At 36.4% G+C, this 544192-nt stretch overlaps 429 non-coding genes and 9 pseudogenes across 429 annotated transcripts; all 438 read right to left on the bottom strand.

The window, feature by feature from the left end:
- Positions 1-9850: 9850 nt before the first annotated feature.
- On the bottom strand, positions 9851-10040 carry LOC146061436 (small nucleolar RNA U3; annotated as a pseudogene).
- Positions 10041-10679: 639 nt separating this feature from the next.
- On the bottom strand, positions 10680-10895 carry LOC146060934 (small nucleolar RNA U3). Its single transcript, XR_014470503.1, has one exon. It is a non-coding gene; the product is annotated as a small nucleolar RNA U3 (small nucleolar RNA).
- A 1450-nt stretch (positions 10896-12345) lies between these two features.
- LOC146061376 (small nucleolar RNA U3) lies at positions 12346-12561 on the bottom strand. Its single transcript, XR_014470889.1, has one exon. It is a non-coding gene; the product is annotated as a small nucleolar RNA U3 (small nucleolar RNA).
- A 630-nt stretch (positions 12562-13191) lies between these two features.
- LOC146061427 (small nucleolar RNA U3) lies at positions 13192-13410 on the bottom strand. The gene has a single exon (XR_014470932.1). It is a non-coding gene; the product is annotated as a small nucleolar RNA U3 (small nucleolar RNA).
- A 623-nt stretch (positions 13411-14033) lies between these two features.
- Positions 14034-14249, bottom strand: LOC146060956 (small nucleolar RNA U3). Its single transcript, XR_014470523.1, has one exon. It is a non-coding gene; the product is annotated as a small nucleolar RNA U3 (small nucleolar RNA).
- A 623-nt stretch (positions 14250-14872) lies between these two features.
- Positions 14873-15088, bottom strand: LOC146061308 (small nucleolar RNA U3). The gene has a single exon (XR_014470830.1). It is a non-coding gene; the product is annotated as a small nucleolar RNA U3 (small nucleolar RNA).
- Positions 15089-15718: 630 nt separating this feature from the next.
- LOC146061084 (small nucleolar RNA U3) lies at positions 15719-15934 on the bottom strand. The gene has a single exon (XR_014470635.1). It is a non-coding gene; the product is annotated as a small nucleolar RNA U3 (small nucleolar RNA).
- A 630-nt stretch (positions 15935-16564) lies between these two features.
- LOC146061044 (small nucleolar RNA U3) lies at positions 16565-16780 on the bottom strand. Its single transcript, XR_014470601.1, has one exon. It is a non-coding gene; the product is annotated as a small nucleolar RNA U3 (small nucleolar RNA).
- A 630-nt stretch (positions 16781-17410) lies between these two features.
- On the bottom strand, positions 17411-17626 carry LOC146061043 (small nucleolar RNA U3). The gene has a single exon (XR_014470600.1). It is a non-coding gene; the product is annotated as a small nucleolar RNA U3 (small nucleolar RNA).
- A 630-nt stretch (positions 17627-18256) lies between these two features.
- LOC146061130 (small nucleolar RNA U3) lies at positions 18257-18472 on the bottom strand. The gene has a single exon (XR_014470675.1). It is a non-coding gene; the product is annotated as a small nucleolar RNA U3 (small nucleolar RNA).
- A 630-nt stretch (positions 18473-19102) lies between these two features.
- LOC146060942 (small nucleolar RNA U3) lies at positions 19103-19318 on the bottom strand. Its single transcript, XR_014470511.1, has one exon. It is a non-coding gene; the product is annotated as a small nucleolar RNA U3 (small nucleolar RNA).
- A 630-nt stretch (positions 19319-19948) lies between these two features.
- LOC146061168 (small nucleolar RNA U3) lies at positions 19949-20164 on the bottom strand. Its single transcript, XR_014470709.1, has one exon. It is a non-coding gene; the product is annotated as a small nucleolar RNA U3 (small nucleolar RNA).
- A 630-nt stretch (positions 20165-20794) lies between these two features.
- On the bottom strand, positions 20795-21010 carry LOC146061340 (small nucleolar RNA U3). The gene has a single exon (XR_014470857.1). It is a non-coding gene; the product is annotated as a small nucleolar RNA U3 (small nucleolar RNA).
- Positions 21011-21640: 630 nt separating this feature from the next.
- LOC146061042 (small nucleolar RNA U3) lies at positions 21641-21856 on the bottom strand. Its single transcript, XR_014470599.1, has one exon. It is a non-coding gene; the product is annotated as a small nucleolar RNA U3 (small nucleolar RNA).
- Positions 21857-22476: 620 nt separating this feature from the next.
- On the bottom strand, positions 22477-22692 carry LOC146061167 (small nucleolar RNA U3). Its single transcript, XR_014470708.1, has one exon. It is a non-coding gene; the product is annotated as a small nucleolar RNA U3 (small nucleolar RNA).
- Positions 22693-23322: 630 nt separating this feature from the next.
- On the bottom strand, positions 23323-23538 carry LOC146061339 (small nucleolar RNA U3). The gene has a single exon (XR_014470856.1). It is a non-coding gene; the product is annotated as a small nucleolar RNA U3 (small nucleolar RNA).
- A 630-nt stretch (positions 23539-24168) lies between these two features.
- Positions 24169-24384, bottom strand: LOC146061041 (small nucleolar RNA U3). Its single transcript, XR_014470598.1, has one exon. It is a non-coding gene; the product is annotated as a small nucleolar RNA U3 (small nucleolar RNA).
- A 620-nt stretch (positions 24385-25004) lies between these two features.
- LOC146061166 (small nucleolar RNA U3) lies at positions 25005-25220 on the bottom strand. Its single transcript, XR_014470707.1, has one exon. It is a non-coding gene; the product is annotated as a small nucleolar RNA U3 (small nucleolar RNA).
- A 630-nt stretch (positions 25221-25850) lies between these two features.
- On the bottom strand, positions 25851-26066 carry LOC146061338 (small nucleolar RNA U3). Its single transcript, XR_014470855.1, has one exon. It is a non-coding gene; the product is annotated as a small nucleolar RNA U3 (small nucleolar RNA).
- A 630-nt stretch (positions 26067-26696) lies between these two features.
- Positions 26697-26912, bottom strand: LOC146060945 (small nucleolar RNA U3). Its single transcript, XR_014470513.1, has one exon. It is a non-coding gene; the product is annotated as a small nucleolar RNA U3 (small nucleolar RNA).
- Positions 26913-27542: 630 nt separating this feature from the next.
- LOC146061210 (small nucleolar RNA U3) lies at positions 27543-27758 on the bottom strand. Its single transcript, XR_014470744.1, has one exon. It is a non-coding gene; the product is annotated as a small nucleolar RNA U3 (small nucleolar RNA).
- A 630-nt stretch (positions 27759-28388) lies between these two features.
- LOC146061280 (small nucleolar RNA U3) lies at positions 28389-28604 on the bottom strand. Its single transcript, XR_014470805.1, has one exon. It is a non-coding gene; the product is annotated as a small nucleolar RNA U3 (small nucleolar RNA).
- A 1450-nt stretch (positions 28605-30054) lies between these two features.
- LOC146061391 (small nucleolar RNA U3) lies at positions 30055-30270 on the bottom strand. Its single transcript, XR_014470902.1, has one exon. It is a non-coding gene; the product is annotated as a small nucleolar RNA U3 (small nucleolar RNA).
- A 630-nt stretch (positions 30271-30900) lies between these two features.
- On the bottom strand, positions 30901-31116 carry LOC146061421 (small nucleolar RNA U3). The gene has a single exon (XR_014470926.1). It is a non-coding gene; the product is annotated as a small nucleolar RNA U3 (small nucleolar RNA).
- Positions 31117-31746: 630 nt separating this feature from the next.
- Positions 31747-31965, bottom strand: LOC146061332 (small nucleolar RNA U3). The gene has a single exon (XR_014470850.1). It is a non-coding gene; the product is annotated as a small nucleolar RNA U3 (small nucleolar RNA).
- A 628-nt stretch (positions 31966-32593) lies between these two features.
- Positions 32594-32809, bottom strand: LOC146061127 (small nucleolar RNA U3). Its single transcript, XR_014470673.1, has one exon. It is a non-coding gene; the product is annotated as a small nucleolar RNA U3 (small nucleolar RNA).
- A 630-nt stretch (positions 32810-33439) lies between these two features.
- Positions 33440-33655, bottom strand: LOC146061040 (small nucleolar RNA U3). Its single transcript, XR_014470597.1, has one exon. It is a non-coding gene; the product is annotated as a small nucleolar RNA U3 (small nucleolar RNA).
- Positions 33656-34285: 630 nt separating this feature from the next.
- Positions 34286-34501, bottom strand: LOC146061039 (small nucleolar RNA U3). The gene has a single exon (XR_014470596.1). It is a non-coding gene; the product is annotated as a small nucleolar RNA U3 (small nucleolar RNA).
- Positions 34502-35121: 620 nt separating this feature from the next.
- Positions 35122-35337, bottom strand: LOC146061165 (small nucleolar RNA U3). The gene has a single exon (XR_014470706.1). It is a non-coding gene; the product is annotated as a small nucleolar RNA U3 (small nucleolar RNA).
- A 630-nt stretch (positions 35338-35967) lies between these two features.
- LOC146061336 (small nucleolar RNA U3) lies at positions 35968-36183 on the bottom strand. Its single transcript, XR_014470854.1, has one exon. It is a non-coding gene; the product is annotated as a small nucleolar RNA U3 (small nucleolar RNA).
- A 630-nt stretch (positions 36184-36813) lies between these two features.
- LOC146060944 (small nucleolar RNA U3) lies at positions 36814-37029 on the bottom strand. Its single transcript, XR_014470512.1, has one exon. It is a non-coding gene; the product is annotated as a small nucleolar RNA U3 (small nucleolar RNA).
- Positions 37030-37659: 630 nt separating this feature from the next.
- On the bottom strand, positions 37660-37875 carry LOC146061209 (small nucleolar RNA U3). The gene has a single exon (XR_014470743.1). It is a non-coding gene; the product is annotated as a small nucleolar RNA U3 (small nucleolar RNA).
- Positions 37876-38505: 630 nt separating this feature from the next.
- On the bottom strand, positions 38506-38721 carry LOC146061278 (small nucleolar RNA U3). Its single transcript, XR_014470804.1, has one exon. It is a non-coding gene; the product is annotated as a small nucleolar RNA U3 (small nucleolar RNA).
- A 1450-nt stretch (positions 38722-40171) lies between these two features.
- Positions 40172-40387, bottom strand: LOC146061390 (small nucleolar RNA U3). Its single transcript, XR_014470901.1, has one exon. It is a non-coding gene; the product is annotated as a small nucleolar RNA U3 (small nucleolar RNA).
- Positions 40388-41017: 630 nt separating this feature from the next.
- On the bottom strand, positions 41018-41233 carry LOC146061420 (small nucleolar RNA U3). Its single transcript, XR_014470925.1, has one exon. It is a non-coding gene; the product is annotated as a small nucleolar RNA U3 (small nucleolar RNA).
- A 630-nt stretch (positions 41234-41863) lies between these two features.
- LOC146061330 (small nucleolar RNA U3) lies at positions 41864-42082 on the bottom strand. Its single transcript, XR_014470849.1, has one exon. It is a non-coding gene; the product is annotated as a small nucleolar RNA U3 (small nucleolar RNA).
- Positions 42083-42710: 628 nt separating this feature from the next.
- LOC146061126 (small nucleolar RNA U3) lies at positions 42711-42926 on the bottom strand. The gene has a single exon (XR_014470672.1). It is a non-coding gene; the product is annotated as a small nucleolar RNA U3 (small nucleolar RNA).
- Positions 42927-43556: 630 nt separating this feature from the next.
- Positions 43557-43772, bottom strand: LOC146061038 (small nucleolar RNA U3). The gene has a single exon (XR_014470595.1). It is a non-coding gene; the product is annotated as a small nucleolar RNA U3 (small nucleolar RNA).
- A 630-nt stretch (positions 43773-44402) lies between these two features.
- Positions 44403-44618, bottom strand: LOC146061226 (small nucleolar RNA U3). The gene has a single exon (XR_014470756.1). It is a non-coding gene; the product is annotated as a small nucleolar RNA U3 (small nucleolar RNA).
- A 630-nt stretch (positions 44619-45248) lies between these two features.
- LOC146061078 (small nucleolar RNA U3) lies at positions 45249-45464 on the bottom strand. Its single transcript, XR_014470630.1, has one exon. It is a non-coding gene; the product is annotated as a small nucleolar RNA U3 (small nucleolar RNA).
- A 614-nt stretch (positions 45465-46078) lies between these two features.
- Positions 46079-46294, bottom strand: LOC146061125 (small nucleolar RNA U3). Its single transcript, XR_014470671.1, has one exon. It is a non-coding gene; the product is annotated as a small nucleolar RNA U3 (small nucleolar RNA).
- Positions 46295-46924: 630 nt separating this feature from the next.
- LOC146061222 (small nucleolar RNA U3) lies at positions 46925-47140 on the bottom strand. Its single transcript, XR_014470753.1, has one exon. It is a non-coding gene; the product is annotated as a small nucleolar RNA U3 (small nucleolar RNA).
- Positions 47141-47769: 629 nt separating this feature from the next.
- On the bottom strand, positions 47770-47985 carry LOC146061265 (small nucleolar RNA U3). Its single transcript, XR_014470792.1, has one exon. It is a non-coding gene; the product is annotated as a small nucleolar RNA U3 (small nucleolar RNA).
- Positions 47986-81702: 33717 nt separating this feature from the next.
- On the bottom strand, positions 81703-81918 carry LOC146061221 (small nucleolar RNA U3). The gene has a single exon (XR_014470752.1). It is a non-coding gene; the product is annotated as a small nucleolar RNA U3 (small nucleolar RNA).
- A 628-nt stretch (positions 81919-82546) lies between these two features.
- Positions 82547-82762, bottom strand: LOC146061299 (small nucleolar RNA U3). Its single transcript, XR_014470822.1, has one exon. It is a non-coding gene; the product is annotated as a small nucleolar RNA U3 (small nucleolar RNA).
- Positions 82763-83392: 630 nt separating this feature from the next.
- Positions 83393-83608, bottom strand: LOC146061335 (small nucleolar RNA U3). The gene has a single exon (XR_014470853.1). It is a non-coding gene; the product is annotated as a small nucleolar RNA U3 (small nucleolar RNA).
- A 629-nt stretch (positions 83609-84237) lies between these two features.
- On the bottom strand, positions 84238-84453 carry LOC146061109 (small nucleolar RNA U3). The gene has a single exon (XR_014470657.1). It is a non-coding gene; the product is annotated as a small nucleolar RNA U3 (small nucleolar RNA).
- A 630-nt stretch (positions 84454-85083) lies between these two features.
- On the bottom strand, positions 85084-85299 carry LOC146061047 (small nucleolar RNA U3). Its single transcript, XR_014470603.1, has one exon. It is a non-coding gene; the product is annotated as a small nucleolar RNA U3 (small nucleolar RNA).
- A 630-nt stretch (positions 85300-85929) lies between these two features.
- Positions 85930-86145, bottom strand: LOC146061328 (small nucleolar RNA U3). Its single transcript, XR_014470847.1, has one exon. It is a non-coding gene; the product is annotated as a small nucleolar RNA U3 (small nucleolar RNA).
- A 630-nt stretch (positions 86146-86775) lies between these two features.
- LOC146061083 (small nucleolar RNA U3) lies at positions 86776-86991 on the bottom strand. Its single transcript, XR_014470634.1, has one exon. It is a non-coding gene; the product is annotated as a small nucleolar RNA U3 (small nucleolar RNA).
- Positions 86992-87854: 863 nt separating this feature from the next.
- LOC146061207 (small nucleolar RNA U3) lies at positions 87855-88070 on the bottom strand. Its single transcript, XR_014470741.1, has one exon. It is a non-coding gene; the product is annotated as a small nucleolar RNA U3 (small nucleolar RNA).
- A 630-nt stretch (positions 88071-88700) lies between these two features.
- Positions 88701-88916, bottom strand: LOC146061184 (small nucleolar RNA U3). Its single transcript, XR_014470723.1, has one exon. It is a non-coding gene; the product is annotated as a small nucleolar RNA U3 (small nucleolar RNA).
- A 630-nt stretch (positions 88917-89546) lies between these two features.
- Positions 89547-89762, bottom strand: LOC146061371 (small nucleolar RNA U3). Its single transcript, XR_014470885.1, has one exon. It is a non-coding gene; the product is annotated as a small nucleolar RNA U3 (small nucleolar RNA).
- Positions 89763-90392: 630 nt separating this feature from the next.
- On the bottom strand, positions 90393-90608 carry LOC146061141 (small nucleolar RNA U3). Its single transcript, XR_014470685.1, has one exon. It is a non-coding gene; the product is annotated as a small nucleolar RNA U3 (small nucleolar RNA).
- An 863-nt stretch (positions 90609-91471) lies between these two features.
- LOC146061206 (small nucleolar RNA U3) lies at positions 91472-91687 on the bottom strand. The gene has a single exon (XR_014470740.1). It is a non-coding gene; the product is annotated as a small nucleolar RNA U3 (small nucleolar RNA).
- Positions 91688-92317: 630 nt separating this feature from the next.
- On the bottom strand, positions 92318-92533 carry LOC146060940 (small nucleolar RNA U3). The gene has a single exon (XR_014470509.1). It is a non-coding gene; the product is annotated as a small nucleolar RNA U3 (small nucleolar RNA).
- A 630-nt stretch (positions 92534-93163) lies between these two features.
- On the bottom strand, positions 93164-93379 carry LOC146060939 (small nucleolar RNA U3). The gene has a single exon (XR_014470508.1). It is a non-coding gene; the product is annotated as a small nucleolar RNA U3 (small nucleolar RNA).
- Positions 93380-94009: 630 nt separating this feature from the next.
- On the bottom strand, positions 94010-94225 carry LOC146060938 (small nucleolar RNA U3). The gene has a single exon (XR_014470507.1). It is a non-coding gene; the product is annotated as a small nucleolar RNA U3 (small nucleolar RNA).
- A 630-nt stretch (positions 94226-94855) lies between these two features.
- On the bottom strand, positions 94856-95071 carry LOC146061156 (small nucleolar RNA U3). Its single transcript, XR_014470698.1, has one exon. It is a non-coding gene; the product is annotated as a small nucleolar RNA U3 (small nucleolar RNA).
- Positions 95072-95701: 630 nt separating this feature from the next.
- On the bottom strand, positions 95702-95917 carry LOC146061155 (small nucleolar RNA U3). Its single transcript, XR_014470697.1, has one exon. It is a non-coding gene; the product is annotated as a small nucleolar RNA U3 (small nucleolar RNA).
- A 630-nt stretch (positions 95918-96547) lies between these two features.
- LOC146061152 (small nucleolar RNA U3) lies at positions 96548-96763 on the bottom strand. The gene has a single exon (XR_014470695.1). It is a non-coding gene; the product is annotated as a small nucleolar RNA U3 (small nucleolar RNA).
- Positions 96764-97393: 630 nt separating this feature from the next.
- LOC146061077 (small nucleolar RNA U3) lies at positions 97394-97609 on the bottom strand. Its single transcript, XR_014470629.1, has one exon. It is a non-coding gene; the product is annotated as a small nucleolar RNA U3 (small nucleolar RNA).
- Positions 97610-98244: 635 nt separating this feature from the next.
- Positions 98245-98460, bottom strand: LOC146061045 (small nucleolar RNA U3). Its single transcript, XR_014470602.1, has one exon. It is a non-coding gene; the product is annotated as a small nucleolar RNA U3 (small nucleolar RNA).
- Positions 98461-99090: 630 nt separating this feature from the next.
- On the bottom strand, positions 99091-99306 carry LOC146061353 (small nucleolar RNA U3). Its single transcript, XR_014470868.1, has one exon. It is a non-coding gene; the product is annotated as a small nucleolar RNA U3 (small nucleolar RNA).
- Positions 99307-99936: 630 nt separating this feature from the next.
- LOC146061239 (small nucleolar RNA U3) lies at positions 99937-100152 on the bottom strand. The gene has a single exon (XR_014470768.1). It is a non-coding gene; the product is annotated as a small nucleolar RNA U3 (small nucleolar RNA).
- A 628-nt stretch (positions 100153-100780) lies between these two features.
- On the bottom strand, positions 100781-100996 carry LOC146061384 (small nucleolar RNA U3). The gene has a single exon (XR_014470896.1). It is a non-coding gene; the product is annotated as a small nucleolar RNA U3 (small nucleolar RNA).
- A 631-nt stretch (positions 100997-101627) lies between these two features.
- On the bottom strand, positions 101628-101843 carry LOC146061082 (small nucleolar RNA U3). The gene has a single exon (XR_014470633.1). It is a non-coding gene; the product is annotated as a small nucleolar RNA U3 (small nucleolar RNA).
- A 630-nt stretch (positions 101844-102473) lies between these two features.
- On the bottom strand, positions 102474-102689 carry LOC146061108 (small nucleolar RNA U3). Its single transcript, XR_014470656.1, has one exon. It is a non-coding gene; the product is annotated as a small nucleolar RNA U3 (small nucleolar RNA).
- Positions 102690-103308: 619 nt separating this feature from the next.
- LOC146061425 (small nucleolar RNA U3) lies at positions 103309-103517 on the bottom strand. The gene has a single exon (XR_014470930.1). It is a non-coding gene; the product is annotated as a small nucleolar RNA U3 (small nucleolar RNA).
- A 7710-nt stretch (positions 103518-111227) lies between these two features.
- LOC146061365 (small nucleolar RNA U3) lies at positions 111228-111443 on the bottom strand. The gene has a single exon (XR_014470880.1). It is a non-coding gene; the product is annotated as a small nucleolar RNA U3 (small nucleolar RNA).
- A 630-nt stretch (positions 111444-112073) lies between these two features.
- Positions 112074-112265, bottom strand: LOC146061430 (small nucleolar RNA U3; annotated as a pseudogene).
- A 630-nt stretch (positions 112266-112895) lies between these two features.
- On the bottom strand, positions 112896-113111 carry LOC146061036 (small nucleolar RNA U3). The gene has a single exon (XR_014470594.1). It is a non-coding gene; the product is annotated as a small nucleolar RNA U3 (small nucleolar RNA).
- A 630-nt stretch (positions 113112-113741) lies between these two features.
- On the bottom strand, positions 113742-113950 carry LOC146061426 (small nucleolar RNA U3). The gene has a single exon (XR_014470931.1). It is a non-coding gene; the product is annotated as a small nucleolar RNA U3 (small nucleolar RNA).
- A 7706-nt stretch (positions 113951-121656) lies between these two features.
- LOC146061214 (small nucleolar RNA U3) lies at positions 121657-121872 on the bottom strand. The gene has a single exon (XR_014470746.1). It is a non-coding gene; the product is annotated as a small nucleolar RNA U3 (small nucleolar RNA).
- A 630-nt stretch (positions 121873-122502) lies between these two features.
- On the bottom strand, positions 122503-122718 carry LOC146061035 (small nucleolar RNA U3). Its single transcript, XR_014470593.1, has one exon. It is a non-coding gene; the product is annotated as a small nucleolar RNA U3 (small nucleolar RNA).
- A 1599-nt stretch (positions 122719-124317) lies between these two features.
- On the bottom strand, positions 124318-124533 carry LOC146061256 (small nucleolar RNA U3). Its single transcript, XR_014470784.1, has one exon. It is a non-coding gene; the product is annotated as a small nucleolar RNA U3 (small nucleolar RNA).
- Positions 124534-125163: 630 nt separating this feature from the next.
- On the bottom strand, positions 125164-125379 carry LOC146061380 (small nucleolar RNA U3). The gene has a single exon (XR_014470893.1). It is a non-coding gene; the product is annotated as a small nucleolar RNA U3 (small nucleolar RNA).
- Positions 125380-126009: 630 nt separating this feature from the next.
- Positions 126010-126225, bottom strand: LOC146060935 (small nucleolar RNA U3). The gene has a single exon (XR_014470504.1). It is a non-coding gene; the product is annotated as a small nucleolar RNA U3 (small nucleolar RNA).
- A 619-nt stretch (positions 126226-126844) lies between these two features.
- On the bottom strand, positions 126845-127060 carry LOC146061129 (small nucleolar RNA U3). Its single transcript, XR_014470674.1, has one exon. It is a non-coding gene; the product is annotated as a small nucleolar RNA U3 (small nucleolar RNA).
- Positions 127061-131695: 4635 nt separating this feature from the next.
- Positions 131696-131911, bottom strand: LOC146061271 (small nucleolar RNA U3). Its single transcript, XR_014470797.1, has one exon. It is a non-coding gene; the product is annotated as a small nucleolar RNA U3 (small nucleolar RNA).
- Positions 131912-132541: 630 nt separating this feature from the next.
- Positions 132542-132757, bottom strand: LOC146061087 (small nucleolar RNA U3). The gene has a single exon (XR_014470637.1). It is a non-coding gene; the product is annotated as a small nucleolar RNA U3 (small nucleolar RNA).
- Positions 132758-133387: 630 nt separating this feature from the next.
- LOC146061054 (small nucleolar RNA U3) lies at positions 133388-133603 on the bottom strand. The gene has a single exon (XR_014470609.1). It is a non-coding gene; the product is annotated as a small nucleolar RNA U3 (small nucleolar RNA).
- A 630-nt stretch (positions 133604-134233) lies between these two features.
- Positions 134234-134449, bottom strand: LOC146061212 (small nucleolar RNA U3). The gene has a single exon (XR_014470745.1). It is a non-coding gene; the product is annotated as a small nucleolar RNA U3 (small nucleolar RNA).
- Positions 134450-135079: 630 nt separating this feature from the next.
- Positions 135080-135295, bottom strand: LOC146061281 (small nucleolar RNA U3). Its single transcript, XR_014470806.1, has one exon. It is a non-coding gene; the product is annotated as a small nucleolar RNA U3 (small nucleolar RNA).
- A 630-nt stretch (positions 135296-135925) lies between these two features.
- Positions 135926-136141, bottom strand: LOC146061189 (small nucleolar RNA U3). The gene has a single exon (XR_014470727.1). It is a non-coding gene; the product is annotated as a small nucleolar RNA U3 (small nucleolar RNA).
- Positions 136142-136771: 630 nt separating this feature from the next.
- On the bottom strand, positions 136772-136987 carry LOC146061267 (small nucleolar RNA U3). The gene has a single exon (XR_014470794.1). It is a non-coding gene; the product is annotated as a small nucleolar RNA U3 (small nucleolar RNA).
- Positions 136988-137607: 620 nt separating this feature from the next.
- Positions 137608-137823, bottom strand: LOC146060971 (small nucleolar RNA U3). Its single transcript, XR_014470537.1, has one exon. It is a non-coding gene; the product is annotated as a small nucleolar RNA U3 (small nucleolar RNA).
- A 630-nt stretch (positions 137824-138453) lies between these two features.
- On the bottom strand, positions 138454-138669 carry LOC146061052 (small nucleolar RNA U3). Its single transcript, XR_014470608.1, has one exon. It is a non-coding gene; the product is annotated as a small nucleolar RNA U3 (small nucleolar RNA).
- A 630-nt stretch (positions 138670-139299) lies between these two features.
- On the bottom strand, positions 139300-139515 carry LOC146061333 (small nucleolar RNA U3). The gene has a single exon (XR_014470851.1). It is a non-coding gene; the product is annotated as a small nucleolar RNA U3 (small nucleolar RNA).
- Positions 139516-143202: 3687 nt separating this feature from the next.
- On the bottom strand, positions 143203-143418 carry LOC146061088 (small nucleolar RNA U3). Its single transcript, XR_014470638.1, has one exon. It is a non-coding gene; the product is annotated as a small nucleolar RNA U3 (small nucleolar RNA).
- Positions 143419-144048: 630 nt separating this feature from the next.
- LOC146061033 (small nucleolar RNA U3) lies at positions 144049-144264 on the bottom strand. The gene has a single exon (XR_014470592.1). It is a non-coding gene; the product is annotated as a small nucleolar RNA U3 (small nucleolar RNA).
- Positions 144265-144894: 630 nt separating this feature from the next.
- Positions 144895-145110, bottom strand: LOC146061086 (small nucleolar RNA U3). The gene has a single exon (XR_014470636.1). It is a non-coding gene; the product is annotated as a small nucleolar RNA U3 (small nucleolar RNA).
- Positions 145111-161172: 16062 nt separating this feature from the next.
- On the bottom strand, positions 161173-161388 carry LOC146061032 (small nucleolar RNA U3). The gene has a single exon (XR_014470591.1). It is a non-coding gene; the product is annotated as a small nucleolar RNA U3 (small nucleolar RNA).
- Positions 161389-162002: 614 nt separating this feature from the next.
- Positions 162003-162218, bottom strand: LOC146060960 (small nucleolar RNA U3). Its single transcript, XR_014470527.1, has one exon. It is a non-coding gene; the product is annotated as a small nucleolar RNA U3 (small nucleolar RNA).
- Positions 162219-162848: 630 nt separating this feature from the next.
- Positions 162849-163064, bottom strand: LOC146061098 (small nucleolar RNA U3). Its single transcript, XR_014470647.1, has one exon. It is a non-coding gene; the product is annotated as a small nucleolar RNA U3 (small nucleolar RNA).
- Positions 163065-163694: 630 nt separating this feature from the next.
- On the bottom strand, positions 163695-163910 carry LOC146061242 (small nucleolar RNA U3). Its single transcript, XR_014470771.1, has one exon. It is a non-coding gene; the product is annotated as a small nucleolar RNA U3 (small nucleolar RNA).
- Positions 163911-164540: 630 nt separating this feature from the next.
- On the bottom strand, positions 164541-164756 carry LOC146061187 (small nucleolar RNA U3). Its single transcript, XR_014470725.1, has one exon. It is a non-coding gene; the product is annotated as a small nucleolar RNA U3 (small nucleolar RNA).
- A 630-nt stretch (positions 164757-165386) lies between these two features.
- On the bottom strand, positions 165387-165602 carry LOC146061407 (small nucleolar RNA U3). Its single transcript, XR_014470914.1, has one exon. It is a non-coding gene; the product is annotated as a small nucleolar RNA U3 (small nucleolar RNA).
- A 630-nt stretch (positions 165603-166232) lies between these two features.
- LOC146061031 (small nucleolar RNA U3) lies at positions 166233-166448 on the bottom strand. The gene has a single exon (XR_014470590.1). It is a non-coding gene; the product is annotated as a small nucleolar RNA U3 (small nucleolar RNA).
- A 1396-nt stretch (positions 166449-167844) lies between these two features.
- Positions 167845-168060, bottom strand: LOC146061030 (small nucleolar RNA U3). The gene has a single exon (XR_014470589.1). It is a non-coding gene; the product is annotated as a small nucleolar RNA U3 (small nucleolar RNA).
- A 614-nt stretch (positions 168061-168674) lies between these two features.
- Positions 168675-168890, bottom strand: LOC146060959 (small nucleolar RNA U3). The gene has a single exon (XR_014470526.1). It is a non-coding gene; the product is annotated as a small nucleolar RNA U3 (small nucleolar RNA).
- Positions 168891-169520: 630 nt separating this feature from the next.
- On the bottom strand, positions 169521-169736 carry LOC146061097 (small nucleolar RNA U3). Its single transcript, XR_014470646.1, has one exon. It is a non-coding gene; the product is annotated as a small nucleolar RNA U3 (small nucleolar RNA).
- Positions 169737-170366: 630 nt separating this feature from the next.
- Positions 170367-170582, bottom strand: LOC146061296 (small nucleolar RNA U3). Its single transcript, XR_014470819.1, has one exon. It is a non-coding gene; the product is annotated as a small nucleolar RNA U3 (small nucleolar RNA).
- Positions 170583-171212: 630 nt separating this feature from the next.
- LOC146061185 (small nucleolar RNA U3) lies at positions 171213-171428 on the bottom strand. Its single transcript, XR_014470724.1, has one exon. It is a non-coding gene; the product is annotated as a small nucleolar RNA U3 (small nucleolar RNA).
- Positions 171429-172058: 630 nt separating this feature from the next.
- LOC146061405 (small nucleolar RNA U3) lies at positions 172059-172274 on the bottom strand. Its single transcript, XR_014470913.1, has one exon. It is a non-coding gene; the product is annotated as a small nucleolar RNA U3 (small nucleolar RNA).
- Positions 172275-172905: 631 nt separating this feature from the next.
- Positions 172906-173121, bottom strand: LOC146061140 (small nucleolar RNA U3). Its single transcript, XR_014470684.1, has one exon. It is a non-coding gene; the product is annotated as a small nucleolar RNA U3 (small nucleolar RNA).
- Positions 173122-173751: 630 nt separating this feature from the next.
- On the bottom strand, positions 173752-173967 carry LOC146060941 (small nucleolar RNA U3). The gene has a single exon (XR_014470510.1). It is a non-coding gene; the product is annotated as a small nucleolar RNA U3 (small nucleolar RNA).
- Positions 173968-174597: 630 nt separating this feature from the next.
- Positions 174598-174813, bottom strand: LOC146061223 (small nucleolar RNA U3). Its single transcript, XR_014470754.1, has one exon. It is a non-coding gene; the product is annotated as a small nucleolar RNA U3 (small nucleolar RNA).
- Positions 174814-175443: 630 nt separating this feature from the next.
- On the bottom strand, positions 175444-175659 carry LOC146061240 (small nucleolar RNA U3). Its single transcript, XR_014470769.1, has one exon. It is a non-coding gene; the product is annotated as a small nucleolar RNA U3 (small nucleolar RNA).
- Positions 175660-176289: 630 nt separating this feature from the next.
- LOC146061193 (small nucleolar RNA U3) lies at positions 176290-176505 on the bottom strand. Its single transcript, XR_014470731.1, has one exon. It is a non-coding gene; the product is annotated as a small nucleolar RNA U3 (small nucleolar RNA).
- A 14931-nt stretch (positions 176506-191436) lies between these two features.
- On the bottom strand, positions 191437-191652 carry LOC146061264 (small nucleolar RNA U3). The gene has a single exon (XR_014470791.1). It is a non-coding gene; the product is annotated as a small nucleolar RNA U3 (small nucleolar RNA).
- A 614-nt stretch (positions 191653-192266) lies between these two features.
- LOC146060958 (small nucleolar RNA U3) lies at positions 192267-192482 on the bottom strand. Its single transcript, XR_014470525.1, has one exon. It is a non-coding gene; the product is annotated as a small nucleolar RNA U3 (small nucleolar RNA).
- A 630-nt stretch (positions 192483-193112) lies between these two features.
- LOC146061096 (small nucleolar RNA U3) lies at positions 193113-193328 on the bottom strand. The gene has a single exon (XR_014470645.1). It is a non-coding gene; the product is annotated as a small nucleolar RNA U3 (small nucleolar RNA).
- A 630-nt stretch (positions 193329-193958) lies between these two features.
- On the bottom strand, positions 193959-194174 carry LOC146061182 (small nucleolar RNA U3). The gene has a single exon (XR_014470721.1). It is a non-coding gene; the product is annotated as a small nucleolar RNA U3 (small nucleolar RNA).
- Positions 194175-194804: 630 nt separating this feature from the next.
- On the bottom strand, positions 194805-195024 carry LOC146061326 (small nucleolar RNA U3). The gene has a single exon (XR_014470845.1). It is a non-coding gene; the product is annotated as a small nucleolar RNA U3 (small nucleolar RNA).
- A 631-nt stretch (positions 195025-195655) lies between these two features.
- Positions 195656-195871, bottom strand: LOC146061056 (small nucleolar RNA U3). Its single transcript, XR_014470611.1, has one exon. It is a non-coding gene; the product is annotated as a small nucleolar RNA U3 (small nucleolar RNA).
- A 630-nt stretch (positions 195872-196501) lies between these two features.
- LOC146061029 (small nucleolar RNA U3) lies at positions 196502-196717 on the bottom strand. The gene has a single exon (XR_014470588.1). It is a non-coding gene; the product is annotated as a small nucleolar RNA U3 (small nucleolar RNA).
- A 629-nt stretch (positions 196718-197346) lies between these two features.
- On the bottom strand, positions 197347-197562 carry LOC146061028 (small nucleolar RNA U3). Its single transcript, XR_014470587.1, has one exon. It is a non-coding gene; the product is annotated as a small nucleolar RNA U3 (small nucleolar RNA).
- A 630-nt stretch (positions 197563-198192) lies between these two features.
- On the bottom strand, positions 198193-198408 carry LOC146061192 (small nucleolar RNA U3). The gene has a single exon (XR_014470730.1). It is a non-coding gene; the product is annotated as a small nucleolar RNA U3 (small nucleolar RNA).
- Positions 198409-199038: 630 nt separating this feature from the next.
- On the bottom strand, positions 199039-199254 carry LOC146061334 (small nucleolar RNA U3). Its single transcript, XR_014470852.1, has one exon. It is a non-coding gene; the product is annotated as a small nucleolar RNA U3 (small nucleolar RNA).
- Positions 199255-200286: 1032 nt separating this feature from the next.
- Positions 200287-200498, bottom strand: LOC146061435 (small nucleolar RNA U3). Its single transcript, XR_014470933.1, has one exon. It is a non-coding gene; the product is annotated as a small nucleolar RNA U3 (small nucleolar RNA).
- A 614-nt stretch (positions 200499-201112) lies between these two features.
- On the bottom strand, positions 201113-201328 carry LOC146061124 (small nucleolar RNA U3). The gene has a single exon (XR_014470670.1). It is a non-coding gene; the product is annotated as a small nucleolar RNA U3 (small nucleolar RNA).
- Positions 201329-201958: 630 nt separating this feature from the next.
- On the bottom strand, positions 201959-202174 carry LOC146061288 (small nucleolar RNA U3). Its single transcript, XR_014470812.1, has one exon. It is a non-coding gene; the product is annotated as a small nucleolar RNA U3 (small nucleolar RNA).
- Positions 202175-202803: 629 nt separating this feature from the next.
- On the bottom strand, positions 202804-203019 carry LOC146061306 (small nucleolar RNA U3). Its single transcript, XR_014470828.1, has one exon. It is a non-coding gene; the product is annotated as a small nucleolar RNA U3 (small nucleolar RNA).
- A 630-nt stretch (positions 203020-203649) lies between these two features.
- LOC146061027 (small nucleolar RNA U3) lies at positions 203650-203865 on the bottom strand. Its single transcript, XR_014470586.1, has one exon. It is a non-coding gene; the product is annotated as a small nucleolar RNA U3 (small nucleolar RNA).
- A 614-nt stretch (positions 203866-204479) lies between these two features.
- On the bottom strand, positions 204480-204695 carry LOC146061123 (small nucleolar RNA U3). The gene has a single exon (XR_014470669.1). It is a non-coding gene; the product is annotated as a small nucleolar RNA U3 (small nucleolar RNA).
- A 630-nt stretch (positions 204696-205325) lies between these two features.
- On the bottom strand, positions 205326-205541 carry LOC146061294 (small nucleolar RNA U3). Its single transcript, XR_014470817.1, has one exon. It is a non-coding gene; the product is annotated as a small nucleolar RNA U3 (small nucleolar RNA).
- A 630-nt stretch (positions 205542-206171) lies between these two features.
- On the bottom strand, positions 206172-206387 carry LOC146061107 (small nucleolar RNA U3). The gene has a single exon (XR_014470655.1). It is a non-coding gene; the product is annotated as a small nucleolar RNA U3 (small nucleolar RNA).
- A 630-nt stretch (positions 206388-207017) lies between these two features.
- On the bottom strand, positions 207018-207233 carry LOC146060973 (small nucleolar RNA U3). Its single transcript, XR_014470539.1, has one exon. It is a non-coding gene; the product is annotated as a small nucleolar RNA U3 (small nucleolar RNA).
- Positions 207234-207863: 630 nt separating this feature from the next.
- On the bottom strand, positions 207864-208079 carry LOC146061026 (small nucleolar RNA U3). Its single transcript, XR_014470585.1, has one exon. It is a non-coding gene; the product is annotated as a small nucleolar RNA U3 (small nucleolar RNA).
- A 614-nt stretch (positions 208080-208693) lies between these two features.
- On the bottom strand, positions 208694-208909 carry LOC146061122 (small nucleolar RNA U3). The gene has a single exon (XR_014470668.1). It is a non-coding gene; the product is annotated as a small nucleolar RNA U3 (small nucleolar RNA).
- A 630-nt stretch (positions 208910-209539) lies between these two features.
- LOC146061293 (small nucleolar RNA U3) lies at positions 209540-209755 on the bottom strand. Its single transcript, XR_014470816.1, has one exon. It is a non-coding gene; the product is annotated as a small nucleolar RNA U3 (small nucleolar RNA).
- A 629-nt stretch (positions 209756-210384) lies between these two features.
- LOC146061305 (small nucleolar RNA U3) lies at positions 210385-210600 on the bottom strand. The gene has a single exon (XR_014470827.1). It is a non-coding gene; the product is annotated as a small nucleolar RNA U3 (small nucleolar RNA).
- A 630-nt stretch (positions 210601-211230) lies between these two features.
- On the bottom strand, positions 211231-211446 carry LOC146061106 (small nucleolar RNA U3). The gene has a single exon (XR_014470654.1). It is a non-coding gene; the product is annotated as a small nucleolar RNA U3 (small nucleolar RNA).
- A 630-nt stretch (positions 211447-212076) lies between these two features.
- Positions 212077-212292, bottom strand: LOC146060972 (small nucleolar RNA U3). Its single transcript, XR_014470538.1, has one exon. It is a non-coding gene; the product is annotated as a small nucleolar RNA U3 (small nucleolar RNA).
- A 630-nt stretch (positions 212293-212922) lies between these two features.
- On the bottom strand, positions 212923-213138 carry LOC146061292 (small nucleolar RNA U3). The gene has a single exon (XR_014470815.1). It is a non-coding gene; the product is annotated as a small nucleolar RNA U3 (small nucleolar RNA).
- Positions 213139-213767: 629 nt separating this feature from the next.
- On the bottom strand, positions 213768-213983 carry LOC146061241 (small nucleolar RNA U3). Its single transcript, XR_014470770.1, has one exon. It is a non-coding gene; the product is annotated as a small nucleolar RNA U3 (small nucleolar RNA).
- A 622-nt stretch (positions 213984-214605) lies between these two features.
- On the bottom strand, positions 214606-214821 carry LOC146061266 (small nucleolar RNA U3). The gene has a single exon (XR_014470793.1). It is a non-coding gene; the product is annotated as a small nucleolar RNA U3 (small nucleolar RNA).
- A 630-nt stretch (positions 214822-215451) lies between these two features.
- On the bottom strand, positions 215452-215667 carry LOC146061261 (small nucleolar RNA U3). The gene has a single exon (XR_014470788.1). It is a non-coding gene; the product is annotated as a small nucleolar RNA U3 (small nucleolar RNA).
- A 630-nt stretch (positions 215668-216297) lies between these two features.
- LOC146061310 (small nucleolar RNA U3) lies at positions 216298-216522 on the bottom strand. Its single transcript, XR_014470832.1, has one exon. It is a non-coding gene; the product is annotated as a small nucleolar RNA U3 (small nucleolar RNA).
- A 630-nt stretch (positions 216523-217152) lies between these two features.
- Positions 217153-217368, bottom strand: LOC146061160 (small nucleolar RNA U3). Its single transcript, XR_014470702.1, has one exon. It is a non-coding gene; the product is annotated as a small nucleolar RNA U3 (small nucleolar RNA).
- A 630-nt stretch (positions 217369-217998) lies between these two features.
- Positions 217999-218214, bottom strand: LOC146061287 (small nucleolar RNA U3). The gene has a single exon (XR_014470811.1). It is a non-coding gene; the product is annotated as a small nucleolar RNA U3 (small nucleolar RNA).
- Positions 218215-218844: 630 nt separating this feature from the next.
- On the bottom strand, positions 218845-219060 carry LOC146061164 (small nucleolar RNA U3). Its single transcript, XR_014470705.1, has one exon. It is a non-coding gene; the product is annotated as a small nucleolar RNA U3 (small nucleolar RNA).
- Positions 219061-219690: 630 nt separating this feature from the next.
- On the bottom strand, positions 219691-219906 carry LOC146061025 (small nucleolar RNA U3). The gene has a single exon (XR_014470584.1). It is a non-coding gene; the product is annotated as a small nucleolar RNA U3 (small nucleolar RNA).
- Positions 219907-220536: 630 nt separating this feature from the next.
- LOC146061275 (small nucleolar RNA U3) lies at positions 220537-220752 on the bottom strand. The gene has a single exon (XR_014470801.1). It is a non-coding gene; the product is annotated as a small nucleolar RNA U3 (small nucleolar RNA).
- A 629-nt stretch (positions 220753-221381) lies between these two features.
- On the bottom strand, positions 221382-221597 carry LOC146061304 (small nucleolar RNA U3). The gene has a single exon (XR_014470826.1). It is a non-coding gene; the product is annotated as a small nucleolar RNA U3 (small nucleolar RNA).
- A 622-nt stretch (positions 221598-222219) lies between these two features.
- LOC146060955 (small nucleolar RNA U3) lies at positions 222220-222435 on the bottom strand. The gene has a single exon (XR_014470522.1). It is a non-coding gene; the product is annotated as a small nucleolar RNA U3 (small nucleolar RNA).
- A 630-nt stretch (positions 222436-223065) lies between these two features.
- Positions 223066-223281, bottom strand: LOC146061159 (small nucleolar RNA U3). The gene has a single exon (XR_014470701.1). It is a non-coding gene; the product is annotated as a small nucleolar RNA U3 (small nucleolar RNA).
- Positions 223282-223911: 630 nt separating this feature from the next.
- On the bottom strand, positions 223912-224127 carry LOC146061286 (small nucleolar RNA U3). Its single transcript, XR_014470810.1, has one exon. It is a non-coding gene; the product is annotated as a small nucleolar RNA U3 (small nucleolar RNA).
- A 630-nt stretch (positions 224128-224757) lies between these two features.
- On the bottom strand, positions 224758-224973 carry LOC146061162 (small nucleolar RNA U3). Its single transcript, XR_014470704.1, has one exon. It is a non-coding gene; the product is annotated as a small nucleolar RNA U3 (small nucleolar RNA).
- An 8923-nt stretch (positions 224974-233896) lies between these two features.
- LOC146061024 (small nucleolar RNA U3) lies at positions 233897-234112 on the bottom strand. The gene has a single exon (XR_014470583.1). It is a non-coding gene; the product is annotated as a small nucleolar RNA U3 (small nucleolar RNA).
- A 630-nt stretch (positions 234113-234742) lies between these two features.
- On the bottom strand, positions 234743-234958 carry LOC146061274 (small nucleolar RNA U3). Its single transcript, XR_014470800.1, has one exon. It is a non-coding gene; the product is annotated as a small nucleolar RNA U3 (small nucleolar RNA).
- Positions 234959-235587: 629 nt separating this feature from the next.
- Positions 235588-235803, bottom strand: LOC146061303 (small nucleolar RNA U3). The gene has a single exon (XR_014470825.1). It is a non-coding gene; the product is annotated as a small nucleolar RNA U3 (small nucleolar RNA).
- A 622-nt stretch (positions 235804-236425) lies between these two features.
- Positions 236426-236645, bottom strand: LOC146061157 (small nucleolar RNA U3). The gene has a single exon (XR_014470699.1). It is a non-coding gene; the product is annotated as a small nucleolar RNA U3 (small nucleolar RNA).
- A 630-nt stretch (positions 236646-237275) lies between these two features.
- LOC146061260 (small nucleolar RNA U3) lies at positions 237276-237491 on the bottom strand. The gene has a single exon (XR_014470787.1). It is a non-coding gene; the product is annotated as a small nucleolar RNA U3 (small nucleolar RNA).
- Positions 237492-238121: 630 nt separating this feature from the next.
- Positions 238122-238346, bottom strand: LOC146061309 (small nucleolar RNA U3). The gene has a single exon (XR_014470831.1). It is a non-coding gene; the product is annotated as a small nucleolar RNA U3 (small nucleolar RNA).
- A 630-nt stretch (positions 238347-238976) lies between these two features.
- LOC146061161 (small nucleolar RNA U3) lies at positions 238977-239192 on the bottom strand. The gene has a single exon (XR_014470703.1). It is a non-coding gene; the product is annotated as a small nucleolar RNA U3 (small nucleolar RNA).
- Positions 239193-239822: 630 nt separating this feature from the next.
- On the bottom strand, positions 239823-240038 carry LOC146061022 (small nucleolar RNA U3). The gene has a single exon (XR_014470582.1). It is a non-coding gene; the product is annotated as a small nucleolar RNA U3 (small nucleolar RNA).
- A 630-nt stretch (positions 240039-240668) lies between these two features.
- On the bottom strand, positions 240669-240884 carry LOC146061273 (small nucleolar RNA U3). The gene has a single exon (XR_014470799.1). It is a non-coding gene; the product is annotated as a small nucleolar RNA U3 (small nucleolar RNA).
- A 630-nt stretch (positions 240885-241514) lies between these two features.
- On the bottom strand, positions 241515-241730 carry LOC146061232 (small nucleolar RNA U3). The gene has a single exon (XR_014470762.1). It is a non-coding gene; the product is annotated as a small nucleolar RNA U3 (small nucleolar RNA).
- Positions 241731-242360: 630 nt separating this feature from the next.
- Positions 242361-242576, bottom strand: LOC146061021 (small nucleolar RNA U3). The gene has a single exon (XR_014470581.1). It is a non-coding gene; the product is annotated as a small nucleolar RNA U3 (small nucleolar RNA).
- A 630-nt stretch (positions 242577-243206) lies between these two features.
- On the bottom strand, positions 243207-243422 carry LOC146061382 (small nucleolar RNA U3). Its single transcript, XR_014470895.1, has one exon. It is a non-coding gene; the product is annotated as a small nucleolar RNA U3 (small nucleolar RNA).
- A 631-nt stretch (positions 243423-244053) lies between these two features.
- On the bottom strand, positions 244054-244269 carry LOC146061020 (small nucleolar RNA U3). Its single transcript, XR_014470580.1, has one exon. It is a non-coding gene; the product is annotated as a small nucleolar RNA U3 (small nucleolar RNA).
- Positions 244270-244899: 630 nt separating this feature from the next.
- LOC146061220 (small nucleolar RNA U3) lies at positions 244900-245115 on the bottom strand. The gene has a single exon (XR_014470751.1). It is a non-coding gene; the product is annotated as a small nucleolar RNA U3 (small nucleolar RNA).
- Positions 245116-245745: 630 nt separating this feature from the next.
- Positions 245746-245961, bottom strand: LOC146061244 (small nucleolar RNA U3). Its single transcript, XR_014470773.1, has one exon. It is a non-coding gene; the product is annotated as a small nucleolar RNA U3 (small nucleolar RNA).
- Positions 245962-246591: 630 nt separating this feature from the next.
- LOC146061019 (small nucleolar RNA U3) lies at positions 246592-246807 on the bottom strand. Its single transcript, XR_014470579.1, has one exon. It is a non-coding gene; the product is annotated as a small nucleolar RNA U3 (small nucleolar RNA).
- Positions 246808-247437: 630 nt separating this feature from the next.
- Positions 247438-247653, bottom strand: LOC146061219 (small nucleolar RNA U3). The gene has a single exon (XR_014470750.1). It is a non-coding gene; the product is annotated as a small nucleolar RNA U3 (small nucleolar RNA).
- Positions 247654-248283: 630 nt separating this feature from the next.
- LOC146061243 (small nucleolar RNA U3) lies at positions 248284-248499 on the bottom strand. The gene has a single exon (XR_014470772.1). It is a non-coding gene; the product is annotated as a small nucleolar RNA U3 (small nucleolar RNA).
- Positions 248500-249129: 630 nt separating this feature from the next.
- On the bottom strand, positions 249130-249318 carry LOC146061428 (small nucleolar RNA U3; annotated as a pseudogene).
- Positions 249319-251773: 2455 nt separating this feature from the next.
- On the bottom strand, positions 251774-251989 carry LOC146061272 (small nucleolar RNA U3). The gene has a single exon (XR_014470798.1). It is a non-coding gene; the product is annotated as a small nucleolar RNA U3 (small nucleolar RNA).
- Positions 251990-252619: 630 nt separating this feature from the next.
- LOC146061231 (small nucleolar RNA U3) lies at positions 252620-252835 on the bottom strand. The gene has a single exon (XR_014470761.1). It is a non-coding gene; the product is annotated as a small nucleolar RNA U3 (small nucleolar RNA).
- A 630-nt stretch (positions 252836-253465) lies between these two features.
- LOC146061154 (small nucleolar RNA U3) lies at positions 253466-253681 on the bottom strand. The gene has a single exon (XR_014470696.1). It is a non-coding gene; the product is annotated as a small nucleolar RNA U3 (small nucleolar RNA).
- A 630-nt stretch (positions 253682-254311) lies between these two features.
- LOC146061290 (small nucleolar RNA U3) lies at positions 254312-254527 on the bottom strand. Its single transcript, XR_014470814.1, has one exon. It is a non-coding gene; the product is annotated as a small nucleolar RNA U3 (small nucleolar RNA).
- A 630-nt stretch (positions 254528-255157) lies between these two features.
- Positions 255158-255377, bottom strand: LOC146061307 (small nucleolar RNA U3). Its single transcript, XR_014470829.1, has one exon. It is a non-coding gene; the product is annotated as a small nucleolar RNA U3 (small nucleolar RNA).
- A 630-nt stretch (positions 255378-256007) lies between these two features.
- Positions 256008-256223, bottom strand: LOC146061190 (small nucleolar RNA U3). The gene has a single exon (XR_014470728.1). It is a non-coding gene; the product is annotated as a small nucleolar RNA U3 (small nucleolar RNA).
- Positions 256224-256853: 630 nt separating this feature from the next.
- LOC146061354 (small nucleolar RNA U3) lies at positions 256854-257069 on the bottom strand. Its single transcript, XR_014470869.1, has one exon. It is a non-coding gene; the product is annotated as a small nucleolar RNA U3 (small nucleolar RNA).
- Positions 257070-257699: 630 nt separating this feature from the next.
- On the bottom strand, positions 257700-257915 carry LOC146061327 (small nucleolar RNA U3). The gene has a single exon (XR_014470846.1). It is a non-coding gene; the product is annotated as a small nucleolar RNA U3 (small nucleolar RNA).
- Positions 257916-258520: 605 nt separating this feature from the next.
- LOC146061018 (small nucleolar RNA U3) lies at positions 258521-258736 on the bottom strand. Its single transcript, XR_014470578.1, has one exon. It is a non-coding gene; the product is annotated as a small nucleolar RNA U3 (small nucleolar RNA).
- Positions 258737-259366: 630 nt separating this feature from the next.
- LOC146061062 (small nucleolar RNA U3) lies at positions 259367-259582 on the bottom strand. Its single transcript, XR_014470616.1, has one exon. It is a non-coding gene; the product is annotated as a small nucleolar RNA U3 (small nucleolar RNA).
- A 628-nt stretch (positions 259583-260210) lies between these two features.
- Positions 260211-260426, bottom strand: LOC146061135 (small nucleolar RNA U3). The gene has a single exon (XR_014470680.1). It is a non-coding gene; the product is annotated as a small nucleolar RNA U3 (small nucleolar RNA).
- Positions 260427-261056: 630 nt separating this feature from the next.
- LOC146061225 (small nucleolar RNA U3) lies at positions 261057-261272 on the bottom strand. The gene has a single exon (XR_014470755.1). It is a non-coding gene; the product is annotated as a small nucleolar RNA U3 (small nucleolar RNA).
- A 630-nt stretch (positions 261273-261902) lies between these two features.
- LOC146061301 (small nucleolar RNA U3) lies at positions 261903-262118 on the bottom strand. Its single transcript, XR_014470824.1, has one exon. It is a non-coding gene; the product is annotated as a small nucleolar RNA U3 (small nucleolar RNA).
- Positions 262119-262748: 630 nt separating this feature from the next.
- LOC146061289 (small nucleolar RNA U3) lies at positions 262749-262964 on the bottom strand. Its single transcript, XR_014470813.1, has one exon. It is a non-coding gene; the product is annotated as a small nucleolar RNA U3 (small nucleolar RNA).
- Positions 262965-263594: 630 nt separating this feature from the next.
- LOC146060963 (small nucleolar RNA U3) lies at positions 263595-263810 on the bottom strand. Its single transcript, XR_014470530.1, has one exon. It is a non-coding gene; the product is annotated as a small nucleolar RNA U3 (small nucleolar RNA).
- Positions 263811-264440: 630 nt separating this feature from the next.
- On the bottom strand, positions 264441-264656 carry LOC146061205 (small nucleolar RNA U3). Its single transcript, XR_014470739.1, has one exon. It is a non-coding gene; the product is annotated as a small nucleolar RNA U3 (small nucleolar RNA).
- A 630-nt stretch (positions 264657-265286) lies between these two features.
- On the bottom strand, positions 265287-265502 carry LOC146061104 (small nucleolar RNA U3). The gene has a single exon (XR_014470653.1). It is a non-coding gene; the product is annotated as a small nucleolar RNA U3 (small nucleolar RNA).
- A 630-nt stretch (positions 265503-266132) lies between these two features.
- Positions 266133-266348, bottom strand: LOC146061017 (small nucleolar RNA U3). Its single transcript, XR_014470577.1, has one exon. It is a non-coding gene; the product is annotated as a small nucleolar RNA U3 (small nucleolar RNA).
- Positions 266349-266978: 630 nt separating this feature from the next.
- Positions 266979-267194, bottom strand: LOC146061134 (small nucleolar RNA U3). The gene has a single exon (XR_014470679.1). It is a non-coding gene; the product is annotated as a small nucleolar RNA U3 (small nucleolar RNA).
- An 8150-nt stretch (positions 267195-275344) lies between these two features.
- LOC146061417 (small nucleolar RNA U3) lies at positions 275345-275564 on the bottom strand. Its single transcript, XR_014470923.1, has one exon. It is a non-coding gene; the product is annotated as a small nucleolar RNA U3 (small nucleolar RNA).
- A 630-nt stretch (positions 275565-276194) lies between these two features.
- LOC146061015 (small nucleolar RNA U3) lies at positions 276195-276410 on the bottom strand. The gene has a single exon (XR_014470576.1). It is a non-coding gene; the product is annotated as a small nucleolar RNA U3 (small nucleolar RNA).
- Positions 276411-277038: 628 nt separating this feature from the next.
- Positions 277039-277254, bottom strand: LOC146061329 (small nucleolar RNA U3). The gene has a single exon (XR_014470848.1). It is a non-coding gene; the product is annotated as a small nucleolar RNA U3 (small nucleolar RNA).
- Positions 277255-277884: 630 nt separating this feature from the next.
- On the bottom strand, positions 277885-278100 carry LOC146061341 (small nucleolar RNA U3). Its single transcript, XR_014470858.1, has one exon. It is a non-coding gene; the product is annotated as a small nucleolar RNA U3 (small nucleolar RNA).
- A 630-nt stretch (positions 278101-278730) lies between these two features.
- Positions 278731-278946, bottom strand: LOC146061318 (small nucleolar RNA U3). The gene has a single exon (XR_014470839.1). It is a non-coding gene; the product is annotated as a small nucleolar RNA U3 (small nucleolar RNA).
- A 630-nt stretch (positions 278947-279576) lies between these two features.
- Positions 279577-279792, bottom strand: LOC146061352 (small nucleolar RNA U3). Its single transcript, XR_014470867.1, has one exon. It is a non-coding gene; the product is annotated as a small nucleolar RNA U3 (small nucleolar RNA).
- Positions 279793-280422: 630 nt separating this feature from the next.
- LOC146061103 (small nucleolar RNA U3) lies at positions 280423-280638 on the bottom strand. The gene has a single exon (XR_014470652.1). It is a non-coding gene; the product is annotated as a small nucleolar RNA U3 (small nucleolar RNA).
- Positions 280639-281266: 628 nt separating this feature from the next.
- LOC146061298 (small nucleolar RNA U3) lies at positions 281267-281482 on the bottom strand. The gene has a single exon (XR_014470821.1). It is a non-coding gene; the product is annotated as a small nucleolar RNA U3 (small nucleolar RNA).
- A 630-nt stretch (positions 281483-282112) lies between these two features.
- On the bottom strand, positions 282113-282328 carry LOC146061228 (small nucleolar RNA U3). Its single transcript, XR_014470758.1, has one exon. It is a non-coding gene; the product is annotated as a small nucleolar RNA U3 (small nucleolar RNA).
- Positions 282329-282958: 630 nt separating this feature from the next.
- On the bottom strand, positions 282959-283174 carry LOC146061080 (small nucleolar RNA U3). The gene has a single exon (XR_014470632.1). It is a non-coding gene; the product is annotated as a small nucleolar RNA U3 (small nucleolar RNA).
- A 630-nt stretch (positions 283175-283804) lies between these two features.
- On the bottom strand, positions 283805-284020 carry LOC146061102 (small nucleolar RNA U3). The gene has a single exon (XR_014470651.1). It is a non-coding gene; the product is annotated as a small nucleolar RNA U3 (small nucleolar RNA).
- Positions 284021-284648: 628 nt separating this feature from the next.
- LOC146061297 (small nucleolar RNA U3) lies at positions 284649-284864 on the bottom strand. Its single transcript, XR_014470820.1, has one exon. It is a non-coding gene; the product is annotated as a small nucleolar RNA U3 (small nucleolar RNA).
- A 631-nt stretch (positions 284865-285495) lies between these two features.
- LOC146061227 (small nucleolar RNA U3) lies at positions 285496-285711 on the bottom strand. Its single transcript, XR_014470757.1, has one exon. It is a non-coding gene; the product is annotated as a small nucleolar RNA U3 (small nucleolar RNA).
- A 630-nt stretch (positions 285712-286341) lies between these two features.
- Positions 286342-286557, bottom strand: LOC146061079 (small nucleolar RNA U3). Its single transcript, XR_014470631.1, has one exon. It is a non-coding gene; the product is annotated as a small nucleolar RNA U3 (small nucleolar RNA).
- Positions 286558-287187: 630 nt separating this feature from the next.
- LOC146061101 (small nucleolar RNA U3) lies at positions 287188-287403 on the bottom strand. Its single transcript, XR_014470650.1, has one exon. It is a non-coding gene; the product is annotated as a small nucleolar RNA U3 (small nucleolar RNA).
- A 630-nt stretch (positions 287404-288033) lies between these two features.
- Positions 288034-288249, bottom strand: LOC146061014 (small nucleolar RNA U3). The gene has a single exon (XR_014470575.1). It is a non-coding gene; the product is annotated as a small nucleolar RNA U3 (small nucleolar RNA).
- Positions 288250-288879: 630 nt separating this feature from the next.
- Positions 288880-289088, bottom strand: LOC146061424 (small nucleolar RNA U3). The gene has a single exon (XR_014470929.1). It is a non-coding gene; the product is annotated as a small nucleolar RNA U3 (small nucleolar RNA).
- A 7707-nt stretch (positions 289089-296795) lies between these two features.
- Positions 296796-297011, bottom strand: LOC146061282 (small nucleolar RNA U3). Its single transcript, XR_014470807.1, has one exon. It is a non-coding gene; the product is annotated as a small nucleolar RNA U3 (small nucleolar RNA).
- A 636-nt stretch (positions 297012-297647) lies between these two features.
- LOC146060957 (small nucleolar RNA U3) lies at positions 297648-297863 on the bottom strand. The gene has a single exon (XR_014470524.1). It is a non-coding gene; the product is annotated as a small nucleolar RNA U3 (small nucleolar RNA).
- A 630-nt stretch (positions 297864-298493) lies between these two features.
- Positions 298494-298709, bottom strand: LOC146061055 (small nucleolar RNA U3). Its single transcript, XR_014470610.1, has one exon. It is a non-coding gene; the product is annotated as a small nucleolar RNA U3 (small nucleolar RNA).
- A 628-nt stretch (positions 298710-299337) lies between these two features.
- LOC146061249 (small nucleolar RNA U3) lies at positions 299338-299553 on the bottom strand. Its single transcript, XR_014470777.1, has one exon. It is a non-coding gene; the product is annotated as a small nucleolar RNA U3 (small nucleolar RNA).
- Positions 299554-300175: 622 nt separating this feature from the next.
- On the bottom strand, positions 300176-300391 carry LOC146061345 (small nucleolar RNA U3). The gene has a single exon (XR_014470862.1). It is a non-coding gene; the product is annotated as a small nucleolar RNA U3 (small nucleolar RNA).
- Positions 300392-301021: 630 nt separating this feature from the next.
- On the bottom strand, positions 301022-301237 carry LOC146061013 (small nucleolar RNA U3). Its single transcript, XR_014470574.1, has one exon. It is a non-coding gene; the product is annotated as a small nucleolar RNA U3 (small nucleolar RNA).
- Positions 301238-301867: 630 nt separating this feature from the next.
- On the bottom strand, positions 301868-302083 carry LOC146061012 (small nucleolar RNA U3). Its single transcript, XR_014470573.1, has one exon. It is a non-coding gene; the product is annotated as a small nucleolar RNA U3 (small nucleolar RNA).
- A 630-nt stretch (positions 302084-302713) lies between these two features.
- LOC146061215 (small nucleolar RNA U3) lies at positions 302714-302929 on the bottom strand. The gene has a single exon (XR_014470747.1). It is a non-coding gene; the product is annotated as a small nucleolar RNA U3 (small nucleolar RNA).
- A 630-nt stretch (positions 302930-303559) lies between these two features.
- Positions 303560-303775, bottom strand: LOC146061183 (small nucleolar RNA U3). The gene has a single exon (XR_014470722.1). It is a non-coding gene; the product is annotated as a small nucleolar RNA U3 (small nucleolar RNA).
- A 2102-nt stretch (positions 303776-305877) lies between these two features.
- Positions 305878-306093, bottom strand: LOC146061248 (small nucleolar RNA U3). Its single transcript, XR_014470776.1, has one exon. It is a non-coding gene; the product is annotated as a small nucleolar RNA U3 (small nucleolar RNA).
- A 630-nt stretch (positions 306094-306723) lies between these two features.
- On the bottom strand, positions 306724-306939 carry LOC146060967 (small nucleolar RNA U3). Its single transcript, XR_014470533.1, has one exon. It is a non-coding gene; the product is annotated as a small nucleolar RNA U3 (small nucleolar RNA).
- A 612-nt stretch (positions 306940-307551) lies between these two features.
- On the bottom strand, positions 307552-307767 carry LOC146061133 (small nucleolar RNA U3). Its single transcript, XR_014470678.1, has one exon. It is a non-coding gene; the product is annotated as a small nucleolar RNA U3 (small nucleolar RNA).
- Positions 307768-308397: 630 nt separating this feature from the next.
- LOC146060933 (small nucleolar RNA U3) lies at positions 308398-308613 on the bottom strand. The gene has a single exon (XR_014470502.1). It is a non-coding gene; the product is annotated as a small nucleolar RNA U3 (small nucleolar RNA).
- A 630-nt stretch (positions 308614-309243) lies between these two features.
- LOC146061010 (small nucleolar RNA U3) lies at positions 309244-309459 on the bottom strand. The gene has a single exon (XR_014470572.1). It is a non-coding gene; the product is annotated as a small nucleolar RNA U3 (small nucleolar RNA).
- A 630-nt stretch (positions 309460-310089) lies between these two features.
- Positions 310090-310305, bottom strand: LOC146061100 (small nucleolar RNA U3). Its single transcript, XR_014470649.1, has one exon. It is a non-coding gene; the product is annotated as a small nucleolar RNA U3 (small nucleolar RNA).
- Positions 310306-310935: 630 nt separating this feature from the next.
- On the bottom strand, positions 310936-311151 carry LOC146061181 (small nucleolar RNA U3). Its single transcript, XR_014470720.1, has one exon. It is a non-coding gene; the product is annotated as a small nucleolar RNA U3 (small nucleolar RNA).
- Positions 311152-311781: 630 nt separating this feature from the next.
- On the bottom strand, positions 311782-311997 carry LOC146061254 (small nucleolar RNA U3). The gene has a single exon (XR_014470782.1). It is a non-coding gene; the product is annotated as a small nucleolar RNA U3 (small nucleolar RNA).
- Positions 311998-312625: 628 nt separating this feature from the next.
- Positions 312626-312841, bottom strand: LOC146061347 (small nucleolar RNA U3). Its single transcript, XR_014470863.1, has one exon. It is a non-coding gene; the product is annotated as a small nucleolar RNA U3 (small nucleolar RNA).
- Positions 312842-313471: 630 nt separating this feature from the next.
- LOC146060970 (small nucleolar RNA U3) lies at positions 313472-313687 on the bottom strand. The gene has a single exon (XR_014470536.1). It is a non-coding gene; the product is annotated as a small nucleolar RNA U3 (small nucleolar RNA).
- A 608-nt stretch (positions 313688-314295) lies between these two features.
- Positions 314296-314511, bottom strand: LOC146061009 (small nucleolar RNA U3). The gene has a single exon (XR_014470571.1). It is a non-coding gene; the product is annotated as a small nucleolar RNA U3 (small nucleolar RNA).
- A 630-nt stretch (positions 314512-315141) lies between these two features.
- On the bottom strand, positions 315142-315357 carry LOC146061111 (small nucleolar RNA U3). The gene has a single exon (XR_014470659.1). It is a non-coding gene; the product is annotated as a small nucleolar RNA U3 (small nucleolar RNA).
- Positions 315358-315987: 630 nt separating this feature from the next.
- On the bottom strand, positions 315988-316204 carry LOC146061230 (small nucleolar RNA U3). Its single transcript, XR_014470760.1, has one exon. It is a non-coding gene; the product is annotated as a small nucleolar RNA U3 (small nucleolar RNA).
- A 628-nt stretch (positions 316205-316832) lies between these two features.
- LOC146061259 (small nucleolar RNA U3) lies at positions 316833-317048 on the bottom strand. Its single transcript, XR_014470786.1, has one exon. It is a non-coding gene; the product is annotated as a small nucleolar RNA U3 (small nucleolar RNA).
- Positions 317049-317661: 613 nt separating this feature from the next.
- Positions 317662-317877, bottom strand: LOC146061368 (small nucleolar RNA U3). The gene has a single exon (XR_014470882.1). It is a non-coding gene; the product is annotated as a small nucleolar RNA U3 (small nucleolar RNA).
- A 623-nt stretch (positions 317878-318500) lies between these two features.
- Positions 318501-318716, bottom strand: LOC146061008 (small nucleolar RNA U3). Its single transcript, XR_014470570.1, has one exon. It is a non-coding gene; the product is annotated as a small nucleolar RNA U3 (small nucleolar RNA).
- A 630-nt stretch (positions 318717-319346) lies between these two features.
- LOC146061180 (small nucleolar RNA U3) lies at positions 319347-319562 on the bottom strand. The gene has a single exon (XR_014470719.1). It is a non-coding gene; the product is annotated as a small nucleolar RNA U3 (small nucleolar RNA).
- Positions 319563-320193: 631 nt separating this feature from the next.
- On the bottom strand, positions 320194-320409 carry LOC146061363 (small nucleolar RNA U3). The gene has a single exon (XR_014470878.1). It is a non-coding gene; the product is annotated as a small nucleolar RNA U3 (small nucleolar RNA).
- Positions 320410-321037: 628 nt separating this feature from the next.
- On the bottom strand, positions 321038-321253 carry LOC146061317 (small nucleolar RNA U3). Its single transcript, XR_014470838.1, has one exon. It is a non-coding gene; the product is annotated as a small nucleolar RNA U3 (small nucleolar RNA).
- Positions 321254-321883: 630 nt separating this feature from the next.
- Positions 321884-322099, bottom strand: LOC146060969 (small nucleolar RNA U3). The gene has a single exon (XR_014470535.1). It is a non-coding gene; the product is annotated as a small nucleolar RNA U3 (small nucleolar RNA).
- Positions 322100-322717: 618 nt separating this feature from the next.
- LOC146060966 (small nucleolar RNA U3) lies at positions 322718-322933 on the bottom strand. Its single transcript, XR_014470532.1, has one exon. It is a non-coding gene; the product is annotated as a small nucleolar RNA U3 (small nucleolar RNA).
- Positions 322934-323546: 613 nt separating this feature from the next.
- LOC146061132 (small nucleolar RNA U3) lies at positions 323547-323762 on the bottom strand. Its single transcript, XR_014470677.1, has one exon. It is a non-coding gene; the product is annotated as a small nucleolar RNA U3 (small nucleolar RNA).
- A 618-nt stretch (positions 323763-324380) lies between these two features.
- On the bottom strand, positions 324381-324596 carry LOC146061059 (small nucleolar RNA U3). Its single transcript, XR_014470613.1, has one exon. It is a non-coding gene; the product is annotated as a small nucleolar RNA U3 (small nucleolar RNA).
- A 631-nt stretch (positions 324597-325227) lies between these two features.
- On the bottom strand, positions 325228-325444 carry LOC146061118 (small nucleolar RNA U3). The gene has a single exon (XR_014470664.1). It is a non-coding gene; the product is annotated as a small nucleolar RNA U3 (small nucleolar RNA).
- Positions 325445-326073: 629 nt separating this feature from the next.
- Positions 326074-326289, bottom strand: LOC146061351 (small nucleolar RNA U3). The gene has a single exon (XR_014470866.1). It is a non-coding gene; the product is annotated as a small nucleolar RNA U3 (small nucleolar RNA).
- Positions 326290-326919: 630 nt separating this feature from the next.
- On the bottom strand, positions 326920-327135 carry LOC146061076 (small nucleolar RNA U3). Its single transcript, XR_014470628.1, has one exon. It is a non-coding gene; the product is annotated as a small nucleolar RNA U3 (small nucleolar RNA).
- Positions 327136-327764: 629 nt separating this feature from the next.
- Positions 327765-327980, bottom strand: LOC146060953 (small nucleolar RNA U3). Its single transcript, XR_014470521.1, has one exon. It is a non-coding gene; the product is annotated as a small nucleolar RNA U3 (small nucleolar RNA).
- Positions 327981-328610: 630 nt separating this feature from the next.
- Positions 328611-328826, bottom strand: LOC146061178 (small nucleolar RNA U3). The gene has a single exon (XR_014470718.1). It is a non-coding gene; the product is annotated as a small nucleolar RNA U3 (small nucleolar RNA).
- A 633-nt stretch (positions 328827-329459) lies between these two features.
- Positions 329460-329672, bottom strand: LOC146061415 (small nucleolar RNA U3). The gene has a single exon (XR_014470921.1). It is a non-coding gene; the product is annotated as a small nucleolar RNA U3 (small nucleolar RNA).
- A 617-nt stretch (positions 329673-330289) lies between these two features.
- On the bottom strand, positions 330290-330505 carry LOC146061110 (small nucleolar RNA U3). The gene has a single exon (XR_014470658.1). It is a non-coding gene; the product is annotated as a small nucleolar RNA U3 (small nucleolar RNA).
- Positions 330506-331135: 630 nt separating this feature from the next.
- Positions 331136-331352, bottom strand: LOC146061229 (small nucleolar RNA U3). The gene has a single exon (XR_014470759.1). It is a non-coding gene; the product is annotated as a small nucleolar RNA U3 (small nucleolar RNA).
- Positions 331353-331980: 628 nt separating this feature from the next.
- On the bottom strand, positions 331981-332196 carry LOC146061258 (small nucleolar RNA U3). Its single transcript, XR_014470785.1, has one exon. It is a non-coding gene; the product is annotated as a small nucleolar RNA U3 (small nucleolar RNA).
- A 613-nt stretch (positions 332197-332809) lies between these two features.
- Positions 332810-333025, bottom strand: LOC146061366 (small nucleolar RNA U3). Its single transcript, XR_014470881.1, has one exon. It is a non-coding gene; the product is annotated as a small nucleolar RNA U3 (small nucleolar RNA).
- A 623-nt stretch (positions 333026-333648) lies between these two features.
- LOC146061007 (small nucleolar RNA U3) lies at positions 333649-333864 on the bottom strand. The gene has a single exon (XR_014470569.1). It is a non-coding gene; the product is annotated as a small nucleolar RNA U3 (small nucleolar RNA).
- Positions 333865-334494: 630 nt separating this feature from the next.
- LOC146061177 (small nucleolar RNA U3) lies at positions 334495-334710 on the bottom strand. Its single transcript, XR_014470717.1, has one exon. It is a non-coding gene; the product is annotated as a small nucleolar RNA U3 (small nucleolar RNA).
- Positions 334711-335341: 631 nt separating this feature from the next.
- LOC146061362 (small nucleolar RNA U3) lies at positions 335342-335557 on the bottom strand. The gene has a single exon (XR_014470877.1). It is a non-coding gene; the product is annotated as a small nucleolar RNA U3 (small nucleolar RNA).
- A 628-nt stretch (positions 335558-336185) lies between these two features.
- LOC146061316 (small nucleolar RNA U3) lies at positions 336186-336401 on the bottom strand. The gene has a single exon (XR_014470837.1). It is a non-coding gene; the product is annotated as a small nucleolar RNA U3 (small nucleolar RNA).
- A 630-nt stretch (positions 336402-337031) lies between these two features.
- On the bottom strand, positions 337032-337247 carry LOC146060968 (small nucleolar RNA U3). Its single transcript, XR_014470534.1, has one exon. It is a non-coding gene; the product is annotated as a small nucleolar RNA U3 (small nucleolar RNA).
- Positions 337248-337865: 618 nt separating this feature from the next.
- Positions 337866-338081, bottom strand: LOC146060964 (small nucleolar RNA U3). The gene has a single exon (XR_014470531.1). It is a non-coding gene; the product is annotated as a small nucleolar RNA U3 (small nucleolar RNA).
- A 613-nt stretch (positions 338082-338694) lies between these two features.
- On the bottom strand, positions 338695-338910 carry LOC146061131 (small nucleolar RNA U3). Its single transcript, XR_014470676.1, has one exon. It is a non-coding gene; the product is annotated as a small nucleolar RNA U3 (small nucleolar RNA).
- A 618-nt stretch (positions 338911-339528) lies between these two features.
- On the bottom strand, positions 339529-339744 carry LOC146061057 (small nucleolar RNA U3). The gene has a single exon (XR_014470612.1). It is a non-coding gene; the product is annotated as a small nucleolar RNA U3 (small nucleolar RNA).
- A 630-nt stretch (positions 339745-340374) lies between these two features.
- LOC146061115 (small nucleolar RNA U3) lies at positions 340375-340591 on the bottom strand. Its single transcript, XR_014470663.1, has one exon. It is a non-coding gene; the product is annotated as a small nucleolar RNA U3 (small nucleolar RNA).
- Positions 340592-341220: 629 nt separating this feature from the next.
- Positions 341221-341436, bottom strand: LOC146061350 (small nucleolar RNA U3). The gene has a single exon (XR_014470865.1). It is a non-coding gene; the product is annotated as a small nucleolar RNA U3 (small nucleolar RNA).
- Positions 341437-342066: 630 nt separating this feature from the next.
- On the bottom strand, positions 342067-342282 carry LOC146061075 (small nucleolar RNA U3). The gene has a single exon (XR_014470627.1). It is a non-coding gene; the product is annotated as a small nucleolar RNA U3 (small nucleolar RNA).
- A 630-nt stretch (positions 342283-342912) lies between these two features.
- Positions 342913-343128, bottom strand: LOC146060952 (small nucleolar RNA U3). Its single transcript, XR_014470520.1, has one exon. It is a non-coding gene; the product is annotated as a small nucleolar RNA U3 (small nucleolar RNA).
- A 630-nt stretch (positions 343129-343758) lies between these two features.
- Positions 343759-343974, bottom strand: LOC146061176 (small nucleolar RNA U3). The gene has a single exon (XR_014470716.1). It is a non-coding gene; the product is annotated as a small nucleolar RNA U3 (small nucleolar RNA).
- Positions 343975-344607: 633 nt separating this feature from the next.
- LOC146061414 (small nucleolar RNA U3) lies at positions 344608-344820 on the bottom strand. The gene has a single exon (XR_014470920.1). It is a non-coding gene; the product is annotated as a small nucleolar RNA U3 (small nucleolar RNA).
- Positions 344821-345437: 617 nt separating this feature from the next.
- Positions 345438-345653, bottom strand: LOC146061348 (small nucleolar RNA U3). Its single transcript, XR_014470864.1, has one exon. It is a non-coding gene; the product is annotated as a small nucleolar RNA U3 (small nucleolar RNA).
- A 630-nt stretch (positions 345654-346283) lies between these two features.
- On the bottom strand, positions 346284-346499 carry LOC146061074 (small nucleolar RNA U3). Its single transcript, XR_014470626.1, has one exon. It is a non-coding gene; the product is annotated as a small nucleolar RNA U3 (small nucleolar RNA).
- Positions 346500-347129: 630 nt separating this feature from the next.
- LOC146060951 (small nucleolar RNA U3) lies at positions 347130-347345 on the bottom strand. The gene has a single exon (XR_014470519.1). It is a non-coding gene; the product is annotated as a small nucleolar RNA U3 (small nucleolar RNA).
- A 630-nt stretch (positions 347346-347975) lies between these two features.
- On the bottom strand, positions 347976-348191 carry LOC146061175 (small nucleolar RNA U3). The gene has a single exon (XR_014470715.1). It is a non-coding gene; the product is annotated as a small nucleolar RNA U3 (small nucleolar RNA).
- A 633-nt stretch (positions 348192-348824) lies between these two features.
- LOC146061413 (small nucleolar RNA U3) lies at positions 348825-349037 on the bottom strand. The gene has a single exon (XR_014470919.1). It is a non-coding gene; the product is annotated as a small nucleolar RNA U3 (small nucleolar RNA).
- Positions 349038-349654: 617 nt separating this feature from the next.
- Positions 349655-349870, bottom strand: LOC146061073 (small nucleolar RNA U3). The gene has a single exon (XR_014470625.1). It is a non-coding gene; the product is annotated as a small nucleolar RNA U3 (small nucleolar RNA).
- A 630-nt stretch (positions 349871-350500) lies between these two features.
- Positions 350501-350716, bottom strand: LOC146061150 (small nucleolar RNA U3). The gene has a single exon (XR_014470694.1). It is a non-coding gene; the product is annotated as a small nucleolar RNA U3 (small nucleolar RNA).
- A 630-nt stretch (positions 350717-351346) lies between these two features.
- LOC146061204 (small nucleolar RNA U3) lies at positions 351347-351562 on the bottom strand. Its single transcript, XR_014470738.1, has one exon. It is a non-coding gene; the product is annotated as a small nucleolar RNA U3 (small nucleolar RNA).
- A 630-nt stretch (positions 351563-352192) lies between these two features.
- Positions 352193-352408, bottom strand: LOC146061006 (small nucleolar RNA U3). The gene has a single exon (XR_014470568.1). It is a non-coding gene; the product is annotated as a small nucleolar RNA U3 (small nucleolar RNA).
- A 630-nt stretch (positions 352409-353038) lies between these two features.
- LOC146061005 (small nucleolar RNA U3) lies at positions 353039-353254 on the bottom strand. Its single transcript, XR_014470567.1, has one exon. It is a non-coding gene; the product is annotated as a small nucleolar RNA U3 (small nucleolar RNA).
- Positions 353255-353884: 630 nt separating this feature from the next.
- LOC146061252 (small nucleolar RNA U3) lies at positions 353885-354100 on the bottom strand. The gene has a single exon (XR_014470780.1). It is a non-coding gene; the product is annotated as a small nucleolar RNA U3 (small nucleolar RNA).
- Positions 354101-358731: 4631 nt separating this feature from the next.
- Positions 358732-358947, bottom strand: LOC146061356 (small nucleolar RNA U3). The gene has a single exon (XR_014470871.1). It is a non-coding gene; the product is annotated as a small nucleolar RNA U3 (small nucleolar RNA).
- A 630-nt stretch (positions 358948-359577) lies between these two features.
- Positions 359578-359793, bottom strand: LOC146061396 (small nucleolar RNA U3). Its single transcript, XR_014470905.1, has one exon. It is a non-coding gene; the product is annotated as a small nucleolar RNA U3 (small nucleolar RNA).
- Positions 359794-360423: 630 nt separating this feature from the next.
- Positions 360424-360639, bottom strand: LOC146060948 (small nucleolar RNA U3). The gene has a single exon (XR_014470516.1). It is a non-coding gene; the product is annotated as a small nucleolar RNA U3 (small nucleolar RNA).
- A 606-nt stretch (positions 360640-361245) lies between these two features.
- Positions 361246-361461, bottom strand: LOC146061403 (small nucleolar RNA U3). Its single transcript, XR_014470912.1, has one exon. It is a non-coding gene; the product is annotated as a small nucleolar RNA U3 (small nucleolar RNA).
- A 629-nt stretch (positions 361462-362090) lies between these two features.
- On the bottom strand, positions 362091-362307 carry LOC146061114 (small nucleolar RNA U3). Its single transcript, XR_014470662.1, has one exon. It is a non-coding gene; the product is annotated as a small nucleolar RNA U3 (small nucleolar RNA).
- A 629-nt stretch (positions 362308-362936) lies between these two features.
- On the bottom strand, positions 362937-363152 carry LOC146061398 (small nucleolar RNA U3). Its single transcript, XR_014470907.1, has one exon. It is a non-coding gene; the product is annotated as a small nucleolar RNA U3 (small nucleolar RNA).
- Positions 363153-363785: 633 nt separating this feature from the next.
- On the bottom strand, positions 363786-363998 carry LOC146061412 (small nucleolar RNA U3). The gene has a single exon (XR_014470918.1). It is a non-coding gene; the product is annotated as a small nucleolar RNA U3 (small nucleolar RNA).
- A 617-nt stretch (positions 363999-364615) lies between these two features.
- Positions 364616-364831, bottom strand: LOC146060937 (small nucleolar RNA U3). The gene has a single exon (XR_014470506.1). It is a non-coding gene; the product is annotated as a small nucleolar RNA U3 (small nucleolar RNA).
- A 630-nt stretch (positions 364832-365461) lies between these two features.
- On the bottom strand, positions 365462-365677 carry LOC146061149 (small nucleolar RNA U3). The gene has a single exon (XR_014470693.1). It is a non-coding gene; the product is annotated as a small nucleolar RNA U3 (small nucleolar RNA).
- Positions 365678-366305: 628 nt separating this feature from the next.
- On the bottom strand, positions 366306-366521 carry LOC146061203 (small nucleolar RNA U3). Its single transcript, XR_014470737.1, has one exon. It is a non-coding gene; the product is annotated as a small nucleolar RNA U3 (small nucleolar RNA).
- A 630-nt stretch (positions 366522-367151) lies between these two features.
- Positions 367152-367367, bottom strand: LOC146061173 (small nucleolar RNA U3). Its single transcript, XR_014470714.1, has one exon. It is a non-coding gene; the product is annotated as a small nucleolar RNA U3 (small nucleolar RNA).
- A 630-nt stretch (positions 367368-367997) lies between these two features.
- LOC146061072 (small nucleolar RNA U3) lies at positions 367998-368213 on the bottom strand. The gene has a single exon (XR_014470624.1). It is a non-coding gene; the product is annotated as a small nucleolar RNA U3 (small nucleolar RNA).
- Positions 368214-368843: 630 nt separating this feature from the next.
- Positions 368844-369059, bottom strand: LOC146061148 (small nucleolar RNA U3). The gene has a single exon (XR_014470692.1). It is a non-coding gene; the product is annotated as a small nucleolar RNA U3 (small nucleolar RNA).
- Positions 369060-369689: 630 nt separating this feature from the next.
- LOC146061202 (small nucleolar RNA U3) lies at positions 369690-369905 on the bottom strand. Its single transcript, XR_014470736.1, has one exon. It is a non-coding gene; the product is annotated as a small nucleolar RNA U3 (small nucleolar RNA).
- Positions 369906-370535: 630 nt separating this feature from the next.
- LOC146061004 (small nucleolar RNA U3) lies at positions 370536-370751 on the bottom strand. Its single transcript, XR_014470566.1, has one exon. It is a non-coding gene; the product is annotated as a small nucleolar RNA U3 (small nucleolar RNA).
- Positions 370752-371381: 630 nt separating this feature from the next.
- Positions 371382-371597, bottom strand: LOC146061003 (small nucleolar RNA U3). The gene has a single exon (XR_014470565.1). It is a non-coding gene; the product is annotated as a small nucleolar RNA U3 (small nucleolar RNA).
- Positions 371598-372227: 630 nt separating this feature from the next.
- LOC146061251 (small nucleolar RNA U3) lies at positions 372228-372443 on the bottom strand. Its single transcript, XR_014470779.1, has one exon. It is a non-coding gene; the product is annotated as a small nucleolar RNA U3 (small nucleolar RNA).
- Positions 372444-377074: 4631 nt separating this feature from the next.
- Positions 377075-377290, bottom strand: LOC146061355 (small nucleolar RNA U3). Its single transcript, XR_014470870.1, has one exon. It is a non-coding gene; the product is annotated as a small nucleolar RNA U3 (small nucleolar RNA).
- A 630-nt stretch (positions 377291-377920) lies between these two features.
- On the bottom strand, positions 377921-378136 carry LOC146061394 (small nucleolar RNA U3). The gene has a single exon (XR_014470904.1). It is a non-coding gene; the product is annotated as a small nucleolar RNA U3 (small nucleolar RNA).
- Positions 378137-378766: 630 nt separating this feature from the next.
- Positions 378767-378982, bottom strand: LOC146060947 (small nucleolar RNA U3). The gene has a single exon (XR_014470515.1). It is a non-coding gene; the product is annotated as a small nucleolar RNA U3 (small nucleolar RNA).
- A 606-nt stretch (positions 378983-379588) lies between these two features.
- On the bottom strand, positions 379589-379804 carry LOC146061402 (small nucleolar RNA U3). The gene has a single exon (XR_014470911.1). It is a non-coding gene; the product is annotated as a small nucleolar RNA U3 (small nucleolar RNA).
- Positions 379805-380433: 629 nt separating this feature from the next.
- Positions 380434-380650, bottom strand: LOC146061113 (small nucleolar RNA U3). The gene has a single exon (XR_014470661.1). It is a non-coding gene; the product is annotated as a small nucleolar RNA U3 (small nucleolar RNA).
- A 630-nt stretch (positions 380651-381280) lies between these two features.
- LOC146061071 (small nucleolar RNA U3) lies at positions 381281-381496 on the bottom strand. The gene has a single exon (XR_014470623.1). It is a non-coding gene; the product is annotated as a small nucleolar RNA U3 (small nucleolar RNA).
- Positions 381497-382126: 630 nt separating this feature from the next.
- On the bottom strand, positions 382127-382342 carry LOC146060950 (small nucleolar RNA U3). Its single transcript, XR_014470518.1, has one exon. It is a non-coding gene; the product is annotated as a small nucleolar RNA U3 (small nucleolar RNA).
- A 630-nt stretch (positions 382343-382972) lies between these two features.
- LOC146061263 (small nucleolar RNA U3) lies at positions 382973-383188 on the bottom strand. The gene has a single exon (XR_014470790.1). It is a non-coding gene; the product is annotated as a small nucleolar RNA U3 (small nucleolar RNA).
- Positions 383189-383821: 633 nt separating this feature from the next.
- LOC146061411 (small nucleolar RNA U3) lies at positions 383822-384034 on the bottom strand. Its single transcript, XR_014470917.1, has one exon. It is a non-coding gene; the product is annotated as a small nucleolar RNA U3 (small nucleolar RNA).
- A 617-nt stretch (positions 384035-384651) lies between these two features.
- LOC146060936 (small nucleolar RNA U3) lies at positions 384652-384867 on the bottom strand. The gene has a single exon (XR_014470505.1). It is a non-coding gene; the product is annotated as a small nucleolar RNA U3 (small nucleolar RNA).
- Positions 384868-385497: 630 nt separating this feature from the next.
- Positions 385498-385713, bottom strand: LOC146061147 (small nucleolar RNA U3). Its single transcript, XR_014470691.1, has one exon. It is a non-coding gene; the product is annotated as a small nucleolar RNA U3 (small nucleolar RNA).
- Positions 385714-386341: 628 nt separating this feature from the next.
- LOC146061201 (small nucleolar RNA U3) lies at positions 386342-386557 on the bottom strand. Its single transcript, XR_014470735.1, has one exon. It is a non-coding gene; the product is annotated as a small nucleolar RNA U3 (small nucleolar RNA).
- Positions 386558-387187: 630 nt separating this feature from the next.
- Positions 387188-387403, bottom strand: LOC146061172 (small nucleolar RNA U3). The gene has a single exon (XR_014470713.1). It is a non-coding gene; the product is annotated as a small nucleolar RNA U3 (small nucleolar RNA).
- Positions 387404-388033: 630 nt separating this feature from the next.
- Positions 388034-388249, bottom strand: LOC146061068 (small nucleolar RNA U3). Its single transcript, XR_014470622.1, has one exon. It is a non-coding gene; the product is annotated as a small nucleolar RNA U3 (small nucleolar RNA).
- Positions 388250-388879: 630 nt separating this feature from the next.
- On the bottom strand, positions 388880-389095 carry LOC146061146 (small nucleolar RNA U3). Its single transcript, XR_014470689.1, has one exon. It is a non-coding gene; the product is annotated as a small nucleolar RNA U3 (small nucleolar RNA).
- Positions 389096-389725: 630 nt separating this feature from the next.
- On the bottom strand, positions 389726-389941 carry LOC146061067 (small nucleolar RNA U3). Its single transcript, XR_014470621.1, has one exon. It is a non-coding gene; the product is annotated as a small nucleolar RNA U3 (small nucleolar RNA).
- A 630-nt stretch (positions 389942-390571) lies between these two features.
- LOC146061002 (small nucleolar RNA U3) lies at positions 390572-390787 on the bottom strand. The gene has a single exon (XR_014470564.1). It is a non-coding gene; the product is annotated as a small nucleolar RNA U3 (small nucleolar RNA).
- A 630-nt stretch (positions 390788-391417) lies between these two features.
- LOC146061387 (small nucleolar RNA U3) lies at positions 391418-391633 on the bottom strand. The gene has a single exon (XR_014470899.1). It is a non-coding gene; the product is annotated as a small nucleolar RNA U3 (small nucleolar RNA).
- A 629-nt stretch (positions 391634-392262) lies between these two features.
- LOC146061238 (small nucleolar RNA U3) lies at positions 392263-392478 on the bottom strand. Its single transcript, XR_014470767.1, has one exon. It is a non-coding gene; the product is annotated as a small nucleolar RNA U3 (small nucleolar RNA).
- Positions 392479-393108: 630 nt separating this feature from the next.
- On the bottom strand, positions 393109-393324 carry LOC146061386 (small nucleolar RNA U3). Its single transcript, XR_014470898.1, has one exon. It is a non-coding gene; the product is annotated as a small nucleolar RNA U3 (small nucleolar RNA).
- A 630-nt stretch (positions 393325-393954) lies between these two features.
- On the bottom strand, positions 393955-394170 carry LOC146061416 (small nucleolar RNA U3). The gene has a single exon (XR_014470922.1). It is a non-coding gene; the product is annotated as a small nucleolar RNA U3 (small nucleolar RNA).
- A 633-nt stretch (positions 394171-394803) lies between these two features.
- On the bottom strand, positions 394804-395016 carry LOC146061410 (small nucleolar RNA U3). The gene has a single exon (XR_014470916.1). It is a non-coding gene; the product is annotated as a small nucleolar RNA U3 (small nucleolar RNA).
- A 617-nt stretch (positions 395017-395633) lies between these two features.
- LOC146061066 (small nucleolar RNA U3) lies at positions 395634-395849 on the bottom strand. The gene has a single exon (XR_014470620.1). It is a non-coding gene; the product is annotated as a small nucleolar RNA U3 (small nucleolar RNA).
- A 630-nt stretch (positions 395850-396479) lies between these two features.
- LOC146061145 (small nucleolar RNA U3) lies at positions 396480-396695 on the bottom strand. Its single transcript, XR_014470688.1, has one exon. It is a non-coding gene; the product is annotated as a small nucleolar RNA U3 (small nucleolar RNA).
- A 630-nt stretch (positions 396696-397325) lies between these two features.
- Positions 397326-397541, bottom strand: LOC146061199 (small nucleolar RNA U3). Its single transcript, XR_014470734.1, has one exon. It is a non-coding gene; the product is annotated as a small nucleolar RNA U3 (small nucleolar RNA).
- A 630-nt stretch (positions 397542-398171) lies between these two features.
- Positions 398172-398387, bottom strand: LOC146061001 (small nucleolar RNA U3). Its single transcript, XR_014470563.1, has one exon. It is a non-coding gene; the product is annotated as a small nucleolar RNA U3 (small nucleolar RNA).
- Positions 398388-399017: 630 nt separating this feature from the next.
- LOC146060999 (small nucleolar RNA U3) lies at positions 399018-399233 on the bottom strand. Its single transcript, XR_014470562.1, has one exon. It is a non-coding gene; the product is annotated as a small nucleolar RNA U3 (small nucleolar RNA).
- Positions 399234-399863: 630 nt separating this feature from the next.
- On the bottom strand, positions 399864-400079 carry LOC146061250 (small nucleolar RNA U3). The gene has a single exon (XR_014470778.1). It is a non-coding gene; the product is annotated as a small nucleolar RNA U3 (small nucleolar RNA).
- A 4631-nt stretch (positions 400080-404710) lies between these two features.
- LOC146061270 (small nucleolar RNA U3) lies at positions 404711-404926 on the bottom strand. Its single transcript, XR_014470796.1, has one exon. It is a non-coding gene; the product is annotated as a small nucleolar RNA U3 (small nucleolar RNA).
- A 630-nt stretch (positions 404927-405556) lies between these two features.
- LOC146061392 (small nucleolar RNA U3) lies at positions 405557-405772 on the bottom strand. Its single transcript, XR_014470903.1, has one exon. It is a non-coding gene; the product is annotated as a small nucleolar RNA U3 (small nucleolar RNA).
- Positions 405773-406402: 630 nt separating this feature from the next.
- LOC146060946 (small nucleolar RNA U3) lies at positions 406403-406618 on the bottom strand. The gene has a single exon (XR_014470514.1). It is a non-coding gene; the product is annotated as a small nucleolar RNA U3 (small nucleolar RNA).
- Positions 406619-407224: 606 nt separating this feature from the next.
- Positions 407225-407440, bottom strand: LOC146061401 (small nucleolar RNA U3). The gene has a single exon (XR_014470910.1). It is a non-coding gene; the product is annotated as a small nucleolar RNA U3 (small nucleolar RNA).
- A 629-nt stretch (positions 407441-408069) lies between these two features.
- LOC146061112 (small nucleolar RNA U3) lies at positions 408070-408286 on the bottom strand. The gene has a single exon (XR_014470660.1). It is a non-coding gene; the product is annotated as a small nucleolar RNA U3 (small nucleolar RNA).
- Positions 408287-408915: 629 nt separating this feature from the next.
- Positions 408916-409131, bottom strand: LOC146061397 (small nucleolar RNA U3). Its single transcript, XR_014470906.1, has one exon. It is a non-coding gene; the product is annotated as a small nucleolar RNA U3 (small nucleolar RNA).
- A 630-nt stretch (positions 409132-409761) lies between these two features.
- On the bottom strand, positions 409762-409977 carry LOC146061065 (small nucleolar RNA U3). Its single transcript, XR_014470619.1, has one exon. It is a non-coding gene; the product is annotated as a small nucleolar RNA U3 (small nucleolar RNA).
- A 630-nt stretch (positions 409978-410607) lies between these two features.
- LOC146060949 (small nucleolar RNA U3) lies at positions 410608-410823 on the bottom strand. Its single transcript, XR_014470517.1, has one exon. It is a non-coding gene; the product is annotated as a small nucleolar RNA U3 (small nucleolar RNA).
- Positions 410824-411453: 630 nt separating this feature from the next.
- On the bottom strand, positions 411454-411669 carry LOC146061262 (small nucleolar RNA U3). The gene has a single exon (XR_014470789.1). It is a non-coding gene; the product is annotated as a small nucleolar RNA U3 (small nucleolar RNA).
- Positions 411670-412302: 633 nt separating this feature from the next.
- LOC146061408 (small nucleolar RNA U3) lies at positions 412303-412515 on the bottom strand. Its single transcript, XR_014470915.1, has one exon. It is a non-coding gene; the product is annotated as a small nucleolar RNA U3 (small nucleolar RNA).
- A 617-nt stretch (positions 412516-413132) lies between these two features.
- On the bottom strand, positions 413133-413348 carry LOC146061064 (small nucleolar RNA U3). The gene has a single exon (XR_014470618.1). It is a non-coding gene; the product is annotated as a small nucleolar RNA U3 (small nucleolar RNA).
- Positions 413349-413978: 630 nt separating this feature from the next.
- Positions 413979-414194, bottom strand: LOC146061144 (small nucleolar RNA U3). The gene has a single exon (XR_014470687.1). It is a non-coding gene; the product is annotated as a small nucleolar RNA U3 (small nucleolar RNA).
- A 628-nt stretch (positions 414195-414822) lies between these two features.
- LOC146061198 (small nucleolar RNA U3) lies at positions 414823-415038 on the bottom strand. The gene has a single exon (XR_014470733.1). It is a non-coding gene; the product is annotated as a small nucleolar RNA U3 (small nucleolar RNA).
- A 630-nt stretch (positions 415039-415668) lies between these two features.
- LOC146061171 (small nucleolar RNA U3) lies at positions 415669-415884 on the bottom strand. The gene has a single exon (XR_014470712.1). It is a non-coding gene; the product is annotated as a small nucleolar RNA U3 (small nucleolar RNA).
- Positions 415885-416514: 630 nt separating this feature from the next.
- LOC146061063 (small nucleolar RNA U3) lies at positions 416515-416730 on the bottom strand. The gene has a single exon (XR_014470617.1). It is a non-coding gene; the product is annotated as a small nucleolar RNA U3 (small nucleolar RNA).
- Positions 416731-417360: 630 nt separating this feature from the next.
- On the bottom strand, positions 417361-417576 carry LOC146061143 (small nucleolar RNA U3). Its single transcript, XR_014470686.1, has one exon. It is a non-coding gene; the product is annotated as a small nucleolar RNA U3 (small nucleolar RNA).
- Positions 417577-418206: 630 nt separating this feature from the next.
- On the bottom strand, positions 418207-418422 carry LOC146061194 (small nucleolar RNA U3). The gene has a single exon (XR_014470732.1). It is a non-coding gene; the product is annotated as a small nucleolar RNA U3 (small nucleolar RNA).
- Positions 418423-419052: 630 nt separating this feature from the next.
- LOC146060998 (small nucleolar RNA U3) lies at positions 419053-419268 on the bottom strand. Its single transcript, XR_014470561.1, has one exon. It is a non-coding gene; the product is annotated as a small nucleolar RNA U3 (small nucleolar RNA).
- Positions 419269-419898: 630 nt separating this feature from the next.
- On the bottom strand, positions 419899-420114 carry LOC146061095 (small nucleolar RNA U3). Its single transcript, XR_014470644.1, has one exon. It is a non-coding gene; the product is annotated as a small nucleolar RNA U3 (small nucleolar RNA).
- A 617-nt stretch (positions 420115-420731) lies between these two features.
- On the bottom strand, positions 420732-420947 carry LOC146060997 (small nucleolar RNA U3). Its single transcript, XR_014470560.1, has one exon. It is a non-coding gene; the product is annotated as a small nucleolar RNA U3 (small nucleolar RNA).
- A 630-nt stretch (positions 420948-421577) lies between these two features.
- Positions 421578-421793, bottom strand: LOC146061094 (small nucleolar RNA U3). The gene has a single exon (XR_014470643.1). It is a non-coding gene; the product is annotated as a small nucleolar RNA U3 (small nucleolar RNA).
- A 4631-nt stretch (positions 421794-426424) lies between these two features.
- Positions 426425-426640, bottom strand: LOC146061269 (small nucleolar RNA U3). The gene has a single exon (XR_014470795.1). It is a non-coding gene; the product is annotated as a small nucleolar RNA U3 (small nucleolar RNA).
- A 630-nt stretch (positions 426641-427270) lies between these two features.
- LOC146061400 (small nucleolar RNA U3) lies at positions 427271-427486 on the bottom strand. The gene has a single exon (XR_014470909.1). It is a non-coding gene; the product is annotated as a small nucleolar RNA U3 (small nucleolar RNA).
- Positions 427487-428115: 629 nt separating this feature from the next.
- Positions 428116-428331, bottom strand: LOC146061237 (small nucleolar RNA U3). The gene has a single exon (XR_014470766.1). It is a non-coding gene; the product is annotated as a small nucleolar RNA U3 (small nucleolar RNA).
- A 630-nt stretch (positions 428332-428961) lies between these two features.
- Positions 428962-429177, bottom strand: LOC146061385 (small nucleolar RNA U3). The gene has a single exon (XR_014470897.1). It is a non-coding gene; the product is annotated as a small nucleolar RNA U3 (small nucleolar RNA).
- A 630-nt stretch (positions 429178-429807) lies between these two features.
- LOC146061370 (small nucleolar RNA U3) lies at positions 429808-430023 on the bottom strand. The gene has a single exon (XR_014470884.1). It is a non-coding gene; the product is annotated as a small nucleolar RNA U3 (small nucleolar RNA).
- A 630-nt stretch (positions 430024-430653) lies between these two features.
- LOC146061399 (small nucleolar RNA U3) lies at positions 430654-430869 on the bottom strand. Its single transcript, XR_014470908.1, has one exon. It is a non-coding gene; the product is annotated as a small nucleolar RNA U3 (small nucleolar RNA).
- A 629-nt stretch (positions 430870-431498) lies between these two features.
- LOC146061236 (small nucleolar RNA U3) lies at positions 431499-431714 on the bottom strand. Its single transcript, XR_014470765.1, has one exon. It is a non-coding gene; the product is annotated as a small nucleolar RNA U3 (small nucleolar RNA).
- A 630-nt stretch (positions 431715-432344) lies between these two features.
- On the bottom strand, positions 432345-432560 carry LOC146061315 (small nucleolar RNA U3). The gene has a single exon (XR_014470836.1). It is a non-coding gene; the product is annotated as a small nucleolar RNA U3 (small nucleolar RNA).
- Positions 432561-433190: 630 nt separating this feature from the next.
- On the bottom strand, positions 433191-433406 carry LOC146061369 (small nucleolar RNA U3). Its single transcript, XR_014470883.1, has one exon. It is a non-coding gene; the product is annotated as a small nucleolar RNA U3 (small nucleolar RNA).
- A 630-nt stretch (positions 433407-434036) lies between these two features.
- Positions 434037-434252, bottom strand: LOC146061216 (small nucleolar RNA U3). The gene has a single exon (XR_014470748.1). It is a non-coding gene; the product is annotated as a small nucleolar RNA U3 (small nucleolar RNA).
- Positions 434253-434882: 630 nt separating this feature from the next.
- On the bottom strand, positions 434883-435098 carry LOC146061092 (small nucleolar RNA U3). Its single transcript, XR_014470642.1, has one exon. It is a non-coding gene; the product is annotated as a small nucleolar RNA U3 (small nucleolar RNA).
- A 617-nt stretch (positions 435099-435715) lies between these two features.
- On the bottom strand, positions 435716-435931 carry LOC146061234 (small nucleolar RNA U3). Its single transcript, XR_014470764.1, has one exon. It is a non-coding gene; the product is annotated as a small nucleolar RNA U3 (small nucleolar RNA).
- A 630-nt stretch (positions 435932-436561) lies between these two features.
- On the bottom strand, positions 436562-436777 carry LOC146061343 (small nucleolar RNA U3). Its single transcript, XR_014470860.1, has one exon. It is a non-coding gene; the product is annotated as a small nucleolar RNA U3 (small nucleolar RNA).
- A 630-nt stretch (positions 436778-437407) lies between these two features.
- On the bottom strand, positions 437408-437623 carry LOC146061314 (small nucleolar RNA U3). Its single transcript, XR_014470835.1, has one exon. It is a non-coding gene; the product is annotated as a small nucleolar RNA U3 (small nucleolar RNA).
- Positions 437624-438252: 629 nt separating this feature from the next.
- On the bottom strand, positions 438253-438469 carry LOC146060962 (small nucleolar RNA U3). The gene has a single exon (XR_014470529.1). It is a non-coding gene; the product is annotated as a small nucleolar RNA U3 (small nucleolar RNA).
- Positions 438470-439098: 629 nt separating this feature from the next.
- Positions 439099-439314, bottom strand: LOC146061247 (small nucleolar RNA U3). The gene has a single exon (XR_014470775.1). It is a non-coding gene; the product is annotated as a small nucleolar RNA U3 (small nucleolar RNA).
- A 630-nt stretch (positions 439315-439944) lies between these two features.
- LOC146061361 (small nucleolar RNA U3) lies at positions 439945-440160 on the bottom strand. The gene has a single exon (XR_014470876.1). It is a non-coding gene; the product is annotated as a small nucleolar RNA U3 (small nucleolar RNA).
- A 631-nt stretch (positions 440161-440791) lies between these two features.
- On the bottom strand, positions 440792-441007 carry LOC146061091 (small nucleolar RNA U3). Its single transcript, XR_014470641.1, has one exon. It is a non-coding gene; the product is annotated as a small nucleolar RNA U3 (small nucleolar RNA).
- Positions 441008-441624: 617 nt separating this feature from the next.
- Positions 441625-441840, bottom strand: LOC146061233 (small nucleolar RNA U3). Its single transcript, XR_014470763.1, has one exon. It is a non-coding gene; the product is annotated as a small nucleolar RNA U3 (small nucleolar RNA).
- A 630-nt stretch (positions 441841-442470) lies between these two features.
- On the bottom strand, positions 442471-442686 carry LOC146061342 (small nucleolar RNA U3). The gene has a single exon (XR_014470859.1). It is a non-coding gene; the product is annotated as a small nucleolar RNA U3 (small nucleolar RNA).
- Positions 442687-443316: 630 nt separating this feature from the next.
- On the bottom strand, positions 443317-443532 carry LOC146061312 (small nucleolar RNA U3). Its single transcript, XR_014470834.1, has one exon. It is a non-coding gene; the product is annotated as a small nucleolar RNA U3 (small nucleolar RNA).
- A 629-nt stretch (positions 443533-444161) lies between these two features.
- LOC146060961 (small nucleolar RNA U3) lies at positions 444162-444378 on the bottom strand. Its single transcript, XR_014470528.1, has one exon. It is a non-coding gene; the product is annotated as a small nucleolar RNA U3 (small nucleolar RNA).
- Positions 444379-445007: 629 nt separating this feature from the next.
- On the bottom strand, positions 445008-445223 carry LOC146061245 (small nucleolar RNA U3). The gene has a single exon (XR_014470774.1). It is a non-coding gene; the product is annotated as a small nucleolar RNA U3 (small nucleolar RNA).
- Positions 445224-445853: 630 nt separating this feature from the next.
- On the bottom strand, positions 445854-446069 carry LOC146061359 (small nucleolar RNA U3). Its single transcript, XR_014470874.1, has one exon. It is a non-coding gene; the product is annotated as a small nucleolar RNA U3 (small nucleolar RNA).
- A 630-nt stretch (positions 446070-446699) lies between these two features.
- On the bottom strand, positions 446700-446915 carry LOC146061090 (small nucleolar RNA U3). Its single transcript, XR_014470640.1, has one exon. It is a non-coding gene; the product is annotated as a small nucleolar RNA U3 (small nucleolar RNA).
- Positions 446916-447532: 617 nt separating this feature from the next.
- On the bottom strand, positions 447533-447748 carry LOC146061311 (small nucleolar RNA U3). The gene has a single exon (XR_014470833.1). It is a non-coding gene; the product is annotated as a small nucleolar RNA U3 (small nucleolar RNA).
- A 629-nt stretch (positions 447749-448377) lies between these two features.
- LOC146061358 (small nucleolar RNA U3) lies at positions 448378-448593 on the bottom strand. The gene has a single exon (XR_014470873.1). It is a non-coding gene; the product is annotated as a small nucleolar RNA U3 (small nucleolar RNA).
- A 630-nt stretch (positions 448594-449223) lies between these two features.
- Positions 449224-449439, bottom strand: LOC146061089 (small nucleolar RNA U3). The gene has a single exon (XR_014470639.1). It is a non-coding gene; the product is annotated as a small nucleolar RNA U3 (small nucleolar RNA).
- Positions 449440-450056: 617 nt separating this feature from the next.
- Positions 450057-450272, bottom strand: LOC146061191 (small nucleolar RNA U3). The gene has a single exon (XR_014470729.1). It is a non-coding gene; the product is annotated as a small nucleolar RNA U3 (small nucleolar RNA).
- Positions 450273-450902: 630 nt separating this feature from the next.
- Positions 450903-451118, bottom strand: LOC146061300 (small nucleolar RNA U3). The gene has a single exon (XR_014470823.1). It is a non-coding gene; the product is annotated as a small nucleolar RNA U3 (small nucleolar RNA).
- A 630-nt stretch (positions 451119-451748) lies between these two features.
- Positions 451749-451964, bottom strand: LOC146061357 (small nucleolar RNA U3). The gene has a single exon (XR_014470872.1). It is a non-coding gene; the product is annotated as a small nucleolar RNA U3 (small nucleolar RNA).
- Positions 451965-452594: 630 nt separating this feature from the next.
- Positions 452595-452810, bottom strand: LOC146060996 (small nucleolar RNA U3). Its single transcript, XR_014470559.1, has one exon. It is a non-coding gene; the product is annotated as a small nucleolar RNA U3 (small nucleolar RNA).
- Positions 452811-453440: 630 nt separating this feature from the next.
- On the bottom strand, positions 453441-453643 carry LOC146061404 (small nucleolar RNA U3; annotated as a pseudogene).
- A 630-nt stretch (positions 453644-454273) lies between these two features.
- On the bottom strand, positions 454274-454489 carry LOC146061423 (small nucleolar RNA U3). The gene has a single exon (XR_014470928.1). It is a non-coding gene; the product is annotated as a small nucleolar RNA U3 (small nucleolar RNA).
- Positions 454490-455119: 630 nt separating this feature from the next.
- LOC146060995 (small nucleolar RNA U3) lies at positions 455120-455335 on the bottom strand. Its single transcript, XR_014470558.1, has one exon. It is a non-coding gene; the product is annotated as a small nucleolar RNA U3 (small nucleolar RNA).
- A 630-nt stretch (positions 455336-455965) lies between these two features.
- LOC146061389 (small nucleolar RNA U3) lies at positions 455966-456168 on the bottom strand (annotated as a pseudogene).
- A 630-nt stretch (positions 456169-456798) lies between these two features.
- Positions 456799-457014, bottom strand: LOC146061422 (small nucleolar RNA U3). Its single transcript, XR_014470927.1, has one exon. It is a non-coding gene; the product is annotated as a small nucleolar RNA U3 (small nucleolar RNA).
- Positions 457015-457637: 623 nt separating this feature from the next.
- LOC146061431 (small nucleolar RNA U3) lies at positions 457638-457829 on the bottom strand (annotated as a pseudogene).
- Positions 457830-458459: 630 nt separating this feature from the next.
- LOC146061419 (small nucleolar RNA U3) lies at positions 458460-458675 on the bottom strand. Its single transcript, XR_014470924.1, has one exon. It is a non-coding gene; the product is annotated as a small nucleolar RNA U3 (small nucleolar RNA).
- A 625-nt stretch (positions 458676-459300) lies between these two features.
- Positions 459301-459516, bottom strand: LOC146061208 (small nucleolar RNA U3). Its single transcript, XR_014470742.1, has one exon. It is a non-coding gene; the product is annotated as a small nucleolar RNA U3 (small nucleolar RNA).
- Positions 459517-460146: 630 nt separating this feature from the next.
- Positions 460147-460362, bottom strand: LOC146061217 (small nucleolar RNA U3). The gene has a single exon (XR_014470749.1). It is a non-coding gene; the product is annotated as a small nucleolar RNA U3 (small nucleolar RNA).
- Positions 460363-460991: 629 nt separating this feature from the next.
- On the bottom strand, positions 460992-461207 carry LOC146061364 (small nucleolar RNA U3). The gene has a single exon (XR_014470879.1). It is a non-coding gene; the product is annotated as a small nucleolar RNA U3 (small nucleolar RNA).
- A 623-nt stretch (positions 461208-461830) lies between these two features.
- Positions 461831-462047, bottom strand: LOC146061138 (small nucleolar RNA U3). The gene has a single exon (XR_014470683.1). It is a non-coding gene; the product is annotated as a small nucleolar RNA U3 (small nucleolar RNA).
- A 1249-nt stretch (positions 462048-463296) lies between these two features.
- LOC146061377 (small nucleolar RNA U3) lies at positions 463297-463512 on the bottom strand. Its single transcript, XR_014470890.1, has one exon. It is a non-coding gene; the product is annotated as a small nucleolar RNA U3 (small nucleolar RNA).
- Positions 463513-464142: 630 nt separating this feature from the next.
- On the bottom strand, positions 464143-464358 carry LOC146060994 (small nucleolar RNA U3). Its single transcript, XR_014470557.1, has one exon. It is a non-coding gene; the product is annotated as a small nucleolar RNA U3 (small nucleolar RNA).
- A 630-nt stretch (positions 464359-464988) lies between these two features.
- Positions 464989-465204, bottom strand: LOC146061324 (small nucleolar RNA U3). Its single transcript, XR_014470844.1, has one exon. It is a non-coding gene; the product is annotated as a small nucleolar RNA U3 (small nucleolar RNA).
- Positions 465205-465827: 623 nt separating this feature from the next.
- Positions 465828-466044, bottom strand: LOC146061137 (small nucleolar RNA U3). Its single transcript, XR_014470682.1, has one exon. It is a non-coding gene; the product is annotated as a small nucleolar RNA U3 (small nucleolar RNA).
- Positions 466045-467288: 1244 nt separating this feature from the next.
- On the bottom strand, positions 467289-467504 carry LOC146061381 (small nucleolar RNA U3). The gene has a single exon (XR_014470894.1). It is a non-coding gene; the product is annotated as a small nucleolar RNA U3 (small nucleolar RNA).
- A 630-nt stretch (positions 467505-468134) lies between these two features.
- Positions 468135-468350, bottom strand: LOC146060993 (small nucleolar RNA U3). The gene has a single exon (XR_014470556.1). It is a non-coding gene; the product is annotated as a small nucleolar RNA U3 (small nucleolar RNA).
- A 630-nt stretch (positions 468351-468980) lies between these two features.
- Positions 468981-469196, bottom strand: LOC146061323 (small nucleolar RNA U3). Its single transcript, XR_014470843.1, has one exon. It is a non-coding gene; the product is annotated as a small nucleolar RNA U3 (small nucleolar RNA).
- A 620-nt stretch (positions 469197-469816) lies between these two features.
- On the bottom strand, positions 469817-470032 carry LOC146061322 (small nucleolar RNA U3). The gene has a single exon (XR_014470842.1). It is a non-coding gene; the product is annotated as a small nucleolar RNA U3 (small nucleolar RNA).
- A 623-nt stretch (positions 470033-470655) lies between these two features.
- On the bottom strand, positions 470656-470872 carry LOC146061136 (small nucleolar RNA U3). The gene has a single exon (XR_014470681.1). It is a non-coding gene; the product is annotated as a small nucleolar RNA U3 (small nucleolar RNA).
- Positions 470873-472116: 1244 nt separating this feature from the next.
- On the bottom strand, positions 472117-472332 carry LOC146061379 (small nucleolar RNA U3). Its single transcript, XR_014470892.1, has one exon. It is a non-coding gene; the product is annotated as a small nucleolar RNA U3 (small nucleolar RNA).
- A 630-nt stretch (positions 472333-472962) lies between these two features.
- Positions 472963-473178, bottom strand: LOC146060992 (small nucleolar RNA U3). The gene has a single exon (XR_014470555.1). It is a non-coding gene; the product is annotated as a small nucleolar RNA U3 (small nucleolar RNA).
- Positions 473179-473808: 630 nt separating this feature from the next.
- On the bottom strand, positions 473809-474024 carry LOC146061321 (small nucleolar RNA U3). The gene has a single exon (XR_014470841.1). It is a non-coding gene; the product is annotated as a small nucleolar RNA U3 (small nucleolar RNA).
- A 630-nt stretch (positions 474025-474654) lies between these two features.
- LOC146061253 (small nucleolar RNA U3) lies at positions 474655-474870 on the bottom strand. Its single transcript, XR_014470781.1, has one exon. It is a non-coding gene; the product is annotated as a small nucleolar RNA U3 (small nucleolar RNA).
- A 630-nt stretch (positions 474871-475500) lies between these two features.
- LOC146061170 (small nucleolar RNA U3) lies at positions 475501-475716 on the bottom strand. Its single transcript, XR_014470711.1, has one exon. It is a non-coding gene; the product is annotated as a small nucleolar RNA U3 (small nucleolar RNA).
- A 630-nt stretch (positions 475717-476346) lies between these two features.
- LOC146061277 (small nucleolar RNA U3) lies at positions 476347-476562 on the bottom strand. The gene has a single exon (XR_014470803.1). It is a non-coding gene; the product is annotated as a small nucleolar RNA U3 (small nucleolar RNA).
- Positions 476563-477192: 630 nt separating this feature from the next.
- LOC146061378 (small nucleolar RNA U3) lies at positions 477193-477408 on the bottom strand. The gene has a single exon (XR_014470891.1). It is a non-coding gene; the product is annotated as a small nucleolar RNA U3 (small nucleolar RNA).
- Positions 477409-478038: 630 nt separating this feature from the next.
- On the bottom strand, positions 478039-478254 carry LOC146060991 (small nucleolar RNA U3). The gene has a single exon (XR_014470554.1). It is a non-coding gene; the product is annotated as a small nucleolar RNA U3 (small nucleolar RNA).
- A 630-nt stretch (positions 478255-478884) lies between these two features.
- Positions 478885-479100, bottom strand: LOC146061319 (small nucleolar RNA U3). The gene has a single exon (XR_014470840.1). It is a non-coding gene; the product is annotated as a small nucleolar RNA U3 (small nucleolar RNA).
- Positions 479101-479730: 630 nt separating this feature from the next.
- On the bottom strand, positions 479731-479946 carry LOC146060990 (small nucleolar RNA U3). The gene has a single exon (XR_014470553.1). It is a non-coding gene; the product is annotated as a small nucleolar RNA U3 (small nucleolar RNA).
- Positions 479947-480576: 630 nt separating this feature from the next.
- On the bottom strand, positions 480577-480792 carry LOC146061169 (small nucleolar RNA U3). Its single transcript, XR_014470710.1, has one exon. It is a non-coding gene; the product is annotated as a small nucleolar RNA U3 (small nucleolar RNA).
- A 630-nt stretch (positions 480793-481422) lies between these two features.
- LOC146061276 (small nucleolar RNA U3) lies at positions 481423-481638 on the bottom strand. The gene has a single exon (XR_014470802.1). It is a non-coding gene; the product is annotated as a small nucleolar RNA U3 (small nucleolar RNA).
- A 630-nt stretch (positions 481639-482268) lies between these two features.
- Positions 482269-482484, bottom strand: LOC146061375 (small nucleolar RNA U3). Its single transcript, XR_014470888.1, has one exon. It is a non-coding gene; the product is annotated as a small nucleolar RNA U3 (small nucleolar RNA).
- Positions 482485-483114: 630 nt separating this feature from the next.
- On the bottom strand, positions 483115-483330 carry LOC146061158 (small nucleolar RNA U3). The gene has a single exon (XR_014470700.1). It is a non-coding gene; the product is annotated as a small nucleolar RNA U3 (small nucleolar RNA).
- A 619-nt stretch (positions 483331-483949) lies between these two features.
- Positions 483950-484165, bottom strand: LOC146060988 (small nucleolar RNA U3). The gene has a single exon (XR_014470552.1). It is a non-coding gene; the product is annotated as a small nucleolar RNA U3 (small nucleolar RNA).
- Positions 484166-494179: 10014 nt separating this feature from the next.
- Positions 494180-494395, bottom strand: LOC146061344 (small nucleolar RNA U3). Its single transcript, XR_014470861.1, has one exon. It is a non-coding gene; the product is annotated as a small nucleolar RNA U3 (small nucleolar RNA).
- Positions 494396-495331: 936 nt separating this feature from the next.
- On the bottom strand, positions 495332-495547 carry LOC146060987 (small nucleolar RNA U3). Its single transcript, XR_014470551.1, has one exon. It is a non-coding gene; the product is annotated as a small nucleolar RNA U3 (small nucleolar RNA).
- A 630-nt stretch (positions 495548-496177) lies between these two features.
- Positions 496178-496393, bottom strand: LOC146060986 (small nucleolar RNA U3). The gene has a single exon (XR_014470550.1). It is a non-coding gene; the product is annotated as a small nucleolar RNA U3 (small nucleolar RNA).
- A 629-nt stretch (positions 496394-497022) lies between these two features.
- Positions 497023-497238, bottom strand: LOC146060985 (small nucleolar RNA U3). Its single transcript, XR_014470549.1, has one exon. It is a non-coding gene; the product is annotated as a small nucleolar RNA U3 (small nucleolar RNA).
- Positions 497239-497868: 630 nt separating this feature from the next.
- LOC146061188 (small nucleolar RNA U3) lies at positions 497869-498084 on the bottom strand. The gene has a single exon (XR_014470726.1). It is a non-coding gene; the product is annotated as a small nucleolar RNA U3 (small nucleolar RNA).
- A 630-nt stretch (positions 498085-498714) lies between these two features.
- On the bottom strand, positions 498715-498930 carry LOC146061388 (small nucleolar RNA U3). Its single transcript, XR_014470900.1, has one exon. It is a non-coding gene; the product is annotated as a small nucleolar RNA U3 (small nucleolar RNA).
- A 630-nt stretch (positions 498931-499560) lies between these two features.
- LOC146060931 (small nucleolar RNA U3) lies at positions 499561-499776 on the bottom strand. The gene has a single exon (XR_014470501.1). It is a non-coding gene; the product is annotated as a small nucleolar RNA U3 (small nucleolar RNA).
- A 630-nt stretch (positions 499777-500406) lies between these two features.
- On the bottom strand, positions 500407-500622 carry LOC146061295 (small nucleolar RNA U3). Its single transcript, XR_014470818.1, has one exon. It is a non-coding gene; the product is annotated as a small nucleolar RNA U3 (small nucleolar RNA).
- A 629-nt stretch (positions 500623-501251) lies between these two features.
- Positions 501252-501467, bottom strand: LOC146060984 (small nucleolar RNA U3). Its single transcript, XR_014470548.1, has one exon. It is a non-coding gene; the product is annotated as a small nucleolar RNA U3 (small nucleolar RNA).
- A 630-nt stretch (positions 501468-502097) lies between these two features.
- LOC146061434 (small nucleolar RNA U3) lies at positions 502098-502289 on the bottom strand (annotated as a pseudogene).
- Positions 502290-502919: 630 nt separating this feature from the next.
- LOC146060982 (small nucleolar RNA U3) lies at positions 502920-503135 on the bottom strand. The gene has a single exon (XR_014470546.1). It is a non-coding gene; the product is annotated as a small nucleolar RNA U3 (small nucleolar RNA).
- Positions 503136-503764: 629 nt separating this feature from the next.
- On the bottom strand, positions 503765-503980 carry LOC146060981 (small nucleolar RNA U3). The gene has a single exon (XR_014470545.1). It is a non-coding gene; the product is annotated as a small nucleolar RNA U3 (small nucleolar RNA).
- A 630-nt stretch (positions 503981-504610) lies between these two features.
- LOC146061433 (small nucleolar RNA U3) lies at positions 504611-504802 on the bottom strand (annotated as a pseudogene).
- A 630-nt stretch (positions 504803-505432) lies between these two features.
- LOC146060979 (small nucleolar RNA U3) lies at positions 505433-505648 on the bottom strand. Its single transcript, XR_014470544.1, has one exon. It is a non-coding gene; the product is annotated as a small nucleolar RNA U3 (small nucleolar RNA).
- Positions 505649-506277: 629 nt separating this feature from the next.
- LOC146060978 (small nucleolar RNA U3) lies at positions 506278-506493 on the bottom strand. Its single transcript, XR_014470543.1, has one exon. It is a non-coding gene; the product is annotated as a small nucleolar RNA U3 (small nucleolar RNA).
- Positions 506494-507123: 630 nt separating this feature from the next.
- LOC146061432 (small nucleolar RNA U3) lies at positions 507124-507315 on the bottom strand (annotated as a pseudogene).
- A 630-nt stretch (positions 507316-507945) lies between these two features.
- On the bottom strand, positions 507946-508161 carry LOC146061121 (small nucleolar RNA U3). Its single transcript, XR_014470667.1, has one exon. It is a non-coding gene; the product is annotated as a small nucleolar RNA U3 (small nucleolar RNA).
- Positions 508162-508791: 630 nt separating this feature from the next.
- LOC146061374 (small nucleolar RNA U3) lies at positions 508792-509007 on the bottom strand. Its single transcript, XR_014470887.1, has one exon. It is a non-coding gene; the product is annotated as a small nucleolar RNA U3 (small nucleolar RNA).
- A 630-nt stretch (positions 509008-509637) lies between these two features.
- Positions 509638-509853, bottom strand: LOC146061061 (small nucleolar RNA U3). Its single transcript, XR_014470615.1, has one exon. It is a non-coding gene; the product is annotated as a small nucleolar RNA U3 (small nucleolar RNA).
- A 630-nt stretch (positions 509854-510483) lies between these two features.
- Positions 510484-510699, bottom strand: LOC146061285 (small nucleolar RNA U3). Its single transcript, XR_014470809.1, has one exon. It is a non-coding gene; the product is annotated as a small nucleolar RNA U3 (small nucleolar RNA).
- Positions 510700-511329: 630 nt separating this feature from the next.
- On the bottom strand, positions 511330-511545 carry LOC146061051 (small nucleolar RNA U3). The gene has a single exon (XR_014470607.1). It is a non-coding gene; the product is annotated as a small nucleolar RNA U3 (small nucleolar RNA).
- Positions 511546-512175: 630 nt separating this feature from the next.
- LOC146060977 (small nucleolar RNA U3) lies at positions 512176-512391 on the bottom strand. The gene has a single exon (XR_014470542.1). It is a non-coding gene; the product is annotated as a small nucleolar RNA U3 (small nucleolar RNA).
- A 630-nt stretch (positions 512392-513021) lies between these two features.
- LOC146061373 (small nucleolar RNA U3) lies at positions 513022-513237 on the bottom strand. Its single transcript, XR_014470886.1, has one exon. It is a non-coding gene; the product is annotated as a small nucleolar RNA U3 (small nucleolar RNA).
- Positions 513238-513867: 630 nt separating this feature from the next.
- LOC146061060 (small nucleolar RNA U3) lies at positions 513868-514083 on the bottom strand. The gene has a single exon (XR_014470614.1). It is a non-coding gene; the product is annotated as a small nucleolar RNA U3 (small nucleolar RNA).
- Positions 514084-514713: 630 nt separating this feature from the next.
- On the bottom strand, positions 514714-514929 carry LOC146061283 (small nucleolar RNA U3). The gene has a single exon (XR_014470808.1). It is a non-coding gene; the product is annotated as a small nucleolar RNA U3 (small nucleolar RNA).
- A 630-nt stretch (positions 514930-515559) lies between these two features.
- On the bottom strand, positions 515560-515775 carry LOC146061050 (small nucleolar RNA U3). The gene has a single exon (XR_014470606.1). It is a non-coding gene; the product is annotated as a small nucleolar RNA U3 (small nucleolar RNA).
- Positions 515776-516405: 630 nt separating this feature from the next.
- Positions 516406-516621, bottom strand: LOC146060975 (small nucleolar RNA U3). The gene has a single exon (XR_014470541.1). It is a non-coding gene; the product is annotated as a small nucleolar RNA U3 (small nucleolar RNA).
- A 630-nt stretch (positions 516622-517251) lies between these two features.
- On the bottom strand, positions 517252-517467 carry LOC146061120 (small nucleolar RNA U3). Its single transcript, XR_014470666.1, has one exon. It is a non-coding gene; the product is annotated as a small nucleolar RNA U3 (small nucleolar RNA).
- Positions 517468-518097: 630 nt separating this feature from the next.
- On the bottom strand, positions 518098-518313 carry LOC146061049 (small nucleolar RNA U3). Its single transcript, XR_014470605.1, has one exon. It is a non-coding gene; the product is annotated as a small nucleolar RNA U3 (small nucleolar RNA).
- A 630-nt stretch (positions 518314-518943) lies between these two features.
- On the bottom strand, positions 518944-519159 carry LOC146060974 (small nucleolar RNA U3). Its single transcript, XR_014470540.1, has one exon. It is a non-coding gene; the product is annotated as a small nucleolar RNA U3 (small nucleolar RNA).
- Positions 519160-519789: 630 nt separating this feature from the next.
- Positions 519790-520005, bottom strand: LOC146061119 (small nucleolar RNA U3). Its single transcript, XR_014470665.1, has one exon. It is a non-coding gene; the product is annotated as a small nucleolar RNA U3 (small nucleolar RNA).
- A 630-nt stretch (positions 520006-520635) lies between these two features.
- On the bottom strand, positions 520636-520851 carry LOC146061048 (small nucleolar RNA U3). The gene has a single exon (XR_014470604.1). It is a non-coding gene; the product is annotated as a small nucleolar RNA U3 (small nucleolar RNA).
- Positions 520852-521481: 630 nt separating this feature from the next.
- Positions 521482-521697, bottom strand: LOC146061255 (small nucleolar RNA U3). The gene has a single exon (XR_014470783.1). It is a non-coding gene; the product is annotated as a small nucleolar RNA U3 (small nucleolar RNA).
- Between the last annotated feature and the right edge of the window lie 22495 nt (positions 521698-544192).

The following is a 544192-nucleotide window of genomic DNA, read 5'->3' as shown; positions in this document are numbered from 1 at the left end:
GCTGATTACCCATTGCCTATAGGTGAGCACTGCAGGCTAGGAGCCTAATTAAGACACCTGAGTCCTGATAACAGAGCACAGCAAGTAAGCTGCAATGGCCCAGGCTGACCACTGGAGGCCACTAGCGAGTAAACACACACACACAGGCTGGGATAAAACCCAGGGAGCAGAATCCAGGGAAAACATAAACTACACACAGAATATGTGAATCTGCGCATAACACAGATCCGCTGGAGGCGGATCCTAACAGTACCCCCCCCCTTGAAGAGGGGTCAAGGGACCCCAATACCAGGTTCTCCACTACATGGAGAATACCAAACCCTGGCATGGGGGTATCAACAAACAAACAGGAACAAGCTGCGACTGCAGCTAGTAACAGTGCCCCCCTCTCAAAGGTGGCCTTTGGACACAACAAGACCAGACAACCAGATATGACAAACAGGACAAAGCAAAAGGTCAGTGCTTATTCTTCTTTTTCCTTCTCTTTGAATGGCTATGAAAGGAAGATAGAAAAGCACACCCTGCAGTCAAGGCAATAGGCTTAAACTCTTGTGCCAGCTCTCCAAAATCTTGAGGACTTTCGGTGGACAAGACAGATTTAGCAGAATTTGAGCAAGATTCTCTGGGACTAAATCTCTCAAAAACTGCATCACTAAATGCCCGGAAATCCTTAAGAAGGGGATCTTCAGAATTAATCAATTTGATCGCCCATTTGGAAGGCTTCCCTCTGAAGGAGTAGATCATATAGGACACAATATTATCAGAAGTGATACCTAAAAATGGTCTGGACTCCATAATAGAGACATAGTGGTTAGCGAGCGCAACAAATTGGGCTAAGTCCCCATCAAAGACTAGAGATGTAGAGATATCATCCAAAGAGTCACAATTGGCTTTATTATCACCTGACTGATCAGACTGCATAGCTGGGGTTATGGCACTTGAGGCTTTGATTTTAGGGACCTCGTTAGAGTCAGTGACTAACTGTGGCTGTGGGCCCCCACTTGGGGCTACCAACTGTGGCTGTGGGCCCCCACTTGTGGCTACCAACTGTGGCTGTGGGCCCCCACTTGGGGCTACCAACTGTGGCTGTGGGCCCCCACTTGGGGCTACCAACTGTGGCTGTGGGCCCCCACTTGGGGCTACCAACTGTGGCTGTGGGCCCCCACTTGGGGCTACCAACTGTGGCTGTGGGCCCCCACTTGGGGCTACCAACTGTGGCTGTGGGCCCCCACTTGGGGCTACAAACTGTGGCTGTGGGCCCCCACTTGGGGCTACAAACTGTGGCTGTGGGCCCCCACTTGGGGCTACAAACTGAGGCTGTGGGCCCCCACTTGGGGCTACAAACTGAGGCTGTGAGCCCCCACTTGGGGCTACAAACTGAGGCTGTGGACCCCCACTTGGGGCTACAACCTGAGGCTGTGGACCCCCACTTGGGGCTACAAACTGAGGCTGTGGACCCCTACTTGGGGCTACAAACTGAGGCTGTGAGCCCCCACTTGGGGCTACAAACTGAGGCTGTGGACCCCCACTTGGGGCTACAACCTGAGGCTGTGGACCCCCACTTGGGGCTACAAACTGAGGCTGTGGACCCCTACTTGGGGCTACAAACTGAGGCTGTGGGCCCCCATTCGGGGCTACGGCCTCGACACAGGCCTGAACCCCCTCTGGGGCGACACAAACTTGAACCCCTTCTGGGGCGGCACCGGCTTGAACCCCCTCTGGGGCGACACCGGCTTGAGCCCCCTCTGGGGCGACACCGGCTTGAGCCCCCTCCGGGGCGACAGCGGCTTGAGCCCCCTCCGGGGCGACAGCGGCTTGAGCCCCCTCCGGGGCGACAGCGGCTTGAGCCCCCTCCGGGGCGACAGCGGCTTGAGCCCCCTCCGGGGCGACAGCGGCTTGAGCCCCCTCCGGGGCGACAGCGGCTTGAGCCCCCTCTGGGGCGACAGACTGGCTCAGCGGGCCCCCGGCATCAGACTGGGTCGAGCGGGCGCCCGGCATCTGAGTCAATCACCTGGGCTTTCCCCTTAAAGGATTGCAACTCTGACTTAATGTTAGCAGAAATACCATCATGCGGGGAGCACCTCCTCTGCTGATTCTTAAACCCAAAATGAGGTCTCCCGGCACTTGGACCAACGGCATTATTCAGAGTGTTTTTACTGGGAGACTCAGAGCGCCCCTCTGCCACAGTGAAGACAGGCATAGATCTGACAACCTGCCCTGACTTGGCCAGAGGGGACACCCTATCGCCACCACCAGGCCTGCACAATCCGCAAGCCTGGAGATAGTGGCCAGAATCTCCACAGTACAAGCATAAATTCAGGTCTCTACGCCGCTGACGCTCCTCCAGCGAAAGCTTTGACCGTAGAACACTTTTATGCTTCTCCTGAACCTCCGGGTTTAAGGACTCGCTGCCTAATAACTCCTTAGACAGGGTCTCATTAGGGGCTGAATTAACCCCAGTGACCTCGGGAAGGATCAGAAATATTTCAGTTAGGAGTTTTTGCAGCTGCAGTAGGGACTGCTGCAAAATCTCCAACTGCCCAGATTTAAAGGTATTGAACGCCAAATTTAGGGCCGCTAATGACTCTTGCATGGCCTGCATGATATGGCCGTGCAAGGTACTGTGCAAAAGACTATGACACAACAACTGAGACAAGGCAAAAAATACTGTGACAAGACAAGACTGTGACAAGGCAAAAAAAAACTGTGACAAGGCAAGAAAAACCTGCTGGACTGAGAGGACAGAACTCAGCTCCAGAGTTATCTGTTATGGCCAGTTATAATGTAAGGGTTCTGGGAGTGTCCCCGCCAACCTAACTCCGTTGCCTCTGGCTGGAATCGACGGACGTGTGCAGGGCTAGGCTTCACCTGGGCCCGTCTCGGCTGAAGGGCGAATTAGGTCCGCCCCACTCCGCTACAGGCAGGTCTTATGTATAGACAACACGTCCGCCGAGGCCAGGAGAGAGCAAGGGGACAACTAACTAAAACACCAGAAACGGGGAACTCCCAGAAACCCCAGGGGAGCAACAATGCTCAGCAGATGACACAAAATACAAATGAGTGCACCGGTACCAATAGTGCCAATACAGGGTGTAGGTGTAACAATACACTGAGATGTAATAAGCAACTGTAACATATAAAGCAATAGACAGGTGGGTAATCCCCAACTTAGCTGAGAGATGTTATGCAGCCGAGAAGTTGGGACACCGCAGCACAGACTTGCAGGACAACCCAGAACGGTACACTGGATGACAAGGATGACACTCTGGGTACACGGTACATCAAACAGACTGGACAGACGAGGGTTAACCAGCAGGGACCAGGAACACCACTGAACAGTACTTCAGGATCCAGGGAGCACAACAGACCGGCAGGGACACAGCAAGACTGGGATACAGGCTGGACATAAACTGACTGGACAGCGTGGACTACACAGTGAACTGAATAATATAACTGGCACCGGAGTGTGTGAGCAGAGGGTTTTTATAGTGAGCACAATGTGGTGCTGATTACCCACTGCCTATAGGTGAGCACTGCAGGCTAGGAGCCTAATTAAGACACCTGAGTCCTGATAACAGAGCACAGCAAGTAAGCTGCAATGGTCCAGGCTGACCACTGGAGGCCACCAGCGAGTAAACACACACACACAGGCTGGGATAAAACCCAGGGAGCAGAATCCAGGGAAAACATAAACTACACACAGAATATGTGAATCTGCGCATAACACAGATCCGCTGGAGGCGGATCCTAACACCATTGGATATATTGAAATTTGCAGACAGGCAGCCATTAGCGAATACTCTGGCCAATGGGCAGGAGTACAAGGCTAAAATAGCTTCAAGAAACGGGCCAGTGATTCCAAATTTCTGCAGTGTCTGTTGCATATAGCCCCAGTGCAGCCTGTCAAATGCTTTTTCGGCGTCAAGCGATAATAAAAGTAGAGGCTGACTGGAGCCACCACAATGTTCAACAATATTCAACACTCACCTTGTGTTTTCGTACGCTTGTCTGCCTACCACAAATCCCACCTGATCTGGGTTAATAATGTTGGGCAATAGGGGGGAAAGTCTGTTAGCAATAATTTCGCAAATGATTTGATATTTACATTTAAAAGAGCAATAGGGTGATAATTCTGTACTGTGGTCGTGGGCTTTCCTGGTTTTGGGATTGTTATTATTCGGGATTCCAGCATCTCTTTGGGAAATGAGGAGAGGGAAGTAGATTCTTGGAAGAGGTTCAAAAGAACTGGGGCTAGAGACTTTTTGTAGTGTTTGTAGAAGTTGGAGGTGAAGCCGTCTGGGCCAGGGGCTTTATTTAAGGGTAACGAAGAGATGGCTAATTCCATTTCTTGGAGGGTCCATGGGAAGTTAAAAAATTAAATATATTGGGTCGAAATAGACCGCAGGGGGAGGTTTTGAAGGAAGCTAGATATCTCTTCAGAGTTTGGTTGGGGTGTATTTGGGTCGCTATTTAGGCTGTATAGGTCTGAATAATATTTTGCAAATGTATCTGCGATGTCAAAGGGGTCTATTACTTTATTTCCAGATGTGTTGTAAATAGCCTGAATTCATTCTTTGGCCCTGTGACCTCTCAGTTTGCATGCAAGCAGGCATCCGGTTTTGTTATCTAAGGTGTAATACTGTTGGTTAAGTCTCTGTATGTTCCGTTGCATATCTGACAATGCATAAGAATTAAGGCTATCTCTTGCAGCTTTAAGGTGTTTATAAATGCTATTGTTGGAGGGGTTTATTTTATGTTCATTTTTTAGACTGGCTACCTCTGACTCGGCTGCTTCCCTTAGTTTTGTATAATCCCTTTTTAGTTTTGAGGCTATTTGTATAGCCGAGCCTCTGATTACCGCTTTTAGGCAGCACCAATGTGTCTGAGGTGATGTTTGAGATGGGAGGTAGGCTGTAAGGTATAGATCGAGAGAATTCTGCAATGCTTGGGTGCTTACAGGGTTTTGAAGTAGATGGGGGCTCAGTCTCCAGGGGCCGGAGGTTTTTTGTAGGAAGAGGTGTGCCAAGTAATGAAAAGGGGGGAGTGGTCAGACCAGGACATTGGTTGAATGATGATTTTGCTTATTGAGGCTAGGGTCCGTTTATTGACTAGATCTATTCGGGAATATGACTTATGTACTTGGGAGTAAAATGTATAATCCCTGGTAGTAGGGTGTTTTGTACACCATGCATCATATACATATCATATGTAGATTATACTCTGCTAGAAGACTTTTAAATGATTCAGAGGGGGTTATATGTCTGGACTTACATGGGGAGAGGGGTGCTTTGATTTGTCGATGGTTGGGTCAGGAGTGAGGTTGAAATCCCCTAGGATCATAATCGCACCCTTTGCTTTATCTTGTAGTATATGAAGAACTTTTGTTATGAAGGGCATTTGTTTGGTATTGGGCGCGTAACAACAAATCAGGGTAACCTCGAGTTCCTCCAGAGCTCCCACTAAAATCAAGTATCTCCCTTCAGGGTCGGTAAATTGGGATGCTACTACAAACGGGCAATTTTGGGCAAATAAAATAGCGACATCTGCTTTCTTTGCAGGTCCGTTCGCTGTAAAACATTGGGGGTATCTTGAGTTAAAGAAACGAGGGGGGCTCTGCTTTTAGAAATGGGTTTCCTGTACCGCTACAACCTGGGCTTTTTGTTTGTGAAAATGATTTAAGGCTAATCATCTCTTATTAGGGGAATTTAACCCTTTTGTATTGATTGAAAAAATGTTAACCATGGGTTAAAGAAGGGAAAAGATGCTTAAACCAGTATACATACACTTCAGGCACATCTACTTCCAGATTAAAAAAGAGCATCAGAAAGGATGGGGAAAAGAGTTGAGACTTGAGACTACAACTAGGTGTCCTAAAAAAAAAGAACGTATGTGTGAGTGTAAGGGGGGTAGTGGCGGATTCCCCACTCTCCGACCCAACATTGGAGCAAAGCAAAAATAAAAAAGTAAAATAACCAGAAGACCTTTTGCTCCGCTCCGCCCACCCGACACAGGGCCCCCCATGGGATATATCACCCAATAAAGACATAGAACGAGGAAGCAGATAAGTGACTCCCAGGGAGACCTGGCCAGGGGACAGGGCCAAGCACGGTCGAGCAATATAACCTACGAAATTTATCGCTAACAGTAAGCAATGTCCGGAGGATGAAAGATTCAAAGGTAAATAAATTTATTTAACTAAACATTATAGTAATAAGAGCCAACATTGTAACTAACAGCATGAATGTGAAGAGAGACTCCACTATCTATAACATGCGGTGGGTGGTCCACCACAAGCACTCTCTTAATAATACTGTCAGGTTACCCCACAATCGACCAGTCCTGCTGGAGTCGGCTTGCGGGGGGCGAGGTGTCGCGAGAGCCTGCAATGTTCCACGCCATAAGAAGCTTGGAACCTTCTTCAACTGTGTTAATCACAATGGTAGAACCTTCACGGATAATCAACAATTTAGTTGGGAACCCCCAACGATAGGGAATATTAGCCTTCCTCAGGGCAGACTTAATCTGGGAGAGTGAATGCTGTTTGCTAAGTGTGGCAGGAGACAGGTCTCCCAAGATTTGGAGGTCTTTCAGAATACTCTGTGCTTCAGGAGAGGGTCTGACTGCTTTTAAAATAGCTTCCTTTATATGAAAACAATGCATCTTCATAAGGACATCCCGAGGGGCCTGTGATGGAGCTGCCCAGGGAAGTCTATGAATCCTGTTGATAAGGAGATCTGTCGAAGTAGCTTGAGGAAGGAGTTACTGGAACAGAGCTATAGCAAAATCGTGCAGACTGCTATTGGAGACATTTTCCAGTACCCCCTGGAGTTTTATGTTACATCTGCGGGACCTGTCCTCTAGGTCTGTACCTTCTCTCTCAGCTTTATTACTTCAGCTTCTAATGTGTCATGCGTATCTATGAGGTTGTTATGTGATCCCACCACTTCTTCCATCTTTGTTTCAAGATGGTTGGTACGCTCTCCAATCTCATCAATTGCCTGATGACATGCTTGAAGAGCAGAACGAAATTCAGTGATTATTTCTGATTTGAATTGGGACATCAGTGTCTTCATTGTACCGACTGTCAGGGCATTGTAGTCTCGAATTTCTTCTGTAGCTGAGGGTGGGGGGGAAGGAGACCTGGAGCAAGGTGAGGCTGCTGTGGACCGATTGTCCTTGGTGTTCTTTGGCGAGCTGGTCTCCATTATTTTATGTTGTTGCAGTGGGGATTTGAAGAATGAAATTTGGGAGAGTGCTTTAGGGGTTTTTTGTCGCTTAGGAGGCATAGCAAGGTTTAGTACTCAAGAAGTGATGAGAAGGCAATTCAGACAGAATGCTTAAGTTAGGGGGTTCCAAAAGTTAGCAGGTACTAAAACATCACTCCTGTCAGGTCGGAGATAGGAGAAAAGAGTTCAGGGTTATAAGAACATTTCCAGCGAGAGTGGTGTGTGGGAAGGCCAGGCACAAACAAATTTATTTGCAGGAGCTACAGTACTTGGGCAATCTGGGCATGTGATACTGTCTAGAGACACAGGAGGGAGCTCTAAGCTCAAATACCAGTGATGAGAGTGTTCCTGGTCTAGAAGCGTAGTAGCTTGTAATAGTGAAAATAAGAGTCTCTTAGCCCCAGGTATCTTGTGGTCAGGTACTCACTTTTAGGTGGATGATCTGGGCTGTTATAGTCCTGTCCTCCAAAGTGCCAGTGTGATCATGCAGGGTAGAATGTGATGAGGATGGAACTCCTTTATAAATGGTGTGAGGGCTCCCGGGCAGCCTGTACAAGGCCTTGATGTGTAGGGCAGCTGAGAATCTGTGCTGCTTCACCCACCCCCACAATGCAGAGGGACCCGGCGGGCGTGGATGTAGCTAGCCCCACAGGGCTCCGGAGTGCAGCAGGCAGCAGGCCGCTCCTCAGATATGTGGCACCCAAGATGGTGACCGCGAGCTCCCAAACGGACCCCCCTGCAGGGAGTCCGCCGTCTCCAGGTATATGGGTCCTGGCCAACTCCCGCTTCTGGTCCGGCATGATCACAGGAGGTGAGCTCCCAGCTGCAGGTTCACCTCAGCAGGCACCGAGCACAGCCCCGGCCCACACGGCAGAACTCGAGGTCCCGGTCCCCACTGACTAGGTATGCCGCAGCCCGGAGAGATGGTGCCCGCAGTCCTCGGAGCTGCGGAGGGCCCACAGCCGCTGCAGAGGGACAGCAGGAGAGAGGTAGATCGAGGGAAGGGGTCAGGGGAGCACACAGGGGGTTGGAAATGTGCAGTTTGTGGGTACTGGAGCCGGAGCCCAGAGATGGTGCGTCTGTTCTCCCCTCCAATCAAGCCACGCCCCCATATACCACTATTTCTATTTCTATTTCAAGAAGTGCAACAGTCACAGTAAAATAAGCAACATCTGTGTGGAAGTGTGGCTAACTCATTATGGTCACCCTTTCATTCATAGGATAATCCATCCATATAAAAGGGTCAAGTAAGAAGATGGAGAGGGCCCTTGTCAATGAGGTCACGGGACACGAGGGATTCACCTACAGATCAAGGGGCTCACTTGTCCCCTATATATCTAAGTGGAGTAGATGGACCACCTCTAGATTTGCCCTGTCCGCTGATCCCCAGCAGGATTTGCCTGTGCATTAACACCCACTTTATACAGTCCCACTGGTGACCCATCCTCTCCCCAGCATGGTCTAAATAGACTCACTTCTTCTTCCACCTACAACCTGGGAATAACAACCTCTTAAGTGTGCTGTGCCCCTATTGCATTGCATTTTATTGTAATTTCTTCTGTTTGCTTCTTTGTTTTCTTTTTTCTTTTCTTTTTATGTGTTAGGGGGGTGGGGGGATGGTAGTCTATCTTATGGGTACTGGGCTAAGTTTACAAGGGAGAAAATTTAATACATAGACGATCCATATGCATACTCTAGAAAAAACTCGAACACGGACATTACTGAAAGGCTTACGTTTGTTTATTGTCTCTTCTTCTGATTGTCACAATTGTCTAATATGTTATATGCCAAATGTACAGTTGTGCATTAATTTCATTTTGTTAATAAAAATTACTCAATAAAAAAAAAAAAGTAAGAAGATGAGGTGAATGTCAAGAGAGTAAGGTGAGGAAGTTAACTATTAAAAAAGGGGTGGACATCTTATATAGGAATAGGGTTTTTATGATCAAGTAGTTGATAAGAGTACCATGTTGTGAAATGAAAGCAAAGCTTGAGAGCATGTTTAGTTTTAGAAGGTAGGGTCTGAATAAATGAATCCCAGCAATGGAATAGGACAGTTATCAAAGTTTCTTTGTGTTAAGAGGACTCCAGCCAGTCCATTGTAAATAAAGACTAGACAAGAAGTAACCATGGGTATTGTGGGACCACTTTATGGCCTTCAGCTGATAAAATAATTGTTTGCTTTCTTTTAACTCTAAGAATGTCCAGGTGGTCTGCCAGGGGCAGTACAATGGAACAAGATTCACAGGACTATAGAACCATAGATATGTATGTCAGACTAAAATTTTTGAGTTTGTGGGCATTCCCAAAAATAATGCATAACATCAGCTTCTGCATCAAGACATTTGGTACAGTCTGCAGTGTCAGATATGCCCTTCAAATGTCTACTTTTTGGGGATAGATATGCACGGTGGAGTATATTGTAGGACATTTCCGGGTATGGGCTTCACAGTGCTAATTTTAAAAGGAGTCATCTGCTGGATGATTGCTAGCATTGCAATCCCCTGATAATGTCACACACCATATGCCATGTAACTAGTAATGCTGTGGCAAGGTGGTGGGAAAAACACCATAAGCAGAATAGACACAAGTGGGTCCATCTGTAGTAAAAACTGGAACCAAAGACTCTGAACTAGCTCTCTTCTACCACTTTTACTACTACAGGAAGTTGCACAGTCATCAAAAGCAAGCAACACCCATAGGAAACAGAGTTGCCAACTTCCTTCATGCTGAAAAGAGAGCCCTTAAACTCATTATGGTGATTGGTGCATGTAGACACTTTCAAGCACATTTCTCCCACCATTGCCTGAACGTATAATCTTAATTCCCATTTGTTGATGGTTTAGCTAGACCACGAGAATCAGCATTTTAAGTAATGGAGACATTTTTGTACCAATTATGAAAGTGAGTAAATGAATTGTTAACTAATGTTCACAAACATAACCTCCACCACAAATTGAATGATTAAAGTATACAAACTATAAATGGTTTGCTGTAAGTCTAGAGACATTTTAAAATAGAATTATTTAGCAGATTATAATATTGGCATACATAAAGATGTTGGTCTTAAATATCAAACAGAATACTTAGCAATTAAAATAATGCACTAATATTACTATCGAAAATCTATTGGTAATTTCATAATTTCCCATATTGCATTCAAAAATAAATCAGTGGCTTGCAAGTGTAAGCAATTCAGCTGTTACTATTTTGCAAATACCCATTTTAAAACAAATATGCTGCAAACAAAAATTGTTTTAAATGCATCAGTCCTCAAAAAAATAAATCACTTGTACAAGATTAAAAGTCAAACGCAAATACTCATTCAAAAACATTTTTCTCTACTAATCAACGTTCAAATTCAGAAACGTAAAGATATGTAGACCCATATTTACTCAAACACACACAACTACAGCACAAAATTGCCATAACGTATAGTGAAAACTGGAAACAACCACTCTGAATGAGCTCTCTCCTACCACTTTTTCTATTTCAAAAAGTGGCACAGTCATCAAAAGCAAGCAACATCCATAAGAAACAGAGTTGCCAACTGCCTTCATGCTGAGAAGAGAGCCCTTTAACTCATCATTGTGGTTGGTGAGTTTGGACACTTTCATGCACATTTCTCCCATCATTGCCTATAGAAATGATTCCTGAAAGTATAGTCTTAATTCCCATTTGTTGATGGTTTAGCTAGACCATAAGAATCAGTATTTAAAGTAATGGAGACATTTTTGTACCATTTTTGAAAGTGGGTAATCGTATTGTTACCCAATTTTCACAAACATAACCTGCTCCACAAATTGAATGATTAAAGTATACAAACTATGAATTTCTCCCTGGAAATGACGCAATGGACACAATTGTTCAAGTCAGTTCATCAAATGTCCAAATCCACAACACACATTGAAAGATACTTAAAAAATTTCTATCAGATGTACTATATACCAGCAAAAATTAATAGATTCTTCCCACAGCAACCAGATGTATGTTGGAGATGTGTAGAAAGAGGGGATCTTATACATATTTTCTGGGCCTGTAAAAAACTAGAGAACTTCTGGCTAGATATGGAAAAGTTCCTTTTAGAGATCTTGGGACTTAGAATTCAACTGACACCACAGTTGATACTACTACATATAGTCCCATCAAACCTAAATCTAAATAGTGCAAAAAAATATGTGCTAAACCAAATAATTAGCGCTACGATAACTGCCATAGCTCAATTATGGAAACAAGAGCAGCCCCCAACCTCTCAGACAGTAATACATAAAATAGACCTCAGCTATAAGATGGAAACTCTGGGGAAAAATGGTAGTTCTAGAATAGTTAAATTATGGATAGAGTGGGAAATATATCGAGAAGGACTATATAGTGGTAGTTGAATAAAGGATCAGAATTCTGAGTGTCGCCAAATTAATTAATCTACCCATCAAAACTATAAAATTATGAAATCATGAAATACAAACCATAGAGTAAAATGATAAAATGTCTTGTCTTGTTAGTGTTAAAGTGTGAGTCCTTGTATTGTATGTGTAATGTGTATGTTTTGTGTATTTTTAAGGGGATTGTGTACCCCCTTGGACTGTTATATGAAATTTTGAAACAATAAAAAAAAGAAAAAAGAAAAAAAATAAAGTATACAAACTATAAATGGTTTGTTGTAAGTCTAGAGACATTTTAAAATAGAATTATTTAGCAGATTATAATATTGGCATACATAAAGATGTTGGTCTTAAATATCAAACAGAATACTTAGCAATTAAAATAATGCACTAATATTACTATCGAAAATCTATTGGTAATTTCATCATTTCCCACATTGCATTAAAAAATAAATCAGTGGCTTGCAAGTGTAAGCAATTCAGCTGTTACTATTTTGCTAATACCCATTTTAAAACAAATATGCTGCAAACAAAATTGTTTTAAATGAATCAGTACTCAAAAAAATAAATCACTTGTACAAGATTAAAAGTCAAACGCAAATACTCATTCAAAAACATTTTTCTCTACTAATCAACATTCAAAATTCAGAAACGTAAAGATATGTAGACCCATATTTACTCAAACACACACAACTACAGCACAAAATTGCCATAACGTATAGTGAAAACTGGAAACAACCACTCTGAATGAGCTCTCTCCTACCACTTTTTCTATTTCAAAGAGTGGCATAGTCATCAAAAGCAAGCAACATCCATAAAAAACAGAGTTGCCAACTGCCTCCATGCTGAGAAGAGAGCCCTTTAACTCATCATTGTGGTTGGTGAGTTTGGACACTTTCAAGCACATTTCTCCCATCATTGCCTATAGAAATGATTCCTGAAAGTATAGTCTTAATTCCCATTTGTTGATGGTTTAGCTAGACCATAAGAATCAGTATTTAAAGTAATGGAGACATTTTTGTACCATTTTTGAAAGTGGGTAATCGTATTGTTACCCAATTTTCACAAACATAACCTGCTCCACAAATTGAATGATTGAAGTATACAAACTATAAATGGTTTGTTGTAAGTCTAGAGACATTTTAAAATAGAATTATTTAGCAGATTATAATATTGGCATACATAGAGATGTTGGTCTTAAATATCAAGCAGAATACTTAGCAATTAAAATAATGCACTAATATTACTATCGAAAATCTATTGGTAATTTCACCATTTCCCACATTGCATTCAAAAATAAATCAGTGGCTTGCAACTGTAAGCAATTCAGCTGTTACTATTTTGCTAATACCCATTTTAAAACAAATACGCTGCAAACAAAATTGTTTTAAATGCATCAGTCCTCATAAAAATAAATCACTTGTACAAGATTAAAAGTCAAACGCAAATACTCATTCAAAAACATTTTTCTCTACTAATCAACGTTCAAATTCAGAAACGTAAATATATGTAGACCCATATTTACTCAAACACACACAACTACAGCACAAAATTGCCATAACTTATAGTGATAACTGGAAACAACCACTCTGAATGAGCTCTCTCCTACCACTTTTTCTATTTCAAAAAGTGGCACAGTCATCAAAAGCAAGCAACATCCATAAGAAACAGAGTTGCCAACTGCCTTCATGCTGAGAGGAGAGCCCTTTAACTCATCATTGTGGTGGTTGGTGAGTTTGGACACTTTCAAGCACATTTCTTCCATCATTGCCTATAGATATGATCCCAGAAAATTTCGTCTTAATTCCCATTTGTTGATGGTTTAGCTAGACCATAAGAATCAGTATTTAAAGTAATGGAGACATTTTTGTACCATTTTTGAAACTGGGTAATCGTATTGTTACCCAATTTTCACAAACATAACCTGCTCCACAAATTGAATGATTAAAGTATACAAACTATAAATGGTTTGTTGTAAGTCTAGAGATATTTTAAAATAGAATTATTTAGCAGATTATAATATTGGCATACATAAAGATGTTGGTCTTAAATATCAAACAGAATACTTAGCAATTAAAATAATGCACTAATATTACTATCGAAAATCTATTGGTAATTTCATCATTTCCCACATTGCATTCAAAAATAAATCAGTGGCTTGCAACTGTAAGCAATTCAGCTGTTACTATTTTGCTAATACCCATTTTAAAACAAATACGCTGCAAACAAAATTGTTTTAAATGCATCAGTCCTCATAAAAATAAATCACTTGTACAAGATTAAAAGTCAAACGCAAATACTCATTTAAAAACATTTTTCTCTACTAATCAACATTCAAATTCAGAAACGTAAAGATATGTAGACCCATATTTACTCAAACACACACAACTACAGCACAAAATTGCCATAACATATGGTGAAAACAACCACTCTGAATGAGCTCTCTCCTACCACTTTTTCTATTTCAAAAAGTGGCACAGTCATCAAAAGCAAGCAACATCCATAAGAAACAGAGTTGCCAACTGCCTTCATGCTGAGAAGAGAGCCCTTTAACTCATCATTGTGGTTGGTGAGTTTGGACACTTTCAAGCACATTTCTCCCATCATTGCCTATAGAAATGATCCCTAAAAGTATAGTCTTAATTCCCATTTGTTGATGGTTTAGCTAGACCATAAGAATCAGTATTTAAAGTAATGGAGACATTTTTGTACCATTTTTGAAAGTGTGTAATCGTATTGTTACCCAATTTTCACAAACATAACCTGCTCCACAAATTGAATGATTAAAGTATACAAACTATAAATGGTTTGTTGTAAGTCTAGAGACATTTCAAAATACAATTATTTAGCAGATTATAATATTGGCATACACTAAGATGTTGGTCTTAAATATCAAACAGAATACTTAGCAATTAAAATAATGCACTAATATTACTATCGAAAATCTATTGGTAATTTTATCATTTCCCAAATTGCATTCAAAAAGAAATCAGTGGCTTGCAACTGTATGCAATTCAGCTGTTACTATTTTGCTAATACCCATTTTAAAACAAATACGCTGCAAACAAAATTGTTTTAAATGCATCAGTCCTCATAAAAATAAATCACTTGTACAAGATTAAAAGTCAAACGCAAATACTCATTCAAAAACATTTTTCTCTACTAATCAACGTTTAAATTCAGAAACGTAAAGATATGTAGACCCATATTTACTCTAACACACACAACTACAGCACAAAATTGCCATAACGTATAGTGAAAACAACCACTCTGAATGAGCTCTCTCCTACCACTTTTTCTATTTCAAAAAGTGGCACAGTCATCAAAAGCAAGCAACATCCATAAGAAACAGAGTTGCCAACTGCCTTCATGCTGAGAAGAGAGCCCTTTAACTCATCATTGTGGTTGGTGAGTTTGGACACTTTCAAGCACATTTCTCCCATCATTGCGTATAGAAATGATTCCTGAAAGTATAGTCTTAATTCCCATTTGTTGATGGTTTAGCTAGACCATAAGAATCAGTATTTAAAAAAATGAAGACATTTTTGTACCATTTTTGAAAGTGGGTAATCGTATTGTTACCCAATTTTCACAAACATAACCTGTTCCACAAATTGAATGATTAAAGTATACAAACTATAAATGGTTTGTTGTAAGTCTAGAGACATTTTAAAATAGAATTATTTAGCAGATTATAATATTGGCATACATAGAGATGTTGGTCTTAAATATCAAACAGAATACTTAGCAATTAAAATAATGCACTAATATTACTATTGAAAATCTATTGGTAATTTCATCATTTCCCACATTGCATTCAAAAATAAATCAGTGGCTTGCAACTGTAAGCAATTCAGCTGTTACTATTTTGCTAATACCCATTTTAAAACAAATACGCTGCAAACAAAATTGTTTTAAATGCATCAATTCTCATAAAAATAAATCACTTGTACAAGATTAAAAGTCAAACGCAAATACTCATTTAAAAACATTTTTCACTACTAATCAACATTCAAATTCAGAAACGTAAAGATATGTAGACCCATATTTACTCAAACACACACAACTACAGCACAAAATTGCCATAAAGTATAGTGAAAACTGGAAACAACCACTCTGAATGAGCTCTCTCCTACCACTTTTTCTATTTCAAAAAGCGGCACAGTCATCAAAAGCAAGCAACATCCATAAGAAACAGAGTTGCCAACTGCCTTCATGCTGAGAAGAGAGCCCTTTAACTCATCATTGTGGTTGGTGAGTTTGGACACTTTCAAGCACATTTCTCCCATCATTGCCTATAGAAATGATCCCTGAAAGTATAGTCTTAATTCCCATTTGTTGATGGTTTAGCTAGACCATAAGAATCAGTATTTAAAGTAATGGAGACATTTTTGTACCATTTTTGAAAGTGGGTAATCGTATTGTTACCCAATTTTCACAAACATAACCTGCTCCACAAATTGAATGATTAAAGTATACAAACTATAAATGGTTTGTTGTAAGTCTAGAGACATTTTAAAATAGAATTATTTAGCAGATTATAATATTGGCATACATAAAGATGTTGGTCTTAAATATCAAACAGAATACTTAGCAATTAAAATAATGCACTAATATTACTATCGAAAATCTATTGGTAATTTTATCATTTACCAAATTGCATTCAAAAAGAAATCAGTGGCTTGCAACTGTATGCAATTCAGCTGTTACTATTTTGCTAATACCCATTTTAAAACAAATACGCTGCAAACAAAATTGTTTTAAATGCATCAGTCCTCATAAAAATAAATCACTTGTACAAGATTAAAAGTCAAACGCAAATACTCATTCAAAAACATTTTTCTCTACTAATCAACGTTCAAATTCAGAAACGTAAAGATATGTAGACCCATATTTACTCAAACACACACAACTACAGCACAAAATTGCCATAACGTATAGTGAAAACTGGAAACAACCACTCTGAATGAGCTCTCTCCTACCACTTTTTCTATTTCAAAAAGTGGCACAGTCATCAAAAGCAAGCAACATCCATAAGAAACAGAGTTGCCAACTGCCTTCATGCTGAGAAGAGAGCCCTTTAACTCATCATTGTGGTTGGTGAGTTTGGACACTTTCAAGCACATTTCTCCCATCATTGCCTATAGAAATGATCCCTGAAAGTATAGTCTTAATTCCCATTTGTTGATGGTTTAGCTAGACCATAAGAATCAGTATTTAAAGTAATGGAGAAATTTTTGTACCATTTTTGAAAGTGGGTAATCGTATTGTTACCCAATTTTCACAAACATAACCTGCTCCACAAATTGAATGATTAAAGTATACAAACTATAAATGGTTTGTTGTAAGTCTAGAGACATTTTAAAATATAATTATTTAGCAGATTATAATATTGGCATATACTAAGATGTTGGTCTTAAATATCAAACAGAATACTTAGCAATTAAAATAATGCACTAATATTACTATCGAAAATCTATTGGTAATTTTATCATTTCCCAAATTGCATTCAAAAATAAATCAGTGGCTTGCAACTGTAAGCAATTCAGCTGTTACTATTTTGCTAATACCCATTTTAAAACAAATACGCTGCAAACAAAATTGTTTTAAATGCATCAGTCCTCATAAAAATAAATCACTTGTACAAGATTAAAAGTCAAACGCAAATACTCATTCAAAAACATTTTTCTCTACTAATCAACATTCAAATTCAGAAACGTAAAGATATGTAGACCCATATTTACTCAAACACACACAACTACAGCACAAAATTGCCATAACGTATAGTGAAAACTGGAAACAACCACTCTGAATGAGCTCTCTCCTACCACTTTTTCTATTTCAAAAAGTGGCACAGTCATCAAAAGCAAGCAACATCCATAAGAAACAGAGTTGCCAACTGCCTTCATGCTGAGAAGAGAGCCCTTTAACTCATCATTGTGGTTGGTGAGTTTGGACACTTTCAAGCACATTTCTCCCATCATTGCCTATAGAAATGATCCCTGAAAGTATAGTCTTAATTCCCATTTGTTGATGGTTTAGCTAGACCATAAGAATCAGTATTTAAAGTAATGGAGACATTTTTGTACCATTTTTGAAAGTGGGTAATCGTATTGTTACCCAATTTTCACAAACATAACCTGCTCCACAAATTGAATGATTAAAGTATACAAACTATAAATGGTTTGTTGTAAGTCTGGAGACATTTTAAAATAGAATTATTTAGCAGATTATAATATTGGCATACATAAAGATGTTGGTCTTAAATATCAAACAGAATACTTAGCAATTAAAATAATGCACTAATATTACTATCGAAAATCTATTGGTAATTTCATCATTTCCCACATTGCATTCAAAAATAAATCAGTGGCTTGCAACTGTAAGCAATTCAGCTGTTACTATTTTGCTAATACCCATTTTAAAACAAATTCGCTGCAAACAAAATTGTTTTAAATGCATCAGTCCTCATAAAAATAAATCACTTGTACAAGATTAAAAGTCAAACGCAAATACTCATTCAAAAACATTTTTCTCTACTAATCAACGTTCAAATTCAGAAATGTAAAGATATGTAGACCCATATTTACTCAAACACACACAACTACAGCACAAAATTGCCATAACGTATAGTGAAAACTGGAAACAACCACTCTGGATGAGCTCTCTCCTACCACTTTTTCTATTTCAAAAAGTGGCACAGTCATCAAAAGCAAGCAACATCCATAAGAAACAGAGTTGCCAACTGCCTTCATGCTGAGAAGAGAGCCCTTTAACTCATCATTGTGGTTGGTGAGTTTGGACACTTTCAAGCACATTTCTCCCATCATTGCCTATAGAAATGATCCCTAAAAGTATAGTCTTAATTCCCATTTGTTGATGGTTTAGCTAGACCATAAGAATCAGTATTTAAAGTAATGGAGACATTTTTGTACCATTTTTGAAAGTGGGTAATCGTATTGTTACCCAATTTTCACAAACATAACCTGCTCCACAAATTGAATGATTAAAGTATACAAACTATAAATGGTTTGTTGTATGTCTAGAGACATTTTAAAATAGAATTATTTAGCAGATTATAATATTGGCATACACTAAGATGTTGGTCTTAAATATCAAACAGAATACTTAGCAATTAAAATAATGCACTAATATTACTATCGAAAATCTATTGGTAATTTTATCATTTCCCAAATTGCATTCAAAAATAAATCAGTGGCTTGCAACTGTAAGCAATTCAGCTGTTACTATTTTGCTAATACCCATTTTAAAACAAATACGCTGCAAACAAAATTGTTTTAAATGCATCAGTCCTCATAAAAATAAATCACTTGTACAAGATTAAAAGTCAAACGCAAATACTCATTCAAAAACGTTTTTCTCTACTAATCAACATTCAAATTCAGAAACGTAAAGATATGTAGACCCATATTTACTCAAACACACACAACTACAGCACAAAATTGCCATAACGTATAGTGAAAACTGGAAACAACCACTCTGAATGAGCTCTCTTCTACCACTTTTTCTATTTCAAAAAGTGGCACAGTCATCAAAAGCAAGCAACATCCATAAGAAACAGAGTTGCCAACTGCCTTCATGCTGAGAAGAGAGCCCTTTAACTCATCATTGTGGTTGGTGAGTTTGGACACTTTCAAGCACATTTCTCCCATCATTGCCTATAGAAATGATCCCTGAAAGTATAGTCTTAATTCCCATTTGTTGATGGTTTAGCTAGACCATAAGAATCAGTATTTAAAGTAATGGAGACATTTTTGTACCATTTTTGAAAGTGGGTAATCGTATTGTTACCCAATTTTCACAAACATAACCTGCTCCACAAATTGAATGATTAAAGTATACAAACTATAAATGGTTTGTTGTAAGTCTGGAGACATTTTAAAATAGAATTATTTAGCAGATTATAATATTGGCATACATAAAGATGTTGGTCTTAAATATCAAACAGAATACTTAGCAATTAAAATAATGCACTAATATTACTATCGAAAATCTATTGGTAATTTCATCATTTCCCACATTGCATTCAAAAATAAATCAGTGGCTTGCAACTGTAAGCAATTCAGCTGTTACTATTTTGCTAATACCCATTTTAAAACAAATTCGCTGCAAACAAAATTGTTTTAAATGCATCAGTCCTCATAAAAATAAATCACTTGTACAAGATTAAAAGTCAAACGCAAATACTCATTCAAAAACATTTTTCTCTACTAATCAACGTTCAAATTCAGAAATGTAAAGATATGTAGACCCATATTTACTCAAACACACACAACTACAGCACAAAATTGCCATAACGTATAGTGAAAACTGGAAACAACCACTCTGGATGAGCTCTCTCCTACCACTTTTTCTATTTCAAAAAGTGGCACAGTCATCAAAAGCAAGCAACATCCATAAGAAACAGAGTTGCCAACTGCCTTCATGCTGAGAAGAGAGCCCTTTAACTCATCATTGTGGTTGGTGAGTTTGGACACTTTCAAGCACATTTCTACCATCATTGCCTATAGAAATGATCCCTAAAAGTATAGTCTTAATTCCCATTTGTTGATGGTTTAGCTAGACCATAAGAATCAGTATTTAAAGTAATGGAGACATTTTTGTACCATTTTTGAAAGTGGGTAATCGTATTGTTACCCAATTTTCACAAACATAACCTGCTCCACAAATTGAATGATTAAAGTATACAAACTATAAATGGTTTGTTGTAAGTCTGGACACATTTTAAAATAGAATTATTTAGCAGATTATAATATTGGCATACATAAAGATGTTGGTCTTAAATATCAAACAGAATACTTAGCAATTAAAATAATGCACTAATATTACTATCGAAAATCTATTGGTAATTTCATCATTTCCCACATTGCATTCAAAAATAAATCAGTGGCTTGCAACTGTAAGCAATTCAGCTGTTACTATTTTGCTAATACCCATTTTAAAACAAATTCGCTGCAAACAAAATTGTTTTAAATGCATCAGTCCTCATAAAAATAAATCACTTGTACAAGATTAAAAGTCAAACGCAAATACTCATTCAAAAACATTTTTCTCTACTAATCAACGTTCAAATTCAGAAATGTAAAGATATGTAGACCCATATTTACTCAAACACACACAACTACAGCACAAAATTGCCATAACGTATAGTGAAAACTGGAAACAAACACTCTGGATGAGCTCTCTCCTACCACTTTTTCTATTTCAAAAAGTGGCACAGTCATCAAAAGCAAGCAACATCCATAAGAAACAGAGTTGCCAACTGCCTTCATGCTGAGAAGAGAGCCCTTTAACTCATCATTGTGGTTGGTGAGTTTGGACACTTTCAAGCACATTTCTCCCATCATTGCCTATAGAAATGATCCCTAAAAGTATAGTCTTAATTCCCATTTGTTGATGGTTTAGCTAGACCATAAGAATCAGTATTTAAAGTAATGGAGACATTTTTGTACCATTTTTGAAAGTGGGTAATCGTATTGTTACCCAATTTTCACAAACATAACCTGCTCCACAAATTGAATGATTAAAGTATACAAACTATAAATGGTTTGTTGTAAGTCTAGAGACATTTTAAAATAGAATTATTTAGCAGATTATAATATTGGCATACATAAAGATGTTAGTCTTAAATATCAAACAGAATACTTAGCAATTAAAATAATGCACTAATATTACTATCGAAAATCTATTGGTAATTTTATCATTTCCCAAATTGCATTCAAAAATAAATCAGTGGCTTGCAACTGTAAGCAATTCAGCTGTTACTATTTTGCTAATACCCATTTTAAAACAAATACGCTGCAAACAAAATTGTTTTAAATGCATCAGTCCTCATAAAAATAAATCACTTGTACAAGATTAAAAGTCAAACGCAAATACTCATTCAAAAACGTTTTTCTCTACTAATCAACATTCAAATTCAGAAACGTAAAGATATGTAGACCCATATTTACTCAAACACACACAACTACAGCACAAAATTGCCATAACGTATAGTGAAAACTGGAAACAACCACTCTGAATGAGCTCTCTCCTACCACTTTTTCTATTTCAAAAAGTGGCACAGTCATCAAAAGCAAGCAACATCCATAAGAAACAGAGTTGCCAACTGCCTTCATGCTGAGAAGAGAGCCCTTTAACTCATCATTGTGGTTGGTGAGTTTGGACACTTTCAAGCACATTTCTCCCATCATTGCCTATAGAAATGATCCCTGAAAGTATAGTCTTAATTCCCATTTGTTGATGGTTTAGCTAGACCATAAGAATCAGTATTTAAAGTAATGGAGACATTTTTGTACCATTTTTGAAAGTGGGTAATCGTATTGTTACCCAATTTTCACAAACATAACCTGCTCCACAAATTGAATGATTAAAGTATACAAACTATAAATGGTTTGTTGTAAGTCTGGAGACATTTTAAAATAGAATTATTTAGCAGATTATAATATTGGCATACATAAAGATGTTGGTCTTAAATATCAAACAGAATACTTAGCAATTAAAATAATGCACTAATATTACTATCGAAAATCTATTGGTAATTTCATCATTTCCCACATTGCATTCAAAAATAAATCAGTGGCTTGCAACTGTAAGCAATTCAGCTGTTACTATTTTGCTAATACCCATTTTAAAACAAATTCGCTGCAAACAAAATTGTTTTAAATGCATCAGTCCTCATAAAAATAAATCACTTGTACAAGATTAAAAGTCAAACGCAAATACTCATTCAAAAACATTTTTCTCTACTAATCAACGTTCAAATTCAGAAATGTAAACCCATATTTACTCAAACACACACAACTACAGCACAAAATTGCCATAACGTATAGTGAAAACTGGAAACAACCACTCTGGATGAGCTCTCTCCTACCACTTTTTCTATTTCAAAAAGTGGCACAGTCATCAAAAGCAAGCAACATCCATAAGAAACAGAGTTGCCAACTGCCTTCATGCTGAGAAGAGAGCCCTTTAACTCATCATTGTGGTTGGTGAGTTTGGACACTTTCAAGCACATTTCTACCATCATTGCCTATAGAAATGATCCCTAAAAGTATAGTCTTAATTCCCATTTGTTGATGGTTTAGCTAGACCATAAGAATCAGTATTTAAAGTAATGGAGACATTTTTGTACCATTTTTGAAAGTGGGTAATCGTATTGTTACCCAATTTTCACAAACATAACCTGCTCCACAAATTGAATGATTAAAGTATACAAACTATAAATGGTTTGTTGTAAGTCTGGACACATTTTAAAATAGAATTATTTAGCAGATTATAATATTGGCATACATAAAGATGTTGGTCTTAAATATCAAACAGAATACTTAGCAATTAAAATAATGCACTAATATTACTATCGAAAATCTATTGGTAATTTCATCATTTCCCACATTGCATTCAAAAATAAATCAGTGGCTTGCAACTGTAAGCAATTCAGCTGTTACTATTTTGCTAATACCCATTTTAAAACAAATTCGCTGCAAACAAAATTGTTTTAAATGCATCAGTCCTCATAAAAATAAATCACTTGTACAAGATTAAAAGTCAAACGCAAATACTCATTCAAAAACATTTTTCTCTACTAATCAACGTTCAAATTCAGAAATGTAAAGATATGTAGACCCATATTTACTCAAACACACACAACTACAGCACAAAATTGCCATAACGTATAGTGAAAACTGGAAACAAACACTCTGGATGAGCTCTCTCCTACCACTTTTTCTATTTCAAAAAGTGGCACAGTCATCAAAAGCAAGCAACATCCATAAGAAACAGAGTTGCCAACTGCCTTCATGCTGAGAAGAGAGCCCTTTAACTCATCATTGTGGTTGGTGAGTTTGGACACTTTCAAGCACATTTCTCCCATCATTGCCTATAGAAATGATCCCTAAAAGTATAGTCTTAATTCCCATTTGTTGATGGTTTAGCTAGACCATAAGAATCAGTATTTAAAGTAATGGAGACATTTTTGTACCATTTTTGAAAGTGGGTAATCGTATTGTTACCCAATTTTCACAAACATAACCTGCTCCACAAATTGAATGATTAAAGTATACAAACTATAAATGGTTTGTTGTAAGTCTAGAGACATTTTAAAATAGAATTATTTAGCAGATTATAATATTGGCATACATAAAGATGTTAGTCTTAAATATCAAACAGAATACTTAGCAATTAAAATAATGCACTAATATTACTATCGAAAATCTATTGGTAATTTTATCATTTCCCAAATTGCATTCAAAAATAAATCAGTGGCTTGCAACTGTAAGCAATTCAGCTGTTACTATTTTGCTAATACCCATTTTAAAACAAATACGCTGCAAACAAAATTGTTTTAAATGCATCAGTCCTCATAAAAATAAATCACTTATACAAGATTAAAAGTCAAACGCAAATACTCATTCAAAAACGTTTTTCTCTACTAATCAACATTCAAATTCAGAAACGTAAAGATATGTAGACCCATATTTACTCAAACACACACAACTACAGCACAAAATTGCCATAACGTATAGTGAAAACTGGAAACAACCACTCTGAATGAGCTCTCTCCTACCACTTTTTCTATTTCAAAAAGTGGCACAGTCATCAAAAGCAAGCAACATCCATAAGAAACAGAGTTGCCAACTGCCTTCATGCTGAGAAGAGAGCCCTTTAACTCATCATTGTGGTTGGTGAGTTTGGACACTTTCAAGCACATTTCTCCCATCATTGCCTATAGAAATGATCCCTGAAAGTATAGTCTTAATTCCCATTTGTTGATGGTTTAGCTAGACCATAAGAATCAGTATTTAAAGTAATGGAGACATTTTTGTACCATTTTTGAAAGTGGGTAATCGTATTGTTACCCAATTTTCACAAACATAACCTGCTCCACAAATTGAATGATTAAAGTATACAAACTATAAATGGTTTGTTGTAAGTCTGGAGACATTTTAAAATAGAATTATTTAGCAGATTATAATATTGGCATACATAAAGATGTTGGTCTTAAATATCAAACAGAATACTTAGCAATTAAAATAATGCACTAATATTACTATCGAAAATCTATTGGTAATTTCATCATTTCCCACATTGCATTCAAAAATAAATCAGTGGCTTGCAACTGTAAGCAATTCAGCTGTTACTATTTTGCTAATACCCATTTTAAAACAAATTCGCTGCAAACAAAATTGTTTTAAATGCATCAGTCCTCATAAAAATAAATCACTTGTACAAGATTAAAAGTCAAACGCAAATACTCATTCAAAAACATTTTTCTCTACTAATCAACGTTCAAATTCAGAAATGTAAACCCATATTTACTCAAACACACACAACTACAGCACAAAATTGCCATAACGTATAGTGAAAACTGGAAACAACCACTCTGGATGAGCTCTCTCCTACCACTTTTTCTATTTCAAAAAGTGGCACAGTCATCAAAAGCAAGCAACATCCATAAGAAACAGAGTTGCCAACTGCCTTCATGCTGAGAAGAGAGCCCTTTAACTCATCATTGTGGTTGGTGAGTTTGGACACTTTCAAGCACATTTCTACCATCATTGCCTATAGAAATGATCCCTAAAAGTATAGTCTTAATTCCCATTTGTTGATGGTTTAGCTAGACCATAAGAATCAGTATTTAAAGTAATGGAGACATTTTTGTACCATTTTTGAAAGTGGGTAATCGTATTGTTACCCAATTTTCACAAACATAACCTGCTCCACAAATTGAATGATTAAAGTATACAAACTATAAATGGTTTGTTGTAAGTCTGGACACATTTTAAAATAGAATTATTTAGCAGATTATAATATTGGCATACATAAAGATGTTGGTCTTAAATATCAAACAGAATACTTAGCAATTAAAATAATGCACTAATATTACTATCGAAAATCTATTGGTAATTTCATCATTTCCCACATTGCATTCAAAAATAAATCAGTGGCTTGCAACTGTAAGCAATTCAGCTGTTACTATTTTGCTAATACCCATTTTAAAACAAATTCGCTGCAAACAAAATTGTTTTAAATGCATCAGTCCTCATAAAAATAAATCACTTGTACAAGATTAAAAGTCAAACGCAAATACTCATTCAAAAACATTTTTCTCTACTAATCAACGTTCAAATTCAGAAATGTAAAGATATGTAGACCCATATTTACTCAAACACACACAACTACAGCACAAAATTGCCATAACGTATAGTGAAAACTGGAAACAAACACTCTGGATGAGCTCTCTCCTACCACTTTTTCTATTTCAAAAAGTGGCACAGTCATCAAAAGCAAGCAACATCCATAAGAAACAGAGTTGCCAACTGCCTTCATGCTGAGAAGAGAGCCCTTTAACTCATCATTGTGGTTGGTGAGTTTGGACACTTTCAAGCACATTTCTCCCATCATTGCCTATAGAAATGATCCCTAAAAGTATAGTCTTAATTCCCATTTGTTGATGGTTTAGCTAGACCATAAGAATCAGTATTTAAAGTAATGGAGACATTTTTGTACCATTTTTGAAAGTGGGTAATCGTATTGTTACCCAATTTTCACAAACATAACCTGCTCCACAAATTGAATGATTAAAGTATACAAACTATAAATGGTTTGTTGTAAGTCTAGAGACATTTTAAAATAGAATTATTTAGCAGATTATAATATTGGCATACATAAAGATGTTAGTCTTAAATATCAAACAGAATACTTAGCAATTAAAATAATGCACTAATATTACTATCGAAAATCTATTGGTAATTTTATCATTTCCCAAATTGCATTCAAAAATAAATCAGTGGCTTGCAACTGTAAGCAATTCAGCTGTTACTATTTTGCTAATACCCATTTTAAAACAAATACGCTGCAAACAAAATTGTTTTAAATGCATCAGTCCTCATAAAAATAAATCACTTGTACAAGATTAAAAGTCAAACGCAAATACTCATTCAAAAACATTTTTCTCTACTAATCAACATTCAAATTCAGAAACGTAAAGATATGTAGACCCATATTTACTCAAACACACACAACTACAGCACAAAATTGCCATAACGTATAGTGAAAACTGGAAACAACCACTCTGAATGAGCTCTCTCCTACCACTTTTTCTATTTCAAAAAATGGCACAGTCATCAAAAGCAAGCAACATCCATAAGAAACAGAGTTGCCAACTGCCTTCATGCTGAGAAGAGAGCCCTTTAACTCATCATTGTGGTTGGTGAGTATTGACACTTTCAAGCACATTTCTTCCATCATTGCCTATAGAAATGATCCCTGAAAGTATAGTCTTAATTCCCATTTGTTGATGGTTTAGCTAGACCATAAGAATCAGTATTTAAAGTAATGGAGACATTTTTGTACCATTTTTGAAAGTGGGTAATCGTATTGTTACCCAATTTTCACAAACATAACCTGCTCCACAAATTGAATGATTAAAGTATACAAACTATAAATGGTTTGTTGTAAGTCTAGAGACATTTTAAAATATAATTATTTAGCAGATTATAATATTGGCATACACTAAGATGTTGGTCTTAAATATCAAACAGAATACTTAGCAATTAAAATAATGCACTAATATTACTATCGAAAATCTATTGGTAATTTTATCATTTCCCAAATTGCATTCAAAAATAAATCAGTGGCTTGCAACTGTAAGCAATTCAGCTGTTACTATTTTGCTAATACCCATTTTAAAACAAATACGCTGCAAACAAAATTGTTTTAAATGCATCAGTCCTCATAAAAATAAATCACTTGTACAAGATTAAAAGTCAAACGCAAATACTCATTCAAAAACATTTTTCTTTACTAATCAACGTTCAAATTCAGAAACGTAAAGATATGTAGACCCATATTTACTCAAACACACACAACTACAGCACAAAATTGCCATAACGTATAGTGAAAACTGGAAACAACCACTCTGAATGAGCTCTCTCCTACCACTTTTTCTATTTCAAAAAGTGGCACAGTCATCAAAAGCAAGCAACATCCAAAAGGAACAGAGTTGCCAACTGCCTTCATGCTGAGAAGAGAGCCCTTTAACTCATCATTGTGGTTGGTGAGTTTGGACACTTTCAAGCACATTTCTCCCATCATTGCCTATAGAAATGATCCCTGAAAGTATAGTCTTAATTCCCATTTGTTGATGGTTTAGCTAGACCATAAGAATCAGTATTTAAAGTAATGGAGACATTTTTGTACCATTTTTGAAAGTGGGTAATCGTATTGTTACCCAATTTTCACAAACATAACCTGCTCCACAAATTGAATGATTAAAGTATACAAACTATAAATGGTTTGTTGTAAGTCTAGAGACATTTTAAAATAGAATTATTTAGCAGATTATAATATTGGCATACACTAAGATGTTGGTCTTAAATATCAAACAGAATACTTAGCAATTAAAATAATGCACTAATATTACTATCGAAAATCTATTGGTAATTTTATCATTTCCCAAAATGCATTCAAAAATAAATCAGTGGCTTGCAACTGTAAGCAATTCAGCTTTTACTATTTTGCTAATACCCATTTTAAAACAAATACGCTGCAAACAAAATTGTTTTAAATGCATCAGTCCTCATAAAAATAAATCACTTGTACAAGATTAAAAGTCAAATGCAAATACACAATCAAAAACATTTTTCTCTACTAATCAACGTACAAATTCAGAAACGTAAAGATATGTAGACCCATATTTACTCAAACACACACAACTACAGCACAAAATTGCCATAACGTATAGTGAAAACTGGAAACAACCACTCTGAATGAGCTCTCTCCTACCACTTTTTCTATTTCAAAAAGTGGCACAGTCATCAAAAGCAAGCAATATCCATAAGAAACAGAGTTGCCAACTGCCTTCATATTGAGAAGAGAGCCCTTTAACTCATCATTGTGGTTGGTGAGTTTGGACACTTTCATGCACATTTCTCCCATCATTGCCTATAGAAATGATTCCTGAAAGTATAGTCTTAATTCCCATTTGTTGATGGTTTAGCTAGACCATAAGAATCAGTATTTAAAGTAATGGAGACATTTTTGTACCATTTTTGAAAGTGGGTAATCGTATTGTTACCCAATTTTCACAAACATAACCTGCTCCACAAATTGAATGATTAAAGTATACAAACTATGAATTTCTCCCTGGAAATGACGCAATGGACACAATTGTTCAAGTCAGTTCATCAAATGTCCAAATCCACAACACACATTGAAAGATACTTAAAAATTTTCTATCAGATGTACTATATACCAGCAAAAATTAATAGATTCTTCCCACAGCAACCAGATGTATGTTGGAGATGTGTAGAAAGAGGGGATCTTATACATATTTTCTGGGCCTGTAAAAAACTAGAGAACTTCTGGCTAGATATGGAAAAGTTCCTTTTAGAGATCTTGGGACTTAGAATTCAACTGACACCACAGTTGATACTACTACATATAGTCCCATCAAACCTAAATCTAAATAGTGCAAAAAAATATGTGCTAAACCAAATAATTAGCGCTACGATAACTGCCATAGCTCAATTATGGAAACAAGAGCAGCCCCCAACCTCTCAGACGGTAATACATAAAATAGACCTCAGCTATAAGATGGAAACTCTGGGGAAAAATGGTAGTTCTAGAATAGTTAAATTATGGATAGAGTGGGAAATATATCGAGAAGGACTATATAGTGGTAGTTGAATAAAGGATCAGAATTCTGAGTGTCGCCAAATTAATTAATCTACCCATCAAAACTATAAAATTATGAAATCATGAAATACAAACCATAGAGTAAAATGATAAAATGTCTTGTCTTGTTAGTGTTAAAGTGTGAGTCCTTGTATTGTATGTGTAATGTGTATGTTTTGTGTATTTTTAAGGGGATTGTGTACCCCCTTGGACTGTTATATGAAATTTTGAAACAATAAAAAAAATAAAAAATAAAAAAAATAAAGTATACAAACTATAAATGGTTTGTTGTAAGTCTAGAGACATTTTAAAATAGAATTATTTAGCAGATTATAATATTGGCATACATAAAGATGTTGGTCTTAAATATCAAACAGAATACTTAGCAATTAAAATAATGCACTAATATTACTATCGAAAATCTATTGGTAATTTCATCATTTCCCACATTGCATTAAAAAATAAATCAGTGGCTTGCAAGTGTAAGCAATTCAGCTGTTACTATTTTGCTAATACCCATTTTAAAACAAATATGCTGCAAACAAAATTGTTTTAAATGAATCAGTACTCAAAAAAATAAATCACTTGTACAAGATTAAAAGTCAAACGCAAATACTCATTCAAAAACATTTTTCTCTACTAATCAACATTCAAAATTCAGAAGCGTAAAGATATGTAGACCCATATTTACTCAAACACACACAACTACAGCACAAAATTGCCATAACGTATAGTGAAAACTGGAAACAACCACTCTGAATGAGCTCTCTCCTACCACTTTTTCTATTTCAAAGAGTGGCATAGTCATCAAAAGCAAGCAACAACCATAAGAAACAGAGTTGCCAACTGCCTCCATGCTGAGAAGAGAGCCCTTTAACTCATCATTGTGGTTGGTGAGTTTGGACACTTTCAAGCACATTTCTCGCATCATTGCCTATAGAAATGATTCCTGAAAGTATAGTCTTAATTCCCATTTGTTGATGGTTTAGCTAGACCATAAGAATCAGTATTTAAAGTAATGGAGACATTTTTGTACCATTTTTGAAAGTGGGTAATCGTATTGTTACCCAATTTTCACAAACATAACCTGCTCCACAAATTGAATGATTAAAGTATACAAACTATAAATGGTTTGTTGTAAGTCTAGAGACATTTTAAAATAGAATTATTTAGCAGATTATAATATTGGCATACATAGAGATGTTGGTCTTAAATATCAAACAGAATACTTAGCAATTAAAATAATGCACTAATATTACTATCGAAAATCTATTGGTAATTTCATCATTTCCCACATTGCATTCAAAAATAAATCAGTGGCTTGCAACTGTAAGCAATTCAGCTGTTACTATTTTGCTAATACCCATTTTAAAACAAATACGCTGCAAACAAAATTGTTTTAAATGCATCAGTCCTCATAAAAATAAATCACTTGTACAAGATTAAAAGTCAAACGCAAATACTCGTTCAAAAACATTTTTCTCTACTAATCAACGTTCAAATTCAGAAACGTAAAGATATGTAGACCCATATTTACTCAAACACACACAACTACAGCACAAAATTGCCATAACGTATAGTGAAAACTGGAAACAACCACTCTGAATGAGCTCTCACCTACCACTTTTTCTATTTCAAAAAGTGGCACAGTCATCAAAACCAAGCAACATCCATAAGAAACAGAGTTGCCAACTGCCTTCATGCTGAGAAGAGAGCCCTTTAACACATCATTGTGGTTGGTGAGTTTGGACACTTTCAAGCACATTTCTCCCATCATTGCCTATATAAATGATCCCTGAAAGTATAGTCTTAATTCCCATTTGTTGATGGTTTAGCTAGACCATAAGAATCAGTATTTAAAGAAATGGAGACATTTTTGTACCATTTTTGAAACTGGGTAATCGTATTGTTACCCAATTTTCACAAACATAACCTGCTCCACAAATTGAATGATTGAAGTATACAAACTATAAATGGTTTGTTGTAAGTCTAGAGACATTTTAAAATAGAATTATTTAGCAGATTATAATATTGGCATACATAGAGATGTTGGTCTTAAATATCAAGCAGAATACTTAGCAATTAAAATAATGCACTAATATTACTATCGAAAATCTATTGGTAATTTCACCATTTCCCACATTGCATTCAAAAATAAATCAGTGGCTTGCAACTGTAAGCAATTCAGCTGTTACTATTTTGCTAATACCCATTTTAAAACAAATACGCTGCAAACAAAATTGTTTTAAATGCATCAGTCCTCATAAAAATAAATCACTTGTACAAGATTAAAAGTCAAACGCAAATACTCATTCAAAAACATTTTTCTCTACTAATCAACGTTCAAATTCAGAAACGTAAATATATGTAGACCCATATTTACTCAAACACACACAACTACAGCACAAAATTGCCATAACTTATAGTGATAACTGGAAACAACCACTCTGAATGAGCTCTCTCCTACCACTTTTTCTATTTCAAAAAGTGGCACAGTCATCAAAAGCAAGCAACATCCATAAGAAACAGAGTTACCAACTGCCTTCATGCTGAGAGGAGAGCCCTTTAACTCATCATTGTGGTGGTTGGTGAGTTTGGACACTTTCAAGCACATTTCTCCCATCATTGCCTATAGAAATGATCCCTGAAAGTATAGTCTTAATTCCCATTTGTTGATGGTTTAGCTAGACCATAAGAATCAGTATTTAAAGTAATGGAGACATTTTTGTACCATTTTTGAAAGTGGGTAATCGTATTGTTACCCAATTTTCACAAACATAACCTGCTCCACAAATTGAATGATTAAAGTATACAAACTATAAATGGTTTGTTGTAAGTCTAGAGACATTTTAAAATAGAATTATTTAGCAGATTATAATATTGGCATACACTAAGATGTTGGTCTTAAATATCAAACAGAATACTTAGCAATTAAAATAATGCACTAATATTACTATCGAAAATCTATTGGTAATTTTATCATTTCCCAAATTGCATTCAAAAATAAATCAGTGGCTTGCAACTGTAAGCAATTCAGCTGTTACTATTTTGCTAATACCCATTTTAAAACAAATACGCTGCAAACAAAATTGTTTTAAATGCATCAGTCCTCATAAAAATAAATCACTTGTACAAGATTAAAAGTCAAACGCAAATACAAATTCAAAAACATTTTTCTCTACTAATCAACGTTCAAATTCAGAAACGTAAAGATATGTAGACCCATATTTACTCAAACACACAACTACAGCACAAAATTGCCATAACGTATAGTGAAAACTGGAAACAACCACTCTGGATGAGCTCTCTCCTACCACTTTTTCTATTTCAAAAAGTGGCACAGTCATCAAAAGCAAGCAACATCCATAAAAAACAGAGTTGCCAACTGCCTTCATGCTGAGAAGAGAGCCCTTTAACTCATCATTGTGGTTGGTGAGTTTGGACACTTTCAAGCACATTTCTCCCATCATTGCCTATAGAAATGATCCCTAAAAGTATAGTCTTAATTCCCATTTGTTGATGGTTTAGCTAGACCATAAGAATCAGTATTTAAAGTAATGGAGACATTTTTGTACCATTTTTGAAAGTGGGTAATCGTATTGTTACCCAATTTTCACAAACATAACCTGCTCCACAAATTGAATGATTAAAGTATACAAACTATAAATGGTTTGTTGTAAGTCTAGAGACATTTTAAAATAGAATTATTTAGCAGATTATAATATTGGCATACACTAAGATGTTGGTCTTAAATATCAAACAGAATACTTAGCAATTAAAATAATGCACTAATATTACTATCGAAAATCTATTGGTAATTTTATCATTTCCCAAATTGCATTCAAAAATAAATCAGTGGCTTGCAACTGTAAGCAATTCAGCTGTTACTATTTTGCTAATACCCATTTTAAAACAAATACGCTGCAAACAAAATTGTTTTAAATGCATCAGTCCTCATAAAAATAAATCACTTGTACAAGATTAAAAGTCAAACGCAAATACTCATTCAAAAACATTTTTCACTACTAATCAACGTTCAAATTCAGAAACATAAAGATATGTAGACCCATATTTACTCAAACACACACAACTACAGCACAAAATTGCCATAACGTATAGTGAAAACTGGAAACAACCACTCTGAATGAGCTCTCTCCTACCACTTTTTCTATTTCAAAAAGTGGCACAGTCATCAAAAGCAAGCAACATCCATAAGAAACAGAGTTGCCAACTGCCTTCATGCTGAGAAGAGAGCCCTTTAACTCATCATTGTGGTTGGTGAGTTTGGACACTTTCAAGCACATTTCTCCCATCATTGCCTATAGAAATGATCCCTGAAAGTATAGTCTTAATTCCCATTTGTTGATGGTTTAGCTAGACCATAAGAATCAGTATTTAAAGTAATGGAGACATTTTTGTACCATTTTTGAAAGTGGGTAATCGTATTGTTACCCAATTTTCACAAACATAACCTGCTCCACAAATTGAATGATTAAAGTATACAAACTATAAATGGTTTGTTGTAAGTCTAGAGACATTTTAAAATAGAATTATTTAGCAGATTATAATATTGGCATACACTAAGATGTTGGTCTTAAATATCAAACAGAATACTTAGCAATTAAAATAATGCACTAATATTACTATCGAAAATCTATTGGTGATTTTATCATTTCCCAAATTGCATTCAAAAATAAATCAGTGGCTTGCAACTGTAAGCAATTCAGCTGTTACTATTTTGCTAATACCCATTTTAAAACAAATACGCTGCAAACAAAATTGTTTTAAATGCATCAGTCCTCATAAAAATAAATCACTTATACAAGATTAAAAGTCAAACGCAAATACTCATTCAAAAACGTTTTTCTCTACTAATCAACATTCAAATTCAGAAACGTAAAGATATGTAGACCCATATTTACTCAAACACACACAACTACAGCACAAAATTGCCATAACGTATAGTGAAAACTGGAAACAACCACTCTGAATGAGCTCTCTCCTACCACTTTTTCTATTTCAAAAAGTGGCACAGTCATCAAAAGCAAGCAACATCCATAAGAAACAGAGTTGCCAACTGCCTTCATGCTGAGAAGAGAGCCCTTTAACTCATCATTGTGGTTGGTGAGTTTGGACACTTTCAAGCACATTTCTCCCATCATTGCCTATAGAAATGATCCCTGAAAGTATAGTCTTAATTCCCATTTGTTGATGGTTTAGCTAGACCATAAGAATCAGTATTTAAAGTAATGGAGACATTTTTGTACCATTTTTGAAAGTGGGTAATCGTATTGTTACCCAATTTTCACAAACATAACCTGCTCCACAAATTGAATGATTAAAGTATACAAACTATAAATGGTTTGTTGTAAGTCTGGAGACATTTTAAAATAGAATTATTTAGCAGATTATAATATTGGCATACATAAAGATGTTGGTCTTAAATATCAAACAGAATACTTAGCAATTAAAATAATGCACTAATATTACTATCGAAAATCTATTGGTAATTTCATCATTTCCCACATTGCATTCAAAAATAAATCAGTGGCTTGCAACTGTAAGCAATTCAGCTGTTACTATTTTGCTAATACCCATTTTAAAACAAATTCGCTGCAAACAAAATTGTTTTAAATGCATCAGTCCTCATAAAAATAAATCACTTGTACAAGATTAAAAGTCAAACGCAAATACTCATTCAAAAACATTTTTCTCTACTAATCAACGTTCAAATTCAGAAATGTAAACCCATATTTACTCAAACACACACAACTACAGCACAAAATTGCCATAACGTATAGTGAAAACTGGAAACAACCACTCTGGATGAGCTCTCTCCTACCACTTTTTCTATTTCAAAAAGTGGCACAGTCATCAAAAGCAAGCAACATCCATAAGAAACAGAGTTGCCAACTGCCTTCATGCTGAGAAGAGAGCCCTTTAACTCATCATTGTGGTTGGTGAGTTTGGACACTTTCAAGCACATTTCTACCATCATTGCCTATAGAAATGATCCCTAAAAGTATAGTCTTAATTCCCATTTGTTGATGGTTTAGCTAGACCATAAGAATCAGTATTTAAAGTAATGGAGACATTTTTGTACCATTTTTGAAAGTGGGTAATCGTATTGTTACCCAATTTTCACAAACATAACCTGCTCCACAAATTGAATGATTAAAGTATACAAACTATAAATGGTTTGTTGTAAGTCTGGACACATTTTAAAATAGAATTATTTAGCAGATTATAATATTGGCATACATAAAGATGTTGGTCTTAAATATCAAACAGAATACTTAGCAATTAAAATAATGCACTAATATTACTATCGAAAATCTATTGGTAATTTCATCATTTCCCACATTGCATTCAAAAATAAATCAGTGGCTTGCAACTGTAAGCAATTCAGCTGTTACTATTTTGCTAATACCCATTTTAAAACAAATTCGCTGCAAACAAAATTGTTTTAAATGCATCAGTCCTCATAAAAATAAATCACTTGTACAAGATTAAAAGTCAAACGCAAATACTCATTCAAAAACATTTTTCTCTACTAATCAACGTTCAAATTCAGAAATGTAAAGATATGTAGACCCATATTTACTCAAACACACACAACTACAGCACAAAATTGCCATAACGTATAGTGAAAACTGGAAACAAACACTCTGGATGAGCTCTCTCCTACCACTTTTTCTATTTCAAAAAGTGGCACAGTCATCAAAAGCAAGCAACATCCATAAGAAACAGAGTTGCCAACTGCCTTCATGCTGAGAAGAGAGCCCTTTAACTCATCATTGTGGTTGGTGAGTTTGGACACTTTCAAGCACATTTCTCCCATCATTGCCTATAGAAATGATCCCTAAAAGTATAGTCTTAATTCCCATTTGTTGATGGTTTAGCTAGACCATAAGAATCAGTATTTAAAGTAATGGAGACATTTTTGTACCATTTTTGAAAGTGGGTAATCGTATTGTTACCCAATTTTCACAAACATAACCTGCTCCACAAATTGAATGATTAAAGTATACAAACTATAAATGGTTTGTTGTAAGTCTAGAGACATTTTAAAATAGAATTATTTAGCAGATTATAATATTGGCATACATAAAGATGTTAGTCTTAAATATCAAACAGAATACTTAGCAATTAAAATAATGCACTAATATTACTATCGAAAATCTATTGGTAATTTTATCATTTCCCAAATTGCATTCAAAAATAAATCAGTGGCTTGCAACTGTAAGCAATTCAGCTGTTACTATTTTGCTAATACCCATTTTAAAACAAATACGCTGCAAACAAAATTGTTTTAAATGCATCAGTCCTCATAAAAATAAATCACTTGTACAAGATTAAAAGTCAAACGCAAATACTCATTCAAAAACATTTTTCTCTACTAATCAACATTCAAATTCAGAAACGTAAAGATATGTAGACCCATATTTACTCAAACACACACAACTACAGCACAAAATTGCCATAACGTATAGTGAAAACTGGAAACAACCACTCTGAATGAGCTCTCTCCTACCACTTTTTCTATTTCAAAAAATGGCACAGTCATCAAAAGCAAGCAACATCCATAAGAAACAGAGTTGCCAACTGCCTTCATGCTGAGAAGAGAGCCCTTTAACTCATCATTGTGGTTGGTGAGTATTGACACTTTCAAGCACATTTCTTCCATCATTGCCTATAGAAATGATCCCTGAAAGTATAGTCTTAATTCCCATTTGTTGATGGTTTAGCTAGACCATAAGAATCAGTATTTAAAGTAATGGAGACATTTTTGTACCATTTTTGAAAGTGGGTAATCGTATTGTTACCCAATTTTCACAAACATAACCTGCTCCACAAATTGAATGATTAAAGTATACAAACTATAAATGGTTTGTTGTAAGTCTAGAGACATTTTAAAATATAATTATTTAGCAGATTATAATATTGGCATACACTAAGATGTTGGTCTTAAATATCAAACAGAATACTTAGCAATTAAAATAATGCACTAATATTACTATCGAAAATCTATTGGTAATTTTATCATTTCCCAAATTGCATTCAAAAATAAATCAGTGGCTTGCAACTGTAAGCAATTCAGCTGTTACTATTTTGCTAATACCCATTTTAAAACAAATACGCTGCAAACAAAATTGTTTTAAATGCATCAGTCCTCATAAAAATAAATCACTTGTACAAGATTAAAAGTCAAACGCAAATACTCATTCAAAAACATTTTTCTTTACTAATCAACGTTCAAATTCAGAAACGTAAAGATATGTAGACCCATATTTACTCAAACACACACAACTACAGCACAAAATTGCCATAACGTATAGTGAAAACTGGAAACAACCACTCTGAATGAGCTCTCTCCTACCACTTTTTCTATTTCAAAAAGTGGCACAGTCATCAAAAGCAAGCAACATCCAAAAGGAACAGAGTTGCCAACTGCCTTCATGCTGAGAAGAGAGCCCTTTAACTCATCATTGTGGTTGGTGAGTTTGGACACTTTCAAGCACATTTCTCCCATCATTGCCTATAGAAATGATCCCTGAAAGTATAGTCTTAATTCCCATTTGTTGATGGTTTAGCTAGACCATAAGAATCAGTATTTAAAGTAATGGAGACATTTTTGTACCATTTTTGAAAGTGGGTAATCGTATTGTTACCCAATTTTCACAAACATAACCTGCTCCACAAATTGAATGATTAAAGTATACAAACTATAAATGGTTTGTTGTAAGTCTAGAGACATTTTAAAATAGAATTATTTAGCAGATTATAATATTGGCATACACTAAGATGTTGGTCTTAAATATCAAACAGAATACTTAGCAATTAAAATAATGCACTAATATTACTATCGAAAATCTATTGGTAATTTTATCATTTCCCAAAATGCATTCAAAAATAAATCAGTGGCTTGCAACTGTAAGCAATTCAGCTTTTACTATTTTGCTAATACCCATTTTAAAACAAATACGCTGCAAACAAAATTGTTTTAAATGCATCAGTCCTCATAAAAATAAATCACTTGTACAAGATTAAAAGTCAAATGCAAATACACAATCAAAAACATTTTTCTCTACTAATCAACGTACAAATTCAGAAACGTAAAGATATGTAGACCCATATTTACTCAAACACACACAACTACAGCACAAAATTGCCATAACGTATAGTGAAAACTGGAAACAACCACTCTGAATGAGCTCTCTCCTACCACTTTTTCTATTTCAAAAAGTGGCACAGTCATCAAAAGCAAGCAATATCCATAAGAAACAGAGTTGCCAACTGCCTTCATATTGAGAAGAGAGCCCTTTAACTCATCATTGTGGTTGGTGAGTTTGGACACTTTCATGCACATTTCTCCCATCATTGCCTATAGAAATGATTCCTGAAAGTATAGTCTTAATTCCCATTTGTTGATGGTTTAGCTAGACCATAAGAATCAGTATTTAAAGTAATGGAGACATTTTTGTACCATTTTTGAAAGTGGGTAATCGTATTGTTACCCAATTTTCACAAACATAACCTGCTCCACAAATTGAATGATTAAAGTATACAAACTATGAATTTCTCCCTGGAAATGACGCAATGGACACAATTGTTCAAGTCAGTTCATCAAATGTCCAAATCCACAACACACATTGAAAGATACTTAAAAATTTTCTATCAGATGTACTATATACCAGCAAAAATTAATAGATTCTTCCCACAGCAACCAGATGTATGTTGGAGATGTGTAGAAAGAGGGGATCTTATACATATTTTCTGGGCCTGTAAAAAACTAGAGAACTTCTGGCTAGATATGGAAAAGTTCCTTTTAGAGATCTTGGGACTTAGAATTCAACTGACACCACAGTTGATACTACTACATATAGTCCCATCAAACCTAAATCTAAATAGTGCAAAAAAATATGTGCTAAACCAAATAATTAGCGCTACGATAACTGCCATAGCTCAATTATGGAAACAAGAGCAGCCCCCAACCTCTCAGACGGTAATACATAAAATAGACCTCAGCTATAAGATGGAAACTCTGGGGAAAAATGGTAGTTCTAGAATAGTTAAATTATGGATAGAGTGGGAAATATATCGAGAAGGACTATATAGTGGTAGTTGAATAAAGGATCAGAATTCTGAGTGTCGCCAAATTAATTAATCTACCCATCAAAACTATAAAATTATGAAATCATGAAATACAAACCATAGAGTAAAATGATAAAATGTCTTGTCTTGTTAGTGTTAAAGTGTGAGTCCTTGTATTGTATGTGTAATGTGTATGTTTTGTGTATTTTTAAGGGGATTGTGTACCCCCTTGGACTGTTATATGAAATTTTGAAACAATAAAAAAAATAAAAAATAAAAAAAATAAAGTATACAAACTATAAATGGTTTGTTGTAAGTCTAGAGACATTTTAAAATAGAATTATTTAGCAGATTATAATATTGGCATACATAAAGATGTTGGTCTTAAATATCAAACAGAATACTTAGCAATTAAAATAATGCACTAATATTACTATCGAAAATCTATTGGTAATTTCATCATTTCCCACATTGCATTAAAAAATAAATCAGTGGCTTGCAAGTGTAAGCAATTCAGCTGTTACTATTTTGCTAATACCCATTTTAAAACAAATATGCTGCAAACAAAATTGTTTTAAATGAATCAGTACTCAAAAAAATAAATCACTTGTACAAGATTAAAAGTCAAACGCAAATACTCATTCAAAAACATTTTTCTCTACTAATCAACATTCAAAATTCAGAAGCGTAAAGATATGTAGACCCATATTTACTCAAACACACACAACTACAGCACAAAATTGCCATAACGTATAGTGAAAACTGGAAACAACCACTCTGAATGAGCTCTCTCCTACCACTTTTTCTATTTCAAAGAGTGGCATAGTCATCAAAAGCAAGCAACAACCATAAGAAACAGAGTTGCCAACTGCCTCCATGCTGAGAAGAGAGCCCTTTAACTCATCATTGTGGTTGGTGAGTTTGGACACTTTCAAGCACATTTCTCGCATCATTGCCTATAGAAATGATTCCTGAAAGTATAGTCTTAATTCCCATTTGTTGATGGTTTAGCTAGACCATAAGAATCAGTATTTAAAGTAATGGAGACATTTTTGTACCATTTTTGAAAGTGGGTAATCGTATTGTTACCCAATTTTCACAAACATAACCTGCTCCACAAATTGAATGATTAAAGTATACAAACTATAAATGGTTTGTTGTAAGTCTAGAGACATTTTAAAATAGAATTATTTAGCAGATTATAATATTGGCATACATAGAGATGTTGGTCTTAAATATCAAACAGAATACTTAGCAATTAAAATAATGCACTAATATTACTATCGAAAATCTATTGGTAATTTCATCATTTCCCACATTGCATTCAAAAATAAATCAGTGGCTTGCAACTGTAAGCAATTCAGCTGTTACTATTTTGCTAATACCCATTTTAAAACAAATACGCTGCAAACAAAATTGTTTTAAATGCATCAGTCCTCATAAAAATAAATCACTTGTACAAGATTAAAAGTCAAACGCAAATACTCGTTCAAAAACATTTTTCTCTACTAATCAACGTTCAAATTCAGAAACGTAAAGATATGTAGACCCATATTTACTCAAACACACACAACTACAGCACAAAATTGCCATAACGTATAGTGAAAACTGGAAACAACCACTCTGAATGAGCTCTCACCTACCACTTTTTCTATTTCAAAAAGTGGCACAGTCATCAAAACCAAGCAACATCCATAAGAAACAGAGTTGCCAACTGCCTTCATGCTGAGAAGAGAGCCCTTTAACACATCATTGTGGTTGGTGAGTTTGGACACTTTCAAGCACATTTCTCCCATCATTGCCTATATAAATGATCCCTGAAAGTATAGTCTTAATTCCCATTTGTTGATGGTTTAGCTAGACCATAAGAATCAGTATTTAAAGAAATGGAGACATTTTTGTACCATTTTTGAAACTGGGTAATCGTATTGTTACCCAATTTTCACAAACATAACCTGCTCCACAAATTGAATGATTGAAGTATACAAACTATAAATGGTTTGTTGTAAGTCTAGAGACATTTTAAAATAGAATTATTTAGCAGATTATAATATTGGCATACATAGAGATGTTGGTCTTAAATATCAAGCAGAATACTTAGCAATTAAAATAATGCACTAATATTACTATCGAAAATCTATTGGTAATTTCACCATTTCCCACATTGCATTCAAAAATAAATCAGTGGCTTGCAACTGTAAGCAATTCAGCTGTTACTATTTTGCTAATACCCATTTTAAAACAAATACGCTGCAAACAAAATTGTTTTAAATGCATCAGTCCTCATAAAAATAAATCACTTGTACAAGATTAAAAGTCAAACGCAAATACTCATTCAAAAACATTTTTCTCTACTAATCAACGTTCAAATTCAGAAACGTAAATATATGTAGACCCATATTTACTCAAACACACACAACTACAGCACAAAATTGCCATAACTTATAGTGATAACTGGAAACAACCACTCTGAATGAGCTCTCTCCTACCACTTTTTCTATTTCAAAAAGTGGCACAGTCATCAAAAGCAAGCAACATCCATAAGAAACAGAGTTACCAACTGCCTTCATGCTGAGAGGAGAGCCCTTTAACTCATCATTGTGGTGGTTGGTGAGTTTGGACACTTTCAAGCACATTTCTCCCATCATTGCCTATAGAAATGATCCCTGAAAGTATAGTCTTAATTCCCATTTGTTGATGGTTTAGCTAGACCATAAGAATCAGTATTTAAAGTAATGGAGACATTTTTGTACCATTTTTGAAAGTGGGTAATCGTATTGTTACCCAATTTTCACAAACATAACCTGCTCCACAAATTGAATGATTAAAGTATACAAACTATAAATGGTTTGTTGTAAGTCTAGAGACATTTTAAAATAGAATTATTTAGCAGATTATAATATTGGCATACACTAAGATGTTGGTCTTAAATATCAAACAGAATACTTAGCAATTAAAATAATGCACTAATATTACTATCGAAAATCTATTGGTAATTTTATCATTTCCCAAATTGCATTCAAAAATAAATCAGTGGCTTGCAACTGTAAGCAATTCAGCTGTTACTATTTTGCTAATACCCATTTTAAAACAAATACGCTGCAAACAAAATTGTTTTAAATGCATCAGTCCTCATAAAAATAAATCACTTGTACAAGATTAAAAGTCAAACGCAAATACAAATTCAAAAACATTTTTCTCTACTAATCAACGTTCAAATTCAGAAACGTAAAGATATGTAGACCCATATTTACTCAAACACACAACTACAGCACAAAATTGCCATAACGTATAGTGAAAACTGGAAACAACCACTCTGGATGAGCTCTCTCCTACCACTTTTTCTATTTCAAAAAGTGGCACAGTCATCAAAAGCAAGCAACATCCATAAAAAACAGAGTTGCCAACTGCCTTCATGCTGAGAAGAGAGCCCTTTAACTCATCATTGTGGTTGGTGAGTTTGGACACTTTCAAGCACATTTCTCCCATCATTGCCTATAGAAATGATCCCTAAAAGTATAGTCTTAATTCCCATTTGTTGATGGTTTAGCTAGACCATAAGAATCAGTATTTAAAGTAATGGAGACATTTTTGTACCATTTTTGAAAGTGGGTAATCGTATTGTTACCCAATTTTCACAAACATAACCTGCTCCACAAATTGAATGATTAAAGTATACAAACTATAAATGGTTTGTTGTAAGTCTAGAGACATTTTAAAATAGAATTATTTAGCAGATTATAATATTGGCATACACTAAGATGTTGGTCTTAAATATCAAACAGAATACTTAGCAATTAAAATAATGCACTAATATTACTATCGAAAATCTATTGGTAATTTTATCATTTCCCAAATTGCATTCAAAAATAAATCAGTGGCTTGCAACTGTAAGCAATTCAGCTGTTACTATTTTGCTAATACCCATTTTAAAACAAATACGCTGCAAACAAAATTGTTTTAAATGCATCAGTCCTCATAAAAATAAATCACTTGTACAAGATTAAAAGTCAAACGCAAATACTCATTCAAAAACATTTTTCACTACTAATCAACGTTCAAATTCAGAAACATAAAGATATGTAGACCCATATTTACTCAAACACACACAACTACAGCACAAAATTGCCATAACGTATAGTGAAAACTGGAAACAACCACTCTGAATGAGCTCTCTCCTACCACTTTTTCTATTTCAAAAAGTGGCACAGTCATCAAAAGCAAGCAACATCCATAAGAAACAGAGTTGCCAACTGCCTTCATGCTGAGAAGAGAGCCCTTTAACTCATCATTGTGGTTGGTGAGTTTGGACACTTTCAAGCACATTTCTCCCATCATTGCCTATAGAAATGATCCCTGAAAGTATAGTCTTAATTCCCATTTGTTGATGGTTTAGCTAGACCATAAGAATCAGTATTTAAAGTAATGGAGACATTTTTGTACCATTTTTGAAAGTGGGTAATCGTATTGTTACCCAATTTTCACAAACATAACCTGCTCCACAAATTGAATGATTAAAGTATACAAACTATAAATGGTTTGTTGTAAGTCTAGAGACATTTTAAAATAGAATTATTTAGCAGATTATAATATTGGCATACACTAAGATGTTGGTCTTAAATATCAAACAGAATACTTAGCAATTAAAATAATGCACTAATATTACTATCGAAAATCTATTGGTAATTTTATCATTTCCCAAATTGCATTCAAAAATAAATCAGTGGCTTGCAACTGTAAGCAATTCAGCTGTTACTATTTTGCTAATACCCATTTTAAAACAAATACGCTGCAAACAAAATTGTTTTAAATGCATCAGTCCTCATAAAAATAAATCACTTGTACAAGATTAAAAGTCAAACGCAAATACTCATTCAAAAACATTTTTCACTACTAATCAACGTTCAAATTCAGAAACATAAAGATATGTAGACCCATATTTACTCAAACACACACAACTACAGCACAAAATTGCCATAACGTATAGTGAAAACTGGAAACAACCACTCTGAATGAGCTCTCTCCTACCACTTTTTCTATTTCAAAAAGTGGCACAGTCATCAAAAGCAAGCAACATCCATAAGAAACAGAGTTGCCAACTGCCTTCATGCTGAGAAGAGAGCCCTTTAACTCATCATTGTGGTTGGTGAGTTTGGACACTTTCAAGCACATTTCTCCCATCATTGCCTATAGAAATAATCCCTGAAAGTATAGTCTTAATTCCCATTTGTTGATGGTTTAGCTAGACCATAAGAATAAGTATTTAAAGTAATGGAGACATTTTTGTACCATTTTTGAAAGTGGGTAATCGTATTGTTACCCAATTTTCACAAACATAACCTGCTCCACAAATTGAATGATCAAAGTATACAAACTATAAATGGTTTGTTGTAAGTCTAGAGACATTTTAAAATAGAATTATTTAGCAGATTATAATATTGGCATACATAAAGATGTTAGTCTTAAATATCAAACAGAATACTTAGCAATTAAAATAATGCACTAATATTACTATCGAAAATCTATTGGTAATTTCATCATTTCCCACATTGCATTCAAAAATAAATCAGTGGCTTGCAACTGTAAGCAATTCAGCTGTTACTATTTTGCTAATACCCATTTTAAAACAAATATGCTGCAAACAAAATTGTTTTAAATGCATCAGTCCTCATAAAAATAAATCACTTGTACAAGATTAAAAGTCAAATGCAAATACACAATCAAAAACATTTTTCTCTACTAATCAACATACAAATTCAGAAACATAAAGATATGTAGACCCATATTTACTCAAACACACACAACTACAGCACAAAATTGCCATAACGTATAGTGAAAACTGGAAACAACCACTCTGAATGAGCTCTCTCCTACCACTTTTTCTATTTCAAAAAGTGGCACAGTCATCAAAAGCAAGCAACATCCATAAGAAACAGAGTTGCCAACTGCCTTCATGCTGAGAAGAGAGCCCTTTAACTCATCATTGTGGTTGGTGAGTTTGGACACTTTCCAGCACATTTCTCCCATCATTGCCTATAGAAATGATCCCTGAAAGTATAGTCTTAATTCCCATTTGTTGATGGTTTAGCTAGACCATAAGAATCAGTATTTAAAGTAATGGAGACATTTTTGTACCATTTCTGAAAGTGGGTAATCGTATTGTTACCCAATTTTCACAAACATAACCTGCTCCACAAATTGAATGATTAAAGTATACAAACTATAAATGGTTTGTTGTAAGTCTGGAGACATTTTAAAATAGAATTATTTAGCAGATTATAATATTGGCATACACTAAGATGTTGGTCTTAAATATCAAACAGAATACTTAGCAATTAAAATAATGCACTAATATTACTATCGAAAATCTATTGGTAATTTCATCATTTCCCACATTGCATTCAAAAATAAATCAGTGGCTTGCAACTGTAAGCAATTCAGCTGTTACTATTTTGCTAATACCCATTTTAAAACAAATATGCTACAAAAAAAATTGTTTTAAATGCATCAGTCCTCATAAAAATAAATCACTTGTACAAGATTAAAAGTCAAACGCAAATACTCATTCAAAAACATTTTTCTCTACTATTCAACGTAAAGATATGTAGACCCATATTTACTCAAACACACACAACTACAGCACAAAATTGCCATAACGTATAATGAAAACTGGAAACAACCACTCTGAATGAGCTCTCTCCTACCACTTTTTCAATTTCAAAAAGTGGCACAGTCATCAAAAGCAAGCAACATCCATAAGAAACAGAGTTGCCAACTGCCTTCATGCTGAGAAGAGAGCCCTTTAACTCATCATTGTGGTTGGTGAGTTTGGACACTTTCAAGCACATTTCTCCCATCATTGCCTATAGAAATGATCTCTGAAAGTATAGTCTTAATTCCCATTTGTTGATGGTTTAGCTAGACCATAAGAATCAGTATTTAAAGTAATGGAGACATTTTTGTACCATTTTTGAAAGTGGGTTATCGTACTGTTACCCAATTTTCACAAACATAACCTGCTCCACAAATTGAATGATTAAAGTATACAAACTATAAATGGTTTGTTGTAAGTCTAGAGACATTTTAAAATAGAATTATTTAGCAGATTATAATATTGGCATACACTAAGATGTTGGTCTTAAATATCAAACAGAATACTTAGCAATTAAAATAATGCACTAATATTACTATCGAAAATCTATTGGTAATTTTATCATTTCCCAAAATGCATTCAAAAATAAATCAGTGGCTTGCAACTGTAAGCAATTCAGCTTTTACTATTTTGCTAATACCCATTTTAAAACAAATACGCTGCAAACAAAATTGTTTTAAATGCATCAGTCCTCATAAAAATAAATCACTTGTACAAGATTAAAAGTCAAATGCAAATACTCAATCAAAAACATTTTTCTCTACTAATCAACGTTCAAATTCAGAAACGTAAAGATATGTAGACCCATATTTACTCAAACACACACAACTACAGCACAAAATTGCCATAACGTATAGTGAAAACCGGAAACAACCACTCTGAATGAGCTCTCTCCTACCACTTTTTCTATTTCAAAAAGTGGCACAGTCATCAAAAGCAAGCAACATCCATAAGAAACAGAGTTGCCAACTGCCTTCATGCTGAGAAGAGATCCCTTTAACTCATCATTGTGGTTGGTGAGTTTGGACACTTTCAAGCACATTTCTCCCATCATTGCCTATAGAAATGATCCCTGAAAGTATAGTCTTAATTCCCATTTGTTGATGGTTTAGCTAGACCATAAGAATCAGTATTTAAAGTAATGGAGACATTTTTGTACCATTTTTGAAAGTGGGTAATCGTATTGTTACCCAATTTTCACAAACATAACCTGCTCCACAAATTGAATGATTAAAGTATACAAACTATAAATGGTTTGTTGTAAGTCTGGAGACATTTTAAAATAAAATTATTTAGCAGATTATAATATTGGCATACATAAAGATGTTGGTCTTAAATATCAAACAGAATACTTAGCAATTAAAATAATGCACTAATATTACTATCGAAAATCTATTGGTAATTTCATCATTTCCCACATTGCATTCAAAAATAAATCAGTGGCTTGCAACTGTAAGCAATTCAGCTGTTACTATTTTGCTAATACCCATTTTAAAACAAATATGCTACAAAAAAATTGTTTTAAATGCATCAGTCCTCATAAAAATAAATCACTTGTACAAGATTAAAAGTCAAACGCAAATACTCATTCAAAAACATTTTTCTCTACTAATCAACGTTCAAATTCAGAAACGTAAAGATATGTAGACCCATATTTATTTAAACACACACAACTACAGCACAAAATTGCCATAACGTATAATGAAAACTGGAAACAACCACTCTGAATGAGCTCTCTCTTACCACTTTTTCTATTTCAAAAAGTGGCACAGTCATCAAAAGCAAGCAACATCCATAAGAAACAGAGTTGCCAACTGCCTTCATGCTGAGAAGAGAGCCCTTTAACTCATCATTGTGGTTGGTGAGTTTGGACACTTTCAAGCACATTTCTCCCATCATTGCCTATAGAAATGATCCCTGAAAGTATAGTCTTAATTCCCATTTGTTGATGGTTTAGCTAGACCATAAGAATCAGTATTTAAAGTAATGGAGACATTTTTGTACCATTTTTGAAAGTGGGTAATCGTATTGTTACCCAATTTTCACAATCATAACCTGCTCCACAAATTGAATGATTAAAGTATACAAACTATAAATGGTTTGTTGTAAGTCTAGAGACATTTTAAAATAGAATTACAGATAGCGCCGGCCTTATTATTGCCGCCTGGACGCCATGGCGGAGGTTCTGGCGCATCGATATTTTTATGGCGCTGGCGTCCGCCAAGCGACATGGTTGCTCGCCATGTAATACAATCTGCCACCACTGGGTGGCTAATGCTCCATCAAGATACAGTCGGAGTGATTCCTCCATTCGCCGTATGGAGCGCGCTTACTATACTGTATGAGAAGCTCGTGCGCGATTAGACGCTCATGCGCGATGAGGTGCTCGTGGGAAATGATAAAGTACAGTACAGTACAGTAAAGTAAATTAAAATGAGACACTAGTGAACGTACAGTACAGTACAAGTGAGCAAATGGAGGAGGCGCTGAAGTCAAAGTGCCTCCTGCCTTTCCAGAGTTGGACGGTATCGACTTGCACTAAAATAAAGTACAGTACTACAGTACATGACAGCACTAATCTATGAAAGGACAAACTCAGACAATCCATGAAAGAACTACAGGTATCAGACGCTGGCGGGCCGTCCTCGGGGTTCTCACCAGGGGGGCGTCTCAGAGGCTGCAGGGGTACTGGTTTTGCCATCACATCCTGCCACGGGTTACATGACCGTACAGTAGTCTAGTGGTTAGCTGCGCGGCAATCCAAGCAGGAGGCCCGAGTTCGATTACGGAGGGGAGGGGGTTGTAAGATAATTTTGATGTTTATTTATTTATTCATTCATTCATTCATTTATTTATTTATTGACAGACCAGACTTCACGGAGGTTCAGGCGCATCTGCGGCCGAATCTAGATAGTACACTCGGGAGATTTAGCCGCTAATGCGACTGAACCTCCGCGAGGACCAAGAGTTACAGTATGAGTTGAAGCGTCCAGTGCGAGGTTTGCCGGGGGTGACTGGTTTAAGAAAGCCCTGTTTCACACGCTGCAATACTGTATTGTCTCTTGCAAGGAGTAATGAAGTCAAGCGCCTCCTCCCCTCCCCCCAGGGGTGGAGGGGGTCGGCTAATACAGGTCATTACACTTCAACATCTCCTGCAGAGCAAAGAATCCACGAAGGGGCGGGCCGTGCCGTCCTCGGGGTTCTCGCCAGGGGGGCGTCTCAGAGGCTGCAGGGGTACTGGTTTTGCCATCACAACTGCTGCTCCTCCTCCTCCTGCCACGGGTTACATGACCGCGCAGTAGTCTAGTGGTTAGCTGCGCGGCAATCCAAGCAGGAGGCCCGAGTTCGATTACGGAGGGGAGGGGGTTGTAAGATAATTTTGATGTTTATTTATGTATTCATTCATTCATTCATTTATTTATTTATTTATTTATTTAAATGCACAGTAATCAATAAAACTAGCGTAGACTACTAAATGTGTACTGAAGGATTCACAAGCCGAGTCCTGACAGACCAGACTTCACGGAGGTTCAGGCGCATCTGCGGCCGAATCTAGATAGTACACTCGGGAGATTTAGCCGCTAATGCGACTGAACCTCCGCGAGGACCAAGAGTTACAGTATGAGTTGAAGCGTCCAGTGCGAGGTTTGCCGGGGGTGACTGGTTTAAGAAAGCCCTGTTTCACACGCTGCAATACTGTATTGTCTCTTGCAAGGAGTAATGAAGTCAAGAGCCTCCTCCCCTCCCCCCAGGGGTGGAGGGGGTCGGCTAATACAGGTCATTACACTTCAACATCTCCTGCAGAGCAAAGAATCCACGAAGGGGCGGGCCGTGCCGTCCTCTGGGTTCTCGCCAGGGGGGCGTCTCAGAGGCTGCAGGGGTACTGGTTTTGCCATCACAACTGCTGCTCCTCCTCCTCCTGCCACGGGTTACATGACTGTGCAGTAGTCTAGTGGTTAGCTGCGCGGCAATCCAAGCAGGAGGCCCGAGTTCGATTACGGAGGGGAGGGGGTTGTAAGATAATTTTGATGTTTATTTATGTATTCATTCATTCATTCATTCATTTATTTATTTATTTATTTATTTATTTATTTATTTATAAATGCACAGTAATCAATAAAACTAGCGTAGACCACTAAATGTGTACTGAAGGATTCACAAGCCGAGTCCTGACAGACCAGACTTCACGGAGGTTCAGGCGCATCTGCGGCCGAATCTAGATAGTACACTCGGGAGATTTAGCCGCTAATGCGACTGAACCTCCGCGAGGACCAAGAGTTACAGTATGAGTTGAAGCGTCCAGTGCGAGGTTTGCCGGGGGTGACTGGTTTAAGAAAGCCCTGTTTCACACGCTGCAATACTGTATTGTCTCTTGCAAGGAGTAATGAAGTCAAGCGCCTCCTCCCCTCCCCCCAGGGGTGGAGGGGGTCGGCTAATACAGGTCATTACACTTCAACATCTCCTGCAGAGCAAAGAATCCACGAAGGGGCGGGCCGTGCCGTCCTCGGGGTTCTCGCCAGGGGGGCGTCTCAGAGGCTGCAGGGGTACTGGTTTTGCCATCACAACTGCTGCTCCTCCTCCTCCTCCTGCCACGGGTTACATGACCGTGCAGTAGTCTAGTGGTTAGCTGCGCGGCAATCCAAGCAGGAGGCCCGAGTTCGATTACGGAGGGGAGGGGGTTGTAAGATAATTTTGATGTTTATTTATGTATTCATTCATTCATTCATTTATTTATTTATTTATTTATTTAAATGCACAGTAATCAATAAAACTAGCGTAGACCACTAAATGTGTACTGAAGGATTCACAAGCCGAGTCCTGACAGACCAGACTTCACGGAGGTTCAGGCGCATCTGCGGCCGAATCTAGATAGTACACTCGGGAGATTTAGCCGCTAATGCGACTGAACCTCCGCGAGGACCAAGAGTTACAGTATGAGTTGAAGCGTCCAGTGCGAGGTTTGCCGGGGGTGACTGGTTTAAGAAAGCCCTGTTTCACACGCTGCAATACTGTATTGTCTCTTGCAAGGAGTAATGAAGTCAAGCGCCTCCTCCCCTCCCCCCAGGGGTGGAGGGGGTCGGCTAATACAGGTCATTACACTTCAACATCTCCTGCAGAGCAAAGAATCCACGAAGGGGCGGGCCGTGCCAGACGTGCTTCCAGAGCTGGCGGGCCATCCTCAGGGTTTTTTCTATTGGAATACAGTGTGTACAGTATTTTGTAGAATGATATTTAATAAAACTATACAGTACAGTATGTCCTAGCGATTTAGTATCTCCAAACTCTTTTAAATAAAGTTTTGGGCGCATGATGAAAGTCATGTGTCTAGGACCCCCGCGCCGAAATTTTGCGTCACCTGTGCTTTATTGTACTGTATGCTGTGCACCACTGCATTGTACAGTACAATGGCGGAGCGCAGAGAGGGCCCGTACAGCACCCGGGAGCTGAGGCACCTTGTGCGCTGGAGAGACAGGACTCTCTCCAGCAACAAGGAGAAAATGAAGGCCTACAGAAAGGCTCGCAGGGCTATCCTTAGGGACACTGGCCGTCAGCGGTCTATCCGCTCCTTAGAGCGGCGCTGGAGTGACCTGGTCAGGAGGGATCCTGAGAGACTTCAGGCCATCAGGCGCTGTAAGCACAGTACTGTACAGTATTTTGTAGGAGACTGGTCCCACGTTTCTACAGTACGTGTATCCCCCTGGTAACTGGAGATACTGTACTGTAGCGCAAAGCTGCAACGAATAATGTGGGACTTGATAATTACAGTATGACATGAAATTTAAAATTAGTTTTTACACAAATAGGGACACACCTACTGTAAATACAGTAGGGGCACAGTACAGTTTTTCATGGTCTGTACCGAGGGGGGTACAGGGAGGGGGGGTTGGCGGCTCTAGAGAGCACCGTCGATATGGTCTGTGTGGGCCCTGGGCAGCAGACCATATCAACGGCGCACTTTCATGCCCCCCCCCCCCCCCGCTCGCGGATTTATTCCGCATTTATTTACTGTAGCTGGTACAGATCGTGAAAAACGGTACTGTACTGGCTAAATCAGTACAGCAGGAGGGTATGTGGGGGCCCCCTGATGTGTGGGAGCCCGGGGCGTCCGCCCCTACTTTAATCCTCCACTGTCCCACGCACTGTAATACCAGTGTGGTTCCGCCATGTGTATCCTATAATAATACAGTATTTGGGGTGCCATGTACAGTATTACCAGTGCGGCCCTCCATGTGTACAGTATCATACTGCACTGTACTGTATACTGCAATAACACTGTACCCGGGGTTACAATATTTGTCACAATGTTTTTTTTTAATATACAGACCTGTCCCGCCAACGTCGGAGGGAGGAGAGGCGGAGCCACCCCCTTGGCACTGAGGAGACAGAGGAGGAGGAGCAGGAGCCAGGCAGTGAGTACAGTGGTACAGTACGGGATGCGGTCATAATGTCGAATGACATAATGTCGAATGTCAAAATGTCGACACCACAATGTCAAATGTGTAAAAATGTCGACATGGGTTAATGTCGACATTTCAAAAATGTCGACTGTCATAATGTCGACTGGGGTTATGTCGAATTGCTCTTTTGGGGTTTTTTTGGTGCCGACATGTGCCGACAGGCGGTGGTTCATGCCCTACAGTACCATCCACTAGGGCGTGGAGGAGGTTATTAAAGCTGTGGCGAGCGAAGCGAGCCACCGTGCCCTAAGCATCGCGAGCGAAGCGAGCGATGCGAGGGTCCGATTCACTATGTCAACAGTGTCCATGTCGACACTGTTGACATTTCGGGCCAAAAAAAACCCAAAAGAGCAATTCGACATAACCCCAGTGTGTGAATAGGGATCAACAATGCGGTGTACTGTAGGAAGGAAGAGGAGGAGGAGGTGGAGCAGCAGGAGGACCAGGAGCCAGGCAGTGAGTACAGTGGTCCGGTGGAGGGGGTGCTTTGTGGGATGCGGAGGTGGGGGTTGGCTGTTGAAGTGGGTGGAAGTGCAGGTGGTTCTGGTGGAACTGAAGATGCCGTTCAGCGAAGGCATTCACTTTGGGGTGCACTGCATTGAGTGTCACGCAGCCTTTGGGCCTTTGCTGGTTGTACAGTACATACTGTATGTACACATCCCAGCATGCCACTTTTTGTATACAGTACAGTATGATGGATTGTTAAAACTGTGGCATGGCATGCTGGGTGGGATGTGTACAGTACTTCCACAACAATTGGAGGGCCATGACTTTGACACAACCGTTCTATGGAGTTCTAAAAGTAGAAGGGAATTTACTGTACAGTACAGTACGTTTACAATGTTTTTTTTTTTGTTTTTTTTAATGCAGCATCACTAGGCCACACCCGGGAAGAAGAGGCGGTTCCCCTCGACACCCAGGAGGAAGAGGAGGAGGAGGTGGAGCAGCAGGAGGACCAGGAGCCAGGCAGTGAGTACAGTGGTCCGGTGGAGGGGGTGCTTTGTGGGATGCGGAGGTGGGGGTTGGCTGTTGAAGTGGGTGGAAGTGCAGGTGGTTCTGGAGGAACTGAAGATGCCGTTCAGCGAAGGCATTCACTTTGGGGTGCACTGCATTGAGTGTCACGCAGCCTTTGGGCCTTTGCTGGTTGTACAGTACATACTGTATGTACACATCCCAGCATGCCACTTTTTGTATACAGTACAGTATGATGGATTGTTAAAACTGTGGCATGGCATGCTGGGTGGGATGTGTACAGTACTTCCACAACAATTGGAGGGCCATGACTTTGACACAACCGTTCTATGGAGTTCTAAAAGTAGAAGGGAATTTACTGTACAGTACAGTACGTTTACAATGTTTTTTTTTTTTTTTTTTTTTTAATGCAGCATCACTAGGCCACACCCGGGAAGAAGAGGCGGTTCCCCTCGACACCCAGGAGGAAGAGGAGGAGGAGGTGGAGCAGCAGGAGGACCAGGAGCCAGGCAGTGAGTACAGTGGTCCGGTGGAGGGGGTGCTTTGTGGGATGCGGAGGTGGGGGTTGGCTGTTGAAGTGGGTGGAAGTGCAGGTGGTTCTGGAGGAACTGACAATGCCTTTGGTGTAGGACTTCACTTTGGGGGGGCTCTGCGCTGGGTGTCACGCAGACTTTGGGCCTTGCCTGTTTGTACAGTACACTACTGTAGGTGGGTGGTGCCCGCTTGGAGATGGTGTGTAGACATTTCAATCTACACCATTAGGACCTTCTTCTATGGAGTTGTACTGTACAGTACATGTACAGTACAGTACCTGTAAGTAGGCAAATTATGTTTTTTTTCCTGTACTACTGTATTTTCCTTTCTCCACTCAGACATCATTGAGGTGGAGGCCATGGAGCTGGAGGAAGATGAGGAGGAGGACGATGAAAGTGGTAAGAATTACTGTAGTACTGCACTGTAACCAGAGGTGTAAAAGTGATGGGCAACTGGTTTCCAATGGTAGAGGGAACTGAGTTCCGCCTCTGACACAGTCCTGAACAGTAATTCCAATAGAAAAGCCTGTCCCACCCACCAGCTTCTTCTTTTGGCATGGCATGCTTTATTTGATGGCATACAGTACAGTACGACCACCACCGTTGAAGTGAAGAAGGGCCACTAAGTGGAACAGGTTCTGTACATGCTGTATTGTAATGCTCACTTTTTCTCCCACTACAGTGCCAATCGTCCATGGGGGCCCAAGACACCAACTGTGGATAAGCCAGCACAGGCCAGGATCAGACTCGCAGGGGCCTGGCCCGGGTACCGGCCCCAATTATAGAGGTACAGTTACAGTACAGTATGTCAGTGGTTGGGATTGCTTTTGTAGAATAATAATACTGTACAGTACAGTACTTACCGTACAGTACACTATAGTAACGTTAACATTTTACTTCCCCACCACAGAACAACAACAGAGGGCTCAGCGGCTCAGGGCGCTTGAGGCGGCGCGGGTGCTGATGCACCAGTTCATTGATTTCATTTTCCAATTTTTAGTTCGTTTAATTTAATTGTTATTCTGGCGTTGTTTATTTTTTTTTCATACTGTATTTATAAATATTTTATTGTTACTCCAATGTATCCTTGTCTTTTTTCCAGCGTGAGACGATACTGTACAGTAACTTATTGTATGCTACTGCAAATACTGAATACTGTAGTAAACACTTTTATTGACAGCAGATGGATGATATGGCATACAGTACAATCAGTGGGGAAAAGGTAGCAAGGTACAGTACAGTACAGAATAGAAAAAAAAAATCACACACAGATTATTTTTTTTTTTTATTTGTTTGGGGTGGGGGTTCAGCAAGACACACAAATACAGTAAAACAGACTGTCTACAGTACAGTACATCGCACCGAATCAACATTTTTCTACTTGTTATCCACATGTACAGTAAAATACTTTTATTGACAACAGATGGATAATATGGCATACAGTACAATCAGAGGGGACAAGGTACAGTTCAGTAGCAAGGTGCATTACAGGACAGAATAATAAACAAAAGGTACTGTACAGCAGTGGTGCAGGTAGAATTTTTTTCTTGGTGGTACAGTACTCATGGGCTCTACCAAATACTGTATGGGTGTGGCCATGTGTCATGAGTGTTCGTGGTCACACAAAGCTAGAAGAGTGACTAAGGGCCTTATTCGCATTCACTCTTTCTGACAAAATTCTTCTTAGATGGACAAAACCATGTGCACTGCAGGTGGGGTAGATTTTACTATTGCAGAGAGAATTAGATTTGGGTGGGGTTTTTACTGTACTGTACTTCAAAGTACAGTACAGTAAGCTCTATATTGCAGTGTAACAATAAAGCAGTCAGTATTTTTCCTGCACAGAAACAAAATACTGTAACTCACCCAAATCTAATTCTCTCTGCTCATTATACTGTACATCTGCCCCACCTGCAGTTTTGTCCATCTAAGAAGAATTGTGACAGAAAGAGTGAATACGAATAAGGCCCTAAATGACAATAGTGGAGTGGCATCAGGAGACAGGGAATGAGAAGCAGGAAATGACTGGGGGTCGGTTGGCTCTTGCTTGGCGGAGAGCTGGGCAGATTGTGCTTACAATTGTGGAGCCTGCTCTTCATGCTATCGCCACTGCAGATGCCTGTCAGTGTGACAGGCTAAATCAGCAGTAGCGGTAGCTACGCCAATCATAACGCTGAGTGGGCGGGCTGCGGATGCATTATATTTAGACTTAAATTAAAAATAGAATTGACAGTGGGTCAGGGAGTAAGTGGTACTGCGTACCTGCAACATACTGTATTTCTTACAGGTACAGTACTCTGTACCACACCGTACCCCCTTACTTGCAACACTGCTGTACAGTACTGTAACATCACACACACAACTTTTATTTTTATTATACAGTATTTTGGGTTGGGGGTTCATAGAGAAACACACAGAAAACAGACTGATTAAGTACTTCTATACTATTTTAATACAGTACTACATACCACTGGGTTGTCCATTTATTTTGACTATAACAGGCAATACTTTATATAGATGATTTATGCAATTATTACAAATGTCCGGTGTCAGCACTTCTTGCCAAAATTTACGGATCCCATCCAACAGCTGCTGTTTTGTTGTTGGCTTCGCAGTGTTCCTGATGTAATACTTCATTTGAGCCCATACCAATTCAATTGGATTCATGTCCGGGGATCTAAAGTAAACAGTATGATACAATAAAGGTATTTCAATAATGTTTCTTTTAGAACAGAAAAGCATACAATCTTGATAAAACCATAAAAGTACAGTACAATATTAAAGCAATACTCACTCTGGTGGTGTGCGTTCCCAATTGATGCCTTTCTCTTCCATGAATTTTGCAGAGGCAGAGTGTTTAGGATCATTGTCCTGGAATAGTCTATGATGCGATGGGAAACGTTTCCGCACATATGGCACCATACATCCCTCTACTATTCTTTCTTGAAAGAATTGTTTATCCATGATCCCTAGAGAAAAAAGCAGTATTGTTTATTAATAACCACCGCATTCAATTTTAATTATTGTAGTGTACAGTATAGTACATTATTTCTTACAAACACAGACAACGCATGGTACTGTATACTGTACACAGTAGTACTGTACTATACTGTACCTTCGAACATTAACAATGGGCCAGCTCCCAATCGTGATATGGCTCCCCATACGTGGACTTTCAGTGGATGCTTTGGCCGTGGCTTCAATGAGATATGGTCCTTCTTACGGAATGACATTCGCGAGAACCTCTCGAGTGCAATTGAGGATTCATCGGTGAAAAGAACATCCTGAAAGGTTTCACCGCTCTCAATTAAACGACGTGCCTGTTCCACTCTCTTCTCTTTGTTGACATCTCTAACCATGGGAGTTATCCTGTCAACAGCACAAAAATATACAGGTAATTTAATACAGTACTGTATTATAGACATCATTAAACAACCGTGCAGTACTGTATGCAAATAATGTAGGTATTAACCACTTGAGTGGTACTGTACTGAATGCCTGGAGATTTTCCGGATTCAGCTGTGCTGGTGCAGTGGGCTGTCCCGGAAAATCTCAAGGCATGCCACTATACAGTAGGTGTACGCCAGTGGTGTCCTTGTGTGCACCACTGGTGCAGCACCTCCAGTCAATTCCCCCACCCCTCCCCCACTGCCGGGTATGGTTGGTGCGGCTTGTGGGGGCTGGCGAGTGCTCAGGCCGAGTCCTCCAGAGCTGCCACGAAAATCCCTCATCATGACGCCATTGTCACTATGAGGAACAGTAGCATCAAGCTCTGCCGCCGCTGCCCTGGTACTGTAGGTTTGTACTGTCCCAGCAAAACCCACCACTCAAGGGGTTAATGTGAAATGGCGCGCATTACTGCTCTATACAAAACTCTTACTGTACCTTGTAGCACAATATTTCCATCCCATTTTCCGACGCATTTTTCGAATGCTGGTGAGTGATATGTCAAAATCATACTCTGTTTTGAAGATGTTTTTAATTTGTCGAGCAGAGATTTCATCATTCTCACGAGTTAATTTCTCCACAATTTTTTCAGCTCTCCTACAGTGCACACAGTAAATAAGAGTTAATGTACAGTACAGTACAGTACAAGTACAGTACAAGGCAATGACTGAAACGTTTCATGTTCTATATTACTGTAGTACAGCAAAGGTTAATACTACTGGCCATACTGTACAGTACAGTAGTTTATACAGTACCAGTTTAACAAACAATACAGTACAGTACATTACAGGTAATTTACTACACAACACTGATCTTACCAAGAGCACTTTGGAGCAAATATTTCCTTTCTGGCCGTTGTTCTCTCGAAAGCATGATAGCGCACTGTTTGTAAAGTGACTACAATCCCACTTTCCCTCAGCCAAGCCTGGATCTCTTTGGTAGTTTTATTTTCTTTTTTCATGTTCGCAATTATTTTGCTCATCGCCTTGTTGATCTTAACTGGCATTTTGGACAGCTGTACTAGAGACTTCCCTGTATGAAGAGAAGACAGCACATTTAGAAATACAGTACATGGACTTTTTCGCAATACAAATTACTATAGTACTTTAAACATTTTTTTTAAAAAATGTTACAGTACCTTTACCCCCCCCCCCCCCCCCAAAAAAAAAAACAACGTTGGTGGTAATAATTGACAATGATGTACTGTACAGCACTCAGTTGCTAATGCGTCAACTTCTCGCTAGCTCGAGCGTCTCATTAGCTCAAGCGTCCCAGGCTCCGGGGAGGAGGGGTCGGTGTGCTATACGGGCAAGTGTCGGTCGCTCGATATACCGCCAAACGCCTAGGGGCCTCGTGGAAGGGGGGGGGAGGGAACACTGGGAGAGGTTGGAAGCACGGCTGCACGGAGAAAAGACTGGGAAAGCTGGGCCGAGCGACGGGGAGCGGATACCGTCGTTGCTGCTCGAGCGTCTCATTAGCTCGAGCGTGTCATTAGCTCGAGCGTCCCAGGCTCCGGGGAGGAGGGGTCGGTGTGCTATACGGGCAGGCGTCGGTCGCTCGATATACCGCCAAACGCCTAGGGGCCTCGTGGAAGCGGGGGGGAGGGAACACTGGGAGAGGTTTGGGAAAGGTTGGAAGCACAGAGAAAGGACGGGGAAACCAGGGCCGAGCGACGGGGAGCGGGCATACAGTAGCCCCGGGGAGGAGGGGCAGCGTCGCTCGAGAGCGCTCGAGGCAGTTTCGCTCGGAGGCAGGGTTACACAAAATGGCCGCCAAAATGGCCGCCAAATGTCTACGGGCCTCGTGGAAGCGGGGGGAGGGAACACTGGGAGAGGTTGGAAGCACGGCTGCACGGAGAAAAGACGGGGAAAGCAGGGCCGAGCGACGGGGAGCGGATACCGTCATTGCTGCTCGAGTGTCTCATTAGCTCGAGCGTGTCATTAGCTCGAGTGTTCCAGGCTCCGTGGAGGAGCGGTCGGTGTGCTATACGGGCAAGCGTCGGTTGCTCGATATACCGCCAAACGCCTAGGGGCCTCGTGGAAGCGGGGGGGAGGGAACACTGGGAGAGGTTTGGGAAAGGTTGGAAGCACAGAGAAAGGACGGGGAAACCAGGGCCGTGCGACGGGGAGCGGGCATACAGTAGCCCCGGGGAGGAGGGGCAGCGTCGCTCGAGAGCGCTCGAGGCAGTTTCGCTCGGAGGCAGGGTTACACAAAATGGCCGCCAAATGTCTAGGGGCCTCGTGGAAGCGGGGGGGAGGGAACACTGGGAGAGGTTGGAAGCATGGCTGCACGGAGAAAAGATGGGGAAAGCAGGGCCGAGCGACGGGGAGCGGATACCGTCGTTGCTGCTCGAGCGTCTCATTAGCTCGAGCGTGTCATTAGCTCGAGCGTCCCAGGCTCCGGTGAGGAGGGGTCGGTGTGCTATACGGGCAAGCGTCGGTCGCTCGATATACCGCCAAACGCCTAGGGGCCTCGTGGAAGCGGGGGGGAGGGAACACTGGGAGAGGTTTGGGAAAGGTTGGAAGCACAGAGAAAGGACGGGGAAACCAGGGCCGAGCGACGGGGAGCGGGCATACAGTAGCCCCGGGGAGGAGGGGCAGCGTCGCTCGAGAGCGCTCGAGGCAGTTTCGCTCGGAGGCAGGGTTACACAAAATGGCCACCAAAATGGCCGCCAAATGTCTACGGGCCTCGTGGAAGCGGGGGGAGGGAACACTGGGAGAGGTTGGAAGCACGGCTGCACGGAGAAAAGACGGGGAAAGCAGGGCCGAGCGACGGGGAGCGGATACGTCATTGCTGCTCGAGCGTCTCATTAGCTCGAGCGTGTCATTAGCTCGAGCGTCCCAGGCTCCGGGGAGGAGGGGTCGGTGTGCTATACGGGCAAGCGTCGGTTGCTCGATATACCGCCAAACGCCTAGGGGCCTCGTGGAAGCGGGGGGGAGGGAACACTGGGAGAGGTTTGGGAAAGGTTGGAAGCACAGAGAAAGGACGGGGAAACCAGGGCCGTGCGACGGGGAGCGGGCATACAGTAGCCCCGGGGAGGAGGGGCAGCGTCGCTCGAGAGCGCTCGAGGCAGTTTCGCTCGGAGGCAGGGTTACACAAAATGGCCGCCAAATGTCTAGGAGCCTCGTGGAAGCGGGGGGGAGGGAACACTGGGAGAGGTTGGAAGCATGGCTGCACGGAGAAAAGACGGGGAAAGCAGTGCCGAGCGACGGGGAGCGGATACCGTCGTTGCTGCTCGAGCGTCTCATTAGCTAGAGCGTGTCATTAGCTCGAGCGTCCCAGGCTCCGGGGAGGAGGGGTCGGTGTGCTATACGGGCAAGCGTCGGTCGCTCGATATACCGCCAAACGCCTAGGGGCCTTGTGGAAGCGGGGGGGAGGGAACACTGGGAGAGGTTTGGGAAAGGTTGGAAGCACAGAGAAAGGACGGGGAAACCAGGGCCGTGCGACGGGGAGCGGGCATACAGTAGCCCCGGGGAGGAGGGGCAGCGTCGCTCGAGAGCGCTCGAGGCAGTTTCGCTCGGAGGCAGGGTTACACAAAATGGCCGCCAAATGTCTAGAGGCCTCGTGGAAGCGGGGGGGAGGGAACACTGGGAGAGGTTGGAAGCATGGCTGCACGGAGAAAAGACGGGGAAAGCAGGGCCGAGCGACGGGGAGCGGATACCGTCGTTGCTGCTCGAGCGTCTCATTAGCTCGAGCGTGTCATTAGCTCGAGCGTCCCAGGCTCCGGGGAGGAGGGGTCGGTGTGCTATACGGGCAAGCGTTGGTCGCTCGATATACCGCCAAACGCCTAGGGGCCTCGTGGAAGCGGGGGGGAGGGAACACTGGGAGAGGTTTGGGAAAGGTTGGAAGCACAGAGAAAGGACGGGGAAACCAGGGCCGTGCGACGGGGAGCGGGCATACAGTAGCCCCGGGGAGGAGGGGCAGCGTCGCTCGAGAGCGCTCGAGGCAGTTTCGCTCGGAGGCAGGGTTACACAAAATGGCCGCCAAATGTCTAGGGGCCTCGTGGAAGCGGGGGGGCGGGAACACTGGGAGAGGTTGGAAGCATGGCTGCACGGAGAAAAGACGGGGAAAGCAGGGCCGAGCGACGGGGAGCGGATACCGTCGTTGCTGCTCGAGCGTCTCATTAGCTCGAGCGTGTCATTAGCTCGAGCGTCCCAGGCTCCGGGGAGGAGGGGTCGGTGTGCTATACGGGCAAGCGTCGGTCGCTCGATATACCGCCAAACGCCTAGGGGCCTCGTGGAAGCGGGGGGGAGGGAACACTGGGAGAGGTTTGGGAAAGGTTGGAAGCACAGAGAAAGGACGGGGAAACCAGGGCCGTGCGACGGGGAGCGGGCATACAGTAGCCCCGGGGAGGAGGGGCAGCGTCGCTCGAGAGCGCTCGAGGCAGTTTCGCTCGGAGGCAGGGTTACACAAAATGGCCGCCAAATGTCTAGGGGCCTCGTGGAAGCGGGGGGGAGGGAACACTGGGAGAGGTTGGAAGCATGGCTGCACGGAGAAAAGACGGGGAAAGCAGGGCCGAGCGACGGGGAGCGGATACCGTCGTTGCTGCTCGAGCGTCTCATTAGCTCGAGCGTCCCAGGCTCCGGGGAGGAGGGGTCGGTGTGCTATACGGGCAAGCGTCGGTCGCTCGATATACCGCCAAACGCCTAGGGGCCTCGTGGAAGCGGGGGGGGGGGGAGGGAACACTGGGTGCAATGAGCGTTTACATACAGAATACAGTTTAAAAATAAGGTATATTTATATCGAAATACTGATAGAAAAAGATTTACCGTTCAGGAACTTTTGCTAGTAGCACTTGAAACCAGCCGAGTTCCGTGAGGCCAGCAAAGATTTCAAATGCAAGCAGAAGTACAGGAACGGTATCAGGAAACTTCAAGAAGTCTTGAGAGGAGAGGAGCCGAACAGCAAGTCTGCTTACGAGGAAACAGGTTTGCCGAGTGGTAGCTGGAGTGCCTGGGGACGCCCTTTTTATGTGAAACAAACAAAAGGTTTTTTCCACGCCCAAAGCAGGTCCTGTGATTGGATTATGGAAATTGTTCACGCCCCAAACATATCTGCAGAGACCAATCTCAGGGTCTGGATCTTGGGCGGGAAAAACCTTTTGTTTGTTTCACATAAAAAGGGCGTCCCCAGGCACTCCAGCTACCACTCGGCAAACCTGTTTCTTCGTAAGCAGACTTGCTGTTCGGCTCCTCTCCTCTCAAGACTTCTTGAAGTTTCCTGATACCGTTCCTGTACTTCCGAATACCGTTCCTGTACTTCTGCTTGCATTTGAAATCTTTGCTGGCCTCACGGAACTCGGCTGGTTTCAAGTGCTACTAGCAAAAGTTCCTGAACGGTAAATCTTTTTCTATCTGTATGTAAACGCTCATTGCACCCAGTGTTCCCTCCCCCCCCCGCTTCCACGAGGCCCCTAGGCGTTTGGCGGTATATCGAGCGACCGACGCTTGCCCGTATAGCACACCGACCCCTCCTCCCCGTAGCCTGGGACGCTCGAGCTAATGACACGCTCGAGCTAATGAGACGCTCGAGCAGCAACGACGGTATCCGCTCCCCGTCGCTCGGCACTGCTTTCCCCGTCTTTTCTCCGTGCAGCCATGCTTCCAACCTCTCCCAGTGTTCCCTCCCCCCCGCTTCCACGAGGCTCCTAGACATTTGGCGGCCATTTTGTGTAACCCTGCCTCCGAGCGAAACTGCCTCGAGCGCTCTCGAGCGACGCTGCCCCTCCTCCCCGGGGCTACTGTATGCCCGCTCCCCGTCGCACGGCCCTGGTTTCCCCGTCCTTTCTCTGTGCTTCCAACCTTTCCCAAACCTCTCCCAGTGTTCCCTCCCCCCCGCTTCCACGAGGCCCCTAGGCGTTTGGCGGTATATCGAGCGACCGACGCTTGCCCGTATAGCACACCGACCCCTCCTCCCCGTAGCCTGGGACGCTCGAGCTAATGACACGCTCGAGCTAATGAGACGCTCGAGCAGCAACGACGGTATCCGCTCCCCGTTGCTCGGTCCTGCTTTCCCCGTCTTTTCTCCGTGCAGCCGTGCTTCCAACCTCTCCCAGTGTTCCCTCCCCCCGCTTCCACGAGGCCCGTAGACATTTGGCGGCCATTTTGTGTAACCCTGCCTCCGAGCGAAACTGCCTCGAGCGCTCTCGAGCGACGCTGCCCCTCCTCCCCGGGGCTACTGTATGCCCGCTCCCCGTCGCACGGCCCTGGTTTCCCCGTCCTTTCTCTGTGCTTCCAACCTTTCCCAAACCTCTCCCAGTGTTCCCTCCCCCCCGCTTCCACGAGGCCCCTAGGCGTTTGGCGGTATATCGAGCGACCGACGCCTGCCCGTATAGCACACCGACCCCTCCTCCCCCGAGCCTGGGACGCTCGAGCTAATGAGACGCTCGAGCTAATGAGACGCTCGAGCTAATGAGACGCTCGAGCAGCAATGACGGTATCCGCTCCCCGTCGCTCGGCCCTGCTTTCCCCGTCTTTTCTCCGTGCAGCCGTGCTTCCAACCTCTCCCAGTGTTCCCTCCCCCCGCTTCCACGAGGCCCGTAGACATTTGGCGGCCATTTTGGCGGCCATTTTGTGTAACCCTGCCTCCGAGCGAAACTGCCTCGAGCGCTCTCGAGCGACGCTGCCCCTCCTCCCCGGGGCTACTGTATGCCCGCTCCCCGTCGCACGGCCCTGGTTTCCCCGTCCTTTCTCTGTGCTTCCAACCTTTCCCAAACCTCTCCCAGTGTTCCCTCCCCCCCGCTTCCACGAGGCCCCTAGGCGTTTGGCGGTATATCGAGCGACCGACGCTTGCCCGTATAGCACACCGACCCCTCCTCCCCGTAGCCTGGGACGCTCGAGCTAATGACACGCTCGAGCTAATGAGACGCTCGAGCAGCAACGACGGTATCCGCTTCCCGTTGCTCGGTCCTGCTTTCCCCGTCTTTTCTCCGTGCAGCCGTGCTTCCAACCTCTCCCAGTGTTCCCTCCCCCCGCTTCCACGAGGCCCGTAGACATTTGGCGGCCATTTTGGCGGCCATTTTGTGTAACCCTGCCTCCGAGCGAAACTGCCTCGAGCGCTCTCGAGCAACGCTGCCCCTCCTCCCCGGGGCTACTGTATGCCCGCTCCCCGTCGCACGGCCCTGGTTTCCCCGTCCTTTCTCTGTGCTTCCAACCTTTCCCAAACCTCTCCCAGTGTTCCCTCCCCCCCGCTTCCACGAGGCCCCTAGGCGTTTGGCGGTATATCGAGCGACCGACGCCTGCCCGTATAGCACACCGACCCCTCCTCCCCCGAGCCTGGGACGCTCGAGCTAATGAGACGCTCGAGGTAATGAGACGCTCGAGCTAATGAGACGCTCAAGCTAATGAGACGCTCGAGCAGCAATGACGGTATCCGCTCCCCGTCGCTCGGCCCTGCTTTCCCCGTCTTTTCTCCGTGCAGCCGTGCTTCCAACCTCTCCCAGTGTTCCCTCCCCCCGCTTCCACGAGGCCCGTAGACATTTGGCGGCCATTTTGGCGGCCATTTTGTGTAACCCTGTCTCCGAGCGAAACTGCCTCGAGCGCTCTCGAGCGACGCTGCCCCTCCTCCCCGGGGCTACTGTATGCCCGCTCCCCGTCGCACGGCCCTGGTTTCCCCGTCCTTTCTCTGTGCTTCCAACCTTTCCCAAACCTCTCCCAGTGTTCCCTCCCCCCGCTTCCACGAGGCACCTAGGCGTTTGGCGGTATATCAAGCGACCGACGCCTGCCCGTATAGCACACCAACCCCTCCTCCCCCGAGCCTGGGACGCTCGAGCTAATGAGACGCTCGAGCTAATGAGACGCTCGAGCTAATGAGACTGCACCCCTTGCACCTACTGTATGGTACAGTAGTTACGGCCATGACAGTACAGTACATACAGTACTGTACAGTCATGTACTGTACTGTAATCTACTGGACATTATTGTGCTACTGTAAAACTGCTTTACTGGATAGTGGAACACAATTTCACGTGTAATTATTTTTTTGTAGACAAACAACAATGAATGTATCAAGTGCAACATTCTATGGAAAACGCAGTGCACGTTCCAACAAGAGACAATTGGCCTTGGCTGCATTGGTTCCACAGTATGCACCCAAAAAGGCAAAGAAGACTACTGCCAAAAAAGAGAACATTCCAGTCACAGTAAAGCCAAGGAAAAATGCCAAGGCAAAGAATGGTGTTTTAGAGCAGATTGTAGGTAACGATAACAAAGTCCCTTTCTCTATTACAGATATTGAAGCTGGTCCTTCATACAAGGAGACTGTGTTGGCTAAAGATGTACCTGTACCAGTGGTCAGCATTGATCAAACACTGGTACAGGCAGTAAGTATTGATCCAAATGAGGAGTTTGTTGTTTTGGATTTTGTTTCGACCCCAGGTCAACAAGGACATTCTTCACCAAGAAGAAAGCTGGATTTTGGAAATCTTTCAGGAACAAAAGAATTGATGGACAACCTGCAAGACGACCATGGTGCACAGGAGCTTCAAGAAAAGGTACATCGGCTGGAGATCGAAAATGCTGTATTAAAAGATACATTGAAGAACACCGTTGAATCAATGAAGGAGGTCCTCATTGAATCAGTGAAAGAAGACCTCATCAAATCGGTAAGTAATACCATCATGACATCAGTCAATACCCTCATCGAATCAGCGACTCACACCATCACAACATCAGTGAATGACCGGATCATCTGCGCAATGGAAGACATTATCGTTAACACAGTGAAAAAAGCAACACCACAAACCCATGAAGTAGCTGTGCAGATGTGTCGAATTGAAGATGGACCTGGCAGAATAGATGCACTCTGCGAATTGGATGAACCGGGTGAAGTGAATTCATTTGGCGAACTGGGTGCACTCGGTGGATTGGATGGCCCGGGCGAAGTGTCTACATTCAGCGAACTGGGTGCACTCTGTGAAGTGGATTTTGGCGGCGAAGTGAATGCACCCAGTGAAGTGGACACCACAATAGTCGTGAATAGACACGTAGAACTGCCTTCTACAGCACACCAAGTGCTGGACTTTGGTGAAGTGACTCTGCAGCTTCCTCGAGCACCCACTCAGTGCAGCACCCCTGCAGAGCCAGACAACGAGACAGACTGTGGACCTGTTCTGCCCAATATTCCACTGTGCGACATCACAGATGCAACGGACGACCTGCTTTATGGAAAGGCACATGAACAACTGAACAGATATGCACAATTTATTTTTCAAGAACATGTGCCACATGACCTTTATTTGTCATGGGCAAACCATGTGAATTACAATGGGAAGAATGGGAAATCTGCACTGCCAAAAAATGTAAGAAAAGACATCATGAGAAGATGTGGCAAACGGATTGTACTTCAGAAGCACCATAGAACTTCCATCATCAATACCATCAACGGACTACTACGAATGAAGAGGAGAACAGCATGGAGACGCCTCGATCGTGTAAGGCAACCGTTACCACCGTTGCCAACAGTTTGCCCTCCCTTGTGCACAACTCGGTGATGAAGCAGTGGTGTTACTGTACTGTACTTTTAACCGAATACTGAATTTTCCGTGAGTTTGTCTCAGTTCCTTCAAAAGTAAACCTACAGTAAAACAAAACATACTGTACAGTACAAATATACATTACTACTGTATACAGGAATAACAACAAAACATGATATCATTAAAAAAATAATTAAAAAAAAAAATAATAATAATAATAATAATAAAAAAGTTGCAAAGTGTTTCTCTTCACCGGTCGGTTTTCCGAGTGTGTGTGCTGCTGTTCCTACACCCCACCCCAAAGACAGTAAATCTAAAAAAAAAATTACCCAAAACAAAAATTAATAATAATAATAAAAAAATAAAAAAAATACCTGTACAAAATTCCAAAAATAAAAAAAAAAAGTTGTGTGTTTTGTTAACATGGTTTTTCTTGTTCTGTGTCGTGGTTACCTTTTTCCCCACTGCATCCAATATTTTCCTTCAGCAGGCTTACTGTACAGTACCTCTGTGTGTGTCAGTGTTCCAAAGTAATGGTAACCCCCTCCATCCCTCCAAAAAAAGGAAAAAAAAAACCCAAAAAAATACAAAATTCCAAAAAGCAAAAAAAAAAAAAAAAAAGTTGTGTGTTTTGTTATCATGGTTTTCATCGTTCTGTGTCGTGGTTACCTTTTTCCCCACTGCGTCCGATATTTTCCTTCAGCAGGCTTACTGTATAGTACCTCGGTGTGTGTCAGTGTTCCAAAGTAATGGTAACCCCCTCCATCCCTCCAAAAAAGGGAAAAAAAAACCAAAAAATACAAAATTCAAAAAAGCAAAAAAAAAGTTGTGTGTTTTGTTAACATGGTTTTTCTTGTTCTGTGTCGTGGTTACCTTTTTCCCCACTGCATCCAATATTTTCCTTCAGCAGGCTTACCTCGGTGTGTGTCAGTGTTCCAAAGTAATGGTAACCCCCTCCATCCCTCCAAAAAAGGGAAAAAAACCCCAAAAAATACAAAATTCCAAAAAGCAAAAAAAAAGTTGTGTGTTTTGTTAACATGGTTTTTCTTGTTCTGTGTCGTGGTTACCTTTTTCCCCACTGCATCCAATATTTTCCTTCAGCAGGCTTACTGTACAGTACCTCTGTGTGTGTCAGTGTTCCAAAGTAATGGTAACCCCCTCCATCCCTCCAAAAAAAAGGAAAAAAAAAAAAAAAATACAAAATTCCAAAAAGCAAAAAAAAAAAAAAAAAAGTTGTGTGTTTTGTTATCATGGTTTTCATCGTTCTGTGTCGTGGTTACCTTTTTCCCCACTGCGTCCGATATTTTCCTTCAGCAGGCTTACTGTATAGTACCTCGGTGTGTGTCAGTGTTCCAAAGTAATGGTAACCCCCTCCATCCCTCCAAAAAAGGGAAAAAAAACCCAAAAAATACAAAATTCCAAAAAGCAAAAAAAAAGTTGTGTGTTTTGTTAACATGTTTTTTCTTGTTCTGTGTCGTGGTTACCTTTTTCCCCACTGCATCCAATATTTTCCTTCAGCAGGCTTACCTCGGTGTGTGTCAGTGTTCCAAAGTAATGGTAACCCCCTCCATCCCTCCAAAAAAGGGAAAAAAAAACCCAAAAAATACAAAATTCCAAAAAGCAAAAAAAAAGTTGTGTGTTTTGTTAACATGGTTTTTCTTGTTCTGTGTCGTGGTTACCTTTTTCCCCACTGCATCCAATATTTTCCTTCAGCAGGCTTACCTCGGTGTGTGTCAGTGTTCCAAAGTAATGGTAACCCCCTCCATCCCTCCAAAAAAGGGAAAAAAAACCCCAAAAATACAAAATTCCAAAAAGCAAAAAAAAAGTTGTGTGTTTTGTTAACATGGTTTTTCTTGTTCTGTGTCGTGGTTACCTTTTTCCCCACTGCATCCAATATTTTCCTTCAGCAGGCTTACTGTACAGTACCTCTGTGTGTGTCAGTGTTCCAAAGTAATGGTAACCCCCTCCATCCCTCCAACCCAAAAAAATAAAAAATTCCCAAAAAAAAAATTTGTGTCTTCCTCACCTTGTAACCTTTTCCCCACTGATTGGACTACTGTACTGTACAGTATATCCCTTGTCGCACATGTGCTGTCAATAAAGAGACAATACTACAGTAGTGAACATACAGTAAACCCTTTTATGTACAGCATAAATAAAAAATAAAAAATTACAGCCGTTGGAAGGTCACCGTAAAAGCATGGTCCACGAGCTGGTGCATGATGGCTTCTACGTTGGCCATGGTGCGATGGAAGTTTTCTGTTGGGGAATAAAAAGGATACTGTAGTATTACTGTACGATACAGTAAGCAAAAAACTACTGTACTTTAAGAAACATACAGTACAGTACTGTACTGTAACTACAGTACAGTATAGAAACATAGGGGAAAAAGGGACCTTTTCATTTCCCTACTATCCAATTACAGTACACATGGAGTTGGATATACTGTACTGTAAACCCGAAGCGTGGCGAGCACACGCGGATTCGTTAAAAAGTACAGTATTCCACGCTCTATCGTGGGGCGCCACGCTTCGGGCTTGGCCAGGTTTACAGTACAGTATATCCAACTCCGTGCGTAGTTCGATAGTAGGGAAATGAACAGGTCCCTTTTTTCCGATAAAATTCTACGTACTGTATGTTAAAATGGACTCAGTCCATTTTAACATTGCATCCTATGGAAAAATAGGGACGATCGCGTTGGTTGCATCACATGCGATTTGGTCGGATGTGATGTGATCGACGAGATTATCGTGTCTGCCTAAATTTAAGGTCACAAAAATCTAGAGGTCACAAAAATCAGCATTCCAGTTACTACTGTACCTACAGTACAGTGCAATATGATTTACCTCTGGATACTGGGTCCTCGGGGAGAGGATGGCTGTTTGCCACAGCTCTGCAGACAAACCGAATCATCCGATGGAAAAGTGGCCAGAGAAGCCGCAGCCTCTCACGGTTGTCTGTGAAAATGCAAAGTACAGTACAGTGAAAAACTGTAGGTTTGTTTGCAGAGGTCACGCTGCGCAGAGCCAAGGACGCCGCCCCCGCCCCCCGCAGGACGCCGGACATCCCTCCCGACGCCCACCGCTCACCGCCACAGCCCGCCCGCCCCCCCCGACAGGCTCCCCGGCCGCACCGCAATGTACAGTACAGTAAGTACAGTAGATATGCGGGGCGGCCGGGGAGTTTTTTTTTTTTTTTTAATGGGGAGCCAATCCCGGGATCCCGGGAATCCCGGGATCTGGCATTTTTCAATCCCGAATCATGGGATTGAAAAAATGCCCCGGGATTGGCCACCCTAGTCGCCATGCTGGGAGGAGAGGGGAAGTCGTATGGACAGTATAATCCATGTACAGTAGCCCCTTTTTCAGTGACTCCATGCTGTCTCTGTCCCAGATGAAATCAGAGTAATGTACAGTACTGTACAGTACTTACCAGCTGCCACTGGCCTGGGGTGGGATGGTTCGGTTGGTCTGCGGGGGCGGAGGGTCATGTGGATGGGTGGGACTGCAGAAAAGAACAGAAAAAGAGGTTAGTTTGCAACATATTGTAATTTACTGTACAGTGTTATGGTCACCAAAATCTATTTTGGCTGAGGCATCCAGATGTGCCACATGGTTGGACCCCAGATACAGTACAGTAGGTACCGTATAAGGTACACACAATGACATGGACCCTTTTTCCCATACAATTCTACTGTATGTTGAATCGTATGGAAAATCGCATCGCATACAATTTGGGCGCATGTGATGCGATGCGATAATCACATTGAATCGGATTGTACTGTATGCCTTAAATTAAGGCATACAGTACAATCCTACAATAATATCGGGCGTGCAGATACAGCATTACACCAGTACTGTACAGTACCTACAATACTGTACTTACCGACCGCGCTTGGACTAGGCTCCGGCAGGGTGGCGGCGAGGGTGGCCCTCTCCTCGAGGTGGGGGGGGAAGCTTTCAGATGCTGCAAATGTACAAAAAAGACGAAATAAAGACACTGTACAGTATAATCTCAAGCAGGGGTGTTTTTCAACAGGCTCCAGCAGGAACTGATGCCCTTATTCTGCTTCCTACAGTAGATGGACAAACCCATGTGCACTGCAGGGGAGGCAGTGCAAAATGACACACCCAAATCTAACTGCACAAGTACTGTATAGTAACACTGCCTCACCAGGGGCCCGATTCTATAAGCTTTAAAAGTGATAAGTTTCACAGTGATAAACAACCAGCCAATCAGCTCCTACCTGCCATGTCACAGACTGTGTTTGAAAAAGTAAGTACAGTAGATATGCGGTGCGGCCGGGGAGTTTTTTTTTTTTTTTAATGGGGAGCCAATCCCGGGATCCCGGGAATCCCGGGATCTGGCATTTTTCAATCCCGAATCATGGGATTGAAAAAATGCCCCGGGATTGGCCTAGTCGCCATGCTGGGAGGAGAGGGGAAGTCGTATGGACAGTATAATCCATGTACAGTAGCCCCTTTTTCAGTGACTCCATGCTGTCTCTGTCCCAGATGAAATCAGAGTAATGTACAGTACTGTACAGTACTTACCAGCTGCCACTGGCCTGGGGTGGGATGGTTCGGTTGGTCTGCGGGGGCGGGGGCGGAGGGTCATGTGGATGGGTGGGACTGCAGAAAAGAACAGAAAAAGAGGTTAGTTTGCAACATATTGTAATTTACTGTACAGTGTTATGGTCACCAAAATCTATTTTGGCTGAGGCATCCAGATGTGCCACATGGTTGGACCCCAGATACAGTACAGTAGGTACCGTATAAGGTACACACAATGACATGGACCCTTTTTCCCATACAATTCTACTGTATGTTGAATCGTATGGAAAATCGCATCGCATACAATTTGGGCGCATGTGATGCGATGCGATAATCACATTGAATCGGATTGTACTGTATGCCTTAAATTAAGGCATACAGTACAATCCTACAATAATATCGGGCGTGCAGATACAGCATTACACCAGTACTGTACAGTACCTACAATACTGTACTTACCGACCGCGCTTGGACTAGGCTCCGGCAGGGTGGCGGCGAGGGTGGCCCTCTCCTCGAGGTGGGGGGGGAAGCTTTCAGATGCTGCAAATGTACAAAAAAGACGAAATAAAGACACTGTACAGTATAATCTCAAGCAGGGGTGTTTTTCAACAGGCTCCAGCAGGAACTGATGCCCTTATTCTGCTTCCTACAGTAGATGGACAAACCCATGTGCACTGCAGGGGAGGCAGTGCAAAATGACACACCCAAATCTAACTGCACAAGTACTGTATAGTAACACTGCCTCACCAGGGGCCAGATTCTATAAGCTTTAAAAGTGATAAGTTTCACAGTGATAAACAGCCAGCCAATCAGCTCCTACCTGCCATGTCACAGACTGTGTTTGAAAAATAACAGGCAGGAGCTGATTGGCTGGCTGTTTATCACTGTGAAACTTATCTCTTTTGAAGCTTATAGAATCTGGCCCCTGATGAGCACATGGGTTTGTCCATCTACAGTAAGAAGGATTTTGCCAGAGAGTGAAGCAGGTGTTACACAGTACACCTGTCGGTCCCACAGATACTGTACTGTACTATACAGTATTTTCCGTTACACAAGGTGGACCCACAGTTACTGTACAGTACTGTGCAGTATATGGCACACATGTGGGCACCACAAGTACTGTACTGTACTTTGCTGTACAGCAGGGGCGGACAAACCGGTCCTCAAGATCTACCAACGGTCCAGGTTTTCCATATCACCCAGCTGGAGCACAGCTGCAGTCATTACTACAGTACAGTAACTGTCACATTTTCAAACCTGCTGCATTCATTCCTACTATACAGATCCACGGGTTGCCTGAAAAACATGAACTGTTGGTACTGTAGATCTTGAGGAAAGGTTTGGCCACCCCTGCTGTACAGTATGTACAGTACTGTACAGTATTAGAGGGTTCACATGGTGGGCCCACAGATGTGATTAAGTACACATGTTGGGCCCACAATTACTGTAATATCCGGTACATGCGGTGTGCTGTTGTACAGTACAATACTGTACTTACCATCTGCACTGGGCAACTCCTGCTCCTCCTCCTCCTCACTGGTATCAATTACCAGGCGTCCTGTGTGTAAAAGATGGAGTACGTATCAAGTATCGTCATACAGTATACAGTTAAATAATAGTAGAAAATAGTGACCATAACAATGATTACCACTATCAGAGCTGTCTGGGCTCTGCTGCGACTCCTCCAGCTGGGTGGGGGCAGAGGTGGCCCTCTCCTCCTGGGTGGCGGCAGGGAGGCTTTCTGGAGCTGCAAATGTAAAAAAAAAAAAGGACAAAATAAAGAGGCTGTATCGTGCAAGCAGGGGTATTTTTGAACAGGCTCCAGCAGGAACTGATGCCCTTACTCTGCTTCACTCTCTGACAAAATCCTCCCCACAGTAGATGGACAAACCCATGTGCACAGCAGGCGAGGCAGTGCAAAATGACACACCCAAATCTACTGTACAGTACATACTGTAATTCTCTCTGCGCAAGTACAGTAACACCTGCCTCACCTGCAGTGCACATGGGTTTGTCCATCCAAGAAGGATTTTGTCAGAGAGTGAAGAAGAACAAGGGCCTCAGTACATGCTGGAGCCTGTTCAAAAATACTTTCCGGTACAGATGGTGAGAGCCCTGGTGTTATACTGTACAATACTTACCATTTGTGCTGGGGACCTGCCCCTCCTCCGCCTGCTCTTCCTCCTCCTCCCCCACGTCCGTGTCTATGACCAGACGTCCTGTGTAGAAAAAAAGTGTAAAAAAAAAAATAACATTAATACAGTAAAGTAATGTACAGTAGCACAGTACAGTATACTGTACTGCCAGATAATAGTAACTGTAACAATACAGTAAGAATGATTACCGCTGCCAGAGCTCTGGCTGCCCCCTTCGGGGTCACCCTCCTCCTGCTGCATTTCGGCGGGGAGGCTTTCTGGAGCTGCAAATGTAAAAAAAAAAGGACAAAATAAAGAGGCTGTATCGTGCAAGCAGGGGTATTTTTGAACAGGCTCCAGCAGGAACTGATGCCCTTACTCTGCTTCACTCTCTGACAAAATCCTCCCCACAGTAGATGGACAAACCCATGTGCACAGCAGGCGAGGCAGTGCAAAATGACACACCCAAATCTACTGTACAGTACATACTGTAGTTCTCTCTGCGCAAGTACAGTAACACCTGCCTCACCTGCAGTGCACATGGGTTTGTCCATCCAAGAAGGATTTTGTCAGAGAGTGAAGAAGAACAAGGGCCTCAGTACATGCTGGAGCCTGTTCAAAAATACTTTCCGGTACAGATGGTGAGAGCCCTGGTGTTATACTGTACAATACTTACCAACCGCGCTCAGAGACTCCTCCTCCAGCTGGGTGGGGGCAGAGGTGGCCCTCTCCTCTTCGGTGGCGACAGGGAGGCTTTCTGGAGCTGCAAATGTAAAAAAAAAAAGGACAAAATAAAGAGGCTGTATCGTGCAAGCAGGGGTATTTTTGAACAGGCTCCAGCAGGAACTGATGCCCTTACTCTGCTTCACTCTCTGACAAAATCCTCCCCACAGTAGATGGACAAACCCATGTGCACAGCAGGCGAGGCAGTGCAAAATGACACACCCAAATCTACTGTACAGTACATACTGTAATTCTCTCTGCGCAAGTACAGTAACACCTGCCTCACCTGCAGTGCACATGGGTTTGTCCATCCAAGAAGGATTTTGTCAGAGAGTGAAGAAGAACAAGGGCCTCAGTACATGCTGGAGCCTGTTCAAAAATACTTTCCGGTACAGATGGTGAGAGCCCTGGTGTTATACTGTACAATACTTACCAACCGCGCTCAGAGACTCCTCCTCCAGCTGGGTGGGGGCAGAGGTGGCCCTCTCCTCTTCGGTGGCGACAGGGAGGCTTTCTGGAGCTGCAAATGTAAAAAAAAAAAAGGACAAAATAAAGAGGCTGTATCGTGCAAGCAGGGGTATTTTTGAACAGGCTCCAGCAGGAACTGATGCCCTTACTCTGCTTCACTCTCTGACAAAATCCTCCCCACAGTAGATGGACAAACCCATGTGCACAGCAGGCGAGGCAGTGCAAAATGACACACCCAAATCTACTGTACAGTACATACTGTAATTCTCTCTGCGCAAGTACAGTAACACCTGCCTCACCTGCAGTGCACATGGGTTTGTCCATCCAAGAAGGATTTTGTCAGAGAGTGAAGAAGAACAAGGGCCTCAGTACATGCTGGAGCCTGTTCAAAAATACTTTCCGGTACAGATGGTGAGAGCCCTGGTGTTATACTGTACAATACTTACCAACCGCGCTCAGAGACTCCTCCTCCAGCTGGGTGGGGGCAGAGGTGGCCCTCTCCTCTTCGGTGGCGACAGGGAGGCTTTCTGGAGCTGCAAATGTAAAAAAAAAAAAGGACAAAATAAAGAGGCTGTATCGTGCAAGCAGGGGTATTTTTGAACAGGCTCCAGCAGGAACTGATGCCCTTACTCTGCTTCACTCTCTGACAAAATCCTCCCCACAGTAGATGGACAAACCCATGTGCACAGCAGGCGAGGCAGTGCAAAATGACACACCCAAATCTACTGTACAGTACATACTGTAATTCTCTCTGCGCAAGTACAGTAACACCTGCCTCACCTGCAGTGCACATGGGTTTGTCCATCCAAGAAGGATTTTGTCAGAGAGTGAAGAAGAACAAGGGCCTCAGTACATGCTGGAGCCTGTTCAAAAATACTTTCCGGTACAGATGGTGAGAGCCCTGGTGTTATACTGTACAATACTTACCATTTGTGCTGGGGACCTGCCCCTCCTCCGCCTGCTCTTCCTCCTCCTCCCCCACGTCCGTGTCTATGACCAGACGTCCTGTGTAGAAAAAAAGTGTAAAAAAAAAAATAACATTAATACAGTAAAGTAATGTACAGTAGCACAGTACAGTATACTGTACTGCCAGATAATAGTAACTGTAACAATACAGTAAGAATGATTACCGCTGCCAGAGCTCTGGCTGCCCCCTTCGGGGTCACCCTCCTCCTGCTGCATTTCAGCGGGGAGGCTTTCTGGAGCTGCAAATGTAAAAAAAAAAAGGACAAAATAAAGAGGCTGTATCGTGCAAGCAGGGGTATTTTTGAACAGGCTCCAGCAGGAACTGATGCCCTTACTCTGCTTCACTCTCTGACAAAATCCTCCCCACAGTAGATGGACAAACCCATGTGCACAGCAGGCGAGGCAGTGCAAAATGACACACCCAAATCTACTGTACAGTACATACTGTAGTTCTCTCTGCGCAAGTACAGTAACACCTGCCTCACCTGCAGTGCACATGGGTTTGTCCATCCAAGAAGGATTTTGTCAGAGAGTGAAGAAGAACAAGGGCCTCAGTACAGTACATGCTGGAGCCTGTTCAAAAATACTTTCCGGTACAGATGGTGAGAGCCCTGGTGTTATACTGTACAATACTTACCAACCGCGCTCAGAGACTCCTCCTCCAGCTGGGTGGGAGCAGAGGTGGCCCTCTCCTCTTCGGTGGCGGCAGGGAGGCTTTCTGGAGCTGCAAATGTAAAAAAAAAAAAAAGAAGGACAAAATAAAGAGGCTGTATCGTGCAAGCAGGGGTATTTTTGAACAGGCTCCAGCAGGAACTGATGCCCTTACTCTGCTTCACTCTCTGACAAAATCCTCCCCACAGTAGATGGACAAACCCATGTGCACAGCAGGCGAGGCAGTATAAAATGACACACCCAAATCTACTGTACAGTACATACTGTAGTTCTCTCTGCGCAAGTACAGTAACACCTGCCTCACCTGCAGTGCACATGGGTTTGTCCATCCAAGAAGGATTTTGTCAGAGAGTGAAGAAGAACAAGGGCCTCAGTACAGTACATGCTGGAGCCTGTTCAAAAATACTTTCCGGTACAGATGGTGAGAGCCCTGGTGTTATACTGTACAATACTTACCAACCGCGCTCAGAGACTCCTCCTCCAGCTGGGTGGGAGCAGAGGTGGCCCTCTCCTCTTCGGTGGCGGCAGGGAGGCTTTCTGGAGCTGCAAATGTAAAAAAAAGGACAAAATAAAGAGGCTGTATCGTGCAAGCAGGGGTATTTTTGAACAGGCTCCAGCAGGAACTGATGCCCTTACTCTGCTTCACTCTCTGACAAAATCCTCCCCACAGTAGATGGACAAACCCATGTGCACAGCAGGCGTGGCAGTGCAAAATGACACACCCAAATCTACTGTACAGTACATACTGTAATTCTCTCTGCGCAAGTACAGTAACACCTGCCTCACCTGCAGTGCACATGGGTTTGTCCATCCAAGAAGGATTTTGTCAGAGAGTGAAGAAGAACAAGGGCCTCAGTACAGTACATGCTGGAGCCTGTTCAAAAATACTTTCCGGTACAGATGGTGAGAGCCCTGGTGTTATACTGTACAATACTTACCAACCGCGCTCAGAGACTCCTCCTCCAGCTGGGTGGGAGCAGAGGTGGCCCTCTCCTCTTCGGTGGCGGCAGGGAGGCTTTCTGGAGCTGCAAATGTAAAAAAAAAAAAGAAGGACAAAATAAAGAGGCTGTATCGTGCAAGCAGGGGTATTTTTGAACAGGCTCCAGCAGGAACTGATGCCCTTACTCTGCTTCACTCTCTGACAAAATCCTCCCCACAGTAGATGGACAAACCCATGTGCACAGCAGGCGAGGCAGTGCAAAATGACACACCCAAATCTACTGTACAGTACATACTGTAATTCTCTCTGCGCAAGTACAGTAACACCTGCCTCACCTGCAGTGCACATGGGTTTGTCCATCCAAGAAGGATTTTGTCAGAGAGTGAAGAAGAACAAGGGCCTCAGTACATGCTGGAGCCTGTTCAAAAATACTTTCCGGTACAGATGGTGAGAGCCCTGGTGTTATACTGTACAATACTTACCAACCGCGCTCAGAGACTCCTCCTCCAGCTGGGTGGGGGCAGAGGTGGCCCTCTCCTCTTCGGTGGCGGCAGGGAGGCTTTCTGGAGCTGCAAATGTAAAAAAAAAAAAAAGGACAAAATAAAGAGGCTGTATCGTGCAAGCAGGGGTATTTTTGAACAGGCTCCAGCAGGAACTGATGCCCTTACTCTGCTTCACTCTCTGACAAAATCCTCCCCACAGTAGATGGACAAACCCATGTGCACAGCAGGCGAGGCAGTGCAAAATGACACACCCAAATCTACTGTACAGTACATACTGTAATTCTCTCTGCGCAAGTACAGTAACACCTGCCTCACCTGCAGTGCACATGGGTTAAGGTTATTAAGGTTATTAGAGTTACAGTACATACTGTATTGGTTTGGTAAAGGGAAGTACAGTACAACTGGTTACACAACACAGGTACAGTATGCCTATAGAAAGTTTATACTGTACAGAACAGTACTTACCAACCACGCTCGGAGACTCCTCGACGGCGGCTGGCCGCTGTTGACGGCGAGAAGGGGGGGCACGCCTGCGACGGGGAACGTCTGCGACATCCACTGGGACTGCGGAAAAGCACACAAAAAAACTACTGTGCTGTACAGTACTGTATATTCTCTAACACGAACATACTGTACTATAAAGTACAATGTGTTAAGGTACTGTATCAACACTACAGTACATACTGTACTGTGCAGTACATAACAGTACAGTACAGTACAGTACCTGCCAAAATGACCCATTCCAGGAGGGATGAAATGCTGTGGTCCTGTACAGTATCCCACATGTTTGAAAGTCAATATGCAATGTTCCGCTCTGTACTGTATACAGTATACTGTACTGTACTTACAGTGGCGGTGATGTCTCTCCTGCAGCGTCATCCTGCTGATACCTGGAAAAATAAGAAATACAGTGCGTAAGGCATACTGTAATTACTGCAGATACAGTATTTGTAGGCCCCATATCAAAAGTTTGTAAGGGCCCACAATTTACTGTACAGTACTGTACAGTATGTCATGAAAACCAATGCTGTAGGAAATCACCCATGGCAACAAGCATGTACTGTACAGCATACAGTAGTTGCCTTCCCTCTTCAGCAGGAGACTCCCTGAAATACTGCACAGTACTGTAGCAGCAATCTCCATCTCTCTCTCATTAGTCCTACACATTATGCCATACTGTACACCAAAATACTGTACCTACTGTATTACAGTACAGTATGTACAGTATTTTACCACATTTCATAATGTCCATTACCCATTACTACACACACTATAATGCTCATTGCATATTAGGGGGTTAACATGCTCGTTGCCATGGGATGAACCTGGTCTTCCAGGTGTTGCACACTCTGGAAGGGATTAACATGCTCATTGCAAAGAATTTACTGTACAGTACATGATCTGCCATGGATTCCGGGGGTTAACATGTTGACATCACCCCAACCATGGGCTGGAAACCAGGTCTGGTGGCTGCAGGAATGGGAATGTAAGAAGTGGGGTCCAGGCCCTGGAGTTGGAGAGCGGAACAATGCTCAGAAGGACCTGTCTAATACTGCTCCCCCCAAATCTGTATCAATACCACTGCTGAACAGCTGACTCTGGCGCTCTCAGACCCGGTCCAAAAAAACCTCTCTGTCCAGGTCAGCGCCCCCCCCACACACAATACAGTATCTCCATGTACAGTACAGTAGTGTACTGTATGGAAGTACTGTAGACACACCCTTCAGGTGGAGAATGACACACCCCCTAATTCTAAATAGCAAGTTCTGTAAAATCTACCTGAACAGTTGTACAGCAATCAGCACATAAAAAAAAAATACAGGTACAGTATACTGTAAAATCCCCCATGGCAACAAGTAAAAAATACTGTATACAATAGCACTCAACATTGTACAGGTATGTACAGTACTTACTTTGCCTGAGGGAGTCCAGCAGTTGAGGGTCCCGACGGACCAGGTCGGACCATCTCCTCTGGAGGCTCCTAACTGGCCTGTCTCTATGGAACCTCACCCTGATGGCTTGACGGGCCCCCTGGTAGGCCTCCACAATCTCCCGATTAGAGACCAGGAGCCTGTCCCGCCAAGCCACCAGGGTGAGGAGCTCCCCTCTGCCAAAGGGCCTTGCCCTCCTGACTCTGCCAGTGTCCGACATACTGAACAGGTCCAGGTACAGTACTAGTGATACTGATAATGGCGCCTACAATTTACTGCAATAGCGTGTGCGCCGTGCGTCCTATGCGCCGTGCGTCCTATGCGCCGTGCGTCCTGTGCGGAACAGCGTCCCATTCTGTGCGCCCGCCGCTGAGTAGTGGGTACAGTAGTTTATCAGTAGTTTATCAGTAGTTTTTATATACTGTAATACATTACTTATACAATATACTGTAAAATGTAATACTATACTGTAAATATAAATAATTATATTTTAATCACACAGTATATTGTCAATATTTATATCTTAGTTAAAACTGTAAAATTTGATACTATAATATTAAAGGTTTAACGCCGTAATCGAACACGGGTCTCCGGCGTGAAACACCATGCAGATAACCACTACACTACAGCCAAGAACTGTACAGTGTAATGACTACTATACTACCATGACTGATTCTACAGTATTTACACCCAGCCTGTAGCTTAACAGTCAGGAGCTGATTGGACGGCATTTTCCACTTCTCCTCCCTTATCACCGCTTCATACTGTAAATCTACCCATCAGTAACTTACCGCACAATACTGTGAATGTAATGCTGCAAAACCATATTGTGACCAAGTTTCCAATATTGTGGCCACCTTTAGAACAATACTGTACTGTATACTGAGACGCATAGCGTCCGTGTCGTACAACCTTTAGAACTACAGTACGGTGTTTGCTGTTACGCATTAGCGTCTGTGCGGCTACATCTCCTAACTGTCACTGCGTCTATAGACGCAGTGACAGTTAGAAGCCATGACGTACATGTACGTCATGTGTCGGGAAGTACCTCCCGGCCATGACGTACATGTACGTCAAATGGTAAACTCAGTCACTGTTTCATTTTTTTAGTTTATTTTTTTTTCTTCATTTATTTTTATTCTTCCCGTTCACAGCAGTCAAATAAATTGCAGTTCCTCTCTGTCCGCTCTGTCCGCATCAGCATGATGCACTCTCGGCTGAAGAGACTGGATCACGCTCGTGCCAGCGGCATTAGAGAGGTGCTCATCGTATAATAAAGTTCATGTAATTCCTGCGCATCATGCACGCGCTGAAGCACAAATCTTACGCATGCGCAAATGAGGTTTTTAAAAGTGACATCTGGTGGTTGGTCTGTGATATTGCACTCGTCGTGAAGCGCCACAGCGATTCGCTACATGTATGCACCATGGCGTGTGTCGGAAACATCGCCATAGGCGGCAATTATAAGACCCGCGCCATCTGTATTTAGCAGATTATAATATTGGCATACACTAAGATGTTGGTCTTAAATATCAAACAGAATACTCAGCAATTAAAATAATGCACTAATATTACTATCGAAAATCTATTGGTAATTTCATCATTTCCCACATTGCATTCAAAAATAAATCAGTGGCTTGCAACTGTAAGCAATTCAGCTGTTACTATTTTGCTAATACCCATTTTAAAACAAATACGCTGCAAACAAAATTGTTTTAAATGCATCAGTCCTCATAAAAATAAATCACTTGTACAAGATTTTTCTCTACTAATCAACGTTCAAATTCAGAAACGTAAAGATATGTAGACCCATATTTACTCAAACACACACAACTACAGCACAAAATTGCCATAACATATAGTGAAAACTGGAAACAACCACTCTGAATGAGCTCTCTCCTACCACTTTTTCTATTTCAAAAAGTGGCACAGTCATCAAAAGCAAGCAACATCCATAAGAAACAGAGTTGCCAACTGCCTTCATGCTGAGAAGAGATCCCTTTAACTCATCATTGTGGTTGGTGAGTTTGGACACTTTCAAGCACATTTCTCCCATCATTGCCTATAGAAATGATCCCTGAAAGTATAGTCTTAATTCCCATTTGTTGATGGTTTAGCTAGACCATAATAATCAGTATTTAAAGTAATGGAGACATTTTTGTACCATTTTTGAAAGTGGGTAATCGTATTGTTACCCAATTTTCACAAACATAACCTGCTCCACAAATTGAATGATTAAAGTATACAAACTATAAATGGTTTGAGTGCAAGTCTGGAGACATTTTAAAATAGAATTATTTAGCAGATTATAATATTGTCATACATAAAGATGTTGGTCTTAAATATCAAACAGAATACTTAGCAATTAAAATAATGCACTAATATTACTATCGAAAATCTATTGGTAATTTCATCATTTCCCACATTGCATTCAAAAATAAATCAGTGGCTTGCAACTGTAAGCAATTCAGCTGTTACTATTTTGCTAATACCCATTTTAAAACAAATATGCTACAAAAAAAATGTTTTAAATGCATCAGTCCTCATAAAAATAAATCACTTGTACAAGATTAAAAGTCAAACGCAAATACTCATTCAAAAACATTTTTCTCTACTAATCAACGTTCAAATTCAGAAACGTAAAGATATGTAGACCCATATTTACTCAAACACACAACTACAGTACAAAATTGCCATAACGTATAGTGAAAACTGGAAACAACCACTCTGGATGAGCTCTCTCCTACCACTTTTTCTATTTCATAAAGTGGCACAGTCATCAAAAGCAAGCAACATCCATAAGAAACAGAGTTGCCAACTGCCTTCATGCTGAGAAGAGAGCCCTTTAACTCATCATTGTGGTTGGTGAGTTTGGACACTTTCAAGCACATTTCTCCCATCATTGCCTATAGAAATGATCCCTAAAAGTATAATCTTAATTCCCATTTGTTGATGGTTTAGCTAGACCATAAGAATCAGTATTTAAAGTAATGGAGACATTTTTGTACCATTTTTGAAAGTGGGTAATCGTATTGTTACCCAATTTTCACAAACATAACCTGCTCCACAAATTTAATGATTAAAGTATACAAACTATAAATGGTTTGTTGTAAGTCTAGAGACATTTTAAAATAGAATTATTTAGCAGATTATAATATTGGCATACACTAAGATGTTGGTCTTAAATATCAAACAGAATACTTAGCAATTAAAATAATGCACTAATATTACTATCGAAAATCTATTGGTAATTTTATCATTTCCCAAAATGCATTCAAAAATAAATCAGTGGCTTGCAACTGTAAGCAATTCAGCTTTTACTATTTTGCTAATACCCATTTTAAAACAAATACGCTGCAAACAAAATTGTTTTAAATGCATCAGTCCTCATAAAAATAAATCACTTGTACAAGATTAAAAGTCAAATGCAAATACTCAATCAAAAACATTTTTCTCTACTAATCAACGTTCAAATTCAGAAACGTAAAGATATGTAGACCCATATTTACTCAAACACACACAACTACAGCACAAAATTGCCATAACGTATAGTGAAAACTGGAAACAACCACTCTGAATGAGCTCTCTCCTACCACTTTTTCTATTTCAAAAAGTGGCACAGTCATCAAAAGCAAGCAACATCCATAAGAAACAGAGTTGCCAACTGCCTTCATGCTGAGAAGAGAACCCTTTAACTCATCATTGTGGTTGGTGAGTTTGGACACTTTCAAGCACATTTCTCCCATCATTGCCTATAGAAATGATCCCTGAAATTATAGTCTTAATTCCCATTTGTTGATGGTTTAGCTAGGCCATAAGAATCAGTATTTAATGTAATGGAGACATTTTTGTACCATTTTTGAAAGTGGGTAATCGTATTGTTACCCAATTTTCACAAACATAACCTGCTCCACAAATTGAATGATTAAAGTATACAAACTATAAATGGTTTGTTGTAAGTCTGGAGACATTTTAAAATAGAATTATTTAGCAGATTATAATATTGGCATACATAAAGATGTTGGTCTTAAATATCAAACAGAATACTTAGCAATTAAAATAATGCACTAATATTACTATCGAAAATCTATTGGTAATTTCATCATTTCCCACATTGCATTCAAAAATAAATCAGTGGCTTGCAACTGTAAGCAATTCAGCTGTTACTATTTTGCTAATACCCATTTTAAAACAAATATGCTACAAAAAAATTGTTTTAAATGCATCAGTCCTCATAAAAATAAATCACTTATACAAGATTAAAAGTCAAATGAAAATACATAATCAAAAACATTTTTCTCTACTAATCAACGTTCAAATTCAGAAACGTAAAGATATGTAGACCCATATTTACTCAAACACACACAACTACAGCACAAAATTGCCATAACGTATAGTGAAAACTGGAAACAACCACTCTGAATGAGCTCTCTCCTACCACTTTTTCTATTTCAAAAAGTGGCACAGTCATCAAAAGCAAGCAACATCCATAAGAAACAGAGTTGCCAACTGCCTTCATGCTGAGAAGAGAACCCTTTAACTCATCATTGTGGTTGGTGAGTTTGGACACTTTCAAGCACATTTCTCCCATCATTGCCTATAGAAATGATCCCTGAAAGTATAGTCTTAATTCCCATTTGTTGATGGTTTAGCTAGACCATAAGAATCAGTATTTAAAGTAATGGAGACATTTTTGTATCATTTTTGAAAGTGGGTAATCGTATTGTTACCCAATTTTCACAAACATAACCTGCTCCACAAATTGAATGATTAAAGTATACAAACTATAAATGGTTTGTTGTAAGTCTAGAGACATTTTAAAATATAATTATTTAGCAGATTATAATATTGGCATACACTAAGATGTTGGTCTTAAATATCAAACAGAATACTTAGCAATTAAAATAATGCACTAATATTACTATTGAAAATCTATTGGTAATTTTATCATTTCCCAAATTGCATTCAAAAATAAATCAGTGGCTTGCAACTGTAAGCAATTCAGCTGTTACTATTTTGCTAATACCCATTTTAAAACAAATATGCTGCAAACAAAATTGTTTTAAATGCATCAGTCCTCATAAAAATAAATCACTTGTACAAGATTAAAAGTCAAACGCAAATACTCATTCAAAAACATTTTTCTCTACTAATCAACGTTCAAATTCAGAAACGTAAAGATATGTAGACCCATATTTACTCAAACACACACAACTACAGCACAAAATTGCCATAACGTATAGTGAAAACTGGAAACAACCACTCTGAATGAGCTCTCTCCTACCACTTTTTCTATTTCAAAAAGTGGCACAGTCATCAAAAGCAAGCAACATCCATAAGAAACAGAGTTGCCAACTGCCTTCATGCTGAGAAGAGAGCCCTTTAACTCATCATTGTGGTTGGTGAGTTTGGACACTTTCAAGCACAGTTCTCCCATCATTGCCTATAGAAATGATCCCTGAAAGTATAGTCTTAATTCCCATTTGTTGATGGTTTAGCTAGACCATAAGAATCAGTATTTAAAGTAATGGAGACATTTTTGTACCATTTTTGAAAGTGGGTAATCGTATTGTTACCCAATTTTCACAAACATAACCTGCTCCACAAATTGAATGATTAAAGTATACAAACTATAAATGGTTTGTTGTAAGTCTAGAGACATTTCAAAATATAATTATTTAGCAGATTATAATATTGGCATACACTAAGATGTTGGTCTTAAATATCAAACAGAATACTTAGCAATTAAAATAATGCACTAATATTACTATCGAAAATCTATTGGTAATTTTATCATTTCCCAAAATGCATTCAAAAATAAATCAGTGGCTTGCAACTGTACGCAATTCAGCTTTTACTATTTTGCTAATACCCATTTTAAAACAAATACGCTGCAAACAAAATTGTTTTAAATGCATCAGTCCTCATAAAAATAAATCACTTGTACAAGATTAAAAGTCAAATGCAAATACATAATCAAAAACATTTTTCTCTACTAATCAACGTTCAAATTCAGAAACGTAAAGATATGTAGACCCATATTTACTCAAACACACACAACTACAGCACAAAATTGCCATAACGTATAGTGAAAACTGGAAACAACCACTCTGGATGAGCTCTCTCCTACCACTTTTTTTATTTCAAAAAGTGGCACAGTCATCAAAAGCAAGCAACATCCATAAGAAACAGAGTTGCCAACTGCCTTCATGCTGAGAAGAGAGCCCTTTAACTCATCATTGTGGTTGGTGAGTTTGGACACTTTCAAGCACATTTCTCCCATCACTGCCTATCGAAATGATCCCTGAAAGTATAGTCTTAATTCCCATTTGTTGATGGTTTAGCTAAACCATAAGAATCAGTATTTAAAGTAATGGAGACATTTTTGTACCATTTTTGAAAGTGGGTAATCGTATTGTTACCCAATTTTCACAATCATAACCTGCTCCACAAATTGAATGATTAAAGTATACAAACTATAAATGGTTTGTTGTAAGTCTAGAGACATTTTAAAATAGAATTATTTAGCAGATTATAATATTGGCATACATAAAGATGTTGGTCTTAAATATCAAACAGAATACTTAGCAATTAAAATAATGCACTAATATTACTATCGAAAATCTATTGGTAATTTCATAATTTCCCACATTGCATTCAAAAATAAATCAGTGGCTTGCAACTGTAAGCAATTCAGCTGTTACTATTTTGCTAATACCCATTTTAAAACAAATACGCTGCAAACAAAATTGTTTTAAATGCATCAGTCCTCATAAAAATAAATCACTTGTACAAGATTAAAAGTCAAATGCAAATACTCATTCAAAAACATTTTTCTCTACTAATCAACGTTCAAATTCAGAAACGTAAAGATATGTAGACCCATATTTACTCAAACACACACAACTACAGCACAAAATTGCCACAACGTATAGTGAAAACTGGAAACAACCACTCTGAATGAGCTCTCTCCTACCACTTTTTCTATTTCAAAAAGTGGCACAGTCATCAAAAGCAAGCAACATCCATAAGAAACAGAGTTGCCAACTGCCTTCATGCTAAGAAGAGAGCCCTTTAACTCATCATTGTGGTTGGTGAGTTTGGACACTTTCTAGCACATTTCTCCCATCATTGCCTATAGAAATGATCCCTGAAAGTATAGTCTTAATTCCCATTTGTTGATGGTTTAGCTAGACCATAAGAATCAGTATTTAAAGTAATGGAGACATTTTTGTACCATTTTTGAAAGTGGGTAATCGTATTGTTACCCAATTTTCACAAACATAACCTGCTCCACAAATTGAATGATTAAAGTATACAAACTATAAATGGTTTGTTGTAAGTCTAGAGACATTTTAAAATAGAATTATTTAGCAGATTATAATATTGGCATACACTAAGATGTTGGTCTTAAATATCAAACAGAATACTTAGCAATTAAAATAATGCACTAATATTACTATCGAAAATCTATTGGTAATTTTATCATTTCCCAAATTGCATTCAAAAATAATTCAGTGGCTTGCAACTGTAAGCAATTCAGCTGTTACTATTTTGCTAATACCCATTTTAAAACAAATACGCTGCAAACAAAATTGTTTTAAATGCATCAGTCCTCATAAAAATAAATCACTTGTACAAGATTAAAAGTCAAACGCAAATACTCATTCAAAAACATATTTCACTACTAATCAACGTTCAAATTCAGAAACGTAAAGATATGTAGACCCATGTTTACTCAAACACACACAACTACAGCACAAAATTGCCATAACGTATAGTGAAAACTGGAAACACCCATTTTAAAACAAATACGCTGCAAACAAAATTGTTTTAAATGCATCAGTCCTCATAAAAATAAATCACTTGTACAAGATTAAAAGTCAAACGCAAATACTCATTCAAAAACATTTTTCACTACTAATCAACGTTCAAATTCAGAAACGTAAAGATATGTAGACCCATATTTACTCAAAGACACACAACTACAGCACAAAATTGCCATAACGTATAGTGAAAACTGGAAACAACCACTCTGAATGAGCTCTCTCCTACCACTTTTTCTATTTCAAAAAGTGGCACAGTCATCAAAAGCAAGCAACATCCATAAGAAACAGAGTTGCCAACTGCCTTCATGCTGAGAAGAGAGCCCTTTAACTCATCATTGTGGTTGGTGAGTTTGGACACTTTCAAGCACATTTCTCCCATCATTGCCTATAGAAGTGATCCCTGAAAGTATAGTCTTAATTCCCATTTGTTGATGGTTTAGCTAGACCATAAGAATCAGTATTTAAAGTAATGGAGACATTTTTGTACCATTTTTGAAAGTGGGTAATCGTATTGTTACCCAATTTTCACAAACATAACCTGCTCCACAAATTGAATGATTAAAGTATACAAACTATAAATGGTTTGATGTAAGTCTAGAGACATTTTAAAATTGAATTATTTAGCAGATTATAATATTGGCATACATAAAGATGTTGGTCTTAAATATCAAACAGAATACTTAGCAATTAAAATAATGCACTAATATTACTATCGAAAATCTATTGGTAATTTCATAATTTCCCACATTGCATTCAAAAATAAATCAGTGGCTTGCAACTGTAAGCAATTCAGCTGTTACTATTTTGCTAATACCCATTTTAAAACAAATACGCTGCAAACAAAATTGTTTTAAATGCATCAGTCCTCATAAAAATAAATCACTTGTACAAGATTAAAAGTCAAACGCAAATACTCATTCAAAAACATTTTTCTCTACTAATCAACGTTCAAATTCAGAAACATAAAGATATGTAGACCCATATTTACTCAAACACACACAACTACAGCACAAAATTGCCATAACATATAGTGAAAACTGGAAACAACCACTCTGAATGAGCTCTCTCCTACCACTTTTTCTATTTAAAAAAGTGGCACAGTCATGAAAAGCAAGCAACATCCATAAGAAACAGAGTTGCCAACTGCCTTCATGCTGAGAAGAGAGCCCTTTAACTCATCATTGTGGTTGGTGAGTTTGGACACTTTCAAGCACATTACTCCCATCATTGCCTATAGAAATGATCCCTGAAAGTATAGTCTTAATTCCCATTTGTTGATGGTTTAGCTAGACCATAAGAATCAGTATTTAAAGTAATGGAGACATTTTTGTACCATTTTTGAAAGTGGGTAATCGTATTGTTACCCAATTTTCACAAACATAACCTGCTCCACAAATTGAATGATTAAAGTATACAAACTATAAATGGTTTGTTGTAAGTCTAGAGACATTTTAAAATAGAATTATTTAGCAGATTATAATATTGGCATACACTAAGATGTTGGTCTTAAATATCAAACAGAATACTTAGCAATTAAAATAATGCACTTATATTACTATCGAAAATCTATTGGTAATTTTATCATTTCCCAAAATGCATTCAAAAATAAATCAGTGGCTTGCAACTGTACGCAATTCAGCTTTTACTATTTTGCTAATACCCATTTTAAAACAAATACGCTGCAAACAAAATTGTTTTAAATGCATCAGTCCTCATAAAAATAAATCACTTGTACAAGATTAAAAGTCAAATGCAAATACATAATCAAAAACATTTTTCTCTACTAATCAACGTTCAAATTCAGAAACGTAAAGATATGTAGACCCATATTTACTCAAACACACACAACTACAGCACAAAATTGCCATAACGTATAGTGAAAACTGGAAACAACCACTCTGGATGAGCTCTCTCCTACCACTTTTTCTATTTCAAAAGGTGGCACAGTCATCAAAAGCAAGCAACATCCATAAGAAACAGAGTTGCCAACTGCCTTCATGCTGAGAAGAGAGCCCTTTAACTCATCATTGTGGTTGGTGAGTTTGGACACTTTCAAGCACATTTCTCCCATCACTGCCTATCGAAATGATCCCTGAAAGTATAGTCTTAATTCCCATTTGTTGATGGTTTAGCTAAACCATAAGAATCAGTATTTAAAGTAATGGAGACATTTTTGTACCATTTTTGAAAGTGGGTAATCGTATTGTTACCCAATTTTCACAATCATAACCTGCTCCACAAATTGAATGATTAAAGTATACAAACTATAAATGGTTTGTTGTAAGTCTAGAGACATTTTAAAATAGAATTATTTAGCAGATTATAATATTGGCATACATAAAGATGTTGGTCTTAAATATCAAACAGAATACTTAGCAATTAAAATAATGCACTAATATTACTATCGAAAATCTATTGGTAATTTCATAATTTCCCACATTGCATTCAAAAATAAATCAGTGGCTTGCAACTGTAAGCAATTCAGCTGTTACTATTTTGCTAATACCCATTTTAAAACAAATACGCTGCAAACAAAATTGTTTTAAATGCATCAGTCCTCATAAAAATAAATCACTTGTACAAGATTAAAAGTCAAACGCAAATACTCATTCAAAAACATTTTTCTCTACTAATCAACGTTCAAATTCAGAAACGTAAAGATATGTAGACCCATATTTACTCAAACACACACAACTACAGCACAAAATTGCCACAACGTATAGTGAAAACTGGAAACAACCACTCTGAATGAGCTCTCTCCTACCACTTTTTCTATTTCAAAAAGTGGCACAGTCATCAAAAGCAAGCAACATCCATAAGAAACAGAGTTGCCAACTGCCTTCATGCTGAGAAGAGAGCCCTTTAACTCATCATTGTGGTTGGTGAGTTTGGACACTTTCAAGCACATTTCTCCCATCATTGCCTGTAGAAATGATCCCTAAAAGTATAGTCTTGATTCCCATTTGTTGATGGTTTAGCTAGACCATAAGAATCAGTATTTAAAGTAATGGAGACATTTTTGTACCATTTTTGAAAGTGGGTAATCGTATTGTTACCCAATTTTCACAAACATAACCTGCTCCACAAATTGAATGATTAAAGTATACAAACTATAAATGGTTTGTTGTAAGTCTAGAGACATTTTAAAATAGAATTATTTAGCAGATTATAATATTGGCATACACTAAGATGTTGGTCTTAAATATCAAACAGAATACTTAGCAATTAAAATAATGCACTAATATTACTATCGAAAATCTATTGGTAATTTTATCATTTCCCAAATTGCATTCAAAAATAATTCAGTGGCTTGCAACTGTAAGCAATTCAGCTGTTACTATTTTGCTAATACCCATTTTAAAACAAATACGCTGCAAACAAAATTGTTTTAAATGCATCAGTCCTCATAAAAATAAATCACTTGTACAAGATTAAAAGTCAAACGCAAATACTCATTCAAAAACATATTTCACTACTAATCAACGTTCAAATTCAGAAACGTAAAGATATGTAGACCCATGTTTACTCAAACACACACAACTACAGCACAAAATTGCCATAACGTATAGTGAAAACTGGAAACACCCATTTTAAAACAAATACGCTGCAAACAAAATTGTTTTAAATGCATCAGTCCTCATAAAAATAAATCACTTGTACAAGATTAAAAGTCAAACGCAAATACTCATTCAAAAACATTTTTCACTACTAATCAACGTTCAAATTCAGAAACGTAAAGATATGTAGACCCATATTTACTCAAAGACACACAACTACAGCACAAAATTGCCATAACGTATAGTGAAAACTGGAAACAACCACTCTGAATGAGCTCTCTCCTACCACTTTTTCTATTTCAAAAAGTGGCACAGTCATCAAAAGCAAGCAACATCCATAAGAAACAGAGTTGCCAACTGCCTTCATGCTGAGAAGAGAGCCCTTTAACTCATCATTGTGGTTGGTGAGTTTGGACACTTTCAAGCACATTTCTCCCATCATTGCCTATAGAAGTGATCCCTGAAAGTATAGTCTTAATTCCCATTTGTTGATGGTTTAGCTAGACCATAAGAATCAGTATTTAAAGTAATGGAGACATTTTTGTACCATTTTTGAAAGTGGGTAATCGTATTGTTACCCAATTTTCACAAACATAACCTGCTCCACAAATTGAATGATTAAAGTATACAAACTATAAATGGTTTGATGTAAGTCTAGAGACATTTTAAAATTGAATTATTTAGCAGATTATAATATTGGCATACATAAAGATGTTGGTCTTAAATATCAAACAGAATACTTAGCAATTAAAATAATGCACTAATATTACTATCGAAAATCTATTGGTAATTTCATAATTTCCCACATTGCATTCAAAAATAAATCAGTGGCTTGCAACTGTAAGCAATTCAGCTGTTACTATTTTGCTAATACCCATTTTAAAACAAATACGCTGCAAACAAAATTGTTTTAAATGCATCAGTCCTCATAAAAATAAATCACTTTTACAAGATTAAAAGTCAAACGCAAATACTCATTCAAAAACATTTTTCTCTACTAATCAACGTTCAAATTCAGAAACGTAAAGATATGTAGACCCATATTTACTCAAACACACACAACTACAGCACAAAATTGCCATAACGTATAGTGAAAACTGGAAACAACCACTCTGAATGAGCTCTCTCCTACCACTTTTTCTATTTAAAAAAGCGGCACAGTCATCAAAAGCAAGCAACATCCATAAGAAACAGAGTTGCCAACTGCCTTCATGCTGAGAAGAGAGCCCTTTATCTCATCATTGTGGTTGGTGAGTTTGGACACTTTCAAGCACATTTCTCCCATCATTGCCTATAGAAATGATCCCTGAAAGTATAGTCTTAATTCCCATTTGTTGATGGTTTAGCTAAACCATAAGAATCAGTATTTAAAGTAATGGAGACATTTTTGTACCATTTTTGAAAGTGGGTAATCGTATTGTTACCCAATTTTCACAATCATAACCTGCTCCACAAATTGAATGATTAAAGTATACAAACTATAAATGGTTTGTTGTAAGTCTAGAGAAATTTTAAAATAGAATTATTTAGCAGATTATAATATTGGCATACATAAAGATGTTGGTCTTAAATATCAAACAGAATACTTAGCAATTAAAATAATGCACTAATATTACTATCGAAAATCTATTGGTAATTTCATAATTTCCCACATTGCATTCAAAAATAAATCAGTGGCTTGCAACTGTAAGCAATTCAGCTGTTACTATTTTGCTAATACCCATTTTAAAACAAATACGCTGCAAACAAAATTGTTTTAAATGCATCAGTCCTCATAAAAATAAATCACTTGTACAAGATTAAAAGTCAAACGCAAATACTCATTCAAAAACATTTTTCTCTACTAATCAACGTTCAAATTCAGAAACGTAAAGATATGTAGACCCATATTTACTCAAACACACACAACTACAGCACAAAATTGCCACAACGTATAGTGAAAACTGGAAACAACCACTCTGAATGAGCTCTCTCCTACCACTTTTTCTATTTCAAAAAGTGGCACAGTCATCAAAAGCAAGCAACATCCATAAGAAACAGAGTTGCCAACTGCCTTCATGCTGAGAAGAGAGCCCTTTAACTCATCATTGTGGTTGGTGAGTTTGGACACTTTCAAGCACATTTCTCCCATCATTGCCTATAGAAATGACCCCTGAAAGTAAAGTCTTAATTCCCATTTGTTGATGGTTTAGCTAAACCATAAGAATCAGTATTTAAAGTAATGGAGACATTTTTGTACCATTTTTGAAAGTGGGTAATCGTATTGTTACCCAATTTTCACAATCATAACCTGCTCCACAAATTGAATGATTAAAGTATACAAACTATAAATGGTTTGTTGTAAGTCTAGAGACATTTTAAAATATAATTATTTAGCAGATTATAATATTGGCATACATAAAGATGTTAGTCTTAAATATCAAACAGAATACTTAGCAATTAAAATAATGCACTAATATTACTATCGAAAATCTATTGGTAATTTCATCATTTCCCACATTGCATTCAAAAATAAATCAGTGGCTTGCAACTGTAAGCAATTCAGCTGTTACTATTTTGCTAATACCCATTTTAAAACAAATATGCTGCAAACAAAATTGTTTTAAATGCATCAGTCCTCATAAAAATAAATCACTTGTACAAGATTAAAAGTCAAACGCAAATACTCATTCAAAAACATTTTTCTCTACTAATCAACGTTCAAATTCAGAAACATAAAGATATGTAGACCCATATTTACTCAAACACACACAACTACAGCACAAAATTGCCATAACATATAGTGAAAACTGGAAACAACCACTCTGAATGAGCTCTCTCCTACCACTTTTTCTATTTAAAAAAGTGGCACAGTCATCAAAAGCAAGCAACATCCATAAGAAACAGAGTTGCCAACTGCCTTCATGCTGAGAAGAGAGCCCTTTAACTCATCATTGTGGTTGGTGAGTTTGGACACTTTCAAGCACATTACTCCCATCATTGCCTATAGAAATGATCCCTGAAAGTATAGTCTTAATTCCCATTTGTTGATGGTTTAGCTAGACCATAAGAATCAGTATTTAAAGTAATGGAGACATTTTTGTACCATTTTTGAAAGTGGGTAATCGTATTGTTACCCAATTTTCACAAACATAACCTGCTCGACAAATTGAATGATTAAAGTATACAAACTATAAATGGTTTGTTGTAAGTCTAGAGACATTTTAAAATAGAATTATTTAGCAGATTATAATATTGGCATACACTAAGATGTTGGTCTTAAATATCAAACAGAATACTTAGCAATTAAAATAATGCACTAATATTACTATCGAAAATCTATTGGTATTTTTATCATTTCCCAAAATGCATTCAAAAATAAATCAGTGGCTTGCAACTGTAAGCAATTCAGCTTTTACTATTTTGCTAATACCCATTTTAAAACAAATACGCTGCAAACAAAATTGTTTTAAATGCATCAGTCCTCATAAAAATAAATCGCTTGTACAAGATTAAAAGTCAAATGCAAATACACAATCAAAAACATTTTTCTCTACTAATCAACGTACAAATTCAGAAACATAAAGATATGTAGACCCATATTTACTCAAACACACACAACTACAGCACAAAATTGCCATAACGTATAGTGAAAACTGGAAACAACCACTCTGAATGAGCTCTCTCCTACCACTTTTTCTATTTCAAAAAGTGGCACAGTCATCAAAAGCAAGCAACATCCATAAGAAACAGAGTTGCCAACTGCCTTCATGCTGAGAAGAGAGCCCTTTAACTCATCATTGTGGTTGGTGAGTTTGGACACTTTCAAGCACATTTCTCCCATCATTGCCTATAGAAATGATCCCTGATAGTATAGTCTTAATTCCCATTTGTTGATGGTTTAGCTAGACCATAAGAATCAGTATTTAAAGTAATGGAGACATTTTTGTACCATTTTTGAAAGTGGGTAATCGTATTGTTACCCAATTTTCACAAACATAACCTGCTCCACAAATTGAATGATTAAAGTATACAAACTATAAATGGTTTGTTGTAAGCCTAGAGACATTTCAAAATATAATTATTTAGCAGATTATAATATTGGCATACACTAAGATGTTGGTCTTAAATATCAAACAGAATACTTAGCAATTAAAATAATGCACTAATATTACTATCGAAAATCTATTGGTAATTTTATCATTTCCCAAATTGCATTCAAAAAGAAATCAGTGGCTTGCAACTGTATGCAATTCAGCTGTTACTATTTTGCTAATACCCATTTTAAAACAAATACGCTGCAAACAAAATTGTTTTAAATGCATCAGTCCTCATAAAAATAAATCACTTGTACAAGATTAAAAGTCAAACGCAAATACTCATTCAAAAACATTTTTCTCTAATAATCAACGTTCAAATTCAGAAACGTAAAGATATGTAGACCCATATTTACTCAAACACACACAACTACAGCACAAAATTGCCATAACGTATAGCGAAAACTGGAAACAACCACTCTGAATGAGCTCTCTCCTACCACTTTTTCTATTTCAAAAAGTAGCACAGTCATCAAAAGCAAGCAACATCCATAAGAAACAGAGTTGCCAACTGCTTTCATGCTGAGAAGAGAGCCCTTTAACTCATCATTGTGGTTGGTGAGTTTGGACACTTTCAAGCACATTTCTCCCATCATTGCCTATAGAAATGATCCCTGAAAGTATAGTCTTAATTCCCATTTGTTGATGGTTTAGCTAGACCATAAGAATCAGTATTTAAAGTAATGGAGACATTTTTGTACCATTTTTGAAAGTGGGTAATCGTATTGTTACCCAATTTTCACAAACATAACCTGCTCCACAAATTGAATGATTAAAGTATACAAACTATAAATGGTTTGTTGTAAGTCTAGAGACATTTTAAAATAGAATTATTTAGCAGATTATAATATTGGCATACATAAAGATGTTAGTCTTAAATATCAAACAGAATACTTAGCAATTAAAATAATGCACTAATATTACTATTGAAAATCTATTGGTAATTTCATCATTTCCCACATTGCATTCAAAAATAAATCAGTGGCTTGCAACTGTAAGCAATTCAGCTGTTACTATTTTGCTAATACCCATTTTAAAACAAATATGCTGCAAACAAAATTGTTTTAAATGCATCAGTCCTCATAAAAATAAATCACTTGTACAAGATTAAAAGTCAAACGCAAATACTCATTCAAAAACATTTTTCTCTACTAATCAACGTTCAAATTCAGAAATGTAAAGATATGTAGACCCATATTTACTCAAACACACACAACTACAGCACAAAATTGCCATAACGTATAGCGAAAACTGGAAACAACCACTCTGGATGAGCTCTCTCCTACCACTTTTTCTATTTCAAAAAGTGGCACAGTCATCAAAAGCAAGCAACATCCATAAGAAACAGAGTTGCCAACTGCCTTCATGCTGAGAAGAGAGCCCTTTAACTCATCATTGTGGTTGGTGAGTTTGGACACTTTCAAGCACATTTCTCCCATCATTGCCTATAGAAATGATCCCTGAAAGTATAGTCTTAATTCCCATTTGTTGATGGTTTAGCTAGACCATAAGAATCAGTATTTAAAGTAATGGAGACATTTTTGTACCATTTTTGAAAGTGGGTAATCGTATTGTTACCCAATTTTCACAATCATAACCTGCTCCACAAATTGAATGATTAAAGTATACAAACTATAAATGGTTTGTTGTAAGTCTAGAGACATTTTAAAATAGAATTATTTAGCAGATTATAATATTGGCATACATAAAGATGTTAGTCTTAAATATCAAACAGAATACTTAGCAATTAAAATAATGCACTAATATTACTATCGAAAATCTATTGGTAATTTCATCATTTCCCACATTGCATTCAAAAATAAATCAGTGGCTTGCAACTGTAAGCAATTCAGCTGTTACTATTTTGCTAATACCCATTTTAAAACAAATATGCTGCAAACAAAATTGTTTTTAATGCATCAGTCCTCATAAAAATAAATCACTTGTACAAGATTAAAAGTCAAACGCAAATACTCATTCAAAAACAATTTTCTCCACTAATCAACGTTCAAATTCAGAAACGTAAAGATATGTAGACCCATATTTACTCAAACACACACAACTACAGCACAAAATTGCCATAACGTATAGTGAAAACTGGAAACAACCACTCTGAATGAGCTCTCTCCTACCACTTTTTCTATTTCAAAAAGTGGCACAGTCATCAAAAGCAAGCAACATCCATAAGAAACAGAGTTGTCAACTGCCTTCATGCTGAGAAGAGAACCCTTTAACTCATCATTGTGGTTGGTGAGTTTGGACACTTTCAAGCACATTTCTCCCATCATTGCCTATAGAAATGATCCCTGAAAGTATAGTCTTAATTCCCATTTGTTGATGGTTTAGCTAGACCATAAGAATCAGTATTTAAAGTAATGGAGACATTTTTGTACCATTTTTGAAAGTGGGTAATCGTATTGTTACCCAATTTTCACAAACATAACCTGCTCCACAAATTGAATGATTAAAGTATACAAACTATAAATGGTTTGTTGTAAGTCTGGAGACATTTTAAAATAGAATTATTTAGCAGATTATAATATTGGCATACATAAAGATGTTGGTCTTAAATATCAAACAGAATACTTAGCAATAAAATAATGCACTAATATTACTATCGAAAATCTATTGGTAATTTCATCATTTCCCACATTGCATTCAAAAATAAATCAGTGGCTTGCAACTGTAAGCAATTCAGCTGTTACTATTTTGCTAATACCCATTTTAAAACAAATATGCTACAAAAAAAATTGTTTTAAATGCATCAGTCCTCATAAAAATAAATCACTTGTACAAGATTAAAAGTCAAATTCAAATTCAAATACTCATTCAAAAACATTTTTCTCTACTAATCAACGTTCAAATTCAGAAACGTAAAGATATGTAGACCCATATTTACTCAAACACACACAACTACAGCACAAAATTGCCATAACGTATAATGAAAACTGGAAACAACCACTCTGAATGAGCTCTCTCCTACCACTTTTTCTATTTCAAAAAGTGGCACAGTCATCAAAAGCAAGCAACATCCATAAGAAACAGAGTTGCCAACTGCCTTCATGCTGAGAAGAGAGCCCTTAAACTCATCATTGTGGTTGGTGAGTTTGGACACTTTCAAGCACATTTCTCCCATCATTGCCTATAGAAATGATCCCTGAAAGTATAGTCTTAATTCCCATTTGTTGATGGTTTAGTTAGACCATAAGAATCAGTATTTAAAGTAATGGAGACATTTTTGTACCATTTTTGAAAGTGGGTAATCGTATTGTTACCCAATTTTCACAATCATAACCTGCTCCACAAATTGAATGATTAAAGTATGCAAACTATAAATGGTTTGTTGTAAGTCTAGAGACATTTTAAAATAGAATTATTTAGCAGATTATAATATTGGCATACACTAAGATGTTGGTCTTAAATATCAAACAGAATACTTAGCAATTAAAATAATGCACTAATATTACTATCAAAAATCTATTGGTAATTTCATCATTTCCCACATTGCATTCAAAACTAAATCAGTGGCTTGCAACTGTAAGCAATTCAGCTGTTACTATTTTGCTAATACCCATTTTAAAACAAATACGCTGCAAACAAAATTGTTTTAAATGCATCAGTCCTCATAAAAATAAACCACTTGTACAAGATTAAAAGTCAAACGCAAATACTCATTCAAAAACATTTTTTTCTACTAATCAACGTTCAAATTCAGAAACGTAAAGATATGTAGACCCATATTTACTCAAACACACACAACTACAGCACAAAATTGCCATAACGTATAGTGAAAACTGGAAACAACACCTCTGAATGAGCTCTCTCCTACCACTTTTTCTATTTCAAAAAGTGGCACAGTCATCAAAAGCAAGCAACATCCATAAGAAACAGAGTTGCCAACTGCCTTCATGCTGAGAAGAGAGCCCTTTAACTCATCATTGTGGTTGGTGAGTTTGGACACTTTCAAGCACATTTCTCCCATCATTGCCTATAGAAATGATCCCTGAAAGTATAGTCTTAATTCCCATTTGTTGATGGTTTAGCTAAACCATAAGAATCAGTATTTAAAGTAATGGAGACATTTTTGTACCATTTTTGAAAGTGGGTAATCGTATTGTTACCCAATTTTCACAATCATAACCTGCTCCACAAATTGAATGATTAAAGTATACAAACTATAAATGGTTTGTTGTAAGTCTAGAGACATTTTAAAATAGAATTATTTAGCAGATTATAATATTGGCATATATAAAGATGTTAGTCTTAAATATCAAACAGAATACTTAGCAATTAAAATAATGCACTAATATTACTATCGAAAATCTATTGGTAATTTCATCATTTCCCACATTGCATTCAAAAATAAATCAGTGGCTTGCAACTGTAAGCAATTCAGCTGTTACTATTTTGCTAATACCCATTTTAAAACAAATACGCTGCAAACAAAATTGTTTTAAATGCATCAGTCCTCATAAAAATAAATCACTTGTACAAGATTAAAAGTCAAATGCAAATACACAATCAAAAACATTTTTCTCTACTAATCAACGTACAAATTCAGAAACATAAAGATATGTAGACCCATATTTACTCAAACACACACAACTACAGCACAAAATTGCCATAACGTATAGTGAAAACTGGAAACAACCACTCTGAATGAGCTCTCTCCTACCACTTTTTCTATTTCAAAAAGTGGCACAGTCATCAAAAGCAAGCAACATCCATAAGAAACAGAGTTGCCAACTGCCTTCATGCTGAGAAGAGAACCCTTTAACTCATCATTGTGGTTGGTGAGTTTGGACACTTTCAAGCACATTTCTCCCATCATTGCCTATAGAAATGATCCCTGAAAGTATCGTCTTAATTCCCATTTGTTGATGGTTTAGCTAGACCATAAGAATCAGTATTTAAAGTAATGGAGACATTTTTGTACCATTTTTGAAAGTGGGTAATCGTATTGTTACCCAATTTTCACAAACATAACCTGCTCCACAAATTGAATGATTAAAGTATACAAACTATAAATGGTTTGTTGTAAGTCTAGAGACATTTTAAAATAGAATTATTTAGCAGATTATAATATTGGCATACACTAAGATGTTGGTCTTAAATATCAAACAGAATACTTAGCAATTAAAATAATGCACTAATATTACTATCGAAAATCTATTGGTAATTTTATCATTTCCCAAAATGCATTCAAAAATAAATCAGTGGCTTGCAACTGTAAGCAATTCAGCTTTTACTATTTTGCTAATACCCGTTTTAAAACAAATGCGCTGCAAACAAAATTGTTTTAAATGCATCAGTCCTCATAAAAATAAATCACTTGTACAAGATTAAAAGTCAAACGCAAATACTCATTCAAAAACATTTTTCTCTACTAATCAACGTTCAAATTCAGAAACGTAAAGATATGTAGACCCATATTTACTCAAACACACAACTACAGCACAAAATTGCCATAACGTATAGTGAAAACTGGAAAAAACCACTCTGGATGAGCTCTCTCCTACCACTTTTTCTATTTCAAAAAGTGGCACAGTCTTTAAAAGCAAGCAACATCCATAAGAAACAGAGTTGCCAACAGCCTTCATGCTGAGAAGAGAGCCCTTTAACTCATCATTGTGGTTGGTGAGTTTGGACACTTTCAAGCACATTTCTCCCATCATTGCCTATAGAAATAATCCCTGAAAGTATAGTCTTAATTCCCATTTGTTGATGGTTTAGCTAGACCATAAGAATCAGTATTTAAAGTAATGGAGACATTTTTGTACCATTTTTGAAAGTGGGTAATCGTATTGTTACCCAATTTTCACAATCATAACCTGCTCCACAAATTGAATGATTAAAGTATACAAACTATAAATGGTTTGTTGTAAGTCTAGAGACATTTTTTAAATAGAATTATTTAGCAGATTATAATATTGGCATACATAAAGATGTTAGTCTTAAATATCAAACAGAATACTTAGCAATTAAAATAATGCACTAATATTACTATTGAAAATCTATTGGTAATTTCATCATTTCCCACATTGCATTCAAAAATAAATCAGTGGCTTGCAACTGTAAGCAATTCAGCTGTTACTATTTTGCTAATACCCATTTTAAAACAAATATGCTGCAAACAAAATTGTTTTAAATGCATCAGTCCTCATAAAAATAAATCACTTGTACAAGATTAAAAGTCAAACGCAATTACTCATTCAAAAACATTTTTCTCTACTAATCAACGTTCAAATTCAGAAACGTAAAGATATGTAGACCCATATTTACTCAAACACACACAACTACAGCACAAAATTGCCATAACATATAGTGAAAACTGGAAACAACCACTCTGAATGAGCTCTCTCCTACCACTTTTTCTATTTCAAAAAGTGGCACAGTCATCAAAAGCAAGCAACATCCATAAGAAACAGAGTTGCCAACTGCCTTCATGCTAAGAAGAGAGCCCTTTAACTCATCATTGTGGTTGGTGAGTTTGGACACTTTCTAGCACATTTCTCCCATCATTGCCTATAGAAATGATCCCTGAAAGTATAGTCTTAATTCCCATTTGTTGATGGTTTAGCTAGACCATAAGAATCAGTATTTAAAGTAATGGAGACATTTTTGTACCATTTTTGAAAGTGGGTAATCGTATTGTTACCCAATTTTCACAAACATAACCTGCTCCACAAATTGAATGATTAAAGTATACAAACTATAAATGGTTTGTTGTAAGTCTAGAGACATTTTAAAATAGAATTATTTAGCAGATTATAATATTGGCATACACTAAGATGTTGGTCTTAAATATCAAACAGAATACTTAGTAATTAAAATAATGCACTAATATTACTATCGAAAATCTATTGCTATTTTTATCATTTCCCAAAATGCATTCAAAAATAAATCAGTGGCTTGCAACTGTAAGCAATTCAGCTTTTACTATTTTGCTAATACCCATTTTAAAACAAATACGCTGCAAACAAAATTGTTTTAAATGCATCAGTCCTCATAAAAATAAATCACTTGTACAAGATTAAAAGTCAAATGCAAATACACAATCAAAAACATTTTTCTCTACTAATCAACATTCAAATTCAGAAACATAAAGATATGTAGACCCATATTTACTCAAACACACACAACTACAGCACAAAATTGCCATAACATATAGTGAAAACTGGAAACAACCACTCTGAATGAGCTCTCTCCTACCACTTTTTCTATTTCAAAAAGTGGCACAGTCATCAAAAGCAAGCAACATCCATAAGAAACAGAGTTGCCAACTGCCTTCATGCTGAGAAGAGAACCCTTTAACTCATCATTGTGGTTGGTGAGTTTGGACACTTTCAAGCACATTTCTCCCATCATTGCCTATAGAAATGATCCCTGAAAGTATAGTCTTAATTCCCATTTGTTGATGGTTTAGCTAGACCATAAGAATCAGTATTTAAAGTAATGGAGAAATTTTTGTACCATTTTTGAAAGTGGGTAATCGTATTGTTACCCAATTTTCACAAACATAACCTGCTCCACAAATTGAATGATTAAAGTATACAAACTATAAATGGTTTGTTGTAAGTCTAGAGACATTTTAAAATAGAATTATTTAGCAGATTATAATATTGGCATACACTAAGATGTTGGTCTTAAATATCAAACAGAATACTTAGCAATTAAAATAATGCACTAATATTACTATCGAAAATCTATTGGTAATTTTATCATTTCCCAAATTGCATTCAAAAATAAATCAGTGGCTTGCAACTGTAAGCAATTCAGCTGTTACTATTTTGCTAATAACCATTTTAAAACAAATACGCTGCAAACAAAATTGTTTTAAATGCATCAGTCCTCATACTTGTACAAGATTAAAAGTCAAACGCAAATACTCATTCAAAAACATTTTTCTCTACTAATCAACGTTCAAATTCAGAAACGTAAAGATATGTAGACCCATATTTACTCAAACACACACAACTACAGCACAAAATTGCCATAACGTATAGTGAAAACTGGAAACAACCACTCTGAATGAGCTCTCTCCTACCACTTTTTCTATTTCAAAAAGTGGCACAGTCATCAAAAGCAAGCAACATCCATAAGAAACAGAGTTGCCAACTGCCTTCATGCTGAGAAGAGAGCCCTTTAACTCATTATTGTGGTTGGTGAGTTTGGACACTTTCAAGCACATTTCTCCCATCATTGCCTATAGAAATGAAAGTATAGTCTTAATTCCCATTTGTTGATGGTTTAGCTAGACCATAAGAATCAGTATTTAAAGTAATGGAGACATTTTTGTACCATTTTTGAAAGTGGGTAATCGTATTGTTACCCAATTTTCACAAACATAACCTGCTCCACAAATTGAATGATTAAAGTATACAAACTATAAATGGTTTATTGTAAGTCTAGAGACATTTTAAAATAGAATTATTTAGCAGATTATAATATTGGCATACACTAAGATGTTGGTCTTAAATATCAAACAGAATACTTAGCAATTAAAATAATGCACTACTATTACTATCGAAAATCTATTGGTAATTTTATCATTTCCCAAAATGCATTCAAAAATAAATCAGTGGCGGGGGCGTGGCCTGGCGAGCTGACCGAGAGGACGCGTTTTTAGATAGCTCCTGCTCCTTCTAACACCTTTATACCCTTTTCTACCCCAAGTACCCCTGTCCCTACCTGTTACCCCGAAGCCATCCCTTCCTACCTGACCCCGGACCGCTGTGGACGCCCGCCGCTTAGCCGGGGAGCACTTTTCAGTGCTCCTGCAGGTTGCGGCCTAGTCCGTGGCCGAAGCCGGGACCTAAATTTCTGGGCAGACGCGGCGCACCAGGCCGCCGACGGAACACGGAGCGGGACACACCGGCAGCAGCGGGCGGAGGAGGTAAGAGCCCGGTAGCCTCGGACTCCTGGTTGCCCGCGCAGCTACCCCCGGCACCTCCGTGCTCCCGCATCGCGCCGTGACCTCGTAGCCGGCCTGCGATTGGGGAGAGACAAGAGAGACCTGCCAGCTCCTGCCGGGCGATAGACGGTGACACTGACAGGAAGCCCACCCACACAGAGGAGAGCCAGCGTCTAAGCTCACCCGGCGCAGCTCTCCAGTGTGAGTCCTGCGGGAGGCTACAGCTGCCTCTAGAGAGCACAGCCGGCCCCACTCCCCGCTTCCGCCATTTTGGTTGAGGCCACAGCTGCTGAGCTCCCCATAATCTCCCCCACAGCTATACCGCTGGAAAACATCTCCTCTTACCAGACCCCACCGCTGAAGCCCCTAAAGAGCTCCCACACCTGAGCCCCTGACCTCCTATTGGATTCTCCTCCACCCCACCCGACAGATCTGAGAGCGTGGGGACAAATTACCCCCCTCTCCCCATATTATTGGGCAACACAGAGGTGGATCCGTTCTGACTGCGCTACCTGACTCCTAACTGCCCTGATATGGGCCCTGCGGATGCACAAACCTCACTTCTGAAGCCCCTAAAGTGCTCCCACACCTACACCTGAGCCCTTGTGCTCCTATTAGATACTCCTACACCCCTCCCAACAGACCTGGGTGTGTGAGGACAAGTTGCTCCCCTTTTCCCACAATATTGGGCAACACATAGGTGGATCCGCGCTGATTGGGCCATCCGACCCCTAACTGCTCTGTTACGGGCCCAGCGGCTATACAAACGCGCCCTACCATAATCACCATAGAAGACTCCCCTCCACTAGCTCAAATGTGAGCACCCTGCCCTCATGGCTGCCACTCCTTAACACCCGGCCTCTAGCGTCAATCATGCCATTGTAACTTGTTACCATTACCCCCACGGTGCCACATCGTCTTTTCTCTCGTTCTATTGTGCCTGAAATTTCAATATGCCCTCCAAGAAAGCCAAAGACACTGTGCCGGCTAGAATATCCATGTCCTCCAGGAGATCTTCCCAAATTCCAGTACCCAACACCAGCCCCGCCAAGCAGATGCCATCCCCCTTGGGGGTGATTGGTGAGCTGACCCCTCCATCTGGAGTGGCAGGGATAGATGCTGACTCAGACGAACCCGTGACAGTAAAGTCCCTATGCCAGGTTTTCTCTGCGTTCCAGGCAGAGATAGCCAAAGATTTCAAACTTGCCATACGGGAGGTCAAGACGGAACTAGTGGCGATAGGAGACAGAACAGACCACCTAGAACGGAAAATGGAGGAGCTGGTTGCGTCCCACAATGACCTGATATCCTCCTATGACCAACAGCAACAGGAGATTACCCAGTTTAAATCCAAACTTGCAGACTTGGAAGACAGGTCCAGACGTAACAACGTTAAAATTAGAGGCATACCCGACTCCGTGGCTAACTCCGAGCTTGAAGGCTATGCCATCAACCTGTTTCGCAAACTCCTACCTACCACTGACTCCAAAGAGCTGCTGATCGACCGCATCCATCGCCTTCCTAGACCGAAGACCGTCTCAGCCGACCTACCCAGAGATACCCTCCTCCGAGTCCACTTCTTCACGATAAAAGAGCAATTGCTTAGAGCGGCCCGTGAGCAAAAGAACACCGATGTTCTGGGCGGCCTCCAGCTGTTCCAGGACTTCTCTCCTGCAACCATGGCCAACAGGAGAGCGTTTGCACCCATCACTTCGGCACTACGTTCCCACGAAATCCGGTACCGCTGGGGGTTCCCGGTCAAGCTGATAATATACCATGAAGACACCACCTACACCATATCCTCCCTGGATGCAGGAATCAAGCTTTTACTAGAGTGGGACATCTCGGTCACTAGACCCCAAGAACCAAGACGCCCGCAGTCCCTGCGCCAGGAATGGACCGACACCTGACAGACTGTTGCTTTTCAAGCCTGATTATTCTTGCAGTTCCGTGGACTTCACAGTCGTCCCCCTGCTTCCCTCTCTTCTGGGATGAGGACTAAGTGATGAGTATATTCTCTCTCCTTATTTAGCGAAGCAGGACCTTGGACGCTTAGTCCATTAGTTGTAACACCTTCTACCATTAGTTATTTAGAATGGTACTTGCTAACAAGTTAGACAGTTTAATTCCATATAGTCTAATACTGTTTTGTTTATCTAGATATGTTATATGGTATGCTAATAATGTTTCTCTCGGTTAACTACCCCACAGTATGCTAGACTCTCCTATTATACGCTTTCTCTTATTTGTGAATTTTTGAGTGGCGGCCTTGTTTTCCCTCCCATTTCAGGTACCAGGCCACCCCCTAACCTCCACATACTACTGCACGAGATCCCCCCTTTTCTCTTCCCCTGCAGTAGTCATGCGGGCCCAATTAATTGGACCCTTTTGTTTTACCTTTCCCTTTATCTTATTCCCCGCTTCCCTCTCTGTCCCCAATATCCCCCTCTCCTCTCCCCCCCACCCCCCCGGTATAGGACGGCAAAAGCTGCGGTTCCCATATCTACGAGAGCAAATATCCCACATGTCGGCACTGACTGACCCCCTATCTCAACCCCTTAAATCTTTAAAATGCCTAAATTTCTCTCACTGAATGTTAAGGGGCTGAACTCCCCCAACAAGCGAAGGTTAGCCCTGTCATATTTCCGCAAACAAAGAGCAGATGTTGTTGTGCTCCAGGAGACGCAATTTGCCTCATCCAATCCCCCTGCCTTTAGGGACTCGAACTATCCTATAGCCTACTATGCTAACGGCCCAGCTAAACGGAATGGTGTGGCGGTCCTGTTTAGCAAACACATCTCCTTTGTCCACCATTCTCAGATAACAGACAAGAATGGCAGATACTTATTGCTAACAGGCCTCCTCGAGGATAGGCTGACTACTATTGTATGCGTCTACGCTCCCAATTCTAACCAAGTTCCCTTCCTGCGGAAACTACTCTCCCTTGTTAGGAACTCCGCCAAGGGCTCCTTAGTATTGTTAGGCGATTTTAACCTGACCCTAGACCCCTCGCTGGACAAATCCCGTCACCCCCCTAGCCGTCAATCCTCCTCCGCCAACACGTCCTTAGCATTCCGCAACCTCCTGCTAGAATTTGATCTATATGACACTTGGAGGACTACTTACCCTACCGGACGGGAATACACGTTCTACTCCCCTGTACACAATACATATTCCAGGATTGATTTCATTCTATGTGATAAATGGGCCCTGCAGCATACCACAAGTGTCGACATTCTTCCTATTACATGGTCTGACCATGCCCCTGTCGTGTGGCAATACAACTTCCACCCATCCAAAATTCCCCCCAGACCGTGGCGCTTATTCCCACATTTGCTGACAGACCCTACCGCTAAAACCACCATCCTAACGTCAATCAACTCCTACATGTCCAACAACGAGCCGAAGGACACCTCCATATCCACCCACTGGTGCGCCTTTAAAGCGGTCACTAGAGGAGCAGCCATTCAGGCGGGAGCTAACCTAAAAAGGAGAGCCATTATGACTCAGAGGACCTTGGAGGCCAGGTTGCTTGCCCTGGAATCCCAAAATAAGATTGCCCCGTCAAGCCTTCTAAAGAAAGAGCTAGCTGATATACGTGGCCAACTTCAAAAACTCCTCCTAGCACGTACACAGGCTGCCCTGAATAGATTAAGGCACAAATTCTATCTATCTAGTAATAGGTCGGGCAGGATGCTCGCTCGTAAGCTACGTGCCCAACAGGCTAGGAACAGAATTAAATGCATAATTTCCCCTAATAAAGAGACATTTAGAAACCCCAAAGACATAGCCAACCAATTTGCTGACTACTACTCCAAACTATACAACCTGTCCTCAGACCCCTCCACGCCACAACCCACTAGCGACACCATTTCTGCTTTCTTAGATGGCCTGCAGTTTCCCTCCCTTACAACAGAACAATTAGACTCTCTGAACGCCCCATGGACTCAGCCAGAGGTCCAATCAGCCATTAAATCCCTCCCCCGCAATAAAGCTCCTGGACCCGATGGGTTTATCACAGACTTCTACATCACTTTTAGCGACCTTCTGTCCCCATATTTAACGAACCTTTTTAATGAACTATCCTCTACAGGCTATGCTACCCCAGAGCTACTGGAAGCTCGCATAGTAACTATCCCAAAACCAGGCAAAAACCCGGCCTTTTGCCAGAATTATCGCCCTATTGCATTATTAAACATGGACATTAAGCTATTTGCCAAACTTATGGCGCTCCGTATCAACCAATTTCTACCCTTGCTGGTACACCCGGACCAGACGGGGTTCGTCCCAGGACGGCAGGCCTCTGACAACACCAGAAGAGTGTTTGACCTGGTCGACTCTCTTTCTGCTGAGCAAGACCTCCTCCTTTTATCCTTAGACGCGGAAAAAGCGTTTGATAGATTAAATTGGAAATATATGCAGGAGGTGTTGTCACGCTTTGGCTTTAGGGATCGGATTCTCACGTCGATCCTGTCACTATACAGCTCCCCGTCGGCCCGGGTGTTCACCAACGGTTTTGTATCGGACCCATTCAAGATTTCCAACGGCACCAGACAGGGCTGCCCCTTATCCCCATTAATCTTTGTTCTTTCCATAGAACCTCTGGCCATCTCCATCCGCAATGACCCCAACCTCCCAGGTCTTCACACAGGCCCTATCAACCACAAACTCAGTCTATTCGCGGATGACGTACTCCTCTTTGTGACCAATCCTATTACCTCCCTTCCATTTCTACACTCAACACTTACATCCTATAGTGCGGCCTCCTATTATAAGCTCAACACTACTAAAACTGACGCCCTCCCGATAAATCTTACCAACTCATTACCCCAATTAAAATCTACATATAAATATAATTGGCAAACTGATTCGATAAAATACCTTGGCATCCAGATCACACCCCTTATGGCTAATGTCTTTGATGCCAATCTGGCCCCCCTCCTCACTTCCCTTGCTGCCCTATCCAAGTCCTGGATGTCATTTGAAGTCGCCTGGATGGGACGTATGGCAGCTTTTAAGATGTCGCTGCTCCCTAAATTAATGTACCTGTTCCGCACCATCCCCTATGTCTTCCCTAAGAAGTCCCTACAACTTGCCACCTCCATCCTAACGAAATATGTCTGGGCGGAAAAACCTCCAGCAATGGCTCGTTCAAAGATGTCAATTCCCAGAGCCTTCGGGGGACTCGACCTTCCTGACCTATTCCACTACCAATCAGCATGCCTATTAGCCCCAATAAAACACTACTCTGATCTTACCTCCCCTAGGGCATGGGTGACCATCGAACAAACCCGCTCTCCCCATATCCCAATATCCCACCTCCTCAAGATCCCGAGACATGTTAGACCTAGCCTCCCAAACCTACTCCCATCCACCAAAGCGTCCCTCCACGCGTGGGACCAACTGACTGCTACGCTCCCTTCCTCTCACTCTCTCATTACTACCCTGCCTATCACTACAGTGGCGAAGTTGATACCCAACCTCCGGCTAACGGCCTGGAAAGAATGCGGGATTATCTCCCTTGGTGATGTCCTGAACGCCCACTCTATGATCCCCTTTACCTCCCTCCAACACCAATTCTCCCTCCCCAACTCAGAACACTACCGTTATCTGCAACTCGCTCATTGGTGGAAAGCCCATTTCCATAGCTACTCCCCCCCAGATTCTCTCTCACAGGTAGCTCTCTCCAGACACACCATGGTGCACTCTAGAGGGGACATATCGTTTTGGTACAAGGCCTTGGTGACCCCTCCTGGGTTCTCCAGGACCTCAGCTCATAGGAAATGGGAGTCGGACCTTGGCGGACCACTGTCACCTGCCCAGTGGCGACAGATATTTTTATCTTCCTACACAATGTCCCGCTGCCTAAACCACACTGAAATGCACATCAAGCTCATTAACCGGCTCTATTTAACCCCTGACCGCCTCCACACCTTCTGGCCGTCATGCTCGAACCAGTGCTGGAGGCGGTGTGGCTGTGTGGGTAACATATACCACATTTTTTGGTCCTGCCCCAAACTCCGGGAGTACTGGGAGGGGGTCTTTAACCTGATCTCTACTGTCCTCCAGACCACTATCACTCCCTCACCTACTATCGCTCTGTTCCATATCTACCCCCAAAGTGTCCCAACACAACAAACCTATGTTCTTGGGCATATTCTCATTGCTGCACGAGCAAATGTGGCTCAGCAATGGAAACAAGCCTTCCCCCCATCACTCCATAAGGTCATCCTTAAGACTAACCACCACTACCTCATGGAAACCAATACCTTACCTCTCGCATCTAGTCCCCCTCCCCCACACCCCCGTTGGTTACCTTGGTACATATACACCACGCAGGGAGACGGTGCCAAGTTCTTTCCCCCTGAAACTCCTCCGCGTTCACCACTATTCAGCCTAAATGAACCCCCCGATGCCTCCCCACCCCAAGATCAATGCCTTGGCTCTGCTCCCTCCACCTCGGGTGACTGCTGAATGTCACTAGTGCAGGGCCCCAGGAAATTGGTGTACTTAGTCTGTTTTGTTTTGTATTGCTCACAACGATGCTGCTTCTACTGGTCGCTCTGCGTAGTGACATGTTATGGGATTTATTTTTTTTATTTTTTTTCCAACTTGTACCCCTCTGATGTTTGCCATCCTTACCCCCCTCCCCTCCCCTTTTTGATTGTCCCCTCTTTCCTTTTGTACCCCATATAACCTTTCTGTACCAATAAAAATTTATTGGAAAAAAAAAAAAAAAAAAAATCAGTGGCTTGCAACTGTAAGCAATTCAGCTTTTACTATTTTGCTAATACCCATTTTAAAACAAATACGCTGCAAACAAAATTGTTTTAAATGCATCAGTCCTCATAAAAATAAATCACTTGTACAAGATTAAAATTCAAATGCAAATAAACAATCAAAAACATTTTTCTCTACTAATCAACATTCAAATTCAGAAACGTAAAGATATGTAGACCCATATTTACTCAAACACACACAACTACAGCACAAAATTGCCATAACGTATAGTGAAAACTGGAAACAACAACTCTGAATGAGCTCTCTCCTACCACTTTTTCTATTTCAAAAAGTGGCACAGTCATCAAAAGCAAGCAACATCCATAAGAAACAGAGTTGCCAACTGCCTTCATGCTGAGAAGAGAACCCTTTAACTCATCATTGTGATTGGTGAGTTTGGACACTTTCAAGCACATTTCTCCCATCATTGCCTATAGAAATGATCCCTGAAAGTATAGTCTTAATTCCCATTTGTTGATGGTTTAGCTAGACCATAAGAATCAGTATTTAAAGTAATGGAGACATTTTTGTACCATTTTTGAAAGTGGGTAATCGTATTGTTACCCAATTTTCACAATCATAACCTGCTCCACAAATTGAATGATTAAAGTATACAAACTATAAATGGTTTGTTGTAAGTCTAGAGACATTTTAAAATAGAATTATTTAGCAGATTATAATATTGGCATACATAAAGATGTTAGTCTTAAATATCAAACAGAATACTTAGCAATTAAAATAATGCACTAATATTACTATCGAAAATCTATTGGTAATTTCATCATTTCCCACATTGCATTCAAAAATAAATCAGTGGCTTGCAACTGTAAGCAATTCAGCTGTTACTATTTTGCTAATACCCATTTTAAAACAAATATGCTGCAAACAAAATTGTTTTAAATGCATCAGTCCTCATAAAAATAAATCACTTGTACAAGATTAAAAGTCAACCGCAAATACTCATTCAAAAACATTTTTCTCCACTAATCAACGTTCAAATTCAGAAACGTAAAGATATGTAGACCCATATTTACTCAAACACACACAACTACAGCACAAAATTGCCATAACGTATAGTGAAAACTGGGAACAACCACTTTTTCTATTTCAAAAAGTGGCACAGTCATCAAAAGCAAGCAACATCCATAAGAAACAGAGTTGCCAACTGCCTTCATGCTGAGAAGAGAACCCTTTAACTCATCATTGTGGTTGGTGAGTTTGGACACTTTCAAGCACATTTCTCCCATCATTGCCTATAGAAATGATCCCTGAAAGTATAGTCTTAATTCCCATTTGTTGATGGTTTAGCTAGACCATAAGAATCAGTATTTAAAGTAATGGAGACATTTTTGTACCATTTTTGAAAGTGGGTAATCGTATTGTTACCCAATTTTCACAAACATAACCTGCTCCACAAATTGAATGATTAAAGTATACAAACTATAAATGGTTTGTTGTAAGTCTGGAGACATTTTAAAATAGAATTATTTAGCAGATTATAATATTGGCATACACTAAGATGTTGGTCTTAAATATCAAACAGAATACTTAGCAATTAAAATAATGCACTAATATTACTATCGAAAATCTATTGGTAATTTTATCATTTCCCAAATTGCATTCAAAAAGAAATCAGTGGCTTGCAACTGTATGCAATTCAGCTGTTACTATTTTGCTAATACCCATTTTAAAACAAATACGCTGCAAACAAAATTGTTTTAAATGCATCAGTCCTCATAAAAATAAATCACTTGTACAAGATTAAAAGTCAAACGCAAATACTCATTCAAAAACATTTTTCTCTACTAATCAACGTTCAAATTCAGAAACGTAAAGATATGTAGACCCATATTTACTCAAACACACACAACTACAGCACAAAATTGCCATAACGTATAGTGAAAACTGGAAACAACCACTCTGAATGAGCTCTCTCCTACCACTTTTTCTATTTCAAAAAGTGGCACAGTCATCAAAAGCAAGCAACATCCATAAGAAACAGAGTTGCCAACTGCCTTCATGCTGAGAAGAGAGCCCTTTAACTCATCATTGTGGTTGGTGAGTTTGGACACTTTCAAGCACATTTCTCCCATCATTGCCTATAGAAATGATCCCTGAAAGTATAGTCTTAATTCCCATTTGTTGATGGTTTAGCTAGACCATAAGAATCAGTATTTAAAGTAATGGAGAAATTTTTGTACCATTTTTGAAAGTGGGTAATCGTATTGTTACCCAATTTTCACAAACATAACCTGCTCCACAAATTGAATGATTAAAGTATACAAACTATAAATGGTTTGTTGTAAGTCTAGAGACATTTTAAAATAGAATTATTTAGCAGATTATAATATTGGCATACACTAAGATGTTGGTCTTAAATATCAAACAGAATACTTAGCAATTAAAATAATGCACTAATATTACTATCGAAAATCTATTGGTAATTTTATCATTTCCCAAATTGCATTCAAAAATAAATCAGTGGCTTGCAACTGTAAGCAATTCAGCTGTTACTATTTTGCTAATAACCATTTTAAAACAAATACGCTGCAAACAAAATTGTTTTAAATGCATCAGTCCTCATAAAAATAAATCACTTGTACAAGATTAAAAGTCAAACGCAAATACTCATTCAAAAACATTTTTCTCTACTAATCAACGTTCAAATTCAGAAACGTAAAGATATGTAGACCCATATTTACTCAAACACACACAACTACAGCACAAAATTGCCATAACGTATAGTGAAAACTGGAAACAACCACTCTGAACGAGCTCTCTCCTACCACTTTTTCTATTTCAAAAAGTGGCACAGTCATCAAAAGCAAGCAACATCCATAAGAAACAGAGTTGCCAACTGCCTTCATGCTGAGAAGAGAGCCCTTTAACTCATTATTGTGGTTGGTGAGTTTGGACACTTTCAAGCACATTTCTCCCATCATTGCCTATAGAAATGAAAGTATAGTCTTAATTCCCATTTGTTGATGGTTTAGCTAGACCATAAGAATCAGTATTTAAAGTAATGGAGACATTTTTGTACCATTTTTGAAAGTGGGTAATCGTATTGTTACCCAATTTTCACAAACATAACCTGCTCCACAAATTGAATGATTAAAGTATACAAACTATAAATGGTTTATTGTAAGTCTAGAGACATTTTAAAATAGAATTATTTAGCAGATTATAATATTGGCATACACTAAGATGTTGGTCTTAAATATCAAACAGAATACTTAGCAATTAAAATAATGCACTAATATTACTATCGAAAATCTATTGGTAATTTTATCATTTCCCAAAATGCATTCAAAAATAAATCAGTGGCGGGGGCGTGGCCTGGCGAGCTGACCGAGAGGACGCGTTTTTAGATAGCTCCTGCTCCTTCTAACACCTTTATACCCTTTTCTACCCCAAGTACCCCTGTCCCTACCTGTTACCCCGAAGCCATCCCTTCCTACCTGACCCCGGACCGCTGTGGACGCCCGCCGCTGAGCCGGGGAGCACTTTTCAGTGCTCCTGCAGGTTGCGGCCTAGTCCGTGGCCGAAGCCGGGACCTAAATTTCTGGGCAGACGCGGCGCACCAGGCCGCCGACGGAACACGGAGCGGGACACACCGGCAGCAGCGGGCGGAGGAGGTAAGAGCCCGGTAGCCTCGGACTCCTGGTTGCCCGCGCAGCTACTCCCGGCACCTCCGTGCTCCCGCATCGCGCCGTGACCTCGTAGCCGGCCTGCGATTGGGGAGAGACAAGAGAGACCTGCCAGCTCCTGCCGGGCGATAGACGGTGACACTGACAGGAAGCCCACCCACACAGAGGAGAGCCAGCGTCTAAGCTCACCCGGCGCAGCTCTCCAGTGTGAGTCCTGCGGGAGGCTACAGCTGCCTCTAGAGAGCACAGCCGGCCCCACTCCCCGCTTCCGCCATTTTGGTTGAGGCCACAGCTGCTGAGCTCCCCATAATCTCCCCCACAGCTATACCGCTGGAAAACATCTCCTCTTACCAGACCCCACCGCTGAAGCCCCTAAAGAGCTCCCACACCTGAGCCCCTGACCTCCTATTGGATTCTCCTCCACCCCACCCGACAGATCTGAGAGCGTGGGGACAAATTACCCCCCTCTCCCCATATTATTGGGCAACACAGAGGTGGATCCGTTCTGACTGCGCTACCTGACTCCTAACTGCCCTGATATGGGCCCTGCGGCTGCACAAACCTCACTTCTGAAGCCCCTAAAGTGCTCCCACACCTACACCTGAGCCCTTGTGCTCCTATTAGATACTCCTACACCCCTCCCAACAGACCTGGGTGTGTGAGGACAAGTTGCTCCCCTTTTCCCACAATATTGGGCAACACATAGGTGGATCCGCGCTGATTGGGCCATCCGACCCCTAACTGCTCTGTTACGGGCCCAGCGGCTATACAAACGCGCCCTACCATAATCACCATAGAAGACTCCCCTCCACTAGCTCAAATGTGAGCACCCTGCCCTCATGGCTGCCACTCCCTAACACCCGGCCTCTAGCGTCAATCATGCCATTGTAACTTGTTACCATTACCCCCACGGTGCCACATCGTCTTTTCTCTCGTTCTATTGTGCCTGAAATTTCAATATGCCCTCCAAGAAAGCCAAAGACACTGTGCCGGCTAGAATATCCATGTCCTCCAGGAGATCTTCCCAAATTCCAGTACCCAACACCAGCCCCGCCAAGCAGATGCCATCCCCCTTGGGGGTGATTGGTGAGCTGACCCCTCCATCTGGAGTGGCAGGGATAGATGCTGACTCAGACGAACCCGTGACAGTAAAGTCCCTATGCCAGGTTTTCTCTGCGTTCCAGGCAGAGATAGCCAAAGATTTCAAACTTGCCATACGGGAGGTCAAGACGGAACTAGTGGCGATAGGAGACAGAACAGACCACCTAGAACGGAAAATGGAGGAGCTGGTTGCGTCCCACAATGACCTGATATCCTCCTATGACCAACAGCAACAGGAGATTACCCAGTTTAAATCCAAACTTGCAGACTTGGAAGACAGGTCCAGACGTAACAACGTTAAAATTAGAGGCATACCCGACTCCGTGGCTAACTCCGAGCTTGAAGGCTATGCCATCAACCTGTTTCGCAAACTCCTACCTACCACTGACTCCAAAGAGCTGCTGATCGACCGCATCCATCGCCTTCCTAGACCGAAGACCGTCTCAGCCGACCTACCCAGAGATACCCTCCTCCGAGTCCACTTCTTCACGATAAAAGAGCAATTGCTGAGAGCGGCCCGTGAGCAAAAGAACACCGATGTTCTGGGCGGCCTCCAGCTGTTCCAGGACTTCTCTCCTGCAACCATGGCCAACAGGAGAGCGTTTGCACCCATCACTTCGGCACTACGTTCCCACGAAATCCGGTACCGCTGGGGGTTCCCGGTCAAGCTGATAATATACCATGAAGACACCACCTACACCATATCCTCCCTGGATGCAGGAATCAAGCTTTTACTAGAGTGGGACATCTCGGTCACTAGACCCCAAGAACCAAGACGCCCGCAGTCCCTGCGCCAGGAATGGACCGACACCTGACAGACTGTTGCTTTTCAAGCCTGATTATTCTTGCAGTTCCGTGGACTTCACAGTCGTCCCCCTGCTTCCCTCTCTTCTGGGATGAGGACTAAGTGATGAGTATATTCTCTCTCCTTATTTAGCGAAGCAGGACCTTGGACGCTTAGTCCATTAGTTGTAACACCTTCTACCATTAGTTATTTAGAATGGTACTTGCTAACAAGTTAGACAGTTTAATTCCATATAGTCTAATACTGTTTTGTTTATCTAGATATGTTATATGGTATGCTAATAATGTTTCTCTCGGTTAACTACCCCACAGTATGCTAGACTCTCCTATTATACGCTTTCTCTTATTTGTGAATTTTTGAGTGGCGGCCTTGTTTTCCCTCCCATTTCAGGTACCAGGCCACCCCCTAACCTCCACATACTACTGCACGAGATCCCCCCTTTTCTCTTCCCCTGCAGTAGTCATGCGGGCCCAATTAATTGGACCCTTTTGTTTTACCTTTCCCTTTATCTTATTCCCCGCTTCCCTCTCTGTCCCCAATATCCCCCTCTCCTCTCCCCCCCACCCCCCCACCATAGGACGGCAAAAGCTGCGGTTCCCATATCTACGAGAGCAAATATCCCACATGTCGGCACTGACTGACCCCCTATCTCAACCCCTTCAAACTTTAAAATGCCTAAATTTCTCTCACTGAATGTTAAGGGGCTGAACTCCCCCAACAAGCGAAGGTTAGCCCTGTCATATTTCCGCAAACAAAGAGCAGATGTTGTTGCGCTCCAGGAGACGCAATTTGCCTCATCCAATCCCCCTGCCTTTAGGGACTCGAACTATCCTGTAGCCTACTATGCTAACGGCCCAGCTAAACGGAATGGTGTGGCGGTCCTGTTTAGCAAACACATCTCCTTTGTCCACCATTCTCAGATAACAGACAAGAATGGCAGATACTTATTGCTAACAGGCCTCCTCGAGGATAGGCTGACTACTATTGTATGCGTCTACGCTCCCAATTCTAACCAAGTTCCCTTCCTGCGGAAACTACTCTCCCTTGTTAGGAACTCCGCCAAGGGCTCCTTAGTATTGTTAGGCGATTTTAACCTGACCCTAGACCCCTCGCTGGACAAATCCCGTCACCCCCCTAGCCGTCAATCCTCCTCCGCCAACACGTCCTTAGCATTCCGCAACCTCCTGCTAGAATTTGATCTATATGACACTTGGAGGACTACTTACCCTACCGGACGGGAATACACGTTCTACTCCCCTGTACACAATACATATTCCAGGATTGATTTCATTCTATGTGATAAATGGGCCCTGCAGCATACCACAAGTGTCGACATTCTTCCTATTACATGGTCTGACCATGCCCCCGTCGTGTGGCAATACAACTTCCACCCATCCAAAATTCCCCCCAGACCGTGGCGCTTATTCCCACATTTGCTGACAGACCCTACCGCTAAAACCACCATCCTAACGTCAATCAACTCCTACATGTCCAACAACGAGCCGAAGGACACCTCCATATCCACCCACTGGTGCGCCTTTAAAGCGGTCACTAGAGGAGCAGCCATTCAGGCGGGAGCTAACCTAAAAAGGAGAGCCATTATGACTCAGAGGACCTTGGAGGCCAGGTTGCTTGCCCTGGAATCCCAAAATAAGATTGCCCCGTCAAGCCTTCTAAAGAAAGAGCTAGCTGATATACGTGGCCAACTTCAAAAACTCCTCCTAGCACGTACACAGGCTGCCCTGAATAGATTAAGGCACAAATTCTATCTATCTAGTAATAGGTCGGGCAGGATGCTCGCTCGTAAGCTACGTGCCCAACAGGCTAGGAACAGAATTAAATGCATAATTTCCCCTAATAAAGAGACATTTAGAAACCCCAAAGACATAGCCAACCAATTTGCTGACTACTACTCCAAACTATACAACCTGTCCTCAGACCCCTCCACGCCACAACCCACTAGCGACACCATTTCTGCTTTCTTAGATGGCCTGCAGTTTCCCTCCCTTACAACAGAACAATTAGACTCTCTGAACGCCCCATGGACTCAGCCAGAGGTCCAATCAGCCATTAAATCCCTCCCCCGCAATAAAGCTCCTGGACCCGATGGGTTTATCACAGACTTCTACATCACTTTTAGCGACCTTCTGTCCCCATATTTAACGAACCTTTTTAATGAACTATCCTCTACAGGCTATGCTACCCCAGAGCTACTGGAAGCTCGCATAGTAACTATCCCAAAACCAGGCAAAAACCCGGCCTTTTGCCAGAATTATCGCCCTATTGCATTATTAAACACGGACATTAAGCTATTTGCCAAACTTATGGCGCTCCGTATCAACCAATTTCTACCCTTGCTGGTACACCCGGACCAGACGGGGTTCGTCCCAGGACGGCAGGCCTCTGACAACACCAGAAGAGTGTTTGACCTGGTCGACTCTCTTTCTGCTGAGCAAGACCTCCTCCTTTTATCCTTAGACGCGGAAAAAGCGTTTGATAGATTAAATTGGAAATATATGCAGGAGGTGTTGTCACGCTTTGGCTTTAGGGATCGGATTCTCACGTCGATCCTGTCACTATACAGCTCCCCGTCGGCCCGGGTGTTCACCAACGGTTTTGTATCGGACCCATTCAAGATTTCCAACGGCACCAGACAGGGCTGCCCCTTATCCCCATTAATCTTTGTTCTTTCCATAGAACCTCTGGCCATCTCCATCCGCAATGACCCCAACCTCCCAGGTCTTCACACAGGCCATATCAACCACAAACTCAGTCTATTCGCGGATGACGTACTCCTCTTTGTGACCAATCCTATTACCTCCCTTCCATTTCTACACTCAACACTTACATCCTATAGTGCGGCCTCCTATTATAAGCTCAACACTACTAAAACTGACGCCCTCCCGATAAATCTTACCAACTCATTACCCCAATTAAAATCTACATATAAATATAATTGGCAAACTGATTCGATAAAATACCTTGGCATCCAGATCACACCCCTTATGGCTAATGTCTTTGATGCCAATCTGGCCCCCCTCCTCACTTCCCTTGCTGCCCTATCCAAGTCCTGGATGTCATTTGAAGTCTCCTGGATGGGACGTATGGCAGCTTTTAAGATGTCGCTGCTCCCTAAATTAATGTACCTGTTCCGCACCATCCCCTATGTCTTCCCTAAGAAGTCCCTACAACTTGCCACCTCCATCCTAACGAAATATGTCTGGGCGGAAAAACCTCCAGCAATGGCTCGTTCAAAGATGTCAATTCCCAGAGCCTTCGGGGGACTCGACCTTCCTGACCTATTCCACTACCAATCAGCATGCCTATTAGCCCCAATAAAACACTACTCTGATCTTACCTCCCCTAGGGCATGGGTGACCATCGAACAAACCCGCTCTCCCCATATCCCAATATCCGACCTCCTCAAGATCCCGAGACATGTTAGACCTAGCCTCCCAAACCTACTCCCATCCACCAAAGCATCCCTCCACGCGTGGGACCAACTGACTGCTACGCTCCCTTCCTCTCACTCTCTCATTACTACCCTGCCTATCACTACAGTGGCGAAGTTGATACCCAACCTCCGGCTAACGGCCTGGAAAGAATGCGGGATTATCTCCCTAGGTGATGTCCTGAACGCCCACTCTATGATCCCCTTTACCTCCCTCCAACACCAATTCTCCCTCCCCAACTCAGAACACTACCGTTATCTGCAACTCGCTCATTGGTGGAAAGCCCATTTCCATAGCTACTCCCCCCCAGATTCTCTCTCACAGGTAGCTCTCTCCAGACACACCATGGTGCACTCTAGAGGGGACATATCGTTTTGGTACAAGGCCTTGGTGACCCCTCCTGGGTTCTCCAGGACCTCAGCTCATAGGAAATGGGAGTCGGACCTTGGCGGACCACTGTCACCTGCCCAGTGGCGACAGATATTTTTATCTTCCTACACAATGTCCCGCTGCCTAAACCACACTGAAATGCACATCAAGCTCATTAACCGGCTCTATTTAACCCCTGACCGCCTCCACACCTTCTGGCCGTCATGCTCAAACCAGTGCTGGAGGCGGTGTGGCTGTGTGGGTAACATATACCACATTTTTTGGTCCTGCCCCAAACTCCGGGAGTACTGGGAGGGGGTCTTTAACCTGATCTCTACTGTCCTCCAGACCACTATCACTCCCTCACCTACTATCGCTCTGTTCCATATCTACCCCCAAAGTGTCCCAACACAACAAACCTATGTTCTTGGGCATATTCTCATTGCTGCACGAGCAAATGTGGCTCAGCAATGGAAACAAGCCTTCCCCCCATCACTCCATAAGGTCATCCTTAAGACTAACCACCACTACCTCATGGAAACCAATACCTTACCTCTCGCATCTAGTCCCCCTCCCCCACACCCCCGTTGGTTACCTTGGTACATATACACCACGCAGGGAGACGGTGCCAAGTTCTTTCCCCCTGAAACTCCTCCGCGTTCACCACTATTCAGCCTAAATGAACCCCCCGATGCCTCCCCACCCCAAGATCAATGCCTTGGCTCTGCTCCCTCCACCTCGGGTGACTGCTGAATGTCACTAGTGCAGGGCCCCAGGAAATTGGTGTACTTAGTCTGTTTTGTTTTGTATTGCTCACAACGATGCTGCTTCTACTGGTCGCTCTGCGTAGCGACATGTTATGGGATTTATTTTTTTTATTTTTTTTCCAACTTGTACCCCTCTGATGTTTGCCATCCTTACCCCCCTCCACTCCCCTTTTTGATTGTCCCCTCTTTCCTTTTGTACCCCATATAACCTTTTTGTACCAATAAAAATTTATTGATGGAAAAAAAAAAAAAAAAAAATCAGTGGCTTGCAACTGTAAGCAATTCAGCTTTTACTATTTTGCTAATACCCATTTTAAAACAAATACGCTGCAAACAAAATTGTTTAAAATGCATCAGTCCTCATAAAAATAAATCACTTGTACAAGATTAAAATTCAAATGAACAATCAAAAACATTTTTCTCTACTAATCAACGTTCAAATTCAGAAACGTAAAGATATGTAGACCCATATTTACTCAAACACACACAACTACAGCACAAAATTGCCATAACGTATAGTGAAAACTGGAAACAACCACTCTGAATGAGCTCTCTCCTACCACTTTTTCTATTTCAAAAAGTGGCACAGTCATCAAAAGCAAGCAACATCCATAAGAAACAGAGTTGCCAACTGCCTTCATGCTGAGAAGAGAACGCTTTAACTCATCATTGTGGTTGGTGAGTTTGGACACTTTCAAGCACATTTCTCCCATCATTGCCTATAGAAATGATCCCTGAAAGTATAGTCTTACTTACCATTTGTTGATGGTTTAGCTAGACCATAAGAATCAGTATTTAAAGTAATGGAGACATTTTTGTACCATTTTTGAAAGTGGGTAATCGTATTGTTACCCAATTTTCACAATCATAACCTGCTCCACAAATTGAATGATTAAAGTATACAAACTATAAATGGTTTGTTGTAAGTCTAGAGACATTTTAAAATAGAATTATTTAGCAGATTATAATATTGGCATACATAAAGATGTTAGTCTTAAATATCAAACAGAATACTTAGCAATTAAAATAATGCACTAATATTACTATCGAAAATCTATTGGTAATTTCATCATTTCCCACATTGCATTCAAAAATAAATCAGTGGCTTGCAACTGTAAGCAATTCAGCTGTTACTATTTTGCTAATACCCATTTTAAAACAAATATGCTGCAAACAAAATTGTTTTAAATGCATCAGTCCTCATAAAAATAAATCACTTGTACAAGATTAAAAGTCAAACGCAAATACTCATTCAAAAACATTTTTCTCCACTAATCAACGTTCAAATTCAGAAACGTAAAGATATGTAGACCCATATTTACTCAAACACACACAACTACAGCACAAAATTGCCATAACGTATAATGAAAACTGGAAACAACCACTCTGAATGAGCTCTCTCCTACCACTTTTTCTATTTCAAAAAGTGGCACAGTCATCAAAAGCAAGCAACATCCATAAGAAACAGAGTTGCCAACTGCCTTCATGCTGAGAAGAGAGCCCTTTAACTCATCATTGTGGTTGGTGAGTTTGGACACTTTCAAGCACATTTCTCCCATCATTGCCTATAGAAATGATCCCTGAAAGTATAGTCTTAATTCCCATTTGTTGATGGTTTAGCTAGACCATAAGAATCAGTATTTAAAGTAATGGAGACATTTTTGTACCATTTTTGAAAGTGGGTAATCGTATTGTTACCCAATTTTCACAATCATAACCTGCTCCACAAATTGAATGATTAAAGTATGCAAACTATAAATGGTTTGTTGTAAGTCTAGAGACATTTTAAAATAGAATTATTTAGCAGATTATAATATTGGCATACACTAAGATGTTGGTCTTAAATATCAAACAGAATACTTAGCAATTAAAATAATGCACTAATATTACTATCAAAAATCTATTGGTAATTTCATCATTTCCCACATTGCATTCAAAACTAAATCAGTGGCTTGCAACTGTAAGCAATTCAGCTGTTACTATTTTGCTAATACCCATTTTAAAACAAATACGCTGCAAACAAAATTGGGTACTCTTTACTTAGAAGGGCGCCCACGATTTTGATCGTGGGCATCGTTAGTAAAAAATCTCGGGCATTGAATGCACTAAAAAATCGGGTGCGATCAACCGACGAGATGCCCGAGATTTCCCATAGGGAACAATGTTAAATGTCTCAATTGACCCAATTTTCCTGTTTAATGCCTCAATTGACCCGATTTTTCCATAGGAAACAATGTTAAATGGGCCACAGAGGCCAAATAGGCACCCTGAAGTGTATAATGGCCACCCGAATTGTTAACGCCACCCCACGATCAACGTCAACCCGATGCGTGGCGAGCGCAGCGAGCCCGCGAGGGGCGGCGGTACGCGTCCTACGACCTTTTCATACCCCCACTATCCACGTCGGCGTGGAGTTGAGAATAGAAAGTGTGGCGAGCGCAGCGAGCCACCGAGCCCGAAGCGTGGCGAGTGCAGCGAGCCCCGCGAGGGTACGCGGACAGCTGTGAAGCCCGCGAGGGGACGCGGATACCTGTGAAGGTATCCGCGTCCCCTCGCGGGGCTCGCTGCGCTCGCCACGCTTCGGGCTCGGTGGCTCGCTGCGCTCGCCACACTTTCTATTCTCAACTCCACGCCGACGTGGATAGTGGGGGTATGAAAAGGTCGTAGGACGCGTACCGCCGCCCCTCGCGGGCTCGCTGCGCTCCCCACGCTTCGGGTTGACGTTGATCGTGGGGTGGCGTTAACAATTCGGGTGGCCATTATTCACTTCAGGGTGCCTATTTGGCCTCTGTGGCCCATTTAACATTGTTTCCTATGGAAAAATTGGGTCAATTGAGGCATTGAACAGGAAAATCGGGTCAATTGAGACATTTAACATTGTTCCCTATGGGAAATCTCGGGCATCTCGTCTGTCACATCGCACCTGATTTTTTAGTGCATTCAATGCCCGAGATGGCCGAGATGGGCGCCCTTCTAAGTAAAGAGTACCCAAATTGTTTTAAATGCATCAGTCCTCATAAAAAATAAACCACTTGTACAAGATTAAAAGTCAAACGCAAATACTCATTCAAAAACATTTTTCTCTACTAATCAACGTTCAAATTCAGAAACGTAAAGATATGTAGACCCATATTTATTCAAACACACACAACTACAGCACAAAATTGCCATAACGTATAGTGAAAACTGGAAACAACCACTCTGAATGAGCTCTCTCCTACCACTTTTTCTATTTCAAAAAGTGGCACAGTCATCAAAAGCAAGCAACATCCATAAGAAACAGAGTTGCCAACTGCCTTCATGCTGAGAAGAGAGCCTTTTAACTCATCATTGTGGTTGGTGAGTTTGGACACTTTCAAGCACATTTCTCCCATCATTGCCTATAGAAATGATCCCTGAAAGTATAGTCTTAATTCCCATTTGTTGATGGTTTAGCTAGACCATAAGAATCAGTATTTAAAGTAATGGAGACATTTTTGTACCATTTTTGAAAGTGGGTAATCGTATTGTTACCCAATTTTCACAAACATAACCTGCTCCACAAATTGAATGATTAAAGTATACAAACTATAAATGGTTTGTTGTAAGTCTAGAGACATTTTAAAATATAATTATTTAGCAGATTATAATATTGGCATACATAAAGATGTTAGTCTTAAATATCAAACAGAATACTTAGCAATTAAAATAATGCACTAATATTACTATCGAAAATCTATTGGTAATTTCATCATTTCCCACATTGCATTCAAAAATAAATCAGTGGCTTGCAACTGTAAGCAATTCAGCTGTTACTATTTTGCTAATACCCATTTTAAAACAAATATGCTGCAAACAAAATTGTTTTAAATGCATCAGTCCTCATAAAAATAAATCACTTGTACAAGATTAAAAGTCAAACGCAAATACTCATTCAAAAACATTTTTCTCTACTAATCAACGTTAAAATTCAGAAACGTAAAGATATGTAGACCCATATTTACTCAAACACACACAACTACAGCACAAAATTGCCATAACGTATAGTGAAAACTGGAAACAACCACTCTGAATGAGCTCTCTCATACCACTTTTTCTATTTCAAAAAGTGGCACAGTCATCAAAAGCAAGCAACATCCATAAGAAACAGAGTTGCCAACTGCCTTCAGGCTGAGAAGAAAGCCCTTTAACTCATCCTTGTGGTTGGTGAGTTTGGACACTTTCAAGCACATTTCTCCCATCATTGCCTATAGAAATGATCCCTGAAAGTATAGTCTTAATTCCCATTTGTTGATGGTTTAGCTAGACCATAAGAATCAGTATTTAAAGTAATGGAGACATTTTTGTACCATTTTTGAAAGTGGGTAATCGTATTGTTACCCAATTTTCACAAACATAACCTGCTCCACAAATTGAATGATTAAAGTATACAAACTATAAATGGTTTGTTGTAAGTCTAGAGACATTTTAAAATAGAATTATTTAGCAGATTATAATATTGGCATACACTAAGATGTTGGTCTTAAATATCAAACAGAATACTTAGCAATTAAAATAATGCACTAATATTACTATCGAAAATCTATTGGTAATTTTATCATTTCCCAAAATGCATTCAAAAATAAATCAGTGGCTTGCAACTGTAAGCAATTCAGCTGTTACTATTTTGCTAATACCCATTTTAAAACAAATATGCTACAAAAAAAATTGTTTTAAATGCATCAGTCCTCATAAAAATAAATCACTTGTACAAGATTAAAAGTCAAACGCAAATACTCATTCAAAAACATTTTTCTCTACTAATCAACGTTCAAATTCAGAAACGTAAAGATATGTAGACCCATATTTACTCAAACACACACAACTACAGCACAATATTGCCATAACGTATAATGAAAACTGGAAACAACCACTCTGAATGAGCTCTCTCCTACCACTTTTTCTATTTAAAAAAGTGGCACAGTCATCAAAAGCAAGCAACATCCATAAGAAACAGAGTTGCCAACTGCCTTCATGCTGAGAAGAGAGCCCTTTAACTCATCATTGTGGTTGGTGAGTTTGGACACTTTCAAGCACATTTCTCCCATCATTGCCTATAGAAATGATCCCTGAAAGTATAGTCTTAATTCCCATTTGTTGATGGTTTAGCTAGACCATAAGAATCAGTATTTAAAGTAATGGAGACATTTTTGTACCATTTTTAAAAGTGGGTAATCGTATTGTTACCCAATTTTCACAATCATAACCTGCTCCACAAATTGAATAATTAAAGTATACAAACTATAAATGGTTTGTTGTAAGTCTAGAGACATTTTAAAATAGAATTATTTAGCAGATTATAATATTGGCATACATAAAGATGTTAGTCTTAAATATCAAACAGAATACTTAGCAATTAAAATAATGCACTAATATTACTATCGAAAATCTATTGGTAATTTCATCATTTCCCACATTGCATTCAAAAATAAATCAGCAGCTTGCAACTGTAAGCAATTCAGCTGTTACTATTTTGCTAATACCCATTTTAAAACAAATATGCTACAAAAAAATTGTTTTAAATGCATCAGTCCTCATAAAAATAAATCACTTGTACAAGATTAAAAGTCAAACGCAAATACTCAGTCAAAAACATTTTTCTCTACTAATCAACGTTCAAATTCAGAAACGTAAACCCATATTTACTCAAACACACACAACTACAGCACAAAATTGCCATAACGTATAATGAAAACTGGAAACAACCACTCTGAATGAGCTCTCTCCTACCACTTTTTCTATTTCAAAAAGTGGCACAGTCATCAAAAGCAAGCAACATCCATAAAAAACAGAGTTGCCAACTGCCTTCATGCTGAGAAGAGAGCCCTTTAACTCATCATTATGGTTGGTGAGTTTGGACACTTTCAAGCACATTTCTCCCATCATTGCCTATAGAAATGATCCCTGAAAGTATAGTCTTAATTCCCATTTGTTGATGGTTTAGCTAGACCATAAGAATCAGTATTTAAAGTAATGGAGACATTTTTGTACCATTTTTGAAAGTGGGTAATCGTATTGTTACCCAATTTTCACAAACATAACCTGCTCCACAAATTGAATGATTAAAGTATACAAACTATAAATGGTTTGTTGTAAGTCTAGAGACATTTTAAAATAGAATTATTTAGCAGATTATAATATTGGCATACACTAAGATGTTGGTCTTAAATATCAAACAGAATACTTAGCAATTAAAATAATGCACTAATATTACTATCGAAAATCTATTGGTAATTTTATCATTTCCCAAATTGCATTCAAAAATAAATCAGTGGCTTGCAACTGTAAGCAATTCAGCTGTTACTATTTTGCTAATACCCATTTTAAAACAAATACGCTGCAAACAAAATTGTTTTAAATGCATCAGTCCTCATAAAAATAAATCACTTGTACAAGATTAAAAGTCGAACGCAAATACTCATTCAAAAACATTTTTCTCTACTAATCAACGTTCAAATTCAGAAACGTAAAGATATGTAGACCCATTTTTACTCAAACACACACAACTACAGCACAAAATTGCAGATATGGGATTCAGATCACTGGACCATGCGCTGATAAGCAGCTAGTGGAAACCAGACAAAAAAGTGAACAGCCAATTCACACACAAATACAATACCATACAGGATATGAATGGTTTCCTCAGCGCTAATATAAATTCTTTCTTGTTCTCATGTGAGTTACACCCAAAAAGAAGAAACAAAAAACACAATAGTGTAATATTGTTAACAGAGAATTTTAAATGTGATACGCCTTTAAATGTTGAAGACTCGTACCAGATTTTTTGTCTACCTGATTAACAGTAGACAAATGCGCTTGTGATTTGAGGGGGATAATTCACCACCGAGGGAATCTACTCTGTCTTCTATTTCCCGTATTTCAGACTCAAAGGGATGAGAAAGACATCATGGTGCAATACGTTTTATTTAATAAAAACAATTCCTTTTAAAATCCACGCAAGGTATATAACAGAGGACTCTCACCATTTGCGCATGTTCACAATGCAATTGTAGACCATAAGAGCTTAAGATGTAACAAAGCAGGCATCCCTGGAAACTCCTTCGCAGTGATGAGAGCCTCTGCAATCCTCCTCAGCGTGTAGATAGCCGACTGGTTTCGATACAAAGTATCTTCTTCAAGGCTGGTGTATGAATGACACCCTGTATGGGTTTTTATACCCCAATGGAGTAATGCAGAGGCTCTGCCTAATTCCAGACATAGATTACCTATCCATTATGGGTCTCCAGGGATGACATACAATACATACAAAGTCCGTTACACATATTATAGCAATCCCCGCTGCCGCAGCTGTTCTTAATCTGACATATCTCATGCCGGAGACAGCGCTTCCGGCGTCATCGTCTTTAGCCGGATATGACGTTTGCGTTCCAAAAGATATGCGTCTGGTGACCATCACCGGACGTGAGGTATGCGTTCCATTTGCCGATTTGCGTTCCACGCTGTACGGAAGTGGAGTTAATGTCACTCCGTTTTCTCTGTCTAATGTCCTTTGATAGCGTGGATAGCAGCATATATTCTATTCAAAGTGCAGGTGCTTATGTGTCCTCGGGAGAAGGGGCATAAAATTCAAGATATTAGCGAGAATCATGTTTAGCATATCTTTAAAATGGTAACGGATAAAAACATTACATTAATATCAAACAGAATATAAATATAATAAAAAATTGATAAAAATCATAGAAACCATTTAGTCTCAAAATCCTTATTTAGTCCTCCAGGTATGAGTGTCCCATAATTAAAAATTATGGACATCTCACATTTCGCTAATTTCTTATTAAAATCTCCCCCTCTTGTACCTGGGGTTACTTTTTGTAAAATATAAAAAAAAATTATTTCCTTAGTATTGCACTGGTGGGAATTTTTAAAATGTGCTGATAACGCATGCACATCTAGACCTTTCTTAATATTCCTAAGATGTTCGCTGAGTCTGATTTTGAACGGTCTTGTAGTTCTGCCAATATAGAACTTGGAACAATTACATTCGATAGCATATATCACATTGTTCGAATGACAAGTCAAGAAATCTCTTATTTTGAAAATTTTGCCATAAATCTCGAGCACCTCTTTTTTCATTCCAAAAGTATTGGGTATATTTTTACATCCAACACAATCCCCGCATCGATAAAAACCTTTAGATGAAACAATCGATTTTTGGGGGGAAGGTGGGCACATGCTTTGGACTAGTTTATTCTTCAGATTCGGGGCTGATAATGTTGGGGACTGGGGGGATTTTATCTCCAACCACCGGATCCTTTTGGAGAAGGGACCAATGTTTTTTGCGTATTTTTTTAACACTAAAGTGCTGAGATGAAAAATTGGTTATAAAAGACCACTTAAAACGTTCGGATTGATCACGTTCAGTCTTTCTTTTTTTGACCAGCAGATCGTCTCTTTTTAATTGTTCAACTTTAGTTATGGTACTATCTACAGATTTTTCCTCATATCCACTATTAACGAAATTTACTTTCATTTCATCTGCTTGTTTCAAATAGACTGAGGTGTCTGTACAATTTCTCCGAAGTCTCTGTAATTGGCTCATTGGTATGGTATCGAGCCATTGTTGTTGGTGACAACTTTCTTTATTAATGTATGACCTGGAATCTGTTGGTTTTACAAAATTACGTGTCTTAATAGTGCCATCTTCAATATAGATGACTAGGTCCAAAAAGTTGACATGATTTTTACTAATGTCAAAAGACAGTTTAATGCCCCTATCATTAGTATTTAGGTACTCGCAGAAAAGGTCAAGGGTCTCTCTGTCACCCTTCCAAAGAAAAAGAATATCATCTATATACTGCCGCCATGAGACCAGGTTTGCCCCATATGGGTGGTGGGACCAGATATAATCGGTCTCCCACGCACCCATAAAAATGTTGGCATAACTGGGGGCAAACCTGGTACCCATGGCGGTCCCCCTCTTTTGTATATAGAAATCCTCCTTGAACAGGAAGTAGTTGTTGTACAAGATAAATTCAATGCCTTTTACCAAAAATTCTTGTAAATTATGTTCTAAATTGGTTCTCTGTAAGGCCTTTTTAACCAAAATTTTCAAAATAAGAGATTTCTTGACTTGTCATTCGAACAATGTGATATATGCTATCGAATGTAATTGTTCCAAGTTCTATATTGGCAGAACTACAAGACCGTTCAAAATCAGACTCAGCGAACATCTTAGGAATATTAAGAAAGGTCTAGATGTGCATGCGTTATCAGCACATTTTAAAAATTCCCACCAGTGCAATACTAAGGAAATAATTTTTTTTTATATTTTACAAAAAGTAACCCCAGGTACAAGAGGGGGAGATTTTAATAAGAAATTAGCGAAATGTGAGATGTCCATAATTTTTAATTATGGGACACTCATACCTGGAGGACTAAATAAGGATTTTGAGACTAAATGGTTTCTATGATTTTTATCAATTTTTTATTATATTTATATTCTGTTTGATATTAATGTAATGTTTTTATCCGTTACCATTTTAAAGATATGCTAAACATGATTCTCGCTAATATCTTGAATTTTATGCCCCTTCTCCCGAGGACACATAAGCACCTGCACTTTGAATAGAATATATGCTGCTATCCACGCTATCAAAGGACATTAGACAGAGAAAACAGAGTGACATTACCCCACTTCCGTACAGCGTGGAACGCAAATCGGCAAATGGAACGCATACCTCACATCCGGTGATGGTCACCAGACGCATATCTTTTGGAACGCAAACGTCATATCCGGCTAAAGACGATGACGCCGGAAGTGCTGTCTCCGGCATGAGATATGTCAGATTAAGAACAGCTGCGGCAGCGGGGATTGCTATAATATGTGTAACGGACTTTGTATGTATTGTATGTCATCCCTGGAGACCCATAATGGATAGGTAATCTATGTCTGGAATTAGGCAGAGCCTCTGCATTACTCCATTGGGGTATAAAAACCCATACAGGGTGTCATTCATACACCAGCCTTGAAGAAGATACTTTGTATCGAAACCGGTCGGCTAGCTACACGCTGAGGAGGATTGCAGAGGCTCTCATCACTGCGAAGGAGTTTCCAGGGATGCCTGCTTTGTTACATCTTAAGCTCTTATGGTCTACAATTGCATTGTGGACATGCGCAAATGGTGAGAGTCCTCTGTTATATATCTTGCGTGGATTTTAAAAGGAATTGTTTTTATTAAATAAAACGTATTGCACCATGATGTCTTTCTCATCCCTTTGAGTCTGAAATACGGGAAATAGAAGACAGAGTGGATTCCCTCGGTGGTGAATTATCCCCCTCAAATCACAAGCGCATTTGTCTACTGTTAATCAGGTAGACAAAAAATCTGGTACGAGTCTTCAACATTTAAAGGCGTATCACATTTAAAATTCTCTGTTAACAATATTACACTATTGTGTTTTTTCTTTCTTCTTTTTGGGTGTAACTCACATGAGAACAAGAAAGAATTTATATTAGCGCTGAGGAAACCATTCATATCCTGTATGGTATTGTACAGCACAAAATTGCCATAACGTATAGTGAAAACTGGAAACAACCACTCTGAATGAGCTATCTCCTACCACTTTTTCTATTTCAAAAAGTGGCACAGTCATCAAAAGCAAGCAACATCCATAAGAAACAGAGTTGCCAACTGCCTTCTTGCTGAGAAGAGAGCCCTTTAACTCATCATTGTGGTTGGTGAGTTTGGACACTTTCAAGCACATTTCTCCCATCATTGCCTATAGAAATGATCCCTGAAAGTATAGTCTTAATTCCCATTTGTTGATGGTTTAGCTAGACCATAAGAATCAGTATTTAAAGTAATGGAGACATTTTTGTACCATTTTTGAAAGTGGGTAATCGTATTGTTAACCAATTTTCACAAACATAACCTGCTCCACAAATTGAATGATTAAAGTATACAAACTTTAAATGGTTTGTTGTAAGTCTAGAGACATTTTAAAATAGAATTATTTAGCAGATTATAATATTGGCATACATAAAGATGTTGGTCTTAAATATCAAACAGAATACTTAGCAATTAAAATAATGCACTAATATTACTATCGAAAATCTATTGGTAATTTCATCATTTCCCACATTGCATTCAAAAATAAATCAGTGGCTTGCAACTGTAAGCAATTCAGCTGTTACTATTTTGCTAATACTCATTTTAAAACAAATATGCTGCAAACAAAATTGTTTTAAATGCATCAGTCCTCATAAAAATAAATCACTTGTACAAGATTAAAAGTCAAACGCAAATACTCATTCAAAAACATTTTTCTCTACTAATCAACGTTCAAATTCAGAAATGTAAAGATATGTAGACCCATATTTACTCAAACACACACAACTACAGCACAAAATTGCCATAACGTATAGTGAAAACTGGAAACAACCACTCTGAATGAGCTCTCTCCTACCACTTTTTCTATTTCAAAAAGTGGCACAGTCATCAAAAGCAAGCAACATCCATAAGAAACAGAGTTGCCAACTGCCTTCATGCTGAGAAGAGAGCCCTTTAACTCATCATTGTGGTTAGTGAGTTTGGACACTTGCAAGCACATTTCTCCCATCATTGCCTATAGAAATGATCCCTGAAAGTATAGTCTTAATTCCCATTTGTTGATGGTTTAGCTAGACTATAAGAATCAGTATTTAAAGTAATGGAGACATTTTTGTACCATTTTTGAAAGTGGGTAATCGTATTGTTACCCAATTTTCACAAACATAACCTGCTCCACAAATTGAATGATTAAAGTATACAAACTTTAAATGGTTTGTTGTAAGTCTAGAGACATTTTAAAATAGAATTATTTAGCAGATTATAATATTGGCATACACTAAAATGTTGGTCTTAAATATCAAACAGAATACTTAGCAATTAAAATAATGCACTAATATTACTATCGAAAATCTATTGGTAATTTTATCATTTCCCAAATGGCATTCAAAAATAAATCAGTGGCTTGCAACTGTAAGCAATTCAGCTGTTACTATTTTGCTAATACCCATTTTAAAACAAATACGCTGCAAACAAAATTGTTTTAAATGCATCAGTCCTCATAAAAATAAATCACTTGTACAAGATTAAAAGTCAAACGCAAATACTCATTCAAAAACATTTTTCTCTACTAATCAACGTTCAAATTCAGAAATGTAAAGATATGTAGACCCATATTTACTCAAACACACACAACTACAGCACAAAATTGCCATAACGTATAGTGAAAATTGGAAACAACCACTCTGAATGAGCTCTCTTCTACCACTTTTTCTATTTCAAAAAGTGGCACAGTCATCAAAAGCAAGCAACATCCATAAGAAACAGAGTTGCCAACTGCCTTCATGCTGAGACGAGAGCCCTTTAACTCATCATCGTGGTTTGTGAGTTTGGACACTTTCAAGCACATTTCTCCCATCATTGCCTATAGAAATGATCCCTGAAAGTATAGTCTTAATTCCCATTTGTTGATGGTTTAGCTAGACCATAATAATCAGTTTTTAAAGTAATGGAGACATTTTTGTACCATTTTTGAAAGTGGGCAATCGTTTTGTTACCCAATTTTCACAAACATAACCTGCTCCAGAAATTGAATGATTCAAGTATACAAACTATAAATGGTTTGTTGTAAGTCTAGAGACATTTTAAAATGGAATTATTTAGCAGATTATAATATTGGCATACATAAAGATGTTGGTCTTAAATATCAAACAGAATACTTAGCAATTAAAATAATGCACTAATATTACTATCGAAAATCTATTGGTAATTTCATCATTTCCCACATTGCATTAAAAAATAAATCAGTGGCTTGCAACTGTAAGCAATTCAGCTGTTACTATTTTGCTAATACCCATTTTAAAACAAATACGCTGCAAACAAAATTGTTTTAAATGCATCAGTCCTCATAAAAATAAATCACTTGTACAAGATTAAAAGTCAAACGCAAATACTCATTCAAAAATATTTTTCTCTACTAATCAACGTTCAAATTCAGAAACGTAAAGATATGTAGACCCATATTTATTTAAACACACACAACTACAGCACAAAATTGCCATAACGTATTGTGAAAACTGGAAATAACCACTCTGAATGAGCTCTCTCCTACCACTTTTTCTATTTCAAAAAGTGGCACAGTCATCAAAAGCAAGCAACATCCATAAGAAACAGAGTTGCCAACTGCCTTCATGCTGAGAAGAAAGCCCTTTAACTCATCATTGTGGTTAGCGAGTTTGGACACTTTCAAGCACATTTCTCCCATCATTGCCTATAGAAATGATCCCAGAAAGTATAGTCTTAATTCCCATTTGTTGATGGTTTAGCTAGACCATAAGAATCAGTATTTAAAGTAATGGAGACATTTTTGTACCATTTTTGAAAGTGGGTAATCGTATTGTTACCCAATTTTCACAAACATAACCTGCTCCACAAATTGAATGATTAAAGTATACAAACTATAAATGGTTTGTTGTAAGTCTAGAGACATTTTAAAATATAATTATTTAGCAGATTATAATATTGGCATACACTAAGATGTTGGTCTTAAATATCAAACAGAATACTTAGCAATTAAAATAATGCACTAATATTACTATCGAAAATCTATTGGTAATTTTATCATTTCCCAAATTGCATTCAAAAATAAATCAGTGGCTTGCAACTGTAAGCAATTCAGCTGTTACTATTTTGCTAATACCCATTTTAAAACAAATACGCTGCAAACAAAATTGTTTTAAATGAATCAGTCCTCATAAAAATAAATCACTTGTACAAGATTAAAAGTCAAACGCAAATACTCATTCAAAAACATTTTTCACTACTAATCAACGTTCAAATTCAGAAACGTAAAGATATGTAGACCCATATTTACTCAAACACACACAACTACAGCACAAAATTGCCATAACGTATAGTGAAAACTGGAAACAACCACTCTGAATGAGCTCTCTCCTACCACTTTTTCTATTTCAAAAAGTGGCACAGTCATCAAAAGCAAGCAACATCCATAAGAAACAGAGTTGCCAACTGCCTTCATGCTGAGACGAGAGCCCTTTAACTCATCATCGTGGTTTGTGAGTTTGGACACTTTCAAGCACATTTCTCCCATCATTGCCTATAAAAATGATCCCTGAAAGTATAGTCTTAATTCCCATTTGTTGATGGTTTAGCTAGACCATAATAATCAGTATTTAAAGTAATGGAGACATTTTTGTACCATTTTTGAAAGTGGGCAATCGTTTTGTTACCCAATTTTCACAAACATAACCTGCTCCAGAAATTGAATGATTCAAGTATACAAACTATAAATGGTTTGTTGTAAGTCTAGAGACATTTTAAAATAGAATTATTTAGCAGATTATAATATTGGCATACATAAAGATGTTGGTCTTAAATATCAAACAGAATACTTAGCAATTAAAATAATGCACTAATATTACTATCGAAAATCTATTGGTAATTTCATCATTTCCCACATTGCATTAAAAAATAAATCAGTGGCTTGCAACTGTAAGCAATTCAGCTGTTACTATTTTGCTAATACCCATTTTAAAACAAATACGCTGCAAACAAAATTGTTTTAAATGCATCAGTCCTCATAAAAATAAATCGCTTGTACAAGATTAAAAGTCAAACGCAAATACTCATTCAAAAATATTTTTCTCTACTAATCAACGTTCAAATTCAGAAACGTAAAGATATGTAGACCCATATTTATTTAAACACACACAACTACAGCACAAAATTGCCATAACGTATAGTGAAAACTGGAAATAACCACTCTGAATGAGCTCTCTCCTACCACTTTTTCTATTTCAAAAAGTGGCACAGTCATCAAAAGCAAGCAACATCCATAAGAAACAGAGTTGCCAACTGCCTTCATGCTGAGAAGAAAGCCCTTTAACTCATCATTGTGGTTGGTGAGTTTGGACACTTTCAAGCACATTTCTCCCATCATTGCCTATAGAAATGATCCCAGAAAGTATAGTCTTAATTCCCATTTGTTGATGGTTTAGCTAGACCATAAGAATCAGTATTTAAAGTAATGGAGACATTTTTGTACCATTTTTGAAAGTGGGTAATCGTATTGTTACCCAATTTTCACAAACATAACCTGCTCCACAAATTGAATGATTAAAGTATACAAACTATAAATGGTTTGTTGTAAGTCTAGAGACATTTTAAAATATAATTATTTAGCAGATTATAATATTGGCATACACTAAGATGTTGGTCTTAAATATCAAACAGAATACTTAGCAATTAAAATAATGCACTAATATTACTATCGAAAATCTATTGGTAATTTTATCATTTCCCAAATTGCATTCAAAAATAAATCAGTGGCTTGCAACTGTAAGCAATTCAGCTGTTACTATTTTGCTAATACCCATTTTAAAACAAATACGCTGCAAACAAAATTGTTTTAAATGCATCAGTCCTCATAAAAATAAATCACTTGTACAAGATTAAAAGTCAAACGCAAATACTCATTCAAAAACATTTTTCTCTACTAATCAACGTTCAAATTCAGAAACGTAAAGATATGTAGACCCATATTTACTCAAACACACACAACTACAGCACAAAATTGCCATAACGTATAGTGAAAACTGGAAACAACTACTCTGAATGAGCTCTCTCCTACCACTTTTTCTATTTCAAAAAGTGGCACAGTCATCAAAAGCAAGCAACATCCATAAGAAACAGAGTTGCCAACTGCCTTCATGCTGAGAAGAGAGCCCTTTAACTCATCATTGTGGTTGGTGAGTTTGGACACTTTCAAGCACATTTCTCCCATCATTGCCTATAGAAATGATCCCTGAAAGTATAGTCTTAATTCCCATTTGTTGATGGTTTAGCTAGACCATAAGAATCAGTATTTAAAGTAATGGAGACATTTTTGTACCATTTTTGAAAGTGGGTAATCGTATTGTTACCCAATTTTCACAAACATAACCTGCTCCACAAATTGAATGATTAAAGTATACAAACTATAAATGGTTTGTTGTAAGTCTAGAGACATTTTAAAATAGAATTATTTAGCAGATTATAATATTGGCATACATAAAGATGTTGGTCTTAAATATCAAACAGAATACTTAGCAATTAAAATAATGCACTAATATTACTATCGAAAATCTATTGGTAATTTCATCATTTCCCACATTGCATTCAAAAATAAATCAGTGGCTTGCAACTTTAAGCAATTCAGCTGTTACTATTTTGCTAATACCCATTTTAAAACAAATATGCTGCAAACAAAATTGTTTTAAATGCATCAGTCCTCATAAAAATAAATCACTTGTACAAGATTAAAAGTCAAACGCAAATACTCATTCAAAAACATTTTTCTCTACTAATCAACGTTCAAATTCAGAAACGTAAACCCATATTTACTCAAACACACACAACTACAGCACAAAATTGCCATAACGTATAGTGAAAACTGGAAACAACCACTCTGAATGAGCTCTCTCCTACCACTTTTTCTATTTCAAAAAGTGGCACAGTCATCAAAAGCAAGCAACATCCATAAGAAACAGAGTTGCCAACTGCCTTCATGCTGAGAAGAGAGCCCTTTAACTCATCATTGTGGTTGGTGGGTTTGGACACTTTCAAGCACATTTCTCCCATCATTGCCTATAGAAATGATCCCTGAAAGTATAGTCTTAATTCCCATTTGTTGATGGTTTAGCTAGACCATAAGAATCAGTATTTAAAGTAATGGAGACATTTTTGTACCATTTTTGAAAGTGGGTAATCGTATTGTTACCCAATTTTCACAAACATAACCTGCTCCACAAATTGAATGATTAAAGTATACAAACTATAAATGGTTTGTTGTAAGTCTAGAGACATTTCAAAATATAATTATTTAGCAGATTATACTATTGGCATACATAAAGATGTTAGTCTTAAATATCAAACAGAATACTTAGCAATTAAAATAATGCACTAATATTACTATCGAAAATCTATTGGTAATTTCATCATTTCCCACATTGCATTCAAAAATAAATCAGTGGCTTGCAACTGTAAGCAATTCAGCTGTTACTATTTTGCTAATACCCATTTTAAAACAAATATGCTGCAAACAAAATTGTTTTAAATGCATCAGTCCTCATAAAAATAAATCACTTGTACAAGATTAAAAGTCAAACGCAAATACACAATCAAAAACATTTTTCTCTACTAATCAACATTCTAATTCAGAAACGTAAAGATATGTAGACCCATATTTACTCAAACACACACAACTACAGCACAAAATTGCCATAACGTATAGTGAAAACTGGGAACAACCACTCTGAATGAGCTCTCTCCTACCACTTTTTCTATTTCAAAAAGTGGCACAGTCATCAAAAGCAAGCAACATCCATAAGAAACAGAGTTGCCAACTACCTTCATGCTGAGAAGAGAGCCCTTTAACTCATCATTGTGGTTGGTGAGTTTGGACACTTTCAAGCACATTTCTACCATCATTGCCTATAGAAATGATCCCTGAAAGTATAGTCTTAATTCCCATTTGTTGATGGTTTAGCTAGACCATAAGAATCAGTATTTAAAGTAATGGAGACATTTTTGTACCATTTTTGAAAGTGGGTAATCGTATTGTTACCCAATTTTCACAAACATAACCTGCTCCACAAATTGAATGATTAAAGTATACAAACTATAAATGGTTTGTTGTAAGTCTAGAGACATTTTAAAATAGAATTATTTAGCAGATTATAATATTGGCATACACTAAGATGTTGGTCTTAAATATCAAACAGAATACTTAGCAATTAAAATAATGCACTAATATTACTATCGAAAATCTATTGGTAATTTTATCATTTCCCAAAATGCATTCAAAAATAAATCAGTGGCTTGCAACTGTAAGCAATTCAGCTTTTACTATTTTGCTAATACCCATTTTAAAACAAATACGCTGCAAACAAAATTGTTTTAAATGCATCAGTCCTCATAAAAATAAATCACTTGTACAAGATTAAAAGTCAAATGCAAATACACAATCAAAAACATTTTTCTCTACTAATCAACGTACAAATTCAGAAAAGTAAAGATATGTAGACCCATATTTACTCAAACACACACAACTACAGCACAAAATTGCCATAACATATAGTGAAAATTGGAAACAACCACTCTGAATGAGCTCTCTCCTACCACTTTTTCTATTTCAAAAAGTGGCACAGTCATCAAAAGCAAGCAACAGCCATAAGAAACAGAGTTGCCAACTGCCTTCATGCTGAGAAGAGAGCCCTTTAACTCATCATTGTGGTTGGTGAGTTTGGACACTTTCAAGCACATTTCTCCCATCATTGCTTATAGAAATGATCCCTGAAAGTATAGTCTTAATTCCCATTTGTTGATGGTTTAGCTAGACCATAAGAATCAGTATTTAAAGTAATGGAGACATTTTTGTACCATTTTTGAAAGTGGGTAATCGTATTGTTACCCAATTTTCACAATCATAACCTGCTCCACAAATTGAATGATTAAAGTATACAAACTATAAATGGTTTGTTGTAAGTCTAGAGACATTTTAAAATAGAATTATTTAGCAGATTATAATATTGGCATACATAAAGATGTTAGTCTTAAATATCAAACAAAATACTTAGCAATTAAAATAATGCACTAATATTACTATCGAAAATCTATTGGTAATTTCATCATTTCCCACATTGCATTCAAAAATAAATCAGTGGCTTGCAACTGTAAGCAATTCAGCTGTTACTATTTTGCTAATACCCATTTTAAAACAAATATGCTGCAAACAAAATTGTTTTAAATGCATCAGTCCTCATAAAAATAAATCACTTGTACAAGATTAAAAGTCAAACGCAAATACTCATTCAAAAACATTTTTCTCTACTAATCAACGTTCAAATTCAGAAACGTAAAGATACTAGGTGATTCATCGCGCCCTACGGGCGCTCTTCACACCGTCGTAAGGGGCTGCGCCCCCTTAATTTGTGAACGTTTGTATATGAGAAATATGATTAGAATTGTATGAAAGATGCCCTGTATTGCAACTTAGGTGTCCGCGAATCGCGGGAGGCGGGGTCGCGGAGGGTGCCGCGAATTACAGGAGGGGGGGTTGTGGGGGGGTGGATGCTGCGAATCGCGGGAGGGGAGGGATTGCAGAGAATCGCGGGAGGGGGGGTCGCGGGGTGGGTTGCCGCAAATCGCGGGAGGGGGGTTACGGGGGCGGGGGTTGCGGCGAATCATGGTAGGGGGGGTCGCGGGGGGTGTGCCGTGAATCACGGGAGGGGGTGTCACGGGGTGGGGTGCCGAGAATCGCGGGGGGGTGTGTGTGTGCCGTGAATCGCGGGAGTGGGGGTTGCGGGGGGGTGGGGGGGGGGGTGTGACGCGAATCGCCACAAGAAAAAATCAACACAGAAAGGTCAACACATGTAAATTTTGACATAAGTGTGGCACTTCATTGGTGTCCATGTCGACACATGAGAATGAATATGAAAATATTCAAAAAATGAAAAAAAACAACTTAAAAAACTCATGTCAACCTTTTTCATTGTCGACCATAGCCATGTCAGTGTTTTACATGTGCAATTTAATTCTGGAGCTGCCGCGAATGGCGGGGGGGTGCCGCGAATTGCGGGAGGGGGGGTCGCGGGGGTGGGTGCCGCGAATCGCGGGAGGGGGGGTTACGGGGCGGGGGTTGCGGCGAATCATGGGAGGGGGGGGTCGCGGGGGTGTGCCGTGAATCACGGGAGGGGGGGTCACGGGGTGGGGTGCCGAGAATCGCTGGGGAGGTGTGTGTGTGTGTGTGTGCCGTGAATCGCGGGAGTGGGGGTTGTGGGGGGGGGGGTGGGGGGGTGTGACGCAAATCGCCACAAGAAAAAATCAACACAGAAAGGTCAACACATGTAAATGTTGACATAAGTGTGGCACTTCATTGGTGTCCATGTCGACACATGAGAATGAATATGAAAATATTCAAAAAATGAAAAAAAAAACTTCAAAAACTCATGTCAACCTTTTTCATTGTCGACCATAGCCATGTCAGTGTTTTCCATGTGCAATTTAATTCTGGAGCTGCCGCGAATCACGGGGGGTGCCGCGAATTGCGGGAGGGGGGGGTCGCGGGGTTGGGTGCCGCGAATCGCTGGAGAGCGGGGTTCACAGGGGTTCCGGTGGGGGGTTGCCGCGAATTGCGGGAGGTGGGGGGTCACGGGGGGTGCCGCGAATCGCGGGGGGGGTTGCGGGGGGGTGTGACGCGAATCGCCACAAGAAAAAATCAACACAGAAAGGTCAACACATGTAAATGTTGACATAAGTGTGCCACTTCATTGGTGTCCATGTTGACACATGACAATGAATATGAAAACATTCAAAAAATGAAATAAATCTTCAAAAACTCATGTCAACCTTTTTCATTGTCGACCATAGCCGTGCCAGTGTTTTGCATGTGCCATTTAATCCTGGGGCTGCCGCGAATCGCGGGGGGTGCCGCGATTTGCGGGAGGGGGGGGGTTGCGGGGGGTGGGTGCCGCGAATCGCGGGAGAGCGGGGTTCATGGGGGTTCCGGTGCGGGGTTGCCGTGAATTGCGGGAGGGGGGGGTCGCAGGGGGGTGCCGGGGTGCCGCGAATCACCGGAGGGGGGGTTGCGGGGGGTGTGACGCAAATCGCCACAAGAAAAAAATCAACACAGAAAGGTCAACACATGTAAATGTTGACATAAGTGTGGCACTTCATTGGTGTCCATGTCGACACATGAGAATGAATATGAAAATATTCAAAAAATGACAAAAAAACTTCAAAAACTCATGTCAACCTTTTTCATTGTCGACCATAGCCATGTCAGTGTTTTCCATGTGCAATTTAATTCTGGAGCTGCCGCGAATCATGGGGGGGTGCAGCGAATTGCGGGAGGTGGGGTCGCGGGGGTGGGTGCCGCAAATCGCGGGAGGGCGGGGTTCACAGGGGTTCCGGTGGGGGGTTGCCGTGAATTGCGGGAGGTGGGGGGTCACGGGCGGTGCCGCGAATCGCGGGAGGGGGGGTTGCGGGGGGGTGTGACGCGAATCGCCACAAGAAAAAATCAACATAGAAAGGTCAACACATGACAATGACACTTCATTGGTGTCCATGTCGACACATGACAATGAATATGAAACAATTAAAAAAATTAAAAATAAATCTTCAAAAACTCATGTCAACCTTTTTCATTGTCGACCATAGCCATGTCAGTGTTTTGCATGTGCCATTTAATCCTGGGGCTGCTGCGAATTGCGGGGGGGGTGCCGCGAATCGCGGGAGGGGGGTCGCAGGGGGGGTGCCGCCAATCGTGCAACGGGGGGTCGCGGGGGGTTCTTTTTGCCGCGAATCGCGGGAGGGAGGTCGCGGGGGGGTGTTTTTTCCGCGATCCGGGGGGGGGGTCACGGGGGAGGGTTTGCCGCGATTCGCGGGAGGGGGGGTCGCGGGGTGCTGGTTATGCCGCGAATTGCGGGAGGGGTCGTGGGGGGGTTCTTTTTGCAGCGAAATGCAGGAGGGGGGGTCGCGAGGGTGTTTTTGCTGCGAATCGCGGTAGGGGGGGTCGCGGGGGAGCGGGTGTTTTTGCCGCGAATCGCGGGAGGGGCGCGCGGGGGGGGGGAGGTTTTGACGCAAATCGCGGGAGGGGGGCGCTCACCTGGTGGCTGTGGAGTAGCAGTGTGCTGGGCAACATGGGAAGGCAGTGGGTGTCTGGCACTGTCTGTGGGCTCACTGGGCTGGTTCTCTGTCACATACCTCCCAACATGACCCTCTCCAGGAGGGACACAATGCTCTGTTTCTAGACTTCCCCTTAATGTATGATTGCCATCACCTGTTTTAAACAGGTTAATTTCTCAGAAAGGTGTTCAGCACAGATGAAGGCAATCACACATTAAGAGGAAAGTCCAGGAACAGAGCGTTATAGACACAGACACCCACTTTGAGTGACAGATGTAGCCAAATATATAGGAGATGTAGACCCATATTTACTCAAACACACACAACTACAGCACAAAATTGCCATAACGTATAGTGAAAACTGGAAACAACCACTCTGAATGAGCTCTCTCCTACCACTTTTTCTATTTCAAAAAGTGGCACAGTCATCAAAAGCAAGCAACATCCACAAGAAACAGAGTTGCCAACTGCCTTCATGCTGAGAAGAGAGCCCTTTAACTCATCATTGTGGTTGGTGAGTTTGGACACTTTCAAGCACATTTCTCCCATCATTGCCTATAGAAATGATCCCTGAAAGTATAGTCTTAATTCCCATTTGTTGATGGTTTAGCTAGACCATAAGAATCAGTATTTAAAGTAATGGAGACATTTTTGTACCATTTTTGAAAGTGGGTAATCGTATTGTTACCCAATTTTCACAAACATAACCTGCTCCACAAATTGAATGATTAAAGTATACAAACTATAAATGGTTTGTTGTAAGTCTAGAGACATTTTAAAATAGAATTATTTAGCAGATTATAATATTGGCATACATTAAGATGTTGGTCTTAAATATCAAACAGAATACTTAGCAATTAAAATAATGCACTAATATTACTATCGAAAATCTATTGGTAATTTTATCATTTCCCAAAATGCATTCAAAAATAAATCAGTGGCTTGCAACTGTAAGCAATTCAGCTTTTACTATTTTGCTAATACCCATTTTAAAACAAATACGCTGCAAACAAAATTGTTTTAAATGCATCAGTCCTCATAAAAATAAATCACTTGTACAAGATTAAAAGTCAAATGCAAATACACAATCAAAAACATTTTTCTCTACTAATCAACGTACAAATTCAGAAACGTAAAGATATGTAGACCCATATTTACTCAAACACACACAACTACAGCACAAAATTACCATAACGTATAGTGAAAACTGGAAACAACCACTCTGAATGAGCTCTCTCCTACCACTTTTTCTATTTCAAAAAGTGGCACAGTCATCAAAAGCAAGCAACATCCATAAGAAACAGAGTTGCCAACTGCCTTCATGCTGAGAAGAGAGCCCTTTAACTCATCATTGTGGTTGGTGAGTTTGGACACTTTCAAGCACATTTCTCCCATCATTGCCTATAGAAATGATCCCTGAAAGTATAGTCTTAATTCCCATTTGTTGATGGTTTAGCTAGACCATAAAAATCAGTATTTAAAGTAATGGAGACATTTTTGTACCATTTTTGAAAGTGGGTAATCGTATTGTTACCCAATTTTCACAATCATAACCTGCTCCACAAATTGAATGATTAAAGTATACAAACTATAAATGGTTTGTTGTAAGTCTAGAGACATTTTAAAATAGAATTATTTAGCAGATTATAATATTGGCATACATAAAGATGTTAGTCTTAAATATCAAACAGAATACTTAGCAATTAAAATAATGCACTAATATTACTATCGAAAATCTATTGGTAATTTCATCATTTCCCACATTGCATTCAAAAATAAATCAGTGGCTTGCAACTGTAAGCAATTCAGCTGTTACTATTTTGCTAATACCCATTTTAAAACAAATATGCTGCAAACAAAATTGTTTTAAATGCATCAGTCCTCATAAAAATAAATCACTTGTACAAGATTAAAAGTCAAACGCAAATACACAATCAAAAACATTTTTCTCTACTAATCAACGTTCAAATTCAGAAACGTAAAGATATGTAGACCCATATTTACTCAAACACACACAACTACAGCACAAAATTGCCATAACGTATAGTGAAAACTGGGAACAACCACTCTGAATGAGCTCTCTCCTACCACTTTTTCTATTTCAAAAAGTGGCACAGTCATCAAAAGCAAGCAACATCCATAAGAAACAGAGTTGCCAACTGCCTTCATGCTGAGAAGAGAACCCTTTAACTCATCATTGTGGTTGGTGAGTTTGGATACTTTCAAGCACATTTCTCCCATCATTGCCTATAGAAATGATCCCTGAAAGTATAGTCTTAATTCCCATTTGTTGATGGTTTAGCTAGACCATAAGAATCAGTATTTAAAATAATGGAGACATTTTTGTACCATTTTTTAAAGTGGGTAATCGTATTGTTACCCAATTTTCACAAACATAACCTGCTCCACAAATTGAATGATTAAAGTATACAAACTATAAATGGTTTGTTGTAAGTCTGGAGACATTTTAAAATAGAATTATTTAGCAGATTATAATATTGGCATACATAAAGATGTTGGTCTTAAATATCAAACAGAATACTTAGCAATTAAAATAATGCACTAATATTACTATCGAAAATCTATTGGTAATTTCATCATTTCCCACATTGCATTCAAAAATAAATCAGTGGCTTGGACGCTGGAGAGCTGACTCCCTCCTACTACTCACTCACGCACGCCGCCATGATCACGCCCCTCCAGCGTCCCTCCATCCCCCGCCGCCTGCTGCTACCCTGTCTCCCGCCGCGGCATGCTAATAACCGCCACGTGAAGCCCCGCCACTGGCCGCCGAGTGACCCGCTGCTGGAGGACGATCCCTGGAGACGTGATCCAGGCACAGTGTGTGGAGAGCGCCCCCTACTCCTACTCCTACCGACTCGACTTGTGTGGGGGAACGGAGAGACGGAGGGACCGATGGCAGGCCTGTGAGAGAGTCCTAAGAAGCGCTTTGGTGCGCGGCATCGTAGCAACCTGCTCTCTCCCCTGATATTCAGCCGAGCTGCCGGGTGGAAGTGTGAACCTCCGTGAGTGCAGAGTGTGCAGAGCCCCCCGCTAGCGATATTGACCGTGTGAGGGAGGGTGTGAGAGACCCAAGGAGCGCTTTGCCGGGCTGCGGAAAAAAAAACTAACCTGATCTCCCCCTTGCGGGTGAGCGCCGCGGCAGAGACCACAGTGCCCTCAAGTCACGGAGGAGAGAGTATTTTGCTGTCTTGCTGGCTTACCAGACGCGATGGATCTATGACTTGACTCATGCTTCTTATTGGTGAGATCTTTCCTCTTACTATTATATCAAATTAAGGGGAGCTGCTTGATTAAAGGGCCTTGAGTGGGGGTCTCTACGCAAGAACTTGCAACATTAGTTACCTCTCAAACAAGTACTGGCATCCTTGTACACTGAAGTGTCTTCTATACCCTTTTAAGGTCAACTTATATTTTGTATACCAGTCTCACAACATCATCGTTTAAAACCTCCCAAAAAAAAAAAAAAAGATGGGAAAAGCTAGTCAAACCACTGCCGCAGCACGGCTAGAAAAATATGCTCGCACACAAAATCAGGGGGCAAATAGCTCAGGTGCGAATACCCCACAAACTACCCCAGTAAAAGGAGGAGGAGCCCCTGTACAAAACGAAGTGACCTTACAGCAGGTTTTGAATGCAGTGAGTAACTGTGAGACAAGACTTTCGGGACAGATAGAAAAAGTTCAGTCGGACATATCACTTTTGAGGGATGATGCCCAAAAGATCCGTGATCGGGTCTCAGAGGTAGAAAATCGCCTATCGACCCTAGAAGATATTATAATGCCCCTACAGAAGCAAATGAAATCAGTTACTACCAGAATTACTGATTTACAAAACAAAAATGTTGACATGGAAGGGCGCCTACGTAGGAAGAATATTCGAGTGACAGGTTTGGAGGAGCGTGTGGAAGGGAATTCCCCTGAGAGGTTTATCGAGGACTGGATAATCCAGGAGTTTGGAAAGGAAACCCTTTCTCCCTTTTTTTCAGTTGAAAGAGCACATCGAGTGCCAACCAAACCGCTACCCCCGGGTAGCCCTCCTCGCACGTTTATTCTTAAATTGCTACATTATAAAGATCGTGACACTCTTTTAAAGCTTGCTCGATACAAGGAAAATTTGAGTTATAATGGCAAAAAAATCTCTTTTTTTCCGGACATGCCGTACGCAATACAGAAGGAAAGAGTTAAATACAAGGAGGTCAAAAAGAGACTTCAGGAACTGAATTTGAAGTATTCGATGTTATATCCTGCAAAATTGCGAATTATTGTCGATGATCAAGCCAAATTTTTCTATTCTCCAGAAGAAGTAGCGGTGTGGCTTGACGAACACCACCCAGGCGCAAATCAGTTGCATAGATGAACTGTGTTGATATGATATGTTATCTTGTTTCCTTTTTTTTTTTTTTTTTTGAGGAAATAAGATGAAATCAGTTATGCTGGTGGGAGAGGCGGGAGTGGTAGGGGGAAGGGGGGGGTGGAAGGGGTAACATGGGTTGTTCAGTATTATATCAGACTACCAGGGATATACGAGCAGGAGGTTATGCATAATCTCTTTATTGTTTTCAGCTACATCCCTGGTCAAATAAATTTAATATTTATTAGTATGGAGAGCTGAGCACGCCATAAACTTAGTTTGTGATCAGCAGTAAATGTCCCTAAAGTGTATGTGGGGTAGGCACGGGGAAAAGGGGGGGAGTGAGCTGGTTGAGAGGGAAGGTACAGGTAAACCTAAAGGGATAGGTTATACAGGGAGGGGGGATTGGGATGTTGTAGTATTGTTTTATTTGTTTTTTTTTTATATTCTGTTTTTATTGAATTAAAGTCAAATACAGAGACCAGAAAGCATAAACATAAGCAACAATTATTGTCTTAGCTATACAATTGGTGGCGGAACAATTACCATTGTCGAAACCAAATTACAGTCTCAAGAAAAATAAAAAAAGGAAAATGGAAAAGGTGTGTAACTAGAACTAAGAAAAGGGGGAGGTTGGGGTTGGGGGGGCGGGAGGGAGTGACCAATCACTGCAAGTGGAGTGTATGTGATTTTTAAGTTGTAGTATCGCAGGGGAGAAGGTTGATCATACCTTCCCGTGGGCGGCTATATAGTCTTTGTAGTGGGTGGAGGATTTGTAGTTTAACCATGGGAGCCATGTGGAAGTGAATTCTGACGTCCTATCTTTAGAACTGAGGAGTAAGTCCTCCATATTCATGTAGTGGTCTATCCTGGAGAACCAAGCAAGGCGAGTGGGCGGGGTTTGGGATTTCCAGAAGGCGGGGATCATTGCACGAGCCGCAATGCTGAGGTGACGTAGTAGGGATTTTTTATGCGAAGAAAGTGGTATTTTGGAGTGGTTTAACAGCCAGAAGGGGGGGTTGTTGGGTACCGAGGTGAGTGTGATATTTGCCGATATGAGGCCCTTATTCTGGTTGGTGCGGTCGAGCCGCATATGCGGCTCCGACCGCACCAGACGAATCCCCGCCTACAAGACGGATCGGCACGGCCGTCCGTACACGGGCCCTTATTCAGATTCGAGCGGTACGGCCCGCGTGCGGCCGTACCGCCGATGTTTTCCGTCTGCACATGCGCAGAGGTCAATCTGCGCATGTGCAGGCGAATTCGCCGCACATAAATTTACTACGCCGCAAAGGGGGCGTATAGGGGAGTGAGGGGCTTCATGCCCTCATTTCCCTATGTATACGCCCCGCGTTTCATGGGCATTCCCATGCAAACGCGGGGCGTACGCATGCTAATGAGGGCATGACGCAACTCATGGGGGCGGAAAGCTGACGTCGCCGGATGTCAGCTTTCAGCCCCCATACAAGCTACCACACGGACGATTGTCCGTGTGGTCTCAGCTTGCGGGAGCTGCCGCGGCGTGCGGACCTGCCTTCGATGGTCGACGACCATCGAATGCAGGGGGCAGCTCCCACCATGGTGGAGGCGTAGCCTCCACCATTTTTATGCGGATCGCCAGCCGTCCGTGTACGGACGGCCGTGGCGATCCGTAGGGCCGGGCGGGGATTCGTCTGGTGCGGTCGGAGCCGCATATGCGGCTCGACCGCACCAACCAGAATAAGGGCCACGGACGGCTGCCGATCCGCATGAAAATGGTGGAGGCGTACGCCTCCACCATGGTGGGAGCTGCCCCCTGCATTCGATGGTCGTCGACCATCGAAGGCAGGTCCGCACGCCGCGGCAGCTCCCGCAAGCTGAGACCACACGGACAATCGTCCGTGTGGTAGCTTGTATGGGGGCTGAAAGCTGACATCCGGCGACGTCAGCTTTCCGCCCCCATGAGTTGCGTCATGGCCTCATTACCATGCGTACGCCCCGCGTTTGCATGGGAACGCCCATGAAACGCGGGGCGTATACATAGGGAAATGAGGGCATGAAGCCCCTCACGCCCCTATACGCCCCCTTTGCGGCGTACTAACGTTATGTGCGGCGAATTCGCCTGCACATGCGCAGATTGACCTCTGCGCATGTGCAGACGGAAAACATCGGCGGTACGGCCGCACGCGGGCCGTACCGCACGAACCAGAATAAGGGCCATAGAGATTACATCTTTCCAGAATGGTGTAATTAGAGGGCATGACCACCAAATATGTACCATAGTGCCTAAGTCTTTCCGACATCTCCAACAGTTGGGGGAAATCGATGGGGAAATAGCATGTAGGAGGGTTGGGGTTCTGTACCATCTCATCAGAAGTTTATATTGGGTTTCCTTAACTTGAGTGCATATGGAGCTCTTATGAGCTTTCATAAAGATGGATTCCCATTCTTTCTCTGAAATTTTGATATTCAGATCCTTTTCCCACCTCTGAAGAAAGGGCACAGATTGCTGTGAATCATTTTGTTGTAAAATTCGATATATAGAGGATATTATGTGGGTAGGGTGGGAGGGGGAGACACATAGTCTTTCAAAAGGAGATAGTTCTCTGGCCGCTTGTGTTAGGGCGTTTTTTGTGTGAAGAAAGTGTCGTACCTGGAGGTATTTCCAGAAGTCGGAATGTGGTATGTTCCATTTCTTCTGAATATCGGAGAATTGCATTACTACAGAGTTCAGTGTGAGCTGACCTAGTCTAAAGAGGCCTTCCAGTGCCCAGAGTTTGTAATGGGAGAGAATGAGGCCTGGGGTGAAAGCGGGGTTCCCCAGGAAAGATGTGAGAGGACCTATGTCTGAGGAGATATTAGGCTTGTTGCGTAAAGTCTTCCAGGAAGTCAGTGTAGGAGATATGGTCGGATGATTATGCGGGAGTCTAGGAAGGGATGGGAGCCAGGGGAAAATTTCAGGATACTGTTGGGCGCATAGGCCCTCCAGAACCACCCATTGTTTGATCTCCCTACTACGCGTCCAGTCTAGGACTCTGCTAAGCATAATGGCTTGGCGATATTTTTTAATATCAGGGAGTTGAAATCCACCTTGAGCGGTTGACCGCATCAATGTATGTTTACTAATCCTGGGGGTCTTCCTAGCCCATACGAACTGTTGTATTAAGGATTGAATGGCCTTAAACCAGGAATCTGGGATTTGGATCGGGAGTGCTTGTAGGAGATAAAGTAATCGAGGGAGGATATTCATTTTAACTACACCAATACGGCCCAGCCACGAGATTGTTTTATAATGCCATTTGCTAAGATCATTTTTAATTGATTTAAGGATGGGGTTAAAATTTAGAGAGAATAGTTGTGAAAGGTCTCTAGCAATCTTGACACCTAGATATGTGATATGAGAATCTTTCCAGGTTTTTAGGGCAATTATTTCTGTGGGGGGTGCAGAAATGTTGAGTGCGTATGACTTGGTGGTGTTGACCTTAAAATTGGAGAGGAAGCTAAAGGTGTTCAACTCCTGCATGAAATGTGGGAGCGAGTGGGAGGGTTGTGTGAGGATTGTTAGGACATCATCTGCGAATAGAGCTAGTTTATAGTCGGTGTCGTCTACTTGTAGGCCAGTGATCTGTTTGTTCTTCCGGATTGCCCTAGCCAGGGCTTCTATACAGAGGACAAAAATGAGGGGGGAGAGTGGGCAGCCTTGTCTTGTACCATTACCGATGGAGAAAGTGTCAGATAGGGCTCCATTAACTCGAACTCGGGCGTAGGGTTGGGAGTAAAGGGCTAATATTCTATGAAGAGTTACTGGGCCTAGTCCAATGTGCTCTAGCACTGCTCTCATGAAGTCCCAATTGACCCTGTCAAAGGCCTTTTCGGCATCGGTCGACAGTAATATGGTGGGAGTTTGGCTTTTTGAGGCTAGGTGGATTAGAGAGATGATTTTTGTGGTATTATCTTTTGCCTCGCGGCCAGGGACAAAACCCACTTGGTCGTTATGGATTAGCAAGGGAAGGAATTCATTAAGTCTTGTGGCCAGTAATTTTGCATACAATTTTAAGTCGACATTAAGCAGTGATATTGGCCTATAACTAGGACATACAGAGGGATCCTTCCCTTGTTTTGGGATTACAGTGATTTGGGCTTCCAGAGCTTGAGGGGGAAAGTAGTTGTTGACTGATATGGAGTTGAAAACCTGAACTATTTTGGGGGTAAGGACATCTTTAAATGTTTTATAGTATATTGCTGGGAAACCGTCTGGGCCTGGGCTCTTGCCCGAGGGCAAGGAAGCTATGGCCTGTTCTACCTCTGGGGTTGTAAAGGGCTTGTCTAGGGAGACTCTGGCCGCTGACGGGAGTGTGGGGTATGCCACCTTCTCTAGGTATTGCTTAGATTTGCTTAGGTTTGAAATAGGGTTTGTTGAAGAGGAGGGGTTCGGGAGGTTGTATAGTGAGGAGTAATATTCTTTGAAACATGCAGCAATTTCGGGTGTTTTAAAGCAGACCGAGCCTGCTCCGTTTTTCATGCTGGAAATAAAAGAGGCCGCTCTTTGGGCCTTAAGAGCCTGGGCTAAGAGGCGCCCGGGCTTGTTGCCCCAATGATAATATCTATAGTTGCATTTCCGTATGGATGATTGGGTCTTATAGTTGAGCAGTTTTTTCAATTGATCCCGGGCCTCTGATAACTCTAGCAGATCAACGGGTGCGAGGGAAGATTTATGGCGGGTCTCTAGGAGGTGGATTTTTTGTAGTAGTGTGTCTATAGCTGAAGTTCTAGATTTTTTCATGTATGAGCCCAGTTGGATCAATTTACCCCTCATAACACATTTATGCGCTTCCCAGAGAGTCGTCTCTGAGACCTCTCCCGTCTCATTAATATGGAAGTAATCGGCCAGAGTTTTGTCTAGTTCAGTTTTACAATATTTGTCCTGGAGGAGAGATTCATTAAGCCGCCACGACCATTGAGTTGGGTTGCAGGAAGAACTCGCAAGGGTCAGAAAGACCGGAGCGTGGTCTGATAGATGAATTGATCCAACGGTGGTTTGGATTATCTGCGGGAGGTGTCTGTGGCTTATGAAGAGATAATCTATTCGGGAATAGGTCTGGTGGGGGTGAGAGAAAAAGGTATAGTCGCGACCGGTAGGATTCTGAATCCTCCAAGAGTCTGCTAGTTGTAAGTCATGTAGCAGCTTCTTTACTTGTTTGTGTTTGCGCGCTGAAAATCTGGGAGAGGGGGGGGGAGGTATCTATGGATGGCTCTATGGACCAGTTGAGATCTCCTCCTAGAACAACAGTTCCTTTAGATAGAGGTTCTAGTTTCGGTAGGTGTGAGCTGAAAAATTGAGCTTGATCGCAGTTAGGAGCGTATAGGACCGCGAATGTGTAGGGTCGAGAGGAGATAGAGCAAGTGACCACCAGAAACCTACCGGGGACTACTTTGTAGGACTTGGTTTCAGTAATTTGTAGGGATCGCGAAAATATTATAGCCACACCTTTAGTTTTATTATCAGGGTTATTCGAGTAAAATCCTAGGGGGAACCTATGGTTGGTTAATGAGGGGGGATGTGCGGAAACTTTAAAGTGAGTTTCTTGTATCAATGCTACATTTACTCTTTCAGACCATAACATGTTTAGTAGCTGAGATCTTTTCTCTGGGATATTCAGGCCCCTGGCATTAAATGAGACAATTTTAAGTTTACCTTGAGAAGTCATCCTGTGTGAAGGTAGGTTTAGCATTAGGACATTTGGATTGGTCAGTGGAGGAGAGAGTGGGAGGGGGTGGAGGGTAGGGCAACATAGGGAGAAAAAATACAACACGATTAAACATCAATCGAACAGAACATCCCGCCATGAGACAACCATTAGTATTGTATACCAGGTTTCTCATTGGGCCAATATGGCCAGGTGCGGGAGAGGGTGATAACTAGGGGACGCCACTCAGGGCACCACAGAAAAAGCATTATATAAAAACATAATGTAACAGTTGTAAGATATGTGTCTAACCAACAGCTGCTAAAAGGCAAAGTTATGCATTGAAACCTTATCATGAAGACCAAAAGTGAGCTTGAGTTCTCACGGATGGGGGGGAGGTGTACTTTAGCCGGGTAGTGCTGGTGAAAGAAAACAGGGGTTAACCTCACCCGACCGTTGTCACCTCGATAGTCCATGAATCACTTGAGTTCAAAATGTGCTCACATCGACCCAGAAGATGATGGGTCATTGGCGGAGGAGTCTTGATTGGCAACTGGAGTCGAGGAAGGCTTCTTTCTGACATCTCGAATGGTTTGCCAAGGGATTCCATCTTTGGTCAAGTGGGGGGGGGTCAAGTCTGGGGGGTTGAATTCCCAATCTGGGATCTTCATCGGAGGGAGTCCGAGGCCAGAGCAGAAGGTTTGGAGATCTGCGGGGGATTGTAGGGAGTAGGTCTTCCCCGACTGAGATACTTGTAGTTGGAAGGGAAAACCCCATCTGTATTTCAGTTGACGTTTGCGCAATTCGTCAGTGACGGGTTTGAGGGTTTTCCTCTGCTGGAGGGTATGCCAGGATAGGTCTTGGTATAGAGCGATTGGTTCACCATTAAAGGTCAACCCCTCTGTTCTTCGTACTTTATTCATTATCTCTTCTTTTTGGGAAAAGTAATGTAGACGGCATATAACATCTCTTGGGCGATCTGAGGGGAGACCTCTTGGTTTGAGAGCACGGTGCGCTCGGTCGAAGGTGATGGTGTTTGAGGGGTCTTTCTCCAGGACCTCATTGAAAATTTTGGTTAAGACATCTATCAAACTCGTCGGGGGGATGTCTTCGGGGATGCCCCTCACTCTGATGTTGTTACGTCGACCTCTGTTGTCGAGATCTAAGACCCTTGTTCTGAGGGATTTGATTTCGAGTGTTTGGGCTGCAATGACTTCGCATAGGGAGTTTGTGAAGGTGTTAGTGGAATCTCGTTGGTCCTCGAGGGCATCTACTCTTTCCGCTAGTTGGGACACGTCTTGCTTAATTATTGCCAGCTCCTTTCGCATGGTGTCTTGTATATATTGTTCAGTAGGTAGAGTCTTCATAAACGCCAAGAGTTCTTTGCGAGAGGGCTCGTCTTGGATGGGGGAGGAAGGATGTTCCATTGTCGTTGAAAGGGGAGACAGATTAGAACCGCTGGAGGGTGGGTCTGATGAGGTGTTGCTATCTAAGTCACCGGGGGTGGCAGGGAGTAGGAAGGGTCTCAGACCTCCTTTGGACAAACTCACTTTTGGTTTCGGAGTGTTTCCTTTCCTTTTTCCAGACTTGACCATGCTGGAGGGATATTAAGTTACGCGGAGGCGGTCATGAAGCCGCTGGTTTGAATTCTGAGAGTTGTGAGGGAGTAATGTGGTGTGCACCCGGCAGCGTCCCCTCAGTGGCCCGGCATCAGCAGGTCATTGGACGTGTCATCCTACATGGGTAGGAGTAGCGATGTGGTGTGGGGTCGCCATCCCAATTTTCCGGTGTCTTTCTGCTAACCCTGGGCGATCCGTGTGGTTACAGCTTGATCTTCGGGGTTTTGGTTAGGCTCTCAACCCAGGCTTCAAAGATAGGTCAGCCGTCTGTGTTGGTTGTTAGGCTTTTTACCCAGCAGTCCGTGGGACAATGGTTATTAGGCTGCCATGCAGGGCCTTATAGTGTGGGCATGATTTTCCTATTCAAGGCACAGGGGCTTTAGTGGTGGTTGAAAGCAGGTGCTAGAAGATGTTGGTTATCTCCGCCACAACCAAGATGGCCGCCACCTCAGGGAATAGGTGTGGGGTATGTCAGCAGTATCCCACAGGTGTATAGGGGGGAGAAGGCTTTCTGCAGGGTATTAGCTGGCCTCCTGGCTGGGGTCAGATTCGCCTGCAGTGGGACCCAGGTGCGGAGCAGGAGGGGAGAAGGAGAGAGGGAGCCGCAGCTCTCTGCCACATCCAAGATGGGCGCCGCCTCAGGGGATAAGTGTGGCTGCGCACACAGCAGCCTGCTGTGGGGGCTGAGGATGATATAGCCCCTCTGTGGGGTGTTGGCAGGTCCCCAGGTAAGGGCTGGGACAGGGGCTGGCGTTCAGGGGTACTCACCGCCCGTTTTGCGTTGGGCGCTCGTTCCGGAGCTCGCGACGCGGCCGCGTCTTCAAATTTAGGCCGCGGCTCCCGGTACTCGGGTAGGCCGCAATCCGCGAGCAGCCGCAAACGGCCGCCCCGACTCTGCTGCCTCCCGCCGGCTGTATCGCCCGCCTCAGGGTCCCAAGAGGAAGCTCCCAGGCTAAGATTCGCCTGCTGGAAGTGTCCTGAAATGTGGCTTTTAAGCCTGGAGTAGCTGGAGCCCAGGGTGATTGCGTCCGTGCCTGATGGCTGCCAGGCCACGCCCCCCTTGTTTTATTTGTTGCTTGTATGTTGCAATCCTTGGCAGACTACCATCGACATTGTTATGGTTGAAGTAAGAACGAGGGAGGAGGATTCAGGAATTGAGAATGGTTAGATTAGTAACCTGGAACGTGCGGGGACTTAATGAAAAAGTTAAAAGGTCCCTAGTCATGAATTATTGTAAAAAAATTAAAGCAGATATTTTTTGTCTCCAAGAGACTCATATGCAGGGGGATAAAGTTAACGCACTGAAACGACCATGGATTGGGAGATCTTACCATTCTATTTTCTCTTCCTCCTCCAGGGGAGTGTCGGGTTTTTTTTAGAAAATCTTTATGTTTTGAATGTATTTCCGTCCAAACTGATCCCCAGGGTAGATACGTGTTTATAGATGGAATGATCTCTACTGTGAGATGTTGCATTATTGCGGTGTATGTTCCCCCTCCTTTCTCATATGAGGTGTTGAGAAGGGCGGTGGAATATACTGCTGAAAGGCCTGAATCATATGTTATATGCCTGGGTGATTTTAATACTGTACTGAACGTAACATTGGATAGGTTGAATATGCATGGAAAAGATCTAGGTAGGGGTCACGGGTTAGCGCAATTTATTAAACAGGTTGGGTGGTGCGACATCTGGAGGGACAAACACCCCAATACGCAACAATTCTCATGTTATTCGGCCGCGCATGATTCTTTTTCTAGACTCGATATGGTATTGATATCAACTGATTTCTCTAAGTATGTGGTGGCAGTGGAGTATGAAGCACGTGGCATTTCGGACCACTCTCCGTTAGTTTTGACCCTGGACCTTACTCCCGAAAGGGGTTTCACCTCCTGGCGGTTTCACCCCTCATGGCTGACCAGATTTGAGAATATAGATAATATTGGATTAGAAATAGAAGATTTTTTTAGACGTAATATTGATTCGGCTAAAACGACAACAGTCTGGGAGGCATTTAAAGCCTATTTAAGAGGTACCCTAATGAAAGAAATCGCTGGGGAAAAAAGGAAGTGGCGGGAAAAATCAATGAAGTTAGAAGTTAAAATGTTAGAGTCAGAACAACGATACCTAAGAGATGCCACAGACGTAGCCAAGACTATATGGCTAAATGATCAACAAAACTGGTTAGAACATCTATATACCATGACTAATTATAGCATATCAAAAGGACTTAAGCAAATATATTTAAACGGGGATAGGGCAGGAAAGTTTATGGCCTCTTTGATTAAGGCAGATACCCAACCCAGAAAGACGGTTAAAATATTATCAGAAGAAGGGGAGATATTAACCGCACCTCAAGAAACGGCTAAAGTATTTGTAAAGCATTTTTCAGAGGTATACCGGTCGAAACTAACTAAAGATGAGTCTGCTATTCAACTTTTTTTGAATACCTCTCAGCTGCCAATAATTTCCCCGGAAGGAAGGGAAAAGCTGGAGCTCCCTTTCTCTATTGAGGAGATAGAAACAGCTATAAGATCTATGACTAGTGGTAAAGCACCCGGGGTGGATGGGCTCCCAATTGAGATTTATAAAGTCTTTTTTAAAAGTATTGCTAATCATATGCTTCATGCATTTGAAGGTATGGAAATAGAGGGTAAACTTACCCCTTCAATGACAGAAGCAATAATTACCATAATTCCTAAAGTAGGCAAGGACCCAACTTTGATAGACTCATACAGGCCAATTTCACTTATATCAGTGGACGCGAAAATCTATGCTAAGGTGTTGGCAATGAGACTAGAGAAAATGATTCACGAGATTATACATCCGGACCAGACCGGTTTCATGTGTGAAAAGTCCACAGCCAACAATCTACGCAAAGTATTTTCTTATATCCAGACAGAAACCTTGGGGAATGAGGGTGCCTTGATAGCGTCCTTTGACGCAAATAAGGCATTCGATTCTATTGAATGGTCTTATTTGCGTCAAACAATGACATCTTTTGGATTTGGACCTCTTTTTATCGACAGGGTTTTCTTACTATACCAGGCCCCTACAGCCAGAATTTTGATTAATGGTTTTGTGTCAGAATCATTCTGTCTTACCCGCGGTACTAGACAAGGATGTCCTCTATCGCCTTATTTATTCGCTTTAGCAATGGAGCCATTGGCGTGCAAATTAAGAAATCATTTGACAAATCGGAATGGCCTTAGGGGTCCTGATTATAATATTATATGCAGATGATTTATTGGTAGGCCTTTCTAATTATAAGAAGGACCTTGATACTGTTCTGGAAATCATCCATATGTATGGAGACTATTCGGGATTAACAATAAATCTAAATAAGTCCAATTTACTAGCTATCAGGCAGGATATATGCAAGGAAGAATTACTACCCCATTATCCCCCTTTGGTAAAATCCTTTAAATATCTAGGTGTAATATTAGCAGAGGATTCCTGTAGCTATATAAGAGATAATTTAACACCTATAATTGAGGAGGTCAGACTTAAATGTAAAACTTGGCAGAAATTACCATTAACAATTCTAGGAAGAATTAATCTGGTTAAAATGTGTGTTCTACCAAAGCTGCTAAATGTTTTTCATCATTCCCCTGTCTTTATCAGCGATAAGGTATTTAACAAGTTGAATAGCATAATATTCTCTTTTATCTGGCGAAATAAAAACCCGCGGGTTAAAAGATCGATCCTAACTACCGAGCGCAAATATGGTGGGTTGGCCGCACCTAACTTTAAAATATATTATTACGCAGCCCAACTGGGACACCTTCTTCAATGGGTAAATGAGCAGGAAAATTCGGAAGAACTGGTAAAATTGATTAAGAAATCCGCCCCGGGATATACACCACTGCAGGTGTTGCTTGATGAATCCAAGTTTAAGAGATCACCACCCATAGTAGTTCAAGCTAGGAAGATCTGGAGGTGGATTAGCAGAAAGGTGGGATCAGAAGGAATTGACCCCGATACGAGCCTTTTTTCCTTGAAGCAACTATATAGGAGTGAATATCAATACGGGGTAAGGTTATGGCGCTCTTATGGGATCACATCTATAGGCCAAGTATATGAGCAAGACCGATTAAAAACTTTTGACACCATTAAAAATGAGTATAATCTCCCTAAAACGATGTTTTTTCGGTATTTACAAATGAGGAGTGTATTAACTACACATGATAGAGATGCGGAGATTCATATTTGTACTTCACCAGTTAAATTATTTCTTAAAAAATTGGGAAAGAGAAAAAGAATTTCCAAATGCTATAAATTTGTTATGGATAATTTAAGGGGGGAAGAACTTGTTGGTCTAAGAGAGAAATGGGCCAGAGATACCCCAAATTTTGATGACGAGAGTTGGAAGATAGCACTTCAAGTACCTATGCTAGCTACCTCATCTCTAAGAACACAGCAAATTCAGTTCAATGTTTTTCATAGGGTGTATATGACGCCTGAAAAAATATGTAAATTCGACTCAAATAAAAGGGACGTGTGTCCTAAATGTAATAGGGAAGGGTGTAATTTTATTCACCTAATATGGGAATGTGAGAAGATACAAAGGCTATGGCAGCAAGTAGGTGAAATTTTGAAGCAATGTGGTATCCCGTTAAGAGATGCTACTCCCTTAGAATATATTTTGGGGATATGGCCGTATAATCGTTTTACCCCTACACAGCGACAATTGGCGATAAATTTGTGTGCACTTGTTAAGGTTTTAATTGCACGTCAATGGCTCTCAAAAGAGTCTCCGAAACTGAGGGAGTGGGTTAATTTAGTAAATTATACTTTTGAGCAAGAGAGAAATATTAGTAGGTCACGTAATTGTTTGAATGTTTTTTGCGAAATTTGGGGTGGATGGAAGAACTCTAAACACTATAAGGAAACAAAGCCCTTGGCTCTTATGTTGGTTAACTGATGGCATTGTATTCACGAATTCACAGATGTTGTGTGTGTTATCAGTCTAGAACTGTAAATAATAGTATTTAACATTAAAAGGGAAAGGGGAAGAAAGAAGGAAGGGAAGGGGAAAAGGGAGAAAAAAAAAAAAAGGAAAGAAAGAGAGAAATTTCAGGTGGACATTTGTTGTTGGAAGTTTATACAGGCGCACTTTGTCTTAGATTTACTTAAAGGTGTGGGTTTAGAGAATTTTTAAGGGGGAATAATATGGGGGAGGTATATACGGCTTCTCTGAAATTAAAGAAGATTCAGCTTTTTGTAATCCCCTGTTTTTTTTTGTTGTTTTTTTTTTTTTTTGTTTTTTTTTTTGTTTTTTTGGGGGTACTATCCGAAATATTATTGGGATTTATCCACTGACAAATACTTGGTCTAGGACTGCTTGCTAAAAATGTTTATATATTTGACCTATGAATTCTAGCAGAAGTAACTGCCGGCTTTAAGATATCTAGAACCTATGTTCTTCCTTATGATATATTTAAATAACGACTGTAATGACATTTTGATGAAATGCTGGATTTATTTTGCCAAGGATTGCTCGTCTTGTCTGTCTTATATGTTTAAGTTAGTCTGTATGGCTTTGATGAATGTTTTGTCTTCTAAATTATGTGTTATGAAAAATTGAAACTATTTAATAAAGATGAATTAAAAAAAAAATAAAAAAAAAAATAAATCAGTGGCTTGCAACTGTAAGCAATTCAGCTGTTACTATTTTGCTAATACCCATTTTAAAACAAATATGCTACAAAAAAAATTGTTTTAAATGCATCAGTCCTCATAAAAATAAATCACTTGTACAAGATTAAAAGTCAAACGCAAATACTCATTCAAAAACATTTTTCTCTACTAATCAACGTTCAAATTCAGAAACGTAAAGATATGTAGACCAATATTTACTCAAACACACACAACTACAGCACAAAATTGCCATAACGTATAGTGAAAACTGGAAACAACCACTCTGAATGAGCTCTCTCCTACCAGTTGTTCTATTTCAAAAAGTGGCACAGTCATCAAAAGCAAGCAACAGTGGCTTGCAACTGTAAGCAATTCAGCTGTTACTATTTTGCTAATACCCATTTTAAAACAAATATGCTACAAAAAAAATTGTTTTAAATGCATCAGTCCTCATAAAAATAAATCACTTGTACAAGATTAAAAGTCAAATGCAAATACTCAATCAAAAACATTTTTCTCATTTTTCTCAACTACAGCACAAAATTGTATAACTTGATTAAAGTATACAAACTATAAATGGTTTGTTGTAAGTCTAGAGACATTTTAAAATAGAATTATTTAGCATATTATAATATTGGCATACACTAAGATGTTGGTCTTAAATATCAAACAGAATACTTAGCAATTAAAATAATGCACTAATATTACTAACGAAAATATATTGGTAATTTTATCATTTCCCAAAATGCATTCAAAAATAAATCAGTGGCTTGCAACTGTAAGCAATTCAGCTTTTACTATTTTGCTAATACCCATTTTAAAACAAATACGCTGCAAACAAAATTGTTTTAAATGCATCAGTCCTCATAAAAATAAATCACTTGTACAAGATTAAAAGTCAAATGCAAATACTCAATCAAAAACATTTTTCTCTACTAATCAACATTCAAATTCAGAAACGTAAAGATATGTAGACCCATATTTACTCAAACACACACAACTACAGCACAAAATTGCCATAACGTATAGTGAAAACTGGAAACAACCACTCTGAATGAGCTCTCTCCTACCACTTTTTCTATTTCAAAAAGTGGCACAGTCATCAAAAGCAAGCAACATCCATAAGAAACAGAGTTGCCAACTGCCTTCATGCTGAGAAGAGAGCCCTTTAACTCATCATTGTGGTTGGTGAGTTTGGACACTTTCAAGCACATTTCTCCCATCATTGCCTATAGAAATGATCCCTGAAAGTATAGTCTTAATTCCCATTTGTTGATGGTTTAGCTAGACCATAAGAATCAGTATTTAAAGTAATGGAGACATTTTTGTACCATTTTTGAAAGTGGGTAATCGTATTGTTACCCAATTTTCACAAACATAACCTGCTCCACAAATTGAATGATTAAAGTATACAAACTATAAATGGTTTGTTGTAAGTCTGGAGACATTTTAAAATAGAATTATTTAGCAGATTATAATATTGGCATACATAAAGATGTTGGTCTTAAATATCAAACAGAATACTTAGCAATTAAAATAATGCATTAATATTACTATCGAAAATCTATTGGTAATTTCATCATTTCCCACATTGCATTCAAAAATAAATCAGTGGCTTGCAACTGTAAGCAATTCAGCTGTTACTATTTTGCTAATACCTATTTTAAAACAAATATGCTACAAAAAAAATTGTTTTAAATGCATCAGTCCTCATAAAAATAAATCACTTGTACAAGATTAAAAGTCAAACGCAAATACTCATTCAAAAACATTTTTCTCTACTAATTAACGTAAAGATATGTAGACCCATATTTACTCAAACACACACAATTACAGCACAAAATTGCCATAACGTATAATGAAAACTGGAAACAACCACTCTGAATGAGCTCTCTCCTACCACTTTTTCAATTTCAAAAAGTGGCACAGTCATCAAAAGCAAGCAACATCCATAAGAAACAGAGTTGCCAACTGCCTTCATGCTGAGAAGAGAGCCCTTTAACTCATCATTGTGGTTGGTGAGTTTGGACACTTTCAAGCACATTTCTCCCATCATTGCCTATAGAAATGATCCCTGAAAGTATAGTCTTAATTCCCATTTGTTGATGGTTTAGCTAGACCATAAGAATCAGTATTTAAAGTAATGGAGACATTTTTGTACCATTTTTGAAAGTGGGTAATCGTATTGTTACCCAATTTTCACAAACATAACCTGCTCCACAAATTGAATGATTAAAGTATACAAACTATAAATGGTTTGTTGTAAGTCTGGAGACATTTTAAAATAGAATTATTTAGCAGATTATAATATTGTCATACATAAAGATGTTGGTCTTAAATATCAAACAGAATACTTAGGAATTAAAATAATTCACTAATATTATTATCGAAAATCTATTGGTAATTTCATCATTTCCCACATTGCATTCAAAAATAAATCAGTGGCTTGCAACTGTAAGCAATTCAGCTTTTACTATTTTGCTAATACCCATTTTAAAACAAATACGCTGCAAACAAAATTGTTTTAAATGCATCAGTCCTCATAAAATTAAATCACTTGTACAAGATTAAAAGTCAAATGCAAATACTCAATCAAAAACATTTTTCTCTACTAATCAACGTTCAAATTCAGAAACGTAAAGATATGTAGACCCATATTTACTCAAACACACACAACTACAGCACAAAATTGCCATAACGTATAGTGAAAACTGGAAACAACCACTCTGAATGAGCTCTCTCCTACCACTTTTTCTATTTCAAAAAGTGGCACAGTCATCAAAAGCAAGCAACATCCATAAGAAACAGAGTTGCCAACTGCCTTCATGCTGAGAAGAGAGCCCTTTAACTCATCATTGTGGTTGGTGAGTTTGGACACTTTCAAGCACATTTCTCCCATCATTGCCTATAGAAATGATCCTTGAAAGTATAGTCTTAATTCCCATTTGTTGATGGTTTAGCTAGACCATAAGAATCAGTATTTAAAGTAATGGAGACATTTTTGTACCATTTTTGAAAGTGGGTAATCGTATTGTTACCCAATTTTCACAAACATAACCTGCTCCACAAATTGAATGATTAAAGTATACAAACTATAAATGGTTTGTTGTAAGTCTGGAGACATTTTAAAATAGAATTATTTAGCAGATTATAATATTGGCATACATAAAGATGTTGGTCTTAAATATCAAACAGAATACTTAGCAATTAAAATAATGCACTAATATTACTATGGAAAATCTATTGGTAATTTCATCATTTCCCACATTGCATTCAAAAATAAATCAGTGGCTTGCAACTGTAAGCAATTCAGCTGTTACTATTTTGCTAATACCCATTTTAAAACAAATATGCTGCAAACAAAATTGTTTTAAATGCATCAGTCCTCATAAAAATAAATCACTTGTACAAGATTAAAAGTCAAATGCAAATACTCATTCAAAAACATTTTTCTCTACTAATCAACGTTCAAATTCAGAAACGTAAAGATATGTAGACCCATATTTACTCAAACACACACAACTACAGCACAAAAATGCCATAACCTATAATGAAAACTGGAAACAACCACTCTGAATGAGCTCTCTCCTACCACTTTTTCTATTTCAAAAAGTGGCACAATCATCAAAAGCAAGCAACATCCATAAGAAACAGAGTTGCCAACTGCCTTCATGCTGAGAAGACAGCCCTTTAACTCATCATTGTGGTTGGTGAGTTTGGACACTTTCAAGCACATTTCTCCCATCATTGCCTATAGAAATGATCCCTGAAAGTATAATCTTAATTCCCATTTGTTGATGGTTTAGTTAGACCATAAGAATCAGTATTTAAAGTAATGGAGACATTTTTGTACCATTTTTGAAAGTGGGTAATCGTATTGTTACCCAATTTTCACAAACATAACCTGCTCCACAAATTGAATGATTAAAGTATACAAACTATAAATGGTTTGTTGTAAGTCTAGAGACATTTTAAAATAGAATTATTTAGCAGATTATAATATTGGCATACATAAAGATGTTGGTCTTAAATATCAAACAGAATACTTAGCAATTAAAATAATGCACTAATATTACTATCGAAAATCTATTGGTAATTTCATCATTTCCCACATTGCATTCAAAAATAAATCAGTGGCTTGCAACTGTAAGCAATTCAGCTGTTACTATTTTGCTAATACCCATTTTAAAACAAATGCGCTGCAAACAAAATTGTTTTAAATGCATCAGTCCTCATAAAAATAAATCACTTGTACAAGATTAAAAGTCAAACGCAAATACTCATTCAAAAACATTTTTCTCTACTAATCAACGTTCAAATTCAGAAACGTAAAGATATGTAGACCCATATTTACTCAAACACACACAATTACAGCACAAAATTGCCATAACGTATAATGAAAACTGGAAACAACCACTCTGAATGAGCTCTCTCCTACCACTTTTTCTATTTCAAAAAGTGGCACAGTCATCAAAAGCAAGCAACATCCATAAGAAACAGAGTTGCCAACTGCCTTCATGCTAAGAAGAGAACCCTTTAACTCATCATTGTGGTTGGTGAGTTTGGACACTTCCAAGCACATTTCTCCCATCATTGCCTATAGAAATGATCCCTGAAAGTATAGTCTTAATTCCCATTTGTTGATGGTTTAGCTAGACCATAAGAATCAGTATTTAAAGTAATGGAGACATTTTTGTACCATTTTTGAAAGTGGGTTATCGTATTGTTACCCAATTTTCACAAACATAACCTGCTCCACAAATTGAATGATTAAAGTATACAAACTATAAATGGTTTGTTGTAAGTCTAGAGACATTTTAAAATAGAATTATTTAGCAGATTATAATATTGGCATACACTAAGATGTTGGTCTTAAATATCAAACAGAATACTTAGCAATTAAAATAATGCACTAATATTACTATCGAAAATCTATTGGTAATTTTATAATTTCCCAAAATGCATTCAAAAATAAATCAGTGGCTTGCAACTGTAAGCAATTCAGCTTTTACTATTTTGCTAATATCCATTTTAAAACAAATACGCTGCAAACAAAATTGTTTTAAATGCATCAGTCCTCATAAAAATAAATCACTTGTACAAGATTAAAAGTCAAATGCAAATACTCAATCAAAAACATTTTTCTCTACTAATCAACGTTCAAATTCAGAAATGTAAAGATATGTAGACCCATATTTACTCAAACACACACAACTACAGCACAAAATTGCCATAACGTATAGTGAAAACTGGAAACAACCACTCTGAATGAGCTCTCTCCTAACACTTTTTCTATTTCAAAAAGTGGCACAGTCACCAAAAGCAAGCAACATCCATAAGAAACAGAGTTGCCAACTGCCTTCATGCTGAGAAGAGAGCCCTTTAACTCATCATTGTGGTTGGTGAGTTTGGACACTTTCAAGCACATTTCTCCCATCATTGCTTATAGAAAAGATCCCTGAAAGTATAGTCTTAATTCCCTTTTGTTGATGGTTTAGCTAGACCATAAGAATCAGTATTTAAAGTAATGGAGACATTTTTGTACCATTTTTGAAAGTGGGTTATCGTATTGTTACCCAATTTTCACAAACATAACCTGCTCCACAAATTGAATGATTAAAGTATACAAACTATAAATGGTTTGTTGTAAGTCTAGAGACATTTTAAAATAGAATTATTTAGCAGATTATAATATTGGCATACACTAAGATGTTGGTCTTAAATATCAAACAGAATACTTAGCAATTAAAATAATGCACTAATATTACTATTGAAAATCTACTGGTAATTTTATCATTTCCCAAATTGCATTAAAAAATAAATCAGTGGCTTGCAACTGTAAGTAATTCAGCTGTTACTATTTTGCTAATACCCATTTTAAAACAAATACGCTGCAAACAAAATTGTTTTAAATGCATCAGTCCTCATAAAAATAAATCACTTGTACAAGATTAAAAGTCAAATGCAAATACACAATCAAAAACATTTTTCTCTACTAATCAACGTACAAATTCAGAAACGTAAAGATATGTAGACCCATATTTACTCAAACACACACAACTACAGCACAAAATTACCATAACGTATAGTGAAAACTGGAAACAACCACTCTGAATGAGCTCTCTCCTACCACTTTTTCTATTTCAAAAAGTGGCACAGTCATCAAAAGCAAGCAACATCCATAAGAAACAGAGTTGCCAACTGCCTTCATGCTGAGAAGAGAGCCCTTTAACTCATCATTGTGGTTGGTGAGTTTGGACACTTTCAAGCACATTTCTCCCATCATTGCCTATAGAAATGATCCCTGAAAGTATAGTCTTAATTCCCATTTGTTGATGGTTTAGCTAGACCATAAGAATCAGTATTTAAAGTAATGGAGACATTTTTGTACCATTTTTGAAAGTGGGTAATCGTATTGTTACCCATTTTCACAAACATAACCTGCTCCACAAATTGAATGATTAAAGTATACAAACTATAAATGGTTTGTTGTAAGTCTAGAGACATTTTAAAATAGAATTATTTAGCAGATTATAATATTGGCATACATAAAGATGTTGGTCTTAAATATCAAACAGAATACTTAGCAATTAAAATAATGCACTAATATTACTATCGAAAATCTATTGGTAATTTCATAATTTCCCACATTGCATTCAAAAATAAATCAGTGGCTTGCAACTGTAAGCAATTCAGCTGTTACTATTTTGCTAATACCCATTTTAAAACAAATATGCTACAAAAAAAATTGTTTTAAATGCATCAGTCCTCATAAAAATAAATCACTTGTACAAGATTAAAAGTCAAACGCAAATACTCATTCAAAAACATTTTTCTCTACTAATCAACGTTCAAATTCAGAAACGTAAAGATATGTAGACCAATATTTACTCAAACACACACAACTACAGCACAAAATTGCCATAACGTATAGTGAAAACTGGAAACAACCACTCTGAATGAGCTCTCTCCTACCAGTTGTTCTATTTCAAAAAGTGGCACAGTCATCAAAAGCAAGCAACAGTGGCTTGCAACTGTAAGCAATTCAGCTGTTACTATTTTGCTAATACCCATTTTAAAACAAATATGCTACAAAAAAAATTGTTTTAAATGCATCAGTCCTCATAAAAATAAATCACTTGTACAAGATTAAAAGTCAAATGCAAATACTCAATCAAAAACATTTTTCTCATTTTTCTCAACTACAGCACAAAATTGTATAACTTGATTAAAGTATACAAACTATAAATGGTTTGTTGTAAGTCTAGAGACATTTTAAAATAGAATTATTTAGCATATTATAATATTGGCATACACTAAGATGTTGGTCTTAAATATCAAACAGAATACTTAGCAATTAAAATAATGCACTAATATTACTAACGAAAATATATTGGTAATTTTATCATTTCCCAAAATGCATTCAAAAATAAATCAGTGGCTTGCAACTGTAAGCAATTCAGCTTTTACTATTTTGCTAATACCCATTTTAAAACAAATACGCTGCAAACAAAATTGTTTTAAATGCATCAGTCCTCATAAAAATAAATCACTTGTACAAGATTAAAAGTCAAATGCAAATACTCAATCAAAAACATTTTTCTCTACTAATCAACATTCAAATTCAGAAACGTAAAGATATGTAGACCCATATTTACTCAAACACACACAACTACAGCACAAAATTGCCATAACGTATAGTGAAAACTGGAAACAACCACTCTGAATGAGCTCTCTCCTACCACTTTTTCTATTTCAAAAAGTGGCACAGTCATCAAAAGCAAGCAACATCCATAAGAAACAGAGTTGCCAACTGCCTTCATGCTGAGAAGAGAGCCCTTTAACTCATCATTGTGGTTGGTGAGTTTGGACACTTTCAAGCACATTTCTCCCATCATTGCCTATAGAAATGATCCCTGAAAGTATAGTCTTAATTCCCATTTGTTGATGGTTTAGCTAGACCATAAGAATCAGTATTTAAAGTAATGGAGACATTTTTGTACCATTTTTGAAAGTGGGTAATCGTATTGTTACCCAATTTTCACAAACATAACCTGCTCCACAAATTGAATGATTAAAGTATACAAACTATAAATGGTTTGTTGTAAGTCTGGAGACATTTTAAAATAGAATTATTTAGCAGATTATAATATTGGCATACATAAAGATGTTGGTCTTAAATATCAAACAGAATACTTAGCAATTAAAATAATGCATTAATATTACTATCGAAAATCTATTGGTAATTTCATCATTTCCCACATTGCATTCAAAAATAAATCAGTGGCTTGCAACTGTAAGCAATTCAGCTGTTACTATTTTGCTAATACCTATTTTAAAACAAATATGCTACAAAAAAAATTGTTTTAAATGCATCAGTCCTCATAAAAATAAATCACTTGTACAAGATTAAAAGTCAAACGCAAATACTCATTCAAAAACATTTTTCTCTACTAATTAACGTAAAGATATGTAGACCCATATTTACTCAAACACACACAATTACAGCACAAAATTGCCATAACGTATAATGAAAACTGGAAACAACCACTCTGAATGAGCTCTCTCCTACCACTTTTTCAATTTCAAAAAGTGGCACAGTCATCAAAAGCAAGCAACATCCATAAGAAACAGAGTTGCCAACTGCCTTCATGCTGAGAAGAGAGCCCTTTAACTCATCATTGTGGTTGGTGAGTTTGGACACTTTCAAGCACATTTCTCCCATCATTGCCTATAGAAATGATCCCTGAAAGTATAGTCTTAATTCCCATTTGTTGATGGTTTAGCTAGACCATAAGAATCAGTATTTAAAGTAATGGAGACATTTTTGTACCATTTTTGAAAGTGGGTAATCGTATTGTTACCCAATTTTCACAAACATAACCTGCTCCACAAATTGAATGATTAAAGTATACAAACTATAAATGGTTTGTTGTAAGTCTGGAGACATTTTAAAATAGAATTATTTAGCAGATTATAATATTGTCATACATAAAGATGTTGGTCTTAAATATCAAACAGAATACTTAGGAATTAAAATAATTCACTAATATTATTATCGAAAATCTATTGGTAATTTCATCATTTCCCACATTGCATTCAAAAATAAATCAGTGGCTTGCAACTGTAAGCAATTCAGCTTTTACTATTTTGCTAATACCCATTTTAAAACAAATACGCTGCAAACAAAATTGTTTTAAATGCATCAGTCCTCATAAAATTAAATCACTTGTACAAGATTAAAAGTCAAATGCAAATACTCAATCAAAAACATTTTTCTCTACTAATCAACGTTCAAATTCAGAAACGTAAAGATATGTAGACCCATATTTACTCAAACACACACAACTACAGCACAAAATTGCCATAACGTATAGTGAAAACTGGAAACAACCACTCTGAATGAGCTCTCTCCTACCACTTTTTCTATTTCAAAAAGTGGCACAGTCATCAAAAGCAAGCAACATCCATAAGAAACAGAGTTGCCAACTGCCTTCATGCTGAGAAGAGAGCCCTTTAACTCATCATTGTGGTTGGTGAGTTTGGACACTTTCAAGCACATTTCTCCCATCATTGCCTATAGAAATGATCCTTGAAAGTATAGTCTTAATTCCCATTTGTTGATGGTTTAGCTAGACCATAAGAATCAGTATTTAAAGTAATGGAGACATTTTTGTACCATTTTTGAAAGTGGGTAATCGTATTGTTACCCAATTTTCACAAACATAACCTGCTCCACAAATTGAATGATTAAAGTATACAAACTATAAATGGTTTGTTGTAAGTCTGGAGACATTTTAAAATAGAATTATTTAGCAGATTATAATATTGGCATACATAAAGATGTTGGTCTTAAATATCAAACAGAATACTTAGCAATTAAAATAATGCACTAATATTACTATGGAAAATCTATTGGTAATTTCATCATTTCCCACATTGCATTCAAAAATAAATCAGTGGCTTGCAACTGTAAGCAATTCAGCTGTTACTATTTTGCTAATACCCATTTTAAAACAAATATGCTGCAAACAAAATTGTTTTAAATGCATCAGTCCTCATAAAAATAAATCACTTGTACAAGATTAAAAGTCAAATGCAAATACTCATTCAAAAACATTTTTCTCTACTAATCAACGTTCAAATTCAGAAACGTAAAGATATGTAGACCCATATTTACTCAAACACACACAACTACAGCACAAAAATGCCATAACCTATAATGAAAACTGGAAACAACCACTCTGAATGAGCTCTCTCCTACCACTTTTTCTATTTCAAAAAGTGGCACAATCATCAAAAGCAAGCAACATCCATAAGAAACAGAGTTGCCAACTGCCTTCATGCTGAGAAGACAGCCCTTTAACTCATCATTATGGTTGGTGAGTTTGGACACTTTCAAGCACATTTCTCCCATCATTGCCTATAGAAATGATCCCTGAAAGTATAATCTTAATTCCCATTTGTTGATGGTTTAGCTAGACCATAAGAATCAGTATTTAAAGTAATGGAGACATTTTTGTACCATTTTTGAAAGTGGGTAATCGTATTGTTACCCAATTTTCACAAACATAACCTGCTCCACAAATTGAATGATTAAAGTATACAAACTATAAATGGTTTGTTGTAAGTCTAGAGACATTTTAAAATAGAATTATTTAGCAGATTATAATATTGGCATACATAAAGATGTTGGTCTTAAATATCAAACAGAATACTTAGCAATTAAAATAATGCACTAATATTACTATCGAAAATCTATTGGTAATTTCATCATTTCCCACATTGCATTCAAAAATAAATCAGTGGCTTGCAACTGTAAGCAATTCAGCTGTTACTATTTTGCTAATACCCATTTTAAAACAAATGCGCTGCAAACAAAATTGTTTTAAATGCATCAGTCCTCATAAAAATAAATCACTTGTACAAGATTAAAAGTCAAACGCAAATACTCATTCAAAAACATTTTTCTCTACTAATCAACGTTCAAATTCAGAAACGTAAAGATATGTAGACCCATATTTACTCAAACACACACAACTACAGCACAAAATTGCCATAACGTATAGTGAAAACTGGGAACAACCACTCTGAATGAGCTCTCTCCTACCACTTTTTCTATTTCAAAAAGTGGCACAGTCATCAAAAGCAAGCAACATCCATAAGAAACAGAGTTGCCAACTGCCTTCATGCTAAGAAGAGAACCCTTTAACTCATCATTGTGGTTGGTGAGTTTGGACACTTCCAAGCACATTTCTCCCATCATTGCCTATAGAAATGATCCCTGAAAGTATAGTCTTAATTCCCATTTGTTGATGGTTTAGCTAGACCATAAGAATCAGTATTTAAAGTAATGGAGACATTTTTGTACCATTTTTGAAAGTGGGTTATCGTATTGTTACCCAATTTTCACAAACATAACCTGCTCCACAAATTGAATGATTAAAGTATACAAACTATAAATGGTTTGTTGTAAGTCTAGAGACATTTTAAAATAGAATTATTTAGCAGATTATAATATTGGCATACACTAAGATGTTGGTCTTAAATATCAAACAGAATACTTAGCAATTAAAATAATGCACTAATATTACTATCGAAAATCTATTGGTAATTTTATAATTTCCCAAAATGCATTCAAAAATAAATCAGTGGCTTGCAACTGTAAGCAATTCAGCTTTTACTATTTTGCTAATATCCATTTTAAAACAAATACGCTGCAAACAAAATTGTTTTAAATGCATCAGTCCTCATAAAAATAAATCACTTGTACAAGATTAAAAGTCAAATGCAAATACTCAATCAAAAACATTTTTCTCTACTAATCAACGTTCAAATTCAGAAATGTAAAGATATGTAGACCCATATTTACTCAAACACACACAACTACAGCACAAAATTGCCATAACGTATAGTGAAAACTGGAAACAACCACTCTGAATGAGCTCTCTCCTAACACTTTTTCTATTTCAAAAAGTGGCACAGTCACCAAAAGCAAGCAACATCCATAAGAAACAGAGTTGCCAACTGCCTTCATGCTGAGAAGAGAGCCCTTTAACTCATCATTGTGGTTGGTGAGTTTGGACACTTTCAAGCACATTTCTCCCATCATTGCTTATAGAAAAGATCCCTGAAAGTATAGTCTTAATTCCCTTTTGTTGATGGTTTAGCTAGACCATAAGAATCAGTATTTAAAGTAATGGAGACATTTTTGTACCATTTTTGAAAGTGGGTTATCGTATTGTTACCCAATTTTCACAAACATAACCTGCTCCACAAATTGAATGATTAAAGTATACAAACTATAAATGGTTTGTTGTAAGTCTAGAGACATTTTAAAATAGAATTATTTAGCAGATTATAATATTGGCATACACTAAGATGTTGGTCTTAAATATCAAACAGAATACTTAGCAATTAAAATAATGCACTAATATTACTATTGAAAATCTACTGGTAATTTTATCATTTCCCAAATTGCATTAAAAAATAAATCAGTGGCTTGCAACTGTAAGTAATTCAGCTGTTACTATTTTGCTAATACCCATTTTAAAACAAATACGCTGCAAACAAAATTGTTTTAAATGCATCAGTCCTCATAAAAATAAATCACTTGTACAAGATTAAAAGTCAAACGTAAATACTCATTCAAAAAACATTTTTCTCTACTAATCAACGTTCAAATTCAGAAACGTAAAGATATGTAGACCCATATTTACTCAAACACACACAACTACAGCACAAAATTGCCATAACGTATAGTGAAAACTGGAAACAACCACTCTGAATGAGCTCTCTCCTAACACTTTTTCTATTTCAAAAAGTGGCACAGTCATCAAAAGCAAGCAACATCCATAAGAAACAGAGTTGCCAACTGCCTTCATGCTGAGAAGAGAGCCCTTTAACTCATCATTGTGGTTGGTGAGTTTGGACACTTTCAAGCACATTTCTCCCATCATTGCCTATAGAAATGATCCCTGAAAGTATAGTCTTAATTCCCATTTGTTGATGGTTTAGCTAGACCATAAGAATCAGTATTTAAAGTAATGGAGACATTTTTGTACCATTTTTGAAAGTGGGTAATCGTATTGTTACCCAATTTTCACAAACATAACCTGCTCCACAAATTGAATGATTAAAGTATACAAACTATAAATGGTTTGTTGTAAGTCTAGAGACATTTTAAAATAGAATTATTTAGCAGATTATAATATTGGCATACATAAAGATGTTGGTCTTAAATATCAAACAGAATACTTAGCAATTAAAATAATGCACTAATATTACTATCGAAAATCTATTGGTAATTTCATAATTTCCCACATTGCATTCAAAAATAAATCAGTGGCTTGCAACTGTAAGCAATTCAGCTGTTACTATTTTGCTAATACCCATTTTAAAACAAATATGCTGCAAACAAAATTGTTTTAAATGCATCAGTCCTCATAAAAATAAATCACTTGTACAAGATTAAAAGTCAAACGCAAATACTCATTCAAAAACATTTTTCTCTACTAATCAACGTTCAAATTCAGAAACGTAAAGATATGTAGACCCATATTTACTCAAACACACACAACTACAGCACAAAATTGCCATAACGTATAGTGAAAACTGGAAACAACCACTCTGAATGAGCTCTCTTCTACCACTTTTTCTATTTCAAAAAGTGGCACAGTCATCAAAAGCAAGCAACATCCATAAGAAACAGAGTTGCCAACTGCCTTCATGCTGAGAAGAGAGCCCTTTAACTCATCATTGTGGTTGGTGAGTTTGGACACTTTCAAGCACATTTCTCCCATCATTGCCTATAGAAATGATCCCTGAAAGTATAGTCTTAATTCCCATTTGTTGATGGTTTAGCTAGACCATAAGAATCAGTATTTAAAGTAATGGAGACATTTTTGTACCATTTTTGAAAGTGGGTAATCGTATTGTTACCCAATTTTCACAATCATAACCTGCTCCACAAATTGAATGATTAAAGTATACAAACTATAAATGGTTTGTTGTAAGTCTAGAGACATTTTAAAATAGAATTATTTAGCAGATTATAATATTGGCATACACTAAGATGTTGGTCTTAAATATCAAACAGAATACTTAGCAATTAAAATAATGCACTAATATTACTATCGAAAATCTATTGGTAATTTTATCATTTCCCAAAATGCATTCAAAAATAAATCAGTGGCTTGCAACTGTAAGCAATTCAGCTTTTACTATTTTGCTAATACCCATTTTAAAACAAATACGCTGCAAACAAAATTGTTTTAAATGCATCAGTCCTCATAAAAATAAATCACTTGTACAAGATTAAAAGTCAAATGCAAATACTCAATGAAAAACATTTTTCTCTACTAATCAACGTTCAAATTCAGAAACGTAAAGATATGTAGACCCATATTTACTCAAACACACACAACTACAGCACAAAATTGCCATAACGTATAATGAAAACTGGAAACAACCACTCTGAATGAGCTCTCTCCTACCACTTTTTCTATTTCAAAAAGTGGCACAGTCATCAAAAGTAAGCAACATCCATAAGAAACAGAGTTGCCAACTGCCTTCATGCTGCAAAGAGAGCCCTTTAACTCATCATTGTGGTTGGTGAGTTTGGACACTTTCAAGCACATTTCTCCCATCATTGCCTATAGAAATGATCCCTGAAAGTATAGTCTTAATTCCCATTTGTTGATGGTTTAGCTAGACCATAAGAATCAGTATTTAAAGTAATGGAGACATTTTTGTACCATTTTTGAAAGTGGGTAATCGTATTGTTACCCAATTTTCACAAACATAACCTGCTCCACAAATTGAATGATTAAAGTATACAAACTATAAATGGTTTGTTGTAAGTCTGGAGACATTTTAAAATAGAATTATTTAGCAGATTATAATATTGTCATACATAAAGATGTTGGTCTTAAATATCAAACAGAATACTTAGGAATTAAAATAATTCACTAATATTATTATCGAAAATCTATTGGTAATTTCATCATTTCCCACATTGCATTCAAAAATAAATCAGTGGCTTGCAACTGTAAGCAATTCAGCTTTTACTATTTTGCTAATACCCATTTTAAAACAAATACGCTGCAAACAAAATTGTTTTAAATGCATCAGTCCTCATAAAATTAAATCACTTGTACAAGATTAAAAGTCAAATGCAAATACTCAATCAAAAACATTTTTCTCTACTAATCAACGTTCAAATTCAGAAACGTAAAGATATGTAGACCCATATTTACTCAAACACACTCAACTACAGCACAAAATTGCCATAACGTATAGTGAAAACTGGAAACAACCACTCTGAATGAGCTCTCTCCTACCACTTTTTCTATTTCAAAAAGTGGCACAGTCATCAAAAGCAAGCAACATCCATAAGAAACAGAGTTGCCAACTGCCTTAATGCTGAGAAGAGAGCCCTTTAACTCATCATTGTGGTTGGTGAGTTTGGACACTTTCAAGCACATTTCTCCCATCATTGCCTATAGAAATGATCCCTGAAAGTATAGTCTTAATTCCCATTTGTTGATGGTTTAGCTAGACCATAAGAATCAGTATTTAAAGTAATGGAGACATTTTTGTACCATTTTTGAAAGTGGGTAATCGTATTGTTACCCAATTTTCACAAACATAACCTGCTCCACAAATTGAATGATTAAAGTATACAAACTATAAATGGTTTGTTGTAAGTCTGGAGACATTTTAAAATAGAATTATTTAGCAGATTATAATATTGGCATACATAAAGATGTTGGTCTTAAATATCAAACAGAATACTTAGCAATTAAAATAATGCACTAATATTACTATGGAAAATCTATTGGTAATTTCATCATTTCCCACATTGCATTCAAAAATAAATCAGTGGCTTGCAACTGTAAGCAATTCAGCTGTTACTATTTTGCTAATACCCATTTTAAAACAAATACGCTGCAAACAAAATTGTTTTAAATGCATCAGTCCTCATAAAAATAAATCACTTGTACAAGATTAAAAGTCAAACGCAAATACTCATTCAAAAACATTTTTCTCTACTAATCAACGTTCAAATTCAGAAACGTAAAGATATGTAGACCCATATTTACTCAAACACACACAACTACAGCACAAAATTGCCATAACGTATAGTGAAAACTGGGAACAACCACTCTGAATGAGCTCTCTCCTACCACTTTTTCTATTTCAAAAAGTGGCACAGTCATCAAAAGCAAGCAACAACCATTAGAAACAGAGTTGCCAACTGCCTTCATGCTGAGAAGAGAACCCTTTAACTCATCATTGTGGTTGGTGAGTTTGGACACTTTCAAGCACATTTCTCCCATCATTGCCTATAGAAATGATCCCTGAAAGTATAGTCTTAATTCCCATTTGTTGATGGTTTAGCTAGACCATAAGAATCAGTATTTAAAGTAATGGAGACATTTTTGTACCATTTTTGAAAGTGGGTAATCGTATTGTTACCCAATTTTCACAAACATAACCTGCTCCACAAATTGAATGATTAAAGTATACAAACTATAAATGGTTTGTTGTAAGTCTGGAGACATTTTAAAATAGAATTATTTAGCAGATTATAATATTGGCATACATAAAGATGTTGGTCTTAAATATCAAACAGAATACTTAGCAATTAAAATAATGCACTAATATTACTATCGAAAATCTATTGGTAATTTCATCATTTCCCACATTGCATTCAAAAATAAATCAGTGGCTTGGACGCTGGAGAGCTGACTCCCTCCTACTACTCACTCACGCACGCCGCCATGATCACGCCCCTCCAGCGTCCCTCCATCCCCCGCCGCCTGCTGCTACCCTGTCTCCCGCCGCGGCATGCTAATAACCGCCACGTGAAGCCCCGCCACTGGCCGCCGAGTGACCCGCTGCTGGAGGACGATCCCTGGAGACGTGATCCAGGCACAGTGTGTGGAGAGCGCCCCCTACTCCTACTCCTACCGACTCGACTTGTGTGGGGGAACGGAGAGACGGAGGGACCGATGGCAGGCCTGTGAGAGAGTCCTAAGAAGCGCTTTGGTGCGCGGCATCGTAGCAACCTGCTCTCTCCCCTGATATTCAGCCGAGCTGCCGGGTGGAAGTGTGAACCTCCGTGAGTGCAGAGTGTGCAGAGCCCCCCGCTAGCGATATTGACCGTGTGAGGGAGGGTGTGAGAGACCCAAGGAGCGCTTTGCCGGGCTGCGGAAAAAAAAACTAACCTGATCTCCCCCTTGCGGGTGAGCGCCGCGGCAGAGACCACAGTGCCCTCAAGTCACGGAGGAGAGAGTATTTTGCTGTCTTGCTGGCTTACCAGACGCGATGGATCTATGACTTGACTCATGCTTCTTATTGGTGAGATCTTTCCTCTTACTATTATATCAAATTAAGGGGAGCTGCTTGATTAAAGGGCCTTGAGTGGGGGTCTCTACGCAAGAACTTGCAACATTAGTTACCTCTCAAACAAGTACTGGCATCCTTGTACACTGAAGTGTCTTCTATACCCTTTTAAGGTCAACTTATATTTTGTATACCAGTCTCACAACATCATCGTTTAAAACCTCCCAAAAAAAAAAAAAAAGATGGGAAAAGCTAGTCAAACCACTGCCGCAGCACGGCTAGAAAAATATGCTCGCACACAAAATCAGGGGGCAAATAGCTCAGGTGCGAATACCCCACAAACTACCCCAGTAAAAGGAGGAGGAGCCCCTGTACAAAACGAAGTGACCTTACAGCAGGTTTTGAATGCAGTGAGTAACTGTGAGACAAGACTTTCGGGACAGATAGAAAAAGTTCAGTCGGACATATCACTTTTGAGGGATGATGCCCAAAAGATCCGTGATCGGGTCTCAGAGGTAGAAAATCGCCTATCGACCCTAGAAGATATTATAATGCCCCTACAGAAGCAAATGAAATCAGTTACTACCAGAATTACTGATTTACAAAACAAAAATGTTGACATGGAAGGGCGCCTACGTAGGAAGAATATTCGGGTGACAGGTTTGGAGGAGCGTGTGGAAAGGAATTCCTCTGAGAGGTTTATCGAGGACTGGATAATCCAGGAGTTTGGAAAGGAAACCCTTTCTCCCTTTTTTTCAGTTGAAAGAGCACATCGAGTGCCAACCAAACCGCTACCCCCGGGTAGCCCTCCTCGCACGTTTATTCTTAAATTGCTACATTATAAAGATCGTGACACTCTTTTAAAGCTTGCTCGATACAAGGAAAATTTGAGTTATAATGGCAAAAAAATCTCTTTTTTTCTGGACATGCCGTACGCAATACAGAAGGAAAGAGTTAAATACAAGGAGGTCAAAAAGAGACTTCAGGAACTGAATTTGAAGTATTCGATGTTATATCCTGCAAAATTGCGAATTATTGTCGATGATCAAGCCAAATTTTTCTATTCTCCAGAAGAAGTAGCGGTGTGGCTTGACGAACACCACCCAGGCGCAAATCAGTTGCATAGATGAACTGTGTTGATATGATATGTTATCTTGTTTCCTTTTTTTTTTTTTTTTTTTGAGGAAATAAGATGAAATCAGTTATGCTGGTGGGAGAGGCGGGAGTGGTAGGGGGAAGGGGGGGGGTGGAAGGGGTAACATGGGTTGTTCAGTATTATATCAGACTACCAGGGATATACGAGCAGGAGGTTATGCATAATCTCTTTATTGTTTTCAGCTACATCCCTGGTCAAATAAATTTAATATTTATTAGTATGGAGAGCTGAGCACGCCATAAACTTAGTTTGTGATCAGCAGTAAATGTCCCTAAAGTGTATGTGGGGTAGGCACGGGGAAAAGGGGGGGAGTGAGCTGGTTGAGAGGGAAGGTACAGGTATACCTAAAGGGATAGGTTATACAGGGAGGGGGGATTGGGATGTTGTAGTATTGTTTTATTTTTTTTTTTTATTTTTATTTTTTATATTCTGTTTTTATTGAATTAAAGTCAAATACAGAGACCAGAAAGCATAAACATAAGCAACAATTATTGTCTTAGCTATACAATTGGTGGCGGAACAATTACCATTGTCGAAACCAAATTACAGTCTCAAGAAAAATAAAAAAAGGAAAATGGAAAAGGTGTGTAACTAGAACTAAGAAAAGGGGGAGGTTGGGGTTGGGGGGGCGGGAGGGAGTGACCAATCACTGCAAGTGGAGTGTATGTGATTTTTAAGTTGTAGTATCGCAGGGGAGAAGGTTGATCATACCTTCCCGTGGGCGGCTATATAGTCTTTGTAGTGGGTGGAGGATTTGTAGTTTAACCATGGGAGCCATGTGGAAGTGAATTCTGACGTCCTATCTTTAGAACTGAGGAGTAAGTCCTCCATATTCATGTAGTGGTCTATCCTGGAGAACCAAGCAAGGCGAGTGGGCGGGGTTTGGGATTTCCAGAAGGCGGGGATCATTGCACGAGCCGCAATGCTGAGGTGACGTAGTAGGGATTTTTTATGCGAAGAAAGTGGTATTTTGGAGTGGTTTAACAGCCAGAAGGGGGGGTTGTTGGGTACCGAGGTGAGTGTGATATTTGCCGATATAGAGATTACATCTTTCCAGAATGGTGTAATTAGAGGGCATGACCACCAAATATGTACCATAGTGCCTAAGTCTTTCCGACATCTCCAACAGTTGGGGGAAATCGATGGGGAAATAGCATGTAGGAGGGTTGGGGTTCTGTACCATCTCATCAGAAGTTTATATTGGGTTTCCTTAACTTGAGTGCATATGGAGCTCTTATGAGCTTTCATAAAGATGGATTCCCATTCTTTCTCTGAAATTTTGATATTCAGATCCTTTTCCCACCTCTGAAGAAAGGGCACAGATTGCTGTGAATCATTTTGTTGTAAAATTCGATATATAGAGGATATTATGTGGGTAGGGTGGGAGGGGGAGACACATAGTCTTTCAAAAGGAGATAGTTCTCTGGCCGCTTGTGTTAGGGCGTTTTTTGTGTGAAGAAAGTGTCGTACCTGGAGGTATTTCCAGAAGTCGGAATGTGGTATGTTCCATTTCTTCTGAATATCGGAGAATTGCATTACTACAGAGTTCAGTGTGAGCTGACCTAGTCTAAAGAGGCCTTCCAGTGCCCAGAGTTTGTAATGGGAGAGAATGAGGCCTGGGGTGAAAGCGGGGTTCCCCAGGAAAGATGTGAGAGGACCTATGTCTGAGGAGATATTAGGCTTGTTGCGTAAAGTCTTCCAGGAAGTCAGTGTAGGAGATATGGTCGGATGATTATGCGGGAGTCTAGGAAGGGATGGGAGCCAGGGGAAAATTTCAGGATACTGTTGGGCGCATAGGCCCTCCAGAACCACCCATTGTTTGATCTCCCTAGTACGCGTCCAGTCTAGGACTCTGCTAAGCATAATGGCTTGGCGATATTTTTTAATATCAGGGAGTTGAAATCCACCTTGAGCGGTTGACCGCATCAATGTATGTTTACTAATCCTGGGGGTCTTCCTAGCCCATACGAACTGTTGTATTAAGGATTGAATGGCCTTAAACCAGGAATCTGGGATTTGGATCGGGAGTGCTTGTAGGAGATAAAGTAATCGAGGGAGGATATTCATTTTAACTACACCAATACGGCCCAGCCACGAGATTGTTTTATAATGCCATTTGCTAAGATCATTTTTAATTGATTTAAGGATGGGGTTAAAATTTAGAGAGAATAGTTGTGAAAGGTCTCTAGCAATCTTGACACCTAGATATGTGATATGAGAATCTTTCCAGATAAAAGGGAAGAGGGTTTTTAGGGCAATTATTTCTGTGGGGGGTGCAGAAATGTTGAGTGCGTATGACTTGGTGGTGTTGACCTTAAAATTGGAGAGGAAGCTAAAGGTGTTCAACTCCTGCATGAAATGTGGGAGCGAGTGGGAGGGTTGTGTGAGGATTGTTAGGACATCATCTGCGAATAGAGCTAGTTTATAGTCGGTGTCGTCTACTTGTAGGCCAGTGATCTGTTTGTTCTTCCGGATTGCCCTAGCCAGGGCTTCTATACAGAGGACAAAAATGAGGGGGGAGAGTGGGCAGCCTTGTCTTGTACCATTACCGATGGAGAAAGTGTCAGATAGGGCTCCATTAACTCGAACTCGGGCGTAGGGTTGGGAGTAAAGGGCTAATATTCTATGAAGAGTTACTGGGCCTAGTCCAATGTGCTCTAGCACTGCTCTCATGAAGTCCCAATTGACCCTGTCAAAGGCCTTTTCGGCATCGGTCGACAGTAATATGGTGGGAGTTTGGCTTTTTGAGGCTAGGTGGATTAGAGAGATGATTTTTGTGGTATTATCTTTTGCCTCGCGGCCAGGGACAAAACCCACTTGGTCGTTATGGATTAGCAAGGGAAGGAATTCATTAAGTCTTGTGGCCAGTAATTTTGCATACAATTTTAAGTCGACATTAAGCAGTGATATTGGCCTATAACTAGGACATACAGAGGGATCCTTCCCTTGTTTTGGGATTACAGTGATTTGGGCTTCCAGAGCTTGAGGGGGAAAGTAGTTGTTGACTGATATGGAGTTGAAAACCTGAACTATTTTGGGGGTAAGGACATCTTTAAATGTTTTATAGTATATTGCTGGGAAACCGTCTGGGCCTGGGCTCTTGCCCGAGGGCAAGGAAGCTATGGCCTGTTCTACCTCTGGGGTTGTAAAGGGCTTGTCTAGGGAGACTCTGGCCGCTGACGGGAGTGTGGGGTATGCCACCTTCTCTAGGTATTGCTTAGATTTGCTTAGGTTTGAAATAGGGTTTGTTGAAGAGGAGGGGTTCGGGAGGTTGTATAGTGAGGAGTAATATTCTTTGAAACATGCAGCAATTTCGGGTGTTTTAAAGCAGACCGAGCCTGCTCCGTTTTTCATGCTGGAAATAAAAGAGGCCGCTCTTTGGGCCTTAAGAGCCCGGGCTAAGAGGCGCCCGGGCTTGTTGCCCCAATGATAATATCTATAGTTGCATTTCCGTATGGATGATTGGGTCTTATAGTTGAGCAGTTTTTTCAATTGATCCCGGGCCTCTGATAACTCTAGCAGATCAACGGGTGCGAGGGAAGATTTATGGCGGGTCTCTAGGAGGTGGATTTTTTGTAGTAGTGTGTCTATAGCTGAAGTTCTAGATTTTTTCATGTATGAGCCCAGTTGGATCAATTTACCCCTCATAACACATTTATGCGCTTCCCAGAGAGTCGTCTCTGAGACCTCTCCCGTCTCATTAATATGGAAGTAATCGGCCAGAGTTTTGTCTAGTTCAGTTTTACAATATTTGTCCTGGAGGAGAGATTCATTAAGCCGCCACGACCATTGAGTTGGGTTGCAGGAAGAACTCGCAAGGGTCAGAAAGACCGGAGCGTGGTCTGATAGATGAATTGATCCAACGGTGGTTTGGATTATCTGCGGGAGGTGTCTGTGGCTTATGAAGAGATAATCTATTCGGGAATAGGTCTGGTGGGGGTGAGAGAAAAAGGTATAGTCGCGACCGGTAGGATTCTGAATCCTCCAAGAGTCTGCTAGTTGTAAGTCATGTAGCAGCTTCTTTACTTGTTTGTGTTTGCGCGCTGAAAATCTGGGAGAGGGGGGGGGAGGTATCTATGGATGGCTCTATGGACCAGTTGAGATCTCCTCCTAGAACAACAGTTCCTTTAGATAGAGGTTCTAGTTTCGGTAGGTGTGAGCTGAAAAATTGAGCTTGATCGCAGTTAGGAGCGTATAGGACCGCGAATGTGTAGGGTCGAGAGGAGATAGAGCAAGTGACCACCAGAAACCTACCGGGGACTACTTTGTAGGACTTGGTTTCAGTAATTTGTAGGGATCGCGAAAATATTATAGCCACACCTTTAGTTTTATTATCAGGGTTATTCGAGTAAAATCCTAGGGGGAACCTATGGTTGGTTAATGAGGGGGGATGTGCGGAAACTTTAAAGTGAGTTTCTTGTATCAATGCTACATCTACTCTTTCAGACCATAACATGTTTAGTAGCTGAGATCTTTTCTCTGGGATATTCAGGCCCCTGGCATTAAATGAGACAATTTTAAGTTTACCTTGAGAAGTCATCCTGTGTGAAGGTAGGTTTAGCATTAGGACATTTGGATTGGTCAGTGGAGGAGAGAGTGGGAGGGGGTGGAGGGTAGGGCAACATAGGGAGAAAAAATACAACACGATTAAACATCAATCGAACAGAACATCCCGCCATGAGACAACCATTAGTATTGTATACCAGGTTTCTCATTGGGCCAATATGGCCAGGTGCGGGAGAGGGTGATAACTAGGGGACGCCACTCAGGGCACCACAGAAAAAGCATTATATAAAAACATAATGTAACAGTTGTAAGATATGTGTCTAACCAACAGCTGCTAAAAGGCAAAGTTATGCATTGAAACCTTATCATGAAGACCAAAAGTGAGCTTGAGTTCTCACGGATGGGGGGGAGGTGTACTTTAGCCGGGTAGTGCTGGTGAAAGAAAACAGGGGTTAACCTCACCCGACCGTTGTCACCTCGATAGTCCATGAATCACTTGAGTTCAAAATGTGCTCACATCGACCCAGAAGATGATGGGTCATTGGCGGAGGAGTCTTGATTGGCAACTGGAGTCGAGGAAGGCTTCTTTCTGACATCTCGAATGGTTTGCCAAGGGATTCCATCTTTGGTCAAGTGGGGGGGGTCAAGTCTGGGGGGTTGAATTCCCAATCTGGGATCTTCATCGGAGGGAGTCCGAGGCCAGAGCAGAAGGTTTGGAGATCTGCGGGGGATTGTAGGGAGTAGGTCTTCCCCGACTGAGATACTTGTAGTTGGAAGGGAAAACCCCATCTGTATTTCAGTTGACGTTTGCGCAATTCGTCAGTGACGGGTTTGAGGGTTTTCCTCTGCTGGAGGGTATGCCAGGATAGGTCTTGGTATAGAGCGATTGGTTCACCATTAAAGGTCAACCCCTCTGTTCTTCGTACTTTATTCATTATCTCTTCTTTTTGGGAAAAGTAATGTAGACGGCATATAACATCTCTTGGGCGATCTGAGGGGAGACCTCTTGGTTTGAGAGCACGGTGCGCTCGGTCGAAGGTGATGGTGTTTGAGGGGTCTTTCTCCAGGACCTCATTGAAAATTTTGGTTAAGACATCTATCAAACTCGTCGGGGGGATGTCTTCGGGGATGCCCCTCACTCTGATGTTGTTACGTCGACCTCTGTTGTCGAGATCTAAGACCCTTGTTCTGAGGGATTTGATTTCGAGTGTTTGGGCTGCAATGACTTCGCATAGGGAGTTTGTGAAGGTGTTAGTGGAATCTCGTTGGTCCTCGAGGGCATCTACTCTTTCCGCTAGTTGGGACACGTCTTGCTTAATTATTGCCAGCTCCTTTCGCATGGTGTCTTGTATATATTGTTCAGTAGGTAGAGTCTTCATAAACGCCAAGAGTTCTTTGCGAGAGGGCTCGTCTTGGATGGGGGAGGAAGGATGTTCCATTGTCGTTGAAAGGGGAGACAGATTAGAACCGCTGGAGGGTGGGTCTGATGAGGTGTTGCTATCTAAGTCACCGGGGGTGGCAGGGAGTAGGAAGGGTCTCAGACCTCCTTTGGACAAACTCACTTTTGGTTTCGGAGTGTTTCCTTTCCTTTTTCCAGACTTGACCATGCTGGAGGGATATTAAGTTACGCGGAGGCGGTCATGAAGCCGCTGGTTTGAATTCTGAGAGTTGTGAGGGAGTAATGTGGTGTGCACCCGGCAGCGTCCCCTCAGTGGCCCGGCATCAGCAGGTCATTGGACGTGTCATCCTACATGGGTAGGAGTAGCGATGTGGTGTGGGGTCGCCATCCCAATTTTCCGGTGTCTTTCTGCTAACCCTGGGCGATCCGTGTGGTTACAGCTTGATCTTCGGGGTTTTGGTTAGGCTCTCAACCCAGGCTTCAAAGATAGGTCAGCCGTCTGTGTTGGTTGTTAGGCTTTTTACCCAGCAGTCCGTGGGACAATGGTTATTAGGCTGCCATGCAGGGCCTTATAGTGTGGGCATGATTTTCCTATTCAAGGCACAGGGGCTTTAGTGGTGGTTGAAAGCAGGTGCTAGAAGATGTTGGTTATCTCCGCCACAACCAAGATGGCCGCCACCTCAGGGAATAGGTGTGGGGTATGTCAGCAGTATTCCACAGGTGTATAGGGGGGAGAAGGCTTTCTGCAGGGTATTAGCTGGCCTCCTGGCTGGGGTCAGATTCGCCTGCAGTGGGACCCAGGTGCGGAGCAGGAGGGGAGAAGGAGAGAGGGAGCCGCAGCTCTCTGCCACATCCAAGATGGGCGCCGCCTCAGGGGATAAGTGTGGCTGCGCACACAGCAGCCTGCTGTGGGGGCTGAGGATGATATAGCCCCTCTGTGGGGTGTTGGCAGGTCCCCAGGTAAGGGCTGGGACAGGGGCTGGCGTTCAGGGGTACTCACCGCCCGTTTTGCGTTGGGCGCTCGTTCCGGAGCTCGCGACGCGGCCGCGTCTTCAAATTTAGGCCGCGGCTCCCGGTACTCGGGTAGGCCGCAATCCGCGAGCAGCCGCAAACGGCCGCCCCGACTCTGCTGCCTCCCGCCGGCTGTATCGCCCGCCTCAGGGTCCCAAGAGGAAGCTCCCAGGCTAAGATTCGCCTGCTGGAAGTGTCCTGAAATGTGGCTTTTAAGCCTGGAGTAGCTGGAGCCCAGGGTGATTGCGTCCGTGCCTGATGGCTGCCAGGCCACGCCCCCCTTGTTTTATTTGTTGCTTGTATGTTGCAATCCTTGGCAGACTACCATCGACATTGTTATGGTTGAAGTAAGAACGAGGGAGGAGGATTCAGGAATTGAGAATGGTTAGATTAGTAACCTGGAACGTGCGGGGACTTAATGAAAAAGTTAAAAGGTCCCTAGTCATGAATTATTGTAAAAAAATTAAAGCAGATATTTTTTGTCTCCAAGAGACTCATATGCAGGGGGATAAAGTTAACGCACTGAAACGACCATGGATTGGGAGATCTTACCATTCTATTTTCTCTTCCTCCTCCAGGGGAGTGTCGGGTTTTTTTTAGAAAATCTTTATGTTTTGAATGTATTTCCGTCCAAACTGATCCCCAGGGTAGATACGTGTTTATAGATGGAATGATCTCTACTGTGAGATGTTGCATTATTGCGGTGTATGTTCCCCCTCCTTTCTCATATGAGGTGTTGAGAAGGGCGGTGGAATATACTGCTGAAAGGCCTGAATCATATGTTATATGCCTGGGTGATTTTAATACTGTACTGAACGTAACATTGGATAGGTTGAATATGCATGGAAAAGATCTAGGTAGGGGTCACGGGTTAGCGCAATTTATTAAACAGGTTGGGTGGTGCGACATCTGGAGGGACAAACACCCCAATACGCAACAATTCTCATGTTATTCGGCCGCGCATGATTCTTTTTCTAGACTCGATATGGTATTGATATCAACTGATTTCTCTAAGTATGTGGTGGCAGTGGAGTATGAAGCACGTGGCATTTCGGACCACTCTCCGTTAGTTTTGACCCTGGACCTTACTCCCGAAAGGGGTTTCACCTCCTGGCGGTTTCACCCCTCATGGCTGACCAGATTTGAGAATATAGATAATATTGGATTAGAAATAGAAGATTTTTTTAGACGTAATATTGATTCGGCTAAAACGACAACAGTCTGGGAGGCATTTAAAGCCTATTTAAGAGGTACCCTAATGAAAGAAATCGCTGGGGAAAAAAGGAAGTGGCGGGAAAAATCAATGAAGTTAGAAGTTAAAATGTTAGAGTCAGAACAACGATACCTAAGAGATGCCACAGACGTAGCCAAGACTATATGGCTAAATGATCAACAAAACTGGTTAGAACATCTATATACCATGACTAATTATAGCATATCAAAAGGACTTAAACAAATATATTTAAACGGGGATAGGGCAGGAAAGTTTATGGCCTCTTTGATTAAGGCAGATACCCAACCCAGAAAGACGGTTAAAATATTATCAGAAGAAGGGGAGATATTAACCGCACCTCAAGAAACGGCTAAAATATTTGTAAAGCATTTTTCAGAGGTATACCGGTCGAAACTAACTAAAGATGAGTCTGCTATTCAACTTTTTTTGAATACCTCTCAGCTGCCAATAATTTCCCCGGAAGGAAGGGAAAAGCTGGAGCTCCCTTTCTCTATTGAGGAGATAGAAACAGCTATAAGATCTATGACTAGTGGTAAAGCACCCGGGGTGGATGGGCTCCCAATTGAGATTTATAAAGTCTTTTTTAAAAGTATTGCTAATCATATGCTTCATGCATTTGAAGGTATGGAAATAGAGGGTAAACTTACCCCTTCAATGACAGAAGCAATAATTACCATAATTCCTAAAGTAGGCAAGGACCCAACTTTGATAGACTCATACAGGCCAATTTCACTTATATCAGTGGACGCGAAAATCTATGCTAAGGTGTTGGCAATGAGACTAGAGAAAATGATTCACGAGATTATACATCCGGACCAGACCGGTTTCATGTGTGAAAAGTCCACAGCCAACAATCTACGCAAAGTATTTTCTTATATCCAGACAGAAACCTTGGGGAATGAGGGTGCCTTGATAGCGTCCTTTGACGCAAATAAGGCATTCGATTCTATTGAATGGTCTTATTTGCGTCAAACAATGACATCTTTTGGATTTGGACCTCTTTTTATCGACAGGGTTTTCTTACTATACCAGGCCCCTACAGCCAGAATTTTGATTAATGGTTTTGTGTCAGAATCATTCTGTCTTACCCGCGGTACTAGACAAGGATGTCCTCTATCGCCTTATTTATTCGCTTTAGCAATGGAGCCATTGGCGTGCAAATTAAGAAATCATTTGACAAATCGGAATGGCCTTAGGGGTCCTGATTATAATATTATATGCAGATGATTTATTGGTAGGCCTTTCTAATTATAAGAAGGACCTTGATACTGTTCTGGAAATCATCCATATGTATGGAGACTATTCGGGATTAACAATAAATCTAAATAAGTCCAACTTACTAGCTATCAGGCAGGATATATGCAAGGAAGAATTGCTACCCCATTATCCCCCTTTGGTAAAATCCTTTAAATATCTAGGTGTAATATTAGCAGAGGATTCCTGTAGCTATATAAGAGATAATTTAACACCTATAATTGAGGAGGTCAGACTTAAATGTAAAACTTGGCAGAAATTACCATTAACAATTCTAGGAAGAATTAATCTGGTTAAAATGTGTGTTCTACCAAAGCTGCTATATGTTTTTCATCATTCCCCTGTCTTTATCAGCGATAAGGTATTTAACAAGTTGAATAGCATAATATTCTCTTTTATCTGGCGAAATAAAAACCCGCGGGTTAAAAGATCGATCCTAACTACCGAGCGCAAATATGGTGGGTTGGCCGCACCTAACTTTAAAATATATTATTACGCAGCCCAACTGGGACACCTTCTTCAATGGGTAAATGAGCAGGAAAATTCTGAAGAACTGGTAAAATTGATTAAGAAATCCGCCCCGGGATATACACCACTGCAGGTGTTGCTTGATGAATCCAAGTTTAAGAGATCACCACCCATAGTAGTTCAAGCTAGGAAGATCTGGAGGTGGATTAGCAGAAAGGTGGGATCAGAAGGAATTGACCCCGATACGAGCCTTTTTTCCTTGAAGCAACTATATAGGAGTGAATATCAATACGGGGTAAGGTTATGGCGCTCTTATGGGATCACATCTATAGGCCAAGTATATGAGCAAGACCGAGTAAAAACTTTTGACACCATTAAAAATGAGTATAATCTCCCTAAAACGATGTTTTTTCGGTATTTACAAATGAGGAGTGTATTAACTACACATGATAGAGATGCGGAGATTCATATTTGTACTTCACCAGTTAAATTATTTCTTAAAAAATTGGGAAAGAGAAAAAGAATTTCCAAATGCTATAAATTTGTTATGGATAATTTAAGGGGGGAAGAACTTGTTGGTCTAAGAGAGAAATGGGCCAGAGATACCCCAAATTTTGATGACGAGAGTTGGAAGATAGCACTTCAAGTACCTATGCTAGCTACCTCATCTCTAAGAACACAGCAAATTCAGTTCAATGTTTTTCATAGGGTGTATATGACGCCTGAAAAAATATGTAAATTCGACTCAAATAAAAGGGACGTGTGTCCTAAGTGTAATAGGGAAGGGTGTAATTTTATTCACCTAATATGGGAATGTGAGAAGATACAAAGGCTATGGCAGCAAGTAGGTGAAATTTTGAAGCAATGTGGTATCCCGTTAAGAGATGCTACTCCCTTAGAATATATTTTGGGGATATGGCCGTATAATCGTTTTACCCCTACACAGCGACAATTGGCGATAAATTTGTGTGCACTTGTTAAGGTTTTAATTGCACGTCAATGGCTCTCAAAAGAGTCTCCGAAACTGAGGGAGTGGGTTAATTTAGTAAATTATACTTTTGAGCAAGAGAGAAATATTAGTAGGTCACGTAATTGTTTGAATGTTTTTTGCGAAATTTGGGGTGGATGGAAGAACTCTAAACACTATAAGGAAACAAAGCCCTTGGCTCTTATGTTGGTTAACTGATGGCATTGTATTCACGAATTCACAGATGTTGTGTGTGTTATCAGTCTAGAACTGTAAATAATAGTATTTAACATTAAAAGGGAAAGGGGAAGAAAGAAGGAAGGGAAGAAGAAAAGGGAGAAAAAAAAAAAGGAAAGAAAGAGAGAAATTTCAGGTGGACATTTGTTGTTGGAAGTTTATACAGGCGCACTTTGTCTTAGATTTACTTAAAGGTGTGGGTTTAGAGAATTTTTAAGGGGGAATAATATGGGGGAGGTATATACGGCTTCTCTGAAATTAAAGAAGATTCAGCTTTTTGTAATCCCCTGTTTTTTTTTTTTTGTTTTTTTTTTTGTTTTTTTGGGGGTACTATCCGAAATATTATTGGGATTTATCCACTGACAAATACTTGGTCTAGGACTGCTTGCTAAAAATGTTTATATATTTGACCTATGAATTCTAGCAGAAGTAACTGCCGGCTTTAAGATATCTAGAACCTATGTTCTTCCTTATGATATATTTAAATAACGACTGTAATGACATTTTGATGAAATGCTGGATTTATTTTGCCAAGGATTGCTCGTCTTGTCTGTCTTATATGTTTAAGTTAGTCTGTATGGCTTTGATGAATGTTTTGTCTTCTAAATTATGTGTTATGAAAAATTGAAACTATTTAATAAAGATGAATTAAAAAAAAAAAAAATAAATAAAAAAAAATCAGTGGCTTGCAACTGTAAGCAATTCAGCTGTTACTATTTTGCTAATACCCATTTTAAAACAAATATGCTACAAAAAAAATTGTTTTAAATGCATCAGTCCTCATAAAAATAAATCACTTGTACAAGATTAAAAGTCAAACGCAAATACTCATTCAAAAACATTTTTCTCTACTAATCAACGTTCAAATTCAGAAACGTAAAGATATGTAGACCAATATTTACTCAAACACACACAACTACAGCACAAAATTGCCATAACGTATAGTGAAAACTGGAAACAACCACTCTGAATGAGCTCTCTCCTACCAGTTTTTCTATTTCAAAAAGTGGCACAGTCATCAAAAGCAAGCAACAGTGGCTTGCAACTGTAAGCAATTCAGCTGTTACTATTTTGCTAATACCCATTTTAAAACAAATATGCTACAAAAAAAATTGTTTTAAATGCATCAGTCCTCATAAAAATAAATCACTTGTACAAGATTAAAAGTCAAATGCAAATACTCAATCAAAAACATTTTTCTCATTTTTCTCAACTACAGCACAAAATTGTATAACTTGATTAAAGTATACAAACTATAAATGGTTTGTTGTAAGTCTAGAGACATTTTAAAATAGAATTATTTAGCATATTATAATATTGGCATACACTAAGATGTTGGTCTTAAATATCAAACAGAATACTTAGCAATTAAAATAATGCACTAATATTACTAACGAAAATATATTGGTAATTTTATCATTTCCCAAAATGCATTCAAAAATAAATCAGTGGCTTGCAACTGTAAGCAATTCAGCTTTTACTATTTTGCTAATACCCATTTTAAAACAAATACGCTGCAAACAAAATTGTTTTAAATGCATCAGTCCTCATAAAAATAAATCACTTGTACAAGATTAAAAGTCAAATGCAAATACTCAATCAAAAACATTTTTCTCTACTAATCAACATTCAAATTCAGAAACGTAAAGATATGTAGACCCATATTTACTCAAACACACACAACTACAGCACAAAATTGCCATAACGTATAGTGAAAACTGGAAACAACCACTCTGAATGAGCTCTCTCTTACCACTTTTTCTATTTCAAAAAGTGGCACAGTCATCAAAAGCAAGCAACATCCATAAGAAACAGAGTTGCCAACTGCCTTCATGCTGAGAAGAGAGCCCTTTAACTCATCATTGTGGTTGGTGAGTTTGGACACTTTCAAGCACATTTCTCCCATCATTGCCTATAGAAATGATCCCTGAAAGTATAGTCTTAATTCCCATTTGTTGATGGTTTAGCTAGACCATAAGAATCAGTATTTAAAGTAATGGAGACATTTTTGTACCATTTTTGAAAGTGGGTAATCGTATTGTTACCCAATTTTCACAAACATAACCTGCTCCACAAATTGAATGATTAAAGTATACAAACTATAAATGGTTTGTTGTAAGTCTGGAGACATTTTAAAATAGAATTATTTAGCAGATTATAATATTGGCATACATAAAGATGTTGGTCTTAAATATCAAACAGAATACTTAGCAATTAAAATAATGCATTAATATTACTATTGAAAATCTATTGGTAATTTCATCATTTCCCACATTGCATTCAAAAATAAATCAGTGGCTTGCAACTGTAAGCAATTCAGCTGTTACTATTTTGCTAATACCTATTTTAAAACAAATATGCTACAAAAAAAATTGTTTTAAATGCATCAGTCCTCATAAAAATAAATCACTTGTACAAGATTAAAAGTCAAATGCAAATACTCATTCAAAAACATTTTTCTCTACTAATCAACGTAAAGATATGTAGACCCATATTTACTCAAACACACACAATTACAGCACAAAATTGCCATAACGTATAATGAAAACTGGAAACAACCACTCTGAATGAGCTCTCTCCTACCACTTTTTCAATTTCAAAAAGTGGCACAGTCATCAAAAGCAAGCAACATCCATAAGAAACAGAGTTGCCAACTGCCTTCATGCTGAGAAGAGAGCCCTTTAACTCATCATTGTGGTTGGTGAGTTTGGACACTTTCAAGCACATTTCTCCCATCATTGCCTATAGAAATGATCCCTGAAAGTATAGTCTTAATTCCCATTTGTTGATGGTTTAGCTAGACCATAAGAATCAGTATTTAAAGTAATGGAGACATTTTTGTACCATTTTTGAAAGTGGGTAATCGTATTGTTACCCAATTTTCACAAACATAACCTGCTCCACAAATTGAATGATTAAAGTATACAAACTATAAATGGTTTGTTGTAAGTCTGGAGACATTTTAAAATAGAATTATTTAGCAGATTATAATATTGTCATACATAAAGATGTTGGTCTTAAATATCAAACAGAATACTTAGGAATTAAAATAATTCACTAATATTATTATCGAAAATCTATTGGTAATTTCATCATTTCCCACATTGCATTCAAAAATAAATCAGTGGCTTGCAACTGTAAGCAATTCAGCTTTTACTATTTTGCTAATACCCATTTTAAAACAAATACGCTGCAAACAAAATTGTTTTAAATGCATCAGTCCTCATAAAATTAAATCACTTGTACAAGATTAAAAGTCAAATGCAAATACTCAATCAAAAACATTTTTCTCTACTAATCAACGTTCAAATTCAGAAACGTAAAGATATGTAGACCCATATTTACTCAAACACACACAACTACAGCACAAAATTGCCATAACGTATAGTGAAAACTGGAAACAACCACTCTGAATGAGCTCTCTCCTACCACTTTTTCTATTTCAAAAAGTGGCACAGTCATCAAAAGCAAGCAACATCCATAAGAAACAGAGTTGCCAACTGCCTTCATGCTGAGAAGAGAGCCCTTTAACTCATCATTGTGGTTGGTGAGTTTGGACACTTTCAAGCACATTTCTCCCATCATTGCCTATAGAAATGATCCTTGAAAGTATAGTCTTAATTCCCATTTGTTGATGGTTTAGCTAGACCATAAGAATCAGTATTTAAAGTAATGGAGACATTTTTGTACCATTTTTGAAAGTGGGTAATCGTATTGTTACCCAATTTTCACAAACATAACCTGCTCCACAAATTGAATGATTAAAGTATACAAACTATAAATGGTTTGTTGTAAGTCTGGAGACATTTTAAAATAGAATTATTTAGCAGATTATAATATTGGCATACATAAAGATGTTGGTCTTAAATATCAAACAGAATACTTAGCAATTAAAATAATGCACTAATATTACTATGGAAAATCTATTGGTAATTTCATCATTTCCCACATTGCATTCAAAAATAAATCAGTGGCTTGCAACTGTAAGCAATTCAGCTGTTACTATTTTGCTAATACCCATTTTAAAACAAATATGCTGCAAACAAAATTGTTTTAAATGCATCAGTCCTCATAAAAATAAATCACTTGTACAAGATTAAAAGTCAAATGCAAATACTCATTCAAAAACATTTTTCTCTACTAATCAACGTTCAAATTCAGAAACGTAAAGATATGTAGACCCATATTTACTCAAACACACACAACTACAGCACAAAATTGCCATAACCTATAATGAAAACTGGAAACAACCACTCTGAATGAGCTCTCTCCTACCACTTTTTCTATTTCAAAAAGTGGCACAGTCATCAAAAGCAAGCAACATCCATAAGAAACAGAGTTGCCAACTGCCTTCATGCTAAGAAGAGAACCCTTTAACTCATCATTGTGGTTGGTGAGTTTGGACACTTCCAAGTACATTTCTCCCATCATTGCCTATAGAAATGATCCCTGAAAGTATAGTCTTAATTCCCATTTGTTGATGGTTTAGCTAGACCATAAGAATCAGTATTTAAAGTAATGGAGACATTTTTGTACCATTTTTGAAAGTGGGTTATCGTATTGTTACCCAATTTTCACAAACATAACCTGCTCCACAAATTGAATGATTAAAGTATACAAACTATAAATGGTTTGTTGTAAGTCTAGAGACATTTTAAAATAGAATTATTTAGCAGATTATAATATTGGCATACACTAAGATGTTGGTCTTAAATATCAAACAGAATACTTAGCAATTAAAATAATGCACTAATATTACTATCGAAAATCTATTGGTAATTTTATAATTTCCCAAAATGCATTCAAAAATAAATCAGTGGCTTGCAACTGTAAGCAATTCAGCTTTTACTATTTTGCTAATATCCATTTTAAAACAAATACGCTGCAAACAAAATTGTTTTAAATGCATCAGTCCTCATAAAAATAAATCACTTGTACAAGATTAAAAGTCAAATGCAAATACTCAATCAAAAACATTTTTCTCTACTAATCAACGTTCAAATTCAGAAATGTAAAGATATGTAGACCCATATTTACTCAAACACACACAACTACAGCACAAAATTGCCATAACGTATAGTGAAAACTGGAAACAACCACTCTGAATGAGCTCTCTCCTAACACTTTTTCTATTTCAAAAAGTGGCACAGTCATCAAAAGCAAGCAACCAACATCCATAAGAAACAGAGTTGCCAACTGCCTTCATGCTGAGAAGAGAGCCCTTTAACTCATCATTGTGGTTGGTGAGTTTGGACACTTTCAAGCACATTTCTCCCATCATTGCCTATAGAAAAGATCCCTGAAAGTATAGTCTTAATTCCCTTTTGTTGATGGTTTAGCTAGACCATAAGAATCAGTATTTAAAGTAATGGAGACATTTTTGTACCATTTTTGAAAGTGGGTTATCGTATTGTTACCCAATTTTCACAAACATAACCTGCTCCACAAATTGAATGATTAAAGTATACAAACTATAAATGGTTTGTTGTAAGTCTAGAGACATTTTAAAATAGAATTATTTAGCAGATTATAATATTGGCATACACTAAGATGTTGGTCTTAAATATCAAACAGAATACTTAGCAATTAAAATAATGCACTAATATTACTATTGAAAATCTACTGGTAATTTTATCATTTCCCAAATTGCATTAAAAAATAAATCAGTGGCTTGCAACTGTAAGTAATTCAGCTGTTACTATTTTGCTAATACCCATTTTAAAACAAATACGCTGCAAACAAAATTGTTTTAAACGCATCAGTCCTCATAAAAATAAATCACTTGTACAAGATTAAAAGTCAAACGTAAATACTCATTCAAAAAACATTTTTCTCTACTAATCAACGTTCAAATTCAGAAACGTAAAGATATGTAGACCCATATTTACTCAAACACACACAACTACAGCACAAAATTGCCATAACGTATAGTGAAAACTGGAAACAACCACTCTGAATGAGCTCTCTCCTAACACTTTTTCTATTTCAAAAAGTGGCACAGTCATCAAAAGCAAGCAACATCTATAAGAAACAGAGTTGCCAACTGCCTTCATGCTGAGAAGAGAGCCCTTTAACTCATCATTGTGGTTGGTGAGTTTGGACACTTTCAAGCACATTTCTCCCATCATTGCCTATAGAAATGATCCCTGAAAGTATAGTCTTAATTCCCATTTGTTGATGGTTTAGCTAGACCATAAGAATCAGTATTTAAAGTAATGGAGACATTTTTGTACCATTTTTGAAAGTGGGTAATCGTATTGTTACCCAATTTTCACAAACATAACCTGCTCCACAAATTGAATGATTAAAGTATACAAACTATAAATGGTTTGTTGTAAGTCTAGAGACATTTTAAAATAGAATTATTTAGCAGATTATAATATTGGCATACATTAAGATGTTGGTCTTAAATATCAAACAGAATACTTAGCAATTAAAATAATGCACTAATATTACTATCGAAAATCTATTGGTAATTTTATCATTTCCCAAAATGCATTCAAAAATAAATCAGTGGCTTGCAACTGTAAGCAATTCAGCTTTTACTATTTTGCTAATACCCATTTTAAAACAAATACGCTGCAAACAAAATTGTTTTAAATGCATCAGTCCTCATAAAAATAAATCACTTGTACAAGATTAAAAGTCAAATGCAAATACACAATCAAAAACATTTTTCTCTACTAATCAACGTACAAATTCAGAAACGTAAAGATATGTAGACCCATATTTACTCAAACACACACAACTACAGCACAAAATTACCATAACGTATAGTGAAAACTGGAAACAACCACTCTGAATGAGCTCTCTCCTACCACTTTTTCTATTTCAAAAAGTGGCACAGTCATCAAAAGCAAGCAACATCCATAAGAAACAGAGTTGCCAACTGCCTTCATGCTGAGAAGAGAGCCCTTTAACTCATCATTGTGGTTGGTGAGTTTGGACACTTTCAAGCACATTTCTCCCATCATTGCCTATAGAAATGATCCCTGAAAGTATAGTCTTAATTCCCATTTGTTGATGGTTTAGCTAGACCATAAGAATCAGTATTTAAAGTAATGGAGACATTTTTGTACCATTTTTGAAAGTGGGTAATCGTATTGTTACCCATTTTCACAAACATAACCTGCTCCACAAATTGAATGATTAAAGTATACAAACTATAAATGGTTTGTTGTAAGTCTGGAGACATTTTAAAATAGAATTATTTAGCAGATTATAATATTGGCATACATAAAGATGTTGGTCTTAAATATCAAACAGAATACTTAGCAATTAAAATAATGCACTAATATTACTATCGAAAATCTATTGGTAATTTCATAATTTCCCACATTGCATTCAAAAATAAATCAGTGGCTTGCAACTGTAAGCAATTCAGCTTTTACTATTTTGCTAATACCCATTTTAAAACAAATACGCTGCAAACAAAATTGTTTTAAATGCATCAGTCCTCATAAAATTAAATCACTTGTACAAGATTAAAAGTCAAATGCAAATACTCAATCAAAAACATTTTTCTCTACTAATCAACGTTCAAATTCAGAAACGTAAAGATATGTAGACCCATATTTACTCAAACACACTCAACTACAGCACAAAATTGCCATAACGTATAGTGAAAACTGGAAACAACCACTCTGAATGAGCTCTCTCCTACCACTTTTTCTATTTCAAAAAGTGGCACAGTCATCAAAAGCAAGCAACATCCATAAGAAACAGAGTTGCCAACTGCCTTCATGCTGAGAAGAGAGCCCTTTAACTCATCATTGTGGTTGGTGAGTTTGGACACTTTCAAGCACATTTCTCCCATCATTGCCTATAGAAATGATCCCTGAAAGTATAGTCTTAATTCCCATTTGTTGATGGTTTAGCTAGACCATAAGAATCAGTATTTAAAGTAATGGAGACATTTTTGTACCATTTTTGAAAGTGGGTAATCGTATTGTTACCCAATTTTCACAAACATAACCTGCTCCACAAATTGAATGATTAAAGTATACAAACTATAAATGGTTTGTTGTAAGTCTGGAGACATTTTAAAATAGAATTATTTAGCAGATTATAATATTGGCATACATAAAGATGTTGGTCTTAAATATCAAACAGAATACTTAGCAATTAAAATAATGCACTAATATTACTATGGAAAATCTATTGGTAATTTCATCATTTCCCACATTGCATTCAAAAATAAATCAGTGGCTTGCAACTGTAAGCAATTCAGCTGTTACTATTTTGCTAATACCCATTTTAAAACAAATACGCTGCAAACAAAATTGTTTTAAATGCATCAGTCCTCATAAAAATAAATCACTTGTACAAGATTAAAAGTCAAACGCAAATACTCATTCAAAAACATTTTTCTCTACTAATCAACGTTCAAATTCAGAAACGTAAAGATATGTAGACCCATATTTACTCAAACACACACAACTACAGCACAAAATTGCCATAACGTATAGTGAAAACTGGGAACAACCACTCTGAATGAGCTCTCTCCTACCACTTTTTCTATTTCAAAAAGTGGCACAGTCATCAAAAGCAAGCAACAACCATTAGAAACAGAGTTGCCAACTGCCTTCATGCTGAGAAGAGAACCCTTTAACTCATCATTGTGGTTGGTGAGTTTGGACACTTTCAAGCACATTTCTCCCATCATTGCCTATAGAAATGATCCCTGAAAGTATAGTCTTAATTCCCATTTGTTGATGGTTTAGCTAGACCATAAGAATCAGTATTTAAAGTAATGGAGACATTTTTGTACCATTTTTGAAAGTGGGTAATCGTATTGTTACCCAATTTTCACAAACATAACCTGCTCCACAAATTGAATGATTAAAGTATACAAACTATAAATGGTTTGTTGTAAGTCTGGAGACATTTTAAAATAGAATTATTTAGCAGATTATAATATTGTCATACATAAAGATGTTGGTCTTAAATATCAAACAGAATACTTAGCAATTAAAATAATGCACTAATATTACTATCGAAAATCTATTGGTAATTTCATCATTTCCCACATTGCATTCAAAAATAAATCAGTGGCTTGCAACTGTAAGCAATTCAGCTGTTACTATTTTGCTAATACCCATTTTAAAACAAATATGCTGCAAACAAAATTGTTTTAAATGCATCAGTCCTCATAAAAATAAATCACTTGTACAAGATTAAAAGTCAAACGCAAATACTCATTCAAAAACATTTTTCTCTACTAATCAACGTTCAAATTCAGAAACGTAAAGATATGTAGACCAATATTTACTCAAACACACACAACTACAGCACAAAATTGCCATAACGTATAGTGAAAACTGGAAACAACCACTCTGGATGAGCTCTCTCCTACCACTTTTTCTATTTCAAAAAGTGGCACAGTCATCAAAAGCAAGCAACATTCATAAGAAACAGAGTTGCCAACTGCCTTCATGCTGAGAAGAGAGCCCTTTAACTCATCATTGTGGTTGGTGAGTTTGGACACTTTCAAGCACATTTCTCCCATCATTGCCTATAGAAACGATCCCTGAAAGTATAGTCTTAATTCCCATTTGTTGATGGTTTAGCTAGACCATAAGAATCATTATTTAAAGTAATGGAGACATTTTTGTACCATTTTTGAAAGTGGGTAATCGTATTGTTACCCAATTTTCACAAACATAACCTGCTCCACAAATTGAATGATTAAAGTATACAAACTATAAATGGTTTGTTGTAAGTCTAGAGACATTTTAAAATAGAATTATTTAGCAGATTATAATATTGGCATACACTAAGATGTTGGTCTTAAATATCAAACAGAATACTTAGCAATTAAAATAATGCACTAATATTACTATCGAAAATCTACTGGTAATTTTATCATTTCCCAAATTGCATTAAAAAATAAATCAGTGGCTTGCAACTGTAAGTAATTCAGCTGTTACTATTTTGCTAATACCCATTTTAAAACAAATACGCTGCAAACAAAATTGATTTAAATGCATCAGTCCTCATAAAAATAAATCACTTGTACAAGATTAAAAGTCAAACGTAAATACTCATTCAAAAAACATTTTTCTCTACTAATCAACGTTCAAATTCAGAAACGTAAAGATATGTAGACCCATATTTACTCAAACACACACAACTACAGCACAAAATTGCCATAACGTATAGTGAAAACTGGAAACAACCACTCTGAATGAGCTCTCTCCTACCACTTTTTCTACAGATAGGGCAGGCCTTATGCTTGCTGGCGAACCGCCAGCAGCATGCTGCTGGCGATCCGCCAGCAACACGGCGCGCCATCTGACTGAGACGCGCGTGCGTCCCCCACGCACGTGCGTCTCAGTATCCGGGCGGCCGGCGGGCGAGGCGGACGCAATACTGTCCGCCTCCCGCTCGAGGGGGGCTGGGGGGACCCGAGGAGGCTGTGGGGGGGTGCGGGCGCCCGGTGTGGGCACCGGGCGACCGTCGGAAGGGGACGGCAGCACCGTCGGAAGGGGACGCGCGCGCACCTCGTGCGCGCGCGTCCCCTTCCGACACACAGATGGCGCGGGAGCAGGGAATGGCAAATGGCGTCGCCGTCGCCATCCCCTGCAAAGATGAGCCCGGCCCCATCTGTATTTCAAAAAGTGGCACAGTCATCAAAAGCAAGCAACATCCATAAGAAACAGAGTTGCCAACTGCCTTCATGCTGAGAAGAGAACCCTTTAACTCATCATTGTGGTTGGTGAGTTTGGACACTTTCAAGCACATTTCTCCCATCATTGCCTATAGAAATGATCCCTGAAAGTATAGTCTTAATTCCCATTTGTTGATGGTTTAGCTAGACCATAAGAATCAGTATTTAAAGTAATGGAGACATTTTTGTACCATTTTTGAAAGTGGGTAATCGTATTGTTACCCAATTTTCACAAACATAACCTGCTCCACAAATTGAATGATTAAAGTATACAAACTATAAATGGTTTGTTGTAATTCTGGAGACATTTTAAAATAGAATTATTTAGCAGATTATAATATTGGCATACATAAAGATGTTGGTCTTAAATATCAAACAGAATACTTAGCAATTAAAATAATGCACTAATATTACTATCGAAAATCTATTGGTCATTTCATCATTTCCCACATTGCATTCAAAAATAAATCAGTTGCTTGCAACTGTAAGCAATTCAGCTGTTACTATTTTGCTAATACCCATTTTAAAACAAATATGCTACAAAAAAAATTGTTTTAAATGCATCAGTCCTCATAAAAATAAATCACTTGTACAAGATTAAAAGTCAAACGCAAATACTCATTCAAAAACATTTTTCTCTACTATTCAACGTAAAGATATGTAGACCCATATTTACTCAAACACACACAACTACAGCACAAAATTGCCATAACGTATAATGAAAACTGGAAACAACCACTCTGAATGAGCTCTCTCCTACCACTTTTTCAATTTCAAAAAGTGGCACAGTCATCAAAAGCAAGCAACATCCATAAGAAACAGAGTTGCCAACTGCCTTCATGCTGAGAAGAGAGCCCTTTAACTCATCATTGTGGTTGGTGAGTTTGGACACTTTCAAGCACATTTCTCCCATCATTGCCTATAGAAATGATCTCTGAAAGTATAGTCTTAATTCCCATTTGTTGATGGTTTAGCTAGACCATAAGAATCAGTATTTAAAGTAATGGAGACATTTTTGTACCATTTTTGAAAGTGGGTTATCGTATTGTTACCCAATTTTCACAAACATAACCTGCTCCACAAATTGAATGATTAAAGTATACAAACTATAAATGGTTTGTTGTAAGTCTAGAGACATTTTAAAATAGAATTATTTAGCAGATTATATTATTGGCATACACTAAGATGTTGGTCTTAAATATCAAACAGAATACTTAGCAATTAAAATAATGCACTAATATTACTATCGAAAATCTATTGGTAATTTTATCATTTCCCACATTGCATTCAAAAATAAATCAGTGGCTTGCAACTGTAAGCAATTCAGTTTTTACTATTTTGCTAATACCCATTTTAAAACAAATACGCTGTAAACAAAATTGTTTTAAATGCATCAGTCCTCATAAAAATAAATCACTTGTACAAGATTAAAAGTCAAATGCAAATACTCAATCAAAAACATTTTTCTCTACTAATCAACGTTCAAATTCAGAAACGTAAAGATATGTAGACCCATATTTACTCAAACACAAACAACTACAGCACAAAATTGCCATAACGTATAGTGAAAACTGGAAACAACCACTCTGAATGAGCTCCCTCCTACCACTTTTTCTATTTCAAAAAGTGGCACAGTCATCAAAAGCAAGCAACATCCATAAGAAACAGAGTTGCCAACTGCCTTCATGCTGAGAAGAGAACCCTTTCACTCATCATTGTGGTCTGTGAGTTTGAACACTTTCAAGCACATTTCTCCCATCATTACCTATAGAAATGATCCCTGAAAGTATAGTCTTAATTCCCATTTGTTGATGGTTTAGCTAGACCATAAGAATCAGTATTTAAAGTAATGGAGACATTTTTGTACCATTTTTGAAAGTGGGTAATCGTATTGTTACCCAATTTTCACAAACATAACCTGCTCCACAAATTGAATGATTAAAGTATACAAACTATAAATGGTTTGTTGTAAGTCTGGAGACATTTTAAAATAGAATTATTTAGCAGATTATAATATTGGCATACATAAAGATGTTGGTCTTAAATATCAAACAGAATACTTAGCAATTAAAATAATGCACTAATATTACTATCGAAAATCTATTGGTAATTTAATCATTTCCCACATTGCATTCAAAAATAAATCAGTGGCTTGCAACTGTAAGCAATTCAGCTGTTACTATTTTGCTAATACCCATTTTAAAACAAATATGCTACAAAAAAATTGTTTTAAATGCATCAGTCCTCATAAAAATAAATCACTTGTACAAGATTAAAAGTCAAACGCAAATACTCATTCAAAAACATTTTTCTCTACTAATCAACGTTCAAATTCAGAAACGTAAAGATATGTAGACCCATATTTACTCAAACACACACAACTACAGCACAAAATTGCCATAACATATAATGAAAACTGGAAACAACCACTCTGAATGAGCTCTCTCTTACCACTTTTTCTATTTCAAAAAGTGGCACAGTCATCAAAAGCAAGCAACATCCATAAGAAACAGAGTTGCCAACTGCCTTCATGCTGAGAAGAGAGCCCTTTAACTCATCAGTGTGGTTGGTGAGTTTGAACACTTTCAAGCACATTTCTCCCATCATTGCCTATAGAAATGATCCCTGAAAGTATAGTCTTAATTCCCATTTGTTGATGGTTTAGCTAGACCATAAGAATCAGTATTTAAAGTAATGGAGACATTTTTGTACCATTTTTGAAAGTGGGTAATCGTATTGTTACCCAATTTTCACAATCATAACCTGCTCCACAAATTGAATGATTAAAGTATACAAACTATAAATGGTTTGTTGTAAGTCTAGAGACATTTTAAAATAGAATTATTTTGCAGATTATAATATTGGCATACACTAAGATGTTGGTCTTAAATATCAAACAGAATACTTAGCAATTAAAATAATGCACTAATATTACTATCGAAAATCTATTGGTAATTTTATCATTTCCCAAAATGCATTCAAAAATAAATCAGTGGCTTGCAACTGTAAGCAATTCAGCTTTTACTATTTTGCTAATACCCATTTTAAAACAAATACGCTGCAAACAAAATTGTTTTAAATGCATCAGTCCTCATAAAAATAAATCACTTGTACAAGATTAAAAGTCAAATGCAAATACATAATCAAAAACATTTTTCTCTACTAATCAACATTCAAATTCAGAAACGTAAAGATATGTAGACCCATATTTACTCAAACACACACAACTACAGCACATAATTGCCATAACGTATAATGAAAACTGGAAACAACCACTCTGAATGAGCTCTCTCCTACCACTTTTTCTATTTCAAAAAGTGGCACAGTCATCAAAAGCAAGCAACATCCATAAGAAACAGAGTTGCCAACTGCCTTCATGCTGAGAAGAGAGCCCTTTAACTCATCATTGTGGTTGGTGAGTTTGGACACTTTCAAGCACATTTCTCCCATCATTGCCTATAGAAATGATCCCTGAAAGTATAGTCTTAATTCCCATTTGTTGATGGTTTAGCTAGACCATAAGAATCAGTATTTAAAGTAATGGAGACATTTTTGTACCATTTTTGAAAGTGGGTAATCGTATTGTTACCCAATTTTCACAAACATAACCTGCTCCACAAATTGAATGATTAAAGTATACAAACTATAAATGGTTTGTTGTAATTCTGGAGACATTTTAAAATAGAATTATTTAGCAGATTATAATATTGGCATACATAAAGATGTTGGTCTTAAATATCAAACAGAATACTTAGCAATTAAAATAATGCACTAATATTACTATCGAAAATCTATTGGTCATTTCATCATTTCCCACATTGCATTCAAAAATAAATCAGTTGCTTGCAACTGTAAGCAATTCAGCTGTTACTATTTTGCTAATACCCATTTTAAAACAAATATGCTACAAAAAAAATTGTTTTAAATGCATCAGTCCTCATAAAAATAAATCACTTGTACAAGATTAAAAGTCAAACGCAAATACTCATTCAAAAACATTTTTCTCTACTATTCAACGTAAAGATATGTAGACCCATATTTACTCAAACACACACAACTACAGCACAAAATTGCCATAACGTATAATGAAAACTGGAAACAACCACTCTGAATGAGCTCTCTCCTACCACTTTTTCAATTTCAAAAAGTGGCACAGTCATCAAAAGCAAGCAACATCCATAAGAAACAGAGTTGCCAACTGCCTTCATGCTGAGAAGAGAGCCCTTTAACTCATCATTGTGGTTGGTGAGTTTGGACACTTTCAAGCACATTTCTCCCATCATTGCCTATAGAAATGATCTCTGAAAGTATAGTCTTAATTCCCATTTGTTGATGGTTTAGCTAGACCATAAGAATCAGTATTTAAAGTAATGGAGACATTTTTGTACCATTTTTGAAAGTGGGTTATCGTATTGTTACCCAATTTTCACAAACATAACCTGCTCCACAAATTGAATGATTAAAGTATACAAACTATAAATGGTTTGTTGTAAGTCTAGAGACATTTTAAAATAGAATTATTTAGCAGATTATATTATTGGCATACACTAAGATGTTGGTCTTAAATATCAAACAGAATACTTAGCAATTAAAATAATGCACTAATATTACTATCGAAAATCTATTGGTAATTTCATCATTTCCCACATTGCATTCAAAAATAAATCAGTGGCTTGCAACTGTAAGCAATTCAGTTTTTACTATTTTGCTAATACCCATTTTAAAACAAATACGCTGTAAACAAAATTGTTTTAAATGCATCAGTCCTCATAAAAATAAATCACTTGTACAAGATTAAAAGTCAAATGCAAATACTCAATCAAAAACATTTTTCTCTACTAATCAACGTTCAAATTCAGAAACGTAAAGATATGTAGACCCATATTTACTCAAACACAAACAACTACAGCACAAAATTGCCATAACGTATAGTGAAAACTGGAAACAACCACTCTGAATGAGCTCCCTCCTACCACTTTTTCTATTTCAAAAAGTGGCACAGTCATCAAAAGCAAGCAACATCCATAAGAAACAGAGTTGCCAACTGCCTTCATGCTGAGAAGAGAACCCTTTCACTCATCATTGTGGTCTGTGAGTTTGAACACTTTCAAGCACATTTCTCCCATCATTGCCTATAGAAATGATCCCTGAAAGTATAGTCTTAATTCCCATTTGTTGATGGTTTAGCTAGACCATAAGAATCAGTATTTAAAGTAATGGAGACATTTTTGTACCATTTTTGAAAGTGGGTAATCGTATTGTTACCCAATTTTCACAATCATAACCTGCTCCACAAATTGAATGATTAAAGTATACAAACTATAAATGGTTTGTTGTAAGTCTAGAGACATTTTAAAATAGAATTATTTTGCAGATTATAATATTGGCATACACTAAGATGTTGGTCTTAAATATCAAACAGAATACTTAGCAATTAAAATAATGCACTAATATTACTATCGAAAATCTATTGGTAATTTTATCATTTCCCAAAATGCATTCAAAAATAAATCAGTGGCTTGCAACTGTAAGCAATTCAGCTTTTACTATTTTGCTAATACCCATTTTAAAACAAATACGCTGCAAACAAAATTGTTTTAAATGCATCAGTCCTCATAAAAATAAATCACTTGTACAAGATTAAAAGTCAAATGCAAATACATAATCAAAAACATTTTTCTCTACTAATCAACGTTCAAATTCAGAAACGTAAAGATATGTAGACCCATATTTACTCAAACACACACAACTACAGCACAAAATTGCCATAACGTATAGTGAAAACTGGAAACAACCACTCTGAATGAGCTCTCTCCTACCACTTTTTCTATTTCAAAAAGTGGCACAGTCATCAAAAGCAAGCAACATCCATAAGAAACAGAGTTGCCAACTGCCTTCATGCTGAGAAGAGAACCCTTTAACTCATCATTGTGGTTGGTGAGTTTGGACACTTTCAAGCACATTTCTCCCATCATTGCCTATAGAAATGATCCCTGAAAGTATAGTCTTAATTCCCATTTGTTGATGGTTTAGCTAGACCATAAGAATCAGTATTTAAAGTAATGGAGACATTTTTGTACCATTTTTGAAAGTGGGTAATCGTATTGTTACCCAATTTTCACAAACATAACCTGCTCCACAAATTGAATGATTAAAGTATACAAACTATAAATGGTTTGTTGTAAGTCTAGAGACATTTTAAAATAGAATTATTTAGCAGATTATAATATTGGCATACATAAAGATGTTGGTCTTAAATATCAAACAGAATACTTAGCAATTAAAATAATGCACTAATATTACTATCGAAAATCTATTGGTAATTTCATCATTTCCCACATTGCATTCAAAAATAAATCAGTGGCTTGCAACTGTAAGCAATTCAGCTGTTACTAGTTTGCTAATACCCATTTTAAAAGAAATATGCTGCAAACAAAATTGTTTTAAATGCATCAGTCCTCATAAAAATAAATCACTTGTACAAGATTAAAAGTCAAACGCAAATACTCATTCAAAAACATTTTTCTCTACTAATCAACGTTCAAATTCAGAAACGTAAAGATATGTAGACCCATATTTACTCAAACACACACAACTACAGCACAAAATTGCCATTACGTATAGTGAAAACTGGAAACAACCACTCTGAATGAGCTCTCTCCTACCACTTTTTCTATTTCAAAAAGTGGCACAGTCATCAAAAGCAAGCAACATCCATAAGAAACAGAGTTGCCAACTGCCTTCATGCTGAGAAGAGAGCCCTTTAACTCATCATTGTGGTTGGTGAATTTGGACACTTTCAAGCACATTTCTCCCATCATTGCCTATAGAAATGATCCCTGAAAGTATAGTCTTAATTCCCATTTGTTGATGGTTTAGCTAGACCATAAGAATCAGTATTTAAAGTAATGGAGACATTTTTGTACCATTTTTGAAAGTGGGTAATCGTATTGTTACCCAATTTTCACAAACATAACCTGCTCCACAAATTGAATGATTAAAGTATACAAACTATAAATGGTTTGTTGTAAGTCTAGAGACATTTTAAAATAGAATTATTTAGCAGATTATAATATTGGCATACACTAAGATGTTGGTCTTAAATATCAAACAGAATACTTAGCAATTAAAATAATGCACTAATATTACTATCGAAAATCTATTGGTAATTTTATCATTTCCCAAAATGCATTCAAAAATAAATCAGTGGCTTGCAACTGTAAGCAATTCAGCTTTTACTATTTTGCTAATACCCATTTTAAAACAAATACGCTGCAAACAAAATTGTTTTAAATGCATCAGTCCTCATAAAAATAAATCACTTGTACAAGATTAAAAGTCAAATGCAAATACATAATCAAAAACATTTTTCTCTACTAATCAACATTCAAATTCAGAAACGTAAAGATATGTAGACCCATATTTACTCAAACACACACAACTACAGCACAAAATTGCCATAACGTATAATGAAAACTGGAAACAACCACTCTGAATGAGCTCTCTCCTACCACTTTTTCTATTTCAAAAAGTGGCACAGTCATCAAAAGCAAGCAACATCCATAAGAAACAGAGTTGCCAACTGCCTTCATGCTGAGAAGAGAGCCCTTTAACTCATCATTGTGGTTGGTGAGTTTGGACACTTTCAAGCACATTTCTCCCATCATTGCCTATAGAAATGATCCCTGAAAGTATAGTCTTAATTCCCATTTGTTGATGGTTTAGCTAGACCATAAGAATCAGTATTTAAAGTAATGGAGACATTTTTGTACCATTTTTGAAAGTGGGTAATCGTATTGTTACCCAATTTTCACAAACATAACCTGCTCCACAAATTGAATGATTAAAGTATACAAACTATAAATGGTTTGTTGTAATTCTGGAGACATTTTAAAATAGAATTATTTAGCAGATTATAATATTGGCATACATAAAGATGTTGGTCTTAAATATCAAACAGAATACTTAGCAATTAAAATAATGCACTAATATTACTATCGAAAATCTATTGGTCATTTCATCATTTCCCACATTGCATTCAAAAATAAATCAGTTGCTTGCAACTGTAAGCAATTCAGCTGTTACTATTTTGCTAATACCCATTTTAAAACAAATATGCTACAAAAAAAATTGTTTTAAATGCATCAGTCCTCATAAAAATAAATCACTTGTACAAGATTAAAAGTCAAACGCAAATACTCATTCAAAAACATTTTTCTCTACTATTCAACGTAAAGATATGTAGACCCATATTTACTTAAACACACACAACTACAGCACAAAATTGCCATAACGTATAATGAAAACTGGAAACAACCACTCTGAATGAGCTCTCTCCTACCACTTTTTCAATTTCAAAAAGTGGCACAGTCATCAAAAGCAAGCAACATCCATAAGAAACAGAGTTGCCAACTGCCTTCATGCTGAGAAGAGAGCCCTTTAACTCATCATTGTGGTTGGTGAGTTTGGACACTTTCAAGCACATTTCTCCCATCATTGCCTATAGAAATGATCTCTGAAAGTATAGTCTTAATTCCCATTTGTTGATGGTTTAGCTAGACCATAAGAATCAGTATTTAAAGTAATGGAGACATTTTTGTACCATTTTTGAAAGTGGGTTATCGTATTGTTACCCAATTTTCACAAACATAACCTGCTCCACAAATTGAATGATTAAAGTATACAAACTATAAATGGTTTGTTGTAAGTCTAGAGACATTTTAAAATAGAATTATTTAGCAGATTATATTATTGGCATACACTAAGATGTTGGTCTTAAATATCAAACAGAATACTTAGCAATTAAAATAATGCACTAATATTACTATCGAAAATCTATTGGTAATTTCATCATTTCCCACATTGCATTCAAAAATAAATCAGTGGCTTGCAACTGTAAGCAATTCAGTTTTTACTATTTTGCTAATACCCATTTTAAAACAAATACGCTGTAAACAAAATTGTTTTAAATGCATCAGTCCTCATAAAAATAAATCACTTGTACAAGATTAAAAGTCAAATGCAAATACTCAATCAAAAACATTTTTCTCTACTAATCAACGTTCAAATTCAGAAACGTAAAGATATGTAGACCCATATTTACTCAAACACAAACAACTACAGCACAAAATTGCCATAACGTATAGTGAAAACTGGAAACAACCACTCTGAATGAGCTCCCTCCTACCACTTTTTCTATTTCAAAAAGTGGCACAGTCATCAAAAGCAAGCAACATCCATAAGAAACAGAGTTGCCAACTGCCTTCATGCTGAGAAGAGAACCCTTTCACTCATCATTGTGGTCTGTGAGTTTGAACACTTTCAAGCACATTTCTCCCATCATTGCCTATAGAAATGATCCCTGAAAGTATAGTCTTAATTCCCATTTGTTGATGGTTTAGCTAGACCATAAGAATCAGTATTTAAAGTAATGGAGACATTTTTGTACCATTTTTGAAAGTGGGTAATCGTATTGTTACCCAATTTTCACAAACATAACCTGCTCCACAAATTGAATGATTAAAGTATACAAACTATAAATGGTTTGTTGTAAGTCTGGAGACATTTTAAAATAGAATTATTTAGCAGATTATAATATTGGCATACATAAAGATGTTGGTCTTAAATATCAAACAGAATACTTAGCAATTAAAATAATGCACTAATATTACTATCGAAAATCTATTGGTAATTTAATCATTTCCCACATTGCATTCAAAAATAAATCAGTGGCTTGCAACTGTAAGCAATTCAGCTGTTACTATTTTGCTAATACCCATTTTAAAACAAATATGCTACAAAAAAATTGTTTTAAATGCATCAGTCCTCATAAAAATAAATCACTTGTACAAGATTAAAAGTCAAACGCAAATACTCATTCAAAAACATTTTTCTCTACTAATCAACGTTCAAATTCAGAAACGTAAAGATATGTAGACCCATATTTACTCAAACACACACAACTACAGCACAAAATTGCCATAACATATAATGAAAACTGGAAACAACCACTCTGAATGAGCTCTCTCTTACCACTTTTTCTATTTCAAAAAGTGGCACAGTCATCAAAAGCAAGCAACATCCATAAGAAACAGAGTTGCCAACTGCCTTCATGCTGAGAAGAGAGCCCTTTAACTCATCAGTGTGGTTGGTGAGTTTGAACACTTTCAAGCACATTTCTCCCATCATTGCCTATAGAAATGATCCCTGAAAGTATAGTCTTAATTCCCATTTGTTGATGGTTTAGCTAGACCATAAGAATCAGTATTTAAAGTAATGGAGACATTTTTGTACCATTTTTGAAAGTGGGTAATCGTATTGTTACCCAATTTTCACAATCATAACCTGCTCCACAAATTGAATGATTAAAGTATACAAACTATAAATGGTTTGTTGTAAGTCTAGAGACATTTTAAAATAGAATTATTTTGCAGATTATAATATTGGCATACACTAAGATGTTGGTCTTAAATATCAAACAGAATACTTAGCAATTAAAATAATGCACTAATATTACTATCGAAAATCTATTGGTAATTTTATCATTTCCCAAAATGCATTCAAAAATAAATCAGTGGCTTGCAACTGTAAGCAATTCAGCTTTTACTATTTTGCTAATACCCATTTTAAAACAAATACGCTGCAAACAAAATTGTTTTAAATGCATCAGTCCTCATAAAAATAAATCACTTGTACAAGATTAAAAGTCAAATGCAAATACATAATCAAAAACATTTTTCTCTACTAATCAACGTTCAAATTCAGAAACGTAAAGATATGTAGACCCATATTTACTCAAACACACACAACTACAGCACAAAATTGCCATAACGTATAGTGAAAACTGGAAACAACCACTCTGAATGAGCTCTCTCCTACCACTTTTTCTATTTCAAAAAGTGGCACAGTCATCAAAAGCAAGCAACATCCATAAGAAACAGAGTTGCCAACTGCCTTCATGCTGAGAAGAGAACCCTTTAACTCATCATTGTGGTTGGTGAGTTTGGACACTTTCAAGCACATTTCTCCCATCATTGCCTATAGAAATGATCCCTGAAAGTATAGTCTTAATTCCCATTTGTTGATGGTTTAGCTAGACCATAAGAATCAGTATTTAAAGTAATGGAGACATTTTTGTACCATTTTTGAAAGTGGGTAATCGTATTGTTACCCAATTTTCACAAACATAACCTGCTCCACAAATTGAATGATTAAAGTATACAAACTATAAATGGTTTGTTGTAAGTCTAGAGACATTTTTAAATAGAATTATTTAGCAGATTATAATATTGGCATACATAAAGATGTTGGTCTTAAATATCAAACAGAATACTTAGCAATTAAAATAATGCACTAATATTACTATCGAAAATCTATTGGTAATTTCATCATTTCCCACATTGCATTCAAAAATAAATCAGTGGCTTGCAACTGTAAGCAATTCAGCTGTTACTATTTTGCTAATACCCATTTTAAAAAAAATACGCTGCAAACAAAATTGTTTTAAATGCATCAGTCCTCATAAAAATAAATCACTTGTACAAGATTAAAAGTCAAACGCAAATACTCATTCAAAAACATTTTTCTCTACTAATCAACGTTCAAATTCAGAAACGTAAAGATATGTAGACCCATATTTACTCAAACACACACAACTACAGCACAAAATTGCCATTACGTATAGTGAAAACTGGAAACAACCACTCTGAATGAGCTCTCTCCTACCACTTTTTCTATTTCAAAAAGTGGCACAGTCATCAAAAGCAAGCAACATCCATAAGAAACAGAGTTGCCAACTGCCTTCATGCTGAGAAGAGAGCCCTTTAACTCATCATTGTGGTTGGTGAATTTGGACACTTTCAAGCACATTTCTCCCATCATTGCCTATAGAAATGATCCCTGAAAGTATAGTCTTAATTCCCATTTGTTGATGGTTTAGCTAGACCATAAGAATCAGTATTTAAAGTAATGGAGACATTTTTGTACCATTTTTGAAAGTGGGTAATCGTATTGTTACCCAATTTTCACAAACATAACCTGCTCCACAAATTGAATGATTAAAGTATACAAACTATAAATGGTTTGTTGTAAGTCTAGAGACATTTTAAAATAGAATTATTTAGCAGATTATAATATTGGCATACACTAAGATGTTGGTCTTAAATATCAAACAGAATACTTAGCAATTAAAATAATGCACTAATATTACTATCGAAAATCTATTGGTAATTTTATCATTTCCCAAAATGCATTCAAAAATAAATCAGTGGCTTGCAACTGTAAGCAATTCAGTTTTTACTATTTTGCTAATACCCATTTTAAAACAAATACGCTGCAAACAAAATTGTTTTAAATGCATCAGTCCTCATAAAAATAAATCACTTGTACAAGATTAAAAGTCAAATGCAAATACACAATCAAAAACATTTTTCTCTACTAATCAACGTTCAAATTCAGAAACGTAAAGATATGTAGACCCATATTTACTCAAACACACACAACTACAGCACAAAATTGCCATAACGTATAGTGAAAACTGGAAACAACCACTCTGAATGAGCTCCCTCCTACCACTTTTTCTATTTCAAAAAGTGGCACAGTCATCAAAAGCAAGCAACATCCATAAGAAACAGAGTTGCCAACTGCCTTCATGCTGAGAAGAGAACCCTTTCACTCATCATTGTGGTCTGTGAGTTTGAACACTTTCAAGCACATTTCTCCCATCATTGCCTATAGAAATGATCCCTGAAAGTATAGTCTTAATTCCCATTTGTTGATGGTTTAGCTAGACCATAAGAATCAGTATTTAAAGTAATGGAGACATTTTTGTACCATTTTTGAAAGTGGGTAATCGTATTGTTACCCAATTTTCACAAACATAACCTGCTCCACAAATTGAATGATTAAAGTATACAAACTATAAATGGTTTGTTGTAAGTCTGGAGACATTTTAAAATAGAATTATTTAGCAGATTATAATATTGGCATACATAAAGATGTTGGTCTTAAATATCAAACAGAATACTTAGCAATTAAAATAATGCACTAATATTACTATCGAAAATCTATTGGTCATTTCATCATTTCCCACATTGCATTCAAAAATAAATCAGTGGCTTGCAACTGTAAGCAATTCAGCTGTTACTATTTTGCTAATACCCATTTTAAAACAAATATGCTACAAAAAAATTGTTTTAAATGCATCAGTCCTCATAAAAATAAATCACTTGTACAAGATTAAAAGTCAAACGCAAATAGTCATTCAAAAACATTTTTCTCTACTAATCAACGTTCAAATTCAGAAACGTAAAGATATGTAGACCCATATTTACTCAAACACACACAACTACAGCACAAAATTGCCATAACGTATAATGAAAACTGGAAACAACCACTCTGAATGAGCTCTCTCTTACCACTTTTTCTATTTCAAAAAGTGGCACAGTCATCAAAAGCAAGCAACATCCATAAGAAACAGAGTTGCCAACTGCCTTCATGCTGAGAAGAGAGCCCTTTAACTCATCAGTGTGGTTGGTGAGTTTGAACACTTTCAAGCACATTTCTCCAATCATTGCCTATAGAAATGATCCCTGAAAGTATAGTCTTAATTCCCATTTGTTGATGGTTTAGCTAGACCATAAGAATCAGTATTTAAAGTAATGGAGACATTTTTGTACCATTTTTGAAAGTGGGTAATCGTATTGTTACCCAATTTTCACAATCATAACCTGCTCCACAAATTGAATGATTAAAGTATACAAACTATAAATGGTTTGTTGTAAGTCTAGAGACATTTTAAAATAGAATTATTTTGCAGATTATAATATTGGCATACACTAAGATGTTGGTCTTAAATATCAAACAGAATACTTAGCAATTAAAATAATGCACTAATATTACTATCGAAAATCTATTGGTAATTTTATCATTTCCCAAAATGCATTCAAAAATAAATCAGTGGCTTGCAACTGTAAGCAATTCAGCTTTTACTATTTTGCTAATACCCATTTTAAAACAAATACGCTGCAAACAAAATTGTTTTAAATGCATCAGTCCTCATAAAAATAAATCACTTGTACAAGATTAAAAGTCAAATGCAAATACATAATCAAAAACATTTTTCTCTACTAATCAACGTTCAAATTCAGAAACGTAAAGATCCATATTTACTCAAACACACACAACTACAGCACAAAATTGCCATAACGTATAGTGAAAACTGGAAACAACCACTCTGAATGAGCTCTCTCCTACCACTTTTTCTATTTCAAAAAGTGGCACAGTCATCAAAAGCAAGCAACATCCATAAGAAACAGAGTTGCCAACTGCCTTCATGCTGAGAAGAGAGCCATTTAACTCATCATTGTGGTTGGTGAGTTTGGACACTTTCAAGCACATTTCTCCCATCATTGCCTATAGAAATGATCCCTGAAAGTATAGTCTTAATTCCCATTTGTTGATGGTTTAGCTAGACCATAAGAATCAGTATTTAAAGTAATGGAGACATTTTTTTACCATTTTTAAAAGTGGGTAATCGTATTGTTACCCAATTTTCACAATCATAACCTGCTCCACAAATTGAATGATTAAAGTATACAAACTATAAATGGTTTGTTGTAAGTCTAGAGACATTTTAAAATAGAATTATTTAGCAGATTATAATATTGGCATACATAAAGATGTTAGTCTTAAATATCAAACAGAATACTTAGCAATTAAAATAATGCACTAATATTACTATCGAAAATCTATTGGTAATTTCATCATTTCCCACATTGCATTCAAAAATAAATCAGTGGCTTGCAACTGTAAGCAATTCAGCTGTTACTATTTTGCTAATACCCATTTTAAAACAAATATGCTGCAAACAAAATTGTTTTAAATGCATCAGTCCTCATAAAAATAAATCACTTGTACAAGATTAAAAGTCAAACGCAAATACTCATTCAAAAACATTTTTCTCTACTAATCAACGTTCAAATTCAGAAACGTAAAGATATGTAGACCCATATTTACTCAAACACACACAACTACAGCACAAAATTGCCATAACGTATAGTGAAAACTGGAAACAACCACTCTGAATGAGCTCTCTCCTACCACTTTTTCTATTTCAAAAAGTGGCACAGTCATCAAAAGCAAGCAACATCCATAAGAAACAGAGTTGCCAACTGCCTTCATGCTGAGAAAAAAGCCCTTTAACTCATCATTGTGGTTGGTGAGTTTGGACACTTTCAAGCACATTTCTCCCATCATTGCCTATAGAAATGATCCCAGAAAGTATAGTCTTAATGCCCATTTGTTGATGGTTTAGCTAGACCATAAGAATCAGTATTTAAAGTAATGGAGACATTTTTGTACCATTTTTTAAAGTGGGTAATCGTATTGTTACCCAATTTTCACAAACATAACCTGCTCCACAAATTGAATGATTAAAGTATACAAACTATAAATGGTTTGTTGTAAGTCTAGAGACATTTTAAAATATAATTATTTAGCAGATTATAATATTGGCATACACTAAGATGTTGGTCTTAAATATCAAACAGAATACTTAGCAATTAAAATAATGCACTAATATTACTATCGAAAATCTATTGGTAATTTTATCATTTCCCAAATTGCATTAAAAAATAAATCAGTGGCTTGCAACTGTAAGCAATTCAGCTGTTACTATTTTGCTAATACCCATTTTAAAACAAATACGCTGCAAACAAAATTGTTTTAAATGCATCAGTCCTCATAAAAATAAATCACTTGTACAAGATTAAAAGTCAAACGCAAATACTCATTCAAAAACATTTTTCTCTACTAATCAACGTTCAAATTCAGAAACGTAAAGATATGTAGACCCATATTTACTCAAACACACACAACTACAGCACAAAATTGCCATAACGTATAATGAAAACTGGAAACAACCACTCTGAATGAGCTCTCTCCTACCACTTTTTCTATTTTTTCTATTTCAAAAAGTGGCACAGTCATCAAAAGCAAGCAACATACATAAGAAACAGAGTTGCCAACTGCCTTCATGCTGAGAAGAGAGCCCTTTAACTCATCATTGTGGTTGGTGAGTTTGGACACTTTCAAGCACATTTCTCCCATCATTGCCTATAGAAATGATCCCTGAAAGTATAGTCTTAATTCCCATTTGTTGATGGTTTAGCTAGACCATAAGAATCAGTATTTAAAGTAATGGAGACATTTTTGTACCATTTTTGAAAGTGGGTAATCGTATTGTTACCCAATTTTCACAATCATAACCTGCTCCACAAATTGAATGATTAAAGTATACAAACTATAAATGGTTTGTTGTAAGTCTAGAGACATTTTAAAATAGAATTATTTAGCAGATTATAATATTGGCATACACTAAGATGTTGGTCTTAAATATCAAACAGAATACTTAGCATGTAAAATAATGCACTAATATTACTATCGAAAATCTATTGGTAATTTTATCATTTCCCAAAATGCATTCAAAAATAAATCAGTGGCTTGCAACTGTAAGCAATTCAGCTTTTACTATTTTGCTAATACCCATTTTAAAACAAATACGCTGCAAACAAAATTGTTTTAAATGCATCAGTCCTCATAAAAATAAATCACTTGTACAAGATTAAAAGCCAAATGCAAATACTCAATCAAAAACATTTTTCTCTACTAATCAACGTTCAAATTCAGAAACGTAAAGATATGTAGACCCATATTTACTCAAACACACACAACTACAGCACAAAATTGCCATAACGTATAGTGAAAACTGGAAACACCCACTCTGAATGAGCTCTCTCCTACCACTTTTTCTATTTCAAAAAGTGGCACAGTCATCAAAAGCAAGCAACATCCATAAGAAACAGAGTTGCCAACTGCCTTCATGCTGAGAAGAGAGCCCTTTAACTCATCATTGTGGTTGGTGAGTTTGGACACTTTCAAGCACATTTCTCCCATCATTGCCTATAGAAATGATCCCTGAAAGTATAGTCTTAATTCCCATTTGTTGATGGTTTAGCTAGACCATAAGAATCAGTATTTAAAGTAATGGAGACATTTTTGTACCATTTTTGAAAGTGGGTAATCGTATTGTTACCCAATTTTCACAAACATAACCTGCTCCACAAATTGAATGATTAAAGTATACAAACTATAAATGGTTTGTTGTAAGTCTGGAGACATTTTAAAATAGAATTATTTAGCAGATTATAATATTGGCATACATAAAGATGTTGGTCTTAAATATCAAACAGAATACTTAGCAATTAAAATAATGCACTAATATTACTATCGAAAATCTATTGGTAATTTCATCATTTCCCACATTGCATTCAAAAATAAATCAGTGGCTTGCAACTGTAAGCAATTCAGCTGTTACTATTTTGCTAATACCCATTTTAAAACAAATATGCTACAAAAAAAATTGTTTTAAATGCATCAGTCCTCATAAAAATAAGTCACTTGTACAAGATTAAAAGTCAAATGCAAATACTCAGTCAAAAACATTTTTCTCTACTAATCAACGTTCAAATTCAGAAACGTAAAGATATGTAGACCCATATTTACTCAAACACACACAACTACAGCACAAAATTGCCATAACGTATAATGAAAACTGGAAACAACCACTCTGAATGAGCTCTCTCCTACCACTTTTTCTATTTCAAAAAGTGGCACAGTCATCAAAAGCAAGCAACATCCAAAAGAAACAGAGTTGCCAACTGCCTTCATGCTGAGAAGAGAGCCCTTTAACTCATCATTGTGGTTGGTGAGTTTGGACACTTTCAAGCACATTTCTCCCATCATTGCCTATAGAAAAGATCCCTGAAAGTATAGTCTTAATTCCCATTTGTTGATGGTTTAGCTAGACCATAATAATCAGTATTTAAAGTAATGGAGACATTTTTGTTCCATTTTTGAAAGTGGGCAATCGTTTTGTTACCCAATTTTCACAAACATAACCTGCTCCAGAAATTGAATGATTCAAGTATACAAACTATAAATGGTTTGTTGTAAGTCTAGAGACATTTTAAAATAGAATTATTTAGCAGATTATAGTATTGGCATACATAAAGATGTTGGTCTTAAATATCAAACAGAATACTTAGCAATTAAAATAATGCACTAATATTACTATCGAAAATCTATTGGTAATTTCATCATTTCCCACATTGCATTCAAAAATAAATCAGTGGCTTGCAACTGTAAGCAATTCAGCTGTTACTATTTTGCTAATACCCATTTTAAAACAAATACGCTGCAAACAAAATTGTTTTAAATGCATCAGTCCTCATAAAAATAAATCACTTGTACAAGATTAAAAGTCAAACGCAAATACTCATTCAAAAACATTTTTCTCTACTAATCAACGTTCAAATTCAGAAACATAAAGATATGTAGACCCATATTTATTTAAACACACACAACTACAGCACAAAATTGCCATAACGTATAGTGAAAACTGGAAACAACCACTCTGAATGAGCTCTCTCCTACCACTTTTTCTATTTCAAAAAGTGGCACAGTCATCAAAAGCAAGCAACATCCATAAGAAACAGAGTTACCAACTGCCTTCATGCTGAGAAGAAAGCCCTTTAACTCATCATTGTGGTTGGTGAGTTTGGACACTTTCAAGCACATTTCTCCCATCATTGCCTATAGAAATGATCCCTGAAAGTATAGTCTTAATTCCCATTTGTTGATGGTTTAGCTAGACCATAAGAATCAGTATTTAAAGTAATGGAGACATTTTTGTACCATTTTTGAAAGTGGGTAATCGTATTGTTACCCAATTTTCACAAACATAACCTGCTCCACAAATTGAATGATTAAAGTATACAAACTATAAATGGTTTGTTGTAAGTCTAGAGACATTTTAAAATATAATTATTTAGCAGATTATAATATTGGCATACACTAAGATGTTGGTCTTAAATATCAAACAGAATACTTAGCAATTAAAATAATGCACTAATATTACTATCGAAAATCTATTGGTAATTTCATAATTTCCCACATAGCATTCAAAAATAAATCAGTGGCTTGCAACTGTAAGCAATTCAGCTGTTACTATTTTGCTAATACCCATTTTAAAACAAATATGCTACAAAAAAAATTGTTTTAAATGCATCAGTCCTCATAAAAATAAATCACTTGTACAAGATTAAAAGTCAAACGCAAATACTCAGTCAAAAACATTTTTCTCTACTAATCAACGTTCAAATTCAGAAACGTAAAGATATGTAGACCCATATTTACTCAAACACACACAACTACAGCACAAAATTGCCATAACGTATAATGAAAACTGGAAACAACCACTCTGAATGAGCTCTCTCCTACCACTTTTTCTATTTCAAAAAGTGGCACAGTCATCAAAAGCAAGCAACATCCATAAGAAACAGAGTTGCCAACTGCCTTCATGCTGAGAAGAGAGCCCTTTAACTCATCATTGTGGTTGGTGAGTTTGGACACTTTCAAGCACATTTCTCCCATCATTGCCTATAGAAATGATCCCTGAAAGTATAGTCTTAATTCCCATTTGTTGATGGTTTAGCTAGACCATAAGAATCAGTATTTAAAGTAATGGAGACATTTTTGTACCATTTTTGAAAGTGGGTAATCGTATTGTTACCCAATTTTCACAATCATAACCTGCTCCACAAATTGAATGATTAAAGTATACAAACTATAAATGGTTTGTTGTAAGTCTAGAGACATTTTAAAATAGAATTATTTAGCAGATTATAATATTGGCATACATAAAGATGTTGGTCTTAAATATCAAACAGAATACTTAGCAATTAAAATAATGCACTAATATTACTATCGAAAATCTATTGGTAATTTTATCATTTCCCAAATGGCATTCAAAAATAAATCAGTGGCTTGCAACTGTAAGCAATTCAGCTGTTACTATTTTGCTAATACCCATTTTAAAACAAATACGCTGCAAACAAAATTGTTTTAAATGCATCAGTCCTCATAAAAATAAATCACTTGTACAAGATTAAAAGTCAAACGCAAATACTCATTCAAAAACATTTTTCTCTACTAATCAACGTTCAAATTCAGAAATGTAAAGATATGTAGACCCATATTTACTCAAACACACACAACTACAGCACAAAATTGCCATAACGTATAGTGAAAACTGGAAACAACCACTCTGAATGAGCTCTCTCCTACCACTTTTTCTATTTCAAAAAGTGGCACAGTCATCAAAAGCAAGCAACATCCATAAGAAACAGAGTTACCAACTGCCTTCATGCTGAGACGAGAGCCCTTTAACTCATCATCGTGGTTTGTGAGTTTGGACACTTTCAAGCACATTTCTCCCATCATTGCCTATAGAAAAGATCCCTGAAAGTATAGTCTTAATTCCCATTTGTTGATGGTTTAGCTAGACCATAATAATCAGTATTTAAAGTAATGGAGACATTTTTGTACCATTTTTGAAAGTGGGTAATCGTATTGTTACCCAATTTTCACAAACATAACCTGCTCCACAAATTGAATGATTAAAGTATACAAACTATAAATGGTTTGTTGTAAGTCTGGAGACATTTTAAAATAGAATTATTTAGCAGATTATAATATTGGCATACATAAAGATGTTGGTCTTAAATGTCAAACAGAATACTTAGCAATTAAAATAATGCACTAATATTACTATCGAAAATCTATTGGTCATTTCATCATTTCCCACATTGCATTCAAAAATAAATCAGTGGCTTGCAACTGTAAGCAATTCAGCTGTTACTATTTTGCTAATACCCATTTTAAAACAAATATGCTACAAAAAAATTGTTTTAAATGCATCAGTCCTCATAAAAATAAATCACTTGTACAAGATTAAAAGTCAAACGCAAATAGTCATTCAAAAACATTTTTCTCTACTAATCAACGTTCAAATTCAGAAACGTAAAGATATGTAGACCCATATTTACTCAAACACACACAACTACAGCACAAAATTGCCATAACGTATAATGAAAACTGGAAACAACCACTCTGAATGAGCTCTCTCTTACCACTTTTTCTATTTCAAAAAGTGGCACAGTCATCAAAAGCAAGCAACATCCATAAGAAACAGAGTTGCCAACTGCCTTCATGCTGAGAAGAGAGCCCTTTAACTCATCAGTGTGGTTGGTGAGTTTGAACACTTTCAAGCACATTTCTCCCATCATTGCCTATAGAAATGATCCCTGAAAGTATAGTCTTAATTCCCATTTGTTGATGGTTTAGCTAGACCATAAGAATCAGTATTTAAAGTAATGGAGACATTTTTGTACCATTTTTGAAAGTGGGTAATCGTATTGTTACCCAATTTTCACAATCATAACCTGCTCCACAAATTGAATGATTAAAGTATACAAACTATAAATGGTTTGTTGTAAGTCTAGAGACATTTTAAAATAGAATTATTTTGCAGATTATAATATTGGCATACACTAAGATGTTGGTCTTAAATATCAAACAGAATACTTAGCAATTAAAATAATGCACTAATATTACTATCGAAAATCTATTGGTAATTTTATCATTTCCCAAAATGCATTCAAAAATAAATCAGTGGCTTGCAACTGTAAGCAATTCAGCTTTTACTATTTTGCTAATACCCATTTTAAAACAAATACGCTGCAAACAAAATTGTTTTAAATGCATCAGTCCTCATAAAAATAAATCACTTGTACAAGATTAAAAGTCAAATGCAAATACATAATCAAAAACATTTTTCTCTACTAATCAACGTTCAAATTCAGAAACGTAAAGATCCATATTTACTCAAACACACACAACTACAGCACAAAATTGCCATAACGTATAGTGAAAACTGGAAACAACCACTCTGAATGAGCTCTCTCCTACCACTTTTTCTATTTCAAAAAGTGGCACAGTCATCAAAAGCAAGCAACATCCATAAGAAACAGAGTTGTCAACTGCCTTCATGCTGAGAAGAGAGCCCTTTAACTCATCATTGTGGTTGGTGAGTTTGGACACTTTCAAGCACATTTCTCCCATCATTGCCTATAGAAATGATCCCTGAAAGTATAGTCTTAATTCCCATTTGTTGATGGTTTAGCTAGACCATAAGAATCAGTATTTAAAGTAATGGAGACATTTTTTTACCATTTTTAAAAGTGGGTAATCGTATTGTTACCCAATTTTCACAATCATAACCTGCTCCACAAATTGAATGATTAAAGTATACAAACTATAAATGGTTTGTTGTAAGTCTAGAGACATTTTAAAATAGAATTATTTAGCAGATTATAATATTGGCATACATAAAGATGTTAGTCTTAAATATCAAACAGAATACTTAGCAATTAAAATAATGCACTAATATTACTATCGAAAATCTATTGGTAATTTCATCATTTCCCACATTGCATTCAAAAATAAATCAGTGGCTTGCAACTGTAAGCAATTCAGCTGTTACTATTTTGCTAATACCCATTTTAAAACAAATATGCTGCAAACAAAATTGTTTTAAATGCATCAGTCCTCATAAAAATAAATCACTTGTACAAGATTAAAAGCCAAATGCAAATACTCAATCAAAAACATTTTTCTCTACTAATCAACGTTCAAATTCAGAAACGTAAAGATATGTAGACCCATATTTACTCAAACACACACAACTACAGCACAAAATTGCCATAACGTATAGTGAAAACTGGAAACACCCACTCTGAATGAGCTCTCTCCTACCACTTTTTCTATTTCAAAAAGTGGCACAGTCATCAAAAGCAAGCAACATCCATAAGAAACAGAGTTGCCAACTGCCTTCATGCTGAGAAGAGAGCCCTTTAACTCATCATTGTGGTTGGTGAGTTTGGACACTTTCAAGCACATTTCTCCCATCATTGCCTATAGAAATGATCCCTGAAAGTATAGTCTTAATTCCCATTTGTTGATGGTTTAGCTAGACCATAAGAATCAGTATTTAAAGTAATGGAGACATTTTTGTACCATTTTTGAAAGTGGGTAATCGTATTGTTACCCAATTTTCACAAACATAACCTGCTCCACAAATTGAATGATTAAAGTATACAAACTATAAATGGTTTGTTGTAAGTCTGGAGACATTTTAAAATAGAATTATTTAGCAGATTATAATATTGGCATACATAAAGATGTTGGTCTTAAATATCAAACAGAATACTTAGCAATTAAAATAATGCACTAATATTACTATCCAAAATCTATTGGTAATTTCATCATTTCCCACATTGCATTCAAAAATAAATCAGTGGCTTGCAACTGTAAGCAATTCAGCTGTTACTATTTTGCTAATACCCATTTTAAAACAAATATGCTACAAAAAAAATTGTTTTAAATGCATCAGTCCTCATAAAAATAAGTCACTTGTACAAGATTAAAAGTCAAATGCAAATACTCAGTCAAAAACATTTTTCTCTACTAATCAACGTTCAAATTCAGAAACGTAAAGATATGTAGACCCATATTTACTCAAACACACACAACTACAGCACAAAATTGCCATAACGTATAATGAAAACTGGAAACAACCACTCTGAATGAGCTCTCTCCTACCACTTTTTCTATTTCAAAAAGTGGCACAGTCATCAAAAGCAAGCAACATCCAAAAGAAACAGAGTTGCCAACTGCCTTCATGCTGAGAAGAGAGCCCTTTAACTCATCATTGTGGTTGGTGAGTTTGGACACTTTCAAGCACATTTCTCCCATCATTGCCTATAGAAAAGATCCCTGAAAGTATAGTCTTAATTCCCATTTGTTGATGGTTTAGCTAGACCATAATAATCAGTATTTAAAGTAATGGAGACATTTTTGTTCCATTTTTGAAAGTGGGCAATCGTTTTGTTACCCAATTTTCACAAACATAACCTGCTCCAGAAATTGAATGATTCAAGTATACAAACTATAAATGGTTTGTTGTAAGTCTAGAGACATTTTAAAATAGAATTATTTAGCAGATTATAGTATTGGCATACATAAAGATGTTGGTCTTAAATATCAAACAGAATACTTAGCAATTAAAATAATGCACTAATATTACTATCGAAAATCTATTGGTAATTTCATCATTTCCCACATTGCATTCAAAAATAAATCAGTGGCTTGCAACTGTAAGCAATTCAGCTGTTACTATTTTGCTAATACCCATTTTAAAACAAATACGCTGCAAACAAAATTGTTTTAAATGCATCAGTCCTCATAAAAATAAATCACTTGTACAAGATTAAAAGTCAAACGCAAATACTCATTCAAAAACATTTTTCTCTACTAATCAACGTTCAAATTCAGAAACATAAAGATATGTAGACCCATATTTATTTAAACACACACAACTACAGCACAAAATTGCCATAACGTATAGTGAAAACTGGAAACAACCACTCTGAATGAGCTCTCTCCTACCACTTTTTCTATTTCAAAAAGTGGCACAGTCATCAAAAGCAAGCAACATCCATAAGAAACAGAGTTACCAACTGCCTTCATGCTGAGAAGAAAGCCCTTTAACTCATCATTGTGGTTGGTGAGTTTGGACACTTTCAAGCACATTTCTCCCATCATTGCCTATAGAAATGATCCCTGAAAGTATAGTCTTAATTCCCATTTGTTGATGGTTTAGCTAGACCATAAGAATCAGTATTTAAAGTAATGGAGACATTTTTGTACCATTTTTGAAAGTGGGTAATCGTATTGTTACCCAATTTTCACAAACATAACCTGCTCCACAAATTGAATGATTAAAGTATACAAACTATAAATGGTTTGTTGTAAGTCTAGAGACATTTTAAAATATAATTATTTAGCAGATTATAATATTGGCATACACTAAGATGTTGGTCTTAAATATCAAACAGAATACTTAGCAATTAAAATAATGCACTAATATTACTATCGAAAATCTATTGGTAATTTCATAATTTCCCACATAGCATTCAAAAATAAATCAGTGGCTTGCAACTGTAAGCAATTCAGCTGTTACTATTTTGCTAATACCCATTTTAAAACAAATATGCTACAAAAAAAATTGTTTTAAATGCATCAGTCCTCATAAAAATAAATCACTTGTACAAGATTAACCCCTTCCTGACAGAGCCTGTTTTTGCCTTCCTGACAGAGCCCTTTTTTTCAATTCTGACATGTCTCACTTAAGTGGGGATAACTTTTTTTTGCTTTTACTTATCCCAGTGATTTTGAGATTGTTTTTTCGTGACACATTGTACTTCAAGTTAGTGGTAAATTTTCGTCGATACAGTCTGTGTTTTTTTGTGAAAAATACCAAAATATCGTGAAAAAATGGAAAATTTAGCGATTTGCAAAATGTTAAATTTTCTGCTTGTGAGACAAATAATCTTACCACTCAAAATAGTGAATAACTAACATAGACCATATGTCTACTTTATGTTGACATCATTATTTCAACTTCCTTTTAATTTTTTGGGACACTAGGAGGCTTACAATATGAATAGCAAATTCTCAAATTTTCAAGAAAATTTCAAACACTGATTTTTTTAGGGACCAGTTCAGTTCTGATGTGACTTTGAGGGACTTGTATGTGAGACACCCCCATAAATGATGCCATTTCAAAAACTGCACCCCTCACAGTATTCAAAACAGCATTTTGGAAGTTTGTTAACCCTTTAGGTGTTTCACAGGAATTAAAACAAAGTGTAGGTGAAATTTCAAAATTTCTTTTTTTTTGCAGATTTGCAATTTTAATACATTTTTCTAAGGAACACAGTACATTTTACTAGAGAAATGTGACTAAAAATTGATTCCCCCAATTCTTTTGTTTTCATAAATATCCTATATGTGGCCCTAGTGTGCACGGTGACCAAACCACAGGCTTCATAATAGAAGGAGCACCTACTTGATTTTGGAGCCTCCTTTTTATGAGATTATTTTTTAGGCACCATGTAGGTTTCTAGGCACCATAACATGCTAAAAGTTAGGAACCCCCCCACAAGTGACCCCATTTTGCAAACTACACCCCTCAGGGAATTCAGCTAGGGGTATAGTGTACATTTCAAACCCGCAGGGGTTTCACCAATTGTGGTACAACTGGGCAGTGAAAATGAAAAATTATTTTTTTTACACAAAAATGCAGTTCTGGCTCCAAATTTGTCATTTTCAGAAGGTATGAAGGAGAAAAAGCACCCCAAAATCTGTGCCCCAATTTCTCCCGAGTACAGCAATGCCTCACATGTGACCAAAAAATACCAGTTGGGTGCATGGCAGGACTCAAAAGGGAAGGAGTGATTTTTGGATTTTGCAGCTCAGATTCTGGTGGAATTTTGGTGGGTGCTATGTCGCATTAGCAAGACCCCCCAAGCACCAATACAGTGGAACCCCCCCACAAGTCACCCCATTTTGAAAACTACACCCCTCAGGGAATTCATCTAGGGGTATAGTGTACATTTCAAACCCCCAGGGGTTTCACCAATTTTGATACAAGTGGGCAGTGAAAATGAAAAATTACATTTTTTTACACAAAAATGCAGTTCTGGCTCAAAATTTTTCATTTTCAGAAGGTATGAAGGAGAAAAATCACCCCAAAATCTGTGCCCCAATTTCTCCCGAGTACGGCAATGCCTCACATGTGACCAAAAAATACCAGTTGGGTGCATGGCAGGACTCAGAAGGGAAGGAGTGATTTTTGGATTTTGCAGCACAGATTCTGGTGGAATGAATGGTGGGTGCTATGTTGCACCAATACAGTGGAACCCCCCCACAAGTCACCCCATTTTGCAAAGTACACCCCTCAGGGAATTCATCTAGGGGTATAGTGTACATTTCAAACCCCCAGGGGTTTCACCAATTTTGATACAAGTGGGCAGTGAAAATGAAAAATTACATTTTTTTACACAAAAATGCAGTTCTGGCTCACAATTTTTCATTTTCAGAAGGTATGAAGGAGAAAAAGCACCCCAAAATATGTGCCCCAATTTCTTCCGAGTACGGCAATGCCTCACATGTGACCAAAAAATACCAGTTGGGTGCATGGCAGGACTCAGAACGGAAGGAGTGATTTTTGGATTTTGCGGCTCAGATTCTGGTGGAATTTTGGTGGGTGCTATGTCGCATTAGCAAGACCCCCCAAGCACCAATACAGTGGAACCCCCCCACAAGTCACCCCATTTTGAAAACTACACCCCTCAGGGAATTCATCTAGGGGTATAGTGTACATTTAAAACCCCCAGGGGTTTCACCAATTTTGATACAAGTGGGCAGTGAAAAAGAAAAATTACATTTTTTACACAAAAATGCAGTTCTGGCTCAAAATTTTTCATTTTCAGAAGGTATGAAGGAGAAAAAGCACCCCAAAATCTGTGCCCCAATTTCTCCCGAGTACGGCAATGCCTCACATGTGACCAAAAAATACCAGTTGGGTGCATGGCAGGACTCAGAAGGGAAGGAGTGATTTTTGGATTTTGCAGCTCAGATTCTGGTGGAATTTTGGTGGGTGCTATGTCGCATTAGCAAGACCCCCCAAGCACCAATACAGTGGAACCCCCCCACAAGTCACCCCATTTTGAAAACTACACCCCTCAGGGAATTCATCTAGGGGTATAGTGTACATTTCAAACCCCCAGGGGTTTCACCAATTTTGATACAAGTGGGCAGTGAAAATGAAAAATTACATTTTTTTACACAAAAATGCAGTTCTGGCTCAAAATTTTTCATTTTCAGAAGGTATGAAGGAGAAAAAGCACCCCAAAATCTGTGCCCCAATATCTCCCGAGTACGGCAATGCCTCACATGTGACCAAAAAATACCAGTTGGGTGCATGGCAGGACTCAGAACGGAAGGAGTGATTTTTGGATTTTGCAGCACACATTCTGGTGGAATGAATGGTGGGTGCTATGTTGCACCAATACAGTGGAACCCCCCCACAAGTCACCCCATTTTGCAAAGTACACCCCTCAGGGAATTCATCTAGGGGTATAGTGTACATTTCAAACCCCCAGGGGTTTCACCAATTTTGATACAAGTGGGCAGTGAAAATGAAAAATTACATTTTTTTACACAAAAATGCAGTTCTGGCTCACAATTTTTCATTTTCAGAAGGTATGAAGGAGAAAAAGCACCCCAAAATATGTGCCCCAATTTCTTCCGAGTACGGCAATGCCTCACATGTGACCAAAAAATACCAGTTGGGTGCATGGCAGGACTCAGAACGGAAGGAGTGATTTTTGGATTTTGTGGCTCAGATTCTGGTGGAATTTTGGTGGGTGCTATGTCGCATTAGCAAGACCCCCCAAGCACCAATACAGTGGAACCCCCCCACAAGTCACCCCATTTTGCAAACTACACCCCTCAGGGAATTCATCTAGGGGTATAGTGTACATTTCAAACCCCCAGGGGTTTCACCAATTTTGATACAAGTGGGCAGTGAACATGAAAAATTACATTTTTTACACAAAAATGCAGTTCTGGCTCAAAATTTTTCATTTTCAGAAGGTATGAAGGAGAAAAAGCACCCCAAAATCTGTGCCCCAATTTCTCCCGAGTACGGCAATGCCTCACATGTGACCAAAAAATACCAGTTGGGTGCATGGCAGGACTCAAAAGGGAAGGAGTGATTTTTGGATTTTGCAGCTCAGATTCTGGTGGAATTTTGGTGGGTGCTATGTCGCATTAGCAAGACCCCCCAAGCACCAATACAGTAGAACCCCCCCACAAGTGACCCCATTTTGCAAACTACACCCCTCAGGGAATTCATCTAGGGGTATAGTGTACATTTAAAACCCCCAGGGGTTTCACCAATTTTGATACAAGTGGGCAGTGAAAAAGAAAAATTACATTTTTTACACAAAAATGCAGTTCTGGCTCAAAATTTTTCATTTTCAGAAGGTATGAAGGAGAAAAAGCACCCCAAAATCTGTGCCCCAATTTCTCCCGAGTACGGCAATGCCTCACATGTGACCAAAAAATACCAGTTGGGTGCATGGCAGGACTCAGAAGGGAAGGAGTGATTTTTGGATTTTGCAGCACAGATTCTGGTGGAATGAATGGTGGGTGCTATGTTGCACCAATACAGTGGAACCCCCCCACAAGTCACCCCATTTTGCAAACTACACCCCTCAGGGAATTCATCTAGGGGTATAGTGTACATTTCAAACCCCCAGGGGTTTCACCAATTTTGATACAAGTGGGCAGTGAAAATGAAAAATTACATTTTTTTACACAAAAATGCAGTTCTGGCTCAAAATATTTCATTTTCACAAGGAATGAAGGAGACAAAGCACCCCAAAATCTGTGCCCCAATTTCTCCCGAGTACGGCAATGCCTCATGTGTGACCAAAAAGTGGCAGGACTCAGAAGGGAAGGAGTGATATTTGGAGTTTGCAGCACAAATTCTGGTGGAATTTTGGTGGGTGCTATGTCGCATTAGCAAGACCCCCCAAGCACCAATACAGTGGAACCCCCCCACAAGTCACCCCATTTTGAAAACTACACCCCTCAGGGAATTCATCTAGGGGTATAGTGTACATTTAAAACCCCCAGGGGTTTCACCAATTTTGATACAAGTGGGCAGTGAAAAAGAAAAATTACATTTTTTACACAAAAATGCAGTTCTGGCTCAAAATTTTTCATTTTCAGAAGGTATGAAGGAGAAAAAGCACCCCAAAATCTGTGCCCCAATATCTCCCGAGTACGGCAATGCCTCACATGTGACCAAAAAATACCAGTTGGGTGCATGGCAGGACTCAGAAGGGAAGGAGTGATTTTTGGATTTTGCGGCTCAGATTCTGGTGGAATGAATGGTGGGTGCTATGTGGCATTAGCAAGACCCCCGAAGCACGGTGAAATTATGAACCTAATATTCCATAGATGTGTGGTATAATTTAAAACACTCCTTTATACATAGGCCGGGTTTGTCGGGGCAAGTGTCACACTGGAAAATAGTTTGCTTTCTTATTCCCTTTTTATAGCAAACTTTGCACCTTTTTTGTGTCCTGCCCTTTTTTCCAGTGGAGGGGATTTCATCAGGAAAATGCTGCCCTGGTACAATACGGGGGCCAGTACTAGAAGTACTGGGGCCCTCTGCCTGCTGGTTCCCAAATATTAGGCCCTTTATGACTTCCTCTTGAAAGTGCATAAATGTCCCCCTCTGGCCGGTAGAACGGAATAGCACGTAAGCGTTATACAGTGCCATCTGGATGATATACACGGCCACCTTCTTGTACCAGATTTTTGTTTTCCGCAGGGCACTGTACGGCTTCAGTACCTGATCTGAAAGATCCACTCCGCCCATGTACCTATTGTAATCCAGGATACAATTAGGTTTTGAGGTGTGGGTACTGGTACCTCGTACAGGGACGGAGGTGGTACTGTCTCCGTGAATTGTTGTCAGTATAAGGACATCCCTCTTGTCCTTATATTTGACCAACAACATATTTTCGGTGCATATTCCCCTGCTTTCACCCCTCCTCATTACTTGGGCAATGTGCGTTTTTGGGAGGCCTCTTTGGTTCTTGCGCACAGTACCGCAAGCTGCTGTACCTCTTGAACCAAGGGCCTTAAACAGGGGGATGCTAGTGTAAAAGTTATCCACATAGAGGTGATAACCTTTATCCAGGAAGGGGTGCACTAAATCCCAGACAATTTTCCCACTAACACCTACGAGGGAGGGGGGGCATTCTGGCGGTTGAATTCTTGAATCCTTCCCTTCATAAACCCTAAACCTGTGGGTGTACCCTGAGGTGCTTTCACACAGCTTATACATTTTTATGCCATACCTTGCCCTCTTACTGGGAAGGTACTGGCGGAATTTAACCCTTCCTTTAAAATGTATAAGGGACTCGTCGATACAAATAAATTTTTCAGGGATGTACACCTCTTCAAATTTGGCACTGAAATGATCAATGACCGGCCTGACTTTGAATAGCCGGTCAAAGGTGGGATCATCTCTGGGTGGGCACTGTGCATTATCGGTGTAATGTATGAATTTAAGAATTGTCTCAAATCGAGTCCGGGGCATGGCCATACGGTAAAATGGAGTACTGTACAGAACATCTGTACTCCAATATTGCCTAATTTCTGGCTTTTTTACTATGCCCATATGAAACACCAGACCCCAAAACGTCATCATCTCTACTGCATCTACAGGGGTCCACCTAGCAAATGATGACGTGGGGTTTTGAGCAATAAACTGCTGGGCATATAAATTAGTTTGGTCCACCATTAAATTTATAAAATCATCAGAGAAAAATAATTTGAAAAAGTCAATTTCTCTGAGACCTGTGGAATCAAATTGGATTCCTGGCATGCCCAAAAACTCAGGAACCTGGGGCTCAAAATTGTCTGGTGGTGGGGTCCATACTAGATCAATTATTGGGGGGGGAATCTCAGCTGATCTACGGGGGCGTCTTTGAGGGGGTCCCTCATCAGCAGAGGAGGAAGAGGAGCTTAAGGCAAATCCTTCAAATTCCCCGCTTGCATCACTGCCTGTGTCAGAGTCAGAAGCAAGCATGGCATATGCCTCCTCCACTGAATACATTCTCCTGGATGATTGGGAGGACATTTGGGAGGACATTTGGGAGGACATTTGGGATGCCATTTTTATTTTTGTGTTACCGGTAGTGAAATGTTTCAACACGTGTATAGTGTAGGGGGGGGCACAAACTTTATTTCAATCCGGGGGGTATGTAGTGTGTAGTGTGTATGTGGTGCAGAAAAAAAAAAAAATGCTTTATACCAATAAAAAAAAAAAAAATGAAGGGGTTAAAAAAAAAAAAAATGAAGGGGTTAAAAAAAAAAAAAAGGAAGGGGTTAAAAAAAAAAAAGGTCCTGCGCCAAAAATTGAGCACAGATGTTGGTCAGTAACGTCTGTCACTGAACAGCGCTCAAAGGCAACAGGAATTTGATCAAAAAAAAAAAAAAAATAGATCAACCCTATGCCGAAAAAGATGATCAGTGATGTACGTCACTGATCAGCGCACAGCGGCCACAGGACACCCACAAAATCACAGTGTGTGTAAAAAAAAAAATTAAAAAAATACCCCACAGCACACACACAAAAAAAAAAGGTGATCAGTGATGCGACACTGATTACCAGTGAGGTGCAGCAGGTGCACAACCTTTGGTGCAACTGACAGGTATATATAAAAAAAAAAAAACCTCTGTACCCCCAAAAAAGTTGCTGATCACCTCAGATATAGTGATCAGCACAAAAGGCGGGGACAGCAGACACAAAATTTAGCACTCTCTATCACTATCTCTCTCTATCTCTCTATCTCTCACTATCTAACACTATCTAACACTCTATGACACTGCAGCAGCAGCACTCACAGGTATATCTATATATAAAAAAAAACCTGCGCCCCCAAAAAGTTACTGATCAGTTAATTTATACTGATCAGCACAAAAGGAGGGGGCAGCAGTCAGTTATATAAAAAATATATAGCACAATCTGTCACTATCTCTCTCTATCTCTCTCTCTCTATCTCTCTCTATCTCTCTATAACTATCACACTGCAGCAGCACAAAATATAGCACTCTGTCAGTAGGCCTCTCTCTCTATCTCTCTCTCTCTATCTCTCTCTCTCTATCTATAACTATATCACACTGCAGCAGCACAAAATATAGCACTCTCTGACACTATCTCTCTCTCTATCTCTCTCTATCTCTCTCTATCTCTCTCTATCTCTCTCTCTCTATCTCTCTCTATCTCTCTCTATCTATCTCTATCTATCTCTCTCTATCTATCTCTATCTATCTCTCTATCTATCTAGCTAATACTAATACAGTGCAGCAGCACAATATCACAGTATGGCACAATTATTGCACAGGATCCAGGAAGCAATCAGCAGCGATCAGGTAAGTATTGCAGCAAGTATTTCTGGTCAGTATGGCGGCAGGGGGGTACGGTGACCGCACTGCACGCTTTCCAGACCGGAATGGCGTCTGCAGTGCAGTCACCGTTAGTTTAAATCTCCCTCCTTGGCTGTGATTGGTCCGTCGGTCCGACGGACCAATCACGGCCTTTGGGGGCGGGCGGGGTGAGGTGGGGTGACACCAGTGTCACCCTTACACCCCGCGGTGATTGGTGCTGTACTTTACAGCACCAATCACCTCTGATCCCGTGTCACCGGCGAACGTTATTCGCCGGTGACACAGGAAAACGCTGTGAATGGCTGTTCACACTGAACAGCCAATCACAGCGATCGCCGACGGGGGGGCGGCATCGCAGCCCCCCCGGGGCATGCACGGACATGTCTGCTGTCAGGGACAGCAGACATGTTGAAACTGTCACCGCGTCTATAGACGCGGTGACAGTTTAAATCCATGACGTACATTTACGCCATGTGTCGGGAAGTGCTTCCCGACCATGACGTAAATGTACGTCAAATGTCGGGAAGGGGTTAAAAGTCAAACGCAAATACTCAGTCAAAAACATTTTTCTCTACTAATCAACGTTCAAATTCAGAAACGTAAAGATATGTAGACCCATATTTACTCAAACACACACAACTACAGCACAAAATTGCCATAACGTATAATGAAAACTGGAAACAACCACTCTGAATGAGCTCTCTCCTACCACTTTTTCTATTTCAAAAAGTGGCACAGTCATCAAAAGCAAGCAACATCCATAAGAAACAGAGTTGCCAACTGCCTTCATGCTGAGAAGAGAGCCCTTTAACTCATCATTGTGGTTGGTGAGTTTGGACACTTTCAAGCACATTTCTCCCATCATTGCCTATAGAAATGATCCCTGAAAGTATAGTCTTAATTCCCATTTGTTGATGGTTTAGCTAGACCATAAGAATCAGTATTTAAAGTAATGGAGACATTTTTGTACCATTTTTGAAAGTGGGTAATCGTATTGTTACCCAATTTTCACAATCATAACCTGCTCCACAAATTGAATGATTAAAGTATACAAACTATAAATGGTTTGTTGTAAGTCTAGAGACATTTTAAAATAGAATTATTTAGCAGATTATAATATTGGCATACATAAAGATGTTGGTCTTAAATATCAAACAGAATACTTAGCAATTAAAATAATGCACTAATATTACTATCGAAAATCTATTGGTAATTTTATCATTTCCCAAATGGCATTCAAAAATAAATCAGTGGCTTGCAACTGTAAGCAATTCAGCTGTTACTATTTTGCTAATACCCATTTTAAAACAAATACGCTGCAAACAAAATTGTTTTAAATGCATCAGTCCTCATAAAAATAAATCACTTGTACAAGATTAAAAGTCAAACGCAAATACTCATTCAAAAACATTTTTCTCTACTAATCAACGTTCAAATTCAGAAATGTAAAGATATGTAGACCCATATTTACTCAAACACACACAACTACAGCACAAAATTGCCATAACGTATAGTGAAAACTGGAAACAACCACTCTGAATGAGCTCTCTCCTACCACTTTTTCTATTTCAAAAAGTGGCACAGTCATCAAAAGCAAGCAACATCCATAAGAAACAGAGTTACCAACTGCCTTCATGCTGAGACGAGAGCCCTTTAACTCATCATCGTGGTTTGTGAGTTTGGACACTTTCAAGCACATTTCTCCCATCATTGCCTATAGAAAAGATCCCTGAAAGTATAGTCTTAATTCCCATTTGTTGATGGTTTAGCTAGACCATAATAATCAGTATTTAAAGTAATGGAGACATTTTTGTACCATTTTTGAAAGTGGGTAATCGTATTGTTACCCAATTTTCACAAACATAACCTGCTCCACAAATTGAATGATTAAAGTATACAAACTATAAATGGTTTGTTGTAAGTCTGGAGACATTTTAAAATAGAATTATTTAGCAGATTATAATATTGGCATACATAAAGATGTTGGTCTTAAATATCAAACAGAATACTTAGCAATTAAAATAATGCACTAATATTACTATCGAAAATCTATTGGTCATTTCATCATTTCCCACATTGCATTCAAAAATAAATCAGTGGCTTGCAACTGTAAGCAATTCAGCTGTTACTATTTTGCTAATACCCATTTTAAAACAAATATGCTACAAAAAAATTGTTTTAAATGCATCAGTCCTCAAAAAAATAAATCACTTGTACAAGATTAAAAGTCAAACGCAAATAGTCATTCAAAAACATTTTTCTCTACTAATCAACGTTCAAATTCAGAAACGTAAAGATATGTAGACCCATATTTACTCAAACACACACAACTACAGCACAAAATTGCCATAACGTATAATGAAAACTGGAAACAACCACTCTGAATGAGCTCTCTCTTACCACTTTTTCTATTTCAAAAAGTGGCACAGTCATCAAAAGCAAGCAACATCCATAAGAAACAGAGTTGCCAACTGCCTTCATGCTGAGAAGAGAGCCCTTTAACTCATCAGTGTGGTTGGTGAGTTTGAACACTTTCAAGCACATTTCTCCCATCATTGCCTATAGAAATGATCCCTGAAAGTATAGTCTTAATTCCCATTTGTTGATGGTTTAGCTAGACCATAAGAATCAGTATTTAAAGTAATGGAGACATTTTTGTACCATTTTTGAAAGTGGGTAATCGTATTGTTACCCAATTTTCACAATCATAACCTGCTCCACAAATTGAATGATTAAAGTATACAAACTATAAATGGTTTGTTGTAAGTCTAGAGACATTTTAAAATAGAATTATTTTGCAGATTATAATATTGGCATACACTAAGATGTTGGTCTTAAATATCAAACAGAATACTTAGCAATTAAAATAATGCACTAATATTACTATCGAAAATCTATTGGTAATTTTATCATTTCCCAAAATGCATTCAAAAATAAATCAGTGGCTTGCAACTGTAAGCAATTCAGCTTTTACTATTTTGCTAATACCCATTTTAAAACAAATACGCTGCAAACAAAATTGTTTTAAATGCATCAGTCTTCATAAAAATAAATCACTTGTACAAGATTAAAAGTCAAATGCAAATACATAATCAAAAACATTTTTCTCTACTTATCAACGTTCAAATTCAGAAACGTAAAGATCCATATTTACTCAAACACACACAACTACAGCACAAAATTGCCATAACGTATAGTGAAAACTGGAAACAACCACTCTGAATGAGCTCTCTCCTACCACTTTTTCTATTTCAAAAAGTGGCACAGTCATCAAAAGCAAGCAACATCCATCCATAAGAAACAGAGTTGCCAACTGCCTTCATGCTGAGAAGAGAGCCCTTTAACTCATCATTGTGGTTGGTGAGTTTGGACACTTTCAAGCACATTTCTCCCATCATTGCCTATAGAAATGATCCCTGAAAGTATAGTCTTAATTCCCATTTGTTGATGGTTTAGCTAGACCATAAGAATCAGTATTTAAAGTAATGGAGACATTTTTTTACCATTTTTAAAAGTGGGTAATCGTATTGTTACCCAATTTTCACAATCATAACCTGCTCCACAAATTGAATGATTAAAGTATACAAACTATAAATGGTTTGTTGTAAGTCTAGAGACATTTTAAAATAGAATTATTTAGCAGATTATAATATTGGCATACATAAAGATGTTAGTCTTAAATATCAAACAGAATACTTAGCAATTAAAATAATGCACTAATATTACTATCGAAAATCTATTGGTAATTTCATCATTTCCCACATTGCATTCAAAAATAAATCAGTGGCTTGCAACTGTAAGCAATTCAGCTGTTACTATTTTGCTAATACCCATTTTAAAACAAATATGCTGCAAACAAAATTGTTTTAAATGCATCAGTCCTCATAAAAATAAATCACTTGTACAAGATTAAAAGTCAAACGCAAATACTCATTCAAAAACATTTTTCTCTACTAATCAACGTTCAAATTCAGAAACGTAAAGATATGTAGACCCATATTTACTCAAACACACACAACTACAGCACAAAATTGCCATAACGTATAGTGAAAACTGGAAACAACCACTCTGAATGAGCTCTCTCCTACCACTTTTTCTATTTCAAAAAGTGGCACAGTCATCAAAAGCAAGCAACATCCATAAGAAACAGAGTTGCCAACTGCCTTCATGCTGAGAAAAAAGCCCTTTAACTCATCATTGTGGTTGGTGAGTTTGGACACTTTCAAGCACATTTCTCCCATCATTGCCTATAGAAATGATCCCAGAAAGTATAGTCTTAATGCCCATTTGTTGATGGTTTAGCTAGACCATAAGAATCAGTATTTAAAGTAATGGAGACATTTTTGTACCATTTTTTAAAGTGGGTAATCGTATTGTTACCCAATTTTCACAAACATAACCTGCTCCACAAATTGAATGATTAAAGTATACAAACTATAAATGGTTTGTTGTAAGTCTAGAGACATTTTAAAATATAATTATTTAGCAGATTATAATATTGGCATACACTAAGATGTTGGTCTTAAATATCAAACAGAATACTTAGCAATTAAAATAATGCACTAATATTACTATCGAAAATCTATTGGTAATTTTATCATTTCCCAAATTGCATTAAAAAATAAATCAGTGGCTTGCAACTGTAAGCAATTCAGCTGTTACTATTTTGCTAATACCCATTTTAAAACAAATACGCTGCAAACAAAATTGTTTTAAATGCATCAGTCCTCATAAAAATAAATCACTTGTACAAGATTAAAAGTCAAACGCAAATACTCATTCAAAAACATTTTTCTCTACTAATCAACGTTCAAATTCAGAAACGTAAAGATATGTAGACCCATATTTACTCAAACACACACAACTACAGCACAAAATTGCCATAACGTATAATGAAAACTGGAAACAACCACTCTGAATGAGCTCTCTCCTACCACTTTTTCTATTTTTTCTATTTCAAAAAGTGGCACAGTCATCAAAAGCAAGCAACATACATAAGAAACAGAGTTGCCAACTGCCTTCATGCTGAGAAGAGAGCCCTTTAACTCATCATTGTGGTTGGTGAGTTTGGACACTTTCAAGCACATTTCTCCCATCATTGCCTATAGAAATGATCCCTGAAAGTATAGTCTTAATTCCCATTTGTTGATGGTTTAGCTAGACCATAAGAATCAGTATTTAAAGTAATGGAGACATTTTTGTACCATTTTTGAAAGTGGGTAATCGTATTGTTACCCAATTTTCACAATCATAACCTGCTCCACAAATTGAATGATTAAAGTATACAAACTATAAATGGTTTGTTGTAAGTCTAGAGACATTTTAAAATAGAATTATTTAGCAGATTATAATATTGGCATACACTAAGATGTTGGTCTTAAATATCAAACAGAATACTTAGCATGTAAAATAATGCACTAATATTACTATCGAAAATCTATTGGTAATTTTATCATTTCCCAAAATGCATTCAAAAATAAATCAGTGGCTTGCAACTGTAAGCAATTCAGCTTTTACTATTTTGCTAATACCCATTTTAAAACAAATACGCTGCAAACAAAATTGTTTTAAATGCATCAGTCCTCATAAAAATAAATCACTTGTACAAGATTAAAAGCCAAATGCAAATACTCAATCAAAAACATTTTTCTCTACTAATCAACGTTCAAATTCAGAAACGTAAAGATATGTAGACCCATATTTACTCAAACACACACAACTACAGCACAAAATTGCCATAACGTATAGTGAAAACTGGAAACAACCACTCTGAATGAGCTCTCTCCTACCACTTTTTCTATTTCAAAAAGTGGCACAGTCATCAAAAGCAAGCAACATCCATAAGAAACAGAGTTACCAACTGCCTTCATGCTGAGAAGAAAGCCCTTTAACTCATCATTGTGGTTGGTGAGTTTGGACACTTTCAAGCACATTTCTCCCATCATTGCCTATAGAAATGATCCCTGAAAGTATAGTCTTAATTCCCATTTGTTGATGGTTTAGCTAGACCATAAGAATCAGTATTTAAAGTAATGGAGACATTTTTGTACCATTTTTGAAAGTGGGTAATCGTATTGTTACCCAATTTTCACAAACATAACCTGCTCCACAAATTGAATGATTAAAGTATACAAACTATAAATGGTTTGTTGTAAGTCTAGAGACATTTTAAAATATAATTATTTAGCAGATTATAATATTGGCATACACTAAGATGTTGGTCTTAAATATCAAACAGAATACTTAGCAATTAAAATAATGCACTAATATTACTATCGAAAATCTATTGGTAATTTCATAATTTCCCACATAGCATTCAAAAATAAATCAGTGGCTTGCAACTGTAAGCAATTCAGCTGTTACTATTTTGCTAATACCCATTTTAAAACAAATATGCTACAAAAAAAATTGTTTTAAATGCATCAGTCCTCATAAAAATAAATCACTTGTACAAGATTAAAAGTCAAACGCAAATACTCAGTCAAAAACATTTTTCTCTACTAATCAACGTTCAAATTCAGAAACGTAAAGATATGTAGACCCATATTTACTCAAACACACACAACTACAGCACAAAATTGCCATAACGTATAATGAAAACTGGAAACAACCACTCTGAATGAGCTCTCTCCTACCACTTTTTCTATTTCAAAAAGTGGCACAGTCATCAAAAGCAAGCAACATCCATAAGAAACAGAGTTGCCAACTGCCTTCATGCTGAGAAGAGAGCCCTTTAACTCATCATTGTGGTTGGTGAGTTTGGACACTTTCAAGCACATTTCTCCCATCATTGCCTATAGAAATGATCCCTGAAAGTATAGTCTTAATTCCCATTTGTTGATGGTTTAGCTAGACCATAAGAATCAGTATTTAAAGTAATGGAGACATTTTTGTACCATTTTTGAAAGTGGGTAATCGTATTGTTACCCAATTTTCACAATCATAACCTGCTCCACAAATTGAATGATTAAAGTATACAAACTATAAATGGTTTGTTGTAAGTCTAGAGACATTTTAAAATAGAATTATTTAGCAGATTATAATATTGGCATACATAAAGATGTTGGTCTTAAATATCAAACAGAATACTTAGCAATTAAAATAATGCACTAATATTACTATCGAAAATCTATTGGTAATTTTATCATTTCCCAAATGGCATTCAAAAATAAATCAGTGGCTTGCAACTGTAAGCAATTCAGCTGTTACTATTTTGCTAATACCCATTTTAAAACAAATACGCTGCAAACAAAATTGTTTTAAATGCATCAGTCCTCATAAAAATAAATCACTTGTACAAGATTAAAAGTCAAACGCAAATACTCATTCAAAAACATTTTTCTCTACTAATCAACGTTCAAATTCAGAAATGTAAAGATATGTAGACCCATATTTACTCAAACACTCACAACTACAGCACAAAATTGCCATAACGTATAGTGAAAACTGGAAACAACCACTCTGAATGAGCTCTCTCCTACCACTTTTTCTATTTCAAAAAGTGGCACAGTCATCAAAAGCAAGCAACATCCATAAGAAACAGAGTTACCAACTGCCTTCATGCTGAGACGAGAGCCCTTTAACTCATCATCGTGGTTTGTGAGTTTGGACACTTTCAAGCACATTTCTCCCATCATTGCCTATAGAAAAGATCCCTGAAAGTATAGTCTTAATTCCCATTTGTTGATGGTTTAGCTAGACCATAATAATCAGTATTTAAAGTAATGGAGACATTTTTGTACCATTTTTGAAAGTGGGCAATCGTTTTGTTACCCAATTTTCACAAACATAACCTGCTCCAGAAATTGAATGATTCAAGTATACAAACTATAAATGGTTTGTTGTAAGTCTAGAGACATTTTAAAATAGAATTATTTAGCAGATTATAATATTGGCATACATAAAGATGTTGGTCTTAAATATCAAACAGAATACTTAGCAATTAAAATAATGCACTAATATTACTATCGAAAATCTATTGGTAATTTCATCATTTCCCACATTGCATTCAAAAATAAATCAGTGGCTTGCAACTGTAAGCAATTCAGCTGTTACTATTTTGCTAATACCCATTTTAAAACAAATACGCTGCAAACAAAATTGTTTTAAATGCATCAGTCCTCATAAAAATAAATCACTTGTACAAGATTAAAAGTCAAACGCAAATACTCAGTCAAAAACATTTTTCTCTACTAATCAACGTTCAAATTCAGAAACATAAAGATATGTAGACCCATATTCATTTAAACACACACAACTACAGCACAAAATTGCCATAACGTATAGTGAAAACTGGAAACAACCACTCTGAATGAGCTCTCTCCTACCACTTTTTCTATTTCAAAAAGTGGCACAGTCATCAAAAGCAAGCAACATCCATAATAAACAGAGTTATCAACTGCCTTCATGCTGAGAAGAAAGCCCTTTAACTCATCATTGTGGTTGGTGAGTTTGGACACTTTCAAGCACATTTCTCCCATCATTGCCTATAGAAATGATCCCAGAAAGTATAGTCTTAATTCCCATTTGTTGATGGTTTAGCTAGACCATAAGAATCAGTATTTAAAGTAATGGAGACATTTTTGTACCATTTTTGAAAGTGGGTAATCGTATTGTTACCCAATTTTCACAAACATAACCTGCTCCACAAATTGAATGATTAAAGTATACAAACTATAAATGGTTTGTTGTAAGTCTAGAGACATTTTAAAATATAATTATTTAGCAGATTATAATATTGGCATACACTAAGATGTTGGTCTTAAATATCAAACAGAATACTTAGCAATTAAAATAATGCACTAATATTACTATCGAAAATCTATTGGTAATTTCATCATTTCCCACATTGCATTCAAAAATAAATCAGTGGCTTGCAACTGTAAGCAATTCAGCTGTTACTATTTTGCTAATACCCATTTTAAAACAAATATGCTACAAAAAAAATTGTTTTAAATGCATCAGTCCTCATAAAAATAAATCACTTGTACAAGATTAAAAGTCAAACGCAAATACTCAGTCAAAAACATTTTTCTCTACTAATCAACGTTCAAATTCAGAAACGTAAAGATATGTAGACCCATATTTACTCAAACACACACAACTACAGCACAAAATTGCCATAACGTATAATGAAAACTGGAAACAACCACTCTGAATGAGCTCTCTCCTACCACTTTTTCTATTTCAAAAAGTGGCACAGTCATCAAAAGCAAGCAACATCCATAAGAAACAGAGTTGCCAACTGCCTTCATGCTGAGAAGAGAGCCCTTTAACTCATCATTGTGGTTGGTGAGTTTGGACACTTTCAAGCACATTTCTCCCATCATTGCCTATAGAAATGATCCCTGAAAGTATAGTCTTAATTCCCATTTGTTGATGGTTTAGCTAGACCATAAGAATCAGTATTTAAAGTAATGGAGACATTTTTGTACCATTTTTGAAAGTGGGTAATCGTATTGTTACCCAATTTTCACAATCATAACCTGCTCCACAAATTGAATGATTAAAGTATACAAACTATAAATGGTTTGTTGTAAGTCTAGAGACATTTTAAAATAGAATTATTTAGCAGATTATAATATTGGCATACATAAAGATGTTGGTCTTAAATATCAAACAGAATACTTAGCAATTAAAATAATGCACTAATATTACTATCGAAAATCTATTGGTAATTTCATCATTTCCCACATTGCATTCAAAAATAAATCAGTGGCTTGCAACTGTAAGCAATTCAGCTGTTACTATTTTGCTAATACCCATTTTAAAACAAATACGCTGCAAACAAAATTGTTTTAAATGCATCAGTCCTCATAAAAATAAATCACTTGTACAAGATTAAAAGTCAAACGCAAATACTCATTCAAAAACATTTTTCTCTACTAATCAACGTTCAAATTCAGAAACTTAAAGATATGTAGACCCATATTTACTCAAACACACACAACTACAGCACAAAATTGCCATAACGTATAGTGAAAACTGGAAAGAACCACTCTGAATGAGCGCTCTCCTACCACTTTTTCTATTTCAAAAAGTGGCACAGTCATCAAAAGCAAGCAACATCCATAAGAAACAGAGTTGCCAACTGCCTTCATGCTGAGAAGAGAGCCCTTTAACTCATCATTGTGGTTGGTGAGTTTGGACACTTTCAAGCACATTTCTCCCATCATTGCCTATAGAAATGATCCCTGAAAATATATTTCTTAATTCCCATTTGTTGATGGTTTAGCTAGACCATAAGAATCAGTATTTAAAGTAATGGAGACATTTTTGTACCATTTTTGAAAGTGGGTAATCGTATTGTTACCCAATTTTCACAAACATAACCTGCTCCACAAATTGAATGATTAAAGTATACAAACTTTAAATGGTTTGTTGTAAGTCTAGAGACATTTTAAAATAGAATTATTTAGCAGATTATAATATTGGCATACATAAAGATGTTGGTCTTAAATATCAAACAGAATACTTAGCAATTAAAATAATGCACTAATATTACTATCGAAAATCTATTGGTAATTTCATCATTTCCCACATTGCATTCAAAAATAAATCAGTGGCTTGCAACTGTAAGCAATTCAGCTGTTACTATTTTGCTAATACTCATTTTAAAACAAATATGCTGCAAACAAAATTGTTTTAAATGCATCAGTCCTCATAAAAATAAATCACTTGTACAAGATTAAAAGTCAAACGCAAATACTCATTCAAAAACATTTTTCTCTACTAATCAACGTTCAAATTCAGAAATGTAAAGATATGTAGACCCATATTTACTCAAACACACACAACTACAGCACAAAATTGCCATAACGTATAGTGAAAACTGGAAACAACCACTCTGAATGAGCTCTCTCCTACCACTTTTTCTATTTCAAAAAGTGGCACAGTCATCAAAAGCAAGCAACATCCATAAGAAACAGAGTTGCCAACTGCCTTCATGCTGAGAAGAGAGCCCTTTAACTCATCATTGTGGTTGGTGAGTTTGGACACTTTCAAGCACATTTCTCCCATCATTGCCTATAGAAATGATCCCTGAAAGTATAGTCTTAATTCCCATTTGTTGATGGTTTAGCTAGACCATAAGAATCAGTATTTAAAGTAATGGAGACATTTTTGTACCATTTTTGAAAGTGGGTAATCGTATTGTTACCCAATTTTCACAAACATAACCTGCTCCACAAATTGAATGATTAAAGTATACAAACTTTAAATGGTTTGTTGTAAGTCTAGAGACATTTTAAAATAGAATTATATAGCAGATTATAATATTGGCATACACTAAAATGTTGGTCTTAAATATCAAACAGAATACTTAGCAATTAAAATAATGCACTAATATTACTATCGAAAATCTATTGGTAATTTTATCATTTCCCAAATGGCATTCAAAAATAAATCAGTGGCTTGCAACTGTAAGCAATTCAGCTGTTACTATTTTGCTAATACCCATTTTAAAACAAATACGCTGCAAACAAAATTGTTTTAAATGCATCAGTCCTCATAAAAATAAATCACTTGTACAAGATTAAAAGTCAAACACAAATACTCATTCAAAAACATTTTTCTCTACTAATCAACGTTCAAATTCAGAAATGTAAAGATATGTAGACCCATATTTACTCAAACACACACAACTACAGCACAAAATTGCCATAACGTATAGTGAAAACTGGAAACAACCACTCTGAATGAGCTCTCTCCTACCACTTTTTCTATTTCAAAAAGTGGCACAGTCATCAAAAGCAAGCAACATCCATAAGAAACAGAGTTGCCAACTGCCTTCATGCTGAGACGAGAGCCCTTTAACTCATCATCGTGGTTTGTGAGTTTGGACACTTTTAAGCACATTTCTCCCATCATTGCCTATAGAAAAGATCCCTGAAAGTATAGTCTTAATTCCCATTTGTTGATGGTTTAGCTAGACCATAATAATCAGTATTTAAAGTAATGGAGACATTTTTGTTCCATTTTTGAAAGTGGGCAATCGTTTTGTTACCCAATTTTCACAAACATAACCTGCTCCAGAAATTGAATGATTCAAGTATACAAACTATAAATGGTTTGTTGTAAGTCTAGAGACATTTTAAAATAGAATTATTTAGCAGATTATAGTATTGGCATACATAAAGATGTTGGTCTTAAATATCAAACAGAATACTTAGCAATTAAAATAATGCACTAATATTACTATCGAAAATCTATTGGTAATTTCATCATTTCCCACATTGCATTCAAAAATAAATCAGTGGCTTGCAACTGTAAGCAATTCAGCTGTTACTATTTTGCTAATACCCATTTTAAAACAAATACGCTGCAAACAAAATTGTTTTAAATGCATCAGTCCTCATAAAAATAAATCACTTGTACAAGATTAAAAGTCAAACGCAAATACTCATTCAAAAACATTTTTCTCTACTAATCAACGTTCAAATTCAGAAACATAAAGATATTTAGACCCATATTTATTTAAACACACACAACTACAGCACAAAATTGCCATAACGTATAGTGAAAACTGGAAACAACCACTCTGAATGAGCTCTCTCCTACCACTTTTTCTATTTCAAAAAGTGGCACAGTCATCAAAAGCATGCAACATCCATAAGAAACAGAGTTACCAACTGCCTTCATGCTGAGAAGAAAGCCCTTTAACTCATCATTGTGGTTGGTGAGTTTGGACACTTTCAAGCACATTTCTCCCATCATTGCCTATAGAAATGATCCCAGAAAGTATAGTCTTAATTCCCATTTGTTGATGGTTTAGCTAGACCATAAGAATCAGTATTTAAAGTAATGGAGACATTTTTGTACCATTTTTGAAAGTGGGTAATCGTATTGTTACCCAATTTTCACAAACATAACCTGCTCCACAAATTGAATGATTAAAGTATACAAACTATAAATGGTTTGTTGTAATTCTAGAGACATTTTAAAATATAATTATTTAGCAGATTATAATATTGGCATACACTAAGATGTTGGTCTTAAATATCAAACAGAATACTTAGCAATTAAAATAATGCACTAATATTACTATCGAAAATCTATTGGTAATTTCATCATTTCCCACATTGCATTCAAAAATAAATCAGTGGCTTGCAACTGTAAGCAATTCAGCTGTTACTATTTTGCTAATACCCATTTCAAAACAAATATGCTACAAAAAAAATTGTTTTAAATGCATCAGTCCTCATAAAAATAAATCACTTGTACAAGATTAAAAGTCAAACGCAAATACTCAGTCAAAAACATTTTTCTCTACTAATCAACGTTCAAATTCAGAAACGTAAAGATATGTAGACCCATATTTACTCAAACACACACAACTACAGCACAAAATTGCCATAACGTATAATGAAAACTGGAAACAACCACTCTGAATGAGCTCTCTCCTACCACTTTTTCTATTTCAAAAAGTGGCACAGTCATCAAAAGCAAGCAACATCCATAAGAAACAGAGTTGCCAACTGCCTTCATGCTGAGAAGAGAGCCCTTTAACTCATCATTGTGGTTGGTGAGTTTGGACACTTTCAAGCACATTTCTCCCATCATTGCCTATAGAAATGATCCCTGAAAGTATAGTCTTAATTCCCATTTGTTGATGGTTTAGCTAGACCATAAGAATCAGTATTTAAAGTAATGGAGACATTTTTGTACCATTTTTGAAAGTGGGTAATCGTATTGTTACCCAATTTTCACAAACATAACCTGCTCCACAAATTGAATGATTAAAGTATACAAACTTTAAATGGTTTGTTGTAAGTCTAGAGACATTTTAAAATAGAATTATATAGCAGATTATAATATTGGCATACACTAAAATGTTGGTCTTAAATATCAAACAGAATACTTAGCAATTAAAATAATGCACTAATATTACTATCGAAAATCTATTGGTAATTTTATCATTTCCCAAATGGCATTCAAAAATAAATCAGTGGCTTGCAACTGTAAGCAATTCAGCTGTTACTATTTTGCTAATACCCATTTTAAAACAAATACGCTGCAAACAAAATTGTTTTAAATGCATCAGTCCTCATAAAAATAAATCACTTGTACAAGATTAAAAGTCAAACACAAATACTCATTCAAAAACATTTTTCTCTACTAATCAACGTTCAAATTCAGAAATGTAAAGATATGTAGACCCATATTTACTCAAACACACACAACTACAGCACAAAATTGCCATAACGTATAGTGAAAACTGGAAACAACCACTCTGAATGAGCTCTCTCCTACCACTTTTTCTATTTCAAAAAGTGGCACAGTCATCAAAAGCAAGCAACATCCATAAGAAACAGAGTTGCCAACTGCCTTCATGCTGAGACGAGAGCCCTTTAACTCATCATCGTGGTTTGTGAGTTTGGACACTTTTAAGCACATTTCTCCCATCATTGCCTATAGAAAAGATCCCTGAAAGTATAGTCTTAATTCCCATTTGTTGATGGTTTAGCTAGACCATAATAATCAGTATTTAAAGTAATGGAGACATTTTTGTTCCATTTTTGAAAGTGGGCAATCGTTTTGTTACCCAATTTTCACAAACATAACCTGCTCCAGAAATTGAATGATTCAAGTATACAAACTATAAATGGTTTGTTGTAAGTCTAGAGACATTTTAAAATAGAATTATTTAGCAGATTATAGTATTGGCATACATAAAGATGTTGGTCTTAAATATCAAACAGAATACTTAGCAATTAAAATAATGCACTAATATTACTATCGAAAATCTATTGGTAATTTCATCATTTCCCACATTGCATTCAAAAATAAATCAGTGGCTTGCAACTGTAAGCAATTCAGCTGTTACTATTTTGCTAATACCCATTTTAAAACAAATACGCTGCAAACAAAATTGTTTTAAATGCATCAGTCCTCATAAAAATAAATCACTTGTACAAGATTAAAAGTCAAACGCAAATACTCATTCAAAAACATTTTTCTCTACTAATCAACGTTCAAATTCAGAAACATAAAGATATGTAGACCCATATTTATTTAAACACACACAACTACAGCACAAAATTGCCATAACGTATAGTGAAAACTGGAAACAACCACTCTGAATGAGCTCTCTCCTACCACTTTTTCTATTTCAAAAAGTGGCACAGTCATCAAAAGCATGCAACATCCATAAGAAACAGAGTTACCAACTGCCTTCATGCTGAGAAGAAAGCCCTTTAACTCATCATTGTGGTTGGTGAGTTTGGACACTTTCAAGCACATTTCTCCCATCATTGCCTATAGAAATGATCCCAGAAAGTATAGTCTTAATTCCCATTTGTTGATGGTTTAGCTAGACCATAAGAATCAGTATTTAAAGTAATGGAGACATTTTTGTACCATTTTTGAAAGTGGGTAATCGTATTGTTACCCAATTTTCACAAACATAACCTGCTCCACAAATTGAATGATTAAAGTATACAAACTATAAATGGTTTGTTGTAATTCTAGAGACATTTTAAAATATAATTATTTAGCAGATTATAATATTGGCATACACTAAGATGTTGGTCTTAAATATCAAACAGAATACTTAGCAATTAAAATAATGCACTAATATTACTATCGAAAATCTATTGGTAATTTCATCATTTCCCACATTGCATTCAAAAATAAATCAGTGGCTTGCAACTGTAAGCAATTCAGCTGTTACTATTTTGCTAATACCCATTTCAAAACAAATATGCTACAAAAAAAATTGTTTTAAATGCATCAGTCCTCATAAAAATAAATCACTTGTACAAGATTAAAAGTCAAACGCAAATACTCAGTCAAAAACATTTTTCTCTACTAATCAACGTTCAAATTCAGAAACGTAAAGATATGTAGACCCATATTTACTCAAACACACACAACTACAGCACAAAATTGCCATAACGTATAATGAAAACTGGAAACAACCACTCTGAATGAGCTCTCTCCTACCACTTTTTCTATTTCAAAAAGTGGCACAGTCATCAAAAGCAAGCAACATCCATAAGAAACAGAGTTGCCAACTGCCTTCATGCTGAGAAGAGAGCCCTTTAACTCATCATTGTGGTTGGTGAGTTTGGACACTTTCAAGCACATTTCTCCCATCATTGGATGGTAATTAAATCACTTCCGGAAGGGGCCGGGGATGGTCGCATGCTGTGGAGCTCCGTCACCATCCACGGAGCTTCCACCATCCCCGGCCTCAGGAGCAGCTTGCGGCGGAGGGGACGGAGACAGAGGAGGCGGGCAGGCAGGCAGCGGTGGAGGAGGGGGGAAGCGTGCACCGCGATCCCCCGAGGACGATGCGGCCGGAGCGGGGGAGAAGGCTGACCCCACGCGCTCGCCGCAGCTCAGCAGCTTACCCGCACGGGGCGGGTGTGCAATCAGCCCAGGCGCCCGCCACAGCTCACCCGCATGGTGCGGGTGTGAAATCAGCCCAGGCGTCACCCCCTCACTTCCCCCGGGACCCGCCAGCATCCCGACGCGGCCTCCGGAAATCGAGGCCTGGACCAAGCAGTGCAGCCGCGGCCTCTCCTGCCGGCTCTGACGCGGCCCCTGCATCCCGGGTGACGCGGCCGGCTCACAGTGGCTGAGAAGTGAACGGATGCCCCCGGCAACACCACCGGCCGGGGGGGACACCCAGGACCACCTCCACTGCCCTTTGGACGCAGTGCCGGGCTAAAGGAAGAAAAAGAAGACCAGCAGACCCGGTGAGAAGGGACCCATCCCCCCCCCCCCAGGAGGCAGATCAGCCAGGGGGACCCCCGGCAATTCACCGCAGTGGCCGGTAGGATCCCCCCCCTCCAACAGGCCGCACCAGCCCCGGGTAAACTCTGTGGCAGCTCCGCGCCCCCCCCCCCTTCCGCTGACTCTCCCCCGGCCTCACTGACTTTGCCCCCTCCTCCCCCCACCACCCACGGCTCTCCCCCAGGAAGATTCAAGATGGCGCCGCAAATGGCTGCCTAGGAACTGTGCAAATGTATCATGTGTTAACTGTACTGTCCCTGCTTAACTGTACTGTCCCTGCTTATATTGCTACCTGCCTGGCTGCTGCAACGACCAGTGGCGCCGCTGATGGCTGCCTAGGCGCTGTGCAGCTCGGCAGGTATGTGTTTCCTGTGTGATAACTGTACTGTCCCTGCTTATGTTGCTACCTACCTGGCTGCTGCAGCGACCAGTGGCGCCGCTGATGGCTGCCTAGGCGCTGTGCAGCTTGGCGGGTATGTGTCCCCTGTGTGATAAATGTACTGTCCCTGCTTATGTTGCTACCTACCTGGCTCCGCAACGACCAGTGGCGCCGACGATGGCTGCCTAGGCGCTGTTCAGCTCGGCGGGTTCATGTCCCTTATGTGATAAATGTACTGTCCTGCTTGTATTGCTACCTACCTGGCTGCTGCAGCGACCAGTGGCGCCGCTGATGGCTGCCTAGGCGCTGTGCAGCTTGGCGAGTATGTGTCCCCTGTGTGATAAATGTGCTGTCCCTGCTTATGTTGCTACCTACCTGGCTGCCGCAGCGACCAGTGGCGCCGCCGATGGCTGCCTAGGCGCTGTTCAGCTCGGCGGGTTCATGTCCCCTATGTGATAAATGTACTGTCCTGCTTATATTGCTACCTACCTGGCTGCTGCAACGACCAGTGGCGCCGCTGATGGCTGCCTAGGCGCTGTGCGGCGTGGCAGGCATGTGATCCCCGCAAGTGATGTCTTAATGCTCTCAATGTAATGCGTTTAATGTCTCAATGGAATGTGTAAAATGTCTCAATGGTATGCATGTAACGTGTCGTCGTTCCCCCCCCCCCCCCCCCATTTCATCCCTGCTGATGCTGCACTGTAATCCACAAAAAATTCCTAGTGTGCGCAAGCACACATGGCCAATAAAGTTGATTCTGATTCTGATTCTGATTCTGATTGCCTATAGAAATGATCCCTGAAAGTATAGTCTTAATTCCCATTTGTTGATGGTTTAGCTAGACCATAAGAATCAGTATTTAAAGTAATGGAGACATTTTTGTACCATTTTTGAAAGTGGGTAATCGTATTGTTACCCAATTTTCACAATCATAACCTGCTCCACAAATTGAATGATTAAAGTATACAAACTATAAATGGTTTGTTGTAAGTCTAGAGACATTTTAAAATAGAATTATTTAGCAGATTATAATATTGGCATACATAAAGATGTTGGTCTTAAATATCAAACAGAATACTTAGCAATTAAAATAATGCACTAATATTACTATCGAAAATCTATTGGTAATTTTATCATTTCCCAAATGGCATTCAAAAATAAATCAGTGGCTTGCAACTGTAAGCAATTCAGCTGTTACTATTTTGCTAATACCCATTTTAAAACAAATACGCTGCAAACAAAATTGTTTTAAATGCATCAGTCCTCATAAAAATAAATCACTTGTACAAGATTAAAAGTCAAACGCAAATACTCATTCAAAAACATTTTTCTCTACTAATCAACGTTCAAATTCAGAAATGTAAAGATATGTAGACCCATATTTACTCAAACACACACAACTACAGCACAAAATTGCCATAACGTATAGTGAAAACTGGAAACAACCACTCTGAATGAGCTCTCTCCTACCACTTTTTCTATTTCAAAAAGTGGCACAGTCATCAAAAGCAAGCAACATCCATAAGAAACAGAGTTACCAACTGCCTTCATGCTGAGACGAGAGCCCTTTAACTCATCATCGTGGTTTGTGAGTTTGGACACTTTCAAGCACATTTCTCCCATCATTGCCTATAGAAAAGATCCCTGAAAGTATAGTCTTAATTCCCATTTGTTGATGGTTTAGCTAGACCATAATAATCAGTATTTAAAGTAATGGAGACATTTTTGTACCATTTTTGAAAGTGGGCAATCGTTTTGTTACCCAATTTTCACAAACATAACCTGCTCCAGAAATTGAATGATTCAAGTATACAAACTATAAATGGTTTGTTGTAAGTCTAGAGACATTTTAAAATAGAATTATTTAGCAGATTATAATATTGGCATACATAAAGATGTTGGTCTTAAATATCAAACAGAATACTTAGCAATTAAAATAATGCACTAATATTGCTATCGAAAATCTATTGGTAATTTCATCATTTCCCACATTGCATTCAAAAATAAATCAGTGGCTTGCAACTGTAAGCAATTCAGCTGTTACTATTTTGCTAATACCCATTTTAAAACAAATACGCTGCAAACAAAATTGTTTTAAATGCATCAGTCCTCATAAAAATAAATCACTTGTACAAGATTAAAAGTCAAACGCAAATACTCATTCAAAAACATTTTTCTCTACTAATCAACGTTCAAATTCAGAAACATAAAGATATGTAGACCCATATTTATTTAAACACACACAACTACAGCACAAAATTGCCATAACGTATAGTGAAAACTGGAAACAACCACTCTGAATGAGCTCTCTCCTACCACTTTTTCTATTTCAAAAAGTGGCACAGTCATCAAAAGCAAGCAACATCCATAATAAACAGAGTTATCAACTGCCTTCATGCTGAGAAGAAAGCCCTTTAACTCATCATTGTGGTTGGTGAGTTTGGACACTTTCAAGCACATTTCTCCCATCATTGCCTATAGAAATGATCCCAGAAAGTATAGTCTTAATTCCCATTTGTTGATGGTTTAGCTAGACCATAAGAATCAGTATTTAAAGTAATGGAGACATTTTTGTACCATTTTTGAAAGTGGGTAATCGTATTGTTACCCAATTTTCACAAACATAACCTGCTCCACAAATTGAATGATTAAAGTATACAAACTATAAATGGTTTGTTGTAAGTCTAGAGACATTTTAAAATATAATTATTTAGCAGATTATAATATTGGCATACACTAAGATGTTGGTCTTAAATATCAAACAGAATACTTAGCAATTAAAATAATGCACTAATATTACTATCGAAAATCTATTGGTAATTTCATCATTTCCCACATTGCATTCAAAAATAAATCAGTGGCTTGCAACTGTAAGCAATTCAGCTGTTACTATTTTGCTAATACCCATTTTAAAACAAATATGCTACAAAAAAAATTGTTTTAAATGCATCAGTCCTCATAAAAATAAATCACTTGTACAAGATTAAAAGTCAAACGCAAATACTCAGTCAAAAACATTTTTCTCTACTAATCAACGTTCAAATTCAGAAACGTAAAGATATGTAGACCCATATTTACTCAAACACACACAACTACAGCACAAAATTGCCATAACGTATAATGAAAACTGGAAACAACCACTCTGAATAAGCTCTCTCCTACCACTTTTTCTATTTCAAAAAGTGGCACAGTCATCAAAAGCAAGCAACATCCATAAGAAACAGAGTTGCCAACTGCCTTCATGCTGAGAAGAGAGCCCTTTAACTCATCATTGTGGTTGGTGAGTTTGGACACTTTCAAGCACATTTCTCCCATCATTGCCTATAGAAATGATCCCTGAAAGTATAGTCTTAATTCCCATTTGTTGATGGTTTAGCTAGACCATAAGAATCAGTATTTAAAGTAATGGAGACATTTTTGTACCATTTTTGAAAGTGGGTAATCGTATTGTTACCCAATTTTCACAATCATAACCTGCTCCACAAATTGAATGATTAAAGTATACAAACTATAAATGGTTTGTTGTAAGTCTAGAGACATTTTAAAATAGAATTATTTAGCAGATTATAATATTGGCATACATAAAGATGTTGGTCTTAAATATCAAACAGAATACTTAGCAATTAAAATAATGCACTAATATTACTATCGAAAATCTATTGGTAATTTCATCATTTCCCACATTGCATTCAAAAATAAATCAGTGGCTTGCAACTGTAAGCAATTCAGCTGTTACTATTTTGCTAATACCCATTTTAAAACAAATACGCTGCAAACAAAATTGTTTTAAATGCATCAGTCCTCATAAAAATAAATCACTTGTACAAGATTAAAAGTCAAACGCAAATACTCATTCAAAAACATTTTTCTCTACTAATCAACGTTCAAATTCAGAAACGTAAAGATATGTAGACCCATATTTACTCAAACACACACAACTACAGCACAAAATTGCCATAACGTATAGTGAAAACTGGAAACAACCACTCTGAATGAGCGCTCTCCTACCACTTTTTCTATTTCAAAAAGTGGCACAGTCATCAAAAGCAAGCAACATCCATAAGAAACAGAGTTGCCAACTGCCTTCATGCTGAAAAGAGAGCCCTTTAACTCATCATTGTGGTTGGTGAGTTTGGACACTTTCAAGCACATTTCTCCCATCATTGCCTATAGAAATGATCCCTGAAAGTATAGTCTTAATTCCCATTTGTTGATGGTTTAGCTAGACCATAAGAATCAGTATTTAAAGTAATGGAGACATTTTTGTACCATTTTTGAAAGTGGGTAATCGTATTGTTACCCAATTTTCACAAACATAACCTGCTCCACAAATTGAATGATTAAAGTATACAAACTATAAATGGTTTGTTGTAAGTCTAGAGACATTTTAAAATAGAATTATTTAGCAGATTATAATATTGGCATACATAAAGATGTTGGTCTTAAATATCAAACAGAATACTTAGCAATTAAAATAATGCACTAATATTACTATCGAAAATCTATTGGTAATTTCATCATTTCCCACATTGCATTCAAAAATAAATCAGTGGCTTGCAACTGTAAGCAATTCAGCTGTTACTATTTTGCTAATACCCATTTTAAAACAAATACGCTGCAAACAAAATTGTTTTAAATGCATCAGTCCTCATAAAAATAAATCACTTGTACAAGATTAAAAGTCAAACGCAAACACTCATTCAAAAACATTTTTCTCTACTAATCAACGTTCAAATTCAGAAATGTAAAGATATGTAGACCCATATTTACTCAAACACACACAACTACAGCACAAAATTGCCATAACGTATAGTGAAAACTGGAAACAACCACTCTGAATGAGCTCTCTCCTACCACTTTTTCTATTTCAAAAAGTGGCACAGTCATCAAAAGCAAGCAAGCAACATCCATAAGAAACAGAGTTGCCAACTGCCTTCATGCTGAGAAGAGAGCCCTTTAACTCATCATTGTGGTTGGTGAGTTTGGACACTTTCAAGCACGATTCTCCCATCATTGCCTATAGAAATGATCCCTGAAAGTATAGTCTTAATTCCCATTTGTTGATGGTTTAGCTAGACCATAAGAATCAGTATTTAAAGTAATGGAGACATTTTTGTACCATTTTTGAAAGTGGGTAATCGTATTGTTACCCAATTTTCACAAACATAACCTGCTCCACAAATTGAATGATTAAAGTATACAAACTATAAATGGTTTGTTGTAAGTCTAGAGACATTTTAAAATAGAATTATTTAGCAGATTATAATATTGGCATACATAAAGATGTTGGTCTTAAATATCAAACAGAATACTTAGCAATTAAAATAATGCACTAATATTACTATCGAAAATCTATTGGTAATTTCATCATTTCCCACATTGCATTCAAAAATAAATCAGTGGCTTGCAACTGTAAGCAATTCAGCTGTTACTATTTTGCTAATACCCATTTTAAAACAAATACGCTGCAAACAAAATTGTTTTAAATGCATCAGTCCTCATAAAAATAAATCACTTGTACAAGATTAAAAGTCAAACGCAAATACTCATTCAAAAACATTTTTCTCTACTAATCAACGTTCAAATTCAGAAACGTAAAGATATGTAGACCAATATTTACTCAAACACACACAACTACAGCACAAAATTGCCATAACGTATAGTGAAAACTGGAAACAACCACTCTGAATGAGCTTTCTCCTACCACTTTTTCTATTTCAAAAAGTGGCACAGTCATCAAAAGCAAGCAACATCCATAAGAAACAGAGTTGCCAACTGCCTTCATGCTGAGAAGAGAGCCCTTTAACTCATCATTGTGGTTGGTGAGTTTGGATACTTTCAAGCACATTTCTCCCATCATTGCCTATAGAAATGATCCCTGAAAGTATAGTCTTAATTCCTATTTGTTGATGGTTTAGCTAGACCATAAGAATCAGTATTTAAAGTAATGGAGACATTTTTGTACCATTTTTGAAAGTGGGTTATCGTATTGTTACCCAATTTTCACAAACATAACCTGCTCCACAAATTGAATGATTAAAGTATACAAACTATAAATGGTTTGTTGTAAGTCTAGAGACATTTTAAAATAGAATTATTTAGCAGATTATAATATTGGCATACACTAAGATGTTGGTCTTAAATATCAAACAGAATACTTAGCAATTAAAATAATGCACTAATATTACTATCGAAAATCTATTGGTAATTTTATCATTTCCCAAAATGCATTCAAAAATAAATCAGTGGCTTGCAACTGTAAGCAATTCAGCTTTTACTATTTTGCTAATATCCATTTTAAAACAAATACGCTGCAAACAAAATTGTTTTAAATGCATCAGTCCTCATAAAAATAAATCACTTGTACAAGATTAAAAGTCAAATGCAAATACTCAATCAAAAACATTTTTCTCTACTAATCAACGTTCAAATTCAGAAATGTAAAGATATGTAGACCCATATTTACTCAAACACACACAACTACAGCACAAAATTGCCATAACGTATAGTGAAAACTGGAAACAACCACTCTGGATGAGCTCTCTCCTACCACTTTTTCTATTTCAAAAAGTGGCACAGTCATCAAAAGCAAGCAACATTCATAAGAAACAGAGTTGCCAACTGCCTTCATGTTGAGAAGAGAGCCCTTTAACTCATCATTGTGGTTGGTGAGTTTGGACACTTTCAAGCACATTTCTCCCATCATTGCCTGTAGAAATGATCCCTGAAAGTATAATCTTAATTCCCATTTGTTGATGGTTTAGCTAGACCATAAGAATCAGTATTTAAAGTAATGGAGACATTTTTGTACCATTTTTGAAAGTGGGTAATCGTATTGTTACCCAATTTTCACAAACATAACCTGCTCCACAAATTGAATGATTAAAGTATACAAACTATAAATGGTTTGTTGTAAGTCTAGAGACATTTTAAAATAGAATTATTTAGCAGATTATAATATTGGCATACACTAAGATGTTGGTCTTAAATATCAAACAGAATACTTAGCAATTAAAATAATGCACTAATATTACTATCGAAAATCTACTGGTAATTTTATCATTTCCCAAATTGCATTAAAAAATAAATCAGTGGCTTGCAACTGTAAGTAATTCAGCTGTTACTATTTTGCTAATACCCATTTTAAAACAAATACGCTGCAAACAAAATTGTTTTAAATGCATCAGTCCTCATAAAAATAAATCACTTGTACAAGATTAAAAGTCAAACGCAAATACTCATTCAAAAACATTTTTCACTACTTATCAACGTTCAAATTCAGAAACGTAAAGATATGTAGACCCATATTTACTCAAACACACACAACTACAGCACAAAATTGCCATAACGTATAGTGAAAACTGGAAACAACCACTCTGAATGAGCTATCTCCTACCACTTTTTCTATTTCAAAAAGTGGCACAGTCATCAAAAGCAAGCAACATCCATAAGAAACAGAGTTGCCAACTGCCTTCATGCTGAGAAGAGAGCCCTTTAACTCATCATTGTGGTTGGTGAGTTTGGACACTTTCAAGCACATTTCTACCATCATTGCCTATAAAAATGATCCCTGAAAGTATAGTCTTAATTCCCATTTGTTGATGGTTTAGCTAGACCATAAGAATCAGTATTTAAAGTAATGGAGACATTTTTGTACCATTTTTGAAAGTGGGTAATCGTATTGTTACCCAATTTTCACAAACATAACCTGCTCCACAAATTGAATGATTAAAGTATACAAACTATAAATGGTTTGTTGTAAGTCTAGAGACATTTTAAAATAGAATTATTTAGCAGATTATAATATTGGCATACATAAAGATGTTGGTCTTAAATATCAAACAGAATACTTAGCAATTAAAATAATGCACTAATATTACTATCGAAAATCTATTGGTAATTTCATAATTTCCCACATTGCATTCAAAAATAAATCAGTGGCTTGCAACTGTAAGCAATTCAGCTGTTACTATTTTGCTAATACCCATTTTAAAACAAATACGCTGCAAACAAAATTGTTTTAAATGCATCAGTCCTCATAAAAAAAATCACTTGTACAAGATTCAAAATCATTTTTCACTACTAATCAACGTTCAAATTCAGAAACGTAAAGATATGTAGACCCATATTTACTCAAACACACACAACTACAGCACAAAATTGCCATAACGTATAGTGAAAACTGGAAACAACCACTCTGAATGAGCTCTCTCCTACCACTTTTTCTATTTCAAAAAGTGGCACAGTCATCAAAAGCAAGCAACATCCATAAGAAACAGAGTTGCCAACTGCCTTCATGCTGAGAAGAGAGCCCTTTAACTCATCATTGTGGTTGGTGAGTTTGGACACTTTCAAGCACATTTCTCCCATCATTGCCTATAGAAATGATCCCTGAAAGTATAGTCTTAATTCCCATTTGTTGATGGTTTAGCTAGACCATAAGAATCAGTATTTAAAGTAATGGAGACATTTTTGTACCATTTTTGAAAGTGGGTAATCGTATTGTTACCCAATTTTCACAAACATAACCTGCTCCACAAATTGAATGATTAAAGTATACAAACTATAAATGGTTTGTTGTAAGTCTGGAGACATTTTAAAATAGAATTATTTAGCAGATTATTATATTGGCATACATAAAGATGTTGGTCTTAAATATCAAACAGAATACTTAGCAATTAAAATAATGCACTAATATTACTATCGAAAATCTATTGGTAATTTCATCATTTCCCACATTGCATTCAAAAATAAATCAGTGGCTTGCAACTGTAAGCAATTCAGCTGTTACTATTTTGCTAATACCCATTTTAAAACAAATATGCTACAAAAAAAATTGTTTTAAATGCATCAGTCCTCATAAAAATAAATCACTTGTACAAGATTAAAAGTCAAATGCAAATACTCAATCAAAAACATTTTTCTCTACTAATCAACGTTCAAATTCAGAAACGTAAAGATATGTAGACCCATATTTACTCAAACACACACAACTACAGCACAAAATTGCCATAACGTATAGTGAAAACTGGAAACAACCACTCTGAATGAGCTCTCTCCTACCACTTTTTCTATTTCAAAAAGTGCCACAGTCATCAAAAGCAAGCAACATCCATAAGAAACAGAGTTGCCAACTGCCTTCATGCTGAGAAGAGAGCCCTTTAACTCATCATTGTGGTTGGTGAGTTTGGACACTTTCAAGCACATTTCTCCCATCATTGCCTATAGAAATGATCCCTGAAAGTATAGTCTTAATTCCCATTTGTTGATGGTTTAGCTAGACCATAAGAATCAGTATTTAAAGTAATGGAGACATTTTTGTACCATTTTTGAAAGTGGGTAAGTATTGTTACCCAATTTTCACAAACATAACCTGCTCCACAAATTGAATGATTAAAGTATACAAACTTTAAATGGTTTGTTGTAAGTCTAGAGACATTTCAAAATATAATTATTTAGCAGATTATAATATTGGCATACACTAAGATGTTGGTCTTAAATATCAAACAGAATACTTAGCAATTAAAATAATGCACTAATATTACTATCGAAAATCTATTGGTAATTTTATCATTTCCCAAAATGCATTCAAAAATAAATCAGTGGCTTGCAACTGTAAGCAATTCAGCTTTTACTATTTTGCTAATACCCATTATAAAACAAATACGCTGCAAACAAAATTGTTTTAAATGCATCAGTCCTCATAAAAATAAATCACTTGTACAAGATTAAAAGTCAAATGCAAATACATAATCAAAAACATTTTTCTCTACTAATCAACGTTCAAATTCAGAAACGTAAAGATATGTAGACCCATATTTACTCAAACACACACAACTACAGCACAAAATTGCCATAACGTATAGTGAAAACTGGAAACAACCACTCTGAATGAGCTCTCTTCTACTACTTTTTCTATTTCAAAAAGTGGCACAGTCATCAAAAGCAAGCAACATCCATAAGAAACAGAGTTGCCAACTGCCTTCATGCTGAGAAGAGAACCCTTTAACTCATCATTGTGGTTGGTGAGTTTGGACACTTTCAAGCACATTTCTCCCATCATTGCCTATAGAAATGATCCCTGAAAGTATAGTCTTAATTCCCATTTGTTGATGGTTTAGCTAGACCATAAGAATCAGTATTTAAAGTAATGGAGACATTTTTGTACCATTTTTGAAAGTGGGTAATCGTATTGTTACCCAATTTTCACAAACATAACCTGCTCCACAAATTGAATGATTAAAGTATACAAACTATAAATGGTTTGATGTAAGTCTAGAGACATTTTAAAATAGAATTATTTAGCAGATTATAATATTGGCATACATAAAGATGTTGGTCTTAAATATCAAACAGAATATTTAGCAATTAAAATAATGCACTAATATTACTATCGAAAATCTATTGGTAATTTCATAATTTCCCACATTGCATTCAAAAATAAATCAGTGGCTTGCAACTGTAAGCAATTCAGCTGTTACTATTTTGCTAATACCCATTTTAAAACAAATACGCTGCAAACAAAATTGTTTTAAATGCATCAGTCCTCATAAAAATAAATCACTTGTACAAGATTAAAAGTCAAACGCAAATACTCATTCAAAAACATTTTTCTCTACTAATCAACGCTCAAATTCAGAAACATAAAGATATATAGACCCATATTTATTTAAACACACACAACTACAGCACAAAATTGCCATAACGTATAGTGAAAACTGGAAACAACCACTCTGAATGAGCTCTCTCCTACCACTTTTTCTATTTCAAAAAGTGGCACAGTCATCAAAAGCAAGCAACATCCATAAGAAACAGAGTTACCAACTGCCTTCATGCTGAGAAGAAAGCCCTTTAACTCATCATTGTGGTTGGTGAGTTTGGACACTTTCAAGCACATTTCTCCCATCATTGCCTATAGAAATGATCCCAGAAAGTATAGTCTTAATTCCCATTTGTTGATGGTTTAGCTAGACCATAAGAATCAGTATTTAAAGTAATGGAGACATTTTTGTACCATTTTTGAAAGTGGGTAATCGTATTGTTACCCAATTTTCACAAACATAACCTGCTCCACAAATTGAATGATTAAAGTATACAAACTATAAATGGTTTGTTGTAAGTCTAGAGACATTTTAAAATATAATTATTTAGCAGATTATAATATTGGCATACACTAAGATGTTGGTCTTAAATATCAAACAGAATACTTAGCAATTAAAATAATGCACTAATATTACTATCGAAAATCTATTGGTAATTTCATCATTTCCCACATTGCATTCAAAAATAAATCAGTGGCTTGCAACTGTAAGCAATTCAGCTGTTACTATTTTGCTAATACCCATTTTAAAACAAATATGCTACAAAAAAAATTGTTTTAAATGCATCAGTCCTCATAAAAATAAGTCACTTGTACAAGATTAAAAGTCAAATGCAAATACTCAGTCAAAAACATTTTTCTCTACTAATCAACGTTCAAATTCAGAAACGTAAAGATATGTAGACCCATATTTACTCAAACACACACAACTACAGCACAAAATTGCCATAACGTATAATGAAAACTGGAAACAACCACTCTGAATGAGCTCTCTCCTACCACTTTTTCTATTTCAAAAAGTGGCACAGTCATCAAAAGCAAGTAACATCCATAATAAACAGAGTTGCCAACTGCCTTTATGCTGAGAAGAGAGCCCTTTAACTCATCATTGTGGTTGGTGAGTTTGGACACTTTCAAGCACATTTCTCCCATCATTGCCTATAGAAATGATCCCTGAAAGTATAGTCTTAATTCCCATTTGTTGATGGTTTAGCTAGACCATAAGAATCAGTATTTAAAGTAATGGAGACATTTTTGTACCATTTTTGAAAGTGGGTAATCGTATTGTTACCCAATTTTCACAATCATAACCTGCTCCACAAATTGAATGATTAAAGTATACAAACTATAAATGGTTTGTTGTAAGTCTAGAGACATTTTAAAATAGAATTATTTAGCAGATTATAATATTGGCATACATAAAGATGTTGGTCTTAAATATCAAACAGAATACTTAGCAATTAAAATAATGCACTAATATTACTATCGAAAATCTATTGGTAATTTCATCATTTCCCACATTGCATTCAAAAATAAATCAGTGGCTTGCAACTGTAAGCAATTCAGCTGTTACTATTTTGCTAATACTCATTTTAAAACAAATATGCTGCAAACAAAATTGTTTTAAATGCATCAGTCCTCATAAAAATAAATCACTTGTACAAGATTAAAAGTCAAACGCAAATACTCATTCAAAAACATTTTTCTCTACTAATCAACGTTCAAATTCAGAAACGTAAAGATATGTAGACCCATATTTACTCAAACACACACAACTACAGCACAATATTGCCATAACGTATAGTGAAAACTGGAAACAACCACTCTGAATGAGCGCTCTCCTACCACTTTTTCTATTTCAAAAAGTGGCACAGTCATCAAAAGCAAGCAACATCCATAAGAAACAGAGTTGCCAACTGCCTTCATGCTGAAAAGAGAGCCCTTTAACTCATCATTGTGGTTGGTGAGTTTGGACACTTTCAAGCACATTTCTCCCATCATTGCCTATAGAAATGATCCCTGAAAGTATAGTCTTAATTCCCATTTGTTGATGGTTTAGCTAGACCATAAGAATCAGTATTTAAAGTAATGGAGACATTTTTGTACCATTTTTGAAAGTGGGTAATCGTATTGTTACCCAATTTTCACAAACATAACCTGCTCCACAAATTGAATGATTAAAGTATACAAACTTTAAATGGTTTGTTGTAAGTCTAGAGACATTTTAAAATATAATTATTTAGCAGATTATAATATTGGCATACACTAAGATGTTGGTCTTAAATATCAAACAGAATACTTAGCAATTAAAATAATGCACTAATATTACTATCGAAAATCTATTGGTAATTTCATCATTTCCCACATTGCATTCAAAAATAAATCAGTGGCTTGCAACTGTAAGCAATTCAGCTGTTACTATTTTGCTAATACCCATTTTAAAACAAATACGCTGCAAACAAAATTGTTTTAAATGCATCAGTCCTCATAAAAATAAATCACTTGTACAAGATTAAAAGTCAAACGCAAATACTCATTCAAAAACATTTTTCTCTACTAATCAACGTTCAAATTCAGAAATGTAAAGATATGTAGACCCATATTTACTCAAACACACACAACTACAGCACAAAATTGCCATAACGTATAGTGAAAACTGGAAACAACCACTCTGAATGAGCTCTCTCCTACCACTTTTTCTATTTCAAAAAGTGGCACAGTCATCAAAAGCAAGCAACATCCATAAGAAACAGAGTTGCCAACTGCCTTCATGCTGAGAAGAGAGCCCTTTAACTCATCATTGTGGTTGGTGAGTTTGGATACTTTCAAGCACATTTCTCCCATCATTGCCTATAGAAATGATCCCTGAAAGTATAGTCTTAATTCCCATTTGTTGATGGTTTAGCTAGACCATAAGAATCAGTATTTAAAGTAATGGAGACATTTTTGTACCATTTTTGAAAGTGGGTTATCGTATTGTTACCCAATTTTCACAAACATAACCTGCTCCACAAATTGAATGATTAAAGTATACAAACTATAAATGGTTTGTTGTAAGTCTAGAGACATTTTAAAATAGAATTATTTAGCAGATTATAATATTGGCATACACTAAGATGTTGGTCTTAAATATCAAACAGAATACTTAGCAATTAAAATAATGCACTAATATTACTATCGAAAATCTATTGGTAATTTTATCATTTCCCAAAATGCATTCAAAAATAAATCAGTGGCTTGCAACTGTAAGCAATTCAGCTTTTACTATTTTGCTAATATCCATTTTAAAACAAATACGCTGCAAACAAAATTGTTTTAAATGCATCAGTCCTCATAAAAATAAATCACTTGTACAAGATTAAAAGTCAAATGCAAATACTCAATCAAAAACATTTTTCTCTACTAATCAACGTTCAAATTCAGAAATGTAAAGATATGTAGACCCATATTTACTCAAACACACACAACTACAGCACAAAATTGCCATAACGTATAGTGAAAACTGGAAACAACCACTCTGGATGAGCTCTCTCCTACCACTTTTTCTATTTCAAAAAGTGGCACAGTCATCAAAAGCAAGCAACATCCATAAGAAACAGAGTTGCCAACTGCCTTCATGCTGAGAAGAGAGCCCTTTAACTCATCATTGTGGTTGGTGAGTTTGGACACTTTCAAGCACATTTCTACCATCATTGCCTATAGAAATGATCCCTGAAAGTATAGTCTTAATTCCCATTTGTTGATGGTTTAGCTAGACCATAAGAATCAGTATTTAAAGTAATGGAGACATTTTTGTACCATTTTTGAAAGTGGGTAATCGTATTGTTACCCAATTTTCACAAACATAACCTGCTCCACAAATTGAATGATTAAAGTATACAAACTATAAATGGTTTGTTGTAAGTCTAGAGACATTTTAAAATAGAATTATTTAGCAGATTATAATATTGGCATACATAAAGATGTTGGTCTTAAATATCAAACAGAATACTTAGCAATTAAAATAATGCACTAATATTACTATCGAAAATCTATTGGTAATTTCATAATTTCCCACATTGCATTCAAAAATAAATCAGTGGCTTGCAACTGTAAGCAATTCAGCTGTTACTATTTTGCTAATACCCATTTTAAAACAAATATGCTGCAAACAAAATTGTTTTAAATGCATCAGTCCTCATAAAAATAAATCACTTGTACAAGATTAAAAGTCAAATGCAAATAGACAATCAAAAACATTTTTCTCTACTAATCAACGTACAAATTCAGAAACGTAAAGATATGTAGACCCATATTTACTCAAACACACACAACTACAGCACAAAATTGCCATAACGTATAGTGAAAACTGGGAACAACCACTCTGAATGAGCTCTCTCCTACCACTTTTTCTATTTCAAAAAGTGGCACAGTCATCAAAAGCAAGCAACATCCATAAGAAACAGAGTTGCCAACTGCCTTCATGCTGAGAAGAGAACCCTTTAACTCATCATTGTGGTTGGTGAGTTTGGACACTTTCAAGCACATTTCTCCCATCATTGCCTATAGAAATGATCCCTGAAAGTATAGTCTTAATTCCCATTTGTTGATGGTTTAGCTAGACCATAAGAATCAGTATTTAAAGTAATGGAGACATTTTTGTACCATTTTTGAAAGTGGGTAATCGTATTGTTACCCAATTTTCACAAACATAACCTGCTCCACAAATTGAATGATTAAAGTATACAAACTATAAATGGTTTGTTGTAAGTCTGGAGACATTTTAAAATAGAATTATTTAGCAGATTATAATATTGGCATACATAAAGATGTTGGTCTTAAATATCAAACAGAATACTTAGCAATTAAAATAATGCACTAATATTACTATCGAAAATCTATTGGTAATTTCATCATTTCCCACATTGCATTCAAAAATAAATCAGTGGCTTGCAACTGTAAGCAATTCAGCTGTTACTATTTTGCTAATACCCATTTTAAAACAAATATGCTACAAAAAAAATTGTTTTAAATGCATCAGTCCTCATAAAAATAAATCACTTGTACAAGATTAAAAGTCAAATGCAAATACTCAATCAAAAACTTTTTTCTCTACTAATCAACGTTCAAATTCAGAAACGTAAAGATATGTAGACCCATATTTACTCAAACACACACAACTACAGCACAAAATTGCCATAACGTATAGTGAAAACTGGAAACAACCACTCTGAATGAGCTCTCTCCTACCACTTTTTCTATTTCAAAAAGTGGCACAGTCATCAAAAGCAAGCAACATCCATAAGAAACAGAGTTGCCAACTGCCTTCATGCTGAGAAGAGAGCCCTTTAACTCATCATTGTGGTTGGTGAGTTTGGACACTTTCAAGCACATTTCTCCCATCATTGCCTATAGAAATGATCCCTGAAAGTATAGTCTTAATTCCTATTTGTTGATGGTTTAGCTAGACCATAAGAATCAGTATTTAAAGTAATGGAGACATTTTTGTACCATTTTTGAAAGTGGGTAATCGTATTGTTACCCAATTTTCACAAACATAACCTGCTCCACAAATTGAATGATTAAAGTATACAAACTATAAATGGTTTGTTGTAAGTCTGGAGACATTTTAAAATAGAATTATTTAGCAGATTATAATATTGGCATACATAAAGATGTTGGTCTTAAATATCAAACAGAATACTTAGCAATTAAAATAATGCACTAATATTACTATCGAAAATCTATTGGTCATTTCATCATTTCCCACATTGCATTCAAAAATAAATCAGTGGCTTGCAACTGTAAGCAATTCAGCTGTTACTATTTTGCTAATACCCATTTTAAAACAAATATGCTGCAAACAAAATTGTTTTAAATGCATCAGTCCTCATAAAAATAAATCACTTGTACAAGATTAAAAGTCAAACGCAAATACTCATTCAAAAACATTTTTCTCTACTAATCAACTTTCAAATTCAGAAACGTAAAGATATGTAGACCCATATTTACTCAAACACACACAACTACAGCACAAAATTGCCATAACATATAGTGAAAACTGGAAACAACCACTCTGAATGAGCTCTCTCCTACCACTTTTTCTATTTCTAAAAGTGGCACAGTCATCAAAAGCAAGCAACATCCATAAGAAACAGAGTTGCCAACTGCCTTCATGCTGAGAAGAGAGCCCTTTAACTCATCATTGTGGTTGGTGAGTTTGGACACTTTCAAGCACATTTCTCCCATCATTGCCTATAGAAATGATCCCTGAAAGTATAGTCTTAATTCCCATTTGTTGATGGTTTAGCTAGACCATAAGAATCAGTATTTAAAGTAATGGAGACATTTTTGTACCATTTTTGAAAGTGGGTAATCGTATTGTTACCCAATTTTCACAAACATAACCTGCTCCACAAATTGAATGATTAAAGTATACAAACTATAAATGGTTTGATGTAAGTCTAGAGACATTTTAAAATAGAATTATTTAGCAGATTATAATATTGGCATACATAAAGATGTTGGTCTTAAATATCAAACAGAATATTTAGCAATTAAAATAATGCACTAATATTACTATCGAAAATCTATTGGTAATTTCATAATTTCCCACATTGCATTCAAAAATAAATCAGTGGCTTGCAACTGTAAGCAATTCAGCTGTTACTATTTTGCTAATACCCATTTTAAAACAAATACGCTGCAAACAAAATTGTTTTAAATGCATCAGTCCTCATAAAAATAAATCACTTTTACAAGATTAAAAGTCAAACGCAAATACTCATTAACCCCTTCATGACAGAGCCAGTTTGTGCCTTCATGACAGAGCCCTTTTTTTCAAATCTGACATGTCTCACTTAAGTGGGGATAACTTTTTTTTGCTTTTACTTATCCCAGTGATTTTGAGATTGTTTTCTCGTGACACATTGTACTTCAAGTTAGTGGTAAATTTTCGTCGATACAGTCTGTGTTTTTTTGTGAAAAATACCAAAATATCGTGAAAAAATGGAAAATTTTGCAATTTGCAAAATGTTAAATTTTCTGCTTGTGAGACAAATAATCATACCACTCAAAATAGTTAATAACTAACATAGACCATATGTCTACTTTATGTTTCCATCATTATTTCAACTTCCTTTTAATTTTTTTGGACACTAGGAGGCTTACAATATGAATAGCAAATTCTCAAATTTTCATGAAAATTTCAAACACTGATTTTTTTAGGGACCAGTTCAGTTCTGATGTGACTTTGAGGGACTTGTATGTGAGACACCCCCATAAATGATGCCATTTCAAAAACTGCACCCCTCACAGTATTCAAAACAGCATTTTGGAAGTTTGTTAACCCTTTAGGTGTTTCACAGGAATTAAAACAAAGTGTAGGTGAAATTTCAAAATTTCTTTTTTTTTGCAGAGTTTCAATTTTAATACATTTTTCTAACGAATACAGTAGATTTTACTAGAGAAATGTGACTAAAAATTGATTCCCCCAATTCTTTTGTTTTCAAAAATATCCTATATGTGGCCCTAGTGTGCACGTTGACCAAACCACAGGCTTCATAATAGAAGGAGCACCTACTTGATTTTGGAGCCTCCTTTTTATGAGATTTTTTTTTAGGCACCATGTAGGTTTCTAGGCACCATAAGTGCTAAAAGTTAGGAACCTCCCCCACAAGTCACCCCATTTTGCAATCTACACCCCTCAGGGAATTCATCTAGGGGTATAGTGTACATTTCAAACCCCCAGGGGTTTCACCAATTTTGGTACAACTGGGATGTGAAAATGAAAAATTACATTTTTTTACACAAACATGCAGTTCTGGCTCAAAATTTTTCATTTTCACAAGGAATGAAGGAGACAAAGCACCCCAAAATCTGTGCCCCAATTTCTCCCGAGTACGGCAATGCCTCACATGTGACCAAAAAATACCAGTTGGGTGCATGGCAGGACTCAGAAGGGAAGGAGTGATTTTTGGATTTTGCAGCACAGATTTTGGTGGAATGAATGGTGGGTGCTATGTTGCACCAATACAGTGGAACCCCCCCACAAGTCACCCCATTTTGCAAAGTACACCCCTCAGGGAATTCATCTAGGGGTATAGTGTACATTTCAAACCCCCAGGGGTTTCACCAATTTTGGTACAACTGGGATGTGAAAATGGAAAATTACATTTTTTTACACAAACATGCAGTTCTGGCTCAAAATTTTTCATTTTCACAAGGAATGAAGGAGACAAAGCACCCCAAAATCTGTGCCCCAATTTCTCCCGAGTACGGCAATGCCTCACATGTGACCAAAAAATACCAGTTGGGTGCATGGCAGGACTCAGAAGGGAAGGAGTGATTTTTGGATTTTGCAGCAAAGATTTCGGTGGAATGAATGGTGGGTGCTATGTTGCATTAGCAAGACTCCCAAAGCACCAATACAGTGGAACCCCCCCACAAGTCACCCCATTTTGCAAAGTACACCCCTCAGGGAATTCATCTAGGGGTATAGTGTACATTTCAAACCCCCAGGGGTTTCACCAATTTTGGTACAACTGGGATGTGAAAATGGAAAATTACATTTTTTTACACAAACATGCAGTTCTGGCTCAAAATTTTTCATTTTCACAAGGAATGAAGGAGACAATGCACCCCAAAATCTGTGCCCCAATTTCTCCAGAGTACGGCAATGCCTCACATGTGACCAAAAAATACCAGTTGGGTGCATGGCAGGACTTAGAAGGGAAGGAGTGATTTTTAGATTTTGCAGCTCAGATTCTGGTGGTTTTTTGGTGGGTGCTATGTCGCATTAGCAAGACCCCCCAAGCACCAATACAGTGGAACCCCCCCACAAGTCACCCCATTTTGCAAAGTACACCCCTCAGGGAATTCATCTAGGGGTATAGTGTACATTTCAAACCCCCAGGGGTTTCACCAATTTTGGTACAACTGGGATGTGAAAATGGAAAATTACATTTTTTTACACAAACATGCAGTTCTGGCTCAAAATTTTTCATTTTCACAAGGAATGAAGGAGACAATGCACCCCAAAATCTGTGCCCCAATTTCTCCCGAGTACGGCAATGCCTCACATGTGACCAAAAAATACCAGTTGGGTGCATGGCAGGACTCAGAAGGGAAGGAGTGATTTTTGGATTTTGCAGCAAAGATTTTGGTGGAATGAATGGTGGGTGCTATGTTGCATTAGCAAGACTCCCAAAGCACCAATACAGTGGAACCCCCCCACAAGTCACCCCATTTTGCAAAGTACACCCCTCAGGGAATTCATCTAGGGGTATAGTGTACATTTCAAACCCCCAGGGGTTTCACCAATTTTGGTACAACTGGGATGTGAAAATGGAAAATTACATTTTTTTACACAAACATGCAGTTCTGGCTCAAAATTTTTCATTTTCACAAGGAATGAAGGAGACAATGCACCCCAAAATCTGTGCCCCAATTTCTCCAGAGTACGGCAATGCCTCACATGTGACCAAAAAATACCAGTTGGGTGCATGGCAGGACTTAGAAGGGAAGGAGTGATTTTTAGATTTTGCAGCTCAGATTCTGGTGGTTTTTTGGTGGGTGCTATGTCGCATTAGCAAGACCCCCCAAGCACCAATACAGTGGAACCCCCCCACAAGTCACCCCATTTTGCAAAGTACACCCCTCAGGGAATTCATCTAGGGGTATAGTGTACATTTCAAACCCCCAGGGGTTTCACCAATTTTGGTACAACTGGGATGTGAAAATGGAAAATTACATTTTTTTACACAAACATGCAGTTCTGGCTCAAAATTTATCATTTTCACAAGGAATGAAGGAGACAAAGCACCCCAAAATCTGTGCCCCCATTTCTCCAGAGTACGGCAATGCCTCACATGTGACCAAAAAATTCCAGTTGGGTGCATGGCAGGACTCAGAAGGGAAGGAGTGATTTTTGGATTTTGCAGCAAAGATTTTGGTGGAATGAATGGTGGGTGCTATGTTGCATTACCAATACAGTGGAACCCCCCCACAAGTCACCCCATTTTGCAAACTACACCCCTCAGGGAATTCATCTAGGGGTATAGTGTACATTTCAAACCCCCAGGGGTTTCATCAATTTTGGTACAACTGGGCAGTGAAAATGAAAAAAATACATTTTTTTACACAAAAATGTACTTCTGGCTCAAAATTTTTCATTTTCACAAGGAATGAAGGAGACAAAGCACCCCAAAATCTGTGCCCCCATTTCTCCAGAGTACGGCAATGCCTCACATGTGACCAAAAAATTCCAGTTGGGTGCATGGCAGGACTCAGAAGGGAAGGAGTGATTTTTGGATTTTGCAGCAAAGATTTTGGTGGAATGAATGGTGGGTGCTATGTTGCATTACCAATACAGTGGAACCCCCCCACAAGTCACCCCATTTTGCAAACTACACCCCTCAGGGAATTCATCTAGGGGTATAGTGTACATTTCAAACCCCCAGGGGTTTCATCAATTTTGGTACAACTGGGCAGTGAAAATGAAAAAAATACATTTTTTTACACAAAAATGTACTTCTGGCTCAAAATTTTTCATTTTCACAAGGAATGAAGGAGACAAAGCACCCCAAAATCTGTGCCCCCATTTCTCCAGAGTACGGCAATGCCTCACATGTGACCAAAAAATACCAGTTGGGTGCATGGCAGGACTCAGAAGGGAAGGAGTGATTTTTGGATTTTGCAGCTCAGATTCTGGTGGAATGAATGGTGGGTGCTATGTGGCATTAGCAAGACCCCCGAAGCACGGTGAAATGATGAACCTAATAATCCATAGATGTGTGGTATATTTTAAAGCACTCCTTTATACATAGGCCGGGTTTGTCGGGGCAAGTTTCACAGTGGAAAATAGTTTCCTTTCTTATTCCCTTTTTATAACAAACTTTGCACCTTTTTTGTGTCCTGCCCTTTCTTGCAGTGGAGGGGATTTCGTTGGGAAAATGCTGCCCTGGTACAATACGGGGGCCAGTACTAGAAGTACTGGGGCCCTCTGCCTGCTGATTCCCAAATGTTAGGCTCTTTATGACTTCCTCTTGAAAGTGCATAAATGTCCCCCTCTGGCCGGTAGAACGGAATAGCACGTAAGCGTTATACAGTGCCATCTGGATGATATACACGGCCAGCTTCTTGTACCAGATATTTGTTTTCCGCAGGGCACTGTACGGCTTTAGTACCTGATCTGAAAGATCCACTCCGCCCATGTACTTATTGTAATCTAGGATACAATTTGGTTTGGAGGTGTGGGTACTGGTACCTCGTACAGGGATGGAGGTGGTACTGTCTCCATGAATTGTTGTCAGTATAAGGACATCCCTCTTGTCCTTATATTTGACCAACAACATATTTTCGGTGCATATTCCCCTGCTTTCACCCCTTCTCATTACTTGGGCAATGTGCGTTTTGGGGAGGCCTCTTTGGTTCTTGCGCACAGTACCGCAAGCTGCTGTACCTCTTGAACCAAGGGCCTTAAACAGGGGGATGCTGGTGTAAAAGTTATCCACATAGAGGTGATAACCCTTATCCAGGAAGGGGTGCATTAAATCCCAGACAATTTTTCCACTAACACCTACGAGGGAGGGGGGGCATTCTGGTGGTTCAATTCTTGAATCCTTCCCTTCATATACCCTAAACTTGTGGGTGTACCCTGTGGTGCTTTCACACAGCTTATACATTTTTATGCCATACCTTGCCCTCTTACTGGGAAGGTACTGGCGGAATTTAACCCTTCCTTTAAAATGTATAAGGGACTCGTCGATACTAATACATTTATCAGGGATGTATAGCTCTGCAAATTTGGCACTGAAATGATCAATGACCGGCCTGACTTTGAATAGCCTGTCAAAGGTGGGATCATCTCTGGGTGGGCACTGTGCATTATCGGTGTAATGTATAAATTTATGGATTGCCTCAAAACGAGCCCGGGGCATGGCCATACGGTGAAATGGGGTGCTGTACAGAACATCTGTACTCCAATATTGCCTAATTTGTGGCTTTTTTACTATGCCCATATGTAACACCAGACCCCAAAACGTCATCATCTCTACTGCATCTACAGGGGTCCACCTAGCAAATGATGACGTGGGGTTTTGAGCAATAAACTGCTGGGCATATAAATTAGTTTGGTCCACCATTAAATTTATAAAATCATCAGAGAAAAATAATTTGAAAAAGTCAATTTCTCTGAGACCTGTTGAATCAAATTGGATTCCTGGGATGGCCAAAAACTCAGGAACCTGGGGCTCAAAATTGTCTGGTGGTGGGGTCCATACGAGATCAATTATTGGGGGGGGGGTCTCAGCTGCTCTACGGGGGCGTCTTTGAGGGGGTCCCTCATCATCAGAGGAGGAAGAGGAGCTTAAGACAAATCCTTCAAATTCCCCGCTTGCCTCACTGGCTGTGTCAGAGTCAGATGCAAGCATGGCATATGCCTCCTCCACCGAATACATTCTCCTGGATGACTGGGACGACATTTGGGATGACATTTGGGATGCCATTTATATTTTTGTGTTACTGGTAGTGAAATGTTTCAACACGTGTATAGTGTAGGGGGGGTACAAACTTTATTTCAACCCAGGGGGTATGTAGTGTGTATTGTGTATGTAGTGCAGAAAAAAAAAATACAAAAAAAAAAAAAATTGAAGGGTTCAAAAAAAAAAAATGGAAGGGGTTAAAAAAAAAAAAAATGGAAGGGGTTAAAAAAAAAAAAAATGGAAGGGGTTAAAAAAAAAAAAAAAGGTCCTGCGCCAAAAATTGAGCACAGATGTTGGTCAGTAACGTCCGTCACTGAACAGCGCTCAAAGGCAACAGGAATTTGATCAAAAAAAAAAAAAAATAGATCAACCCTGTGCCGAAAAAGCTGATCAGTGATGTACGTCACTGATCAGTGCACAGTGGCCACAGGACACACACAAAATCACAGTGTGTGTAAAAAAAAAATGTAAAAAAGACCCCACAGCACTCACAAAAAATAAAAAAAGGTGATCAGTGATGCGACACTGATTACCAGTGAGGGGCAGCAGGTGCACAACCTTTGGTGGTACTGACAGGTATATATAAAAAAAAAAAACCTCTGTACCCCCAAAAAGTTGCTGATCACCTCAGATATAGTGATCAGCACAAAAAGGCGGGGGCAGCCGACACAAAATTTAGCACTCTATCACTATCTCTCTCTATCTCTCACTATCTATCACTCTATGACACTGCAGCAGTTATATAAAAAATATATAGCACAATCTGTCACTATCTCTCTATCTCTCTCTCTCTATCTCTCTCTATCTATCTATAGCTCTATCACACTGCAGCAGCACAAAATATAGCACTAGGCCTCTCTATCTCTCTCTATCTCTTTCAGTTATATAAAAAATATATAGCACAATCTGTCACTATCTCTCTCTCTATCTCTCTCTCTCTATCTCTCTCTATCACACTGCAGCAGCACAAAATATAGCACTAGGCCTCTCTATCTCTCTCTATCTCTCTCTATCTCTTTCAGTTATATAAAAAATATATAGCACAATCTGTCACTATCTCTATCTCTCTCTATCTCTCTCTCTCTATCTCTCTCTATCTCTCTATCTATAGCTCTATCACACTGCAGCAGCACAAAATATAGCACTAGGCCTCTCTATCTCTCTCTATCTCTCTCTCTCTAACTCTCTCTAACTCTCTATCTATCTAATAAATCGCAGCAGCACAAGATGCAGCACAAGATGCAGCACAGGATGTCACAAAATGTCACAATATCAATGATCAATGATCAGGTAAGGGTTCTGGTCAGTATAGGCGGCAGGTGGGGCACGGTGACCGCACTGCACGCTTTTCCAGACCGGAATGGCGTCTGCAGTGCAGTCACCGTTAGTTTAAACCCCCCTCCACGGCTGTGATTGGTCCGTCGGTCCGACGGACCAATCACGGCCTTTGGGGGCGGGCGGGGTGAGGTGGGGTGACACCAGTGTCACCCTTACACCCCGCGGTGATTGGTGCTGTACTTTACAGCACCAATCACCTCCGATCCCGTGTCACCGGCGAACGTTATTCGCCGGTGACACAGGAAAACGCTGTGAATGGCTGTTCACACTGAACAGCCAATCACAGCGATCGGCGACGGGGGGGCGGCATCGCAGCCCCCCCTGGGCATGCAGGGACATGTCTGCTGTCAGGGACAGCAGACATCGTCCCTCTGTCACTGCGTCTCTAGACGCAGTGACAGTTTTAAGCCATGACGTATATATACGTCAACGGTCGGGAAGTACTTCCCGGCCATGACGTATATATACATCAATTGTCGTGAAGGGGTTAAAAAACATTTTTCTCTACTAATCAACGTTCAAATTCAGAAACGTAAAGATATGTAGACCCATATTTACTCAAACACACACAACTACAGCACAAAATTGCCATAACGTATAGTGAAAACTGGAAACAAACACTCTGAATTAGCTCTCTCCTACCACTTTTTCTATTTCAAAAAGCGGCACAGTCATCAAAAGCAAGCAACATCCATCCATAAGAAACAGAGTTGCCAACTGCCTTCATGCTGAGAAGAGAGCCCTTTAACTCATCATTGTGGTTGGTGAGTTTGGACACTTTCAAGCACATTTCTCCCATCATTGCCTATAGAAATGATCCCTGAAAGTATAGTCTTATTTCCCATTTGTTGATGGTTTAGCTAAACCATAAGAATCAGTATTTAAAGTAATGGAGACATTTTTGTACCATTTTTGAAAGTGGGTAATCGTATTGTTACCCAATTTTCACAATCATAACCTGCTCCACAAATTGAATGATTAAAGTATACAAACTATAAATGGTTTGTTGTAAGTCTAGAGACATTTTAAAATAGAATTATTTAGCAGATTATAATATTGGCATACATAAAGATGTTGGTCTTAAATATCAAACAGAATACTTAGCAATTAAAATAATGCACTAATATTACTATCGAAAATCTATTGGTAATTTCATCATTTCCCACATTGCATTCAAAAATAAATCAGTGGCTTGCAACTGTAAGCAATTCAGCTGTTACTATTTTGCTAATACCCATTTTAAAACAAATATGCTGCAAACAAAATTGTTTTAAATGCATCAGTCCTCATAAAAATAAATCACTTGTACAAGATTAAAAGTCAAACGCAAATACTCATTCAAAAACATTTTTCTCTACTAATCAACTTTCAAATTCAGAAACGTAAAGATATGTAGACCCATATTTACTCAAACACACACAACTACAGCACAAAATTGCCATAACATATAGTGAAAACTGGAAACAACCACTCTGAATGAGCTCTCTCCTACCACTTTTTCTATTTCAAAAAGTGGCACAGTCATCAAAAGCAAGCAACATCCATAAGAAACAGAGTTGCCAACTGCCTTCATGCTGAGAAGAGAGCCCTTTAACTCATCATTGTGGTTGGTGAGTTTGGACACTTTCAAGCACATTTCTCCCATCATTGCCTATAGAAATGATCCCTGAAAGTATAGTCTTAATTCCCATTTGTTGATGGTTTAGCTAGACCATAAGAATCAGTATTTAAAGTAATGGAGACATTTTTGTACCATTTTTGAAAGTGGGTAATCGTATTGTTACCCAATTTTCACAAACATAACCTGCTCCACAAATTGAATGATTAAAGTATACAAACTATAAATGGTTTGTTGTAAGTCTAGAGACATTTTAAAATAGAATTATTTAGCAGATTATAATATTGGCATACACTAAGATGTTGGTCTTAAATATCAAACAGAATACTTAGCAATTAAAATAATGCACTAATATTACTATCGAAAATCTATTGGTAATTTTATCATTTCCCAAATTGCATTCAAAAAGAAATCAGTGGCTTGCAACTGTATGCAATTCAGCTGTTACTATTTTGCTAATACCCATTTTAAAACAAATATGCTGCAAACAAAATAGTTTTAAATGCATCAGTCCTCATAAAAATAAATCACTTGTACAAGATTAAAAGTCAAACGCAAATACTCATTTAAAAACATTTTTCTCTACTTATCAACGTTCAAATTCAGAAACGTAAAGATATGTAGACCCATATTTACTCAAACACACAACTACAGCACAAAATTGCCATAACGTATAGCGAAAACTGGAAACAACCTCTCTGGATAAGCTCTCTCCTACCACTTTTTCTATTTCAAAAAGTGGCACAGTCATCAAAAGCAAGCAACATCCATAAGAAACAGAGTTGCCAACTGCCTTCATGCTGAGAAGAGAGCCCTTTAACTCATCATTGTGGTTGGTGAGTTTGGACACTTTCAAGCACATTTCTCCCATCATTGCCTATAGAAATGATCCCTGAAAGTATAGTCTTAATTCCCATTTGTTGATGGTTTAGCTAGACCATAAGAATCAGTATTTAAAGTAATGGAGACATTTTTGTACCATTTTTGAAAGTGGGTAATCGTATTGTTACCCAATTTTCACAAACATAACCTGCTCCACAAATTGAATGATTAAAGTATACAAACTATAAATGGTTTGTTGTAAGTCTAGAGACATTTTAAAATAGAATTATTTAGCAGATTATAATATTGGCATACACTAAGATGTTGGTCTTAAATATCAAACAGAATACTTAGCAATTAAAATAATGCACTAATATTACTATCGAAAATCTACTGGTAATTTTATCATTTCCCAAATTGCATTCAAAAATAAATCAGTGGCTTGCAACTGTAAGCAATTCAGCTGTTACTATTTTGCTAATACCCATTTTAAAACAAATATGCTGCAAACAAAATTGTTTTAAATGCATCAGTCCTCATAAAAATAAATCACTTGTACAAGATTAAAAGTCAAACGCAATTACTCATTCAAAAACATTTTTCTCTACTAATCAACGTTCAAATTCAGAAACGTAAAGATATGTAGACCCATATTTACTCAAACACACACAACTACAGCACAAAATTGCCATAACATATATTGAAAACTGGAAACAACCATTCTGAATGAGCTCTCTCCTACCACTTTTTCTATTTCAAAAAGTGGCACAGTCATCAAAAGCAAGCAACATCCATAAGAAACAGAGTTGCCAACTGCCTTCATGCTAAGAAGAGAACCCTTTAACTCATCATTGTGGTTGGTGAGTTTGGACACTTTCAAGCACATTTCTCCCATCATTGCCTATAGAAATGATCCCTGATAGTATAGTCTTAATTCACATTTGTTGATGGTTTAGCTAGACCATAAGAATCAGTATTTAAAGTAATGGAGACATTTTTGTACCATTTTTGAAAGTGGGTAATCGTATTGTTACCCAATTTTCATAAACATAACCTGCTCCACAAATTGAATGATTAAAGTATACAAACTATAAATGGTTTGTTGTAAGCCTAGAGACATTTCAAAATATAATTATTTAGCAGATTATAATATTGGCATACACTAAGATGTTGGTCTTAAATATCAAACAGAATACTTAGCAATTAAAATAATGCACTAATATTACTATCGAAAATCTATTGGTAATTTTATCATTTCCCAAATTGCATTTAAAAAGAAATCAGTGGCTTGCAACTGTATGCAATTCAGCTGTTACTATTTTGCTAATACCCATTTTAAAACAAATACGCTGCAAACAAAATTGTTTTAAATGCATCAGTCCTCATAAAAATAAATCACTTGTACAAGATTAAAAGTCAAACGCAAATACTCATTCAAAAACATTTTTCTCTACTAATCAACATTAAAATTCAGAAACGTAAAGATATGTAGACCCATATTTACTCAAACACACACAACTACAGCACAAAATTGCCATAACGTATAGTGAAAACTGGAAACAACAACTCTGAATGAGCTCTCTCCTACCACTTATTCTATTTCAAAAAGTGGCACAGTCATCAAAAGCAAGCAACATCCATAAGAAACAGAGTTGCCAACTGCCTTCATGCTGAGAAGAGAGCCCTTTAACTCATCATTGTGGTTGGTGAGTTTGGACACTTTCAAGCACATTTCTCCCATCATTGCCTATAGAAATGATCCCTGAAAGTATAGTCTTAATTCCCATTTGTTGATGGTTTAGCTAGACCATAAGAATCAGTATTTAAAGTAATGGAGACATTTTTGTACCATTTTTGAAAGTGGGTAATCGTATTGTTACCCAATTTTCACAATCATAACCTGCTCCACAAATTGAATGATTAAAGTATACAAACTATAAATGGTTTGTTGTAAGTCTAGAGACATTTTAAAATAGAATTATTTAGCAGATTATAATATTGGCATACACTAAGATGTTGGTCTTAAATATCAAACAGAATACTTAGCAATTAAAATAATGCACTAATATTACTATCAAAAATCTATTGGTAATTTCATCATTTCCCACATTGCATTCAAAACTAAATCAGTGGCTTGCAACTGTAAGCAATTCAGCTGTTACTATTTTGCTAATACCCATTTTAAAACAAATACGCTGCAAACAAAATTGTTTTAAATGCATCAGTCCTCATAAAAATAAACCACTTGTACAAGATTAAAAGTCAAACGCAAATACTCATTCAAAAACATTTTTTTCTACTAATCAACGTTCAAATTCAGAAATGTAAAGATATGTAGACCCATATTTACTCAAACACACACAACTACAGCACAAAATTGCCATAACGTATAGTGAAAACTGGAAACAACACCTCTGAATGAGCTCTCTCCTACCACTTTTTCTATTTCAAAAAGTGGCACAGTCATCAAAAGCAAGCAACATCCATAAGAAACAGAGTTGCCAACTGCCTTCATGCTGAGAAGAGAGCCCTTTAACTCATCATTGTGGTTGGTGAGTTTGGACACTTTCAAGCACATTTCTCCCATCATTGCCTATAGAAATGATCCCTGAAAGTATAGTCTTAATTCCCATTTGTTGATGGTTTAGCTAAACCATAAGAATCAGTATTTAAAGTAATGGAGACATTTTTGTACCATTTTTGAAAGTGGGTAATCGTATTGTTACCCAATTTTCACAATCATAACCTGCTCCACAAATTGAATGATTAAAGTATACAAACTATAAATGGTTTGTTGTAAGTCTAGAGACATTTTAAAATAGAATTATTTAGCAGATTATAATATTGGCATATATAAAGATGTTAGTCTTAAATATCAAACAGAATACTTAGCAATTAAAATAATGCACTAATATTACTATCGAAAATCTATTGGTAATTTCATCATTTCCCACATTGCATTCAAAAATAAATCAGTGGCTTGCAACTGTAAGCAATTCAGCTGTTACTATTTTGCTAATACCCATTTTAAAACAAATACGCTGCAAACAAAATTGTTTTAAATGCATCAGTCCTCATAAAAATAAATCACTTGTACAAGATTAAAAGTCAAATGCAAATACACAATCAAAAACATTTTTCTCTACTAATCAACGCACAAATTCAGAAACATAAAGATATGTAGACCCATATTTACTCAAACACACACAACTACAGCACAAAATTGCCATAACGTATAGTGAAAACTGGAAACAACCACTCTGAATGAGCTCTCTCCTACCACTTTTTCTATTTCAAAAAGTGGCACAGTCATCAAAAGCAAGCAACATCCATAAGAAACAGAGTTGCCAACTGCCTTCATGCTGAGAAGAGAACCCTTTAACTCATCATTGTGGTTGGTGAGTTTGGACACTTTCAAGCACATTTCTCCCATCATTGCCTATAGAAATGATCCCTGAAAGTATAGTCTTAATTCCCATTTGTTGATGGTTTAGCTAGACCATAAGAATCAGTATTTAAAGTAATGGAGACATTTTTGTACCATTTTTGAAAGTGGGTAATCGTATTGTTACCCAATTTTCACAAACATAACCTGCTCCACAAATTGAATGATTAAAGTATACAAACTATAAATGGTTTGTTGTAAGTCTAGAGACATTTTAAAATAGAATTATTTAGCAGATTATAATATTGGCATACACTAAGATGTTGGTCTTAAATATCAAACAGAATACTTAGCAATTAAAATAATGCACTAATATTACTATCGAAAATCTATTGGTAATTTTATCATTTCCCAAAATGCATTCAAAAATAAATCAGTGGCTTGCAACTGTAAGCAATTCAGCTTTTACTATTTTGCTAATACCCGTTTTAAAACAAATGCGCTGCAAACAAAATTGTTTTAAATGCATCAGTCCTCATAAAAATAAATCACTTGTACAAGATTAAAAGTCAAACGCAAATACTCATTCAAAAACATTTTTCTCTACTAATCAACGTTCAAATTCAGAAACGTAAAGATATGTAGACCCATATTTACTCAAACACACAACTACAGCACAAAATTGCCATAACGTATAGTGAAAACTGGAAACAACCACTCTGGATGAGCTCTCTCCTACCACTTTTTCTATTTCAAAAAGTGGCACAGTCATCAAAAGCAAGCAACATCCATAAGAAACAGAGTTGCCAACTGCCTTCATGCTGAGAAGAGAGCCCTTTAACTCATTATTGTGGTTGGTGAGTTTGGACACTTTCAAGCACATTTCTCCCATCATTGCCTATAGAAATGATCCTTAAAAGTATAGTCTTAATTCCCATTTGTTGATGGTTTAGCTAGACCATAAGAATCAGTATTTAAAGTAATGGAGACATTTTTGTACCATTTTTGAAAGTGGGTAATCGTATTGTTACCCAATTTTCACAAACATAACCTGCTCCACAAATTGAATGATTAAAGTATACAAACTATAAATGGTTTGTTGTAAGTCTAGAGACATTTTAAAATAGAATTATTTAGCAGATTATAATATTGGCATACACTAAGATGTTGGTCTTAAATATCAAACAGAATACTTAGCAATTAAAATAATGCACTAATATTACTATCGAAAATCTATTGGTAATTTTATCATTTCCCAAATTGCATTCAAAAATAAATCAGTGGCTTGCAACTGTAAGCAATTCAGCTGTTACTATTTTGCTAATACCCATTTTAAAACAAATACGCTGCAAACAAAATTGTTTTAAATGCATCAGTCCTCATAAAAATAAATCACTTGTACAAGATTAAAAGTCAAACGCAAATACTCATTCAAAAACATTTTTCACTACTAATCAACGTTCAAATTCAGAAACGTAAAGATATGTAGACCCATATTTACTCAAACACACACAACTACAGCACAAAATTGCCATAACGTATAGTGAAAACTGGAAACAACCACTCTGAATGAGCTCTCTCCTACCACTTTTTCTATTTCAAAAAGTGGCACAGTCATCAAAAGCAAGCAACATCCATAAGAAACAGAGTTGCCAACTGCCTTCATGCTGAGAAGAGAGCCCTTTAACTCATCATTGTGGTTGGTGAGTCTGGACACTTTCAAGCACATTTCTCCCATCATTGCCTATAGAAATAATCCCTGAAAGTATAGTTTTAATTCCCATTTGTTGATGGTTTAGCTAGACCATAAGAATCAGTATTTAAAGTAATGGAGACATTTTTGTACCATTTTTGAAAGTGGGTAATCGTATTGTTACCCAATTTTCACAATCATAACCTGCTCCACAAATTGAATGATTAAAGTATACAAACTATAAATGGTTTGTTGTAAGTCTAGAGACATTTTAAAATAGAATTATTTAGCAGATTATAATATTGGCATACATAAAGATGTTAGTCTTAAATATCAAACAGAATACTTAGCAATTAAAATAATGCACTAATATTACTATTGAAAATCTATTGGTAATTTCATCATTTCCCACATTACATTCAAAAATAAATCAGTGGCTTGCAACTGTAAGCAATTCAGCTGTTACTATTTTGCTAATACCCATTTTAAAACAAATATGCTGCAAACAAAATTGTTTTAAATGCATCAGTCCTCATAAAAATAAATCACTTGTACAAGATTAAAAGTCAAACGCAATTACTCATTCAAAAACATTTTTCTCTACTAATCAACGTTCAAATTCAGAAACGTAAAGATATGTAGACCCATATTTACTCAAACACACACAACTACAGCACAAAATTGCCATAACATATAGTGAAAACTGGAAACAACCACTCTGAATGAGCTCTCTCCTACCACTTTTTCTATTTCAAAAAGTGGCACAGTCATCAAAAGCAAGCAACATCCATAAGAAACAGAGTTGCCAACTGCCTTCATGCTAAGAAGAGAGCCCTTTAACTCATCATTGTGGTTGGTGAGTTTGGACACTTTCTAGCACATTTCTCCCATCATTGCCTATAGAAATGATCCCTGAAAGTATAGTCTTAATTCCCATTTGTTGATGGTTTAGCTAGACCATAAGAATCAGTATTTAAAGTAATGGAGACATTTTTGTACCATTTTTGAAAGTGGGTAATCGTATTGTTACCCAATTTTCACAAACATAACCTGCTCCACAAATTGAATGATTAAAGTATACAAACTATAAATGGTTTGTTGTAAGTCTAGAGACATTTTAAAATAGAATTATTTAGCAGATTATAATATTGGCATACACTAAGATGTTGGTCTTAAATATCAAACAGAATACTTAGTAATTAAAATAATGCACTAATATTACTATCGAAAATCTATTGGTATTTTTATCATTTCCCAAAATGCATTCAAAAATAAATCAGTGGCTTGCAACTGTAAGCAATTCAGCTTTTACTATTTTGCTAATACCCATTTTAAAACAAATACGCTGCAAACAAAATTGTTTTAAATGCATCAGTCCTCATAAAAATAAATCACTTGTACAAGATTAAAAGTCAAATGCAAATACACAATCAAAAACATTTTTCTCTACTAATCAACGTACAAATTCAGAAACATAAAGATATGTAGACCCATATTTACTCAAACACACACAACTACAGCACAAAATTGCCATCACATATAGTGAAAACTGGAAACAACCACTCTGAATGAGCTCTCTCCTACCACTTTTTCTATTTCAAAAAGTGGCACAGTCATCAAAAGCAAGCAACATCCATAAGAAACAGAGTTGCCAACTGCCTTCATGCTGAGAAGAGAACCCTTTAACTCATCATTGTGGTTGGTGAGTTTGGACACTTTCAAGCACATTTCTCCCATCATTGCCTATAGAAATGATCCCTGAAAGTATAGTCTTAATTCCCATTTGTTGATGGTTTAGCTAGACCATAAGAATCAGTATTTAAAGTAATGGAGACATTTTTGTACCATTTTTGAAAGTGGGTAATCGTATTGTTACCCAATTTTCACAATCATAACCTGCTCCACAAATTGAATGATTAAAGTATACAAACTATAAATGGTTTGTTGTAAGCCTAGAGACATTTCAAAATATAATTATTTAGCAGATTATAATATTGGCATACACTAAGATGTTGGTCTTAAATATCAAACAGAATACTTAGCAATTAAAATAATGCACTAATATTACTATCGAAAATCTATTGGTAATTTTATCATTTCCCAAATTGCATTCAAAAAGAAATCAGTGGCTTGCAACTGTATGCAATTCAGCTTTTACTATTTTGCTAATACCCGTTTTAAAACAAATGCGCTGCAAACAAAATTGTTTTAAATGCATCAGTCCTCATAAAAATAAATCACTTGTACAAGATTAAAAGTCAAACGCAAATACTCATTCAAAAACATTTTTCTCTACTAATCAACGTTCAAATTCAGAAACGTAAAGATATGTAGACCCATATTTACTCAAACACACAACTACAGCACAAAATTGCCATAACGTATAGTGAAAACTGGAAACAACCACTCTGGATGAGCTCTCTCCTACCACTTTTTCTATTTCAAAAAGTGGCACAGTCATCAAAAGCAAGCAACATCCATAAGAAACAGAGTTGCCAACTGCCTTCATGCTGAGAAGAGAGCCCTTTAACTCATTATTGTGGTTGGTGAGTTTGGACACTTTCAAGCACATTTCTCCCATCATTGCCTATAGAAATGATCCTTAAAAGTATAGTCTTAATTCCCATTTGTTGATGGTTTAGCTAGACCATAAGAATCAGTATTTAAAGTAATGGAGACATTTTTGTACCATTTTTGAAAGTGGGTAATCGTATTGTTACCCAATTTTTAACAAACATAACCTGCTCCACAAATTGAATGATTAAAGTATACAAACTATAAATGGTTTGTTGTAAGTCTAGAGACATTTTAAAATAGAATTATTTAGCAGATTATAATATTGGCATACACTAAGATGTTGGTCTTAAATATCAAACAGAATACTTAGCAATTAAAATAATGCACTAATATTACTATCGAAAATCTATTGGTAATTTTATCATTTCCCAAATTGCATTCAAAAATAAATCAGTGGCTTGCAACTGTAAGCAATTCAGCTGTTACTATTTTGCTAATACCCATTTTAAAACAAATACGCTGCAAACAAAATTGTTTTAAATGCATCAGTCCTCATAAAAATAAATCACTTGTACAAGATTAAAAGTCAAACGCAAATACTCATTCAAAAACATTTTTCACTACTAATCAACGTTCAAATTCAGAAACGTAAAGATATGTAGACCCATATTTACTCAAACACACACAACTACAGCACAAAATTGCCATAACGTATAGTGAAAACTGGAAACAACCACTCTGAATGAGCTCTCTCCTACCACTTTTTCTATTTCAAAAAGTGGCACAGTCATCAAAAGCAAGCAACATCCATAAGAAACAGAGTTGCCAACTGCCTTCATGCTGAGAAGAGAGCCCTTTAACTCATCATTGTGGTTGGTGAGTCTGGACACTTTCAAGCACATTTCTCCCATCATTGCCTATAGAAATAATCCCTGAAAGTATAGTTTTAATTCCCATTTGTTGATGGTTTAGCTAGACCATAAGAATCAGTATTTAAAGTAATGGAGACATTTTTGTACCATTTTTGAAAGTGGGTAATCGTATTGTTACCCAATTTTCACAATCATAACCTGCTCCACAAATTGAATGATTAAAGTATACAAACTATAAATGGTTTGTTGTAAGTCTAGAGACATTTTAAAATAGAATTATTTAGCAGATTATAATATTGGCATACATAAAGATGTTAGTCTTAAATATCAAACAGAATACTTAGCAATTAAAATAATGCACTAATATTACTATTGAAAATCTATTGGTAATTTCATCATTTCCCACATTACATTCAAAAATAAATCAGTGGCTTGCAACTGTAAGCAATTCAGCTGTTACTATTTTGCTAATACCCATTTTAAAACAAATATGCTGCAAACAAAATTGTTTTAAATGCATCAGTCCTCATAAAAATAAATCACTTGTACAAGATTAAAAGTCAAACGCAATTACTCATTCAAAAACATTTTTCTCTACTAATCAACGTTCAAATTCAGAAACGTAAAGATATGTAGACCCATATTTACTCAAACACACACAACTACAGCACAAAATTGCCATAACATATAGTGAAAACTGGAAACAACCACTCTGAATGAGCTCTCTCCTACCACTTTTTCTATTTCAAAAAGTGGCACAGTCATCAAAAGCAAGCAACATCCATAAGAAACAGAGTTGCCAACTGCCTTCATGCTAAGAAGAGAGCCCTTTAACTCATCATTGTGGTTGGTGAGTTTGGACACTTTCTAGCACATTTCTCCCATCATTGCCTATAGAAATGATCCCTGAAAGTATAGTCTTAATTCCCATTTGTTGATGGTTTAGCTAGACCATAAGAATCAGTATTTAAAGTAATGGAGACATTTTTGTACCATTTTTGAAAGTGGGTAATCGTATTGTTACCCAATTTTCACAAACATAACCTGCTCCACAAATTGAATGATTAAAGTATACAAACTATAAATGGTTTGTTGTAAGTCTAGAGACATTTTAAAATAGAATTATTTAGCAGATTATAATATTGGCATACACTAAGATGTTGGTCTTAAATATCAAACAGAATACTTAGTAATTAAAATAATGCACTAATATTACTATCGAAAATCTATTGGTATTTTTATCATTTCCCAAAATGCATTCAAAAATAAATCAGTGGCTTGCAACTGTAAGCAATTCAGCTTTTACTATTTTGCTAATACCCATTTTAAAACAAATACGCTGCAAACAAAATTGTTTTAAATGCATCAGTCCTCATAAAAATAAATCACTTGTACAAGATTAAAAGTCAAATGCAAATACACAATCAAAAACATTTTTCTCTACTAATCAACGTACAAATTCAGAAACATAAAGATATGTAGACCCATATTTACTCAAACACACACAACTACAGCACAAAATTGCCATCACATATAGTGAAAACTGGAAACAACCACTCTGAATGAGCTCTCTCCTACCACTTTTTCTATTTCAAAAAGTGGCACAGTCATCAAAAGCAAGCAACATCCATAAGAAACAGAGTTGCCAACTGCCTTCATGCTGAGAAGAGAACCCTTTAACTCATCATTGTGGTTGGTGAGTTTGGACACTTTCAAGCACATTTCTCCCATCATTGCCTATAGAAATGATCCCTGAAAGTATAGTCTTAATTCCCATTTGTTGATGGTTTAGCTAGACCATAAGAATCAGTATTTAAAGTAATGGAGACATTTTTGTACCATTTTTGAAAGTGGGTAATCGTATTGTTACCCAATTTTCACAATCATAACCTGCTCCACAAATTGAATGATTAAAGTATACAAACTATAAATGGTTTGTTGTAAGCCTAGAGACATTTCAAAATATAATTATTTAGCAGATTATAATATTGGCATACACTAAGATGTTGGTCTTAAATATCAAACAGAATACTTAGCAATTAAAATAATGCACTAATATTACTATCGAAAATCTATTGGTAATTTTATCATTTCCCAAATTGCATTCAAAAAGAAATCAGTGGCTTGCAACTGTATGCAATTCAGCTGTTACTATTTTGCTAATACCCATTTTAAAACAAATACGCTGCAAACAAAATTGTTTTAAATGCATCAGTCCTCATAAAAATAAATCACTTGTACAAGATTAAAAGTCAAACGCAAATACTCATTCAAAAACATTTTTCTCTACTAATCAACATTCAAATTCAGAAACGTAAAGATATGTAGACCCATATTTACTCAAACACACACAACTACAGCACAAAATTGCCATAACGTATAGTGAAAACTGGAAACAACCACTCTGAATGAGCTCTCTCCTACCACTTTTTCTATTTCAAAAAGTGGCACAGTCATCAAAAGCAAGCAACATCCATAAGAAACAGAGTTGCCAACTGCCTTCATGCTGAGAAGAGAGCCCTTTAACTCATCATTGTGGTTGGTGAGTTTGGACACTTTCAAGCACATTTCTCCCATCATTGCCTATAGAAATGATCCCTGAAAGTATAGTCTTAATTCCCATTTGTTGATGGTTTAGCTAGACCATAAGAATCAGTATTTAAAGTAATGGAGACATTTTTGTACCATTTTTGAAAGTGGGTAATCGTATTGTTACCCAATTTTCACAAACATAACCTGCTCCACAAATTGAATGATTAAAGTATACAAACTATAAATGGTTTGTTGTAAGTCTAGAGACATTTTAAAATAGAATTATTTAGCAGATTATAATATTGGCATACACTAAGATGTTGGTCTTAAATATCAAACAGAATACTTAGCAATTAAAATAATGCACTAATATTACTATCGAAAATCTATTGGTAATTTTATCATTTCCCAAATTGCATTCAAAAATAAATCAGTGGCTTGCAACTGTAAGCAATTCAGCTGTTACTATTTTGCTAATAACCATTTTAAAACAAATACGCTGCAAACAAAATTGTTTTAAATGCATCAGTCCTCATAAAAATAAATCACTTGTACAAGATTAAAAGTCAAACGCAAATACTCATTCAAAAACATTTTTCTCTACTAATCAACGTTCAAATTCAGAAACGTAAAGATATGTAGACCCATATTTACTCAAACACACACAACTACAGCACAAAATTGCCATAACGTATAGTGAAAACTGGAAACAACCACTCTGAATGAGCTCTCTCCTACCACTTTTTCTATTTCAAAAAGTGGCACAGTCATCAAAAGCAAGCAACATCCATAAGAAACAGAGTTGCCAACTGCCTTCATGCTGAGAAGAGAGCCCTTTAACTCATTATTGTGGTTGGTGAGTTTGGACACTTTCAAGCACATTTCTCCCATCATTGCCTATAGAAATGAAAGTATAGTCTTAATTCCCATTTGTTGATGGTTTAGCTAGACCATAAGAATCAGTATTTAAAGTAATGGAGACATTTTTGTACCATTTTTGAAAGTGGGTAATCGTATTGTTACCCAATTTTCACAAACATAACCTGCTCCACAAATTGAATGATTAAAGTATACAAACTATAAATGGTTTATTGTAAGTCTAGAGACATTTTAAAATAGAATTATTTAGCAGATTATAATATTGGCATACACTAAGATGTTGGTCTTAAATATCAAACAGAATACTTAGCAATTAAAATAATGCACTAATATTACTATCGAAAATCTATTGGTAATTTTATCATTTCCCAAAATGCATTCAAAAATAAATCAGTGGCGGGGGCGTGGCCTGGCGAGCTGACCGAGAGGACGCGTTTTTAGATAGCTCCTGCTCCTTCTAACACCTTTATACCCTTTTCTACCCCAAGTACCCCTGTCCCTACCTGTTACCCCGAAGCCATCCCTTCCTACCTGACCCCGGACCGCTGTGGACGCCCGCCGCTGAGCCGGGGAGCACTTTTCAGTGCTCCTGCAGGTTGCGGCCTAGTCCGTGGCCGAAGCCGGGACCTAATTTTCTGGGCAGACGCGGCGCACCAGGCCGCCGACGGAACACGGAGCGGGACACACCGGCAGCAGCGGGCGGAGGAGGTAAGAGCCCGGTAGCCTCGGACTCCTGGTTGCCCGCGCAGCTACCCCCGGCACGTCCGTGCTCCCGCATCGCGCCGTGACCTCGTAGACGGCCTGCGATTGGGGAGAGACAAGAGAGACCTGCCAGCTCCTGCCGGGCGATAGACGGTGACACTGACAGGAAGCCCACCCACACAGAGGAGAGCCAGCGTCTAAGCTCACCCGGCGCAGTTCTCCAGTGTGAGTCCTGCGGGAGGCTACAGCTGCCTCTAGAGAGCACAGTCGGCCCCACTCCCCGCTTCCGCCATTTTGGTTGAGGCCACAGCTGCTGAGCTCCCCATAATCTCCCCCACAGCTATACCGCTGGAAAACATCTCCTCTTACCAGACCCCACCGCTGAAGCCCCTAAAGAGCTCCCACACCTGAGCCCCTGACCTCCTATTGGATTCTCCTCCACCCCACCCGACAGATCTGAGAGCGTGGGGACAAATTACCCCCCTCTCCCCATATTATTGGGCAACACAGAGGTGGATCCGTTCTGACTGCGCTACCTGACTCCTAACTGCCCTGATATGGGCCCTGCGGCTGCACAAACCTCACTTCTGAAGCCCCTAAAGTGCTCCCACACCTACACCTGAGCCCTTGTGCTCCTATTAGATACTCCTACACCCCTCCCAACAGACCTGGGTGTGTGAGGACAAGTTGCTCCCCTTTTCCCACAATATTGGGCAACACATAGGTGGATCCGCGCTGATTGGGCCATCCGACCCCTAACTGCTCTGTTACGGGCCCAGCGGCTATAAAAACGCGCCCTACCATAATCACCATAGAAGACTCCCCTCCACTAGCTCAAATGTGAGCACCCTGCCCTCATGGCTGCCACTCCTTAACACCCGGCCTCTAGCGTCAATCATGCCATTGTAACTTGTTACCATTACCCCCACGGTGCCACATCGTCTTTTCTCTCGTTCTATTGTGCCTGAAATTTCAATATGCCCTCCAAGAAAGCCAAAGACACTGTGCCGGCTAGAATATCCATGTCCTCCAGGAGATCTTCCCAAATTCCAGTACCCAACACCAGCCCCGCCAAGCAGATGCCATCCCCCTTGGGGGTGATTGGTGAGCTGACCCCTCCATCTGGAGTGGCAGGGATAGATGCTGACTCAGACGAACCCGTGACAGTAAAGTCCCTATGCCAGGTTTTCTCTGCGTTCCAGGCAGAGATAGCCAAAGATTTCAAACTTGCCATACGGGAGGTCAAGACGGAACTAGTGGCGATAGGAGACAGAACAGACCACCTAGAACGGAAAATGGAGGAGCTGGTTGCGTCCCACAATGACCTGATATCCTCCTATAACCAACAGCAACAGGAGATTACCCAGTTTAAATCCAAACTTGCAGACTTGGAAGACAGGTCCAGACGTAACAACGTTAAAATTAGAGGCATACCCGACTCCGTGGCTAACTCCGAGCTTGAAGGCTATGCCATCAACCTGTTTCGCAAACTCCTACCTACCACTGACTCCAAAGAGCTGCTGATCGACCGCATCCATCGCCTTCCTAGACCGAAGACCGTCTCAGCCGACCTACCCAGAGATACCCTCCTCCGAGTCCACTTCTTCACGATAAAAGAGCAATTGCTGAGAGCGGCCCGTGAGCAAAAGAACACCGATGTTCTGGGCGGCCTCCAGCTGTTCCAGGACTTCTCTCCTGCAACCATGGCCAACAGGAGAGCGTTTGCACCCATCACTTCGGCACTACGTTCCCACGAAATCCGGTACCGCTGGGGGTTCCCGGTCAAGCTGATAATATACCATGAAGACACCACCTACACCATATCCTCCCTGGATGCAGGAATCAAGCTTTTACTAGAGTGGGACATCTCGGTCACTAGACCCCAAGAACCAAGACGCCCGCAGTCCCTGCGCCAGGAATGGACCGACACCTGACAGACTGTTGCTTTTCAAGCCTGATTATTCTTGCAGTTCCGTGGACTTCACAGTCGTCCCCCTGCTTCCCTCTCTTCTGGGATGAGGACTAAGTGATGAGTATATTCTCTCTCCTTATTTAGCGAAGCAGGACCTTGGACGCTTAGTCCATTAGTTGTAACACCTTCTACCATTAGTTATTTAGAATGGTACTTGCTAACAAGTTAGACAGTTTAATTCCATATAGTCTAATACTGTTTTGTTTATCTAGATATGTTATATGGTATGCTAATAATGTTTCTCTCGGTTAACTACCCCACAGTATGCTAGACTCTCCTATTATACGTTTTCTCTTATTTGTGAATTTTTGAGTGGCGGCCTTGTTTTCCCTCCCATTTCAGGTACCAGGCCACCCCCTAACCTCCACATACTACTGCATGAGATCCCCCCTTTTCTCTTCCCCTGCAGTAGTCATGCGGGCCCAATTAATTGGACCCTTTTGTTTTACCTTTCCCTTTATCTTATTCCCCGCTTCCCTCTCTGTCCCCAATATCCCCCTCTCCTCTCCCCCCCACCCCCCCGGTATAGGACGGCAAAAGCTGCGGTTCCCATATCTACGAGAGCAAATATCCCACATGTCGGCACTGACTGACCCCCTATCTCAACCCCTTAAATCTTTAAAATGCCTAAATTTCTCTCACTGAATGTTAAGGGGCTGAACTCCCCCAACAAGCGAAGGTTAGCCCTGTCATATTTCCGCAAACAAAGAGCAGATGTTGTTGCGCTCCAGGAGACGCAATTTGCCTCATCCAATCCCCCTGCCTTTAGGGACTCGAACTATCCTGTAGCCTACTATGCTAACGGCCCAGCTAAACGGAATGGTGTGGCGGTCCTGTTTAGCAAACACATCTCCTTTGTCCACCATTCTCAGATAACAGACAAGAATGGCAGATACTTATTGCTAACAGGCCTCCTCGAGGATAGGCTGACTACTATTGTATACGTCTACGCTCCCAATTCTAACCAAGTTCCCTTCCTGCGGAAACTACTCTCCCTTGTTAGGAACTCCGCCAAGGGCTCCTTAGTATTGTTAGGCGATTTTAACCTGACCCTAGACCCCTCGCTGGACAAATCCCGTCACCCCCCTAGCCGTCAATCCTCCTCCGCCAACACGTCCTTAGCATTCCGCAACCTCCTGCTAGAATTTGATCTATATGACACTTGGAGGACTACTTACCCTACCGGACGGGAATACACGTTCTACTCCCCTGTACACAATACATATTCCAGGATTGATTTCATTCTATGTGATAAATGGGCCCTGCAGCATACCACAAGTGTCGACATTCTTCCTATTACATGGTCTGACCATGCCCCCGTCGTGTGGCAATACAACTTCCACCCATCCAAAATTCCCCCCAGACCGTGGCGCTTATTCCCACATTTGCTGACAGACCCTACCGCTAAAACCACCATCCTAACGTCAATCAACTCCTACATGTCCAACAACGAGCCGAAGGACACCTCCATATCCACCCACTGGTGCGCCTTTAAAGCGGTCACTAGAGGAGCAGCCATTCAGGCGGGAGCTAACCTAAAAAGGAGAGCCATTATGACTCAGAGGACCTTGGAGGCCAGGTTGCTTGCCCTGGAATCCCAAAATAAGATTGCCCCGTCAAGCCTTCTAAAGAAAGAGCTAGCTGATATACGTGGCCAACTTCAAAAACTCCTCCTAGCACGTACACAGGCTGCCCTGAATAGATTAAGGCACAAATTCTATCTATCTAGTAATAGGTCGGGCAGGATGCTCGCTCGTAAGCTACGTGCCCAACAGGCTAGGAACAGAATTAAATGCATAATTTCCCCTAATAAAGAGACATTTAGAAACCCCAAAGACATAGCCAACCAATTTGCTGACTACTACTCCAAACTATACAACCTGTCCTCAGACCCCTCCACGCCACAACCCACTAGCGACACCATTTCTGCTTTCTTAGATGGCCTGCAGTTTCCCTCCCTTACAACAGAACAATTAGACTCTCTGAACGCCCCATGGACTCAGCCAGAGGTCCAATCAGCCATTAAATCCCTCCCCCGCAATAAAGCTCCTGGACCCGATGGGTTTATCACAGACTTCTACATCACTTTTAGCGACCTTCTGTCCCCATATTTAACGAACCTTTTTAATGAACTATCCTCTACAGGCTATGCTACCCCAGAGCTACTGGAAGCTCGCATAGTAACTATCCCAAAACCAGGCAAAAACCCGGCCTTTTGCCAGAATTATCGCCCTATTGCATTATTAAACACGGACATTAAGCTATTTGCCAAACTTATGGCGCTCCGTATCAACCAATTTCTACCCTTGCTGGTACACCTGGACCAGACGGGGTTCGTCCCAGGACGGCAGGCCTCTGACAACACCAGAAGAGTGTTTGACCTGGTCGACTCTCTTTCTGCTGAGCAAGACCTCCTCCTTTTATCCTTAGACGCGGAAAAAGCGTTTGATAGATTAAATTGGAAATATATGCAGGAGGTGTTGTCACGCTTTGGCTTTAGGGATCGGATTCTCACGTCGATCCTGTCACTATACAGCTCCCCGTCGGCCCGGGTGTTCACCAACGGTTTTGTATCGGACCCATTCAAGATTTCTAACGGCACCAGACAGGGCTGCCCCTTATCCCCATTAATCTTTGTTCTTTCCATAGAACCTCTGGCCATCTCCATCCGCAATGACCCCAACCTCCCAGGTCTTCACACAGGCCCTATCAACCACAAACTCAGTCTATTCGCGGATGACGTACTCCTCTTTGTGACCAATCCTATTACCTCCCTTCCATTTCAACACTCAACACTTACATCCTATAGTGCGGCCTCCTATTATAAGCTCAACACTACTAAAACTGACGCCCTCCCGATAAATCTTACCAACTCATTACCCCAATTAAAATCTACATATAAATATAATTGGCAAACTGATTCGATAAAATACCTTGGCATCCAGATCACACCCCTTATGGCTAATGTCTTTGATGCCAATCTGGCCCCCCTCCTCACTTCCCTTGCTGCCCTATCCAAGTCCTGGATGTCATTTGAAGTCTCCTGGATGGGACGTATGGCAGCTTTTAAGATGTTGCTGCTCCCTAAATTAATGTACCTGTTCCGCACCATCCCCTATGTCTTCCCTAAGAAGTCCCTACAACTTGCCACCTCCATCCTAACGAAATATGTCTGGGCGGAAAAACCTCCAGCAATGGCTCGTTCAAAGATGTCAATTCCCAGAGCCTTCGGGGGACTCGACCTTCCTGACCTATTCCACTACCAATCAGCATGCCTATTAGCCCCAATAAAACACTACTCTGATCTTACCTCCCCTAGGGCATGGGTGACCATCGAACAAACCCGCTCTCCCCATATCCCAATATCCGACCTCCTCAAGATCCCGAGACATGTTAGACCTAGCCTCCCAAACCTACTCCCATCCACCAAAGCGTCCCTCCACGCGTGGGACCAACTGACTGCTACGCTCCCTTCCTCTCACTCTCTCATTACTACCCTGCCTATCACTACAGTGGCGAAGTTGATACCCAACCTCCGGCTAACGGCCTGAAAAGAATGCGGGATTATCTCTCTAGGTGATGTCCTGAACGCCCACTCTATGATCCCCTTTACCTCCCTCCAACACCAATTCTCCCTCCCCAACTCAGAACACTACCGTTATCTGCAACTCGCTCATTGGTGGAAAGCCCATTTCCATAGCTACTCCCCCCCAGATTCTCTCTCACAGGTAGCTCTCTCCAGACACACCATGGTGCACTCTAGAGGGGACATATCGTTTTGGTACAAGGCCTTGGTGACCCCTCCTGGGTTCTCCAGGACCTCAGCTCATAGGAAATGGGAGTCGGACCTTGGCGGACCACTGTCACCTGCCCAGTGGTGACAGATATTTTTATCTTCCTACACAATGTCCCGCTGCCTAAACCACACTGAAATGCACATCAAGCTCATTAACCGGCTCTATTTAACCCCTGACCGCCTCCACACCTTCTGGCCGTCATGCTCGAACCAGTGCTGGAGGCGGTGTGGCTGTGTGGGTAACATATACCACATTTTTTGGTCCTGCCCCAAACTCCGGGAGTACTGGGAGGGGGTCTTTAACCTGATCTCTACTGTCCTCCAGACCACTATCACTCCCTCACCTACTATCGCTCTGTTCCATATCTACCCCCAAAGTGTCCCAACACAACAAACCTATGTTCTTGGGCATATTCTCATTGCTGCACGAGCAAATGTGGCTCAGCAATGGAAACAAGCCTTCCCCCCATCACTCCATAAGGTCATCCTTAAGACTAACCACCACTACCTCATGGAAACCAATACCTTACCTCTCGCATCTAGTCCCCCTCCCCCACACCCCCGTTGGTTACCTTGGTACATATACACCACGCAGGGAGACGGTGCCAAGTTCTTTCCCCCTGAAACTCCTCCGCGTTCACCACTATTCAGCCTAAATGAACCCCCCGATGCCTCCCCACCCCAAGATCAATGCCTTGGCTCTGCTCCCTCCACCTCGGGTGACTGCTGAATGTCACTAGTGCAGGGCCCCAGGAAATTGGTGTACTTAGTCTGTTTTGTTTTGTATTGCTCACAACGATGCTGCTTCTACTGGTCGCTCTGCGTAGCGACATGTTATGGGATTTATTTATTTTATTTTTTTTCCAACTTGTACCCCTCTGATGTTTGCCATCCTTACCCCCCTCCCCTCCCCTTTTTGATTGTCCCCTCTTTCCTTTTGTACCCCATATAACCTTTCTGTACCAATAAAAATTTATTGATGGAAAAAAAAAAAAAATCAGTGGCTTGCAACTGTAAGCAATTCAGCTGTTACTATTTTGCTAATACCCATTTTAAAACAAATACGCTGCAAACAAAATTGTTTTAAATGCATCAGTCCTCATAAAAATAAATCACTTGTACAAGATTAAAAGTCAAACGCAAATACTCATTCAAAAACAATTTTCTCCACTAATCAACGTTCAAATTCAGAAACGTAAAGATATGTAGACCCATATTTACTCAAACACACACAACTACAGCACAAAATTGCCATAACGTATAGTGAAAACTGGGAACAACCACTCTGAATGAGCTCTCTCCTACCACTTTTTCTATTTCAAAAAGTGGCACAGTCATCAAAAGCAAGCAACATCCATAAGAAACAGAGTTGCCAACTGCCTTCATGCTGAGAAGAGAACCTTTTAACTCATCATTGTGGTTGGTGAGTTTGGACACTTTCAAGCACATTTCTCCCATCATTGCCTATAGAAATGATCCCTGAAAGTATAGTCTTAATTCCCATTTGTTGATGGTTTAGCTAGACCATAAGAATCAGTATTTAAAGTAATGGAGACATTTTTGTACCATTTTTGAAAGTGGGTAATCGTATTGTTACCCAATTTTCACAAACATAACCTGCTCCACAAATTGAATGATTAAAGTATACAAACTATAAATGGTTTGTTGTAAGTCTGGAGACATTTTAAAATAGAATTATTTAGCAGATTATAATATTGGCATACATAAAGATGTTGGTCTTAAATATCAAACAGAATACTTAGCAATTAATATAATGCACTAATATTACTATCGAAAATCTATTGGTAATTTCATAATTTCCCACATTGCATTCAAAAATAAATCAGTGGCTTGCAACTGTAAGCAATTCAGCTGTTACTATTTTGCTAATACCCATTTTAAAACAAATATGCTACAAAAAAAATTGTTTTAAATGCATCAGTCCTCATAAAAATAAATCACTTGTACAAGATTAAAAGTCAAATTCAAATTCAAATACTCATTCAAAAACATTTTTCTCTACTAATCAACGTTCAAATTCAGAAACGTAAAGATATGTAGACCCATATTTACTCAAACACACACAACTACAGCACAAAATTGCCATAACGTATAATGAAAACTGGAAACAACCACTCTGAATGAGCTCTCTCCTACCACTTTTTCTATTTCAAAAAGTGGCACAGTCATCAAAAGCAAGCAACATCCATAAGAAACAGAGTTGCCAACTACCTTCATGCTGAGAAGAGAGCCCTTTAACTCATCATTGTGGTTGGTGAGTTTGGACACTTTCAAGCACATTTCTCCCATCATTGCCTATAGAAATGATCCCTGAAAGTATAGTCTTAATTCCCATTTGTTGATGGTTTAGCTAGACCATAAGAATCAGTATTTAAAGTAATGGAGACATTTTTGTACCATTTTTGAAAGTGGGTAATCGTATTGTTACCCAATTTTCACAATCATAACCTGCTCCACAAATTGAATGATTAAAGTATGCAAACTATAAATGGTTTGTTGTAAGTCTAGAGACATTTTAAAATAGAATTATTTAGCAGATTATAATATTGGCATACACTAAGATGTTGGTCTTAAATATCAAACAGAATACTTAGCAATTAAAATAATGCACTAATATTACTATCGAAAATCTATTGGTAATTTTATTATTTCCCAAATTGCATTCAAAAAGAAATCAGTGGCTTGCAACTGTATGCAATTCAGCTGTTACTATTTTGCGAATACCCATTTTAAAACAAATACGCTGCAAACAAAATTGTTTTAAATGCATCAGTCCTCATAAAAATAAATCACTTGTACAAGATTAAAAGTCAAACGCAAATACTCATTCAAAAACATTTTTCTCTACTAATCAACATTCAAATTCAGAAACGTCAAGATATGTAGACCCATATTTACTCAAACACACACAACTACAGCACAAAATTGCCATAACGTATAGTGAAAACTGGAAACAACCACTCTGAATGAGCTCTCTCCTACCACTTTTTCTATTTCAAAAAGTGGCACAGTCATCAAAAGCAAGCAACATCCATAAGAAACAGAGTTGCCAACTGCCTTCATGCTGAGAAGAGAGCCCTTTAACTCATCATTGTGGTTGGTGAGTTTGGACACTTTCTAGCACATTTCTCCCATCATTGCCTATAGAAATGATCCCTGAAAGTATAGTCTTAATTCCCATTTGTTGATGGTTTAGCTAGACCATAAGAATCAGTATTTGAAGTAATGGAGACATTTTTGTACCATTTTTGAAAGTGGGTAATCGTATTGTTACCCAATTTTCACAATCATAACCTGCTCCACAAATTGAATGATTAAAGTATACAAACTATAAATGGTTTATTGTAAGTCTAGAGACATTTTAAAATAGAATTATTTAGCAGATTATAATATTGGCATACATAAAGATGTTAGTCTTAAATATCAAACAGAATACTTAGCAATTAAAATAATGCACTAATATTACTATCGAAAATCTATTGGTAATTTCATCATTTCCCACATTGCATTCAAAAATAAATCAGTGGCTTGCAACTGTAAGCAATTCAGCTGTTACTATTTTGCTAATACCCATTTTAAAACAAATATGCTGCAAACAAAATTGTTTTAAATGCATCAGTCCTCATAAAAATAAATCACTTGTACAATATTAAAAGTCAAACGCAAATACTCATTCAAAAACATTTTTCTCTACTAATCAACGTTCAAATTCAGAAACGTAAAGATATGTAGACCCATATTTACTTAAACACACAACTACAGCACAATATTGCCATAACGTATAGTGAAAACTGGAAACAACCACTCTGGATGAGCTCTCTCCTACCACTTTTTCTATTTCAAAAAGTGGCACAGTCATCAAAAGCAAGCAACATCCATAAGAAACAGAGTTGCCAACAGCCTTCATGCTGAGAAGAGAGCCCTTTAACTCATCATTGTGGTTGGTGAGTTTGGACACTTTCAAGCACATTTCTCCCATCATTGCCTATAGAAATGATCCCTGAAAGTATAGTCTTAATTCCCATTTGTTGATGGTTTAGCTAGACCATAAGAATCAGTATTTAAAGTAATGGAGACATTTTTGTACCATTTTTGAAAGTGGGTAATCGTATTGTTACCCAATTTTCACAAACATAACCTGCTCCACAAATTGAATGATTAAAGTATACAAACTATAAATGGTTTGTTGTAAGTCTAGAGACATTTTAAAATAGAATTATTTAGCAGATTATAATATTGGCATACACTAAGATGTTGGTCTTAAATATCAAACAGAATACTTAGCAATTAAAATAATGCACTAATATTACTATCGAAAAACGATTGGTAATTTTATCATTTCCCAAATTGCATTAAAAAATAAATCAGTGGCTTGCAACTGTAAGCAATTCAGCTGTTACTATTTTGCTAATACCCATTTTAAAACAAATACGCTGCAAACAAAATTGTTTTAAATGCATCAGTCCTCACAAAAATTTAATTTACTTGTACAAGATTAAAAGTCAAACGCAAATACTCATTCAAAAACATTTTTCTCTACTAATCAACATTCAAATTCAGAAACGTAAAGATATATTTACTCAAACACACACAACTACAGCACAAAATTGCCATAACGTATAGTGAAAACTGGAAACAACCACTCTGGATGAGCTCTCTCCTACCACTTTTTCTATTTCAAAAAGTGGCACAGTCATCAAAAGCATACAACATCCATAAGAAACAGAGTTGCCAACTGCCTTCATGCTGAGAAGAGAGCCCTTTAACTCATCATTGTGGTTGGTGAGTTTGGACACTTTCAAGCACATTTCTCCCATCATTGCCTATATAAATGATCCCTGAAAGTATAGTCTTAATTCCCATTTGTTGATGGTTTAGCTAGACCATAAGAATCAGTATTTAAAGTAATGGAGACATTTTTGTACCATTTTTGAAAGTGGGTAATCGTATTGTTACCCAATTTTCACAAACATAACCTGCTCCACAAATTGAATGATTAAAGTATACAAACTATAAATGGTTTGTTGTAAGTCTAGAGACATTTTAAAATAGAATTATTTAGCAGATTATAATATTGGCATACACTAAGATGTTGGTCTTAAATATCAAACAGAATACTTAGCAATTAAAATAATGCACTAATATTACTATCGAAAATCGATTGGTAATTTTATCATTTCCCAAATTGCATTCAAAAATAAATCAGTGGCTTGCAACTGTAAGCAATTCAGCTGTTACTATTTTGCTAATACCCATTTTAAAACAAATACGCTGCAAACAAAATTGTTTTAAATGCATCAGTCCTCATAAAAATAAATCACTTGTACAAGATTAAAAGTCAAACGCAAATACTCATTCAAAAACATTTTTCACTACTAATCAACGTTCAAATTCAGAAACGTAAAGATATGTAGACCCATATTTACTCAAACACACACAACTACAGCACAAAATTGCCATAACGTATAATGAAAACTGGAAACAACCACTCTGAATGAGCTCTCTCCTACCACTTTTTCTATTTCAAAAAGTGGCACAGTCATCAAAAGCAAGCAACATCCATAAGAAACAGAGTTGCCAACTGCCTTCATGCTGAGAAGAGAGCCCTTTAACTCATCATTGTGGTTGGTGAGTTTGGACACTTTCAAGCACATTTCTCCCATCATTGCCTATAGAAATGATCCCTGAAAGTATAGTCTTAATTCCCATTTGTTGATGGTTTAGCTAGACCATAAGAATCAGTATTTAAAGTAATGGAGACATTTTTGTACCATTTTTGAAAGTGGGTAATCGTATTGTTACCCAATTTTCACAATCATAACCTGCTCCACAAATTGAATGATTAAAGTATGCAAACTATAAATGGTTTGTTGTAAGTCTAGAGACATTTTAAAATAGAATTATTTAGCAGATTATAATATTGGCATACACTAAGATGTTGGTCTTAAATATCAAACAGAATACTTAGCAATTAAAATAATGCACTAATATTACTATCAAAAATCTATTGGTAATTTCATCATTTCCCACATTGCATTCAAAACTAAATCAGTGGCTTGCAACTGTAAGCAATTCAGCTGTTACTATTTTGCTAATACCCATTTTAAAACAAATACGCTGCAAACAAAATTGTTTTAAATGCATCAGTCCTCATAAAAATAAATCACTTGTACAAGATTAAAAGTCAAACGCAAATACTCATTCAAAAACATTTTTCACTACTAATCAACGTTCAAATTCAAAAACGTAAAGATATGTAGACCCATATTTACTCAAACACACACAACTACAGCACAAAATTGCCATAACGTATAATGAAAACTGGAAACAACCACTCTGAATGAGCTCTCTCCTACCACTTTTTCTATTTCAAAAAGTGGCACAGTCATCAAAAGCAAGCAACATCCATAAGAAACAGAGTTGCCAACTGCCTTCATGCTGAGAAGAGAGCCCTTTAACTCATCATTGTGGTTGGTGAGTTTGGACACTTTCAAGCACATTTCTCCCATCATTGCCTATAGAAATGATCCCTGAAAGTATAGTCTTAATTCCCATTTGTTGATGGTTTAGCTAGACCATAAGAATCAGTATTTAAAGTAATGGAGACATTTTTGTACCATTTTTGAAAGTGGGTAATCGTATTGTTACCCAATTTTCACAATCATAACCTGCTCCACAAATTGAATGATTAAAGTATACAAACTATAAATGGTTTGTTGTAAGTCTAGAGACATTTTAAAATAGAATTATTTAGCAGATTATAATATTGGCATACATAAAGATGTTAGTCTTAAATATCAAACAGAATACTTAGCAATTAAAATAATGCACTAATATTACTATCGAAAATCTATTGGTAATTTCATCATTTCCCACATTGCATTCAAAAATAAATCAGTGGCTTGCAACTGTAAGCAATTCAGCTGTTACTATTTTGCTAATACCCATTTTAAAACAAATATGCTGCAAACAAAATTGTTTTAAATGCATCAGTCCTCATAAAAATAAATCACTTGTACAAGATTAAAAATCAAACGCAAATACTCATTCAAAAACATTTGTCTCCACTAATCAACATTCAAATTCAGAAACGTAAAGATATGTAGACCCATATTTACTCAAACACACACAACAACAGCACAAAATTGCCATAACGTATAGTGAAAACTGGAAACAACCACTCTGAATGAGCTCTCTCCTACCACTTTTTCTATTTCAAAAAGTGGCACAGTCATCAAAAGCAAGCAACATCCATAAGAAACAGAGTTGCCAACTGCCTTCATGCTGAGAAGAGAGCCCTTTAACTCATTATTGTGGTTGGTGAGTTTGGACACTTTCAAGCACATTTCTCCCATCATTGCCTATAGAAATGATCCCTGAAAGTATAGTCTTAATTCCCATTTGTTGATGGTTTAGCTAGACCATAAGAATCAGTATTTAAAGTAATGGAGACATTTTTGTACCATTTTTGAAAGTGGGTAATCGTATTATTACCCAATTTTCACAATCATAACCTGCTCAACAAATTGAATGATTAAAGTGTGCAAACTATAAATGGTTTGTTGTAAGTCTAGAGACATTTTAAAATAGAATTATTTAGCAGATTATAATATTGGCATACATAAAGATGTTAGTCTTAAATATCAAACAGAATACTTAGCAATTAAAATAATGCACTAATATTACTATCGAAAATCTATTGGTAATTTCATCATTTCCCACATTGCATTCAAAAATAAATCAGTGGCTTGCAACTGTAAGCAATTCAGCTGTTACTATTTTGCTAATACCCATTTTAAAACAAATATGCTGCAAACATAATTGTTTTAAATGCATCAGTCCTCATAAAAATAAATCACTTGTACAAGATTAAAAGTCAAATGCAAATACACAATCAAAAACATTTTTCTCTACTAATCAACGTACAAATTCAGAAACATAAAGATATGTAGACCCATATTTACTCAAACACACACAACTACAGCACAAAATTGCCATAACGTATAGTAAAAACTGGAAACAACCACTCTGAATGAGCTCTCTCCTACCACTTTTTCTATTTCAAAAAGTGGCACAGTCATCAAAAGCAAGCAACATCCATAAGAAACAGAGTTGCCAACTGCCTTCATGCTGAGAAGAGAACACTTTAACTCATCATTGTGGTTGGTGAGTTTGGACACTTTCAAGCACATTTCTCCCATCATTGCCTATAGAAATGATCCCTGAAAGTATAGTCTTAATTCCCATTTGTTGATGGTTTAGCTAGACCATAAGAATCAGTATTTAACGTAATGGAGACATTTTTGTACCATTTTTTTTTTTTTCACATTCAATTTTTATTGTAAGATTTCGTCTGAAAGACATTTTGTATGGGGGGGGGGAGGGGTACAGAAAGGAAGAAGGGAGGGGGGGGGGAACAAAGGCACAGTAGAGATACAGAGAGCAGTCGCATCAAATTGCCTAGCTAATAACAGTCAAATTTGAACAAGTAGACATCTCTGATCTAGAAAAGCAAAGGCATACCAGTGTTTACATCAATCTGTGGACCATCTGACTCTAGAGGCATACGGAGGTACAATATGTTCTGTAGGGCTAAGGCTTAGAGCCGACCGTGGGCAAGGGTATAGTTGTGCTTTAGTCCTCAGAGGAGGGATTGCTTAACAGGTTAGTGGTACCCACCCTGTCACAGTAAAGGGACCATCCCCACCATTTCATCAGAATAGAGTTTGCTGCAGAGGAGTATTTCGCACCAGCAGTTTCAAAGGTATAGTGTTTGTGGATTTTTTTACGAATGGAGTCTATTGTCGGTATGACCTCTGACCTCCACTGTTTGGCGATCATGGCTTTGGTGGCTATGAGCACATGTCCAATTAAGTATCTGTCCGCGGCAGAGAAACAGGGTGGGAAAATGTGAAGCAGTGCCAGAGCTGGGTTTGCGGCAATGGGGCGGGAGAGTATAAACCCTATCAGGAGAAACACCTCCTCCCAGAGAGGCCGCAGAGCCGGGCACTTCCAGAATACATGGATAATGTCTCCAACCGAGCCGCATTTCCTCCAACAGAGGTTTGTGGTGGTCGGCCATATCCTATGTAGCCTCTCCGGGGTGAAGTATGCCCTGTGGATGAGTTTAAAGAACATTTCAGAGTGGTGTAGGCAACGCGATATCTTAAAGCACGACCTGTGAACATCGCCCCAGTCCTCCTCTGAAAGAGAGATTTGTAGGTCTCTTTCCCACTGTATTTGGGCAAGTGATTTATTCCCCTCTGGTCCTGGGGCGAGCTGGGCGTACCATTTAGAGATTCCTCCTTTGTGGGACGGGGCACTCACTAAGTTTTTAAGATATGTAGGGAGGAGAGGGGGCTGGGCCGATGCCGGCAGGTGTGTCTGGAGCCAGTTTCTTATTTGTAAATATATAAAAAAGTCCTGCTTTGGGATGTTGTAAGTGTTCTGGATATCAGCGAATGAGCTGAGGTGTCCCCCTTTATAGAGATCGCCCACTGAGGATATGCCCTGAGCCACCCATCTGCTCAGCTGCGGTATAGGGATTAGGGACTTAAGGGTTTTAAGTGACAGGTGAGGAGCCGGTAGGGTTGCCCCGTCTGTGGAGTCCACTACTTTATGCCAGGCTTCCAGTGTTACCTGGATAGATTTACACTTTGCTGCAAGTTTACGCGATATCGTAGGGGGTAGCCATAGTAATTCCGTTAGAGGGATGGAATGGGGGTAGGAGCTTTCCAGGGCTACCCAAGGTTTCTGGTCAAGAGGTGACATCCTTTTGTACCATTTTTGAAAGTGGGTAATCGTATTGTTACCCAATTTTCACAAACATAACCTGCTCCACAAATTGAATGATTAAAGTATACAAACTATAAATGGTTTGTTGTAAGTCTAGAGACATTTTAAAATAGAATTATTTAGCAGATTATAATATTGGCATACACTAAGATGTTGGTCTTAAATATCAAACAGAATACTTAGCAATTAAAATAATGCACTAATATTACTATCGAAAATCTATTGGTAATTTTATCATTTCCCAAATTGCATTCAAAAAGAAATCAGTGGCTTGCAACTGTATGCAATTCAGCTGTTACTATTTTGCTAATACCCATTTTAAAACAAATACGCTGCAAACAAAATTGTTTTAAATGCATCAGTCCTCATAAAAATAAATCACTTGTACAAGATTAAAAGTCAAACGCAAATACTCATTCAAAAACATTTTTCTCTACTAATCAACGTTCAAATTCAGAAACGTAAAGATATGTAGACCCATATTTACTCAAACACACACAAATACAGCACAAAATTGCCATAACGTATAGTGAAAACTGGAAACAACCACTCTGGATGAGCTCTCTCCTACCACTTTTTCTATTTCAAAAAGTGGCACAGTCATCAAAAGCAAGCAACATCCATAAGAAACAGAGTTGCCAACAGCCTTCATGCTGAGAAGAGAGCCCTTTAACTCATCATTGTGGTTGGTGAGTTTGGACACTTTCAAGCACATTTCTCCCATCATTGCCTATAGAAATGATCCCTGAAAGTATAGTCTTAATTCCCATTTGTTGATGGTTTAGCTAGACCATAAGAATCAGTATTTAAAGTAATGGAGACATTTTTGTACCATTTTTGAAAGTGGGTAATCGTATTGTTACCCAATTTTCACAAACATAACCTGCTCCACAAATTGAATGATTAAAGTATACAAACTATAAATGGTTTGTTGTAAGTCTGGAGACATTTTAAAATAGAATTATTTAGCAGATTATAATATTGGCATACATAAAGATGTTGGTCTTAAATATCAAACAGAATACTTAGCAATTAAAATAATGCACTAATATTACTATCGAAAATCTATTGGTAATTTCATCATTTCCCACATTGCATTCAAAAATAAATCAGTGGCTTGCAACTGTAAGCAATTCAGCTGTTACTATTTTGCTAATACCCATTTTAAAACAAATATGCTACAAATAAAATTGTTTTAAATGCATCAGTCCTCATAAAAATAAATCACTTGTACAAGATTAAAAGAAGAATTCAAATACTCATTCAAAAACATTTTTCTCTACTAATCAACGTTCAAATTCAGAAACGTAAAGATATGTAGACCCATATTTACTCAAACACACACAACTACAGCACAAAATTGCCATAACGTATAATGAAAACTGGAAACAACCACTCTGAATGAGCTCTCTCCTACCACTTTTTCTATTTCAAAAAGTGGCACAGTCATCAAAAGCAAGCAACATCCATAAGAAACAGAGTTGCCAACTGCCTTCATGCTGAGAAGAGAGCCCTTTAACTCATCATTGTGGTTGGTGAGTTTGGACACTTTAAAGCACATTTCTCCCATCATTGCCTATAGAAATGATCCCTGAAAGTATAGTCTTAATTCCCATTTGTTGATGGTTTAGCTAGACCATAAGAATCAGTATTTAAAGTAATGGAGACATTTTTGTACCATTTCTGAAAGTGGGTAATCGTATTGTTACCCAATTTTCACAAACATAACCTGCTCCACAAATTGAATGATTAAAGTATACAAATTATAAATGGTTTGTTGTAAGTCTAGAGACATTTTAAATAGAATTATTTAGCAGATTATAATATTGGCATACATAAAGATGTTGGTCTTAAATATCAAACAGAATACTTAGCAATTAAAATAATGCACTAATATTACTATCGAAAATCTATTGGTAATTTTATCATTTCCCAAATTACATTCAAAAATAAATCAGTGGCTTGCAACTGTAAGCAATTCAGCTGTTACTATTTTGCTAATACCCATTTTAAAACAAATATGCTGCAAACAAAATTGTTTTAAATGCATCAGTCCTCATAAAAATAAATCACTTGTACAAGATTAAAAGTCAAACGCAAATACTCATTCAAAAACATTTTTCTCTTCTAATCAACGTTCAAATTCAGAAACGTAAATCCATATTTACTCAAACACACACAACTACAGCACAAAATTGCCATAACGTATAGTGAAAACAACCACTCTGAATGAGCTCTCTCCTACCACTTTTTCTATTTCAAAAAGTGGCACAGTCATCAAAAGCAAGCAACATCCATAATAAACAGAGTTGCCAACTGCCTTCATGCTGAGAAGAGAACCCTTTAACTCATCATTGTGGTTGGTGAGTTTGGACACTTTCAAGCACATTTCTCCCATCATTGCCTATAGAAATGATCCCTGAAAGTATAGTCTTAATTCCCATTTGTTGATGGTTTAGCTAGACCATAAGAATCAGTATTTAAAGTAATGGAGACATTTTTGTACCATTTTAGAAAGTGGGTAATCGTATTGTTACCCAATTTTCACAATCATAACCTGCTCCACAAATTAAATGATTAAAGTATACAAACTATAAATGGTTTGTTGTAAGTCTAGAGACATTTTAAAATAGAATTATTTAGCAGATTATAATATTGGCATACATAAAGATGTTGGTCTTAAATATCAAACAGAATACTTAGCAATTAAAATAATGCACTAATATTACTATCAAAAATCTATTGGTAATTTCATCATTTCCCACATTGCATTCAAAAAGAAATCAGTGGCTTGCAACTGTAAGCAATTCAGCTGTTACTATTTTGCTAATACCCATTTTAAAACAAATACGCTGCAAACAAAATTGTTTTAAATGCATCAGTCCTCATAAAAATAAATCACTTGTACAAGATTAAAAGTCAAACGCAAATACTCATTCAAAAACATTTTTCTCTACTAATCAACGTTCAAATTCAGAAACGTAAAGATATGTAGACCCATATTTACTCAAACACACACAACTACAACACAAAATTGCCATAACATATAGTGAAAACTGGAAACAACCACTCTGAATGAGCTCTCTCCTACCACTTTTTCTATTTCAAAAAGTGGCACAGTCATCAAAAGCAAGCAACATCCATAAGAAACAGAGTTGCCAACTGCCTTCATGCTGAGAAGAGAGCCCTTTAACTCATCATTGTGGTTGGTGAGTTTGATCACTTTCAAGCACATTTCTCCCATCATTGCCTATAGAAATGATCCCTGAAAGTAAAGTCTTAATTCCCATTTGTTGATGGTTTAGCTAGACCATAAGAATCAGTATTTAAAGTAATGGAGACATTTTTGTACCATTTTTGAAAGTGGGTAATTGTATTGTTACCCAATTTTCACAAACATAACCTGCTCCACAAATTGAATGATTAAAGTATACAAACTATAAATGGTTTGTTGTAAGTCTAGAGACATTTTAAAATATAATTATTTAGCAGATTATAATATTGGCATACACTAAGATGTTGGTCTTAAATATCAAACAGAATACTTAGCAATTAAAATAATGCACTAATATTACTATCGAAAATCTATTGGTAATTTTATCATTTCCCAAATTGCATTCAAAAATAAATCAGTGGCTTGCAACTGTAAGCAATTCAGCTGTTACTATTTTGCTAATACCCATTTTAAAACAAATACGCTGCAAACAAAATTGTTTTAAATGCATCAGTCCTCACAAAAATAAATCACTTGTACAAGATTAAAAGTCAAACGCAAATACTCATTCAAAAACATTTTTCTCTACTAATCAACGTTCAAATTCAGAAACGTAAAGATATGTAGACCCATATTTACTCAAACACACACAACTACAGCACAAAATTGCCATAACGTATAGTGAAAACTGGAAACAACCACTCTGAATGAGCTCTCTCCTACCACTTTTTCTATTTCAAAAAGTGGCACAGTCATCAAAAGCAAGCAACATCCATAAGAAACAGAGTTGCCAACTGCCTTCATGCTGAGAAGAGAGCCCTTTAACTCATCATTGTGGTTGGTGAGTTTGGACACTTTCAAGCACATTTCTCCCATCATTGCCTATAGAAATGATCCCTGAAAGTATAGTCTTAATTCCCATTTGTTGATGGTTTAGCTAGACCATAAGAATCAGTATTTAAAGTAATGGAGAAATTTTTGTACCATTTTTGAAAGTGGGTAATCGTATTGTTACCCAATTTTCACAAACATAACCTGCTCCACAAATTGAATGATTAAAGTATACAAACTATAAATGGTTTGTTGTAAGTCTAGAGACATTTTAAAATATAATTATTTAGCAGATTATAATATTGGCATACACTAAGATGTTGGTCTTAAATATCAAACAGAATACTTAGCAATTAAAATAATGCACTAATATTACTATCGAAAATCTATTGGTAATTTTATCATTTCCCAAATTGCATTCAAAAATAAATCAGTGGCTTGCAACTGTAAGCAATTCAGCTGTTACTATTTTGCTAATACCCATTTTAAAACAAATACGCTGCAAACAAAATTGTTTTAAATGCATCAGTCCTCACAAAAATAAATCACTTGTACAAGATTAAAAGTCAAACGCAAATACTCATTCAAAAACATTTTTCTCTACTAATCAACGTTCAAATTCAGAAACGTAAAGATATGTAGACCCATATTTACTCAAACACACACAACTGCAGCACAAAATTGCCATAACGTATAGTGAAAACTGGAAACAACCACTCTGAATGAGCTCTCTCCTACCACTTTTTCTATTTCAAAAAGTGGCACAGTCATCAAAAGCAAGCAACATCCATAAGAAACAGAGTTGCCAACTGCCTTCATGCTGAGAAGAGAGCCCTTTAACTCATCATTGTGGTTGGTGAGTTTGGACACTTTCAAGCACGTTTCTCCCATCATTGCCTATAGAAATGATCCCTGAAAGTATAGTCTTAATTCCCATTTGTTGATGGTTTAGCTAGACCATAAGAATCAGTATTTAAAGTAATGGAGACATTTTTGTACCATTTTTGAAAGTGGGTAATCGTATTGTTACCCAATTTTCACAAACATAACCTGCTCCACAAATTGAATGATTAAAGTATACAAACTATAAATGGTTTGTTGTAAGTCTAGAGACATTTTAAAATAGAATTATTTAGCAGATTATAATATTGGCATACACTAAGATGTTGGTCTTAAATATCAAACAGAATACTTAGCAATTAAAATAATGCACTAATATTACTATCGAAAATCTATTGGTAATTTTATCATTTCCCAAAATGCATTAAAAAATAAATCAGTGGCTTGCAACTGTAAGCAATTCAGCTTTTACTATTTTGCTAATACCCATTTTAAAACAAATACGCTGCAAACAAAATTGTTTTAAATGCATCAGTCCTCATAAAAATAAATCACTTGTACAAGATTAAAAGTCAAATGCAAATACTCAATCAAAAACATTTTTCTCTACTAATCAACGTTCAAATTCAGAAACGTAAAGATATGTAGACCCATATTTACTCAAACACACACAACTACAGCACAAAATTGCCATAACGTATAATGAAAACTGGAAACAACCACTCTGAATGAGCTCTCTCCTACCACTTTTTCTATTTCAAAAAGTGGCACAGTCATCAAAAGCAAGCAACATCCCTAAGAAACAGAGTTGCCAACTGCCTTCATGCTGAGAAGAGAGCCCTTTAACTCATCATTGTGGTTGGTGAGTTTGGACACTTTCAAGCACATTTCTCCCATCATTGCCTATAGAAATGATCCCTGAAAGTATAGTCTTAATTCCCATTTGTTGATGGTTTAGCTAGACCATAAGAATCAGTATTTAAAGTAATGGAGACATTTTTGTACCATTTTTGAAAGTGGGTAATCGTATTGTTACCCAATTTTCACAAACATAACCTGCTCCACAAATTGAATGATTAAAGTATACAAACTATAAATGGTTTGTTGTAAGTCTAGAGACATTTTAAAATAGAATTATTTAGCAGATTATAATATTGGCATACACTAAGATGTTGGTCTTAAATATCAAACAGAATACTTAGCAATTAAAATAATGCACTAATATTACTATCGAAAATCTATTGGTAATTTTATCATTTCCCAAAATGCATTCAAAAATAAATCAGTGGCTTGCAACTGTAAGCAATTCAGCTTTTACTATTTTGCTAATACCCATTTTAAAACAAATACGCTGCAAACAAAATTGTTTTAAATGCATCAGTCCTCATAAAAATAAATCACTTGTACAAAATTAAAAGTCAAATGCAAATACACAATCAAAAACATTTTTCTCTACTAATCAACGTTCAAATTCAGAAACGTAAAGATATGTAGACCCATATTTACTCAAACACACACAACTACAGCACAAAATTGCCATAAGGTATAGTGAAAACTGGGAACAACCACTCTGAATGAGCTCTCTCCTACCACTTTTTCTATTTCAAAAAGTGGCACAGTCATCAAAAGCAAGCAACATCCATAAGAAACAGAGTTGCCAACTGCCTTCATGCTGAGAAGAGAACCCTTTAACTCATCATTGTGGTTGGTGAGTTTGGACACTTTCAAGCACATTTCTCTCATCATTGCCTATAGAAATGATACCTGAAAGTATAGTCTTAATTCCCATTTGTTGATGGTTTAGCTAGACCATAAGAATCAGTATTTGAAGTAATGGAGACATTTTTGTACCATTTTTGAAAGTGGGTAATCGTATTGTTACCCAATTTTCACAAACATAACCTGCTCCACAAATTGAATGATTAAAGTATACAAACTATAAATGGTTTGTTGTAAGTCTAGAGACATTTTAAAATAGAATTATTTAGCAGATTATAATATTGGCATACATAAAGATGTTGGTCTTAAATATCAAACAGAATACTTAGCAATTAAAATAATGCACTAATATTACTATCGAAAATCTATTGGTCATTTCATCATTTCCCACATTGCATTCAAAAATAAATCAGTGGCTTGCAACTGTAAGCAATTCAGCTGTTACTATTTTGCTAATACCCATTTTAAAACAAATATGCTGCAAACAAAATTGTTTTAAATGCATCAGTCCTCATAAAAATAAATCACTTGTACAAGATTAAAAGTCAAACGCAAATACTCATTCAAAAACATTTTTCTCCACTAATCAACGTTCAAATTCAGAAACGTAAAGATATGTAGACCCATATTTACTCAAACACACAACTACAACACAAAATTGTCATAACGTATAGTGAAAACTGGAAACAACCATTCTGAATGAGCTCTTTCCTACCACTTTTTCTATTTCAAAAAGTGGCACAGTCATCAAAAGCAAGCAACATCCATAAGAAACAGAGTTGCCAACTGCCTTCATGCTAAGAAGAGAGCCCTTTAACTCATCATTGTGGTTGGTGAGTTTGGACACTTTCAAACACATTTCTCCCATCATTGCCTATAGAAATGATCCCTGAAAGTATAGTCTTAATTCCCATTTGTTGATGGTTTAGCTAGACCATAAGAATCAGTATTTAAAGTAATGGAGACATTTTTGTACCATTTTTGAAAGTGGGTAATCGTATTGTTACCCAATTTTCACAAACATAACCTGCTCCACAAATTGAATGATTAAAGTATACAAACTATAAATGGTTTGTTGTAAGTCTAGAGACATTTTAAAATAGAATTATTTAGCAGATTATAATATTGGCATACACTAAGATGTTGGTCTTAAATATCAAACAGAATACTTAGCAATTAAAATAATGCACTAATATTACTATCGAAAATCTATTGGTAATTTTATCATTTCCCAAAATGCATTCAAAAATAAATCAGTGGCTTGCAACTGTAAGCAATTCAGCTTTTACTATTTTGCTAATACCCATTTTAAAACAAATACGCTGCAAACAAAATTGTTTTAAATGCATCAGTCCTCATAAAAATAAATCACTTGTACAAAATTAAAAGTCAAATGCAAATACACAATCAAAAACATTTTTCTCTACTAATCAACGTTCAAATTCAGAAACGTAAAGATATGTAGACCCATATTTACTCAAACACACACAACTACAGCACAAAATTGCCATAAGGTATAGTGAAAACTGGGAACAACCACTCTGAATGAGCTCTCTCCTACCACTTTTTCTATTTCAAAAAGTGGCACAGTCATCAAAAGCAAGCAACATCCATAAGAAACAGAGTTGCCAACTGCCTTCATGCTGAGAAGAGAACCCTTTAACTCATCATTGTGGTTGGTGAGTTTGGACACTTTCAAGCACATTTCTCTCATCATTGCCTATAGAAATGATCCCTGAAAGTATAGTCTTAATTCCCATTTGTTGATGGTTTAGCTAGACCATAAGAATCAGTATTTGAAGTAATGGAGACATTTTTGTACCATTTTTGAAAGTGGGTAATCGTATTGTTACCCAATTTTCACAAACATAACCTGCTCCACAAATTGAATGATTAAAGTATACAAACTATAAATGGTTTGTTGTAAGTCTGGAGACATTTTAAAATAGAATTATTTAGCAGATTATAATATTGGCATACATAAAGATGTTGGTCTTAAATATCAAACAGAATACTTAGCAATTAAAATAATGCACTAATATTACTATCGAAAATCTATTGGTAATTTCATCATTTCCCACATTGCATTCAAAAATAAATCAGTGGCTTGCAACTGTAAGCAATTCAGCTGTTACTATTTTGCTAATACCCATTTTAAAACAAATATGCTACAAAAAAAATTGTTTTAAATGCATCAGTCCTCATAAAAATAAATCACTTGTACAAGATTAAAAGACAAATTCAAAAACATTTTTCTCTACTAATCAACGTTCAAATTCAGAAACGTAAACCCATATTTACTCAAACACACACAACTACAGCACAAAATTGCCATAACGTATAGTGAAAACTGGAAACAACCACTCTGAATGAGCTCTCTCCTACCACTTTTTCTATTTCAAAAAGTGGCACAGTCATCAAAAGCAAGCAACATCCATAAGAAACAGAGTTGCCAACTGCCTTCATGCTGAGAAGAGAGCCCTTTAACTCATCATTGTGGTTGGTGAGTTTGGACACTTTCAAGCACATTTCTCCCATCATTGCCTATAGAAATGATCCCTGAAAGTATAGTCTTAATTCCCATTTGTTGATGGTTTAGCTAGACCATAAGAATCAGTATTTAAAGTAATGGAGACATTTTTGTACCATTTTTGAAAGTGGGTAATCGTATTGTTACCCAATTTTCACAAACATAACCTGCTCCACAAATTGAATGATTAAAGTATACAAACTATAAATGGTTTGTTGTAAGTCTAGAGACATTTTAAAATATAATTATTTAGCAGATTATAATATTGGCATACACTAAGATGTTGGTCTTAAATATCAAACAGAATACTTAGCAATTAAAATAATGCACTAATATTACTATCGAAAATCTATTGGTAATTTTATCATTTCCCAAATTGCATTCAAAAATAAATCAGTGGCTTGCAACTGTAAGCAATTCAGCTGTTACTATTTTGCTAATACCCATTTTAAAACAAATACGCTGCAAACAAAATTGTTTTAAATGCATCAGTCCTCACAAAAATAAATCACTTGTACAAGATTAAAAGTCAAACGCAAATACTCATTCAAAAACATTTTTCTCTACTAATCAACGTTCAAATTCAGAAACGTAAAGATATGTAGACCCATATTTACTCAAACACACACAACTGCAGCACAAAATTGCCATAACGTATAGTGAAAACTGGAAACAACCACTCTGAATGAGCTCTCTCCTACCACTTTTTCTATTTCAAAAAATGGCACAGTCATCAAAAGCAAGCAACATCCATAAGAAACAGAGTTGCCAACTGCCTTCATGCTGAGAAGAGAGCCCTTTAACTCATCATTGTGGTTGGTGAGTTTGGACACTTTCAAGCACGTTTCTCCCATCATTGCCTATAGAAATGATCCCTGAAAGTATAGTCTTAATTCCCATTTGTTGATGGTTTAGCTAGACCATAAGAATCAGTATTTAAAGTAATGGAGACATTTTTGTACCATTTTTGAAAGTGGGTAATCGTATTGTTACCCAATTTTCACAAACATAACCTGCTCCACAAATTGAATGATTAAAGTATACAAACTATAAATGGTTTGTTGTAAGTCTAGAGACATTTTAAAATAGAATTATTTAGCAGATTATAATATTGGCATACACTAAGATGTTGGTCTTAAATATCAAACAGAATACTTAGCAATTAAAATAATGCACTAATATTACTATCGAAAATCTATTGGTAATTTTATCATTTCCCAAAATGCATTAAAAAATAAATCAGTGGCTTGCAACTGTAAGCAATTCAGCTTTTACTATTTTGCTAATACCCATTTTAAAACAAGTACGCTGCAAACAAAATTGTTTTAAATGCATCAGTCCTCATAAAAATAAATCACTTGTACAAGATTAAAAGTCAAATGCAAATACTCAATCTAAAACATTTTTCTCTACTAATCAACGTTCAAATTCAGAAACGTAAAGATATGTAGACCCATATTTACTCAAACACACACAACTACAGCACAAAATTGCCATAACGTATATTGAAAACTGGAAACAACCACTCTGAATGAGCTCTCTCCTACCACTTTTTCTATTTCAAAAAGTGGCACAGTCATCAAAAGCAAGCAACATCCATAAGAAACAGAGTTGCCAACTGCCTTCATGCTAAGAAGAGAACCCTTTAACTCATCATTGTGGTTGGTGAGTTTGGACACTTTCAAGCACATTTCTCCCATCATTGTCTATAGAAATGATTCCTTGAAAGTATAGTCTTAATTCCCATTTGTTGATGGTTTAGCTAGACCATAAGAATCAGTATTTAAAGTAATGGAGACATTTTTGTACCATTTTTGAAAGTGGGTAATCGTATTGTTACCCAATTTTCACAATCATAACCTGCTCCACAAATTGAATGATTAAAGTATACAAACTATAAATGGTTTGTTGTAAGTCTAGAGACATTTTAAAATAGAATTATTTAGCAGATTATAATATTGGCATACATAAAGATGTTAGTCTTAAATATTAAACAGAATACTTAGCAATTAAAATAATGCACTAATATTACTATCGAAAATCTATTGGTAATTTCATCATTTCCCACATTGCATTCAAAAATAAATCAGTGGCTTGCAACTGTAAGCAATTCAGCTGTTACTATTTTGCTAATACCCATTTTAAAACATATATGCTGCAAACAAAATTGTTTTAAATGCATCAGTCCTCATAAAAATAAATCACTTGTACAAGATTAAAAGTCAAACGCAAATACTCATTCAAAAACATTTTTCTCCACTAATCAACGTTCAAATTCAGAAACGTAAAGATATGTAGACCCATATTTACTCAAACACACAACTACAGCACAAAATTGCCATAACGTATAGTGAAAACTGGAAACAACCACTCTGAATGAGCTCTTTCCTACAACTTTTTCTATTTCAAAAAGTGGCACAGTCATCAAAAGCAAGCAACATCCATAAGAAACAGAGTTGCCAACTGCCATCATGCTAAGAAGAGAGCCCTTTAACTCATCATTGTGGTTGGTGAGTTTGGACACTTTCAAACATATTTCTCCCGTCATTGCCTATAGAAATGATCCCTGAAAGTATAGTCTTAATTCCCATTTGTTGATGGTTTAGCTAGACCATAAGAATCAGTATTTAAAGTAATGGAGACATTTTTGTACCATTTTTGAAAGTGGGTAATCGTATTGTTACCCAATTTTCACAAACATAACCTGCTCCACAAATTGAATGATTAAAGTATACAAATTATAAATGGTTTGTTGTAAGTCTAGAGACATTTTAAAATAGAATTATTTAGCAGATTATAATATTGGCATACATAAAGATGTTGGTCTTAAATATCAAACAGAATACTTAGCAATTAAAATAATGCACTAATATTACTATCGAAAATCTATTGGTAATTTCATCATTTCCCACATTGCATTTAAAAATAAATCAGTGGCTTGCAACTGTAAGCAATTCAGCTGTTACTATTTTGCTAATACCCATTTTAAAACAAATATGGTGCAAACATAATTGTTTTAAATGCATCAGTCCTCATAAAAATAAATCACTTGTACAAGACTAAAAGTCAAACGCAAATACTCATTCAAAAACATTTTTCTCTACTAATCAACGTTCAAATTCAGAAACGTAAATCCATATTTACTCAAACACAAACAACTACAGCACAAAATTGCCATAACGTATAGTGAAAACAACCACTCTGAATGAGCTTTCTCCTACCACTTTTTCTATTTCAAAAAGTGGCACAGTCATCAAAAGCAAGCAACATCCATAAGAAACAGAGTTGCCAACTGCCTTCATGCTGAGAAGAGAACCCTTTAACTGATCATTGTGGTTGGTGAGTTTGGACACTTTCAAGCACATTTCTCCCATCATTGCCTATAGAAATGATCCCTGAAAATATAGTCTTAATTCCCATTTGTTGATGGTTTAGCTAGACCATAAGAATCAGTATTTAAAGTAATGGAGACATTTTTGTACCATTTTAGAAAGTGGGTAATCGTATTGTTACCCAATTTTCACAATCATAACCTGCTCCACAAATTGAATGATTAAAGTATACAAACTATAAATGGTTTGTTGTAAGTCTAGAGACATTTTAAAATAGAATTATTTAGCAGATTATAATATTGGCATACATAAAGATGTTGGTCTTAAATATCAAACAGAATACTTAGCAATTAAAATAATGCACTAATATTACTATCAAAAATCTATTGGTAATTTCATCATTTCCCACATTGCATTCAAAAAGAAATCAGTGGCTTGCAACTGTAAGCAATTCAGCTGTTACTATTTTGCTAATACCCATTTTAAAACAAATACGCTGCAAACAAAATTGTTTTAAATGCATCAGTCCTCATAAAAATAAATCACTTGTACAAGATTAAAAGTCAAACGCAAATACTCATTCAAAAACATTTTTCTCTACTAATCAGCGTTCAAATTCAGAAACGTAAAGATATGTAGACCCATATTTACTCAAACACACACAACTACAGCACAAAATTGCCATAACGTATAGTGAAAACAACCACTCTGAATGAGCTCTCTCCTACCACTTTTTCTATTTCAAAAAGTGGCACAGTCATCAAAAGCAAGCAACATCCATAAGAAACAGAGTTGCCAACTGCCTTCATGCTGAGAAGAGAGCCCTTTAACTCATCATTGTGGTTGGTGAGTTTGGACACTTTCAAGCACATTTCTCCCATCATTGCCTATAGAAATGATCCCTGAAAGTATAGTCTTAATTCCCATTTGTTGATGGTTTAGCTAGACCATAAGAATCAGTATTTAAAGTAATGGAGACATTTTTGTACCATTTTTGAAAGTGGGTAATCGTATTGTTACCCAATTTTCACAAACATAACCTGCTCCACAAATTGAATGATTAAAGTATACAAACTATAAATGGTTTGTTGTAAGTCTAGAGACATTTTAAAATATAATTATTTAGCAGATTATAATATTGGCATACACTAAGATGTTGGTCTTAAATATCAAACAGAATACTTAGCAATTAAAATAATGCACTAATATTACTATCGAAAATCTATTGGTAATTTTATCATTTCCCAAATTGCATTCAAAAATAAATCAGTGGCTTGCAACTGTAAGCAATTCAGCTGTTACTATTTTGCTAATACCCATTTTAAAACAAATACGCTGCAAACAAAATTGTTTTAAATGCATCAGTCCTCATAAAAATAAATCACTTGTACAAGATTAAAAGTCAAATGCAAATACTCAATCAAAAACATTTTTCTCTACTAATCAACGTTCAAATTCAGAAACGTAAAGATATGTAGACCCATATTTACTCAAACACACACAACTACAGCACAAAATTGCCATAACGTATAATGAAAACTGGAAACAACCACTCTGAATGAGCTCTCTCCTACCACTTTTTCTATTTCAAAAAGTGGCACAGTCATCAAAAGCAAGCAACATCCCTAAGAAACAGAGTTGCCAACTGCCTTCATGCTGAGAAGAGAGCCCTTTAACTCATCATTGTGGTTGGTGAGTTTGGACACTTTCAAGCACATTTCTCCCATCATTGCCTATAGAAATGATCCCTGAAAGTATAGTCTTAATTCCCATTTGTTGATGGTTTAGCTAGACCATAAGAATCAGTATTTAAAGTAATGGAGACATTTTTGTACCATTTTTGAAAGTGGGTAATCGTATTGTTACCCAATTTTCACAATCATAACCTGCTCCACAAATTGAATGATTAAAGTATACAAACTATAAATGGTTTGTTGTAAGTCTGGAGACATTTTAAAATAGAATTATTTAGCAGATTATAATATTGGCATACATAAAGATGTTGGTCTTAAATATCAAACAGAATACTTAGCAATTAAAATAATGCACTAATATTACTATCAAAAATCTATTGGTAATTTCATCATTTCCCACATTGCATTCAAAACTAAATCAGTGGCTTGCAACTGTAAGCAATTCAGCTGTTACTATTTTGCTAATACCCATTTTAAAACAAATACGCTGCAAACAAAATTGTTTTAAATGCATCAGTCCTCATAAAAAATAAACCACTTGTACAAGATTAAAAGTCAAACGCAAATACTCATTCAAAAACATTTTTCTCTACTAATCAACGTTCAAATTCAGAAACGTAAAGATATGTAGACCCATATTTACTCAAACACACACAACTACAGCACAAAATTGCCATAACGTATAGTGAAAACTGGAAACAACACCTCTGAATGAGCTCTCTCCTACCACTTTTTCTATTTCAAAAAGTGGCACAGTCATCAAAAGCAAGCAACATCCATAAGAAACAGAGTTGCCAACTGCCTTCATGCTGAGAAGAGAACCCTTTAACTCATCATTGTGGTTGGTGAGTTTGGACACTTTCAAGCACATTTCTCCCATCATTGCCTATAGAAATGATCCCTGAAAGTATAGTCTTAATTCCCATTTGTTGATGGTTTAGCTAGACCATAAGAATCAGTATTTAAAGTAATGGAGACATTTTTGTACCATTTTTGAAAGTGGGTAATCGTATTGTTACCCAATTTTCACAATCATAACCTGCTCCACAAATTGAATGATTAAAGTATACAAACTATAAATGGTTTGTTGTAAGTCTAGAGACATTTTAAAATAGAATTATTTAGCAGATTATAATATTGGCATACATAAAGATGTTAGTCTTAAATATCAAACAGAATACTTAGCACTTAAAATAATGCACTAATATTACTATCGAAAATCTATTGGTAATTTCATCATTTCCCACATTGCATTCAAAAATAAATCAGTGGCTTGCAACTGTAAGCAATTCAGCTGTTACTATTTTGCTAATACCCATTTTAAAACAAATATGCTGCAAACAAAATTGTTTTAAATGCATCAGTCCTCATAAAAATAAATCACTTGTACAAGATTAAAAGTCAAACGCAAATACTCATTCAAAAACATTTTTCTCCACTAATCAACGTTCAAATTCAGAAACGTAAAGATATGTAGACCCATATTTACTCAAACACACAACTACAGCACAAAATTGCCATAACGTATAGTGAAAACTGGAAACAACCACTTTGAATGAGCTCTTTCCTACCACTTTTTCTATTTCAAAAAGTGGCACAGTCATCAAAAGCAAGCAACATCCATAAGAAACAGAGTTGCCAACTGCCTTCATGCTAAGAAGAGAGCCCTTTAACTCATCATTGTGGTTGGTGAGTTTGGACACTTTCAAACACATTTCTCCCATCATTGCCTATAGAAATGATCCCTGAAAGTATAGTCTTAATTCCCATTTGTTGATGGTTTAGCTAGACCATAAGAATCAGTATTTAAAGTAATGGAGACATTTTTGTACCATTTTTGAAAGTGGGTAATCGTATTGTTACCCAATTTTCACAAACATAACCTGCTCCACAAATTGAATGATTAAAGTATACAAACTATAAATGGTTTGTTGTAAGTCTAGAGACATTTTAAAATAGAATTATTTAGCAGATTATAATATTGGCATACACTAAGATGTTGGTCTTAAATATCAAACAGAATACTTAGCAATTAAAATAATGCACTAATATTACTATCGAAAATCTATTGGTAATTTTATCATTTCCCAAAATGCATTCAAAATTAAATCAGTGGCTTGCAACTGTAAGCAATTCAGCTTTTACTATTTTGCTAATACCCATTTTAAAACAAATACGCTGCAAACAAAATTGTTTTAAATGCATCAGTCCTCATAAAAATAAATCACTTGTACAAGATTAAAAGTCAAATGCAAATACACAATCAAAAACATTTTTCTCTACTAATCAACGTTCAAATTCAGAAACGTAAAGATATGTAGACCCATATTTACTCAAACACACACAACTACAGCACAAAATTGCCATAAGGTATAGTGAAAACTGGGAACAACCACTCTGAATGAGCTCTCTCCTACCACTTTTTCTATTTCAAAAAGTGGCACAGTCATCAAAAGCAAGCAACATCCATAAGAAACAGAGTTGCCAACTGCCTTCATGCTGAGAAGAGAACCCTTTAACTCATCATTGTGGTTGGTGAGTTTGGACACTTTCAAGCACATTTCTCTCATCATTGCCTATAGAAATGATCCCTGAAAGTATAGTCTTAATTCCCATTTGTTGATGGTTTAGCTAGACCATAAGAATCAGTATTTGAAGTAATGGAGACATTTTTGTACCATTTTTGAAAGTGGGTAATCGTATTGTTACCCAATTTTCACAAACATAACCTGCTCCACAAATTGAATGATTAAAGTATACAAACTATAAATGGTTTGTTGTAAGTCTGGAGACATTTTAAAATAGAATTATTTAGCAGATTATAATATTGGCATACATAAAGATGTTGGTCTTAAATATCAAACAGAATACTTAGCAATTAAAATAATGCACTAATATTACTATCGAAAATCTATTGGTAATTTCATCATTTCCCACATTGCATTCAAAAATAAATCAGTGGCTTGCAACTGTAAGCAATTCAGCTGTTACTATTTTGCTAATACCCATTTTAAAACAAATATGCTACAAAAAAAATTGTTTTAAATGCATCAGTCCTCATAAAAATAAATCACTTGTACAAGATTAAAAGACAAATTCAAAAACATTTTTCTCTACTAATCAACGTTCAAATTCAGAAACGTAAAGATATGTAGACCCATATTTACTCAAACACACACAACTACAGCACAAAATTGCCATAACGTATAATGAAAACTGGAAACAACCACTCTGAATGAGCTCTCTCCTACCACTTTTTCTATTTCAAAAAGTGGCACAGTCATCAAAAGCAAGCAACATCCATAAGAAACAGAGTTGCCAACTGCCTTCATGCTGAGAAGAGAGCCCTTTAACTCATCATTGTGGTTGGTGAGTTTGGACACTTTAAAGCACATTTCTCCCATCATTGCCTATAGAAATGATCCCTGAAAGTATAGTCTTAATTCCCATTTGTTGATGGTTTAGCTAGACCATAAGAATCAGTATTTAAAGTAATGGAGACATTTTTGTACCATTTTTGAAAGTGGGTAATCGTATTGTTACCCAATTTTCACAAACATAACCTGCTCCACAAATTGAATGATTAAAGTATACAAATTATAAATGGTTTGTTGTAAGTCTAGAGACATTTTAAAATAGAATTATTTAGCAGATTATAATATTGGCATACATAAAGATGTTGGTCTTAAATATCAAACAGAATACTTAGCAATTAAAATAATGCACTAATATTACTATCGAAAATCTATTGGTAATTTCATCATTTCCCACATTGCATTTAAAAATAAATCAGTGGCTTGCAACTGTAAGCAATTCAGCTGTTACTATTTTGCTAATACCCATTTTAAAACAAATATGGTGCAAACATAATTGTTTTAAATGCATCAGTCCTCATAAAAATAAATCACTTGTACAAGATTAAAAGTCAAACGCAAATACTCATTCAAAAACATTTTTCTCTTCTAATCAACGTTCAAATTCAGAAACGTAAATCCATATTTACTCAAACACACACAACTACAGCACAAAATTGCCATAACGTATAGTGAAAACAACCACTCTGAATGAGCTCTCTCCTACCACTTTTTCTATTTCAAAAAGTGGCACAGTCATCAAAAGCAAGCAACATCCATAATAAACAGAGTTGCCAACTGCCTTCATGCTGAGAAGAGAACCCTTTAACTCATCATTGTGGTTGGTGAGTTTGGACACTTTCAAGCACATTTCTCCCATCATTGCCTATAGAAATGATCCCTGAAAGTATAGTCTTAATTCCCATTTGTTGATGGTTTAGCTAGACCATAAGAATCAGTATTTAAAGTAATGGAGACATTTTTGTACCATTTTAGAAAGTGGGTAATCGTATTGTTACCCAATTTTCACAATCATAACCTGCTCCACAAATTGAATGATTAAAGTATACAAACTATAAATGGTTTGTTGTAAGTCTAGAGACATTTTAAAATAGAATTATTTAGCAGATTATAATATTGGCATACATAAAGATGTTGGTCTTAAATATCAAACAGAATACTTAGCAATTAAAATAATGCACTAATATTACTATCAAAAATCTATTGGTAATTTCATCATTTCCCACATTGCATTCAAAAAGAAATCAGTGGCTTGCAACTGTAAGCAATTCAGCTGTTACTATTTTGCTAATACCCATTTTAAAACAAATACGCTGCAAACAAAATTGTTTTAAATGCATCAGTCCTCATAAAAATAAATCACTTGTACAAGATTAAAAGACAAATTCAAAAACATTTTTCTCTACTAATCAACGTTCAAATTCAGAAACGTAAAGATATGTAGACCCATATTTACTCAAACACACACAACTACAGCACAAAATTGCCATAACGTATTATGAAAACTGGAAACAACCACTCTGAATGAGCTCTCTCCTACCACTTTTTCTATTTCAAAAAGTGGCACAGTCATCAAAAGCAAGCAACATCCATAAGAAACAGAGTTGCCAACTGCCTTCATGCTGAGAAGAGAGCCCTCTAACTCATCATTGTGGTTGGTGAGTTTGGACACTTTAAAGCACATTTCTCCCATCATTGCCTATAGAAATGATCCCTGAAAGTATAGTCTTAATTCCCCATTTGTTATTGGTTTAGCTAGACCATAAGAATCAGTATTTAAAGTAATGGAGACATTTTTGTACCATTTTTGAAAGTGGGTAATCGTATTGTTACCCAATTTTCACAAACATAACCTGCTCCACAAATTGAATGATTAAAGTATACAAATTATAAATGGTTTGTTGTAAGTCTAGAGACATTTTAAAATAGAATTATTTAGCAGATTATAATATTGGCATACATAAAGATGTTGGTCTTAAATATCAAACAGAATACTTAGCAATTAAAATAATGCACTAATATTACTATCGAAAATCTATTGGTAATTTCATCATTTCCCACATTGCATTTAAAAATAAATCAGTGGCTTGCAACTGTAAGCAATTCAGCTGTTACTATTTTGCTAATACCCATTTTAAAACAAATATGGTGCAAACATAATTGTTTTAAATGCATCAGTCCTCATAAAAATAAATCACTTGTACAAGATTAAAAGTCAAATGCAAATACTCAATCTAAAACATTTTTCTCTACTAATCAACGTTCAAATTCAGAAACGTAAAGATATGTAGACCCATATTTACTCAAACACACACAACTACAGCACAAAATTGCCATAACGTATATTGAAAACTGGAAACAACCACTCTGAATGAGCTCTCTCCTACCACTTTTTCTATTTCAAAAAGTGGCACAGTCATCAAAAGCAAGCAACATCCATAAGAAACAGAGTTGCCAACTGCCTTCATGCTGAGAAGAGAACCCTTTAACTCATCATTGTGGTTGGTGAGTTTGGACACTTTCAAGCACATTTCTCCCGTCATTGCCTATAGAAATGATCCCTTGAAAGTATAGTCTTAATTCCCATTTGTTGATGGTTTAGCTAGACCATAAGAATCAGTATTTAAAGTAATGGAGACATTTTTGTACCATTTTTGAAAGTGGGTAATCGTATTGTTACCCAATTTTCACAATCATAACCTGCTCCACAAATTGAATTAATAAAGTATACAAACTATAAATGGTTTGTTGTAAGTCTAGAGACATTTTAAAATAGAATTATTTAGCAGATTATAATATTGGCATACATAAAGATGTTAGTCTTAAATATCAAACAGAATACTTAGCAATTAAAATAATGCACTAATATTACTATCGAAAATCTATTGGTAATTTCATCATTTCCCACATTGCATTAAAAAATAAATCAGCGGCTTGCAACTGTAAGCAATTCAGCTGTTACTATTTTGCTAATACCCATTTTAAAACAAATATGCTACAAAAAAATTGTTTTAAATGCATCAGTCCTCATAAAAATAAATCACTTGTACAAAATTAAAAGTCAAACGCAAATACTCAGTCAAAAACATTTTTCTCTACTAATCAACGTTCAAATTCAGAAACGTAAAGATATGTAGACCCATATTTACTCAAACACACACAACTACAGCACAAAATTGCCATAACGTATAATGAAAACTGGAAACAACCACTCTGAATGAGCTCTCTCCTACCACTTTTTCTATTTCAAAAAGTGGCACAGTCATCAAAAGCAAGTAACATCCATAAGAAACAGAGTTGCCAACTGCCTTCATGCTGAGAAGAGAGCCCTTTAACTCATCATTGTGGTTGGTGCGTTTGGACACTTTCAAGCACATTTCTCCCATCATTGCTTATAGAAATGATCCCTGAAAGTATAGTCTTAATTCCCATTTGTTGATGGTTTAGCTAGACCATAAGAATCAGTATTTAAAGTAATGGAGACATTTTTGTACCATTTTTAAAAGTGGGTAATCGTATTGTTACCCAATTTTCACAATCATAACCTGCTCCACAAATTGAATGATTAAAGTATACAAACTATAAATGGTTTGTTGTAAGTCTAGAGACATTTTAAAATAGAATTATTTAGCAGATTATAATATTGGCATACACTAAGATGTTGGTCTTAAATATCAAACAGAATACTTAGCAATTAAAATAATGCACTAATATTACTATCGAAAATCTATTGGTAATATTATCATTTCCCAAATTACATTCAAAAATAAATCAGTGGCTTGCAACTGTAAGCAATTCAGCTGTTACTATTTTGCTAATACCCATTTTAAAACAAATATGCTGCAAACAAAATTGTTTTAAATGCATCAGTCCTCATAAAAATAAATCACTTGTACAAGATTAAAAGTCAAACGCAAATACTCATTCAAAAACATTTTTCTCTACTAATCAACATTCAAATTCAGAAACGTAAAGATATGTAGACCGATATTTACACAAACACACACAACTACAGCACAAAATTGCCATAACGTATAGTGAAAACTGGAAACAACCACTCTGAATGAGCTCTCTCCTACCACTTTTTCTATTTCAAAAAGTGGCACAGTCATCAAAAGCAAGCAACATCCATAAGAAACAGAGTTGCCAACTGCCTTCATGCTGAGAAGAGAGCCCTCTAACTCATCATTGTGGTTGGTGAGTTTGGACACTTTCAAGCACATTTCTCCCATCATTGCCTATAGAAATGATCCCTGAAAGTATAGTCTTAATTCCCATTTGTTGATGGTTTAGCTAGACCATAAGAATCAGTATTTAAAGTAATGGAGACATTTTTGTACCATTTTTGAAAGTGGGTAATCGTATTGTTACCCAATTTTCACAATCATAACCTGCTCCACAAATTGAATGATTAAAGTATACAAACTATAAATGGTTTGTTGTAAGTCTGGAGACATTTTAAAATAGAATTATTTAGCAGATTATAATATTGGCATACATAAAGATGTTGGTCTTAAATATCAAACAGAATACTTAGCAATTAAAATAATGCACTAATATTACTATCGAAAATCTATTGGTAATTTCATCATTTCCCACATTGCATTCAAAAATAAATCTGTGGCTTGCAAATGTAAGCAATTCAGCTGTTACTATTTTGCTAATACCCATTTTAAAACAAATATGCTACAAAAAAATTGTTTTAAATGCATCAGTCCTCATAAAAATAAATCACTTGTACAAGATTAAAAGTCAAACGCAAATACTCATTCAAAAACATTTTTCTCTACTAATCAACGTTCAAATTCAGAAACGTAAAGATATGTAGACCCATATTTACTCAAACACACACAACTACAGCACAAAATTGCCATAACGTATAATGAAAACTGGAAACAACCACTCTGAATGAGCTCTCTCCTACCACTTTTTCTATTTCAAAAAGTGGCACAGTCATCAAAAGCAAACAACATCCATAAGAAACAGAGTTGCCAACTGCCTTCATGCTGAGAAGAGAGCCCTTTAACTCATCATTGTGGTTGGTGAGTTTGGACACTTTCAAGCACATTTCTCCCATCATTGCCTATAGAAATGATCCCTGAAAGTATAGTCTTAATTCCCATTAGTTGATGGTTTAGCTAGACCATAAGAATCAGTATTTAAAGTAATGGAGACATTTTTATACCATTTTTGAAAGTGGGTAATCGTATTGTTACCCAATTTTCACAAACATAACCTGCTCCACAAATTGAATGATTAAAGTATACAAACTATAAATGGTTTGTTGTAAGTCTAGAGACATTTTAAAATAGAATTATTTAGCAGATTATAATATTGGCATACACTAAAATGTTGGTCTTAAATATCAAACAGAATACTTAGCAATTAAAATAATGCACTAATATTACTATCGAAAATCTATTGGTAATTTTATCATTTCCCAAAATGCATTCAAAAATAAATCAGTGGCTTGCAACTGTAAGCAATTCAGCTTTTACTATTTTGCTAATACCCATTTTAAAACAAATACGCTGCAAACAAAATTGTTTTAAATGCATCAGTCCTCATAAAAATAAATCACTTGTACAAGATTAAAAGTCAAATGCAAATACTCAATCAAAAACATTTTTCTCTACTAATCAACGTTCAAATTCAGAAACGTAAAGATATGTAGACCCATATTTACTCAAACACACACAACTACAGCACAAAATTGCCATAACGTATAATGAAAACTGGAAACAACCACTCTGAATGAGCTCTCTCCTACCACTTTTTCTATTTCAAAAAGTGGCACAGTCATCAAAAGCAAGCAACATCCCTAAGAAACAGAGTTGCCAACTGCCTTCATGCTGAGAAGAGAGCCCTTTAACTCATCATTGTGGTTGGTGAGTTTGGACACTTTCAAGCACATTTCTCCCATCATTGCCTATAGAAATGATCCCTGAAAGTATAGTCTTAATTCCCATTTGTTGATGGTTTAGCTAGACCATAAGAATCAGTATTTAAAGTAATGGAGACATTTTTGTACCATTTTTGAAAGTGGGTAATCGTATTGTTACCCAATTTTCACAATCATAACCTGCTCCACAAATTGAATGATTAAAGTATACAAACTATAAATGGTTTGTTGTAAGTCTGGAGACATTTTAAAATAGAATTATTTAGCAGATTATAATATTGGCATACATAAAGATGTTGGTCTTAAATATCAAACAGAATACTTAGCAATTAAAATAATGCACTAATATTACTATCGAAAATCTATTGGTAATTTCATCATTTCCCACATTGCATTCAAAAATAAATCTGTGGCATGCAACTGTAAGCAATTCAGCAGTTACTATTTTGCTAATACCCATTTTAAAACAAATATGCTACAAAAAAAATTGTTTTAAATGCATCAGTCCTCATAAAAATAAATCACTTGTACAAGATTAAAAGTCAAACGCAAATACTCATTCAAAAACATTTTTCTCTACTAATCAACGTTCAAATTCAGAAACGTAAAGATATGTAGACCCATATTTACTCAAACACACACAACTACAGCACAAAATTGCCATAACGTATAATGAAAACTGGAAACAACCACTCTGAATGTGCTCTCTCCTACCACTTTTTCTATTTCAAAAAGTGGCACAGTCATCAAAAGCAAGCAACATCCATAAGAAACAGAGTTGCCAACTGCCTTCATGCTGAGAAGAGAGCCCTTTAACTCATCATTGTTTTTGGTGAGTTTGGACACTTTCAAGCACATTTCTCCCATCATTGCCTATAGAAATGATCCCTGAAAGTATATTTGTTGATGGTTTAGCTAGACCATAAGAATCAGTATTTAAAGTAATGGAGACATTTTTGTACCATTTTTGAAAGTGGGTAATCGTATTGTTACCCAATTTTCACAATCATAACCTGCTCCACAAATTGAATGATTAAAGTATACAAACTATAAATGGTTTGTTGTAAGTCTAGAGACATTTTAAAATAGAATTATTTAGCAGATTATAATATTGGCATACATAAAGATGTTGGTCTTAAATATCAAACAGAATACTTAGCAATTAAAATAATGCACTAATATTACTATCGAAAATCTATTGGTAATTTTATCATTTCCCAAATTGCATTCAAAAATAAATCAGTGGCTTGCAACTGTAAGCAATTCAGCTGTTACTATTTTGCTAATACCCATTTTAAAACAAATACGCTGCAAACAAAATTGTTTTAAATGCATCAGTCCTCACAAAAATAAATCACTTGTACAAGATTAAAAGTCAAACGCAAATACTCATTCAAAAACATTTTTCTCTACTAATCAACGTTCAAATTCAGAAACGTAAAGATATGTAGACCCATATTTACTCAAACACACACAACTGCAGCACAAAATTGCCATAACGTATAGTGAAAACTGGAAACAACCACTCTGAATGAGCTCTCTCCTACCACTTTTTCTATTTCAAAAAATGGCACAGTCATCAAAAGCAAGCAACATCCATAAGAAACAGAGTTGCCAACTGCCTTCATGCTGAGAAGAGAGCCCTTTAACTCATCATTGTGGTTGGTGAGTTTGGACACTTTCAAGCACGTTTCTCCCATCATTGCCTATAGAAATGATCCCTGAAAGTATAGTCTTAATTCCCATTTGTTGATGGTTTAGCTAGACCATAAGAATCAGTATTTAAAGTAATGGAGACATTTTTGTACCATTTTTGAAAGTGGGTAATCGTATTGTTACCCAATTTTCACAAACATAACCTGCTCCACAAATTGAATGATTAAAGTATACAAACTATAAATGGTTTGTTGTAAGTCTAGAGACATTTTAAAATAGAATTATTTAGCAGATTATAATATTGGCATACACTAAGATGTTGGTCTTAAATATCAAACAGAATACTTAGCAATTAAAATAATGCACTAATATTACTATCGAAAATCTATTGGTAATTTTATCATTTCCCAAAATGCATTAAAAAATAAATCAGTGGCTTGCAACTGTAAGCAATTCAGCTTTTACTATTTTGCTAATACCCATTTTAAAACAAGTACGCTGCAAACAAAATTGTTTTAAATGCATCAGTCCTCATAAAAATAAATCACTTGTACAAGATTAAAAGTCAAATGCAAATACTCAATCTAAAACATTTTTCTCTACTAATCAACGTTCAAATTCAGAAACGTAAAGATATGTAGACCCATATTTACTCAAACACACACAACTACAGCACAAAATTGCCATAACGTATATTGAAAACTGGAAACAACCACTCTGAATGAGCTCTCTCCTACCACTTTTTCTATTTCAAAAAGTGGCACAGTCATCAAAAGCAAGCAACATCCATAAGAAACAGAGTTGCCAACTGCCTTCATGCTAAGAAGAGAACCCTTTAACTCATCATTGTGGTTGGTGAGTTTGGACACTTTCAAGCACATTTCTCCCATCATTGTCTATAGAAATGATTCCTTGAAAGTATAGTCTTAATTCCCATTTGTTGATGGTTTAGCTAGACCATAAGAATCAGTATTTAAAGTAATGGAGACATTTTTGTACCATTTTTGAAAGTGGGTAATCGTATTGTTACCCAATTTTCACAATCATAACCTGCTCCACAAATTGAATGATTAAAGTATACAAACTATAAATGGTTTGTTGTAAGTCTAGAGACATTTTAAAATAGAATTATTTAGCAGATTATAATATTGGCATACATAAAGATGTTAGTCTTAAATATTAAACAGAATACTTAGCAATTAAAATAATGCACTAATATTACTATCGAAAATCTATTGGTAATTTCATCATTTCCCACATTGCATTCAAAAATAAATCAGTGGCTTGCAACTGTAAGCAATTCAGCTGTTACTATTTTGCTAATACCCATTTTAAAACATATATGCTGCAAACAAAATTGTTTTAAATGCATCAGTCCTCATAAAAATAAATCACTTGTACAAGATTAAAAGTCAAACGCAAATACTCATTCAAAAACATTTTTCTCCACTAATCAACGTTCAAATTCAGAAACGTAAAGATATGTAGACCCATATTTACTCAAACACACAACTACAGCACAAAATTGCCATAACGTATAGTGAAAACTGGAAACAACCACTCTGAATGAGCTCTTTCCTACAACTTTTTCTATTTCAAAAAGTGGCACAGTCATCAAAAGCAAGCAACATCCATAAGAAACAGAGTTGCCAACTGCCATCATGCTAAGAAGAGAGCCCTTTAACTCATCATTGTGGTTGGTGAGTTTGGACACTTTCAAACATATTTCTCCCGTCATTGCCTATAGAAATGATCCCTGAAAGTATAGTCTTAATTCCCATTTGTTGATGGTTTAGCTAGACCATAAGAATCAGTATTTAAAGTAATGGAGACATTTTTGTACCATTTTTGAAAGTGGGTAATCGTATTGTTACCCAATTTTCACAAACATAACCTGCTCCACAAATTGAATGATTAAAGTATACAAATTATAAATGGTTTGTTGTAAGTCTAGAGACATTTTAAAATAGAATTATTTAGCAGATTATAATATTGGCATACATAAAGATGTTGGTCTTAAATATCAAACAGAATACTTAGCAATTAAAATAATGCACTAATATTACTATCGAAAATCTATTGGTAATTTCATCATTTCCCACATTGCATTTAAAAATAAATCAGTGGCTTGCAACTGTAAGCAATTCAGCTGTTACTATTTTGCTAATACCCATTTTAAAACAAATATGGTGCAAACATAATTGTTTTAAATGCATCAGTCCTCATAAAAATAAATCACTTGTACAAGACTAAAAGTCAAACGCAAATACTCATTCAAAAACATTTTTCTCTACTAATCAACGTTCAAATTCAGAAACGTAAATCCATATTTACTCAAACACAAACAACTACAGCACAAAATTGCCATAACGTATAGTGAAAACAACCACTCTGAATGAGCTTTCTCCTACCACTTTTTCTATTTCAAAAAGTGGCACAGTCATCAAAAGCAAGCAACATCCATAAGAAACAGAGTTGCCAACTGCCTTCATGCTGAGAAGAGAACCCTTTAACTGATCATTGTGGTTGGTGAGTTTGGACACTTTCAAGCACATTTCTCCCATCATTGCCTATAGAAATGATCCCTGAAAATATAGTCTTAATTCCCATTTGTTGATGGTTTAGCTAGACCATAAGAATCAGTATTTAAAGTAATGGAGACATTTTTGTACCATTTTAGAAAGTGGGTAATCGTATTGTTACCCAATTTTCACAATCATAACCTGCTCCACAAATTGAATGATTAAAGTATACAAACTATAAATGGTTTGTTGTAAGTCTAGAGACATTTTAAAATAGAATTATTTAGCAGATTATAATATTGGCATACATAAAGATGTTGGTCTTAAATATCAAACAGAATACTTAGCAATTAAAATAATGCACTAATATTACTATCAAAAATCTATTGGTAATTTCATCATTTCCCACATTGCATTCAAAAAGAAATCAGTGGCTTGCAACTGTAAGCAATTCAGCTGTTACTATTTTGCTAATACCCATTTTAAAACAAATACGCTGCAAACAAAATTGTTTTAAATGCATCAGTCCTCATAAAAATAAATCACTTGTACAAGATTAAAAGTCAAACGCAAATACTCATTCAAAAACATTTTTCTCTACTAATCAGCGTTCAAATTCAGAAACGTAAAGATATGTAGACCCATATTTACTCAAACACACACAACTACAGCACAAAATTGCCATAACGTATAGTGAAAACAACCACTCTGAATGAGCTCTCTCCTACCACTTTTTCTATTTCAAAAAGTGGCACAGTCATCAAAAGCAAGCAACATCCATAAGAAACAGAGTTGCCAACTGCCTTCATGCTGAGAAGAGAGCCCTTTAACTCATCATTGTGGTTGGTGAGTTTGGACACTTTCAAGCACATTTCTCCCATCATTGCCTATAGAAATGATCCCTGAAAGTATAGTCTTAATTCCCATTTGTTGATGGTTTAGCTAGACCATAAGAATCAGTATTTAAAGTAATGGAGACATTTTTGTACCATTTTTGAAAGTGGGTAATCGTATTGTTACCCAATTTTCACAAACATAACCTGCTCCACAAATTGAATGATTAAAGTATACAAACTATAAATGGTTTGTTGTAAGTCTAGAGACATTTTAAAATATAATTATTTAGCAGATTATAATATTGGCATACACTAAGATGTTGGTCTTAAATATCAAACAGAATACTTAGCAATTAAAATAATGCACTAATATTACTATCGAAAATCTATTGGTAATTTTATCATTTCCCAAATTGCATTCAAAAATAAATCAGTGGCTTGCAACTGTAAGCAATTCAGCTGTTACTATTTTGCTAATACCCATTTTAAAACAAATACGCTGCAAACAAAATTGTTTTAAATGCATCAGTCCTCATAAAAATAAATCACTTGTACAAGATTAAAAGTCAAATGCAAATACTCAATCAAAAACATTTTTCTCTACTAATCAACGTTCAAATTCAGAAACGTAAAGATATGTAGACCCATATTTACTCAAACACACACAACTACAGCACAAAATTGCCATAACGTATAATGAAAACTGGAAACAACCACTCTGAATGAGCTCTCTCCTACCACTTTTTCTATTTCAAAAAGTGGCACAGTCATCAAAAGCAAGCAACATCCCTAAGAAACAGAGTTGCCAACTGCCTTCATGCTGAGAAGAGAGCCCTTTAACTCATCATTGTGGTTGGTGAGTTTGGACACTTTCAAGCACATTTCTCCCATCATTGCCTATAGAAATGATCCCTGAAAGTATAGTCTTAATTCCCATTTGTTGATGGTTTAGCTAGACCATAAGAATCAGTATTTAAAGTAATGGAGACATTTTTGTACCATTTTTGAAAGTGGGTAATCGTATTGTTACCCAATTTTCACAATCATAACCTGCTCCACAAATTGAATGATTAAAGTATACAAACTATAAATGGTTTGTTGTAAGTCTGGAGACATTTTAAAATAGAATTATTTAGCAGATTATAATATTGGCATACATAAAGATGTTGGTCTTAAATATCAAACAGAATACTTAGCAATTAAAATAATGCACTAATATTACTATCAAAAATCTATTGGTAATTTCATCATTTCCCACATTGCATTCAAAACTAAATCAGTGGCTTGCAACTGTAAGCAATTCAGCTGTTACTATTTTGCTAATACCCATTTTAAAACAAATACGCTGCAAACAAAATTGTTTTAAATGCATCAGTCCTCATAAAAAATAAACCACTTGTACAAGATTAAAAGTCAAACGCAAATACTCATTCAAAAACATTTTTCTCTACTAATCAACGTTCAAATTCAGAAACGTAAAGATATGTAGACCCATATTTACTCAAACACACACAACTACAGCACAAAATTGCCATAACGTATAGTGAAAACTGGAAACAACACCTCTGAATGAGCTCTCTCCTACCACTTTTTCTATTTCAAAAAGTGGCACAGTCATCAAAAGCAAGCAACATCCATAAGAAACAGAGTTGCCAACTGCCTTCATGCTGAGAAGAGAACCCTTTAACTCATCATTGTGGTTGGTGAGTTTGGACACTTTCAAGCACATTTCTCCCATCATTGCCTATAGAAATGATCCCTGAAAGTATAGTCTTAATTCCCATTTGTTGATGGTTTAGCTAGACCATAAGAATCAGTATTTAAAGTAATGGAGACATTTTTGTACCATTTTTGAAAGTGGGTAATCGTATTGTTACCCAATTTTCACAATCATAACCTGCTCCACAAATTGAATGATTAAAGTATACAAACTATAAATGGTTTGTTGTAAGTCTAGAGACATTTTAAAATAGAATTATTTAGCAGATTATAATATTGGCATACATAAAGATGTTAGTCTTAAATATCAAACAGAATACTTAGCACTTAAAATAATGCACTAATATTACTATCGAAAATCTATTGGTAATTTCATCATTTCCCACATTGCATTCAAAAATAAATCAGTGGCTTGCAACTGTAAGCAATTCAGCTGTTACTATTTTGCTAATACCCATTTTAAAACAAATATGCTGCAAACAAAATTGTTTTAAATGCATCAGTCCTCATAAAAATAAATCACTTGTACAAGATTAAAAGTCAAACGCAAATACTCATTCAAAAACATTTTTCTCCACTAATCAACGTTCAAATTCAGAAACGTAAAGATATGTAGACCCATATTTACTCAAACACACAACTACAGCACAAAATTGCCATAACGTATAGTGAAAACTGGAAACAACCACTTTGAATGAGCTCTTTCCTACCACTTTTTCTATTTCAAAAAGTGGCACAGTCATCAAAAGCAAGCAACATCCATAAGAAACAGAGTTGCCAACTGCCTTCATGCTAAGAAGAGAGCCCTTTAACTCATCATTGTGGTTGGTGAGTTTGGACACTTTCAAACACATTTCTCCCATCATTGCCTATAGAAATGATCCCTGAAAGTATAGTCTTAATTCCCATTTGTTGATGGTTTAGCTAGACCATAAGAATCAGTATTTAAAGTAATGGAGACATTTTTGTACCATTTTTGAAAGTGGGTAATCGTATTGTTACCCAATTTTCACAAACATAACCTGCTCCACAAATTGAATGATTAAAGTATACAAACTATAAATGGTTTGTTGTAAGTCTAGAGACATTTTAAAATAGAATTATTTAGCAGATTATAATATTGGCATACACTAAGATGTTGGTCTTAAATATCAAACAGAATACTTAGCAATTAAAATAATGCACTAATATTACTATCGAAAATCTATTGGTAATTTTATCATTTCCCAAAATGCATTCAAAATTAAATCAGTGGCTTGCAACTGTAAGCAATTCAGCTTTTACTATTTTGCTAATACCCATTTTAAAACAAATACGCTGCAAACAAAATTGTTTTAAATGCATCAGTCCTCATAAAAATAAATCACTTGTACAAGATTAAAAGTCAAATGCAAATACACAATCAAAAACATTTTTCTCTACTAATCAACGTTCAAATTCAGAAACGTAAAGATATGTAGACCCATATTTACTCAAACACACACAACTACAGCACAAAATTGCCATAAGGTATAGTGAAAACTGGGAACAACCACTCTGAATGAGCTCTCTCCTACCACTTTTTCTATTTCAAAAAGTGGCACAGTCATCAAAAGCAAGCAACATCCATAAGAAACAGAGTTGCCAACTGCCTTCATGCTGAGAAGAGAACCCTTTAACTCATCATTGTGGTTGGTGAGTTTGGACACTTTCAAGCACATTTCTCTCATCATTGCCTATAGAAATGATCCCTGAAAGTATAGTCTTAATTCCCATTTGTTGATGGTTTAGCTAGACCATAAGAATCAGTATTTGAAGTAATGGAGACATTTTTGTACCATTTTTGAAAGTGGGTAATCGTATTGTTACCCAATTTTCACAAACATAACCTGCTCCACAAATTGAATGATTAAAGTATACAAACTATAAATGGTTTGTTGTAAGTCTGGAGACATTTTAAAATAGAATTATTTAGCAGATTATAATATTGGCATACATAAAGATGTTGGTCTTAAATATCAAACAGAATACTTAGCAATTAAAATAATGCACTAATATTACTATCGAAAATCTATTGGTAATTTCATCATTTCCCACATTGCATTCAAAAATAAATCAGTGGCTTGCAACTGTAAGCAATTCAGCTGTTACTATTTTGCTAATACCCATTTTAAAACAAATATGCTACAAAAAAAATTGTTTTAAATGCATCAGTCCTCATAAAAATAAATCACTTGTACAAGATTAAAAGACAAATTCAAAAACATTTTTCTCTACTAATCAACGTTCAAATTCAGAAACGTAAAGATATGTAGACCCATATTTACTCAAACACACACAACTACAGCACAAAATTGCCATAACGTATAATGAAAACTGGAAACAACCACTCTGAATGAGCTCTCTCCTACCACTTTTTCTATTTCAAAAAGTGGCACAGTCATCAAAAGCAAGCAACATCCATAAGAAACAGAGTTGCCAACTGCCTTCATGCTGAGAAGAGAGCCCTTTAACTCATCATTGTGGTTGGTGAGTTTGGACACTTTAAAGCACATTTCTCCCATCATTGCCTATAGAAATGATCCCTGAAAGTATAGTCTTAATTCCCATTTGTTGATGGTTTAGCTAGACCATAAGAATCAGTATTTAAAGTAATGGAGACATTTTTGTACCATTTTTGAAAGTGGGTAATCGTATTGTTACCCAATTTTCACAAACATAACCTGCTCCACAAATTGAATGATTAAAGTATACAAATTATAAATGGTTTGTTGTAAGTCTAGAGACATTTTAAAATAGAATTATTTAGCAGATTATAATATTGGCATACATAAAGATGTTGGTCTTAAATATCAAACAGAATACTTAGCAATTAAAATAATGCACTAATATTACTATCGAAAATCTATTGGTAATTTCATCATTTCCCACATTGCATTTAAAAATAAATCAGTGGCTTGCAACTGTAAGCAATTCAGCTGTTACTATTTTGCTAATACCCATTTTAAAACAAATATGGTGCAAACATAATTGTTTTAAATGCATCAGTCCTCATAAAAATAAATCACTTGTACAAGATTAAAAGTCAAACGCAAATACTCATTCAAAAACATTTTTCTCTTCTAATCAACGTTCAAATTTAGAAACGTAAATCCATATTTACTCAAACACACACAACTACAGCACAAAATTGCCATAACGTATAGTGAAAACAACCACTCTGAATGAGCTCTCTCCTACCACTTTTTCTATTTCAAAAAGTGGCACAGTCATCAAAAGCAAGCAACATCCATAATAAACAGAGTTGCCAACTGCCTTCATGCTGAGAAGAGAACCCTTTAACTCATCATTGTGGTTGGTGAGTTTGGACACTTTCAAGCACATTTCTCCCATCATTGCCTATAGAAATGATCCCTGAAAGTATAGTCTTAATTCCCATTTGTTGATGGTTTAGCTAGACCATAAGAATCAGTATTTAAAGTAATGGAGACATTTTTGTACCATTTTAGAAAGTGGGTAATCGTATTGTTACCCAATTTTCACAATCATAACCTGCTCCACAAATTGAATGATTAAAGTATACAAACTATAAATGGTTTGTTGTAAGTCTAGAGACATTTTAAAATAGAATTATTTAGCAGATTATAATATTGGCATACATAAAGATGTTGGTCTTAAATATCAAACAGAATACTTAGCAATTAAAATAATGCACTAATATTACTATCAAAAATCTATTGGTAATTTCATCATTTCCCACATTGCATTCAAAAAGAAATCAGTGGCTTGCAACTGTAAGCAATTCAGCTGTTACTATTTTGCTAATACCCATTTTAAAACAAATACGCTGCAAACAAAATTGTTTTAAATGCATCAGTCCTCATAAAAATAAATCACTTGTACAAGATTAAAAGACAAATTCAAAAACATTTTTCTCTACTAATCAACGTTCAAATTCAGAAACGTAAAGATATGTAGACCCATATTTACTCAAACACACACAACTACAGCACAAAATTGCCATAACGTATTATGAAAACTGGAAACAACCACTCTGAATGAGCTCTCTCCTACCACTTTTTCTATTTCAAAAAGTGGCACAGTCATCAAAAGCAAGCAACATCCATAAGAAACAGAGTTGCCAACTGCCTTCATGCTGAGAAGAGAGCCCTCTAACTCATCATTGTGGTTGGTGAGTTTGGACACTTTAAAGCACATTTCTCCCATCATTGCCTATAGAAATGATCCCTGAAAGTATAGTCTTAATTCCCATTTGTTATTGGTTTAGCTAGACCATAAGAATCAGTATTTAAAGTAATGGAGACATTTTTGTACCATTTTTGAAAGTGGGTAATCGTATTGTTACCCAATTTTCACAAACATAACCTGCTCCACAAATTGAATGATTAAAGTATACAAATTATAAATGGTTTGTTGTAAGTCTAGAGACATTTTAAAATAGAATTATTTAGCAGATTATAATATTGGCATACATAAAGATGTTGGTCTTAAATATCAAACAGAATACTTAGCAATTAAAATAATGCACTAATATTACTATCGAAAATCTATTGGTAATTTCATCATTTCCCACATTGCATTTAAAAATAAATCAGTGGCTTGCAACTGTAAGCAATTCAGCTGTTACTATTTTGCTAATACCCATTTTAAAACAAATATGGTGCAAACATAATTGTTTTAAATGCATCAGTCCTCATAAAAATAAATCACTTGTACAAGATTAAAAGTCAAATGCAAATACTCAATCTAAAACATTTTTCTCTACTAATCAACGTTCAAATTCAGAAACGTAAAGATATGTAGACCCATATTTACTCAAACACACACAACTACAGCACAAAATTGCCATAACGTATATTGAAAACTGGAAACAACCACTCTGAATGAGCTCTCTCCTACCACTTTTTCTATTTCAAAAAGTGGCACAGTCATCAAAAGCAAGCAACATCCATAAGAAACAGAGTTGCCAACTGCCTTCATGCTGAGAAGAGAACCCTTTAACTCATCATTGTGGTTGGTGAGTTTGGACACTTTCAAGCACATTTCTCCCGTCATTGCCTATAGAAATGATCCCTTGAAAGTATAGTCTTAATTCCCATTTGTTGATGGTTTAGCTAGACCATAAGAATCAGTATTTAAAGTAATGGAGACATTTTTGTACCATTTTTGAAAGTGGGTAATCGTATTGTTACCCAATTTTCACAATCATAACCTGCTCCACAAATTGAATTAATAAAGTATACAAACTATAAATGGTTTGTTGTAAGTCTAGAGACATTTTAAAATAGAATTATTTAGCAGATTATAATATTGGCATACATAAAGATGTTAGTCTTAAATATCAAACAGAATACTTAGCAATTAAAATAATGCACTAATATTACTATCGAAAATCTATTGGTAATTTCATCATTTCCCACATTGCATTAAAAAATAAATCAGCGGCTTGCAACTGTAAGCAATTCAGCTGTTACTATTTTGCTAATACCCATTTTAAAACAAATATGCTACAAAAAAATTGTTTTAAATGCATCAGTCCTCATAAAAATAAATCACTTGTACAAAATTAAAAGTCAAACGCAAATACTCAGTCAAAAACATTTTTCTCTACTAATCAACGTTCAAATTCAGAAACGTAAAGATATGTAGACCCATATTTACTCAAACACACACAACTACAGCACAAAATTGCCATAACGTATAATGAAAACTGGAAACAACCACTCTGAATGAGCTCTCTCCTACCACTTTTTCTATTTCAAAAAGTGGCACAGTCATCAAAAGCAAGTAACATCCATAAGAAACAGAGTTGCCAACTGCCTTCATGCTGAGAAGAGAGCCCTTTAACTCATCATTGTGGTTGGTGCGTTTGGACACTTTCAAGCACATTTCTCCCATCATTGCTTATAGAAATGATCCCTGAAAGTATAGTCTTAATTCCCATTTGTTGATGGTTTAGCTAGACCATAAGAATCAGTATTTAAAGTAATGGAGACATTTTTGTACCATTTTTAAAAGTGGGTAATCGTATTGTTACCCAATTTTCACAATCATAACCTGCTCCACAAATTGAATGATTAAAGTATACAAACTATAAATGGTTTGTTGTAAGTCTAGAGACATTTTAAAATAGAATTATTTAGCAGATTATAATATTGGCATACACTAAGATGTTGGTCTTAAATATCAAACAGAATACTTAGCAATTAAAATAATGCACTAATATTACTATCGAAAATCTATTGGTAATATTATCATTTCCCAAATTACATTCAAAAATAAATCAGTGGCTTGCAACTGTAAGCAATTCAGCTGTTACTATTTTGCTAATACCCATTTTAAAACAAATATGCTGCAAACAAAATTGTTTTAAATGCATCAGTCCTCATAAAAATAAATCACTTGTACAAGATTAAAAGTCAAACGCAAATACTCATTCAAAAACATTTTTCTCTACTAATCAACATTCAAATTCAGAAACGTAAAGATATGTAGACCGATATTTACACAAACACACACAACTACAGCACAAAATTGCCATAACGTATAGTGAAAACTGGAAACAACCACTCTGAATGAGCTCTCTCCTACCACTTTTTCTATTTCAAAAAGTGGCACAGTCATCAAAAGCAAGCAACATCCATAAGAAACAGAGTTGCCAACTGCCTTCATGCTGAGAAGAGAGCCCTCTAACTCATCATTGTGGTTGGTGAGTTTGGACACTTTCAAGCACATTTCTCCCATCATTGCCTATAGAAATGATCCCTGAAAGTATAGTCTTAATTCCCATTTGTTGATGGTTTAGCTAGACCATAAGAATCAGTATTTAAAGTAATGGAGACATTTTTGTACCATTTTTGAAAGTGGGTAATCGTATTGTTACCCAATTTTCACAATCATAACCTGCTCCACAAATTGAATGATTAAAGTATACAAACTATAAATGGTTTGTTGTAAGTCTGGAGACATTTTAAAATAGAATTATTTAGCAGATTATAATATTGGCATACATAAAGATGTTGGTCTTAAATATCAAACAGAATACTTAGCAATTAAAATAATGCACTAATATTACTATCGAAAATCTATTGGTAATTTCATCATTTCCCACATTGCATTCAAAAATAAATCTGTGGCTTGCAAATGTAAGCAATTCAGCTGTTACTATTTTGCTAATACCCATTTTAAAACAAATATGCTACAAAAAAAATTGTTTTAAATGCATCAGTCCTCATAAAAATAAATCACTTGTACAAGATTAAAAGTCAAACGCAAATACTCATTCAAAAACATTTTTCTCTACTAATCAACGTTCAAATTCAGAAACGTAAAGATATGTAGACCCATATTTACTCAAACACACACAACTACAGCACAAAATTGCCATAACGTATAATGAAAACTGGAAACAACCACTCTGAATGAGCTCTCTCCTACCACTTTTTCTATTTCAAAAAGTGGCACAGTCATCAAAAGCAAACAACATCCATAAGAAACAGAGTTGCCAACTGCCTTCATGCTGAGAAGAGAGCCCTTTAACTCATCATTGTGGTTGGTGAGTTTGGACACTTTCAAGCACATTTCTCCCATCATTGCCTATAGAAATGATCCCTGAAAGTATAGTCTTAATTCCCATTAGTTGATGGTTTAGCTAGACCATAAGAATCAGTATTTAAAGTAATGGAGACATTTTTATACCATTTTTGAAAGTGGGTAATCGTATTGTTACCCAATTTTCACAAACATAACCTGCTCCACAAATTGAATGATTAAAGTATACAAACTATAAATGGTTTGTTGTAAGTCTAGAGACATTTTAAAATAGAATTATTTAGCAGATTATAATATTGGCATACACTAAAATGTTGGTCTTAAATATCAAACAGAATACTTAGCAATTAAAATAATGCACTAATATTACTATCGAAAATCTATTGGTAATTTTATCATTTCCCAAAATGCATTCAAAAATAAATCAGTGGCTTGCAACTGTAAGCAATTCAGCTTTTACTATTTTGCTAATACCCATTTTAAAACAAATACGCTGCAAACAAAATTGTTTTAAATGCATCAGTCCTCATAAAAATAAATCACTTGTACAAGATTAAAAGTCAAATGCAAATACTCAATCAAAAACATTTTTCTCTACTAATCAACGTTCAAATTCAGAAACGTAAAGATATGTAGACCCATATTTACTCAAACACACACAACTACAGCACAAAATTGCCATAACGTATAATGAAAACTGGAAACAACCACTCTGAATGAGCTCTCTCCTACCACTTTTTCTATTTCAAAAAGTGGCACAGTCATCAAAAGCAAGCAACATCCCTAAGAAACAGAGTTGCCAACTGCCTTCATGCTGAGAAGAGAGCCCTTTAACTCATCATTGTGGTTGGTGAGTTTGGACACTTTCAAGCACATTTCTCCCATCATTGCCTATAGAAATGATCCCTGAAAGTATAGTCTTAATTCCCATTTGTTGATGGTTTAGCTAGACCATAAGAATCAGTATTTAAAGTAATGGAGACATTTTTGTACCATTTTTGAAAGTGGGTAATCGTATTGTTACCCAATTTTCACAATCATAACCTGCTCCACAAATTGAATGATTAAAGTATACAAACTATAAATGGTTTGTTGTAAGTCTGGAGACATTTTAAAATAGAATTATTTAGCAGATTATAATATTGGCATACATAAAGATGTTGGTCTTAAATATCAAACAGAATACTTAGCAATTAAAATAATGCACTAATATTACTATCGAAAATCTATTGGTAATTTCATCATTTCCCACATTGCATTCAAAAATAAATCTGTGGCATGCAACTGTAAGCAATTCAGCAGTTACTATTTTGCTAATACCCATTTTAAAACAAATATGCTACAAAAAAAATTGTTTTAAATGCATCAGTCCTCATAAAAATAAATCACTTGTACAAGATTAAAAGTCAAACGCAAATACTCATTCAAAAACATTTTTCTCTACTAATCAACGTTCAAATTCAGAAACGTAAAGATATGTAGACCCATATTTACTCAAACACACACAACTACAGCACAAAATTGCCATAACGTATAATGAAAACTGGAAACAACCACTCTGAATGTGCTCTCTCCTACCACTTTTTCTATTTCAAAAAGTGGCACAGTCATCAAAAGCAAGCAACATCCATAAGAAACAGAGTTGCCAACTGCCTTCATGCTGAGAAGAGAGCCCTTTAACTCATCATTGTTTTTGGTGAGTTTGGACACTTTCAAGCACATTTCTCCCATCATTGCCTATAGAAATGATCCCTGAAAGTATATTTGTTGATGGTTTAGCTAGACCATAAGAATCAGTATTTAAAGTAATGGAGACATTTTTGTACCATTTTTGAAAGTGGGTAATCGTATTGTTACCCAATTTTCACAATCATAACCTGCTCCACAAATTGAATGATTAAAGTATACAAACTATAAATGGTTTGTTGTAAGTCTAGAGACATTTTAAAATAGAATTATTTAGCAGATTATAATATTGGCATACATAAAGATGTTGGTCTTAAATATCAAACAGAATACTTAGCAATTAAAATAATGCACTAATATTACTATCGAAAATCTATTGGTAATTTTATCATTTCCCAAATTGCATTCAAAAAGAAATCAGTGGCTTGCAACTGTAAGCAATTCAGCTGTTACTATTTTGCTAATACCCATTTTAAAACAAATACGCTGCAAACAAAATTGTTTTAAATGCATCAGTCCTCATAAAAATAAATCACTTGTACAAGATTAAAAGTCAAACGCAAATACTCAGTCAAAAACATTTTTCTCTACTAATCAACGTTCAAATTCAGAAACGTAAAGATATGTAGACCCATATTTACTCAAACACACACAACTACAGCACAAAATTGCCATAACGTATAATGAAAACTGGAAACAACCACTCTGAATGAGCTCTCTCCTACCACTTTTTCTATTTCAAAAAGTGGCACAGTCATCAAAAGCAAGTAACATCCATAAGAAACAGAGTTGCCAACTGCCTTCATGCTGAGAAGAGAGCCCTTTAACTCATCATTGTGGTTGGTGCGTTTGGACACTTTCAAGCACATTTCTCCCATCATTGCTTATAGAAATGATCCCTGAAAGTATAGTCTTAATTCCCATTTGTTGATGGTTTAGCTAGACCATAAGAATCAGTATTTAAAGTAATGGAGACATTTTTGTACCATTTTTAAAAGTGGGTAATCGTATTGTTACCCAATTTTCACAATCATAACCTGCTCCACAAATTGAATGATTAAAGTATACAAACTATAAATGGTTTGTTGTAAGTCTAGAGACATTTTAAAATAGAATTATTTAGCAGATTATAATATTGGCATACACTAAGATGTTGGTCTTAAATATCAAACAGAATACTTAGCAATTAAAATAATGCACTAATATTACTATCGAAAATCTATTGGTAATATTATCATTTCCCAAATTACATTCAAAAATAAATCAGTGGCTTGCAACTGTAAGCAATTCAGCTGTTACTATTTTGCTAATACCCATTTTAAAACAAATATGCTGCAAACAAAATTGTTTTAAATGCATCAGTCCTCATAAAAATAAATCACTTGTACAAGATTAAAAGTCAAACGCAAATACTCATTCAAAAACATTTTTCTCTACTAATCAACATTCAAATTCAGAAACGTAAAGATATGTAGACCGATATTTACACAAACACACACAACTACAGCACAAAATTGCCATAACGTATAGTGAAAACTGGAAACAACCACTCTGAATGAGCTCTCTCCTACCACTTTTTCTATTTCAAAAAGTGGCACAGTCATCAAAAGCAAGCAACATCCATAAGAAACAGAGTTGCCAACTGCCTTCATGCTGAGAAGAGAGCCCTCTAACTCATCATTGTGGTTGGTGAGTTTGGACACTTTCAAGCACATTTCTCCCATCATTGCCTATAGAAATGATCCCTGAAAGTATAGTCTTAATTCCCATTTGTTGATGGTTTAGCTAGACCATAAGAATCAGTATTTAAAGTAATGGAGACATTTTTGTACCATTTTTGAAAGTGGGTAATCGTATTGTTACCCAATTTTCACAATCATAACCTGCTCCACAAATTGAATGATTAAAGTATACAAACTATAAATGGTTTGTTGTAAGTCTGGAGACATTTTAAAATAGAATTATTTAGCAGATTATAATATTGGCATACATAAAGATGTTGGTCTTAAATATCAAACAGAATACTTAGCAATTAAAATAATGCACTAATATTACTATCGAAAATCTATTGGTAATTTCATCATTTCCCACATTGCATTCAAAAATAAATCTGTGGCTTGCAAATGTAAGCAATTCAGCTGTTACTATTTTGCTAATACCCATTTTAAAACAAATATGCTACAAAAAAAATTGTTTTAAATGCATCAGTCCTCATAAAAATAAATCACTTGTACAAGATTAAAAGTCAAACGCAAATACTCATTCAAAAACATTTTTCTCTACTAATCAACGTTCAAATTCAGAAACGTAAAGATATGTAGACCCATATTTACTCAAACACACACAACTACAGCACAAAATTGCCATAACGTATAATGAAAACTGGAAACAACCACTCTGAATGAGCTCTCTCCTACCACTTTTTCTATTTCAAAAAGTGGCACAGTCATCAAAAGCAAACAACATCCATAAGAAACAGAGTTGCCAACTGCCTTCATGCTGAGAAGAGAGCCCTTTAACTCATCATTGTGGTTGGTGAGTTTGGACACTTTCAAGCACATTTCTCCCATCATTGCCTATAGAAATGATCCCTGAAAGTATAGTCTTAATTCCCATTAGTTGATGGTTTAGCTAGACCATAAGAATCAGTATTTAAAGTAATGGAGACATTTTTATACCATTTTTGAAAGTGGGTAATCGTATTGTTACCCAATTTTCACAAACATAACCTGCTCCACAAATTGAATGATTAAAGTATACAAACTATAAATGGTTTGTTGTAAGTCTAGAGACATTTTAAAATAGAATTATTTAGCAGATTATAATATTGGCATACACTAAAATGTTGGTCTTAAATATCAAACAGAATACTTAGCAATTAAAATAATGCACTAATATTACTATCGAAAATCTATTGGTAATTTTATCATTTCCCAAAATGCATTCAAAAATAAATCAGTGGCTTGCAACTGTAAGCAATTCAGCTTTTACTATTTTGCTAATACCCATTTTAAAACAAATACGCTGCAAACAAAATTGTTTTAAATGCATCAGTCCTCATAAAAATAAATCACTTGTACAAGATTAAAAGTCAAATGCAAATACTCAATCAAAAACATTTTTCTCTACTAATCAACGTTCAAATTCAGAAACGTAAAGATATGTAGACCCATATTTACTCAAACACACACAACTACAGCACAAAATTGCCATAACGTATAATGAAAACTGGAAACAACCACTCTGAATGAGCTCTCTCCTACCACTTTTTCTATTTCAAAAAGTGGCACAGTCATCAAAAGCAAGCAACATCCCTAAGAAACAGAGTTGCCAACTGCCTTCATGCTGAGAAGAGAGCCCTTTAACTCATCATTGTGGTTGGTGAGTTTGGACACTTTCAAGCACATTTCTCCCATCATTGCCTATAGAAATGATCCCTGAAAGTATAGTCTTAATTCCCATTTGTTGATGGTTTAGCTAGACCATAAGAATCAGTATTTAAAGTAATGGAGACATTTTTGTACCATTTTTGAAAGTGGGTAATCGTATTGTTACCCAATTTTCACAATCATAACCTGCTCCACAAATTGAATGATTAAAGTATACAAACTATAAATGGTTTGTTGTAAGTCTGGAGACATTTTAAAATAGAATTATTTAGCAGATTATAATATTGGCATACATAAAGATGTTGGTCTTAAATATCAAACAGAATACTTAGCAATTAAAATAATGCACTAATATTACTATCGAAAATCTATTGGTAATTTCATCATTTCCCACATTGCATTCAAAAATAAATCTGTGGCATGCAACTGTAAGCAATTCAGCAGTTACTATTTTGCTAATACCCATTTTAAAACAAATATGCTACAAAAAAAATTGTTTTAAATGCATCAGTCCTCATAAAAATAAATCACTTGTACAAGATTAAAAGTCAAACGCAAATACTCATTCAAAAACATTTTTCTCTACTAATCAACGTTCAAATTCAGAAACGTAAAGATATGTAGACCCATATTTACTCAAACACACACAACTACAGCACAAAATTGCCATAACGTATAATGAAAACTGGAAACAACCACTCTGAATGTGCTCTCTCCTACCACTTTTTCTATTTCAAAAAGTGGCACAGTCATCAAAAGCAAGCAACATCCATAAGAAACAGAGTTGCCAACTGCCTTCATGCTGAGAAGAGAGCCCTTTAACTCATCATTGTTTTTGGTGAGTTTGGACACTTTCAAGCACATTTCTCCCATCATTGCCTATAGAAATGATCCCTGAAAGTATATTTGTTGATGGTTTAGCTAGACCATAAGAATCAGTATTTAAAGTAATGGAGACATTTTTGTACCATTTTTGAAAGTGGGTAATCGTATTGTTACCCAATTTTCACAATCATAACCTGCTCCACAAATTGAATGATTAAAGTATACAAACTATAAATGGTTTGTTGTAAGTCTAGAGACATTTTAAAATAGAATTATTTAGCAGATTATAATATTGGCATACATAAAGATGTTGGTCTTAAATATCAAACAGAATACTTAGCAATTAAAATAATGCACTAATATTACTATCGAAAATCTATTGGTAATTTTATCATTTCCCAAATTGCATTCAAAAAGAAATCAGTGGCTTGCAACTGTAAGCAATTCAGCTGTTACTATTTTGCTAATACCCATTTTAAAACAAATACGCTGCAAACAAAATTGTTTTAAATGCATCAGTCCTCATAAAAATAAATCACTTGTACAAGATTAAAAGTCAAACGCAAATACTCATTCAAAAACATTTTTCTCTACTAATCAACATTCAAATTCAGAAACGTAAAGATATGTAGACCGATATTTACACAAACACACACAACTACAGCACAAAATTGCCATAACGTATAGTGAAAACTGGAAACAACCACTCTGAATGAGCTCTCTCCTACCACTTTTTCTATTTCAAAAAGTGGCACAGTCATCAAAAGCAAGCAACATCCATAAGAAACAGAGTTGCCAACTGCCTTCATGCTGAGAAGAGAGCCCTCTAACTCATCATTGTGGTTGGTGAGTTTGGACACTTTCAAGCACATTTCTCCCATCATTGCCTATAGAAATGATCCCTGAAAGTATAGTCTTAATTCCCATTAGTTGATGGTTTAGCTAGACCATAAGAATCAGTATTTAAAGTAATGGAGACATTTTTATACCATTTTTGAAAGTGGGTAATCGTATTGTTACCCAATTTTCACAAACATAACCTGCTCCACAAATTGAATGATTAAAGTATACAAACTATAAATGGTTTGTTGTAAGTCTAGAGACATTTTAAAATAGAATTATTTAGCAGATTATAATATTGGCATACACTAAGATGTTGGTCTTAAATATCAAACAGAATACTTAGCAATTAAAATAATGCACTAATATTACTATCGAAAATCTATTGGTAATTTTATCATTTCCCAAAATGCATTCAAAAATAAATCAGTGGCTTGCAACTGTAAGCAATTCAGCTTTTACTATTTTGCTAATACCCATTTTAAAACAAATACGCTGCAAACATAATTGTTTTAAATGCATCAGTCCTCATAAAAATAAATCACTTGTACAAGATTAAAAGTCAAATGCAAATACTCAATCAAAAACATTTTTCTCTACTAATCAACGTTCAAATTCAGAAACGTAAAGATATGTAGACCCATATTTACTCAAACACACACAACTACAGCACAAAATTGCCATAACGTATAATGAAAACTGGAAACAACCACTCTGAATGAGCTCTCTCCTACCACTTTTTCTATTTCAAAAAGTGGCACAGTCATCAAAAGCAAGCAACATCCCTAAGAAACAGAGTTGCCAACTACCTTCATGCTGAGAAGAGAGCCCTTTAACTCATCATTGTGGTTGGTGAGTTTGGACACTTTCAAGCACATTTCTCCCATCATTGCCTATAGAAATGATCCCTGAAAGTATAGTCTTAATTCCCATTTGTTGATGGTTTAGCTAGACCATAAGAATCAGTATTTAAAGTAATGGAGACATTTTTGTACCATTTTTGAAAGTGGGTAATCGTATTGTTACCCAATTTTCACAAACATAACCTGCTCCACAAATTGAATGATTAAAGTATACAAACTATAAATGGTTTGTTGTAAGTCTAGAGACATTTTAAAATAGAATTATTTAGCAGATTATAATATTGGCATACACTAAGATGTTGGTTTTAAATATCAAACAGAATACTTAGCAATTAAAATAATGCACTAATATTACTATCGAAAATCTATTGGTAATTTTATCATTTCCCAAATTGCATTCAAAAATAAATCAGTGGCTTGCAACTGTAAGCAATTCAGCTGTTACTATTTTGCTAATACCCATTTTAAAACAAATATGCTGCAAACAAAATTGTTTTAAATGCATCAGTCCTCATAAAAATAAATCACTTGTACAAGATTAAAAGTCAAACGCAAATACTCATTCAAAAACATTTTTCTCTACTAATCAACATTCAAATTCAGAAACGTAAAGATATGTAGACCGATATTTACACAAACACACACAACTACAGCACAAAATTGCCATAACGTATAGTGAAAACTGGAAACAACCACTCTGAATGAGCTCTCTCCTACCACTTTTTCTATTTCAAAAAGTGGCACAGTCATCAAAAGCAAGCAACATCCATAAGAATTAGAGTTGCCAACTGCCTTCATGCTGAGAAGAGAGCCCTCTAACTCATCATTGTGGTTGGTGAGTTTGGACACTTTCAAGCACATTTCTCCCATCATTGCCTATAGAAATGATCCCTGAAAGTATAGTCTTAATTCCCATTTGTTGATGGTTTAGCTAGACCATAAGAATCAGTATTTAAAGTAATGGAGACATTTTTGTACCATTTTTGAAAGTGGGTAATCGTATTGTTACCCAATTTTCACAAACATAACCTGCTCCACAAATTGAATGATTAAAGTATACAAACTATAAATGGTTTGTTGTAAGTCTGGAGACATTTTAAAATAGAATTATTTAGCAGATTATAATATTGGCATACATAAAGATGTTGGTCTTAAATATCAAACAGAATACTTAGCAATTAAAATAATGCACTAATATTACTATCGAAAATCTATTGGTAATTTCATCATTTCCCACATTGCATTCAAAAATAAATCAGTGGCTTGCAACTGTAAGCAATTCAGCTGTTACTATTTTGCTAATACCCATTTTAAAACAAATATGCTACAAAAAAAATTGTTTTAAATGCATCAGTCCTCATAAAAATAAATCACTTGTACAAGATTAAAAGTCAAACGCAAATACTCAGTCAAAAACATTTTTCTCTACTAATCAACGTTCAAATTCAGAAACGTAAAGATATGTAGACCCATATTTACTCAAACACACACAACTACAGCACAAAATTGCCATAACGTATAATGAAAACTGGAAACAACCACTCTGAATGAGCTCTCTCCTACCACTTTTTCTATTTCAAAAAGTGGCACAGTCATCAAAAGCAAGCAACATCCATAAGAAACAGAGTTGCCAACTGCCTTCATGCTGAGAAGAGAGCCCTTTAACTCATCATTGTGGTTGGTGAGTTTGGACACTTTCAAGCACATTTCTCCCATCATTGCCTATAGAAATGATCCCTGAAAGTATAGTCTTAATTCCCATTTGTTGATGGTTTAGCTAGACCATAAGAATCAGTATTTAAAGTAATGGAGACATTTTTGTACCATTTTTGAAAGTGGGTAATCGTATTGTTACCCAATTTTCACAATCATAACCTGCTCCACAAATTGAATGATTAAAGTATACAAACTATAAATGGTTTGTTGTAAGTCTAGAGACATTTTAAAATAGAATTATTTAGCAGATTATAATATTGGCATACATAAAAATGTTGGTCTTAAATATCAAACAGAATACTTAGCAATTAAAATAATGCACTAATATTACTATCGAAAATCTATTGGTAAATTCATCATTTCCCACATTGCATTCAAAAATAAATCAGTGGCTTGCAACTGTAAGCAATTCAGCTGTTACTATTTTGCTAATACCCATTTTAAAACAAATACGCTGCAAACAAAATTGTTTTAAATGCATCAGTCCTCACAAAAATAAATCACTTGTACAAGATTAAAAGTCAAACGCAAATACTCATTCAAAAACATTTTTCTCTACTAATCAACGTTCAAATTCAGAAACGTAAAGATATGTAGACCCATATTTACTCAAACACACACAACTACAGCACAAAATTGCCTTAACGTATAATGAAAACTGGAAACAACCACTCTGAATGAGCTCTCTCCTACCACTTTTTCTATTTCAAAAAGTGGCACAGTCATCAAAAGCAAGCAACATCCATAAGAAACAGAGTTGCCAACTGCCTTCATGCTGAGAAGAGAGCCCTTTAACTCATCATTGTGGTTGGTGAGTTTGGACACTTTCAAGCACATTTCTCCCATCATTGCCTATAGAAATGATCCCTGAAAGTATAGTCTTAATTCCCATTTGTTGATGGTTTAGCTAGACCATAAGAATCAGTATTTAAAGTAATGGAGACATTTTTGTACCATTTTTGAAAGTGGGTAATCGTATTGTTACCCAATTTTCACAATCATAACCTGCTCCAAAAATTGAATGATTAAAGTATACAAACTATAAATGGTTTGTTGTAAGTCTGGAGACATTTTAAAATAGAATTATTTAGCAGATTATAATATTGGCATACACTAAGATGTTGGTCTTAAATATCAAACAGAATACTTAGCAATTAAAATAATGCACTAATATTACTATCGAAAATCTATTGGTAATTTTATTATTTCCCAAAATGCATTAAAAAATAAATCAGTGGCTTGCAACTGTAAGCAATTCAGCTTTTACTATTTTGCTAATACCCATTTTAAAACAAGTACGCTGCAAACAAAATTGTTTTAAATGCATCAGTCCTCATAAAAATAAATCACTTGTACAAGATTAAAAGTCAAATGCAAATACTCAATCAAAAACATTTTTCTCTACTAATCAACGTTCAAATTCAGAAACGTAAAGATATGTAGACCCATATTTACTCAAACACACACAACTACAGCACAAAATTGCCATAACGTATAATGAAAACTGGAAACAACCACTCTGAATGAGCTCTCTCCTACCACTTTTTCTATTTCAAAAAGTGGCACAGTCATCAAAAGCAAGCAACATCCATAAGAAACAGAGTTGCCAACTGCCTTCATGCTGAGAAGAGAGCCCTTTAACTCATCATTGTGGTTGGTGAGTTTGGACACTTTCAAGCACATTTCTCCCATCATTGCCTATAGAAAAGATCCCTGAAAGTATATTTGTTGATGGTTTAGCTAGACCATAAGAATCAGTATTTAAAGTAATGGAGACATTTTTGTACCATTTTTGAAAGTGGGTAATCGTATTGTTACCCAATTTTCACAATCATAACCTGCTCCACAAATTGAATGATTAAAGTATACAAACTATAAATGGTTTGTTGTAAGTCTAGAGACATTTTAAAATAGAATTATTTAGCAGATTATAATATTGGCATACATAAAGATGTTGGTCTTAAATATCAAACAGAATACTTAGCAATTAAAATAATGCACTAATATTACTATCGAAAATCTATTGGTAAATTCATCATTTCCCACATTGCATTAAAAAATAAATCAGTGGCTTGCAACTGTAAGCAATTCAGCTGTTACTATTTTGCTAATACCCATTTTAAAACAAATACGCTGCAAACAAAATTGTTTTAAATGCATCAGTCCTCACAAAAATAAATCACTTGTACAAGATTAAAAGTCAAACGCAAATACTCATTCAAAAACATTTTTCTCTACTAATCAACGTTCAAATTCAGAAACGTAAAGATATGTAGACCCATTTTTACTCAAACACACACAACTACAGCACAAAATTGCAGATATGGGATTCAGATCACTGGACCATGCGCTGATAAGCAGCTAGTGGAAACCAGACAAAAAAGTGAACAGCCAATTCACACACAAATACAATACCATACAGGATATGAATGGTTTCCTCAGCGCTAATATAAATTCTTTCTTGTTCTTATGTGAGTTACACCCAAAAAGAAGAAAGAAAAAACACAATAGTGTAATATTGTTAACAGAGAATTTTAAATGTGATACGCCTTTAAATGTTGAAGACTCGTACCAGATTTTTTGTCTACCTGATTAACAGTAGACAAATGCGCTTGTGATTTGAGGGGGATAATTCACCACCGAGGGAATCCACTCTGTCTTCTATTTCCCGTATTTCAGACTCAAAGGGATGAGAAAGACATCATGGTGCAATACGTTTTATTTAATAAAAACAATTCCTTTTAAAATCCACGCAAGGTATATAACAGAGGACTCTCACCATTTGCGCATGTTCACAATGCAATTGTAGACCATAAGAGCTTAAGATGTAACAAAGCAGGCGTCCCTGGAAACTCCTTCGCAGTGATGAGAGCCTCTGCAATCCTCCTCAGCGTGTAGATAGCCGACCGGTTTCGATACAAAGTATCTTCTTCAAGGCTGGTGTATGAATGACACCCTGTATGGGTTTTTATACCCCAATGGAGTAATGCAGAGGCTCTGCCTAATTCCAGACATGGATTACCTATCCATTATGGGTCTCCAGGGATGACATACAATACATACAAAGTCCGTTACACATATTATAGCAATCCCCGCTGCCGCAGCTGTTCTTAATCTGACATATCTCATGCCGGAGACAGCGCTTCCGGCGTCATCGTCTTTAGCCGGATATGACGTTTGCGTTCCAAAAGATATGCGTCTGGTGACCATCACCGGATGTGAAGTATGCGTTCCATTTGCCGATTTGCGTTCCACGCTGTACGGAAGTGGAGTTAATGTCACTCCGTTTTCTCTGTCTAATGTCCTTTGATAGCGTGGATAGCAGCATATATTCTATTCAAAGTGCAGGTGCTTATGTGTCCTCGGGAGAAGGGGCATAAAATTCAAGATATTAGCGAGAATCATGTTTAGCATATCTTTAAAATGGTAACGGATAAAAACATTACATTAATATCAAACAGAATATAAATATAATAAAAAATTGATAAAAATCATAGAAACCATTTAGTCTCAAAATCCTTATTTAGTCCTCCAGGTATGAGTGTCCCATAATTAAAAATTATGGACATCTCACATTTCGCTAATTTCTTATTAAAATCTCCCCTTCTTGTACCTGGGGTTACTTTTTGTAAAATATAAAAAAAAAATTATTTCCTTAGTATTGCACTGGTGGGAATTTTTAAAATGTGCTGATAACGCATGCACATCTAGACCTTTCTTAATATTCCTAAGATGTTCGCTGAGTCTGATTTTGAACGGTCTTGTAGTTCTGCCAATATAGAACTTGGAACAATTACATTCGATAGCATATATCACATTGTTCGAATGACAAGTCAAGAAATCTCTTATTTTGAAAATTTTGCCATTAATCTCGAGCACCTCTTTTTTCATTCCAAAAGTATTGGGTATATTTTTACATCCAACACAATCCCCGCATCGATAAAAACCTTTAGATGAAACAATCGATTTTTGGGGGGAAGGTGGGCACATGCTTTGGACTAGTTTATTCTTCAGATTCGGTGCTCGTCTGAAGATAATGTTGGGGACTGGGGGGATTTTATCTCCAACCACCGGATCCTTTTGGAGAAGGGACCAATGTTTTTTGAGTATTTTTTTAACACTAAAGTGCTGAGATGAAAAATTGGTTATAAAAGACCACTTAAAACGTTCGGATTGATCACGTTCAGTCTTTCTTTTTTTGACCAGCAGATCGTCTCTTTTTAATTGTTCAACTTTAGTTATGGTACTATCTACAGATTTTTCCTCATATCCACTATTCACGAAATTTACTTTCATTTCATCTGCTTGTTTCAAATAGACTGAGGTGTCTGTACAATTTCTCCGAAGTCTCTGTAATTGGCTCATTGGTATGGTATCGAGCCATTGTTGTTGGTGACAACTTTCTTTATTAATGTATGACCTGGAATCTGTTGGTTTTACAAAATTACGTGTCTTAATAGTGCCATCTTCAATATAGATGACTAGGTCCAAAAAGTTGACATGATTTTTACTAATGTCAAAAGACAGTTTAATGCCCCTATCATTAGTATTTAGGTACTCGCAGAAAAGGTCAAGGGTCTCTCTGTCACCCTTCCAAAGAAAAAGAATATCATCTATATACTGCCACCATGAGACCAGGTTTGCCCCATATGGGTGGTGGGACCAGATATAATCGGTCTCCCACGCACCCATAAAAATGTTGGCATAACTGGGGGCAAACCTGGTACCCATGGCGGTCCCCCTCTTTTGTATATAGAAATCCTCCTTGAACAGGAAGTAGTTGTTGTACAAGATAAATTCAATGCCTTTTACCAAAAATTCTTGTAAATTATGTTCTAAATTGGTTCTCTGTAAGGCCTTTTTAACCAAAATTTTCAAAATAAGAGATTTCTTGACTTGTCATTCGAACAATGTGATATATGCTATCGAATGTAATTGTTCCAAGTTCTATATTGGCAGAACTACAAGACCGTTCAAAATCAGACTCAGCGAACATCTTAGGAATATTAAGAAAGGTCTAGATGTGCATGCGTTATCAGCACATTTTAAAAATTCCCACCAGTGCAATACTAAGGAAATAAATTTTTTTTATATTTTACAAAAAGTAACCCCAGGTACAAGAGGGGGAGATTTTAATAAGAAATTAGCGAAATGTGAGATGTCCATAATTTTTAATTATGGGACACTCATACCTGGAGGACTAAATAAGGATTTTGAGACTAAATGGTTTCTATGATTTTTATCAATTTTTTATTATATTTATATTCTGTTTGATATTAATGTAATGTTTTTATCCGTTACCATTTTAAAGATATGCTAAACATGATTCTCGCTAATATCTTGAATTTTATGCCCCTTCTCCCGAGGACACATAAGCACCTGCACTTTGAATAGAATATATGCTGCTATCCACACTATCAAAGGACATTAGACAGAGAAAACAGAGTGACATTACCCCACTTCCGTACAGCGTGGAACGCAAATCGGCAAATGGAACGCATACCTCACATCCGGTGATGGTCACCAGACGCATATCTTTTGGAACGCAAACGTCATATCCGGCTAAAGACGATGACGCCGGAAGTGCTGTCTCCGGCATGAGATATGTCAGATTAAGAACAGCTGCGGCAGCGGGGATTGCTATAATATGTGTAACGGACTTTGTATGTATTGTATGTCATCCCTGGAGACCCATAATGGATAGGTAATCTATGTCTGGAATTAGGCAGAGCCTCTGCATTACTCCATTGGGGTATAAAAACCCATACAGGGTGTCATTCATACACCAGCCTTGAAGAAGATACTTTGTATCGAAACCGGTCGGCTAGCTACACGCTGAGGAGGATTGCAGAGGCTCTCATCACTGCGAAGGAGTTTCCAGGGACGCCTGCTTTGTTACATCTTAAGCTCTTATGGTCTACAATTGCATTGTGGACATGCGCAAATGGTGAGAGTCCTCTGTTATATATCTTGCGTGGATTTTAAAAGGAATTGTTTTTATTAAATAAAACGTATTGCACCATGATGTCTTTCTCATCCCTTTGAGTCTGAAATACGGGAAATAGAAGACAGAGTGGATTCCCTCGGTGGTGAATTATCCCCCTCAAATCACAAGCGCATTTGTCTACTGTTAATCAGGTAGACAAAAAATCTGGAACGAGTCTTCAACATTTAAAGGCGTATCACATTTAAAATTCTCTGTTAACAATATTACACTATTGTGTTTTTTCTTTCTTCTTTTTGGGTGTAACTCACATGAGAACAAGAAAGAATTTATATTAGCGCTGAGGAAACCATTCATATCCTGTATGGTATTGTACAGCACAAAATTGCCATAACGTATAGTGAAAACTGGAAACAACCACTCTGAATGAGCTATCGCCTACCACTTTTTCTATTTCAAAAAGTGGCACAGTCATCAAAAGCAAGCAACATCCATAAGAAACAGAGTTGCCAACTGCCTTCTTGCTGAGAAGAGAGCCCTTTAACTCATCATTGTGGTTGGTGAGTTTGGACACTTTCAAGCACATTTCTCCCATCATTGCCTATAGAAATGATCCCTGAAAGTATAGTCTTAATTCCCATTTGTTGATGGTTTAGCTAGACCATAAGAATCAGTATTTAAAGTAATGGAGACATTTTTGTACCATTTTTGAAAGTGGGTAATCGTATTGTTACCCAATTTTCACAAACATAACCTGCTCCACAAATTGAATGATTAAAGTATACAAACTATAAATGGTTTGTTGTAAGTCTAGAGACATTTTAAAATATAATTATTTAGCAGATTATAATATTGGCATACATAAAGATGTTAGTCTTAAATATCAAACAGAATACTTAGCAATTAAAATAATGCACTAATATTACTATCGAAAATCTATTGGTAATTTCATCATTTCCCACATTGCATTCAAAAATAAATCAGTGGCTTGCAACTGTAAGCAATTCAGCTGTTACTATTTTGCTAATACCCATTTTAAAACAAATACGCTGCAAACTAAATTGTTTTAAATGCATCAGTCCTCACTAAAATAAATCACTTGTACAAGATTAAAAGTCAAACGCAAATACTCATTCAAAAACATTTTTCTCTACTAATCAACGTTCAAATTCAGAAACGTAAAGATATGTAGACCCATATTTACTCAAACACACACAACTACAGCACAAAATTGCCATAACGTATAGTGAAAACTGGAAACAACCACTCTAAATGAACTCTCTCCTACCACTTTTTCTATTTAAAAAAGTGGCACAGTCATCAAAAGCAAGCAACATCCATAAGAAACAGAGTTGACAACTGCCTTCATGCTGAGAAGAGAACACTTTAACTCATCATTGTGGTTGGTGAGTTTGGACACTTTCAAGCTCATTTCTCCCATCATTGCGTATAGAAATGATCCCTGAAAGTATAGTCTTAATTCCCATTTGTTGATGGTTTAGCTAGACCATAAGAATCAGTATTTAAAGTAATGGAGACATTTTTGTACCATTTTTGAAAGTGGGTAATCGTATTGTTACCCAATTTTCACAAACATAACCTGCTCCACAAATTGAATGATTAAAGTATACAAACTATAAATGGTTTGTTGTAAGTCTGGAGACATTTTAAAATAGAATTATTTAGCAGATTATAATATTGGCATACATAAAGATGTTGGTCTTAAATATCAAACAGAATACTTAGCAATTAAAATAATGCACTAATATTACTATCGAAAATCTATTGGTAATTTCATCATTTCCCACATTGCATTCAAAAATAAATCAGTGGCTTGCAACTGTAAGCATTTCAGCTGTTACTATTTTGCTAATACCCATTTTAAAACAAATATGCTACAAAAAAAATTGTTTTAAATGCATCAGTCCTCACAAAAATAAATCACTTGTACAAGATTAAAAGTCAAACGCAAATACTCATTCAAAAACATTTTTCTCTACTAATCAACGTTCAATTTCAGAAACGTAAAGATATGTAGACCCATATTTACTCAAACACACACAACTACAGCACAAAATTGCCATAACGTATAATGAAAACTGGAAACAACCACTCTGAATGAGCTCTCTCCTACCACTTTTTCTATTTCAAAAAGTGGCACAGTCATCAAAAGCTAGCAACATCCATAAAAAACAGAGTTGCCAACTGCCTTCATGCTGAGAAGAGAACCCTTTAACTCATCATTGTGGTTGGTGAGTTTGGACACTTTCAAGCACATTTCTCCCATCATTGCCTATAGAAATGATCCCTGAAAGTATAGTCTTAATTCCCATTTGTTGATGGTTTAGCTAGACCATAAGAATCAGTATTTAAAGTAATGGAGACATTTTTGTACCATTTTTGAAAGTGGGTAATCGTATTGTTACCCAATTTTCACAAACATAACCTGCTCCACAAATTGAATGATTAAAGTATACAAACTATAAATGGTTTGTTGTAAGTCTAGAGACATTTTAAAATAGAATCATTTAGCAGATTATAATATTGGCATACATAAAGATGTTGGTCTTAAATATCAAACAGAATACTTAGCAATTAAAATAATGCACTAATATTACTATCGAAAATCTATTGGTAATTTCATCATTTCCCACATTGCATTCAAAAATAAATCAGTGGCTTGCAACTGTAAGCAATTCAGCTGTTACTATTTTGCTAATACCCATTTTAAAACAAATATGCATCAGTCCTCATAAAAATAAATCACTTGTACAAGATTAAAAGTCAAACGCAAATACTCATTCAAAAACATTTTTCTCTTCTAATCAACGTTCAAATTCAGAATCGTAAAGATATGTAGACCCATATTTACTCAAACACACACAACTACAGCACAAAATTGCCATAACGTATAGTGAAAACTGGAAACAACCACTCTGAATGAGCTCTCTCCTACCACTGTTTCTATTTCAAAAAGTGGCACAGTCATCAAAAGCAAGAAACATCCATAAGGAACAGAGTTGCCAACTGCCTTCATGCTGAGAAGAGAACCCTTTAACTCATCATTGTGGTTGGTGAGTTTGGACACTTTCAAGCACATTTCTCCCATCAATGCCTATAGAAATGATCCCTGAAAGTATAGTGTTAATTCCCATTTGTTGATGGTTTAGCTAGACCATAAGAATCAGTATTTAAAGTAATGGAGACATTTTTGTACCATTTTTGAAAGTGGGTAATCGTATTGTTACCCAATTTTCACAAACATAACCTGCTCCACAAATTGAATGATTAAAGTATACAAACTATAAATGGTTTGTTGTAAGTCTAGAGACATTTTAAAATAGAATTATTTAGCAGAGTATAATATTGGCATACATAAAGATGTTGGTCTTAAATATCAAACAGAATACTTAGCAATTAAAATAATGCACTAATATTACTATCGAAAATCTATTGGTAATTTCATCATTTCCCACATTGCATTCAAAAATAAATCAGTGGCTTGCAACTGTAAGCAATTCAGCTGTTACTATTTGCTAATACCCATTTTAAAACAAATATGCTGCAAACAAAATTGTTTTAAATGCATCAGTCCTCATAAAAATAAATCACTTGTACAAGATTAAAAGTCAAATGCAAATACTCAATCTAAAACATTTTTCTCTACTAATCAACGTTCAAATTCAGAAACGTAAAGATATGTAGACCCATATTTACTCAAACACACACAACTACAGCACAAAATTGCCATAACGTATATTGAAAACTGGAAACAACCACTCTGAATGAGCTCTCTCCTACCACTTTTTCTATTTCAAAAAGTGGCACAGTCATCAAAAGCAAGCAACATCCATAAGAAACAGAGTTGCCAACTGCCTTCATGCTGAGAAGAGAACCCTTTAACTCATCATTGTGGTTGGTGAGTTTGGACACTTTCAAGCACATTTCTCCCGTCATTGCCTATAGAAATGATCCCTTGAAAGTATAGTCTTAATTCCCATTTGTTGATGGTTTAGCTAGACCATAAGAATCAGTATTTAAAGTAATGGAGACATTTTTGTACCATTTTTGAAAGTGGGTAATCGTATTGTTACCCAATTTTCACAATCATAACCTGCTCCACAAATTGAATTAATAAAGTATACAAACTATAAATGGTTTGTTGTAAGTCTAGAGACATTTTAAAATAGAATTATTTAGCAGATTATAATATTGGCATACATAAAGATGTTAGTCTTAAATATCAAACAGAATACTTAGCAATTAAAATAATGCACTAATATTACTATCGAAAATCTATTGGTAATTTCATCATTTCCCACATTGCATTAAAAAATAAATCAGCGGCTTGCAACTGTAAGCAATTCAGCTGTTACTATTTTGCTAATACCCATTTTAAAACAAATATGCTACAAAAAAATTGTTTTAAATGCATCAGTCCTCATAAAAATAAATCACTTGTACAAGATTAAAAGTCAAACGCAAATACTCAGTCAAAAACATTTTTCTCTACTAATCAACGTTCAAATTCAGAAACGTAAAGATATGTAGACCCATATTTACTCAAACACACACAACTACAGCACAAAATTGCCATAACGTATAATGAAAACTGGAAACAACCACTCTGAATGAGCTCTCTCCTACCACTTTTTCTATTTCAAAAAGTGGCACAGTCATCAAAAGCAAGTAACATCCATAAGAAACAGAGTTGCCAACTGCCTTCATGCTGAGAAGAGAGCCCTTTAACTCATCATTGTGATTGGTGAGTTTGGACACTTTCAAGCACATTTCTCCCATCATTGCTTATAGAAATGATCCCTGAAAGTATAGTCTTAATTCCCATTTGTTGATGGTTTAGCTAGACCATAAGAATCAGTATTTAAAGTAATGGAGACATTTTTGTACCATTTTTAAAAGTGGGTAATCGTATTGTTACCCAATTTTCACAATCATAACCTGCTCCACAAATTGAATGATTAAAGTATACAAACTATAAATGGTTTGTTGTAAGTCTAGAGACATTTTAAAATAGAATTATTTAGCAGATTATAATATTGGCATACACTAAGATGTTGGTCTTAAATATCAAACAGAATACTTAGCAATTAAAATAATGCACTAATATTACTATCGAAAATCTATTGGTAATTTCATCATTTCCCACATTGCATTCAAAAATAAATCTGTGGCTTGCAACTGTAAGCAATTCAGCAGTTACTATTTTGCTAATACCCATTTTAAAACAAATATGCTACAAAAAAAATTGTTTTAAATGCATCAGTCCTCATAAAAATAAATCACTTGTACAAGATTAAAAGTCAAACGCAAATACTCATTCAAAAACATTTTTCTCTACTAATCAACGTTCAAATTCAGAAACGTAAAGATATGTAGACCCATATTTACTCAAACACACACAACTACAGCACAAAATTGCCATAACGTATAATGAAAACTGGAAACAACCACTCTGAATGTGCTCTCTCCTACCACTTTTTCTATTTCAAAAAGTGGCACAGTCATCAAAAGCAAGCAACATCCATAAGAAACAGAGTTGCCAACTGCCTTCATGCTGAGAAGAGAGCCCTTTAACTCATCATTGTTTTTGGTGAGTTTGGACACTTTCAAGCACATTTCTCCCATCATTGCCTATAGAAATGATCCCTGAAAGTATATTTGTTGATGGTTTAGCTAGACCATAAGAATCAGTATTTAAAGTAATGGAGACATTTTTGTACCATTTTTGAAAGTGGGTAATCGTATTGTTACCCAATTTTCACAATCATAACCTGCTCCACAAATTGAATGATTAAAGTATACAAACTATAAATGGTTTGTTGTAAGTCTAGAGACATTTTAAAATAGAATTATTTAGCAGATTATAATATTGGCATACATAAAGATGTTGGTCTTAAATATCAAACAGAATACTTAGCAATTAAAATAATGCACTAATATTACTATCGAAAATCTATTGGTAATTTTATCATTTCCCAAATTGCATTCAAAAAGAAATCAGTGGCTTGCAACTGTAAGCAATTCAGCTGTTACTATTTTGCTAATACCCATTTTAAAACAAATACGCTGCAAACAAAATTGTTTTAAATGCATCAGTCCTCATAAAAATAAATCACTTGTACAAGATTAAAAGTCAAACGCAAATACTCATTCAAAAACATTTTTCTCTACTAATCAACATTCAAATTCAGAAACGTAAAGATATGTAGACCGATATTTACACAAACACACACAACTACAGCACAAAATTGCCATAACGTATAGTGAAAACTGGAAACAACCACTCTGAATGAGCTCTCTCCTACCACTTTTTCTATTTCAAAAAGTGGCACAGTCATCAAAAGCAAGCAACATCCATAAGAAACAGAGTTGCCAACTGCCTTCATGCTGAGAAGAGAGCCCTCTAACTCATCATTGTGGTTGGTGAGTTTGGACACTTTCAAGCCCATTTCTCCCATCATTGCCTATAGAAATGATCCCTGAAAGTATAGTCTTAATTCCCATTAGTTGATGGTTTAGCTAGACCATAAGAATCAGTATTTAAAGTAATGGAGACATTTTTATACCATTTTTGAAAGTGGGTAATCGTATTGTTACCCAATTTTCACAAACATAACCTGCTCCACAAATTGAATGATTAAAGTATACAAACTATAAATGGTTTGTTGTAAGTCTAGAGACATTTTAAAATAGAATTATTTAGCAGATTATAATATTGGCATACACTAAGATGTTGGTCTTAAATATCAAACAGAATACTTAGCAATTAAAATAATGCACTAATATTACTATCGAAAATCTATTGGTAATTTTATCATTTCCCAAAATGCATTCAAAAATAAATCAGTGGCTTGCAACTGTAAGCAATTCAGCTTTTACTATTTTGCTAATACCCATTTTAAAACAAATACGCTGCAAACATAATTGTTTTAAATGCATCAGTCCTCATAAAAATAAATCACTTGTACAAGATTAAAAGTCAAATGCAAATACTCAATCAAAAACATTTTTCTCTACTAATCAACGTTCAAATTCAGAAACGTAAAGATATGTAGACCCATATTTACTCAAACACACACAACTACAGCACAAAATTGCCATAACGTATAATGAAAACTGGAAACAACCACTCTGAATGAGCTCTCTCCTACCACTTTTTCTATTTCAAAAAGTGGCACAGTCATCAAAAGCAAGCAACATCCCTAAGAAACAGAGTTGCCAACTACCTTCATGCTGAGAAGAGAGCCCTTTAACTCATCATTGTGGTTGGTGAGTTTGGACACTTTCAAGCACATTTCTCCCATCATTGCCTATAGAAATGATCCCTGAAAGTATAGTCTTAATTCCCATTTGTTGATGGTTTAGCTAGACCATAAGAATCAGTATTTAAAGTAATGGAGACATTTTTGTACCATTTTTGAAAGTGGGTAATCGTATTGTTACCCAATTTTCACAAACATAACCTGCTCCACAAATTGAATGATTAAAGTATACAAACTATAAATGGTTTGTTGTAAGTCTAGAGACATTTTAAAATAGAATTATTTAGCAGATTATAATATTGGCATACACTAAGATGTTGGTTTTAAATATCAAACAGAATACTTAGCAATTAAAATAATGCACTAATATTACTATCGAAAATCTATTGGTAATTTTATCATTTCCCAAATTGCATTCAAAAATAAATCAGTGGCTTGCAACTGTAAGCAATTCAGCTGTTACTATTTTGCTAATACCCATTTTAAAACAAATATGCTGCAAACAAAATTGTTTTAAATGCATCAGTCCTCATAAAAATAAATCACTTGTACAAGATTAAAAGTCAAACGCAAATACTCATTCAAAAACATTTTTCTCTACTAATCAACATTCAAATTCAGAAACGTAAAGATATGTAGACCGATATTTACACAAACACACAACTACAGCACAAAATTGCCATAACGTATAGTGAAAACTGGAAACAACCACTCTGAATGAGCTCTCTCCTACCACTTTTTCTATTTCAAAAAGTGGCACAGTCATCAAAAGCAAGCAACATCCATAAGAATTAGAGTTGCCAACTGCCTTCATGCTGAGAAGAGAGCCCTCTAACTCATCATTGTGGTTGGTGAGTTTGGACACTTTCAAGCACATTTCTCCCATCATTGCCTATAGAAATGATCCCTGAAAGTATAGTCTTAATTCCCATTTGTTGATGGTTTAGCTAGACCATAAGAATCAGTATTTAAAGTAATGGAGACATTTTTGTACCATTTTTGAAAGTGGGTAATCGTATTGTTACCCAATTTTCACAAACATAACCTGCTCCACAAATTGAATGATTAAAGTATACAAACTATAAATGGTTTGTTGTAAGTCTGGAGACATTTTAAAATAGAATTATTTAGCAGATTATAATATTGGCATACATAAAGATGTTGGTCTTAAATATCAAACAGAATACTTAGCAATTAAAATAATGCACTAATATTACTATCGAAAATCTATTGGTAATTTCATCATTTCCCACATTGCATTCAAAAATAAATCAGTGGCTTGCAACTGTAAGCAATTCAGCTGTTACTATTTTGCTAATACCCATTTTAAAACAAATATGCTACAAAAAAAATTGTTTTAAATGCATCAGTCCTCATAAAAATAAATCACTTGTACAAGATTAAAAGTCAAACGCAAATACTCAGTCAAAAACATTTTTCTCTACTAATCAACGTTCAAATTCAGAAACGTAAAGATATGTAGACCCATATTTACTCAAACACACACAACTACAGCACAAAATTGCCATAACGTATAATGAAAACTGGAAACAACCACTCTGAATGAGCTCTCTCCTACCACTTTTTCTATTTCAAAAAGTGGCACAGTCATCAAAAGCAAGCAACATCCCTAAGAAACAGAGTTGCCAACTGCCTTCATGCTGAGAAGAGAGCCCTTTAACTCATCATTGTGGTTGGTGAGTTTGGACACTTTCAAGCACATTTCTCCCATCATTGCCTATAGAAATGATCCCTGAAAGTATAGTCTTAATTCCCATTTGTTGATGGTTTAGCTAGACCATAAGAATCAGTATTTAAAGTAATGGAGACATTTTTGTACCATTTTTGAAAGTGGGTAATCGTATTGTTACCCAATTTTCACAATCATAACCTGCTCCACAAATTGAATGATTAAAGTATACAAACTATAAATGGTTTGTTGTAAGTCTAGAGACATTTTAAAATAGAATTATTTAGCAGATTATAATATTGGCATACATAAAGATGTTGGTCTTAAATATCAAACAGAATACTTAGCAATTAAAATAATGCACTAATATTACTATCGAAAATCTATTGGTAATTTTATCATTTCCCAAATTGCATTCAAAAAGAAATCAGTGGCTTGCAACTGTAAGCAATTCAGCTGTTACTATTTTGCTAATACCCATTTTAAAACAAATACGCTGCAAACAAAATTGTTTTAAATGCATCAGTCCTCATAAAAATAAATCACTTGTACAAGATTAAAAGTCAAACGCAAATACTCATTCAAAAACATTTTTCTCTACTAATCAACATTCAAATTCAGAAACGTAAAGATATGTAGACCGATATTTACACAAACACACACAACTACAGCACAAAATTGCCATAACGTATAGTGAAAACTGGAAACAACCACTCTGAATGAGCTCTCTCCTACCACTTTTTCTATTTCAAAAAGTGGCACAGTCATCAAAAGCAAGCAACATCCATAAGAAACAGAGTTGCCAACTGCCTTCATGCTGAGAAGAGAGCCCTCTAACTCATCATTGTGGTTGGTGAGTTTGGACACTTTCAAGCACATTTCTCCCATCATTGCCTATAGAAATGATCCCTGAAAGTATAGTCTTAATTCCCATTAGTTGATGGTTTAGCTAGACCATAAGAATCAGTATTTAAAGTAATGGAGACATTTTTATACCATTTTTGAAAGTGGGTAATCGTATTGTTACCCAATTTTCACAAACATAACCTGCTCCACAAATTGAATGATTAAAGTATACAAACTATAAATGGTTTGTTGTAAGTCTAGAGACATTTTAAAATAGAATTATTTAGCAGATTATAATATTGGCATACACTAAGATGTTGGTCTTAAATATCAAACAGAATACTTAGCAATTAAAATAATGCACTAATATTACTATCGAAAATCTATTGGTAATTTTATCATTTCCCAAAATGCATTCAAAAATAAATCAGTGGCTTGCAACTGTAAGCAATTCAGCTTTTACTATTTTGCTAATACCCATTTTAAAACAAATACGCTGCAAACATAATTGTTTTAAATGCATCAGTCCTCATAAAAATAAATCACTTGTACAAGATTAAAAGTCAAATGCAAATACTCAATCAAAAACATTTTTCTCTACTAATCAACGTTCAAATTCAGAAACGTAAAGATATGTAGACCCATATTTACTCAAACACACACAACTACAGCACAAAATTGCCATAACGTATAATGAAAACTGGAAACAACCACTCTGAATGAGCTCTCTCCTACCACTTTTTCTATTTCAAAAAGTGGCACAGTCATCAAAAGCAAGCAACATCCCTAAGAAACAGAGTTGCCAACTACCTTCATGCTGAGAAGAGAGCCCTTTAACTCATCATTGTGGTTGGTGAGTTTGGACACTTTCAAGCACATTTCTCCCATCATTGCCTATAGAAATGATCCCTGAAAGTATAGTCTTAATTCCCATTTGTTGATGGTTTAGCTAGACCATAAGAATCAGTATTTAAAGTAATGGAGACATTTTTGTACCATTTTTGAAAGTGGGTAATCGTATTGTTACCCAATTTTCACAAACATAACCTGCTCCACAAATTGAATGATTAAAGTATACAAACTATAAATGGTTTGTTGTAAGTCTAGAGACATTTTAAAATAGAATTATTTAGCAGATTATAATATTGGCATACACTAAGATGTTGGTTTTAAATATCAAACAGAATACTTAGCAATTAAAATAATGCACTAATATTACTATCGAAAATCTATTGGTAATTTTATCATTTCCCAAATTGCATTCAAAAATAAATCAGTGGCTTGCAACTGTAAGCAATTCAGCTGTTACTATTTTGCTAATACCCATTTTAAAACAAATATGCTGCAAACAAAATTGTTTTAAATGCATCAGTCCTCATAAAAATAAATCACTTGTACAAGATTAAAAGTCAAACGCAAATACTCATTCAAAAACATTTTTCTCTACTAATCAACATTCAAATTCAGAAACGTAAAGATATGTAGACCGATATTTACACAAACACACACAACTACAGCACAAAATTGCCATAACGTATAGTGAAAACTGGAAACAACCACTCTGAATGAGCTCTCTCCTACCACTTTTTCTATTTCAAAAAGTGGCACAGTCATCAAAAGCAAGCAACATCCATAAGAATTAGAGTTGCCAACTGCCTTCATGCTGAGAAGAGAGCCCTCTAACTCATCATTGTGGTTGGTGAGTTTGGACACTTTCAAGCACATTTCTCCCATCATTGCCTATAGAAATGATCCCTGAAAGTATAGTCTTAATTCCCATTTGTTGATGGTTTAGCTAGACCATAAGAATCAGTATTTAAAGTAATGGAGACATTTTTGTACCATTTTTGAAAGTGGGTAATCGTATTGTTACCCAATTTTCACAAACATAACCTGCTCCACAAATTGAATGATTAAAGTATACAAACTATAAATGGTTTGTTGTAAGTCTGGAGACATTTTAAAATAGAATTATTTAGCAGATTATAATATTGGCATACATAAAGATGTTGGTCTTAAATATCAAACAGAATACTTAGCAATTAAAATAATGCACTAATATTACTATCGAAAATCTATTGGTAATTTCATCATTTCCCACATTGCATTCAAAAATAAATCAGTGGCTTGCAACTGTAAGCAATTCAGCTGTTACTATTTTGCTAATACCCATTTTAAAACAAATATGCTACAAAAAAAATTGTTTTAAATGCATCAGTCCTCATAAAAATAAATCACTTGTACAAGATTAAAAGTCAAACGCAAATACTCAGTCAAAAACATTTTTCTCTACTAATCAACGTTCAAATTCAGAAACGTAAAGATATGTAGACCCATATTTACTCAAACACACACAACTACAGCACAAAATTGCCATAACGTATAATGAAAACTGGAAACAACCACTCTGAATGAGCTCTCTCCTACCACTTTTTCTATTTCAAAAAGTGGCACAGTCATCAAAAGCAAGCAACATCCATAAGAAACAGAGTTGCCAACTGCCTTCATGCTGAGAAGAGAGCCCTTTAACTCATCATTGTGGTTGGTGAGTTTGGACACTTTCAAGCACATTTCTCCCATCATTGCCTATAGAAATGATCCCTGAAAGTATAGTCTTAATTCCCATTTGTTGATGGTTTAGCTAGACCATAAGAATCAGTATTTAAAGTAATGGAGACATTTTTGTACCATTTTTGAAAGTGGGTAATCGTATTGTTACCCAATTTTCACAATCATAACCTGCTCCACAAATTGAATGATTAAAGTATACAAACTATAAATGGTTTGTTGTAAGTCTAGAGACATTTTAAAATAGAATTATTTAGCAGATTATAATATTGGCATACATAAAAATGTTGGTCTTAAATATCAAACAGAATACTTAGCAATTAAAATAATGCACTAATATTACTATCGAAAATCTATTGGTAAATTCATCATTTCCCACATTGCATTCAAAAATAAATCAGTGGCTTGCAACTGTAAGCAATTCAGCTGTTACTATTTTGCTAATACCCATTTTAAAACAAATACGCTGCAAACAAAATTGTTTTAAATGCATCAGTCCTCACAAAAATAAATCACTTGTACAAGATTAAAAGTCAAACGCAAATACTCATTCAAAAACATTTTTCTCTACTAATCAACGTTCAAATTCAGAAACGTAAAGATATGTAGACCCATATTTACTCAAACACACACAACTACAGCACAAAATTGCCTTAACGTATAATGAAAACTGGAAACAACCACTCTGAATGAGCTCTCTCCTACCACTTTTTCTATTTCAAAAAGTGGCACAGTCATCAAAAGCAAGCAACATCCATAAGAAACAGAGTTGCCAACTGCCTTCATGCTGAGAAGAGAGCCCTTTAACTCATCATTGTGGTTGGTGAGTTTGGACACTTTCAAGCACATTTCTCCCATCATTGCCTATAGAAATGATCCCTGAAAGTATAGTCTTAATTCCCATTTGTTGATGGTTTAGCTAGACCATAAGAATCAGTATTTAAAGTAATGGAGACATTTTTGTACCATTTTTGAAAGTGGGTAATCGTATTGTTACCCAATTTTCACAATCATAACCTGCTCCAAAAATTGAATGATTAAAGTATACAAACTATAAATGGTTTGTTGTAAGTCTGGAGACATTTTAAAATAGAATTATTTAGCAGATTATAATATTGGCATACACTAAGATGTTGGTCTTAAATATCAAACAGAATACTTAGCAATTAAAATAATGCACTAATATTACTATCGAAAATCTATTGGTAATTTTATTATTTCCCAAAATGCATTAAAAAATAAATCAGTGGCTTGCAACTGTAAGCAATTCAGCTTTTACTATTTTGCTAATACCCATTTTAAAACAAGTACGCTGCAAACAAAATTGTTTTAAATGCATCAGTCCTCATAAAAATAAATCACTTGTACAAGATTAAAAGTCAAATGCAAATACTCAATCAAAAACATTTTTCTCTACTAATCAACGTTCAAATTCAGAAACGTAAAGATATGTAGACCCATATTTACTCAAACACACACAACTACAGCACAAAATTGCCATAACGTATAATGAAAACTGGAAACAACCACTCTGAATGAGCTCTCTCCTACCACTTTTTCTATTTCAAAAAGTGGCACAGTCATCAAAAGCAAGCAACATCCATAAGAAACAGAGTTGCCAACTGCCTTCATGCTGAGAAGAGAGCCCTTTAACTCATCATTGTGGTTGGTGAGTTTGGACACTTTCAAGCACATTTCTCCCATCATTGCCTATAGAAAAGATCCCTGAAAGTATATTTGTTGATGGTTTAGCTAGACCATAAGAATCAGTATTTAAAGTAATGGAGACATTTTTGTACCATTTTTGAAAGTGGGTAATCGTATTGTTACCCAATTTTCACAATCATAACCTGCTCCACAAATTGAATGATTAAAGTATACAAACTATAAATGGTTTGTTGTAAGTCTAGAGACATTTTAAAATAGAATTATTTAGCAGATTATAATATTGGCATACATAAAGATGTTGGTCTTAAATATCAAACAGAATACTTAGCAATTAAAATAATGCACTAATATTACTATCGAAAATCTATTGGTAAATTCATCATTTCCCACATTGCATTAAAAAATAAATCAGTGGCTTGCAACTGTAAGCAATTCAGCTGTTACTATTTTGCTAATACCCATTTTAAAACAAATACGCTGCAAACAAAATTGTTTTAAATGCATCAGTCCTCACAAAAATAAATCACTTGTACAAGATTAAAAGTCAAACGCAAATACTCATTCAAAAACATTTTTCTCTACTAATCAACGTTCAAATTCAGAAACGTAAAGATATGTAGACCCATTTTTACTCAAACACACACAACTACAGCACAAAATTGCAGATATGGGATTCAGATCACTGGACCATGCGCTGATAAGCAGCTAGTGGAAACCAGACAAAAAAGTGAACAGCCAATTCACACACAAATACAATACCATACAGGATATGAATGGTTTCCTCAGCGCTAATATAAATTCTTTCTTGTTCTTATGTGAGTTACACCCAAAAAGAAGAAAGAAAAAACACAATAGTGTAATATTGTTAACAGAGAATTTTAAATGTGATACGCCTTTAAATGTTGAAGACTCGTACCAGATTTTTTGTCTACCTGATTAACAGTAGACAAATGCGCTTGTGATTTGAGGGGGATAATTCACCACCGAGGGAATCCACTCTGTCTTCTATTTCCCGTATTTCAGACTCAAAGGGATGAGAAAGACATCATGGTGCAATACGTTTTATTTAATAAAAACAATTCCTTTTAAAATCCACGCAAGGTATATAACAGAGGACTCTCACCATTTGCGCATGTTCACAATGCAATTGTAGACCATAAGAGCTTAAGATGTAACAAAGCAGGCGTCCCTGGAAACTCCTTCGCAGTGATGAGAGCCTCTGCAATCCTCCTCAGCGTGTAGATAGCCGACCGGTTTCGATACAAAGTATCTTCTTCAAGGCTGGTGTATGAATGACACCCTGTATGGGTTTTTATACCCCAATGGAGTAATGCAGAGGCTCTGCCTAATTCCAGACATGGATTACCTATCCATTATGGGTCTCCAGGGATGACATACAATACATACAAAGTCCGTTACACATATTATAGCAATCCCCGCTGCCGCAGCTGTTCTTAATCTGACATATCTCATGCCGGAGACAGCGCTTCCGGCGTCATCGTCTTTAGCCGGATATGACGTTTGCGTTCCAAAAGATATGCGTCTGGTGACCATCACCGGATGTGAAGTATGCGTTCCATTTGCCGATTTGCGTTCCACGCTGTACGGAAGTGGAGTTAATGTCACTCCGTTTTCTCTGTCTAATGTCCTTTGATAGCGTGGATAGCAGCATATATTCTATTCAAAGTGCAGGTGCTTATGTGTCCTCGGGAGAAGGGGCATAAAATTCAAGATATTAGCGAGAATCATGTTTAGCATATCTTTAAAATGGTAACGGATAAAAACATTACATTAATATCAAACAGAATATAAATATAATAAAAAATTGATAAAAATCATAGAAACCATTTAGTCTCAAAATCCTTATTTAGTCCTCCAGGTATGAGTGTCCCATAATTAAAAATTATGGACATCTCACATTTCGCTAATTTCTTATTAAAATCTCCCCTTCTTGTACCTGGGGTTACTTTTTGTAAAATATAAAAAAAAAATTATTTCCTTAGTATTGCACTGGTGGGAATTTTTAAAATGTGCTGATAACGCATGCACATCTAGACCTTTCTTAATATTCCTAAGATGTTCGCTGAGTCTGATTTTGAACGGTCTTGTAGTTCTGCCAATATAGAACTTGGAACAATTACATTCGATAGCATATATCACATTGTTCGAATGACAAGTCAAGAAATCTCTTATTTTGAAAATTTTGCCATTAATCTCGAGCACCTCTTTTTTCATTCCAAAAGTATTGGGTATATTTTTACATCCAACACAATCCCCGCATCGATAAAAACCTTTAGATGAAACAATCGATTTTTGGGGGGAAGGTGGGCACATGCTTTGGACTAGTTTATTCTTCAGATTCGGTGCTCGTCTGAAGATAATGTTGGGGACTGGGGGGATTTTATCTCCAACCACCGGATCCTTTTGGAGAAGGGACCAATGTTTTTTGAGTATTTTTTTAACACTAAAGTGCTGAGATGAAAAATTGGTTATAAAAGACCACTTAAAACGTTCGGATTGATCACGTTCAGTCTTTCTTTTTTTGACCAGCAGATCGTCTCTTTTTAATTGTTCAACTTTAGTTATGGTACTATCTACAGATTTTTCCTCATATCCACTATTCACGAAATTTACTTTCATTTCATCTGCTTGTTTCAAATAGACTGAGGTGTCTGTACAATTTCTCCGAAGTCTCTGTAATTGGCTCATTGGTATGGTATCGAGCCATTGTTGTTGGTGACAACTTTCTTTATTAATGTATGACCTGGAATCTGTTGGTTTTACAAAATTACGTGTCTTAATAGTGCCATCTTCAATATAGATGACTAGGTCCAAAAAGTTGACATGATTTTTACTAATGTCAAAAGACAGTTTAATGCCCCTATCATTAGTATTTAGGTACTCGCAGAAAAGGTCAAGGGTCTCTCTGTCACCCTTCCAAAGAAAAAGAATATCATCTATATACTGCCACCATGAGACCAGGTTTGCCCCATATGGGTGGTGGGACCAGATATAATCGGTCTCCCACGCACCCATAAAAATGTTGGCATAACTGGGGGCAAACCTGGTACCCATGGCGGTCCCCCTCTTTTGTATATAGAAATCCTCCTTGAACAGGAAGTAGTTGTTGTACAAGATAAATTCAATGCCTTTTACCAAAAATTCTTGTAAATTATGTTCTAAATTGGTTCTCTGTAAGGCCTTTTTAACCAAAATTTTCAAAATAAGAGATTTCTTGACTTGTCATTCGAACAATGTGATATATGCTATCGAATGTAATTGTTCCAAGTTCTATATTGGCAGAACTACAAGACCGTTCAAAATCAGACTCAGCGAACATCTTAGGAATATTAAGAAAGGTCTAGATGTGCATGCGTTATCAGCACATTTTAAAAATTCCCACCAGTGCAATACTAAGGAAATAAATTTTTTTTATATTTTACAAAAAGTAACCCCAGGTACAAGAGGGGGAGATTTTAATAAGAAATTAGCGAAATGTGAGATGTCCATAATTTTTAATTATGGGACACTCATACCTGGAGGACTAAATAAGGATTTTGAGACTAAATGGTTTCTATGATTTTTATCAATTTTTTATTATATTTATATTCTGTTTGATATTAATGTAATGTTTTTATCCGTTACCATTTTAAAGATATGCTAAACATGATTCTCGCTAATATCTTGAATTTTATGCCCCTTCTCCCGAGGACACATAAGCACCTGCACTTTGAATAGAATATATGCTGCTATCCACACTATCAAAGGACATTAGACAGAGAAAACAGAGTGACATTACCCCACTTCCGTACAGCGTGGAACGCAAATCGGCAAATGGAACGCATACCTCACATCCGGTGATGGTCACCAGACGCATATCTTTTGGAACGCAAACGTCATATCCGGCTAAAGACGATGACGCCGGAAGTGCTGTCTCCGGCATGAGATATGTCAGATTAAGAACAGCTGCGGCAGCGGGGATTGCTATAATATGTGTAACGGACTTTGTATGTATTGTATGTCATCCCTGGAGACCCATAATGGATAGGTAATCTATGTCTGGAATTAGGCAGAGCCTCTGCATTACTCCATTGGGGTATAAAAACCCATACAGGGTGTCATTCATACACCAGCCTTGAAGAAGATACTTTGTATCGAAACCGGTCGGCTAGCTACACGCTGAGGAGGATTGCAGAGGCTCTCATCACTGCGAAGGAGTTTCCAGGGACGCCTGCTTTGTTACATCTTAAGCTCTTATGGTCTACAATTGCATTGTGGACATGCGCAAATGGTGAGAGTCCTCTGTTATATATCTTGCGTGGATTTTAAAAGGAATTGTTTTTATTAAATAAAACGTATTGCACCATGATGTCTTTCTCATCCCTTTGAGTCTGAAATACGGGAAATAGAAGACAGAGTGGATTCCCTCGGTGGTGAATTATCCCCCTCAAATCACAAGCGCATTTGTCTACTGTTAATCAGGTAGACAAAAAATCTGGAACGAGTCTTCAACATTTAAAGGCGTATCACATTTAAAATTCTCTGTTAACAATATTACACTATTGTGTTTTTTCTTTCTTCTTTTTGGGTGTAACTCACATGAGAACAAGAAAGAATTTATATTAGCGCTGAGGAAACCATTCATATCCTGTATGGTATTGTACAGCACAAAATTGCCATAACGTATAGTGAAAACTGGAAACAACCACTCTGAATGAGCTATCGCCTACCACTTTTTCTATTTCAAAAAGTGGCACAGTCATCAAAAGCAAGCAACATCCATAAGAAACAGAGTTGCCAACTGCCTTCTTGCTGAGAAGAGAGCCCTTTAACTCATCATTGTGGTTGGTGAGTTTGGACACTTTCAAGCACATTTCTCCCATCATTGCCTATAGAAATGATCCCTGAAAGTATAGTCTTAATTCCCATTTGTTGATGGTTTAGCTAGACCATAAGAATCAGTATTTAAAGTAATGGAGACATTTTTGTACCATTTTTGAAAGTGGGTAATCGTATTGTTACCCAATTTTCACAAACATAACCTGCTCCACAAATTGAATGATTAAAGTATACAAACTATAAATGGTTTGTTGTAAGTCTAGAGACATTTTAAAATATAATTATTTAGCAGATTATAATATTGGCATACATAAAGATGTTAGTCTTAAATATCAAACAGAATACTTAGCAATTAAAATAATGCACTAATATTACTATCGAAAATCTATTGGTAATTTCATCATTTCCCACATTGCATTCAAAAATAAATCAGTGGCTTGCAACTGTAAGCAATTCAGCTGTTACTATTTTGCTAATACCCATTTTAAAACAAATACGCTGCAAACTAAATTGTTTTAAATGCATCAGTCCTCACTAAAATAAATCACTTGTACAAGATTAAAAGTCAAACGCAAATACTCATTCAAAAACATTTTTCTCTACTAATCAACGTTCAAATTCAGAAACGTAAAGATATGTAGACCCATATTTACTCAAACACACACAACTACAGCACAAAATTGCCATAACGTATAGTGAAAACTGGAAACAACCACTCTAAATGAACTCTCTCCTACCACTTTTTCTATTTAAAAAAGTGGCACAGTCATCAAAAGCAAGCAACATCCATAAGAAACAGAGTTGACAACTGCCTTCATGCTGAGAAGAGAACACTTTAACTCATCATTGTGGTTGGTGAGTTTGGACACTTTCAAGCTCATTTCTCCCATCATTGCGTATAGAAATGATCCCTGAAAGTATAGTCTTAATTCCCATTTGTTGATGGTTTAGCTAGACCATAAGAATCAGTATTTAAAGTAATGGAGACATTTTTGTACCATTTTTGAAAGTGGGTAATCGTATTGTTACCCAATTTTCACAAACATAACCTGCTCCACAAATTGAATGATTAAAGTATACAAACTATAAATGGTTTGTTGTAAGTCTGGAGACATTTTAAAATAGAATTATTTAGCAGATTATAATATTGGCATACATAAAGATGTTGGTCTTAAATATCAAACAGAATACTTAGCAATTAAAATAATGCACTAATATTACTATCGAAAATCTATTGGTAATTTCATCATTTCCCACATTGCATTCAAAAATAAATCAGTGGCTTGCAACTGTAAGCATTTCAGCTGTTACTATTTTGCTAATACCCATTTTAAAACAAATATGCTACAAAAAAAATTGTTTTAAATGCATCAGTCCTCACAAAAATAAATCACTTGTACAAGATTAAAAGTCAAACGCAAATACTCATTCAAAAACATTTTTCTCTACTAATCAACGTTCAATTTCAGAAACGTAAAGATATGTAGACCCATATTTACTCAAACACACACAACTACAGCACAAAATTGCCATAACGTATAATGAAAACTGGAAACAACCACTCTGAATGAGCTCTCTCCTACCACTTTTTCTATTTCAAAAAGTGGCACAGTCATCAAAAGCTAGCAACATCCATAAAAAACAGAGTTGCCAACTGCCTTCATGCTGAGAAGAGAACCCTTTAACTCATCATTGTGGTTGGTGAGTTTGGACACTTTCAAGCACATTTCTCCCATCATTGCCTATAGAAATGATCCCTGAAAGTATAGTCTTAATTCCCATTTGTTGATGGTTTAGCTAGACCATAAGAATCAGTATTTAAAGTAATGGAGACATTTTTGTACCATTTTTGAAAGTGGGTAATCGTATTGTTACCCAATTTTCACAAACATAACCTGCTCCACAAATTGAATGATTAAAGTATACAAACTATAAATGGTTTGTTGTAAGTCTAGAGACATTTTAAAATAGAATCATTTAGCAGATTATAATATTGGCATACATAAAGATGTTGGTCTTAAATATCAAACAGAATACTTAGCAATTAAAATAATGCACTAATATTACTATCGAAAATCTATTGGTAATTTCATCATTTCCCACATTGCATTCAAAAATAAATCAGTGGCTTGCAACTGTAAGCAATTCAGCTGTTACTATTTTGCTAATACCCATTTTAAAACAAATATGCATCAGTCCTCATAAAAATAAATCACTTGTACAAGATTAAAAGTCAAACGCAAATACTCATTCAAAAACATTTTTCTCTTCTAATCAACGTTCAAATTCAGAATCGTAAAGATATGTAGACCCATATTTACTCAAACACACACAACTACAGCACAAAATTGCCATAACGTATAGTGAAAACTGGAAACAACCACTCTGAATGAGCTCTCTCCTACCACTGTTTCTATTTCAAAAAGTGGCACAGTCATCAAAAGCAAGAAACATCCATAAGGAACAGAGTTGCCAACTGCCTTCATGCTGAGAAGAGAACCCTTTAACTCATCATTGTGGTTGGTGAGTTTGGACACTTTCAAGCACATTTCTCCCATCAATGCCTATAGAAATGATCCCTGAAAGTATAGTGTTAATTCCCATTTGTTGATGGTTTAGCTAGACCATAAGAATCAGTATTTAAAGTAATGGAGACATTTTTGTACCATTTTTGAAAGTGGGTAATCGTATTGTTACCCAATTTTCACAAACATAACCTGCTCCACAAATTGAATGATTAAAGTATACAAACTATAAATGGTTTGTTGTAAGTCTAGAGACATTTTAAAATAGAATTATTTAGCAGAGTATAATATTGGCATACATAAAGATGTTGGTCTTAAATATCAAACAGAATACTTAGCAATTAAAATAATGCACTAATATTACTATCGAAAATCTATTGGTAATTTCATCATTTCCCACATTGCATTCAAAAATAAATCAGTGGCTTGCAACTGTAAGCAATTCAGCTGTTACTATTTGCTAATACCCATTTTAAAACAAATATGCTGCAAACAAAATTGTTTTAAATGCATCAGTCCTCATAAAAATAAATCACTTGTACAAGATTAAAAGTCAAATGCAAATACTCAATCTAAAACATTTTTCTCTACTAATCAACGTTCAAATTCAGAAACGTAAAGATATGTAGACCCATATTTACTCAAACACACACAACTACAGCACAAAATTGCCATAACGTATATTGAAAACTGGAAACAACCACTCTGAATGAGCTCTCTCCTACCACTTTTTCTATTTCAAAAAGTGGCACAGTCATCAAAAGCAAGCAACATCCATAAGAAACAGAGTTGCCAACTGCCTTCATGCTGAGAAGAGAACCCTTTAACTCATCATTGTGGTTGGTGAGTTTGGACACTTTCAAGCACATTTCTCCCGTCATTGCCTATAGAAATGATCCCTTGAAAGTATAGTCTTAATTCCCATTTGTTGATGGTTTAGCTAGACCATAAGAATCAGTATTTAAAGTAATGGAGACATTTTTGTACCATTTTTGAAAGTGGGTAATCGTATTGTTACCCAATTTTCACAATCATAACCTGCTCCACAAATTGAATTAATAAAGTATACAAACTATAAATGGTTTGTTGTAAGTCTAGAGACATTTTAAAATAGAATTATTTAGCAGATTATAATATTGGCATACATAAAGATGTTAGTCTTAAATATCAAACAGAATACTTAGCAATTAAAATAATGCACTAATATTACTATCGAAAATCTATTGGTAATTTCATCATTTCCCACATTGCATTAAAAAATAAATCAGCGGCTTGCAACTGTAAGCAATTCAGCTGTTACTATTTTGCTAATACCCATTTTAAAACAAATATGCTGCAAACAAAATTGTTTTAAATGCATCAGTCCTCATAAAAATAAATCACTTGTACAAGATTAAAAGTCAAACGCAAATACTCATTCAAAAACATTTTTCTCTACTAATCAACATTCAAATTCAGAAACGTAAAGATATGTAGACCGATATTTACACAAACACACACAACTACAGCACAAAATTGCCATAACGTATAGTGAAAACTGGAAACAACCACTCTGAATGAGCTCTCTCCTACCACTTTTTCTATTTCAAAAAGTGGCACAGTCATCAAAAGCAAGCAACATCCATAAGAAACAGAGTTGCCAACTGCCTTCATGCTGAGAAGAGAGCCCTCTAACTCATCATTGTGGTTGGTGAGTTTGGACACTTTCAAGCACATTTCTCCCATCATTGCCTATAGAAATGATCCCTGAAAGTATAGTCTTAATTCCCATTTGTTGATGGTTTAGCTAGACCATAAGAATCAGTATTTAAAGTAATGGAGACATTTTTGTACCATTTTTGAAAGTGGGTAATCGTATTGTTACCCAATTTTCACAATCATAACCTGCTCCACAAATTGAATGATTAAAGTATACAAACTATAAATGGTTTGTTGTAAGTCTGGAGACATTTTAAAATAGAATTATTTAGCAGATTATAATATTGGCATACATAAAGATGTTGGTCTTAAATATCAAACAGAATACTTAGCAATTAAAATAATGCACTAATATTACTATCGAAAATCTATTGGTAATTTCATCATTTCCCACATTGCATTCAAAAATAAATCTGTGGCTTGCAAATGTAAGCAATTCAGCTGTTACTATTTTGCTAATACCCATTTTAAAACAAATATGCTACAAAAAAAATTGTTTTAAATGCATCAGTCCTCATAAAAATAAATCACTTGTACAAGATTAAAAGTCAAACGCAAATACTCATTCAAAAACATTTTTCTCTACTAATCAACGTTCAAATTCAGAAACGTAAAGATATGTAGACCCATATTTACTCAAACACACACAACTACAGCACAAAATTGCCATAACGTATAATGAAAACTGGAAACAACCACTCTGAATGAGCTCTCTCCTACCACTTTTTCTATTTCAAAAAGTGGCACAGTCATCAAAAGCAAACAACATCCATAAGAAACAGAGTTGCCAACTGCCTTCATGCTGAGAAGAGAGCCCTTTAACTCATCATTGTGGTTGGTGAGTTTGGACACTTTCAAGCACATTTCTCCCATCATTGCCTATAGAAATGATCCCTGAAAGTATAGTCTTAATTCCCATTAGTTGATGGTTTAGCTAGACCATAAGAATCAGTATTTAAAGTAATGGAGACATTTTTATACCATTTTTGAAAGTGGGTAATCGTATTGTTACCCAATTTTCACAAACATAACCTGCTCCACAAATTGAATGATTAAAGTATACAAACTATAAATGGTTTGTTGTAAGTCTAGAGACATTTTAAAATAGAATTATTTAGCAGATTATAATATTGGCATACACTAAAATGTTGGTCTTAAATATCAAACAGAATACTTAGCAATTAAAATAATGCACTAATATTACTATCGAAAATCTATTGGTAATTTTATCATTTCCCAAAATGCATTCAAAAATAAATCAGTGGCTTGCAACTGTAAGCAATTCAGCTTTTACTATTTTGCTAATACCCATTTTAAAACAAATACGCTGCAAACAAAATTGTTTTAAATGCATCAGTCCTCATAAAAATAAATCACTTGTACAAGATTAAAAGTCAAATGCAAATACTCAATCAAAAACATTTTTCTCTACTAATCAACGTTCAAATTCAGAAACGTAAAGATATGTAGACCCATATTTACTCAAACACACACAACTACAGCACAAAATTGCCATAACGTATAATGAAAACTGGAAACAACCACTCTGAATGAGCTCTCTCCTACCACTTTTTCTATTTCAAAAAGTGGCACGGTCATCAAAAGCAAGCAACATCCCTAAGAAACAGAGTTGCCAACTGCCTTCATGCTGAGAAGAGAGCCCTTTAACTCATCATTGTGGTTGGTGAGTTTGGACACTTTCAAGCACATTTCTCCCATCATTGCCTATAGAAATGATCCCTGAAAGTATAGTCTTAATTCCCATTTGTTGATGGTTTAGCTAGACCATAAGAATCAGTATTTAAAGTAATGGAGACATTTTTGTACCATTTTTGAAAGTGGGTAATCGTATTGTTACCCAATTTTCACAATCATAACCTGCTCCACAAATTGAATGATTAAAGTATACAAACTATAAATGGTTTGTTGTAAGTCTGGAGACATTTTAAAATAGAATTATTTAGCAGATTATAATATTGGCATACATAAAGATGTTGGTCTTAAATATCAAACAGAATACTTAGCAATTAAAATAATGCACTAATATTACTATCGAAAATCTATTGGTAATTTCATAATTTCCCACATTGCATTCAAAAATAAATCTGTGGCTTGCAACTGTAAGCAATTCAGCAGTTACTATTTTGCTAATACCCATTTTAAAACAAATATGCTACAAAAAAAATTGTTTTAAATGCATCAGTCCTCATAAAAATAAATCACTTGTACAAGATTAAAAGTCAAACGCAAATACTCATTCAAAAACATTTTTCTCTACTAATCAACGTTCAAATTCAGAAACGTAAAGATATGTAGACCCATATTTACTCAAACACACACAACTACAGCACAAAATTGCCATAACGTATAATGAAAACTGGAAACAACCACTCTGAATGTGCTCTCTCCTACCACTTTTTCTATTTCAAAAAGTGGCACAGTCATCAAAAGCAAGCAACATCCATAAGAAACAGAGTTGCCAACTGCCTTCATGCTGAGAAGAGAGCCCTTTAACTCATCATTGTTTTTGGTGAGTTTGGACACTTTCAAGCACATTTCTCCCATCATTGCCTATAGAAATGATCCCTGAAAGTATATTTGTTGATGGTTTAGCTAGACCATAAGAATCAGTATTTAAAGTAATGGAGACATTTTTGTACCATTTTTGAAAGTGGGTAATCGTATTGTTACCCAATTTTCACAATCATAACCTGCTCCACAAATTGAATGATTAAAGTATACAAACTATAAATGGTTTGTTGTAAGTCTAGAGACATTTTAAAATAGAATTATTTAGCAGATTATAATATTGGCATACATAAAGATGTTGGTCTTAAATATCAAACAGAATACTTAGCAATTAAAATAATGCACTAATATTACTATCGAAAATCTATTGGTAATTTTATCATTTCCCAAATTGCATTCAAAAAGAAATCAGTGGCTTGCAACTGTAAGCAATTCAGCTGTTACTATTTTGCTAATACCCATTTTAAAACAAATACGCTGCAAACAAAATTGTTTTAAATGCATCAGTCCTCATAAAAATAAATCACTTGTACAAGATTAAAAGTCAAACGCAAATACTCATTCAAAAACATTTTTCTCTACTAATCAACATTCAAATTCAGAAACGTAAAGATATGTAGACCGATATTTACACAAACACACACAACTACAGCACAAAATTGCCATAACGTATAGTGAAAACTGGAAACAACCACTCTGAATGAGCTCTCTCCTACCACTTTTTCTATTTCAAAAAGTGGCACAGTCATCAAAAGCAAGCAACATCCATAAGAAACAGAGTTGCCAACTGCCTTCATGCTGAGAAGAGAGCCCTCTAACTCATCATTGTGGTTGGTGAGTTTGGACACTTTCAAGCCCATTTCTCCCATCATTGCCTATAGAAATGATCCCTGAAAGTATAGTCTTAATTCCCATTAGTTGATGGTTTAGCTAGACCATAAGAATCAGTATTTAAAGTAATGGAGACATTTTTATACCATTTTTGAAAGTGGGTAATCGTATTGTTACCCAATTTTCACAAACATAACCTGCTCCACAAATTGAATGATTAAAGTATACAAACTATAAATGGTTTGTTGTAAGTCTAGAGACATTTTAAAATAGAATTATTTAGCAGATTATAATATTGGCATACACTAAGATGTTGGTCTTAAATATCAAACAGAATACTTAGCAATTAAAATAATGCACTAATATTACTATCGAAAATCTATTGGTAATTTTATCATTTCCCAAAATGCATTCAAAAATAAATCAGTGGCTTGCAACTGTAAGCAATTCAGCTTTTACTATTTTGCTAATACCCATTTTAAAACAAATACGCTGCAAACATAATTGTTTTAAATGCATCAGTCCTCATAAAAATAAATCACTTGTACAAGATTAAAAGTCAAATGCAAATACTCAATCAAAAACATTTTTCTCTACTAATCAACGTTCAAATTCAGAAACGTAAAGATATGTAGACCCATATTTACTCAAACACACACAACTACAGCACAAAATTGCCATAACGTATAATGAAAACTGGAAACAACCACTCTGAATGAGCTCTCTCCTACCACTTTTTCTATTTCAAAAAGTGGCACAGTCATCAAAAGCAAGCAACATCCCTAAGAAACAGAGTTGCCAACTACCTTCATGCTGAGAAGAGAGCCCTTTAACTCATCATTGTGGTTGGTGAGTTTGGACACTTTCAAGCACATTTCTCCCATCATTGCCTATAGAAATGATCCCTGAAAGTATAGTCTTAATTCCCATTTGTTGATGGTTTAGCTAGACCATAAGAATCAGTATTTAAAGTAATGGAGACATTTTTGTACCATTTTTGAAAGTGGGTAATCGTATTGTTACCCAATTTTCACAAACATAACCTGCTCCACAAATTGAATGATTAAAGTATACAAACTATAAATGGTTTGTTGTAAGTCTAGAGACATTTTAAAATAGAATTATTTAGCAGATTATAATATTGGCATACACTAAGATGTTGGTTTTAAATATCAAACAGAATACTTAGCAATTAAAATAATGCACTAATATTACTATCGAAAATCTATTGGTAATTTTATCATTTCCCAAATTGCATTCAAAAATAAATCAGTGGCTTGCAACTGTAAGCAATTCAGCTGTTACTATTTTGCTAATACCCATTTTAAAACAAATATGCTGCAAACAAAATTGTTTTAAATGCATCAGTCCTCATAAAAATAAATCACTTGTACAAGATTAAAAGTCAAACGCAAATACTCATTCAAAAACATTTTTCTCTACTAATCAACATTCAAATTCAGAAACGTAAAGATATGTAGACCGATATTTACACAAACACACAACTACAGCACAAAATTGCCATAACGTATAGTGAAAACTGGAAACAACCACTCTGAATGAGCTCTCTCCTACCACTTTTTCTATTTCAAAAAGTGGCACAGTCATCAAAAGCAAGCAACATCCATAAGAATTAGAGTTGCCAACTGCCTTCATGCTGAGAAGAGAGCCCTCTAACTCATCATTGTGGTTGGTGAGTTTGGACACTTTCAAGCACATTTCTCCCATCATTGCCTATAGAAATGATCCCTGAAAGTATAGTCTTAATTCCCATTTGTTGATGGTTTAGCTAGACCATAAGAATCAGTATTTAAAGTAATGGAGACATTTTTGTACCATTTTTGAAAGTGGGTAATCGTATTGTTACCCAATTTTCACAAACATAACCTGCTCCACAAATTGAATGATTAAAGTATACAAACTATAAATGGTTTGTTGTAAGTCTGGAGACATTTTAAAATAGAATTATTTAGCAGATTATAATATTGGCATACATAAAGATGTTGGTCTTAAATATCAAACAGAATACTTAGCAATTAAAATAATGCACTAATATTACTATCGAAAATCTATTGGTAATTTCATCATTTCCCACATTGCATTCAAAAATAAATCAGTGGCTTGCAACTGTAAGCAATTCAGCTGTTACTATTTTGCTAATACCCATTTTAAAACAAATATGCTACAAAAAAAATTGTTTTAAATGCATCAGTCCTCATAAAAATAAATCACTTGTACAAGATTAAAAGTCAAACGCAAATACTCAGTCAAAAACATTTTTCTCTACTAATCAACGTTCAAATTCAGAAACGTAAAGATATGTAGACCCATATTTACTCAAACACACACAACTACAGCACAAAATTGCCATAACGTATAATGAAAACTGGAAACAACCACTCTGAATGAGCTCTCTCCTACCACTTTTTCTATTTCAAAAAGTGGCACAGTCATCAAAAGCAAGCAACATCCCTAAGAAACAGAGTTGCCAACTGCCTTCATGCTGAGAAGAGAGCCCTTTAACTCATCATTGTGGTTGGTGAGTTTGGACACTTTCAAGCACATTTCTCCCATCATTGCCTATAGAAATGATCCCTGAAAGTATAGTCTTAATTCCCATTTGTTGATGGTTTAGCTAGACCATAAGAATCAGTATTTAAAGTAATGGAGACATTTTTGTACCATTTTTGAAAGTGGGTAATCGTATTGTTACCCAATTTTCACAATCATAACCTGCTCCACAAATTGAATGATTAAAGTATACAAACTATAAATGGTTTGTTGTAAGTCTAGAGACATTTTAAAATAGAATTATTTAGCAGATTATAATATTGGCATACATAAAGATGTTGGTCTTAAATATCAAACAGAATACTTAGCAATTAAAATAATGCACTAATATTACTATCGAAAATCTATTGGTAATTTTATCATTTCCCAAATTGCATTCAAAAAGAAATCAGTGGCTTGCAACTGTAAGCAATTCAGCTGTTACTATTTTGCTAATACCCATTTTAAAACAAATACGCTGCAAACAAAATTGTTTTAAATGCATCAGTCCTCATAAAAATAAATCACTTGTACAAGATTAAAAGTCAAACGCAAATACTCATTCAAAAACATTTTTCTCTACTAATCAACATTCAAATTCAGAAACGTAAAGATATGTAGACCGATATTTACACAAACACACACAACTACAGCACAAAATTGCCATAACGTATAGTGAAAACTGGAAACAACCACTCTGAATGAGCTCTCTCCTACCACTTTTTCTATTTCAAAAAGTGGCACAGTCATCAAAAGCAAGCAACATCCATAAGAAACAGAGTTGCCAACTGCCTTCATGCTGAGAAGAGAGCCCTCTAACTCATCATTGTGGTTGGTGAGTTTGGACACTTTCAAGCACATTTCTCCCATCATTGCCTATAGAAATGATCCCTGAAAGTATAGTCTTAATTCCCATTAGTTGATGGTTTAGCTAGACCATAAGAATCAGTATTTAAAGTAATGGAGACATTTTTATACCATTTTTGAAAGTGGGTAATCGTATTGTTACCCAATTTTCACAAACATAACCTGCTCCACAAATTGAATGATTAAAGTATACAAACTATAAATGGTTTGTTGTAAGTCTAGAGACATTTTAAAATAGAATTATTTAGCAGATTATAATATTGGCATACACTAAGATGTTGGTCTTAAATATCAAACAGAATACTTAGCAATTAAAATAATGCACTAATATTACTATCGAAAATCTATTGGTAATTTTATCATTTCCCAAAATGCATTCAAAAATAAATCAGTGGCTTGCAACTGTAAGCAATTCAGCTTTTACTATTTTGCTAATACCCATTTTAAAACAAATACGCTGCAAACATAATTGTTTTAAATGCATCAGTCCTCATAAAAATAAATCACTTGTACAAGATTAAAAGTCAAATGCAAATACTCAATCAAAAACATTTTTCTCTACTAATCAACGTTCAAATTCAGAAACGTAAAGATATGTAGACCCATATTTACTCAAACACACACAACTACAGCACAAAATTGCCATAACGTATAATGAAAACTGGAAACAACCACTCTGAATGAGCTCTCTCCTACCACTTTTTCTATTTCAAAAAGTGGCACAGTCATCAAAAGCAAGCAACATCCCTAAGAAACAGAGTTGCCAACTACCTTCATGCTGAGAAGAGAGCCCTTTAACTCATCATTGTGGTTGGTGAGTTTGGACACTTTCAAGCACATTTCTCCCATCATTGCCTATAGAAATGATCCCTGAAAGTATAGTCTTAATTCCCATTTGTTGATGGTTTAGCTAGACCATAAGAATCAGTATTTAAAGTAATGGAGACATTTTTGTACCATTTTTGAAAGTGGGTAATCGTATTGTTACCCAATTTTCACAAACATAACCTGCTCCACAAATTGAATGATTAAAGTATACAAACTATAAATGGTTTGTTGTAAGTCTAGAGACATTTTAAAATAGAATTATTTAGCAGATTATAATATTGGCATACACTAAGATGTTGGTTTTAAATATCAAACAGAATACTTAGCAATTAAAATAATGCACTAATATTACTATCGAAAATCTATTGGTAATTTTATCATTTCCCAAATTGCATTCAAAAATAAATCAGTGGCTTGCAACTGTAAGCAATTCAGCTGTTACTATTTTGCTAATACCCATTTTAAAACAAATATGCTGCAAACAAAATTGTTTTAAATGCATCAGTCCTCATAAAAATAAATCACTTGTACAAGATTAAAAGTCAAACGCAAATACTCATTCAAAAACATTTTTCTCTACTAATCAACATTCAAATTCAGAAACGTAAAGATATGTAGACCGATATTTACACAAACACACACAACTACAGCACAAAATTGCCATAACGTATAGTGAAAACTGGAAACAACCACTCTGAATGAGCTCTCTCCTACCACTTTTTCTATTTCAAAAAGTGGCACAGTCATCAAAAGCAAGCAACATCCATAAGAAACAGAGTTGCCAACTGCCTTCATGCTGAGAAGAGAGCCCTCTAACTCATCATTGTGGTTGGTGAGTTTGGACACTTTCAAGCACATTTCTCCCATCATTGCCTATAGAAATGATCCCTGAAAGTATAGTCTTAATTCCCATTTGTTGATGGTTTAGCTAGACCATAAGAATCAGTATTTAAAGTAATGGAGACATTTTTGTACCATTTTTGAAAGTGGGTAATCGTATTGTTACCCAATTTTCACAAACATAACCTGCTCCACAAATTGAATGATTAAAGTATACAAACTATAAATGGTTTGTTGTAAGTCTGGAGACATTTTAAAATAGAATTATTTAGCAGATTATAATATTGGCATACATAAAGATGTTGGTCTTAAATATCAAACAGAATACTTAGCAATTAAAATAATGCACTAATATTACTATCGAAAATCTATTGGTAATTTCATCATTTCCCACATTGCATTCAAAAATAAATCAGTGGCTTGCAACTGTAAGCAATTCAGCTGTTACTATTTTGCTAATACCCATTTTAAAACAAATATGCTACAAAAAAAATTGTTTTAAATGCATCAGTCCTCATAAAAATAAATCACTTGTACAAGATTAAAAGTCAAACGCAAATACTCAGTCAAAAACATTTTTCTCTACTAATCAACGTTCAAATTCAGAAACGTAAAGATATGTAGACCCATATTTACTCAAACACACACAACTACAGCACAAAATTGCCATAACGTATAATGAAAACTGGAAACAACCACTCTGAATGAGCTCTCTCCTACCACTTTTTCTATTTCAAAAAGTGGCACAGTCATCAAAAGCAAGCAACATCCATAAGAAACAGAGTTGCCAACTGCCTTCATGCTGAGAAGAGAGCCCTTTAACTCATCATTGTGGTTGGTGAGTTTGGACACTTTCAAGCACATTTCTCCCATCATTGCCTATAGAAATGATCCCTGAAAGTATAGTCTTAATTCCCATTTGTTGATGGTTTAGCTAGACCATAAGAATCAGTATTTAAAGTAATGGAGACATTTTTGTACCATTTTTGAAAGTGGGTAATCGTATTGTTACCCAATTTTCACAATCATAACCTGCTCCAAAAATTGAATGATTAAAGTATACAAACTATAAATGGTTTGTTGTAAGTCTGGAGACATTTTAAAATAGAATTATTTAGCAGATTATAATATTGGCATACACTAAGATGTTGGTCTTAAATATCAAACAGAATACTTAGCAATTAAAATAATGCACTAATATTACTATCGAAAATCTATTGGTAATTTCATCATTTCCCACATTGCATTCAAAAATAAATCAGTGGCTTGCAACTGTAAGCAATTCAGCTGTTACTATTTTGCTAATACCCATTTTAAAACAAATATGCTGCAAACAAAATTGTTTTAAATGCATCAGTCCTCATAAAAATAAATCACTTGTACAAGATTAAAAGTCAAACGCAAATACTCATTCAAAAACATTTTTCTCTTCTAATCAACGTTCAAATTCAGAATCGTAAAGATATGTAGACCCATATTTACTCAAACACACACAACTACAGCACAAAATTGCCATAACGTATAGTGAAAACTGGAAACAACCACTCTGAATGAGCTCTCTCCTACCACTGTTTCTATTTAGAAAAGTGGCACAGTCATCAAAAGCAAGAAACATCCATAAGGAACAGAGTTGCCAACTGCCTTCATGCTGAGAAGAGAACCCTTTAACTCATCATTGTGGTTGGTGAGTTTGGACACTTTCAAGCACATTTCTCCCATCAATGCCTATAGAAATGATCCCTGAAAGTATAGTGTTAATTCCCATTTGTTGATGGTTTAGCTAGACCATAAGAATCAGTATTTAAAGTAATGGAGACATTTTTGTACCATTTTTGAAAGTGGGTAATCGTATTGTTACCCAATTTTCACAAACATAACCTGCTCCACAAATTGAATGATTAAAGTATACAAACTATAAATGGTTTGTTGTAAGTCTAGAGACATTTTAAAATAGAATTATTTAGCAGAGTATAATATTGGCATACATAAAGATGTTGGTCTTAAATATCAAACAGAATACTTAGCAATTAAAATAATGCACTAATATTACTATCGAAAATCTATTGGTAATTTCATCATTTCCCACATTGCATTCAAAAATAAATCAGTGGCTTGCAACTGTAAGCAATTCAGCTGTTACTATTTGCTAATACCCATTTTAAAACAAATATGCTGCAAACAAAATTGTTTTAAATGCATCAGTCCTCATAAAAATAAATCACTTGTACAAGATTAAAAGTCAAACGCAAATACTCATTCAAAAACATTTTTCTCTACTAATCAACGTTCAAATTCAGCAACATAAAGATATGTAGACCCATATTTACTCAAACACACACAACTACAGCACAAAATTGCCATAACGTATAGTGAAAACTGGAAACAACCACTCTGAATGAGCTCTCTCCTACCACTTTTTCTATTTCAAAAAGTAGCACAGTCATCAAAAGCAAGCAACATCCATAAGAAACAGAGTTGCCAACTGCCTTCATGCTGAGAAGAGAGCCCTTTAACTCATCATTGTGGTTGGTGAGTTTGGACACTTTCGAGCACATTTCTCCCATCATTGCCTATAGAAAAGATCCCTGAAAGTATAGTCTTAATTCCCATTTGTTGATGGTTTAGCTAGACCATAAGAATCAGTATTTAAAGTAATGGAGACATTTTTGTACCATTTTTGAAAGTGGGTAATCGTAGTGTTACCCAATTTTCACAAACATAACCTGCTCCACAAATTGAATGATTAAAGTATACAAACTATAAATGGTTTGTTGTAAGTCTAGAGACATTTTAAAATAGAATTATTTAGCAGATTATAATATTGGCATACATAAAGATGTTGGTCTTAAATATCAAACAGAATACTTAGCAATTAAAATAATGCACTAATATTACTATCGAAAATCTATTGGTAATTTCATCATTTCCCACATTGCATTCAAAAATAAATCAGTGGCTTGCAACTGTAAGCAATTCAGCTGTTACTATTTTGCTAATACCCATTTTAAAACAAATATGCTGCAAACAAAATTGTTTTAAATGCATCAGTCCTCATAAAAATAAATCACTTGTACAAGATTAAATGTCAAACGCAAATACTCATTCAAAAACATTTTTCTCTTCTAATCAACGTTCAAATTCAGAATCGTAAAGATATGTAGACCCATATTTACTCAAACACACACAACTACAGCACAAAATTGCCATAACGTATAGTGAAAACTGGAAACAACCACTCTGAATGAGCTCTCTCCTACCACTTTTTCTATTTCAAAAAGTGGCACAGTCATCAAAAGCAAGAAACATCCATAAGAAACAGAGTTGCCAACTGCCCTTATGCTGAGAAGAGAACCCTTTAATTCATCATTGTGGTTGGTGAGTTTGGACACTTTCAAGCACATTTCTCCCATCAATGCCTATAGAAATGATCCCTGAAAGTATAGTCTTAATTCCCATTTGTTGATGGTTTAGCTAGACCATAAGAATCAGTATTTAAAGTAATGGAGACATTTTTGTACCATTTTTGAAAGTGGGTAATCGTATTGTTACCCAATTTTCACAAACATAACCTGCTCCACAAATTGAATGATTAAAGTATACAAACTATAAATGGTTTGTTGTAAGTCTAGAGACATTTTAAAATAGAATTATTTAGCAGAGTATAATATTGGCATACACTAAGATGTTGGTCTTAAATATCAAACAGAATACTTAGCAATTAAAATAATGCACTAATATTACTATCGAAAATCTATTGGTAATTTCATCATTTCCCACATTGCATTCAAAAAAAAATGAGTGGCTTGCAACTGTAAGCAATTCAGCTGTTACTATTTTGCTAATACCCATTTTAAAACAAATATGCTGCAAACAAAATTGTTTTAAATGCATCAGTCCTCATAAAAATAAATCACTTGTACAAGATTAAAAGTCAAACGCAAATACTCATTCAAAAACATTTTTCTCTTCTAATCAACGTTCAAATTCAGAATCGTAAAGATATGTAGACCCATATTTACTCAAACACACACAACTACAGCACAAAATTGCCATAACGTATAGTGAAAACTGGAAACAACCACTCTGAATGAGTTCTCTCCTACCACTTTTTCTATTTCAAAAAGTAGCACAGTCATCAAAAGCAAGCAACATCCATAAGAAACAGAGTTGCCAACTGCCTTCATGCTGAGAAGAGAGCCCTTTAACTCATCATTGTGGTTGGTGAGTTTGGACACTTTCGAACACATTTCTCCCATCATTGCCTATAGAAAAGATCCCTGAAATTATAGTCTTAATTCCCATTTGTTGATGGTTTAGCTAGACCATAAGAATCAGTATTTAAAGTAATGGAGACATTTTTGTACCATTTTTGAAAGTGGGTAATCGTAGTGTTACCCAATTTTCACAAACATAACCTGCTCCACAAATTGAATGATTAAAGTATACAAACTATAAATGGTTTGTTGTAAGTCTAGAGACATTTTAAAATAGAATTATTTAGCAGATTATAATATTGGCATACACTAAGATGTTGGTCTTAAATATCAAACAGAATACTTAGTAATTAAAATAATGCACTAATATTACTATCGAAAATCTATTGGTAATTTTATCATTTCCCAAATTGCATTCAAAAATAAATCAGTGGCTTGCAACTGTAAGCAATTCAGCTGTTACTATTTTGCTAATACCCATTTTAAAACAAATATGCTGCAAACAAAATTGTTTTAAATGCATCAGTCCTCATAAAAATAAATCACTTGTACAAGATTAAAAGTCAAACGCAAATACTCATTCAAAAACATTTTTCTCTACTAATCAACGTTCAAATTCAGAAACGTAAAGATATGTAGACCCATATTTACTCAAACACACACAACTACAGCACAAAATTGCCATAACGTATAATGAAAACTGGAAACAACCACTCTGAATGTGCTCTCTCCTACCACTTTTTCTATTTCAAAAAGTGGCACAGTCATCAAAAGCAAGCAACATCCATAAGAAACAGAGTTGCCAACTGCCTTCATGCTGAGAAGAGAGCCCTTTAACTCATCATTGTTTTTGGTGAGTTTGGACACTTTCAAGCACATTTCTCCCATCATTGCCTATAGAAATGATCCCTGAAAGTATATTTGTTGATGGTTTAGCTAGACCATAAGAATCAGTATTTAAAGTAATGGAGACATTTTTGTACCATTTTTGAAAGTGGGTAATCGTATTGTTACCCAATTTTCACAATCATAACCTGCTCCACAAATTGAATGATTAAAGTATACAAACTATAAATGGTTTGTTGTAAGTCTAGAGACATTTTAAAATAGAATTATTTAGCAGATTATAATATTGGCATACATAAAGATGTTGGTCTTAAATATCAAACAGAATACTTAGCAATTAAAATAATGCACTAATATTACTATCGAAAATCTATTGGTAATTTTATCATTTCCCAAATTGCATTCAAAAAGAAATCAGTGGCTTGCAACTGTAAGCAATTCAGCTGTTACTATTTTGCTAATACCCATTTTAAAACAAATACGCTGCAAACAAAATTGTTTTAAATGCATCAGTCCTCATAAAAATAAATCACTTGTACAAGATTAAAAGTCAAACGCAAATACTCATTCAAAAACATTTTTCTCTACTAATCAACATTCAAATTCAGAAACGTAAAGATATGTAGACCGATATTTACACAAACACACACAACTACAGCACAAAATTGCCATAACGTATAGTGAAAACTGGAAACAACCACTCTGAATGAGCTCTCTCCTACCACTTTTTCTATTTCAAAAAGTGGCACAGTCATCAAAAGCAAGCAACATCCATAAGAAACAGAGTTGCCAACTGCCTTCATGCTGAGAAGAGAGCCCTCTAACTCATCATTGTGGTTGGTGAGTTTGGACACTTTCAAGCACATTTCTCCCATCATTGCCTATAGAAATGATCCCTGAAAGTATAGTCTTAATTCCCATTAGTTGATGGTTTAGCTAGACCATAAGAATCAGTATTTAAAGTAATGGAGACATTTTTATACCATTTTTGAAAGTGGGTAATCGTATTGTTACCCAATTTTCACAAACATAACCTGCTCCACAAATTGAATGATTAAAGTATACAAACTATAAATGGTTTGTTGTAAGTCTAGAGACATTTTAAAATAGAATTATTTAGCAGATTATAATATTGGCATACACTAAGATGTTGGTCTTAAATATCAAACAGAATACTTAGCAATTAAAATAATGCACTAATATTACTATCGAAAATCTATTGGTAATTTTATCATTTCCCAAAATGCATTCAAAAATAAATCAGTGGCTTGCAACTGTAAGCAATTCAGCTTTTACTATTTTGCTAATACCCATTTTAAAACAAATACGCTGCAAACATAATTGTTTTAAATGCATCAGTCCTCATAAAAATAAATCACTTGTACAAGATTAAAAGTCAAATGCAAATACTCAATCAAAAACATTTTTCTCTACTAATCAACGTTCAAATTCAGAAACGTAAAGATATGTAGACCCATATTTACTCAAACACACACAACTACAGCACAAAATTGCCATAACGTATAATGAAAACTGGAAACAACCACTCTGAATGAGCTCTCTCCTACCACTTTTTCTATTTCAAAAAGTGGCACAGTCATCAAAAGCAAGCAACATCCCTAAGAAACAGAGTTGCCAACTACCTTCATGCTGAGAAGAGAGCCCTTTAACTCATCATTGTGGTTGGTGAGTTTGGACACTTTCAAGCACATTTCTCCCATCATTGCCTATAGAAATGATCCCTGAAAGTATAGTCTTAATTCCCATTTGTTGATGGTTTAGCTAGACCATAAGAATCAGTATTTAAAGTAATGGAGACATTTTTGTACCATTTTTGAAAGTGGGTAATCGTATTGTTACCCAATTTTCACAAACATAACCTGCTCCACAAATTGAATGATTAAAGTATACAAACTATAAATGGTTTGTTGTAAGTCTAGAGACATTTTAAAATAGAATTATTTAGCAGATTATAATATTGGCATACACTAAGATGTTGGTTTTAAATATCAAACAGAATACTTAGCAATTAAAATAATGCACTAATATTACTATCGAAAATCTATTGGTAATTTTATCATTTCCCAAATTGCATTCAAAAATAAATCAGTGGCTTGCAACTGTAAGCAATTCAGCTGTTACTATTTTGCTAATACCCATTTTAAAACAAATATGCCGCAAACAAAATTGTTTTAAATGCATCAGTCCTCATAAAAATAAATCACTTGTACAAGATTAAAAGTCAAACGCAAATACTCATTCAAAAACATTTTTCTCTACTAATCAACATTCAAATTCAGAAACGTAAAGATATGTAGACCGATATTTACACAAACACACACAACTACAGCACAAAATTGCCATAACGTATAGTGAAAACTGGAAACAACCACTCTGAATGAGCTCTCTCCTACCACTTTTTCTATTTCAAAAAGTGGCACAGTCATCAAAAGCAAGCAACATCCATAAGAATTAGAGTTGCCAACTGCCTTCATGCTGAGAAGAGAGCCCTCTAACTCATCATTGTGGTTGGTGAGTTTGGACACTTTCAAGCACATTTCTCCCATCATTGCCTATAGAAATGATCCCTGAAAGTATAGTCTTAATTCCCATTTGTTGATGGTTTAGCTAGACCATAAGAATCAGTATTTAAAGTAATGGAGACATTTTTGTACCATTTTTGAAAGTGGGTAATCGTATTGTTACCCAATTTTCACAAACATAACCTGCTCCACAAATTGAATGATTAAAGTATACAAACTATAAATGGTTTGTTGTAAGTCTGGAGACATTTTAAAATAGAATTATTTAGCAGATTATAATATTGGCATACATAAAGATGTTGGTCTTAAATATCAAACAGAATACTTAGCAATTAAAATAATGCACTAATATTACTATCAAAAATCTATTGGTAATTTCATCATTTCCCACATTGCATTCAAAAATAAATCAGTGGCTTGCAACTGTAAGCAATTCAGCTGTTACTATTTTGCTAATACCCATTTTAAAACAAATATGCTACAAAAAAAATTGTTTTAAATGCATCAGTCCTCATAAAAATAAATCACTTGTACAAGATTAAAAGTCAAACGCAAATACTCAGTCAAAAACATTTTTCTCTACTAATCAACGTTCAAATTCAGAAACGTAAAGATATGTAGACCCATATTTACTCAAACACACACAACTACAGCACAAAATTGCCATAACGTATAATGAAAACTGGAAACAACCACTCTGAATGAGCTCTCTCCTACCACTTTTTCTATTTCAAAAAGTGGCACAGTCATCAAAAGCAAGCAACATCCATAAGAAACAGAGTTGCCAACTGCCTTCATGCTGAGAAGAGAGCCCTTTAACTCATCATTGTGGTTGGTGAGTTTGGACACTTTCAAGCACATTTCTCCCATCATTGCCTATAGAAATGATCCCTGAAAGTATAGTCTTAATTCCCATTTGTTGATGGTTTAGCTAGACCATAAGAATCAGTATTTAAAGTAATGGAGACATTTTTGTACCATTTTTGAAAGTGGGTAATCGTATTGTTACCCAATTTTCACAATCATAACCTGCTCCACAAATTGAATGATTAAAGTATACAAACTATAAATGGTTTGTTGTAAGTCTAGAGACATTTTAAAATAGAATTATTTAGCAGATTATAATATTGGCATACATAAAAATGTTGGTCTTAAATATCAAACAGAATACTTAGCAATTAAAATAATGCACTAATATTACTATCGAAAATCTATTGGTAAATTCATCATTTCCCACATTGCATTCAAAAATAAATCAGTGGCTTGCAACTGTAAGCAATTCAGCTGTTACTATTTTGCTAATACCCATTTAAAAACAAATACGCTGCAAACAAAATTGTTTTAAATGCATCAGTCCTCACAAAAATAAATCACTTGTACAAGATTAAAAGTCAAACGCAAATACTCATTCAAAAACATTTTTCTCTACTAATCAACGTTCAAATTCAGAAACGTAAAGATATGTAGACCCATATTTACTCAAACACACACAACTACAGCACAAAATTGCCTTAACGTATAATGAAAACTGGAAACAACCACTCTGAATGAGCTCTCTCCTACCACTTTTTCTATTTCAAAAAGTGGCACAGTCATCAAAAGCAAGCAACATCCATAAGAAACAGAGTTGCCAACTGCCTTCATGCTGAGAAGAGAGCCCTTTAACTCATCATTGTGGTTGGTGAGTTTGGACACTTTCAAGCACATTTCTCCCATCATTGCCTATAGAAATGATCCCTGAAAGTATAGTCTTAATTCCCATTTGTTGATGGTTTAGCTAGACCATAAGAATCAGTATTTAAAGTAATGGAGACATTTTTGTACCATTTTTGAAAGTGGGTAATCGTATTGTTACCCAATTTTCACAATCATAACCTGCTCCAAAAATTGAATGATTAAAGTATACAAACTATAAATGGTTTGTTGTAAGTCTGGAGACATTTTAAAATAGAATTATTTAGCAGATTATAATATTGGCATACACTAAGATGTTGGTCTTAAATATCAAACAGAATACTTAGCAATTAAAATAATGCACTAATATTACTATCGAAAATCTATTGGTAATTTTATTATTTCCCAAAATGCATTAAAAAATAAATCAGTGGCTTGCAACTGTAAGCAATTCAGCTTTTACTATTTTGCTAATACCCATTTTAAAACAAGTACGCTGCAAACAAAATTGTTTTAAATGCATCAGTCCTCATAAAAATAAATCACTTGTACAAGATTAAAAGTCAAATGCAAATACTCAATCAAAAACATTTTTCTCTACTAATCAACGTTCAAATTCAGAAACGTAAAGATATGTAGACCCATATTTACTCAAACACACACAACTACAGCACAAAATTGCCATAACGTATAATGAAAACTGGAAACAACCACTCTGAATGAGCTCTCTCCTACCACTTTTTCTATTTCAAAAAGTGGCACAGTCATCAAAAGCAAGCAACATCCATAAGAAACAGAGTTGCCAACTGCCTTCATGCTGAGAAGAGAGCCCTTTAACTCATCATTGTGGTTGGTGAGTTTGGACACTTTCAAGCACATTTCTCCCATCATTGCCTATAGAAAAGATCCCTGAAAGTATATTTGTTGATGGTTTAGCTAGACCATAAGAATCAGTATTTAAAGTAATGGAGACATTTTTGTACCATTTTTGAAAGTGGGTAATCGTATTGTTACCCAATTTTCACAATCATAACCTGCTCCACAAATTGAATGATTAAAGTATACAAACTATAAATGGTTTGTTGTAAGTCTAGAGACATTTTAAAATAGAATTATTTAGCAGATTATAATATTGGCATACATAAAGATGTTGGTCTTAAATATCAAACAGAATACTTAGCAATTAAAATAATGCACTAATATTACTATCGAAAATCTATTGGTAAATTCATCATTTCCCACATTGCATTAAAAAATAAATCAGTGGCTTGCAACTGTAAGCAATTCAGCTGTTACTATTTTGCTAATACCCATTTTAAAACAAATACGCTGCAAACAAAATTGTTTTAAATGCATCAGTCCTCACAAAAATAAATCACTTGTACAAGATTAAAAGTCAAACGCAAATACTCATTCAAAAACATTTTTCTCTACTAATCAACGTTCAAATTCAGAAACGTAAAGATATGTAGACCCATTTTTACTCAAACACACACAACTACAGCACAAAATTGCAGATATGGGATTCAGATCACTGGACCATGCGCTGATAAGCAGCTAGTGGAAACCAGACAAAAAAGTGAACAGCCAATTCACACACAAATACAATACCATACAGGATATGAATGGTTTCCTCAGCGCTAATATAAATTCTTTCTTGTTCTTATGTGAGTTACACCCAAAAAGAAGAAAGAAAAAACACAATAGTGTAATATTGTTAACAGAGAATTTTAAATGTGATACGCCTTTAAATGTTGAAGACTCGTACCAGATTTTTTGTCTACCTGATTAACAGTAGACAAATGCGCTTGTGATTTGAGGGGGATAATTCACCACCGAGGGAATCCACTCTGTCTTCTATTTCCCGTATTTCAGACTCAAAGGGATGAGAAAGACATCATGGTGCAATACGTTTTATTTAATAAAAACAATTCCTTTTAAAATCCACGCAAGGTATATAACAGAGGACTCTCACCATTTGCGCATGTTCACAATGCAATTGTAGACCATAAGAGCTTAAGATGTAACAAAGCAGGCGTCCCTGGAAACTCCTTCGCAGTGATGAGAGCCTCTGCAATCCTCCTCAGCGTGTAGATAGCCGACCGGTTTCGATACAAAGTATCTTCTTCAAGGCTGGTGTATGAATGACACCCTGTATGGGTTTTTATACCCCAATGGAGTAATGCAGAGGCTCTGCCTAATTCCAGACATGGATTACCTATCCATTATGGGTCTCCAGGGATGACATACAATACATACAAAGTCCGTTACACATATTATAGCAATCCCCGCTGCCGCAGCTGTTCTTAATCTGACATATCTCATGCCGGAGACAGCGCTTCCGGCGTCATCGTCTTTAGCCGGATATGACGTTTGCGTTCCAAAAGATATGCGTCTGGTGACCATCACCGGATGTGAAGTATGCGTTCCATTTGCCGATTTGCGTTCCACGCTGTACGGAAGTGGAGTTAATGTCACTCCGTTTTCTCTGTCTAATGTCCTTTGATAGCGTGGATAGCAGCATATATTCTATTCAAAGTGCAGGTGCTTATGTGTCCTCGGGAGAAGGGGCATAAAATTCAAGATATTAGCGAGAATCATGTTTAGCATATCTTTAAAATGGTAACGGATAAAAACATTACATTAATATCAAACAGAATATAAATATAATAAAAAATTGATAAAAATCATAGAAACCATTTAGTCTCAAAATCCTTATTTAGTCCTCCAGGTATGAGTGTCCCATAATTAAAAATTATGGACATCTCACATTTCGCTAATTTCTTATTAAAATCTCCCCTTCTTGTACCTGGGGTTACTTTTTGTAAAATATAAAAAAAAAATTATTTCCTTAGTATTGCACTGGTGGGAATTTTTAAAATGTGCTGATAACGCATGCACATCTAGACCTTTCTTAATATTCCTAAGATGTTCGCTGAGTCTGATTTTGAACGGTCTTGTAGTTCTGCCAATATAGAACTTGGAACAATTACATTCGATAGCATATATCACATTGTTCGAATGACAAGTCAAGAAATCTCTTATTTTGAAAATTTTGCCATTAATCTCGAGCACCTCTTTTTTCATTCCAAAAGTATTGGGTATATTTTTACATCCAACACAATCCCCGCATCGATAAAAACCTTTAGATGAAACAATCGATTTTTGGGGGGAAGGTGGGCACATGCTTTGGACTAGTTTATTCTTCAGATTCGGTGCTCGTCTGAAGATAATGTTGGGGACTGGGGGGATTTTATCTCCAACCACCGGATCCTTTTGGAGAAGGGACCAATGTTTTTTGAGTATTTTTTTAACACTAAAGTGCTGAGATGAAAAATTGGTTATAAAAGACCACTTAAAACGTTCGGATTGATCACGTTCAGTCTTTCTTTTTTTGACCAGCAGATCGTCTCTTTTTAATTGTTCAACTTTAGTTATGGTACTATCTACAGATTTTTCCTCATATCCACTATTCACGAAATTTACTTTCATTTCATCTGCTTGTTTCAAATAGACTGAGGTGTCTGTACAATTTCTCCGAAGTCTCTGTAATTGGCTCATTGGTATGGTATCGAGCCATTGTTGTTGGTGACAACTTTCTTTATTAATGTATGACCTGGAATCTGTTGGTTTTACAAAATTACGTGTCTTAATAGTGCCATCTTCAATATAGATGACTAGGTCCAAAAAGTTGACATGATTTTTACTAATGTCAAAAGACAGTTTAATGCCCCTATCATTAGTATTTAGGTACTCGCAGAAAAGGTCAAGGGTCTCTCTGTCACCCTTCCAAAGAAAAAGAATATCATCTATATACTGCCACCATGAGACCAGGTTTGCCCCATATGGGTGGTGGGACCAGATATAATCGGTCTCCCACGCACCCATAAAAATGTTGGCATAACTGGGGGCAAACCTGGTACCCATGGCGGTCCCCCTCTTTTGTATATAGAAATCCTCCTTGAACAGGAAGTAGTTGTTGTACAAGATAAATTCAATGCCTTTTACCAAAAATTCTTGTAAATTATGTTCTAAATTGGTTCTCTGTAAGGCCTTTTTAACCAAAATTTTCAAAATAAGAGATTTCTTGACTTGTCATTCGAACAATGTGATATATGCTATCGAATGTAATTGTTCCAAGTTCTATATTGGCAGAACTACAAGACCGTTCAAAATCAGACTCAGCGAACATCTTAGGAATATTAAGAAAGGTCTAGATGTGCATGCGTTATCAGCACATTTTAAAAATTCCCACCAGTGCAATACTAAGGAAATAAATTTTTTTTATATTTTACAAAAAGTAACCCCAGGTACAAGAGGGGGAGATTTTAATAAGAAATTAGCGAAATGTGAGATGTCCATAATTTTTAATTATGGGACACTCATACCTGGAGGACTAAATAAGGATTTTGAGACTAAATGGTTTCTATGATTTTTATCAATTTTTTATTATATTTATATTCTGTTTGATATTAATGTAATGTTTTTATCCGTTACCATTTTAAAGATATGCTAAACATGATTCTCGCTAATATCTTGAATTTTATGCCCCTTCTCCCGAGGACACATAAGCACCTGCACTTTGAATAGAATATATGCTGCTATCCACACTATCAAAGGACATTAGACAGAGAAAACAGAGTGACATTACCCCACTTCCGTACAGCGTGGAACGCAAATCGGCAAATGGAACGCATACCTCACATCCGGTGATGGTCACCAGACGCATATCTTTTGGAACGCAAACGTCATATCCGGCTAAAGACGATGACGCCGGAAGTGCTGTCTCCGGCATGAGATATGTCAGATTAAGAACAGCTGCGGCAGCGGGGATTGCTATAATATGTGTAACGGACTTTGTATGTATTGTATGTCATCCCTGGAGACCCATAATGGATAGGTAATCTATGTCTGGAATTAGGCAGAGCCTCTGCATTACTCCATTGGGGTATAAAAACCCATACAGGGTGTCATTCATACACCAGCCTTGAAGAAGATACTTTGTATCGAAACCGGTCGGCTAGCTACACGCTGAGGAGGATTGCAGAGGCTCTCATCACTGCGAAGGAGTTTCCAGGGACGCCTGCTTTGTTACATCTTAAGCTCTTATGGTCTACAATTGCATTGTGGACATGCGCAAATGGTGAGAGTCCTCTGTTATATATCTTGCGTGGATTTTAAAAGGAATTGTTTTTATTAAATAAAACGTATTGCACCATGATGTCTTTCTCATCCCTTTGAGTCTGAAATACGGGAAATAGAAGACAGAGTGGATTCCCTCGGTGGTGAATTATCCCCCTCAAATCACAAGCGCATTTGTCTACTGTTAATCAGGTAGACAAAAAATCTGGAACGAGTCTTCAACATTTAAAGGCGTATCACATTTAAAATTCTCTGTTAACAATATTACACTATTGTGTTTTTTCTTTCTTCTTTTTGGGTGTAACTCACATGAGAACAAGAAAGAATTTATATTAGCGCTGAGGAAACCATTCATATCCTGTATGGTATTGTACAGCACAAAATTGCCATAACGTATAGTGAAAACTGGAAACAACCACTCTGAATGAGCTATCTCCTACCACTTTTTCTATTTCAAAAAGTGGCACAGTCATCAAAAGCAAGCAACATCCATAAGAAACAGAGTTGCCAACTGCCTTCTTGCTGAGAAGAGAGCCCTTTAACTCATCATTGTGGTTGGTGAGTTTGGACACTTTCAAGCACATTTCTCCCATCATTGCCTATAGAAATGATCCCTGAAAGTATAGTCTTAATTCCCATTTGTTGATGGTTTAGCTAGACCATAAGAATCAGTATTTAAAGTAATGGAGACATTTTTGTACCATTTTTGAAAGTGGGTAATCGTATTGTTACCCAATTTTCACAAACATAACCTGCTCCACAAATTGAATGATTAAAGTATACAAACTATAAATGGTTTGTTGTAAGTCTAGAGACATTTTAAAATATAATTATTTAGCAGATTATAATATTGGCATACATAAAGATGTTAGTCTTAAATATCAAACAGAATACTTAGCAATTAAAATAATGCACTAATATTACTATCGAAAATCTATTGGTAATTTCATCATTTCCCACATTGCATTCAAAAATAAATCAGTGGCTTGCAACTGTAAGCAATTCAGCTGTTACTATTTTGCTAATACCCATTTTAAAACAAATACGCTGCAAACTAAATTGTTTTAAATGCATCAGTCCTCACTAAAATAAATCACTTGTACAAGATTAAAAGTCAAACGCAAATACTCATTCAAAAACATTTTTCTCTACTAATCAACGTTCAAATTCAGAAACGTAAAGATATGTAGACCCATATTTACTCAAACACACACAACTACAGCACAAAATTGCCATAACGTATAGTGAAAACTGGAAACAACCACTCTAAATGAACTCTCTCCTACCACTTTTTCTATTTAAAAAAGTGGCACAGTCATCAAAAGCAAGCAACATCCATAAGAAACAGAGTTGACAACTGCCTTCATGCTGAGAAGAGAACACTTTAACTCATCATTGTGGTTGGTGAGTTTGGACACTTTCAAGCTCATTTCTCCCATCATTGCGTATAGAAATGATCCCTGAAAGTATAGTCTTAATTCCCATTTGTTGATGGTTTAGCTAGACCATAAGAATCAGTATTTAAAGTAATGGAGACATTTTTGTACCATTTTTGAAAGTGGGTAATCGTATTGTTACCCAATTTTCACAAACATAACCTGCTCCACAAATTGAATGATTAAAGTATACAAACTATAAATGGTTTGTTGTAAGTCTGGAGACATTTTAAAATAGAATTATTTAGCAGATTATAATATTGGCATACATAAAGATGTTGGTCTTAAATATCAAACAGAATACTTAGCAATTAAAATAATGCACTAATATTACTATCGAAAATCTATTGGTAATTTCATCATTTCCCACATTGCATTCAAAAATAAATCAGTGGCTTGCAACTGTAAGCATTTCAGCTGTTACTATTTTGCTAATACCCATTTTAAAACAAATATGCTACAAAAAAAATTGTTTTAAATGCATCAGTCCTCACAAAAATAAATCACTTGTACAAGATTAAAAGTCAAACGCAAATACTCATTCAAAAACATTTTTCTCTACTAATCAACGTTCAATTTCAGAAACGTAAAGATATGTAGACCCATATTTACTCAAACACACACAACTACAGCACAAAATTGCCATAACGTATAATGAAAACTGGAAACAACCACTCTGAATGAGCTCTCTCCTACCACTTTTTCTATTTCAAAAAGTGGCACAGTCATCAAAAGCTAGCAACATCCATAAAAAACAGAGTTGCCAACTGCCTTCATGCTGAGAAGAGAACCCTTTAACTCATCATTGTGGTTGGTGAGTTTGGACACTTTCAAGCACATTTCTCCCATCATTGCCTATAGAAATGATCCCTGAAAGTATAGTCTTAATTCCCATTTGTTGATGGTTTAGCTAGACCATAAGAATCAGTATTTAAAGTAATGGAGACATTTTTGTACCATTTTTGAAAGTGGGTAATCGTATTGTTACCCAATTTTCACAAACATAACCTGCTCCACAAATTGAATGATTAAAGTATACAAACTATAAATGGTTTGTTGTAAGTCTAGAGACATTTTAAAATAGAATCATTTAGCAGATTATAATATTGGCATACATAAAGATGTTGGTCTTAAATATCAAACAGAATACTTAGCAATTAAAATAATGCACTAATATTACTATCGAAAATCTATTGGTAATTTCATCATTTCCCACATTGCATTCAAAAATAAATCAGTGGCTTGCAACTGTAAGCAATTCAGCTGTTACTATTTTGCTAATACCCATTTTAAAACAAATATGCATCAGTCCTCATAAAAATAAATCACTTGTACAAGATTAAAAGTCAAACGCAAATACTCATTCAAAAACATTTTTCTCTTCTAATCAACGTTCAAATTCAGAATCGTAAAGATATGTAGACCCATATTTACTCAAACACACACAACTACAGCACAAAATTGCCATAACGTATAGTGAAAACTGGAAACAACCACTCTGAATGAGCTCTCTCCTACCACTGTTTCTATTTCAAAAAGTGGCACAGTCATCAAAAGCAAGAAACATCCATAAGGAACAGAGTTGCCAACTGCCTTCATGCTGAGAAGAGAACCCTTTAACTCATCATTGTGGTTGGTGAGTTTGGACACTTTCAAGCACATTTCTCCCATCAATGCCTATAGAAATGATCCCTGAAAGTATAGTGTTAATTCCCATTTGTTGATGGTTTAGCTAGACCATAAGAATCAGTATTTAAAGTAATGGAGACATTTTTGTACCATTTTTGAAAGTGGGTAATCGTATTGTTACCCAATTTTCACAAACATAACCTGCTCCACAAATTGAATGATTAAAGTATACAAACTATAAATGGTTTGTTGTAAGTCTAGAGACATTTTAAAATAGAATTATTTAGCAGAGTATAATATTGGCATACATAAAGATGTTGGTCTTAAATATCAAACAGAATACTTAGCAATTAAAATAATGCACTAATATTACTATCGAAAATCTATTGGTAATTTCATCATTTCCCACATTGCATTCAAAAATAAATCAGTGGCTTGCAACTGTAAGCAATTCAGCTGTTACTATTTGCTAATACCCATTTTAAAACAAATATGCTGCAAACAAAATTGTTTTAAATGCATCAGTCCTCATAAAAATAAATCACTTGTACAAGATTAAAAGTCAAATGCAAATACTCAATCTAAAACATTTTTCTCTACTAATCAACGTTCTAATTCAGAAACGTAAAGATATGTAGACCCATATTTACTCAAACACACACAACTACAGCACAAAATTGCCATAACGTATATTGAAAACTGGAAACAACCACTCTGAATGAGCTCTCTCCTACCACTTTTTCTATTTCAAAAAGTGGCACAGTCATCAAAAGCAAGCAACATCCATAAGAAACAGAGTTGCCAACTGCCTTCATGCTGAGAAGAGAACCCTTTAACTCATCATTGTGGTTGGTGAGTTTGGACACTTTCAAGCACATTTCTCCCGTCATTGCCTATAGAAATGATCCCTTGAAAGTATAGTCTTAATTCCCATTTGTTGATGGTTTAGCTAGACCATAAGAATCAGTATTTAAAGTAATGGAGACATTTTTGTACCATTTTTGAAAGTGGGTAATCGTATTGTTACCCAATTTTCACAATCATAACCTGCTCCACAAATTGAATTAATAAAGTATACAAACTATAAATGGTTTGTTGTAAGTCTAGAGACATTTTAAAATAGAATTATTTAGCAGATTATAATATTGGCATACATAAAGATGTTAGTCTTAAATATCAAACAGAATACTTAGCAATTAAAATAATGCACTAATATTACTATCGAAAATCTATTGGTAATTTCATCATTTCCCACATTGCATTAAAAAATAAATCAGCGGCTTGCAACTGTAAGCAATTCAGCTGTTACTATTTTGCTAATACCCATTTTAAAACAAATATGCTACAAAAAAATTGTTTTAAATGCATCAGTCCTCATAAAAATAAATCACTTGTACAAGATTAAAAGTCAAACGCAAATACTCAGTCAAAAACATTTTTCTCTACTAATCAACGTTCAAATTCAGAAACGTAAAGATATGTAGACCCATATTTACTCAAACACACACAACTACAGCACAAAATTGCCATAACGTATAATGAAAACTGGAAACAACCACTCTGAATGAGCTCTCTCCTACCACTTTTTCTATTTCAAAAAGTGGCACAGTCATCAAAAGCAAGTAACATCCATAAGAAACAGAGTTGCCAACTGCCTTCATGCTGAGAAGAGAGCCCTTTAACTCATCATTGTGATTGGTGAGTTTGGACACTTTCAAGCACATTTCTCCCATCATTGCTTATAGAAATGATCCCTGAAAGTATAGTCTTAATTCCCATTTGTTGATGGTTTAGCTAGACCATAAGAATCAGTATTTAAAGTAATGGAGACATTTTTGTACCATTTTTAAAAGTGGGTAATCGTATTGTTACCCAATTTTCACAATCATAACCTGCTCCACAAATTGAATGATTAAAGTATACAAACTATAAATGGTTTGTTGTAAGTCTAGAGACATTTTAAAATAGAATTATTTAGCAGATTATAATATTGGCATACACTAAGATGTTGGTCTTAAATATCAAACAGAATACTTAGCAATTAAAATAATGCACTAATATTACTATCGAAAATCTATTGGTAATATTATCATTTCCCAAATTACATTCAAAAATAAATCAGTGGCTTGCAACTGTAAGCAATTCAGCTGTTACTATTTTGCTAATACCCATTTTAAAACAAATATGCTGCAAACAAAATTGTTTTAAATGCATCAGTCCTCATAAAAATAAATCACTTGTACAAGATTAAAAGTCAAACGCAAATACTCATTCAAAAACATTTTTCTCTACTAATCAACATTCAAATTCAGAAACGTAAAGATATGTAGACCGATATTTACACAAACACACACAACTACAGCACAAAATTGCCATAACGTATAGTGAAAACTGGAAACAACCACTCTGAATGAGCTCTCTCCTACCACTTTTTCTATTTCAAAAAGTGGCACAGTCATCAAAAGCAAGCAACATCCATAAGAAACAGAGTTGCCAACTGCCTTCATGCTGAGAAGAGAGCCCTCTAACTCATCATTGTGGTTGGTGAGTTTGGACACTTTCAAGCACATTTCTCCCATCATTGCCTATAGAAATGATCCCTGAAAGTATAGTCTTAATTCCCATTTGTTGATGGTTTAGCTAGACCATAAGAATCAGTATTTAAAGTAATGGAGACATTTTTGTACCATTTTTGAAAGTGGGTAATCGTATTGTTACCCAATTTTCACAATCATAACCTGCTCCACAAATTGAATGATTAAAGTATACAAACTATAAATGGTTTGTTGTAAGTCTGGAGACATTTTAAAATAGAATTATTTAGCAGATTATAATATTGGCATACATAAAGATGTTGGTCTTAAATATCAAACAGAATACTTAGCAATTAAAATAATGCACTAATATTACTATCGAAAATCTATTGGTAATTTCATCATTTCCCACATTGCATTCAAAAATAAATCTGTGGCTTGCAAATGTAAGCAATTCAGCTGTTACTATTTTGCTAATACCCATTTTAAAACAAATATGCTACAAAAAAAATTGTTTTAAATGCATCAGTCCTCATAAAAATAAATCACTTGTACAAGATTAAAAGTCAAACGCAAATACTCATTCAAAAACATTTTTCTCTACTAATCAACGTTCAAATTCAGAAACGTAAAGATATGTAGACCCATATTTACTCAAACACACACAACTACAGCACAAAATTGCCATAACGTATAATGAAAACTGGAAACAACCACTCTGAATGAGCTCTCTCCTACCACTTTTTCTATTTCAAAAAGTGGCACAGTCATCAAAAGCAAACAACATCCATAAGAAACAGAGTTGCCAACTGCCTTCATGCTGAGAAGAGAGCCCTTTAACTCATCATTGTGGTTGGTGAGTTTGGACACTTTCAAGCACATTTCTCCCATCATTGCCTATAGAAATGATCCCTGAAAGTATAGTCTTAATTCCCATTAGTTGATGGTTTAGCTAGACCATAAGAATCAGTATTTAAAGTAATGGAGACATTTTTATACCATTTTTGAAAGTGGGTAATCGTATTGTTACCCAATTTTCACAAACATAACCTGCTCCACAAATTGAATGATTAAAGTATACAAACTATAAATGGTTTGTTGTAAGTCTAGAGACATTTTAAAATAGAATTATTTAGCAGATTATAATATTGGCATACACTAAAATGTTGGTCTTAAATATCAAACAGAATACTTAGCAATTAAAATAATGCACTAATATTACTATCGAAAATCTATTGGTAATTTTATCATTTCCCAAAATGCATTCAAAAATAAATCAGTGGCTTGCAACTGTAAGCAATTCAGCTTTTACTATTTTGCTAATACCCATTTTAAAACAAATACGCTGCAAACAAAATTGTTTTAAATGCATCAGTCCTCATAAAAATAAATCACTTGTACAAGATTAAAAGTCAAATGCAAATACTCAATCAAAAACATTTTTCTCTACTAATCAACGTTCAAATTCAGAAACGTAAAGATATGTAGACCCATATTTACTCAAACACACACAACTACAGCACAAAATTGCCATAACGTATAATGAAAACTGGAAACAACCACTCTGAATGAGCTCTCTCCTACCACTTTTTCTATTTCAAAAAGTGGCACGGTCATCAAAAGCAAGCAACATCCCTAAGAAACAGAGTTGCCAACTGCCTTCATGCTGAGAAGAGAGCCCTTTAACTCATCATTGTGGTTGGTGAGTTTGGACACTTTCAAGCACATTTCTCCCATCATTGCCTATAGAAATGATCCCTGAAAGTATAGTCTTAATTCCCATTTGTTGATGGTTTAGCTAGACCATAAGAATCAGTATTTAAAGTAATGGAGACATTTTTGTACCATTTTTGAAAGTGGGTAATCGTATTGTTACCCAATTTTCACAATCATAACCTGCTCCACAAATTGAATGATTAAAGTATACAAACTATAAATGGTTTGTTGTAAGTCTGGAGACATTTTAAAATAGAATTATTTAGCAGATTATAATATTGGCATACATAAAGATGTTGGTCTTAAATATCAAACAGAATACTTAGCAATTAAAATAATGCACTAATATTACTATCGAAAATCTATTGGTAATTTCATCATTTCCCACATTGCATTCAAAAATAAATCTGTGGCTTGCAACTGTAAGCAATTCAGCAGTTACTATTTTGCTAATACCCATTTTAAAACAAATATGCTACAAAAAAAATTGTTTTAAATGCATCAGTCCTCATAAAAATAAATCACTTGTACAAGATTAAAAGTCAAACGCAAATACTCATTCAAAAACATTTTTCTCTACTAATCAACGTTCAAATTCAGAAACGTAAAGATATGTAGACCCATATTTACTCAAACACACACAACTACAGCACAAAATTGCCATAACGTATAATGAAAACTGGAAACAACCACTCTGAATGTGCTCTCTCCTACCACTTTTTCTATTTCAAAAAGTGGCACAGTCATCAAAAGCAAGCAACATCCATAAGAAACAGAGTTGCCAACTGCCTTCATGCTGAGAAGAGAGCCCTTTAACTCATCATTGTTTTTGGTGAGTTTGGACACTTTCAAGCACATTTCTCCCATCATTGCCTATAGAAATGATCCCTGAAAGTATATTTGTTGATGGTTTAGCTAGACCATAAGAATCAGTATTTAAAGTAATGGAGACATTTTTGTACCATTTTTGAAAGTGGGTAATCGTATTGTTACCCAATTTTCACAATCATAACCTGCTCCACAAATTGAATGATTAAAGTATACAAACTATAAATGGTTTGTTGTAAGTCTAGAGACATTTTAAAATAGAATTATTTAGCAGATTATAATATTGGCATACATAAAGATGTTGGTCTTAAATATCAAACAGAATACTTAGCAATTAAAATAATGCACTAATATTACTATCGAAAATCTATTGGTAATTTTATCATTTCCCAAATTGCATTCAAAAAGAAATCAGTGGCTTGCAACTGTAAGCAATTCAGCTGTTACTATTTTGCTAATACCCATTTTAAAACAAATACGCTGCAAACAAAATTGTTTTAAATGCATCAGTCCTCATAAAAATAAATCACTTGTACAAGATTAAAAGTCAAACGCAAATACTCATTCAAAAACATTTTTCTCTACTAATCAACATTCAAATTCAGAAACGTAAAGATATGTAGACCGATATTTACACAAACACACACAACTACAGCACAAAATTGCCATAACGTATAGTGAAAACTGGAAACAACCACTCTGAATGAGCTCTCTCCTACCACTTTTTCTATTTCAAAAAGTGGCACAGTCATCAAAAGCAAGCAACATCCATAAGAAACAGAGTTGCCAACTGCCTTCATGCTGAGAAGAGAGCCCTCTAACTCATCATTGTGGTTGGTGAGTTTGGACACTTTCAAGCACATTTCTCCCATCATTGCCTATAGAAATGATCCCTGAAAGTATAGTCTTAATTCCCATTAGTTGATGGTTTAGCTAGACCATAAGAATCAGTATTTAAAGTAATGGAGACATTTTTATACCATTTTTGAAAGTGGGTAATCGTATTGTTACCCAATTTTCACAAACATAACCTGCTCCACAAATTGAATGATTAAAGTATACAAACTATAAATGGTTTGTTGTAAGTCTAGAGACATTTTAAAATAGAATTATTTAGCAGATTATAATATTGGCATACACTAAGATGTTGGTCTTAAATATCAAACAGAATACTTAGCAATTAAAATAATGCACTAATATTACTATCGAAAATCTATTGGTAATTTTATCATTTCCCAAAATGCATTCAAAAATAAATCAGTGGCTTGCAACTGTAAGCAATTCAGCTTTTACTATTTTGCTAATACCCATTTTAAAACAAATACGCTGCAAACATAATTGTTTTAAATGCATCAGTCCTCATAAAAATAAATCACTTGTACAAGATTAAAAGTCAAATGCAAATACTCAATCAAAAACATTTTTCTCTACTAATCAACGTTCAAATTCAGAAACGTAAAGATATGTAGACCCATATTTACTCAAACACACACAACTACAGCACAAAATTGCCATAACGTATAATGAAAACTGGAAACAACCACTCTGAATGAGCTCTCTCCTACCACTTTTTCTATTTCAAAAAGTGGCACAGTCATCAAAAGCAAGCAACATCCCTAAGAAACAGAGTTGCCAACTACCTTCATGCTGAGAAGAGAGCCCTTTAACTCATCATTGTGGTTGGTGAGTTTGGACACTTTCAAGCACATTTCTCCCATCATTGCCTATAGAAATGATCCCTGAAAGTATAGTCTTAATTCCCATTTGTTGATGGTTTAGCTAGACCATAAGAATCAGTATTTAAAGTAATGGAGACATTTTTGTACCATTTTTGAAAGTGGGTAATCGTATTGTTACCCAATTTTCACAAACATAACCTGCTCCACAAATTGAATGATTAAAGTATACAAACTATAAATGGTTTGTTGTAAGTCTAGAGACATTTTAAAATAGAATTATTTAGCAGATTATAATATTGGCATACACTAAGATGTTGGTTTTAAATATCAAACAGAATACTTAGCAATTAAAATAATGCACTAATATTACTATCGAAAATCTATTGGTAATTTTATCATTTCCCAAATTGCATTCAAAAATAAATCAGTGGCTTGCAACTGTAAGCAATTCAGCTGTTACTATTTTGCTAATACCCATTTTAAAACAAATATGCTGCAAACAAAATTGTTTTAAATGCATCAGTCCTCATAAAAATAAATCACTTGTACAAGATTAAAAGTCAAACGCAAATACTCATTCAAAAACATTTTTCTCTACTAATCAACATTCAAATTCAGAAACGTAAAGATATGTAGACCGATATTTACACAAACACACAACTACAGCACAAAATTGCCATAACGTATAGTGAAAACTGGAAACAACCACTCTGAATGAGCTCTCTCCTACCACTTTTTCTATTTCAAAAAGTGGCACAGTCATCAAAAGCAAGCAACATCCATAAGAATTAGAGTTGCCAACTGCCTTCATGCTGAGAAGAGAGCCCTCTAACTCATCATTGTGGTTGGTGAGTTTGGACACTTTCAAGCACATTTCTCCCATCATTGCCTATAGAAATGATCCCTGAAAGTATAGTCTTAATTCCCATTTGTTGATGGTTTAGCTAGACCATAAGAATCAGTATTTAAAGTAATGGAGACATTTTTGTACCATTTTTGAAAGTGGGTAATCGTATTGTTACCCAATTTTCACAAACATAACCTGCTCCACAAATTGAATGATTAAAGTATACAAACTATAAATGGTTTGTTGTAAGTCTGGAGACATTTTAAAATAGAATTATTTAGCAGATTATAATATTGGCATACATAAAGATGTTGGTCTTAAATATCAAACAGAATACTTAGCAATTAAAATAATGCACTAATATTACTATCGAAAATCTATTGGTAATTTCATCATTTCCCACATTGCATTCAAAAATAAATCAGTGGCTTGCAACTGTAAGCAATTCAGCTGTTACTATTTTGCTAATACCCATTTTAAAACAAATATGCTACAAAAAAAATTGTTTTAAATGCATCAGTCCTCATAAAAATAAATCACTTGTACAAGATTAAAAGTCAAACGCAAATACTCAGTCAAAAACATTTTTCTCTACTAATCAACGTTCAAATTCAGAAACGTAAAGATATGTAGACCCATATTTACTCAAACACACACAACTACAGCACAAAATTGCCATAACGTATAATGAAAACTGGAAACAACCACTCTGAATGAGCTCTCTCCTACCACTTTTTCTATTTCAAAAAGTGGCACAGTCATCAAAAGCAAGCAACATCCCTAAGAAACAGAGTTGCCAACTGCCTTCATGCTGAGAAGAGAGCCCTTTAACTCATCATTGTGGTTGGTGAGTTTGGACACTTTCAAGCACATTTCTCCCATCATTGCCTATAGAAATGATCCCTGAAAGTATAGTCTTAATTCCCATTTGTTGATGGTTTAGCTAGACCATAAGAATCAGTATTTAAAGTAATGGAGACATTTTTGTACCATTTTTGAAAGTGGGTAATCGTATTGTTACCCAATTTTCACAATCATAACCTGCTCCACAAATTGAATGATTAAAGTATACAAACTATAAATGGTTTGTTGTAAGTCTAGAGACATTTTAAAATAGAATTATTTAGCAGATTATAATATTGGCATACATAAAGATGTTGGTCTTAAATATCAAACAGAATACTTAGCAATTAAAATAATGCACTAATATTACTATCGAAAATCTATTGGTAATTTTATCATTTCCCAAATTGCATTCAAAAAGAAATCAGTGGCTTGCAACTGTAAGCAATTCAGCTGTTACTATTTTGCTAATACCCATTTTAAAACAAATACGCTGCAAACAAAATTGTTTTAAATGCATCAGTCCTCATAAAAATAAATCACTTGTACAAGATTAAAAGTCAAACGCAAATACTCATTCAAAAACATTTTTCTCTACTAATCAACATTCAAATTCAGAAACGTAAAGATATGTAGACCGATATTTACACAAACACACACAACTACAGCACAAAATTGCCATAACGTATAGTGAAAACTGGAAACAACCACTCTGAATGAGCTCTCTCCTACCACTTTTTCTATTTCAAAAAGTGGCACAGTCATCAAAAGCAAGCAACATCCATAAGAAACAGAGTTGCCAACTGCCTTCATGCTGAGAAGAGAGCCCTCTAACTCATCATTGTGGTTGGTGAGTTTGGACACTTTCAAGCACATTTCTCCCATCATTGCCTATAGAAATGATCCCTGAAAGTATAGTCTTAATTCCCATTAGTTGATGGTTTAGCTAGACCATAAGAATCAGTATTTAAAGTAATGGAGACATTTTTATACCATTTTTGAAAGTGGGTAATCGTATTGTTACCCAATTTTCACAAACATAACCTGCTCCACAAATTGAATGATTAAAGTATACAAACTATAAATGGTTTGTTGTAAGTCTAGAGACATTTTAAAATAGAATTATTTAGCAGATTATAATATTGGCATACACTAAGATGTTGGTCTTAAATATCAAACAGAATACTTAGCAATTAAAATAATGCACTAATATTACTATCGAAAATCTATTGGTAATTTTATCATTTCCCAAAATGCATTCAAAAATAAATCAGTGGCTTGCAACTGTAAGCAATTCAGCTTTTACTATTTTGCTAATACCCATTTTAAAACAAATACGCTGCAAACATAATTGTTTTAAATGCATCAGTCCTCATAAAAATAAATCACTTGTACAAGATTAAAAGTCAAATGCAAATACTCAATCAAAAACATTTTTCTCTACTAATCAACGTTCAAATTCAGAAACGTAAAGATATGTAGACCCATATTTACTCAAACACACACAACTACAGCACAAAATTGCCATAACGTATAATGAAAACTGGAAACAACCACTCTGAATGAGCTCTCTCCTACCACTTTTTCTATTTCAAAAAGTGGCACAGTCATCAAAAGCAAGCAACATCCCTAAGAAACAGAGTTGCCAACTACCTTCATGCTGAGAAGAGAGCCCTTTAACTCATCATTGTGGTTGGTGAGTTTGGACACTTTCAAGCACATTTCTCCCATCATTGCCTATAGAAATGATCCCTGAAAGTATAGTCTTAATTCCCATTTGTTGATGGTTTAGCTAGACCATAAGAATCAGTATTTAAAGTAATGGAGACATTTTTGTACCATTTTTGAAAGTGGGTAATCGTATTGTTACCCAATTTTCACAAACATAACCTGCTCCACAAATTGAATGATTAAAGTATACAAACTATAAATGGTTTGTTGTAAGTCTAGAGACATTTTAAAATAGAATTATTTAGCAGATTATAATATTGGCATACACTAAGATGTTGGTTTTAAATATCAAACAGAATACTTAGCAATTAAAATAATGCACTAATATTACTATCGAAAATCTATTGGTAATTTTATCATTTCCCAAATTGCATTCAAAAATAAATCAGTGGCTTGCAACTGTAAGCAATTCAGCTGTTACTATTTTGCTAATACCCATTTTAAAACAAATATGCTGCAAACAAAATTGTTTTAAATGCATCAGTCCTCATAAAAATAAATCACTTGTACAAGATTAAAAGTCAAACGCAAATACTCATTCAAAAACATTTTTCTCTACTAATCAACATTCAAATTCAGAAACGTAAAGATATGTAGACCGATATTTACACAAACACACACAACTACAGCACAAAATTGCCATAACGTATAGTGAAAACTGGAAACAACCACTCTGAATGAGCTCTCTCCTACCACTTTTTCTATTTCAAAAAGTGGCACAGTCATCAAAAGCAAGCAACATCCATAAGAATTAGAGTTGCCAACTGCCTTCATGCTGAGAAGAGAGCCCTCTAACTCATCATTGTGGTTGGTGAGTTTGGACACTTTCAAGCACATTTCTCCCATCATTGCCTATAGAAATGATCCCTGAAAGTATAGTCTTAATTCCCATTTGTTGATGGTTTAGCTAGACCATAAGAATCAGTATTTAAAGTAATGGAGACATTTTTGTACCATTTTTGAAAGTGGGTAATCGTATTGTTACCCAATTTTCACAAACATAACCTGCTCCACAAATTGAATGATTAAAGTATACAAACTATAAATGGTTTGTTGTAAGTCTGGAGACATTTTAAAATAGAATTATTTAGCAGATTATAATATTGGCATACATAAAGATGTTGGTCTTAAATATCAAACAGAATACTTAGCAATTAAAATAATGCACTAATATTACTATCGAAAATCTATTGGTAATTTCATCATTTCCCACATTGCATTCAAAAATAAATCAGTGGCTTGCAACTGTAAGCAATTCAGCTGTTACTATTTTGCTAATACCCATTTTAAAACAAATATGCTACAAAAAAAATTGTTTTAAATGCATCAGTCCTCATAAAAATAAATCACTTGTACAAGATTAAAAGTCAAACGCAAATACTCAGTCAAAAACATTTTTCTCTACTAATCAACGTTCAAATTCAGAAACGTAAAGATATGTAGACCCATATTTACTCAAACACACACAACTACAGCACAAAATTGCCATAACGTATAATGAAAACTGGAAACAACCACTCTGAATGAGCTCTCTCCTACCACTTTTTCTATTTCAAAAAGTGGCACAGTCATCAAAAGCAAGCAACATCCATAAGAAACAGAGTTGCCAACTGCCTTCATGCTGAGAAGAGAGCCCTTTAACTCATCATTGTGGTTGGTGAGTTTGGACACTTTCAAGCACATTTCTCCCATCATTGCCTATAGAAATGATCCCTGAAAGTATAGTCTTAATTCCCATTTGTTGATGGTTTAGCTAGACCATAAGAATCAGTATTTAAAGTAATGGAGACATTTTTGTACCATTTTTGAAAGTGGGTAATCGTATTGTTACCCAATTTTCACAATCATAACCTGCTCCAAAAATTGAATGATTAAAGTATACAAACTATAAATGGTTTGTTGTAAGTCTGGAGACATTTTAAAATAGAATTATTTAGCAGATTATAATATTGGCATACACTAAGATGTTGGTCTTAAATATCAAACAGAATACTTAGCAATTAAAATAATGCACTAATATTACTATCGAAAATCTATTGGTAATTTTATTATTTCCCAAAATGCATTAAAAAATAAATCAGTGGCTTGCAACTGTAAGCAATTCAGCTTTTACTATTTTGCTAATACCCATTTTAAAACAAGTACGCTGCAAACAAAATTGTTTTAAATGCATCAGTCCTCATAAAAATAAATCACTTGTACAAGATTAAAAGTCAAATGCAAATACTCAATCAAAAACATTTTTCTCTACTAATCAACGTTCAAATTCAGAAACGTAAAGATATGTAGACCCATATTTACTCAAACACACACAACTACAGCACAAAATTGCCATAACGTATAATGAAAACTGGAAACAACCACTCTGAATGAGCTCTCTCCTACCACTTTTTCTATTTCAAAAAGTGGCACAGTCATCAAAAGCAAGCAACATCCATAAGAAACAGAGTTGCCAACTGCCTTCATGCTGAGAAGAGAGCCCTTTAACTCATCATTGTGGTTGGTGAGTTTGGACACTTTCAAGCACATTTCTCCCATCATTGCCTATAGAAATGATCCCTGAAAGTATATTTGTTGATGGTTTAGCTAGACCATAAGAATCAGTATTTAAAGTAATGGAGACATTTTTGTACCATTTTTGAAAGTGGGTAATCGTATTGTTACCCAATTTTCACAATCATAACCTGCTCCACAAATTGAATGATTAAAGTATACAAACTATAAATGGTTTGTTGTAAGTCTAGAGACATTTTAAAATAGAATTATTTAGCAGATTATAATATTGGCATACATAAAAATGTTGGTCTTAAATATCAAACAGAATACTTAGCAATTAAAATAATGCACTAATATTACTATCGAAAATCTATTGGTAAATTCATCATTTCCCACATTGCATTCAAAAATAAATCAGTGGCTTGCAACTGTAAGCAATTCAGCTGTTACTATTTTGCTAATACCCATTTTAAAACAAATACGCTGCAAACAAAATTGTTTTAAATGCATCAGTCCTCACAAAAATAAATCACTTGTACAAGATTAAAAGTCAAACGCAAATACTCATTCAAAAACATTTTTCTCTACTAATCAACGTTCAAATTCAGAAACGTAAAGATATGTAGACCCATATTTACTCAAACACACACAACTACAGCACAAAATTGCCTTAACGTATAATGAAAACTGGAAACAACCACTCTGAATGAGCTCTCTCCTACCACTTTTTCTATTTCAAAAAGTGGCACAGTCATCAAAAGCAAGCAACATCCATAAGAAACAGAGTTGCCAACTGCCTTCATGCTGAGAAGAGAGCCCTTTAACTCATCATTGTGGTTGGTGAGTTTGGACACTTTCAAGCACATTTCTCCCATCATTGCCTATAGAAATGATCCCTGAAAGTATAGTCTTAATTCCCATTTGTTGATGGTTTAGCTAGACCATAAGAATCAGTATTTAAAGTAATGGAGACATTTTTGTACCATTTTTGAAAGTGGGTAATCGTATTGTTACCCAATTTTCACAATCATAACCTGCTCCAAAAATTGAATGATTAAAGTATACAAACTATAAATGGTTTGTTGTAAGTCTGGAGACATTTTAAAATAGAATTATTTAGCAGATTATAATATTGGCATACACTAAGATGTTGGTCTTAAATATCAAACAGAATACTTAGCAATTAAAATAATGCACTAATATTACTATCGAAAATCTATTGGTAATTTTATTATTTCCCAAAATGCATTAAAAAATAAATCAGTGGCTTGCAACTGTAAGCAATTCAGCTTTTACTATTTTGCTAATACCCATTTTAAAACAAGTACGCTGCAAACAAAATTGTTTTAAATGCATCAGTCCTCATAAAAATAAATCACTTGTACAAGATTAAAAGTCAAATGCAAATACTCAATCAAAAACATTTTTCTCTACTAATCAACGTTCAAATTCAGAAACGTAAAGATATGTAGACCCATATTTACTCAAACACACACAACTACAGCACAAAATTGCCATAACGTATAATGAAAACTGGAAACAACCACTCTGAATGAGCTCTCTCCTACCACTTTTTCTATTTCAAAAAGTGGCACAGTCATCAAAAGCAAGCAACATCCATAAGAAACAGAGTTGCCAACTGCCTTCATGCTGAGAAGAGAGCCCTTTAACTCATCATTGTGGTTGGTGAGTTTGGACACTTTCAAGCACATTTCTCCCATCATTGCCTATAGAAATGATCCCTGAAAGTATATTTGTTGATGGTTTAGCTAGACCATAAGAATCAGTATTTAAAGTAATGGAGAAATTTTTGTACCATTTTTGAAAGTGGGTAATCGTATTGTTACCCAATTTTCACAATCATAACCTGCTCCACAAATTGAATGATTAAAGTATACAAACTATAAATGGTTTGTTGTAAGTCTAGAGACATTTTAAAATAGAATTATTTAGCAGATTATAATATTGGCATACATAAAGATGTTGGTCTTAAATATCAAACAGAATACTTAGCAATTAAAATAATGCACTAATATTACTATCGAAAATCTATTGGTAAATTCATCATTTCCCACATTGCATTAAAAAATAAATCAGTGGCTTGCAACTGTAAGCAATTCAGCTGTTACTATTTTGCTAATACCCATTTTAAAACAAATACGCTGCAAACAAAATTGTTTTAAATGCATCAGTCCTCACAAAAATAAATCACTTGTACAAGATTAAAAGTCAAACGCAAATACTCATTCAAAAACATTTTTCTCTACTAATCAACGTTCAAATTCAGAAACGTAAAGATATGTAGACCCATTTTTACTCAAACACACACAACTACAGCACAAAATTGCAGATATGGGATTCAGATCACTGGACCATGCGCTGATAAGCAGCTAGTGGAAACCAGACAAAAAAGTGAACAGCCAATTCACACACAAATACAATACCATACAGGATATGAATGGTTTCCTCAGCGCTAATATAAATTCTTTCTTGTTCTTATGTGAGTTACACCCAAAAAGAAGAAAGAAAAAACACAATAGTGTAATATTGTTAACAGAGAATTTTAAATGTGATACGCCTTTAAATGTTGAAGACTCGTACCAGATTTTTTGTCTACCTGATTAACAGTAGACAAATGCGCTTGTGATTTGAGGGGGATAATTCACCACCGAGGGAATCCACTCTGTCTTCTATTTCCCGTATTTCAGACTCAAAGGGATGAGAAAGACATCATGGTGCAATACGTTTTATTTAATAAAAACAATTCCTTTTAAAATCCACGCAAGGTATATAACAGAGGACTCTCACCATTTGCGCATGTTCACAATGCAATTGTAGACCATAAGAGCTTAAGATGTAACAAAGCAGGCGTCCCTGGAAACTCCTTCGCAGTGATGAGAGCCTCTGCAATCCTCCTCAGCGTGTAGATAGCCGACCGGTTTCGATACAAAGTATCTTCTTCAAGGCTGGTGTATGAATGACACCCTGTATGGGTTTTTATACCCCAATGGAGTAATGCAGAGGCTCTGCCTAATTCCAGACATGGATTACCTATCCATTATGGGTCTCCAGGGATGACATACAATACATACAAAGTCCGTTACACATATTATAGCAATCCCCGCTGCCGCAGCTGTTCTTAATCTGACATATCTCATGCCGGAGACAGCGCTTCCGGCGTCATCGTCTTTAGCCGAATATGACGTTTGCGTTCCAAAAGATATGCGTCTGGTGACCATCACCGGATGTGAAGTATGCGTTCCATTTGCCGATTTGCGTTCCACGCTGTACGGAAGTGGAGTTAATGTCACTCCGTTTTCTCTGTCTAATGTCCTTTGATAGCGTGGATAGCAGCATATATTCTATTCAAAGTGCAGGTGCTTATGTGTCCTCGGGAGAAGGGGCATAAAATTCAAGATATTAGCGAGAATCATGTTTAGCATATCTTTAAAATGGTAACGGATAAAAACATTACATTAATATCAAACAGAATATAAATATAATAAAAAATTGATAAAAATCATAGAAACCATTTAGTCTCAAAATCCTTATTTAGTCCTCCAGGTATGAGTGTCCCATAATTAAAAATTATGGACATCTCACATTTCGCTAATTTCTTATTAAAATCTCCCCTTCTTGTACCTGGGGTTACTTTTTGTAAAATATAAAAAAAAAATTATTTCCTTAGTATTGCACTGGTGGGAATTTTTAAAATGTGCTGATAACGCATGCACATCTAGACCTTTCTTAATATTCCTAAGATGTTCGCTGAGTCTGATTTTGAACGGTCTTGTAGTTCTGCCAATATAGAACTTGGAACAATTACATTCGATAGCATATATCACATTGTTCGAATGACAAGTCAAGAAATCTCTTATTTTGAAAATTTTGCCATTAATCTCGAGCACCTCTTTTTTCATTCCAAAAGTATTGGGTATATTTTTACATCCAACACAATCCCCGCATCGATAAAAACCTTTAGATGAAACAATCGATTTTTGGGGGGAAGGTGGGCACATGCTTTGGACTAGTTTATTCTTCAGATTCGGTGCTCGTCTGAAGATAATGTTGGGGACTGGGGGGATTTTATCTCCAACCACCGGATCCTTTTGGAGAAGGGACCAATGTTTTTTGAGTATTTTTTTAACACTAAAGTGCTGAGATGAAAAATTGGTTATAAAAGACCACTTAAAACGTTCGGATTGATCACGTTCAGTCTTTCTTTTTTTGACCAGCAGATCGTCTCTTTTTAATTGTTCAACTTTAGTTATGGTACTATCTACAGATTTTTCCTCATATCCACTATTCACGAAATTTACTTTCATTTCATCTGCTTGTTTCAAATAGACTGAGGTGTCTGTACAATTTCTCCGAAGTCTCTGTAATTGGCTCATTGGTATGGTATCGAGCCATTGTTGTTGGTGACAACTTTCTTTATTAATGTATGACCTGGAATCTGTTGGTTTTACAAAATTACGTGTCTTAATAGTGCCATCTTCAATATAGATGACTAGGTCCAAAAAGTTGACATGATTTTTACTAATGTCAAAAGACAGTTTAATGCCCCTATCATTAGTATTTAGGTACTCGCAGAAAAGGTCAAGGGTCTCTCTGTCACCCTTCCAAAGAAAAAGAATATCATCTATATACTGCCACCATGAGACCAGGTTTGCCCCATATGGGTGGTGGGACCAGATATAATCGGTCTCCCACGCACCCATAAAAATGTTGGCATAACTGGGGGCAAACCTGGTACCCATGGCGGTCCCCCTCTTTTGTATATAGAAATCCTCCTTGAACAGGAAGTAGTTGTTGTACAAGATAAATTCAATGCCTTTTACCAAAAATTCTTGTAAATTATGTTCTAAATTGGTTCTCTGTAAGGCCTTTTTAACCAAAATTTTCAAAATAAGAGATTTCTTGACTTGTCATTCGAACAATGTGATATATGCTATCGAATGTAATTGTTCCAAGTTCTATATTGGCAGAACTACAAGACCGTTCAAAATCAGACTCAGCGAACATCTTAGGAATATTAAGAAAGGTCTAGATGTGCATGCGTTATCAGCACATTTTAAAAATTCCCACCAGTGCAATACTAAGGAAATAAATTTTTTTTATATTTTACAAAAAGTAACCCCAGGTACAAGAGGGGGAGATTTTAATAAGAAATTAGCGAAATGTGAGATGTCCATAATTTTTAATTATGGGACACTCATACCTGGAGGACTAAATAAGGATTTTGAGACTAAATGGTTTCTATGATTTTTATCAATTTTTTATTATATTTATATTCTGTTTGATATTAATGTAATGTTTTTATCCGTTACCATTTTAAAGATATGCTAAACATGATTCTCGCTAATATCTTGAATTTTATGCCCCTTCTCCCGAGGACACATAAGCACCTGCACTTTGAATAGAATATATGCTGCTATCCACACTATCAAAGGACATTAGACAGAGAAAACAGAGTGACATTACCCCACTTCCGTACAGCGTGGAACGCAAATCGGCAAATGGAACGCATACCTCACATCCGGTGATGGTCACCAGACGCATATCTTTTGGAACGCAAACGTCATATCCGGCTAAAGACGATGACGCCGGAAGTGCTGTCTCCGGCATGAGATATGTCAGATTAAGAACAGCTGCGGCAGCGGGGATTGCTATAATATGTGTAACGGACTTTGTATGTATTGTATGTCATCCCTGGAGACCCATAATGGATAGGTAATCTATGTCTGGAATTAGGCAGAGCCTCTGCATTACTCCATTGGGGTATAAAAACCCATACAGGGTGTCATTCATACACCAGCCTTGAAGAAGATACTTTGTATCGAAACCGGTCGGCTAGCTACACGCTGAGGAGGATTGCAGAGGCTCTCATCACTGCGAAGGAGTTTCCAGGGACGCCTGCTTTGTTACATCTTAAGCTCTTATGGTCTACAATTGCATTGTGGACATGCGCAAATGGTGAGAGTCCTCTGTTATATATCTTGCGTGGATTTTAAAAGGAATTGTTTTTATTAAATAAAACGTATTGCACCATGATGTCTTTCTCATCCCTTTGAGTCTGAAATACGGGAAATAGAAGACAGAGTGGATTCCCTCGGTGGTGAATTATCCCCCTCAAATCACAAGCGCATTTGTCTACTGTTAATTAGGTAGACAAAAAATCTGGTACGAGTCTTCAACATTTAAAGGCGTATCACATTTAAAATTCTCTGTTAACAATATTACACTATTGTGTTTTTTCTTTCTTCTTTTTGGGTGTAACTCACATGAGAACAAGAAAGAATTTATATTAGCGCTGAGGAAACCATTCATATCCTGTATGGTATTGTACAGCACAAAATTGCCATAACGTATAGTGAAAACTGGAAACAACCACTCTGAATGAGCTATCTCCTACCACTTTTTCTATTTCAAAAAGTGGCACAGTCATCAAAAGCAAGCAACATCCATAAGAAACAGAGTTGCCAACTGCCTTCTTGCTGAGAAGAGAGCCCTTTAACTCATCATTGTGGTTGGTGAGTTTGGACACTTTCAAGCACATTTCTCCCATCATTGCCTATAGAAATGATCCCTGAAAGTATAGTCTTAATTCCCATTTGTTGATGGTTTAGCTAGACCATAAGAATCAGTATTTAAAGTAATGGAGACATTTTTGTACCATTTTTGAAAGTGGGTAATCGTATTGTTACCCAATTTTCACAAACATAACCTGCTCCACAAATTGAATGATTAAAGTATACAAACTATAAATGGTTTGTTGTAAGTCTAGAGACATTTTAAAATATAATTATTTAGCAGATTATAATATTGGCATACATAAAGATGTTAGTCTTAAATATCAAACAGAATACTTAGCAATTAAAATAATGCACTAATATTACTATCGAAAATCTATTGGTAATTTCATCATTTCCCACATTGCATTCAAAAATAAATCAGTGGCTTGCAACTGTAAGCAATTCAGCTGTTACTATTTTGCTAATACCCATTTTAAAACAAATATGCTGCAAACAAAATTGTTTTAAATGCATCAGTCCTCATAAAAATAAATCACTTGTACAAGATTAAAAGTCAAACGCAAATACTCATTCAAAAACATTTTTCTCTTCTAATCAACGTTCAAATTCAGAATCGTAAAGATATGTAGACCCATATTTACTCAAACACACACAACTACAGCACAAAATTGCCATAACGTATAGTGAAAACTGGAAACAACCACTCTGAATGAGCTCTCTCCTACCACTGTTTCTATTTCAAAAAGTGGCACAGTCATCAAAAGCAAGAAACATCCATAAGGAACAGAGTTGCCAACTGCCTTCATGCTGAGAAGAGAACCCTTTAACTCATCATTGTGGTTGGTGAGTTTGGACACTTTCAAGCACATTTCTCCCATCAATGCCTATAGAAATGATCCCTGAAAGTATAGTGTTAATTCCCATTTGTTGATGGTTTAGCTAGACCATAAGAATCAGTATTTAAAGTAATGGAGACATTTTTGTACCATTTTTGAAAGTGGGTAATCGTATTGTTACCCAATTTTCACAAACATAACCTGCTCCACAAATTGAATGATTAAAGTATACAAACTATAAATGGTTTGTTGTAAGTCTAGAGACATTTTAAAATAGAATTATTTAGCAGAGTATAATATTGGCATACATAAAGATGTTGGTCTTAAATATCAAACAGAATACTTAGCAATTAAAATAATGCACTAATATTACTATCGAAAATCTATTGGTAATTTCATCATTTCCCACATTGCATTCAAAAATAAATCAGTGGCTTGCAACTGTAAGCAATTCAGCTGTTACTATTTGCTAATACCCATTTTAAAACAAATATGCTGCAAACAAAATTGTTTTAAATGCATCAGTCCTCATAAAAATAAATCACTTGTACAAGATTAAAAGTCAAACGCAAATACTCATTCAAAAACATTTTTCTCTACTAATCAACGTTCAAATTCAGCAACATAAAGATATGTAGACCCATATTTACTCAAACACACACAACTACAGCACAAAATTGCCATAACGTATAGTGAAAACTGGAAACAACCACTCTGAATGAGCTCTCTCCTACCACTTTTTCTATTTCAAAAAGTAGCACAGTCATCAAAAGCAAGCAACATCCATAAGAAACAGAGTTGCCAACTGCCTTCATGCTGAGAAGAGAGCCCTTTAACTCATCATTGTGGTTGGTGAGTTTGGACACTTTCGAGCACATTTCTCCCATCATTGCCTATAGAAAAGATCCCTGAAAGTATAGTCTTAATTCCCATTTGTTGATGGTTTAGCTAGACCATAAGAATCAGTATTTAAAGTAATGGAGACATTTTTGTACCATTTTTGAAAGTGGGTAATCGTAGTGTTACCCAATTTTCACAAACATAACCTGCTCCACAAATTGAATGATTAAAGTATACAAACTATAAATGGTTTGTTGTAAGTCTAGAGACATTTTAAAATAGAATTATTTAGCAGATTATAATATTGGCATACATAAAGATGTTGGTCTTAAATATCAAACAGAATACTTAGCAATTAAAATAATGCACTAATATTACTATCGAAAATCTATTGGTAATTTCATCATTTCCCACATTGCATTCAAAAATAAATCAGTGGCTTGCAACTGTAAGCAATTCAGCTGTTACTATTTTGCTAATACCCATTTTAAAACAAATATGCTGCAAACAAAATTGTTTTAAATGCATCAGTCCTCATAAAAATAAATCACTTGTACAAGATTAAATGTCAAACGCAAATACTCATTCAAAAACATTTTTCTCTTCTAATCAACGTTCAAATTCAGAATCGTAAAGATATGTAGACCCATATTTACTCAAACACACACAACTACAGCACAAAATTGCCATAACGTATAGTGAAAACTGGAAACAACCACTCTGAATGAGCTCTCTCCTACCACTTTTTCTATTTCAAAAAGTGGCACAGTCATCAAAAGCAAGAAACATCCATAAGAAACAGAGTTGCCAACTGCCCTTATGCTGAGAAGAGAACCCTTTAATTCATCATTGTGGTTGGTGAGTTTGGACACTTTCAAGCACATTTCTCCCATCAATGCCTATAGAAATGATCCCTGAAAGTATAGTCTTAATTCCCATTTGTTGATGGTTTAGCTAGACCATAAGAATCAGTATTTAAAGTAATGGAGACATTTTTGTACCATTTTTGAAAGTGGGTAATCGTATTGTTACCCAATTTTCACAAACATAACCTGCTCCACAAATTGAATGATTAAAGTATACAAACTATAAATGGTTTGTTGTAAGTCTAGAGACATTTTAAAATAGAATTATTTAGCAGAGTATAATATTGGCATACACTAAGATGTTGGTCTTAAATATCAAACAGAATACTTAGCAATTAAAATAATGCACTAATATTACTATCGAAAATCTATTGGTAATTTCATCATTTCCCACATTGCATTCAAAAAAAAATGAGTGGCTTGCAACTGTAAGCAATTCAGCTGTTACTATTTTGCTAATACCCATTTTAAAACAAATATGCTGCAAACAAAATTGTTTTAAATGCATCAGTCCTCATAAAAATAAATCACTTGTACAAGATTAAAAGTCAAACGCAAATACTCATTCAAAAACATTTTTCTCTTCTAATCAACGTTCAAATTCAGAATCGTAAAGATATGTAGACCCATATTTACTCAAACACACACAACTACAGCACAAAATTGCCATAACGTATAGTGAAAACTGGAAACAACCACTCTGAATGAGCTCTCTCCTACCACTTTTTCTATTTCAAAAAGTAGCACAGTCATCAAAAGCAAGCAACATCCATAAGAAACAGAGTTGCCAACTGCCTTCATGCTGAGAAGAGAGCCCTTTAACTCATCATTGTGGTTGGTGAGTTTGGACACTTTCGAACACATTTCTCCCATCATTGCCTATAGAAAAGATCCCTGAAATTATAGTCTTAATTCCCATTTGTTGATGGTTTAGCTAGACCATAAGAATCAGTATTTAAAGTAATGGAGACATTTTTGTACCATTTTTGAAAGTGGGTAATCGTAGTGTTACCCAATTTTCACAAACATAACCTGCTCCACAAATTGAATGATTAAAGTATACAAACTATAAATGGTTTGTTGTAAGTCTAGAGACATTTTAAAATAGAATTATTTAGCAGATTATAATATTGGCATACACTAAGATGTTGGTCTTAAATATCAAACAGAATACTTAGTAATTAAAATAATGCACTAATATTACTATCGAAAATCTATTGGTAATTTTATCATTTCCCAAATTGCATTCAAAAATAAATCAGTGGCTTGCAACTGTAAGCAATTCAGCTGTTACTATTTTGCTAATACCCATTTTAAAACAAATATGCTGCAAACAAAATTGTTTTAAATGCATCAGTCCTCATAAAAATAAATCACTTGTACAAGATTAAAAGTCAAACGCAAATACTCATTCAAAAACATTTTTCTCTTCTAATCAACGTTCAAATTCAGAATCGTAAAGATATGTAGACCCATATTTACTCAAACACACACAACTACAGCACAAAATTGCCATAACGTATAGTGAAAACTGGAAACAACCACTCTGAATGAGCTCTCTCCTACCACTGTTTCTATTTCAAAAAGTGGCACAGTCATCAAAAGCAAGAAACATCCATAAGGAACAGAGTTGCCAACTGCCTTCATGCTGAGAAGAGAACCCTTTAACTCATCATTGTGGTTGGTGAGTTTGGACACTTTCAAGCACATTTCTCCCATCAATGCCTATAGAAATGATCCCTGAAAGTATAGTGTTAATTCCCATTTGTTGATGGTTTAGCTAGACCATAAGAATCAGTATTTAAAGTAATGGAGACATTTTTGTACCATTTTTGAAAGTGGGTAATCGTATTGTTACCCAATTTTCACAAACATAACCTGCTCCACAAATTGAATGATTAAAGTATACAAACTATAAATGGTTTGTTGTAAGTCTAGAGACATTTTAAAATAGAATTATTTAGCAGAGTATAATATTGGCATACATAAAGATGTTGGTCTTAAATATCAAACAGAATACTTAGCAATTAAAATAATGCACTAATATTACTATCGAAAATCTATTGGTAATTTCATCATTTCCCACATTGCATTCAAAAATAAATCAGTGGCTTGCAACTGTAAGCAATTCAGCTGTTACTATTTGCTAATACCCATTTTAAAACAAATATGCTGCAAACAAAATTGTTTTAAATGCATCAGTCCTCATAAAAATAAATCACTTGTACAAGATTAAAAGTCAAACGCAAATACTCATTCAAAAACATTTTTCTCTACTAATCAACGTTCAAATTCAGCAACATAAAGATATGTAGACCCATATTTACTCAAACACACACAACTACAGCACAAAATTGCCATAACGTATAGTGAAAACTGGAAACAACCACTCTGAATGAGCTCTCTCCTACCACTTTTTCTATTTCAAAAAGTAGCACAGTCATCAAAAGCAAGCAACATCCATAAGAAACAGAGTTGCCAACTGCCTTCATGCTGAGAAGAGAGCCCTTTAACTCATCATTGTGGTTGGTGAGTTTGGACACTTTCGAGCACATTTCTCCCATCATTGCCTATAGAAAAGATCCCTGAAAGTATAGTCTTAATTCCCATTTGTTGATGGTTTAGCTAGACCATAAGAATCAGTATTTAAAGTAATGGAGACATTTTTGTACCATTTTTGAAAGTGGGTAATCGTAGTGTTACCCAATTTTCACAAACATAACCTGCTCCACAAATTGAATGATTAAAGTATACAAACTATAAATGGTTTGTTGTAAGTCTAGAGACATTTTAAAATAGAATTATTTAGCAGATTATAATATTGGCATACATAAAGATGTTGGTCTTAAATATCAAACAGAATACTTAGCAATTAAAATAATGCACTAATATTACTATCGAAAATCTATTGGTAATTTCATCATTTCCCACATTGCATTCAAAAATAAATCAGTGGCTTGCAACTGTAAGCAATTCAGCTGTTACTATTTTGCTAATACCCATTTTAAAACAAATATGCTGCAAACAAAATTGTTTTAAATGCATCAGTCCTCATAAAAATAAATCACTTGTACAAGATTAAATGTCAAACGCAAATACTCATTCAAAAACATTTTTCTCTTCTAATCAACGTTCAAATTCAGAATCGTAAAGATATGTAGACCCATATTTACTCAAACACACACAACTACAGCACAAAATTGCCATAACGTATAGTGAAAACTGGAAACAACCACTCTGAATGAGCTCTCTCCTACCACTTTTTCTATTTCAAAAAGTGGCACAGTCATCAAAAGCAAGAAACATCCATAAGAAACAGAGTTGCCAACTGCCTTCATGCTGAGAAGAGAACCCTTTAATTCATCATTGTGGTTGGTGAGTTTGGACACTTTCAAGCACATTTCTCCCATCAATGCCTATAGAAATGATCCCTGAAAGTATAGTCTTAATTCCCATTTGTTGATGGTTTAGCTAGACCATAAGAATCAGTATTTAAAGTAATGGAGACATTTTTGTACCATTTTTGAAAGTGGGTAATCGTATTGTTACCCAATTTTCACAAACATAACCTGCTCCACAAATTGAATGATTAAAGTATACAAACTATAAATGGTTTGTTGTAAGTCTAGAGACATTTTAAAATAGAATTATTTAGCAGAGTATAATATTGGCATACACTAAGATGTTGGTCTTAAATATCAAACAGAATACTTAGCAATTAAAATAATGCACTAATATTACTATCGAAAATCTATTGGTAATTTCATCATTTCCCACATTGCATTAAAAAAAAAATGAGTGGCTTGCAACTGTAAGCAATTCAGCTGTTACTATTTTGCTAATACCCATTTTAAAACAAATATGCTGCAAACAAAATTGTTTTAAATGCATCAGTCCTCATAAAAATAAATCACTTGTACAAGATTAAAAGTCAAACGCAAATACTCATTCAAAAACATTTTTCTCTTCTAATCAACGTTCAAATTCAGAATCGTAAAGATATGTAGACCCATATTTACTCAAACACACACAACTACAGCACAAAATTGCCATAACGTATAGTGAAAACTGGAAACAACCACTCTGAATGAGCTCTCTCCTACCACTTTTTCTATTTCAAAAAGTAGCACAGTCATCAAAAGCAAGCAACATCCATAAGAAACAGAGTTGCCAACTGCCTTCATGCTGAGAAGAGAGCCCTTTAACTCATCATTGTGGTTGGTGAGTTTGGACACTTTCGAACACATTTCTCCCATCATTGCCTATAGAAAAGATCCCTGAAATTATAGTCTTAATTCCCATTTGTTGATGGTTTAGCTAGACCATAAGAATCAGTATTTAAAGTAATGGAGACATTTTTGTACCATTTTTGAAAGTGGGTAATCGTAGTGTTACCCAATTTTCACAAACATAACCTGCTCCACAAATTGAATGATTAAAGTATACAAACTATAAATGGTTTGTTGTAAGTCTAGAGACATTTTAAAATAGAATTATTTAGCAGATTATAATATTGGCATACACTAAGATGTTGGTCTTAAATATCAAACAGAATACTTAGTAATTAAAATAATGCACTAATATTACTATCGAAAATCTATTGGTAATTTTATCATTTCCCAAATTGCATTCAAAAATAAATCAGTGGCTTGCAACTGTAAGCAATTCAGCTGTTACTATTTTGCTAATACCCATTTTAAAACAAATATGCTGCAAACAAAATTGTTTTAAATGCATCAGTCCTCATAAAAATAAATCACTTGTACAAGATTAAAAGTCAAACGCAAATACTCATTCAAAAACATTTTTCTCTTCTAATCAACGTTCAAATTTAGAATCGTAAAGATATGTAGACCCATATTTACTCAAACACACACAACTACAGCACAAAATTGCCATAACGTATAGTGAAAACTGGAAACAACCACTCTGAATGAGCTCTCTCCTACCACTTTTTCTATTTCAAAAAGTGGCACAGTCATCAAAAGCAAGCAACATCCATAAGAAACAGAGTTGCCAACTGCCTTCATGCTGAGAAGAGAGCCCTTTAACTCATCATTGTGGTTGGTGAGTTTGGACACTTTCAAGCACATTTCTCCCATCATTGCCTATAGAAATGATCCCTGACAGTATAGTCTTAATTCCCATTTGTTGATGGTTTAGCTAGACCATAAGAATCAGTATTTAAAGTAATGGAGACATTTTTGTACCATTTTTGAAAGTGGGTAATCGTATTGTTACCCAATTTTCACAAACATAACCTGCTCCAGAAATTGAATGATTAAAGTATACAAACTATAAATGGTTTGTTGTAAGTCTGGAGACATTTTAAAATAGAATTATTTAGCAGATTATAATATTGGCATACATAAAGATGTTGGTCTTAAATATCAAACAGAATACTTAGCAATTAAAATAATGCACTAATATTACTATCGAAAATCTATTGGTAATTTCATCATTTCCCACATTGCATTCAAAAATAAATCTGTGGCTTGCAACTGTAAGCAATTCAGCTGTTACTATTTTGCTAATACCCATTTTAAAACAAATATGCTACAAAAAAAATTGTTTTAAATGCATCAGTCCTCATAAAAATAAATCACTTGTACAAGATTAAAAGTCAAACGCAAATACTCATTCAAAAACATTTTTCTCTACTAATCAACGTTCAAATTCAGAAACGTAAAGATATGTAGACCCATATTTACTCAAACACACACAACTACAGCACAAAATTGCCATAACGTATAATGAAAACTGGAAACAACCACTCTGAATGAGCTCTCTCCTACCACTTTTTCTATTTCAAAAAGTGGCACAGTCATCAAAAGCAAGCAACATCCATAAGAAACAGAGTTGCCAACTGCCTTCATGCTGAGAAGAGAGCCCTTTAACTCATCATTGTGGTTGGTGAGTTTGGACACTTTCAAGCACATTTCTCCCATCATTGCCTATAGAAATGATCCCTGAAAGTATATTTGTTGATGGTTTAGCTAGACCATAAGAATCAGTATTTAAAGTAATGGAGACATTTTTGTACCATTTTTGAAAGTGGGTAATCGTATTGTTACCCAATTTTCACAATCATAACCTGCTCCACAAATTGAATGATTAAAGTATACAAACTATAAATGGTTTGTTGTAAGTCTAGAGACATTTTAAAATAGAATTATTTAGCAGATTATAATATTGGCATACATAAAGATGTTGGTCTTAAATATCAAACAGAATACTTAGCAATTAAAATAATGCACTAATATTACTATCGAAAATCTATTGGTAATTTCATCATTTCCCACATTGCATTCAAAAATAAATCAGTGGCTTGCAACTGTAAGCAATTCAGCTGTTACTATTTTGCTAATACCCATTTTAAAACAAATATGCTGCAAACAAAATTGTTTTAAATGCATCAGTCCTCATAAAAATAAATCACTTGTACAAGATTAAAAGTCAAACGCAAATACTCATTCAAAAACATTTTTCTCTACTAATCAACATTCAAATTCAGAAACATAAAGATATGTAGACCCATATTTACTCAAACACACACAACTACAGCACAAAATTGCCATAACGTATAGTGAAAACTGGAAACAACCACTCTGAATGAGCTCTCTCCTACCACTTTTTCTATTTCAAAAAGTAGCACAGTCATCAAAAGCAAGCAACATCCATAAGAAACAGAGTTGCCAACTGCCTTCATGCTGAGAAGAGAGCCCTTTAACTCATCATTGTGGTTGGTGAGTTTGGACACTTTCGAGCACATTTCTCCCATCATTGCCTATAGAAAAGATCCCTGAAAGTATAGTCTTAATTCCCATTTGTTGATGGTTTAGCTAGACCATAAGAATCAGTATTTAAAGTAATGGAGACATTTTTGTACCATTTTTGAAAGTGGGTAATCGTAGTGTTACCCAATTTTCACAAACATAACCTGCTCCACAAATTGAATGATTAAAGTATACAAACTATAAATGGTTTGTTGTAAGTCTAGAGACATTTTAAAATAGAATTATTTAGCAGATTATAATATTGGCATACACTAAGATGTTGGTCTTAAATATCAAACAGAATACTTAGTAATTAAAATAATGCACTAATATTACTATCGAAAATCTATTGGTAATTTTATAATTTCCCAAATTGCATTCAAAAATAAATCAGTGGCTTGCAACTGTAAGCAATTCAGCTGTTACTATTTTGCTAATACCCATTTTAAAACAAATATGCTGCAAACAAAATTGTTTTAAATGCATCAGTCCTCATAAAAATAAATCACTTGTACAAGATTAAAAGTCAAACGCAAATACTCATTCAAAAACATTTTTCTCTTCTAATCAACGTTCAAATTCAGAATCGTAAAGATATGTAGACCCATATTTACTCAAACACACACAACTACAGCACAAAATTGCCATAACGTATAGTGAAAACTGGAAACAACCACTCTGGATGAGCTCTCTCCTACCACTTTTTCTATTTCAAAAAGTGGCACAGTCATCAAAAGCAAGCAACATCCATAAGAAACAGAGTTGCCAACTGCCTTCATGCTGAGAAGAGAGCTCTTTAACTCATCATTGTGGTTGGTGAGTTTGGACACTTTCAAGCACATATCTCTCATCATTGCCTATAGAAAAGATCCCTGAAAGTATAGTGTTAATTCCCATTTGTTGATGGTTTAGCTAGACCATAAGAATCAGTATTTAAAGTAATGGAGACATTTTTGTACCATTTTTGAAAGTGGGTAATCGTATTGTTACCCAATTTTCACAAACATAACCTGCTCCACAAATTGAATGATTAAAGTATACAAACTATAAATGGTTTGTTGTAAGTCTAGAGACATTTTAAAATAGAATTATTTAGCAGATTATAATATTGGCATACATAAAGATGTTGGTCTTAAATATCAAACAGAATACTTAGCAATTAAAATAATGCACTAATATTACTATCAAAAATCTATTGGTAATTTCATCATTTCCCACATTGCATTCAAAAATAAATCAGTGGCTTGAAACTGTAAGCAATTCAGCTGTTACTATTTTGCTAATACCCATTTTAAAACAAATATGCTGCAAACAAAATTGTTTTAAATGCATCAGTCCTCATAAAAATAAATCACTTGTACAAGATTAAATGTCAAACGCAAATACTCATTCAAAAACATTTTTCTCTTCTAATCAACGTTCAAATTCAGAATCGTAAAGATATGTAGACCCATATTTACTCAAACACACACAACTACAGCACAAAATTGCCATAACGTATAGTGAAAACTGGAAACAACCACTCTGAATGAGCTCTCTCCTACCACTTTTTCTATTTCAAAAAGTGGCACAGTCATCAAAAGCAAGAAACATCCATAAGAAACAGAGTTGCCAACTGCCTTCATGCTGAGAAGAGAACCCTTTAATTCATCATTGTGGTTGGTGAGTTTGGACACTTTCAAGCACATTTCTCCCATCAATGCCTATAGAAATGATCCCTGAAAGTATAGTCTTAATTCCCATTTGTTGATGGTTTAGCTAGACCATAAGAATCAGTATTTAAAGTAATGGAGACATTTTTGTACCATTTTTGAAAGTGGGTAATCGTATTGTTACCCAATTTTCACAAACATAACCTGCTCCACAAATTGAATGATTAAAGTATACAAACTATAAATGGTTTGTTGTAAGTCTAGAGACATTTTAAAATAGAATTATTTAGCAGAGTATAATATTGGCATACACTAAGATGTTGGTCTTAAATATCAAACAGAATACTTAGCAATTAAAATAATGCACTAATATTACTATCGAAAATCTATTGGTAATTTCATCATTTCCCACATTGCATTCAAAAATAAATCAGTGGCTTGCAACTGTAAGCAATTCAGCTGTTACTATTTGCTAATACCCATTTTAAAACAAATATGCTGCAAACAAAATTGTTTTAAATGCATCAGTCCTCATAAAAATAAATCACTTGTACAAGATTAAAAGTCAAACGCAAATACTCATTCAAAAACATTTTTCTCTACTAATCAACGTTCAAATTCAAAAACATAAAGATATGTAGACCCATATTTACTCAAACACACACAACTACAGCACAAAATTGCCATAACGTATAGTGAAAACTGGAAACAACCACTCTGAATGAGCTCTCTCCTACCACTTTTTCTATTTCAAAAAGTGGCACAGTCATCAAAAGCAAGCAACATCCATAAAAAAACAGAGTTGCCAACTGCCTTCATGCTGAGAAGAGAACCCTTTAACTCATCATTGTGGTTGGTGAGTTTGGACACTTTCAAGCACATTTCTCCCATCATTGCCTATAGAAATGATCCCTGAAAGTATAGTCTTAATTCCCATTTGTTGATGGTTTAGCTAGACCTTAAGAATCAGTATTTAAAGTAATGGAGACATTTTTGTACCATTTTTGAAAGTGGGTAATCGTATTGTTACCCAATTTTCACAAACATAACCTGCTCCACAAATTGAATGATTAAAGTATACAAACTATAAATGGTTTGTTGTAAGTCTAGAGACATTTTAAAATAGAATTATTTAGCAGATTATAATATTGGCATACATAAAGATGTTGGTCTTAAATATCAAACAGAATACTTAGCAATTAAAATAATGCACTAATATTACTATCGAAAATCTATTGGTAATTTCATCATTTCCCACATTGCATTAAAAAAAAATGAGTGGCTTGCAACTGTAAGCAATTCAGCTGTTACTATTTTGCTAATACCCATTTTAAAACAAATATGCTGCAAACAAAATTGTTTTAAATGCATCAGTCCTCATAAAAATAAATCACTTGTACAAGATTAAAAGTCAAACGCAAATACTCATTCAAAAACATTTTTCTCTTCTAATCAACGTTCAAATTCAGAATCGTAAAGATATGTAGACCCATATTTACTCAAACACACACAACTACAGCACAAAATTGCCATAACGTATAGTGAAAACTGGAAACAACCACTCTGAATGAGCTCTCTCCTACCACTTTTTCTATTTCAAAAAGTAGCACAGTCATCAAAAGCAAGCAACATCCATAAGAAACAGAGTTGCCAACTGCCTTCATGCTGAGAAGAGAGCCCTTTAACTCATCATTGTGGTTGGTGAGTTTGGACACTTTCGAACATATTTCTCCCATCATTGCCTATAGAAAAGATCCCTGAAAGTATAGTCTTAATTCCCATTTGTTGATGGTTTAGCTAGACCATAAGAATCAGTATTTAAAGTAATGGAGACATTTTTGTACCATTTTTGAAAGTGGGTAATCGTAGTGTTACCCAATTTTCACAAACATAACCTGCTCCACAAATTGAATGATTAAAGTATACAAACTATAAATGGTTTGTTGTAAGTCTAGAGACATTTTAAAATAGAATTATTTAGCAGATTATAATATTGGCATACACTAAGATGTTGGTCTTAAATATCAAACAGAATACTTAGTAATTAAAATAATGCACTAATATTACTATCGAAAATCTATTGGTAATTTTATCATTTCCCAAATTGCATTCAAAAATAAATCAGTGGCTTGCAACTGTAAGCAATTCAGCTGTTACTATTTTGCTAATACCCATTTTAAAACAAATATGCTGCAAACAAAATTGTTTTAAATGCATCAGTCCTCATAAAAATAAATCACTTGTACAAGATTAAAAGTCAAACGCAAATACTCATTCAAAAACATTTTTCTCTTCTAATCAACGTTCAAATTCAGAATCGTAAAGATATGTAGACCCATATTTACTCAAACACACACAACTACAGCACAAAATTGCCATAACGTATAGTGAAAACTGGAAACAACCACTCTGAATGAGCTCTCTCCTACCACTTTTTCTATTTCAAAAAGTGGCACAGTCATCAAAAGCAAGCAACATCCATAAGAAACAGAGTTGCCAACTGCCTTCATGCTGAGAAGAGAGCCCTTTAACTCATCATTGTGTTTGGTGAGTTTGGACACTTTCAAGCACATTTCTCCCATCATTGCCTATAGAAATGATCCCTGACAGTATAGTCTTAATTCCCATATGTTGATGGTTTAGCTAGACCATAAGAATCAGTATTTAAAGTAATGGAGACATTTTTGTACCATTTTTGAAAGTGGGTAATCGTATTGTTACCCAATTTTCACAAACATAACCTGCTCCAGAAATTGAATGATTAAAGTATACAAACTATAAATGGTTTGTTGTAAGTCTGGAGACATTTTAAAATAGAATTATTTAGCAGATTATAATATTGGCATACATAAAGATGTTGGTCTTAAATATCAAACAGAATACTTAGCAATTAAAATAATGCACTAATATTACTATCGAAAATCTATTGGTAATTTCATCATTTCCCACATTGCATTCAAAAATAAATCTGTGGCTTGCAACTGTAAGCAATTCAGCTGTTACTATTTTGCTAATACCCATTTTAAAACAAATATGCTACAAAAAAAAATTGTTTTAAACGCATCAGTCCTCATAAAAATAAATCACTTGTACAAGATTAAAAGTCAAACGCAAATACTCATTCAAAAACATTTTTCTCTACTAATCAACGTTCAAATTCAGAAACGTAAAGATATGTAGACCCATATTTACTCAAACACACACAACTACAGCACAAAATTGCCATAACGTATAATGAAAACTGGAAACAACCACTCTGAATGAGCTCTCTCCTACCACTTTTTCTATTTCAAAAAGTGGCACAGTCATCAAAAGCAAGCAACATCCATAAGAAACAGAGTTGCCAACTGCCTTCATGCTGAGAAGAGAGCCCTTTAACTCATCATTGTGGTTGGTGAGTTTGGACACTTTCAAGCACATTTCTCCCATCATTGCCTATAGAAATGATCCCTGAAAGTATATTTGTTGATGGTTTAGCTAGACCATAAGAATCAGTATTTAAAGTAATGGAGACATTTTTGTACCATTTTTGAAAGTGGGTAATCGTATTGTTACCCAATTTTCACAATCATAACCTGCTCCACAAATTGAATGATTAAAGTATACAAACTATAAATGGTTTGTTGTAAGTCTAGAGACATTTTAAAATAGAATTATTTAGCAGATTATAATATTGGCATACATAAAGATGTTGGTCTTAAATATCAAACAGAATACTTAGCAATTAAAATAATGCACTAATATTACTATCGAAAATCTATTGGTAATTTCATCATTTCCCACATTGCATTCAAAAATAAATCAGTGGCTTGCAACTGTAAGCAATTCAGCTGTTACTATTTTGCTAATACCCATTTTAAAACAAATATGCTGCAAACAAAATTGTTTTAAATGCATCAGTCCTCATAAAAATAAATCACTTGTACAAGATTAAAAGTCAAACGCAAATACTCATTCAAAAACATTTTTCTCTACTAATCAACATTCAAATTCAGAAACATAAAGATATGTAGACCCATATTTACTCAAACACACACAACTACAGCACAAAATTGCCATAACGTATAGTGAAAACTGGAAACAACCACTCTGAATGAGCTCTCTCCTACCACTTTTTCTATTTCAAAAAGTAGCACAGTCATCAAAAGCAAGCAACATCCATAAGAAACAGAGTTGCCAACTGCCTTCATGCTGAGAAGAGAGCCCTTTAACTCATCATTGTGGTTGGTGAGTTTGGACACTTTCGAGCACATTTCTCCCATCATTGCCTATAGAAAAGATCCCTGAAAGTATAGTCTTAATTCCCATTTGTTGATGGTTTAGCTAGACCATAAGAATCAGTATTTAAAGTAATGGAGACATTTTTGTACCATTTTTGAAAGTGGGTAATCGTAGTGTTACCCAATTTTCACAAACATAACCTGCTCCACAAATTGAATGATTAAAGTATACAAACTATAAATGGTTTGTTGTAAGTCTAGAGACATTTTAAAATAGAATTATTTAGCAGATTATAATATTGGCATACACTAAGATGTTGGTCTTAAATATCAAACAGAATACTTAGTAATTAAAATAATGCACTAATATTACTATCGAAAATCTATTGGTAATTTTATAATTTCCCAAATTGCATTCAAAAATAAATCAGTGGCTTGCAACTGTAAGCAATTCAGCTGTTACTATTTTGCTAATACCCATTTTAAAACAAATATGCTGCAAACAAAATTGTTTTAAATGCATCAGTCCTCATAAAAATAAATCACTTGTACAAGATTAAAAGTCAAACGCAAATACTCATTCAAAAACATTTTTCTCTTCTAATCAACGTTCAAATTCAGAATCGTAAAGATATGTAGACCCATATTTACTCAAACACACACAACTACAGCACAAAATTGCCATAACGTATAGTGAAAACTGGAAACAACCACTCTGGATGAGCTCTCTCCTACCACTTTTTCTATTTCAAAAAGTGGCACAGTCATCAAAAGCAAGCAACATCCATAAGAAACAGAGTTGCCAACTGCCTTCATGCTGAGAAGAGAGCTCTTTAACTCATCATTGTGGTTGGTGAGTTTGGACACTTTCAAGCACATATCTCTCATCATTGCCTATAGAAAAGATCCCTGAAAGTATAGTGTTAATTCCCATTTGTTGATGGTTTAGCTAGACCATAAGAATCAGTATTTAAAGTAATGGAGACATTTTTGTACCATTTTTGAAAGTGGGTAATCGTATTGTTACCCAATTTTCACAAACATAACCTGCTCCACAAATTGAATGATTAAAGTATACAAACTATAAATGGTTTGTTGTAAGTCTAGAGACATTTTAAAATAGAATTATTTAGCAGATTATAATATTGGCATACATAAAGATGTTGGTCTTAAATATCAAACAGAATACTTAGCAATTAAAATAATGCACTAATATTACTATCAAAAATCTATTGGTAATTTCATCATTTCCCACATTGCATTCAAAAATAAATCAGTGGCTTGAAACTGTAAGCAATTCAGCTGTTACTATTTTGCTAATACCCATTTTAAAACAAATATGCTGCAAACAAAATTGTTTTAAATGCATCAGTCCTCATAAAAATAAATCACTTGTACAAGATTAAATGTCAAACGCAAATACTCATTCAAAAACATTTTTCTCTTCTAATCAACGTTCAAATTCAGAATCGTAAAGATATGTAGACCCATATTTACTCAAACACACACAACTACAGCACAAAATTGCCATAACGTATAGTGAAAACTGGAAACAACCACTCTGAATGAGCTCTCTCCTACCACTTTTTCTATTTCAAAAAGTGGCACAGTCATCAAAAGCAAGAAACATCCATAAGAAACAGAGTTGCCAACTGCCTTCATGCTGAGAAGAGAACCCTTTAATTCATCATTGTGGTTGGTGAGTTTGGACACTTTCAAGCACATTTCTCCCATCAATGCCTATAGAAATGATCCCTGAAAGTATAGTCTTAATTCCCATTTGTTGATGGTTTAGCTAGACCATAAGAATCAGTATTTAAAGTAATGGAGACATTTTTGTACCATTTTTGAAAGTGGGTAATCGTATTGTTACCCAATTTTCACAAACATAACCTGCTCCACAAATTGAATGATTAAAGTATACAAACTATAAATGGTTTGTTGTAAGTCTAGAGACATTTTAAAATAGAATTATTTAGCAGAGTATAATATTGGCATACACTAAGATGTTGGTCTTAAATATCAAACAGAATACTTAGCAATTAAAATAATGCACTAATATTACTATCGAAAATCTATTGGTAATTTCATCATTTCCCACATTGCATTCAAAAATAAATCAGTGGCTTGCAACTGTAAGCAATTCAGCTGTTACTATTTGCTAATACCCATTTTAAAACAAATATGCTGCAAACAAAATTGTTTTAAATGCATCAGTCCTCATAAAAATAAATCACTTGTACAAGATTAAAAGTCAAACGCAAATACTCATTCAAAAACATTTTTCTCTACTAATCAACGTTCAAATTCAAAAACATAAAGATATGTAGACCCATATTTACTCAAACACACACAACTACAGCACAAAATTGCCATAACGTATAGTGAAAACTGGAAACAACCACTCTGAATGAGCTCTCTCCTACCACTTTTTCTATTTCAAAAAGTGGCACAGTCATCAAAAGCAAGCAACATCCATAAAAAAACAGAGTTGCCAACTGCCTTCATGCTGAGAAGAGAACCCTTTAACTCATCATTGTGGTTGGTGAGTTTGGACACTTTCAAGCACATTTCTCCCATCATTGCCTATAGAAATGATCCCTGAAAGTATAGTCTTAATTCCCATTTGTTGATGGTTTAGCTAGACCTTAAGAATCAGTATTTAAAGTAATGGAGACATTTTTGTACCATTTTTGAAAGTGGGTAATCGTATTGTTACCCAATTTTCACAAACATAACCTGCTCCACAAATTGAATGATTAAAGTATACAAACTATAAATGGTTTGTTGTAAGTCTAGAGACATTTTAAAATAGAATTATTTAGCAGATTATAATATTGGCATACATAAAGATGTTGGTCTTAAATATCAAACAGAATACTTAGCAATTAAAATAATGCACTAATATTACTATCGAAAATCTATTGGTAATTTCATCATTTCCCACATTGCATTAAAAAAAAATGAGTGGCTTGCAACTGTAAGCAATTCAGCTGTTACTATTTTGCTAATACCCATTTTAAAACAAATATGCTGCAAACAAAATTGTTTTAAATGCATCAGTCCTCATAAAAATAAATCACTTGTACAAGATTAAAAGTCAAACGCAAATACTCATTCAAAAACATTTTTCTCTTCTAATCAACGTTCAAATTCAGAATCGTAAAGATATGTAGACCCATATTTACTCAAACACACACAACTACAGCACAAAATTGCCATAACGTATAGTGAAAACTGGAAACAACCACTCTGAATGAGCTCTCTCCTACCACTTTTTCTATTTCAAAAAGTAGCACAGTCATCAAAAGCAAGCAACATCCATAAGAAACAGAGTTGCCAACTGCCTTCATGCTGAGAAGAGAGCCCTTTAACTCATCATTGTGGTTGGTGAGTTTGGACACTTTCGAACATATTTCTCCCATCATTGCCTATAGAAAAGATCCCTGAAAGTATAGTCTTAATTCCCATTTGTTGATGGTTTAGCTAGACCATAAGAATCAGTATTTAAAGTAATGGAGACATTTTTGTACCATTTTTGAAAGTGGGTAATCGTAGTGTTACCCAATTTTCACAAACATAACCTGCTCCACAAATTGAATGATTAAAGTATACAAACTATAAATGGTTTGTTGTAAGTCTAGAGACATTTTAAAATAGAATTATTTAGCAGATTATAATATTGGCATACACTAAGATGTTGGTCTTAAATATCAAACAGAATACTTAGTAATTAAAATAATGCACTAATATTACTATCGAAAATCTATTGGTAATTTTATCATTTCCCAAATTGCATTCAAAAATAAATCAGTGGCTTGCAACTGTAAGCAATTCAGCTGTTACTATTTTGCTAATACCCATTTTAAAACAAATATGCTGCAAACAAAATTGTTTTAAATGCATCAGTCCTCATAAAAATAAATCACTTGTACAAGATTAAAAGTCAAACGCAAATACTCATTCAAAAACATTTTTCTCTTCTAATCAACGTTCAAATTCAGAATCGTAAAGATATGTAGACCCATATTTACTCAAACACACACAACTACAGCACAAAATTGCCATAACGTATAGTGAAAACTGGAAACAACCACTCTGAATGAGCTCTCTCCTACCACTTTTTCTATTTCAAAAAGTGGCACAGTCATCAAAAGCAAGCAACATCCATAAGAAACAGAGTTGCCAACTGCCTTCATGCTGAGAAGAGAGCCCTTTAACTCATCATTGTGTTTGGTGAGTTTGGACACTTTCAAGCACATTTCTCCCATCATTGCCTATAGAAATGATCCCTGACAGTATAGTCTTAATTCCCATATGTTGATGGTTTAGCTAGACCATAAGAATCAGTATTTAAAGTAATGGAGACATTTTTGTACCATTTTTGAAAGTGGGTAATCGTATTGTTACCCAATTTTCACAAACATAACCTGCTCCAGAAATTGAATGATTAAAGTATACAAACTATAAATGGTTTGTTGTAAGTCTGGAGACATTTTAAAATAGAATTATTTAGCAGATTATAATATTGGCATACATAAAGATGTTGGTCTTAAATATCAAACAGAATACTTAGCAATTAAAATAATGCACTAATATTACTATCGAAAATCTATTGGTAATTTCATCATTTCCCACATTGCATTCAAAAATAAATCTGTGGCTTGCAACTGTAAGCAATTCAGCTGTTACTATTTTGCTAATACCCATTTTAAAACAAATATGCTACAAAAAAAATTGTTTTAAACGCATCAGTCCTCATAAAAATAAATCACTTGTACAAGATTAAAAGTCAAACGCAAATACTCATTCAAAAACATTTTTCTCTACTAATCAACGTTCAAATTCAGAAACGTAAAGATATGTAGACCCATATTTACTCAAACACACACAACTACAGCACAAAATTGCCATAACGTATAATGAAAACTGGAAACAACCACTCTGAATGAGCTCTCTCCTACCACTTTTTCTATTTCAAAAAGTGGCACAGTCATCAAAAGCAAGCAACATCCATAAGAAACAGAGTTGCCAACTGCCTTCATGCTGAGAAGAGAGCCCTTTAACTCATCATTGTGGTTGGTGAGTTTGGACACTTTCAAGCACATTTCTCCCATCATTGCCTATAGAAATGATCCCTGAAAGTATATTTGTTGATGGTTTAGCTAGACCATAAGAATCAGTATTTAAAGTAATGGAGACATTTTTGTACCATTTTTGAAAGTGGGTAATCGTATTGTTACCCAATTTTCACAATCATAACCTGCTCCACAAATTGAATGATTAAAGTATACAAACTATAAATGGTTTGTTGTAAGTCTAGAGACATTTTAAAATAGAATTATTTAGCAGATTATAATATTGGCATACATAAAGATGTTGGTCTTAAATATCAAACAGAATACTTAGCAATTAAAATAATGCACTAATATTACTATCGAAAATCTATTGGTAATTTCATCATTTCCCACATTGCATTCAAAAATAAATCAGTGGCTTGCAACTGTAAGCAATTCAGCTGTTACTATTTTGCTAATACCCATTTTAAAACAAATATGCTGCAAACAAAATTGTTTTAAATGCATCAGTCCTCATAAAAATAAATCACTTGTACAAGATTAAATGTCAAACGCAAATACTCATTCAAAAACATTTTTCTCTTCTAATCAACGTTCAAATTCAGAATCGTAAAGATATGTAGACCCATATTTACTCAAACACACACAACTACAGCACAAAATTGCCATAACGTATAGTGAAAACTGGAAACAACCACTCTGAATGAGCTCTCTCCTACCACTTTTTCTATTTCAAAAAGTGGCACAGTCATCAAAAGCAAGAAACATCCATAAGAAACAGAGTTGCCAACTGCCTTCATGCTGAGAAGAGAACCCTTTAATTCATCATTGTGGTTGGTGAGTTTGGACACTTTCAAGCACATTTCTCCCATCAATGCCTATAGAAATGATCCCTGAAAGTATAGTCTTAATTCCCATTTGTTGATGGTTTAGCTAGACCATAAGAATCAGTATTTAAAGTAATGGAGACATTTTTGTACCATTTTTGAAAGTGGGTAATCGTATTGTTACCCAATTTTCACAAACATAACCTGCTCCACAAATTGAATGATTAAAGTATACAAACTATAAATGGTTTGTTGTAAGTCTAGAGACATTTTAAAATAGAATTATTTAGCAGAGTATAATATTGGCATACACTAAGATGTTGGTCTTAAATATCAAACAGAATACTTAGCAATTAAAATAATGCACTAATATTACTATCGAAAATCTATTGGTAATTTCATCATTTCCCACATTGCATTCAAAAATAAATCAGTGGCTTGCAACTGTAAGCAATTCAGCTGTTACTATTTGCTAATACCCATTTTAAAACAAATATGCTGCAAACAAAATTGTTTTAAATGCATCAGTCCTCATAAAAATAAATCACTTGTACAAGATTAAAAGTCAAACGCAAATACTCATTCAAAAACATTTTTCTCTTCTAATCAACGTTCAAATTCAGAATCGTAAAGATATGTAGACCCATATTTACTCAAACACACACAACTACAGCACAAAATTGCCATAACGTATAGTGAAAACTGGAAACAACCACTCTGAATGAGCTCTCTCCTACCACTTTTTCTATTTCAAAAAGTGGCACAGTCATCAAAAGCAAGCAACATCCATAAGAAACAGAGTTGCCAACTGCCTTCATGCTGAGAAGAGAGCCCTTTAACTCATCATTGTGTTTGGTGAGTTTGGACACTTTCAAGCACATTTCTCCCATCATTGCCTATAGAAATGATCCCTGACAGTATAGTCTTAATTCCCATTTGTTGATGGTTTAGCTAGACCATAAGAATCAGTATTTAAAGTAATGGAGACATTTTTGTACCATTTTTGAAAGTGGGTAATCGTATTGTTACCCAATTTTCACAAACATAACCTGCTCCAGAAATTGAATGATTAAAGTATACAAACTATAAATGGTTTGTTGTAAGTCTGGAGACATTTTAAAATAGAATTATTTAGCAGATTATAATATTGGCATACATAAAGATGTTGGTCTTAAATATCAAACAGAATACTTAGCAATTAAAATAATGCACTAATATTACTATCGAAAATCTATTGGTAATTTCATCATTTCCCACATTGCATTCAAAAATAAATCTGTGGCTTGCAACTGTAAGCAATTCAGCTGTTACTATTTTGCTAATACCCATTTTAAAACAAATATGCTACAAAAAAAATTGTTTTAAACGCATCAGTCCTCATAAAAATAAATCACTTGTACAAGATTAAAAGTCAAACGCAAATACTCATTCAAAAACATTTTTCTCTACTAATCAACGTTCAAATTCAGAAACGTAAAGATATGTAGACCCATATTTACTCAAACACACACAACTACAGCACAAAATTGCCATAACGTATAATGAAAACTGGAAACAACCACTCTGAATGAGCTCTCTCCTACCACTTTTTCTATTTCAAAAAGTGGCACAGTCATCAAAAGCAAGCAACATCCATAAGAAACAGAGTTGCCAACTGCCTTCATGCTGAGAAGAGAGCCCTTTAACTCATCATTGTGGTTGGTGAGTTTGGACACTTTCAAGCACATTTCTCCCATCATTGCCTATAGAAATGATCCCTGAAAGTATATTTGTTGATGGTTTAGCTAGACCATAAGAATCAGTATTTAAAGTAATGGAGACATTTTTGTACCATTTTTGAAAGTGGGTAATCGTATTGTTACCCAATTTTCACAATCATAACCTGCTCCACAAATTGAATGATTAAAGTATACAAACTATAAATGGTTTGTTGTAAGTCTAGAGACATTTTAAAATAGAATTATTTAGCAGATTATAATATTGGCATACATAAAGATGTTGGTCTTAAATATCAAACAGAATACTTAGCAATTAAAATAATGCACTAATATTACTATCGAAAATCTATTGGTAATTTCATCATTTCCCACATTGCATTCAAAAATAAATCAGTGGCTTGCAACTGTAAGCAATTCAGCTGTTACTATTTTGCTAATACCCATTTTAAAACAAATATGCTGCAAACAAAATTGTTTTAAATGCATCAGTCCTCATAAAAATAAATCACTTGTACAAGATTAAAAGTCAAACGCAAATACTCATTCAAAAACATTTTTCTCTACTAATCAACGTTCAAATTCAGAAACGTAAAGATATGTAGACCCATATTTACTCAAACACACACAACTACAGCACAAAATTGCCATAACGTATAGTGAAAACTGGAAACAACCACTCTGGATGAGCTCTCTCCTACCACTTTTTCTATTTCAAAAAGTGGCACAGTCATCAAAAGCAAGCAACATCCATAAGAAACAGAGTTGCCAACTGCCTTCATGCTGAGAAGAGAGCCCTCTAACTCATCATTGTGGTTGGTGAGTTTGGACACTTTCAAGCACATTTCTCCCATCATTGCCTATAGAAATGATCCCTGAAAGTATAGTCTTAATTCCCATTTGTTGATGGTTTAGCTAGACCATAAGAATCAGTATTTAAAGTAATGGAGACATTTTTGTACCATTTTTGAAAGTGGGTAATCGTATTGTTACCCAATTTTCACAAACATAACCTGCTCCACAAATTGAATGATTAAAGTATACAAACTATAAATGGTTTGTTGTAAGTCTAGAGACATTTTAAAATAGAATTATTTAGCAGATTATAATATTGGCATACACTAAGATGTTGGTTTTAAATATCAAACAGAATACTTAGCAATTAAAATAATGCACTAATATTACTATCGAAAATCTATTGGTAATTTTATCATTTCCCAAATTGCATTCAAAAATAAATCAGTGGCTTGCAACTGTAAGCAATTCAGCTGTTACTATTTTGCTAATACCCATTTTAAAACAAATATGCTGCAAACAAAATTGTTTTAAATGCATCAGTCCTCATAAAAATAAATCACTTGTACAAGATTAAAAGTCAAACGCAAACACTCATTCAAAAACATTTTTCTCTACTAATCAACATTCAAATTCAGAAACGTAAAGATATGTAGACCGATATTTACACAAACACACACAACTACAGCACAAAATTGCCATAACGTATAGTGAAAACTGGAAACAACCACTCTGAATGAGCTCTCTCCTACCACTTTTTCTATTTCAAAAAGTGGCACAGTCATCAAAAGCAAGCAACATCCCTAAGAAACAGAGTTGCCAGCTGCCTTCATGCTGAGAAAAGAGCTCTTTAACTCATCATTGTGGTTGGTGAGTTTGGACACTTTCAAGCACATTTCTCCCATCATTGCCTATAGAAATGATCCCTGAAAGTATAGTGTTAATTCCCATTTGTTGATGGTTTAGCTAGACCATAAGAATCAGTATTTAAAGTAATGGAGACATTTTTGTACCATTTTTAAAAGTGGGTAATCGTATTGTTACCCAATTTTCACAAACATAACCTGCTCCACAAATTGAATGATTAAAGTATACAAACTATAAATGGTTTGTTGTAAGTCTAGAGACATTTCAAAATATAATTATTTAGCAGATTATAATATTGGCATACACTAAGATGTTGGTCTTAAATATCAAACAGAATACTTAGCAATTAAAATAATGCACTAATATTACTATCGAAAATCTATTGGTAATTTTATCATTTCCCAAAATGCATTCAAAAATAAATCAGTGGCTTGCAACTGTAAGCAATTCAGCTTTTACTATTTTGCTAATACCCATTTTAAAACAAATACGCTGCAAACAAAATTGTTTTAAATGCATCAGTCCTCATAAAAATAAATCACTTGTACAAGATTAAAAGTCAAATGCAAATACATAATCAAAAACATTTTTCTCTACTAATCAACGTTCAAATTCAGAAACGTAAAGATATGTAGACCCATATTTACTCAAACACACACAACTACAGCACAAAATTGCCATAACGTATAGTGAAAACTGGAAACAACCACTCTGAATGAGCTCTCTCCTACCACTTTTTCTATTTCAAAAAGTGGCACAGTCATCAAAAGCAAGCAACATCCATAAGAAACAGAGTTGCCAACTGCCTTCATGCTGAGAAGAGAGCCCTTTAACTCATCATTGTGTTTGGTGAGTTTGGACACTTTCAAGCACATTTCTCCCATCATTGCCTATAGAAATGATCCCTGACAGTATAGTCTTAATTCCCATTTGTTGATGGTTTAGCTAGACCATAAGAATCAGTATTTAAAGTAATGGAGACATTTTTGTACCATTTTTGAAAGTGGGTAATCGTATTGTTACCCAATTTTCACAAACATAACCTGCTCCAGAAATTGAATGATTAAAGTATACAAACTATAAATGGTTTGTTGTAAGTCTGGAGACATTTTAAAATAGAATTATTTAGCAGATTATAATATTGGCATACATAAAGATGTTGGTCTTAAATATCAAACAGAATACTTAGCAATTAAAATAATGCACTAATATTACTATCGAAAATCTATTGGTAATTTCATCATTTCCCACATTGCATTCAAAAATAAATCTGTGGCTTGCAACTGTAAGCAATTCAGCTGTTACTATTTTGCTAATACCCATTTTAAAACAAATATGCTACAAAAAAAATTGTTTTAAATGCATCAGTCCTCATAAAAATAAATCACTTGTACAAGATTAAAAGTCAAACGCAAATACTCATTCAAAAACATTTTTCTCTACTAATCAACGTTCAAATTCAGAAACGTAAAGATATGTAGACCCATATTTACTCAAACACACACAACTACAGCACAAAATTGCCATAACGTATAATGAAAACTGGAAACAACCACTCTGAATGAGCTCTCTCCTACCACTTTTTCTATTTCAAAAAGTGGCACAGTCATCAAAAGCAAGCAACATCCATAAGAAACAGAGTTGCCAACTGCCTTCATGCTGAGAAGAGAGCCCTTTAACTCATCATTGTGGTTGGTGAGTTTGGACACTTTCAAGCACATTTCTCCCATCATTGCCTATAGAAATGATCCCTGAAAGTATAGTCTTAATTCCCATTTGTTGATGGTTTAGCTAGACCATAAGAATCAGTATTTAAAGTAATGGAGACATTTTTGTACCATTTTTAAAAGTGGGTAATCGTATTGTTACCCAATTTTCACAAACATAACCTGCTCCACAAATTGAATGATTAAAGTATACAAACTATAAATGGTTTGTTGTAAGTCTAGAGACATTTTAAAATAGAATTATTTAGCAGATTATAATATTGGCATACACTAAGATGTTGGTTTTAAATATCAAACAGAATACTTAGCAATTAAAATAATGCACTAATATTACTATCGAAAATCTATTGGTAATTTTATCATTTCCCAAATTGCATTCAAAAATAAATCAGTGGCTTGCAACTGTAAGCAATTCAGCTGTTACTATTTTGCTAATACCCATTTTAAAACAAATATGCTGCAAACAAAATTGTTTTAAATGCATCAGTCCTCATAAAAATAAATCACTTGTACAAGATTAAAAGTCAAACGCAAATACTCATTCAAAAACATTTTTCTCTACTAATCAACATTCAAATTCAGAAACGTAAAGATATGTAGACCGATATTTACACAAACACACACAACTACAGCACAAAATTGCCATAACGTATAGTGAAAACTGGAAACAACCACTCTGAATGAGCTCTCTCCTACCACTTTTTCTATTTCAAAAAGTGGCACAGTCATCAAAAGCAAGAATCAGAGTTGCCAGCTGCCTTCATGCTGAGAAGAGAGCTCTTTAACTCATCATTGTGGTTAGTGAGTTTGGACACTTTCAAGCACATTTCTCCCATCATTGCCTATAGAAATGATCCCTGAAAGTATAGTGTTAATTCCCATTTGTTGATGGTTTAGCTAGACCATAAGAATCAGTATTTAAAGTAATGGAGACATTTTTGTACCATTTTTAAAAGTGGGTAATCGTATTGTTACCCAATTTTCACAAACATAACCTGCTCCACAAATTGAATGATTAAAGTATACAAACTATAAATGGTTTGTTGTAAGTCTAGAGACATTTCAAAATATAATTATTTAGCAGATTATAATATTGGCATACACTAAGATGTTGGTCTTAAATATCAAACAGAATACTTAGCAATTAAAATAATGCACTAATATTACTATCGAAAATCTATTGGTAATTTTATCATTTCCCAAAATGCATTCAAAAATAAATCAGTGGCTTGCAACTGTAAGCAATTCAGCTTTTACTATTTTGCTAATACCCATTTTAAAACAAATACGCTGCAAACAAAATTGTTTTAAATGCATCAGTCCTCATAAAAATAAATCACTTGTACAAGATTAAAAGTCAAATGCAAATACATAATCAAAAACATTTTTCTCTACTAATCAACGTTCAAATTCAGAAACGTAAAGATATGTAGACCCATATTTACTCAAACACACACAACTACAGCACAAAATTGCCATAACGTATAGTGAAAACTGGAAACAACCATTTTGGATGAGCTCTCTCCTACCACTTTTTCTATTTCAAAAAGTGGCACAGTCAACAAAAGCAAGCAACATCCATAAGAAACAGAGTTGCCAACTGCCTTCATGCTGAGAAGAGAGCCCTTTAACTCATCATTGTGGTTGGTGAGTTTGGACACTTTCAAGCACATTTCTCCCATCATTGCCTATAGAAATGATCCCTGACAGTATAGTCTTAATTCCCATTTGTTGATGGTTTAGCTAGACCATAAGAATCAGTATTTAAAGTAATGGAGACATTTTTGTACCATTTTTGAAAGTGGGTAATCGTATTGTTACCCAATTTTCACAAACATAACCTGCTCCAGAAATTGAATGATTAAAGTATACAAACTATAAATGGTTTGTTGTAAGTCTGGAGACATTTTAAAATAGAATTATTTAGCAGATTATAATATTGGCATACATAAAGATGTTGGTCTTAAATATCAAACAGAATACTTAGCAATTAAAATAATGCACTAATATTACTATCGAAAATCTATTGGTAATTTCATCATTTCCCACATTGCATTCAAAAATAAATCTGTGGCTTGCAACTGTAAGCAATTCAGCTGTTACTATTTTGCTAATACCCATTTTAAAACAAATATGCTACAAAAAAAATTGTTTTAAATGCATCAGTCCTCATAAAAATAAATCACTTGTACAAGATTAAAAGTCAAACGCAAATACTCATTCAAAAACATTTTTCTCTACTAATCAACGTTCAAATTCAGAAACGTAAAGATATGTAGACCCATATTTACTCAAACACACACAACTACAGCACAAAATTGCCATAACGTATAATGAAAACTGGAAACAACCACTCTGAATGAGCTCTCTCCTACCACTTTTTCTATTTCAAAAAGTGGCACAGTCATCAAAAGCAAGCAACATCCATAAGAAACAGAGTTGCCAACTGCCTTCATGCTGAGAAGAGAGCCCTTTAACTCATCATTGTGGTTGGTGAGTTTGGACACTTTCAAGCACATTTCTCCCATCATTGCCTATAGAAATGATCCCTGAAAGTATAGTCTTAATTCCCATTTGTTGATGGTTTAGCTAGACCATAAGAATCAGTATTTAAAGTAATGGAGACATTTTTGTACCATTTTTGAAAGTGGGTAATCGTATTGTTACCCAATTTTCACAAACATAACCTGCTCCACAAATTGAATGATTAAAGTATACAAACTATAAATGGTTTGTTGTAAGTCTAGAGACATTTTAAAATAGAATTATTTAGCAGATTATAATATTGGCATACACTAAGATGTTGGTTTTAAATATCAAACAGAATACTTAGCAATTAAAATAATGCACTAATATTACTATCGAAAATCTATTGGTAATTTTATCATTTCCCAAATTGCATTCAAAAATAAATCAGTGGTTTGCAACTGTAAGCAATTCAGCTGTTACTATTTTGCTAATACCCATTTTAAAACAAATATGCTGCAAACAAAATTGTTTTAAATGCATTAGTCCTCATAAAAATAAATCACTTGTACAAGATTAAAAGTCAAACGCAAATACTCATTCAAAAACATTTTTCTCTACTAATCAACATTCAAATTCAGAAACGTAAAGATATGTAGACCGATATTTACACAAACACACACAACTACAGCACAAAATTGCCATAACGTATAGTGAAAACTGGAAACAACCACTCTGAATGAGCTCTCTCCTACCACTTTTTCTATTTCAAAAAGTGGCACAGTCATCAAAAGCAAGAAACAGAGTTGCCAGCTGCCTTCATGCTGAGAAGAGAGCTCTTTAACTCATCATTGTGGTTAGTGAGTTTGGACACTTTCAAGCACATTTCTCCCATCATTGCCTATAGAAATGATCCCTGAAAGTATAGTGTTAATTCCCATTTGTTGATGGTTTAGCTAGACCATAAGAATCAGTATTTAAAGTAATGGAGACATTTTTGTACCATTTTTAAAAGTGGGTAATCGTATTGTTACCCAATTTTCACAAACATAACCTGCTCCACAAATTGAATGATTAAAGTATACAAACTATAAATGGTTTGTTGTAAGTCTAGAGACATTTCAAAATATAATTATTTAGCAGATTATAATATTGGCATACACTAAGATGTTGGTCTTAAATATCAAACAGAATACTTAGCAATTAAAATAATGCACTAATATTACTATCGAAAATCTATTGGTAATTTTATCATTTCCCAAAATGCATTCAAAAATAAATCAGTGGCTTGCAACTGTAAGCAATTCAGCTTTTACTATTTTGCTAATACCCATTTTAAAACAAATACGCTGCAAACAAAATTGTTTTAAATGCATCAGTCCTCATAAAAATAAATCACTTGTACAAGATTAAAAGTCAAATGCAAATACATAATCAAAAACATTTTTCTCTACTAATCAACGTTCAAATTCAGAAACGTAAAGATATGTAGACCCATATTTACTCAAACACACACAACTACAGCACAAAATTGCCATAACGTATAGTGAAAACTGGAAACAACCATTTTGGATGAGCTCTCTCCTACCACTTTTTCTATTTCAAAAAGTGGCACAGTCAACAAAAGCAAGCAACATCCATAAGAAACAGAGTTGCCAACTGCCTTCATGCTGAGAAGAGAGCCCTTTAACTCATCATTGTGGTTGGTGAGTTTGGACACTTTCAAGCACATTTCTCCCATCATTGCCTATAGAAATGATCCCTGACAGTATAGTCTTAATTCCCATTTGTTGATGGTTTAGCTAGACCATAAGAATCAGTATTTAAAGTAATGGAGACATTTTTGTACCATTTTTGAAAGTGGGTAATCGTATTGTTACCCAATTTTCACAAACATAACCTGCTCCAGAAATTGAATGATTAAAGTATACAAACTATAAATGGTTTGTTGTAAGTCTGGAGACATTTTAAAATAGAATTATTTAGCAGATTATAATATTGGCATACATAAAGATGTTGGTCTTAAATATCAAACAGAATACTTAGCAATTAAAATAATGCACTAATATTACTATCGAAAATCTATTGGTAATTTCATCATTTCCCACATTGCATTCAAAAATAAATCTGTGGCTTGCAACTGTAAGCAATTCAGCTGTTACTATTTTGCTAATACCCATTTTAAAACAAATATGCTACAAAAAAAATTGTTTTAAATGCATCAGTCCTCATAAAAATAAATCACTTGTACAAGATTAAAAGTCAAACGCAAATACTCATTCAAAAACATTTTTCTCTACTAATCAACGTTCAAATTCAGAAACGTAAAGATATGTAGACCCATATTTACTCAAACACACACAACTACAGCACAAAATTGCCATAACGTATAGTGTAAAAAACCACTTTTTCTATTTCAAAAAGTAGCACAGTCATCAAAAGCAAGCAACATCCATAAGAAACAGAGTTGCCAACTGCCTTCATGCTGAGAAGAGAGCCCTTTAACTCATCATTGTGGTTGGTGAGTTTGGACACTTTCAAGCACATTTCTCCCATCATTGCCTATAGAAATGATCCCTGAAAGTATAGTCTTAATTCCCATTTGTTGATGGTTTAGCTAGACCATAAGAATCAGTATTTAAAGTAATGGAGACATTTTTGTACCATTTTTGAAAGTGGGTAATCGTATTGTTACCCAATTTTCACAAACATAACCTGCTCCACAAATTGAATGATTAAAGTATACAAACTATAAATGGTTTGTTGTAAGTCTAGAGACATTTTAAAATAGAATTATTTAGCAGATTATAATATTGGCATACATAAAGATGTTGGTCTTAAATATCAAACAGAATACTTAGCAATTAAAATAATGCACTAATATTACTATCGAAAATCTATTGGTAATTTCATCATTTCCCACATTGCATTCAAAAATAAATCAGTGGCTTGCAACTGTAAGCAATTCAGCTGTTACTATTTTGCTAATACCCATTTTAAAACAAATATGCTGCAAACAAAATTGTTTTAAATGCATCAGTCCTCATAAAAATAAATCACTTGTACAAGATTAAAAGTCAAACGCAAATACTCATTCAAAAACATTTTTCTCTTCTAATCAACGTTCAAATTCAGAATCGTAAAGATATGTAGACCCATATTTACTCAAACACACACAACTACAGCACAAAATTGCCATAACGTATAGTGAAAACTGGAAACAACCACTCTGAATGAGCTCCCTCCTACCACTTTTTCTATTTCAAAAAGTGGCACAGACATCAAAAGCAAGAAACATCCATAAGAAACAGAGTTGCCAACTGCCTTCATGCTGAGAAGAGAACCCTTTAACTCATCATTGTAGTTGGTGAGTTTGGACACTTTCAAGCACATTTCTCCCATCAATGCCTATAGAAATGATCCCTGAAAGTATAGTGTTAATTCCCATTTGTTGATGGTTTAGCTAGACCATAAGAATCAGTATTTAAAGTAATGGAGACATTTTTGTACCATTTTTGAAAGTGGGTAATCGTATTGTTACCCAATTTTCACAAACATAACCTGCTCCACAAATTGAATGATTAAAGTATACAAACTATAAATGGTTTGTTGTAAGTCTAGAGACATTTTAAAATAGAATTATTTAGCAGAGTATAATATTGGCATACACTAAGATGTTGGTCTTAAATATCAAACAGAATACTTAGCAATTAAAATAATGCACTAATATTACTATCGAAAATCTATTGGTAATTTCATCATTTCCCACATTGCATTCAAAAATAAATCAGTGGCTTGCAACTGTAAGCAATTCAGCTGTTACTATTTGCTAATACCCATTTTAAAACAAATATGCTGCAAACAAAATTGTTTTAAATGCATCAGTCCTCATAAAAATAAATCACTTGTACAAGATTAAAAGTCAAACGCAAATACTCAAAAACATTTTTCTCTACTAATCAACGTTCAAATTCAGAAACATAAAGATATGTAGACCCATATTTACTCAAACACACACAACTACAGCACAAAATTGCCATAACGTATAGTGAAAACTGGAAACAACCACTCTGAATGAGCTCTCTCCTACCACTTTTTCTATTTCAAAAAGTGGCACAGTCATCAAAAGCAAGCAACATCCATAAAAAACAGAGATGCCAACTGCCTTCATGCTGAGAAGAGAACCCTTTAACTCATCATTGCGGTTGGTGAGTTCGGACACTTTTAAGCACATTTCTCCCATCATTGCCTATAGAAATGATCCCTGAAAGTATAGTCTTAATTCCCATTTGTTGATGGTTTAGCTAGACCATAAGAATCAGTATTTAAAGTAATGGAGACATTTTTGTACCATTTTTGAAAGTGGGTAATCGTATTGTTACCCAATTTTCACAAACATAACCTGCTCCACAAATTGAATGATTAAAGTATACAAACTATAAATGGTTTGTTGTAAGTCTAGAGACATTTTAAAATAGAATTATTTAGCAGATTATAATATTGGCATACATAAAGATGTTGGTCTTAAATATCAAACAGAATACTTAGCAATTAAAATAATGCACTAATATTACTATCGAAAATCTATTGGTAATTTCATCATTTCCCACATTGCATTCAAAAATAAATCAGTGGCTTGCAACTGTAAGCAATTCAGCTGTTACTATTTTGCTAATACCCATTTTAAAACAAATATGCTGCAAACAAAATTGTTTTAAATGCATCAGTCCTCATAAAAATAAATCACTTGTACAAGATTAAAAGTCAAACGCAAATACTCATTCAAAAACATTTTTCTCTACTAATTAACGTTCAAATTCAGAATCGTAAAGATATGTAGACCCATATTTACTCAAACACACACAACTACAGCACAAAATTGCCATAACGTATAGTGAAAACTGGAAACAACCACTCTGAATGAGCTCTCTCCTACCACTTTTTCTATTTCAAAAAGTGGCACAGTCATCAAAAGCAAGCAACATCCATAAGAAACAGAGTTGCCAACTGCCTTCATGCTGAGAAGAGAGCTCTTTAACTCATCATTGTGGTTGGTGAATTTGGACACTTTCAAGCACATTTCTCCCATCATTGCCTATAGAAATGATCCCTGAAAGTATAGTGTTAATTCCCATTTGTTGATGGTTTAGCTAGACCATAAGAATCAGTATTTAAAGTAATGGAGACATTTTTGTACCATTTTTGAAAGTGGGTAATCGTATTGTTACCCAATTTTCACAAACATAACCTGCTCCACAAATTGAATGATTAAAGTATACAAACTATAAATGGTTTGTTGTAAGTCTAGAGACATTTAAAAATAGAATTATTTAGCAGAGTATAATATTGGCATACACTAAGATGTTGGTCTTAAATATCAAACAGAATACTTAGCAATTAAAATAATGCACTAATATTACTATCGAAAATCTATTGATAATTTCATCATTTCCCACATTGCATTCAAAAATAAATCAGTGGCTTGCAACTGTAAGCAATTCAGCTGTTACTATTTGCTAATACCCATTTTAAAACAAATATGCTGCAAACAAAATTGTTTTAAATGCATCAGTTCTCATAAAAATAAATCACTTGTACAAGATTAAAAGTCAAACACAAATACTCATTCAAAAACATTTTTCTCTACTAATCAACGTTCAAATTCAGAAACGTAAAGATATGTAGACCCATATTTACTCAAACACACACAATTACAGCACAAAATTGCCATAACGTATAGTGAAAACTGGAAACAACCACTCTGAAAGAGCTCTCTCCTACCACTTTTTCTATTTCAAAAAGTGGCACAGTCATCAAAAGCAAGCAACATCCATAAGAAACAGAGTTGCCAACTGCCTTTATGCTGAGAACAGAGCCCTTTAACTCATCATTGTGGTAGGTGAGTTTGGACACTTTCAAGCACATTTCTCACATCATTGCCTATAGAAATGATCCCAGAAAGTATAGTCTTAATTCCCATTTGTTGATGGTTTAGCTAGACCATAAGAATCAGTATTTAGAGTAATGGAGACATTTTTGTACCATTTTTGAAAGTGGGTAATCGTATTGTTACCCAATTTTCACAAACATAACCTGCTCCACAAATTGAATGATTAAAGTATACAAACTATAAATGGTTTGTTGTAAGTCTAGAGACATTTTAAAATAGAATTATTTAGCAGATTATAATATTGGCATACATAAAGATGTTGGTCTAAAATATCAAACAGAATACTTAGCAATTAAAATAATGCACTAATAATACTATCGAAAATCTATTGGTAATTTCATCATTTCCCACATTGCATTCAAAAATAAATCAGTGGCTTGCAACTGTAAGCAATTCAGCTGTTACTATTTTGCTAATACCCATTTTAAAACAAATATGCTGCAAAAAAAATTGTTTTAAATGCATCAGTCCTCATAAAAAGAAATCACTTGTACAAGATTAAAAGTCAAACGCAAATACTCATTCAAAAACATTTTTCTCTACTAATCAACGTGCAAATTCAGAAACGTAAAGATATGTAGACCCATATTTACTCAAACACACACAACTACAGCACAAAATTGCCATAACGTATAGTGTAAACAACCACTCTGAATGAGCTCTCTCCTACCACTTTTTCTATTTCAAAAAATTAGCACAGTCATCAAAAGCAAGCAACATCCATAAGAAACAGAGTTGCCAACTGCCTTCATGCTGAGAAGAGAGCCCTTTAACTCATCATTGTGGTTGGTGAGTTTGGACACTTTCAAGCACATTTCTCCCATCATTGCCTATAGAAATGATCCCTGAAAGTATAGTCTTAATTCCCATTTGTTGATGGTTTAGCTAGACCATAAGAATCAGTATTTAAAGTAATGGAGACATTTTTGTACCATTTTTGAAAGTGGGTAATCGTAGTGTTACCCAATTTTCACAAACATAACCTGCTCCACAAATTGAATGATTAAAGTATACAAACTATAAATGGTTTGTTGGGTACTTATGTAGTAACTGGGCTGCCGATTTTGAAATCGGGTCCATCGCATCGCATCGCACCCGACCATATCGCATGCGATGCGATGCGATGGACCCGATTTTTCCATAGGATTCAATGTTAAAATGGACTGAGTCCATTTTAACATAGAATTCAATGGGAAAAGGGGTCCTTTTCATACCCCTACTATCCAAGTGGGCATGGAGTTGGATATAAACCTGTGGCGAGCGTAGCGAGCCACCGAGACCGAAGCGTGGCGAGCGTAGCGAGCCCCGCGAGGGGACACAGAATACCGTCCCCTCGCGGGGCTCGCTTCGCTCGCCACGCTTCGGGCTCGGTGGCTCGCTACGCTCGCCACAGGTTTATATCCAACTCCATGCCCACTTGGATAGTAGGGGTATGAAAAGGACCCCTTTTTCCGATTGAATTCCATGTTAAAATGGACTCAGTCCATTTTAACATTGAATCCTATGGAAAAATCGGGTCATCGCATCGCATCGCATCGCATCGCATGGTCGTATGCGATGCGATGCGATATCGCATCGCATCGCATCTGATTGTATGCCTTAACTTAAGGCATACAATCAAAAAATCGGCAGCCCAGATACTACATAAGTACCGTTTGTTGTAAGTCTAGAGACATTTTAAAATAGAATTATTTAGCAGATTATAATATTGGCATACACTAAGATGTTGGTCTTAAATATCAAACAGAATAATTAGTAATTAATATAATGCACTAATATTACTATCGAAAATCTATTGGTAATTTTATCATTTCCCAAATTGCATTCAAAAATAAATCAGTGGCTTGCAACTGTAAGCAATTCAGCTGTTACTATTTTGCTAATACCCATTTTAAAACAAATACGCTGCAAACAAAATTGTTTTAAATGCATCAGTCCTCATAAAAATAAATCACTTGTACAAGATTAAAAGTCAAACGCAAATACTCATTCAAAAACATTTTTCTCTACTAATCAACGTTCAAATTCAGAAACATAAAGATCCATATTTACTCAAACACACACAACTACAGCACAAAATTGCCATAACGTATAGTGAAAACTGGAAACAATCACTCTGAATGAGCTCTCTCCTACCACTTTTTCTATTTCAAAAAGTGGCACAGTCATCAAAAGCAAGCAACATCCATAAGAAACAGAGTTGCCAACTGCCTTCACGCTGAGAAGAGAGCCCTTTAACTCATCATTATGGTTGGTGTGTTTGGACACTTTCAAGCACATTTCTCCCATCATTGCCTATAGAAATGATCCCTGAAAGTATCGTCTTAATTCCCATTTGTTGATGGTTTAGCTAGACCATAAGAATCAGTATTTAAAGTAATGGAGACATTTTTGTACCATTTTTGAAAGTGGGTAATCGTATTGTTACCCAATTTTCACAAACATAACCTGCTCCACAAATTGAATGATTAAAGTATACAAACTATAAATGGTTTGTTGTAAGTCTAGAGACATTTTAAAATAGAATTATTTAGCAGATTATAATATTGGCATACACTAAGATGTTGGTCTTAAATATCAAACAGAATACTTAGCAATTAAAATAATGCACTAATATTACTATCGAAAATCTATTGGTAATTTTATCATTTCCCAAAATGCATTCAAAAATAAATCAGTGGCTTGCAACTGTAAGCAATTCAGCTTTTACTATTTTGCTAATACCCATTTTAAAACAAATACGCTGCAAACAAAATTGTTTTAAATGCATCAGTCCTCATAAAAATAAATCACTTGTACAAGATTAAAAGTCAAATGCAAATACTCAATCAAAAACATTTTTCTCTACTAATCAACGTTCAAATTCAGAAACGTAAAGATATGTAGACCCATATTTACTCAAACACACACAACTACAGCACAAAATTGCCATAACGTATAGTGAAAACTGGAAACAACCACTCTGAATGAGCTCTCTCCTACCACTTTTTCTATTTCAAAAAGTGGCACAGTCATCAAAAGCAAGCAACATCCATAAGAAACAGAGTTGCCAACTGCCTTCATGCTGAGAAGAGAGCCCTTTAACTCATCATTGTGGTTGGTGAGTTTGGACACTTTCAAGCACATTTCTCCCATCATTGCCTATAGAAATGATCCCTGAAAGTATAGTCTTAATTCCCATTTGTTGATGGTTTAGCTAGACCATAAGAATCAGTATTTAAAGTAATGGAGACATTTTTGTACCATTTTTGAAAGTGGGTAATCGTATTGTTACCCAATTTTCACAATCATAACCTGCTCCACAAATTGAATGATTAAAGTATACAAACTATAAATGGTTTGTTGTAAGTCTAGAGACATTTTAAAATAGAATTATTTAGCAGATTATAATATTGGCATACATAAAGATGTTGGTCTTAAATATCAAACAGAATACTTAGCAATTAAAATAATGCACTAATATTACTATCGAAAATCTATTGGTAATTTCATCATTTCCCACATTGCATTCAAAAATAAATCAGTGGCTTGCAACTGTAAGCAATTCAGCTGTTACTATTTTGCTAATACTCATTTTAAAACAAATATGCTGCAAACAAAATTGTTTTAAATGCATCAGTCCTCATAAAAATAAATCACTTGTACAAGATTAAAAGTCAAACGCAAATACTCATTCAAAAACATTTTTCTCTACTAATCAACGTTCAAATTCAGAAATGTAAAGATATGTAGACCCATATTTACTCAAACACACACAACTACAGCACAAAATTGCCATAACGTATAGTGAAAACTGGACACAACCACTCTGAATGAGCTATCTCCTACCACTTTTTCTATTTCAAAAAGTGGCACAGTCATCAAAAGCAAGCAACATCCATAAGAAACAGAGTTGCCAACTGCCTTCATGCTGAGAAGAGAGCCCTTTAACTCATCATTGTGGTTGGTGAGTTTGGACACTTTCAAGCACATTTCTCCCATCATTGCCTATAGAAATGATCCCTGAAAATATAGTCTTAATTCCCATTTGTTGATGGTTTAGCTAGACCATAAGAATCAGTATTTAAAGTAATGGAGACATTTTTGTACCATTTTTGAAAGTGGGTAATCGTATTGTTACCCAATTTTCACAAACATAACCTGCTCCACAAATTGAATGATTAAAGTATACAAACTATAAATGGTTTGTTGTAAGTCTAGAGACATTTTAAAATATAATTATTTAGCAGATTATAATATTGGCATACATAAAGATGTTGGTCTTAAATATCAAACAGAATACTTAGCAATTAAAATAATGCACTAATAATACTATCGAAAATCTATTGGTAATTTCATCATTTCCCACATTGCATTCAAAAATAAATCAGTGGCTTGCAACTGTAAGCAATTCAGCTGTTACTATTTTGCTAATACCCATTTTAAAACAAATATGCTGCAAAAAAAATTGTTTTAAATGCATCAGTCCTCATAAAAAGAAATCACTTGTACAAGATTAAAAGTCAAACGCAAATACTCATTCAAAAACATTTTTCTCTACTAATCAACGTGCAAATTCAGAAACGTAAAGATATGTAGACCCATATTTACTCAAACACACACAACTACAGCACAAAATTGCCATAACGTATAGTGTAAACAACCACTCTGAATGAGCTCTCTCCTACCACTTTTTCTATTTCAAAAAATTAGCACAGTCATCAAAAGCAAGCAACATCCATAAGAAACAGAGTTGCCAACTGCCTTCATGCTGAGAAGAGAGCCCTTTAACTCATCATTGTGGTTGGTGAGTTTGGACACTTTCAAGCACATTTCTCCCATCATTGCCTATAGAAATGATCCCTGAAAGTATAGTCTTAATTCCCATTTGTTGATGGTTTAGCTAGACCATAAGAATCAGTATTTAAAGTAATGGAGACATTTTTGTACCATTTTTGAAAGTGGGTAATCGTAGTGTTACCCAATTTTCACAAACATAACCTGCTCCACAAATTGAATGATTAAAGTATACAAACTATAAATGGTTTGTTGGGTACTTATGTAGTAACTGGGCTGCCGATTTTGAAATCGGGTCCATCGCATCGCATCGCACCCGACCATATCGCATGCGATGCGATGCGATGGACCCGATTTTTCCATAGGATTCAATGTTAAAATGGACTGAGTCCATTTTAACATAGAATTCAATGGGAAAAGGGGTCCTTTTCATACCCCTACTATCCAAGTGGGCATGGAGTTGGATATAAACCTGTGGCGAGCGTAGCGAGCCACCGAGACCGAAGCGTGGCGAGCGTAGCGAGCCCCGCGAGGGGACACAGAATACCGTCCCCTCGCGGGGCTCGCTTCGCTCGCCACGCTTCGGGCTCGGTGGCTCGCTACGCTCGCCACAGGTTTATATCCAACTCCATGCCCACTTGGATAGTAGGGGTATGAAAAGGACCCCTTTTTCCCATTGAATTCCATGTTAAAATGGACTCAGTCCATTTTAACATTGAATCCTATGGAAAAATCGGGTCATCGCATCGCATCGCATCGCATGGTCGTATGCGATGCGATGCGATATCGCATCGCATCGCATCTGATTGTATGCCTTAACTTAAGGCATACAATCAAAAAATCGGCAGCCCAGATACTACATAAGTACCGTTTGTTGTAAGTCTAGAGACATTTTAAAATAGAATTATTTAGCAGATTATAATATTGGCATACACTAAGATGTTGGTCTTAAATATCAAACAGAATAATTAGTAATTAATATAATGCACTAATATTACTATCGAAAATCTATTGGTAATTTTATCATTTCCCAAATTGCATTCAAAAATAAATCAGTGGCTTGCAACTGTAAGCAATTCAGCTGTTACTATTTTGCTAATACCCATTTTAAAACAAATACGCTGCAAACAAAATTGTTTTAAATGCATCAGTCCTCATAAAAATAAATCACTTGTACAAGATTAAAAGTCAAACGCAAATACTCATTCAAAAACATTTTTCTCTACTAATCAACGTTCAAATTCAGAAACATAAAGATCCATATTTACTCAAACACACACAACTACAGCACAAAATTGCCATAACGTATAGTGAAAACTGGAAACAATCACTCTGAATGAGCTCTCTCCTACCACTTTTTCTATTTCAAAAAGTGGCACAGTCATCAAAAGCAAGCAACATCCATAAGAAACAGAGTTGCCAACTGCCTTCACGCTGAGAAGAGAGCCCTTTAACTCATCATTATGGTTGGTGAGTTTGGACACTTTCAAACACATTTCTCCCATCATTGCCTATAGAAATGATCCCTGAAAGTATCGTCTTAATTCCCATTTGTTGATGGTTTAGCTAGACCATAAGAATCAGTATTTAAAGTAATGGAGACATTTTTGTACCATTTTTGAAAGTGGGTAATCGTATTGTTACCCAATTTTCACAAACATAACCTGCTCCACAAATTGAATGATTAAAGTATACAAACTATAAATGGTTTGTTGTAAGTCTAGAGACATTTTAAAATAGAATTATTTAGCAGATTATAATATTGGCATACACTAAGATGTTGGTCTTAAATATCAAACAGAATACTTAGCAATTAAAATAATGCACTAATATTACTATCGAAAATCTATTGGTAATTTTATCATTTCCCAAAATGCATTCAAAAATAAATCAGTGGCTTGCAACTGTAAGCAATTCAGCTTTTACTATTTTGCTAATACCCATTTTAAAACAAATACGCTGCAAACAAAATTGTTTTAAATGCATCAGTCCTCATAAAAATAAATCACTTGTACAAGATTAAAAGTCAAATGCAAATACTCAATCAAAAACATTTTTCTCTACTAATCAACGTTCAAATTCAGAAACGTAAAGATATGTAGACCCATATTTACTCAAACACACACAACTACAGCACAAAATTGCCATAACGTATAGTGAAAACTGGAAACAACCACTCTGAATGAGCTCTCTCCTACCACTTTTTCTATTTCAAAAAGTGGCACAGTCATCAAAAGCAAGCAACATCCATAAGAAACAGAGTTGCCAACTGCCTTCATGCTGAGAAGAGAGCCCTTTAACTCATCATTGTGGTTGGTGAGTTTGGACACTTTCAAGCACATTTCTCCCATCATTGCCTATAGAAATGATCCCTGAAAGTATAGTCTTAATTCCCATTTGTTGATGGTTTAGCTAGACCATAAGAATCAGTATTTAAAGTAATGGAGACATTTTTGTACCATTTTTGAAAGTGGGTAATCGTATTGTTACCCAATTTTCACAATCATAACCTGCTCCACAAATTGAATGATTAAAGTATACAAACTATAAATGGTTTGTTGTAAGTCTAGAGACATTTTAAAATAGAATTATTTAGCAGATTATAATATTGGCATACATAAAGATGTTGGTCTTAAATATCAAACAGAATACTTAGCAATTAAAATAATGCACTAATATTACTATCGAAAATCTATTGGTAATTTCATCATTTCCCACATTGCATTCAAAAATAAATCAGTGGCTTGCAACTGTAAGCAATTCAGCTGTTACTATTTTGCTAATACTCATTTTAAAACAAATATGCTGCAAACAAAATTGTTTTAAATGCATCAGTCCTCATAAAAATAAATCACTTGTACAAGATTAAAAGTCAAACGCAAATACTCATTCAAAAACATTTTTCTCTACTAATCAACGTTCAAATTCAGAAATGTAAAGATATGTAGACCCATATTTACTCAAACACACACAACTACAGCACAAAATTGCCATAACGTATAGTGAAAACTGGACACAACCACTCTGAATGAGCTATCTCCTACCACTTTTTCTATTTCAAAAAGTGGCACAGTCATCAAAAGCAAGCAACATCCATAAGAAACAGAGTTGCCAACTGCCTTCATGCTGAGAAGAGAGCCCTTTAACTCATCATTGTGGTTGGTGAGTTTGGACACTTTCAAGCACATTTCTCCCATCATTGCCTATAGAAATGATCCCTGAAAATATAGTCTTAATTCCCATTTGTTGATGGTTTAGCTAGACCATAAGAATCAGTATTTAAAGTAATGGAGACATTTTTGTACCATTTTTGAAAGTGGGTAATCGTATTGTTACCCAATTTTCACAAACATAACCTGCTCCACAAATTGAATGATTAAAGTATACAAACTTTAAATGGTTTGTTGTAAGTCTAGAGACATTTTAAAATAGAATTATTTAGCAGATTATAATATTGGCATACATAAAGATGTTGGTCTTAAATATCAAACAGAATACTTAGCAATTAAAATAATGCACTAATATTACTATCGAAAATCTATTGGTAATTTCATCATTTCCCACATTGCATTCAAAAATAAATCAGTGGCTTGCAACTGTAAGCAATTCAGCTGTTACTATTTTGCTAATACTCATTTTAAAACAAATATGCTGCAAACAAAATTGTTTTAAATGCATCAGTCCTCATAAAAATAAATCACTTGTACAAGATTAAAAGTCAAACGCAAATACTCATTCAAAAACATTTTTCTCTACTAATCAACGTTCAAATTCAGAAATGTAAACCCATATTTACTCAAACACACACAACTACAGCACAAAATTGCCATAACGTATAGTGAAAACTGGACACAACCACTCTGAATGAGCTATCTCCTACCACTTTTTCTATTTCAAAAAGTGGCACAGTCATCAAAAGCAAGCAACATCCATAAGAAACAGAGTTGCCAACTGCCTTCATGCTGAGAAGAGAGCCCTTTAACTCATCATTGTGGTTGGTGAGTTTGGACACTTTCAAGCACATTTCTCCCATCATTGCCTATAGAAATGATCCCTGAAAATATAGTCTTAATTCCCATTTGTTGATGGTTTAGCTAGACCATAAGAATCAGTATTTAAAGTAATGGAGACATTTTTGTACCATTTTTGAAAGTGGGTAATCGTATTGTTACCCAATTTTCACAAACATAACCTGCTCCACAAATTGAATGATTAAAGTATACAAACTATAAATGGTTTGTTGTAAGTCTAGAGACATTTTAAAATATAATTATTTAGCAGATTATAATATTGGCATACATAAAGATGTTGGTCTTAAATATCAAACAGAATACTTAGCAATTAAAATAATGCACTAATAATACTATCGAAAATCTATTGGTAATTTCATCATTTCCCACATTGCATTCAAAAATAAATCAGTGGCTTGCAACTGTAAGCAATTCAGCTGTTACTATTTTGCTAATACCCATTTTAAAACAAATATGCTGCAAAAAAAATTGTTTTAAATGCATCAGTCCTCATAAAAAGAAATCACTTGTACAAGATTAAAAGTCAAACGCAAATACTCATTCAAAAACATTTTTCTCTACTAATCAACGTGCAAATTCAGAAACGTAAAGATATGTAGACCCATATTTACTCAAACACACACAACTACAGCACAAAATTGCCATAACGTATAGTGTAAACAACCACTCTGAATGAGCTCTCTCCTACCACTTTTTCTATTTCAAAAAATTAGCACAGTCATCAAAAGCAAGCAACATCCATAAGAAACAGAGTTGCCAACTGCCTTCATGCTGAGAAGAGAGCCCTTTAACTCATCATTGTGGTTGGTGAGTTTGGACACTTTCAAGCACATTTCTCCCATCATTGCCTATAGAAATGATCCCTGAAAGTATAGTCTTAATTCCCATTTGTTGATGGTTTAGCTAGACCATAAGAATCAGTATTTAAAGTAATGGAGACATTTTTGTACCATTTTTGAAAGTGGGTAATCGTAGTGTTACCCAATTTTCACAAACATAACCTGCTCCACAAATTGAATGATTAAAGTATACAAACTATAAATGGTTTGTTGGGTACTTATGTAGTAACTGGGCTGCCGATTTTGAAATCGGGTCCATCGCATCGCATCGCACCCGACCATATCGCATGCGATGCGATGCGATGGACCCGATTTTTCCATAGGATTCAATGTTAAAATGGACTGAGTCCATTTTAACATAGAATTCAATGGGAAAAGGGGTCCTTTTCATACCCCTACTATCCAAGTGGGCATGGAGTTGGATATAAACCTGTGGCGAGCGTAGCGAGCCACCGAGACCGAAGCGTGGCGAGCGTAGCGAGCCCCGCGAGGGGACACAGAATACCGTCCCCTCGCGGGGCTCGCTTTGCTCGCCACGCTTCGGGCTCGGTGGCTCGCTACGCTCGCCACAGGTTTATATCCAACTCCATGCCCACTTGGATAGTAGGGGTATGAAAAGGACCCCTTTTTCCCATTGAATTCCATGTTAAAATGGACTCAGTCCATTTTAACATTGAATCCTATGGAAAAATCGGGTCATCGCATCGCATCGCATCGCATGGTCGTATGCGATGCGATGCGATATCGCATCGCATCGCATCTGATTGTATGCCTTAACTTAAGGCATACAATCAAAAAATCGGCAGCCCAGATACTACATAAGTACCGTTTGTTGTAAGTCTAGAGACATTTTAAAATAGAATTATTTAGCAGATTATAATATTGGCATACACTAAGATGTTGGTCTTAAATATCAAACAGAATAATTAGTAATTAATATAATGCACTAATATTACTATCGAAAATCTATTGGTAATTTTATCATTTCCCAAATTGCATTCAAAAATAAATCAGTGGCTTGCAACTGTAAGCAATTCAGCTGTTACTATTTTGCTAATACCCATTTTAAAACAAATACGCTGCAAACAAAATTGTTTTAAATGCATCAGTCCTCATAAAAATAAATCACTTGTACAAGATTAAAAGTCAAACGCAAATACTCATTCAAAAACATTTTTCTCTACTAATCAACGTTCAAATTCAGAAACATAAAGATCCATATTTACTCAAACACACACAACTACAGCACAAAATTGCCATAACGTATAGTGAAAACTGGAAACAATCACTCTGAATGAGCTCTCTCCTACCACTTTTTCTATTTCAAAAAGTGGCACAGTCATCAAAAGCAAGCAACATCCATAAGAAACAGAGTTGCCAACTGCCTTCACGCTGAGAAGAGAGCCCTTTAACTCATCATTATGGTTGGTGAGTTTGGACACTTTCAAGCACATTTCTCCCATCATTGCCTATAGAAATGATCCCTGAAAGTATCGTCTTAATTCCCATTTGTTGATGGTTTAGCTAGACCATAAGAATCAGTATTTAAAGTAATGGAGACATTTTTGTACCATTTTTGAAAGTGGGTAATCGTATTGTTACCCAATTTTCACAAACATAACCTGCTCCACAAATTGAATGATTAAAGTATACAAACTATAAATGGTTTGTTGTAAGTCTAGAGACATTTTAAAATAGAATTATTTAGCAGATTATAATATTGGCATACACTAAGATGTTGGTCTTAAATATCAAACAGAATACTTAGCAATTAAAATAATGCACTAATATTACTATCGAAAATCTATTGGTAATTTTATCATTTCCCAAAATGCATTCAAAAATAAATCAGTGGCTTGCAACTGTAATCAATTCAGCTTTTACTATTTTGCTAATACCCATTTTAAAACAAATACGCTGCAAACAAAATTGTTTTAAATGCATCAGTCCTCATAAAAATAAATCACTTGTACAAGATTAAAAGTCAAATGCAAATACTCAATCAAAAACATTTTTCTCTACTAATCAACGTTCAAATTCAGAAACGTAAAGATATGTAGACCCATATTTACTCAAACACACACAACTACAGCACAAAATTGCCATAACGTATAGTGAAAACTGGAAACAACCACTCTGAATGAGCTCTCTCCTACCACTTTTTCTATTTCAAAAAGTGGCACAGTCATCAAAAGCAAGCAACATCCATAAGAAACAGAGTTGCCAACTGCCTTCATGCTGAGAAGAGAGCCCTTTAACTCATCATTGTGGTTGGTGAGTTTGGACACTTTCAAGCACATTTCTCCCATCATTGCCTATAGAAATGATCCCTGAAAGTATAGTCTTAATTCCCATTTGTTGATGGTTTAGCTAGACCATAAGAATCAGTATTTAAAGTAATGGAGACATTTTTGTACCATTTTTGAAAGTGGGTAATCGTATTGTTACCCAATTTTCACAATCATAACCTGCTCCACAAATTGAATGATTAAAGTATACAAACTATAAATGGTTTGTTGTAAGTCTAGAGACATTTTAAAATAGAATTATTTAGCAGATTATAATATTGGCATACATAAAGATGTTGGTCTTAAATATCAAACAGAATACTTAGCAATTAAAATAATGCACTAATATTACTATCGAAAATCTATTGGTAATTTCATCATTTCCCACATTGCATTCAAAAATAAATCAGTAGCTTGCAACTGTAAGCAATTCAGCTGTTACTATTTTGCTAATACTCATTTTAAAACAAATATGCTGCAAACAAAATTGTTTTAAATGCATCAGTCCTCATAAAAATAAATCACTTGTACAAGATTAAAAGTCAAACGCAAATACTCATTCAAAAACATTTTTCTCTACTAATCAACGTTCAAATTCAGAAATGTAAAGATATGTAGACCCATATTTACTCAAACACACACAACTACAGCACAAAATTGCCATAACGTATAGTGAAAACTGGACACAACCACTCTGAATGAGCTATCTCCTACCACTTTTTCTATTTCAAAAAGTGGCACAGTCATCAAAAGCAAGCAACATCCATAAGAAACAGAGTTGCCAACTGCCTTCATGCTGAGAAGAGAGCCCTTTAACTCATCATTGTGGTTGGTGAGTTTGGACACTTTCAAGCACATTTCTCCCATCATTGCCTATAGAAATGATCCCTGAAAATATAGTCTTAATTCCCATTTGTTGATGGTTTAGCTAGACCATAAGAATCAGTATTTAAAGTAATGGAGACATTTTTGTACCATTTTTGAAAGTGGGTAATCGTATTGTTACCCAATTTTCACAAACATAACCTGCTCCACAAATTGAATGATTAAAGTATACAAACTTTAAATGGTTTGTTGTAAGTCTAGAGACATTTTAAAATAGAATTATTTAGCAGATTATAATATTGGCATACATAAAGATGTTGGTCTTAAATATCAAACAGAATACTTAGCAATTAAAATAATGCACTAATATTACTATCGAAAATCTATTGGTAATTTCATCATTTCCCACATTGCATTCAAAAATAAATCAGTGGCTTGCAACTGTAAGCAATTCAGCTGTTACTATTTTGCTAATACTCATTTTAAAACAAATATGCTGCAAACAAAATTGTTTTAAATGCATCAGTCCTCATAAAAATAAATCACTTGTACAAGATTAAAAGTCAAACGCAAATACTCATTCAAAAACATTTTTCTCTACTAATCAACGTTCAAATTCAGAAATGTAAAGATATGTAGACCCATATTTACTCAAACACACACAACTACAGCACAAAATTGCCATAACGTATAGTGAAAACTGGAAACAACCACTCTGAATGAGCTCTCTCCTACCACTTTTTCTATTTCAAAAAGTGGCACAGTCATCAAAAGCAAGCAACATCCATAAGAAACAGAGTTGCCAACTGCCTTCATGCTGAGAAGAGAGCCCTTTAACTCATCATTGTGGTTGGTGAGTTTGGACACTTTCAAGCACATTTCTCCCCTCATTGCCTATAGAAATGATCCCTGAAAGTATAGTCTTAATTCCCATTTGTTGATGGTTTAGCTAGACCATAAGAATCAGTATTTAAAGTAATGGAGACATTTTTGTACCATTTTTGAAAGTGGGTAATCGTATTGTTACCCAATTTTCACAAACATAACCTGCTCCACAAATTGAATGATTAAAGTATACAAACTTTAAATGGTTTGTTGTAAGTCTAGAGACATTTTAAAATAGAATTATTTAGCAGATTATAATATTGGCATACACTAAAATGTTGGTCTTAAATATCAAACAGAATACTTAGCAATTAAAATAATGCACTAATATTACTATCGAAAATCTATTGGTAATTTTATCATTTCCCAAATGGCATTCAAAAATAAATCAGTGGCTTGCAACTGTAAGCAATTTAGCTGTTACTATTTTGCTAATACCCATTTTAAAACAAATACGCTGCAAACAAAATTGTTTTAAATGCATCAGTCCTCATAAAAATAAATCACTTGTACAAGATTAAAAGTCAAACGCAAATACTCATTCAAAAACATTTTTCTCTACTAATCAACGTTCAAATTCAGAAACGTAAAGATATGTAGACCCATATTTACTCAAACACACACAACTACAGCACAAAATTGCCATAACGTATAGTGAAAACTGGAAACAACCACTCTGAATGAGCTCTCTCCTACCACTTTTTCTATTTCAAAAAGTGGCACAGTCATCAAAAGCAAGCAACATCCATAAGAAACAGAGTTGCCAACTGCCTTCATGCTGAAAAGAGAGCCCTTTAACTCATCATTGTGGTTGGTGAGTTTGGACACTTTCAAGCACATTTCTCCCATCATTGCCTATAGAAATGATCCCTGAAAGTATAGTCTTAATTCCCATTTGTTAATGGTTTAGCTAGACCATAAGAATCAGTATTTAAAGTAATGGAGACATTTTTGTACCATTTTTGAAAGTGGGTAATCGTATTGTTACCCAATTTTCACAAACATAACCTGCTCCACAAATTGAATGATTAAAGTATACAAACTTTAAATGGTTTGTTGTAAGTCTAGAGACATTTTAAAATAGAATTATTTAGCAGATTATAATATTGGCATACATAAAGATGTTGGTCTTAAATATCAAACAGAATACTTAGCAATTAAAATAATGCACTAATATTACTATCGAAAATCTATTGGTAATTTCATCATTTCCCACATTGCATTCAAAAATAAATCAGTGGCTTGCAACTGTAAGCAATTCAGCTGTTACTATTTTGCTAATACTCATTTTAAAACAAATATGCTGCAAACAAAATTGTTTTAAATGCATCAGTCCTCATAAAAATAAATCACTTGTACAAGATTAAAAGTCAAACGCAAATACTCATTCAAAAACATTTTTCTCTACTAATCAACGTTCAAATTCAGAAATGTAAAGATATGTAGACCCATATTTACTCAAACACACACAACTACAGCACAAAATTGCCATAACGTATAGTGAAAACTGGAAACAACCACTCTGAATGAGCTCTCTCCTACCACTTTTTCTATTTCAAAAGGTGGCACAGTCATCAAAAGCAAGCAACATCCATAAGAAAAAGAGTTGCCAACTGCCTTCATGCTGAGAAGAGAGCCCATTAACTCATCATTGTGGTTGGTGAGTTTGGACACTTTCAAGCACATTTCTCCCATCATTGCCTATAGAAATGATCCCTGAAAGTATAGTCTTAATTCCCATTTGTTGATGGTTTAGCTAGACCATAAGAATCAGTATTTAAAGTAATGGAGACATTTTTGTACCATTTTTGAAAGTGGGTAATCGTATTGTTACCCAATTTTCACAATCATAACCTGCTCCAAAAATTGAATGATTAAAGTATACAAACTATAAATGGTTTGTTGTAAGTCTAGAGACATTTTAAAATAGAATTATTTAGCAGATTATAATATTGGCATACATAAAGATGTTGGTCTTAAATATCAAACAGAATACTTAGCAATTAAAATAATGCACTAATATTACTATCGAAAATCTATTGGTAATTTCATCATTTCCCACATTGCATTCAAAAATAAATCAGTGGCTTGCAACTGTAAGCAATTCAGCTGTTACTATTTTGCTAATACCCATTTTAAAACAAATATGCTGCAAACAAAATTGTTTTAAATGCGACAGTCCTCATAAAAATAAATCACTTGTACAAGATTAAAAGTCAAATGCAAATACTCAATCAAAAACATTTTTCTCTACTAATCAACGTTCAAATTCAGAAACGTAAAGATATGTAGACCCATATTTACTCAAACACACACAACTACAGCACAAAATTGCCATAACGTATAGTGAAAACTGGAAACAATCACTCTGAATGAGCTCTCTCCTACCACTTTTTCTATTTCAAAAAGTGGCACAGTCATCAAAAGCAAGCAACATCCATAAGAAACAGAGTTGCCAACTGCCTTCACGCTGAGAAGAGAGCCCTTTAACTCATCATTATGGTTGGTGAGTTTGGACACTTTCAAGCACATTTCTCCCATCATTGCCTATAGAAATGATCCCTGAAAGTATCGTCTTAATTCCCATTTGTTGATGGTTTAGCTAGACCATAAGAATCAGTATTTAAAGTAATGGAGACATTTTTGTACCATTTTTGAAAGTGGGTAATCGTATTGTTACCCAATTTTCACAAACATAACCTGCTCCACAAATTGAATGATTAAAGTATACAAACTATAAATGGTTTGTTGTAAGTCTAGAGACATTTTAAAATAGAATTATTTAGCAGATTATAATATTGGCATACACTAAGATGTTGGTCTTAAATATCAAACAGAATACTTAGCAATTAAAATAATGCACTAATATTACTATCGAAAATCTATTGGTAATTTTATCATTTCCCAAAATGCATTCAAAAATAAATCAGTGGCTTGCAACTGTAAGCAATTCAGCTTTTACTATTTTGCTAATACCCATTTTAAAACAAATACGCTGCAAACAAAATTGTTTTAAATGCATCAGTCCTCATAAAAATAAATCACTTGTACAAGATTAAAAGTCAAATGCAAATACTCAATCAAAAACATTTTTCTCTACTAATCAACGTTCAAATTCAGAAACGTAAAGATATGTAGACCCATATTTACTCAAACACACACAACTACAGCACAAAATTGCCATAACGTATAGTGAAAACTGGAAACAACCACTCTGAATGAGCTCTCTCCTACCACTTTTTCTATTTCAAAAAGTGGCACAGTCATCAAAAGCAAGCAACATCCATAAGAAACAGAGTTGCCAACTGCCTTCATGCTGAGAAGAGAGCCCTTTAACTCATCATTGTGGTTGGTGAGTTTGGACACTTTCAAGCACATTTCTCCCATCATTGCCTATAGAAATGATCCCTGAAAGTATAGTCTTAATTCCCATTTGTTGATGGTTTAGCTAGACCATAAGAATCAGTATTTAAAGTAATGGAGACATTTTTGTACCATTTTTGAAAGTGGGTAATCGTATTGTTACCCAATTTTCACAATCATAACCTGCTCCACAAATTGAATGATTAAAGTATACAAACTATAAATGGTTTGTTGTAAGTCTAGAGACATTTTAAAATAGAATTATTTAGCAGATTATAATATTGGCATACATAAAGATGTTGGTCTTAAATATCAAACAGAATACTTAGCAATTAAAATAATGCACTAATATTACTATCGAAAATCTATTGGTAATTTCATCATTTCCCACATTGCATTCAAAAATAAATCAGTAGCTTGCAACTGTAAGCAATTCAGCTGTTACTATTTTGCTAATACTCATTTTAAAACAAATATGCTGCAAACAAAATTGTTTTAAATGCATCAGTCCTCATAAAAATAAATCACTTGTACAAGATTAAAAGTCAAACGCAAATACTCATTCAAAAACATTTTTCTCTACTAATCAACGTTCAAATTCAGAAATGTAAAGATATGTAGACCCATATTTACTCAAACACACACAACTACAGCACAAAATTGCCATAACGTATAGTGAAAACTGGACACAACCACTCTGAATGAGCTATCTCCTACCACTTTTTCTATTTCAAAAAGTGGCACAGTCATCAAAAGCAAGCAACATCCATAAGAAACAGAGTTGCCAACTGCCTTCATGCTGAGAAGAGAGCCCTTTAACTCATCATTGTGGTTGGTGAGTTTGGACACTTTCAAGCACATTTCTCCCATCATTGCCTATAGAAATGATCCCTGAAAATATAGTCTTAATTCCCATTTGTTGATGGTTTAGCTAGACCATAAGAATCAGTATTTAAAGTAATGGAGACATTTTTGTACCATTTTTGAAAGTGGGTAATCGTATTGTTACCCAATTTTCACAAACATAACCTGCTCCACAAATTGAATGATTAAAGTATACAAACTTTAAATGGTTTGTTGTAAGTCTAGAGACATTTTAAAATAGAATTATTTAGCAGATTATAATATTGGCATACATAAAGATGTTGGTCTTAAATATCAAACAGAATACTTAGCAATTAAAATAATGCACTAATATTACTATCGAAAATCTATTGGTAATTTCATCATTTCCCACATTGCATTCAAAAATAAATCAGTGGCTTGCAACTGTAAGCAATTCAGCTGTTACTATTTTGCTAATACTCATTTTAAAACAAATATGCTGCAAACAAAATTGTTTTAAATGCATCAGTCCTCATAAAAATAAATCACTTGTACAAGATTAAAAGTCAAACGCAAATACTCATTCAAAAACATTTTTCTCTACTAATCAACGTTCAAATTCAGAAATGTAAAGATATGTAGACCCATATTTACTCAAACACACACAACTACAGCACAAAATTGCCATAACGTATAGTGAAAACTGGAAACAACCACTCTGAATGAGCTCTCTCCTACCACTTTTTCTATTTCAAAAAGTGGCACAGTCATCAAAAGCAAGCAACATCCATAAGAAACAGAGTTGCCAACTGCCTTCATGCTGAGAAGAGAGCCCTTTAACTCATCATTGTGGTTGGTGAGTTTGGACACTTTCAAGCACATTTCTCCCATCATTGCCTATAGAAATGATCCCTGAAAGTATAGTCTTAATTCCCATTTGTTGATGGTTTAGCTAGACCATAAGAATCAGTATTTAAAGTAATGGAGACATTTTTGTACCATTTTTGAAAGTGGGTAATCGTATTGTTACCCAATTTTCACAAACATAACCTGCTCCACAAATTGAATGATTAAAGTATACAAACTTTAAATGGTTTGTTGTAAGTCTAGAGACATTTTAAAATAGAATTATTTAGCAGATTATAATATTGGCATACACTAAAATGTTGGTCTTAAATATCAAACAGAATACTTAGCAATTAAAATAATGCACTAATATTACTATCGAAAATCTATTGGTAATTTTATCATTTCCCAAATGGCATTCAAAAATAAATCAGTGGCTTGCAACTGTAAGCAATTTAGCTGTTACTATTTTGCTAATACCCATTTTAAAACAAATACGCTGCAAACAAAATTGTTTTAAATGCATCAGTCCTCATAAAAATAAATCACTTGTACAAGATTAAAAGTCAAACGCAAATACTCATTCAAAAACATTTTTCTCTACTAATCAACGTTCAAATTCAGAAACGTAAAGATATGTAGACCCATATTTACTCAAACACACACAACTACAGCACAAAATTGCCATAACGTATAGTGAAAACTGGAAACAACCACTCTGAATGAGCTCTCTCCTACCACTTTTTCTATTTCAAAAAGTGGCACAGTCATCAAAAGCAAGCAACATCCATAAGAAACAGAGTTGCCAACTGCCTTCATGCTGAAAAGAGAGCCCTTTAACTCATCATTGTGGTTGGTGAGTTTGGACACTTTCAAGCACATTTCTCCCATCATTGCCTATAGAAATGATCCCTGAAAGTATAGTCTTAATTCCCATTTGTTAATGGTTTAGCTAGACCATAAGAATCAGTATTTAAAGTAATGGAGACATTTTTGTACCATTTTTGAAAGTGGGTAATCGTATTGTTACCCAATTTTCACAAACATAACCTGCTCCACAAATTGAATGATTAAAGTATACAAACTTTAAATGGTTTGTTGTAAGTCTAGAGACATTTTAAAATAGAATTATTTAGCAGATTATAATATTGGCATACATAAAGATGTTGGTCTTAAATATCAAACAGAATACTTAGCAATTAAAATAATGCACTAATATTACTATCGAAAATCTATTGGTAATTTCATCATTTCCCACATTGCATTCAAAAATAAATCAGTGGCTTGCAACTGTAAGCAATTCAGCTGTTACTATTTTGCTAATACTCATTTTAAAACAAATATGCTGCAAACAAAATTGTTTTAAATGCATCAGTCCTCATAAAAATAAATCACTTGTACAAGATTAAAAGTCAAACGCAAATACTCATTCAAAAACATTTTTCTCTACTAATCAACGTTCAAATTCAGAAATGTAAAGATATGTAGACCCATATTTACTCAAACACACACAACTACAGCACAAAATTGCCATAACGTATAGTGAAAACTGGAAACAACCACTCTGAATGAGCTCTCTCCTACCACTTTTTCTATTTCAAAAGGTGGCACAGTCATCAAAAGCAAGCAACATCCATAAGAAAAAGAGTTGCCAACTGCCTTCATGCTGAGAAGAGAGCCCATTAACTCATCATTGTGGTTGGTGAGTTTGGACACTTTCAAGCACATTTCTCCCATCATTGCCTATAGAAATGATCCCTGAAAGTATAGTCTTAATTCCCATTTGTTGATGGTTTAGCTAGACCATAAGAATCAGTATTTAAAGTAATGGAGACATTTTTGTACCATTTTTGAAAGTGGGTAATCGTATTGTTACCCAATTTTCACAATCATAACCTGCTCCAAAAATTGAATGATTAAAGTATACAAACTATAAATGGTTTGTTGTAAGTCTAGAGACATTTTAAAATAGAATTATTTAGCAGATTATAATATTGGCATACATAAAGATGTTGGTCTTAAATATCAAACAGAATACTTAGCAATTAAAATAATGCACTAATATTACTATCGAAAATCTATTGGTAATTTCATCATTTCCCACATTGCATTCAAAAATAAATCAGTGGCTTGCAACTGTAAGCAATTCAGCTGTTACTATTTTGCTAATACCCATTTTAAAACAAATATGCTGCAAACAAAATTGTTTTAAATGCGACAGTCCTCATAAAAATAAATCACTTGTACAAGATTAAAAGTCAAATGCAAATACTCAATCAAAAACATTTTTCTCTACTAATCAACGTTCAAATTCAGAAACGTAAAGATATGTAGACCCATATTTACTCAAACACACACAACTACAGCACAAAATTGCCATAACGTATAGTGAAAACTGGAAACAATCACTCTGAATGAGCTCTCTCCTACCACTTTTTCTATTTCAAAAAGTGGCACAGTCATCAAAAGCAAGCAACATCCATAAGAAACAGAGTTGCCAACTGCCTTCAGGCTGAGAAGAGAGCCCTTTAACTCATCATTATGGTTGGTGAGTTTGGACACTTTCAAGCACATTTCTCCCATCATTGCCTATAGAAATGATCCCTGAAAGTATAGTCTTAATTCCCATTTGTTGATGGTTTAGCTAGACCATAAGAATCAGTATTTAAAGTAATGGAGACATTTTTGTACCATTTTTTAAAGTGGGTAATCGTATTGTTACCCAATTTTCACAAACATAACCTGCTCCACAAATTGAATGATTAAAGTATACAAACTATAAATGGTTTGTTGTAAGTCTAGAGACATTTTAAAATAGAATTATTTAGCAGATTATAATATTGGCATACACTAAGATGTTGGTCTTAAATATCAAACAGAATACTTAGCAATTAAAATAATGCACTAATATTACTATCGAAAATCTATTGGTAATTTTATCATTTCCCAAAATGCATTCAAAAATAAATCAGTGGATTGCAACTGTAAGCAATTCAGCTTTTACTATTTTGCTAATACCCATTTTAAAACAAATACGCTGCAAACAAAATTGTTTTAAATGCATCAGTCCTCATAAAAATAAATCACTTGTACAAGATTAAAAGTCAAATGCAAATACTCAATCAAAAACATTTTTCTCTACTAATCAACGTTCAAACTCAGAAACGTAAAGATATGTAGACCCATATTTACTCAAACACACACAACTACAGCACAAAATTGCCATAACGTATAGTGAAAACTGGAAACAACCACTCTGAATGAGCTCTCTCCTACCACTTTTTCTATTTCAAAAAGTGGCACAGTCATCAAAAGCAAGCAATATCCATAAGAAACAGAGTTGCCAACTGCCTTCATGCTGAGAAGAGAGCCCTTTAACTCATCATTGTGGTTGGTGAGTTTGGACACTTTCAAGCACATTTCTCCCATCATTGCCTATAGAAATGATCCCTGAAAGTATAGTCTTAATTCCCATTTGTTGATGGTTTAGCTAGACCATAAGAATCAGTATTTAAAGTAATGGAGACATTTTTGAAAGTGGGTAATCGTATTGTTACCCAATTTTCACAAACATAACCTGCTCCACAAATTGAATGATTAAAGTATACAAACTATAAATGGTTTGTTGTAAGTCTGGAGACATTTTAAAATAGAATTATTTAGCAGATTATAATATTGGCATACATAAAGATGTTGGTCTTAAATATCAAACAGAATACTTAGCAATTAAAATAATGCACTAATATTACTATCGAAAATCTATTGGTAATTTCATCATTTCCCACATTGCATTCAAAAATAAATCAGTGGCTTGCAACTGTAAGCAATTCAGCTGTTACTATTTTGCTAATACCCATTTTAAAACAAATATGCTACAAAAAAAATTGTTTTAAATGCATCAGTCCTCATAAAAATAAATCACTTGTACAAGATTAAAAGTCAAACGCAAATACTCAGTCAAAAACATTTTTCTCTACTAATCAACATTCAAATTCAGAAACGTAAAGATATGTAGACCCATATTTACTCAAACACACACAACTACAGCACAAAATTGCCATAACGTATAATGAAAACTGGAAACAACCACTCTGAATGAGCTCTCTCCTACCACTTTTTCTATTTCAAAAAGTGGCACAGTCATCAAAAGCAAGCAACATCCATAAGAAACAGAGTTGCCAACTGCCTTCATGCTGAGAAGAGAGCCCTTTAACTCATCATTGTGGTTGGTGAGTTTGGACACTTTCAAGCACATTTCTCCCATCATTGCCTATAGAAATGATCCCTGAAAGTATAGTCTTAATTCCCATTTGTTGATGGTTTAGCTAGACCATAAGAATCAGTATTTAAAGTAATGGAGACATTTTTGTACCATTTTTGAAAGTGGGTAATCGTATTGTTACCCAATTTTCACAATCATAACCTGCTCCACAAATTGAATGATTAAAGTATACAAACTATAAATGGTTTGTTGTAAGTCTAGAGACATTTTAAAATAGAATTATTTAGCAGATTATAATATTGGCATACATAAAGATGTTGGTCTTAAATATCAAACAGAATACTTAGCAATTAAAATAATGCACTAATATTACTATCGAAAATCTATTGGTAATTTCATCATTTCCCACATTGCATTCAAAAATAAATCAGTGGCTTGCAACTGTAAGCAATTCAGCTGTTACTATTTTGCTAATACCCATTTTAAAACAAATATGCTGCAAACAAAATTGTTTTAAATGCGACAGTCCTCATAAAAATAAATCACTTGTACAAGATTAAAAGTCAAATGCAAATACTCAATCAAAAACATTTTTCTCTACTAATCAACGTTCAAATTCAGAAACGTAAAGATATGTAGACCCATATTTACTCAAACACACACAACTACAGCACAAAATTGCCATAACGTACAGATGGCGCGGGTCTTATTATTGCCGCCTATGGCGATGTTTCCGACACACGCCATGGCGCATACATGTAGCGAATCGCCGTGGCGCTTCACGACGAGTGCAATATCACAGACCAACCACCAGATGTCACTTTTAAAAACCTCATTTGCGCATGCGTAAGATTTGTGCTTCAGCGCGTGCATGATGCGCAGGAATTACATGAACTTTATTATACGATGAGCACCTCTCTAATGCCGCTGGCACGAGCGTGATCCAGTCTCTTCAGCCGAGAGTGCATCATGCTGATGCGGACAGAGAGGAACTGCAATTTATTTGACTGCTGTGAACGGGAAGAATAAAAATGAGTGAGAAAAAAAAAAATAAACTAAAAAAATGAAACAGTGACTGAGTTTACCATTTGACGTACATGTACGTCATGGCCGGGAGGTACTTCAGTGACAGTTAGGAGATGTAGCCGCACAGACGCTAATGCGTAACACAGTTCTAAAGGTTGTACGACACGGACGCTATGCGTCTCAGTATACAGTACAGTATTGTTCTAAAGGCGGCCACAATATTGGAAACTTGGTCACAATATGGTTTTGCAGCATTACATTCACAGTATTGTGCGGTAAGTTACTGATGGGTAGATTTACAGTATGAAGCGGTGATAAGGGAGGAGAAGTGGAAAATGCCGTCCAATCAGCTCCTGACTGTTAAGCTACAGGCTGGGTGTAAATACTGTAGAATCAGTCATGGTAGTATAGTAGTCATTACACTGTACAGTTCTTGGCTGTAGTGTAGTGGTTATCTGCATGGTGTTTCACGCCGGAGACCCGTGTTCGATTACGGCGTTAAACCTTTAATATTATAGTATCAAATTTTACAGTTTTAACTAAGATATAATTATTGACAATATACTGTGTGATTAAAATATAATTATTTATATTTACAGTATAGTATTACATTTTACAGTATATTGTATAAGTAATGTATTACAGTATATAAAAACTACTGATAAACTACTGATAAACTACTGTACCCACTACTCAGCGGCGGGCGCACAGAATGGGACGCTGTTCCGCACAGGACGCACGGCGCATAGGACGCACGGCGCATAGGACGCACGGCGCATAGGACGCACGGCGCACACGCTATTGCAGTATACTGTAGGCGCCATTATCAGTATCGCTAGTACTGTACCTGGACCTGTTCAGTATGTCGGACACTGGCAGAGTCAGGAGGGCAAGGCCCTTTGGCAGAGGGGAGCTCCTCACCCTGGTGGCTTGGCGGGACAGGCTCCTGGTCTCTAATCGGGAGATTGTGGAGGCCTACCAGGGGGCCCGTCAAGCCATCAGGGTGAGGTTCCATAGAGACAGGCCAGTTAGGAGCCTCCAGAGGAGATGGTCCGACCTGGTCCGTCGGGACCCTCAACTGCTGGACTCCCTCAGGCAAAGTAAGTACTGTACATACCTGTACAATGTTGAGTGCTATTGTATACAGTATTTTTTACTTGTTGCCATGGGGGATTTTACAGTATACTGTACCTGTATTTTTTTTTAATGTGCTGATTGCTGTACAACTGTTCAGGTAGATTTTACAGAACTTGCTATTAGAATTAGAATTTAGAATTAGGGGGTGTGTCATTCTCCACCTGAAGGGTGTGTCTACAGTACTTCCATACAGTACACTACTGTACTGTACATGGAGATACTGTATTGTGTGTGGGGGGGGCGCTGACCTGGACAGAGAGGTTTTTTTGGACCGGGTCTGAGAGCGCCAGAGTCAGCTGTTCAGCAGTGGTATTGATACAGATTTGGGGGGAGCAGTATTAGACAGGTCCTTCTGAGCATTGTTCCGCTCTCCAACTCCAGGGCCTGGACCCCACTTCTTACATTCCCATTCCTGCAGCCACCAGACCTGGTTTCCAGCCCATGGTTGGGGTGATGTCAATATGTTAACCCCCGGAATCCATGGCAGATCATGTACTGTACAGTAAATTCTTTGCAATGAGCATGTTAATCCCTTCCAGAGTGTGCAACACCTGGAAGACCAGGTTCATCCCATGGCAACGAGCATGTTAACCCCCTAATATGCAATGAGCATTATAGTGTGTGTAGTAATGGGTAATGGACATTATGGAATGTGGTAAAATACTGTACATACTGTACTGTAATACAGTAGGTACAGTATTTTGGTGTACAGTATGGCATAATGTGTAGGACTAATGAGAGAGAGATGGAGATTGCTGCTACAGTACTGTGCAGTATTTCAGGGAGTCTCCTGCTGAAGAGGGAAGGCAACTACTGTATGCTGTACAGTACATGCTTGTTGCCATGGGTGATTTCCTACAGCATTGGTTTTCATGACATACTGTACAGTACTGTACAGTAAATTGTGGGCCCTTACAAATTTTTGATATGGGGCCTACAAATACTGTATCTGCAGTAATTACAGTATGCCTTACGCACTGTATTTCTTATTTTTCCAGGTATCAGCAGGATGACGCTGCGGGAGAGACATCACCGCCACTGTAAGTACAGTACAGTATACTGTATACAGTACAGAGCGGAACATTGCATATTGACTTTCAAACATGTGGGATACTGTACAGGACCACAGCATTTCATCCCTCCTGGAATGGGTCATTTTGGCAGGTACTGTACTGTACTGTACTGTTATGTACTGCACAGTACAGTATGTACTGTAGTGTTGATACAGTACCTTAACACATTGTACTTTATAGTACAGTATGTTTGTGTTAGAGAATATACAGTACTGTACAGCACAGTAGTTTTTTTGTGTGCTTTTCCGCAGTCCCAGTGGATGTCGCAGCTCCAGAAAGCCTCCCTGCCGCCACCCAGGAGGAGAGGGCCACCTCTGCCCCCACCCAGCTGGAGGAGGAGTCTCTGAGCGCGGTTGGTAAGTATTGTACAGTATAACACCAGGGCTCTCACCATCTGTACCGGAAAGTATTTTTGAACAGGCTCCAGCATGTACTGAGGCCCTTGTTCTTCTTCACTCTCTGACAAAATCCTTCTTGGATGGACAAACCCATGTGCACTGCAGGTGAGGCAGGTGTTACTGGACTTGCGCAGAGAGAATTACAGTATGTACTGTACAGTAGATTTGGGTGTGTCATTTTGCACTGCCTCGCCTGCTGTGCACATGGGTTTGTCCATCTACTGTGGGGAGGATTTTGTCAGAGAGTGAAGCAGAGTAAGGGCATCAGTTCCTGCTGGAGCCTGTTCAAAAATACCCCTGCTTGCACGATACAGCCTCTTTACAGTATTTTGTCCTTTTTTTTTTTTTACATTTGCAGCTCCAGAAAGCCTCCCTGCCGCCACCCAGGAGGAGAGGGCCACCTCTGCCCCCACCCAGCTGGAGGAGGAGTCTCTGAGCGCGGTTGGTAAGTATTGTACAGTATAACACCAGGGCTCTCACCATCTGTACCGGAAAGTATTTTTGAACAGGCTCCAGCATGTACTGAGGCCCTTGTTCTTCTTCACTCTCTGACAAAATCCTTCTTGGATGGACAAACCCATGTGCACTGCAGGTGAGGCAGGTGTTACTGGACTTGCGCAGAGAGAATTACAGTATGTACTGTACAGTAGATTTGGGTGTGTCATTTTGCACTGCCTCGCCTGCTGTGCACATGGGTTTGTCCATCTACTGTGGGGAGGATTTTGTCAGAGAGTGAAGCAGAGTAAGGGCATCAGTTCCTGCTGGAGCCTGTTCAAAAATACCCCTGCTTGCACGATACAGCCTCTTTACAGTATTTTGTCCTTTTTTTTTTTTTACATTTGCAGCTCCAGAAAGCCTCCCTGCCGCCACCCAGGAGGAGAGGGCCACCTCTGCCCCCACCCAGCTGGAGGAGGAGTCTCTGAGCGCGGTTGGTAAGTATTGTACAGTATAACACCAGGGCTCTCACCATCTGTACCGGAAAGTATTTTTGAACAGGCTCCAGCATGTACTGAGGCCCTTGTTCTTCTTCACTCTCTGACAAAATCCTTCTTGGATGGACAAACCCATGTGCACTGCAGGTGAGGCAGGTGTTACTGGACTTGCGCAGAGAGAATTACAGTATGTACTGTACAGTAGATTTGGGTGTGTCATTTTGCACTGCCTCGCCTGCTGTGCACATGGGTTTGTCCATCTACTGTGGGGAGGATTTTGTCAGAGAGTGAAGCAGAGTAAGGGCATCAGTTCCTGCTGGAGCCTGTTCAAAAATACCCCTGCTTGCACGATACAGCCTCTTTACAGTATTTTGTCCTTTTTTTTTTTGGTACTTATGTAGTATCTGGGCTGCCGATTTTTTGATTGTATGCCTTAAGTTAAGGCATACAATCAGATGCGATGCGATGCGATATCGCATCGCATCGCATCGCATGCGACCATCGGATGCGATGACCCGATTTTTCCATAGGAATCAATGTTAAAATGGACTGAGTCCATTTTAACATGGAATTCAATGGGAAAAAGGGGTCCTTTTCATACCCCTACTATCCAAGTGGGCATGGAGTTGGATATAAACCTGTGGCGAGCGCAGCGAGCCACCGAGCCCGAAGCGTGGCGAGCGAAGCGAGCCCCGCGAGGGGACGGTATTCTGTGTCCCCTCGCGGGGCTCGCTACGCTCGCCACGCTTCGGGCTCGGTGGCTCGCTACGCTCGCCACAGGTTTATATCCAACTCCATGCCCACTTGGATAGTAGGGGTATGAAAAGGACCCCTTTTTCCCATTGAATTCCATGTTAAAATGGACTCAGTCCATTTTAACATTGATTCCTATGGAAAAATCGGGTCATCGCATCGCATCGCATCGCATCCGATGGTCGCATGCGATGCGATGCGATGTACCCGATTTAGAAATCGGCAGCCCAGATACTACATAAGTACCTTTTTTTTTTACATTTGCAGCTCCAGAAAGCCTCCCTGCCGCCACCCAGGAGGAGAGGGCCACCTCTGCCCCCACCCAGCTGGAGGAGGAGTCTCTGAGCGCGGTTGGTAAGTATTGTACAGTATAACACCAGGGCTCTCACCATCTGTACCGGAAAGTATTTTTGAACAGGCTCCAGCATGTACTGAGGCCCTTGTTCTTCTTCACTCTCTGACAAAATCCTTCTTGGATGGACAAACCCATGTGCACTGCAGGTGAGGCAGGTGTTACTGGACTTGCGCAGAGAGAATTACAGTATGTACTGTACAGTAGATTTGGGTGTGTCATTTTGCACTGCCTCGCCTGCTGTGCACATGGGTTTGTCCATCTACTGTGGGGAGGATTTTGTCAGAGAGTGAAGCAGAGTAAGGGCATCAGTTCCTGCTGGAGCCTGTTCAAAAATACCCCTGCTTGCACGATACAGCCTCTTTACAGTATTTTGTCCTTTTTTTTTTTTTACATTTGCAGCTCCAGAAAGCCTCCCTGCCGCCACCCAGGAGGAGAGGGCCACCTCTGCCCCCACCCAGCTGGAGGAGGAGTCTCTGAGCGCGGTTGGTAAGTATTGTACAGTATAACACCAGGGCTCTCACCATCTGTACCGGAAAGTATTTTTGAACAGGCTCCAGCATGTACTGAGGCCCTTGTTCTTCTTCACTCTCTGACAAAATCCTTCTTGGATGGACAAACCCATGTGCACTGCAGGTGAGGCAGGTGTTACTGGACTTGCGCAGAGAGAATTACAGTATGTACTGTACAGTAGATTTGGGTGTGTCATTTTGCACTGCCTCGCCTGCTGTGCACATGGGTTTGTCCATCTACTGTGGGGAGGATTTTGTCAGAGAGTGAAGCAGAGTAAGGGCATCAGTTCCTGCTGGAGCCTGTTCAAAAATACCCCTGCTTGCACGATACAGCCTCTTTACAGTATTTTGTCCTTTTTTTTTTTTACATTTGCAGCTCCAGAAAGCCTCCCTGCCGCCACCCAGGAGGAGAGGGCCACCTCTGCCCCCACCCAGCTGGAGGAGGAGTCTCTGAGCGCGGTTGGTAAGTATTGTACAGTATAACACCAGGGCTCTCACCATCTGTACCGGAAAGTATTTTTGAACAGGCTCCAGCATGTACTGAGGCCCTTGTTCTTCTTCACTCTCTGACAAAATCCTTCTTGGATGGACAAACCCATGTGCACTGCAGGTGAGGCAGGTGTTACTGGACTTGCGCAGAGAGAATTACAGTATGTACTGTACAGTAGATTTGGGTGTGTCATTTTGCACTGCCTCGCCTGCTGTGCACATGGGTTTGTCCATCTACTGTGGGGAGGATTTTGTCAGAGAGTGAAGCAGAGTAAGGGCATCAGTTCCTGCTGGAGCCTGTTCAAAAATACCCCTGCTTGCACGATACAGCCTCTTTACAGTATTTTGTCCTTTTTTTTTTTGGTACTTATGTAGTATCTGGGCTGCCGATTTTTTGATTGTATGCCTTAAGTTAAGGCATACAATCAGATGCGATGCGATGCGATATCGCATCGCATCGCATCGCATCGCATCGCATGCGACCATCGGATGCGATGACCCGATTTTTCCATAGGAATCAATGTTAAAATGGACTGAGTCCATTTTAACATGGAATTCAATGGGAAAAAGGGGTCCTTTTCATACCCCTACTATCCAAGTGGGCATGGAGTTGGATATAAACCTGTGGCGAGCGCAGCGAGCCACCGAGCCCGAAGCGTGGCGAGCGAAGCGTGGCGAGCGAAGCGAGCCCCGCGAGGGGACGGTATTCTGTGTCCCCTCGCGGGGCTCGCTACGCTCGCCACGCTTCGGGCTCGGTGGCTCGCTACGCTCGCCACAGGTTTATATCCAACAGCTTTAATAACCTCCTCCACGCCCTAGTGGATGGTACTGTAGGGCATGAACCACCGCCTGTCGGCACATGTCGGCACCAAAAAAACCCCAAAAGAGCAATTCGACATAACCCCAGTCGACATTATGACAGTCGACATTTTTGAAATGTCGACATTAACCCATGTCGACATTTTTACACATTTGACATTGTGGTGTCGACATTTTGACATTCGACATTATGTCATTCGACATTATGACCGCATCCCGTACTGTGAAAGTGCGCCGTTGATATGGTCTGCTGCCCAGGGCCCACACAGACCATATCGACGGTGCTCTCTAGAGCCGCCAACCCCCCCTCCCTGTACCCCCCTCGGTACAGTACTGTGCTTACAGCGCCTGATGGCCTGAAGTCTCTCAGGATCCCTCCTGACCAGGTCACTCCAGCGCCGCTCTAAGGAGCGGATAGACCGCTGACGGCCAGTGTCCCTAAGGATAGCCCTGCGGGCCTTTCTGTAGGCCTTCATTTTCTCCTTGTTGCTGGAGAGAGTCCTGTCTCTCCAGCGCACAAGGTGCCTCAGCTCCCGGGTGCTGTACGGGCCCTCTCTGCGCTCCGCCATTGTACTGTACAATGCAGTGGCGCACAGCATACAGTACAATAAAGCACAGGCGACGCAAAATTTCGGCGCGGGGGTCCTAGACACATGACTTTCATCATGCGCCCAAAACTTTATTTAAAAGAGTTTGGAGATACTAAATCGCTAGGACATACTGTACTGTATAGTTTTATTAAATATCATTCTACAAAATACTGTACACACTGTATTCCAATAGAAAAAACCCTGAGGATGGCCCGCCAGCTCTGGAAGCACGTCTGGCACGGCCCGCCCCTTCGTGGATTCTTTGCTCTGCAGGAGATGTTGAAGTGTAATGACCTGTATTAGCCGACCCCCTCCACCCCTGGGGGGAGGGGAGGAGGCGCTTGACTTCATTACTCCTTGCAAGAGACAATACAGTATTGCAGCGTGTGAAACAGGGCTTTCTTAAACCAGTCACCCCCGGCAAACCTCGCACTGGACGCTTCAACTCATACAGTAACTCTTGGTCCTCGCGGAGGTTCAGTCGCATTAGCGGCTAAATCTCCCGAGTGTACTATCTAGATTCGGCCGCAGATGCGCCTGAACCTCCGTGAAGTCTGGTCTGTCAGGACTCGGCTTGTGAATCCTTCAGTACACATTTAGTGGTCTACGCTAGCTTTATTGATTACTGTGCATTTATAAATAAATAAATAAATAAATAAATAAATGAATGAATAAATAAATAAACATCAAAATTATCTTACAACCCCCTCCCCTCCGTAATCGAACTCGGGCCTCCTGCTTGGATTGCCGCGCAGCTAACCACTAGACTACTGCACGGTCATGTAACCCGTGGCAGGATGTGATGGCAAAACCAGTACCCCTGCAGCCTCTGAGACACCCCCCTGGCGAGAACCCCGAGGACGGCACGGCCCGCCCCTTCGTGGATTCTTTGCTCTGCAGGAGATGTTGAAGTGTAATGACCTGTATTAGCCGACCCCCTCCACCCCTGGGGGGAGGGGAGGAGGCGCTTGACTTCATTACTCCTTGCAAGAGACAATACAGTATTGCAGCGTGTGAAACAGGGCTTTCTTAAACCAGTCACCCCCGGCAAACCTCGCACTGGACGCTTCAACTCATACAGTAACTCTTGGTCCTCGCGGAGGTTCAGTCGCATTAGCAGCTAAATCTCCCGAGTGTACTATCTAGATTCGGCCGCAGATGCGCCTGAACCTCCGTGAAGTCTGGTCTGTCAGGACTCGGCTTGTGAATCCTTCAGTACACATTTAGTGGTCTACGCTAGCTTTATTGATTACTGTGCATTTATAAATAAATAAATAAATAAATAAATAAATAAATGAATGAATGAATAAATAAATAAACATCAAAATTATCTTACAACCCCCTCCCCTCCGTAATCGAACTCGGGCCTCCTGCTTGGATTGCCGCGCAGCTAACCACTAGACTACTGTACGGTCATGTAACCCGTGGCAGGATGTGATGGCAAAACCAGTACCCCTGCAGCCTCTGAGACGCCCCCCTGGCGAGAACCCCGAGGACGGCCCGCCAGCGTCTGATACCTGTAGTTCTTTCATGGATTGTCTGAGTTTGTCCTTTCATAGATTAGTGCTGTCATGTACTGTAGTACTGTACTTTATTTTAGCGCAAGTCGATACCGTCCAACTCTGGAAAGGCAGGAGGCACTTTGACTTCAGCGCCTCCTCCATTTGCTCACTTGTACTGTATTGTACGTTCACTAGTGTCTCATTTTAATTTACTTTACTGTACTGTACTGTACTTTATCATTTCCCACGAGCACCTCATTGCGCATGAGCGTCTAATCGCGCACGAGCTTCTCATACAGTATAGTAATACGGCGAATGGAGGAATCACTCCGACTGTATCTTGATGGAGCATTAGCCACCCAGTGGTGGCAGATTGTATTACATGGCGAGCAACCATGTCGCTTGGCGGACGCCAGCGCCATAAAAATATCGATGCGCCAGAACCTCCGCCATGGCGTCCAGGCGGCAATAATAAGGCCGGCGCTATCTGTATAGTGAAAACTGGAAACAATCACTCTGAATGAGCTCTCTCCTACCACTTTTTCTATTTCAAAAAGTGGCACAGTCATCAAAAGCAAGCAACATCCATAAGAAACAGAGTTGCCAACTGCCTTCAGGCTGAGAAGAGAGCCCTTTAACTCATCATTATGATTGGTGAGTTTGGACACTTTCAAGCACATTTCTCCCATCATTGCCTATAGAAATGATCCCTGAAAGTATAGTCTTAATTCCCATTTGTTGATGGTTTAGCTAGACCATAAGAATCAGTATTTAAAGTAATGGAGACATTTTTGTACCATTTTTTAAAGTGGGTAATCGTATTGTTACCCAATTTTCACAAACATAACCTGCTCCACAAATTGAATGATTAAATTATACAAACTATAAATGGTTTGTTGTAAGTCTAGAGACATTTTAAAATAGAATTATTTAGCAGATTATAATATTGGCATACACTAAGATGTTGGTCTTAAATATCAAACAGAATACTTAGCAATTAAAATAATGCACTAATATTACTATCGAAAATCTATTGGTAATTTTATCATTTCCCAAAATGCATTCAAAAATAAATCAGTGGATTGCAAGGGATGCGGTTAATTTCCCGGCGGTCGGGATCCCGGCGGTCGGAATCCCGACACTGGAATCCCGACCGCCGAAATCCCGAAACTTTCTCCCTCCGTGGGTGTCCACGACACCCATAGAGGGAGAATATAATAGCGTGCCGAGCGTAGCGAGGCACCGGGCCCGCTGCGTGGCGAGCGCAGCGAGCCCGCAAGGGGGGGCGATCCATGTCCCCCCCTTGTCGGGATTTCGGCGGTCGGGATTCCAGTGTCGGGATTCCGACCGCCGGGATCCCGACCGCCGGGATATCATATCGGATCCGATTGCAACTGTAAGCAATTCAGCTTTTACTATTTTGCTAATACCCATTTTAAAACAAATACGCTGCAAACAAAATTGTTTTAAATGCATCAGTCCTCATAAAAATAAATCACTTGTACAAGATTAAAAGTCAAATGCAAATACTCAATCAAAAACATTTTTCTCTACTAATCAACGTTCAAATTCAGAAACGTAAAGATATGTAGACCCATATTTACTCAAACACACACAACTACAGCACAAAATTGCCATAACGTATAGTGAAAACTGGAAACAACCACTCTGAATGAGCTCTCTCCTACCACTTTTTCTATTTCAAAAAGTGGCACAGTCATCAAAAGCAAGCAACATCCATAAGAAACAGAGTTGCCAACTGCCTTCATGCTGAGAAGAGAGCCCTTTAACTCATCATTGTGGTTGGTGAGTTTGGACACTTTCAAGCACATTTCTCCCATCATTGCCTATAGAAATGATCCCTGAAAGTATAGTCTTAATTCCCATTTGTTGATGGTTTAGCTAGACCATAAGAATCAGTATTTAAAGTAATGGAGACATTTTTGTACCATTTTTGAAAGTGGGTAATCGTATTGTTACCCAATTTTCACAAACATAACCTGCTCCACAAATTGAATGATTAAAGTATACAAACTATAAATGGTTTGTTGTAAGTCTGGAGACATTTTAAAATAGAATTATTTAGCAGATTATAATATTGGCATACATAAAGATGTTGGTCTTAAATATCAAACAGAATACTTAGCAATTAAAATAATGCACTAATATTACTATCGAAAATCTATTGGTAATTTCATCATTTCCCACATTGCATTCAAAAATAAATCAGTGGCTTGCAACTGTAAGCAATTCAGCTGTTACTATTTTGCTAATACCCATTTTAAAACAAATATGCTACAAAAAAAATTGTTTTAAATGCATCAGTCCTCATAAAAATAAATCACTTGTACAAGATTAAAAGTCAAACGCAAATACTCAGTCAAAAACATTTTTCTCTACTAATCAACGTTCAAATTCAGAAACGTAAAGATATGTAGACCCATATTTACTCAAACACACACAACTACAGCACAAAATTGCCATAACGTATAATGAAAACTGGAAACAACCACTCTGAATGAGCTCTCTCCTACCACTTTTTCTATTTCAAAAAGTGGCACAGTCATCAAAAGCAAGCAACATCCATAAGAAACAGAGTTGCCAACTGCCTTCATGCTGAGAAGAGAGCCCTTTAACTCATCATTGTGGTTGGTGAGTTTGGACACTTTCAAGCACATTTCTCCCATCATTGCCTATAGAAATGATCCCTGAAAGTATAGTCTTAATTCCCATTTGTTGATGGTTTAGCTAGACCATAAGAATCAGTATTTAAAGTAATGGAGACATTTTTGTACCATTTTTGAAAGTGGGTAATCGTATTGTTACCCAATTTTCACAATCATAACCTGCTCCACAAATTGAATGATTAAAGTATACAAACTATAAATGGTTTGTTGTAAGTCTAGAGACATTTTAAAATAGAATTATTTAGCAGATTATAATATTGGCATACATAAAGATGTTGGTCTTAAATATCAAACAGAATACTTAGCAATTAAAATAATGCACTAATATTACTATCGAAAATCTATTGGTAATTTCATCATTTCCCACATTGCATTCAAAAATAAATCAGTGGCTTGCAACTGTAAGCAATTCAGCTGTTACTATTTTGCTAATACCCATTTTAAAACAAATATGCTACAAAAAAATTGTTTTAAATGCATCAGTCCTCATAAAAATAAATCACTTGTACAAGATTAAAAGTCAAACGCAAATACTCAGTCAAAAACATTTTTCTCTACTAATCAACGTTCAAATTCAGAAACGTAAAGATATGTAGACCCATATTTACTCAAACACACACAACTACAGCACAAAATTGCCATAACGTATAATGAAAACTGGAAACAACCACTCTGAATGAGCTCTCTCCTACCACTTTTTCTATTTCAAAAAGTGGCACAGTCATCAAAAGCAAGCAACATCCATAAGAAACAGAGTTGCCAACTGCCTTCATGCTGAGAAGAGAGCCCTTTAACTCATCATTGTGGTTGGTGAGTTTGGACACTTTCAAGCACATTTCTCCCATCATTGCCTATAGAAATGATCCCTGAAAGTATAGTCTTAATTCCCATTTGTTGATGGTTTAGCTAGACCATAAGAATCAGTATTTAAAGTAATGGAGACATTTTTGTACCATTTTTGAAAGTGGGTAATCGTATTGTTACCCAATTTTCACAATCATAACCTGCTCCACAAATTGAATGATTAAAGTATACAAACTATAAATGGTTTGTTGTAAGTCTAGAGACATTTTAAAATAGAATTATTTAGCAGATTATAATATTGGCATACATAAAGATGTTGGTCTTAAATATCAAACAGAATACTTAGCAATTAAAATAATGCACTAATATTACTATCGAAAATCTATTGGTAATTTCATCATTTCCCACATTGCATTCAAAAATAAATCAGTGGCTTGCAACTGTAAGCAATTCAGCTGTTACTATTTTGCTAATACCCATTTTAAAACAAATACGCTGCAAACAAAATTGTTTTAAATGCATCAGTCCTCATAAAAATAAATCACTTGTACAAGATTAAAAGTCAAACGCAAATACTCATTCAAAAACATTTTTCTCTACTAATCAACGTTCAAATTCAGAAATGTAAAGATATGTAGACCCATATTTATTTAAACACACACAACTACAGCACAAAATTGCCATAACGTATAGTGAAAACTGGAAACAACCACTCTGAATGAGCTCTCTCCTACCACTTTTTCTATTTCAAAAAGTGGCACAGTCATCAAAAGCAAGCAACATCCATAAGAAACAGAGTTGCCAACTGCCTTCATGCTGAGAAGAAAGCCCTTTAACTCATCATTGTGGTTGGTGAGTTTGGACACTTTCAAGCACATTTCTCCCATCATTGCCTATAGAAATGATCCCAGAAAGTATAGTCTTAATTCCCATTTGTTGATGGTTTAGCTAGACCATAAGAATCAGTATTTAAAGTAATGGAGACATTTTTGTACCATTTTTGAAAGTGGGTAATCGTATTGTTACCCAATTTTCACAAACATAACCTGCTCCACAAATTGAATGATTAAAGTATACAAACTATAAATGGTTTGTTGTAAGTCTAGAGACATTTTAAAATATAATTATTTAGCAGATTATAATATTGGCATACACTAAGATGTTGGTCTTAAATATCAAACAGAATACTTAGCAATTAAAATAATGCACTAATATTACTATCGAAAATCTATTGGTAATTTCATCATTTCCCACATTGCATTCAAAAATAAATCAGTGGCTTGCAACTGTAAGCAATTCAGCTGTTACTATTTTGCTAATACCCATTTTAAAACAAATATGCTGCAAACAAAATTGTTTTAAATGCGACAGTCCTCATAAAAATAAATCACTTGTACAAGATTAAAAGTCAAATGCAAATACTCAATCAAAAACATTTTTCTCTACTAATCAACGTTCAAATTCAGAAACGTAAAGATATGTAGACCCATATTTACTCAAACACACACAACTACAGCACAAAATTGCCATAACGTATAGTGAAAACTGGAAACAATCACTCTGAATGAGCTCTCTCCTACCACTTTTTCTATTTCAAAAAGTGGCACAGTCATCAAAAGCAAGCAACATCCATAAGAAACAGAGTCGCCAACTGCCTTCAGGCTGAGAAGAGAGCCCTTTAACTCATCATTATGGTTGGTGAGTTTGGACACTTTCAAGCACATTTCTCCCATCATTGCCTATAGAAATGATCCCTGAAAGTATAGTCTTAATTCCCATTTGTTGATGGTTTAGCTAGACCATAAGAATCAGTATTTAAAGTAATGGAGACATTTTTGTACCATTTTTTAAAGTGGGTAATCGTATTGTTACCCAATTTTCACAAACATAACCTGCTCCACAAATTGAATGATTAAAGTATACAAACTATAAATGGTTTGTTGTAAGTCTAGAGACATTTTAAAATAGAATTATTTAGCAGATTATAATATTGGCATACACTAAGATGTTGGTCTTAAATATCAAACAGAATACTTAGCAATTAAAATAATGGACTAATATTACTATCGAAAATCTATTGGTAATTTTATCATTTCCCAAAATGCATTCAAAAATAAATCAGTGGATTGCAACTGTAAGCAATTCAGCTTTTACTATTTTGCTAATACCCATTTTAAAACAAATACGCTGCAAACAAAATTGTTTTAAATGCATCAGTCCTCATAAAAATAAATCACTTGTACAAGATTAAAAGTCAAATGCAAATACTCAATCAAAAACATTTTTCTCTACTAATCAACGTTCAAATTCAGAAACGTAAAGATATGTAGACCCATATTTACTCAAACACACACAACTACAGCACAAAATTGCCATAACGTATAGTGAAAACTGGAAACAACCACTCTGAATGAGCTCTCTCCTTCCACTTTTTCTATTTCAAAAAGTGGCACAGTCATCAAAAGCAAGCAACATCCGTAAGAAACAGAGTTGCCAACTGCCTTCATGCTGAGAAGAGAGCCCTTTAACTCATCATTGTGGTTGGTGAGTTTGGACACTTTCAAGCACATTTCTCCCATCATTGCCTATAGAAATGATCCCTGAAAGTATAGTCTTAATTCCCATTTGTTGATGGTTTAGCTAGACCATAAGAATCAGTATTTAAAGTAATGGAGACATTTTTGTACCATTTTTGAAAGTGGGTAATCGTATTGTTACCCAATTTTCACAAACATAACCTGCTCCACAAATTGAATGATTAAAGTATACAAACTATAAATGGTTTGTTGTAAGTCTGGAGACATTTTAAAATAGAATTATTTAGCAGATTATAATATTGGCATACATAAAGATGTTGGTCTTAAATATCAAACAGAATACTTAGCAATTAAAATAATGCACTAATATTACTATCGAAAATCTATTGGTAATTTCATCATTTCCCACATTGCATTCAAAAATAAATCAGTGGCTTGCAACTGTAAGCAATTCAGCTGTTACTATTTTGCTAATACCCATTTTAAAACAAATATGCTACAAAAAAAATTGTTTTAAATGCATCAGTCCTCATAAAAATAAATCACTTGTACAAGATTAAAAGTCAAACGCAAATACTCAGTCAAAAACATTTTTCTCTACTAATCAACGTTCAAATTCAGAAACGTAAAGATATGTAGACCCATATTTACTCAAACACACACAACTACAGCACAAAATTGCCATAACGTATAATGAAAACTGGAAACAACCACTCTGAATGAGCTCTCTCCTACCACTTTTTCTATTTCAAAAAGTGGCACAGTCATCAAAAGCAAGCAACATCCATAAGAAACAGAGTTGCCAACTGCCTTCATGCTGAGAAGAGAGCCCTTTAACTCATCATTGTGGTTGGTGAGTTTGGACACTTTCAAGCACATTTCTCCCATCATTGCTTATAGAAATGATCCCTGAAAGTATAGTCTTAATTCCCATTTGTTGATGGTTTAGCTAGACCATAAGAATCAGTATTTAAAGTAATGGAGACATTTTTGTACCATTTTTGAAAGTGGGTAATCGTATTGTTACCCAATTTTCACAATCATAACCTGCTCCACAAATTGAATGATTAAAGTATACAAACTATAAATGGTTTGTTGTAAGTCTAGAGACATTTTAAAATAGAATTATTTAGCAGATTATAATATTGGCATACATAAAGATGTTGGTCTTAAATATCAAACAGAATACTTAGCAATTAAAATAATGCACTAATATTACTATCGAAAATCTATTGGTAATTTCATCATTTCCCACATTGCATTCAAAAATAAATCAGTGGCTTGCAACTGTAAGCAATTCAGCTGTTACTATTTTGCTAATACCCATTTAAAACAAATATGCTACAAAAAAAAATGTTTTAAATGCATCAGTCCTCATAAAAATAAATCACTTGTACAAGATTAAAAGTCAAACGCAAATACTCAGTCAAAAACATTTTTCTCTACTAATCAACGTTCAAATTCAGAAACGTAAAGATATGTAGACCCATATTTACTCAAACACACACAACTACAGCACAAAATTGCCATAACGTATAATGAAAACTGGAAACAACCACTCTGAATGAGCTCTCTCCTACCACTTTTTCTATTTCAAAAAGTGGCACAGTCATCAAAAGCAAGCAACATCCATAAGAAACAGAGTTGCCAACTGCCTTCATGCTGAGAAGAGAGCCCTTTAACTCATCATTGTGGTTGGTGAGTTTGGACACTTTCAAGCACATTTCTCCCATCATTGCCTATAGAAATGATCCCTGAAAGTATAGTCTTAATTCCCATTTGTTGATGGTTTAGCTAGACCATAAGAATCAGTATTTAAAGTAATGGAGACATTTTTGTACCATTTTTGAAAGTGGGTAATCGTATTGTTACCCAATTTTCACAATCATAACCTGCTCCACAAATTGAATGATTAAAGTATACAAACTATAAATGGTTTGTTGTAAGTCTAGAGACATTTTAAAATAGAATTATTTAGCAGATTATAATATTGGCATACATAAAGATGTTGGTCTTAAATATCAAACAGAATACTTAGCAATTAAAATAATGCACTAATATTACTATCGAAAATCTATTGGTAATTTCATCATTTCCCACATTGCATTCAAAAATAAATCAGTGGCTTGCAACTGTAAGCAATTCAGCTGTTACTATTTTGCTAATACCCATTTTAAAACAAATATGCTACAAAAAAAATTGTTTTAAATGCATCAGTCCTCATAAAAATAAATCACTTGTACAAGATTAAAAGTCAAACGCAAATACTCAGTCAAAAACATTTTTCTCTACTAATCAACGTTCAAATTCAGAAACGTAAAGATATGTAGACCCATATTTACTCAAACACACACAACTACAGCACAAAATTGCCATAACGTATAATAAAAACTGGAAACAACCACTTTTTCTATTTCAAAAAGTGGCACAGTCATCAAAAGCAAGCAACATCCATAAGAAACAGAGTTGCCAACTGCCTTCATGCTGAGAAGAGAGCCCTTTAACTCATCATTGTGGTTGGTGAGTTTGGACACTTTCAAGCACATTTCTCCCATCATTGCCTATAGAAATGATCCCTGAAAGTATAGTCTTAATTCCCATTTGTTGATGGTTTAGCTAGACCATAAGAATCAGTATTTAAAGTAATGGAGACATTTTTGTACCATTTTTGAAAGTGGGTAATCGTATTGTTACCCAATTTTCACAATCATAACCTGCTCCACAAATTGAATGATTAAAGTATACAAACTATAAATGGTTTGTTGTAAGTCTAGAGACATTTTAAAATAGAATTATTTAGCAGATTATAATATTGGCATACATAAAGATGTTGGTCTTAAATATCAAACAGAATACTTAGCAATTAAAATAATGCACTAATATTACTATCGAAAATCTATTGGTAATTTCATCATTTCCCACATTGCATTCAAAAATAAATCAGTGGCTTGCAACTGTAAGCAATTCAGCTGTTACTATTTTGCTAATACCCATTTTAAAACAAATATGCTACAAAAAAAATTGTTTTAAATGCATCAGTCCTCATAAAAATAAATCACTTGTACAAGATTAAAAGTCAAACGCAAATACTCAGTCAAAAACATTTTTCTCTACTAATCAACGTTCAAATTCAGAAACGTAAAGATATGTAGACCCATATTTACTCAAACACACACAACTACAGCACAAAATTGCCATAACGTATAATGAAAACTGGAAACAACCACTCTGAATGAGCTCTCTCCTACCACTTTTTCTATTTCAAAAAGTGGCACAGTCATCAAAAGCAAGCAACATCCATAAGAAACAGAGTTGCCAACTGCCTTCATGCTGAGAAGAGAGCCCTTTAACTCATCATTGTGGTTGGTGAGTTTGGACACTTTCAAGCACATTTCTCCCATCATTGCCTATAGAAATGATCCCTGAAAGTATAGTCTTAATTCCCATTTGTTGATGGTTTAGCTAGACCATAAGAATCAGTATTTAAAGTAATGGAGACATTTTTGTACCATTTTTGAAAGTGGGTAATCGTATTGTTACCCAATTTTCACAAACATAACCTGCTCCACAAATTGAATGATTAAAGTATACAAACTATAAATGGTTTGTTGTAAGTCTGGAGACATTTTAAAATAGAATTATTTAGCAGATTATAATATTGGCATACATAAAGATGTTGGTCTTAAATATCAAACAGAATACTTAGCAATTAAAATAATGCACTAATATTACTATCGAAAATCTATTGGTAATTTCATCATTTCCCACATTGCATTCAAAAATAAATCAGTGGCTTGCAACTGTAAGCAATTCAGCTGTTACTATTTTGCTAATACCCATTTAAAACAAATATGCTACAAAAAAAAATGTTTTAAATGCATCAGTCCTCATAAAAATAAATCACTTGTACAAGATTAAAAGTCAAACGCAAATACTCAGTCAAAAACATTTTTCTCTACTAATCAACGTTCAAATTCAGAAACGTAAAGATATGTAGACCCATATTTACTCAAACACACACAACTACAGCACAAAATTGCCATAACGTATAATGAAAACTGGAAACAACCACTCTGAATGAGCTCTCTCCTACCACTTTTTCTATTTCAAAAAGTGGCACAGTCATCAAAAGCAAGCAACATCCATAAGAAACAGAGTTGCCAACTGCCTTCATGCTGAGAAGAGAGCCCTTTAACTCATCATTGTGGTTGGTGAGTTTGGACACTTTCAAGCACATTTCTCCCATCATTGCCTATAGAAATGATCCCTGAAAGTATAGTCTTAATTCCCATTTGTTGATGGTTTAGCTAGACCATAAGAATCAGTATTTAAAGTAATGGAGACATTTTTGTACCATTTTTGAAAGTGGGTAATCGTATTGTTACCCAATTTTCACAATCATAACCTGCTCCACAAATTGAATGATTAAAGTATACAAACTATAAATGGTTTGTTGTAAGTCTAGAGACATTTTAAAATAGAATTATTTAGCAGATTATAATATTGGCATACATAAAGATGTTGGTCTTAAATATCAAACAGAATACTTAGCAATTAAAATAATGCACTAATATTACTATCGAAAATCTATTGGTAATTTCATCATTTCCCACATTGCATTCAAAAATAAATCAGTGGCTTGCAACTGTAAGCAATTCAGCTGTTACTATTTTGCTAATACCCATTTTAAAACAAATATGCTACAAAAAAAATTGTTTTAAATGCATCAGTCCTCATAAAAATAAATCACTTGTACAAGATTAAAAGTCAAACGCAAATACTCAGTCAAAAACATTTTTCTCTACTAATCAACGTTCAAATTCAGAAACGTAAAGATATGTAGACCCATATTTACTCAAACACACACAACTACAGCACAAAATTGCCATAACGTATAATGAAAACTGGAAACAACCACTTTTTCTATTTCAAAAAGTGGCACAGTCATCAAAAGCAAGCAACATCCATAAGAAACAGAGTTGCCAACTGCCTTCATGCTGAGAAGAGAGCCCTTTAACTCATCATTGTGGTTGGTGAGTTTGGACACTTTCAAGCACATTTCTCCCATCATTGCCTATAGAAATGATCCCTGAAAGTATAGTCTTAATTCCCATTTGTTGATGGTTTAGCTAGACCATAAGAATCAGTATTTAAAGTAATGGAGACATTTTTGTACCATTTTTGAAAGTGGGTAATCGTATTGTTACCCAATTTTCACAATTATAACCTGCTCCACAAATTGAATGATTAAAGTATACAAACTATAAATGGTTTGTTGTAAGTCTAGAGACATTTTAAAATAGAATTATTTAGCAGATTATAATATTGGCATACATAAAGATGTTGGTCTTAAATATCAAACAGAATACTTAGCAATTAAAATAATGCACTAATATTACTATCGAAAATCTATTGGTAATTTCATCATTTCCCACATTGCATTCAAAAATAAATCAGTGGCTTGCAACTGTAAGCAATTCAGCTGTTACTATTTTGCTAATACCCATTTTAAAACAAATATGCTACAAAAAAAATTGTTTTAAATGCATCAGTCCTCATAAAAATAAATCACTTGTACAAGATTAAAAGTCAAACGCAAATACTCAGTCAAAAACATTTTTCTCTACTAATCAACGTTCAAATTCAGAAACGTAAAGATATGTAGACCCATATTTACTCAAACACACACAACTACAGCACAAAATTGCCATAACGTATAATGAAAACTGGAAACAACCACTCTGAATGAGCTCTCTCCTACCACTTTTTCTATTTCAAAAAGTGGCACAGTCATCAAAAGCAAGCAACATCCATAAGAAACAGAGTTGCCAACTGCCTTCATGCTGAGAAGAGAGCCCTTTAACTCATCATTGTGGTTGGTGAGTTTGGACACTTTCAAGCACATTTCTCCCATCATTGCCTATAGAAATGATCCCTGAAAGTATAGTCTTAATTCCCATTTGTTGATGGTTTAGCTAGACCATAAGAATCAGTATTTAAAGTAATGGAGACATTTTTGTACCATTTTTGAAAGTGGGTAATCGTATTGTTACCCAATTTTCACAAACATAACCTGCTCCACAAATTGAATGATTAAAGTATACAAACTATAAATGGTTTGTTGTAAGTCTGGAGACATTTTAAAATAGAATTATTTAGCAGATTATAATATTGGCATACATAAAGATGTTGGTCTTAAATATCAAACAGAATACTTAGCAATTAAAATAATGCACTAATATTACTATCGAAAATCTATTGGTAATTTCATCATTTCCCACATTGCATTCAAAAATAAATCAGTGGCTTGCAACTGTAAGCAATTCAGCTGTTACTATTTTGCTAATACCCATTTAAAACAAATATGCTACAAAAAAAAATGTTTTAAATGCATCAGTCCTCATAAAAATAAATCACTTGTACAAGATTAAAAGTCAAACGCAAATACTCAGTCAAAAACATTTTTCTCTACTAATCAACGTTCAAATTCAGAAACGTAAAGATATGTAGACCCATATTTACTCAAACACACACAACTACAGCACAAAATTGCCATAACGTATAATGAAAACTGGAAACAACCACTCTGAATGAGCTCTCTCCTACCACTTTTTCTATTTCAAAAAGTGGCACAGTCATCAAAAGCAAGCAACATCCATAAGAAACAGAGTTGCCAACTGCCTTCATGCTGAGAAGAGAGCCCTTTAACTCATCATTGTGGTTGGTGAGTTTGGACACTTTCAAGCACATTTCTCCCATCATTGCCTATAGAAATGATCCCTGAAAGTATAGTCTTAATTCCCATTTGTTGATGGTTTAGCTAGACCATAAGAATCAGTATTTAAAGTAATGGAGACATTTTTGTACCATTTTTGAAAGTGGGTAATCGTATTGTTACCCAATTTTCACAATCATAACCTGCTCCACAAATTGAATGATTAAAGTATACAAACTATAAATGGTTTGTTGTAAGTCTAGAGACATTTTAAAATAGAATTATTTAGCAGATTATAATATTGGCATACATAAAGATGTTGGTCTTAAATATCAAACAGAATACTTAGCAATTAAAATAATGCACTAATATTACTATCGAAAATCTATTGGTAATTTCATCATTTCCCACATTGCATTCAAAAATAAATCAGTGGCTTGCAACTGTAAGCAATTCAGCTGTTACTATTTTGCTAATACCCATTTTAAAACAAATATGCTACAAAAAAAATTGTTTTAAATGCATCAGTCCTCATAAAAATAAATCACTTGTACAAGATTAAAAGTCAAACGCAAATACTCAGTCAAAAACATTTTTCTCTACTAATCAACGTTCAAATTCAGAAACGTAAAGATATGTAGACCCATATTTACTCAAACACACACAACTACAGCACAAAATTGCCATAACGTATAATGAAAACTGGAAACAACCACTTTTTCTATTTCAAAAAGTGGCACAGTCATCAAAAGCAAGCAACATCCATAAGAAACAGAGTTGCCAACTGCCTTCATGCTGAGAAGAGAGCCCTTTAACTCATCATTGTGGTTGGTGAGTTTGGACACTTTCAAGCACATTTCTCCCATCATTGCCTATAGAAATGATCCCTGAAAGTATAGTCTTAATTCCCATTTGTTGATGGTTTAGCTAGACCATAAGAATCAGTATTTAAAGTAATGGAGACATTTTTGTACCATTTTTGAAAGTGGGTAATCGTATTGTTACCCAATTTTCACAATCATAACCTGCTCCACAAATTGAATGATTAAAGTATACAAACTATAAATGGTTTGTTGTAAGTCTAGAGACATTTTAAAATAGAATTATTTAGCAGATTATAATATTGGCATACATAAAGATGTTGGTCTTAAATATCAAACAGAATACTTAGCAATTAAAATAATGCACTAATATTACTATCGAAAATCTATTGGTAATTTCATCATTTCCCACATTGCATTCAAAAATAAATCAGTGGCTTGCAACTGTAAGCAATTCAGCTGTTACTATTTTGCTAATACCCATTTTAAAACAAATACGCTGCAAACAAAATTGTTTTAAATGCATCAGTCCTCATAAAAATAAATCACTTGTACAAGATTAAAAGTCAAACGCAAATACTCATTCAAAAACATTTTTCTCTACTAATCAACGTTCAAATTCAGAAATGTAAAGATATGTAGACCCATATTTATTTAAACACACACAACTACAGCACAAAATTGCCATAACGTATAGTGAAAACTGGAAACAACCACTCTGAATGAGCTCTCTCCTACCACTTTTTCTATTTCAAAAAGTGGCACAGTCATCAAAAGCAAGCAACATCCATAAGAAACAGAGTTGCCAACTGCCTTCATGCTGAGAAGAGAGCCCTTTAACTCATCATTGTGGTTGGTGAGTTTGGACACTTTCAAGCACATTTCTCCCATCATTGCCTATAGAAATGATCCCAGAAAGTATAGTCTTAATTCCCATTTGTTGATGGTTTAGCTAGACCATAAGAATCAGTATTTAAAGTAATGGAGACATTTTTGTACCATTTTTGAAAGTGGGTAATCGTATTGTTACCCAATTTTCACAAACATAACCTGCTCCACAAATTGAATGATTAAAGTATACAAACTATAAATGGTTTGTTGTAAGTCTAGAGACATTTTAAAATATAATTATTTAGCAGATTATAATATTGGCATACACTAAGATGTTGGTCTTAAATATCAAACAGAATACTTAGCAATTAAAATAATGCACTAATATTACTATCGAAAATCTATTGGTAATTTCATCATTTCCCACATTGCATTCAAAAATAAATCAGTGGCTTGCAACTGTAAGCAATTCAGCTGTTACTATTTTGCTAATACCCATTTTAAAACAAATATGCTGCAAACAAAATTGTTTTAAATGCGACAGTCCTCATAAAAATAAATCACTTGTACAAGATTAAAAGTCAAATGCAAATACTCAATCAAAAACATTTTTCTCTACTAATCAACGTTCAAATTCAGAAACGTAAAGATATGTAGACCCATATTTACTCAAACACACACAACTACAGCACAAAATTGCCATAACGTATAGTGAAAACTGGAAACAATCACTCTGAATGAGCTCTCTCCTACCACTTTTTCTATTTCAAAAAGTGGCACAGTCATCAAAAGCAAGCAACATCCATAAGAAACAGAGTTGCCAACTGCCTTCAGGCTGAGAAGAGAGCCCTTTAACTCATCATTATGGTTGGTGAGTTTGGACACTTTCAAGCACATTTCTCCCATCATTGCCTATAGAAATGATCCCTGAAAGTATAGTCTTAATTCCCATTTGTTGATGGTTTAGCTAGACCATAAGAATCAGTATTTAAAGTAATGGAGACATTTTTGTACCATTTTTTAAAGTGGGTAATCGTATTGTTACCCAATTTTCACAAACATAACCTGCTCCACAAATTGAATGATTAAAGTATACAAACTATAAATGGTTTGTTGTAAGTCTAGAGACATTTTAAAATAGAATTATTTAGCAGATTATAATATTGGCATACACTAAGATGTTGGTCTTAAATATCAAACAGAATACTTAGCAATTAAAATAATGCACTAATATTACTATCGAAAATCTATTGGTAATTTTATCATTTCCCAAAATGCATTCAAAAATAAATCAGTGGATTGCAACTGTAAGCAATTCAGCTTTTACTATTTTGCTAATACCCATTTTAAAACAAATACGCTGCAAACAAAATTGTTTTAAATGCATCAGTCCTCATAAAAATAAATCACTTGTACAAGATTAAAAGTCAAATGCAAATACTCAATCAAAAACATTTTTCTCTACTAATCAACGTTCAAATTCAGAAACGTAAAGATATGTAGACCCATATTTACTCAAACACACACAACTACAGCACAAAATTGCCATAACGTATAGTGAAAACTGGAAACAACCACTCTGAATGAGCTCTCTCCTACCACTTTTTCTATTTCAAAAAGTGGCACAGTCATCAAAAGCAATCAACATCCATAAGAAACAGAGTTGCCAACTGCCTTCATGCTGAGAAGAGAGCCCTTTAACTCATCATTGTGGTTGGTGAGTTTGGACACTTTCAAGCACATTTCTCCCATCATTGCCTATAGAAATGATCCCTGAAAGTATAGTTTTAATTCCCATTTGTTGATGGTTTAGCTAGACCATAAGAATCAGTATTTAAAGTAATGGAGACATTTTTGTACCATTTTTGAAAGTGGGTAATCGTATTGTTACCCAATTTTCACAATCATAACCTGCTCCACAAATTGAATGATTAAAGTATACAAACTATAAATGGTTTGTTGTAAGTCTAGAGACATTTTAAAATAGAATTATTTAGCAGATTATAATATTGGCATACATAAAGATGTTGGTCTTAAATATCAAACAGAATACTTAGCAATTAAAATAATGCACTAATATTACTATCGAAAATCTATTGGTAATTTCATCATTTCCCACATTGCATTCAAAAATAAATCAGTGGCTTGCAACTGTAAGCAATTCAGCTGTTACTATTTTGCTAATACCCATTTTAAAACAAATACGCTGCAAACAAAATTGTTTTAAATGCATCAGTCCTCATAAAAATAAATCACTTGTACAAGATTAAAAGTCAAACGCAAATACTCATTCAAAAACATTTTTCTCTACTAATCAACGTTCAAATTCAGAAACGTAAAGATATGTAGACCCATATTTACTCAAACACACACAACTACAGCACAAAATTGTCATAACGTATAGTGAAAACTGGAAACAACCACTCTGAATGAGCTCTCTCCTACCACTTTTTCTATTTCAAAAAGTGGCACAGTCATCAAAAGCAAGCAACATCCATAAGAAACAGAGTTGCCAACTGCCTTCAGGCTGAGAAGAGAGCCCTTTAACTCATCATTATGGTTGGTGAGTTTGGACACTTTCAAGCACATTTCTCCCATCATTGCCTATAGAAATGATCCCTGAAAGTATAGTCTTAATTCCCATTTGTTGATGGTTTAGCTAGACCATAAGAATCAGTATTTAAAGTAATGGAGACATTTTTGTACCATTTTTTAAAGTGGGTAATCGTATTGTTACCCAATTTTCACAAACATAACCTGCTCCACAAATTGAATGATTAAAGTATACAAACTATAAATGGTTTGTTGTAAGTCTAGAGACATTTTAAAATAGAATTATTTAGCAGATTATAATATTGGCATACACTAAGATGTTGGTCTTAAATATCAAACAGAATACTTAGCAATTAAAATAATGCACTAATATTACTATCGAAAATCTATTGGTAATTTTATCATTTCCCAAAATGCATTCAAAAATAAATCAGTGGATTGCAACTGTAAGCAATTCAGCTTTTACTATTTTGCTAATACCCATTTTAAAACAAATACGCTGCAAACAAAATTGTTTTAAATGCATCAGTCCTCATAAAAATAAATCACTTGTACAAGATTAAAAGTCAAATGCAAATACTCAATCAAAAACATTTTTCTCTACTAATCAACGTTCAAATTCAGAAACGTAAAGATATGTAGACCCATATTTACTCAAACACACACAACTACAGCACAAAATTGCCATAACATATAGTGAAAACTGGAAACAACCACTCTGAATGAGCTCTCTCCTACCACTTTTTCTATTTCAAAAAGTGGCACAGTCATCAAAAGCAAGCAACATCCATAAGAAACAGAGTTGCCAACTGCCTTCATGCTGAGAAGAGAGCCCTTTAACTCATCATTGTGGTTGGTGAGTTTGGACACTTTCAAGCACATTTCTCCCATCATTGCCTATAGAAATGATCCCTGAAAGTATAGTTTTAATTCCCATTTGTTGATAGTTTAGCTAGACCATAAGAATCAGTATTTAAAGTAATGGAGACATTTTTGTACCATTTTTGAAAGTGGGTAATCGTATTGTTACCCAATTTTCACAAACATAACCTGCTCCACAAATTGAATGATTAAAGTATACAAACTATAAATGGTTTGTTGTAAGTCTGGAGACATTTAAAAATAGAATTATTTAGCAGATTATAATATTGGCATACATAAAGATGTTGGTCTTAAATATCAAACAGAATACTTAGCAATTAAAATAATGCACTAATATTACTATCGAAAATCTATTGGTAATTTCATCATTTCCCACATTGCATTCAAAAATAAATCAGTGGCTTGCAACTGTAAGCAATTCAGCTGTTACTATTTTGCTAATACCCATTTTAAAACAAATATGCTACAAAAAAAATTGTTTTAAATGCATCAGTCCTCATAAAAATAAATCACTTGTACAAGATTAAAAGTCAAACGCAAATACTCAGTCAAAAACATTTTTCTCTACTAATCAACGTTCAAATTCAGAAACGTAAAGATATGTAGACCCATATTTACTCAAACACACACAACTACAGCACAAAATTGCCATAACGTATAATGAAAACTGGAAACAACCACTCTGAATGAGCTCTCTCCTACCACTTTTTCTATTTCAAAAAGTGGCACAGTCATCAAAAGCAAGCAACATCCATAAGAAACAGAGTTGCCAACTGCCTTCATGCTGAGAAGAGAGCCCTTTAACTCATCATTGTGGTTGGTGAGTTTGGACACTTTCAAGCACATTTCTCCCATCATTGCCTATAGAAATGATCCCTGAAAGTATAGTCTTAATTCCCATTTGTTGATGGTTTAGCTAGACCATAAGAATCAGTATTTAAAGTAATGGAGACATTTTTGTACCATTTTTGAAAGTGGGTAATCGTATTGTTACCCAATTTTCACAAACATAACCTGCTCCACAAATTGAATGATTAAAGTATACAAACTATAAATGGTTTGTTGTAAGTCTAGAGACATTTTAAAATATAATTATTTAGCAGATTATAATATTGGCATACACTAAGATGTTGGTCTTAAATATCAAACAGAATACTTAGCAATTAAAATAATGCACTAATATTACTATCGAAAATCTATTGGTAATTTCATCATTTCCCACATTGCATTCAAAAATAAATCAGTGGCTTGCAACTGTAAGCAATTCAGCTGTTACTATTTTGCTAATACCCATTTTAAAACAAATATGCTGCAAACAAAATTGTTTTAAATGCGACAGTCCTCATAAAAATAAATCACTTGTACAAGATTAAAAGTCAAATGCAAATACTCAATCAAAAACATTTTTCTCTACTAATCAACGTTCAAATTCAGAAACGTAAAGATATGTAGACCCATATTTACTCAAACACACACAACTACAGCACAAAATTGCCATAACGTATAGTGAAAACTGGAAACAATCACTCTGAATGAGCTCTCTCCTACCACTTTTTCTATTTCAAAAAGTGGCACAGTCATCAAAAGCAAGCAACATCCATAAGAAACAGAGTTGCCAACTGCCTTCAGGCTGAGAAGAGAGCCCTTTAACTCATCATTATGGTTGGTGAGTTTGGACACTTTCAAGCACATTTCTCCCATCATTGCCTATAGAAATGATCCCTGAAAGTATAGTCTTAATTCCCATTTGTTGATGGTTTAGCTAGACCATAAGAATCAGTATTTAAAGTAATGGAGACATTTTTGTACCATTTTTTAAAGTGGGTAATCGTATTGTTACCCAATTTTCACAAACATAACCTGCTCCACAAATTGAATGATTAAAGTATACAAACTATAAATGGTTTGTTGTAAGTCTAGAGACATTTTAAAATAGAATTATTTAGCAGATTATAATATTGGCATACACTAAGATGTTGGTCTTAAATATCAAACAGAATACTTAGCAATTAAAATAATGCACTAATATTACTATCGAAAATCTATTGGTAATTTTATCATTTCCCAAAATGCATTCAAAAATAAATCAGTGGATTGCAACTGTAAGCAATTCAGCTTTTACTATTTTGCTAATACCCATTTTAAAACAAATACGCTGCAAACAAAATTGTTTTAAATGCATCAGTCCTCATAAAAATAAATCACTTGTACAAGATTAAAAGTCAAATGCAAATACTCAATCAAAAACATTTTTCTCTACTAATCAACGTTCAAATTCAGAAACGTAAAGATATGTAGACCCATATTTACTCAAACACACACAACTACAGCACAAAATTGCCATAACGTATAGTGAAAACTGGAAACAACCACTCTGAATGAGCTCTCTCCTACCACTTTTTCTATTTCAAAAAGTGGCACAGTCATCAAAAGCAATCAACATCCATAAGAAACAGAGTTGCCAACTGCCTTCATGCTGAGAAGAGAGCCCTTTAACTCATCATTGTGGTTGGTGAGTTTGGACACTTTCAAGCACATTTCTCCCATCATTGCCTATAGAAATGATCCCTGAAAGTATAGTTTTAATTCCCATTTGTTGATGGTTTAGCTAGACCATAAGAATCAGTATTTAAAGTAATGGAGACATTTTTGTACCATTTTTGAAAGTGGGTAATCGTATTGTTACCCAATTTTCACAATCATAACCTGCTCCACAAATTGAATGATTAAAGTATACAAACTATAAATGGTTTGTTGTAAGTCTAGAGACATTTTAAAATAGAATTATTTAGCAGATTATAATATTGGCATACATAAAGATGTTGGTCTTAAATATCAAACAGAATACTTAGCAATTAAAATAATGCACTAATATTACTATCGAAAATCTATTGGTAATTTCATCATTTCCCACATTGCATTCAAAAATAAATCAGTGGCTTGCAACTGTAAGCAATTCAGCTGTTACTATTTTGCTAATACCCATTTTAAAACAAATACGCTGCAAACAAAATTATTTTAAATGCATCAGTCCTCATAAAAATAAATCACTTGTACAAGATTAAAAGTCAAACGCAAATACTCATTCAAAAACATTTTTCTCTACTAATCAACGTTCAAATTCAGAAACGTAAAGATATGTAGACCCATATTTACTCAAACACACACAACTACAGCACAAAATTGTCATAACGTATAGTGAAAACTGGAAACAACCACTCTGAATGAGCTCTCTCCTACCACTTTTTCTATTTCAAAAAGTGGCACAGTCATCAAAAGCAAGCAACATCCATAAGAAACAGAGTTGCCAACTGCCTTCAGGCTGAGAAGAGAGCCCTTTAACTCATCATTATGGTTGGTGAGTTTGGACACTTTCAAGCACATTTCTCCCATCATTGCCTATAGAAATGATCCCTGAAAGTATAGTCTTAATTCCCATTTGTTGATGGTTTAGCTAGACCATAAGAATCAGTATTTAAAGTAATGGAGACATTTTTGTACCATTTTTTAAAGTGGGTAATCGTATTGTTACCCAATTTTCACAAACATAACCTGCTCCACAAATTGAATGATTAAAGTATACAAACTATAAATGGTTTGTTGTAAGTCTAGAGACATTTTAAAATAGAATTATTTAGCAGATTATAATATTGGCATACACTAAGATGTTGGTCTTAAATATCAAACAGAATACTTAGCAATTAAAATAATGCACTAATATTACTATCGAAAATCTATTGGTAATTTTATCATTTCCCAAAATGCATTCAAAAATAAATCAGTGGATTGCAACTGTAAGCAATTCAGCTTTTACTATTTTGCTAATACCCATTTTAAAACAAATACGCTGCAAACAAAATTGTTTTAAATGCATCAGTCCTCATAAAAATAAATCACTTGTACAAGATTAAAAGTCAAATGCAAATACTCAATCAAAAACATTTTTCTCTACTAATCAACGTTCAAATTCAGAAACGTAAAGATATGTAGACCCATATTTACTCAAACACACACAACTACAGCACAAAATTGCCATAACATATAGTGAAAACTGGAAACAACCACTCTGAATGAGCTCTCTCCTACCACTTTTTCTATTTCAAAAAGTGGCACAGTCATCAAAAGCAAGCAACATCCATAAGAAACAGAGTTGCCAACTGCCTTCATGCTGAGAAGAGAGCCCTTTAACTCATCATTGTGGTTGGTGAGTTTGGACACTTTCAAGCACATTTCTCCCATCATTGCCTATAGAAATGATCCCTGAAAGTATAGTTTTAATTCCAATTTGTTGATGGTTTAGCTAGACCATAAGAATCAGTATTTAAAGTAATGGAGACATTTTTGTACCATTTTTGAAAGTGGGTAATCGTATTGTTACCCAATTTTCACAAACATAACCTGCTCCACAAATTGAATGATTAAAGTATACAAACTATAAATGGTTTGTTGTAAGTCTGGAGACATTTAAAAATAGAATTATTTAGCAGATTATAATATTGGCATACATAAAGATGTTGGTCTTAAATATCAAACAGAATACTTAGCAATTAAAATAATGCACTAATATTACTATCGAAAATCTATTGGTAATTTCATCATTTCCCACATTGCATTCAAAAATAAATCAGTGGCTTGCAACTGTAAGCAATTCAGCTGTTACTATTTTGCTAATACCCATTTTAAAACAAATATGCTACAAAAAAAATTGTTTTAAATGCATCAGTCCTCATAAAAATAAATCACTTGTACAAGATTAAAAGTCAAACGCAAATACTCAGTCAAAAACATTTTTCTCTACTAATCAACGTTCAAATTCAGAAACGTAAAGATATGTAGACCCATATTTACTCAAACACACACAACTACAGCACAAAATTGCCATAACGTATAATGAAAACTGGAAACAACCACTCTGAATGAGCTCTCTCCTACCACTTTTTCTATTTCAAAAAGTGGCACAGTCATCAAAAGCAAGCAACATCCATAAGAAACAGAGTTGCCAACTGCCTTCATGCTGAGAAGAGAGCCCTTTAACTCATCATTGTGGTTGGTGAGTTTGGACACTTTCAAGCACATTTCTCCCATCATTGCCTATAGAAATGATCCCTGAAAGTATAGTCTTAATTCCCATTTGTTGATGGTTTAGCTAGACCATAAGAATCAGTATTTAAAGTAATGGAGACATTTTTGTACCATTTTTGAAAGTGGGTAATCGTATTGTTACCCAATTTTCACAATCATAACCTGCTCCACAAATTGAATGATTAAAGTATACAAACTATAAATGGTTTGTTGTAAGTCTAGAGACATTTTAAAATAGAATTATTTAGCAGATTATAATATTGGCATACATAAAGATGTTGGTCTTAAATATCAAACAGAATACTTAGCAATTAAAATAATGCACTAATATTACTATCGAAAATCTATTGGTAATTTCATCATTTCCCACATTGCATTCAAAAATAAATCAGTGGCTTGCAACTGTAAGCAATTCAGCTGTTACTATTTTGCTAATACCCATTTTAAAACAAATATGCTACAAAAAAAATTGTTTTAAATGCATCAGTCCTCATAAAAATAAATCACTTGTACAAGATTAAAAGTCAAATGCAAATACTCAGTCAAAAACATTTTTCTCTACTAATCAACGTTCAAATTCAGAAACGTAAAGATATGTAGACCCATATTTACTCAAACACACACAACTACAGCACAAAATTGCCATAACGTATAATGAAAACTGGAAACAACCACTCTGAATGAGCTCTCTCCTACCACTTTTTCTATTTCAAAAAGTGGCACAGTCATCAAAAGCAAGCAACATCCATAAGAAACAGAGTTGCCAACTGCCTTCATGCTGAGAAGAGAGCCCTTTAACTCATCATTGTGGTTGGTGAGTTTGGACACTTTCAAGCACATTTCACCCATCATTGCCTATAGAAATGATCCCTGAAAGTATAGTCTTAATTCCCATTTGTTGATGGTTTAGCTAGACCATAAGAATCAGTATTTAAAGTAATGGAGACATTTTTGTACCATTTTTGAAAGTGGGTAATCGTATTGTTACCCAATTTTCACAATCATAACCTGCTCCACAAATTGAATGATTAAAGTATACAAACTATAAATGGTTTGTTGTAAGTCTAGAGACATTTTAAAATAGAATTATTTAGCAGATTATAATATTGGCATACATAAAGATGTTGGTCTTAAATATCAAACAGAATACTTAGCAATTAAAATAATGCACTAATATTACTATCGAAAATCTATTGGTAATTTCATCATTTCCCACATTGCATTCAAAAATAAATCAGTGGCTTGCAACTGTAAGCAATTCAGCTGTTACTATTTTGCTAATACCCATTTTAAAACAAATACGCTGCAAACAAAATTGTTTTAAATGCATCAGTCCTCATAAAAATAAATCACTTGTACAAGATTAAAAGTCAAACGCAAATACTCATTCAAAAACATTTTTCTCTACTAATCAACGTTCAAATTCAGAAACGTAAAGATATGTAGACCCATATTTACTCAAACACACACAACTACAGCACAAAATTGTCATAACGTATAGTGAAAACTGGAAACAACCACTCTGAATGAGCTCTCTCCTACCACTTTTTCTATTTCAAAAAGTGGCACAGTCATCAAAAGCAAGCAACATCCATAAGAAACAGAGTTGCCAACTGCCTTCATGCTGAGAAGAGAGCCCTTTAACTCATCATTGTGGTTGGTGAGTTTGGACACTTTCAAGCACATTTCTCCCATCATTGCCTATAGAAATGATCCCTGAAAGTATAGTTTTAATTCCCATTTGTTGATAGTTTAGCTAGACCATAAGAATCAGTATTTAAAGTAATGGAGACATTTTTGTACCATTTTTGAAAGTGGGTAATCGTATTGTTACCCAATTTTCACAAACATAACCTGCTCCACAAATTGAATGATTAAAGTATACAAACTATAAATGGTTTGTTGTAAGTCTGGAGACATTTAAAAATAGAATTATTTAGCAGATTATAATATTGGCATACATAAAGATGTTGGTCTTAAATATCAAACAGAATACTTAGCAATTAAAATAATGCACTAATATTACTATCGAAAATCTATTGGTAATTTCATCATTTCCCACATTGCATTCAAAAATAAATCAGTGGCTTGCAACTGTAAGCAATTCAGCTGTTACTATTTTGCTAATACCCATTTTAAAACAAATATGCTACAAAAAAAATTGTTTTAAATGCATCAGTCCTCATAAAAATAAATCACTTGTACAAGATTAAAAGTCAAACGCAAATACTCAGTCAAAAACATTTTTCTCTACTAATCAACGTTCAAATTCAGAAACGTAAAGATATGTAGACCCATATTTACTCAAACACACACAACTACAGCACAAAATTGCCATAACGTATAATGAAAACTGGAAACAACCACTCTGAATGAGCTCTCTCCTACCACTTTTTCTATTTCAAAAAGTGGCACAGTCATCAAAAGCAAGCAACATCCATAAGAAACAGAGTTGCCAACTGCCTTCATGCTGAGAAGAGAGCCCTTTAACTCATCATTGTGGTTGGTGAGTTTGGACACTTTCAAGCACATTTCTCCCATCATTGCCTATAGAAATGATCCCTGAAAGTATAGTCTTAATTCCCATTTGTTGATGGTTTAGCTAGACCATAAGAATCAGTATTTAAAGTAATGGAGACATTTTTGTACCATTTTTGAAAGTGGGTAATCGTATTGTTACCCAATTTTCACAATCATAACCTGCTCCACAAATTGAATGATTAAAGTATACAAACTATAAATGGTTTGTTGTAAGTCTAGAGACATTTTAAAATAGAATTATTTAGCAGATTATAATATTGGCATACATAAAGATGTTGGTCTTAAATATCAAACAGAATACTTAGCAATTAAAATAATGCACTAATATTACTATCGAAAATCTATTGGTAATTTCATCATTTCCCACATTGCATTCAAAAATAAATCAGTGGCTTGCAACTGTAAGCAATTCAGCTGTTACTATTTTGCTAATACCCATTTTAAAACAAATATGCTACAAAAAAAATTGTTTTAAATGCATCAGTCCTCATAAAAATAAATCACTTGTACAAGATTAAAAGTCAAATGCAAATACTCAGTCAAAAACATTTTTCTCTACTAATCAACGTTCAAATTCAGAAACGTAAAGATATGTAGACCCATATTTACTCAAACACACACAACTACAGCACAAAATTGCCATAACGTATAATGAAAACTGGAAACAACCACTCTGAATGAGCTCTCTCCTACCACTTTTTCTATTTCAAAAAGTGGCACAGTCATCAAAAGCAAGCAACATCCATAAGAAACAGAGTTGCCAACTGCCTTCATGCTGAGAAGAGAGCCCTTTAACTCATCATTGTGGTTGGTGAGTTTGGACACTTTCAAGCACATTTCACCCATCATTGCCTATAGAAATGATCCCTGAAAGTATAGTCTTAATTCCCATTTGTTGATGGTTTAGCTAGACCATAAGAATCAGTATTTAAAGTAATGGAGACATTTTTGTACCATTTTTGAAAGTGGGTAATCGTATTGTTACCCAATTTTCACAATCATAACCTGCTCCACAAATTGAATGATTAAAGTATACAAACTATAAATGGTTTGTTGTAAGTCTAGAGACATTTTAAAATAGAATTATTTAGCAGATTATAATATTGGCATACATAAAGATGTTGGTCTTAAATATCAAACAGAATACTTAGCAATTAAAATAATGCACTAATATTACTATCGAAAATCTATTGGTAATTTCATCATTTCCCACATTGCATTCAAAAATAAATCAGTGGCTTGCAACTGTAAGCAATTCAGCTGTTACTATTTTGCTAATACCCATTTTAAAACAAATACGCTGCAAACAAAATTGTTTTAAATGCATCAGTCCTCATAAAAATAAATCACTTGTACAAGATTAAAAGTCAAACGCAAATACTCATTCAAAAACATTTTTCTCTACTAATCAACGTTCAAATTCAGAAACGTAAAGATATGTAGACCCATATTTACTCAAACACACACAACTACAGCACAAAATTGTCATAACGTATAGTGAAAACTGGAAACAACCACTCTGAATGAGCTCTCTCCTACCACTTTTTCTATTTCAAAAAGTGGCACAGTCATCAAAAGCAAGCAACATCCATAAGAAACAGAGTTGCCAACTGCCTTCATGCTGAGAAGAGAGCCCTTTAACTCATCATTGTGGTTGGTGAGTTTGGACACTTTCAAGCACATTTCTCCCATCATTGCCTATAGAAATGATCCCTGAAAGTATAGTTTTAATTCCCATTTGTTGATAGTTTAGCTAGACCATAAGAATCAGTATTTAAAGTAATGGAGACATTTTTGTACCATTTTTGAAAGTGGGTAATCGTATTGTTACCCAATTTTCACAAACATAACCTGCTCCACAAATTGAATGATTAAAGTATACAAACTATAAATGGTTTGTTGTAAGTCTAGAGACATTTTAAAATAGAATTATTTAGCAGATTATAATATTGGCATACATAAAGATGTTGGTCTTAAATATCAAACAGAATACTTAGCAATTAAAATAATGCACTAATATTACTATCGAAAATCTATTGGTAATTTCATCATTTCCCACATTGCATTCAAAAATAAATCAGTGGCTTGCAACTGTAAGCAATTCAGCTGTTACTATTTTGCTAATACCCATTTTAAAACAAATATGCTACAAAAAAAATTGTTTTAAATGCATCAGTCCTCATAAAAATAAATCACTTGTACAAGATTAAAAGTCAAATGCAAATACTCAGTCAAAAACATTTTTCTCTACTAATCAACGTTCAAATTCAGAAACGTAAAGATATGTAGACCCATATTTACTCAAACACACACAACTACAGCACAAAATTGCCATAACGTATAATGAAAACTGGAAACAACCACTCTGAATGAGCTCTCTCCTACCACTTTTTCTATTTCAAAAAGTGGCACAGTCATCAAAAGCAAGCAACATCCATAAGAAACAGAGTTGCCAACTGCCTTCATGCTGAGACGAGAGCCCTTTAACTCATCATCGTGGTTTGTGAGTTTGGACACTTTCAAGCACATTTCTCCCATCATTGCCTATAGAAAAGATCCCTGAAAGTATAGTCTTAATTCCCATTTGTTGATGGTTTAGCTAGACCATAATAATCAGTATTTAAAGTAATGGAGACATTTTTGTACCATTTTTGAAAGTGGGCAATCGTTTTGTTACCCAATTTTCACAAACATAACCTGCTCCAGAAATTGAATGATTAAAGTATACAAACTATAAATGGTTTGTTGTAAGTCTAGAGACATTTTAAAATAGAATTATTTAGCAGATTATAATATTGGCATACATAAAGATGTTGGTCTTAAATATCAAACAGAATACTTAGCAATTAAAATAATGCACTAATATTACTATCGAAAATCTATTGGTAATTTCATCATTTCCCACATTGCATTCAAAAATAAATCAGTGGCTTGCAACTGTAAACAATTCAGCTTTTACTATTTTGCTAGTACCCATTTTAAAACAAACACACTAGCTAGAGTCCCCCTGTGGTTGTAATGTATTTTTGACTACAAAATGTTTTTTTTTTTTTAATAAAGGTTTTGTGCATGGGAGTGGGGTAGTGCTGCAGCTTTACCTATCTGCCAATGTGACAATGAATAATGGATCTGAGCATCAGGAGCCAAGCCACAGTGATTGCACAAGTGTGCTGTGCATTACTGGGATTTGACTAAGTCCCATGACACTTTGCACCAGAGGACAGAGGCTGAGAGGTTTGTGCTGAGCTCTGATTTGTGGAGCTCATTACATGCTTCTCAGGTCCATGGATAACAGCAGCAGCAGCTTAGTCATGGGAGGGTTTTGAATCAGAGGGAGCACTAGGACTGTGAGGTCATCTACAGAGTAAGGGGCAGAGGGACAAACACAGGCTTTTCATATGGTACTGTATGTATGTATGTATGTATGTATGTATGTATGTATGTATGTATGTATGTATGTATGTATGTATGTATGTATGTGTCTATATATATATATATATATATATATATATATATATATATATATAGAGAGAGAGATATATATACCCTGCAATGAACCAGTGACATGAACGATTATATTTATGCAAAAATGTAAGAACTTATAGTGGTTGTAGCTTTATAGTACATTGGTGAGTGGTAAGGTAGGACAAGTCTGAGTGAGGCTCAAGTGTTGGTGTGCTTTTGAAACATACATTGACAATAGTCAATAGTGTAAACCACTGTGTGTGTGTCACCATCTGTCACAATCCTGCCAGAACTCAGTGTGTTTGTCCTGTCTTACCTGCCTGTCAGTCTTGTTTCTCAGCCTGCTGCAGCAAGATCTGAGTATTTGCTTGTAACGAGCACCTGGGTGATTCTGATTCAGCCATTAACTCTGTGGTTACCACTTGAAAGATACAAGTTCCCTGTTGGCCTCATCCAGAGACTGTTCCAGGTGTGGCCATTCCCAATCACCCGGATGGCCAATCAGTGCTGCTCTGAGGGGTTATCCTCCCAGCCCTGCATAGACACTTTGCTTTTGCATCGTTGTCAATAACTTGGAAGGAAGCTTCAGCTTGTGTTCCTGCTTAAGCTCTGTGGTATTCCAGTTACCCAGCATTTGTATCCTGCTTCCAAGCATTCCTACACCTGTGAGCTTCCAAGACCCTGCACCAGCATTCCTACACCTGTGTGCTTCCAAGACCCTGCTCAAGCATTCCTACACCTGTGAGCTTCCAAGACCCTGCACCAGCATTCCTACACCTGTGTGCTTCCAAGACCCTGCTCCAGCATTCCTACACCTGTGTGCTTCCAAGACCCTGCACCAGTGTTCCTACACCTGTGTGCTTCCAAGACCCTGCACCAGTGTTCCTACACCTGTGTGCCTTCAAGACCCTGCACCAGTGTTCACCTGTTCCTGCATTACAAGTACCTGCACCAGTGTTACCCTGTACCTATATCCAGTACCTGCTTCCTGTCCCAGCACCTGTGTTCCCGAGTCGCCTCCACCTGTGTTCCCGAGTCGCCTGCACCTGTGCTTCCAGTTACCTGCACCTGTGCTTCCAAGTTATCTGCACCTGTGTTCATCTGTGCCAGTGTTCATCCGTACCTGTGCTTCCGAGTTACCTGCACCTGTGCTTCCAGTTACCTGCACCTGTGCTTCCAAGTTATCTGCACCTGTGTTCATCTGTGCCAGTGTTCATCCGTCCCTGTGCTTCCGAGTTACCTGCACCTGTGCTTCTGAGTTACCTGTGCTTCTGAGTTACCTGCACCTGTGCTTCAGAGTTACCTGCACCTGTGCTTCAGAGTTACCTGCACCTGTGCTTCAGAGTTACCTGCACCTGTGCTTCAGAGTTACCTGCACCTGTGCTTCAGAGTTACCTGCACCTGTGCTTCAGAGTTACCTGCACCTGTGCTTCAGAGTTACCTGCACCTGTGCTTCCGAGTTACCTGCACCTGTGCTTCCGAGTTACCTGCACCTGTGTTCATCTGCACCAGTGTTCATCCGTTCCTGCATTTCGAGTTACCTGCACCTGTGCTTCCGAGTTTCCTGCACCTGTTCTTCCGAGTTTCCTGCACCTGTGACCACTTGCACCCGCACGCTCCAGCATCTGCACCTGTGTCCACCTGTCTCTGCGTGCCTCAGTACCTGCACCCGCAACCACCTTCACCACTGCCTACAGTGCTTCCGGCACCTGCTCTCCAGTGGTCCAACTCCGTGCTTCCGGCACCTGCACTCTAGTGGCCCTACTCTGTGCTTTCCAGCTCCTGTGCTCCCGTGCCTCTACTACGTGCCTCCAAGTAACTTATCAGTTCCCAGCTTTCCAAAGACTTTTACAGACTTTCAAATGTCCCCTGTACCAGTTCATTATATGCAATAAACATTACCCATTTGTATCCACTTGCCTCCGTCCTGTTTACATTGGGTTGTCAGCTAGCCACCAAGGTCACTCCCGGGTCCCAAATCCCCAGTCGTGACAGTATGCAAAAGCCCCTGGACTTGGCTAGTGACTTTAAAGTGGCTATGCAAAATCTGACAGCAATACCAATGGGAACCTACCACCACTCACTTATCCAGCTGCAAGAACTTTTGGCAAAATTTTTTCCCATAATAACTACGTTACTCAGTTACACTCCTGAGGTTGTGAAGCCCATCAGCTACAGCTCCAAAGTGAAAGGAGTCTCAGTGAAAGTGCCTGTGAAATCTGAAAGGCCTCCCAACCTTCAGAGCAAAATTTCTGTCCAGGGCAAGCGGAGGTCCCAGCTTTCAGAATCTGAACGCCAAAGACGCAGGTCTCTCCATTTATGTTTCTACTGTGGTAATCCAGACCACTTCATTGAGAATTGTTCACTCCGCAAGCCCAAGAACAAAGTGATTCTGACCACATCCAGTCTCCAGCCCCAAGTGGGGGTCCGCAGTCTCCAGCCCCAAGTGGGGGTCCGCAGTCTCCAGCCCCAAGTTGGGGTCCGCAGTCTCCAGCCCCAAGTGGGGGTCCGCAGTCCCCAGCCCCAAGTGGGGGTCCGCAGTCCCCAGCCCCAAGTGGGGGTCCGCAGTCCCCAGCCCCAAGTGGGGGTCCGCAGTCCCCAGCCCCAAGTGGGGGTCCGCAGTCCCCAGCCCCAAGTGGGGGTCCGCAGTCCCCAGCCCCAAGTGGGGGTCCGCAGTCCCCAGCCCCAAGTGGGGGTCCGCAGTCTTGTGTCCACTCCGGTTCCAGCCGGTTCAAGTACCTCCATTGATGATCCGGTTCCAGCCGTCAGTCAGGAGGCTCATTCGGTTCCAACCGATTCCGACACCTCTGGACCTCATCCGGTCCCATCCGTCAGTCCAGAGTCCACTCCGGTCCCAGCCGGGTCAAGTACCTCCATTGATGATCCGGTTCCAGTCGTCAGTCAGGAGGCTCATTCGGTTCCAGCCGATTCCGACACCTCTGGTTCTCATCCGGTCTTAACCGTCAGTCCAGAGTCCATGCCGGTCCCAGCCGGTTCAAGTATCTTCAATGATCATCCGGTCCCATCCGTCAATCCAGAGTCCCTGCCGGTCCTAGCTGGTTCAAGTACAATCGGATGTCCTCCGGTTCCAGCTGGTCCAAGTTTGTCTACTTCCACGTCTGTACTATCCTTCAGCCCAGAGACTCTATACTTTAACACAGATTTAGCTCAGTCCTCCAAGATGGAACTCTCCGAACAAGATCAAGCTCTTCTTGACCAATATATCAAAAATTTTCGGGCTGCCAGAAAACAGGCTGGTTCACAGTCGTCACCGAAGACTCAGTCCATAGATATGGAACTAAATTATATGGCTCTGTCTCCTTCCAAAGATTCCTTCGAGTTTTCTGCTGAATATCCCACATCTTCAAGGTCTGTACCCATGAGCTTAAGAGTTGGCTGTGTTTCTCTGTCTCATCCTCAAGTGGAACCTTCTACGGTACCTTGCCCCAACAAGTCTTCAGAAACCTCCAGTCAGAGCAAGGCAGTCTTAACTCTAGACATGGATTCTGATTCCGAGTATGATGAGGATTATGACTCTACCCCTTTCCTTGAAAATCCTGTTTCACCTTGCCCTGTCTTACCTCTGAGAAAAATTCAGTTAGATGCTAAAGATGGCTATCCGAAAGCCCCTGGATATCGAACAAGATTTAATTTGAGTCTTAGTGGTGCCTTAGCCTCAAGGGCCCGATCTTCTCGTCTCTCAGTTCCAGTCAAAAATACTTCAGTTAACCCTGATGAATTTGATTCTACGTCTTTCTCCAGTGGTCCTCTTCGTCCAAGTCAAGTGTTCCTTCCGGACGGAAGTCATCCTCATTATCGTGTCCAATGGAACGGGAATTCCGTTTACGTCGACGATGGATGGTCCACCTGTTCTGATGATGAGGCAGAATTGTGACTTTTCTTCAAAGTTCCTGAAGTGTCCGGTGGCCACCCGTAAAGGGGGGGTACTGTCACAATCCTGCCAGAACTCAGTGTGTTTGTCCTGTCTTACCTGCCTGTCAGTCTTGTTTCTCAGCCTGCTGCAGCAAGATCTGAGTATTTGCTTGTAACGAGCACCTGGGTGATTCTGATTCAGCCATTAACTCTGTGGTTACCACTTGAAAGATACAAGTTCCCTGTTGGCCTCATCCAGAGACTGTTCCAGGTGTGGCCATTCCCAATCACCCGGATGGCCAATCAGTGCTGCTCTGAGGGGTTATCCTCCCAGCCCTGCATAGACACTTTGCTTTTGCATTGTTGTCAATAACTTGGAAGGAAGCTTCAGCTTGTGTTCCTGCTTAAGCTCTGTGGTATTCCAGTTACCCAGCATTTGTATCCTGCTTCCAAGCATTCCTACACCTGTGAGCTTCCAAGACCCTGCACCAGCATTCCTACACCTGTGTGCTTCCAAGACCCTGCTCAAGCATTCCTACACCTGTGAGCTTCCAAGACCCTGCACCAGCATTCCTACACCTGTGTGCTTCCAAGACCCTGCTCCAGCATTCCTACACCTGTGTGCTTCCAAGACCCTGCACCAGTGTTCCTACACCTGTGTGCTTCCAAGACCCTGCACCAGTGTTCCTACACCTGTGTGCCTTCAAGACCCTGCACCAGTGTTCACCTGTTCCTGCATTACAAGTACCTGCACCAGTGTTACCCTGTACCTATATCCAGTACCTGCTTCCTGTCCCAGCACCTGTGTTCCCGAGTCGCCTCCACCTGTGTTCCCGAGTCGCCTGCACCTGTGCTTCCAGTTACCTGCACCTGTGCTTCCAAGTTATCTGCACCTGTGTTCATCTGTGCCAGTGTTCATCCGTACCTGTGCTTCCGAGTTACCTGCACCTGTGCTTCCAGTTACCTGCACCTGTGCTTCCAAGTTATCTGCACCTGTGTTCATCTGTGCCAGTGTTCATCCGTACCTGTGCTTCCGAGTTACCTGCACCTGTGCTTCTGAGTTACCTGTGCTTCTGAGTTACCTGCACCTGTGCTTCAGAGTTACCTGCACCTGTGCTTCAGAGTTACCTGCACCTGTGCTTCAGAGTTACCTGCACCTGTGCTTCAGAGTTACCTGCACCTGTGCTTCAGAGTTACCTGCACCTGTGCTTCAGAGTTACCTGCACCTGTGCTTCCGAGTTACCTGCACCTGTGTTCATCTGCACCAGTGTTCATCCGTTCCTGCATTTCGAGTTACCTGCACCTGTGCTTCCGAGTTTCCTGCACCTGTTCTTCCGAGTTTCCTGCACCTGTGACCACTTGCACCCGCACGCTCCAGCATCTGCACCTGTGTCCACCTGTCTCTGCGTGCCTCAGTACCTGCACCCGCAACCACCTTCACCACTGCCTACAGTGCTTCCGGCACCTGCTCTCCAGTGGTCCAACTCCGTGCTTCCGGCACCTGCACTCTAGTGGCCCTACTCTGTGCTTTCCAGCTCCTGTGCTCCCGTGCCTCTACTACGTGCCTCCAAGTAACTTATCAGTTCCCAGCTTTCCAAAGACTTTTACAGACTTTCAAATGTCCCCTGTACCAGTTCATTATATGCAATAAACATTACCCATTTGTATCCACTTGCCTCCGTCCTGTTTCCATTGGGTTGTCAGCTAGCCACCAAGGTCACTCCCGGGTCCCAAATCCCCAGTCGTGACACCATCATAGTCATTTTTTTCATTTGGAAAGCTGAAGCCTATGTAATTGTGTGTATGTATGATTTATCATGATGTAGGTCATTTGGATTGATTTTAGGTATCACAATGTAAAATGTCAACCTGAATATCATTACTAATGTTTAACCCCCTTTAACATTCCCACAGATGACCAGAGGGAAGTCGGCGAGGGCGTAAGAGGTTCCCTCATTCGCATGCGGTAGCACCTGCTCCTGCTGGCTGCAGATTTGCAGGATTTGACAGACCTGCTGCTCTCATTTTTTTTTCATTTTGTTTACAAATAAATACTTATTCACAGTTAGAAGTTGTCTGTGTGTTTTCGATCCATTTTACTGTATATGTGTAAATGGTGTAATCTATTTATGTAATTTGCAAAAGGTAGATACTGTATATAGATGTGTGTTTGCATACAAGTGCAATAAAGTGAAGGGTAATGTAAAAATGGTGTTTAAGGTGTGTTGGTGTGTATGTGTGTGTTTTAGCACAGCGAGGTAGACTACCTTTATTGTAGTGTGCACATCCTTGCTTGACACAAATGTAATATAATTGTAGTACAAATAACAGTAGGCAAAATGCATAATGATGTATACACACACACTGTGTTTATAACTGTAGGTAAGTGAGCTTTAGTATGTGTTACTAATAATTTGCACATTGTACAATATTGCATTTGACGTGCAATTAATATATAATATGCATACATAAAACATAGGTCAAGAGGCAACAATGAATTAATACCACTTAACATGATGTAAGGGTTAATCTAAAGTGATAGTAATGTGTTTAAGTATCAATTAGGAATTAATTGATTATATTTAAAAATAATCCATTTTTTATGAGGTTGGCTAATTGCATAAGTGTGTCATGTTGCAGATGCATGAGTTCCGAATAGAGTAGTGAGGTTTGCGGAAATACACCGAATCGGTGAGTACGGCCAGCTTCCCGTCCGTTCGGACACTGTAAGACTATGCAGAATCTTTGTGTACGCACATTTGGATGTAGTCCGAAGACACTCCTTCTTCTTAGAGAGTCCGTCCGAACGGATGCGACGACCTGTGGGCTTGTGTTCTTAGAATGTCTGCACAGCGTGGCGTTCGGTCATTTACAAAAGGATTTGAAACGGACCGCACGAAGCAGAATTTTTTGTCAGAAAGAGTGAACTAGAATAAGGCCCATAATGTATAGTTTAATAGTGCCCCGTGAAAGAGAGTACATTTAATTTTTTTTTTCTATAGCATGATAAACTATGCCTGTTAAAGATTCCTGTAATACATGTCAGCTATCCAAACCTTTTGTAGTTAGTAAAGATATCTTTAAATTAAATCAGAACTTTTATAATGTTTAACACATTTTTACAATTTAAATGATGAACAATTGTGATATACACCCTTAGGACACGGAGAGTTTCTTTTTCTCATTCTCCATTGCAAAGAAAATAAATGCTATACTATTTTCTATCTTATTTGAATAGCAGGGCGTACTCAGCAGGGAATATTAAGAACTCATGCTTCATCATTTGTGTACCCTCTGCATTGCTGTCACCCACTGTTGTCGGCTTCACTAATTTCAGTAAATTCATTGATTTCTTATCTGGTTTGATATCACTGCACTTGCTGTCTAGAAACAGACCTACTGTAGAATAACTGTTATTGGAGTAACAATACCATATAGATACATAGGGAATCAGGATGTATTTATATTGAATAAGTTGCCTACCCTCCCAGATCGCGAAGGAGCCTCCATTTACTGTTATAGATCTCCTGCAGCCCTGCAGAATCCTAATCTTCTGGATTCTTCAGATTCTGATAGGGGTACCACCAGGGGCTGGCTGGCAACTTTTAGCCTGGGGGGCAGGTCCAGAGCACTGGCACATAAGTAGGACCCCACCGGCTGCTCCCCTGTATAATAAAAGGATGCCCACAGGCTGCTCCCCCTGCATAATATAAGGACCCCCACAGGCTGCTCCCCCTGTATAATAGGACACAACGGGCTGCTCCCCTGTATAATATGACACAACGGGCTGTCCCCCTGTGTTATAATAATAACAGGACACCACAGGCTGCTCTCCTGCATAAATAAAGAACAGGACAACACAGGCTGCTCTCCTGCATAAAGAACACAGCACCACAGGCTGCTCCTTTGTGTAAAAGACTGGGCACCACAGGCTTCTCCCCCTGTATAATATAAAAGTAATGCCACAACACCACAGGCTGCTCCCCCTGTATAATATAATAAAAGTAATGCCATGACACATAAATTATTATACAGGGGGAGCATCCTGTGGTGTCATGGTATTATTATTATTATTATACAGGGGGAGCAGCCTGTGGTGTCATGGCATAATGCCATGACACCACAGGCTGCTCCCCCTGTATAATAATAATGCCATGACACCACAGGCTGCTCCCCCTGTATAATATAAAAGTAATGCCATGACACCACAAGCTGCTTCCCCTGTATAATAATTTGTGTCATGGCATTACTATTATTATATTATACAGGGGGAACCGCCTGTGGTGTCGTGGCATTACTTTTATATTATACAGGGGGAGCAGCCTGTGGTGTCATGACATTATTATTATACAGGCGGAGCAGCCTGTGGTGTCATGGCATTATTTTACAGGCTGCTCCCTTTGTAAAATAATGCCATGCCGCGGACGCGGACGTGGCCCGCAGCACTCGTGCCAGAGCGGCTTGGGGGGCACATGGCACCCTGCCCCCCGGCCCAGCCCGCCCCTGGGTGCCACTAAGGATTCCCCCCCCCCCCAAAAGGACAGTGATTTGCTGTAGCTGTTAAGGAGTCTCTGTTTACATCTCTCATTATCCCAACTTGTAGGTCCCCTTGTTAGGAGAGACTGGCCAGCATGTATGCTGTAATGGATAGCATTACTGCCTCGTAGCATTGAGGTCATGGATTAGATTCCCACCATAGCCCTAACTGTGCAGAATTTGTGTATTCTCTCCATGCTTGTGTGGGTTTCATCTGGGTACTCTGGTTTCCTCCCACAATCCAAAAATCTAATGGAAGGTTGGTTAATTGGCTCCCAACAAATGAACCCTAGAATTTCAGTTTGTGCATGTACATGCAGTATGGAATATTGATTGTAAGCTCCACTGGGGCAGGAACTGGTGTGAATGTTCAAATAATCTCTGTAAAGCGCTGAAGAGTATTTGTGCCCTACATACGTAACTGGTGATATATAAATAAATAAACATGATCACACAGCCTTTACTTTAGTTAAACAAATTTGTTTAATTAGAGTATATTGTGTCCATTCTGAATTGGTGTATACTGTAGGTATGGAAAACAGCTCATCCAATAAATATAGGTTGTGCCTACAAGATACAGGCAGTCCAGTGTTTACAATAAAATAATAGTTAACCCACAGATAAAAATACATATATGCTTAGTATCACACAAGGTCAAATTGCATTTGAAATTCATTGCACAATCATGTATACTATGCTGAGTGAGAAGACAAGAAATAAAATTTATATATTCTGTAGCACCAAATAAGGAAACCCATTGCAGGCAACAATGTTAGTATAAATACTTGCAAAACTTCCCAAAATATATTATTACTAATGTTATGTACTATAGAAATATAATTCAACAAGAAGCATTTAAGCTTAGGCACGCCCATATCTGGAGGTAGAGACATTCTTTGGCCAGGGTGTGACATGCTCCCTCAACGGAGAACAGCACATTGAGCTATAATCTTCCTCTAGTTTTCGAAAGTAGGCAAGAATGCATAAGGTGTAATCAGGACTCACTTAGTTTGGAATTATTGATTGGGTTTCCATTGTGCACTCCATACACTATTTTGCATTTAATATAATTTATATACTGGTTTATTCATGAAGTTTTTGGAGACTGAATCATGACAAACACCTGTCCAATGAAAGGCTTATATGTATAAGGAACAAATGAATATCCCAGTCTATACATATTAATTATATTAATTAATACATAAATTGTTTATGAACATCAATACGCAGCCACTCACACATGCTGACAATGAATCTGAAGGTAAAGTAAGATAAAGAAGTAACTTTACATTACACTGCACATCTGTAAAATGTACAGAGAAATGGAAATTTGTGATGTGTGTATCTAAACATAAATCCTATTAACCTCTCTGTAGCATTTAATAGTATGGACAATGGTATTCTATGAAAAATATCTTCAGACTGGATGGCATAGTCCTTAAATTGCTCAAATAATTTCTCACCAGCAGTTTACAGAGTACCCGAATGTAGCTAAGAATGTGTGAGCCACCACACAGAGCTCAGGATTCTATGGATTGCAGCATCCCTGCCACATGGCTCCTGCATCTGCTGGCAGGGTGTACGGAATGACATACTACAACCAATATCACTGCAGCAGCAGCATCACCTGGAGCATCCTTTGGAAGTTCCAGATGGGCAAACTATAATCTTTACAGCAGTTTAGAACATCCAAGCTGTTCTGCACATCCTGATGCTTGGCTCCAACCCTTCTGTACAATATTATGACATCATGCACTTAGGCAGCAGAGAAAGCAAAGGGTGGCATAGAGCCCTGCTATCTTAGTGTTTAATATACTTATCATCACCAGTGCCACTGCCATATGGTTATAGAAGGTTCTAAAGATCTCCAGGTTTTTTGCAGTTTACATGCTACTACTGCATAAATTAATCAGATGGCATGGCCTGGTCTACCACTGCTATGAAGATGATAAACAGATGTGTTCTCTTACATCCTTGCTGTGAGGGCCTGTATCACAGAAAGCATGTTGCGGCACAGCGGGGAGCGCGTGTTCGGACACCATTTAAGGGAATGGGATCCAGTGTGCGCATACGCCCACCTCCCGTTTACTGTAATGGGATCTGGCAACATTGTAAATGGGCGTGGCATGTCGCACTTCATTTGTATCATATTTCTGCTACAGTAAGCTGCCATATACGTGATTGTGGCGCGTGTGGGTATCCAGCTTCACTGTCCTTGATCTGCGGTCCAGCAGGGAAGGATGGTGCAGCTCTCCTCATGTGCGCCTTACATCAGCTGCCCGCCCTAAATACTATATATTGGGTCACACTCTGCCGCCTCATACTTCCGCATTTGCGGGTCACAGGGCAGAAGTGACATCTCGTGAAACTACAGGTACATTCCCGACCTTGTTACTCCCTAAGTTACTTCAATTGTCTATTTTTTAACGCATAATCTCTTCCATATGTGAGCAGTAAGTCACACTATTGATTGTGACCTAGTTCTAAACCGATTCTTGTATTTAATGCATGTATCTATTTATCCTGTTACAATGTAACCCGGAAGTGATTTTGACACTCCGTGTTTACAGGTATCACTGGTGTCCTTTCAAACAGTGTTTACTAAGGTATTATATTATCATTATATATTTATCCCTATTGCCTTTTAAGTTATAAGTCTGTCTCCGAGTCCTACTATTCATTTTTATGTATTCTTAAATGTTTTTTATTGTATACCTTCCATGTGTGGGCAATCACTCTTTAACAAGGTAAATCTAGACCAATTAAGGAGGGTACTTATACCCAGACCAAACCTTGTGGCAGTCACCTTGAAAAAGCAGTGACAGCGAAACGCGTTGGTGTCACCTCAGGGACCTTTCAGAGATGTGCCAACCCTATCTTGCTGAATTTTCTGGATCTGCACCAGCACTTTCCTGGCATTTGGACTTAATTCCACCAGCACATTGCACTTTATTGAGGAGCATATACCGTCCAGTCAAAGCAGACTGCGACTCCTCTTGAGAGCAGTGAGGAGAAGTAATACTTGGGAGTGCCATCAACAGGCATAACCGTTTTCTAGAGAGGATCCCCCTTATCTGCAGCCCCCAAAAGGACTGGGACACCTCCACTTATTGCTTGGATTACAAACTTTGGACTCAACCTTCCTCCTCCTGTACCAGTGTTGGGACTTTATGAGTGACCAGAGCAGGTTATATTAACCCCTCATTATTCTGTTGACAGGTCCCTCCCATTTCTTTTATATTTGCCACACCGTATATACATATATACATTTTACATTATATATTTTATGTGATCAATAAATTGTTTTTTTTTTATATTTTTATATCATATTGTGTCATTAAATAGCGCTGCAATTCTTCTCCTTTTATATACAGCAACAAGTAGCACACTTCTTTAAACGTCCTTTGCTCTGACACTTAGAACCCAATAAAAATCTAGACTTATCTAGACTGACTCTAAGAATACAACATAGCCAACCAACCAACAGGACTAATGCTTCAGAACAGGGGGTACAGAACTGCAAAACAATGAACATGTGCAGAATCTTGCTACTGTATAGGATTGTGGATTTACACTTAAAAATCAGGTATTACCCAGACTTCCAGTTCCGGCCTCGATGTGAGCGGCCGCGGCGAGCAAGACCTCCGCTGCATCCCCGGTTCCAGCTGCCTCCTCATGCCCCCAGGCGACCGTAGAGCCAAGTGACCGGCTCCCCAGGCACCCTTCAGCAGAACCGCCGAGTACAGAGCTGTGCGTTCGCGGCGTCTGAGATCCCGGCAGATTACAGTGCGACGGGCTCTCCTTCAGTCCCTGCACGCAGCCAGCACAGCTGACCACCGGAACCCCGCGGCACACACCACAGACCCCTATAAGCAGCTCCGGCGGTGGATGGAGAGATTCCTCTCCCCACAGATGCCGAGGGGGTCACAAAAGAACCGGGACCAGAGGACACAGTCCAGCACCAGGTCTCACTCACAGACACGCTCCAAGATGGCCGCCGATCCTGACAAGCAGGGAGACTTAGCGTCCCAGGTACTATTCTCACAGCCCTCTGACTCCATTGAAGGCCCTTCTGTGACATACTCAGATGTGGTGAAGGCTATACAGGAGACAATGGGTCCCCTGATGGAGGCACAGGCAGCTACAGTAAGTTTAACATTGCCATACAAGATGTCACAGCACAATTGAAACAAGTAGCCCACATGCAACATACCACTGAGGGCAGATTGGGGGAGCTCTTTCATGATGTTGCCACACTTAAAGGTACTTCCTCTAACCTTCAGCAAACTTGCTATGAGCTGCAGAACAAGATCGATGATCTTGAAAACAGATCAAGAAGGAACAACCTAAGAATTGTGGGCCTGGATAAAGGCCCTGATCTGTATAAGTTTCTACAAATCTCCTTGCCTGATATGCTTGAGATCTCGGACCAATGCAGAGACATGATGGTTGAGAGGGCGCACCGTTTGGGCCCAGTACGCACCGCACGTGGAAACAGACCAAGAGTTATAATCTTCAGATGCCTGAACTTTTTACATGAAGAAGCCATATGGTCAGCGTCCAGGAGGCACCGCGATCTCACTTGGAACAACGCGAAAATATTCATATTTCAGGACTATTCAGCTGAAGTCACCAGAGCTCGAAAGGAGTTTGCCCCTGTGTGCACGAAGCTATTTAACTCCAAAAGAAAGTTTGCGTTACTATACCCTGCCCGACTGAGAGTATTTGAAGGTGACACTGTTAAGGATTTTACATCAGCCGCTGACGCGGACACCTTTCTTACAGAACAAGCCGAGGATGTCGCTGCCGGCTCTGACCGACAGGGAGCTCCAGAATCAGCCGAATGCTCAAGGAGGGTAACTTCAAGGGTACCTATGGGGTGCTGACAGGTTTGCCTCTCAGAAGTTGCTGCCCTCCGTGGTAGCTGTTAAGGTTTTTGCACATTTGCAGTATGACTTTCCCTGCTTAAGCAAGACGTTAATTCACGTTGAATTAGTACTGCTATTACAGGTTGAGAGAAACGTTAGCTTGATAAATGTCACCTGGGTTACCTGACAGATAGGGCAACTATGCAAGAAGAGGCAAGAGACTGCTTTGTTTATATCCATGCTCTCTTCAGTTTAGTTCATGTTTGAATATATATGTAATTGGGTTTAGAAGTAAGGCCTATTTTTTGAAAAATTCATAATGGCTCCAAAAAAGTTCTACGAGACCTATAGGGTTGCTGAGGTGGTTTTGGGACGAGGGGGGAGGGGGGTTTGCTAGGGGGACTGTTCGGCTGGGGGAGGTTTGTACGGAAGTTCCTAATTTTGGCCTTCATGCTGACTTTTGCTCAGCAATGGCAGTCCACATTTCATGTTTTATGTATGTCTTTTGTCTTCCCTTCATTTGTCTTTTCCTCCCCAATGTGTTTTCTATGGGATGGGTTAGGGTATAAGAGGTTACTCAGAGTGATTACATAAGATTTAGGGATGTTGATTCTTAAATTGGGCACATTGAATGTGGGCGGTTTCAATACTCCTGCAAAACGCAGAAAGATACTAACATATCTCAATAAAATGTCTCTGGACATAGCCTTCCTCCAGGAGACCCACCTCGTACCCCGAGAAGTGCTGAAGCTCAATATGCTGCGATGGACAGTGATGGCTTCTGCATCCTTTAACTCCAAATCTCGAGGGGTGGTAATCCTTATCAGGAACGCTATTGACTACAAAATCATCTCAACAGAGGTTGATGAGGAAGGCAGATACGTGATTGTAAATCTAAATATTAATGGTGTCTTATATGTATTGTGCAATATTTATGCTCCCAACGCCAACCCTGGGGAGTTCTATGCATCCCTGGTTGCCAAGCTTGAATCATTGGGGTCCCAGACGTTGATATTGGGGGGCGACTTTAATGTAGTGGCCTCAAATACATTGGACAGAAGTACACCTGCACCAAGACGTAAGCGCCAATCCGATGATACTATAATATCTTTGTGTGAACAATTTCAATTAGTGGATTCTTGGCGGGCATGTTACCCTGTGGAAATAGACTTTACCTGCCTGTCTGCAGCACATTGTACCCTTTCCAGAATCGATTATATTCTGATCTCCCGTCACCTGTTCCCCAGAGTGGCTGATGCGAAGATTGAGACAATTAGCATCTCTGATCATGCCTTGTGCTGGTTGCAAATTGCCGCCCAGGTTGATAAAGGACCGATACACCAGTGGCAGTACTAAGAGGAAGCATAATGTCATATTGTAAAAAAAGAGACAAGGACCTAGACAAAAACTACCTGGAGGCGCAAGCTAGACTAACCCAATCCTTTACCAAATTTAAAATTAAACTTACACAGATTAACAAATCTAGTTATTACAAAGACAAAACAATGTTTGATAATGTCCTGAAGGCCATAGAGACCAAATTTAGTTTCCATAAAAACAGTAGGTTCCATCGCTTTGGAAATAAGGCAGGGAGACTGCTGTCGCATCTACTGATGGGAAGGCGTCCCCCCACAATGGTAAAGTCTATTAGGGACTCGGGTGGAACTCTGAGAAAAACTAATGCTGATATTGCGGGGGTGTTCTTTGACTTCTATTCATCTCTTTACTCTGCCCCATCGGTGGATGTTGAGGCCAAGGACAGGTTCTGGGCCAAACTCACAATACTTGGGCTCACAGAAACACAAAAAGAGTCCTTGGTTTCCCCAATCTCGGCCGAGGAAATTCAGAGTACTATTACTGGGCTCAAAACGGGTAAATCCACTTGCCCGGATGGGTTTGCTAATGAATATTTTAAAATATTGTCCCCCAAGTTAGGCTATGGGTCAACCTTTTTAAATAAGATCTGTAACATCTAGATCTATATTTTCAGGTCAAAAGTTAGTTTGACACTGTATATCAAATTGTATTAAAATTTGTTAAAAAATATATATTTTGAGCAATTTAAAATGTATTAACTATATGTCTGTAAAAGAATGTAATGTGTAAGTTATACTACTGTGTGAAACAACATCTTTTCTGTCAATAAAAACTATTTAAAAACAAAAAACAAAACACAGACTATAAAATTTTCTCTCTGATAGGCTTAAGTTAATACTACCACACCTAGTACACCCAGACCAGTCTGGCTTTATTTGGGGACGCCAGTCAGTAGTAAACATATGTAAGCTCTTAGCAGTTATGGAATGGCTCAGGGTGCACCCATCCGTGGAGCAGAACGTAGTTCTCTCCCTGGATGCGGAGAAAGCTTTTGACCTAATTACATGGGATCATGTGTTTGAGACGCTGTTTAGATTTGGCGTCCCTCCCCAGTTCACTGCTCTCCTCAGAATACTACATACGGATCCAGCCACTCAGATACTTAACAACGGATTCCTTTCGCAACCATTTTACACACAGCGAGGCACTAGACAGGGGTGCCCGTTGTCCCCATTGCTCTTTGCCCTGGCTTTGGAGCCCCTTCACTTTAGCACTGAGAGCATCCACCACATATACTGGCATCAAAGTAGGCGGAGAGGAGGCCAAACTGGCTCTCTTCGCCGACGATATGCTGCTCTTTGCCTCAAACCCAAATGTTGCTATCCTGGAAATAGTATCACTAATAGAGCAATTTGGCTCTTTCTCAGGGTTCAGGGTCAACTTCACCAAGTCTGAGCTGATGATTCTCACAGGCCACAATAGTGCGTTCCCAATGGGCTCCCCAATGGCTCAGTTCTCCATAGTAAAACATACCATGAAGTATTTAGGGATCCGTATACCACCATCTATAACAGAAATTTATGCGGCAAATTTTCGCTCGGTAATAGCAGAGATCTCTGCTCTCCTCCATAGGTGGACCACTCTCCCTCTTTCAACAATGGCCCGGACAGCGGTTATTAAAAGCATTGCGTTTCCCAAGTTAGCATACTTACTTCAAATGATACCTATGACCCTTTCCAGGCATGACTGCTCCTTAGTCAACACTATCTTCTCCAAATTTTTATGGGCTGACAAAAAAACGAAAGTAGCATATGCAAAGTTGCAACTCCCCAGATCTGAGGGGGGCTCAACATACCTGATACATTAACATTTAGCAGAGCAGTTAGCTTTCGCTACATCACAGATTGGTTTTGGAGACACTCAATATTTACAAATTGTGCTATTGAAGAGGCATTATTTGCCCCTTACTCGCCAGCAGCGTTGATACACCCCCCCGAAAGAATGATCAAACAAGATATACTTAATAATATTTAATTCACAGACACATATAGGGCTTGTGTATATACCAATAAAAAACTGTGAAGATCACCCAGGGTCTCTCGCTTTATTACATTCTGGGGAAACCCCCAGTTCACCCCGAGACTGGATAACCCCCAGTTCTTGATTTGGAAAAAGACGGGCTTGTCGGCAATCAGGGACGTGTATGACCAGGGAGGACATCTTCAATCTTTTGAGGACCTGAGAGAAAAATATAAATTATTGCACAATCACTTTTATATGTTCCTACAAATCAGACATATGATGTCTGGTCCGAAAGGTGCAGAGACCGACTCAATCCATACCATTATGACTTTGGCCCATACAGGTGTGTATAGATTGCGATATTACTACACAGAGGCAGTGGTTACGGCTGGGGAAAAAAATGGAATAGAGCAATAACAGCCTGGAGATCTGAGGTGCCTACACTTCCGGAGTGCTCTGTGGTCCTGAAACACTGCCAACAGACTATGAAATACCTCCACTCAGCATCTCTTCAGGAGGTGCACTGGAAGGTGATGCATTGAGCATATGTGGCCCTGGTACAAAGAGCCCACATGGTTCCTGGGGAGCCTGATACCTGTGTTAAATGTGGACAGAGGCGAGCCACTTTTTTCCACAATCTTTGGCAGTGTGGCAGGATAGCTGCATACTGGAACAGGCTTATTGCATTTATAAACACCACCTTCCACCTAAAGGTAGTTAAAAAACCCACGGAGTGTCTGCTACGCGTCATGGGGGACTGGGATTGGAGTGGCAAGAAAAATAGTTTATTACCAATTGTCACAGCAATACTGGGCATAGCAAAAAGATTGGTTATGAAGTACTGGATAAAAAAATCAGCCCCTACCATCTTGGAAACAAAAACTGTAATACTGAATACCCTGAACATGGAAAGACAGGCCACGGTACCAGACGTAGAATCAGGTGTGATGAGGTTTTACAAGAAATGGGGTCCCTATATAGAAACCTTGCCCAGTCCCACCCAGACACAAATTCTGTGCCTATATGAGAACACATCATGGTATCTGATAAGGCAATTAGGTACAACATAGGAACCATTAAGAAACCACCAGAAAGTACTTGGAGTAGCTCTGACATCCCCATTATGTGCTGAGATACCACCCAACTTGAACCCGGAATCCAGTCACAGACATCTCATTACCCTCCCTCCCCCATACCTTCCCTTTGTCTTGTCTGGTTTGTCTTGATCTATGTAGTTATTTAGAATGGTGTTTTGTGACCCTGATTATTAATGTCTTGATAATAATTGACTGCATTTTATGTTGACATATACAAAATTTGAAAAATGTTAAAGTCGGTCACCCTGCGTGGTGCACTATGTCAAACAAGGAAAGAGTTGTCTCCTTGAAACATGTCTTTATAATCTGTGACCATTTCAATAAAATGTGTTTGAAAAAAAAAATCAGGTATTACCCATAATCAAATCCTCATTTCATCTGAGAAACATAGAACAATTTACAATAATTCAAATAAACTCTGCAGTCTGACCTAGAGCAATATCGAGGTTCTTGGTATATTTATTGGTCAAGAAATACTATTCTACCAACCAGTGCCTACTGTATGTGTTCTTGTCTCTGGTGTGTCCCCAATACTAAGTTTACATGAGACCAGTATCATTTTGAAGAACTTTTTAGTGTGCTTTAAATGATTTTGGTCCCATGAAACTGGGCCATTTGTTTCCAGAGAATTATGCCCTACATGAACAGCCATGAAATTATCGGTTTATCAACAATATCTCTAGAAACAATTAACCCATATAAACCAGCCTGGTATCAAATTGAAGGCCCAGCGATTTGGGTTCGAATGAGATCAAATGATCATCTGTGATGCCAGGGGGACAGCTGTCGAAACTGGGTGGGGGTCAGAATTAGCGGGTCCCATGTTATCCTATGGGGAAAACATTCCAGCTTTGCCTGGCGGTATCTCTGGTTCCCGAGAGGCAAGCGCCAGGGGGGCTGGGCTTGTTGGAAAGCCCCAGTCCTCATCTACAAAATGGGCCTATTTAGAGATTGGGCCTGGAGTTGTAGCTCCATCAGGCCCATTGTTAATCCGGCCCTGTTCCTGGGATGGGTAGTTTGGCAGCTTTTGGCACTGCCACTTGTGCCAATAAAGCCTTTATAGACTTAATTGGTATTAAATTAAGGCAGATCTCTTTAAGGTTGTTTTTCTGGGAGGTTCTGGGTAACGTATTCCAGGAGCAGGGGTTTTAGTGATATATTTTTGTCCTCTAGATTACTTTGTAGCAGTATTATGCAAGATCAATGGCAGAACTACAGTGGGTGCAGGGGATGCAGCTGCTATGGGGCCCGGCGGCTGGGGGGGCCCGGGCCCCATAGACAGCATGCAAGCACTCTCCTGCACCATCCATGACCGCCAATATAATATGTTTGCCGGAGCCGCGGCCCACCATTAGAACCCCATTGTGCAGTGTGCTGGGAGGATGCCGCCGACATGCACTTTGACCTGCGAGATGTAGCGTCATCATCTCGCGGGTCTGCAGCAGCTGCTGCTGGTAATAGCCCGGGCCCGGCCGCTTGTCCTGCTTGTGAGGGAGAGAGAGACTCGCGAGATGACATCATCATCTCGCGAGTCTCTCTCCATCACAAGCAGGACAAGCGCCCGGGGGTGTGCTGGGCTGGCCAGGGGAGACGCCAGGCAGGGGAGGACACTGGGCTTTCACCCAGTAACATGCTTACAGGATGGGGCAGCTACTGTAGTTCCAGATTCTGCACATAAAGCAACTTTATCTCTGTCCTCTCACAAAGTAAGTTACATGCTCAAATAATAAAGGATATATGGCGGAGAGGGTGACACAACAATGGCTACGCACTCTAGGTCTATGCGGGGAGAGGGTGGCACAATAATGGAGGAGGTGATGGCCCAACCTGGCCTGCAGCAGTGGTTAAAGATAAAAAATAGAACACAAACGTTGAAGGGTGCAGTGGGATTGCCTTGGGGCCACCACAAGTCATTGGGCCCCATATGAATTGCATCCCCTGCACTCTCTGTAGATAGAAGGTCCAGCCTGCCTCTCCGGCTATGCATCCGGTAATGCCCCCTACCATTCGTCCATTTATCTCTTCGACCATTCCTCCTATTCATCCAGCCGGTGGGGGGGGGGTCAAGATTTTGCTATGGGGCCCACAAACTTCTAGTTACACCTCTGTGCAAGATTGTCCATTATATCTCATTATTTTTTACTGCAATAGAGCCTACGATCAAATGTTTTTTGTTCTCTTCCCCTTATTATAGGATATTTGCCATATTGTGCACATTATAACATCGCTTTTCAGACAATGTTCTTCTTTTTTCTAACACCTTTTCTTTCTTGCTATTCATGCTATCCTAAATGACTATTCTATGACCAAAAAATACCAATATGTCCCCAGGCAATTGCTAATGTGGGTAATCAGGTCTAATGTTTATCTTAATCACATCAATATTCCCATAGGTTTTTACTCAAAAGAAGGAAAAAAATCAAAATATAGCAATACTGTATGATACAGTATGTTTTTTTTTTAAAGAGTCAAAGTGACAGTGGGACCCGTACCATTCAGGGTGGTCTACTCGATAGTAGACATAATCATCACCACAGGCATCAATAAACTGATCCACAATTCATCCACAATTATATGGAACACAAATGATCACACAATACACGTAATACACACAAACAAGTGTAACACAGCAGGCTCTCCCCATAAAGGTTCTACAAAGAAATTGCAGACAAATAAGCCATATATGTAAGGAACAAGCATCCATAGAACCTCTATCACCTTACAATGGGTCAAATCCAACCGTTTTAACATTCTCCTGGCCAACGCATTTCAATATTCCAATATCTTTATCAAATCATGTTAAATAAATTCTACCCCACAAGCTGACTGCAGTGCTTAGATGTTATCCTTGACTCTGAACTATCCTTTGTTCCCCACATTCAATCTGTCTCAAAATCATGCTACATCCGTCTAAATAAATATATCCAAAATACTAGCATGCCTTAAACAAGACTGTTAAAACTGTAATCTATGCTCTCATCATCTTCCACACTAATTATTGCAATAGTCTCCTTACTGGTTTTACTCATTACAGACGTTCACCACTAAAATCATCCTGAAAGCAACTGTGTGGCTAATATTCCTCACAGGATGGTCATCATCTGCAAAACTCTTCCGTTAGTCCCTCCATTGGTTAACTGTATTCCACCATATTCAATATAAAATACTTACACACAAAGCCATAAACCAAACTACACCAATGTACATCAAGGGCTGTTGCAAGGTTTCTCAGCAACTCAGGCAAATCTTTGTCTGACGGTCTTGTGTACATCTCTTTGCTTATCTCAAAATATCTCCAAACCTGACCTCTTTGCTCTTCCAAAGATTGATGTTTCTCATCCACATAAATAGCTCCCAGTCATGATTGCAGGACTTTCTTCGGGCTGCACCCACTCTGTGGAATGCCCTCACATGCACAAAAAAAGTCTCTCCAAACCTTTAAGCATTGATGCAAGAATCTATGGTGAAATTTCAGGCATATGGTTCTATTTTAGATGCCTTCAAGTCTTTGTTAATTAGAATGTATATACAGTAAGAGTTTTTTTTTACAATATACGTAAGGGGGGCAGGCGTACTACCATTCGCACACTGGGTTCTGTTTGAAGCTTATTAACTTCCATAACCACCCATATAATCTTCATAAATAAGTCCTGTGCACAGTGGCATTATCCTAGCCAATGATGTCCAACTCAGGCATGATTATTGTATTTCCCATCACTTACCCTGGTCTTCTGGCTAGGACAGGGACAATTTTTACTTAAGCTTTATGTGTGCTTTTGTCATGTTTATTGGGCTGTAGGCATGATCCTTATGGGCTGTCCTGATACCCATGTACTGAGGCTCTATCCTCACAGGGAGAGCTCAAGTCAACAACTAAATGTTTTTGGAACAG

The sequence above is a fragment of the Crinia signifera genome, chromosome 2, assembly GCF_055691185.1.
Source record: "Crinia signifera chromosome 2, ASM5569118v1, whole genome shotgun sequence".
Taxonomy (NCBI): domain Eukaryota; kingdom Metazoa; phylum Chordata; class Amphibia; order Anura; family Myobatrachidae; genus Crinia; species Crinia signifera.
The sequence above is the reverse complement of the archived record's forward strand: the minus strand, read 5'-3'. Positions and strand labels throughout refer to the sequence as shown.